Source organism: Macaca mulatta, chromosome 2 (assembly GCF_049350105.2).
Source record: "Macaca mulatta isolate MMU2019108-1 chromosome 2, T2T-MMU8v2.0, whole genome shotgun sequence".
Taxonomy (NCBI): Eukaryota; Metazoa; Chordata; class Mammalia; order Primates; family Cercopithecidae; genus Macaca; species Macaca mulatta.
In genome coordinates this window covers 10,954,514-11,531,229 of record NC_133407.1, presented here as the reverse complement: position 1 = coordinate 11,531,229, position 576,716 = coordinate 10,954,514, and the positions used below count along the sequence as shown (strand labels likewise).

Here is a 576,716-nt window from a genome sequence, read left to right as displayed (position 1 = left end):
ACTCACTGGTGCTTCCTCAGATGTTTGTGTTACCATTTTGCCAAAGAGAGATTGAAGGAGCCTTAAAACAGGTGGGGAGAAGTTTCATACATTTCTTCATCAGGAAGCTCGGAAAACCGCTTGGCAAAGGCACGTCTGGGGACCCGGTTACATGAATGGAAAAGAATCGGTCTGTAGGCACAGGCACACTCCTCTGAAAATGATGAAAACCTGTTCAACTCTGCGGCTCAGGTTGAGACAAATGCTGTGGCAGCTTCATAAATCACGGTAGAAGGAAATCAAAAGAGAAATGTCTGTGAGGACTTTATATGAGCATTTCTTTTCCAAATGTGGAACATCCTATTCTTGGAACATATTGCACAGGGAAAGTGTGTGGCCCTGGGTAGTACTGAGTTATAAAGCAGTATTCCACTGAGAGTTCTAGGAGCAAGCCAAAATATAGAGAAACCCTGAGTAGCTGCTTTTCCAATCAAATAATACAACAGTGGTAGATTATAATGTCCCAGGCAGTATTCACCAAGCAAAAAGGGTCAGTGGTTTGGCCTGTGGTAACCAAGCTGACTTCACTGTCTGCTGTGCTTGGCCAGTGGTTAGTCATCTCCACCTCTTTTTCCGTCAGTTTCACTTGTGTGAGTTATTTCTCACCAGACCACAGTAAATTCCACTAGGAGCCTCATAGCAGTGCTTCACATTTACCAGCGGGAAGGACACCAACACCAACCCACTATCCAAGAGTGGACAGAATTGAACCTGCGTTTTGAGGAAACAGGTCCCAAACGCACTTTTCATATAATCTAAGTAGTGACATTTTTGAGTCTATTGAGCCCTTGTATTAACACATGAATATCCAGCCCTAAAAACCAGAAACAAGTTATCTGTGAAAATGCTTTGCTATGTGCTATTTTATACAATACAGTGGAACCTGTGTTTTGATTCAGCAAGTTTGAAACACACCTTTTTGTGGAATTTACGAAGTGTAACACTTTCCAAATTTGTCCTTACATTGAAGTTTTTTTAACTATGGCCTAATTCGGCAACTTTCAGTTATAACAGATTCTCTAGTCTGGACCTAAAGTACATTTTAAAGTATTTGAATATAGTGCCCCAATCTTACAGCTATCTCTTTGCACCCTCCTCTTTTAGAGCTTTTTAAAAAATTACTCTTTTAGAGTAATTTAAAAATTACTACATTTGTTCTGTCATCCATCCATCCACCCATTCACTTGTTCATTCAACCGAGAGATATTAGCATAAATACATTGTGCCTCGTCTTGGTGCCATGTCAGGGGGTTACAAAGATAACAATGCCAACATTAGTGACAAACTCTTATATATCACTTGCCACTTGCCAGGAACACTTCTATGCACTTAACATATTGACTGTTAATTCTTGTAACAACTAGTAAGAAGTTGTTAGCTGTTGAACTATGAGAGGATACTATTATTACCATATGCAGATGAGGAAACTAAGATTAATGAGACATGGTCTTTGCTTTCAAAGGATTTTACAGAGTAGTAAGAAGTTAAATTGTATATGCATAAAAGAGTGAAGTTAACATTGGTGGTTCTAAGTATCAACACAAGCTTGCAAAATTAATGGCATAGGATAGTTTCATATTGTACAAGGGAGTGTGTCTTACATCAGGTTCTCCCAAAAGCAGACACTGAGTTAAGGATTTGGGTGGTCATGATTGATTAGGAAATTGCTCTCTAGAGGAATCAGTAAGGAATGGATACAAGATAGGAAAGAGGAAGAAGCCAGCACAAGGGTACTTTCAGGTGAAGGTCTAGCTTCAGCCCAATTCCATGGAGAACATTGGAGTATAAATTATACCTTGGAAGTTGTGATGGTTAATACTGAGTGTCAACTTGATTGGATTGAAGGATGCAATATATTGTTCCTGGGTGTGTCTGTGAGGGTGTTGCCAAAGGAGATTAACATTTGAGTCAGTGGGCTGGGAAAGGCAGACCCACCCTCAATCTGGGTGGGCACCATTTAATCAGCTGCCAGCTTGGCCAGAATAAAACCAGACAGAAGAACATGAAGAGATTAGACTTGCTTAGCCTCCCAGCCTACATCTTTCTCCCGTGCTGGATGATTCCTGCCTTCGAACATTGGACTTCAAGTTCTTCAGCTCTGGGACTCGGACAGGCTTCCTTGCTCCTCGGCTTGCAGACGGCCTATTGTGGGACCTTGTGATTGTGTGAGTTAATACTCTGTAATAAATTCCCCTTATATATACATCTATCCTATTAGTCCTGTCCCCCTAGAGAACCCTGACTAATACGGATTTCCTGTGTAGAAGCCAGGGAACTGAGCATTTGAATGCTCCCCCTGTCAATAATTGGCTCATGAGTCTCCCTGTGCTTGGGAAAAATGTAAAAATTCCATGCATACTAGGTATGTCAGTCAAGTGGTGGAAAAGGCGGACCAGGGTAGGCAGCTCCAATGCCCAAGATCAGTCCTTTTATTATCTTGGGTTTAAGCCATTTGCACCAAAGCATGCAGAAGCTGGGATACACAGAATTGATAGTAGAGGTCTGAGAGGATCTGGAGGGTGAGTATCAACGTATCTGCTATAGTTCACCTCTTGTACTTCACAGATGATCTTGCTTCTCTCACTCCATCCTTAAGTTCACTCCATCTCATCACAGCTTCTTCAAAATTCTGGTTGGTTAAAGATCCTGGGGAAACTTCTAAGAAATAGTTAATGGAATAAGCTCACTACTGCAGTTTGTCCTGAGATTGTACCATCTATTTGTCCTTTTCTTCCTCTACCACCCTTTCTCAATTTCCCTTGCCCTTGGCTACCACTTCTGCTAGTTTAGGTGGCTTTCTTGGTGACACGACCCAGATCTTCAACCCTTAAAGGCCTGAGCCCCTGGCTACCATGCTTTTATCAGGCCATGGTTGCTGTAACTACCCATTCTCAATGCTGGTTATGGGAGTATCAAGAAATGTCCCAGTGAACCACCTGAATTCTGAACATATTCCTCCACACCTTCATTAGGTAGCACAATTCTACCTCCTCATGATGTCAGGGCCAACTCTCCTGCTAGTATGGTGACTTTCATTTCTGGTATAGTGGCAGCAACCAGTTAGCAGTCATAGCTTTTTAAATGAAATTCTTAATGTGTCCCCTGGTGGAAGTACACCGCCTCTGTGAAACAGGACTTGAGACCCACAGCAGCTGAGTGTAGGGAGACAAGAAGTCCAAATTCCCCCAGTGGGAATGATGGTAAGTAGGTTCACTTTCTACTCTCACCACTTGAATTCTGGAATCAATTATTCTATCTATTGACAATATAGGACCCTACCTTCAGAGGATTATCATCTCGAAGCTGGCACCTCAACTCTGCCTAACACCGTTAGGCCAGCAGCCTCTGGATGATATAGTACGTGATAGGATGAGTGGATTCCACAGTCTTGGGCCCATGGCCAGACATCCAAGGCATTGTCACACAGTATGCCCTGCTGGTTAATCAGATGCTCTTTAACCTTTCATCATCAGATAGTGATGTTGTTTGAGGCCTGTGAGCAGGAAAGGCAAGCCCATTCCTGGAATACGTGACAATACCAATGGGAAGAAAATGTTTGACTTTCCAGAGTGGATGGAGTCCAAAGTAATCAACTTCCTGCCAAGTGACTTGTTGTTTTACTTGAGGGTTAGTACCATATTTGGGGCCCAGTGTTGGCTTCTGTTTCTGACAGCTCAGACATTCAGCAATGCCAGTAGTTAGATCTGCCTTGGTAAGAGGGAGCCCATGGGTCTGTACATAGTGTCTTTGTCTCTGCTATCCTGGCTTCTCTGTTCGTGGGCTTATCGCACAAACATTGGGATGGCCAAGAACCAAGGTGAGCTCACATCCATTGGAAGAGCTACTCTGTCCAGCTGGTTAATGTCTCTTCTGGGTAGATGCTTACTTGTGGGCCTTAAATATGTGCTATAAAGATGCTCACACTTTGCGACCACTTCCATAGGTTAATCCACATGTTCATCTCTAGACTATTGATTACTGATTTTCCAATTTTTCTTCCTCTAGGCCCCTGGTTAATCAGCTAAGCCATTCACTACTGTCTGTGAGTCTATATAAAGTCATTCCTTGGTATCCACTGGGGATTGTTTCCAGGATTCCCCTTGGATACCAAAATCTGTGGATGTTCAAGTCCCTTATATAAAATGACATGGTATTTACATATAACCTACGCACACAATCCTGTATACATTAAATCATCTCTAGATTACTTACAATACTCAACACAATTTAAATGCGATGTAAATAGTTCTTATATTGCTTTTAAAATTTGTTTTATTTATTGTTGCATTTTTTTCTCAAATATTTCCGATATCTGCAGTTGGTTGAATCTTCAGATGTAGAACCAGTGGATATAGAGGACCTCCTGTATGCATATCATTACCATATAGCACTTCCCACTCTACATAAGGTAGGAGACCAGATGCAATGTCCAAACTTTGTCTACTTAGAGAACGTCTCTCACCATTGTCTTTTAGGGCCACCCAGGAGTGGGGATACAGTTCAGCAATAGTCAATTTTTGGTTCATACCAAGATATTCAATAATGTATCCATGAATCAGACCTGGTAATTTTCCTCCTCGAACAGCTGGTCAAAGGAAACTCCCACATGAGGCCAAAGGGTTAGTAAAGAAGAAGTATCATTGTATTGGTGATGAGTGATGCGGCTTCGGGCCACCTGTTCATGCAGATTACCATGCCCTCTGGATCTGCCGCAGCTGCATCTAAAACTTACCACTTCTATCACATGATAGATTGCTACTGAGCCCGCCCAACATCTGAAAGTTCTCAGCTCAAGATAAGTAGCTCGGATCCTAGAGTCACTTGATGAGATGCTCTGTCTCTATGAGAGCTTAATACCTACCTTGCCAGGAGCTGCTCTTCATTTGGTATATAATTTTATGCTTTGAATGGCATGGTCTCCTTCTGTCTTCGAGGACACTCAGCAACAGCCATCAAATTGTTCTGCAGTAGCTATGATTTCCCTTGTATCTCTCAATAGCTGAAGATATTGAACAAGTCAGAGCATTCTTTTCTGTTTCCTGTCTCAGTTAACCACAGTTGAAAGTTCTAGGAATGGCATTGCTACAGCCTGCCAGGCCTATTAACACAAGACATGAAGTCATTTTCATCTGGTCAGAATTTCATCCATAAAGTGTGCATCCTAGGACCCCTTTTGGTGCCAAATGTCTTAAAATAGGCTCTCCTGGAATCAGATCCTAAGTCAAGGACTCAGGTGCTAGTGATTTATTAAGGGAAAAACCAGTAAGGAAGTGGGAGAAGCAGCAGAGGAGAGGAAAAGAGACTAAAGAAGGCATCAACTTTGGGTGAAGTCTCAGTTTCAACCCAAATTTGTAGAGAGTAATGATTGACTCCTCATTTAGTTTCACCGCAAAGGAGCTGGGGAGTGGGGTAGAAGTAGATAGAGAGCACCCAGGCACCTCCTGCTCTCAGCTGGGGCAGCCAGCCCTAGTGCCTGGGAGAAGGTCTCTGGAGGTCACAGGTGTTGGCTGCTTCTGCAGATCGTGTAGAAGCTGGGGGATAGAGGCACAGAACTGGGAAGAGAGATCTCAGGGGATCTGGCCAGGGCACTATTACGCCTACTGCACAGTGCTACAGGAAGAAATGTGCTGAGTTCAGGGAATTAAGCAATCCTGTGTGGGATGGAGTGGTCAAAGGATTCCTGGAGGAGGTCAGACTTGAGGTAGATTAATCTAGAGTCAGTGGACGCTTGACTCCAATTATTACCAACGGCATCACAGTTAACGTTTAGTGGGGCTGTAAATAGTGGCTAGAACATAAAAGCATGTGAGGAACAGGATTTGATCACCACAGTACTTGCTGTTGAGATTCTTTGACATTTTCTTAGCACCCTTCTTAGGCTAGAGAAAAAAAAAAGAACAAAAACACAAACATCCTAACTATCTACCTGTTCTCACTAATCTTTCCTGCATATTGGTTTCAAGTCCTCCTCTACGAAATGTCTTCTGGAGGGGTGAGTGCTGACTACCTTTACCTAATTTCCCTGCTCCCCATTCCATTCCCCACTGTTTCCTTCCCATCCCTTTCTCTCTTCTACGTATTGGGTGCTGGTCACCAGTAAGGGCTCTGAAGACACTGCGTCCTCTCTCAGGATGTGTTTGTTTTAATTGAACAAGCATTTATGATTTCCCTGCCTCCTCTGAGGGCTTAGCATTTGCTGCAAGTTCCAAATCACTCTTACCTAATACAATGAAAGAGAATATGATGAGCTGCCCAAAGAAGTGTAATAGACTATGAATATGAGTGCTCAGAGACCAGTTTTGTTTAAGCAAACAGGGAAGACTGTCAGGAGAATACGGGACCTGATTTGAGTCTTAGAACATAAGATGTAGAGATGGTGGAGGGAAACTGGCCTGCGAAGGAGTGGTAGTGTGCGTCACTGAAGACGCAGATGGTCCCCGGTTTTCTATGGTTCAACTTCACATGTTTTGACGTTAGGATGGTGCAAAAGTGATACGCATTCAGTATGCTTCTCAATTTACAATGGGGTTACATCAGGATAAACCAATTATAAGTTGAAAATATCAGTTTGTTCAGACTTAATCCCACCTTAAGTCGAGGAGTGACTGTATTTGATATGGAAGAGTCAGGAGAATGCTACATTAATGCTTCTTCTGCATGATCCTCAGACCATCACCTCAGTATCATAACGAAAGCACCCATTCTCCATTTCTTCTCTCCCATTCACCTATACATTCCTGTTCCCAGAGGCAACCACTTTCAAATCTTCAGCCATTTATCATAGTATTTACTTTCATTTTCCTAAAGGATATGATTATACTGCCATGTTTTTGTTTTTTGACTTTAAATATTATTTACTACAATGGAAGATTAAGATTTAGCCATCTTACAATTCACCCCTCATCCACACACAATTCTTCTATACCCCACTCCTAAAGTAGTTATGATAGCATCATATTTGGTGAAGTCAATAGTCAAAGATTATATGTTTTGACTATGTAAATGTTATTTATAGCTGAGCTATGTATGGGTTTCATGGCTACATTTTCTTTCCCCACCCGCCTTTTTTTTTTTTTTTTTTTTTTTTTTTTTTTTGAGACAGAGTTTTGCTCTTCTTGCCCAGGCGCAATGGCACCATCTCAGCTCACAGCAACCTCTGCCTCCCAGGTTCAAGTGATTCTCCTGCCTCAGCCTCCCGAGTAGCTGGGATCATGGCATGTGCCACCACACCTGACTAATTTTGTATTTTTAATAGAGAAGGGGCTTCTTCATGTTGGTCAGGCTGGTCTCGAACTCCCGACCTCAGGTGATCTGACTGCCTTGGACTCCCAAAGTGCTGGGATTACAGGCATGAGCCATTGCACCTGGCCTCTTTCCTTTTCTTTTAACCATCTCCTACCCTGGAGTTAATGATTACATTTTTTGTTTGCTTAGTATTCTTTTGTAATATCACCAGTTTATCCCCAAACTCTGACACAGCTGTCAAACTTTTGTTGGTACAATTATTTATCAATATTAAATATTCTACAAGCTTTTTAAAAATCCTTCCTTCCTCTTTCTCTTTTATTTTCTTTATTTTCTTTTTTCTTCCTTTCTTCCTTCCTTCCTTTCTTTTTTCTGTCTCTCTCTTTCTTTCAAGACAGAGTCTCACTCTGTTACACAGGCTGGAGTGCAGTGGCACAGTCTCGGCTCACTGTAACCTCCACTTCCCTACCTCAAGCGATTCTCCCACCTCCGCCTCCTAAGTAAATGGGACTACAGGCGTGCGCCACCACACCCGGCTAATTTTTGTATTTTCAGTAGAGACGGGGTTTTGTCATGTTGGCCGGGCTGGTCTTGAACTCCTGACCTCAAGCGATCCGCTCGCTTCGGCCTTCCAAAGTGCTGGGATTACAGGTGAGTCACCATGCCCTGCTGATAAGCTTCATTTTTGAAGGGAGTCTGTGGGGGCGCTGTCCCTCCTGAACTGGTGATCTCCAACCCTGCATTAAACAAGTGTTCTCCTAGAACTTCATTTCATCATCATCTCAGGAATTTCCTTTGTTCCTCTGTGAATCTTGTTCCTTTTTCCCTCACACTGCTTCCTTCTTAGTTTACACCTCCTGGCTTTTGTGGGACATACCAAAACAGTGGTTTTTAGAGAGAGAGGGCACACGGGAGGAGGCAGCAGGGTGAAGGTGGGATTGGATGGCTCGGAGGAAACATCCCATATAAGGAAATGTGAAGTTATCACCTGATGGTAATGCAAGGATACCGTGTTGTGTGCTCTTGGAGGTTCATCCTTCAGAGAATAAATTTCAACTATACTGAATTTGAAAGGTAAAGCCTTTAAGATAGAGCTTTATATTTTTTAGTGTGCATAACAGGGTTGGGTATCTCCTAGAAGACACAATATTCTTCCCCCCAGTACCAAAACACAATCATTAAAGCTGTACTTCATCACATTGACAGAAGAGGGCACCATTAAACGAAGATTCTTGTAAATTAGCCCACATCCACAAAAAGAATTACAAAAAATGGAATAAATCTATGCAAAGCTACTTAAAGAAAGAAAAGAGACTCAACACACCTCAAGTAGTAAAAATTTTCCACCACTCCAAGGGTGGTGGTAAACACAAAAACGACCATGAAGCAGAGGAAAACTGCAGTGCAACACTCCAGACTCAAATAACCTCAAACAAGTGTACAGACATGGGCTATATTTATTTATTTAATTTTTGAACCTCCCAGGTTCAAACAATAAATTTAAAAACTATATTTATTTATTTATTTGTTCATTTTTTTAACCTCCCAGGTTCAAGAGATTCTCTTGCCTCAGCCTCCCAAGTAGCTGGGATTACAGATATGCGCCCCACACCCAGGGAATTTTTGTATTTTTAGTAGAGATGGGGTTTCACCATGTTGGCCAGGCTGGTCTCAAACTCCTGACCTCAAGCGACCCACCCGTCTCGGCCTCCCAGAGTGCTGGGATTACAGGCGTGAGCCACTGCACCTAGCCTGAAAAACTATCTTTAATCAGAAATTAAAATATAAATGGATTTAGAAAAAAAATGGGAAGTAATGAACAGCGTGTTGCTTGAACTCAGAAAGAAAATAAAAGAAAAAGAAAAATAATCTTAGGATTGAAACATAAATTTTAAGAGGGTACCTGTGTTGGTTTCCTAGGGCTGTCTTAACAGATTACTATAAACCGAAAGCTTGAAACAGTAGGAATTTATTCTCCCACAGTCCTGGAGGCCAGAGTTCTGAAATCAAGGGGCTGGCAGGGCTTGTTTCTTCCCGAGGCTCTGAGGGAAGGGTCTACTCTATCTCTCCTTCACAGCTTCTGGGGGCTGCCAGCAATCCTTGCTGTTCTTTGGTTTGTGGACGCGTCACTCTAATCTCCGCCTTCCTTCCCACATTACCGTCTTTTCTATGTGTCTTCTGTCCTTCTCTTCTAAGGATACTTGCAACTGGAATTAGGGCTCACCCAGAAAACCTAGGATTATTTTATCTTGAGATACTTAATTACACCTGCAAAGACCCTTTTTCCAAATAAGATCATATTCCCAGGTTCTGAGTAGACATTTTTGGGGTGTTGGGGTGGGAGTGGTCATCATCACCTCGCTATAGCACCCAAAGGAGAATGTACTCAGATGGAAATTTAATAAGGCACTGAAGAAAGACAGGCAAGAAAATGAAATAAAGTAGTAAAACGGGTCAGGAAGAAAATGATTGACAGGGAAGACAGTCCAAAGCAACACTGGTATAACTGGAGTACATGAAGAAGAAATAGAAAACAATGTAACTATCATTTAAAACTATAATTGAACTGTTGAACTGGATGACAGGGTGAGACCCTGTCCCTAAAAAACAAAAACAGAACTGTAAAAGAAGAAGAAAACTTTCCAGGAGTAAATACGGGTTTAACTTTAAAAATGCCCAAACTTTTCCCCATTTTTTATTCCCACCAGCAATGTATGAGAATTTCAGTTGCTTTGCACCCTTGACAGCACTTGGTATTGTCAACTGTATTCTTTTGCTTTTTTTTTTGTTTTTTAATGTTTATCCATTTTTATAGGTCAATGGTAGTGTTTTACTGTAGCTTTGTTTTGTATATCCTAATAATGATGTTAATTGAATATCACTATGAACATCTTTTAATGTGCTTTTTTGCCAACTACAGATCATCTATGATGAAGTGTCTGTTCAAATTCTTTGCCTGTTTTATAAATTGTGTTGTTTTCTTATTATTGAGCTTTGATAGTTTTTTATAATCTGGATATAAGGCTCTTATTTGATATATGTAGCATACAGAGATATCTAGAGAGAGCAAATATTCCGTTTCTGATGTTACTTTTCATTCTCTTAATGTCTTAAAGAGAAATGATTTTAAATTTAATAAAGTCCAACTTATCAAGTTTTTAATTTTATGAATTGTGTTTTTCTTGTCATGCTTAAGACACCTCTGCCTCACCCAAATTTAGGAAGATTTCTCTTATGCTGTCTTCTAGAAGCTTTATACCATTAGATTTAGGTCTATGATCCCATTAGAGTTTATTTTTGTATATGGTACAAGATATGGATCAAGGTGTTTTTTTTTTAACATGTAGATGTGCATCATTTATTGTAAAGACTATCCTTTGTCCACTGAATTGCCTTTGCACCTTTGTCAAAAGTTAATTGATCCTCTATGTATGAATCTATTTTTAAATTTCCTGTCTTGTTTCTTCATTCTACTTGTCTGTCTTATTTCACCGAGCCTACATTAGCTCAATTACTGTAGCTTTACCATAAGTGTTAGAATGAGTTAGGGCCCAGTGTGGTGGCTCATGTCTGTGAATTCTAGCATTTTGGGAGTCCAAGGCAGAAGGATCACTTGAGCCCAGGAGTTTGATATCTGCCTGGGCAACATAGGGAGACCTCATCGCTACAAAAAATTTTAAAAATTAAAAAAATTAAAATCAGTTAGTATGAACCCTCCACGTTTGTGGCTTTTTTCAAAATTATTTCGGGTATTCTACATCCTTTGCATTTCCTTATAAATTTTAGAATCAACTTATTTCTACAGGAAAGCCTATTATGTTTCTGATTGGAATTGTGTTAAATCTATAGGTCAATTTGAAGAAAAATGACATTTTACCACTATTGAGTTCTCCAATCTACGAATACAGTATATCTTTCCAATTATTTAAGAGTTTGCTTTCAGCAGTGTTTTGCAGTTTTTAGCATACAATCCTTTCCATATTTTTGTTAGATTTATTAAGTATTTTGTTTTTTTGATGTAGTGTAAATGGTACTATGGTAGTATTTTAAATTTTTTAATTTCCAAACATTTATTTTTATAATACTGAAATTAAATTGTGTTTTGAATATTGGCCATATATATAGTGACTTGCTAACCTCACCTATTAGTTCTAGGATCTATTTTTATAGAAGATTTGGGATTTTTGTATGTAGACAATAATTTCATTAATGCATAGAAACAAGTACTGGAAGGAAACGTGAGGCAAATTCATTTAAAAAATGGGTATAGAGAAAGGATTTCTAATTTTGACTCAAAATCTAGGTATAATAAAAACAATCTGGTAAATTTGGTTGCATAAAAAACCTTTTGTGTGGAAAAATACCATAAACAAAGTAAAAATACAACTGAGAAATTTGAAGAAAAAATTTGCAACATACATCATAAAGGGCTAATATTCCTAATATGTAAAGAACTCTTAAAAATGGAGAGAAAAAAGTTCAAAACATGAAAATGGGTTTAAAACCTGAACAGACCACACATACACACGATATAAAAACGGCCCTTTCACATATGAAAAGGTGTTCAACCTCACTCAAATGAATGCAAATTAAGATTCTACTGAGATGGGGAAAATTAGATAGTGTGACACCATTCTGATGAAAGGCTGTGAGAAGACAGCTGTGAGGGGTTTTCACCACTCTGCTCTCCAGTTCATCCTTCTACACAGGTTTCAGCGATGATCAAGGAAGATACACGAGGAGAGGAGAGTGCCCGTGCTGTTTGGTGCAGACTTAGAAAGGATATTGGGAACAAAGCACTGGGGTGTTCCGGAGATGGTATCTGAGTTCCAAAGAGTGGATCTAACACATTTTTAAAAATTTTTCTAATTCCACAGGTTATTGGGGAAGAGGTGATGTTTGGTTATGTAAATTAAGCTCTTTAGTGGTAATTTGTGAGATTTTAGTGCACCCATCACCCAAGCAGTATACACTGCACCCAGTTTGTAGTCTTTTATTCCTCACCCACTTCCCACCCTTTCCCCCTGAGTCCCAAAGTTTATTGTGTCATTCTTATGCCTTTGCATCCTCATAGCTTAGCTCTCACTTACGAGTGAGAACATACAATATTTGGTTTTCCATTTCTGAGTTACTTCACTTAGAATAATAGTCTCCAATCTCATCCAGGTTTCTGTGAATTGCATTAATTAATTCCTTTTTATGGCTGAGTAGTATGCCATCATATATATATATATGTCACAGTTTCTTCATCTACTCATTGATTGATGGGCATTTGGGTTGGTTCCACATTTTTGCAATTGTGAATTGTGCTGCTATAAACATGTGTGTGCAAGTATCTTTTTCGTATAATGACTTCTTTTCCTCTGGGCAGATACCCAGCAGTAGGATTGCTGGATCAAATGTAGACCTATACTGAACACGCCCATTTACATCATCCTACAATTTCAGGTATATTTTCTCATATGATATGTGGCAAACAAAAGACATCTGTATCTTTTGATATGTGCTCTCTGTTAAGGTTGGTGCTGGTGGTTGAGAGTGACCTAAATTTTATGGGTCCCATCAAATGGAGCAAAAATCCTCTATAATTGACCTCAGATTTCATTAGGTCACAGACGGCCTATGCTCAGAACATAATCTATTAGACTCAGAAAACTACCTACTGTCTTGGATCTTTATGACAAATTATTAAAATGTTTCAATCATCAATGCTAGCATGGAGTCACAGCCCTTGGTGCAGCCTAAAGACAGATGAGCGCAGACCCCTACTTAGAAACAGACCATACCAAGGTAGAGAGGGTCAGCCAACCCAGCCAGCTCAACTCAGCTCAGAGTCAGACCTCTGACACTCTAAAGCAGCATTTTATGAAAACCTTGTTTTATTGCCTCACATTTTATGAAGCTTTTTTCAATCTCATTCAAGGCCTGTAACTCAGTAAGGAAGTCGGCTCTCTGATATATTCAGGTGAAATACAATAATTAAGGCCCAGAGAGGTCTTTACCAGTTGTCCAACATCATAAAACTGTTGGGAAGAGCCATAACTTCAAGCTACCCGAATCTTAGTCCTTTGCTTTTTGTTTCTGAACTTATTGTGGCAGAATTCTTCCCAGAAGCAGGATCACTCCCACAAGCTGAGATTCCATTATTTCAAAATTGAGTCAGAAATCTTAAGATTATGGAAGTAAAGCCTTGTTCAATTAACTAGATGCAAGACAAAGAAACCAAGCTGGGTGTGGTGGCTCATGCCTGAAATTCCAACACTTTGAGAGGCCAAGGTGGAAGGACTGCTTGAGGCTAGAAGTTGGAGACCAGCCTGGGCAACATAGAGAGGCCCTGTCTCTACAAAAAGTAAAAAATTAGCTGGGCATGGTGGTGCACACCTGTTATCCTAGCTACTCAGGAGGATGAGGAGGGAGGATCATTTGAGCCCAGAAGTTCAAGGCTGCAGTGAGCTAGGATGACACCACTGCACTCCAACCTGGGCGACAGAGCAAGACTCTTATCCCAAAAAAAAAGAATAGAAACCAATACTCGATTTTACATATGGGTTCCTCCTTCCTCTTCCATCATAGCTTTCCCAGTATGATGCCTTTAATTTTCTTAACCCTACTACAACCACCTCATGATGCACAGACCAGATTTTTCCTCCGCTGTTCCACCACTGGGACACATTGTCTTAGGTCTATACAACGTTGATCTAATCCCTGAAGATGAAGGGCTCACTTAAAAAAATTATCTATGTACTTAAAATGTATCTATGTCTGAGGCCTTTGTACAGTCATCCCTTGTTATCTGCCAGGGACTGGTTCTAGGACTTCCACCGATACTAAAATCACAGGTGCTCAAGTCCTTTAGATGAAATGGCCATAGTTATTTGCATATAATCTATTCACTTCTTCTGTATATTTAAAATCATTTCTAGATTACTTATAAGACCTAATAAAATGTAAATAGTATATAAATCATTGTTATACTATATTTTCATGTGTATTTTTTATTATTATAATTTTTGGACATTTTTAATCTGTGGTAGGTTGAATTTGCAGATATGGGACCATGAATATGGAGAATTGAGTGTTCTCCATTTTTTTATAAGCATAAAATTACACTCATTCCTAGACCTTCACCTCCTATACACTTCTGTGCTCAGGGCAGCTACAGATTTATGAGGTAGAGCCTCCCATTCAATTTTGAGAATAGGGAATTCACTCCTGATATCAGAGGGAGAGATGAAGCTGACCTACATGACACCTTAGCACAAAGAAAAATGCATCCTTCCCTATGGGCAGATGTAGCTTTGCACAACGGTGTGGCTTGGCAAGTGGACTTTTAGCAGAGTTGTAGTCCTGATTAACTCCCTTAGCCAGCCATCTTCGTCTAACAGCCAAACTGCATGATCATACAAGGTAGCCCTGAGACTGAGATCCATGAAGATTATTTCCTTAAGATTTTTTTTAGTAACTGACAAGGCAAGTATTCACAGTCACGTCATAGTTTGTATTACATATTTGCAAGATTTAACATCTGCTCCCAGTTTAATGAGTTCCATGAAAGTAGGGACTCCGTCTTTACTCACTCCATATGCCAGTGCCCACTATAGTCCCTGGCACACAATAAGCACTCATTACTCATTCAATTCTCTTAATAACTGTGGCTGCAATACTTTGGGAAGAGCAAAAAGATTACCTCATAACTCTTAGTTCATAATTCTTAGACATGACCACTGTCCAGAAGTTTATGGCAAACACAAGAACCCACATGTAGAGAAGAGTGAAGAAGACAGGCAGAGACTGCTAGCTAGAAATGTTACAAATTCTAGACCGTGGCCTACCACTGCTTCTGGATCATGTCCTATTGAATAGAGTAGCCATATAAATGACAAAATCTGTGACTGCCCCTTAACTGATCGCTGATATTCACACTTTATCAATGGCCTCCTCTTCCATCCAATACCATTCTTGTCTCTTTCTCCAATCCATTTTCTGTAACACAGCCAGTGTGAAAACTAACCTGATTGAAGTATGGTTTCAGTTCAAAACCTTTCAATCGTTGCTTACTGCTTAGGAGAAAAAGGTACAATGTTCTTATGACTTTTAAAGCCCTTTGTGATTTGGCCTTTACTTAGCTCTGCAAACTCACCTAGAGTCATTCCCTCTGCTTTCTATGCTCTAGCCATCTCCTTTCTATGCTCCTTTCACTTCCCTAAATACATAATGCTCATTGCTGCTCGAGGCCTTCAAACACTGTTTCCTCTGCCTAAAGTACTTGTTCTCCTCATGACAATCTTCACTTGCTTGACTCGTGCCTTCTATAGGTCTTAACTTGTATTGAGTTCTGAACACATACTGAAGGCATAAAGTGGGTCTCCCCACTTGCCCAGGAACTCTGCCTCCTCTGTGTCTTATTTTCCTCTGTAGTCCTGATCTCATTTTGTTCCACTGTATACATCTGTATGATCTGAGTAGCATCTATCCCTCTCACCACAGGCTGAAGGTCTATTTGGCTTAGCATTTATCCTCAGCATTACCCAGGGGTTTGACATATAGCACAGATCCTGATGTTTATTGAATAAATGAAGGGACAGTTTCTAGACAGAGACATTTTTGAAACAAAAGCTTTCACATATTTATTACTGAATCCACCCTACTAGCACAGAACATATAGAAAAAGAGAAAAATATATTCCCAGTAAAACATGTACAACTATCCAGAGAGTGGTGACATTTTCAGCTTGATATCGTAAGGTGATCGTGACCTTGATAGAGCATAAATATGTGTGCCATCTCAAGTGCGACTCCTTATAGACCCAGCTTGGTTCTTCTCCAGTGTCTCCTTTTGGAGTTGTACCTGATTTTATTACCAGGTTTCATCTGAATCCACTGGGGGATGGGACGATTTTGCTTTTGTTTCTTGGCCAGGAATCGCTTAATGGTGAAAGTCTTGTGAGAAGACATGGTGAGAAACAGAGTCAACCACACACCACTATGGCAGAGAAAGAGAGAGAGAGACGGAGACATTATTAACATAGAATAGGATAGGGTAACATGAAGAAATAACAAGACAAGAAAGAGGATCTTTGGTGTCACAGTGAGTGCTCACTGCCACTCAGGATCCCACAGGCAGCTCAGGAACAGCTCAGGAGCCAGCAGCAGTCTGAGGAGTCTGATGGCTGTTCTGGTGGATCAGCAGCAAAGGCAGGAGTCCCTTTGTTCCCCCTGTTCCTGACTTGATGCTACTCATTTCTCAGCAGCATACTTCTGCTTCTCTTGTTAAATGTCCATCAAGAGGAATGTTTTTCAACTTTTAAAAAAGTTACAAACAGGTAATACCAGTTCATTACAGAAAAATTAAAGCAACAGAACACTAAAAAAACTATTATCCCATCTAGCTAGAAAAAGCTCCAATATTAACAACTTAATATTATAAGAGCCTTCCAGTTAAGACAGATGTATATGCAGAATATTGTCTTTCTATAAACTGAGATATCGGAGATATTATTTTGAAACTACAACTTATCTAACTAATATGTGACCCTTTTTTGGCAACTCTTTCTCAATAACCCTTTACATTTGGAGGTCTTAAATCTTTTCCGGTGTTCTAGTATGGCAAATAGTACAGAATAGGAAAATATGGTTGAAAATAGAAATCTATAAAACAAGTAATTCATCCCCACAACACTTAAAACATGAATGTATACATTTAAAACATGCGATTCACTGTAAAACTACCTCATGGTACTTTCATGTTATTACTATTTTAAAAGCCATTGGCTGTGCATACTAATATTTTTATCTAATTATCAAAATTGACCACATTGCCATCTACTGAATTGCATGCTACCACTCCCTTTAAAGATCTTGGGCCCTCCATAATTAAGGAATATGAACCTGGGGCACAGAGACACAAGGAGTTATTTTTAATGATTCCAGTGCAAAATAATGTCTATATCCAGATTGTGAGAGTAATTAAATGACGGCAGTAAAGTCCTACTGCAAACAGTGTTGGAGATATACAAACTGTATGAATCTGTCATGATAAAGGCAGTTTTTGCTAACCCTAAGATAATGGGGATAGTGGTAGCGTGCAAAAAGTATGACTGGTTTCTGACTGTCTGAGTTCACACATAGTGTCTAACTCAGTCTTTTCAGATGTGGCCCAAGTTATTATCTTGACTTCTTTCTTATGGCTCACTGTTGTGAGATGTCTATTCTATGTCTAGCATCTCCCCGAACATACAGGCAGGAAGAAGAGAAAGAAAGAAAGAAAGGCAAAAGACTACACACTGTGAGGCTACTGGCTTTTAAGGAGCTTTACTACGTATCTCTCTCAATACCTTTGATTACACCTTGTTGGCAAGAACCGTGTTCCACTGCCATCCTTATCAGTAATGAAGGATGGGCACTATAGTTTTTTAGCTGAGTACATGGTGCCCCCAACCCCATACAAATCAGGTTCTGCTAAAGAAAAAGGAAGAAGAATGAATAGCAGAGTAGATAACTAGCAGTCTTTCCTATAACAATTTGGGAAAAGATAATTTAGGATACTTCTGTGAATTTCAGCTCTCAAAATAATCAAAAGAAAATAGAGGGAAATTTAAAAAAGAGAAAAAGGAAGTTCTCAATAGAAATACTTATTAGTCTAGGTATTGAAAAATGGGGTGGAAAAAAAAGCCCAAAGTGATGGGCAACCCATAAATATCATGGTAAGGAAATACTAGAAGAAATAAGAGTGCTAATTGTACTGTCTGCCCTTCAACCATAATATCCAAACTTCAGACACTTCTGAGACAACTGCCCTAGTGGAGAGGCCAATGTCCCCAGATTTGTACACCTTCCCACTGGGAACTTCCAGGAGCAGGAGACTTTATGTGCAAGGAACAGATAAGTAGGTAAGTAAGTTGGGGTATAGGGTGGGGTGTGGTTGAGATACAAATGTTTCATGAAATATAAAACACTGGAAACTAAGCCATAAGTATCCTTGTAGAGTCTACAGGTTAAGAGAATAACAAATAGGCCTGAAAATGACAAATGGGTGATAAAGATAGGGAAGGCACACTACTATTTCTGTCCAATCCTTTTATTTTCTTCCCGTACATTAGCAGCAAAGAACCTTTAGCTACCAATCACAGTTCTTCCTAAATTTACCACATGCTGACTTTAGCTAGCTATCTAGCAGACCCTGTTCTACCCTTTGTATATGAATTCCCGCTACACAATCTCTATCAGTGACTACTTGGCTCTAACCACTTCAGAAAAAAAGCTTTCAAGAATGCAGGGAAAGAACTGGACTGGGTTGCCAACAAACCCAGGGTCTAACATCCTCTCCCTTGGGAACCCTGGTTGTACTGGTTAGGGTTCTTGAAGCCAATCTTGTGTGAAAGTCTTCTCTAAGAAAAATTTACTGTAGTAAGATAAAGAACTACAGTAGGACAAAGAGTTTACTGCACTATTCCAAGTACTAGTTTCCAGTGAACAGGATGATGGGGTGCTCACCTTTGGAGACACTTTGGGCTAGGAGCTCTGACCAGGTATTTCCTAACAGTTCAATGCCAGTGACATACAGCTCTTAGCTAGAACTAACTCTCATGGAAACTTTTAAAAAGAAACTCAAAGAGATATCTGATCTGCATTGGAGACAGTGAAAGAACTGAAAGAACTGGTTATAATACCAACTGAAATAAGCTTATAGCCAGTAAGTCAGTAGTCCTCATTCTAGTACAATAGTAATGGTTATGAAGGCAGTTTTACCTTAAAAGGAATGATTACACTTATTGCCCTACACATCTCGGGTGATTCAGAGGACCTGCAGGAGTTAAATTTTCTCAAGAAAATACTGAATCACATACCTCTGGCTATATGCCAAGTTATATAATTAGTCTAGAGGCTACAAATACAGTGTGATATAGATCCCAAGTACTGGAGATACGCACTTCATTCTAGAAAACTGAGAGATGGGGAATCATGGTACCAAGTTAAAAACTGGGCAAATTCTAGAACCTGGATAGCCTATGCAAAGGCGAAGTTTATTAAGTGATCATAAATGGAAGGCCTGCTGCAGTTGAAAGAAAGCACATGTGGAGATGGAGGCTCATGAGATTTATCAAATCTCTATCAGATGCAATCATACTCGGCCATTTAACTGGAGCTGCCAGGAAGATGATCTATCCCTAAACCCCAAGACATACATTTCCTGACCCTTGCTGTCCTAAGCATAATCTTCAGCCATATCTAGATGATTCTGAGAGTTCACGGGAATAGGCACTAGTGCTTGTAACATCAGGGTGCTCATAAGGGTCCCATTCTTTAACATCTACATTGAATATCAAAAATTGGACTCCGGATTTTGGCAAAAAGTATAGGCCCACTCCTCATTCTTCTACTTACTGGATATAGGGGTCATGGGCACACCAATGGCTGCCTGAGGAATACAGTAGTGGCAGCTATTTGGGCATAACTAGACAACTAGGGCCATTAAATGGTTCCTCAAAATTCTTATTAGGCTCAGAAACAGAATTTGTTATGTAATTTCCAAAGTTCAGTTGACTGGGCAACCTCAGCAATCAGTGATACAGCTATTATATATGACCAGCTATGCAAAAGTAATACCAAAGAAATGGTAGCCATAATAAATGTGGTCTAAAATCACATGTCTTTAGATCATATTCTAGCTAGGAAGAGAGGAGGAGCATGTGCTACTATGTAAGGAAAATACCTATATCCCAGACAACAAAACACATGGGATGCAATAAGATATATCTATAAGGAAGTGGTTAAACTGAGTGGACTTCATGGTGGTCCTGGCTCTCCACATCTTTTCATAAAGTAGGATTTTATAATAAGAAATGGAAATTTATATTAAGAAATTTTATACTTGTGAGAGCAATATTTTGATTTTTAAGAGATAAGTTGTGTGAAAGTAATAATGGTGGTGTCATATCGGTTTAAAGGTCAATATGTTGTTTTAAACATAAGTTATCAACTAAGGGTTGGATGGAGGTTGGCCATAACTTGCCTTGTAACTTAAGAAGTGCCATGGCTAGAAAGCCTCTGTGTGATGTGAAAAGCACCCTCTGTTATTTGTAGCTCGGAAATGGGAGTTCCTGCATCTTGTGGCTTTCTGAATCGCTGCACCCAGACCGAGACGCACCTGCTGCCTGTTGACCACTTCCTCTTCCTTACCCAGCCCTAATCACTGTCTTTGTGCACGTGGTTACAGTGAGATACTAGATCCCCCATTCGACCACCTGCTGCCTGTTGATCAACTCCTCTTCCTTGCGCTCCTGTTTTCCTTCCTCACTATATAAACCCCTAACTTTGCTTGGAGCAAGGAGATGGATTTGAGGTTTGGCTCTGTTCTCTCTGGTTGACATCAACTGTAAAATAATAAAGCCTTCCCTGGCAACACTTGCTTCTTTTCGTGCGGCAAGCAATGGGACCTAGACTGAGACCCTAGTGTTTGATATCAGTATCATGAATCGTGAAGTGGATATTGTACTAGGCACACCTCTGCATTTTGTGAGGCTTTCTGAAGTTGTGGGAAGCACTTCTGGAACCCACTGTGTAAATATCAGAGCACTCTGGAGTGGTTAAAGGTTATATCAGTATTTAAGGTCATAAGGTTAAAGGTCATAAAATATTTTTAAATATGGAACTCTGGGAATCTTTTAACAAAAAAGGGTTTTTGTATCCAAACCATCTTGTGTGTCCCATGTCTGATTAAAGTTGTAGACTAACAAAAAGAACTTTTTGTTCCCAAAAATATAAACATCTATTGCTTTTTTTTTTTTTTTTTGAGACGGAGTTTCACTCTTGTTGCCCAGGCTGGAGTGCAATGGCGCCGTCTTGGCTCACTGCGACTTCCGCCTCCCGGGTTCAAGCAATTCTCCTGCCTCACACACCCAAGTAGCTGGGATTACAGGCTTGAGCCACCATGCCCAGCCCATCTATTGCTTTTTAATGTTTTGAAAAACCACAGTACTTTGAAAAATACTGTGCCCTATTAATTTATTTTCCATTTCTAGTAACGGTGGCCTAGGTTATTTAGGTCAGTCCGACAGCTGAAAACAAAACAACTAGAAAACTGGGTAAAATATATTTCAAATAATCTTTTAAAAAGCCTCAAAGAGATTACAAAATAGTAAGGAATTATCAGGCCAGGAGTAAAGAGAAGCAAAGAATCAAGAGAAGTAAACAAGCCTGAAGCCACTTTTTCACTGAAAGCACTGCTAATCCCAGAACATTAGGACCTCCATTTTGACAGCCTTTCAGGGTACAGAGGAGATTGAAAACAAAACCCTGGGTTCATAAAAGTTAGGGAGTCTGTCAGGAGACCTTCTCCTACAACAATCTGGGATCCAAAATTTCAGAGTGAAGGTGAACAAGAATTGTAATAATCTGAATGTGATGAGACTCCTCTGAGTTGTCCAGGAAATATCAAACTTTGAACAGGTGGGCCCAAACTTGTAGTACCTGCAGGTACCCAACAAAAGCAAATACGTGTGATCTTTGGGGCAAAGTAGCTTAATTGTAGGCCAGACAATTATTTCCACAAAATGACATTTCAAGTGCAATGATTAGCAGAGGGTCAAACATATCCAGCATATAAGAAAATTGGAATCAATGATTAAAACAGACAATAGAAAGAGATCATTAGAAACTCTAGGTAGGACCCAACATCTGTGTTTTAAAAGGCCATTCAGGTCATTCTGATACATGTTAAAGTTTGAGAATCATTGCTTTATATTTTATCATATAAATATGCATCCCATAAAAAATACATAAATGTAATAGATCAGAGAATGAACCCAAGAATTTGCATTTCTAACAGATTCCCAGATGAAGCTGATGCCAGACCAAACTTTGGGAACCACTGGTATGAAAAAAGGAATTTTAGTATACAGGTAAATATAGTGGTCACCTGTGGGGAGGAGAAGGGCTGTTACTTAGAAGCAATATGCATATATTTCCTAGAATGCTGGTAATTTTCTACTTCTTAGCCTGGGTAGTAATTATACAGGTGTCATTGTTAAACTACACATTTACACTTTAGTGCCTATTTTAATGTATAATGAGATAACTGGTTTCCCTTTCCCATTCAATCACGTAGTTCAAATGTCATGGCGTAAATCCTGTCTACCATCATCCTGCCACCTTGATTTATAATCAGTGCCTAAAGTATAAAATGTAAAAGTTTGTCAAGTTCCAAGACATAACTCCTTTCACTTTAGTTTGAAATGTAATTAGTTCACAAAATTAAATAGTTTTGAAAATTAAGACGAGAAAAGTTTAAGTTTCTGAAAACCATATTTAAAGCATTGCTTAAAATTCAGATATACTATCTACAGCCTTCATCCCTAATTTAGAAGTATCTACAAAACTAAAAATAAACTATCTTAAATTTTTAACAACGTGTCCACTTTTGAAAACTACACTTTAATTTTTTTCACAAGTTGAAAAAAAGAGGAAGAAAATCCTACCTTTTTCAAGTCAGAATTTCCTACTCCAAAGAGGCAAAGATGCTTGCTTCTCTCCAAATAAAATCTGAAAAGAAAATATCCAGTGTGTAAGAGCAACAGCAAGATCTTACTATTTTCAGTTAAACCTTACCTGTGGGTGAAAGTAGTGTTCATCAATTGGCCTGAAATTTGTGAAAACCTTAAGAGAAAATATAGGAAGTCTTTTTGCAGAAAGAGAGGCAATGACAAAAAAAAATTGAAATATATAATATTAAACTGAGCAGTGCAGCCTGTGCTTGCTTTTGAATTCCCACTCACAAACCCTCGAACAACATTAATAAAATCTGGGATGTGTACACCTGTTTCTTGTGTTTATGAAAAATAGGCTCTTTTTGGGAATTAGATTCTTCCAAAAACTTCAAAAAACAGTAATATTTGCCATTTTTTGATTCATGGTATCAACATAGTTATTATACAAGCCCTCCTCACCTTTCGTTTGTGAGGAAACCATTATAACAGCTTTTTTATATACATTTCTTTCTCTCTTTTTGAGACAGGGTCTCATTCTGTTGTCCATGCTGGAGCACAGTAGCATGATCCTAGCTCACTGCAGCTTCAAATGCCTGGCCTTGAGCCATCCTCCCGCCTCAGTCTCCTGAGTAGCTGGGACTACAGGCATGTGCCAGCATGCCTGGCCTATAACAGTTATTATAGTTACTGATTCTGGCAGCTAGTCAGTAGCTGCCTATGCCTGGTGATGTACTAGACAGGTATTTGAACAACCAAATAGTTCCCACAGCAAGGTCTGTGTGTAACGCCTCCCTGTGGCAAGCTACTGGCTGAGGCTATGACAAAAAAATATGCAGCTGGGTTTTGTTATGCCTGTAAACATCACAACACATCTGAAGTCCAGATACGTCTCCCCATTTATGTGGTAACACCTGGCCGGACCCTATTATACCTGTTGCTTTGCTCAGCCCCATTATACCTCTTGCTTGCAGAGAGCTGTATGCACACATCCCTTACAACGTCCTCTCCTTCCACTGTTGCAAAATGACTCTATGTTATGATGCCTAATCATTATCATATCAACTGCAGGCAATGTGGCAAGACAGTGATGATATGATGATAGCTTAGCAAGGATTGTTCATGGATACTGAATGTTAGATCCAGATGGTCAGACAAGTGAAAGGCAGTTTTTGCAACCATGTGAGTTAATACGCTGCAATTTCAAGATAATATACTTGAGGATAAAAGATGTTTGATAAGCTCGCTTCCTGAGCAGGTAAAACAGTGGGTTTTAGCAGCCTAAATACATCTCCTGGGAGGATTTGGGGAGACATGAAAAACCACACACACTGAACACTGCCAATCCAATGTCCTCTGTGTCCTTTACTCAAAATGTAACCTTCACCAAGCCTCAAACCCAGTGTTCTCCGGGATACGTCTATTTGGAAAGTAATAATCTTTTTTTTTTTTTTTTTAAACAAAAGAATAACCATGGCCTCAGAATAGAGTTGATCTTAGGACAGCAGTGCTCCTCCTCCTCCTCATTGACAACAATACCTTAAACATGTAATTCGTTCTACAAAAGGACATCCTCACTCAATTATTTTGAGTAGAAAATTCTAAATTATCAAGACTTAGCTAAGCTTGTTACATTAAATGGTTGTTTACCTTGTCTTAAGGATAAAATGTGTTACAGTAAAGCACAAAGTATGGAGTATCTTTTCATTAATGTCTACAAATCGTACTGGATTATCAACACTCTCTACCTTTTGGACTATAAAGTTAACCTTAAGAAACCAACCTACAAAATTTCTGCATTGTATCTTTTAACACAATCTGAGTTTTCCTCCTTACTCCCAGGTCACCACTATACCCTCCCACCCCCCAGCTTTTTTTTTTTTCTTTTTTTTTTTTTTGTGCCTCTGTGAGAATATCAGACTCACACATATATAAGTGCCACTTAATAAGAGCTATATTGTATCATCTAGGTTACCCAGTAAGTATAGAGAGGATATTAGTGATTTCCCTTGGGCTAGGCTAAAATACTTCATCTCCTACATATATTTTGTTGTAATAATCAGTTGACTTGAAAATCAATCATCCTACTCCACCCTCGCCAAATGCTTTGAATATTCTTGTTGACTGTCCTGTCTTTCCTATGTATTCTCTTACAAGAACCAGTCTCAGGGTTTGTGAGATATTCTACTCATTTGTGAATCTACTTTGATTCACATGAGTTGATCACATCCATGATGTCATCTTCAAAGCAAAGTTCTTTCTACTTTCCATTCATTGGTTTTATTCTCTGATGTATTAAACCACAATTACTTTTGCACCAACCTAATAGTTTGGATATTTGTCCCCGCCCAATTCTCATGCTGAATTGCAATCACCAGTGCTGAAGGTGGGGCCTGGTGGGAGGTGTCTGGGTTGTGGGAATGGATCCTTCGTGGCTTGGCGCTGCCGTCGTGACAGTGAGTTCTTGTGAGTCTGGTAATTTAAGTGTGTGGTACTTCCATTTCCCCAACTCTTTCTCTCACTCTTGCTTTTGCCATGTGACATGGCTGCTCCCATTTCACCTTCTGCCATAAGTAAAAGCTCCCTGAGGCCTCCTCAGAAGCAGAGCAGATGCTAGTGCTATGCTTCCTAGACAGTCTGTAGAACCACAAGCCAATTAAACCTCTTTTTATAAATTACCAAGTCTCAGGTATTTCCTTATAGCAATCTAAGAATGACCTAACACATTCTCAATCATTTGATAAAAATTTTCATCCTAAATTTCTTCTGTATGGCAAGTAGTTTCTGAGCAATCTTTAATTTTGAAACTGAAAGTACTCAAGTATTTTATATGCAGAGGTAGGGCTGTTCTTGCAAGTTTTTTTCTTTTTTCTTTTTTTTTTTTTTAGCACTTCCACTGTTACTGAGTCATCTGCGTCACATGACATTTCTATCAAATGGGCACAACTGTCTGTATATTTCATGCTGTTTGTTGACTTATGAGCCCAGGGCATCACTGTACCACTTGCTAACTTATTTTCCTTAGCAAGTTCTCTTTCAGCTTTCTGTACCTCCTTGGTTGGCACATGGCCTAAAATCAAAGTGGTATTTAAAAGGCTTTTTTTCACATATACAACTCTCACTTTCTCTACATCATCCTGCAAGTTGAAATATTTTCTGTCTTCTGTATTTGCGACCACTGTCACAGTGGTTAAAAAGAACTCTGGAGAGCCGGGCACAGTGGCTCATGCCTGTAATCCCAGAATTTCGGGAGGCTGAGGCGGGCGGATCACCTGGTCTTGAGTTCAAGACCAGCCTGACCAACATGGTAAAACCCCATCACTACTAAAAATACAAGAATTAGCCAGGCGTGGTGGCAGGTGCCTGTAATCCCAGCTACTTGGGAGGCTGAGGCAGGAGAATTGCTTGAACCCAGGAGGCGGAGGTTGCAGTGAGCCAGGATCACGCCACTGCACTCTAGCCTGGGAGACAGAGTGAGACTCCTTCTCATTAAGGAAAAAAAAAAAAAAAAAAAGAACTGTGGAAACAAACTGCACAGGCTCAAGTCTCACTGCCACCACTTGCTATTAGTGTGACCTTGAAAACATTTCTTAGCCCTGTTGTTCCTTATTTTTCTAATCTGTAATATGTGGATAATAACATTCAACACCATAGGGTTGTTATGAAGCTTATATAGGTAGAGATTTAGTGTAGCAATGAGTATAAAACATTTAGGACAATGCTTGGCACATAAAAAACATAATACAGGTCTTAGCTGTTATTTTTATATCTACAGCTGTATAAAGCCTACAGTTGTTGAAATTATAAATGTTCCCAGTTTTAAGATTTCTGTGTTGATTCTATTGTACTAATGTCACTATCTTGACTATTTAATAGGAAGATATCACATACACAGACCATAAGATCCTCAAGAGGTTATATTTTGCTTGGATACTCAAGGATGCTCAAAAGAGTAATTGAGTACATGATAAAGCTTTCGTCATCACACCAGATACAGAGCATTTCCTGGAGGCTGCCTACCACATAACCATTAGTGATGATTGTAGGAGTCAGAAATACTCCTGGTTCTCACAATATCTGAAATAAAAAACACAATACCAGAGGTACTGCCCACGGCAACATAAACCAAATATGCCCCCAGGCAGCTGATAGCAAGATTATACATGCATGTGTACACACATGGGCTTATTCACCCAGAAATGGTCAATATTAATATTCGAAGATTACTGCTACACTCAGCCATTTTCCTTTGATGAGAGAGAATACAGATTTTTATTTTGAAAAAAATTTTGCTCAAAAATCTAGCAAAAGATTTTTGATGCTCAGTTGCTGGGGGTAAAGTGTAAGTCTGGTGCTGGTTGAATGCTGACTACAGGTATAGAAGGAATAGGTGTGGACCCAGCTCTTCAACGAGCGTTCATTTAGGCAATCAGATAAATCTGATGCTGACAGACAAAAGAATGGCAGATGCTGAAATGATTTTGCTTATTCTCTATTTTAGGGAAGATTTCACAAGAACCCCCCTGCTTTAGTAAGAAACAGATGTTTCCCCCGTATGGTTTCTCACTATCTCAAGTGCCACTTTTGTCCATATTCAACGTGCATAAATATTTCAGTAATTTGTCTTCTGCCCAGGATGTAGAAACCTAGAAAGAGCATCGCTCCTATGCCAACAACCAGAAAACTACGAAATAATTTTTCCTGAAACTCAGAGGACTGAGGTTAGGAAGATCAACTGGACTTCCCCCATATTAGAACTAAAAGTCATATCCTGGGAAATTCCTCAGATTCAGGCAAACTGGAACAACTGGTCACCCTACCTAAGGTCACAGACCAATAAAGTAGCTTGAAATCCAAGGAAAGACTGGCCTGGCAAAGGAGCAAAGGGACATGAGCACTGACGAAGAGACATCAAGTACCTCACACGCTGGTAAGAATTCAGCTAAAATTGTTAATGAATTGCTAAAGGTCAAGTGTGGACTAGCATGAGAGCATAAAACCCCTGTTAACTCTGATGGTAGTTTATTTTGCTGTGCAGAAGCTCTTTAGTTTAATTAGATCCCATTTGTCAATTTTGGCTTTACAGGTAACCTACAGAATGGGAGAAAATTTTTGCAATCTACTCATCTGACAAAGGGCTAATATCCAGAACCTACAAAGAACTCAGACAAATTTACAAGGAAAAAACAAACAACTCCATCAAAAAGTGGGCAAAAGATATGAACAGACACTTCTCAAAAGAAGATATTTATGCAGCCAACAGACACATGAAAAAATGCTCATCATCACTAGCCATCAGAGAAATGCAAATCAAAATCACAATGAGATACCATCTCACACCAGTTAGAATGGTGATCATTAAAGTCAGGAAACAACAGGTGCTGGAGAGGATGTGGAGAAATAGGAACACTTTTACACTGTTGGTGGGACTGTAAATAGTTCAACCATTGTGGAAGACAGTGTGGCGATTCCTCAAGGATCTAGAACTAGAAATACCATTTGACCCAGCCATCCCATTACTGGGTATACACCCAAAGGATTATAAATCATGCTGCTATAAAGACACATGCACACGTATGTTTATTGCGGCACTATTCACAATAGCAAAGACTTGGAACCAACCCAAATGTCCACCAATGACAGACTGGATTAAGAAAATGTGGCACATATACACCATGGAATACTATGCAGCCATAAAAAAGGATGAGTTCATGTCCTTTGTAGGGACATGGATGCAGCTGGAAACCATCATTCTGAGCAAACAATCACAAGAACAGAAAACCAAACACCACATGTTCTCACTTATAGGTGGGAATTGAACAATGAGAACACTTGGACACAGGAAGGGGAACATTACTGGCGCCTGTTGTGGGGTAGCGGGAGTGGGGAGGGATAGCATTAGGAGATATACCTAATGTAAATGATGAGTTAATGGGTGCAGCACACCAACATGGCACATGTACACATATGTAACAAATCTGCACGTTGTGCACATGTACCCTAGAACATAAAGTATAATAATTAAAACAAACAAACAAACAAACAAAACCAAACCCTGGAAGCCTCAGACATAAAGACAGTTTGCTTCCACTTTCAGTCTCTCTTCCATCATCTCTACTGGGTACTGATGAAAAAGACTTGGCACAAGGCAGGAGACTAGAGAGAGCCTCCCTTGGTGATGCAGATCTGTTAGGGGAATGATATGGTTTGGCTCTGTGTCCCCACCCAAATCTCATCTCAAATTGTAATCCTCACCTGTCGAGGGAGGGACCTGGTGGGAGGTGATTGGATCATGTGGGCAGTTTCCCCAACGCTGTTCTTGTGATAGTGAGGAGGATCTCATGAGATCTGATGGTTTAAAAGTGGCACTTTCCCCTTCACTCTCTCTCTTTCCTGCCACCACCTAAGATGTGCTTTGCTTCCCCTTTGCCTTCTGCCAGATTGTTAAGTTTCCTGAGGCCTCCCCAGCCATGTGGAACTGTGAGTCAATTAAACCTATTTCCTTTATAAATTACCCAATCTCTGGTAGTTCTTTATAGCAGTGTGAAATCAGACTGATACAGGGAAGTAAGCTCTTACTGTGGAAAAGGCAAAAATTCTGCCCAGACCATTCCTTACCCAAGACTGAGGTTGGACCAGGATGACCAATAGTCTTCTGGCCTCCTCTACCAAGATAGCAAGCACCAAGTAACAAGCAGGGTGAAAGGCAAAAGCATGGAGAGAGACTCCTGTGTGGTACAGGCTCAATGTGAAGGCTGGAAGCTAAGAATGAAATAGGATATTGAGAAAATCCCTCTAGCACGCTACCCTAAGCATAAGGTAATAGAGGAAATCGAACCTGCTGGTGTACTGAAGATGGACCAATAAAACCCAAACCCGGCTTAACTACTGAGTAGACTGATTCAAGACCCCACATTACTGACCTAGCAGAAAAAGCATGCTTATTTTGGGGCACAGATTATCTCAACCCCCCACTGTCCTACACAAGATGCTCGACATTTGATAAAATATTATGAGCATGAAAAAGAAAAAAAACAATTCATTGTGAAGAGGGAAAGTAATCAACAGAACCACACTCACAGATAACCTAAGTGTTAGAACTAAGAGAGAGGGAACTTAAAATAAATTTGATTAATATATTAATCATATATATTGAAGGTTCTAGTGGAAAAAAATAGACAGGAACATGAATGACCAGAGGGGAATTTCAGCAGATAAAAATTTGTATACATTAAATGAAAATGCTTGAAACAGAAAACATGGTAACAGAGATAAAGTAGTTTAAAGCAGTGGTGTACAACCAGGGGCAATTCTGCCTTTCAGGAGACATTTGGCAATGTCTGGAGATGTTTTCGGCTGTCACCACTGGAGGAGTGCTGCTACCTCTAGTGGGTGGAGGCCAGGGATGCTGCCGAACATCCTACAATGCACAGGTGAGTTCCATATGACAAAGAATTATCCAGCTCAAAATGTCAGTATTGCCCAAACTACTTTAGCCTGACTGATTAAAAAAAAAAAGAGAGAGAAGACACAAATTACCAACATCTGCAATGATAAAGGGGATAATGCTACAGGTCTCAGGACATTAAACAGATAGAATAATATCACAAATTATTGTATGCCCATAAAGTCAACTTAGTCATCAAAGTCTTGTAAGGAAATGGACAAATTTCTTATGAGATGGGTACTACCAAAGCTCATGTAAGTGCATAACCTAAGTAGTTCTATGTCTATTAAAGATGTTGAATTGTGTAGTTAAAAATCTTGTAACAAAACTACAGGCCCAAGTGGCTTCACTACCAAAGCCAGAGATCAGGACAAGACCAAGCCTTTCTCAGTGCCAGGAGGAATGCTTAAGCTTCAACTTCCAGTTCCCACCTCTGTCACACTTCCAGGGATTCCCACATATTTTGCATTCTGTGGTGTACACACCTCAATCCTATCTCAGAGTGCTGACCCGATCATGGTTGATCATGGTTGAAAGGTGCTGTTGCAGATCTGATTGACCTTTGCATGTTGGGTGAAAGAGAAGCCTCAGAAAGGCAGTAATTTGAGCCAGTGGTAGACATTCTTTCCCAACTCAACTTGCCAAGGCTTTTTCGCTTAAACCTTTCTTAATTTCTTAAGAAATTACATGGCTGTATGATGATAGATCCTCCCACCCTGATGGGGCAATCTCATTTCAGTCACCTGCAGGTGTCTACTGGGGTGGAGATCCAGCTTCTAAGGCTTTGTCAAATACTGTGGCTCCTGAGGCAAAGCAGTTCAGAAGCATAGCTGAGACTGAGCCTCATGATGAGATGGTAATATGGTTTGGCTGTGTCCTCACCCAAATCTCATCTTGAATTGTAACTCCCACAATTCCCATGTGTCATAGGAGGAACCCGGTGGGAGGTAATTGAATCATGAGGGCGGGTCTTTCCTGTGCTGTTCTTGTGATGGATAAGTCTCCTGAGCTCTGATGGCTTTAAAAATGGGAGTCTCCCTGCACAAGTTGTTTGCCCTTCTGTCACCCACGTAAGATGTTGCTCCTCCTTGCCTTCTGCCATGATTGTGAGGCCTCCCCAGCCATGTGGAACCGTAAGCCCAATGAACCTCTTTATTTTGTAAATTGCCCAGTCTAGGGTATGTCTTTATCAGCGGCGTGGAAGACTAATACAGATGGGTAAGCAGTGAATAGGCAAAACACACTCGTGGTGAGGTAGCTCACAAACAGAGCCTTATCTTTCCAGAGGAAGACATAAACCACGTGTGTGGATCCATTTTGTGTTGCTGTAAAGGAATACCTGAGGCTGGGCAATTCATAACGAATTTTATTTGGCTTACAGTTTTGCAGGCGGTGCAAGCATGGCACCAGCATCTGCTAGGCTTCTGATGCTTTAACTCTTGGCAGAAGGCAGAGGAGGAGCAGGCATGTTGCATGGCGAGAGAGGGAGCAAGAGAGAGATGCCAGGTTCTTTTGAACAACCAGCACTCATGTGAACTAACAGCAAGAACTCTTTTCCTATTATTTTTCATGGAACTAGAGGCTCTAGGAGGACTGGGTTAGGACCTCATCCAGTACATACTGATGTAGAGCTAACATCTTCCTGCATCACACTGCTTTTGAGAGCCATTCAAAACACTAAAGAAAGGTTAAGATACGGGAGTCCACCCATTTTATATTCCATAACTAATGGAGACTGCTCAAGTGAAAGTTTAAATTTAGAGATCATTTTCTGTCCCTATCTATGCTTCAGACTAGAGCTTCGGCAATTTCTTCACTAAAGCTAAGTGGAGTGACTGACAAAAAGAAGTAAGGCCAAGGATGCTGCAATGCCAAAGTTTGTAACAATATAATTTGGAGTGAAAGTTGGTGACGTGACCACCCTCCTTGATGACGTCTTTCTTCCTTTCTCTATAATTTCTTTACAGTTTACTTATGCAAAACGAGACAAACAGCCAAAACAGTAGAGATAGGTCTGCCAACAACTGAATTGGTCTAATGCAACAGCTGGGGAAGTTTGAGCCTTTCTCTTAAAAGTGACTATAATTCTGCAGTCCTAGACCATCTGTAGTTAGGCTGTGGTTCTTTAACTGCCAAGGCCTTTGAGTTAAGCTAGGTTAGTAAGGTTGTTTGATATGGATCACATAGAATAAGAGTAGGTAGTGGTATTTTCTGGGAAATAATAAGGGTCAATGTGAGTTTTTTTTGGGGGGGCGGGAAAGCAGTTTTTCTGAACATTATAAGAAGTTTCCAATATCTTAAAACTTTCATAATAGTGTTTTCCCAAAGAAATATTATGTGAGTCCCATATACTTACAATTTAAAATTTTCTAGGAGTCATGTTTAAAAATAAATAGGGACAGGTGAAATTAATTTGAATATATTTTATTTAATCTGACTTATTTAAAGTATCATTTAAGCATGTAATTAATATAAAGATGGATAAAATATTTTAAATTAAAAATGAGACTTTAGGCTGGGTGCAGTGGCTCACACCTGTAATCCTAACATTTTGGGAGGCGGGAGGATTGCTTCAGCTCAGGAGTTTGAGACCAGCCCGAGTGTGTTTCTCATAGTGAGACCTCATCTCTACACAAAAACTAAAAACTAGCTGGGCATGGTGGTGCATGCCTGTGATCAGGAGGCTGAGGCAAGAGGATGCTTGAGCCCAGGAGGTCGAGGTTGTAATGAGTCATGATTAAGTCAATGCACTCCAGCTTGGGCAACAGAACAACACTCTTTCTAAAAAAAAAAAAAAAAAAAAAAAAAAAAAAGGGTCAGGCCCAGTGGCTCACACCTGTAATCCCAGCGTTTTGGGAGGCCAAGGCAGGTGGATCACCTGAGGTCAGGAGTTCGAGACCAGCCTGGCCAACATGGTGAAACCCCATCTCTACTAAAAATACAAAATAATTAGCCAGCGTGGTGGCACATGCCTGTAGTCCCAGCTACTTGGGAGGCTGAGGCAGGAGGATCACTTGAACCCAGGAGGCAGAGGTTGCAGTGAGCCGAGGTTGGGCCACTGCACTCCAGTCTGGGCAACGGAGTAAGACTCTGTCTCCAAAAAAGAAAAAGAAAAATTGGCTGGGTGTGGTGGCTCATGCCTGCAATCCCAGCACTTTGGGAGGCTGAGGCAGGCGGATCACCTGAGGTCAGGAATTCGAGACCAGCCTGGCCAACCACGGCCAACATGGTGAAACCCCGTCTTTACTAAAAATACAAAAATTAGCCCGGTGTGGAGGTGGGCACCTGTAATCCCAGCTACTCGGGAGGCTGAGACGGGAGAATCACTTGAACCTGGGAGGCAGAGGTGGCAGTGAGCCAAGATTGCATCACTGCACTCCAGCGACAGAGGGATACTCTGTCTCAAAAAAAAAAAAAAAAAAGGAAAACAAAAGAATTTAAAAGCTGGTATGCGTTTTACGTTTGTAGCACATCTTTTTTCAGACCAGCCACATTTCAAGTGCTGAACAGCTACATGTGGTTCAGTGAGTTTTGGTATTGGACGGCTCAGCTTTACAACCTCTCAGGTTTTCTCTAAGCAGTCTCTCAGGTTCCGAAATTGAGAAGGGGTGGAGGGTGGGCATTGGATCACAAAGGCTTTATGATTCCAACAACTCCTAGCTAGTTAACAGAATCATGCCACCTGTCTCTTGATGTCCTAGTGACTACTGACACGTCTACAGAAGAATCTCTTTTAACTGTATTTTTATAGTTGTATGGCAGCCTTTGAGAAAATGAGAATTAAGGCCAGGCCCAGTGCAAAATGAAAATGTGTGTGGGGGGCAGGGAGGGGAGACGGGTGCTGGTTTAAAAATTAAGAATTTCAAGATGGCCATAGCAGAGCACGAAAATAAGTACAGGGCCCTTCTAAGCCCCATGTGACTGCACGGGTCGGACCCCTTTGAAGCTGGTGGTGGTCAGGGTTTACGTCTCTGGATGAATCCAGATGTGTAAAAGGCAAGGAAATGGCGACATTCCTTGGGCTATCTTCGAGAAACTGGGGACCTTAGAGGAGACTCCAAAATCTTACCTACTGGAATTAATGGAGGGAGAGAAAGTGTGTGCGGCTGTGAGAACGCCTTAGAAAGGGGCAGTGAGCAGATGAGGCAGGTAGGTAAGACACCTGGTTTTGCCGATTAAACCACGGATCAATCAGTGCCACGCACATTCTGGGTAATTCTAGGGACACCAGTTGGACAACACTGACATCGGAAAAGGTGGCAGGCCGGAACATGGATCCCTTTAAGGCTACTTTATTGTCGGTTTCCCCTTCTCCAAGCTAGAAACAGGCGGTGCCTGAGTGGCCTGTAGAAGCCAGTACTGTAGGCCAGGCGCGGTGGCTCACGCCTGTAATCCCAGCACTTTGGGAGGCCGAGGTGGGCGGATCACCCTGAGGTCGGGAGTTCAAGACCAGTCTAACCAATATGGCGAAACCCGTCTTTACTAAAAATACAAAATTCGCCGGGTGTGGTGACGCGCGCCTGTAACCCCAGCTACTCGGGAGGCTGAGGCGGGAGAATCGCTTGAATCCCGGAGGCGGAAGTTGCAGTGAGCCGAGATCACACCACTGCACTCCAGTCTGGGCGAAAGAGGGAGACGCTGTCTCAAAAAAACAACAAAAAAGCTACTACTGTTGGAGTCGGCTTGAGCTGTGGCATTGTTTCCAGCCCGTGACCCTCACGCCGCCCTGTTCGCTGGGCGGACCGGGCCCAGGCGGCCGGTGAGGACGGACTTTTACTTACCGGCGCCTTGGCCACTGCTTCTTTCCCGCTCTCGGACGCGAATGCCGAACTGCACGGGCCTGGGGCGCGGGCGGAAAAGGCGGGTCCAACTCGAACCCGGTCCGTCGTCCTGACGCCCCCTAGCGGCAGCCACCTCGTCGCAGGGGCCTTGGTGTCTCTGAGTCTCCGAGACGCCTCTCCCCTAACTGGCGTTCGCAAGCCGTTGTCTCGCTGGGCGCAATTCAACCGCCGCGCGCGGACACTAGGAGGGCGGTTTCCCTGGTGACAGGCCCCGCCCTGGCCCCGCCCCGGCCCGGGCGGTCCCGCCCCTCTGAGCTGTGGCCCGGGGGCCGTGGGTCCGACTCCGGCGTGTGATGTCACCAAGTTGGCTTTGGGGTCCCCCATTCTTCCTTAGTTCTCTATTTTACCTCAGCTCGTTGTGTAGCTGCTGCCTGGCCACGGCACTTAGCACACAGCGTGACTTAATACTGGATAAACGAGGAAAGGATTCGTACGCCCTGGCGGGGCCAGAGGCTGACTGCTTGGGTTCCCGCGGGCACACGAGCCAGGAACCGCCTAGGCCTCCAGGGGGCGCTCTCCCTCCCATCGCGCCACCGCCAGGCCATTGGAGACCAGGAGGACCACTCAGCTCCATCCCTGCCTCTCATCTGGTAATGTCTCACTCATCTCCCTGCCTGGAATCAATATTACCACTCCCATAACACAGATTTTTAAAATGCAACTAAATTTTAAATGAGTCACTTTATTTAAAAACAACATGAACAAAATGGGATTTCTGCTAATGCAAATATCTATACAGATTTAATGATTTTGGTGCTAATTAGATGAAAAGTCAACTCTCCTGTTACATATTAGAAATTTACCTCTTGTTACCTTTGCTGTAACTGCAATGGCAATTTCAACTGTTTCTACCAAATATATAGTTGGAAATACTGTGATTAGAAGTGTATCTTCCCAGCACTTTGGGAGGCCAGGGTGGGCAGTTTACTTCAGGTCAGGAGTTCGAGACCAGCCTGGCCAGCATGATGAAACCCTGTCTCTACAAAGATACAAAAATTAGCCGGGTGTGGTGGCGGGTGCCTGTAATCCCAGCTGCTCGGGAGGCTGAGGCATGAGAATTGCTTGAACCCTGGAGGCAGAGGTTGCAGTGAGCTGGGATCATGCCACTGTACTCCAGCCTGGGCAACAGAATGAGACTCCATCTCAAAAAAAAAAAAAAAAGTGGATATGACAGTTCAAATTAGATCTAAAACCTTTCCTAATTACACCAGTTAAATCCTGAAATCACACAATAGTAGAACAGGTGTCTTACCTACCTGCATTATCCTGTAACTATTGACATGTTATTTTACATAATCGTAAACTGACTGATCACACATATCTTTAAATCTAATCATCGTAACTTCAAACACTGTATTTGAAGAAAATCAGTATATTTGTAAATCTGTCTTTAACTGATGCAGAGATGTAAATTTGAAACGTCTTGGTAAATTAGGTTAACACAATATAAATATTTTGACAAATTCATCATAATTGGTTCGTTTTAAGGAGATTGATTTTATTTTCTTGAAGTTTAAGGAGGACTTTGACATTTTAAATGTATCTAAAAGATAAGGCAATTTCCCATTTTTTAAAATTGATTGAAACAAAGCATTCCATAGTCATTTCAAATAGTGTACAAAGTATTTTAAAATGTTTTTCTGGCTGGGCGCAGTGGCTCACACCTGTAATCCCAGCACCTTGGGGGGCCGAGGCGGACAGATCATGAGGTCAGGAGATTGAGACTATCTCGGCCAACATGGTGAAACCCCGTTTCTACTAAAAATACAAAAATTAGTCAAACGTGGTAGCACGCGCCTGTAGTCCCAGGTACTCGGGAGGCTGAGGCAGGAAAACCACTCGTACCCGGGAGGCGGAGGTTGCAGTGAGTGGAGATCACGCCACTGCACTCCAGCCTAGTGACAGAGTGAGACTCTCTCCAAAAAAAAACAAAAAAAAAACTTTTTTCTTCAAAGACTTGATTTCCGTATGCAGGATAAGACATTCAAACTCTTATTTGTTGTTAATGTAAGATTTAAAAATACTCAGGAGATTCTTTATAGTTTTTTTGTTTGTTTTTCTTTGAGAAGGAGTTTCTGTCGCCCAGGCTGGAGTGCAGTGGTGCGATCTCACTGCAACCTCTGCCTCCCAGGTTCAAGTAATTCTCATGCCTTAGCTTCCCAAGTAGCTGGGATTACAGGTGCATGCCAACATGCCTGGCTAATTTTTGTATTTTTAGTAGATAAGGGGTTTCACCACATTGGCCAGGTTGGTCTCAAACTCCCTACTTCTGGTGATCTACTTGCCTCAGCCTCCCAAAGTGTTGGGATTATGGGGTGAGCCACTATGCCGGTCCTGCTTTTAATTTTGTGAATGGACTTGATAACGTTTCATTGTTCACTGATTAAATTCATTGTTGTGATGTTTTAAGCTTGGTGACTTAGCGTTGGTGAACAATGCAACCAGTTGCCAAAAGCTTGATACTATACTACCCAACTACAGCTGAGGCTCAAATAATGACATTGGGATATGATTTTAAAATTTATCATCATGAAATAATGTGTGTGTAAAATCTTAACACCCCATTGTATTCCTTGTCAGTAATTTTGAGGACAACAACAACAAAAAACTCCTTCTCTATCACCGTTTTTGTCTATTTGCGTTGCTATAAAGGAACGGTTGAGGCTGGATAATTTATAAAGATTTATTTGGCTCATGATCTGCAGGCTGTATAAGAAGCATGGCACTCACATCTGCATGTGGTGAGGGCCTCATACTGCTTCCACTCATGGTAAAGAGCAGCTTGTGCAGAGATCACATGGCAAAAGAGGAGGCAAGAGAGAGTGGAGAGGGAGGCTCTTTTGAAATACCAGCTCTCAAGGTGTATTAGTCCATTTTTACACTGATAATAAAGATATACCGGAGACTGGATAATTTGTAAGGGAAAGCAGTTTAATCAACTCACAGTTCTGCATGGCTAGAGAGGCCTCAGGAAACTTACAGTCATGGCAGAAGAAGGAGCAAACATGTCCTTCTTCACATGGTGGCAGCAAGGAGAAGTTCTGAGCAAAAGGGGGAAAAGCCCCATATAAAACCATCAGACCTCATGAGAATCACTCACTATAACAAGAACAGCATTAGGGTAACTGCCCCATGATTAAATTACCTCCCACTGGGTCCCTCCCACAACATGTGGGGATTATGAGAAATACAATTCAAGATGAGATTTGAGTTGGGGCACAGCCAAACCATATCGTGAAAGAATTAAGAGTGAGAGGTCACCATCGTCCAGAGAGGGCATTAATGTATTCACAAGGGATCCACCTTAAACCTCAGGACCCAAACGTTTCCTATTAGGCCCCACCTCCAACATTAGGGATCAAATTTCAATATGAGGTTTGGGGGACAAATGTCCAAAGTATAGCAATCAGCCTTTTAAACTTACACTTTTCATTTCAAGATAATTGCAGATTTACCTGCAGTTCTAAGAAGTAGTATAGGGGCTGAGTGAGGTGACTTATGCTTATAATCCCAGTGTTTTGGGAGGCCAAGGTGGGAGGATCACTTGGGCCCAGGAGTTTAAGACCAGTCTGGGTAATACAGCAAGATCCTGTGTCCACAAAAAATTAAAGGTTAACTGGGCATGGTGGTGTGCAGCTGTAATCCAGCTACTTGGGAGGCTGAGGCGGGAGGATGACTTGAGTCCAGGAATTCGAGGCAGCAGTGAGCTACGATCACATCACTGCACTCCAGCTTGGTTGGCAGAGTGAGACCCTGTCTCTGAAAAAAGAAAGAAAGAAAAATAGTTCAGAGATTCTCTGTGCCCTTTGCCCAGTTTCTCCAAAAGGTAAAACCTTGCAAAACTCTACAATAATATTACTACCAGGATACTGGCATTGTTGCAGTCAAGATACAGAACACTTCCATCACCCTAAGAATCCCTCACGGTGCTCTTTAATAGGCACACCAACTTTCCACCTGCTTCCACCCCTCCTATATGCCATTAGTTCTCCATTTTTAGAACCTTGTCCTTTCAAGATTGCAATATAAAGGAGAACTATAGCATGCAACCTTTTGGGATTGGCTTTTTTTTTTTTTTTTTTTTTTTTTTGCTCAGCATAATTCTCTGGAGATTCATCCAGTTTATTGCCTGTATCAGTAGTTTGTGTCTGAGTAATGCTCCATAATATCGACAGTGTGTTTAACCATTATCAGTTGAAGGACATCTGGGCTAATTATGAATAAAGTTGCTATAAAATTTGTGTCTAGGTTTTTGTGTGAACACGAGTCTTTATTTCTTTGAGACAAATGCCCAGAAGTGCAATTCCTAAGCCATATAGTAGTTGCATGCTAAATTTTTAGAATCTGACAACCTGTTTTCCTGAGTGGCCATATCATTTTTTTTTCCCACTAGTAAAATAAGAGTGATTCTTTGCATCCTCACTGGAATTTGATGTTGTCACTTCTTTGGTTTAGTAACCTTGGTAGGTATATATCAATATCTCATTGTAGTTTTAATTTGCATTTCCCTAATGGCTAATGATATAGAACATCTTTTTTCATTTGCCAATTTACAATCTTGTGTATCCTCTTCAGTAAAATCTCTTTTCATTACCATGTTTGTTTCTTTTTACTACTGAATTTTGAGAGCTCTTTTTATATTCAAAATGCTAGGCCTTTCTCAGATACGTGTTTTACCAATATTTTCTCCCATTCTGTAGCTTGCCTTTTCATTCTCTTAACAGGGTCTGTCACAGAGCAAAAGTTTTTAACAGGTGAAGTTACATTTATCAAATCTTCTCTTACGAGTGATGTTTTCAATGTTAAGACTCTTTGCCTAGCCCTAGATCTTAAAGATTTTCTCTTATTTTTTTTCTAAAAGTATTATAGTTTGACATTTTACATTTAAGTCTGTGATCCATTTTTAATTAATTTGTGTATAAGGTGTGAGTTCTTTTCTGCCTGCTGTATTAGTCCATTCTCACACTGCTATAAAGATACTACCTGAGACTGGGTAATTTATAAAGAAAGGAGGTTTAACTGACTCACAGTTCCATGTGGCTGAGGAGGCCTCAGGAAAGTTACAATCACAGCAGAGGGCAAAGGGGAAGCAAGTACCTTCTTCACAAGGTGTAGACAGGCGACAGAGAGAGAAACTGCCAGACTTATCAAACAAGCAGATCTCACGTGAAAACACTCATATCACGAGAACAGCACGGGAGAAACCAGCCCATGAGAAATCACTCACTATCATGAGAACAGCATAGAGGAAACTCCTGCCATGATCCAATCACCTCCCACCAGGTTCCTCCCTCAACATGTGGGGATTACAATTCAAGATGAGATTTGGGTAGGGACACGTACCCAAACCATATCATTCCACCCCGGCCCCTCCCAAATCTCATGTGCTTTTCATATTTCAAAACCAGTCATGCCTTCCCAACAGTCCCCCAAATTCTTAACTCATCCCAGCATTAACTCAAAAGCCCAAGTCCCAAGTCTCATCTGAGACAAGGCAACTCCCTTCCACCAATGAACCTGTAAAATCAAAAGCAAGTCAGTACTTCCAAGATACAATGGGGGTACAGGTATTGGCTAAATGTTCCCATTCCAAATGGGAGAAATTGTCTAAAACAGGCCCCATGCAAGTCCAAAATCCAAAAGGGCAGTCATTAAATCTTAAAGCTTCAAAATGATCTCCTTTAACTCCATGCTTCACATCCGGGTCATGCTGATGCAAAATGTAGGCTCCAGAGGCCTTTGGCAGTTCCACCTCTGTGACACTGCAGGATACAGCTCCCATGGCTGCTTTCATGGGCTGGTGTTAAGTGTCTGCAGCTATTCCAGGCACAAGGTGCAAGCTGTGGATGGATCTACCATTCTGGGGTCTGAGGATGGTGGCCCTCTTCTCACAGCTGCACTAGGCAGTGCACCAGTGGGGACTCTGTGTGGGGGCTCCAACCCCACATTTCCCCTCTGCATTGCCCTAGTAGACGTTCTCCATGAGGGTTCCGCCCCTGCAGCAGGCTTCTGACTGGACATGCAGGTGTTTCCATATATCCTCTGAAATCTAGGCAAAGGCTGCCAAGCCTCAGCTCTTGTCTTCTGTGCACCCACGGCCCAACACCACATGAAAGCTGCCAGGGCTTGGGGCCTGCACCCTCTGAAACATGGCCCAAACTGTATGTTGGTCCCTTTTAGTCAGGTCTGGAGCTGGAGTGGCTGGGACACAGGACACTAAGTTGTGAGATTTCAGAGCAGCAGGGTCCTGAGCTTGGCCCACAAAATGATTTTTCCCTCTTCAGCCTCTGGGCTTGTGATGGGAGAGACTGCCTTGAAGATCTCTGACATGGAAATGAGATATTTGCCCCACTGTCTTGGCTATGACAGCTCATTGTTACTTATGCAAATTTCTGCAGCTGGCTTGAATTTGTCCCCAGAAAATGGGTTTTTCTTTTCTACCTCATGGTCAGGCTGCAAATTTTCCAAACTTTTATGCTCTTCTTCCCTTTTAATCATAAGTTCCAATTTCAAATCATCTTTTTGTGAACACATATAACAGTATGCTTTCAGGAAAAGCCAGATGAACTCTTGAAGGCTTTGCTGCTTAGAAATTTCCTCTGTCAGATACCCTAAATTATCACTCTCAAGTTCAAAGTTCAACAGATCTCTAGGGCGGGAGCAAAATGTTACCAGTCTCTTTGCTAAAGCATAGCAACAGTAACATTTGCTCCAGCTCCCAAAAAGTTCCTCATCTCCATCTGAGACCACCTCAGCCTGGACTTCATTGTCCATAACACGACCAGCATTTTGGTTAAAACCATTCAACAAGTCTTTAGGAAGTTCCAAACTTTCCCTCCTTTCCCTGTCGTCTTCTGAGACCTCCAAACTCTTCTAACCTCTGCCTGTTACCCAGTTCCAAAGCTGCTTCCACATTTTCAGGTTATCCTTATAGCAGTGCCCCACTCCTGGTACCAATTCTCTGTATTAGTTCTTTCTCACACTGCTATAAATATACTACCTGAGACTAGGTAATTTGTAAAGAAAGGAGGTTTAATTGACTCACAATTCTGCATGGCTGGGGAGGCCTCAGGAATCTTACAATCATGGTGGAAGGTGAAGGGGAAGCAAGACTTGTCTTGCATGGCAGCAGGCGAGAGAGAGAGAGAGAGAGAGAGAGCGAAAGAAAGAAAGAAAGAAAGAAAGAAAGAAAGAAAGAAAGAAAGAAAGAAAGAAAGAAGGAAAGAAAGAGAAAGAAAGAAAAAGAAAGAGAAAGAAAAAGAAAGAAAGAGAGAAAGAAAGAAAGAGAAAAAGAAAGAAAGAAAAAGAAGGAAAGAAAGAAAGAGAAAAAGAAAGAAAAAGAAAGAAGGAAAGAAAGAAAGAAGGAGTGCACATGCAGGGGAAATTGCCAGACACTTATCAAACAATCAGATCTTGAGAGGACTGTCTCACTGCCACAAGAACAGCATGGGGGAAACTGCCCATGATCCAATTACCTCCCACCAGGTCCCTCCCTTGACACATGGGGATTACAATTCAAGATGAGATTTGGTGGGGACACAGAGTCAAATCATATCACCTGCAGATATGCAAGTGCTCCAGCACCAATTAGATTTCTAACATCTTTTAATCCCTTAAAACCTTAAAGAGGTGAACAGCAAAGCTTCATTATCATGTATTATCATACAGGATGCTTTAATGCATAGCAATAAAAATTCGTTTGATTGCATTTTATTTTTGGATACATTTTACTCTGTCATTGGTTCTTTTAAAAACATAATTACACATGGAATAAGAAGATGTTTAACTTATATTTTTTCCATTGTTACCCTGATATGCTTTTGTGCAGCTGGTAAGATGAAATGTTATCCAGTACTATGAAATACACATATCTGTCTTATTCTTGACTTTAATGAGGATGCTTCTAATCTACCCTTATTTAATATAAATGCTGGTTTGAGGATTGAGAAAAAAATATTTTATCATATTAAACATATATCATTTTACAGTTAAAATATATTATATATATTTTATAGTTCAAGATTTTTATCCAGAACAAGTATTGAATTTTATTTAATGGCTTTTTAGTATCTAAGGAAATGATAATTAAGATGATACTTATCTATCAGTATTTAATATAGTAATTTATATGAACAGATTTCCTGATACTGAACCAGTCTTTTATTCCTAGAATAAACCATGTTTGGTCATTTGGTATTGATTTTGAATATACTTCTTTGTTTGCTAATATTTTCTTTAGAATTTTATGTCTATTTCCTGTATATTTTTTTCTCTATAGAACCTTTTCTTGGGAGAAGTAGTTTCGAAATAGAAACTCTGTTTTTTTATGCTCTAAAGCAGCAGTCCCCAACTTTGTGGCATGGACTGGTTTCATGGAAGACAAATTTTCTACAGACTGGGGACAGGCTGGGGGATGGGGGGAGGGTTTCAGGATGAAACTGTTCCACCTCAGATCACCAGTCATTAGATTATCATAAGGAGCAGGCAACGTAGATCCCTTGCATGCACAGTTCACATTAGGGTTTGTGCTCCTATGGGAATCTAATGCTGCCACTGATCTGACAGGAGGCAGAGCTCTGGCCTTAATGCTTGCTCACCCACCACTCACCTCCTGCTGTGCAGTCCAGTTCCTAACAGGCCCTGATGGGTACTGGTTGGTGGCCTGGGGATTTGTGACACCTGCTCTTGAACAGTCTAAATAGCATTGGGACTACCTGTCTTTTTTGTTTTTTGTTTTTGAGACAGAGTGTTGCTCTGTCACCCAGGCTGAGACACAGCGCCATGTCGGCTCACTGTAACCTCTGCCTCCAGGTTTAAGCAGTTCTCCCTCAGCCTCCCGAGTAGCTGGCACCACAGGCATGCCCACCACATCTGGCTAATTTTTTTATTTTTAGTAGAGACAGAGTTTTGCCATGTTGGCCAGGCTGATCTTGAACTCAAGTGATCTGCCTTCCTGGGCCTCCCAAAGTGCTGGGATAACAGTGAGCTACAGCACCCTGCCAGGATTATCTGTTTTTTATAGGCTTAGAAATAGTCCCAGCTGGGCATAGTGGCTCATGACTGTAATCCCAGCACTTTGGGAGGCCCAGGCAGGTAGATCGCTTGAGCCCAGGAGTTTGAGACCAGTCTAGGCAACACGGCAAAACTTCGTCTCTATAAAAAATACAAAAATTAGCCAGGTGTGGTGGCACACACCTGTAGTCCCAGCTACTTGGGAGGCTGAGGTGGGAGGATCACCTGAGCCTGGGGGGTCAGAGGCTGCAGTGAGTGGGGATGCCATTGCCACTGCACTCCAGCCTGGGTAACATAGTGAGACCCTGTAGAAAAAGAGTCCCAGGTGAAACTGTCTTGACATAGTAATTTGGAGAAGACAAGTCTTTAAAAAGTTTTAAATAAGTTTTCAGTAACTGATCTATTCAGACCAATTTTGAGAAGTTATATTTTAATAAAATTGTTTTATTAGAACATATATATTATATCCAGGTATTCAAATTTAGTAGCACAGGGTTTAGTAAAGTATTATCATTTTGTTAAGTTAATCTCTACTTGTAATTATTTCCTTTATTATATCTCATTTTGTATAATTAAATTTTTTCTTTAAAAATTAGAAAAACAGCAGATTTATTGCTTTGAACACTGCCCAGCAAAGAACCAACTTTTGGACCCTTTAAAAATATTCTGACTTTTGGCCGGGTGCAGTGGTTCAGGCCTGTAATCCCAGCAATTTGGGAGGCTGAGGTGGGCGGATCACCTGAGGTCAGGAGTTTGAGACCAGCCTGACCAACAGGGTGAAACCCCATCTCTACTAAAAATACAAAAATCAGCTGGGCCTAGTGGCAGGCACCTGTAAGCCCAGCTACTCAGAGGCTGAAGCAGGAGAATCACTTGAAACTGGGAGGCGGAGGTTTCAGTGAGCCAAGATTGCACCACTGAACTTCAGTCTGGGCAACAGAGCAATACTCTGTCTCAAAAAAAAAAAAAATTCTGACTTTTAAAAAAATTTTGGATTTATTCAATATCTGCCTTTTTCTTTATTAATGCCATCCCTCTACTTTCCTTCTATTTATTTTTATTGCTCTTTTTCTAAATTCTAATATTGGATACTTCAATTATTTTAGTTTTGTTTATAAATGTAAGAATTTAGGCTATACAATTTCCTCTGAACACTGCTATAGTTATATCCCACAGGTTCTGATAAATTTCCATTTTATCCAATATTATTTAAAAATTGTGAAATCGAAATTTCCAGGTGAGAGGTAGAGGGGATCATGGCGGACGGGAGGCAGGACTAGATTGAAGCTCTGGACAGAGCAGCATGCAGAGGTTTGCATTGTGAATTTTAGCTCCAGATCGACTGCAAGAAAGAAACGGCAATCCCGAGAGGACCTACAGACCCTTGGAAGAAAGCGAACTGCTCCTGTGGGACTTGGGAGACACCCCAAATACTGTGAGTGCCCCAACTGCGGAAGAGGGAAAGGGAGACCCTCTTCTCCCAAACACACACCCCCACTGGAGAAGCTGAAGATCTGTCTGCAAGAGAAGTTTCCAGCTTTACCTGGAGCTGAGTCAAGTTAGAGAGCCGAGCGAAACACAGCGGTAGGGGAAGCAGCAGAAAGGTCCCAGGAGCTTGCTGGGCCCCCAAGCAGCCCATTCCTGCCGGCGCCACAGGGAGCCATAGGGAGGGTGGCCAGAGGAGCAGGGAGTAAAACCCCACAGGAAGAAGGAATTCTGTAGCTGAACTTTATAACAACTTGAACAGGGTGAGAAGCCTCCTGGCCAGAACTCAGGGGAGGGCAGGGATCTGTAATGCAGACTTCACAGGTCGGGGAAGAACTGAAGCCCTTTTCTTTCACAGCTGGGAGACGATAGCCTCAGGCAAGTTTTCAAGCACATCTGGTCCTCCACCTGGAAACAGACTCAGGGCTGTTGAGGGGAGCACGGCAGGAGTGAGACTGGCCCTTTGGTTTGCACGACAGCGTGGTGAGGCCTGTGACTGCCAGCTTTCCTCCACTTCCCAGACAACCTGCGTGACTCAGCAGAGGCAGCCATAATCCTCCTAGGTACACAACTCCAATGACCTGGGAATCTTACCTCAATTCCCCATAGCAGCTTCAGCAAGACCCGCCCAAGGAGAGTCTGAGCTCAGACACGTCTAGCCCCACCCCCACCTGATGGCCCTTCCCTACCCACTGGGGTAGCAGAAGACAAAGGGCATATAACCTTGAGAGTTCTAGGGTCCTGCCCACTGCCAGTCCCTCTCCACACTACTATAACTAATGCTTTCTGGAAGGTGCCACTTCCTGGCAGGAGGCCAACCAGCACAAAAATAGAGCATTAAACCACCAAAGCTGAAGACCCTCATGGAGTCCATTGCACCATCGGCCACCTCCAGTGGAACGGGAGCTGGTATCCATGGCTGAGAGAACCATAGATGGTTCAAATCACAGGACTCTGTGCAGACAACTCCCTGCATCAGCCTGGAGCTGGGTAGACTTGCTGAGTGGCTAGACCCAGAAGAGAGACAAGTATCACCGCAGTTTGGCTCACAGGAAGCCACATCCATAGGAAAAGTGGGAGAGTCAAGGAAACCTGAAACACCCTGTGGGACAAAAGAAACTGAACAACAGGCTTCAGCCCTAGACCTTCCCTCTGACAGAGTCTAACCAAATGAGAAGGAACCGGAAAACCAACCCAGGTAATATGACAAAACAAGGCTCTTCAACACCCCCCTAAAATCACACTACTTCATCAGCAATGGATCCAAACCAAGAAGAAATCCCTGATTTACCTGAAAAAGAATTCAGGAGGTTAGTTATTAAGCTAATCAGGGAAGGACCAGAGAAAGGCGAAGCCCAATGCAAGGAAATCCAAAAAACGATACAAGAAATGAAGGGAGAAATATTCAAGAAAATAAATAGCTTAAATAAAAAACAATAAAAAATTCAGGAAACTTTGGATACACATGCAAAATGCTCTGGAAAGTCTGAGCAATAGAACTGAACAAATAGAAGAAAGAAATTCAGAGCTTGAAGACAAGGTCCCAATCCAACAAAGACAAAGAAAAAAAAATAATAAGAAAATGTGAACAAAGCCTCCAAGAAATCTGGGGTTATATTAAATGACCAAACCTAAGAATGATCAGTGCTCCTGAGGAAGAAGAGAATTCTAAAAGCCTGGAAAACATATTTGGGGGAATAATTGAGGAAAACTTTCCTGGCCTTGTGAGAGACTTAGGCATTCAAGTACAAGAAGCACAAAGAACACCTGGGAAATTCATTGCAAAAAAATTTTTGCCTAGGCGCATTGTCATCAGGTTATCCAAAGTTAAGACGAAGGAAAGAATCTTAAGAGCTGCAAGACAGAAGAAGCAGGTAACCTATAAAGGAAAACCTATCATATTAACAGAAGATTTCTCCACAGAAACCCTACAGGCTAGAAGGGATTGGGGACCTATCTTCAGCCTCCTCAAACAAAACAATTATCAGCCAAGAATTTTGTATTCAGTGAAACTAAGCATCATATATGAAGGAAAGACACAATCTTTTTCAGACAAATGCTGAGAGAATTTGCCATTACCAAGCCACCATTACAAGAACTGCTAGAAGGAGCTCTAAATCTTGAAACAAATTCTGGAAACACAATCAAAACAGAACATCTTCAAAGCATAAATCACACAGGACCTATAAAACAAAAATACAAGTTAAAAAGCAAAAACAAAAAACAAAAAACCCCAAAGTACACAAGCAATAAAGAGCACATTGAAAGCAATGGTACCTCACATTTCAATACTAACATTTAATGTAAATGGCCTAAGTGCTCCACTTAAAAGATACAGAAATGCAGAGTGGATAAGAACTCACGAACCAACCATCTACTGCCTTCAGGAGACTCACCTAACACATAAGGACTCACATACACTTAAAGTAAAGGGGTGGAAGAAGGCATTTCATGCTTATGGACACCAAAAGTGAGCAGGGGTAGCTATTCTCATATCACATGAAATAAACTTTAAAGCTACAGTGATTAAAAGAGATAAAGAGGGACATTATATAATGATAAAAGGCCTTGTCCAGCAGGAAAATATCACAATCCTAAACATATATGCACCTAACAAATATTGGAGCTCCCAAATTTATAAAACAGTTACTATTAGACCTAAAAAATGAGATAGAGAGCAATACAGTAATAGTGGGGTACTTTAATACTCCACTGACAGCACTAGACAGGTCATCAAGACAGAAAGTCAACAAAGAAACAATGGATTTAAACTATGCCTTGGAACAAATGGACTTAACAGATATATACAGAACAACCACAGAATGCACGTTCTATTTAACAGCTCATGGAACTTTCTCCAAGATAGACCATATAATAGGTCATAAAATGAGCCTCAATAAATTTAAGAAAATTGAAATTATATCAAGCGCTCTCTCACACCACAGTGGAATAAAACTTGAAATCAACTCCAATAGGCACCTTCAACACCTTGCAAATACATGGAAAGTAAATAACCTGTTCGAATGAGAATTGGGTCAAAAACGAAATCAAGATGGAAATTAAAAAATTCTTTGATCTGAATGACAATAATGACACAACCTATCAAAACCTCTAAGCTACAGCAAAGGAGGTGTTAAGAGGAAAGTTCACAGCCCTAAAAGCCTGCACCAAAAAGTCTGAAAGGGCACAAACAATCTAAAGTCACACCTCAAGGAACTAGAGAAACAAGAACAAACCAAACCCAAACCCAGCAGAAGAAAGAAAATAACCAAGATCAGAGCAAAACTAAATGAAATTGGAACAAAACAAAATACAAAAGATAAATGAAACAAAAAGCTGGTTCTTTGAAAACATAGATAAAACTGATAGACCACTAGCAAGGTTAACCAAGTAAAGAAGAGAGAAAATCTAAATAACCTCATTAAGAAAGGAAACAAGAAGATATTACAACTGACACCACTGAAATACAAAAGATCATTCAAGGCTACTATGAACACCTTTATGCACATGAACTAGAAAACCTAGAACAGATGGATAAATTCTAGAAAAATACAGCCCTCCTAGCTTAAATCAGGAAGAATTAAATGCCTAGAACAGGCCAGTAACAAGCAGTGAGACTGAAATGGTAACTTAAATATTACCAACAAAAAAAGTTCAGAAGCAGATGGATTCACAGTAGAATTATACCAGACATTCAAAGAATTGGTACCACTCCTTTTGAACTATTCTACAAGAGAGATAAAGAAGGAACCCTCCCTAGTTCATTCTATGAATCCAGCATTACCCCTAATACCCAAACCTGGAAAGAATATAACCAAAAAAGAAAACTGCAGACCAATATCCTTGATGAACATAGATGCTAAAATCCTTAACAAAATACTAGCTAAGCAAAGCAAACAACATATCAAAATGATAACCCACCATGATCAAGTGTGTTTCACACCAGGGATGCAGGGATAGTTTAACCTATGCAAGTCAATAAATGTGATACAAAACATAAAGAGAATTAAAAACAAAAATCACGTGATTATCTCAATAGATGTAGAAAAAGCATTTGACAAAATCCAGCATCCTTTATGATTAAAACTCTCAGCAAAATCGACATACAAGGGACATACCTTAATGTAACAAAAGCCATCTATGACAAAACCACAGAAAACATAATACTGAATGGGGAAAAGTTGAAAGCATTCCTTCTGAGAACTGGAACAAGACAAGAATGTCCACTCTTACCACTCCTCTTCAACATAGTACTGGAAGTGCTAGCCAGAGCAATCAGATGAGAGAAAGAAATAAAAGGCACCCAAATCAGTAAAGAGAAAGTCAAACTGTCATTTTTTGCTGATGATATGATGGCTTACCTTAAGAACCCTAAGTACTCCTCCAGAAAGCTCCTAGAACTGATAAATGAATTCAGCAGTTTCCGGATACAAGATTAACATACACAAATCAGTAGCTCTTCTATGCACCAACAGCGACCAAGCAGAGAATCAAATCAAGAACTCAACCACTTTTACAATAGCTATAAAAAAAAAAATACTTAGGAATATACCTAACGAAGGAGTTGAAAGACCTCTACAAGGAAAACTAGGAAACAGTGCTGAAAGAAATCATACAGGACATAAACAAATGGAAACATATCCCATGCTTATGGATGAGTAGAATCAATATTGTGAAAATGACCATACTGGCAAAAGCAATCTACAAATTCAATGCACTCACCATCAAAATACCACCATCATTCTTCACAGAATTAGAAAAAACAATTCTAAAATTCATATGGAACCAAAAAAGAGATCGCATAGCCAAAACAAGACTAAGCAAAAAGAGCAAATCTGGAAGCATCACATTACCTGATTTCAAACTATACTACAAGGCCATAGTCACCAAAATAGCATGGACTGGTATAAAACTAGGCACATAGACCAATGAAGCAGAATAGAGAACCTAGAAATAAACCCAAATACTTTCAGCAAACCAACTGATCTTCAACAAAGCAAACAAAAATATAAAGTGGGGAAAGGACACCCTTTTCAACAAATGATGCTGGGATAATTGGCTAGCCGCATGTAGGAGAATGAAACTGGATCCTCATCTCTCACCTTATACAAAAATCAACTCAAGATAAATTAAGGACTTAAACCTAAGACCTGAAAGTATAAAAGTTCTAGAAGGTAACATTGGAAAAACCCTTCCAGACATTGGCTTAGGCAAAGATTTCCTGACCAAGAACCCAAAAGCAAATGCAATAAAAACAAAGATAAATAGCTGGGACCCAATTAAACAAAAGACTTTTGCATGGCAAAAGGAACAGTCAGCAGAGTAAACAGACAACCCACAGAGTGGGAGAAAATCTTCACAATCTATACATCTGACAAAGGACTAATATCCAGAATCTACAATGAACTCAAACAAATCAGTAAGATAAAAACAAACAATCCCACCAAAAAGTGGGCTAAGGACATGAACAGTGAATTCTCAAAAGAAGATATACAAATGTCCAACAAACATATGAAAAAATGCTCTATATCACTAATGATCAGGGAAATGCAAATCAAAACCACAATGTGATACCACCTTACTACTGCAAGAATGGCCCTAATCAAAAAATCAAAAAACAGTAGATGTTGGCATGGATACAGTGAACAGTGAACACTTCTACACTGCTGGTGGGAATGTAAACTAGTAGAGCCACTGTGGAAAACAGTGTGGAGATTCCTTAAAGAACTGAAAGTAGAGCTACAGTTTGATCCAGCAATCCCACTACTGGGTATCTATCCAGAGGAAAAGAAGTCATTATTCAAAAAAGATACTTGCACACTCATGTTTATAGCAGCACAATTCACAATTGCAAAATCATGGAACCAACTCAAATGCCCATCAATCAAAGAGTGGATAAAGCAATTGTTTTATATATATATATATATATACATATATATATACACACACACACACACATACACACACACACACACACACACACACACACGATGGAATACTATGCAGCCACGAAAAGGAATGAATTAATAGCATTTGCAGTGACCTGGATGAGACTGGGGACTATTATTCTAAGTGAAGTAACTCAGGAATGGAAAACCAAACATCGTATGTTCTCACTGATATGTGGGAGCTAAGCTATGAGGTTGCAAAAGCATAAGAATGATACAATGAACTTTGGGGACTTGAGGGGAAGAGTGGGAGGGGGGCAAGCGATAAAAAACTACAAATACGGTGCAGTGTATACAGCTCGGGTGATGGGTGCACCAAAATCTCACAAATCACCACCAAAGAACTTACTCATGCGACCAAATACCACCTGTACCCCCATAACTTATGGGAAAAAAAATTCCAGGTGGTAGAATTTTGTTTTAAAAACTTATATATTGCTAGTTTTCATCTTTACTATTAGAGAAAGTTGTCTATTAATAGTATTTCTCTATTTAAAGAAATTATTGATGCTTTCTTGTGGCCTAATAGTGATTAACTTTTTGTGTGTGTGTGTGAGGGAGTCTCACTCTGTTGTCCAGGCTGGAGTGCAGTGGTACGATCTCGACTCACTACAACTTCCACTTCCCAGGTTCAAGTGATTCTCCTGCCTCAGTCTCTTGAGTAGCTGGGGCTACAGGCACACACTACCACTCCTGGCTAATTTTTGTATTTTTAGTAGGGATGGGATTTCACCATGTTGGCCAGGCTGGTCTTGAGCTCCTGACCTCAACTGATCCATCTGCCCTGGCCTCCCAAAGTGCTGGGATTTTGTATTTTTAGTAGAGACGGGGTTTCACTATGTTGGTCAGGCTGGTCTCAAACTCCTGACCTCAGGTGATCCACCCACTCCGGCCTCCCAAAGTGCTGGGATTACAGGTGTAAGTCACCGTGCCCGGCCTATAAAAGCACTTCTTGAGACATCCTATTTGATACTGTTTTCCTTAAATTTATCTTGTCTGATGTAAGAGAATGATCCCTCTCTTCACTTTTTTTCCTCCACTTATCTAGTACATGTATGTTTGCCCACCAGTTTACTTTCAAAGTTTTTGACCCCTTTGTTTTAAGAGTCTCTTATATATAGTACTAAGTTGGCTTTGCTTTGTGACACAATACAAAAGTTTTGTCCTTGGCTGATTTTGATTTACTGCTATCAACAGTGGTGTGCTGGAGCTAGCTCATACTAGCTCATGAGAGCCAAATTCGTATATCTCTTCTCAGCTACTCGTTCAGCAATGTCAGGTTCACAGCTTGAAGCTGGCCATGATGAAAGTTACGTACACCATGGAAATTATCAAAGCTACAAGTCAAGGTGTTTTGTTTTGTTCATCTGATTCCATCTCAAGTCCTATTGTTAAACATTTACCGGCACACCACTGGCTATCACCGAGTTTGGTTTCCTTCTTTCATGTGATTTCATGTTACGTTTTTGTATTGTAATAGCTACCATAAAATGTGTTTTGTATTTTTTTGAATGTGTGTTTTTTCTATTGCTTTAGAAAGTATTTGTTTTTAATCTAAAGATTACTGTTATGAATATAACTTAGAATAAAACCTTTAATCTTCTCTTTAGACAGAATCTATTAACTCCACACTGAGCAGTCTCAAATTAGTGTATTCTCTTTTTCTTCCCTATCACCTTCCCATTAAATTTTAGTTGCTATTTTTTTAGCACTTACCTTTGCACTACTAAATAAATTTCCATTATTTTTGCTTGATTTATCAGCCTCCAATGATGTCTTTTGACCCCTTGCTATAAAGGATGAGTGAATTCAATATACATTAATATCTACTTATTCTGCCAATTATTTTCTCAGGTCTGTTAGATGTATGATTTCCATACTGCCAAGATTACTACATTTGCACTCTACTCTGTTACTATAATCCCTGCATTTGCTTTAATTTTTGTCCTACAGTAAAGTAGATTCAATCTCAACGTCAGTACTCTTGTTTTTCATTTATTGCTTGGCTGACTGAAGTTCATCATCTAGTATTTTCTACAAGAAGGGCTCATCAGATAGTCAAAATGTGCATTTCTTGCCATCATATTTGCATGGCATTTTGAGTGATTAAAATAGTCTTTGGTTACAATTTGTCTTCCTGAGGATTTTATAAGCATTGTTGTACTAATTTCTGATTTGGAATTTCCTCTGAGGAAATCTGAAGTCAGTTGTATTTTTCTCCTTTGCAAATGACTTAATATTTTTTCATAATTCCCCAAGGGACTTTTTGTCTTTGAAGTTAAGTAACTTTATTACAGTATGTCTCTGTGTTACTTTTTCCTGGGATATAGTGTGTTTTTTCAATTTTAATCAAATTGTATTTTTTTTGGAAAGTGTTTCTGAATCATTTCTTTAATTTTTATCTGGTCCATGTTTGAATGTAGAGATTCCAAGTATTGATTTATATAGGCTTTCCTTTGTATATCTTTCCTATCTATTATTTTTTTTCTGTTATCCCTTTTAGACATTTATTTGGGTGTCTCATTTTTCCTATGGCCATTGCTGCTTTTTCACATTTTGTATTTTCCTTGTGCTGCTCCCATTAACACTCACCTTTTTTTGTGATGGTTTAATTTTTGTTCACCTCATTCCTAAGCTGTGCCAGCTCATAATTCACTGTTTTCATGATTTTGTCAATTCTGCCCTGATCTCTTGTATTTCTGCATTTAAATGTGTGTGTGTGTGCACACACATGTACGTATACACACAGTAGTCCCTCAGTGTCCATGGGAGACTGATTTTAGGACCTCCCTCTGATAATAAAATTCATGGATGCTCAAGTCCCTGACAGAAAATGAGTAGGATTTGCATATAACTTATGTATATTTTCCTTTATGTTTAAAATAATCTTTAGATTACTTATAATGCCTAATGCAATGTAAATGCTAGGTAAACAGTTGTTATACTGCATTGTTTAGGGAACAAGGACAAAAATAAAGTCTGTATATGTTCAGTACAAGTGCAACTTTTTTTTTCAAGTATTTTTGATCATAGTTGGTTGAAGCACCAATGTGGAACCCATCAATATGGAGGACTAACTCTGTGTGTGTGTGTGTGTGTGTGTGTGTGTGTGTCTTCTTTATTAAATCTTTAAATATTCACGATTTTCAAGTTGTCCAAGCCAACTTTTTTTTTCTCCTGATAAATGTCTTTTGTATCCTATTTGTTTTCCTTTTTTTTTTTCTTATTTATTCTTATAGGGTCTTTGCATAGATCTTTTGCAGTTCTTTTTGGCAACCCCATTTTTGAATGAGGTGTGGTTTTCCTGCATCAGATATTTATGGGAGTTTCATATTGAAGATGAGCCAGGCCTTAGTTTTAGGCGAGCAAAAATACTCCTTAGACTCTGAGTTTTAAGCATTAATTTTTATAGCCTTTAGTTGTCTCCAGTAATGGGAAAAGGGGGCTATAGAGTTTTTCACTTTATAAGTCTCTCTTCTCCCCCAACCACATAGGTCGACTGTTATTTGAAATTATATGTCTTGTCTGTATAATTCAATCCTGCCTTCTCCACTTGTCATATCAAAGCCAGGTCTAGGGAAACTGCCATTGTCTGTGCATGATATTCCTTCAGTTATGAACAAAAGATTTTGGTTTTCCATCTCAGAGCTTGCCCTGTGCTTAGAAGTATACTTTATACACTTTATCATCTCTTTCCAAGATCTGTAGCTGTCAGTGTTCTCTTTCCATTTCTCTCAATCTAGATTTTTTGAAGGAAGGATTTATATTTCTGCTTCTCATTCTGCTGGTTGCTTTGGGTTAATTTTCAAGAAAAGAAAGAGAGGAAAACATGCCCCAGTCTTCAAACCAGAAGTCCTTACACTAGACTCTTATCTTGCTGAAGTTTGGTCAACTGTAGTTACCAATATACAGTCATCAAGACTTACTGAAGATTTTTTTGATGCTTATAGGAGACTCGAGTATGTGGGGGAAATGTAGCTAGTGAGAAATTTCCAGTGGCAGATGTCTTAATCCATTCAGGTGCTATAACAAAATGCCATAGATTGCAATATGGTTTCACACTGTGTCCTCCCCCCACTGGCAAATCTCATGTTGAATTGTAATCCTCAATGTTGGAGGAGGGGTATGGTGGGAGGAACATGGGGTGGACTCATAATAGTGAGTGAGTTCTCATGAGATCTGGTTGTTTAAAAGTGTGTAGCACTTTCCTGTTCCCTGCCCTGCCCATCTCCTGCTCCACCATGTGAAGATGCGCCTGCTTCCTCCTCACCTTCTGCCATAATTGTAAGTTTCCTGAGGCCTTCTTGGTCATGCTTCCTGTACAGCCTGTGGAACTGTGAGTCAGTTAAACCTCTTTTCTTCATAAATTACCCAGTCTCCGGTAGTTCCTTCTAGCAATGCGAGAATGGCCTAATATAGAAAATAGGTACTGAAAAGTTGGGCATTGCTATAAAGATCCCTGAAAATATGGAAGCAGCATTAGAATTGGGTAACTGGCAGAGGTTGAAACAGTTTGGAGGACTCAGAAGAAGATAGGAAGATGAGGGAAAAATTTGAACTTACTGGAGAGTTGTTAAATTGTTGTGACCAAAATGCTGGTAGTGACATGAACAATGAAGTCCAGGCTGAGGTGGTCTCAGATGGAGATGAGGAACTTATTGGGAACTGGAGCAAAGGTCACTCTTGCCATGCTTTAACAAAGAGACTGGCAGTATTGTGCCACAGCCCTAGAGATCTGTGGAACTTTGAACTTGAGAGAGATGATTTAGGGTATTTGTCAGAAAAAATTTCTAAGCATCAGAGCATTCAAGATGTGGGCTGGCTGCTTCTAACAGCACATGCTTATATTTGTGAGCAAAGAGATGAGCTAAAACAGGAGCTTATGTTTAAAATGGAGGAAGAACATAAAAATTTGGAAAAATTGCAACCTCATCATGTGGTAAAAATGAAAAACCCATTTTCTGGAGAGAAATTCAAACCAGCTGCAGAAATTTACATAAGTAACAAGGAGCTGAATGTTCATAGCCAAGACAGTGGGACAAATGTCTCCATTTCCATTTCAGAGATCTTCAAGGCAGCCCCTTCCATCACAGGAGGTCTAGGAGAGAATAATGGTCCCACTGCCCTGCATAACCTTGGGACACTGCTCTTTGCATCCCAGCCACTTTAGCTCCAGCTGTGGCTAAAAGGGCCTCAGATTCATCTCAGTCCACTGCTCCAGAGGGTGTAAGCTGCAAGCCTTGGGGGCTTCCACGTGGCATTAAGCCTGCAAGTGTGCAGAGGGCAAGAGTTGAGGCTTGGGAGCCTCCACCTAGTTTCAGAGAATGTATGGAAATGCCTGGATGTCCAGGCAGAAATCTGCTGCAGGGGTAGAGCCCTCATGGAGAACCTCTAGTATGGCAGTGCAGAGGGGAAATGTGGGGTTGGAGCCCCCACACAGAGTTCCCACTGGTGCACTGTGAGAAGAGGGCCATCATACTCCAGACCCCAGAATGGTAGATTCAGCAGTAGTTTGCACTGTGCAGCTGGAAAAACTATAGGCACTCAATGCCAATTCGTGAAAGCAGCCATGGGGACTGTACCTTGCAAAGTCACAGGGTGGAGCTGCCCAAGGCCTTCGGAGCCCACCCCTTGCATCAGTGTGGCCTGGATTTGAGACATGTAGTTAAAGGAGATCATTTTGAAGCTTTAAGATTTAATGACTGCCCTGCTGGGTTTTGTACTTGTGTGGTGCTTGTAGCCTCTTTATTTTGGTCAACTTCTCCCTTTTGGAACAGGAGCATTTACCCAATGCCTGTATCCCCACTGTATCTTGGACGTAATTAACTTGTTTTTGATTTGACAGGCTTATAGGCAGAAGGGACTTGCCTTGTCTCAGATGAGACTTTGGACTTGGACTTTTGAGTTAATGCTGAAATGAGTTAAGGCTGAAATGAGTTAAGATTCCTAGGGACTATTGGGAAAGCATGATTGTGTTTTGAAATGTGAAAAGGACATGAGCTATGGGAAGCGTCAGATGTGGAATGATATGGTTTGGGTCTGTGTCCCCACTCAAATCTCATGTTGAATTGTAATCCTCAATGTTGGCGGAAGAGCCTGGTAGGAGGTGATTGGACCACAGGGGCAGACTTCCCCATTCCTGTTCTTGAGATAACAAGTTCTCACAAGATCTGGTTGTTTCAAAGCGTGTAGCACTTCTTCCTTCACTTTCTCTCTCTCCTGTTCTGCTACGTGAAGTTGTGCCTGTTTTCCCATCACCTTCTGCCATGATTGTAAGTTTCCTGAGTCTTCCCCAGCCATGCTTCCTGTACAGCCTGTGGAACTGTAAGTCAGTTAAACCTCTTTTCTTCATACGGTACTCAGTCTCAGGTAGTTCCTAACATCAATGCAACAACGGACTAATACGGACAGGGTGGCTTATAAAAAACAAAAATTTATTCCCCACAGTTCTGTAGGCTGGAAGTCCAAGGTCAAGGCACCAGCAAATTTGGTGTCTGGCAAGAGCTCACTTCCTTGTTCATAGATAGCATCTTCTTGCTGCATCCTCAAATGGTGGAGGGGCAAATGAGCTCTCTGGAGTCTCTTTTATAACAGCTCTAATCCCACTTATAAGGACTCTACCCTCATGACCTAATCACCTCCTAAAAGCCCAATCTTGTATCCTTATAGTGAGGATTAGGTTTCAGCATAATTTTGGGGGTGAGTAGGGGACACAAATATATAAACTGTAGTAGTAGATATTTGTCTTACTGCACATTTCCTGTTGAATATCTAGTATGGTGACTTTTCTCTGGCCTTTGTCCTAGCCATGAGCACTTCTAGTCAGATAAGTGGTATTATCTTATAGCCTAGGAAAAGCATGTCTTTTTCCCGGGTTCCCTGTTCCCTGTGTGATGCATATTGTCACAACTTTTGTTGCCTTACTAGATTCCATCTCATTCGTGAGCCACCTAAAATTTTCCTGTTATTAGAAACACACTTGATGTACCCTGAGTCTTTGCCCAACAATGGACTTCAATGTTTCCTACCTTCTAGGAACACCTGAAATGAAACTCCACAGAGACACTTTACCTGGTGATATTGGAAGCAAAGCCCTGCAATCTGCCTGTCCTGAAGAGATTGCTCCTTTGCAAAAATCCTTTTTGGGCTGTTGGTGGTAGTTCTCAGGAGCTACCATTTCCCATTGGATAGCGCCTTGCCTTACTGGGCATTGCTGCTGGTCTACTGGGTGCTACAACTCCCACTGGGATGGGTGACCATGATGCAGTGGTGCTGTCATATGACAGAACTCCTCAGCATTCTATGGGAAAGAACATCCCTCTCTTTTGGGTGTTGTATTTGGCTACTGGGCACCATGACCATGATGTTGTGCCTCAGGGTTCAACATGGTATCTAGCAAAATCATTCTTTAATTTTCATTCTAGTTTCCACCCCAACCCTGTTCCCAGGACACATGATAAACAGCATGTTATACTCAGAATGGTCCCTTCCCATCTGATGTCACTGGGTTATCAAGTTCTTCTGCCCGAACTTCTCCCCTGTTTTTCATGTTCACTGCTTTTAATGAGCTCATTTAGCCAATTCACTATTTACCCAGATATCTACTAACATAAGGTATATATTCTGATACCAAATCCCCATTTTTAGTTCATCAAGGCAACTGACTCCTAAGAGGGAGAGGATAATGTCCAGGTGTGTAGGCAGAAAGTTAAGGGAAGTGTTTGGCTGATTCATTCATTCATTATTCAATCCCATCTAGTTCTTCTGCAGCTTGGGGCAAACTTCTCTGTTTGGTGAGATGGTTGCTGAGCCCTCACTAACTTCGTAACTTCATTTTCTGCTGAAGGTGACCATGGGCTGAGCTCTCTAGTGTTCAGCAGGATGATGGTGTGGCTGTGACAAACAGAGCTTACTGCCTGGGAATAGATGCTGAAATGAGATGAAGCTTGAAGAAGTCAGGCTGGGCAGAGGGTTTTGTTTTAATTTCATCCCAAAAGGTGACAGATGGTTGTGAGCTACTCTTCAATCCTCCATACATCCCTGTGACCCTCCTCAGGGTTGCCTCCTGCCCTGGATCTTATGGAAGATCCAGGTCTCAGGCAGACATGTTGCAACCACCCAAGGGGTTTACTTTGCCTGCTGCCTAGACAGAGCCAATTTCTCAAGACAAAGGAATTACAATAGAGAAAGAGTAATTCACACAGAGTCAGCAGTGTGGGAGACTGGATTTTTATTGTTACTCAAATCAGTCTCCTAGAACATTCAGAGAGGAGAGTTTTTAAGGACAACGTGGGAGGTAAGGGGAAGCCAGTGAGCCAGGAGTGCTGATTGGTCAGGAATGAAATAATAGGCAGTCAAAACTGTCTTCTTCCACTGAGTCAGTTCCTGGATGGGGGCCACAAGATCAAATGAGCCAGTTTATTGATCTGGGTGGTGCCAGTTGATCCATCACGTGCAGGGTCTGCAAAATATCTCAAGCACTGACCTTAGGAGCAGTTTAGAGAGGGTCAGAATCCTGTAGCCTCCAGCTGCATGACTCCCAAACCATAATTTCTAATCTTGTGGCTAATGTTAGTTCTACAAAGGCAGTCTAGTCCCCAGGCAAGAAGGAGATCTGCTTTGGGAAAGAGCTGTTATCATTTTCGTTTTAAACTATAAATTATACACTAAGTTTCTCCCAAAGTTAGTTCAGCCTACACCCAAGAATGAACAAGGACAGCTTGGAGGTTAGAAGCAAGATGGAGTTGATTAAGTTAGGTCTCTTTCACGGTCTCAGTCATAATTTTGCAAAGGTGGCTTCAATGTCAGTCTGGCAGCTTTACATCAGGGTGAGATCCACAGAACTACAGATTTCACTGTGAGTGGGAGCTCTGTACTGAGCTGCCTGGTTGTCACCATAGCAAAGCTCTTTGCTTCCTTTTTCTTTTTCTTCTACGTTATTTCTCTTCCTCCATTAAAAAAAATTCTTTTCTTCTTTATCTCTCTTGTCTCTATTTCTCTTTTCTTCTTTGCTTCTAAGAGTTCTGTATCTTCCCTTCTCTGTCTTTGTTCAATTCATTTGACACATTAGATGCATCTATGTAACAGGGTATGTGTTAGGGGATGGGAATATAAAGGTGAGTAAAATGAGATCCTGTTTCTCTGTAACCTAGTTCATTGTTGGCATCAGAACTACAACCCACAAAATAAAAAGAATCACTAAGAGAGTCTGGCATTTCAGGTGCTTTATGTACATTCTTGAGTGTAATTGTCCTAAAAAATTAGTAAAGTAAGCATTTCATTTAATGGGTGAGAAAATTGAGGCTCAGACAGGATTGCAGTTAGACAATGGGTGGACAAAGCCCCTGCATCCTGTTTCTAACCCAACCCTTTCTCATTTGCTCTTCTCTTTTTTCTGTTTGTTATTCCCATTCCGCTTCCTTCTTCTCCTTAACACCCACTCCTGTTATCTACATTTTTTTCAAGCCCCTTTAGTTCATCAAGGCAACTGACTCCTAAGAGGGCCCTTGGGAGGGGATAATGTCCAGGTGTGTAGGTAGAAAGTTAAGGGAAGAAATTTTCCCTTTCAAATTCTCCCTCTGTGCTTCTGTTTCTCTAGCTTCCTGTTTCTCCCATGTCTTTTGTCTCCACATTCTGAATTCCCTCCTCCTATTTCATGCTCTCTGCCCTTTTCTCTCTTTCTTTTCCCTTCCTTTCTTCTTTTGGTTCTTTTTGGTACTCTTGGACTGTCTTTTTCTTCTCTCCTTTCTTCATTCCACCTATATCACTTATCTCAAGGACTCTCCCTCCCCCTTCCCCATGTCTCTCTTTGTCTCTCAATCTTCCTGGTTCTGTCTCTTGCTCTTCTTTATTCCTGCCCTTCCTACCTCTACTTCCCCTGGTGGCTTTCTTCTTGCTCTTCTGTTCCTTGATCTTTCCACCCTAGCCAAGAAGGACAGTGACGTTCTGTCTTATCCTTTTTTTTTTTTTTTTTTTTTTGCTCTCTCTCCCCTTTATTTCTTCCTATTGTTCTTGTTTCTAACTGTTCCTTGGCTTCTCTTCTTCTTTGTATTACTCTTTCTCCCTCTGTTTCTCTCTCTGAGTCTCTGCTTTATTTTTTCTAAAGATTCCCTCTTATTTGTGTTCCTTTTTTGACCCTCCTTTCCTCCTTCTTTCCTTCTTCCCTTTTACCCATTTATCACTATTATATTTTCTTCCTTCCTCTCCATCCACTCTCCTTTCCCCATTTTCCTTTCTTACTTTCTCCTCTGCTGTGATCTGCCATCTCCCCTAGCCACCCTAGCCAAGAAAAACAGTGAAGTCCTGTAGCTGCTACCTCCTTCTTTTTGGCTTGTGGGTTTCTGAAGCTGCGGCTTTTCCCTGTTCTGGGGCCTCTCCTCAGCTGCTCCCCTCTGGGCAGTGTTAATAGGTCCAGGCTTGCAGGAGCATGACCTTGGCTGTCATATTCGCAGCGCTGAGAGAGGCCAAAGAAGTCAGGACCCCACCCCCAGGGAGAGGGGTCATCTTGAGGAACATCCAGAGTGGGGCCTGCTGCTGCGTAAAGTCAGAGTCCATGTGGAACAAACTGTTTTTCCCTTAACTCCTCCTCTCTCCTCCCGCACATGTGCAAAGGCACCCCTTTGAAAAATCCTGGTAATGGCGAATTTTATGACGGAGGAGCTCCCATGATCATGCTCTCTCAGGCCTCTGGAACTGTGAGCCACAATATTAGAACTTTCAGCTCTAATATTGATCAGGCAGCCTCTAAGAACACTTTAGCTTGGCCTTATGTAGGCAACAAGAAGATTCGAGTCTGCCCGCATTCTCTTTGCAATGATTCCTGAATACTCTTGCTTATACCTCCTTCTAGGGAGTGACTATGTGTGTGGTCAGTGAGTATTCTCCATCCAGAATGCATATTTAGCTGAAGCTGAGAGGAGGCCTTATTGTGGGTTGGTCCTTTGCTGTGTATCCCACATTGCCCATGTCTCAGCTGAGGTGGTGTTCCTGATATAGCTGCTTCTTGGGTTAGGTACTGATTAAGCCAGAAAAATTATGATCGCTAATGTGAGCTAATCAGGATGGACACAGTGGCAAGGTCTGGGACCATATGAGTAATCTACCTGTTGCTGAGCCTGAACCTACAACCAGTGCTTTCTCTGATAGGCTCTGTGCATGTTGCTAGGATTGTGTGAGGCTGCAGCTTTATCTACATGGATGAAGACTGTAAGGGAAAGCCACAATTGACCCCTGGAGTCAGAGTTGAGAGAGAGAAATTGTTTCTGGGAGAATCAGGAAAGCTTCTGGGAAAAGATGGCTTTTGGGCTAGCCCCCGAAAGATGGATTTGCTTTAACAGTTAGAGATGGGGAGAGAAGCAGTGGAGGTCTCTTAGCGTTTTCATTAAAGCTGGTCAGTAGATCCTAGGCTTTGCTGGATCGGAAAATTCTGATATGAAATTAATAGGCCGGGCACAGTGGCTCATGCCTGTAATCCCAGCACTCTGAGAGGCTGAAGTGGAAGGACCACTTGAGCCCAGAAATTCAAGACCAGCCTGGGCCATATAGGGAGACATTGTCACTACAAAAATAATAAAAAATATTAGCAGGCATGGAGGTGCACACCTGTGGTCCCAGCTTCTTGGGAGGCTGAGGTGGGAGGGTTGCCTGAATCCAGGAGGTTGATGCTGCAGTCAGCCATGATCATGCCACTGCACTCTAACCTGGGCAACAGAGTGAGACCCTCTCTTAAAAAAAGAAAGAAAGAACAAAATCAGTAGGTGTGTAGTATGAAGTAGGGATGAAGTACCAAGGGAATTTCTGGGCTCATAACTTGAAGGTAGAAATCTGTAGGTGCTTGGAAGGTAGGAATCCTTGGCAAAGTTGTGGCTTGTTTAGTCGCAATGGTCTGCAGCGAGAATATGGTGATGTCAGAGTAAGATGCCAAGGTGTGGCTTGCCTGTAGTCATTAAAAGTGTGGGCTTCAGAGTCAGACCAGCCTACGTAGCATTTTGGTGCTGTGTGGGTTTGGTCAAGTTCTCTTTGAGTTTGTTTCTTTATCCTTTAAGTGGCTATAACCATGGAATTTACCATATAGATAATTATGTTAAGATTAAATGAGATAATGCATGTCAAGCACTTAGCATAGTGCCTGTACATAGTAGTTGCTCAATAAAGCTTATCTAGTATTAAGTTATATGGATTATTGATTTTTTACAGCATACTTTATCACTCAAGAATTACATAGTAACCTAACATTGTTCCATAACTATGTTTAAAATGATTACATTGTTGCTTTCCATGACTTTCTATTTTTTTTTATTTTTATTTTCAGCTATACCTGCTGGAATGGGACAACTTTCTTTCTATCCCATCTTCCTTCGGTCAGATCCCCTCAGCTGCCCATGCCTGCCCTCACCCTGAGCCTTTCTGCTCTACTTTGATGGTTTTCTCAGGTTCTGGTAAGGGGTTTATTAATTTACTTTTCTCTCAGGCCCTCTTTTCACATGTGACTAGTTGGTCAAGACTTTGTGCAATCTCTTCCCATCTGGATCGTTTCCTGAAAAAATGTTTTTAAGTTTCTGGTTCGTTCATGACGCTATTCCTTGTTGTTCAGGGTATTACAGGTGATTACTCAATATTTTTGAACTTTTTGATGTTTTTATAAAGTTTGGGTGGAAAAAGAGCTAAGAGTGTGGGCTGCAAAGCACGTTTTGATAGGGACACCTTGGTAAGTTTCCTGCCCCAGTGTGTAGGCCCAAGGGCGTGGCAATTAGGTTTTAAGCATCTTACAATCCTGATTTCAACAGAAGCCCCACTTCCTGCTTGGAAAGCATGTTCTCCTGTGGCTCACGTCCTCACAAAGTTCCCAGTGGCCCGAGAGAACACATGGGCTGTCTCCCTGGTAACGGTTAAGCCCTCACTCCTTAACCTCTCAGTCCTTTTATAACTTAGGCCAAGGTTTAAATTTTAGCTGAAATTATTACTGCATTCCTCCAGAAGAAACTCATTGTGTGGACATACTAAAATTTATCTAATCGATTGAATCTCCATAGATTTATCTAATCTATTGAACATTTCCATCAGTTTTGATAACTAATGACAGTTGTCAAAATTCCTGTTTTACCTTTAAAAATAAGAGCTGAAACCATAGCCAGTGGGACTACTAGAGCGGGGAGGGAGGGACAGTGGCAAGGGTTGAATAATTATTGGGTACTATGCTCAGTACCTGAACGATGGGATCATTTGTACTCCAAAGCTCAGTACCAAACAGTATACCCAGGTAACAAACCTGCACATATTCCCCATGAATCTAAAATAAAAGTTGAAAAAAAAAATAATAAGATTCTTACCTGGTTAAATAAATAAATAAGAACTGGATTTGCTGCCCCCTTGTGTCTTAGAACAGCCATAACAATATCATCATTTGTATCCAGTCTTACTGCTTACCAGCTCGGGTTTCACCTTGCCTGCTTGCTCAAATTACACCTAGGGGTTTAGGAGACCACATCTCTCAGTTGCAAAGAGCTCTCCTAAGGGAAAGGCTTTTATTACCAGCACCAAGTTCAGCTCTGTCTGACTTTGCTAGGGTTTGAATCATCAGAACAGAAAGAAATTCGGCATGAATAGATTTACCAAGATACAGTCAGCAAGTACTCAGGTACCAAATAGAATGCTTTCAAAAAAGATGTATTTTGTAATGTCATTAACTCAGATACCAAGCGCTACTCAGAAAGCAGGCTAGGCAAATTCATTTTAATGGGTGTTTCATTCTTTTATTTACCTGATGTTACTGAGTGCCAGACACTGTTCTTGGCATTAGAAAACAAAGCTGAACAAATACAATAAGCAAATAGGCAAACAACTACTGCAATATAATGCTAGTTAGTGATAAGTACTAACATGAAAATGAACTAATGGTGAAGAAATAGAGGGTAATAGGGTGATTCATGGAAACCACTCAGGGTGATACGCAGAAACATGAATGAAGTGACAGCAAGTCATGGGGAGGTCCGGGGAAGAGTGTAGGTAGAAGAAACCTCAAGGGCAAAAGCATTGAGGTGGAAAGAGTCTGGTATGTTTGAAGAACAGCAAGAAAGTCAGTTTGGTAAGAGCAGAGTGAGGGAGGCTGAAGTAGCAAGAGATGAGATGGAAAGATAGGTAGGGCCTTGTATGTACGATGAGAAAATTGGATATTACTCTGAAAGTGATGTGAATCCATTGCAGAATTGAGCAGGGGAGCAGTATGATTTAAATTATATTTTTAAGCTGTCATTCTGACTGCTGGGCAGAAAAATGAATCTAGGTGACAAAAAGGGAAGTAGGATGGTAAAATAGAAAATTATTGCTGACAGAAATATTCCCATCACCCTAGAATATAGACTGCCCCAAGACAGAGTTCTTTATTGCTTAGACCTTTGAGTCTTAGGTTAGTGATCATTGGGGTTTGTGTGGGTCATGAAGTTGATGAGAAGCCCTACTGGGCCAGGGCTCTCTTTTCCTTCTCTTGTTACCACATAAAATTTGTATGGGATTCAGTTGATCTTTTTAAAGAAGGATGAAACTCCTGATTGAAAATTGAGCTTTGGTAGCTGATGAGATGGCCTGTGGACACTCCCCCAGGGTAGATGACCTGCTTAGGAGAGGTGAGGACACTGACACAACAGCTAGACAGCAGGTGAAGGAAGAGCTGGGGAGGGGTTAAGTGCCCTCACCTATTCTTAAATAAATATTTTGAGGTAAGGAGTCTTGTCTTAAAGCTCCTCACATAGACAAAAAGAAGTGAAGGAACTGGAGAATGGGGTGGAGCATAGGGTAGGATGACTAGAAGGTACAGAATTACCATCTTCGAATATCTGAAGGATTATTTTCTTTTCCCCAGAAGGGATTAGCATTGTTTCCTCAGCCTCCCTATACAAAAAAGAATTAAAAAGATGGGGATAATATTTACAACCTGTATTAGTCTGTTCTCACACTGCTAATAAAGACATACCCAAGACTGGGTAATTTATAAAGGAAAGAGGTTTAATGAACTCACTGTCCCACATGGCTAGGGAGGCTTCACAATCATGGTGGAAAGCAAAGGAGAAACAATGGCATGTCTTACATGGCAGCAGGCAAGAGAGCATGTGCAGGGAAACTCCCATTTATAAAACCATCAGATCTCAAGAGACTTATTCATTTACATGAGAATAATATGGGGGAAACCACCCCCATGATTCAATTATCTCCACCTTGCGCCACCCTCGACACATGGGGATTATTACAATTCGTGGTGAGATTTGGTTGGAGACACAAGCAAACCATATCACAACCCAAAGCAAGAGAGTAATTTCCATCAGAGTGGCTAATGGTAAGGTAGGCTGCCTTGTGGAATGAGGTTCCATTACTGCAAGCATTCAAGCAACAGTGGGAGGACTGTGGGTGAGTGTGCCAGACTCCTAGGTGGCACCCCAGGATCCTTGCCTCCTGGTGTTCGTACCTTGTTTAGTGAATGGCATTAACTATGTAACTAGTAAGATACTGCAGAAATGACAGTGTTACTTCTGGTACTAGGTTATAAAAGACATTGTGGTTTCTACCTCCCTGGTATTTGGATTATTGCCTCTGGAGAAACCAGTCATCATGTCAGGAGGTGCTCTAGCAGCTTTTTGAAGTGGCCCATGAGACTAGAAACCCGAGGCCTCCTAACAACAGCCAGCAATGCCAATGAGCTGTTTCAGAAATGGATCTTCCAACCCCAGACAAACCCTCAGGGCATTGTGACCCTGGTCAACATCTTAACTACATCCTCATGAGAGACCCTGAGTCCAAATGACTCAGTTAAGCTGTATGTTAATTCCTGACCCACAAAAACTTTATCAGATAATAACTGCTTTGGGTGAATTAAGCCAAGTTTTAGGACAACTTTTTATGTAGCAATAGATAACTAATTTTGTGCTGTACAAGAAATTCACACATCAGTTGGAACTGAAATCAAATGGCTTTCTGAAGCCCTTTTTAGCCCAGATCTTAGGTTTTTGACAGTCACTTTATTGGAAAAGAAGTGAAGTTAGACTCAGCTCCTGGCCATCCTTAAGATATATTTGCCTCTTTTCTCTCTAGCTAATTTTAGCAATCCTCCAGAGCACTGGGCAGCCAAATGTTTCAGCTACCTGGACAGGGCCCAAGGCTGGCTTTCGAGAGATGCCATTACGTTATAGACTTTATCACTTATGTGTTGCTACAGAGCTCATACTGAATAATTCTCTAGACACTGAGAATAGACAATCGCATTAAGTTTTTAAAAATAAAACCATGGATGTTTACATAAATTAGGTGCTTATATGTAATACATACATACATATAAATACATTTACATGTGGATATACCTTTTTAGGCATATATGTATTTAATCAAATAACTCACATGTTGTATATGTATGCATGAACAAAATAATCTATATAGACTTGAATTTCTAGAAATCTGACATTTCTAAAAGTCAACACAGAAGACCACATGCACCTCAAGAGCTGGACAAATACCACCAAATGAACGAAAGCCCCTGCTACTACTGTCTGACTAACTAATAACTTGTCAGTTTTACTTGAAGGAGAAGAATAGTCATTAAAGGGCCTCGAACCCTGTAAACATCTCCACCACTGTGGGAGCCTATCAAAATTTGTGTATAATTTTTCTGACTGATGGTCAATTGTAAACACTAATTTAATGCTTGTCTCTGTACTGTGGTCTCCCCTTGTACATGGGAGACACATTCCAAGATCTCCAGTGGATACATGAAACTGCAGATAGTACTGAAACCTATATATATTACGTTTTTTCCTATACACACATACCTATGATAAATTATATGATATATGATAATTTATAAATTACACAGAGTGGGCAGAGTGCAGTGGCTCATGCCTGTAATCCCAGGACTTTGGGAGGCCAAGGCAGGCGGATCACGAGGTCAAGAGATTGAGATCATCCTGGCCAACACAGTGAAACCCCATCTCTACTAAAAATACAAAAATTAGCTGGGTGTGGTGGTGCATGCCTGTAGTCCCAGCTACTTGGGAGGCTGAGGCAGGAGAATCGCCTGAACCTGGGAGGTGGAGGTTGCAGTGAGCCAAGATCGCGCCACTGCACTCCACCCTGGGTGACAGAGTGAGACTCCATCTCAAAAAACAAAACAAACAAATAAACAAAACTTACACACAGTAAGAAATTAACAATAATAAAATAGAACAATGATTACAATATGCTGTAATAAAAATTATGTAAACGTGATCTCTTTTTCTCAAAATATCTTGTTGCTCTGTGCTCACCTACTTTCAAATCGTGGTTGACTATGAGTAACTGAAACCATGGATAGCAAACCTTGGATAAGAGGGGAGCTCATGTACCAAGCACCACAAAAGAATGTGCAGACCACCTCTGCCTTTGGTTTATGTGGAATGCCAACCTCAGCAAAACCCATCTTGTGCAACGACACACAGTTATGGCATTTCTCTAAGAAACCTTAACTTGTCCTGAGAATTTGAAGTGGAATCCTTCCCTACTTCCAGAGATCTTTCTTATTCGCTCTCATGACCCATCTCATCTTTGCATGATCTGATGGTTATATGAATGCCAGCGAATCCCCATAGACTCTAAGTTCACTGACAGCAGAGCCTGCCTTCTCTGTAAATAAATACTTTACTCTTACCACACATACTGAAATATAGTAGAGTTCAGCAAATGTCTCTTAAATAATGGGGGGTCTTTTGGTCTCATATAGTTCAGGTAGTTGGGGTATGGAGTAAAGGATTTAAATGTTTGGCAAATCTAATTTGATTTGAAGGGAAGCTGTCCTGGGTTTGTTTTAAGTGATGATCCAGGGCAGAGGATTTGCTCCGGACTTAGCACTAGAATGATGCTCTACCCGAAAATCTTGTTTGTTTTTGCTGAATAGGTACTGAACACTTTCTCACTATTTTTCTCTCCCTTCTCACATTGGTAGCTGCAAACATAGAGCTTGTTTTGTGGTACTCCTGTAACACATGTGTACACATGTGTACATCTGTGCACCAAATCCAGTCCTGGATCCATCTTATTTACAGTTTTATTCCCCTTTACCTTCTGCTTTTGTTTTTACTACTAAAACATTTTTTTAATTTCAAATTTTCAAATGCAACTCCTTGAAATTCTTCATAATCATTCTTCATAATTCCTCATATTCAAAAAGAATTCCTTAAAATCATCTAATTTAGTGCATAAATAAATTGTCAATGTTATCTCAAATATGCCTTTTTATAGTTGATTTGATTCAATCAGAAAGTCCACACATCACATTGGGTTGTACATCTCAATTCTTTTTAACTTGGTAGCAGTCCTCCTTCCCTCTTTTATTTGGAAAAAAAATATTCATGTATCTTGTAGAATTGCTCACATTTTGGACTTTGCTGATACATTCTTGTGGTTTTTGTCTGAGACGTTTCCTCATACTTCATATTTCTTCTAGATTATATACAGGCTGATCAGATATGTTTGTTTGTTTGTTTGTTTTGAAGTCTCACTCTGTTACCCAGGCTGGAGTGCAGTGGCACAGTCTTGGCTCACTGCAACCTCCGCCTCCCGGGTTCAAGCAATTTTCCTGCCTCAGGCTCTTGAGTAACTGGGATTATAGGCACATGCCACCATGCCCAGCTAAATTTTGTATTTTTAATAGAGACAGGGTTTCATCATGTTGGTCAGGCTGGTCTTGAACTTCTGACCTCGTGATACGCTCACCTTGGCTTCTCAAAGTGCTGAGATTACAGGTGTGAGCCATCGCGCTCAGCCAGATTTGGATTTTTTAATGTGAATATTTCAGTGCTAGCTTTGGACAGTTCCTGCAGGGTTATATTAGGAGACATGTGATGTCTGATTGCTTTTCTTTTCTTAATTGATCAGTAAGATCAGATGGTGTCAGCCTGACCCATCCACTATAACGTTCCCCACAACATCTTAATTAATGAGTTTAGCAGATTTAGATTGTTTTTATCTTTATCATTATTTCATTAGGACTGCAGCATAATGATTTTCTGATCCTATGGTTCCCTTTGATTTTTTATTTATTTATTTTTTGAGATAGAGTCTTGCTCTGTCACCTAGGCTGGAGTTCAGTGGTGCAATCTCAGCTCACTGCAACCGCCATATGTGGGTCCAAGCAATTCTCATGCCTCAGCCTCCTGAGTAGCTGGGATTACAGGTGTGGGCCACTAGGCCCACCTAATTTTTTTTGTATTTTTAGTAGACACGGGGTTTCATCACATTGGTCAGGCTGGTCTCAAACTCCTGACCTCAGGTGATCTCCCCACTTGGCCAACCAAAGTGCTGAGATTACAGGTGTGAACCACTGCACCCAGGCCCCTTTCTTTTATTAGTTGTAATTCTTCTATAAATAATAGCTTTCCCTCAACTATTATTTGGTTATCACAAAATGCAGATTACATAAGAAAGCCAAGATAAATATGTCATATTTTTCCCTTGCCTATTTTTGAAATAAATAGTTGGTATTCTTTTATTTAAAATATCACTATTAATTTACGGATTTTTAGCATATTTGATGTATTTCAATGAGTTGCAGTCATTATTCTTTTTGATGACCCAATTATTTTGTTTTGGCCAGTGAAAGCTTCTTCAGGTTAGTTTCATTTGCCTTTTGTCTTTTGATGTGACCCTAGGAATTTTTGAAATCTGGTGCAAGAAAATATTCTGGGCTCATTTTATGCATTTATTGACTTAGATCTGAAGGAGTTATTTTTCCAGAAAGTTCTGATCACTTTTGGTGATCTAGGTAATGAGAGGCACTTGTTGCTAATGGATTGATGATTTATTTCTTTCAGGTCTGTGTAATAGACAAAGTTAGGAAGTTCGTAATTTTTATTGGCAATACAATTTCATTATGATACAATACTTATATTTCCAATTCAAATTCAGATAATTACCATCTTAGATTTTATGTATTTCTAATCTCTTTTTGATTACCATACAAATCTTGGTTCCCAGTAACATTAATGGAAGGACTAATACAATGTGTTACTTACTCTATTAAAATAAAAATAATAACACTATAATTACTCCCCATCCCCACACTTCAACCTCTTTGAGATATACGGAAACAGTCAAATTATTATGTTTTAAAGTCATTTGAAATAATTCACTATTGAGGAAGCTACAGATTTCATAATGTGAGATTAATTTTTTTCCCCAAGTTTTCAGAATTTTTAAAAATTCAGTTTTTTGTTTTATAACTATGTAAAAAATAACATGGACCCAAAACAAAACAACACAACAAAACACATTTAGAAATATTTGTCTTCTACCTATGTCTCCTCTACCCTGTTCCCTCCTCCCCAGTGAGCAATAATATTCCTTAGTTTTTAACTTATCTTCCCATTTATTTTTAATATAGTCAAATATGTATCTTTCATCCTTAGAGGAAAGGTAGCAATCTTTATATATACTTCTGCCTCTTGGTTTTTTCTTTTTCTTTTTTTGTTTTTAAGAGGCTATCCTGGATATCACTCCATAATGGTTTATAGAGATAATCCTCATTCCTTTGTTTAGCTCCATAGTTCTTCACTGGGTGATGTTTCATATTTTATTCCTCTCGTACCTTACTATAGGTAAGGTCTGCAGTACACTCGAGGTTGTTTCCAATTCTGACTGCTACAAACAACATAGTCGTGAATAGCAATTTGTGTATATCATTCTCTATTTTTGCCAACATATCTTAGGCATAGATTTCTAGACATAGGATTGCTGGGTCAAAGAGAAATGCATGTATTATTTTGTTAGATATTTTTGACTGTTTTAAAAATAGAACTTACTATTATGTTGGATGCATCTTTGAAAGCTACTTTAAACTTTTTTAAAAAAAGAACATTGGGGTATAGATTACTTTGAATATTTATTATAATAACAATATCAAGCACTAAATAACATACATTTATAATTATATGAGTATCTATCTTTTATAGGCATAAGATGCTGTTATAAAAGTTAATATTCATCAGGGATTATCCACAAATTTCCCTTTTCCCTGGTCCACCAAAGTGAATGCAATTGCCTGATGGACCTTTCCCCACTCCTCCACAAGCTTTTCTCATCCCTCACTCCCTACATTTGTCATTGCCAGACCAGTCTCTAGACTTTTGTAAGAATGGATCAAGAAAGATTTCATGGCGGGGAGAATGACCCAGGGAGAAAGTTGGAGGGATAGGAGGTGGGAAAAGTGGAGGCGAGGGAGGCTGAAGGTGCACAACGTGTTGGAGAGGTGGAGGCAGCAAACGAAAGGTGCTGGGGGACACAGAAGGGAAGAAGTAGAGGGGAAGAGACCTAGGAATATGAGAAGTGTTGCTATAACTCATGAGATTGATCCACTCTCATCTTCTTTTGGAAAAGCAAGTTAACAAAATTATTCTATAATTACTTTTCTGGCTCTTATACTGTGTATCTTGAACATGACACCACATAGAGACTGATCTATATGGACCGTGACTTCCACAGGGCATCAAGTCTTCGTAATGAAAACACCTGAGAGTTTACAGATAATACAATACTGAGATCTAAGTTGGCTGTCAGTGCCAACTTAATAAATTCATTCATACATAAATAAATTATGTATGAATTAATATAAGTGCTGTAGCCTACATACTAACTGAAGCCCACCCAGATCCCTACAATGCAGGTATGCCTCTTTCTAATCATAAGCAGACCTATAAGGCAAGACTGAGTCACACCAGATGTCCACTTACATCTTAATGCTTGAGTCCAAGTCTTCTGGCATAAAATTATATAAGATCACTGGCAAAATATCTAAAAAAGAACAAAAAACCCCATAGCAACAGAAAGTAGAATCTGATTCTTAGCAAAGCCAGTACATTAGCTAAACAGAATAGTCCGGGGCATCAAAATGTTAGCAAACATTCTCCCTCTAAGGAGAAACTGAGGTCAGGTTGCCCCAGATCAAAGCCCGAGGAGAAGCCAGATCCTGCCACACACAGAATTCATTCACTGGAAAGGAGCCTTCTGGGCCAAGTCCCTGATGGCATTTAGGACTGACTGGAAATGCATTCCCTGAGAGAAGGGTTTTGTAATCCTCGATTTAGTTTATTTCAGTCCGTGGAAAACTTAGGAGCTGAATTCAGGATTCTTTCTTCCAGAGAAGATTTGGGCTTGTGTTTGCAACAGCCTTGGACAGCTACAGACCTGCAATTCCTTTAGCCCCTTTCCTTGTGTCAGGCTAATCTGGGAACCCGAGTCGATTCTGCTCTTCCTCTGCTCAAAGTCCAGCTCTGGATTATTGTGTTGATATTGGCATTTGCCCTGAGGGCAGCTCCTTCTTTTCCTGCTCACTGCTGTGGTTTCACCTTAAAGTTTTAACAGTAAATGTAAAATTTCCATATATGTATCTCCTTTATCCTCATAAGAACCCTGTGAGGTAGCAATAATTAACTGCCTCCCTCCATCAGCCAAAAGCGGGAATAAGGCGTTAGAGGGTACAAACTCCTTGAAAGTTACAGGCCCACTTAAGTGGTAGAGTCAGCATTGTCTGCCTCACTCCAAAGTAAATGGTTTTTTTTTTTTTTTTTTGACAGTCTTGCTCTGTCGCCTTGGCTGGAGTGTAGTGGCGCGATCTCGGCTCACTGCAACCTCCACCTCCCAGGATCAAGCGATTCTCCTGCCTCAGCTATGACTTTCAAAAAGTCACTCTGCTGTTTCTCCTCATTTCAGTCCAGACTTTGGGCTGCCAGCTAACTGGCTCTTTTTAAAATATGGCTGTTTAATATACCATCATTCTAACCATCCTTGATATGCCATCTCTACTTCCCACTGAAATGCGTAAAAGCACATTTTTTTTTTTTTTTTTTAAAGAGATGGAGTCTCGCTCTGTCACCCAGGCTGGAGTGCAGTGGCCTGATCTCGAATCACTGCAACCTCCACCTCCCGGGTTCTAGCAATTCTCCTGCCTCAGCCTCCCAAGTAGCTGGGATTACAGGCTCATGGCACCATGCCCGACTAACTTTTTGTATTTTAGTAGAGATGAGGTTTCACCATGTTGCCCAGGCTGGTCTCGAACTCCTGATTTCAGGCAATCCAGCCGCCTCGGCCTCCCAAAATGTTAGGATTACAGGTGTGAGCCACTGTGCCCGGCCATAAAAGCACATTTTGCCATAGCATTGAGAAATAAAGATGGCAACAGACCACTTGCCAATGTCTGGAAAAATTCTAAGTGAGACATGGCGGAGCTTATAATGACAAACTTTAGGTGAATAACACTCACTTTGACCTGTGAAACAAAATGGCAAGGCTGGTCATGATGATGTCTAATAGCAGATTTAACACTCCCGCTCTCTGTTCCTCTCTCTAGGCCGTGCCATCCCCGCTTTCTAACTCGCCATATGCACTGAACACAGCAGTTGTCTGGAATGGGAGGAAAACAGCAGTAGGGTCTGTGATAGTTTCTTCCCAGCATGAGATGTGAAAACAGCCTAGGCATGACTGGGCACAGTGGCTCATGTCTATAATCCCAGCAATTTGGGAGGCTGAGGGAGGTGGATCACCTGAGGTCAGGAGTTTGAGACCAGCCTGACCACCATGGCAAAACCTTGTCTCTACTAAGAATACAAAAGTTAGCCGAGCACGGTGGCGCATGCCTAGTCCCAGCTACTCAGGAGGCTGAGGTAGGAGAATTGCTTGACTCTGGAAGGCGGAGTTTGCAGTGAGCCAAGATTGCGCCATTGCACTCCATCCCGGGTGACAGAGTGAGATTCCATCTCAAACAAAGCAAAACAAAGTGAAAACAGCCTAGGCAGAGAGTTAAAGCCTGGTAGTGGAGTGGTCAGAGAGCTGGTTTCTTGAGACAGCACTGCCCTGTTCCTCCCTCCTCCGTCATGCCCATGTTGTGCCAACAGAAATAGTTGATAGGGAGAACTGGAAGGAGCAAAGAGAAGTCAAATTGGCCATAAAGCCACTCAGGAAAGAACTCAAGTGATTTGGGGAGAAGGAGGCACGTGAGTTAACAGGTTTTGTTGGGGGAAGGTACTCAGGGGAGCCAGCAAGGAATGGGTTACTGGGCAGAGGGCTGGAGAGAAAAAGAAGAAAAAGATGTCAGAAGAATAGTCATGGTAAATGGGAAATGAAGGAGTGAAAAGGAAGCTTAGGACACTGCTTTGTGTTATATAGGGAAATTCCTTATCTGCCACCTGTTGGAGAGATGTTAATAATCATGCCAATTGTTTTTCAATGCCCTTTTGCAATGTGCTTCTTTTTGCTGTGGCTCTGTGTAGTGAATGACTGTGAGGTGGTCCAAACTTACCTCCTCTGCATGGTCATGCCAACGGGCAGTGGAAGAAACAAAGGACTACTTCTTAGTCTGGGTGAATGACTTGATGCATGTCTACAGGACAGTCATCCCCTGTCCTGTGATCTGAGGAGGGGGCCCAGGCAGGCAGGCAGGCAGTACAGAGGGGAATCTGTGCCAACTCTGCTGGGAGACACTTGAGCTTCTGTGGATCTTCAAACAAAAACAAATCTTCAAAGCAAAAAGCAAGCCTGATCCCTGGCCTCCAAGGTCTGGAGGAGGCTTCAATAGTGTCTGGCTGAGCTCCCAACCCTCTTTCCTTGGTCTCATTCCTTTCCTTTCTTCCCCCCAGCTGAGGTTGCTGCCCAGAGCAAACCACATGTGGGGCCACACATCCTGGCAGGCCACTGCTGGTGTCTGCTGCCTCAGGGATGCTCCAGCCACCTCGTTCTTCCCTGCAGTAGGCCTCGCTTTCCGCCTTCCATCCCAGCCTGCTGTGGGCCCATCAGCCTGGTCCCACCCCCATGGAGAACCCAAAGTCTTACTGTATGTAACTCCAGGTGATGATCCTATGTTTATAGCGGTGTTCCAAACCCCCTTCCTTCCCACCCCCAACCAAAGGTTTCCCAAACTCTTATGGTTCCTGGGTCAGGAGGAAACAGGCTCACAGCTTGTGTGTTGGCTGCAGCGATGAATCCAAAAAGCAGCTCCAGGGTGTGTGTGTGTGTGTGTGTGTGTGGTGGTGGGGCGGGGCAGGCACTGTTGGGGAGTGGGAGAACACAACCTACAAAAAAATCATCATTAAAAAAAGATTGGCCAGGTGCTGTGGCTCATGCTTGTAATCCCAGCAGTGGGAGGCTGAGATTGAGGATTGCTTGAGCCCAGGAGTTTGAGACCAGCCTGGGCAACATGGTAAAACGATGTCTCTACAAAAAAAACACAAAAAACAAAAAACAAAAATAAGCTAGGCATAATGGCATGTACCTGTGGTCCCAGCTACTGGGGAGGCTGAGGTGGGAGGATTGCTTGAGCCTGGGAAGTCAAGGCTGCAGTGAGTCATGATTGAGCCACTGTACTCCAGCCTGGCTGACAGAATGAAACCTCTCAAAAAAATATTATAAAACAATTACTTAGGATGCCTGTAATTTGCCAACCTTGCTGTAGATGCCATGTTACCAGTGATTTCCTGTGCTGACAGCTTGTCATTGTTTACTCTTGTATTTACCAAATTCTGGCCTAGGCATGACAGTGGGCACCTTCCCCTAGCCCAGTGCCTATGTTCTGGGTGTCAGAAAGGTTTTGCATATAAATACATAATTACCTATATGTATATATGTGTGTGTGTGTGTGTATATATATATATACTTATATATATATAAATACATGTAATTTTGGGGGCCCATTTGTTTCACATTTTACAGTTACCTTACTTTTCCCCTTGTATGTATTTGAGAAAATGCTAATATACAGAGAAAAAGTGGTTCTTATAGCTTAAATATGTGTTTTTTCCACTCCATTGCTTTTATACCGGTTTTTAGCATTTAACATAACTAGTATGTTGCATTATATATATATACATACATATATATGTATATATGATACACATATATGAAATTTTTGAGAGATTTGTACTTTTTTAAAAAATCAAATTTGCTAGTTCTGCTTGACTAAGTGGTGAAATGATTATTTTAAAAAATATTGTTGCTCATTTCAGAGGCATATTCACTAATAAATGTGTAATATATACCAATTTAAACAACAACAAAAACAAACCAAATGCAGCCAAATCAAAATAAAAATTTAACCCAAATTGAACCTGTAAAAACATTTAAGCCACAAGGATGCAAAGGAAGCATAGACTGAAATGAGTCTCTACCGTTTTCAGAAGTGCACTTGTGGAGAATCTGCCTTCTTTCTCGCTCCAGTTCTGTTTCTCTCTGTGGCTCCTTTGTCTCCCCCTTTAGTTTTTCCTGTTTATTTCTCTCTCCTCTTTCTTCCCCTCCACTTGTCTTCCCTTCCTCTGTGTCTTATTTTCCCCTTCATTCCGTTCAGTTTATGTAGTCCTTGCTGAGGATAACAGAGGAGACATTTTTGAGGCTCCTTCTGCTCTTTGTCCCATGTCATGGAGGGAGTGCTGGGGTCTGAAGCTACAGGTCTCCTCCATCCTGAGGGGCAAATCTCTTCTCCTGAGACTCCCTCCCTTGCAGCCTTTGAGTTCACACCTTACATCAGCATTCCCTTGGCTCCATGTCCATTTGTTGAGACTCATTAAGGAAGGGAGGATGCACCAGGTGTGTGGCCATGGTGATGTTCTACGGTGAAGCTAAGGGTGCTTTCAGTTGAGTTTCCTGGAAAAAGACTCTGGGATGGAGAGTTGCATACAGCATTTTCTGGGAAGTGCTTTTGGGAGTTAATATGTACAGGGAGACGAAGAAGGCAGGAACAGACAGACAAGAAACTGACATGCAATGAGATTGCAACTGAGCCTCAGCTCATCCTTTGGGCAGCTCTGGATCTGAGATGGCTCTTCAGAGTTGTCCTCAGTCAGGTACAGGCCTTTGGGTCCTTCAGTCAGCCAGTTATTGGTCTTAGGCACCAGTTGTGAAGGGCAATTCCTATTGAGCCATCAGCAGCCAGTATTCCCAGCTGAGGAATGGGGGCATCTGCAGAGAGGAGGCGATCTAGGAGTTATATCTAGGGTACACATAATATGGGTGTTCTGTCTTCACCCATCCAGTATACTCCATTCTTCTGCAGCCATAATGATGAATGAGACATGGGTTAATTAGACATGAATTTGACCTTCATACAAAGAGATAATGACCAAAATAATTTTCTTTAAAGCAAGAAAAAAAAAAATCAAGAAGAGGATATATTATTTTCAGGGGACAATCTGGAAAAGCCCCCTGAGGAGGTAACTTTGAACTGGGCCTGAGGGAAAAGGCCAGAGTTTGAAGGATAGAGGTAAGTGGCAGAGAAGCAGGAATGCAGACAGAAGTCATCTTTTTCAGTGCAGTCGGCCGTCTGTATCTGTGGGTTCCACATCTATTCATTCAACCAACTGCAGATAATGTAGTTATGCCTATGATGGTTGGTCTACACTGAACATGTACAGACCTTTTCTCTTGTCATTCTCTTTTCTTTTTTTTTTTTTTTCTTTTGAGATGGAGTCTCACTCTGTCGCCCGATGGCACGATCTTGGCTCACCGCAAGCTCCACCTCCCGGTTCACGCCATTCTCCTGCCTCAGCCTCCTGAGTAGCTGAAATTACAGGCACCTGCCACCACGCCTGGCTAATTATTCTGTATTTTTAGTAGAGATGGGGTTTCACCATGTTAGCCAGGATGGTCTCGATCTCCTGACCTCATGATCCTCCTTCCTTGGCCTCCCAAAGTTCTGGGATTACAGGTGTGAGCCACCGTGCCGGGCCTTCTCTTGTCATTCTCTAAAAAATACAGTATAACACAGTTTACCTAGCATTTACACCGCATTAGATATTATGAGTAATCTAGAGATGATTTAACGTGTACAGGAGGATGTGTGTGGGTGACATGCAAGTACTATGTCATTTTATATCAGGGACTTGAGCATTCTGAAGTTTGGTATCCATCGAGGATCCTGGAACCAACCCCCCCATGGATACCGAGTGATGACTGCACCCTGAAGTCTGTGCAGGCCTCCAAGCTGCAAATCACTGTGAAGAAAGAAGTCCTGGTTCCTTAAAATAAATATCCCTTAAAGACCTGGAGCAAAGCCTCGAATGAGTAGGAGAGAGGGAAGAGAAGCCCAAGAGGCCTTGCCCTGCAGGTGCTTCCACGTGTTAATACCTGGAAGATGGCTGGAAGCTGCGGGTATGGAGGCGTTCCCCATGAGGACTAAACTCTGATTTGTTTATCTTGCCTGAATTCCTGTCTAAGGGGTCTGGGGAGTCATGCCCTACAATTCATAAATTCCCATCAGATGGGTTTGATTGAACCCTGTATATCATGATTTGCTTTCCAACCCGACTCTGGCATAACATTATGAGACAAGAAAATAAAAGTATTTTACTCCAAAACACCTTTCTTTGCCATGTTTTGAAATAGCCATACAAAGTTGTTCTTTGTGGGGGAAAATTTGCATCTGTAAAGAATCTCTACTAACACAGCTAGATCTTTTTCTTCCAGACCTTCCCAATCCTAAAGAGATTAACTAAGATCTGAATAGGAAACGTTTGTCACCTGTTGTCTCTAAGGGCAGCCACTATAAGACTTTAAAAGAACTTTGGTCTCCACAATCTTTATCTTAACCTGAACATTCCCTTTGTATGAATCCCAGGTCTAAAGACAAACTCAACCAGTTGTTGTCTAGAAAATGTTTAAATTCACCTATGGTCTGGAAGCCCCTGCTTTGAGTTGTTCTGCCTTTCTGGACCAAACCAATGTATTTTTTAAATGTATTTGATTGATGTCTCATGCCTCTCTAAAATGTATAAAACCAAGCTGCGCCCTGCCCACCTTGGGCACATGTTCTCAGGACCTCCTGAGGGCTGTACCGTAGGCCATGGTCACTCATATTTGGCTCAGAATAAATCTCTTCAAATATTTCACAGAGTTCGACTTTTTTCATCAACACCTGGAAACCTCTTTACTTTCCCCCATGACTTTAGTATTCTGTATGTAATGGAAGTTAGTCACAGAGCCATTTTCTGAGGCTTGTGTTTTGAGATGAAGGCTGGGAAAGCTCTAAAGATCATAATAGCTGCGGCCTTTAAATATCTGAAGTGTGCCATGAAGTTGTGGGAAGGATAGCAGGCAGTCAATGTGAGTCCGAAAAGCAAACCTAAGGTCACTATATGGATGGAACAGGAAAACAGGTGGCTTGCATGTTTTATTTTAAACTCTCAAGCACGAGTATAACAAAAGGCAGTGCTTTGTCAAATTCAGCAGGGTATGAAGTAGTGAGTAAGTGTAGGAGGAGGTATTCAAGCAGACGTTTGAAATGCAGACAAGGTTAAAGAGGATTCTTTCATTGGGATGAGCAGTTGACCTAGATGATCTTCAAAGCTCATTCTAGCTCAGAAATAATACAATAATGACTAATATTTATTCAACATTTACTATATTAGTTAAATACAATTTTGAGACAGCCAAATGCCTAGGCAGATAAAAAGTGATCTCCAGGGAATCTCTGACCCGTCCCACAAGTGTTTACAGCAGATGCTTTTGTGCAGATGAGGGAACCTGCCCAGGGCTTGTGTGGGCATGCCCATAGCCGACTGGAGCTCAACACGCACACTGGGGGAAGTGGATGGATTATTTGAGTCACCCATGAAAGGTGGAAAAGCAAGCGCCTATCATAGGGTTGATATCAGAAGAAAATGTAAATCTTTAGCAGGGTGCCTGTTTGGTGTATAGTAAGTGTTCATTAAATGCTAGCAATCCTTATAAATGCTGTGGTATGGAAAATGTGGGCTGCTAAAGAGAGCATAGAAACTTGCCTCCTCCTCGGCCCAAGTATAGGAGAGAAGCACACCAGGCTGGATAAAATAGTGCTCCATGAAGAGGGGAACGAAATTTTGGTAGAAGAAAGAGTAAGAGCAAAGAAATGGAGGTGGGATTGTGCATCCTTTTGTGGGAAAGGAAAAGCATCTGCTATGTCTGTTGAGAGAGGGTCAGGTGGTAGGAGCTGTGCTTTGCAAGTTAAATGAGACCAGATCATGGGTTGGAACTTGAGTGACTTGTTAAGCAGATCACCCAAGTTGGGGCAGTCCTACAGTGTGAGAGCAGGGATTGATTTCCATGGTTACATACCTTTTTTTTTTTTTTTTTTTTTTGTAGGTCCTGCTAAGTTTATTTGGATTCAGAAAATATTGGCGGACATATTTATTTGGGTAAAGATATAGCCAAGAACTGTCTAGATCAGGGAGTGATTACAACTTTGGACATTAAAAATTGGGGGAGGTTTCTAGATAGCCATCATTTCTTATTTATTCTGAAAATATTTAATAAGAAAAACTTTATGAGCACAGCAATACTCCTTCATGGGGAAAATAGAAAGTAGCTCATTCTATATGTTTCTGAGTATCTAAGAGGTTTGGGAGAGGAGAATTTTGCTTTTACCAAAGCTATAGGTGTTTCATGTAATCTTGACCCACAAATTGCTAGAGCAGGAAGGAAACTTTGAGATCACGTAATACACTTCCGCTGATTTTAAGTACACAGAAATGCAGAAGCAGAGAGGCCACGTTCTTTGGTCACACGGCAAGTCTCATAGCAGTGACAGAATGTGGACCTCTCATTTCTCCCTTTCTTGTTCTTTCCACACAGGTCTTGCTAATACTATCTCTCTCCTGTAGTTTCTGAGAGTTATCAATGTAGAATGTGTTAACTGAGTTTCGTATTTACCCCTAAGACAGACCTGCATAGATATGCAGGGGTATAAGGCACCATTTTATCACACCAGATGTCAGTTGCTTTCAGAAGCATGGGTCCAAGAAGCCTGAAATACCAGTCAGTCAAACAACGGCAAGAAGTTAAAATAGTAAAGGTAGTGCTAAGTCAAAATGGCTATGGATGCCAAAGCCCTTAGACTAGCCAGCCTTGTTAGCTGCCATGTAAGGCAACACCAGGGTCAGTATGACTCATGAGTTTATTCTGGTGCAGACTTGGCCAGTTCTGGGCTGGAGTGTTTATTTGATCGGGCCTTCTGAATCTGTTCCCCATGAGCTTACAGATAAAGAGCTTTAGGCCCCTTGGCCTCCTACCTGGTATGAAAGCCATCTCTCTTCCTGAGCAGGGCTTGGCTCCTGGAAACTGAGAGAGGTGCACCTCCTGGAGCTGCTGCCTCAGACAGCCTGCAATAGGACTGACCTCACACCTGCCCTGCTGGCCAGCCTCTCAGTTCTGGGACGTTGCCCAGTCTAGCCTCAGGGCTCACCTTTCCTACTTCTCTTTCAGGCTGTGTCTGGCACTAACCATCCTGCCACCCCTAACCACAAAGTGAGGCGTGGCCTATACCCAGCTCAAGGGAAGGACCTCCCTCCAGGATATGTAGATCAGGACTCTTTCTCACTGGAACTTCTCTCTGTGATTCATACAGGAGTTAATCTAGGTCAAGAATTGGATCCCAGGGAAGTAAATATCTGCTCTGGGACACCAAAGAGAGAATCTGCAGTTTGAGGATTCTTGGTTCCTTAGTGGCTAACAAGTGAGTACTCCCTTAGCCCTCTTCTCCTGAACGAGGTCTACAAAGGAATTAACTTAGATCCTTGAGAGACCAACATTGACTTTCAAGAGAATGTGAGAACAGATTTTGATAAAGCAATGGACTTCACAGCTGATGTGACTGGCAGTGAAGGATGCACCTGGTTGTTTCACTGTCTTTTGTCCTGTTTGCCTGATGTACATGACTTTCCAATTTCATTCACCTATGTCAAATTATTGCAACCCCGAAATTCCATGTAAACTTATAAATTAACCTCCAAAGAAAAGCCAATCAAAAGTTGAGGCCTTAGAATAATGATAATTCTTTTGGCCTGAGAAGCCAGGCTTCTGGATAATAGACCTACTTACTATGCTAATTACCTACTTCTTATGTATGCCCTGAGTATTTCAAATACAGACATTCATTGGTAAGTATATGTGAGGCTGTAAGAGGAACTTTTTTTTTTTTTTGAGATGGAGTCTCGCTCTGTCCCCCAGGCTGGAGTGTAGTGGCGTGATCTCAGCTCACTGCAAGTTCTGCCTCCCGGGTTCATGCCATTCTCCTGCCTCAGCCTCCCGAGTAGCTGGGACTACAGGTGCCCGCCACCATGCCTGGCTAATTTTTTTTTTTTTTTGTATTTTAGTAGAGATGGGGTTTCACCGTGTTAGCCAGGATGGTCTCGATCTCCTGACCTCGTGATCCGCCCGTCTTGGCGTCACAAAGTGCTGGGATTACAGGCGTGACCCACCGTGCCCTGCCGAGGAACATTTTTGAACTGTTTTACATATATAAGGTTATCATTACAATGATAGGAACAGTATGGAAAAATTCAGAACACAGAAGTTTAAACTGGAAGTCTATAGATACAAGGAACAAGAACATGAGTTCACTGTTTTGAAAGCAAAAATTTAGGAGAGAACAATGACGGTTAATTTCATGTGTCGCTTTGACAGGTTCACGGAGTGCAGATATTTGGTTAAACATGATTTCTGGTGTGTCTCTGTGAAGTGTTTCCAAATGAGATTAGCATTTGAATCTGTAGACTGAGGAAAGTAGATTGCCCTCCTCAGTGTAGGTGGGGCATCATCCAATCTGTTGAGGGATAGAATAGAACAAAATGGCAGAGGAAGGGAGAATTCACTCTCTTGCCTGACTACCTGAACTAGGACATCTCTTGGACTGTGAGCTACACCATTGGTCCTTTGGGTTCTCAAGCTTTCGGACTTGAACCAGCTGCACCACTAGCTTTCCCAGGTCTTCTGCTCACAGAGGGAAGATCATGGGCTTTTCAGTCCTTATAATTATGTGAGCCAATCCCTTATACTCTCTCTCTCTCTTTTTCCTATTGGTTCTGTTTCTCCAGAGAACTCTGACTAATGCAATAAGCAAAAGAAAAAATGCTTATTTATTTATTTACTATTATGGAAAGTTTCAATATACAAAAAAATACATAGGATAGTATAATAAATGTCCATGTATCAACTACTCAGCCTCAACATTACCAACTCATGGTCAATCATATTTCGTCTACACCCCTACCCATGTTATTTGAAGGAAATCTCAGATACCGGGTTAAAGAAAATATTTTAGAAGACATATAACTGGTGGTTACTGAAGCTGGGTGATGGGCACGTGGAGTTTCATTGTCTGTTTCGCTTTTCTATGTGCTTGAAAGTTTCCATAATATTCAGATTAGCAAGTAGAGATTGTTAGCCATTATGGAAAGTTGTGTCAAAGAAGAGAATAAATAGTGCTCCGTCTTTCTCCTAAAATTGCATTTCAGCTCATTACAAGGTATTCTTTTAAAAAGCTTTCATGTTTAAAGAATAAAACAAGCCAGTGGTGTTCTGGCAATGCAGAATTTTACAGCTTATAAACATAGGCTTTAATAGTGGTAACAATAAAACTACAACACCCCTTTTACCCCCCAAAAGTAGTCACTATTAGCTGCCTACTTACGTGGACTGGCATGTTGTTAAGTGCTTTCTATTGCAAGGCACAGAGAGCCAAGGTTTTAGAAAGTGAGATGGTGGCACTCAGTAAAGAAAAGCTTCTTGATAGCCAGGGGTTAGATAGTGCTGCTACCAGTGGATAATGAGCTCCATGTCACTGGAAATGTTCACATTCAGGCTGGTAACTGCTTGGCTCTCAGTAGGCATTGGTTATTACTTGGATTTCAGAGGCAACCCTAATCCCAGATCACTGGGTCTGTCTAAAGATAGACAATGAAGTCTCCTCATTCTATGTGAAGAATCACCTTCTCTGTAAATTAAAATCTGATTATTTTATGCCTATTTAAATCTTCACATGAAATGTCTCAGAGTCACTGGCACATCTGATCATGATCAGACTAGATAATTTCCAGGATCCCTTTTACTCTTAATTCTGTTTTATACATCTTTGTATTTTCAGGTCATGTGGTAGAGACTCAGCCAAAGTGACTGAATGCAAATGTGATTCAGGTTTATTTTGTGGCCACTGTGAAGTACACATCTGCTGTCCAGAGTAGTTTCCTCTCATTTCCAAAAGAGAGAACCAAGTTTTCTTGTTTTATTGCTTTTCTTGGAAAGGTCATGCTCAGAGGAGGGGCAAATATGTTTCAGAATGGATTTTTTTTTCTCCTCCTTCCTCTATTTTCTTTCTTCCTTTTACCCTAGTGAGTAGAGGTCTTTGATATAAAAGAATGAAGGGACATAAACTTTGTTAGCATAGTAAGAAATGACAGCTATGCAATAGAATGTGGTCAGTATTAGTGGGAGAAAGGTTATTAGCTTATAGATACTCTGCACTGAAGGTTGAACAAAGTCCTGAAGAGAAAGTAGAAGAGCAGAAGAGATCAAAGAGAAGACCTAGAAATGAGACCAGAAAAATAAGGGAAAGTTCTGGACATGCATTCTAGGTGGATTCTCAGTGAACCTATTGGAGACTTGATGAAGAGTAAAGGAAAGTTGTGTCCTGTCCTCTGAACCCCATGAATATGCCATTCAACCACAGTAAGATGGTCTGATAATGTACGGTGACTTCATTTCCTACTAGACCTTCCAGGAAATGTTATTATGGTTGAACAGTAGCATGTCTTTCCAAAACTGCTTCAGGAATAATCTCTTGGGGGTACAATCTGAAGATACATTCCCATAGTAGTGGCTGCTCAGCAACAGGAACATGCTTAAGGCTCAGTCTTCATGTCCTAAGCCAAAGGCTCTGGGTTAGTGTGGGTCACCTGGCTATTGATGTTCATTGGACATGAAATGAGTGAGACTAATTTATCTCTACATCCCATGAGTCCAGAATAGAGCCTGGCACATGGTAGTTGGTAATTCAGAGTTTTTTAAAAAACAAATAAATGAATAAAATTGTTGCTTCCCCACATGTAATGTTACCTTGCCCCTTCTTCAGAATAAGGGGAAGGTAGCTGTCTTTTATACTAGATCGAATATCCTGAAAATGGGGAAATTAGTTTTTGAGGACTTGATAATTTCTCTCAAGTATGCCCTTTTTCACTTCCTGGACCATGGCCCTGTTCCCTTGGTAATATCCATAGAACATTTTCTAATGAATGCTCTTCTCAAAGACAAGATCTTGCACTTGAAAAAAAAAAAAAAAAGCACAGAGACTGGGCACAGTGGTGCATGCCTGTAGTCTTAGAACTTTGGGAGGCTGAGGTGGGAAGATCGCGTGAGCCCAGGAGTCTGAGACCAGCCTAGGCAACATAGTGAGACCCTAACGGTACAAAAAAATAAATAAATAAAAAATCAGCTGATCATGATGGTGCATGCCTGTAGTCCTAGTTATTTGTGGGGCTGACATGGGAGGATCAGTTGAGCCCAGGAGATCAAGGCTGCAGTGAACCATGATTGAACGACTGCACTCCAGTCTGAATGACAGAGTGAGACCCTGTCTCAAAAAACAAACATAGAAAAAACAAAACACATAAACTGGGCACAGTGGTGTGTGCCTGTAATTCCAGCTACTCAGGAGGCTGAAAAGGAGGATTGCTTGAGCCTAAAAGTTCAAGAGTAACCTGGGCAACATAGAGAGACCCTATCTCTGAAAAACAAAACAAAACAAAACAAAAAAAACAACAAAGCAGTTTTATGGCAATAAAACTTCAACAGAATGAAGACTGGGGGACTTTGGATTTTGGGCTGTATATCTCTGAAGGGCCCCCTTGCTGATGGTAGGCACATAAGCCTCACAAACTTGAGCAAGAGCTTGGAAAAGAAGTTCAATGGTTGCTGTCAGGGTGGAGGGGAAGCAGAGGAAGAGATTCTTATAAATCATGACTGGGCATGCAGAGGGGGGTGGTACTGGCAGGCTGGGAACCTGTAATGCTTTCCTTTGCTTTGTTCCAAAGGGAGCAGCCCTATTGTTCCTATCTGCCTATGTTTTGGGATTGGACTTGCTGGATTAGTTTACTCTTTGGCTTTGGCTACTTTGCCTTTTTGATCCTTAGTTTGCTTGCTTTTGCAAAATAATGTCAGCCTCTACCTACATCATAGAATTTGACATAGTGTTCTCAAGGCACTAAGCTCTTTGAAGGATGAAGAAAAATAATCAGGTACTGTGGTTGAAAGTCTCCGAAGATGGCTGCCACCAATTCCTTCCCTTCCTATAGGCACAAGTCATTTCCCCATCAAGAATTGGTTTATTTCCCATTCCCTGAAATCAAGCTGGCCCTGTGATTGCTTTCATCAACAGAATATGACAGGAGTGATGTTCTGGGACTTCTGACTCTAGCCTTAAGGAGGATTGGAAGCTTCCATTTGTTCTTCCTAGAATGAATCTTCTTGGAAACAAACTACCATGTAGTGAAGAAGCCTAAGCAGCTAAAAGGAAAGTCCCAAGTGGAGAAATACCATAACAGTGAATAAGGCATTATGTAAGTTCACAAATGGCAGAGGCATTGTGGAGAGGGAAGGGAAGTCCATATTCACGGTAATTGTTTCTTCCAGTGAAAAAAAGGTCTACCCCTTCCTTGATGGAAATGGTCCAGTGTAATCAACCTGCCATCAGGTCGTTGGTTGGTTCCCCATGGAATCATGCCCCACTCAGTGGTTCAGTGTTGATCTCTCTCTGTTCTTGGAATTTGGGCATTGTATTAGTCCATTCTTGCACTGCTAAAAAGAAATACCTGAGACTGGGTAATTTATTAATATAAAGAAAATAGGTTTAATTGGCTCAGGGTTCCATAGGCTGTACAGGTAGCATAGCCAAGGAGGCCTTAGGAAACTTACAATTATGACGGAAGGTGAAGCAAAGCAGGCTTGGCTTACGTGTCTGGAGCAGGAGGAAGAGTGAGTGAAGGGGGAGGTGCTACACTCATTTAAACAATCAGATCTCATGAGAACTCTATCACTATCACCAGAACAGCAAGGAGGAAATCCACCACTATAATCCAATCACCTCCCACCAGGACCTCCTTCCAACATTGGGGATTACAATTCGACATGAGATTTGGGTGAGGATGCAAATCCAAACCATATCAGGCACTCAGCAGTGGATTTAGAGAATTCCTTATATACCATTGTGATATTCCATATAGCATTGCTTCTGACTGGCAACTCATTTCAATGTAAAGGAAATCTGGCAATGAGCTCACACTCATGAAATTCATTAGTCTTAACGGTATCACCCATAATCCCGAAGCAGTTGGCCTGATTGAACAATGTGGTGGTCTTTGGAATACTCAGTTATAGAATCAGCTGGGGGACAGGACCTTGCAGGGCTAGGATAATGTTCTCCAGGATTTGGTATATGCTCAGAATTAGCAACCACGATGATATAGTGCTTAGTTCCAAGAATTAAAGGGTGGAATGGAATGGTTCTCTCAAAATTACCCCTGATGGTAAACTAGTTTTTTTTTTTTCTTTTCTTTCTGTACCCGCAATTTTGAGCTCTGCTATTTTAGAAATCTTAGTTTTCAAGGAAAACAAAATTTCCATTAGAGAAGAAAATTAAAAGTTCCTTTAAAGTTGAGACCACTACATGCGCTCTTAATATCATTAAGTCAACAGATTATGGAGGGGCTTACTGCTCTGGCTCAGCAATGTTGGGGCATTCTAGGAGGAAAGAGTCTTTGTTTGGGGACTGTGAGGCACATTTAGGTCTTTGGTACAGGGTACCAATAGAAACTTCTAGTCATGGGTCCAGCCCTAAAACACATCCCTCCTTCTTCTCAAATGCCATTTAGGGATAGAAAATTGCCCACAGTTGAGAATGATTTTTCATGAGGGCATCATTTCAAGAAAAAAAATTAGAGACTTGTTTTTCCTTTTCATCACTCTATTTTCTAGTTGGGAATTTAGTTTGAACCGTTTTATGTGCTTAAAGCATGATCACAAACTTTAAGAAATTGGCCAGGGTGAGGCCAACAGCTTTAGAGATATCTGAATTGGCATTCTTTATATTGTGGATTCCATGGTGTTAGAGGTCATTTGATAGAGAGCAAGTTGCAATACCACAGTGTTATTTTCTGTCTTGATAGAAATTTTTATTAGAGAAAATACTCTGCTATCCAGAAGGATGTATTATACTGGCCTCTGCACAGCAAGCTCAGGTTCTAAATAAAACTTAATTTGTGCCAATGGGGATTGCATCAGCTGGTTACACACACACACACACACACACACACACACACACACACACACACACACACCCTCTGGTGATTCTTTCTTTCTGTCTTCTGTCATCATAGTGTTTATTGTAGCAACACCTGCAAAATACTTCTAGAGGATTTGTTCTGGGTAGCACTGTTTGTTATAAGCTCCTCTCAGCTTCATGTATTTTCTGGGAAGGTCCACAGCCCCCATTCTCATTTTGGCCAGTAGCTCCCACCTGAGGCAGTTCCCATCATATCTGTGAGGTTAGTTAAACTAGTTTACTTATTTATGTGTTGGTTGCCCTAATTCAGAGGTAAGAATACTGACTTGAAGGACTAAGAGTTTAATGAAGGGTCCTGAAGAACTTAAAAGTTTTTCCCAATGCCAGCCAGGTGAGGTGGCTCATACCTGTGATCCTAGCACTTTGGGAGGCCAAGGCAGGAGGTTTGCTTGAGCCCAGGAGTTTGAGGCCAGCCTGGGCAATATAGCAAGACTCCATCTCTACATAAAAAACGGTTTTTCCAATGTTAATGTTCAGTGGCTTGATACGTTTAATTTATGTCCTTCTTGCTGTGTTCAGTACAAATTTAGTAAAGTGGCACCTCCCCAGAGATCGTCAACTATGTAGCAGGTCCCAGGAGACAGAGCCTGGCTCCAGGCATTACCTACCATGCCTCTTAGAAGCTTCCCTCTTCCAGCCAGTGGCCTCCATCCTACCTCCTGCCCTCCCAGGATTCAGTTTTCCAAGTATAAAGCTGTTTGAAACCATATATGACTAAAGTCAGAGGGGACCTTACCTTTGTCATCCCCCCTAATTCTTCATTGAACAGATGGACAAACTGAGGCCAAGGGAAATTAGTGACTTGCCCAAGGTCACAGTGCCAGCCAGGAGCAAAGCTGGGCTATGTGTCTCCTGTTAAGTGCTCTCTCCATTGAGCCAAGATGCCTGGCATCAAATGATTGAGGCTTTACAGGGTTGCTGTGACTAGAGATGACTTTCTGTACCATATTTTCTTTGGTAAGATTTCAAGCTAAATATCTCTCTCAGTTCTAAAATATTTACACCGAGTATCAGGGGTCTTTGGACACCATTGCTTCATTAAGTTTGGCAGCAGAGGCAGCATCCCCAGCAGTAGCAGGGAGCATGGTGGGTCAAGTACAACTCACTCCTCTTTTGGGGAGATGTGGCCTCAGTGTGGGGGGGCCCAGTGACCCATTTGCTGAAATGATATAAACTTCATTTGCAATTCTTGGGGTTTGTAATGGCCATGTGAATGATGAAGAAACACATATTTAATGAGCAGATGTTATGTTCTAGATTCCATGCTGAGCATCACAATGGCTAAAGCTGGGGCTTTGTAGACAGTCATATAGGTTCAAGTCCCAATTCAACTAGTTATTAGCTGTTAAATCTTGCACAAGTTATCTAACCTCTAGACTTTAGCTTACATATCTGCAAAATGGAGCTGCTGCTGCTATACCTACCTGTCAAGGTTGTTATTGAATGAAATAAGTTGATATTTATAAAGCACCAGAACAATGCCTTCTAAGCACTTACCAGGTAAGTGCTATATAGTGATTGCTACATAGTAGTGCTATATAGTGATTGCTGTTACTATGCAAATTAAAAATATATTCGTGTAAAACATTAACATGTATTTTTACTAGGATGAAAAGATACAGATTACATATATTAGAATTGCTACCTACGAGGCTACATGGAAATTTTCTTTTTTTAAAAAAAGCGGCCAGGTGCGGTGACTCACACTGTAATCCCAGCACTTTGGGAGGCCGAGGCGGGCAGATCACCTGAGGTCAGGAGTTTGAGACCAGCCTGACCAACATGGTGAAATCCCATCTCTACTGAAAACACAAAATTAGGTGTGGCGGCGCATGCCTATAATCCCAGTTACTTGGGAGGCTGAGGCCAAAGAATCACTTGAACCCGGGAGGTGGAGGTTGCAGCGAGTTGAGATTGTGCCACTGCACTCCAGCCTGGGCAATAAAGCGAGACTCTGTCTCAGAAACAACAACAACAACAACAGCAACAACAACAGCAACAAAGCAACCAGGCAAGCCATTCTAGAGCCCCTATTTTTAATCACAGCAGATACTGTTTTGTTATTATCCCAGTGAGAAGATGAATAAACTGAGGCTAAAATAGTATAAATCAAGGCATCAAACATTCATGAAGCGGCAGGAGAAGCACTTGGAAGATGGTTTCTGCTATCAGACGGGTGATTTTTAGGTCCTTCTTTTTCATCACTAAACTTCAAGATCTGCTGTCTGCCTGAAATTCATACTGTTTGAAGAGCCTGCGCAGATTCTGCTAGCCACACCAGGCTTCTGGAGAGACTGGAGTCAAGAGATGTGTTTTCTAATTGTAGGAAGTGTTGTCTCTAATCCTTGCAATGAGCTTCGCCAACAAGTTTTATACAAATAGATGGCAAGAGTGTAATGTGCGAAACTGAAATAAAACCGAAATGCCCTAAAAGACAGGACGGGCTAAATAAATTATGCCTATCCATATAACAGAATATAGGTAGCCTATAATATCCTACTATGGAATATGACCTAGAAAAATATTCATGATATATTATTTTTTGAAAATGTCATAATGTGGTATGTAGAATGTATGTGGTGTGCAGAATGTGTGTGTGTATACACACACATATACACATGTACATGTACAGAAAAATGGTAAGTGGGATGTACATATCATAATGTTAACAGTAGTCATCTCGGGTGGGGCATTATGGAAGAGTCTTCCTTTTCTTTCATCTATAGTTTGTAATTTTTCTAGAATAAACCCATATGATTTTTTCAAAGGAAAAATAATTTATTAAAAATAGCAGGAGAGGCAGATATAGTAAAGGGTATTTTGCCTGTGGGTGGTGCTCCTCTTCTATACTTCTATAATCAACTTGGAAATAATCTTGTCTACTCCAGCCTGGCTGATGCAATGCTCCTACCTTTGTGCACAGGTGGCTGCTCTTGCACAAGGCCATTACAGCATGGATCCTATTGCACAATAATTGGGTACACAGTCAGCTACAAGCACTGACATAGAGCCTGGCACATGTCTGCAAACTCTACCCACATGTTAGGATATGTTTGACATGAATGAATTAATGAACTGGTCTGGGGTCAACAACTTGAATTTGTATACAGGCTCTGCCATTTATAGGCTAGGTGAGTCCCAGGCTCCTGATCTGTACTGCGGCAATAGTAATCATAACTTAAGAGACCTCCAATTGTGTTTTGAAAATGGCAAAGTGCTGGTCACAAGATGGCTGGGGGAGCCGAGGGAGAGTTTATTATTATTGCTCCATCTACTAACAAATTTACATCTCCCCATCCCTTATTTCTCCTTGGCTCCCTAAGGCATCATGGTTACCATAGCAGCCAGATGCTGATGATGCCTCCAGGGTGTGGCAAGGTGAAACTGAGCCAGTTTCCAAGTCCTCACCTCCCCATACACTTTCCAGGCCGGGGTGAGATGGTCTGAAGCTCAACCTCTGGTCAGGTCCTCTACCCTGTCTTGGATCACTTAGACCCACAAACTCTGCCTCTGCAATCTCAGTTCAGGGCCTTGAAACACCTCTTCAGAGACTCTCTCCTCCCCAAGCTCTGTCTTCTGGCACCCTGCCTGGTTGCCGTGGAAACAGGTTCCACTGCGGACAAAGGAGGGAGCTGGGTCCTGCTTCCTCCTGGTCTTGTCGATGAGGATTTTTAGACCTTGGAGACTGCGCTGCCCTGCCCTGCACCTACCCTCACTCTCCGTGTTCTCACTAAGGTGGAAATTGCCCTCCCTCACTACTGACAAGACCATGTGTAAAAGCGTGACCACAGACGAGTGGAAGAAAGTCTTCTATGAGAAGATGGAGGAGGCAAAGCCGGCTGACAGCTGGGACCTCATCATAGACCCCAACCTCAAGCACAATGTGCTGAGCCCTGGTTGGAAGCAGTACGTGGAGTTGCATGCTTCAGGCAGGTAAGTAGCCCAGGAAGGTGGATCCCTGCAGGCCGCCTCTAAGTCCCTAGCTCTAGGGCACCTTCCAAGGAGAGGAAGATTACATAGAACCCATGTGTTTAGCTTCAATCTCACTATTAGGCTGGCATAGACTGGAAGTCAGAGAAAGAGTCCCTAACTGGGAACTAGGACACTTGAGCTGGATTTCAGTTCTTCCACTGATCACCTGTGTTACTCTTCTTCTCTGCGTCACAATTTTTCCATCTGGAAAATAAAGACATAGAATATACTTATGAGTCCTACACACTGACATTTTACATATTTTCTATTTTAACAATCTCTTAAAAAGTAATTTAAGACCAGAGAAGAAGGGCTTGAGGCCCACTGAGGGTCAAGAGGTCTGTGCTCGTCCTGGGACCAGTTTAAATCTATTTAATTCAACTTAATTTCATTTAAAATATTGAATACATGAGATGTGCCAGAAACTGGCTCTACTGCTGGCTCCAGGGCCCTTGAGGAATTCGATTTTCTTCTTGGACCTGACTTTCTCCATTTGCACAGTGAGAGGTCAGCCTGTGGTCCACAGAGCAGCAGGGTCAGCATCACCTGGAACTTGTTAGGAAAGCAGAATCGTGGGCCCCTTTTAGACCTGAATCAGAGTCTGATTTCAAGAAGAGTTCTAGGTGATTAGTATGTAAAAACTATCTGAGATGATTTTCTAGCACTCTTGTTCACGGGTCCAGAGTGTAGGGGCTTACCTTTGGGACATAAGATGGGGAGGCTGAGTGGTGCAGCCTGGAAGTCAGAAGCAAGGCCTTCCTGCCTGCCCCGATTCAGCCAATTCACTTCAATTCAGGAAACATTACTGGGCACCTGTTATGTGCTGGGCGCCAGCTCTGCCTGTAGCTATGTGTACATGGATGCCTCTCTCACTCTCTTTTTCTCAGCATAAAACAAAAGATTAATTAGGTGATTTCCAGGTCCCTCCAGTTACATTTTTCAATCCAGGTTTTTTAGTCTGGTCCGAAAGGAGGAAACAGTCCTCAAAAGATGTGAGTGAACAAGAAGAGAATGAAAATGTGAAGCTCCTAGACTGGCTGACAGGATGGGTGTCAAGGGCTGGACACTTACAGGCGGGACTCAGGAGCTTCTCGAAGACCTGGGAGTCTGTGGGGGCTGAGTGGGGAGGACTTGTGGCTGCCCCAGACCTGGGTGGGGACCTGTCATCCCCAGCTGGCCCCAGTCAGGCCTGGGAGACTACAGGCCTTGGGGCTCTGGGCACAGACCTCCTCCACCTTCAGGCCTTGTGATGCATTAACTCTGGCACTGGCCTGGACGCTGATAGCTAGTAATGGCGTCATTTTCTCCTGATTTGGATCTAGCCTGTTCACAGTCACGTGTTAACAGACAGAAATGTGCAGATGGATTATGTGTTTCTTATCTGGTGTGAGCAGGAAGGACTCGCCTAGTGCACCATGGGCATTTTGCAGATGAGGAATAAGAATGACGCCCAGCGCTGGGGTGGAGGGAATTAGGCCTCTGGAAAGCACTGAGGAGGTAGAGCACTGCTGGATGCCAGGTGACATCCCGAGGAACCTGTTCGAGTCCTAGGGGCACTCGCAAGGCTGAGTGGCTTCCTGGGGAAAGCTAATGAACCCAGGGCACCGGCAACACACTTCCTCCACCTCCAGGCTCTGCGGAGCCCCCATGTCCCCTCACCCCATTCCTAGGGCTGTTTCCACCACCTCCGCCCGTCTTCTGTTCCTCCCTCTCCTGCCGTCTCCGCAGGTTCCACTGCTCCTGGTGCTGGCACACCTGGCAGTCACCCCACTTGGTCATCCTGTTCCACATGTTCCTGGACCGCGCCCAGCGGGCGGGCTCGGTGCGCATGCGCGTCTTCAAGCAGCTGTGCTACGAGTGCGGCTCGGCGCGGCTGGACGAGTCCAGCATGCTGGAGGAGAACATCGAGGGCCTGGTGGACAACCTCATCACCAGCCTGCGCGAGCAGTGCTACGGCGAGCGCGGCGGCCAGTACCGCATCCACGTGGCCAGCCGCCAGGACAACCGGCGTCACCGCGGAGAGTTCTGCGAGGCCTGCCAGGAGGGCATTGTGCACTGGAAGCCCAGCGAGAAGCTGCTGGAGGAGGAGGCGACCACCTACACCTTCTCCCGGGCGCCCAGCCCCACCAAGCCTCAGGATGAGACGGGCTCAGGCTGGAACTTCTGCTCTATCCCCTGGTGCTTGTTTTGGGCCACGGTCCTGCTGCTGATCATCTACCTGCAGTTATCCTTCCGTAGCTCCGTCTAAGATTCCCTGGGTGGGCCCAGAGCCTGTCGAGGGTGCCAGTCAGCTGATGGGAAGGTAGAAGAGAGACCTGGGTTGGGAACAGTGTCAACTTCTAGTGCTGGTGATGCCACTGACTCAGTGGGGATCTTGGACAAATTATACAGTTTTTTTCCATCTATAAAACTTAGGGTTTGGGCAAGATCATTGGTTTATCATAGTGAAACCCAGGACCCCAAAGTTCTGCGTAGGTGCCTCAGGGACTTTTGGATTTGGAAAGTAGGCTAAGCTAGTGGGTGTCTCCAACTCCTGGTCTAACCACCCATCCTCCAACTCCTGCCTCCTCCTCTTGCTTCGATCATATCAGCTTTACTTTAGATGGAGTTCCATTTAAGATTTTTGTACAAAAAAAAAAAAGGGTTTAACTACTTTTAAAAAGTTTGAAAATTAGAGGACTGGGTGATCTCAAAAGGGCTTTCCACAGTAATGAGCTCGACCTTGCTCTTATTAGTCCCTCACCCCTGCACCTCATGATCTCCCACTTTCTCTAGCTGCAGCCTTAAATTAGCTTCTTTGCCCACCCTGTGAGCCTCATCCATGATTCTGCCTTCACCACGCAGCAGAGGTTTCCGTTGAAGTGCACGAGGGGGGAGATCAGGCTGTTCCTTCGCTGCTGAGTACACAGGGTCTCTTGCTTTTGTTTCTCAGATTCCAGCTTCTTTCCACTCAGGCCAGATTCTGGGATCTGCCGGCCTGAAAGATGGTGGTTGGGGTGGGGTCTCGTGGAGCTAGGCTTCTTACCCACTGCGTATGAACTGGCAGAGAATTTAGGGGAGATTTAGAAGACAGAGTTTTAGAAGCAAAGCACAAGATCTCTGGGAAGCATTAGAATGGAGGGTCTTCAGAGTTCAGGGACCAAGTCTAGCGGATTCTCAGCCAAAATACAGGAGCAGGGGCCTCGCCTCCTGGGTTCTTTGCTGAAATTGTAGTTGAATGGCTTTCCCACATTGGCCAAGCTTGAGGCCTCTTGCCAAAGATCAGCTGTCCCCCTAAAGCCACAGGGATGGGGTATCTTCAGCAAGAGAGAGGATGTTAAAGATGTAAAATGCTTTGTCCATGGGAAAGTGCACAGATACGTGAGAGAACCTTACAAGGCTCTAAAATGAGATGTGATATGGCTTGAAATGGGAGGAGAGAAGACTTTCTGACAGTGGGGGTCTGGAATGGAATTGGTGGGGAGAGGCAGCAAGCTGCACTTTTCAGGGGCCTCATTTACCCCACCTCTGTTAATATCTTGACTCCCTCTCCTCCTTCCCTGCACTTTTGAGGGGCCTCATTTACCCTACCTCTGTTAAAAACTTGACTACTCTCCTCTTTACTAGAAAGTCACCATCATCTGTAGTGATGGAGGAAGGGGGCGTCACTTATATAAAGATGGGACACTTTAATAAAGACATCTTCAAAAAGGCCTAGTAGTCATTAATGTGTGTTTGAGATTCCCCCACTGTCCCTGATCTGTAATGAGCTGTTGGTCCCCTCCATCCCACCACCCTGTCTCCCCTTCTCTCCTTTCTGCCCCCTCACCCACTGCCACATGGGGCTCTATCTAGCTCCAGTTCTGGGCCAGTCTTGTCCACAGTCAGGAGGGATGGAGGGCAGTCATTCAGGGAATCAGCATAAAGTCAGTTTTACTCCTATCCTGGCTCGAATGCAAGTAAGCAGCGATGGCTTCCTTTACTTCATTCACAGAGTACTTATTTCTTCATCTAGTCCATATTCTGAACACTTGCTATCTAGCAAGTCCTGATTTACTTGCTAGATAGCAGGTGTTCAGAATATGTGTACTAGACAAAGAAATGAATACTGTGAGTGCAGGGGAATACAGGGGGTGCTCTCTGGTTTCTCAGACATCTCTGCTTGCTACAGAAGTTTTCAGCCCCAGCTGTACTTCAGAAATTCTGGGGAGATTTTAAAGAAATATAAGTACTTAGCTTCTACCCCAGACCAATGGGATCAAAATTTGGGGGGAGTGGGACCCGAGCATCTGAATTAGAATAAAACACCCAGGTGATCGACCTGTACTGCCTGGTGTAATGCCTTCTAACTGAGGGATAAACTTCCTTTTGCATCTAGTTTTATGAAAACTGAGCCCTGAGATCTTTCTTGATGACTTGCCCTGGATTCTTTAGGACTGGGTCTCGGCTTCCCTTTCTCTAGCTGCCCTACTCAGTCCCCAACCTGTGCTCTGGGGATTTCACCCTCCCTCACACCCGCTTGCTCCTGCCGGTTTGCTGCTCCAATGGCTGTGTTCTGCTCTGAGAGTCTTTGTCACTGAGCTCTAACACCCTTGCTGGGACATTCATCAAACTTATAATTTTGATGAATGTCCCAGCAAGGGTGTTAGAGCTCAGTTAGATGAGTTATAATTACTCATCCCTGCGAGGATGTAAGTTCCAGGAAGCATAGGCTTCATGGATTTCATTCACCTCTATTGAATGCTTAACAAATGTTCAATAAAAATGTATTGAATGAATAAATGAACCAATAAGCGGAGCCATCTCCAGCCAGATCCTCACCTCTCTAGCATATTACGCTTGTGACAGTATTCGGAGTCTCCTTCTCACTTTACCACTCATTCTTTCTAGGTCTTGCACTTATATATCCCAAAGCAAATCAGTTTAAATTAAGGTACTTGAAGTGGGAACAGCATTTTGTTTTTGTTTTTGTTTTTGTTTTGTTTTAAGATGATAGCATGGGGTCAGGTGAAGGACCCTGAGCCCTGCATTGGGAGCTGTGGGTTTTCGTTCAATTTTAATTGGGTTCTGCTGGGACTTTAGGGGGGTCATTATTCTCTCTGGGTCTCTGGGTCTTAGAGGCTCTCATGATATGAAGCATTCGGAAGTCTGTCTTTGTGCCATCCTATATTAGCCCATATAAAGCATTTTCACACACTTTCCAATGACAAGTTCTCCAGCCTGTATTTGAGCACCCCCAGTGACAGGAGATCATTACCACCTAAGGCAGCTCATGCCATCTTTGGATAGTTCTGCCTTTTAAAGAAGACTTTTTCCTTTCAAGCCTCCCTCGAAAGGGTTTGAATTTTTTTTTTACTTTCTAGTTCTAGTTCTGGTTCTTACAAGCAGGATCCTACAGGGGAGGATGTTTCACATTCCCCATACAGATCTTTTCTCAGCACTGCAGCCAGGGCAATCCTTTTAACCTAAGTCAGATCCTGCCATTCTTGTGCTCCCTTTTTTGTTCTGTAAAAGCCAAGTCCTGCAAGGTTAAACGTGATGTGGCTTCAGCCACGTTACTGACATCTTCTAGTACCCTTTGCCCTCATTTCTGTAGCTACCCTGGTTTCTTTGCTGTTCCCCAAATACATAGGCATGTACCTGCCTAGGACCTTATTCTACCTGTTCCCTCTGCCTAGAATGGTCTTTCCCAAGAAATTCACTTGCCTCACTGTCTGACCTCCCTCAAGTGTTGGCTCAAGTCTCATCTCAGATGCTCTTCTCAGGCCTTCTACTTCATGCTGTCACCTGTTCCCCCACCCCATCCTCTCGCTCCTGATTTGCCTTGCACTTACCTTAGCCTGTGTTTCTAGAAAGCAGAAGTCAAGGCAGAGGTTTATATGATAGTACTTGACTGAGGAGTGTGACCTCAGAAAGCTGGAGTAAGATAGGGGGAGCACAGCAAAGCAGGAGGGAAATCCAATGGAAGGAGGCCTTGTCAAGTTGGCCATCTCTACTGGTGAAGGGTGTTTCAGTCCCACAGAACCATCTGAGAAGCTGGATGAAATGCATCTCCAGATCACTTGGGGGTAAAGGGGTGTCTGTCCCCTGGTTCCTGTCTTTCAATGGCTGAAGGTTGCCCCATAGGATGTTAACTTCCCTCCACTTTGGGTTGTGGTACACTAACTGAATGAAAACATGAATGAATAAGTGCTGAAAGGGTATCAGAAAACAAGGTTAGTGTCCTTGCTCTGACTTTCTCAAGGTCAAAGTTCCAGTTTCTGATCTTTGCAGTCCTGTGCTGGTTGTGTTTCTTTCTGGGGGCCCAACGTCTACTCCATATCCTTTAAAAATAGCACTCTGACTTCCTTTTCCAGGAATTACCTATTCCCCGTGCAATATAACATGGTAGGATATCAAGGAACTCTGTACCTCCCCTCAACTCCCAAGCAAGAAGCACATGGCCTAAGAGAAGTTGGTTGGAATTTCAATGATGAGCAAAGTGATAAAAACACTAAAAACAGATGGAGCCTATCAATTCCAGTGGTGGTCCCTGGCATGATCGTAAATTGTTTCTGCTATTCGTATCCCCAGCATGGCCAAATTTTGTCCTTTGCTGCAACTTGTTCTCCATTCTTCTTTTTGATTCTGTGAACTTTCTCCATAGCTTTTCAATACTTGCCCTTTTATGCTTAAATCAGCTGCCATTTCTGTGTGTTTCAACCAAAGGACTCTGACTATTACACCAGGTCTTCTCCATTGGGTCAGCTCTGACGATGAAAGCTCAGACCAGAGCTCCATCTGCCCTCTCCCTGGACCTCCAACTTTTCTGTTCTCTGCGCTGAAGCACCTGCCTCAACCCCACACATTCCCTCCAAATCCTGCCTTTTCTTTTCTTTTCTTTCTTTCTTTCTTTCTTTCTTTTTTTTTTTTTTTTGAGATGGAGTTTCACTCTTTCACCCAGGCTGGGGTGAAGTGGCGTGATCTTGGCTCACTGCAACCTCCGACTCCCGGGTTCAAGTGATTCTCCTGCCTCAGCCTCCCGAGTAGTTGGGATTATAGGTGCCCACCACCACTCCCAGCTAATTTTTGTATTTTTAGTAGAGACAGGGTTTTGCCATGTTGGCCAGGCTGGTCTCAAATTCCTGATTTTGGGTGATTCACCTGCCTCAGCCGCTCAAAGTGCTAGGATTACAGGCATGAGCCACTGCACCCAGCCAAATCCTGCCTTTTCTCCTTCCATTTACAATGAAATGTTTCAAGGACTGTTCATAGGCTGCCTCCATGTTTACACTTCCAGTTAATCCTGCAGGCTAGTGTTCATCCCACAGTGTTGCAGAAACTGTCCTCATCCAGCTCACCAGCAGGCATCTTATGGCTACATAAAATCAACACATTTAAACCTTATTTTTCTTGACCTCTCACAGGACTTCAACACTACTGACCATCTCCAAACACTTGCTTTACTTGGTTTCAGGGACACGCACCCTCCTGATTTACCTTCAGCTTTTCTGTCTCCTTCCTCTCTTCTTCACAGGTTTCTCTGCCTCTACCTGCCTCCTGAATGTTGGTATTCTTTAAGCTCCAATTCCAAGTCTTAGTCTCTTTGATCCTCTCATATTTGTCCATGTCCTCTGGCTGATTGAATCTATTCTGAGTGTTCTTTAATATCTGTATGCTAATGACTCATATATACATCTCAAGGCATGAATTTTCTTCTGGACTTCTTACATTTATGTTCTCCATGACATTTCTGTTTGACTGTTTCACAGGCGTTTCAAAGTCAACATGTCCTGATTCTAAAATATGTTTTCCCTCCGGTTTTCCATAAAATTTTTTATTTTAACCAATTTTAATTGCACAATTCAGTGACATGAAGTACATTCACATTGCTGTGTAGCCATCACTGCTGTTTATCTCCAGAACCTTTTCATCACCCCAAACTGAAACTGTTAAATCTATTTCACAGCCCCATGACAACCACCATTCAACTTTCTGTCTATGAATTTGACTATTTTACTTGGTTTACTTTAATATATAGAGAGTCATTTCTTTTCTTCCCCTCATATTTATTTCAAGCATTCACTTGATTGAAAGCAATCATGTTTCCAGTGGCATAGTAGCCACAATATTTGTCCTTCTGCATCTGGCTTATTTCATTTAGCATAATATTTTCAAGGTATGTAATATTAAAGCATGTATCACAATTTCCTTCCTTTTTAAGGTTGAATTGTATTTCCTTGAATGTATATAACACATTTTACTTATTTATTTTGTCTTAGTCCAGTTTCTGTTGCTTACAACAGAATACTTGAAACTGTGTAATTTATAAAGCAAAGAAATATATTTTTTACAATTATGCAGGCTCAGGAGCCTAAGGATGAGGGGCTGCATCTAGCGAGGGCCTTCTTGCTGGTGGGGACTCTGTGATCACAAGGTGGCATCACATGGTAAAGGGACATAGCATGCTAATGTGCTCACTCAGGTCTTTCTTCTTTTTCTTATAAAGCCACCAGTTCTCCTCCCATGATAACTCATTAATTCATTAACCTATTAATCCAAGAATGAATTGCTCCATTTGTGAGGCAAAGCCTTCATGACCTGGTCACCTTTTATAAGCCTTACCTTTCAATACTGCCACATTGGGGATTAAGTTTCAATATGAGGTTTTGAGGGGATACTCAAACCATAGCATTCTGTCCTAGCCCCCCAAAACTCATGTCCTTCCCACCTACAAAGACATACATTCCATCTGGATAGCTCTTAACTTGGTCTAGCAGCAACTTAAAGGTTCAAAGTCCTAAGTCTTACATATGAGCCTGTGAAATCAAAACAAAATATCTACTTCTAATATACAATGGTGGGACAAGCATAGGGTACACATTCCTATTCCAAAAGGGAGAAAGAGAAAAGAAAGAAGCAGTAACAGGCTCTAAGCAACTCAGAAACCCAAGAAAGCAGACATTGGGTCTTAGGATTCCAGAATGGTCTCCTTTGACTCAATTTCTGGCATCCTCTACACACTGGTGTGGGGGTTGGGCCCCACAAGCCTTGGGCAGCTCTGCTTCTGAAGCTTGGCTGGGGTCCATCCACCCAGCTCTTCTAGGCTGGCATTACATACTGAAAGCTCTGGGGTCTTGGCGGAATTCCATTCCCAGAGCTCCACGAGGCATCAACCTACTGAAGACCTTCTGCAGCAGCTCTGGCCTTATATTTCTGCTTGGCATTGCTCTAGTAGAGGTTCTCTGTGGTGGCTCTACTGTCACAACAAGTCTCTGTGCTGTCAGGTTATCAATGACATTTTCTGAAACTTAGATGAAGGCTTAATAAGCCTCCATAGCTCTTGCTTCTTGCAAGTCAGCGGAATTAGCACCATGTGGATGCTTCCAAGGTTTATGACTCACCTTCCAGATCTGCAGCATGAGCTACACCTTGGCCTGCTTCAGTTCTGGCTGGGGTGGCCTCAGAGAACTGTGCCAGGGCACAGAGTCTGGAGGTGGTCTTGGATAGTAAGCCCATAGAAAGTGCCTGGGCTCGCTCCCTGAAACCATTCTGTCCTCCTAGGCCCCTGGATCTGTGATAAGAGGGGCAGCCTTGAAGATCTCTAAAATGCCTTTGAGGTCTTTCTTCCATTGTCTTGAGGAATAGCACCTGGCTCCGTTCTAGCCATGCTAATCTCTTTAGCAAATGGCCTCTGGGCTACATCCTTGCTTTTTTACTCTCTACACAGCCGGGCTGAGAAATTTTCAAATCTTTCCACCCTGCTTCCCTTTTAATTATAAATTCTTTCAATTATTTTTTTGTTCCTCAGCCTCAGTGTAAACTGCCAAAAGTAACCATGCAGCTGCTTGTTTTGCTTAGAAATTTATTCTGCCAGATACCTTAGCTCATCACTCCCAAATTTGGCCTTCCACAGAGTTCTTGAGTGTGGACACAGTTCAGCCAAGTTCTTTGCAAATTTATAACAAAGATGGCTTTTATTCCAGTTTCTAATACCTTGTTCCTCAGTTCTATTTGAAACCTCATCAGAATGGCCTTTACTGTTCATATTTCCATCAGCACTCTGGTCAGGACCACTTAACCAATCTCTAAAGAGTTTCAAACTTTCCCTAGTCTTTTTGTCTTCTAAGCCTTCATCAGAATCTAGGCATTTCTTAGACTGCTCCTCCAAATTCTTTCAGCCTCTGCCCATTACATGATTCTAAAGCCAATTCCACATTTTCAGGTATTCATTACCAGCAGCACCCCACTCCTTGGTACCAATTTTCTGTCTTAGTCTGTTTTCTGTTGTTTCTAATAGGATACCTAAAACTCCATTCATCCATTGAAAAACATTTGAATTGTTTCTACCTTTTGCCTATTATGAATAATGCTTTCACAAACATTAGTGGACAAGGATTCATCTGTTTGAATTCTTGCTTTCAATTCTTTAGGTAATTTTGTTGTTGTTCAAAAATGGGGCATTTGGAGTACAGCCACCTCTTCCAGTCTTTGCAGACTGGCTTTGTGCCAGAGAAGCTCTTCACCAATTAGCTGGGAATGTCCTGTACCTAGGGATCAGCTAGAGGTGAAAGCTTGAAGTCTTTTCAGTTCTTTTTTGAGCATGCATCTTGCCTGGGCCTATGACTTTTTCAGTTTCCCAGTATACAGGTCTGCTTTTGAATGTCTTCATTTCCCAGAGTCTCCCTCCAGCTTCTCCTCTGGGTCTTAGATGATCTATTGTGTAGCTCCACGTATAATGTCTCGCCACGGGTGTCTGTGGATCTGCAGTTTCCCTGAAGCTTTCTAAAGCAGACTCCCATGCCTGCGACCCTAGGTTAAAGAGAGAGATCAGCCCTCCAGGCAGCCCCACAAAGATGTTAAAACATTGCAAATAAGGTCTGATCTGCTCCTTCTGTTCTGAGGGAGGATATTGGGCATGGGCTGCTGCCTCTCCCCTGTGCCACACCAGGGAAAGGGTGGGTCAAGGGTGAGTAGAAACACCACGAATTTCCTGATGTTTCGAATGTGGCTTTTTCTTGACTGAGTATTCACTTCTTTGCTGTGGACCTTTTGCCATTTTCCAACACTCCTATAAAGTTAATTTCGTCGAGTTTCTGGTTGTTGTAATGTTTCTAGAGGGGAACATGGGTTTGGATCTGCCTTGTCTGCCATCTCACTGCAACACACTCAACTGTTCTCCCTGTTCTTGCCTTCCTACAACCCGGCCTCCACACAGGGCCATAATGACACCTCACACATGCTGTTCCATCTGTTCCTCTTGTCCCTTTGCCAGGCTAATTCCAACTCATTCCGTTTCCAGCCTACACTCTTTCCTCTTCATTTTATCCATTCGAGAATAGAATAGATGCTCCTGCTAAGAACTCATATATTTCTCTCTCCTTTCTATTTCATACGCTTTCCTTCCAACTGTAAGACTTTATGATTCTCAAAGTCTACTTAGGGAAGCAAGTATTTACAGAGTCATGGGATGTTAGAGTTGGAAGAACCATTAGAGACTCAATCGCTTCATTTCAAAAATGACAAAATGTGATGAGAGTGTGGGAGTAACTAACCCCAGGGCCCACTGTCAGGTGATGGTAGAGCGAAGCATCCAAGTCTCACCTAGTTTTAGTCCAGAACTGTTTCCCAAGACTCTTCCTGATCTGCTAGGAAGATGTTTCAATCTAAGGAGGCCTCACCTTCCTCTCTTACTGCCTCTTATACTTGCTACATATAGGGAATTCTAGGTTTGCTCATGGGCTTTGCTCCTGTCTTGGCGAAGATTTCTCTATGATGGTTCTTTCTTTGCATACATTGCCACATGCCACATAATGAACTTGTTAGATGTATCTTATGTGTTATAAATAAACTCCTCAGGGAAATTCCTGGATCCTGGGCCTCTCCCACTGGAGCTTTTGTTTGCTTGTCTTGATGTTCAAGCCAGGAATAGAACTACAGGCACTGAATTATAGTTCCAGAGGCTGAAATTCCTGGTGTAGGGTTGGGAAAAATTGTTGCCTTTATTGCTTTCCTCATGCCCATCTGGACAGAGACCAGCTCAATGCTAGGATTCTTCCTGGGGATCAGGATCCCTGAGAACTGAGAGGACTGCCAAGTAAGGAATATGTCCAACATAGTAAGTCCATAGACTATCAGAGCTATACGACAAATTAGAGATGCTTTGAGCTAGGGCCCTTATTTTGCAGATGGGAAACTGAAGCCCAGAGAAATAGGAAACTTGTCCAGCATTGTATATCATGGGGTAAGAGAAGATCATGAAATTTGGGGTCAGAAAACACTTGAGTGCTGGTTCTGCTACTTACCAGCTCTATAACCTTAAGTAAGCTTCATTTTCCTCCTCATCAAAATGCAAATAATACTATCTGCCTTGGAGGACTATTGCCAGGAATAAAGAATACCCTGTCTGTGATAAAGCCCGCTATAGGGCACATGCTCACTGAATGTTCATGCTCTTCTTTCATCCTCTTTCCCTTTTAATTTGCAGCTTCCTCTTTGAGTCCTGAAAGGCTCTTTCTTCTCTGTGATTTCAGTTAAGCTTGGTTGGTAAATACTTAAAAAAAAAAAAAAAAAAGGCAAGGGTTAACTTTGCAGCTTGGAACTGGTTTATTTTAATATATGTAGAGTTATTTATTTTCTTCCCTCATATTTATTTCAAAGCAATGATTTCATTTTTCCAGAAGAACATGACCACTCTTCATTCTTCAAAGATAGCTATTTAAAAAAAATATCTTTAAACAGAAAACACCAGTGATTTTCTGGGCTCCATTCCCATTGGCTGGAATACCCCAGTGGAATTTAGTTTTTTTTTCAAGTCCCATTCTGGTTCTCTGTGGGACTCCCAGCTAAGGAATTTCCTGTGGAGTCGTTTTTGGCATTGCCTGGGTACTGCCACATGCACCAGGGAAATGAAATCCGCCTATTGTATGACTCTGCCGTTACAGAGGCCTGTGGAGGTGGTTGTGTTAGTGGCTGTGGTACAGAAGAGCTCATTGGCCTGGGAGTCAACAACCTTGGTTTTCAGACCTGGTTTAACCATTATCTAGGCTGCTGGCCTTGGGTGACGTGGTCTTTCCTCTCCCCTAGATATGAGTTTCCTTATTTGTAAATCAAACAGATAAAGTGCCCTGAAGGGTCTCTGCCACCTTTGGCCTTAATCACAAACTGCTACTTAGCCTTATTTTGGGGGAGGAGAGGAATTTGGAATGATTTCCTAACCCTGACCCTTCCAACAGGTCATCTGGTTGTTACCGCAGGATTTCAGACTGCCTAGATTGGTTTGGTGTTTGACCCTCTTGTCTGAAACCTTCATAACATCTTTCTTTCCTTTCCTATCTGGAAACAAACATATCTCTTACTCTCTGACTTTTCTCTAAAAGAATTCAAGTTTTTAAAGGCAGTTACCTTGAGAGGTGTTGTCTTATACAAGGGTGGTAGTGATGGAATTTCAGTCTTTTTCTTATCCTTTCACTTCTTTTAAAACAAGCCCCAAAATCCTACATCACCATCTTAATAGGATCATAGTGATATTTACAGAATGTAATAAAATATTCTGTATTTTCAAGATTCATTCATTTAATGAATGTTTATTGAGTGCATATTATGTGTCAGATATTTTTCTAGACACTTGGGGATATGGCAGAGAGAAGAGCTACTAAATTGCTGTTATTGTGGATAGAAGAGCTAGACAATACACAATATAAGTTGAGATGTGTGGTATATTAGATAGGGTTACATACTAAGAAGAAGAACAAAGTAGGCAAGGGAGATAGGAAGGGTAGGGAATGAAGTTACAATCTAAACTGGGTAGTGAGTGAAGGCCTTACTAAGAAGATGACACTGGGGAAAAAAAATAAAAGATGAAGGAAATGAATAAGAGGAATGGCATGTGCCAAGGCCCTGAGGCAGGAGCATCCTGAAATGTTCATACACGAGGAGGCTAATGTGTGCAGTTAGGACCAGAGTGGTAAGGGAGATCAGGTCATTGTCAGAACTTTGTTTTTTAATCTGAATTAGACAGGAAGCCACTGGAGAAGTTGAGTGGCAGGGTGATGTTACCCAATGTACTGTCGCCAAGTTGATAATAGACCATAGAGATACAAGAATGAAAGAGGAAATATTAGCTAGGAGGCTCCAGCAGTCCTCCTTGAAAGAGGTGGTAGTGGCCTGTTCCAGGGTAGTAGCGGCTGTGGTTGAATCTGGATAAACTTTAAAGGTGGAGCTGAGAGGATCTGCTGGTGACTCAGATGTGCAGGATGAGAGAGGAATCAAAGATGCCCCAGGATTTTTGGCCTGTGCAACTGGAAGAATGGAGTGTCTACTTTCTGAGATGAGGAAGGCTGTGGGGGACAAATTTTGGGGCAATATGAGGAGCTCAGTTTTGGACATGGGCATTCTGTTAGACATTAAACATGAGAAATGCCAAGACGGCAGTTGAAATATCACGCCTGTAGTTGAGAGGAGGTGCCCAAGCTAGAGATGAAATTGGAGAGCCATCAGCATTTAGGTGGTTTTAAATGTCATAAGCCTAGATGAGATTATTTAGGGAGTGAGGGTAGAGAGAAAAGAAAAGAGGCCAAAGAGCTGAGCCCAGGGAATCCCCATGTAGAGAGGTTGGAAAAATAAGGAGAAACCAACAGAGAGACTGTGGGGACTGAGACACACAGAGCAGGATTCCCTGGGGCTTTCAGAGCCTTGGGAGCAGAGTGAGGACTGGAATCCAGGCCTTCACAGCCAGGTTCAGAGCTCTGTCTACTGGCCCAAGGCTCCTTCTCTCTCATGGCACCAACTACTTCTCGTATTGGAATCCTGCTGATGTCCTTTGCATGGGACACATTGTTTCATTGAATCTGAGCAGGAGGTGGATTTTTGTCTCTATTTTTTTTTTTTAAGTGCACTTGAAGTACTTCATATTTTTAAAATGCACTCAACTGAAAAGACTTGGTGGGAGGCCCAGACTGCTATCATGGATTTGGGCGTCAGACACGCAAACTCAGACCAAAGGGAGATGTTGTCAGAGTTGTTAAAAGAAGGATTCTCTTGTCTTGGATCCCATTGGCAGGCCAGGGCCACATGTGAGCATTTAACTGGCATAGATTAAATAAGCCAGATGGTTCCAGGCGATGGGCAAGATGGGATAACATCACAGGACAAATAGCCCATGGGGAGAAGAGAGTCCTCACTTTCAAACTAGGTCAGCATCTTCTGAGGCCACAGGCCTGGTCTGCATCTACACTGTGACCTTCGGATCCCCAGGCTTGCTCTGGTTGGTGGGGTATCATAACCTCTTACTTTGCAGAGGTCTCCACTGGGACTGAAAGATGCTGGTGGGGAACACATGTTTTTGCCCATGCTGATCTGTTTGTCATTCAGGCACTCATCCTGGATGTCATCCAGGCCCGACACACCTTCCCATTGTCATCACACTGCTTTATCCTAATACCCCATTCCTCACAGAAGACTCCCTTGGAGGCTTTGTGATCTGCCTAGGTGTTGAAATAGTCCTGGTTCTTTTTCTTATTATCAGAAGCTCATTGCTAGGAATTAAGCTTGTGTTTCTGCATGCAAATGACATTTTTCTTTTCTTCTTGAAAAAGAAAAAAAAAATGGCAACACAGGAAATTGTTGCAAAGGCACGTTTGTCTCCTTCCCTCAAGTTCAGAGAACCCATGGCTTCCTTTTATGGACAAGTGCTGGTACCAGTGGGTCACAGAAAGACCAGGGACCTGGAAAACCATTTCCGCTTTTGGGTTTTGGTTTCTGCCCTCTTTTCTCTCTACTTCTCTACTAATTCACTGTGAAGTGCTAACAGAGGTTGGGAGTCTATTAAAAGTGACTTCTCTAGGCCCAGCCCCAGCTTATCAGAGCCCCAGAAGGAGATTCCTCTCCTCCCTGTAAGCTGGCCTGCCTCGTTCAGGACCATTAAGTCTCTTGCCTAATGTACTGTAGCCATCTTGAGTCTCCCTCAGTTCACTGCATTTAATGCCTCATTCGAAAGGGAAAGCTGATCACATCTGTCTTTGGTTTAAAATCCTTAGATGGCTCCCTATTCCCAAAAGCAAGCTGTGTATTCCAGGCTTTTTATAATCCTGCACACAGAGATCTTCCCAAATGGTGTGACGTTCTTTCTCCCAAACTGTCTGTCTCTCTAGGGACCATATCACTCAGTTTACCCCAAAGCCCGGAGTCCTTTCATATCTCTGCTTTCTCATATGCTACTCCCCGGTGCCTGGGATGCTCCTCCTCTTCTTTGGTTTACTACCGCAAGGTAAAACAGCACTGTTCTTTCCAGAAAACACTAGTGCAGAAAGGTCTTAGCAATGGTGTTGCTACTGAGAGTCACCAAATAGTTTTGGATCATGGGCTACAATACCAGGGAATCTACCTCATCTCTGTATCTTGCCAGCTGAGTGACCTAAGTCAGAGGTTGCACACTGGTGGGATAGCCTAGAATAATGACTCTCAAATTGGATGTCCATTAGAATCACCTGTGGATCTTTAAAAATTCCGGTGCTCAGGCCTTACTCTAGGTTGATTATATTTGGATATCTGTGGTTGAGATGCAGACATTGGCATTTCTTTAAACTCCCCAGGAAATGCCTGTGTGTAGCCTCAATTGAGAACCACTGGTGTGCAAGTTAAGGGATTGGGCTCCGGAGTCCATCAGAACTGGTTTCAAATCCTGGTTCCTCTACGCCCTAGTTGAGAGATCTTGGGTCACATTTTTTTTTTTTTTTTTTTTTTTTTGAGATGTAGTCTTACTCTGTTGCCTAGGCAGGAGTGCAGTGGCGTGATCTCAGCTCACTGCAAGGTCCGCCTCCCAGGTTAAAGTGATTCTCTTGCCTCAGCCTCCCAAGTAGCTGGGATTACAGGTGCCCATCACCATGCCTGGTTAATTTTTGTATTTTTAGTACGCATGAGGTTTCACAGGTTGATCAGGCTGGTCTTGAACTCCTGACCTCAAGTGACCAGCCAGCCTTGGCAGCCTCCCAAAATGCTGGGATTACAGGTGTGAGCCACCGTGCCTGGCCTACTCTTCTTATAAGGACACCAGTCCTACAGGATTAATTAAGGGCCCACTCTACTCTAGTATGACATTTTCTTAACTAATTATGTCTGCAATTACCCTAGTTCCAAATAAGTTCACATTCGAAGGTAGTGAGGGCTGGGACTTTAACATATCTTTCCCATTTTGGCTCCTCTTGGCTGTGACAGTTTCTTAGAATGTCCTTGTTTTTGATGACCTTAACAGTTTTGATGAGTGTTGGTCAGGTACTTAGTAGACTGTCCCTCAGTTGGGATTTACCTGATGTGTTTCTCATGATTAGCCTGGGGTTATGGGATTTGGAGAGGAAGAACACAGAGGTACAAAGTCATTTTCATCATGGCACACAAAGTCACATAGCATCCATGTGACTTAACACTTTTGTATTAACCTTGATTACCTGGCTGAGGTAGTGTTTATCAGGCTTCTGCATAGCAGAATTACAGGGTCCCACCCCACCCCGCCTTTTATACTATATTCTTTGGAAAGAAGTCACTATGTGCTGCCAACACTTAAGGGATGGGGACTCATGCTGCATCTCTGGAGCGATGCACGATTTTGCATTTTTTCAATGGGAGATTTGTCCATTCTCCCAGTTGATTTATTTGTTCAATAATTTATTCATGTAAGTGTGTACTCGTGAATATTTATTTTATACTTTGGGTTATTATCCAATGCTGTGTTGTTTTGTTGCTCAACATTCCAGCTTTGGCCAGTGGAGCTCTTTCACTTGCCTCCTGTGTCCCTTTGACATATCCCCAGCACTGTGTAGCACTTTGAGCATTTCCTCACTTTCTGGGACTACAAGATGCTCCGGGCTCAACTTGTGTGTTTCCGGCCCCAATCCTGGAATCAGCCCTTTCTTTAAAGAGCCCGTGTTACTTTTATCGGACGATGATAAACCAAGACCTGCACACTAAGAGTGCTCACTGCTGCTGGGGTATTTGTGCTCCTAAGTTGGCCCACATTTTACACTTCACCACACTTCAGGTTACTCACCTGTAAAAGGAGGATAAGCATAGTCCTTTCATGATATTTTCTTGTGGAAAATCAAATTAGAGAAAGTGTATAACAAGCAGATAGTAAATGCTCAAAAATGTTAGTGATTATTATTTCCCATATAACTTTTTATATTTGAGTAAACTTATAATTTTCTAAGTTCTTTCCTATCTGCTAATTCATCAGATTCAACAACCTCAGAAGAGAGGTTATTCTACAAATGTATAGATGAGAAAATTAAATAAATAAGGGAATCAACCTATGCTGCACCAGAATTCAAGTCTTTTGATTTTGAGACTTATTCTAGACCAAGATTGGTTTCCACCTCTGTCATATGAGTGGTCTATATTCCCCTCCCTAACTCTTGCCCAATTCTAGCTTGAAGGGCTTCTTTGTGGTGGTGTTTCTTTGATTCTTGCTCTCCATTGAATAAGATTAACTCAGGCAGAAAGAAAGCATAAACTCTAATCCAGAACAGGCCACCCATAGACATGGTGCCATATTTTCTAAACCAAACATTGAACATATGATTCAAATTTATTAAATGCCACCGATAATAGTAAATTTAATAAAGGGGTGGCATTTAATAATTGTAATGTGGATGCAGAAACACTGGCATTCTGGGATATTTGGATAATTCACAGGAATAATAGGACAAGTATTTAAACAGAACTGACCCAAAAATGTAAGACATGGCTTTGTATTTATAATAATCTTCCTATCATAGTCTCTCTCCCTTCATGGTACAGTGACCCTACACGAATAGAGCAAAATGTTGGTAAATGAAAACAACTCACTAGAATCATCAGTGCATAAAAAACATACAAACAAACAGGGAGCTTGGACTCAATACAGATGTTTATTGGAACTAATGTTTGTTTTTTCATAAGAACAACAGCTTCTGTTGTTAATAAAATCTGTGTGTGATTATTATTGCTAACAGCAGCACTCATGGTATGAAATTATAGCTTCAGTTATAGAGAGGTGGGTTTTGGTTGCACTAAGAGGAGATCTTTTTAAGTGGTAGCTCATTTAAACATTTTCTTACTTATTTTTAAAAAAATTAATATTCACAACCAATGATTCAAAAGGCAGCAATTTTTAAATTGGAATGAGCTGCAATTGGGGATAGTGAGTTTCTCATCAGTAGAAATGCTCAAGAATGAGGTCGTGAAGTTAGACAAGGTTGTCCTCACAGATACTCCAACCCTCTGCTTCTATGGCTCTGTGAGAGATTTGGGTTTCTTGGGCCTTAGCAGCAGTGCAGGAGCTGGCACAGCTAATAAGCACTTGTAGATCACGGGGAAGCCTGGATTCCAGGGCCTATTTAGACATTTTCTCAGGATAAGGATGAAATTGCAATTGGAGGAATAAAAAAATAAGCTGGGTCCAGCCAGAAGTCAGTATTTGTGCACAAATCTTGAGGCCATTTCAAGTCCTGTTTAGAATTCCAACTTCAAGGAGAAAAGCTCTTTTTGGTGTTAGTTCTGATCCCAGAAAATGAGTCTACTGGACATGCGTTTTTGTGGGAGGAGCTGGTATAATACAGGAAATCCTGAGTGGACATTTACTATTGTTCTCCCTCCATCTGGAAGGCCTCCTCCGTCTTACCTGTGGACAAAGCTCCGGTCCAGTCACCTCTTCTGAGAAGCCTTGTTGATTGATATTTCCTCCCCCAAAACCTTCATACCAGAATGGTCTTTCTTTTACCTCCATGACTTTCCAAAACAGCACTTGGCAGGGTTTATTCCGTTACACAGCAGTCACTTACGTATGTTTCATGTCTCCCAATAGGAGCTCCTAGAAGGTATGAATGATACTCTCCTCATCTAGGTAGTTCCCACAGCAGTCAGCACAGCCTGGGCTGTTGGGGTGTGCCCAGGCCGTGCTTGAAATGGGAAGGTATGGTGTCTTGGAATGCCTTGGGGTGATTCCAAAACAGCATTACAGTTCTTTGGCATTGAAAATGGAGTTTCTGCTAGCCTGACAAGTGTCTGATGGAGTTGGGTCCTATTGCCACCTTCCCTTTACAGAATAAACAGCAGGGCACAGAGGTAGAGTGACTTGTTTATAGAACCAGAGGCAGGCTGTGAATTGCTGTCCCTGAGTATTCAGCCTGGGGCTTTACACACACACACACACACACACACACACACACACACACACACACACACATATATATATATTCTCATTCTCCATCATCTTCCTCTTTTTTTTCAAGAGAAGTGGAATTATCCAACAGCTGCATACAGGTCACGAGTTAAAATCCCCCAGGGAAGATCAATTTCTATAAAACAGAAGACAGGAACTTGGAGATTCTGATCCCTTGGAGGGCTTATATCTTGGAGCTCTGGAGGGCATAAGGTCTCTAGAAGTTTCCTGAGAGAGGATGGGAGAGGCATTCTGCTTGGAAAACACTTATGGCCTTGCAAGATTAGGGAGTTCAGGGTAAGTCTCAGGGGTGAGGAGTTGGGGAACAGCTGCTTGGGGTCAGCTGTGGACATAGGAAGGAAGAGTCTAGGGGCCTGGGGTACAAACTCCTAGGGCCCACCTCGTGCAGCCATTTCCCAAGAAGGGAAGGAGGCCAGGGCCCAGAGCAGATGCTCTGCTTAGGAATAAGGAAGGATCCCTTGGCTCGCACTTTGCCTGGCCTATGTCTTTGGGAACCCACCCGTAGTGGAAAGGGGTGGATATTGCGGGAGCAGCAGCAGCATTTTGTCTGCATCAAAGTTCCTTTGAACCCATTGTAATTTTTGCCTTTTGGTTACATTGGCTTTACCTCATCTTATCAGGGGGAAAATGGATTCATTGTATCTTAGATCGTCAGAGCTTGGAGGACCCTCTGAGATGAGGGAAAAGGACTTGTATAGGGTCATACAGGGGGCTAAGGGCAGAGCTAGTTCTAGAACCTGGTGTCTGCCTTTCCAAACCACAATCCCCATGCTCCCTCCTGTCCCTGCTTCTCTCAGGCCCTTCCGCGATCTGGCGTCTAGCGCATGTTCCTAGCTACATTGTTAGGGGACATACCACAGGACTCAGAACCTTGTCTGTTTTAGTTTTTAGGGGTGAGGGCGAAGATTGCTGTTAGGAAAGTTGCACGGTGGCATAGAGCATTTAAGGGTAGATGGAGATGGTCAAGGTTGAGGGGAGAGGTGTGTCACTGATCAACCCTAAGACCCAGGCAGGGGTTTGTAAGAGAGCTTCATTTGCCTGGTAGACACACCGACCTTCTGCTAAGGCACATTTATTGAAAACATAGGGTATGCTATGCACTGTGCTAAGTGCTATGCATCTGTTAATTAATTTTTTCCTCATCAGACTTTTATGAGGTAGGTAAGGTATAGCATTTCCATCTTATGAAGAAATTGAGGTTTGAAGAGATGAAGTCACCTGCCCAGCACTGCAAACTAATAAGTGATACAGCCTGGATTTGGCCTCGTGTTCTGAGCACTCCCCTGCTCTGTCTCTTTAAAGAGAGTGAAAAGCGGGCGAAGATACCCGCTCTATTGCTCAGTAATGGATAGGCTGAAGGAAGAGGGAAGGAAGGGAGGAAAGAAGAAATGGCCGCTTGCATCGGAGGATTGTCCTTTGCTGCTGACTGACCACAACAGGTGGTGCTGGGGCTGAGGGGCCAAATTCAGTTCCTCAGTCTGGTGACCCTCTGGATCCAGTCCTTGTTGTGGTGGATGTAGGAGTACACTCCATAGCGGTCCTTCTTCCCGCAGTCGTCACCCCAGGACACAGTGCCCACCAGGTACCACTGGCCTCTTTCTCTATTCAGGGTCACCATGGGGCCTCCAGAGTCACCCGCACAGGCGTCCTTTCCCCCTAGATGAAAAAGAGACGCAGACGAAGATAAAACGCCCCTTCCCGGCCCAAGTCTCCTTCTCCCACGTCTGGATTGTAGTTCAGAGAATTGGACACTAGAGGGCACAGCAGACCGTTGGACCCAAACCTGGGCTCCGGGCGGTTCTAGGTTAGGCCACATCAAAGCTCAAATGATTCTAGAAAGCCCTGGTTCAGACTTCCTTCCCTCCCTCCCTCCCTCCCTCCTTCCCTCCTTCCCTCCTTCCCTCCTTCCCTCCTTCCCTCCTTCCCTCCTTCCCTCCTTCCCTCCTTCCCTCCTTCCTTCCTTCCTTCCTTCCTTCCTTCCTTCCTTCCTTCCTTCCTTCCTTCCTTCCCTTCTCTCTCTCTCTTTCTTTCTTTCTCTCTCTCTCCCTTCCTTCCTTCCTTCCTTCCTTCCTTCCTTCCTTCCTTCCTTCCTTCCTTCCTTCCTTCCTTCCTTCCTTCCTTCCTCCCTCCCTCCCTCCCTCCCTTCTTTCTTTGCTTTCTTTTCCTTTTTTTCTTTTCTTTTCTTTTTTTTTTTTGAGATAGAGTTTCGCTCCACCCAGACTAGAGTGCAGTGGCATGATCTCAGCTCACAGCAACCTCTGCCTCCTGGGTTCAAGCAATTCTCCAGCCTCAGCTTCCTGAGTAGCTGGGACTACAGGCACCTGCCACCGCGCCCGGCTAATTTTTGTATTTTTAGTAGAGATGGGGTTTTGCCATGTTAGCAAGGCTGGTCTTGAACTCCCGATCTCAGGTGATCCGCCCGCCTCAGCCTCCCAAAGTGCCGGGATTACAGCCAAGAACCATCGCGCCCGGTCAAGGCCTTTCTTAAGGGAAACACTGGACTTGGGAAGGGAATGATGAACATCCTGTAGATATCTTTTCTCCGATGCATCTTCTCCTGTGGAGTCCCTCCTCCCATGCCTTCCTCCAGTCCCCTGCACCCCCACACTGGCAGCCCACCAGGCTGGGAGGCCTCTGTGCTCCCTTGCTGGCTCTGCCCCATTCCCTGGCTGGCAACGCCCCTGTTGTTTGCCAGCCTCTTAACCCACCTTCCTTCTCCCCAGCACAGATCATGTCCCTGGTCACTTTCTTCTTCAGTGGGGCATAAGCCTTCTGGCAGGTGTCGTGGTCAACAATCGGGATTTCAATCTAGAACACAAAGCTGTTATTGGTCTCCACCCCTGGCTGAGAAGCCTCTGCTGTTCTAACACTCCCGAAGCCAGCTCCTCTCCACTCCATACCTGGACGGACCTATGTCTACCTTAGACTTGGTCTAAGAGACTGCCCCGTGCTACAGGTGAAGGAACAACTGAGTGGAGAATCAAGAGGCCCGTGTTCTAGGGCAGTCTCAGCTATGCAGACCTTGGCTGTGTGAACTTGGGCAAGTAATCTGCCCTCTCTGGCACTCAGATTTCTCATCAGTAAGATAGAGATAATAATACTTGCCTAGGAGATGTATTAGTCAATAGGACAATGTATGCATAAATGATGGTCAGTTTTCTTTTCTCTCACCCCTACTGTAGGACCTAGAACATGTGGCTTACTCATTGTTTTTCAGACTCTGAGACTCTGTTTCCTCATCTGAAAAATGGAAGTTGCAGTACTTGATATACTAATCACTGTACAAGGAGGAAAGGCATGAACAAGTGCTTTGTAAACTGCACACGCTGTATACATATTAGTTACTGTGGAGTTATCACTGCTGGCTTTGCAGCAAGCGCTTTCTTATGTTGTCCTCCTTCACCACAGTATGAGCATCTGTCTAGATGCTGGATCCGTATTTTATGCATTTCTCTCTTACATTGCTTGGAGTTTAGTAGATACCCAGAAAAAATATGTATATTTTGCACTGTAGCAAAATTGATACAGAAAAATAAGGCATTGTGGCTATTATTGCCCTTGATCCAGCATGGGGGTAACTGTTGAGTAGATGTCTGGAATAAAAAGAGGAAACATATGATTCTCTTTCAGTCAAATCAAGAACTGAATGGGCCATATTATCTAAATGGACAACTCCTGTTGCCCTTGCTGGGAGGAAGCCAAAGGCCATTCAGATCCCTCTTGGGCCATGGCCTTCCCTGGATAAGGGGAGAGGAAGCCAGGACAAGGTGGTCCTCAGGACAGGTCCTCAGCTCCTCTTGAGCACTGGATTCATCGTTCAGGTATCATTTCAGCATCACTTCCTTTGGGAATGCTTCCCGAACCCCTGAGATGAGATCAGGTTCTCTTTCATATGTTCTGGAGTGTCCTACACTTCTCTTTCTCCACCTTTATCACATCCAGAACTACTTTCTGTCCATCCTACTTGACCATAAGCCCAAGGGGGCCAGGGACCAGATCTATCCTTTTACCCCAGCCAGCTAGTAGCTAGTACAGCATCTGGTACCAAGGAAACACCAAATAGACCCCCAGGAGCTAGTGGATGAAGGGGTGAATGGTTGTTGTAAATCCCAAGTCTTAAAGTATGTCAAAATAATATATGTGGAAGAATTTAGAAACTAGCCATGTCAGTCATAGGCCCCGATGATATCAGAGCCAAGCAGCTCTTTGAGGGCAGCTCGTGTTGCCCCATAACTTTGGAGCTGGAAATAGTATCTTATGGTCTAGAGAGGCAAAATGTCTTGTTTCAGATGACCCAGCAAGTTAGTAGGAGCCAAGACTTGAAACCGTGGTTCCCTACTTTTAGTTCAGTGCTTTTTTGTTTTTTTGTTTTTTTTTTTCCTGAAATGAGTGGAATATGAACTTCTAAGTGTAGGTTCATTACTGTCAGGTTCATTACTGCAAGGACTGTGGTTGCCAAGAGCCTGGCTCATTCTGGCCAATTTGGTGTGCAGTTCTCATGGTGCACAGCTGGATTGCCATCCATAGGGGTGTCTAAACTTGCTGCTTTCTGGGAGAATTTTCATAAGCTCAGCCTTTAATAAGCTACCAGGAAAACTTAACAGTGTTTAGAGGCTAGAGTCCATGACATGTAGAACAAACAAATCAAGCTTTCTGGGGTTCAAAGTCCCATTGAACTGTGGAGGTGGCTCTGGGCTCCTAGTTTCCTTCTCGCCAACCCCCACCCAAGCCTCGAAATTCTGAAGGGAACAATATGGAGCAGGAAGGCCCAGTGCAGAGCTGAGGTGTCACTGTCTGTGGGTTATAAAATGAACTTCACCTCCATCAGGGTCTCTGGGAACCTTTGCAAGAACTGCTTCCCCCAGCCACTGACGATGACCATGGCTCCTGAAGGAGAGAAGATACTGTGAGAACAGAGAGGCTGTCTGCAGGGTGTTTGGAGGGGTGCAGCTTACAGCTCCATCATCCTCTGTCTGGGGAGGAAAGACTGGATTGTTCTTCTCGGAGAAAGGTGGCATGGTGGGGAGGAACGTGTGAAGGGCAGCTGGGCTAGGGGTTACCTGCAGCAGAGCTAGGGGCACTGGTTTCTATGATGTGTTACTGGTTTACTTGTTTAGTTTTCTATTCTGTCCCACCCTCAACCACCTGAAACTTAGGGTCCATGAGAGCATAACCTCATTCTAGGTCACTGCTATATCGCAATGCCTATAACAATGCTGGCACATAGGAGGTGCTCAATCAAGAATGGCGAATAAATACAAAAGCCAGCCTAGTCCACTATATGCTATGCTGCCTTTAGCAAGCCCTCCTCTCTGCTCCCCTTCTAAGCCTCGGTTTTCCTGTCCTTACAATGAGGAGGCTGGACTGGTATTCTCTAAAACCCCTTTCAGACTTGACATTCTAGGAGTCTATGAAGTTGGTAAATCTGGGGGGCAAGGTGGAAGTGGGTTGAGCGCCGACAGAGCCATTATTTTCCTGTTTGAAAAAGAGCCTGGACACTGAAAACAGTGTTGGGCCTAAAGTTAGAAAACCTGTACTATATCCCCAGATCTGTTTCATACAAGCTGCATCTCGGATGAGTCACCTCACCTTGCTGACCTTTCGTTTTCTCATTTGTAAATGAGGCTACAATGCCACCTTGCAAGGCTTGCATGGTTCATAAATAAGTTAATGAACATAAAGCATATGGCACATGGTAGGCACATGGCACCCAGTGAGTCAAAGCTAGCTACGTCTGTGCCTTTCCTGTTGGTTCAGTTCCCCTAAATACTCCTCAGATGACATCTCAGCCATTTTCCTTTTGAGCTAAAGGAAGTGAACTATGATGTGGCACCATGGAAATTGAATGAAAAGGAAGCCAGCTGGCATGGGTCGCCTATGTTTAAGTATTATCTCAAACATGGAAATATCACAGCCACCACATGGGATAGCATCTCTGGTTTAGAGGTAAGAGGATTGAGGCTTAATGAAGTTAAAAAAGAAGTTAAATAACTTCCTCAAGATCACCCAACTGGGAAATGGTCGCAGTGGGGTTTGAGCCTGTGCTGAGTATTAAGCCATTGTCCCCCAGCTGGAGACTTTCCCTTCTACACTCTGCTTTGTGGCACTAGGGATGACTCTCTGAAGTGGGCAGTTCTACTTTGCTAGCTGGTTTCCTGAAAACAGGGGGGCACTTACAGAGAGGCAGGAAGACGTGCTGTGGCTGTTGGCATCAGCCCTAGCAGTGGTTTTTCACCCCAGTAGTGGCCATTGTTTCCAGCTGTTTTCCTTAGCACATTAGACTCTTCTGCAGAAGCTCAGGTTCTGGCCCCATAGGGCCCCTTTCCAAGCTTCTCGTTCCTAACTCCAGGTTCTTACCTATGTTTCCCCTGCCCTAGGGTTCGTGGTTTCTTCCTGCAGGTACCATCTCTATGATCTCAGCTCTTCCCTTTTACTTCTCCAATCCTCCAGTGCCCTATATTAAATTCTCTCTGTTACCATAACTAGTCTAGTTTTTGTTTTTCTATCTGGACCCTCAGGTCTGACTGTTTACTATGTGCTTCCCGCAACTTTTGCTGCCTTGGACCCAGTTCTGACTTGGCTGTTTGAGGGGAAGCAGCTGGTGAGTCATGCAGATACTATCAGCTGACTTAATTGGCACCAGAGCTTCACCAACATGAAGACGGACTCCCTGTGGAGGCACCAGCTGCCCTGCAGAGGTGGAGGTGGAGGAAGGTACCTTCCTGCTGGGGTCCCTCGGGCAGACAGATGGGCATCACGAAGGCATTCAGCACTGGGCTCTCCAACAGCTCCACCAGAGCCACGTCATTCTCGAATGTGCTGGGGTCATACTGGGGGTGGAGAGTGATGTGTTTGACGCCGAGATGCTGTTCATTTTCATCTGACTGGAGCCTCCAATGCTTGCCTGGGCAAGAAGACGACATGTGGGGCATGGGGGCAAATGGGGGATAAGGTCACACCTTGTTCCCTGTCAGCCCCCACCCCAGCCCCATCCAGCCATGCTTCTAGCCTTAACCCTTTCACTGCCTTCACCCACCTTTCCCAGACATCCCGCCCTGTTGGTCATTCTCTACATACTCTCATGGGTTCCCACCTCTGTCTTTTCTCAGGAACTGATGCTGTTGCCTTGTAATGCTCGTTCTGATGCCTGCTGCCACATGTTCAATCCATATCATCACCTTCAGTGCCTGGGTCAAACATGACCTCCTCCACGTAGCCTCTCAACTCTTGGGTTAGAAGTCTTTCCCCTCTGAACTCCCATGGCACTTTATCTGTTCTTCTTCTATAATACTTACTGCTTGCTACTTTCCATTAGAGGTCTCTGTGCTCATATCTTAGTCCTTTATTAGACTGTAAGCTCCCTGTGGGCAGAAACTAGGTCTTGATTATACTGTGTCCTTAGATCCTGGCATAGTGTCAGTAGATAAATATGTGTGGATCTGAACTGAATCAGCTGGTGGTCTGATTTTATAAACAAGAGAGGAAGTCTGGATTGTATATGTATGATCCACTTGAAACCAGAGGTTCATGGAAACCTAACAGGTCTTTGGAAATTATCTAGACTGGTCTCCTCATTTTATTGTTGTGAAACTGAAGCATAGACTTCAATGCCTTGCTCATGGTCATGTGTCTGGAGAATCATATTTTGCGCTTGGACTCAGGTTCCTGGACCTCCATCCCAGGTGTCCTGCCTGACAAATGAGTGAGTGAGTGAGTGAGCACACACTCTTTGTAAAGGGCCAGTCGGTCATCCCATTCCCAGAACCACAGCTGGTTTCAGGAGTCAGCTTGCCCCTCACTCACTCACCCAGGATGATTTTGAAGTCAGAAGGGCTGAGCAAGTCTGAGTTGCGTAGGGTCGGATCTTCTGGATCGAGCGACTGGTGGAGGCAGTGTGCGGCGGTCACAATCCAGCTGGAGCCTGGGGAATAGAACACATGTGCCATCGTCCTGCACTGCCCGGTCTTGCCTCCCTCTGTCTTGAGCTGAGGATCTTCAGACTACTCCAGGGGACCCCTCAAGACCTCGAAAATGTCCGTATTTCTCTCCATTGTATTTTATGGCCCCCAACTCAAATGCTCATATGATCCTAATCGGAAGATATGGGGATTTAAACCTGTGATTTTTACCTGCCTTTTACAACCGAGGCCAGGACTGAACATTGTAAACAGGATTTCAGGGATTCTTTAAGCCTGTGGCATTGGTGAGAGCCAGAGAGCCCAAGGTGGGTGCACAGAAAGCTTGTGGTCAACTGGCTGCTTCTCAGGCCTTGCTTCTCAAAGTGTGTTCCCTGGACCAGCAACATTAGCATCACCTGCAAGCTTCTTAGAAATGAAGACTCTTAGGCCGGCCCCACCTCGGATCCACTGAATCAGAATTTTCATTTTAACAAGACTCCCCAGTAATTTGTATGCACATTAAAGTTTAAAATTGACGAATCAGAAGCTAGCTACACTGACTGCACATTAGAATTACCTGGAGAATGAAAACAGAGAAAATCAGTGACTGCACCTATATTTAAACCATTTATGTCATGGGGGTGGAGCCCAGGCACAGATAATGTTTTAAACATTTCCTTAGTTAATTCTATTGCTGCCGGGGTGGAGAATCACTGCTCTGATCTAGACCTTTCATTATATAGACAGGAACCCTGAGGCCTGGAGAAAGCAAAGATGTCCAGGGGCACCCAGCAGGTTGGTTTCAGGGTCAGGGCCAGGTCCAGACCCCAGGGCTCTTGATAGTCAGCTTAGTGCATTTCCTGTGTCTCAGCTGGCATCTTTCTCTGGATGGACAGGCATCTGCCCTTCGTTTAACGGAGGGTCAGGCTTCCATTCACCTCTTATGTGGAGCAGATGACAAGCCCATAAGTAGCTGAGCCCAGAGACATATCCAGGATGAGCCAAGCAGAAAGAAAAGCTCTAGAACATGGGGGTGGGGGAGGCTGAGTATCAGGTCAAAGTTCAGGGTCGAGGGCAGAAGTGCTTAGTCCCAGAGCAGGTTCCAGGCTCCACTTTATCCTCTCAGGAGCAGCTATGTGCTCCTGGGTCCTGGCCAGGGCTCCACTTAAGTCACTCTTCTCTGCCCTGGGCCATTTTTTGATCTCTGCCAATGTCCAGGACCAGATTTTCCAGGTGGGTCAGGTGGGCCGAGGTACCCAGGTTAGGAGAGCCTGCCTTGGTGTGGGACTCTGGGCTGTTTAGATGAACCTAGGGGTGTGCACTGGCCAGTTCAGAGATACAGCTTGGCCTCCCAGCTCTGCAGATCCCGCTACCCAGGCATCAGTGTGGGCATTAACAAGGTGCTTTCCCCTTCCTCTGTCCCTCAGCTGCTTTCCTGTTTCTTCTGCCCTCTCCTATCCCTCCCTTGCTCTTTAAGACTGAATGATAGGAGGTAGACAGAAGTGATAGATCAGAGGTGCTGCAAGGAGTACGAAGTGTGAGGGCATTCCAGCTTGGCTGGGGGTAGAGAAGTGAACGTCAAACATTTTTCAAACATAAGTCATAGGGAATAAACACACAATGAATAACAATACATGGTGGACATTAGTGGACTCAAAAACTCAAGGTTTGTCCTAGCTACTCGGGAGGCTGTGGCAGGAGAATGGCTTGAACCCGGGAGGTGGAGGTTGCAGTGAGCTGAGATTGCGCCACTGTACTCCATCCTGGTGACAGAGTGAGACTCCGTCTCAAAAAAAAAATCAAGGTTTAAGAAAATGAATTCATTCTTAAAATTAGGTGCACACAATCCATCTTTCTTATTTGCCCTCTAACAAAATTGGAGATGTCTGGTGAAGCAGAGTCTTCCCTCCCCTTGCCCTTGCTGGCAGCTCATCCTCCACACCACCCTGCTTCTCTCCAACTTCCCTTCAGGTCCCTCCTTTCCTGGCTTCTTCTCTCCTGGGTATCTTGTGCCCTGCCAGTACCTCTTCCTCTTGTTGGATTGCTCCCTTTCATTTTTCTCTTTACTGTCATCAATCCTCTATCTTATTTTCCAGGTGTCTCTCAGTGTTCCCTGTCTCTCTCTGTCCTCTCCATTGTTGTCTTTCCAATTCTGGTCCTCTGTTTCTCTTCCCTTCTCTCCCTTGGTCCTTTCCCTGACTCCGCTCCCACTGCACTGCCCTCAGCCCTTTCTGGCCCCTTAATACCGTCCCTCACTCTCTTTGCCTCTCTGGGGGACTCCTTTGAGTGAGACCATTCATCTTTGGGCCTGTGAGAATTTAAGGATAAATTCCTTGCAGAGTAGGGTTTTATGTAGCCCTGGTGCTGTGGCTGCAGCTCTAGCCCAGGCCTGGTGCCTTGCCAAAGGGATCCCAGCCCCAGAACTGTCCACCCTGGTTGGATCTGGAGGAGGGTGATGCTGATTGAGAGGCATGCCCATCAGCCTGGGAGCTGTCCATGCAGAGATGGGCCAAGCCAGGCCTTCTTCCTCGGTGGTGGGATCTGATGCAGAAGTAGATAGCCTAGATTGCTATTCAGCTTTCTTTTGACATCAGAAAAGGAACAGACCTCAGATTGCCTGGACCAAACTGTGGCAGGGAGAGCCATCAGCTGTTCTCATTCTTGCTCCCACTCCCACCCACATTCCATTACAAAGGTGACAGTCCTATTTCCCAGTGTTATTGAATCTGCCTCCTTGTTTCCATCCCTCATGCCCTGTTCTTATTCTGAGGCTATGCCTTCTCTCCCCGCTACTGCAATGGATGCTTCACTGATCTCCTGGCCTCCAGTTTCACCCTCCTTTTTATCAATGCGGCCTCTGGAGAGAACTTTCCAGAACATACTTATCAACTTAAAGCAGCATTCAAGACAAGATAGAAATTCCTAAGCATAGCATTCAAGGTCTTTGTAAATCGACCTTTCCTGATCCCCAAGCGTGAGTTTCCTGGCTCTCCCTGACCTCACAGCCCTGGCATGCCCTGTCTTTGACCCCCATGTACTGTTATTCATGGTTGAGAGACTCCCTGACTTTGTCCTTCCCAGTGCCAGAGACAGACCAGGATCCAGTCTAGTCGAGAATTCTTTCTACCATACTGCACCCTGTACCCTGATGCTAGTGTGCACAATGACTCGCAATGAAGAAACCTTGGTCAGTCTCTAAGGAGGGGGTTTCAGTTCCTTAGCTTCCACCTCTTCCACCTTCTCCTTACCTAGAAGGGAGCCCCCGCAGAAGGGCTGCCCATTCAGGTGTGACAGCATGGCAATCCAGGGAGTGGTACCCTGCTGGGCTGGGCGTCCATTGAAGATCCTGGCCATCAGCTTCCGGGAGAACTTGGGCAGCCCACACACTGCATCCAAGGGAGGGAGGGAGAGACAGATCAGACTCTGGACTATATCTTGCCCACTGCCAGAGCTCCCAACTCATCACCCTGTTAGGAACATCTATTATTTTTGCTCCTCCAGCATTAATTGACCTTCCTGATAATAGCATCTCAATCTTTCTTTGGAGTCTGCACTTTCCCCATTCTTAGGCTATGCAGTTAGAGTTGGATTGATCTCACCTCTGGTTTCAGGGATAGAAATGTGGCTGATCAAAGCCATGCACTTTCTGGTCACAGCAATTGCTCAGAGATGGGAATGTGACCTTGGCTGGACCAATGAAAGCCTTACTTGAGAATTTTGCTAAGCATATTAGAGAAGAGAAAGTCATTCCCTACTGGAGTTGCCAAGCTATTAGCCATAAATCCAGATCTGTCAACAATCATTTCATTAAGAGCCTACTGAGACTGATGAAGAAAAGTGGAGCTGACAGTTGAGGGGCAAAGAGAGAGAGAGAGAGAGAGAGATTGCACCATAACAGTTGAGCCCTTTGATCTAATCATACGTGAAGCCTTTTGGTACAGCCTTTTCAGTTAGATGTGCCTATAAATTACCTCTCTTTTTTCCCCTTAAGCTGCTTATGTTGGCTTTATGTCACTTACTAATGAAAGAGTCACAGCTAATAAGGAATCATTATGCTCCATCCAAGGAATCTTGTCTCCTAAGAGAAGCCCTTCCTCAGGGCCTTGTGGAGCTGAAGATCCTCACCACCACAGTGTCTGCCTGCTCCATCCCATTTTCCACTGGCTTGAATTGACACACATGCTCCCACATACACACTTTACAACTGAATAGCCCTTGGAGACCATCTGGTCTATCCCTCTTATCATTCAGCTAAAGAAACCAAGGCCCGGAGAAGGAAATTGACTTGCCAAAAGGTATTCCATGAGTTAGTGGCAAGACTATCAATCTAGGTCTCCTGACTCCCAACTCTGGGCTTTTCTTACTCTGGCCAGCCCCATAAACTTTTAACTATGTGGCTTCCCAGAACACTCATAACCCAAGCCCCTGGATCCAGGCAGTTACCTGCTACCTTTTTAGCTGTGACTAGGCTGGAGAAAATCACAGATAAATGCTCTGCATCCACAACCTTGATGCAGCCTCAGCATCTCCCAGCATCATTCTACATGCCCACAGCCAGCTTCCCCAAGCTAATGTCCTGCCTCCATTCCCAATAGACTCTCAGAGCCCACTGAGTGGGAACTCCCTGAGTGGGAATCCCACTGAGTGCAAACCATCCTCCTCACCATCTCTTCTCCCTGTAAACTTTGTTGTCTTCAGAACTAATTTTTCACTCTGGATCTCTTAACTTTTGAACTCTTGGAGACCTGGCCTTGGAGATTATCACCCCTCTTCTGTATTTTTCATCTCTCCTTATTCTATGCCTCTAAAACACAGTCAAGACTTTTCATCCTAAAAATCAGCTTCCATTTCCCCGTTTGCCATTCATTCCACAGTCTCTCCTACTCCTCCCTTCTATAGTAGAGCTTCTGAAAAGACGAGTTGACACTCCTTTCCCACATTCTTCCTCCCCCTTTGGAGCTGTATTCAGAAGAAGAAAGTGCCATGTACTGCACAAACTTGGAAATAGGCAGCCATTTGAATATTTAACAGGTCTACAAATAGTAGATGGAAATAAAATGTCTCTGAGACCATAAATGGAACTTCAACCATGATATCTACATACAGAGTAGGATACTATTTTTCGAATCTTATCAGATACATTTTTCATCCCTAGGAATTCTCTGTGCACTGTGGCTCCCAAGCCACTGAAGCTGGAGCATCCGTGGTTTTAAGCAAAGGCTGGATAAGGCTTTGACTTGAAAGAGCAAAGCAGAAACCAAAGTCTGGAAAGACAGACTTTCATTTTGAAGAATCAGGCTTTATAGTAAGAATAAAAAATTTGTAGGTTTCAAGGAACCAAAAGATGGAGAACTGAACATGTAATTTTTACCACAAGGCTTACAGAAGATGCAAGGGCAGTTTCCTACCTCTGAGAAAAGAGCTAAAAGCCCATCCTGGGAGACTGAGAAGGCTAGAGAGAGAGAGAGGAAGGAGGGAGTACAGAGAGAGAGAGAGGGCTAAGGAAGAGAGAAGTCCTAGAGACTTGAAACTCACGCATGGAGCCTGCTGCCTGCATACCCCTCAGGGATGACAGTGGAGACTTGACACCTATCCTGGGGAACTTCCTTCCTGGAGTCCTTCATTGGGACTCTTAGCAGCATTGGGTGCTGTTGACTACTTCATCCCTCTTTACAGCTCCTCCTCTTGGCTTCTGAAGCACTTTTCTCCCTGTGTTTCTGATCCCTTCCCTTTTTTTTTTCTTTTCCTTGGGGCCTCTCTTTTCTTCATGCCTTCTGTGATGCTGGAGTTTCACCCATTCGGCCCCAGGCCTTGGTCTCCTTTTCTTATCTGTAAATTTCCCGTAGATGATGCCCTCTACCTCTATGCCATCATACTACCCATGTGCTGATGAATTTCAAATCAGTGTCTTTCAATCTGTCCTGTCCTCTAAAACTCACCATTCTTTACTGCTGACTTACATTTCCAGCTGGTTGCTCATAAACTCTTCCAACTCAGTGAACCAAGCCCGAGTATCCACCCTTCACTAACCTTCTCCCCTTTCTTATTCCAGATGTCTGCTAATGTCTGAATCAACCACGTCCTTGTTGCCTCTCTTTTCTTCAACCTCGTGTTCAATCAGTCACTAAGCTGCTGGTAAATCCCTGGGAGAAGGAGAGGGATATGACTCCCCGACTCCATGTCACAAAGTGCTCTGTGTGTAACCTCGTCATGCCTCAGTACCTCAATATGTCACAACATAAAGTCCAAGTATCTAAAGAAAAGCAAAAGTTGGAAATGTAATAGAACATGAGACACGACAGCCCTTCAAACCATAAAGTGCAAAGCATAAATATGCTCTTATTTTCATTCTCAATAGTGTAAAAAGAATGGCATTTTCATTATGGTACAAACCAAAAACAAAGGCAAACCATGAGTGCGTCCCATGGTGAGACTTCACTATCACATGCCACTCATGCTTGAACTTATCAAGAGATGCCTATAGGCCAAGCCCTGCTGAATGTACCACTTAAATCGATTTAAACTGCCCCTCGTCCTGTCTGCACTGTCACAGCCCTATGGCTGGTGGGTCTGCACCATCCCTCATCAGGACAGTTGCAGTAGTTGCATAACTGCTTTCCTAGCTCATCTCCTTCCTTCCACTTTCCACACCATGCTGCCCACCCTCAGACCTACTGAATTCAAATTTTCCAGTGGGTGAGACCCAGCAATCTGCATTTTTCACCAGCACCCCAGGTGATTCTCATATGCCCCAAACTTAGAGAATCACTCATTTCAGGACAGTTCAAATAGAGTATGCCTTTAAAAACTCTTCCCACTCAATGCCCACCGCTCTCACTTTAACCATGGCCAGCTTTCATGCTTTGAAAGCTTTCATGCTTTTTTCCACTCTGCCCCTTCCCTCCTATCTCCCATGCATCCTTTGAAGCCTCTGCAAAGCTATTCCAAGCCCCTTCAGCTGTATGAAATAGCCCCTTCTTTAAGTTCCTATAGTACTTAAATCTCTGTTCCTTTTACATTTAACTTCTTTTTTTTTTTTTTTTTTGAGACGGAGTCTCGCTCTGTCGCCCAGGCTGGAATGCAGTGGCCGGATCTCAACTCACTGCAAGATCCGCCTCTCGGGTTTATGCCATTCTCCTGCCTCAGCCTCCCGAGTAGCTGGGACTACAGGCGCCCGCCACCTCGCCCGGCTAGTTTTTTGTATTTTTTAGTAGAGACGGGGTTTCACCGGGTTAGCCAGGATGGTCTCGATCTGCTGACCTCGTGATCTGCCCGTCTCGGCCTCCCACAGTGCTGGGATTACAGGCTTGAGCCACCACGCCCGGCCTACATTTAACTTCTTTTGCCTATTTAAGACCTATATGCACATAAGCTTGTCTTGCATGCCAGTTTCAACTCTTTGAAACTGGCACTAGAAACTAGCTGGCACAGAACATGTTCTCCGTGACGCTGTAGTTTCCTGAGCAGGACTCATAGCTGGTTCTGCACTCAGCGTGTGGCACCACGTGTAACTTAACATACTGCAGGACATCTGACAAGGTCTGCATGCCGCTGCTGCTGATCTCATCCAATGTCACATTGGGACTGGAGATGCCCTAGCTGGTCACCAGGCCCAGCATGTAGGGGGCCGGGCCTTCAGGCTCAAGTCCTTTGAAGGCAAGGACTTAAATGCCAGGCACTTAAACGAAGGAACAAGCAGCCTCTGAGAAGAAGACCCATCAATAACCAAATCCTTTCCTCATTACCTCTTGGATAACGTCCAGATACCAAAAGTTGTACTTTTTCTGCAACAAGGGAGATTTTGGTTTCATGAGGAGGCCAATTTCTTTTCAAAAAAGTCAAAACAAATGAACACACTTCCCCAACAATAACAAAACCTATAGCCAAGGCTGTTGGTTATCCATGAGGGTTTATTTCCACTTTAGACCCCTGATGGGAGCAACAATGCAGAGGCCCTTTACAGAGCGGTGAAGCATATCATATAAAAGATACAAAATATAACATCTTTACATGTGCCATTCATAGACATAGGAGTGTGCTTTGACGAGCTGGTTGGAGAAGTGGATACTTCCCAGTCATTCCCTCTCAGGGGCTTCTCTGGCTGTCTTGCTCTGATGGAGATTTCCAGGACAGAGAGCTCCAGGTAGAAGGAGGACAGTCAGCCCTGTGAGGGCCAGAGAGGCTGCTGGCAGTCAGGGAAGCTCTGAGTGCTCCAGCTAGAAAGACCCTGCAGGGGACCTAATACCCTCCTATTGCTGATGGAGAACCAGAGACTCAGAGAAGGAAAATGATTTCCCAAAGGTTATACAGCCAGCTGGGAGCAGAGCAGGGACTAGAACCCAGGACTCTTGGCTCTTTTCACTGCCTGCCATGGGTGAGCCTCTGATTCCTTTGACTCTGGAAAATGAAGGAGTGGGTCTCTCTGAACATTCTGTGGGGTGGATTCTCCGCCCAGCTTATGCCCTAGGGATGCCAGGCAGCCTGGCAGGATTTGGGTGACTTCTAATGTGCCCACCCCACTCTTTCTTCCATTTTCCTGCCCAAAAGCACAGCAGGTGTGGGTCTTTTCTTTTCCCAGGTAATCAGCTAAGTCCCCAAATTTGGGTCTGGGGTTCAGGTAGTAGCCTTTTAGATAATATATTTCAAGGCTGAAAGATTGCTTTGTGCTTGTCTGGAGCAGCAGGTGTGGACATCCATGGTGTCAGCTGGTATTTCAAGGTGGCATATGGGCCCAAACGTGTTCTGAGTTGACAATGCGAATTTAAGGGCTTGGTGAGCCTCCCGCTGCTATTCTGCTCCCACCAGTCAGCACAAACCTTCCCAACTTTCTCCATGTCCTTTGAAATTCCTTTAATGGGGAACATAAGGGATAAGGCTTAGACTGCAAGAAGCTTTTGGGAGAGAAACCCCAGGCAAGAAAGTTCTCCAAGGGATTACACTAGGAGAGAGGGGCTTGGCTATGAGCCATCTCCCAAAACCTGAATGCTCTTCTCCTAGAGGAAGGACTAGGCCAAGGCTAGTCCCAGAAGGCAGAGCAGGACAATATACAGATGCAGCATTCAGTTCAATGTTAGAAACCATTTTCTAATAGTCAGGTCCAAGCTCAGTCATACCAACAGTGGAACCGATGCGTTTGATAAGTGGTCAGGAGTGAATAAAGGCCACTGGGATAAGAAGTATGGCCTGGAGAGGAGTGCTGGGATGGCCTTGGTTTAGCTCCTGCATTGTGTTACTGGGGAGAGTGAGGCCCAGACAGGGGAAGAGACTTAGACAAGCTCAGGAATGCAGGTCTCCTGCCTAGAGCCTTTTCCTATACCACACTGCTGCCTCTCACGGTCCTGGGGGCTCTCTCTGTAGGAGAAGCCACCGCTAGGTCAGTGTGTTCCATTCCATTTGGTCTGATAAGTAATGTGGAGTGTGCTGTCGGAAGTGCAGTGTAGCTTCACTCAGGGGAGGCAGGCCCTGAGGAAGGAAGTCAGCTCACCGTTCCACCTGGGGCTCTGCCTTGTGGTGAGCCCATCTGCTCCCACACCCAGTCCACATAGTTGGAGACCTTTGTGTAGACTCCATAGACCTGCTTGCTGCCACATTCTTCAGGTCCCCCCCAGGACACCAGGCCTTGCACCACCCAGCGCTGGCTCAAGTCATCAAGGATGACAAAAGCCCCACCACTATCTCCAAGGCACGTGTCTTTGCCGCCCTCATAGTAGCCAGCACAGAACATGTTCTCCGTGACGCTGTAATTGCCTGAACGGGACTCATAGCTAGTTTTGCACTCAGCGTGAGGCACCACAGGTAACTTGACATACTGCAGGACATCTGACAAGGTCCGCGTGCCACTGCTGATGATCTCATCCACTGTCACATTGGGATTGGAGATGCCCCAGCCGGCCACCAGGCCCAGCATGTGGGGGGACGGGCCTTCAGGCTCAAGCCTTGGTAGGCAGACAGGCATAACGTGGGGTCCCAGGGGCACGGGCTCCTGCAGCTGCACTAGAGCTATATCGTGGTTGTAGTTTTGAATGTTGAAGTCTGGGTGGAGCACCACTCGGGCAGCTGAGCTGTTGACTGCCCCTGATTTGTCCCGCACATCATGCAAGCCCAGGTAGACGGTGACATGCTCCTTGGAGACTGGTATCACTGTGGTGTCTCTACGCTGGGAGCGCAGTACATGAGCTGCTGTGAGGATCCAGGACTCAGAGAGCAGGGCCCCACTCCCAAACCACTTGTCGTTTGGCACTCTCGAAGTGTCCTCCACCACTATCAGGGCCTGCCATGGGAAGAGGCCGGGCTCAGCATTTCGGCCCCCGATGATCCTCTTGACCAGGCTTGGCAGGGAGCGGGAGGGCTGACCACACTCTGTAAGGAGAAAGAGGGAACAGGGACAAGAGACAGAGACTGGTCAGGTCAGCCATATGACAGAAGCCACAAAGAGAAATTCACGTGTCATCTACTATAGATTATGCCACCATGGGACCCTAGCCTGCCTGGGTCATCCTAGCCTGGAAGAGCTCTACTCAGGGTCATTTTGGGTCTACGTCTCTCTAGGCTGGCGCATCTCTAGTCTGGCTCTTCTGTAGCTGGGACCCTCTCTGGACTGGACCACTCTGCTCGGGCTTTCTCTATCCTGAACCACCTCTGGCTAAGACCACCTGTGACTCGGACCATTGACAGCCATCTATTTCTAGTAGTGGACACTTATCCCCTTCCTTCTCTAGAAAGGCAGGTCTTATTTCAGAAGTTGTCCATGCTATGGGAACCTAGAAAGCTTCTGAAAGTTTTCTTTCCATGGGGACAGAGAGATGGAAGGAACCTAAAAAACCATCTAGCAGGCCACAGCAAACGCTAGACTGGTAACAAAGATGCTGGAAGTCTTGACCTGGCTTTTCTCTTCCATTTCCCTTGTGACTCTGAGTCAGTAAATTTCCCTCTCTGGATCTCAATTTTTGATCTGTCAAACGAGGCATTTGGTCACAATGATCTCCAGGGATCCTTCAAATTCCAGGGATCCTTTAATTTTCGTTTTATTTGCCTTAGCCATCACCATTTTCTAGGTGAGTAAACCTCCTGAGTTTGAGTGACTAGCCTAAAGGGATACGACTCTTAAGTCAGATAGCAGGAGCTTAACTAGATTCTAAGTCTAGTATCCCACACTAACTCAATAGATATTAAGACCATGGGCATAGGGCCTTAAACCTTTTCTTCTCTGTCCTAAAAGAATCTTGCTATAAATTGGTACCCATGGATTAAGGCCCAGGGCATCCAGGGTTGGGGAAAGATGGCATAATCTATAAGCAATGATGCATGGACCCTACTCTGGGCCACCCATCATTGCACCCAGGAGCTGTGTAGTACCTTTAGGGGAAGGAGAAAGATCTGAGCAAACTTCATTCCACTGAGTTGCACCCTGAGCATGCACATGCACCACCAGCCTCCTGCAGCCAAATGCCTCTGGCCCATGAGCAGGTCTTCGGCACCAGGCCCCCGCTGGCTAAGAACATGCTTGCACGGCCCTCCCAGGCACGGTGCTTGGGTCTTGGAGGTAGACCCACTGTGAGTGTGGGCCTCCTCCTGGTTCCAAATGGCCAGACTACACTCCTTGGCCTGGGCGCTTTTGACAATCCTTTAGACACCATGGAACATTTGAGTTTTCTTGGCAACTTTGGGAGAGCAGGCTTTTAGCAACCTAATGCTTTTCAGATGCTCTTCTTCCTGAGGCCAAATGCTTCTTGCTTGATCCTGGGGCACCCTGCCATTCACCCCAGGCCAGATGTGAACTGGTCTTTGTAACTCTCTGTGGCCTGGCCTTTCAAAGTTGAGGGTCAGCCTTCCAATTACAAGTAGCAAACTGCAAGGCAACATCTCAACGCAGCTCTGTGATTGGTCCTACATATATTTAGTGCTTCAAGGCCCTCATCTGGTAAGGGACACGTCTGTGACTTGGTCCATGGTCACAACAAAGCCAGTACTAAACGGTACCCCAGTGGCACACTGCAGGTCACAGATCAGATCTGGAGAAACCTTGGAGAACAGCTAATTTACAGATGGAAACGGGAAAGTTCAGAGAAAGCAATGACTTACTCAGAGTTGTTAGAGGGAAAGCCAGAACTCGAGCTTGTTTGTCCTGAGTCTAGCTTCATATCTCCACTGAAATCTGTTTTCTCCTTGATGTGTTCTTGTCCTTTTAAGAGGTTGAATGATGCAACAAGCCCTTGGGAGAGCTCATTGAAATGGGGTCATTCTTATTGGCTGCTGCCATTCCCCACCCAGTCTTTCCTGGGAGAAAGGAATCTTCTTGAAATGTTATAGCTTTGGCTATGCTGAAGCCAGATTTGGGTTCTAGAGGATAGTGGTTAGTGAGGGAGGGTCTTTAAAGAAAAATGTGATGCTCTAGGATTCAAGGTATCTGAGGATGGCATAAAACATGACCATGGTAAAAGAATGGCTCGGCATTGCTTATGTTGCCATCAAAAGTATTGAGTTCACCTTTCAGCTCTGCCCCTAATTTTCTACAAGTAGCCTTGCGCAAATCACTACACTATTCTGATACTTAGTTTTCTCATTTATAAAATAAGGGGGCAAGTAATATTTGCTTAGCAGGCCCCCTGAAATGGTGGGCCTTATGACAATAGATGAGATGGCCTTCTCCATCCTGGCCTGCATCCTGGTTCAATCACACAGTGTTTTGCGAAGAGAGACTTTACAAATTTCTGGCCTGGTTCAATGATACACCATGGTTCTGCCCAACACTTGGTGTTAAAAAGAATTTCATGACTCATTGTATCCAAGATGCTTTGTACTAACATAGAGGATGATGACCATTAAAAATCATAGAATAGCTGGGCGCAGTGGCTCATGCCTATAATCCCGGCACTTTGGGAAGCCGAGGTAGGAGGATCACCTGAGGTTGGGAGTTCGAGACCAGCCTGACCAACATGGAGAAACCCTGTCTCTACTAAAAATACGAAGAAAAAAAAAATAGTTGGGCATGGTGGCGCATGCCTGTAATCCCAGCTACTCGGGAGGCTGAGGCAAGAGAATTGCTTGAACCCAGGAGGCAGAGGTTGCAGTGAGCTGAGATTGCACCATTGCACTGCAGCCTGAGCAGCAAGAGTGAAACTCTGTCTCAAGAAAAGAGTCATAGAATATCACAGGTCTCTTGGTCCTGATGCTTTACTTCTGAGGTATGGGATCCCAGACCCAGAGATGTGAAATTACTTACCAAAGATCACAGTTAGGAAATGGCAGCATCAGTATTAGTACCTAGGGCCCTGACTCTTTGCCCAGGGCTTCTTCCCCTTCCTGAGGTGGCCACATGGCTTTCCAGCATGGAATCTATCCCTAGCTTTCTTTGGCTCACATAGTCTTTTAGCAAAATGGGGATTAGATCCTCTGGTTTGCTACAGCTCCACCATTCCTCTCTTCTCTGAGGCTTCACTGCCTGGAGTCCTTGGGTGTACTTCTGGGCAAGCCTAATTGAGGTAAGTGGAATCAGCAGAATGGGTGGGATGAACATTCCCTTATTCCACATCCTCATAAGTTTTTCTTAGAAATAAAGACCTCTTATGTGAAGCCTTCCTGGTCAGTTCTTACCCCTCCACTCATAGACAACCAGACATTGTTACTTCCTTCTTCTCTGGGATCCCATAGCACCTGTGATGGTCAAAACCTGACTCTCAAATGCTAACACATTCTTCACTTCTTAAGGATGAATAGTAGACAACTCCATAGCCTTCCATTTTAGTGTCTAATCTGATATGTAGAAGCCTCCTGATATGGTTTGGCTATGTCTCAAACTGGCTATGTCCCATTTCTCTCTTGTCTGCCACCATGTAAGATATGCCTTTCACCTTTGGCCATGATTGTGAGGCCTCTCCAGCCATGCGGAACTGTGAGTCCAATAACCTCTTTTTCTGTATCAATTACCAGTCTTGGGTATGTCTTTATCAGCAGTGTGAGAACAGACTAATATACCTACTGTGTACTGGTATACCTACTTTATACTGTATACTGTAGGGTTACTGAAATGTACCGTTAATATAATATACTACGTCAGTTTACCCAACATTCTCATTCAGCAAAATACAAATATCACCCAATGCTTAACCATATTGCAAATTTCCTGCTGTTTTTGCAAACATGCAGATGGAATTAGACAAGGCACTTAATTTTCAGTATTCCTCAATGCTGTCTTGAGTGATTGCGTCATTAAACTACTGTCATTCTTATTTTTTCTAAAAAAAAATTACCATGTTGTGAATATTAAATTTAATTTTTTTGTAGATTATTTGTTTAACCCTAGAGTGTGCATTTTGGGGTTATACTTTTCTAAGTCAACTTGAGTAGCTACACAGTGTGATTGCAGTGCAAATCACCCATACTATTTATTTATTTATTTGTTTATTTATTTTTCAAGACAGAGTCTAGCTCTGGTGCCCAGGCTGGAGTGCAATGGTGCAATCTCAGCTCACTGCAGCCTCTGCCTCCTGGGTTCAAGCAATTCTCCTGTCTCAGTCTCCCGAGTAGCTGGGATTACACATGTGCGCCACGACGCCTGGCTACTTTTTTTTTGTATTTTTAGTATAGATGGGGTTCCACCATGTTGACCAGGCTGGTCTTGAACTCCGGACCTCAGATGATCCACCCGCCTTGGCCTCCCAAAGTGCTGGGATTACAGGCGTGAGCTACCACGCCCGGCCTATACTTTTAATGCTAAAGCAAATGTCCCCAAAATCTGTATGCACAGTAACACTTCCTGTCACCACCAAATTTTCTTTCCATTTTAAAGTGGAGTCAGTAAGTAAACCATGGGAAAGGCAGCAGTTGGAAAGGCTTGACCACATTGCTGTTTGGAAGAAAGAATTTCTCACTCTGTCTTATCATGATGTTGTTTGTCTTATCATCTCCTTGATAGCATGGTGAGTGCTTGAGGACAGGGTACCCACTTTTTCAATTTCCCTGGCAGGACAGCAGATGCACGCACAAACTGTGTTCTATGAAAAAGCTTGTGGCAAGGACACAGAGAGGGGACAGGAGGGCTCTCAGAGTGACGGAGCAGGCAGAAAATACAGGCTGGTTTGAGAAGGTGTGAAGCAGGGCTTCTCTGACCCTTAACCTTTTGAAGACGCCTCCCAAAAAGCAACCAAAGCATCACCTCCCCTGTCCCCCATCTCCCTGTTAACAGCCAGAAGACCTGGGGTCCTAGGGCCTTGGATGGAAAACCATGAGGCAAAGGATTTGGAGGGTGAGGTACCTGGAAGGCAGGTGGGCAGGCTTCTCCCCAATACTTTATTCATCCAGACTCCTTGGGCAGAACAGGTATATATACCTGGATTAGTGAAAGAGGTTAGGAGAAAAGGGAGAAAATGGTTGATTTGCAGCACATGGAAAATAGATCTGGGTACGTAATTTCTCTCAAGTGAGTTATTACAAAAGTCCTCCAAATGGTCATCTAGGCTCAGATACGATTGTCTCTGAGCCTAGATGTACTAAGAAGAATGAGGAAGAAAGTGGAGGAATGTGGCAGGTAGTCTCTGGGATATAATCCTCCAAAGGGGCCAATTAACCTCCAAATGTCTTCAGATACCCACAGGGGTACCATCCTAGTCCTTCTATCAAACTCCCTTTGCAACCTGAAGGATCTTTCTAAAACGGGAATCTGACCATGTCCTTTCTTAGCTCAGAATCACCAATGGCTGGCTGTCACCCTCAAAAATAAACACCACGCTCTTCAGCATGGTGTCTGTCTAAAGCTCTGGGGAGTCCCACTCCTGCCTGGCTGAGGGCTGCTCCCCTCCCCACCCCACGCTGCCCAGGTCCTGGAAGGCATTTCCCCCTCACTTGTCACAAAGACCTGGGCTTACATGGCTCTTTGTTGCACAGATGCCCTTTCCTTTCTTCTCCATTTGACAGACTCTTTCATAAGCATACATTTGTGACCACCATCTCATTGGAGTTTCAAAATAGCTCTAAGAGCTTCATCACTGTTCCTTCTTTTAAAAATGAGGACTTCGGGCCAGGTGCGGTGGCTCACGCTTGTAATCCCAGCGCTTTGGGAGGCCGAGGTGGACGGATCACTTGAGGTCAGGAGTTCAAGACCAGCCTGACCAACATAGCAAAAGCCCGTCTCCACTAAAAATACAAAAATTAGCTGGGCATGGTGGCAAGTTTTTATAATCACAGCTACTTGGGAGGCTGAGGCAAGATAATTGCTTGAACCCAGGAGGTCGAGGTTGCAGTGAGCCGAGATCATGCTACTGCACTCCAGCCTGGGTGACAGAGTGAGACCCTGTCTCAAAAACAAAAAACAAAAAAAAAAAATGAGAAGGAGTTGGAGGCTTAGATGAGTCAGGAGAATGTTCTCAGGGCTTGCATGCCAGAGAGGCAGAGCTGATGGGCCCTCCTTTCTCCCTGAGAGCTCCTTTTCTGCTAGGGACTGTGAGTGCGTGTGAGGGGGTGTTGGGCTGCCACAAGGCAGGGAGAGGCGGGTTATGTCTCTAAGCCATTCTCCTCCCAGTTCCTCCCAAACCCCCAGTGTGGCCAAGGGACAGGTTATTGCAAGTCCTTCACCCTCTGGCCAGTGTGCTGCTGCCCAGTCCCTGGGGCAGCCAGGGGTCTCTGCCAGGTGGCATGGATGAGGTCTGGACAGGGACTGCTGTAGCTGTGGCTGTGCTTGAGCTGTGGTCAGGGGATATGTTGGGCTCCCTGAGGAGGCAAAGGATCTGCTCCTCACTCCCCAACCCTGCCTGGACCCCTGTCCATATCAGCGGAACAGGTCTTTGAAGGAAGGTCCCTTACCTGCTGACTGGGTCTGGCCTGGTGAGATGTTGCCCTCACCCAGAAGCCAAGGCAGAGACTGGGTGAAGCAGTAATACTGGCCATTTTTTGGAAACCCCAACTCAGCCTCAGACCACATGAAGGAGTTTAACTTGGGGTATTCCAGGCTTCCTTTAGCGTCTCGTTTCTTCCCTTAGTTGTGTCAATGTGTGACTCCTTCACGCTCCCACCAACAACTCATTAGTAAATCAGTGCTAGATTTAAAGTTAAAAACAAAAAAGCCTGGGTTTTGGTCTTGAGACTGTTTCTGCATCTCCACATGGACACAGTAACACAAGCTCATGGAAAGTGAGAACCTGAGGAGATGTGTGAGTGACACGTTTTGCATTATCTGGCTCTGCACACTTATGAGCAGTTCTTCCTTTCAGAGCTGCCTCGGCCTCCAGCCCAACCCTGAGGCCCCGAGAGTGTGAAACAGAAGTGGGGTGGCTCAGCATGGAGGGCTTACCTGTGATATTGTTGAGCATCTTGTAATAGGGCTCCTGGCAGGAGTATCTGATCTCAGACTTGTATGTGGTGAGGTTGTTCCTTGTGGAGAAGGTGACCAGCCCGTGTTCCAGCTCTCCTGGGGCTCTACAGTCTACAACTGAGAGAGAAGAAGTGAGAACCCTCGACTGCCTTTTGCTCATCTTCTTCTGGCTATCTGATGGATCTGTGTCATGCAGATGTACAGGTTGTGCACTGCACACAATTCCAGAAAGCAATATTATAATGCCTCTGAAGGGTGCCCCTGGGATGTGCAGTGTACAACCTGTGAAGCTACCAGTGGTCCTGCTTTTGAGGTCTCTCCCATTCATTATGGTACTACTGTGTGGTCAGCTCACCTGGCCAGTGTCAATTTTGGGTAGGAGAAGGTCTCCTGAGGTTTAAACAGACTCCAGCCTCTTACCCACCAGGGCCTCTTTCTTTGACTTCTAGTTTTATTGTACAATCCTCTCTGCCTCTTCTGCCCAAGGATGAAACCCTTGGCTTAGCGAGAAAATTATAGCTGACGTAAACCAAATAATCTTTGTTCTTCTAGTCCCAATCCTAGGCTGAATAATAGCAGCTAATATGCTCACATTGGAGTCTGGCACAAAAAATAAAAAAAAAACCCAGCTCCTGTATGAGTACACAGCCCCACCCTGCTGCCTCCCCAGGCAGCTTGCTTGGCCCTAGAAACCAGGAGGCAGGGTTGGAGGCAGATCAGCTTTCAGCCTTCCCCTGTTCATTTTCTACAATTGTTGATGGCCAGATGTTGGAGCCATAATTCCCAGTACAGGACATGACTAAAGATGCCTGCTCCTCAGAGGTGGTCTTTGGGGAGCTTTCCAGTCCAGCTCAGTCTTAGGGGAGTTGTCAGCACTGATGGAGCCCAGGGTGAGTCAGCTGAGAGTCAGGGCATCTTTTCATGGCCACATCAGAGACTCTGGACCCAAATTTGTCAATCTTTTCATTCTTAAGAAAATCCTAATCTTAGGTATAACAGCCTACGCCAGAGTTGAAGAATCATAGATGAATCATAGACTGTCACAGCTGGAAAGAAACCTGAAGTAGGCAATCTAGAATGTTCTCTTTATTTTATCTATGAGCCCAGAGAGGAGATTTGACTTGTCTAAGGTCATACAACAAGTTACTGTCAGAGTGAGAGCAAGATTTGACCTCAAACCCAGTGCTGTTTTAGTAAATGGAACTAGTAGTTCTTAAGGATCTGTTTTCCAGTTAAATGGCCTATTTTAGCTGGCCAATGGTGGACATCAATTGTCAGAATTTCCAGAGCCCTGGTAAAATTTCCAAAGTTCCATGTCCTCCTGAATTTTACCTGGTCATTTTGGGAAATAGTGAGACGTAATTTACCCCTGAGTGCCATTTAGACATTGTGATTTTGACTTTAGGACTCCAAATTCATCTTTTTGATTAGCTAGAAAGTCCACTCAAAATGTAAATAATTCCAAGTCCCTCCAGGTTGGAGGAAAAGATGAAGGAAGGGAGGAAATACAGGTACTTCTTATCCACAAAGAAGGCAAACCAAGACAACAGGTTTTGTCCTGGCACCCAGTCCAATTACCCTGGACAAATCATCTCCATTTGTTTTGATAACCCAAAAGTAGAGACACTCTTCCACTTTGTGAGGTAAACGTGTGCAGCTCAACACTAGGATAATGACCAATAATATTTATTATTTAAATACTATAAACAGTTTAAACTCTGCTAAAGCAGATTTTTCCTCCTTTTTTAGAAAACACCATTGACTTGGTACCTAGGTATTGGCGTTACTCATCTCCCTTAACTTTGGTCCAGCAGTTTGTTTTGCCTAAACTAATCTCAAGACCTGACCACCTAGTTTAGGAATTCCAGGGTTGGCCTTAGCATGGCTAGATAGTGGGGTCCTCGGAGCCTGTTATGTGGCTGATGCTGGCGGAGAGATATTATCTGGGTGGAGGACCTACTTTCACATCACTTCAGAGAAGTAACTTTGTCCACTGATACAGCTGGCCCTACAACTGGGTAGAGGGGGTGATAAATAGTGGAACATAGAGGGTCTTGGCAACGTGGAGGGGCACACTTTCTTCCCAAATCCATAGTGGCAGGGAAAAAGCCATGTCTCTCTGGGACACGGAAGTGACTTTCCATCACAAGAGGCCTTGAGCAGGTCTGTCTGGCACAGTCAGCACACACTAGACCCTGCTTCCGCCGTTGGCCTATGCTCTTTGCTTTAGGAAGGGTGTTACCCTTTTCTGTAAAGTCCTGTCTGGCCAGATCCGCACTCTGGAATCAAAACACCCTTCTCTTTCCCCTTGCCTTGGCGGTACCGCCCAACACCCTATCTCCACGGTAATTCCTTGCTGCCACTTATTTTCCTCCAGACATACCTTGCTTGACCTGCAGATCCAAGTGTGCTTTGCTGTATTGGGGGGCTTCCTAGAGAACGATATGCAATCAGATAATCCTGGCACTCAGGCCTGGGGTTTTGGGCTCTAGCCCCTTCCTTGGCCTCATCTTCTTTCCTCCCCTCAGTGTACCCACCCTCCAAACACCAGCTCCTTCAGTGTGCTCCCCTGCTGCCTCCAGCTCCCAGGCCTTGCTGGTGCCATCCCTGTTGCCCAGGGCACCCTATGTCCATGCTCTGGCCACCCTGGAGTCTTGATGAAACACTGCTTCTTCTTGAAAGCCTTTCTAATTCTAACTGGACAGGGCTGCTTCCTTGTTTCTTTGATGGGATGTATCTGATGTTGTCTGCATCAAAGCTATTACAATTATTTGGGTACATATCAAATCTTCCTCTTAAATTCTGATTCCCTGTATGGCACTGAGTAAGATTGCTGTTAATACTTTGTGGGTTTAAAGACATTTATTCAACGGACACTTGTCTTTAGTAGCCAGCCCATCTCTTCTTTCAGTGGTGGCTCTAGCCAAGAATGGCACCTCGGTCTCCAGACTGCCCAGGGTTCTCCCCTCACCGCACAGCCATTTAATCACCAAATAGATCGGGCAGTCCATTTAATGCAAAGTTTCTCTGACATGTGTACCCAGATCTTCAGACGGAAGCAGAGATTCCAGCTGCCACTCCCCAGCCCTTTCTCTGTCACTGTTTAGGACCTGTGATGTCCCATGGCACAGAGCTGGGGCTACTGCTTTCAGGTGTGATACCTATCTTTTTAAAATTTTTAATCAGCGAATTTTAAGAAACATAGGACTCGTAAGCCCCAGAAGACAGAACCTCTAATGATGACATTTCAGCCCCATGCTAGGTAGGGGTAGAAGGGATACTTTTGTGAATGAGAAAACATTCAGATTCTCAAACATCCACACTCTGTGAGTTATTATTTGCTTTACCTACTCATGGTGGTTAAGAAAGCAGCAACAGGTAACACCTTCGGATTCATAAAGTCACAGGCAGTCTGGCTTATTTAAACTTGACATGTAGAATGGATTAGAAACCACTTTGATCTGGTCAGCCTGAGGCCACATGATTATATATTCAATCTTATGTCTCTAAGACCAAGGGCATTTTTTTTTTTCCTTTGAGAAGAGCACAGTCCACTCAGAGGTGCTAAAATAAATCCCACATTTTTTTTTTCATTATTTTCAGGAGTAGTGTTTGAATGATGGGTGAACCCTCAAGTGGCGAATTTGTTTTCACACACGTAGCAGCTTCAACTGCTGAGATCATGTTGCCTTGTTTAGCACCCATTCTAATCCACACTGAAAGGGGCACGGGAGTGTTGTTGGATGGGGAGGGGTGGTGCAGCTGTGGGCCCCGGGGGTCTTGGGAGTGATCCATTTCTGGATGTCTGCATTGTGTGGGGTCTCGTCATTCACTCTGTCACTTGCTCTGACTTGAGTTCGCTCTCCAGATCGATTTCGTTTTCTGCCACTATGGTGAAGATCAAAGAGGGATCAAGAGATACAGAGGAAGGAAGCAGAGAAAGGAAGAGAAAGAGAGAGAGAGAGAAATTAGCAAGCAAAGCAGAAACAGTTTATGCAGGAAATACAGAAATCACTTCACCAGAATTGATTAAGAATGCATAGTTTAGGTACAGCCAGTGCGAAGAACAGTTTGGGATTGTGGAATCTGTATCATTCTGAGAATTTGCAGAGTCATACATCCTGGCTCATGAGGATTATAAAATTCTGCCCTGGAGGGAGCGTTGCCTGCATCTGGTCCAAACCCTGACTTGACGGCATTCAGAGTAGAACAGGGCTTGTCCAGGGGCCACCACAGCAAGGTGGAGGCCAGAACAACAACCCGTAATTCCCAGCTTCTTTTCGAGTGCACGTTTCTTTACCACACAGTGCACACCCCTTGTCTGTTTCCAGCCCTGTACTCCATAATCCCTGGGGACTCTCAACTCCTCAGTCCTGTCCTTGCCTCTCCCCTAGGACCTAGCCCAGTGCCTGGTATAGAGAGATGCTCAATAAATACCTGAGTAAGCAAAGATGCTGGGTATGCCTGAATGGGAATTCTGATCGTCTTAATCCAGCCTATTTTGGGAGAATAGGGTCATATGATGGAAACAGTTCCTCTTTACTACAAAATGACAGGGTGTTCTGTTGTACGCTAATGTAAGTCAGAAAAAAATATTAGTCAGGGAAAAATTATTAATGTTTCCTACTTTCCAAAAATATGAATGAGAGAAACAAAACCACTTCCTAGTGAGGGGATTGGGTTGGGGCGGGAGATGTTTGTTGATCTTTTGCACGTTTCTGGCCCTCCATGGGTATGGTATGTATATTAACCCAGCTAATCCCCAAAGCAATCTTGAGGGTGGGAAACTGAGGCCAAAGAGTCTGAGTACACTGATCAGGGACTCTCAGCTGGTAGAGTCTGCATTTGAATCTAGAACTTCCTAATTCCAAAGCCTGATTCTATCCAAAACACCTCATATTCTCCTTTACCTTCTCCTTCTACATGGCCCTTGCTTTGTTCTGCAGAGTGCTTTGCTTAGAACCTAGTCACAGCACTGTGCCTCGAGCCTGGGATTGGAGGAGGTGGTGACTGTGGCCACCAGCACTTGAGTTCCGCCATGCCTGGACCTTGTCTTTTCCATCTGACTTCCCTATGGAACTCTGCAGAGGCATCCAGTCAACATTTGTTGAAACATTTTGTTAAAGTCATAAAATGCCCCCTCCTTCCCCACGCTAGGCTCTGACCCCAGCCACATCATAGGAAAAGGAAAAATTTCATCATATGAAAAGGAAAAGAACAAGCATATTTTACTTCAAAGTTCTTCCTGGGATTTGCCTTAAGGGAATGTCCCCCTTGGGACAATGGGAGGAGATATGTCTGCGTACTGAATCAAGGCCATGTAGGAGAAAGGGACGAGGATAGCGCTCCAGTTTGCATGAAAAGTCACGAAAAGAAGATGGGTGGGACCAACTCCAATCCAGTTTTTTTTTTTTTTTTGAGACAGAGTCTTGCTCTGCCACCCAGGTTGGAGTGCAGTGGCACAATCTCGGCTCACTGCTATCTCCGTCTCCTGGGTTCCAGCAATTCTCCTGCCTCAGCCTCCCGAGTAGCTGGGATTATAGGTATGTGCCACCATGCCTGGATAATTTTTGTATTTTTAGTAGAGACTGAGTTTCACCATGTTGGCCAGGCTGGTCTTGAACTCTGGAACTCAAGTGATCCACCTGCCTCTTCCTCCCAAAGTGCTGGGATTACAGGTGTGAGCCACCACGCCAGGCTCTAATTCTTGACCTCACCTCTCCATCATAAAGCAAATTCTCCCTTCTCTCTCCCTTCCTTCCCTGACTATTTCTGTCACTGTGCCTCCTCTCATCAATGCTGGCCATAGATAAGTTTCTAAAACTGTGGTCCTTATAAGTCTTTCATTGAAATCACCTGGGTGTTGAGGGGTGGTTGCAGAGGGTGGTGGTGAGGTGAAGTGGTTGGAAGCTTGTATTTTTACAAAGCTCAGTAGATGATTTATATAGACTATATCATTTTAAAACCATTGGCACATCTTCTAAAATATAAAGCTAGTCCAAACTCCTTATTTTATAGTTGAGGGGAAGGATCTTATTCACAATCACAGAGTTGGTTAGGGGCAGAGCCAAGGCAAGATCTTACTCTGGGTCCTAGGAGCCAGTGAAGAGCTGTATCGTTTGCTTCATGCAGGCCAACTGTGCTGACCCCACAGCCCTTCCTATACAGCCCTAAATCATGAGCTGTCTCAGAAGATGTAGGGGATATGGCTGATGGCCACGTGAAGACTAGCAAGGTCACTCAGCTCTGGGCACCAGCACCAAACTAGTTTCCTGAATTAGCAATTGCCAAAGCTGGTTTCGAGCCTGGACACATGTTATTCCTTTAGTAAGCTTGGCAACCCACCTATGGACTGAAGTAAAATTGGTGTTTAACAAAGTACTGGGCCCACAAGTTTCTTTTGGGATCCAAACGTCTTATTGCCAAAAGGGGCACTGATATTCTTTTTTCCCCCAACCCTTGTGTGTCTGTTAAATTTCTGCTCCCATCCCCTTCAGAGTGCTCCTGCCACACTTTCACCCTTGCATGCTCCGCTCGGATCCCGCCAGTGTTGGGGAGCTCAGTATCTTTATAACAACCCATTAGGCTTTCTTACTTTTGCAGGTGGGAATCTTGTTACTCCACGTCCCGTCCTTCAGACACTCAATCTGGAATGTGTCCATCTCCACATTATCCTGGGAAGAGACAGGAAGAAGGGAGTGGGAAGAAGGAGGCGGGGGTGATGTTAGGGGTTTTTTCCTAGCAAAACCAACTCAAGTTCCACACGTGTCTGTCCTCGACTGAGATTTTCCACCCATGGGCCTCCAAGGGCAAGCTTGAAGGTAGGGGAAAGATACACGCTGAATTCATATTCCCTTTTCATATTCTGGAGAGGGGCAAGGGCTGTGTGCAAGAAGGGGTTTGGGCAACTATCTCTGAAGGGAAGACTGTAAGCATTGACTCCTTCTTCAGAGCAGTGCTTCTCAAACCAGGGCAAGCAGTCAGCATCTCCTAGAGGGCTTGTTAAAACACAGGTGGCCGGGCTTCCCCCCAGAGTTTCTGATTCAGTGGGGCTGGCTTACCCAAGCATTTGCATTTCTAACAAGTTCCCAGTGATGCTGAGACTGAGGACCCCTCTTTGAGAACCATTCCTTGGAAGCAGTGGTCCTTTAGCTTGGCTGCACCAATCACTGGTCCCCGTCCCAAAAAGTCTGCTTTAACTGATCTCAGGTGAGAGCTGGGAGGTGATTTTTTTTTTTTTAAGCTAACAATGTGATTCCTAGAACTACTGCTTCAGGGGGTGGGAGAGTAAGGGGAACCCATCTGTTCCTTTTTTTATTTTTTGAGACAGAGTTTTGCTCTTGTCACCCAGGCTGAAGTGCAATGGCACAATCTCGGCTCACTGCTACCTCCGCCTCTCAGATTCAAGCTATTCTCCTGCCTCAGCCTCCCGAGTAGCTGGGATTACAGGCTCCCGCCACCACACCCGGCTATTTTTTTATTATTTAGTAGTGATAGAGTTTCACCATATTGGCCAGGCTGGTCCTGAGATCAGGTGATCAACCCACCCGGGCCTCCCAAAGTGCTGGGATTACAGGCGTGAGCCACTGCACTTGGCCCCATCTGCTACTTTTAAACCGTCTACTTCCTTTCCTGGTATCCCACTCCACTCCCCTCTATAAGCCGATGAACTTTGTCACAGTTCTCAGCCTTGATTATAGAGCTGTATGGATGCATATTTTAAAAATTCAAACCAGCTCATGCTCTGATTAAAAAATAAAACAAATTTTTGTGCCACTTTCAGAGTGTGAGACCGCCTGGGACACACGCTTTGGAATTTCTGGAGCATTTGAGAAGTTGATGGGCAGCTAGGAAATTCTGTGCTGGAACTATGACAAGTGCTGGCAGCCCATCTGCCCTGGGGAGGTGCCGGTTTGGAGAGTTTCTGCGGCCTGCTCACTACCCTTTCCCAGGCAGGGCTCTGCACCTTCAGCACTTTGTAGCCTGTGTCACAGCTGATGAGCACTTGGTCTTTGAAGGAATACTTGGCTTGGGAGGGCTCGATTTTCCCATGGACAGGAGGTTGTAGCTCTGGGCACTCATTTCCTGGTGGGGAGCAAATGAAAGAACAGCGGGTAAGAAAATGAGAATTCTGACCTTAAAGGGCCAGTCCCTAGAAAGCAAGGCCTGATGAAGGTGAATAAAACACGGAACTGGGTATTGGAGGCATGGATCTTCCGGGCCCTTCAAGAGACTAATTCTGGAGCCGTGAATAGGGCAGTTTCCAACTTGGACCACCACGTCCTTACTTGTGGAATGAAATGGTCGACCAGATGATTTCAGTAAAACTCAGGATTGGGAGGAATGTTAAATGTCATTAAATCCAATCCTTGTCTGATGCTTCTCTTACAACATCCTCTGCAGTAGACACCAAACATACTGCTCAGCTAGGAGCCCCACCAGGTCCAAACCTGCATCCCTCCTCCCTCAGCCACTACCAGCATCCTTCCTCCCTCAGCCACCACCCCTGGGAGGGCTAAGCATGGCGGCTCAGGGACACAGTGACAGGGAGCTTAACGCCTCCCTAACCTGTACCTTTCAGGCTCAGACTCTGCTGATTACATGAACATTGTTTTCCTTCTTAGCTGAAATTTGCGCCCCTGTAATTTTTACTCATTTGTCCTCTCAGGCCACCAAGGATGACCCAAATTGCTCTTTTTTCCCAAGGCCCTTCTTCAAAGCATCAGAAAGGCTGTGATCATATGCCTCTGAGTCCTCTCCTCGAAAAGCTAAATCTGACAGGCTTTTCAGGCCTGGGCCTATCCCTGACACTTTTTCTAAGACAAACTCTCCTTTGTTAAGATCCTGTCTGCTCTCCCCCATCTGGGCAGTGTATGTGATAATGTAGGCAGGGCCAGAGTTTTAGTCTATGAACTGGATTATTCATGCCCAGCTGTGATCTTTTGTCACTGATGTTCACCCTCTTCCTTGAGTTCCTACAGACCTTGAACTCAACTCTTCCTTGAGTTCCTACAGACCAGTTACTGCAGGTTGAATGGCTTGATCAAGGTTTGGGCCAGGACTGACTGACTTGAGGGACGGGGGCATGAGATCCATGGGCTTTGCCGATGGGGGACCCAGAAGGAGGCAAAGCACCATAGTGAAACATTCTGGGCTACAGGCCCATATCCAAATTCTAACCCTAGACTTGGAGAAGGCTGGAGCTGAAAAGGCCCTCCTCCCCAAGTCTACTGAATCACTGTGTGAGGTGTAGAGTTCAGGAAACAAGATTTCTTTTTCTTTAATCTCTCTATGTGATACTGAGGTACATGTTTTGAAAACCACCTGTCTAGTCCACCCAACATTATTGTTGCCCTTGCCCCCATTTTATAGATGGAAAACTGAGTCAGGAAAGAGCACGTGCCTTGATCCCCAGCTGCTTGATTGGGAGTCCCATCAGGTCCCGAGAGGAGACCCAAGCTTGCACCCCTCCTCCCTTAGCCACTGCTTCTGCAAGGGCTAAGCACAGCGGCTCAGTGTAACCTGGGAGGGAAGAGGTTACCTGCAGCCCTGTATGAGAGCCTCCAGCCCCGGTTCTCTCCCGAGTTGTCACTATGGAACAGGATCAGGACACTGTGGCTCTGGGTGTTGATGGGTTCTGGGGCTTTCTCTCCACAGAAAGGCCCCAGAACTTTTGGACCAACTTTGATCTGCAAAATATGAGAGAGAGAAAGAGAGGGTTCCATCTGAGCAGCCAACATGGCCTCTGCAGGTAATACCTCTCCACTGCACTCTGGGTTTTCTGGAAGCTTCCATATGAAACCTTGATATTCACTTAGGTTTTTAATGAGCCGTACCATTCACCAAATGGTTTCATCTTCATTCTCTCTTTTATAATTTACAATGACTCTTGAAGTGGACAAGGCAGGTTAATAATCCTCTACTTAACTATTTACAATAGCAAAGGTATACAACAAATCAAATGCCCATCAGTGATAGACTGGCATTGATGTGGCATATATACACTGTGGAATACTATGCAGCCATACAAAAGGATTAATTCATGTTCTTTGCAGAGACATGGATGAAGCTGGAAGTCATCATTCTCAGCAAACTAACACAGGAAAAGAAAACCAAACACCACATATTCTCACTCATAAGTGGGAGTTGAACAATGAGAACACATGGACACAGGGAGGGGAACATCACACACTGGGGCCTGTCAGAGGGTGGCGGGGCAAGGGGAGGGAGTAAATTAGGACAAGTACCTAATGCATGTGGGGCTTAAAACCTAGGTGACACATTGATGGGTGCAGCAAACCACCATGGCACGTGTATACCTATGTAACAAACCTGCACGTTCTGCATGTGTATCCCAGTACTTAAATTGAAAAAAAAATCTTCTGCTTAAAGATGAACATATTGTGGCTCAGAGAAGGGCAGAGTGCTGTCTGGTGCATAAAGCAGAGACAATCTCTGCTGTCAAAAAACCTGCAGTCTAGTTGGGGGAGACTAACAACAAATAATAAACAAAATAATTATAGGGCATCATAAGGGTAATAAAAATAATCAGGATGATATGCATATATAATAGAAATATATGCTATATGTTTATAATTGATGTAAAATCTATGTAACCTATAGAAGTAATCATTCCTATAATGATAATATAATAGACAATAACTTTAATTAGGTGATCAAGGCAAGGGCTTTCCCTTAGGTAGCATTGAGAATCTGAGATACATAGGATGAGTATGAGCTTATTTGAAGAGAAGGGAAGAACACTTTCTAGGGAGAGAAAACTGCATATGTAAAGATCAAGGCCAAGGTTGGTAAAGAGCTTGCCTCATGTTAGGAATAGGCAGGAAGCCAGGCTGGCTGGGCAGTGGGAGTGCCATGGCATGAGGTTGGACAACAGACAAAGGCCAAGTTGTGCTGAGAAATTTAGGTTTAATTTAAAGTGCAAACTCAATCGAATCTAGCTTTTATAAAGATCACCCTCGATGCTATGGGAAAATAGATTGTGTAGGGCAAGAGTGGAAGCAAAAAAGAAAACAAAAAAACAAAACAAAAAAACCTGTTGGGAAGTTTTGCAGCTGAGCAGAAGGGAGGTGATGAGTTTGCAGTAGGTTGGGGGCAGTAGGGAAGAGAAGGCAATAGGCTCTATTATCTGATCCAGATTCCCCACCATTCATTCCTGGTTCTTTTCTGTGTCTTTAATGCACTTTTCTCCCATCTTTGAGGGCCATGACTCGTTACCAATCATTTGGTGACCTCTACAATCCCAAGTGACATCTTTGTCCTGTCCTTATTGAGGAGAGGGGGAAACAAATGAAGCCCCAAGAGGTTGCATGCTTGGATAAGGCTCCCATGTGTAGCTCCTGAGACACTATGGCAGGCAGAATTCTAGATTGAAGGTTCACCTTCACCCCTGGAGTTACTTTGTGATGATGTTATGTTAAATGGCAAAAGGGATTTTGCAGGTGTGTTAAAGTTATTCATTAGTTGACCTAAAATGAGGGACATTATCTGGGTGTCCATCACACGAGCCCATTCCACACAGTTTCCTTCTGCTGGTAGCAGCAGCAGAAGTCAGGGAGATTTGAAGTGTGACAGGAATTTGATGGAAGGGACTGTCTGTGATGGCAGGGACCAATGTGAAAGTATCTAAGCACAACTTCTAGAGCTGAGAGCCACCACTGGCTGACAGCCAGGAAGAAGAAGGGAATTTTAGTCTTACATCTGCAAGGAACTGAATTCTGCCAAGAACTTAAATGATCTTGGAAGTTGATTCCTCTCCAGAGTCTTTAGGTAAGAGCTCCATCAGCTGACTCCTTGATTTCAGTTTCATGAGACCCTGAACAAAGAATCCCATTGTGCTCACTGGGACTTCTGACCGACACAATGCTGGGATAAGAAATTGGCATTGTTTTAAGCTGTTATGTTTGTGGCACTTTGCTAACACAGCAAAATAGAAAACCCATGGCCTGTGCTTCCTGCTATCACCCTCCAGCCAAGCTGCCTCTTAGCCTCTGTATCCAAGTAGGGGACAGGCCAGGCTCTAAGTTCGAGAGTTTTCTTTTGTGTCCTCTCAGGCTTTTCTGCCTCTCTCACTGTTGACAGCTTTCTCCTGGGCGGTCTCATTTTCTGGCTCTTTCTGACCTCTTTTGTGGGTTCCTCTTCCTCCATCTAGGTCTCATAATCTATTGTGTTCTGGCTTCCTTTTTTTTTCTTTTCTAGGACGTCCCATTTCCACAGTTTAAATCAGCACCTCTTTAAACATTTGACGGCACCCATCTTTATCCCCAGCTCAGTGTCTCTTCTGAGCTAGACCCTAATATTCAGCTCTACTTGGATGTTTTGGCTGTTCACTCTATAAGAATTTCTGGTTTTACTTTCCAGACATCTCAAAAATATCTCCCCATTATCCCAGCCATGGCTCAAATTCTTAATTATAATATTGAAATAACCACAAATAGAGTAGTTATTTGCCTGTGGTATTTCTTCCATCTTTATCTGCCTTCGACATAGCCTTTTCCCGCAAGTGGGCCCAGCAGCATAATTTGTGGGGTCTGGGGCAAAATGAAAATACGGGGCCCCTTATTTAAAACAAATTAAAAATTTCATACATTCTTCTTTGCCTTGGTAGTCGGCTAAAAAAATAAACAGAAGAAACATAGTTTCATATGTTTATTAAACCAAGCATGAGGCCCTTCTGTGCACAGGGCCCTATGTGACAGCATGGGATGCATGCTCATGAGGCTGGGCATGCCAGCAACAGACCTCTCTAAAATGCAGATTCAACCTTACGACTCTCCTCCTCAAGCCTCCCTGATGGCTGGGGGGGGTCATTTCAGATCAGAGATTCCTGGAATAGATCTAATTAAGATGGTAGATATTATTTTAAATAATGCCTTTTTGAGAAACTAGCTGCTTGGCTCTCTATCCTGGGAGAAGAAGGTGAAGATTCCGCAATATCAATTTTCCCAACTAAGCCAAGATTTTCCAGCATCTCCAGGACAAGTGTTCATTGCAGGCTCACCTTGATGTAGTCATAGGGGCAGGGCACCTCAGGATGGTCCTCAATGTCAAATATGTCCTCAAACTGCAGGTTGACCATGAAACCCTCCTCCAGCTCGATGGTATAGAGGCATTCAGAGCTCTTGGGGTAAGGGTTTGGGAAGTCAGGGCTGGTGATCACCCCAGTCCTTTGAGTGAAGAGGTTGTCACTGCACTCCACTGTTGGAAACATAGCAGAGAAGATGGCACATCGCAACCATGGCCACAGCAAGCCTTGCTTATCTGTTACTATATGAGTTTCCCGATGGTCCCAAGCAGTAGACAGGGAAGGTATCAGCATCTCCATTTTACAGATGGGAAAAATGAAGCTCAATGAAAGGAAATGATTTATCCAAGGTCTCATGTCTAGCAATTTACCGAGTTGAGACTCAAACACAGATTGTCTAATTGTCCAGGGCTGTTTACCCTGTGTGAAGATCCTTCTCATGAGATCCTCTGGTTTGGGGGTCAGGGAGAGGGATCTGAGAGGGAAGGTGGATGGAGATGGAGTGGTCAGAGGGATGCCTGGACCTCTGTGATCCTGCCCTCCCTCCACCCAGAACTTCAGGAGATCCCTCATCTCCTATAGGCCCTTGACACACACCCTCACTTTCTAGCCCCTGTCTTTGTTTTGTTTTTCTTTATGGTGCTATTCACTGTGTTCAATTAAATGTAGCCTTAAGCTTCCTTCTTACTTATTTTATTTTATTTTATTTTATTTTATTTTATTTTATGAGTCAGGACCTTACTCTGTCACCTAGGTTGGAGTGCAGTGGTGCCGTCTCGGCTGACTGCAACCTCTGCCTCCTGGACTCAAGTGATCTTCCCACCTCAGTCTCCTAAATAGCTGGGACTACAGGCACATGCCACCATACCTGGCTGATTTTTGTAGTTTTTCTAGAGATGGGGCCTTGCTATGTTGCCTAGGCTGATCTCAAATTCCTAGACTCAAGCCATCTGCCTGCCTTGGCCTCCCAAAGTGCTGAGATTACAGGTGTGAGCCACCTTGCCTGGCCTTCTTACATATTTTAAATTCAGCCTGAAGGGTTCTGCATACATGGTGAACTGTAACCTAATTGGATTTTTAAGTAGACTGTAATCTACTCTTCTACTGTAAACTAAAAATAAAATCCTAAGCCCTCCACTGACCTAATGGGCCCCCTGAGGCAAAAGGATCTCCAGAAAAACCTTAAAACGGAAAACGGAATTCCTGGCCATGATGGAGTGGTAGGTTAGACACTCCTTCTATATCCCTGTTTCTCTGCAGTTTGGACACAACAAGTGACCAGCATTAATGTTAAATAGAGATCATGAGAGTGAGAAAACAGACTACTCGTGGCAATAAAATACCAAATTGTAAATGATGAAGGACCTAAGGCCATGCCAGGCAAGGGTTAAGTCATGCATCCCTGCACTGAAAGCAGAAACTATGTTCTAACGATGCTACAAAGTTTTTCTTTATCTCCAGCAGCTGAACAAGCACTGGCCTTGCAATAAGTGATATGAAAACAATTTTCAGCTCTACCAGATGCCGACTGGCTGATCCCCACCCTGTTCCACAAGCCATAACTATGGCTTTGAATGAACAAGACATCGATTTCAGTCACTTTCTCTTGATAAGAGACTTCTGACCATGGCCTGGTTCTGGCCAGTTTACAGAGGCTGCACACCTGAATGCCTCCTGTCCTGAAAAGACGTTTGGACCCTAACTGTAATACATTTATTGTGAAGTCTCCATCCCAAAATGAACATGGGTCATATGTTGCATGCATGTGTGTTCAATATGCATGTGTCAGGACCACTGTCATAAATATTCATAGCTCCTCCTGTAACCTGTTGAATATGTTTAGCCAACCTGTTCAGCATAAAGCTCCTACCTCAATCCCTCCTCCTTTTAAGTGCCTGTCTCTGGTCTTGGCTGGAGGTGGTGCTTCCCAGACTATGAGGATGGCCACCTGCTGTAAGACTTTATAAGGAATAAAATCTCCTCTCTTTTTCTAAACTTACAGATTTGAAATCTTGATTTTTAAGTTAACAGTACCAATCACGGAGTTTTGGCCAGTCACGGGTGGCCATCTGTTCAAACTATGTTCGAACAAGGCAAATACCAAGCTGTAAGTAATTTGGCTGTTTCTGTACCTGACTTCCATTTGCTGTCCATCACTTTTCTTCTACTTCCCATAAATCTTATCCAGCATGAGCAACCCTGGAGTTGGTCTGAACATATTCTGGTGGTGGTAGGGTGGGTGGAGGGGAGGATTCTCAAATTGTTCTTTGCTCAGTTAAACTCTGTTAAATTTAATTTGTCTCAAGTTTTTCTTTTAACAGCTCCTTTACTTTATGTTTATTTTCTTGCTCCCGCTGGACTACAAACTCTGTGAGTGCAGGAATTCTGCCTCGTTCCCCACTGCATTTACTGCACCCAAGAATCCACTGTCCTGGGAACCTAGACATGACTTTAGCCCTGCTAAGGAACCTTGATTTGTCACTAAGACTTTACCCTTGGGCCAGTTCATCCTAGATCTGGGATGTCAATGTTTCTACGCCCTTGTTCATTCTGCTTATTTGCAAATGAGAAAACTGTGGTTCTGAAAAAGGGGGCATGACTAACTTAAAGTTTCACAGCTATGAGCTGCAGGACAACGTGAAGGTAGAAGTCTCCTGAGTTCCCAACTGTTTTCATTTTTTACCCCAAGCATTCTCATGGGGGCGATCTTGCCCTCAAGAAAGCTAAAATTCCTTCTTGGTGGGGAAGGTCTTACTTTTTAAATGCACAATATACAGATGGACATACAGTACATAAACAGATATATAGTATATCTGTGGTATTAAAATTTCATGGAGGAGAGAGGAACTATTAGGAAAATGATATTTTAAAAAGCTCCTGGTGACGGGTGAAAATGAAGAAAATGAGTGAGAAAGCTTGCTCTGCCCTAAGCATTCTTGGCCCTGACTGTACTCAACACATAGTAGACACTCAGTAAAAACTCAACTGAATAAAAGCAATAGAAAACATACACTCTTTAAGAAAAATCCTGTACTTGCCTGTTCTTTTGGTTTTAGATCGCTTTATACTGATGTGTTATATAGGGTTTTATTCAGAAGCAAATAGCAGCTTTTGAAGGAGGAAGAAAAAGAACTTTTGTCTCCAGACTTGCCCTCCTCCAGTGATCCCTCACCGAGCTTCCAAGTGAGATTTCAAGCATAGATGCTTATCCTGGACCACACTAATCTACTGGCTGTTCCCTGAAACATTGCAAGTTCTATCACACCTCTGATTGTTTGCAGAAGCTGTTCTCTCCACCTGGAAGGCCCTTCTTCTCCTTATTCTTTCATCTCTGTCAAGGGTCACAACTCTTGGAGGTGTTTGCCTGCACAGGTCTGATTGTGCTACGTCCATACTTCCATTATGTAAATGTAATGGAAACATTACTGTTAAAATAGAGACCATAAGACACTTCACCATTTGCTTACGTGGCCATTACCCTACTAGCCCAAGAGCTCCTCCTAGAAAGTGGCTAAACCCTTCCATTTCTCCATCCCTCCCTAAGCACGAGACTACAGCATAGTACGTATGTTGATGAGAGATGAAAACAAAGAGAGAAGGAATGGGAAGTTTTCTGGCTGTTTCTGTTTGCCTCTTTCCTCTCTGTCTTCTTCCCTTTGGACTGAGGTCTCTTTATTATAGAGGAACTTAGGGGCTATGGAAAAAAAGAGGAAAAGGGGTTGCTGGGTAAAGCATAATTCACGACTCAAAGAGAAAGAACTGGGAAACCCCAGTTTTCCCCTAACTTGACCAGACCAATTGCCTACAATAGGATAAGACACAGCAACCTATATAGCAAAAATGCTGCCCAGAAAGAAAGATGGCCAGATAGTCTACAGCTTCTCTCCTTTGGGAACCCAAGTTTGGGTTTCCAGGCTGGGTGGACATTTCTGCATCTTCATCCACGTGGGGTCTGAGGTGCATCATTGACTTCATTTTTACTTATTTCTACTGCATATCTGTCTTTCTCTGAGCCTCATCTAAGGTTATTGAGGATGTGGCCTATAAGGGCAATGCATAGAATCATTAGTAGTCTCTACCTCGGCAGGTCCTGTTGTCTGTGTGGAGGATGTAGCCGAAGCGGCAGGAGCAGTAGTAGCCGCCAATGTAGTTGTGGCAGTAGTGGTCACAGGACAGCTCCTCATCCTCCCTCTCCTTGCACTCGTCCACATCTGTAGGGCAGGTAAAGCCTCTCCATCAATACATGCATGATGATGAAGACTATAGCCAACATTTATAGAGCACTTGATATGGGCCACTCACTATGTTGGGAGACTCATGCATTCTCTCATTTAATCCTCACGTACAGCCCAGAGGTAGCCATTATCTTCACTTTACAGACTAGGAAACTGGAACTCAGAGAGGTTAGGCAACTTACCCAAGGTCACAAAGAGCCAAGTTCAAACCCAGGCAACCTGACTTCTGGTGGGACCACTATCCTCTAACAGTCATAATAATAATAACCGTGTGTGGGATAACAACCTCATGAAGTATTGCACATTTGTTACTACGCATTCTGTTACTATTCATTCTATGGAGGATGAAATGGAGACATGGAGGCATTAACGAACTTAGAGTCACACAGATAGTAAGTGGCAGACCCGGGATTTAAATCCAGACAAGCTGGGTACAGAGCTTGTGCTCTTAACTTCTACTTCATGCTTTCTTTCTTTCTGCCCCTAATGTGGGTCAAGCCCTGTCCTAGGCATTTGAATGTACATTTCCCCAAAAGGGATAAACAAATGGCCAATAAGCACATGAAAAGATGTTCAACACTGCTAGTCATTAAGGGAATGTAATTTAAACCACAATCAGGTACCACTACATGCCCACCAGAGTGATTAAAATTTTAAAAAATTGACAACATCTAATGTTGGTGCAGATGTGGAGCAGCCAGAACTCTCATACATTGGGGGACAGATAGAAAATGGTACATTTGCTTTGGAAAAGGTCTGGCAATGTCTCATAAAGCTAAACATATACCTATCCTCTGACCCAGCAATTCTTCTCTTATATATTTACTCAATAGAATTGAAAACATTTGTTTGCAAAAAGACTTGTACAAGAAGGTTCATAAAAACTTTATTAGTGAGAGCCAAAAAATGGCTGGATCCCAAGTAGCCATCAATGAGAGAATGAGTAAACATACTTTAGTATTTTCGTACAATGGAAAATTACTCTGCCGGCAAAAGGAGCAAATTACTGATGCATGCGACACATAAATGAACTTCAAAAACATGATGCTGAGTAAAAGAATCCTAATCCCCAAAATATATTCTCTACGTGTTCATTTAAATGAAGTTTTAGAAGAGGCAAGAATTAATCTATAGCAGAAAAAAAAATGAAAACAGTTGTTTCCTCTAAGGGAAGTGGGAGCAGAGATTGACTGGGCGGGGACACAAAAGAACCCTCTGGGCTGGTGGTAAAGTTCAATGTCTTGTTAGAGGTTTGGGTTACACACAAATATAGATTTTTCAAAATTCAACAAATGTATACATGAGATATGTGTATTTCATTTTATGTCAATTTTACACAAAAAGAAAAAATACTGTGAACAAATATTGAACTCTAGCAAGATAATATGCATGCTGAATTATTTAGGAAGAAGTATACTGATGTCTGCAATTTATGTTAAAACACTTTGTGAAAGATGAATTGCTGGATGGATAGAGGATAGATGGATGGATAGATATGTGATAGAGCAAATGCAGTAAGACATTAATGGTAGAATCTATGTGGTGCATAATCTATGTGGTGCATACACAGATTTCCATCGTAAAGGAGAGGGCCCAGGCAGTTTTTATCTTGGGGGAGAGAGAGAGACCTGAGGATGAGTCGGTTCTCCAACTTACCCACAGCCATGTAGTGGGCATCAAAGCCTGTGAATCGCTCCTCATTGGAGAAATCTGACCGGAAAGTGATAGACATGAAGGAGCCAGGGGAGAGGACCACCTCCTGGCCGGGAGTCTGCTCTGTGTCTGTGGTCTCCCTGCCACAGAAGGTTGCCAGCACCTGGTCCTCAGTTTCTACCTTTGAGGTCAAAGAGAAAGGGAACAAGGTGAGCAGTTTCCCAGCTAGGCTTCTTTTCTTATCTTTAAAAGAAAAAGGAAGAGGCCACCCAAGAGTAGGTTAGTCAGCCTGAGAAACCCAAAGAAAGGAGGTTAAGGATTCTTGAGAAAAGATGCATTACAGGTTAAGTCAATGTGGACATCTGATCAGTTTCATTCATCTTATTTAGTTCCATTAGAAGTAACTTGATATTTGTCGTTCCTGTCAATAACGAAAAGGCTTATTTATTAAAAACAACTCAATATGAAAGTTTTAAAAAAGTTAGATGACCTCACAGACAGATTCTCTGTGCAACAGGAACTTACCACATTTCCAAAGAATGGAAACTGTATACACAATATAAGTCATTCATTGATATCCAAGGTGTGCCTACTGCCCAGCATGAGATGGAGGCGATGAGAGATAGTCAGACACAGTTCTGTGCACAGGACAGCAGTGTTGAGGTTGAGGAACACAGACACAGGCAGGCATTATACAGTGTGACAAGTGCTTTCATACAAGCAGAAGCACTGCATATGCACTCAAAGCAGGCAAACAATCCACATTAGAATATAAGCTACAGGAGAGGACTTTATTTTCTTTAGAGATGTGTCTTCAGTTCATGGAACAGGACCTGGCACATAGTAGTTATCCAATAAACATTTGTTTACAAGAACTAAAAGTACAAGCCCCATTCTGTGAACAGTGAGTAGCCAGGGAGTCTGTGGGGATTGTAGGAGGACATGTACTTGGAAGGATACATGGAAAGTAAATTATGGTTGACCTTGAATGCCATTAATTCTGTGAGTAAGTGGAAGACACTGAAAACTTTGAAGCAGGAAAGTCATGTAGTGAACATTAATGTTTAATAGGCAGTCTTAATACAGAACTATTTATTGGAATCATCCAAAAGTAGTTTGAATGTGTATCTCGGTGTATACATGTTCGTGTTAAGACTTAGATGCAAAAAACATGCCTGCTTGCTAAAAGAATTCCCTTCTTTGGAAGAGCCAGAGGCTCTGAGCGAATTCAGAGATCCAGGCAAAGATCCTAAACTGGTGGCCTAAAGCTGATTTTATGTGAGACAGGAGTTTGGGAAGCTTCATATGATAGCTAGTTGGTATATTTATTTGAGTATGAATTCTTGACGTACCTACTCAATTATCTTATACCTAATCCAATTCTTATAAGTTGTATTTGTGTTTGCAACCTCTGGACTAATATTTTAGCCAAGATGCATGAAAAAAATCTCTTACCAAGAATGACTCCTGCTGCCTTTCAGAGTCATTAAAGAAAAGTTCTCAAAGGCTGCCTATCTCTAGTAGCTTCTAATGAATTCATTGTTTTGTTCATTAGCTTAGCATGTCAGAAATATCTTGACATTTGACACTTCTGTTTTGAAACTAATGGTTTATTTATTTAAAATAAGTGGGAGTTTTAAGGAAAAACAATTTGCCCTGGCAACAAAACACAACTACAATTAATCACTAACTTTGGGAATTGAAGTGTAAACAGAAGATGAGATCATGCCTTTGCTATTTATTCCTCTTCTCTGCAGATACCAGCCAAACTCACACCAGTCTTGTTACTGTAGAATGTGCCTATCTGCACACAGCTGCAATGTCACTTCCTTGAACCCCCAGCTGCTGTGTTATTTTGTCTGACTCAGTTTTCCAGATAGTCAAAGGTTTACCTAACTATAACTAAAAATTTTCTTTTCGGTGTAACACTTTTTTAAAAAGTTCTTTAAAGAAGTACCCACTTTTTCTAGTGAAACATGCTAACCCTTTCTTGGTGATCCAGGGACATTGTTATGAATGTCAGCCATTGTGATACTACATTAAAGTGATAATCTTGGGGATATGGAGTTGTGTAATGTCGCTTGACCTGCATTAAACATTGCCAGACTATAAAGCCTTGAAATTCTGAAATCTTCTTTATGTGGTGTTTTATTTCTTGTCTTTTTATCAGCCTATTCACTGTACTTTTCTGTCTGCTTATTTTTAATATGTTGTGAATTAGAAACCAGTTAAACTGTTCTTGCTAGAACTTAATAAAAAAAAAAGGCTAAATAGATTTAGAATGAGGGCCTGGGAAAGGGATTCTTCTGTGAGTAACTGCATGAACTAGAGTATACCATCTTGGTGACCTCTGCTTTGGAGTAATATGATATATAGGATCCTGGCAGTTGAAGGTCCTGGGTCCTGTTCCTGACACTGCCATATCCTGCATTTTGGGCCATCTTCTTTCTAGCTCTCAGTTATTCACCTGTAAACACAGGGGTTTAGACTAGCTGAGCTCTAGATTCCTTTCCAATTCAGACATAGTAGTCATCATAGTCTAACAGAATTCTAACAAATCATCATAGTCATATATTATATAAACCAACCAGAAGATGGTAAGCAGGAATTTTAACACTCAGATTACTGCCTGTTGATGAACTTGAACTTGTTAATAATGAATAGTCATGCCTTGGGCATTAACAGTTCCAGCTACACAGCCTTCTTTCTGTAACTTGGTATCCCCAAGGCCTCTTGGGTTTTGCAATGACTGGGACATGAACTTTTCAATGAACCCACTGGTCATTTGGATTAGGGAGATACTACTTAGGGTCTGCGATAAATGACCTCCCTCCTTGTAATGTCTGGGCTTAAGGACCTTTTCGTAATGGCAGATAAATGGTTATCACCTGCAGAGCCACAGTATTCCAGAGAACAGGAAGCATGCCCCAGCTGAGGCCCATGGGAAAATCTGAGCCATACATCCTTTTAGAAGCAGAGAAGAGAAGGCCAGTAGCCTGGGGCCCTGGGAATTCAGCCTGTAGCTCAGAATAGAGTCCTGGAATATCAGAGCTGGGCAGGACCTTTAAGAGCTATTTCTATCTGCCTCCTTCTATAGGAAACAGAGGTCAAGAGAGGGGAAGTGACTTGCTCAAGACTGGAGAGATAACACGAACATTTTCTGATATCAGTTTTGCTTTGGGAACTATTCTGAGATGAGAGAAAAGAACCCACCAACCCAGAGAGTACATGACTAAAGACACAGACACTTGGCCAAACAATTTTCCTGGCTCAAAGGGCTCTTGAAACCTTATCTTGGGTGCATGGACTGTCTCTTAGAGAGGATGTAGCTCACTGACAGCTCCAGTCATAACTTAAACAGAGGGGTCACTGGCCCTGGTTAACATTTGCATCCTCTGCTGTGGAGTATGGAGTTCTATAAAGATCATTTACCTCTGAGTATAGGCGGATTGAGACCTAGCTTCTATTTGGACTGTCCCGTCTCAGAGGTCATCATATCAACATGATGGAGAGACCTTATCAAGTGAAGATAAAACATTCGTAATAATAGAGACCCACACGGCTGAGAATCATAAACTCTTCATTTTTCTATTTCTTCTTGTGGGCAACTGTGTCCTTATAAACTTGCTATTTAGGACACCAACATGTGGCTATATGTCCTCAATTTGTTTTCTTTGAACTCAATTCACCAAATATGTATGTACTAAGTTCTGTCTACATTTTAATGTGAAGTATGCCAAAAATTATTTATTTGTTATACGAGCTTAATAAGCAAGTTCCCTGCCTCAGGAATGTAGAAGAATAAGATAAGTACTCAAAGGTATATGTGTTGGGGTATTGTCAGGGTATGGTAAGTGCAATCAAAGATAGGCTGCCCTGGGGGTTTAAGGAATGGAAAGGATTGCATCCAGCTGAGGGGAATCAGAAAACATTTAGAAAGAAGAGAATAATCTTTGAGCTGGAGACTGAAACATGAATAGAATTTAGGCAGGTAGAAATCGTGGATGGATGGCAGGGGGTGGGTAGAGTATGTAGGGAGAGGAAATAGTGAAGGTCTGGGATATTCAAGTCTCAACTGCTTCTCCCCACTACCCATTGCCTGGTGTCAGAAAGGGGATCTGTTGAGGACAGAGAGCTGGGAAGGCAGATCTGAAAAGGAGAAGCCACGAGGCTTTGGTTTCCATGAGTTTCCTACCTCAGCAGAAACAGCACAAACCTCCTAGGCAAAACTATGGCAGGGCAGCAGGGGTTGACCAAATTTTTGTGGAAGGACAGATACTCTATGGAAGAACAGCTACTCTATGGAAGGACAGCTACTCTCACTATGTATGGCTGCTCTCTGCATGTCCATGAATTCATTACATCAGCTTAACAAATGCATTGACGGCTACCAACTGGCTCCTGAAAGCAGTGTATAGAGAAAGCAGCCCAGGAGGGATTGCTCTCCTTTTATAGATGAGGAAATTGAAGCCCAGATAATTTGAACAAATTGGGCAAGGTGACTGGTGGATCTAGTGAGTGGAGAATGAATCTTATGATAAATGAATCTAGTGAGTGATGGCTTTAGGTCCACAATTGCAACATCCTGATTCCCTAGCCAGTGCTCCTCTAAGACATTAGGCAAATAAACAAAGGCTGTCTTATAACCCAAATGCCTCATGACTTTGTTTGTCAATGTTCCCGAGCTAACTCCTGGAGCCTTTCTGAAATCTGCTCAGGGCCCTTGAGGAGCATTGCAGACCTAATTTAGGCAGACATTTAGGGAGTATGCTGGATTACCCTGTTGCCAGTTTAGTTACTCTGGGAGTTATGTGCCCCAGACTTTCTTTCCCTGTATAATTCCAGATTAGAGTTGGCCAAAAGAGGAATTTGTGCAAGTTTGAAAGGCAATAGTCATCACTCACTGAAGGTTGTTTTGTAATCACATACAGAGAAAGAAAGGTGTAGATGTGTCCAATACATCCTCACTTGCTCTCACATTCCTTTACTCTGAACCCAGCTCTTCTTTATAACTGCTAGCTCTGATGACCAACAGTGGCCCATGCCTATCACCAGATGCTTTCAGGTGAAACCACAGAGGTGGTAGCTGCTTATAGCCAACAGCTTCTCAGAGACCCCTTTCCATGAGCCTCCCCTTCATAATTGCACTTTGGCCCCTTAGGTAGAATTGACTTATCAGATTCCCTTGCAGATGCAAGTATTTCCACCCATGCCAGGGCTTTAAAAGAACTGCTTGGTGACAACCTTTTCTGTAATCCTCTAACTCCCCATTCCCAACTTTCACTTGCCCAACTCCTTCTATAATTACATGAGTTCTAATACCCACAAATATTAATTATCTCATATTACTCATAAAGACTTTGCCTTCCTGATTGAAGTCTGACTGATATAGTTATTGATACCAGAAGTAGAATGCTGCAGTAACAGAAAACTAGAATATGTGGCTTCAGTTTTGGGATCGGCTAGCAAGTAAATACTAGAAAAACAGTGAAGAGACTGCTATAGGAGTATAAAACAGACCACTTGAGTAATGCAGTGGTGAATCAATTGGCAAAACTTGTCTGCGGCAACTTAGAAGGTAGAAAAGTGTATGTAATGGGCCAGGTGTGGTGTCTCACACCTGTAATCCCAGAAATTTGGGAGGCCTAGGTGAGGGGATCACTTGAGCCCAGGAGTTCAAGACCAGCCTAGGCAACATAGCAAGACCCTGTCTCTACAAAAAGTACAAAAATTAGCCAGGTGTGGTGGTGTGGCACGTGCCTGTAGTCCCAGCTACCCTGGAGGTTGGGGTGGGAGGATCGTTTGAGCTTGGGAGGTTGAAGATGCAGTGAGCCATGATCATGCCACTACACTCCAGCCTGGGCAACAGAGAACAGAGCGAGACCCTGTCTAAGAAAAAAAAGAAAGAAAGAAAGAAAAAGAAAACTGTATGTAATGAACTTGCATATCTGGCTAAGGAAATCTTTAGACAGGATGTTGAAAGTGTCAGTATGTTCTTCTAGTTGTGTATGGCAATGTACTTCAGGAAGAAGTAAGTCTCCAATACGTGAGCGGAACTTAGAGGAAACATAGAGCGCCCAGAACTAGCTGGGTTGGAAAACAGTCTATCCACTAGTGAAAGATTTTAAGGCTGGGTGCAGTGGCTCCCGCCTGTAATCCCAGTACTTTGGGAGGCCGAGGTGGGTGGATCACGAGGTCAGGAGTTCAAGACCAGCCTGGCCAAAATGGCGAAGCCCCATCCCTACTAAAAATACAAAAATTAGCTGGGTGTAGTGGTGGGTGCCTGTAGTCCCAGCTACTCAGGAGACTGAGGCAGAAGAATTGCTTGAACCTGGGAGGAGGAGGTTGCAGTGAGCTGAGATCATGCCATTGCACTCCAGCCTGGGCAACAGAGCAAGACTCTGTCTCAAAAAAAAAAAAAAAAGAAAGATTTTAAAACCAAAAATGGCTTCAGGGTAAATGTCAAATCAATGATGTGGCTGTAAGAATCATTTGTCAAAACCTAGACTATTTAAGGCAGTACCTAGTACTCCCTATCAGCCAGACCACAAGGCACCTAAGAATCTTTTTTTTTTTTTTTTTGAGACAGAGTCTCGCTCTGTCGCCCAGACTGGAGTGCAGTGGCCGGATCGCAGCTCACTGCAAGCTCCGCCTCCCGGGTTCACACCATTCTCCTGCCTCAGCCTCCCAAGTAGCTGGGACTACAGGTGCCTGTCACCTTGCCTGGCTAGTTTTTTGTATTTTTTCGTAGAGACGGGGTTTCACTGGGTTAGCCAGGAGAATCTTAAGAACATCGTTCTTTAGCATCATGACATGCCCTTCAAAGTAGGAAGGTCTATTTTGAAAAGAACTGTGGATATGTTTTTTATCTAGTGGAGTGAACTATATTCTGCTACATAGGAGACCCAAAAAGATTTTAAGGGAGCTATATCAGCTTGGACTAGAAATGATTGTGGCAATTCAAAATGAAAAGAGGCTCCTGAGCTTCAGGTTTCTATGTACAGGAAGTGAGCCAAATAGACTACTCAGCTGCAAACATGGGCCATTTCTTATAGAAAGGAAAGAACGTCTCAGAAGGCAAAGCTAAGAAGCCAGAGGCAGAGTCAAGATCAGAGGCAAGAGCCACTCTCACCGCTCCCAGAGAGCAATGGACTGGGGATCCACTCTCACCACTCCCAGGAAGCAGAAGTGGGCTCTAATCAAGGAACATTCTTGGTGTCTGGAGTCGGCAACGTTTGCCTGGCTAAATTTCAGAAATACTATGGAGCAGTAATTGCTATAAGCCTCCCACTTTTTTCATTTTTCAATGGAAATTCTATTGTGGTTATCTTATTCTTCTCTCACCAAGACAAGGAGATACTGAGCATGTGGAGAGAAAATAACTTTTCTTTTGGGTTCAGAGATCTCTAAATCCAGAGGAGATATACTTCAAGAGCTATATCTTTGTTTGTCATCTGACTCTAGACCTGATTTAGATCATGAGGTCCTGGAGTTCAAGCCTGACCTGCTAATGGGATAAAACTTTGAGAGAAGGGGCAAACGTGCATTTCGCATATGCAAAGAACATGAATTGTTTTGTCCCTAGGATAGATTATAATATATTGTTTGCAAAAATTATTCACAATAATCTCTTCCATTTCTGCACACAGACAATTTTTGCAATGTAACTTCACCGCTCATTGATTGACCTAACTTGCTTTGACAATAAGTATACAACACGTTGAAAGCAGTATACTATTTCCAAACTTAGGCCTCAAGGTTCTTTTGTTTAGGCCTTTGTTTAGGCCTTTGTTAAGGCCTCAAGCTATTAACAAAGATTCTTTGCTTAGCCAAACTTTAGTCAACTTCTGAAACATCTCCTCGGCTCATCTGTGTACTTCCTTGTAAAACTCAGTTTTAGCAAAATATTTGCTGAATCAGTGTAGCAAGAATGCCCCATCCCTGAAATCTTTTCACCCTAGAGATTGAATTGGGATCTTCATCCTCCACCATCCCCCAGGTGCTGTCTGATCATCTTGGCCTGTCATCAGCAAGAATCCTGTTAGGTCATTTTAGCTAGAACCCCCCTTACCCCTGATGTTTCCTCTTAGTAATTTAACATCCGCTGACCTCCACCCTGCTCCCTGGCTTTAAATCCCCACTTGCCCATGCTATACTCAAAATTGAACCCAATCTCTCTCCCTCACTGCAAAATCCCATTGTCGTGGTCCCTATACTTTTTGTCCTCGTCCTGAATAAAGTCTGCCTTACCACACTTTAACAAGTACAATGGAATAATTTTTTCTTTAACACTTACATATGTGGAATACTGCCCTGAGGCAACTGTGTGAAGAAGCCCTGTGAGGCCTACTGGAGAATCAGTGGCCACAGAGGGCAGAGATGAACCATCTGATTAAAATCTCTGGACCAATTCACTGGCATTCACCATTAGCCTCGAGATGAGCAACTCAGGCCATCTTTGACCTTCCAGCGTCAGACATGCCTCTGAACAACTGTAGCTGCATGAATGACCTCAGGCTAATCCAGCAAAAAGACCATCTCATTGGGCCCAGCTCAATCGCCTGACCACAGAATCATAAGCAAACAAAATGGATGTTGTTTTAGCTACTAACTATTGGAGTGGTTTATCATACAGCAATACATAACTTTTATAGCAAGTAAGAAAGTGATTTGGGACAAAGAATAGGCTGATGTTTGTAAACTGAAATTTGGAGAATCACAATCTCATGCGTTCCTGGGGCCTCAAAAGTCACCTAGTCTAACCTATTATCTTTTTACCACACCCTTAGCGAATATCATACCACCTTTTCACTATCAGCTGCAGGGATGAGAAACTCAGCATCTTCCAAGATAGATCAGGCTATTTGGATTATCCTGGACTTTGAAAGTTATCTCTTGGCTCCATATCTGGGAATATAACCTAGGGAAAAATATTCTAAATGTGGAAAAAAAACTTCTATAAACAAAGATATTTATAGCAGTCATATAATAATAGAATATTAGAAATACTGTAAATATCCCATTCTAGAGAAATAGTTAAATTAGTATTAACTTCTAAACACAAGGCAGCCATTAATTATCACATTCATGGAGAGTTTGTAGTAATATGTAAATATTCTTAGGAGGCGATACTAAGTGAAAAAGCAGAAAAAATAGTATATATGGTATAATTATACCTATGTTGAAAGTATGCATTGAAAATAAGAAGGAGAAGGAATTAAAGTAACTCTTAGCAATGGTTAGTGGAACTATAGGTAATTTTTCTTCTTCCTCTCTTTTTACATTTAAAAAGAAACTTAAGCTCAAAGCTGCTTCTCTCTATCTTTCACCCCATGGTATAAAATCGGTTAATTCAAGTCAACAAACAAGTGGGGCACACAGGAGGAGCAACTAAACCAGCCTGGAAATGCAGGGTCATGCATCTGCTATCACCCTCCTCCCCTCGTCTTCCCTTCATCACAGAACATGGCGTGGGTACTCCTCAGCACTGTCACCCCCTCTCATTTCTCTAGCCCTTGGGTCTCAACAGAGTTGAAAAAGAGATCTTTGCTTCATAAACAATAAGGTGAAAAGTAAAATTCTGAGAAAACATCAAGAAACTCAGAATACCTAAAAGTCACATATGTCTGTATATGGCAGGGAGGGTCTCATGTCAGGGGACAGTTTTTGTGACTGTGAAGTCCAAGGAGTGAGTAGGTAGGTGTAAGTAGATGGCTAAGGGGAGACAGAAGAGTTTCTTCGTCCAGAGTTCATGAAGACCTAAAGGAAAGGAAAGGGAGAGAGAGAGAAAAAGAGAAGAAAGATAGATCTTAGATATTTAAGAAAGGTTGCAATAAGAGCATCTCTGCCCTTTGTTGACTTCTCAAGACTGAGTCAAATTGTGAATTGTTTTCAATTTGTTAGGTTTTCTGTTTCTTTAGGATGCAACCCCTTACTTACTAGGGTACCTCATTTTTATATGATCTTCTCCAGTGATTAGATGTTGGAAAAATTACTTAAATTCTCTGTACTATAGGGTGAATTGTGTCCCCCTAGAATACATGTTGAAGTTCTAACCCCTGTTTCTCTTCATGCGACATTATATGGAAATAGGTCTTTGCAGATGTAATCAAGTTAAGATGACACTACACAGGGTTAGAGCGGACCCTAACCCAGTGACTGGTATCCTCATAAGAAGAGGGAAGTTTGGACACAGAGACACACACAGAGGGAAGACAGCCATGTGAAGATAGAGGCAGAGATTAGAGTTACGCTGCCACTAGCCAAGGAGTGCCAAAGACTGCCTGCCTACAACTGCCTATTCTAGAAAGCTAGAATAGACAAGGAAGAATTCTCCCCTGGAGCCCTCAGAGGGAGCATGGTCCTGCCGACACCTCGATCTCAGGGTTTTCACCTCCAGAACTGCGTGAGAACAAATTTCTGTGGTTAAGAAACTTAACCATTTAAACAGCCACCTAGTTTGTGATCATTGTTACAGAAGTCATAGAAAGCTAATATTCTCTGTATACAGGTCTTCTCATATGTCAAATAGTGAAAATAATAGTATTTATATCACAGAACTGTTGAAAATAGGACGGGAGTTGATACACGTAAAACACTCAGAGAAGTGCCTGGGATATGTTGAGCCCTCAGTACATCAACGAGAAAAACAGGACTGCTGAGATCCATCCACCAACCAAGATGACACGTTCTGGCTCCCAGCTAGTTGCCATGGGTCACTTCATGCATTTGGAGAACATTAAGAAGCTGAGATTGTCCCTGGATACCCTCTATTTTCTGCATTTCACTCCTTTCCTAATCTTGCTGAAGCCATCAGCAGTGGTTTCCCCTTTTGTGGGGACTCAGAACCCAAGCTGATAGAGCTGGAAGGGCACCTAGAGAGACCTCCCAGCCCAGCCTCCTCCTCTGGCAGGTGGTTTATTAGCTGCTTGGCTCTTTGCACTTTGCAAAGCCTTCCAACAGTCCTGGGGCTGGGAGACATCAAAAGGGTACTCTTAAGTTATGAAAGGCGATCAGAGCAAAGTGAGGGGTCTCTGAAGGCTTCTGTCCACAAGAAGATAGCATTAAGTCTAGGAATTTCTCTCTTTACTTTGTTGTGCTTCAAAAGATTTTTCTAGATGCATGAATCGTAGGCCAATGATTCACTGACAGCCCCGGGGCTGACTCCTGCTCATTGTGAGTGCTCGGTACTCCTGAGCTCACCTTCAGGGAAAGTCCATCACTCCCAGCCACTGGGCCAGTGGTTAATGGCCCAGTCCTGCTACTTCACCAGGTAGCTTTACTTTCAGTTAAGGATCTGAGTAGAAGAAAGTTAAAGGCACCTGATACCAGATAGAAACCTGGGCCTAGAAACGAAGGAGGCATCTGGTATGTGTGTTTGCATGTGTGTGCTGCACTTCAGAAGCTCTTGAAAGCCACATAAAGTAAAAATAACTAAGCTGGCAGATCTAAGCTCAAGTTGACTCCAAATGAGAGGTTCTGGAAGTTAATGCTCCAGTTCTGGCTCAAGAGCATTAACTTTTATGTCTTTCGACCATAAAAAAAAAAAGAGTAATAATAATTGGCCAGGCACCGTGGCCCATGCCTGTAATCCCTGCATTTTGGAAGGCCAAGATGGGTGAATCACGAGGTCAGGAGTTCAAGACCAGCCTGGCCAACATGGTGAAACCCTGTCTCTAGTAAAAACACAAAAATTAGCCTGGCGTCCTGGCGGGTGCCTGTAATCCCAGCTACTCGGGAGGCTGAGGCTCAAGAATTGCTTGAATCCGGGAGGCAGACGTTCCGGTGAGCGGAGATCACGCCATTGCACTCCAGCCTGGGTGACAGAGTGAGACTCCATCAAAAAAAAAGTAATAAAAATAATGATGATGATAATAATTCCTCATTCTATGTGGAACTTTCCAGTTGACAGGGCACATTTACCTTCTCTATTTTATTTGCTCCTAATGGCAGTCATGTAGTGAATGCACTTCAGGGAGACAGTTCTGAGTCCAGGGAGGTGACAGGACTCCCCCAAGTCCACACAACCTACAAGTAGCAGACCTGAGACAACATCCGGATGTTCTGACAACCGGGTTTGGCTCAATAATTGGAATCGCACAGCTGATAAGCCACCTGCCAGAGCAAAGGTCAGAGCTGAAAAGATCATGAAAAGACCTCAAGTCTATACCTGTCCTTTCTTACGTGGAGAAACAGACTTATTTAAAGTCAGTCAATGGTAGAGCCAGTACCGGGCGCAGGTGCACTGCTCTTCCCAGGATGGTGTCCTTATTTGTCAATCAGGGTGAAAACCTCCTAACAGAGCTGGTGAGCCCCTAAGCAGGTATTGTGTACATGCAAATGCTTGGCACCATAAAGAATGTGGGGGCCTGAGAAACAGCTGGTGGGGTCCAGAGAAACAGCTGGCAGGTCCTAAGAGTCCAGGAATCCCAGAGTCCAAGAATCCCACTGCTGCCAGGAAGCATTGCCCATTCTCGGGAGGGCTCTGGTCAGAAAAGGGCAGCATGAGCAGAGGGAGAAGAAAGAGCTGGCAGGGGAGGGGTCCTGCCAAGAGCCTGGGAAGCGGGCATCCCGCAGGTGGGAAACCAGCAGTGCCCACCGTCTCAGAGGGAGCTGGGCTGGGGGGTGGGGTGGGAGGGAAGAGTCTGGGAATTGTGTCTGGGAGGGACAGCCAGGGAGGATTGACACTCTCTTTGGCCTGAGAATGGCTCAGACTCCCCCACCTCACCCTTTCTGGAACTCCAGAGCTGAGCTCATTCATATGCAAATCCCTTCTGCAACTTGGAGGCTGGGCCCCAAACAGTTCAGGACAGGAAAATAGCCCGAGGATGGGAAACACAAAGGGTTGTTGTGTTCTTCTGCGGCAGAAGCTGCCTGTCTCCAGGTGTGTCATAGCCAGGATGCCGGTGAGGGCAGTGATGAGGCTTGTGCTGAGTGGACAGAAGGGGCCGCCTTGGGCAAGTGTCTTCCAGCAGAGTTTCAAGGATTGTGAGCCGCTGTGTTCCTGTGACACTGTCCAGGACCTTGCCCTGGCCCACACTAAACTTACATCCTCAAATCTTTGCACTGAAATCCTACAAGAGCACTGGAATAAGGACCAATTGTCACATCTCTGCCACTCATACCTCAGGGGTCACTTAAACCTCCCCAGACAGTAGGTGTGCTGGAGCCAGCAGCTCTCACCAGTTTCTAGGAGCCAACTGTCAGTTTTTCAGGGATTTTGCTCCCCTGTTGTGAAATCCAGTCATCATTAAGTTTCACAAGCTTACCATTAAATATATTCTATTAGTTCTATGAAAACTTATTACTTCCTAATTATGTGATTGTTCTATGATCTATGCTCTGAGGGCTCTCTGTGTCTATGATATCTGAATGTTGAATGATGAGCCACTGCACGTCTCTTTTCCCCCATTCCCCGCCCCCACCCTCCAATCTGGTTGTTAGCACTCATATCCCTGTCTCCAGGCCGCAGTTTTCACAGACGTAAAAAGTGGACATTAATACTATCCTCTGAACGTCAAGGCAAATGAGATTCGGGGCATGAAAGCAGCTTGCGAAGCCTGCCATTGCCTGGCAGCATTTAGCAGGAACCCTATTTTGCAGCCTCCCATCCCGCTCTCCTTCTGTACCTCTGTCTTCATTGATGTTCCTGCCCTCCAGCCACACTGCCATCCTTGCTATTCTTCAAACACAACAGGCACTTTCCACCTGGAAGCACTGAATGTTCCCTCTGGTTGGAGTGGCCCAAGGGTAGCCCCCCCACCAAGAAAGCCACATGGCTAACCTTCTTACCTGCTTCAAGTGTTTCCTCAAATGTCACTCTCTCAATGAGCACCATATTTAAATCAGAGCCCCCATCTCGACTCATGTAGAGCCCTGCTCTATTTTATTTCTTTGCCCGTAAACTTACTACTTACTACATCATCTAGTTAGGTATTACGTTTAGTGTTTACTGTCTGTGTATCCCAGTGCAATGTAAGCCTCACTTTAGAGATTTCTGTCTGTTCTAATTACTGCTGTACCCTAAGCTCTAATAAATTGTAGGCACTAGATAAATATTTGTTGAATAAATGAACACCTCTCCTTCCCTAACTTTTCCCTTTATAAGCATATCAAAGTAAATTCAGGCACTGCTCTTCACCAAGGTGTTTTGAAGAGCAGCATGTAATACACTCAAGCACAGAGATGTGCACCCCATGTACACCCACACCTGGGACATTCCCAGCTCACACTCACCCACATTCTCTGCCTCAGCACTGGGCGCTTCCTTTTGTTTTCCATCACCCTGTAGCCTGTGCTGTTTGCACTTTCGGCATGAAATGAGCTTTCATCACACTTCCCTGATGCAAGCTCATTTTCCTTTTCTAATTCTTCTGAGTCAGCTAGAATTGCTGTTTGGGACCCTGTGTCTCTGGAGTGGGAGAATTCCACTGGAGACTACAATTGAAATTCATGAGAAATGTTTACCCATTTCTCATTTCCTTCTGGGGCCAAGGCCTCCTGTCCACTCCCAGAGACTGAGCAGAGTTACTGCAGTAGGTGAAGTGAGTTCAGCCGGAAGGTCGAGGGCATGTTCTAAGTAAACACAGAGCATTGCACAGAAATTAGGAGCTTAGGGGTCAGAAGAGTCCCCCTTGGGAGCGACTTACCTCTCAATTACACAGCAGGATGCAGACTGACCCAATGTGGCCTGAGGGAAGGGGCATTGGACTGGGAGTCACAGACCATCAGAACCGGAAAGGTTTGGAGAGGCCAGCTGGTCCAGTTCCCTCATCAGGCAGATGGGGAAACTGAGGCCTTGAATGAAGACGTGACTTGCCCAAGCTCTCAGCAGGAGTCAGCAGCTGTTTTCTAGGCCAGAGCCCTTTCCACTGCCAGGAGACATGTGCCTTTTCCTGTTCTGCCCAGGACTGTGCTTTCTACTGGAGAAAACACAGACATAGGCCCTGAACTCATGGGGCTGGCAATCTAGTGGGAATGAACTTGACCTCATCATTAGAAATTACGCACTACAAGCAGATAACACAAGCACTTGCCGATTCATTGTAGTTCAGACTCCATTTTCTATTATTTTTAAAAAACACTTTTTTCTCTCAAAGGATAAATGAGAAAGTTATTTAAAATAATCTAGACAATATAGGGCCCCTCAAGGACCTTCTGTTTTACCAAATTTTATAAAATTATCTTGACAAGTAGGAGAGAACAAGGTTCTCCCACAACCTTGTTTTAGGAATAATGCATGGCCAGGAAACATAACAGGGCCCCTTCCACAATAAAGCCTATTCTGAGGAAGCCTCCATAGACAGACAGAACCATGACTTGGGGAGTTAGAAGAGCAGGGAGTCAAACCTGGCTTTCCTTGCAGAGACTTGAGCAAATTCACTTGTACCTGTTTCCTTTTTTGTAAATTCGGTGCAATAATCCCTACTCTTCCTATTCCATAAGAATCAAATGAGTGAATAGATTAAAAACTGCTGTAAAATTTGTGTTTCTACACAGTAAATACAAAGGAGAAATAACCCCCAGCTTTTGAATAGTGTTTTGGAAGCACTTTTTTACAAACTGCCAGAAAAAACTGAGTAACATTAGCAAGGCCATACACAGCTAATCAGTGGTAGGGTCAGAGTTGATGAGAAAAGTGACATTCATTGAGCATCTGATGATACCAGGCAGACACTTTTTTTTTTTTTTTTTTTTTTTTTTGAGACGGAGTCTCTCTGTCCCCCAGGCTGGAGTGCAGTGGCCGGATCTCAGCTCACCGCAAGCTCCGCCTCCCGGGTTCACGCCATTCTCCTGCCTTAGCCTCTCAGTAGCTGGGACTACAGGCACCCGCCACCTCGCCCGGCTAGTTTTTTTGTATTTTTAGTAGAGACGGGGTTTCACCGTGTTAGCCAGGATGGTCTTGATCTCCTGACCTCATGATCAGCCCGTCTCGGCCTCCCAAAGTGCTGGGATTACAGGCTTGAGCCACCGCGCCCGGCCCAGGCAGACACTTTTATTACTCATCCCATTGCCTTCATTACCACTATAATGTACTTATGAGCTAATTAGAGATGTGTTAGACATATGCCATTGAAGCATTTACTTCATTTGGCATTCACAGTAAGCCTATGAAATAAACATCATTATTATCTCCATTTTACAGGTGGAGAAGAAAATCTTGGCAAGGTTAAGCAAACGCTCCCGTAAGAAGTGGAGGCAAGATTTGACCATGGGTCTGAATGACTCCAAAGTTTGAGCTCCCAACTGCTGAGCACAACTGCGCTTGCAGTACTGATTCCTCTCAGACCCTTCTGTCACTCAAATCCTCCCACAACCTGTGAGGAAGACATTGTATTCATTAGGAACTCTTTCTTTCAAATGATGACAAAACCAGTGCTGAGGGAGATCAAGGAGCTTCACCAAGATTCCTCACTCAGATGGTGGCAGAAACAGAATTTAATCCTCAATGTGTTAATCCTCTCTCCATCACTGTCTCTGTGCTCTTCCCACACCCATTCTTACAACTCTTTAAGCTCTGTCTCAAACTTTAGACCAGCATTTCCAGCTGTATTCAAAACTCAATGCACTTCAGTGCACTCTATATCTTTCCAAATCTACGCATCTTCACGTTCCTGATCTCAATTTCTGGGTTAGTAGCCAATAAGTTGTCCTAACTAGAGCTTAAAGCATCTGATTCCTCATTTTTCCTCTCCCATATGCAGCCAGTTCCTGTGGGGTTTACCTCTTCACATCCTACCTGCTCTTCCATAGCTGTCCAAGAGGCCTGTGGGCTTTCTTGAAGTATACTACGCTCCACATAGTCATATCCAATCTATTTAGCACAGCCACCTAAATGGCCTCATTCAGCGGCTCCAGTTTCTTTTCACTTTACCAGTCCTTGATGCCCCTTATGTAGCTCCAGATTAACCTTGCTCAAGCATACCCATGATTGTGTCACATCCCCGAACCTCACTGCCCCCTCCCTCTGTGACATCACAGCTTCTAATTGGAGGTCCTAGACTCAAATGCTAAAAGATGCCAGGCAGAAAACATGAGTGAAACAAGCTGCTATGAATTCTTTAGACAGAAATACACACTTTGCATGTTAAATACAGAGGGATATTCTTCACTCTGCAAAGAGATTTTTCCTGAAACACATGTCTTTCTCAGGAACTTTCAACTTTCCTATTTTTGATAGAGACACTGGGGAAAAATGTGTCACTTTCTTTACTGTAAAAGAAGCAATGGTGCCACGAAGAGGCCAGAAAGCATTAGTATGGGGGAGTTATGGGGAATGGTGGGGACTCTACCCGCAGGGCCACCTCTTCCTGGCGCTGGCTGGCTGTTGGAAGGCAGGAAGCTGCAAGATTTGCCAGATTTTCTAATATTCCAAGATAATTTGGAAATGTAGACTGTTGTGTGAGATTGGAAATTTTATATTGTCGTAATTCTTTCTTCTTCTTTTTTTACTCCCCACCCCGGCCCCAAATCATAGTATAAATTAGTATTAGGCTGGCTAACAAAATTCATTGGTGAAATTAATTCAACCTTTGACCACTTTTTTGCGATTTTGGGAGCACATGCTTAAACCCAAATTTACCAAACATTTCTCAGTTCACCCTCAGATAATCTTTCTGGGTTTTACCTCTCCCCAAAGCATGCCAACTCTGATTATTCTCAGTTTTGCATCATTCCCATCCTCTTCAACCTCCCTGCTTTGATGGTAGCTCTGCTAAGAAATCCTACCTAGGGAACTGCACTGCCAAATTATTATTTACCCCTCAAGACTAATCTCAGACATCAAGTATTTCCAAAGCTCTCCCTGGCCATCTAGAAATGACCACTCCCAAACGTATATACTGACTGATACCCCTTGTGTTACTTTGTCTGGCTTTATTATGCACTTATTTCATCACATTCTATGGAACTCTGAATTCCTTGAGGTCTTTACAGTTCATTTTACTGTGAAGAATTCTTTTTACTGATCTTTGCACACCCAGTCTTTGGCATAGTCTCAAGTTTATGGTAGATTTTCAATAGGATTACTGTGCTTCATTCCATAGACAACGGGGAGGCATTGAAATATTTTTAGAGTAGCATAATCAAAGCTATGTTCGATGAAGATCCTTCTGGATACTCATAGAAGGTAGGCTAGATGGGGAGAGGCTGACATCTGGTAGACATATAGAAGGCTATTACAATAGACTAGTTGAGAGGAATAAGAATTGGAACTAAGGAACTAACGGTGGAAAGGCGGGAAGAAATATCAAATACATCGAGGATATAGGGTTAAAAGGAAAACAGTGGCATTGCATTACATAAACATGCCACAGATGCTATTGAAATATTACACATGGTGACATAAAGAGAAAAAAAGAGAGTATCCAAATGCAGGTAATTTATGCTTCCTTTTACAGTGAATAGATGCCATGAAATGAACTTGAAATTGGAATGTGTAATCTGCTGTTCTCTTGGTGGTTCTGGTTTCTAACTATCTAAACTCTCTCCATAACCATAGCTTCACAGTTTCTTTGTAAGTATAAATGAACCACTTCCTCTGGTGCTCAACCAAAGGAACTTTAATTTCTTGCTTTTCTGGAAAAAAAATTCTTTTCTGGACATCTAAAAGATAATGCTTTACAATATTTAAGGGATTTTTTTAATGGTAAGTTTGACTATAGACAATATTTGTCTTATATTACAACATAAAAACCTAGTCATTCACAAGATGGGACTTCGCTGTTTTTTAATCTGTTAAATAACTCTGTTAAATAACTAGAAGAAAAGACTGAGAATCTTAAGATGTAAATTCTGATACAAGCGTGATGTTGGCCAATGAATTGCCCTTCCCTGGGCTTTGGACATGATGATCATGGGGTTGGATCATGATTTCTAAGGTCTTAGATGCACAGAGTATCAAGGCAAAGTAGACCTTAGAGACCATCTGGTTTTACCCTTTGTATTTGACAGAGGAGGAAACAGAGTTCCTTCTAGGTGTAGTCATCTGCCCAAGGTTAGTTAGTATAGAATGACACCCAGGACCCAGGCTGCCTGACTCTGACCAGCATCTGTGCTTTGCCTCTTGCCTGCAGCATTAACCAGCCTGGATTCGTATGCCTCATCCGTGCACTACAGGAATCTAAACATTGCAGCAACATTTCCAGGAAGCAGATGCTGCTGTGCAGATGTGCGTGAGTCTTGAAGACCAAGAACTGTGGGAAATCAGGCAGGAGAGTGATTTTCATAAATGTGAGCATCCGGACCACAGACTTGGGGGTCCTGCTCTTCTACAGGCTACTGATGAGCAGTATCAGCAGTTCCATCATCATTGCCCTAATGGGCCTGGGTGGGAAGGGCAGTTTGTGGGGTTGGGCTGGCTGGAAAATGTTCCTGTGAGTTGGAAGGTTTCTTAAACCCACTCCTATATAGGCCTGGGAGGAGAATTTAGTCATAGAGCAAAAATGCCTTAAAACAGGGAATTTTATCCTGCCAAAGGCAAGTCAGTGTTATTTTAAGTTGCTTTGTAAAGGACAGTGTTGGCATGATATGTTTACAAGTTCTGTGATGACATACCACCAAGGCATCCCCAACAGGCTGCAGGCTCCTACTGGAGTGCTTGCAGCTATGCAACATTGAGACGCAGCTGCTGTAAACATAAGATTTCTGTTTTCTGGTGTTATCCTGACTATGATAAGGAGGGTTTGGTGGGGTAGTCTTTGAAGTTCTGGCGAGGAAGATTGGAATTATAATTCCAGAATTGAAAGGACCATGGGTATCATCTCACTCCACCCTCTCACTGAACAGAGGAAAAAACAGAATTTTGGAGAGGGATATGGATTTACCCGGGGGCCACATGGCGTATTTGCGCTTTTATTTAGACGGAAAGGGAAGAGTTTCTCTTCCATTTATGGCCAGAAAAATCATATATGATAGGGGCTAGCACTGGCCAGGCAATTAGAAAAAGTCAGTGGGTTTCAACTAAGTGTGGAAGACTTCTGGGTCTGGGATTTCAGAGGCAGAATGCTCACCCTCTCTCTGAACTCTGACCTCCTTTCTGTCCAATAGGAACGTGACCAGAGCAGCAAGATTCAAGTTACAATCCCTCAAGGTGCTTCAGGGTAACCAAGGAGGATGAGCAAGCAGGGCCACCTACAGCTACAGCAGCTCACTTCTGTCTCTTCTCTATGTTAGGCCTAACTGAAGATTTTCAAGAAGAAAATGTGGGCTGGGTGTGGTGGCTCACATCTCTGTAATCCCACTTTGGGAGGCCGAAGTGGGAGGATCATGAGGTCAGGAGGTGGAGACCATCCTGGCCAACATGGTGAAACCCCGTCTCTACTAAAACACAAAAAATTAGCCGGACATGGTGGCATGTGCCTGTAGTCCCAGCTGCTCAGGAGGCTGAGACAGGGGAATCTCTTGAACCCGGGAGGTGGAGGTTGCAGTGAGCCGAGATCGCGCCACTGCACTCCAGCCTGGCAACAGAGCAAGACTCTGTCTTGAAAGAAAAAAAAAAAAAGAAAATGTGTACTGGGGAGAACATATTTGAAAACCACAACTTAAGATCAGATGCGTCCCCGAGGGCCCCTGCAGCCTGACATTCTGTGAGTTCTCAGTTCTAGGAGGGCAACTCACTGGTTGTGTGTTGGCAGGGGCACGGGGTGGTCTCCACATGAGCACCAGTAGTCAGCCAACCAGCACACAGCGCCCTGCAGAGGTGAGGCCTGCTGGTGCCCCACGGCTGTTGGAACCTCTGCAGGAGGCTAATGCTGACATTTGGGTGGCTTTCTGGAAGACAGTCAGCTGTGCAAGCGCAAGTGGAGAAATCTGTCTCACCTCCTGCCGCTACCATGTTACTCTCTTCTTTCAAAGGAACTGGAAAAATGTCCCAACTCACAGATGCAAGGACCTTAGGGCACTTCAGGTAGGCAGCTCAGTCCCTAAGCTGTCTCAAGTAGACTACTTCTCTGTTATGCCCAGAGGTCTTCTGTCTAATTTTGGAGCAGAGAGGATGCTGTAAAATAATATTTTTCTCCACTCCATGTCATTTGGGGAGTTAGTGACAGATCTGAGACCAGAAAAGGAATTTTCTGAATTTCATGTAAGAGCCCAGGACCATACTGCCTCTTCCAGAGGGCCCATGTCCATCTACTTGTGGTTTCAGGAAGGAGTCTCACCACTCTAGATAGAAACCATCAACCAGTTTCCAAAATATTCTGTAGCCTAGAAAGCCAAGCTTTGGATAGAAGTCTATTCCAATATCTTTAATTCAGTGTTAGAAGAGGTCTTCAGATTTTATTATTGCTCTTGAAAAGTAGCATCGGTTTTTCCCCATTAACAAAATGCTGCTTTATGTCAGCTGCTTCATCTGCCTTCCTGGGAGGCTCCACTTATTTGGAGCAAAGAAAAGAGCTAAACCCTCTTTTCTGTGTTTATCACCTTGATAAAGGAGATCTAACAAGGTTAAATTTGTCTTCTGTCTGAAAAAGAATCAAACTTAAGAGAAAGAATTGCTCAATGAATATGAAGTTAAGAGTCAAACCTTAAGGAGGAGAGGGGGCAAATTATGAGAAGAGGTCATTGCTACAACTGAGGAAAAATATTCTATAATTTCTGTGATCTTGAGTCTCAGGTACCAGTAAAAGCTATTGGCACTGACAAAATTTCTAGATGGTTGACATGTTTGAAAGTGGAGAAAAATATGGTTAGAAAGTTCATATCAAGCCTTGTCTAAATCCATGGAACTTATTGTCATATTAAACCAAGGTTTGATAATTTTTCTTCCGGTTAAGACCACTCCAATCAAAATATTAAAGAATGTCATGATTTTGTGACCAACATTAGTTGGGGGAATGGGCTGGGAAATTCCACTTAGCCTGAAGACCCACACCTATAATCTATCTTATCCTGGAGTTTAACTCTGGTTAACCCTTTTATCCTGAAAGGCATAACTAACCTTTTCATCAGAAAGTTCAGTTTAGGATGATACATACTCATAGCCTCAGTGAAGACCTCTTGGTTGATCCTTGTGACCCTGAGAAATTAGTTCTATTTTTAATGAATTTATAGAAATTGCATCTAGATTACCAATCTACATTGTCTCTTAGAGCAACCAGTTCCACCTTTTGTCATTCTTTATCGGTTAGTCTTTTATTGCTATCACTGTTTTCTATCTTGTGCAATGGCTATTTTCAAGGCTCACCTTTCTTTCTAAGGGACCAGATCTTTTGTGTCCTAATATTTCCACTGTCCCTAGCACAGGGCATTCTAAGAGGCATCATCCCATACAGCAGTGGTTCTGGGACATTTAACAATATCTGGACACATTTATGATTGCCATAACTGGTTGGGAGGGGGGTGCTGCTACTGGCACCTAGTTAGGATAGAAGCTAGGGGTGCTGCTAAAAATCCCACAATGCTCAAGACAGCTTTTCTCAGCAAATCACCTGGTTCAAAATATCAGTAGTGCTGAGGTTAAAAATCCCTACCATGGGACACCAATTTTGGAAAATTTTTAGATGCAGAGACCTATTGTAAATGGGACATTGCAAGCAGACCCAACATATACAATGACAACACTCTACATATAAAATAAGTGGAAGCACAGTGCCTTTATATGCCCCTGCTGTATCCTAGGCTCAGTGGAGAATAGCTTGGGAGTTGTTTGGTGTAGACAAAAGAGCATGTGTTTCAAAAACACAAGGCATGGGTTTGAGAGCTTAATCCGTCACTTACCAGATGTACAACCTTGGGTGAGTTGCTTAACCTTCCTGGATTTATTTCTTTACGTGTGAAATGGGATCATAGCTCCTGTCTCAAAATTGTTTTAAAGTTTGAATGAGATAATTATAAAAGCACCTTGTGAACTCACTTCTCTGTTGTTGACTAAATATTCTGATTAATACAAGGTTAATTCATGTTGAATTACTGGTTATGGAATAATGAGTGTACAATAATACTAAAAATGTCTAAATGCTCTAGCGTTGTTTGATGAGAACCTCTTCCAGGAAGCTGGAGAGAGCTTAGAAGGTAGGTTCTTAGGTCTCCACATCTTTTTTAACTAGATATAATTGCAATAGACTTGATCCCTTAGAAATATTCTGACCTTTTTCAGCCGCACTTTAAAAGAACAGCTTCTCACCCATGGAAATTTTTTTTTGTGGGGGGTTCTCTAAATTCCAGGGTATATTGTTTTGATGTGGTCCTGCTCTTCCCCCATATTTACTTTTTACATCTACTTCTGATAGTGACCCTCTCCTCCCTACCCATGCTTTTTGCTGATAAAATGCAAACTCCTTGGCATGACATTCAAGGCCCTTAAGAATGTCCCCTCCACGCACCCTTCCTACTTCATCTCCGACTCTTTACCACTGTATACTCTGCACTTCCCATATACTTGATCATTATTTGGGAAATTGGACACTGCTTTGTAATGCCTCAACTTTGGGCATAATTATGGTTCTGTTTCCATGATTACCGCTTACTCCGAGGTCTCTGCCCTTTTCTGCTCACTGAATTAAAGGTGACCTTGGAACAGAGACTGGTAGAATCATTAAAGGCTTTGAGAACAGGAAGAAAGAAGGGATGTTGTGTTGGGCTGAGTCATACTCCATCAGCTTCAGTTTCCTTCATGGACCTTTCTAGTTCTACCCATCAGCTTGCACTTAACTTTCCACCTTGACATGAATTCCTACCATAGTGATGTTGTGTGTCTCTCTCACTATATGCCACCCTGGAAGGGTCTAGTTTCATACTGCCTTGTCTAAATCCCAGCAGAGAGCCAGGCCCAGTTAGGGGACATCAGGAGTCTCACCTTCACATAGTCATATTCACAAAGGTAGGAGGATTCCAAGTTGAAATGCATGAAGTAAAGCTTGATCCGAAACCCGTCTGGGACAGTGATATTCCAAGTCACCTCCGAATCACTGGGATAGGAGTCTGGATAACCAGGCGACTGGATCTGGCCAAACATATCGTTCAGCTCCACGGTGTGGGCTGAAGCCTTTGACAGGGAGAAGCACAGAGCATGATAGAGAAGCAGCCACCTGAAAGACATGAATGTAGGTCTACTTACATTTATAAACACAGGCCCCCGCCATTCATCTCAATCACAGCCAGGAGAACAAGATCTCAGCATGTCTCTCTCTCTGGCGTGCTGTAATTACCTTTCCCCTTCTGACCCTCCTCCTCGGTCTGTATTATGGGAAAATGGTAACTAGATAATTTCTAACATTTCTTCTGGTTTTGCTCATTCAAAACTCTGATAATAGTGTTAAATTTAAACTCCTAGAAAGTATCACATTTGGGAGTCTGACACTTCCATTTTACTGTCGAAAATGTAACTTTCATAATTAGGTAAAAGTTGATATTTCTTCAGCTTGGCTTAATTTAAGAATCATAAACTCTCGATTCTCTTTTCTAAAAAGTAAATGATAATAACATGGTAATACTGGGATGAGGCTTAAATGCATTGATGGAATCTGTAGTACCTTAAACAGATTTAACACATTGAAATGGTATTTCACCACAAACTCAGTCAAAGTATGCAAAATCTTTAATAAAGAAGGAATAAGCAAAGCAAGTTTTCTTCCTCTTAGTAAAAGGATTGAAAACCTACAACTTATTCCTGTAGGAATCAGAGATAATGGACTAATAAAGAGTTGCAAAAGAGGCAAGGAAAATTCAATAAAACTTACAGAGCACATCACCATGGCTGACGCAATAACGAGGCAGAATGACCGAGGCTGGTCAAAGCCCTCCTGGTCAGTCAGTATTCACCACACCAGGCCTCTGTCAAACAGACTGATTCCCCTGTGAGGTCTGGTGACCTTGAACTTAGTGGTGCTGAAGCTGCCTCATCACTCCTCTCCTTATCATTTCCTGCTCTCGTTTCTGATTTCTGTTCATGGTATTACCATCAACCAGTTCCCTGGCCTGAACTTTAACCGTTCATCTTTTCATTTACCCCAGAGTCAATAGTTACCACGTCCTACTTATTCTGCTTCCTATGTTTTGGAAATCCGTCTCTCCTCCTCTCCAGTTAATTACATAGTTTACATTTTCTTATACAACTTATTGCTGTAGCATCCTAACAGATATCCCCGACCCACCCACCAACAGTCTTCTGCCAAAGCTGATTTTTTAAAACAGAGGTGACCATGCTGTTCTACTGTGTCTGCTGGGTAAAGTGTCTGCTTCTGGGATGGCTGTTGAGGCACTTTTGATCTGGCTGATCTGTCCTTCCCATCTCATCTCAGTAGCCAGCCCTGTGATCCCCCAGTTATTCTGGGGCCATGCTATGCCCTTCCATTCCAGCCTCATTGCATGTGCCCTGTTCACTCCTCACCTACTTATCCTCCACCGTCTTGCTTGTCCTCCACCATCCAGCTCAGAGCTTCCCAGCTATGGAGTATCCTTTCACTCCTCCACAAGCCACGGCACCCTGCACATTTCTCTATTATTGCACTACATTGCACTACTTTAATCACACCCTCTGGAGTGAAATGTACTTGGATTTAAGTCCCAATTCTTCCACTTACTGACTGTGAAAACTTGGGCAACAAGTCTCCCTGAGCCCCAGTTTCCTCCGATATAAAATGGAGATTATAATATCTAATTCATAAGGCTCCATCATAAAGATGATGCATATAAAGGTCCTAGTATAGAGTCTGATATATAACAGATTATAAATGAATGAATCCATGAAAGTGGGGCCTGAGTCTTAGATAGCCTAAAAAGTCAATGCTGGGAAACCATACCAGCATCTTCAGATTAACAGTGATATATTTGGTAATCAGGTGTCACGTTAATATTTATATAACGTGTAAATAGGTAAGTACAAAAAGTCTGAAAGGATATACACCAAGGTATTAACAGTAGTTATCTCTGAAATGGGAATATAAGTATTTCTATTTTTATGCATATAAAATGTTTACATTTGTCAAGAAGGACCATGTACTATTCTTTCAAGAAAAAGAAAGTAAATTTATTTAATTTTTTTCAAGGTCCCTACAGTAGCAATATGTGACATTCTATGAAGAAAACAAAATATCTTAATCCCATAGCCAATGTCAATATTTTCTTAAACCAATCTGTGGAAGGAGGGCCTCAGAGGCAGAAGGAAGGGAAGGCATATGTCCAAGTTAACCTGCGAATTAGTTGGAAAGCTGAGTCAAAAAACCAGTTGGCAGGGCCCAAGCATCCCATTTTCAAGTGAGGAAATGAACCAATATTAACAGGGCTGGAGTTCAGGCCTCCTGAGGAGAGGAGAGCACTGGCCCTGGGTCAGAAGAGCTAGATTCAGCTCCAGCTTTGACTTTATTTGTCCTGTCCATTTTAGGAGGTCATGGGAGGTCTTGTTTCCTCATCCATTAAGTGGTAATAATAATGACTTCCCACAGCACTGCTATCAGAGTAAAGGAGGATGGGGAAGTATTTTGTTAACTGTCTAGCCCTAACCAAACATTAGTTATGATTATTCCATCGCGCTACTTCCCGAAAAGCAAGAGTCAGGAATGAGCTTTGGTTCCTAAACCGGACTTCCCTATAATATTGACACCCAAATTATGCAAGGCTGAAAGGTCAACTTCCTCCATGTCTGCTTTTTCCAGACCACATCGAGGAGACACTGAACCTCCTAAGGCCAGTTCTGTCAAGGACTGGCAGCAGAGAGCCCTGTCTAGCCCAGAAACCCGGTGCCATGTGTGGTAGGCAACTGGTCAGCGTGGGAGGAAGGCCCAGGAAGCGTTCCCTTCTACTTTGTTTGCATCTCAAAATGGTTTCAAACATATGAAACAAATATCTCCCTTCATGTAATGGGCTTGAGCATATGTTTGCCTGCTCGCGTTAGGGGCTGTAAATTGAAGAATATAAGTGGCAGCTTTCATTCCTCGTCACACTCTCTGAATGTTTTTGGCTTCTTATATACCAGGCACCGGCTGTATAGTTTCTGACACCTGCTATCTATCCTCCGGCTAATCAAAAAGTTTAGCTACATTGCTGAAATGTCAAAAGTAATATACAGAGCTGAGATTTTATAGGTCCCACCGTAGGAACAGGCTAGCAGGACTCTGTAAAAATGCCTGCATATATCTTGATCGTGGCATGAACGACGCTTGCTCTCTTTTCCATACACTCTCCGTACACGCCCCTCGTTTCAACCCACACCACACCAAGACTCCATTTTTGAACTGAAGAGTTGGAAGGGACTGCATGGATCCCTTACAGAGCACCCTAATTTGACAGATGATGAAAAGGAGACCCCAAGAGATGTCACATCATGCTCAATACCATATGGTGAATAACTTCAACAGAAGAAGGGAATAACAAGAGCTCACAGAAGAAGCTGGGTCCGTGCCCATATCATGCCCAGGCATCTGGCCAAAGCAATTAATTCTGTGAAAAATAATTTAAAAATCCATGGCTTTATGTGAAAAATTTAAAAATATTAATGCCAAAGTGTCTCCCCAGGAGATTCTGGTTTAATTGGTCTGGGGTGAGGCCTGAGCACTGGCATGTTCTAAGGCACCACAGATCGTTCTAATGTACAGTCAGAATTACGAGCCATCAGTTTAGAATAATATGCTTGGCTGAAAGTCTAGTGGAATATAGTAGAAAAAATCCTGAACTTGGAGCTCGAAGACCTAAATTTGAATTTACACCTTTTCATGATCATCAGTGTGGTCTGGGCAAGTTGCTTCACTGCGTTTATACCCACCACTTATCCATAAATCCTTACTTCATCCGGAATCTAAAAACCAGATGAGACAGTGCTCTTGAAAGTGCTCTGCAAACACTGAAACACTGTATCCATGTGAGACAAGACCTGCTGGAGACTTTTCTAGTGGAGCGCTTTTCTCGTAGTTGCTTGGCTATTCAAAAATTGAATTCAATTCAACAAATAGGTACTGAATGGCTAGTAGGAAACAGACATTATGTTAGGTGCTGGCCATACAAACATGAAGACATAGATCATGTAACTTAAGGAGCACTGAGATTTGTAAGGGGAGGTGGACATTTAAACAAGGACATACTACAAGGACAATAAGAGATGCAGCTTTAAGGGACAGAGACAGAACAAAGGACAAAGGAGGGGGTGCTCACTCTGGAAGATGGTGGTCAGGAGAGAGAGAGATATTTGTGCCAGCTTGAACAATCAGGTCTTCTAGGTGGAAAATAAAGAAGAAGGTTGCTCCAAGTTTAGAGATGAGCATATGCAATGATACAGAACTATCTCTTAGCCAAGTAGTTTGATATGGGCTGGGGCACTGAATGGTAGGGTGGGATTCAGACCAGATCACTGACAGATAAATGAGATGATCATTCAACATAGATTGACATAAATTCCTTTTTTTTTTTTTTGGAGAAAGAAAAATGATGTTTAATGGCAGGTTTAAAATTACAATGGATTTAAAAAGAACAGAATTATTGCACTAACTTTTTAAAGACCTGGTTATCTCTCTGAACCACAGGTAATTGGAGTTCAAAGAGTTAACAGAGTCTGAAGCCTCTCATTGGTCTCAGACCCAGAAAAGTTGCTAGGTTACTTTGCAGAAGAGAAACAAATAAAAACACTTTCCCAACTGAAAAGAAAATTATAGTAAAAGAGGTATTTAGGGACTTTGCACATCTGCAGAGCATTGTGTGTGTGTGTGTGTGTGTGTGTGTGTGTGTGTGTTTAACAGCATTAACACTTAAGTAATAAAAATAGGGTGGCTGGGTTTTCAGACTTGCGGGAAAAAACTTGTATGAAAGGTCTGGTAAGGAGTGTCAAGTATAATGAGGAATAAGAAAGGTTAAAGAGTTTAAAACCAATTAGAATGTGAAGTTCTCGATTTCAGAACTCTAAAATCCTTTATTTATTTATTTTTTTAAGTGTGATATCTCTTTAAGAGCCATTTGGTGTACTTCATAGCCTGATTCATGCCACCAGCTGCCTCTGATTTCAATGAGAAATGCGGAAAATTTGTAGGGAACTGTAAAATGGGGACAGATTTTTAGTTTTCTAAATTGAGGTTTAACTGGCAAACTTGTAAAGGTTGAAGAAACCACAGAGTCAAGCTATGGGAAGCTGGTTTCTTTTCTGGTCAGAACGAATAAACACACAAACACATATCTAACTCACAAAGTGTTGGAAGAGAGAAAGCAATGCTCTTTCCAGAGGAGGAACACGGAAAAATCAGCCTTGTGGGTGAGCAGGAGAAGAGTCACATTCGCCAGCAGGCAGCACCCTGCGCAGGCAGTGGGAGAAATCCGAGCTTCAGCAGCGCCCGAAGCAGGATTTACACAGTCTCCCGTTTCAAGTTTTAGGTCTCCCGGAGTCCTGGGGAAGGCACCCAGCCCACCCACAGCTCCCTTCTCAGAGCCCCAAGAATTGCTGAGAACCCCCCTCTCTACCACAGGCAGGACACACAGGTGAGTCTGTCCAGTGGCAAGGTCAGACCCTCCCTGCTATTTGACACCGGGTCCCCAAAAGGGAACTGTGCCCTCTCCTCCCCTGGCACGTACCTCATTTTCCTGCCTTGGGTGCTCCCGGCTGCCCGGCCTTGGTCCTCCCAGCTTGACTTGCCTGTGAGCTCGTGCCCGGTGTGGTGTCCGCGATGCCTTATCTTTGTTCTGAGGTCCCTGTGTGTCTCTGGAATTGGCTGGCATTCTCCATTCAGGTCACGCCTTCCCCTGCCTGCAACAGATCCCCTCTCCCCCTCTCTCCCTCTGGCTTTTCCTCTCTCCTCTCTCTCTGCTTTGACTTGCTCTTGCACTCCCAGGAACCTGACAACAAAACGTGTCTTCTTCCCGAAAAGATCTGCTCCTTCCGTTCCCTCCTTTATCCCGTGTGACCGACTTCAGCCCTTGAGAGAAAATAACTGAGGGGCTCAAGCAGGTATTTGTATCATTCCGTGTGTATGTGTGTGTGTGTGTGTGTGTGTGTGTGTGTAGAATGAGAGTGAAAGGGGACAAAGTCTAATTTCTCTTTAGTTTTTTTTTTTTTTTTTTGCCAGATGACTATAATTTTCTGCCTTTCTTCAGGACACCCGTGAAAGTAAAGCAATTAAATAGAAACAACCAACTAAGAAGGCAATGCTAGCACCCACACTAGAAGATAAAAAAGGTCTAAATCCCAGAGCCTCTGTCTGCAAATAACTACAGGTTTCCTTGTGAGCAGAGCCCCAAATAACTACAGGTTTTCTCATGATCAGAGTTACAAACGCCGACAGGTTTTCGTGTGAATGGAGCCACTGGCCCCGGAATTGGGGGAGCATCAAGTCCTGAAGTTGGCTGGTTGTTCCTTCCCATAAGCAATACCTGTGGCACTATTTACCGGCTTGGAGTGTGCATGGCTCTAATCCAGCCCAGAGAGGGCCCATCACGTAAGAAATCTCACTGCCCCAGGGGTATAGAAAGACCTGGGCCTGTATACGTGTGTATACCCATGGCTTCTGGAGAAATCAACACTAGATCTAAGATGAGCTGAATAATAAGAAAATTACCCCCTCCACAGCAACAACAAACCAACACTGAACAGGGAGCGGCATATCTGGGTGTAGAAGTTAAGTTTGACTGTGCACCTCTTCTGTGTTAGACACAGTGCTAGGCACAAACGTCATCTCAGTTACTTTTGCAAACTGTTGAGAGTGCTGCTGTTATACTCATTTTACAAGTGAGGACACTAAGGCTCAGAATATGCCACTTGCCAAGATCATCCAGTTATTTATTACTCCTCACTGCCACGACCACTAGAAGCTAACTGTTATTGAGTGCTATGTGTCTGGCACTACTCCAAGCACTTAATAGATCAACTCTCTTCAGTCATCTTTATATCTTGTATACACAGCTGGTAATATTCTCATTTTTCAGAGGAAATTGCCCAGAAAGGTTAAGTAACTTTCCCAAGTTCACACAGCTAGAAAGTAATAGAGGCAGAATTTGAAGTGTTAGCCACTCTATTACACTGCTACTCATTAACATTTTATAATGCATATGGAATTTCAAATGCACACACACACAGCATTCACAGAGAAACTCAATTTGAGTCATTTTAAAAGAAGATTAGACTCAGCTGTAATCTTTCCTTTCTACCCAAGACAGCTGTGCACTTTGGGCACAATACCTAACGTATCTGATTCTGTGTCTTCATTTGGAAAATGGGAGTTACTATGAGGCTTAAATAAGATTGTGCTTGTGGAAGTGTCCAGGGGAGTATCAGAGAGAGGGCTGCCAGCCACGCCCACCAAAGCTGCAGACACCGGCACTCTCTACCCTCAGATAACGCTCCTTTGGCACGTTCTGGGAAACAGTGGCTTGACTCTCACTGCACTTCTTACTCCATTTTCTCTCCAGTTTCTCTAATTTTCACACTTTTGAATGCCAGCCTTGCCAAGCTTGGCATAATCGAGAGGCTGTGGTTGATAATGCAGGTACAAGTATATGAGATGGGAGGATATGTTTGAACTCAGGCACTGTTTTAGCAACATGTTTTCTGTCTCAGTCAGCGCAGGAAAAAAAGCTTTTAACATTCCCATTAAGAAGACTCACCAGCTCCTCACACATTAAATAACTCTCACAAAACAACATTTTAATGATTTAAGTGTAAGTGAATCAGAAACACATGGACGACATTTCTCTTGGAATACACAGGGTTTTAAAACTGAAGGAGAAAGAGCTTGGCAAAATGCACACCGTGCTGGGAAGAGAGCCCCTGCCCAGTAGAGACAGTCCCTCAATTCATGCTGCCCCTGAGTTTGCCCTCTCCTAATTTAGGGCATATACTGGGAACTGCAGTCATTTGTTCTGGGCACAGAGGGAAGAGCTTGGGCGAGAAAGCCATCAGCTTCTCCTTGTAAAGTGTCACCGAGCAATTAGGCCTCCTGGAATAATTTTCTAGCCATGTTTCTTCAAGGCTGCCAATGTTCAACGGAAAGCATTCGAGATGTGTTCTAAGCCAAAGTTCTGCCAATATATAGCAGAGCTGATATGTGCGCTTCCCTGGGAGTTAGCCAAGGCTCAGAGGAAATCTGCATAAAAACAGGAACTACGTGGCTCAGGAATGATCTGTGTGTGATTCAGGGCAGTTTTCTGCTCGGTTAGACTACATATTGTCCGATGCTTTTGGGAAATCTCCCTGAAGTGTCACTAACAGATCATGGGCCATGAGGGGTGGGAGGACTGGAAGGGACATTAGGCTGCAAATAGGAGAACTGGGCTCAGTGACTATAGGCCAGCTTGGATGTGACCTTGGGGAAGTCACTTACTTTCTCAGGGGTGAGGGTTGAGGGGTGGAGGGGTGGAGCATCAGTTTGTTCAGCTATGAAATCAGGGGCTTGGACTCAGTTGAGATCATAGAGCATATACATGTGGATCTGAAGACTGTGAAATGATGTCGTTGGGAGGCGGTTAGGTAGTTTACTAGACCTAAAAGATTGTCAAGGAGTTCAAAATAGCTCTAATAATCTTGACATTTGCTTTTTCTGTGCTCATAATAAGGTTACTGTTACTCAGAATTTAATCATAGATATTCAGAAAAAGTAATATTTAAAAGGGTTCAACTAGTTTTTTAAAAGTTTGGCAAAAATGATTTAAAAAATACAGGGAACTGACATCATTTAGAATCATGAAAGTGTAGAATGACCGAGGGGGGCTCAGCACCCGCACGTTATAGTCCTATAGTCCGGGAAAGGGATCAGAGAGCTACCTACTAAGGGTAAATGCAGCAGCATTCCTACCACCGGAACAGGTTTTTGTTTACATGTTCTACCAAAGTATTTATTTTATGCAACTTATGAGCTAGAGTTTCTGGAATTCAATGAATGGGTTAGAAAATGTAAAGAATTTGGGCAATGACTTTTTGTTGGCAAGGGCGGAAATCCAGGCTTCCTATAGAATATCTGAGAAAACGATAAGTAGCTCCAAAGATGGCAGCTTAGAATTAAAATTTCGGTTTTTCAGCACATTGACTGACAACATGCTGAAAGTCCTGGCTTCTGAGTCTATCAACAGAATAACGGGGAAAATATTTTTTAAAAATGACAATCCTTGAGCTTCATCCCAGGAGATTCAAACTCAGTGAATCTGCTGGTAGAGCTCCTGAATCTGTAATTTGAAAATCTCCCCTGGCACGATTTTGCCACTTTTGGTACAAATAGCATAATGAAACATTTTATAATTGATGGCTTCTTAGATTTGATAAGATATACTTCGTATATGCCAGATACTTTTGTATATATTATTGCCTGTAGTATTCACATCTTTTTACAAGTAAAGACATAGAGGTTCAGAGAAACTAAACCTGCCCGTGCCTGTAAGTGAATGATATCTATGAGCCCAGGGCCCCCTGATCTCAAATGCAAGGCTCTTCCCTGTCGTCTGCAAATTTCTCTTACTTCTTGTGGACTCTGAACGTTCATGCGCCATGCTGTCAGGTGATTACAATATTTTAGAGAAGACAAAAATAGCTTCTATTTAAAAAATAAATGATTAGACTCTGTTATGGGCTGAATTACATTCCCCTCAAATGCGTATATTGAAGTTCTAACCCGCATATGTTGAAGTTCTAACCCTCAGTACTTCAGAAGGTAACTGTATGTGGAAAAAGGGCTTTTAATGAGGTGTTTAAGTTAAAATGGGATCCTTAGAATGGGCCCTAATCGGATACAGTTGGTGTCTTTATAAGAGGACATGAAGACACAGACACACACAGAGGGAAGACCACGTGAAGACACAGGGTGAAGATGGCCATCTACAGGCCAAGGGTCAAAGCCGCAAAAGAAACCAAATCTGCCAACATCTCCATCTTGGACAGGTTTTCTTTATAGTCCCGAAAGCCACAATCCCGAAATCTATAATCCCAAATATTGAAATTCCAAAAAATCAAAACCTCTGAAGTCTAAATCCCTAACATCTAAAAACCCCCAAAATCGAAATCACAGGATAGTTGCATCACATTAGATGAAACTATTTACTTTGTTATTGTCTTTATGCAGAGGAAAATGGATTTCAACTGAATCCTCAAACCATTAAGACGGATTTAGAATTAGGTGTGATTGAGGTTTCTAAAGGCAAACTTCAAGGTGTTACCAATAAAGTTTGTTTTTTCCATTCTGTCCAATGTCTTTGGCAGAAAAGTCAGATGAGTGGACTGGTCATGTGATACAGCAATGACGAAAACTTCAGTTTAAAAATGCATCATTTGCCTGTATTGGCATTCATTCCTTCTGATGGCATTCCAGGAGTTTTTAATGAATTAAAGCCACATTTGCCTGAAGAAGCCAGCGAAGTTACTGACTGGTTCAAAAACAGTTACGTGCATGATGGGCAGTATTGTTGCAGTTCAATCACCAGTATCGCTTCCACCAGATCTGTGGTCTGTATGTGTGTGCGTATGGAATAGATTTCCACAGACCCGCAACAACACGGAAACAACACGGAAGGATGGCACAGAAGACGGGAAAACTTAATGAGGGATGCTCATGTAGGTGTATATTAAACCACAGAAGAGTTTTCAAAAGAGCAGTGTCACATAGAAAATAAATGTGAACATATTCTCCAAGGACAGCCATGTCCTAAAAGAAAAAAAGTAGCTGTTTCTTGTGATGTGAGACTTCAAAATATAGTTAATGACTGTGAAAGTTCGCCAGCTCTTATGGACAATCTCCATGCAATTGCCCATATCTAGCTCCATAACTTTTTTATTTGTTGAATTTTCTTTTTGGTTTCTAGGTTTTTTTTTTTTTTTTTAAGTTTCTTTCACTATTTGAAATTGTCAGCATTCTTTTTTATAATTCTCTATGCTACCTATTTCATCTTTGCATCATTTCCAATGCTATATGCATTGTACAAAGAGTTTTGGAGAGTTCTAATTTGCTTTGTGCATTTTTGCAAATGTAACTCCATGACAGTGTATTTTCAAAATGTTGAACTTGTGTGTAAGCAACATGTGTGTGCATAAAGACATTAAAACTTCCTCAATAAATGCAAATGTATCTTCTTTGTACATCTGCTTTTATGAAAAATAAAATTTCTCAATACCCTGGCTCTTTGGGCAACTGATGTGGTGATATGGTGGTGATTCATCATGGTTTTTAATCAATCAAAAGACTTAGAAGAATCTAAGAATCACAGTATTTCAGATGACTGCTGTATAAAGCTGGGGGCACAAAATTACCAACCATAGTGTGATATACATTTTTATATTTTGCTTTTTGATCTATTTGTTTATGAATATGGTTCGTATGCTCATAACTGTTATACCCATGTGACTGTTGTTAGTATATCTGAGTGTTTCTGCTTGCAAAAAATATGGTATTATTGTCCATTTTATTGTGTAAAGTAGCCTATTAAGAGTTCTGTCATGTTTATATATATATATATATATATATATATTTTTTTTTTTTTTTTTTTTTTTTTTTTTGACGGAATCTTGCTATTTTTGTCGTTGCCCAGGCTGGAGTGCAGTGGCACAATCTCGGCTCACTGCAACCTCCGCCTCCTGGGTTCAAGCGATTCTCCTGCCTTAGCCTCCCAAGTAGCTAGGATTACAGGCGCCCGCCGCCATGCCTGGCTAATTTTTGTATGTTTAGTAGAGATAGAGTTTCGTCTTTTGGCCAGGCTGGTTTTGAACTCCTGACATCAGGTGATCTGCCCATGTCAGGCCTCTGAGCCCAAGCTAAGCCATCATATCCCCCATGACCTGCAGGTATACATCCGGATGGCCTGAAGCAACTGAAGATCCACAAAAGAAGTGAAAATAGCCTTAACTGATGACATTCCACCACTGTGATTTGTTCCTGCCCCACCCTAACTGATCAATGTACTTTGCAATCTCTCCCACTCTTAAGAAAGTTCTTTGTAATCTCCCCCACCCTTAAGAAGGTTCTTTGTAATTCTCCCCACCCTTGAGGGTGTACTTTGTGAGATCCACCCGCTGCCTGCAAAACATTGCTCCTAACTCCACCGCCTATCCCAAAACCTATAAGAACGAATGATAATCCCACCACCCTTTGCTGACTCTCTTTCGGACTCAGCCCGCCTGCACCCAGGTGAAATAAACAGCCTCCTTGTTGCTCATACAAAGCCCGTTTGGTGGTCTCTTCACACGGATGCACGTGACACCCACCTCGGCCTCCCAAAGTGCTGGGATTACAGGTGTGAGCCACCACGCCTGGCTGGAAAAGTTTTTTTCTAAAATATTTCTGGGATTTTGATTTTTCAGGATTTTAACATTGGGGATGATGGCATTTGGGACTGTCCTTTAGGATTATGATCAGTTCCCATCTTGAACTTCTGGCCCCTAGAATTGTGAGAAAATAACTATCTGTGATTTAGGCCACCCAGTCTGTGGTGTTTTGTGATGGCATCTCTGGCAAAGGAATACAGCTGGCTTACAGAAAGGCCTCCCAAAGCATGAAACCCATACTACCACGGGTGTCGCATTGATTTCACACATCACATTCATGGAATTAACAAACCCTGGGTCAGTTAAGGCTCTGTTTGGTAGGAAGTGAGAGAAATCTTCACTAATGTTGAAGCAGATTGGGCTGATTTTCCTCACATAGCAAGAAGTAAGGAAGTAGGCACGGCTGGGGCAACTGCTCAAGATTGTTCCACTCTGCCAGCCTTAGGATGGGGCTTTCCTCCTCATGCTTGCCACCTCTTGGTCACAAAAAGGCTGCTGTAACTCCAGATGTCATGTCCACATTCAAAGCGGGAGGGGAGAAAAGGAGCACAAGGAAGAGGTAGCACTGGGAGATTCCTGCTTGTGTCTCCCAGGCCAGAGCTGGGTTGCACAACCAGCACTAGCAGCAAGGGAGGCTGGGAAGTCAAATTCTTATTTTGCAGCTTATACGGCAAGGCAGGCAGCAAGGAAGCCCGAGGTTGGAAATCAGTGTTGCAGGAGTCAGCTCTCGTTACCTTCACGTGCCGAGACAGTCCTGCCTTTTTCATTTGTCTTTCATTCCCGATATTATTAAGAAGAAAGTTAAGAAGAAAGCTTCAAGGGGCCATTATGCCATTAACACTAATGTGCCTCTTAAAAAGGAATGATGGGTCTCAGATTCAGAGCCTTGTGGAGGCATTAGTATTCCAGAGTTTGACAATTAAAAAAAGTATTATCACTGGGTGCGGTGGCTCACGCCTGTAATCCCAACACTTTGGGAGGCCAAGGTGGGCTGATCACTTGAGGCCAGGAGTTCAAGACCAGACTGGCCAACATGACGAAACCCTGTCTCTATTACAAATACAAAAATTTTGCCAGGCTTGGTGGCAGGTGCCTGTAATTCCAGCTACTCGGGAGGCTGAGGCTCAAGACTTGCTTGAACCCAGGAGGCAGCGGTTGCAGTGAGCCAAGATTGTACCACTGCACCCCAGCCTGGGCAACAGAATGAGATTCTGTTTCAAAAAAAAAAAAAAAAAAAAAAAGTATTATCAGTGGTAGTGACGTACTTTTTTTTTTTTTTCTTTTGAGATGCAGTCTCACTCTGTTACCCAGGCTAGAATGCAGTGGCTCAATCTCAGCTCACTGCAACCTCTTGCCTCCCAGGTTCAAGGAAGTCTTGAACCTCAGCCTCCCAATTAGCTGGGGTTATAGGCCCCCGCCACCACGCCTGGCTAATTTTTGTATTTTTAATAGAGACAGGGTTTCACCATTTTGGCCAGTCTTGTCTTGAACTCCTGGCCTCAAGTGATCTGCCCGTCTCGGCCTCCCAAAGTGCTGGGATTACAGGCGTGAGCCATTGTGCCTGGCCAACATACTTTTAAATATGTGGATTTCTGTCAAAAATTCCAGAATAGGCCGGGTGCGGTGGTTTATGCCTGTAATCCCAGCACTTTGGGAGGCCAAGGTGGGCAGATCACGAGGTCAGGAGATCAAGACCATCCTGGCTAACATGGTGAAACCCTGTCTCTACTAAAAATACAAAAAACAAACAAACAAAATTCCAGAATAGATTTAACCAAAAATATAGAAATAAGTAATAATACAGGTGGTATTAAGACATATGAAAAAACATAAAGATAAATTACTAAGTGTTAAAAATAGTGATGGTTAATTTTATATGTCAACCTGACTGGGTTAAAGCATGCCCAGATAGCTGGTAAAATATTATTTCTAGGTTTGTCTGTGAGGACGTTTCCAGAAGAAATCATCACTTGAATCAGTGGGCTGAGTATGGGAGATCTGCTGTCATCAATGTGGTGGGCATCATTTGATCCATTGAGGGCTTCAGTGGAACAAGAAAGCAGAGGCAGGGTGCGTTTGCTGTCTCTTCTGGAGCTGGGACATCCGTCCTTTCCTGTCATCAGACATCACAGCTCCTGGTTCTTGGACCTTTGGACTCTGGGTCTTACACCAATGGTTACATGCCTATCCCACCCTCCCAAGCTCTCAGGCCTTCAACCTTGGACTTAGACATCACTGGTTCCTCTGGGTCTTAGGCCTCTGGACTCGAACTGAATTACAGCTCCGGCTCTCTTGGTTTTACAGCTTGTAAATGACATATCCTGGAACTTTTTGTCTTCCATACTCATGTGAGCCAGTTTCTATAATAAATCTCCCCTTATTAATCTATATATTTCCTACTGGTTCTATTTCTCTAGAGATCCTTACTAATACAGAAACATTGCTCTGGAGAGTAGACTCAGTAAAAGCATCCCGGCAAGGTGGGAGAGGACTGGAGTGTGAGTTGCGATGCCTGAGACAGAGGCCAATTTCTGTCTTAACCCAATGTGAAACCTTGAACTTTTGGTCTTCCTTGGGCTTTGGATTTCTAATTCACAATGTTGAGCCGGATTTGGTGGGGTGTGTGTGTGTGTGTGTGTGTGTGTGTGTATGTGTGTTTAAAGCACATTTCTACTCACAACAGTTTATGGTATCTCTGTTTCAGTGTGTGGAACTACACCTATTACATTATTATTAAGACTGGATTAAAGTTTTAGAGGTTCTCAGAGTAGTTTTAAAAGGGGGGTGCACTCTGGTATGAAACAAGACATTATTCCCAAAAAGAATGTTTCTCCTTTAATACTCATTTCATACTGAAAACAACAGAAAAAGTCAAACATGATCATCTTCACTTTACTTATAAAATTAGCAATATTGAGAGGAGGTAATTGAGTCCCAGAGGAGAGAAAGGCCTTGCCCAGGGTCACATAGAAGGTAGGTGAGGCTGGGATCAAGAACACGGATTTCCCTGTACTCATGCTCTTTTTTTTTCATTTTGAACATTTGTTCATTTAAATTGACAAATAAAAATTGTACATATTGATTGTGTACAACGTGATGTTTTGAACTATATATACATTGCAGAAAGGAAAAATCAAGCTAATTAATACATGCATTACTTCACATACTTTTTTTTTGCACTGAGAACATTAAAAAAAAACTAGTCTCCGCAATTTTCAAGAATACAACATATTGTTATTTACTATAGTTGTACAATAAACCTCTTGAATGCATTCCTATCTAACTGAAATGTATCCTTTGACCAATATCTCCCCACCACATTACCTCCCCCCACACCCTAGCAACCACCATTCTACTCTTTACTTCTATGAGTTCAACTTTTTTAGATTACACATTGCTATAGTTTGGATGTTTGTCCCCTCCAAACCTGATGTTGAAGTTTGATCCTCAGTGTTAGAGGTGGAGCCTGATGGGAGGTGTTTGGGTCCTGGGGATGGATCCCTCATGAATAGATCAATGCCCTCCCTCAGGAATGAGTGAATTCTAACTCTATCTTATTCTCATGAGAGCGGGTCTTAAAAAGAGCCAGGCGGCTGGGCACAGTGGCTCACGCCTGTAACCCCAGCACTTTGGGAGGCTGAGGCGGGTGGATCACCTGAGGTCAGGAGTTTGAGAGCAGCCTGGCCAGCATGGTGAAACCCGTCTTTACTAAAAATACAAACGTTAGCTGGTCGTGGTGGTGGGCGCCTGTAATCTCAGCTACTCAGGAGACTGAGGCAGGAGAATTGCTGGAACCCGGGAGGCGGAGGTTGCAGCTGAGATTACGCCATTGCACTCTAGCTTGGGCGACAACAGCAAGACTCCATCTCAAAAAAAAAAAAAAAAAGCCTGTCATGTCCTTCCACCCCCACTTCCTGTGATTGATCTCAGCACCTGCTAGCTCCTCTTCACTTTCTGCCATGAGTGGAAGCAGCCTGAGGACCTCACCAGGTGCCCAATCTTGAACTTTTCCAAATATCAGAATTGCGAGCCAAATAAACTCTTTGTATTTATAAATTACCCAGTCTCCAATATTTCTTTATAGCAACACTACATGGACTAAGACATGCATGTAAGTGACATTGTGTGAGATTTGTCTTTCTGTGCCCAGCTTATGTCACTTAACATAATGTCTTCCATGTTTATCCATGCTGTCACAAATGAACAGGATTTCCTTCTTTGTGAAGGTTGAGTAGTATTCCACTGTGTATATATATACCACACCACACTTTCTTTATCCATTCATCCATTGATGGACCCTTAGGTTAATTCCATATCTTAGCCATGCTCATATTCTTTTGCATTAGGTTTTTGACCATTCCGTTTGAGAGCAAGCACTTAAAAAGAAACTTCACTGTTTTTTGAAGGTACAAAGTGACCTTTTCTTGGTCAACGCAGCCTGGCTTTCTAGCACATGGTATTGTCAAATAAAGGCAAACTGAGATGTTTTTTCTCCCGAAGAACAAAATCTTCACACTTTCTTGGATGCCATTAGGATGATCACTTCTAGAACCTACTTTAGTCACTATATAAGAGAGAACACCTCTCCCCTTTTTCCAGCCTCTCAGCCTAACCTGCTGCCCACCCTCTTCTTCATTCTTATCCAGACCAGAGTCTGTTCATTAGGGGGCAGTGAAAGTGTCATCACCTGGCCATATTATACATTAACTTCTGCTTTCTGCCCTATTTCATACAGTGAAAAAACAGCTTGGGACCAGCCTCCTTTAAATCATTCTGGCTTTGTCTTTCTTTCTTCATGCACTTGGACAAAGGGTGATAGGAGACCGAGATTAGGATTTAAGCTCTGGTAGGGGCTAGGGCTGCTCCACTTAAATCAAAGGAAGCCCTGTCATTTAACCCAGAATTATAGAAGAGTCCAATGCTATGAAATCGGGTAATAGCCTAGCTGGTAACACAGGATATCTGGTTTCCTCTTTGGTTATTTTCCCCCATGGTAATCTTGCAGGAGCATGGGTAAGGTATTAGGAAGAATTCTGGGGGTTACCCAGGCTGGAGTGCAATGATGTGATCTTGGCTCACTGCAACCTCCACCTCCTGGGTTCAAGCAATCCTCCTGCCTCAACCTCCTGAGTAGCTGGGATTACAGGCACCCTCCATCATGCCTGGCCAATTTTTGCAGAGATGGGGTTCCACCGTGTTGGCCAGGCTGGTCTTGAATTCCTGACCTCAGGTGATCCGCCAGCCTCAGGCTCCCCAAGTTCTTAAGTACTTGATACATATACTCTCTGTTATCAGTTGAATTGTCTCCCACGTTCATATGTTGAAGTCCTTGCCCACCACTACCTCAGACTGTGACTGAATGTGAAGATAGAGTCTTTAAAAAGGTGAATAAGTTAAAGTGGGATGGTCTGTGTGGGCTCTAATCCAATATGACCGGTGTCCTTACAAAGGAGATCAGGGCACAGACACAGAGGGAAGACCATGTGAAGACACAGGGAGAAGACACACCTGCAGGTCACAGAGAAAAGCCTCAGAAACCTCAGAGGAAACCAAACTTGTCAACTCATTGATCTTGGTCTTCTAGGCTACAGAATCGTGAGAAAACAAATTTCATAGATTTCTGTTGATTAAGCCACCTAGTCGGTGGTGATATCCCCTTTATCATTTTTTACTGTGTCTACTTGATTCTTCTCTCTTTTCTTCTTTATTAGTCTTGCTAGCGGTCTATCAATTTTGTTGATGTTTTCAAAAAACCAGCTCCTGGATTCAGTGATTTTTTGAAGGGTTTTTTTTGTGTCTGTATCTCCTTCAGTTCTGCTCTGATCTTAGTTATTTCTTGCCTTCTATTAGCTTTTGAATGTGTTTGCTCTTGCTTCTCTAGTTCTTTTAATTGTGATGTTAGGGTGTCAATTTTAGATCTCTCGTTTCTCTTGTAGGCATTTAGTGCTCTAAGTTTCCCTCCACACCCTGCTTTAAATGTGTACCAGAGATTCTGGTATGTTGTGTCTTTGTTCTCATTGGTTTCAAAGAACATCTTTATTTCTGCCTTGATTTCGTTATGTACCCAGTAGTCATTCAGGAGCAGGTTGTTCAGTTTCCATGTAGTTGAGTGGCTTTGAGTGAGTTTCTTAATCCTAAGTTCTAGTTTGATTGCCCTGTGGTCTGAGAGTTTGTTATAATTTCTGTTCTTTTACATGTGCTGAGGAGTGCTTTACTTCCAACAATGTGGTCAATTTTGGAATAAGTGCAATGTGGTGCTGAGAAGAATGTATGTTCTGTTGATTTGGGGTGGAGAGTTCTGTAGATGTCTATCAGGTCCGCTTGGTGCAGAGCTGAGTTCAATTCCTGGATATCCTTGTTAACTTTCTGTCTTGTTGATCTGTCTAATGTTGACGGTAGGGTGTTAAAGTCTCCCATTATTGTTGTGTGGGAGTCTAAGTCTCTTTGTAGGTCTCTAAGGACTTGCTTTATGAATCTGGGTGCTCCTGTATTGGGTGCATATATATTTAGGATAGTTCTCTCTCTTCTTGTTGAATTGATCCCTTTACCATTATGTAATGGCCTTCTTTGTCTCTTTTGATCTTTGTTGGTTTAAAGTCTGTTTTTTCAGAGACTAGGATTGCAACCCCTGCCTTTTTTTGTTTCCCATTTGCTTGGTAGATCTTCCTCCATACCTTTATTTTGAGCCTATATGTGTCTCTGCACGTGAGATGGGTCTCCTGAATACAGCACACTGATAGGTCTTGACTCTTTTATTTTTATTTTTATTTTTTGAGACAGAGTCTCGTTCTGTCACCCAGATTGGAGTGCAGTGGCACAATCTCGGCTCACTGCAAACTCCACCTCCTGGGTTCATGCCATTCTCCTGCCTCAGCCCCCTGAATAGCTGGGACTACAGGCGCCCGCCACCACACCCGGCTAATTTTTTGTATTTTTTTTAGTAGAGGTGGGGTTTCACCATGTTAGCCAGGATGGTCTTGATCTCCTGACCTTACGATCTGCCTGCCTTATCCAATTTGCCAGTGTGTGTCTTTTAATTGGAGCATTTAGCCCATTTACATTTAAGGTTAATATTGTTATGTGTGAATTTGATCCTGTCATTATGATGTTAGCTGGTTATTTTGCCCGTTAGTTGATGCAGTTTCTTCCTAGCATCAATGGTCTTTACAATTTGGAATGTTTTTGCAGTGGCTGGTACCGGTTGTTCCTTTCCATGTTTAGTGCTTCCTTCAGGAGCTCTTGTAGGGCAGGCCTGGTGGTGACAAAATCTGTCAGCATTTGCTTGTCTGTAAAGGATTTTATTTCTCCTTCACTTATGAAGCTTAGTTTGGCTGGATATGAAATTCTGGGTTAAAAATTATTTTCTTTAAGTATGTTGAATATTGGCCCCCTCTCTCTTCTGGCTTGTAGAGTTTCTGCCAAGAGATCCGCTGTTAGTCTGATGGGCTTCCTTTTGTGGGTAACCTGACCTTTCTCTCTGGCTGCCCTTAACATTTTTTCCTTCACTTCAACTTTGGTGAATCTGACAATCATGTGTCTTGGAGTTGCTCTTCTCGAGGAGTATCTTTGTGGCATTCTTTGTATTTCCTGAATTTGAATATTGGCCTGCCTTGCTAGGTTGGGGAAGTTCTCCTGGATAATATCCTGCAGAGTGTTTTCCAACTTGGTTCCATTCTCACTGTCTCTTTCAGGTACACCAATCAGACGTAGATTTGGTCTTTTCACATAGTCCTATATTTCCTGAAGGCTTTGGTTGTTTCTTTTTATTCTTTTTTCTCTAAACTTCTCTTCTCGCTTCATTTCATTCATTTGATCTTCAATCACTGATACCCTTTCTTCCGCTTGATCAAATCAGCTACTGAAGCTTGTGCATGCGTCACGTAGTTCTCATGCCATGTTTTTCAGCTCCATTAGGTCATTTAAGGTCTTCTCTATGCTGTTTATTCTAGTTAGCCATTCGTCTAATCTTTTTTCAAGGTTTTTAACTTCTTTGCGATGGGTTCAAACATCCTCCTTTAGCTCAGAGAAGTTTGTTATTACCGACCGTCTGAAGCCTTCTTCTCTCAACTCATCAAAGTCATTCTCCATCTAGCTTTGTTCCGTTGCTGGCGAGGAGCTGCATTCCTTTGGAGAAGAAGAGGTGCTCTTCTTTTTAGAATTTTCAGCTTTTCTGTTCTGTTTTCTCCCCATCTTTGTGGTTTTATCTACCTTTGGTCTTTGATAATGGTGACGTATAGATGGGTTTTTGGTGTGGATATCCTTTCTGTTTGTTAGTTTTCCTTCTAACAGTCAGGACCCTCAGCTGCAGGTCTGTTGGAGTTTTCTGGAGGTCCACTCCAGACCCTGTTTGCCTCGGTATCACCAGCGGAGGTTGCAGAACAGCAAATATTGCAGAACGGCAAATGTTGCTGTCTGATCCTTCCTCTGGAAGCTTCGTTTCAGAGGGGCACCCAGCCGTATGAGGCATCAATTGGCCTCTACTGGGAGGTGCCTCTCTTGAGCTTTAAAAAGCTGTCAACCATTGTGGAAGACAGTGTGGCAATTCCTCAAGGGTCTAGAGCTAGAAACACCATTTGACCCATTACTGGGGATATACCCAAAGGATTATAAATCATGCTGCTATAAAGACACATGCACACATATGTTTATTGTGTCACTATTCACGATAGCAAAGACCTGGAACCAACCCAAATGTCCACCAATGATAGACTGGATTAAGAAAATGTGGCACATACACACCATAGAATACTATGCAGCCATAAAAAAGGATCAGTTCATATCATTTGTAGGGACATGGATGCAGCTGGAAACCATCATTCTCAGCAAACTATCGCAAAGACAAAAAGCCAAACACCACGTGTTCTCACGCATAGGTGGGAATTGAACAATAAGAACACTCGGACAAAGGGCAGGGAACATCACACACTGGGGCCTGTTGTGGGGTGGGGGGAGTGGGGAGGGACAGCACTAGGAGATATACCTAATGTAAATGATGAGTTAATGGGTGCAGCACACCAACATGGCACATGTATACATATGTAACAAACCTGCACATTGTGCACATGTACCCTAGAACTTAAAGTATAATAAAAAGAAAAAGAAAAAGAAAATTTATGGCATGGGTGAGTGCTTCTCAACTCTGGTTGGACATCAGAGTCACGTGGGGAACTTGAAGAACTCCAACTTCTGCCACATCCCCCAGACCAACCAATCCAGAATCTTGACAGTGGGCCAGGGCCGGGGACCACAACACTCTTAGGCAATGGGGCTAGATAAAAGTTTTTTAAAACAGAAAATGATATGGCCAGAAGTGATTTTTAAAATTAACCTATTTGGCCTAGTGCGGTGGCTCATGCCTATAATCCCAGCACTTTGGGAGGCCAAGGTAGGTGGATCACAAAGTCAGGAGATCGAGACCATCTTGGCTAACATGGTGAAACCCCGTCTCTACTAAAAATACAAAACATAAGCTGGGCATGGGTGTTTATAGTCCCAGCTACTCGCTAGGCTGAGGCAGGAGAATTGCTTTTACCTGGGAAGCAGAGGTTGCAGTGAGTGAGATCACACCATTGCACTCCAGCTTGGGCAACAGAGTGAGACTCTGTCTCAAAATAATAATAATAATAATATTATTATTATTATAGTTCACTTGTTTGACAGTAGTATGGGAGATGGGAAGGAGTAGGTGAGAGACCGGAGGGTAAGCCAGGGAGCTAACAATACCCAAGTACCCAAGTCTCCTGGTTCTCATGCACCTCCATAGGCTCAGGAGAAATGTCAGATAAGGCCGCTCAGAAAAGAGCTGGAGAGACCTTCTGGGTCCTCAGCCAGAGCCCATCTTGCCTGAGGGTCATGGACGTGGAGCACAGGGGCTGGGTGGTCCATTGGCTTCTCTGGCCAAACTACAGGGCAAATTTAAACACTCCAACTGTCACAACACAGCAAATCTGAATGGCAATGGCTTTTTTAAAAGCAGGATTTTACAAATAAAAATACTTATTCACAAAAAACCATCTCAGGGAAGCTGGCTAATCCTAAGGCATTTTTTTTATGTGTAAGCATTTAATTTATTTTTAAAATTAATTACTTCATAATTGACAAAAATTGTATATGTCTATTGTGTATAACATGATATTTTGAAATATGTATACATTGTAGAATGGCTAAATCAAGCTAATTAACATATGTATACCATTACCTCACATACTTTTTCTGTGGTAAAAACCCTTAAAATTTACTCTCAGAAATTTTAAAAAATCCAATACATTGTTATTAACTATTGACACCACGTTGTACAGTACAGCTCTTGAACTTACTCCTCTTATCTAACTAAAATTTCGTATCTTTTAACCAGTACCTCTGCATCCCCACTCCCACCTACCAGCACCTTACTGTTTAAGTAAGTCAAACTCACAGAATTTGAGAGTAGAATGTTAGTGAGATTACATGGTATTTGTCTTTCTGTGCCTGTTATTTCACTTAACACAGTGCCCTTTGCGTTCATCTATGTTGTCACAAATGGCAGAATTTTCCTCTTTGTAAAGGCTGAATAATATTCCATTGTGTGTGTGTGTGTATGTGTGTGTGTGTACATCATTCATCAACAGACACTTAGCTTGTTTCCATATCTTGCTATTGTGAATAATGCTGCAATCAACAAGAGGGCGCAGATATTTGAGATATTAATTTTGTTTCCTTCAACTATGTACCCCAAAGTGGATTACCTGGATTGTGTGCTAGTTCTATCTCTAATTCTTTGAGGAATCTTCATACCATTTTCAATAATGGCTGTATAAATTTACATTCCCACCAACTGTGTACAAGAGTTCCCTTTTCTCCACATGCTCGTCAACACTTGTTATTTTTTTAAGCCATTCTAACAGGTGTGAGGTAATATCTCATCACAGTTTTTATTTGAATTTTCTTGACGATTAATGATGTTGAGCACTTTTCAATATACATGTTGATCATTTCTATGTGCTCTTTGGAAAATGTTTATTCAGGTTCTTTGCCCATTTTTCAGTCACGTCATTTTGTTGTTGTTGTTTCTATTGAGTTTTATGAGTTTCTTATATATGTATTTTGCAATAGTAACTCCTTATCAGATACATGATTTACAAATATTTTCTTCTCTGTCAGTTGCCTTTTTATTTTGTTGATTGTTTCCTTTGTTGTGCAGAAGCTTTTCAGTTTGATGTAGTCCCACCTTTTTACTTTTGTTTTTGTTGTCTGTGCTTTCAGTATCAATCATATCCAAAACATTATTGCCAAGGCCAATGCCAAGGAACTTTCCCTGTGTGTTTTCTTTTGGGAGATTTACAGTTTCAGATCTTACATTTGTGTTTAATCCACTTCAAGTTTCACATATGGTATAAGATAAGGGTCCAATTTCATTCTTTCACATGAGGATATACAGTTTCTCAATACCATTTATTGACGAGCCTATGCTTTCCCTATTGTGAACTCTTGCCATCCTTGCCGAAGATTGACTGTATATGCCTGGGTTTATTTCTGGGTTTTCTATTCAGTTTCATTGGTCTATCTGTCTGTGTTTATGCCAGTACCATGCTGTTTTGATCACTATAGCTTTAATTATTTACTTTTATTATAGTTTGAAGTTAGGAAGTGTGATGCCTCTAGCTTTATTCTTTTTTCTCAAGATTGCTTTGGCTATTTGTGGTCTTTTATAGATCCCTACGAATTTCAGAATTGTTTGTTCTATTTCTGTGAATAATGCCATTGGAATTTTGATAGGAATTGGATTAAATCTGTAGATCAATTTGATTAGCATGGGCATTTTAACAATATTAATTCTTCCAATCCATGAACATGAGATATCTATTTGTTTATGTCTTCAATTTCTTTGTTGATGTCTTGTAGTTTTTAGTGCATAGAACTTTCCCTTCCTTGGTTAAATTTATTCTTAAGTAAAGTCATGTGCTGTATAACAATATTTCAATTAATGATGGATTGCATATACAATTTCCTATCAGCTACTGGTGTCTTAGCCATCTTAGCATTGCAGTGCAACACATTAACTTTTCTATGATTAAAGATGCTTAGATACACATTGTGTTACAATTGCCTATAGTATTCAGTACAGTAACATGCTGTTTGGTTTTGTATCCTAGGGGCAATAGGCTATACCATATAGCCTAGGTGTGTAGTAGGTTGTACTATTAAGGTTTGTCTAAGTACACTCCATGATGTTTGCACAATGACAAAATCACTTAACACATTTCTCAGAACATATCCCTGTCATTAAGCACCATACGACTGTATTTTAATATTTTTATGGGATTGTAAATGGAATTTTCTCAGTTTCTTTTTTTCTTTGTTTTTTTTTTTTTTTTTTTTTTTTTTTTTTTTTTGAGATGGAGTTTTACTCTGCCACCCAGGCTGGAGTGCAGTGGCAATCTCGGCTCACTGAAGCCTCTGCCTCCTGGGTTCAAGTGATTCTTCCGCCTCAGCCTCCCAAAGTAGCTGGGACTACAGGCACCCACCGCCATGTCCAGCTAATTTTTTTGTGTTTTTAGTAGAGGCGGGGTTTCACCATGTTGACCAGCCTGGTCTCAAACTCCTGGCCTCAGGTGATCTACCTGCCTCAGCTCTCAATGTGCTGGGATTACAGGCATAAGCCACTGTGTCTGGACTCTCAGTGTTTCTTTTTTTATTTTTTACTTATTTATTTATTTTTTTTTGCGGGGGGCGGGTGACGGAGTTGGCTGTTTTTTGTCAATGTATAGAAATGCTACCGATCTTTGTATGTTGGCTTTATATTCTGAAACTTCAGTGAATTTGTTTATCAATTTAAACTGTTTTAATGGCGTTTTTAGAGCTTTCTGTATATAAAATCATATCTCTGTAAACAGAGACAATTTAACTTCTTTCTTTCTGAATGGGATGTCCTTTATTTTTATGTCTTTTTCTAATTGCGCTGGCGAGGATTTCCAGTATTGTGCTGAATACAAGTGGCCAGAGTGGGCACTCTTGTCTTACTCCTTATCTTAGAGAAAAAGCTTTCACCTTTTCACAATTGAGTATAATGTTAGTTGCGGGCTTGTTATATATGGTCTTCACTGTGTTGAAGTATGTTTCTTTTATATTTAATTTCTTGAGAGTTTTTTTTAATCATGAAAGGATGCTGAATTTTGTCAAATGCTTTTGCTACATCTGTTGAGATGATCATACAGTTTTTCTTCCTAATTTTGCTAATGTAGTATATCATATTTACTGATTTGCATATGTTAAACCATCATTGCATCCTGGGGGTAAATCCCACTTCATGATGATTAATGATTTTTCAGATATGCTGTTGAATTCAGTTTACTTTATTTATTTTATTATATTTTCTCATTTATGTTTATCTGGGATATTTTCCTGTCATTTTCCTTTCTCGTAGTATCCTTGTCTGGCTTTTGTATGAGGGTAATGCTGACTTCATAAAATGAATTAGGAAGTTTTCTCTCCTCTTCATCTTTTTTTTTTGGAAGAGTTTGAGTAGGATTGGTTTTAGTTCTTCTTTAAATGTTTGTTGGAATTCACCCATGAAACCATCTGGTCTTGAGCTTTTCTTTGTTGGGAAGTTTTTCATTACTCACTCAGTCTCCTTACTCGTTATTGGACTGTTCAGATTTTCTATTTCTTCATGGTAGGTTGTATGTTTTTAGGGATTTATCCACTTATTCCAGATTACCCAATTTGTTGACATAAAATATATTCTTTGTGTTTCTATGGTATCGCTTGTAATGTCTTCTTTTTCATTTTTAATTTTATTTATTTTAGTTTTCTCTTTATTTTTTTCTTGGATAGTCCAGCTAAGAGTTTGTTAATTTTATCTTTTTTAAAAAAAAATCTCTTAGTTTTGTTGATTTTTATATTGTCTTTCTAGTCTCTGTTGCATGTATTCAGAAGTAACATTTAGTTCCTTCTGTTAACACTGGGCTTAGTTTGTTCTTTTTTTCTACTACCTTGAGGAAGGTTAGTTAGGTTGTTTATTTGAGACCTTTCTTTTTTCTTAATGTTGACACTTATTACTATAAACTTCCCTCTCAGGACCACTTTTGTTGAAGTCCACACATTTTGCTATGTGTGTTTCTATTTTCATTACTCTCAAGACACTTTTGGATATCTTCTTTGATCCATTGGTTGTTCAGGAGTGTTTTGTTTAATTTCCAAGTTAGAATTTGAAATAGAAATTATTTATAAAACAGGCATTTGTTACTGAGCATGTTTTGGTCTTCAGTTAAATTCTTTTTAACTTCTGGCTCCATGGTGTAATGGTTCTGGAATTAGCAACAATAAAACATTAGTTACATTGGTGAGTAATGGTTTTATTTAAAATAGAATTAAAATGTCAACCCAGTGGTGCTGAGAACTAAATGTAAACTCTCTAAGTGGCTAGCCTTGTGAATGTCAGAGGCCATAGCCACTACTAATAGCGATCAGGTTGGTGTTTGAGACTCATGAAGCAACCTGCATTTTAACTTACTATTTTATCTGAACCTCAAAATCTTTTGGGGAATACTTACCATAACTTCTTTTACTGGTAAAAAATCCTAAAGCTCAGAAAGGTTAATTTTCTGGAAGTCATACAGCTTATAGGCAGTGACAGAGCCCAGGAGGTTGTAAAGCAACCTAGTGGATAGAGCAAGAGTCTGATTCCAGGCCTCAGGCAGTTTGGGTGTCTGTGTAACTCAGGTACTGGTATGACATACAGTTGCTATGTATGAATGGGGAATAATGCCTACTTCATGAAGACATGGTGTGTAAGCTGCTTAGTGTAGAGTCAGCCATTGATTTGAATGCTTCATGAATGTTAGCCATTTTTTTTTCATCATCCACGTAACTTTCCGCTAGATCACTTGTGTGTTGACAAACACAACCACAGGCAACCTTCAACTTATCTAGTTTCCCACATTACCCAGGAGCATCCCCCCCACACCGGAATTGACTAAATTTGGTCAATTCTCCCCTCTCAGCTTGTTTGTTCTAGGCTTTGGGGAAATTCCCTCACTCCTCCTTTTCCTTCCCTCTGCTTTTGCAGCCAGCACTTTAGCCTGAGCCCTTCTCCCTTTTCTGAACTTGAGTCCCAGCCTCCTGGCTCTGGAGTAGCAGGGGTGCAGGTGGGGAGGGGGTGGGGTTTATAGAGGGCAGGGCTTTGTTGTGGGTAGGAAGGGAGAAATAAGAGGAGGAGCTGGAGCCATTTCTCCCTCTACCCTTTATCTTGTTGGAATGATACCTACTCTGATCTCCCATACCCAAGGCCATGCCATTTCTCTCCCAGGCCATGCCATCTCTCTCTCTCCTGAGCCATGCCATCTCTCTCTCTCTCTGTCCTAGATCATGCTATCTCTCTCTCTCCCATGCCATGCTATCTCTCTCTCTTTCTTCCAGGTCAAGCCATTTCTCTCTCTCTTCTGGACCATGCCATCTCCATCTTCCAGGCCATGCCATCTCTCTCTCTCTCTCTCCCAGGCCATGCCATCTTTCTTCCAGGCCATGTCATCTCTCTCTCTCTTGCAGGCCGTGCCATCTCTCTGTCTTTATCCCAGGCCATGCCATCTCTTGTCCAGGCCATTCCATCTCTCTCTCTCACAGACCATGCCATCTCTCTCTCACCCAGGCTATGCTATCTCTCTCTCTCCCAGGTCATGCCCTCTCTCTGTCTCCCAGGCTTGGATCTGCAGCTCCCTTGCTAGAACCTGCTTCACTCCTCTTCTCCTAGTTGTAACATCTTACATACCCATGGTACAAGCATCAGGAGCTCTTGGGGTGTTTAGTTATACTTTTTATTTTGAGTTAGTTGTGGATTTACATTCAGTTAAAAAAAAACACAAAGATTTCCCATGCGTTCTTTATGTAGTTTCTCCCAATGGGAACATCTTATCTAGAACTTTTATATTTAAGTATTTTTGTTTTATTCTTCAGCTTTATTCACATTCAGGAGAAAATTCTCAGATCTTTTCTGAGGGGACAGAGAAGACAGAACATTTTTAAAAATTATAATGATTTTTTTTTTTTTCAGGCAGGAAAGGTGAGCATCTGCTTTACCTAGACTCATCGTTGCTTCTCCAGGGACCATCCATGCCCTCAACAGAAACCTCTGGCTGAAAGCTTCTACAGGTGCTGTCTGAAGAGAACTGCACAGGCAGGAGGCAGGAAGAGAGCAGGTGCAGTGCTGAAGGCACTTAAAATCCTCCTGAAACCTTGCACTTTGGTGTGATCTTGGAGTCCGATAACTCAATTCTTCATCTGATGCTTGAGTCTCAACCTCTGCGGAACACTTCCAGTGCTAGGAACTCACCTCTATCTAAAAGCTTTGCTTACTTGGAATGCCAGAAAGTTCTTTCACTAGGCATGAGAGCAGGACTGTGTTTTCTTGTTCACTGTTGTATTCCTACTGCTAGCACAGCATTTCCCAACACAGTGCTTAACTAGTATTAGTTGAGTGAAGAGATGAATGAATGAACTTATGATCAGCCCTGTCTGAGAGGTTGGAAGCATGTTCTCCGTGTGAAGGAAGGGGTGGAGGCTGCCTGGGACGCTGAGGTCATGACTGACGCCAACCTGTCCGGGACAGAGCCAAGCCCACATGTGGGTGCCTTGCAGAACATAGGGGCCCTTGGAACTTGAGAGGGATAGAAATGCTCCAGGGTAGGAAGCCACTGAGGTTGGGGACACGACAACTCCTTCAAGTGTTCTAAGTGCCAAGGCCAAGTGGCAGCCTTTGTTCACAGTCCTGACTTAACTACATTCCTGGGTAAGTAGAGGGAAATTTAATCCATGTGTTCCCCAGCTATTTACACAACTCTGAGCAAGATGCTACCATTGTGTAAGAGCCATTTGACGTCGGTGGCACTGCTTTCTTTTTTCCATTCTGAGAAGAGTCCTTGAAGAAAAGCCAGCTCCTTCATCTCTGAAGAAGGGAGGGGCAAGAGCCCAGGGAACTGTCATCTGGACCTGGAAGGGCTCTGCAGCATCTGGGGAGACTGTTTTCAGTGAGATTCAGAGAGGAGGCTAAGGAGAGGGGTTAGCACAGGAGCACCAGTGGGCTGCTGCCGAGCCCTGTGCCCACGTGGGCTCTGCCAACTGCTGCCAGCAGGAGCTTAGTGGAGGGAGGATGTAGAAGCAGCTGGGAGATGCAGTGGGAAGATGGGGTCTTCCAGGCAGGGGTCCTTCGGTCTTGCATTCTGTGATAACCTTGGGAAGGTTACTTTCTCTCCATAAGCCTCAGTTTCCCCTTCTGCAAAGCATGAGGGTGTACCCAGTTCTGCAATCTTTATGGGTTCCAACAGCCTATTTATTCTAGGACTCTTTTTCTGTGTCTTATTGTGAATATTATCTGGCACTCCCTAGACAAATGTCGTTTAAAAAATATTTTTACCATAATCCTCAGTAAGAAATACATTTTACACAGTAGCCTACTTTATATAACTGAAGCAAAGGTTTCATAAATTAATACGCTTTCTATGGGGATAGACATAAAGTTTGATGGAATAGAAGAGAGAATGCACAAATAAATCTGTACACTTAAGGTCAATTGATTTCTAACAAGGGTGCCCAGGTAACTCAATGGGGGAAAGATGGTCTTTTTAAATAGCAGTGGGACAACTGGTTATCCAGATGCAAAAATAAATAAATATATACACATATACATAAATACATAAACTTAGAGTCTTACTTCACATGATACACAAAAAATTGATTAGTAAATGGATCACAGACAGAAATGCAAGAGTGAAAAAAATAAGGAGTGACTGATCATACCTCTACACATAAGGAATAGGATCATCTTCACAGACATTATGCTCAGTGAAAGAAGCCAATCACGAAAGCCTAAAGGTTTTATGATTCCATTTATAGGGAATCTCTAGAAAAAGCAAAAATAATAGAGACAGAAAGTAGATCAGAGATTTGCTGAGGCTGTGGGACTGTACATAGGCAGGAGGGGACTTTGCGGTCAGACAATGGACGCATTCTAGAACTGTGATGGTGCTTACACCGTGGTACAGATTTACTAAAACTCATCAAACAATACACTTATCAAGGATGGACTTCATGGTTTATAAATCACAACTCAAATAAATGACTAACACAATTAAACCTAAAGAATGCAGATGATAAATTATTTGCTCATTTTATTTTATTTTATTTTATTTTTTGAGACGGAGTCTCGCTCTGTCGCCCAGGCTGGAGTGCAGTGGCACAATCTTGGCTCACTGCAAGCTCCGCCTCCCGGGTTCATGCCATTCTCCTGCCTCAGCCTCCCGAGTAGCTGGGACTACAGGCGCCCGCCACCACGCCCGGCTAATTTTTTTGTATTTTTAGTAGAGACGGGGTTTCACCGTGTTCGCCAGGATGGTCTCAATCTCCTGACCTCGTGATCCACCCGCCTCGGCCTCCCAAAGTGCTGGGATTACAGGTGTGAGCCACCGCGCCCGGCCTACTCATTTTTTAAAATGTAGGTTCTCTGGGTATGACAAGTTAGTTCCAAACTACCTCTTACTACTTTCTTCTTCTCTCTTCATAACATCCACAGCATCATTACACATAGCTATTGCTTATCAATGACTATTCACTTGAAAATATTAAAAAGAATAGATAAATACTGATCGAAATTATTTTGAAAACTGAATTCTTTTTAAGAAAATGAGTTTTATAAGTCTAAGCAGATCTTTCTACATTTTCATATCCAATACCAACAAAGGCCACTGGTAAATCATAATTAGCCACAGATTCAAGCACATAAGTTTGTCATACCCACTACAGGCCCAATCTAATGGTTCTGAATGCTTGTGAAGCACAAGGAAAAAAGTTCTATCTCTCTGTAGGAGTTTAGGATGGAACCAGTCACTTCCAAACCAACTGATGACTAGTTTCCTACGCACTTCAGTGGTTTCAAACCGAACCGATCATCTGAATGATTCACTGGCCTCTCACCCCCTGCCCCGACCTAAACAGTTGGAATTTCTGTGGGGATCCTTCCTAAAAAGTTTTTCCAGGCCAGGCGTGGTGGCTTGTGCCTGTAATCCCAGCACTTTGGGAGGTCAAGGCAGGGAAATCATTTGAGGTCAGGAGTTCAAGATCAGCCTGGTCAACATGGCGAAACCCCGTCTCTACTAAAAATACAAAAATTAGCCAGCTGTGGTGGTGTGCACCTGTAATCCTAGCTACCGGGGAGGTTGAGGCATGAGAATTGCTTGAACCCGGGAGACGGAGGTTGAAGTGAGCTGAGATGGTGCCACTGCACTCCAGCTTGGGTGACAGAGCAAGACTCCATCCCAAAAAAACAAAAACAAAAACAAAACAAAACAAAACAAAAAACAAATTCCAGGTAGTCGGGGAGGTTTATGAGCCTCATTTGTAGCCACATCCTTTGGTATGGTCAGTTTTGAGATAGGTCACAGAGAACTGGTTTCCAATTATAGCTTAAACAGGAAGGTTTGCAAATAAAGGCCATTAAAAGATTACAAAGCACAGTATAGATTAAGTTGCCTCAACAATCACACCACCCACCATTTCTTGTCTTTGCATCTTTAGAAAGAAATGATATAATAGTTGGTAGGCTAGAATTCTGGAAACCCCTGAGAACCCACATTGATAACCTCAAATTCTTAGCTTTTCAAAGCCTCCTAAGCCTTTTTAGTCAAATGGAGATATCACCAATTAATTTTTTTCATGTCGTCATTTGCTATTAGATCAAGTCATTCTCCTGTCTTTGCACAAGCTAATTTAAAAACCAACTGCAGAATTTCCACTTATACTACTGAAGCCAGTTTGTAGCAATTCACTCTAGATTGTGTATATCTTTTTGAATCTTCAGTTATTTAATGAACTCATCAGTTCTCCCAGATTTATAGTATCTCAAATTTCACCAAATGAGCTTTTGTATTCAGGACATTTATTTTCATTGCCTCTACCTTTAATCAACCTGCGAACCTATTTTCCCTCACACTTTCCTCTTGCTTCTAGCCACCTGCCTCAGGAGGGAAGGGGCCCTCCTCCTTGGTCCTCAGGAATCTCCGGTCTCCAGCGATGCCAACTCTGTCTTGTATCCACTGCTTGTGACTCTATGCCTACTCATCTTCCACAGCTTAGACCGATATTCAAATCTCTCCCATCCGAAAAACAAAATCCTTCTTTGGCACAAAATTTCCCTTCCCATTCAGCCTTCATCTTCTTTCTCATTTTCTTTCCCAGTCAAGTTTCTGGAGAGAGGAATGTTTCCTGAGTTCTCTTTATTTCTCTTCTCCAATTAGCTCCTCCTCTCTATTGTCTGCTTCTGCCCTCATTGTTCCAATAAAGCCGCTGCCAGCTGGAGCCATTAGAGACCCTCTGAGTGGCCACATCCAATCAACCCGTTTTCTCTTCATACCTACTTTAACTTTCCTGTTGAGTATGTTTTTGTGAACAATTGTCTCCTTGAAACAATATTCCTTTAGTTTTTCGCACATTGTCTGTTCTCCTTTCTCCTTCCTACACCCTGGACTGCCCCCCTTCAGCTGTTATCTCAAGGCACTCTTTCCCTTTCATTTCTTGCAAATTGCCTCTGTCTTTGACTGCTTCCTCCTCTCATTCTCCTCCAGTGACTCTTCAGGTATGGCTCTGGAATCTTTTGTGTCAGAAACACCCAAGGAGCTTTCTGCTTGCTAAAGGTATGACCGGAGTTCTAGTCCAGACCTACTGTATAGAGTCTCTGGAGGTGGGTAGGAACGTGCATTATAAGTTGTCTCTCCTGGAGATTCTGACACTTTCCCTGGACCACACTTTCCCGCCCTCCTCCACCCCCACCCTGACAGGGTCTTGCTCTGTCACCCAGGCAGGAGTGCAGTGGTGTGATCACGGCTCAGTGTAGCTTTCATCTTCTGGACTCAAGTGATCCTCCCAACTCAGCCTCCCAAGTACCTGAGACTACAGGCATGCACCACCACACTTTGCTAATTTCTAAATTTTTGTAGAGATGAGGCTTTGCTATTTTGCCCAGGCTGTGGGCCATCCTTTGTGTGTGTGTGTATGTGTGTGAGAGAGAGAGAGACAGGGTCTCACTTTGTTGTCCAGGCTGGAGTACTGTGCCGGGATCTCAGCTCACTGCAACTTCCGCCTTCCGGGTTCAAATGATTCTTGTATCTTAGCCTGCTGAGTAGGTGGGATTACAGACATGCACCATTTTTGTGTTTTTAGTAGAGACAGAGTTTCACAATGTTGCTGAGGTTGGTCTCAAACTCATGGCCTCAAGTGATCCACCCTGCTTGGTCTCCCAAAGTGTTGGGATTACAGGCACGAGCCACAGGGCCCAGCCTGTGGGCCATACTTTTCAATGTTTCCCAGTTTATCCTCCCCACTGCTGCCTTGACCCCATCCCATTGCTCTCCTCCTTAAAATCCTTCATGGGCTCTCTTCCTTACAAACAGACGCTAAGCTCCATATCCTGGCATAAAAGACCTTTGGTGATTTGGCCCCTGTGCAGCTCTTGGGTTGCCCCCAACTCTCAAATCTACTCTGTGCTCTGGAGATATCCTTAACACACCGGCTTGCCCGCACCCTGAGCCTGGCAGTTCCTGCTGCCAAAATGCCCTCCATCAAGTGTCACTTGCACCCACCTTCAAATCTCAGAGTGGGGAAGAGCTCCTGAACGAGAGGAAAGGCCTAAGCCCCAGTGTTGGCTCTGCCATTGATAAGTCACATGACACATTGATTATACAGTCGTTGAGCCCAAACTCATATGTAAGCAAAGAGAGGACTTTAAACTGATTTCAGTTTTGAAATACTTAAAAAAATCAGAAATACACACTTGGTACAAATGCGTTGTGAAAGGTGCAGTAACAAGTCGCAGCCACCAGATAGCACTAGAGGATCTCATTCAGCACAAGCGCGGGGCGTTGTCTCCGTGACTTAAACTTCATTCTGGAGGTGGTCCACTCGAATTTGGGACTGATGGGTGCCATCAGCTCCATGCCTAATCTTTATGTAAGACTATCATGAGACAGAGGAGCAGAATTTGTCACTTAAAAACCTCACTTTGTGGGAGGCAATGAAACTAGTCGTTAGTGTTGTCTTTAAATGCACAAATTTAAAAAGCAGCACTTCCCATGCTGGCTGGTGCATTTTGAAGGCTGTCCCAGTACTCCCACCCTACAGCTCATTTTTGGACCTCATATGCCGGACACATGGAGGGAGTTGTTTTGTTCGGGTTCTAGTGGAACCATCTGTACATTCCTCACTCTCTGTGGGGAGCAGGAATTGATCCCAGGAAATGACCTCGGCTGCCTTGGGAAAGACGGACCTCCCGTCCCTGGGGCTTTGAGCAAATCTGGGTAGTTGAGGGGCTGAAGAGGTAATTCTAGACCTTCCTGTGGCTGGGTTTGAATCTGAGACCCCTCTGAGGATCTGATGAAAGTCATGGACGATCCCCTCCAGAATACTCGTAATATGCAGATTATTTCAGCAGCTTCGCAGATTTTCGTCTAGGGACCCAGGCTATGGACTATTTAGGGTTCCTCTCAAGGTTAAGAACCCAATGTCTTATAGTTGTCCTTCATAACGAGCGATGCACATTAGTAGCTTTCTTATTTGTAGTAAGACTAAACTCTTGGTTATTTCCTCTGGAGAAGAAGTGGGGGTGATGAATCTCACTATTTAGGAATACCTCAATAGCGGATCATCCATCAGATCTGGGCTTTCCTATGAGCACTTGAGCCCCTTAGAGAGGGTGCATTCTGAAACTCTCCTGCAGGGGAGGCTAAAAAGCCACACATAGCCCCAATGAGTGCCTGCTCCCTGGGGATGTGCCCTGGCCACGCAGGGAGGAAGTGAAGCTTTGCCATGTCGGTGTCCACATCTCAGTCCTGAGCTTTCTTTGTAAATCTTTCTGTGTTCTGGGAAGCTCCAGGGACTCTGCCTGCTTTTCTCTGCACTATACAGCTCCTCCATATGCTCCTACCTTTGGAGTTCTTTGCATCCTGCAGCTTGTGACCTAGAAGCCTCATAAGACAAAATAGCTAGCAATGACCTTGGGATTAGGATTCTCAGTCTGGTCTTGGCTCTGCCATTTATTACCTGTGGGACTCTCAGCCTCAGTTATAAAATAGGAATAATCACTCCTATTTCTTATCTTATTGGGTTCTTTTACTTTTATTTAACAAATATGCACTGAGCGCTGTTACGTGCCACTCCCTGTCCTAAGCACGGTGGATACAATGAATGGGACAGACATGATTCTCTGTCTTGATGAAGTCGACAGTGCAGGATAGTTTGAGAATCAAATCAGCAAGTATCTGAACACCTTCTGTTAACTGCAGAGTGCTCTACTCACACACTCTTCCTACTGCTTTTGCTTCATAACAATAACCTTGATCTAAAGAGCAGTGAATCATTTGAAAACTTGTTGTAATACAGGTCCCTTCTGAGAATGCAGCAGTGCCCTTGTGACATGCTGGGTGCAAGCTCTTCTGGGGGTCACAGGGTAGAGCCCCTGACTCTCTCCCAGCCTTGACTGAACTCATGGGGTCTCCTGGGCTCCGGCAGCAGCCATGCTTTCACCTTGTATGCATTCTTTCCCTACAATGCCCTGAGCCTTCCAGGAAACCTGATTCACCCAAACAAGCAGGTCAAGATTTCCACTTGATCTTATTGCTTCATGTGGTCCTAAATTCCCATAGCCATAGTGGCATATAGAAAGTAAATTAATATTATAACGGGGAGCTGGGAGGCCCTCAGTTCCCATTTCCCACTCTTATCCCCTTTTCCTCTCCAGGTCCGCAGGCTGGGTCAGGTTCTGTGTCTGGGTGAGGAGCTATCGGTGGACGGGCTACAAATGAGCGGCAGTGGCCCAGTGGTTCTAACTGCGCACAGGACTTCAGGCAAGAAAATGGGGCTCTTTCTTATCCCAAGGGTTCAGAAATATAAAATGTTGTCTCTAACCTCTTCCCAGTACTCCTCCCAGTTACAGAAATACCTGCCCCTCTTACTGGGTGACTTTAAATGGACATAGAGGCTTTCAGGCAAGACTTGTACATTGAGGGTCTGTGTTCACTTGGGAGAGGCTGTGTGTGTGTGGAGGTCACTAAAATCTGCATTTTTATTGAAGAACATGTCAGACTTGAGCTATTTCTGTTCTGTGAATATCATTCAGAAAACTAATTTTCCAGGACAGAGTGAAAAAGGCAGGGAAAGGAGGAATTAATGATTAGGGATTTTGAATTATTCTCTCTTGTTTCTGAGAAAATTGAAAAGTACCCGTCAGTTCTGCATTAAAGAAGACATGTGGCTCACGCCTGTAATCCCAGCACTCTGGGAGGCTGAGGTGGTAGAATACCTGAGGTCAGGAGTTCGAGACCAGACTGGGCAACATGGTGAAACCCTGTCTTTACTAAAAATAAAAAAAAAAAAAAATAGCTGGGCATGGTGGTGCACGCCTGTGATCCCAGCTATTCAGGAGGCTGAGGCAGGAGAATCTTTTGAACCCAGGAGGCAGAGGTTGCGGTGAGCTGAGATCATGCTACTGCACTCCAGCCTGGGCAACAGAGCAAGATTCTGTCTCAAAAAAAAAAAAAAAAATGTGAAATGTTCATGTACAAAAAAATTTAAGGCAACTGCAAGCACACATTCTCTGAACATCAGCAGTGTCCTGGAGGTGGGGTGAGGTGCTCTGAGGGCTCCCTCTAACTCAGCTGAGGGCAACTCTGTCCTTCCAGATGCTCGGCCCTAAAGCTGTGCTGGTGTTTCTGACCCCTCTTTTTCTCTCATGCCACACATCACACATCCGGCCAGCCAGGAAATCCTACTTACTGACTCCCTTTTTCAAGACATATCTAGTACCCACCCACTTGTCACATCTTCTACTGTCACTGTTGTGATCTGAGCTGTCATCGCTTCTCTCCAGGATGATTGCAGTAGCCTCCTAGCTGGTCTCCCTACTTCTACCCTTCTACCCTACACTCTGTTTTAAAAGCCACAGCCAGAGTCATCCTGTAAAGCAGAAGTCACATGGATTGATTAAGTCAGTCCCCTTGTAAGCCCTTCTATTAAAAACAAATTTTAAACAATTTGTATTTTCTACTGATCACTGGAATATCCTGAGAGGCTGTGCAGAGCCTGCTTGTTCTTTGTTTAGTAGCATTAACCGTTACCAGCTCTTTGGCTGAGTTTAAATTCTTAAAGACAGAAAATTTCTGGAAATGAGGTAATAGCAGAAATAGGTTGAGGTTTCTTCAAAGTTGTTAATTTTTACTTCCTGCTAGCTAAATTGGGCCCGTGGTTCTCCTGAGAAACCCAGAGCAGTGATTTTAGCAGAGCTCTGCCAGGGTTAGGTCCAAGGGATCCATTCAAGTCTGGCATGAGAGATCGATTGGGGAAAAACCAAAGAGCCCATGCAAAGTCTACTGGAAATAAATGAGTCTTGGATGAGCTTCATTAATCTGCAAACGTTCCCTGCGTTTTCCTCCTCACCCATGGTCTTTTCCTTCAAGGGGTTCTTTGCCAACCAAGTTCCCAGATCTCTATAATGCAAATGCGATCTGAACAATGGGTGGTAACATTGATGATAGCAAATAATTATGAAGCACTCTTTTGGTGCCAGGCACTATTTAAAAATTTTATATCCATTCGTTTATTCACTCATCTAACAAATCAATTTTGAGTATGTGAATCCAAAAGCATCTGAGATGGGTCTCTATCAATTTAGAAAGTTTACTTTGCCGAGGTTAAGGACGCATCTGTGACACAGCCTCAGGAGGTCCTAATGACATGTGCCCAATGGTCGCTGGGACACAGCTTGGTTTTATGCATTTTAGGGAGACATGAGACATGTAAGATACACATTGGTTCTGTCTGGAAAGGTGGGACAACTCAAAATGGGGGCTTCTAGGTCATAGGTAGATAAGAGACAAAAGGTCGCATTCTTTTGGGTCTTTGATCAGCCTTTCACCAAAGACACAATTTACATATAAGAGGGGGTAGAGGAGGAATAGTCTTTTATGCCTTAGTCTGACTCAGTGAATCCGCATTTTTACATAAACAATAGGGCAGAGGAAGCAACTGGGTATGCATTTATCTCAGGTGAGCAGAGGAATGACCTTGATTCTGTCTATCCTTTGTCCCGCACTTGTGAAGATAAGCTATCAGTTTATGTTGCCAGGGTGAAATTCAACAGAACTGGTTTAGGGCAAAGATCTTGAGGCCCACAAGGAATTTCCTTGCAGGTAAATTGTGACGGAGGTATATAGTTTTTTAAAAAAATCTTTGCAGCTATCTTATTTAGGATTAAAATAGGAGGCAGGTTTGCCTGACGCAGTTCCCAGCTTGACTTTTGCCTTTCACTTAGTGATTTGGGGGTCTTGACATGTATTTTCTTTTCACAAGCACTTATTACATACATGAATAAACAAAACAGGAAAATAAATCCCAGCCCTCCAGAGCTTATAGTCTAGCACAGGGAGGTAGAACATATATGATAATCATGTGAATAAGCAATCGAGACCATCCTGGCTTACACGGTGAAACCCCGTCTCTATTAAAATATACAAAAAATTAGCCGGGTGTGGTGGCGGGTGCCTATAGTCTCAGCTACTCGGGAGGCTGAGGCAGGAGAATGACGCGAACCCGGGAGGCAGAGCTTGCAGTGAGCCAAGATTGTGCCACTGCAATCCAGCCTGGGCGACAGAGCAAGACTCCATCTCAAAAAAAAAAAAAAAAAAAAGAAAGTAAGTTATCCCTGTGGGTAGCTGGAGGCACAGCGATCCAGGCAGGACCAGCCAGTGCATGGACTCTAAGGGGAGAGCGACTTGGATGCTCTAGGGCCAGCAAGGAGTCCTGTGGCTGGAGTGGAGGCAGGAGGGGAATAAAAGGGATGAGGTCAGAGATACAAGGGTGGGCAGAGGCCATGAAGGGCCTAAGGGGCCACTGTAAGGGTTTGGCTTTCTCTCCAAATCAAGTAAGATCAAGCAGGGAGCCACTGGAGGACCTTAAAAGTGAGCTGACTTAATGCGACTTGTGTTTCACAAGATCTCTCTGACTGCTGAGTTGAGACGGACTGTAGGGTGTGGAATCCTGAGAAGGTAAGGAAGCAACAATGAAGAAGGGGCCCCAGGTGGGGGAGAATAATCTGTGGGTATAATGACATTATTTGGCAGGCACAATGACCTTATTCCACACATAGTCCCCTTCAACAGGACCCTAAAAAACTTCCCTCCAGCCCCTGCATCTTTGCAGATAGTCCTTTCTCTGCTGTGCTGCCCACTGCCGCCTTGAAAAAATTTTCATACTTTCTCTAATAAATCTGCCTTTTTGTACCTACAACTGTCTTGATAAATTCCTTTACCACCCGCAAAGTCAGCCCCAGCCAGTTACACCCATGACATAGGGTGCAAGAGTGGAAATCCAGAGACCAGTCCGGAGGTGACTGCAATAATTCTAGGGAGAGATAATGATAGCTTCACAGAGGAAGTGAGAAAGGTTTAGATGCCAGATATAGCTTAAATGTCGCTCCAATCAGGCTTCTTAACTTAGTGAGTCTGTGGAGTGAGAGAAAGTGAAGAGTTAAAGAAAGTGAAGAGTTAAGGATGACTACCAGGTTCTGGCCTGAGCTCCTGGAAGGACTGAGTTGCCCATTACTGAGAGGGAGAAGAATACTGGTGAGCAGGCATTTGGAGGAAGATGAGGAGTCCAGTTTGGGACATGTTAAGTTTGTTGGTATCTACTAAAGTAGGCCAGGGGAGCCTGGGATTCAGGGAACAGGCTTGGCTGAAGGTATACATTTAGAAGTCTTTCATACACACGCGGTAGTTAAAACCTTGAACCTGGATGAACCCACTGAGGAAATGTGTGCACACACAGAGGAGGATGAAGGACAGGGCCCTGTGGACTCCAATGTCAGGAGTCACAAAGAAGATGAGAATGAGAAGGAGCAGCCAGTGAAAAAGGACAAAGAAAGCCAAAGTGGTACTGTCCCACAAGCCAAGGAAAGGAAATGCTTCAAGGGGGAAGCAAAGATTGGCTGCATCAAATATTGCCGGTGGCTGAAGTAGGAGCGTGGCTGAAAATCAACCCTTGGGTTTAGTAATATGGAGTCACTAGTGACCTGGACAAGAACTCTTGACGTGGAGCAATGAGCATGAAAGACTTAGTTCGAGTCTCTTTAAGAGAAAATAGGAAGAGAAGAACTGGAGACAGTGAATATATCAACATGAGAATTTTTGCTGCAAAGTACTACAGAGAAAAGAGGGGGTGGAAGGCAGAGGAGGTGGAGTCAAAGGAAGTGAAAAACTATTATTTTTTATGATGGGACAAATAACAGCCTATGTGGATGCCAATGAGAATGATGCAATAGAGTGGGAAAAACTAACACGACAGGAGAGGAAAGGAAGTGCTCTTAAAACAACATCTTTAAGTAGTTGAAAGAGGGTAAGACCTAGCCACTTTAGGTAATTGAAGGGTTGGAATTCGTGGTAGTCTACTAGGCTGCCATAACAAAGTACCACAAACTGAGTGGTTTAGGCAACATAAATTCATTGTCTTACAGTTCTGGAGGCTGAGAGTCCAAGATCAAGGTGTGAGCAGGGTTGGTTTTTCTGAGAGCTGTGAGGCAGAATCTGTTCCATGCTGCTCCCCTGGCTTCTAGTGTTTGCTGGTGTGTTGGTGTTCCTTAGTTCGTAGGTGCATCACTCTGATCTCAGCCTTCATCTTAATATGGCCTTCTCCCCATGTGTGTATCTGTGAATATACTTTTCCTCTTTTTAAGGATCAGTCATATTGAATTAGGGGCCCACCCTCCTCCAGTATGACTCCATCTTAACTAATTACATCTGCAATGATCTCATTTCCAAATAAAGTCACATCCTGAGGCACTGGGGATTAAGACTTTTAACGTATGAATTTTTGGAATACACAATACAACCCACAACAGCTTTAGAGAGGAGATGGAAAATTTGTCTTTAGTAATAAAAGGGAAGGCAGAGGATTCGTTTGAACATGCTGGCAGTTTTATGGATATATTTGCAACAGTCCATAGAAATGCTCGTCTAATTGTTTCCATTGCCTCTGAGATGTGGAAAGCAAGGTCACTTGCCGCAGGTGTGGGCAATGGCAGATTAAGGAGGGGGGAAGGTGCAAAATTGTTTCTAGCAGGTGGGAGAGTGAGGAGAGTGAGAAAACACAATATGGTAGCCAAGTAACCTTAAGGGCACACCTGTGGTCCTGGGTTGTATATTTAAAGCAGGGCAGTTTGTGTGGTTGTGGGTTTTTCTCAAGCTCCTCTCAGTTGCATGGTAGCAGGCAGAGAGTTGAAAAGGAGGGTTTGATTAACCAGGGTTGTGGTTTTGCAAAGCGAGTACAGCACACAGAAGAGAAGGAGAGGCAAGGGAGTCGAGAGTAAGTATAAGGAAGTTGTAGTGATAGACCCTGAAGAAAAAGTTGGATAAGAGGGAAGAAAGGACCCTATGTGGAGATACTATAATTACACCGATTTTACAGGTGTGGAAAGTGATGCACAGAGAAGTTAAGTACTTTTTGAGGTTTGATCAGTGGCAGAGCCAGAATCCAAACCGAGGCAGTGTGACTCAAAGCACATAGCTCCCTATGAGAGACACAGGATCAGAAAGGCTGGAGGATGGAGGCAGGAAAGACAGGGTATCAGATTAGAGTTACAAAACTGATTCCTTCTGCTGACTCCCCACGTAACCCTAAGGAAGGCATTCCTGTTCCCTGTAATATGATACTCCATGACTGCAACGATTTCCCTCTCATCTTTAGAGAAGGATCATTTTAATTTGACCAACCTCCCATCCTCCCTTCCTTTCTTTCCTTAAGTGTACACAATGTTTCACTATTCACAAAATCTTTTATATTCATTTTCACACTTTGTGTCCACAGTCACCTATGATAGCAGTTATTATTATTTCTACTTTCAAGATAATACAATGTGGCTTGGGATAGTGAAGAGATGAACACAAAAGCAGGTTAATAGCAGACCGAGACTTCAAGTCTAAATCTTTAACTTTAAATTCAATTCTCTTTCCATTTCCTAAAATGCTTTCTTCTAAAAATAGTGTTTTCCTGAGATTGACATAGGTGAATTGGAGAGCAGGTGTGTCCCTCACAGTGGAGGAGTCTGTACTAGATTAGCGCTTTTCTGAGGTGCTGCAGAATAAATAAATGCAAGCAGTGATTGTGGTGTGAGAGTGAATGACTGCTCACATGCTTTCCACCCCTGACTCTAGGATATGTCAGGGAATAAATGTCTATGTTAACAGAAGAAAGCCTTGATTAGAATGTTTATATCACGTTTAGTATGGCACGTGAATTCGTCTTGTTTGTTCTTGGGGCTATTTTCCGTATAAACAAAAATGCTTCCAAAATATTTGGTAAGCCTCCTTAGTAAAGTGTAGTAATTTGAACATTTATTCATTAATTCATCAAGCTTTATTCATCCCTTGCTATGTGCCTGGAATTGTGCTAGCTGTTGTATCTTTGTCTTTAGGAAGTTCAGTTAAGACAGACCTATAAATAAACATTCACCCTATACATGCTGTAGGAGAAATAAGCACTAAGTATTAAGGAACACAGAGCTGGGACTGAGCCCCTGCCTGGCCAGAGGAAGGAGGACTTCAAGTTGGAGGTGACATTGAAGCTTCCGGGTAATGCAGGGGAACAATTGCACAGCCACCACAGCTCTCCCAAGACTGGTCTTGGCATGGCCTCACACCTGGAATGACAAAGCCCCTACCACACTCATACTTTAAGACAAGCAAAGAGCAGAACGATTCTTTCAGCTCTGAGAGGCCATGAGATTCAAAAGACAGACACTGTGACCAACACGATTAGGGACAGGAAAGAGGGCATGAGCAGGCAGAATTGAGGTTTCATTTGGGCTTCTTGAGTAAGACAGTGATTTTTTCTTCAGGGTCTATTGCTACAATTTCCTTGTACTTACTCCCAAATCCCTTACCTCTCCTTCTCTTCTGTGTGCTGTACTTGCTTTGCAAAACCACAACCCTACCTGGGCTTGTTGTCAATTTTGTGTTTCTCCCACCAATAGGAAACACAAAGTCTTCTGATTCAGAGGGAAGGACCAAGGACTGGCATGGAGACGACTTGACAAATGACCTACTCATGGCTAGCTAGATTCCGGGCCCACCACTTCTCCTTCCTGAGCCACAGCTTATACATTATGGAGCTGATCTGGTCTCTGGTAATGAGTTTATGGATGACTTTTTCTTCGTATTGTTTTATCTTTACTTTCCATATTTGCTGCAATGAAAATGTTTTAATTAACTTTGAAATATTAATGTATTAATTAACCTCAAAAAAGTGAAAATATAGGGATTGAAGTAAATGGCTTCTAAGACCCATTCTAACTTAAAATCTGATTTTAAAGAGAGAAGCAGTAGAGATAGAGGGAAAAAGAGGAGAGCGTATGACTTTTGATGACTATAATACATTCTTTGAATGTCTTTTCATAGTGGCTCTAATTTATTAAGCTTCAGGTCTTGTGGAAAACACTTAACATATTCAAGTTAACTATGCACACGTAACCAGTAGGGTCTGGCCTTTTAAACACATATATTCACCCTAGAATAAGGAAAGGCAGCATAGTGAAATGTTTAAAGGTTTTTTTTTTTTTTTTTGTCTTTGGATTATGTTTGGATGCATGTATTTCCCAAGTGTCTCTAAGCCCAGTACTAATAAAATTCAAAGAGAGGCCCACTTCCTCTACATGTGAGCATTGGCACACTACTTCCCCAGACCTGGAGGGTCTCAAGACCCACTAGTAGCGCTGTCAGTCTTCGCCTTGAATTCCCTTCACAGAGCCAAGTAGCAAGCCGGATGAATGAGTGCAACAGGACAGTGCCTCCTAGTGCTGGGGCCCCAGAGGCAGGGGCTGGAACGCCTCCACCCCCATACCTAATTCTGGGCACAGCCACAACTCATTGACTAGAGCACATCCCATTCCTCCACTACAGGACTAGAATCAGATTTTGGTAAAGAAAGAGCACTCTCAGATGGCCTAAAGCAATCTCTAATACAAAGTTGAATATGTCACCAAGAATTACTAAGTATTTAAGAAAACAAATATTGAGAAAGAAAGGAATAAAACTTAACAGAAAATAGCACCTTAGGAAAGAGAAAATTCAGTAAATAAAATGTAAAAACTATAATTAACATTTACATTTATAAAATAAGAACAAGCTGTTATAAAAAAGTACCAATTAAAGATCTTAGAAATGAAAAAAAAAAGCTAGTTGAGAAGAAAAAGTCAATAAATGGGCTGCAAAGACTCATTGGATATACATGAAGAGAAAGGTTGTGTGCAGCAAGACTGAATGGAGTGATTCTGCCAGTACTTAAAACAGAAGGACCGGCCGGGCGTGGTGGCTCATGCCTGTAATCCCAGCACTTTGGGAGGCCAAGGGGGGGCTGATCGCCTGAGGTCAGAAGTTCAAGACCAGCCTGACCAACATGGTGAAACCCTGTCTCTACTAAAAATAAAAAAATTAGCCGGGCATGGTGGCGCGCGCCTGTAATCCCAGCTACCCCAGAGGCTGAGGCAGGAGAATCACCTGAACCCGGGAGGCAGGGGTTGCAGTGAGCCAAGATCGTGCCACTGCACTCCAGCCTGGGCGACAGAGTGAGACTCCATCTCAAAACCAACCAACCAACCAACCAACCAAACAAACAAACAAACAAACAGAAGGACCAAGAGATAGAATATGTGGGGAAAGTTAAGACATTCAAAGGATAGCATAAAAATTCCAGTATCTATAACAATAAGAGTACAAGATGGAGAGAACAGACAAAATGAATGAGAAAAAAATCAAAGACATAATATAAAAGAATATCCTAGTACCAGATTTTTTTTTTTTTTTTTTGAGATGGAGTCTCGCTCTGTCACCCAGGCTGGTGTGCGGTGGCATGATCTTGGCTCACTGCAATCCCTGCATCCTGGATTCAAGCAATTCTCTGCTTCAACCTCCTGAGTAGCTGGGATTACAGGTGCCTGCCACCACACCCAGCTAAGTTTTTTGTATTTTTAGTATAGATGGGGTTTCACCATCTTGGCCAGGCTGGTCTTGAACTCCTGACCTCGTGATACACCCACCTTGGCCTCCCAAAGTGCTAGGATTACAGGCGTGAGCCACCGCACCCAGCCTAGTGCCAGAACTTTTAGATGGAAAGGGCACACCAGGTTTCTAAGCAAAATGACTGGGAAGAAACAAGTCAACCCTAGACATATTCTAGCCAAATTTTGGAAAATGAAGGCAAAAACAATATAAAAGCCTCTAGAAAGAAACCAAAGATTATGTACAAAGGAGAAAGAACACAGCAATAATAAACGACAAGATTCTGGTTGGCAATAATGGCTTGAAGAGACAATGGAATAGTATAGTATCTTCAATGTTATGAGGGAAAATAATTTTGAAACCAGAATTCTGTACTGACTCAAATGATCATTGAAAGGCAAGATCAAAATAAAAGTATTTCAGGATACAAAATTCTGCACAATTCTCACTATAATAATTCCTGAAAACTCTAATCTTTAAAATGAAAAAGGAATACAACAGGAATTCACAGGAGAGAGAAGCATTCTTGAGTAAAGAAAGAAAATTTAAAATTAAATCTAAATAATTGTTGGACAATAAAAAAATTAATATTATGCTAGATCAATCCCCAAATGATCCCTGTGTAGGATGTGGGTAGTAGGAAGTTATTGTTTTTGTTATGATAAATAAAGGAGAATATAGATAGCTTAATTTTAGATATACAAAAATGTTTATTGTGTTGTTTGGACGATAGCAATAAGTGTGAACTGCTTTGGAGTTTGAAAGGAAAATCAGCAAGATACGAATAAGAAGAAAAAGAAAATAATCCTTCATTAAAATAGGAATAACATTCTTAGCGAACACCTCAATTGCTGAATAATTCCTTAATTTCCTTCTAACATCTGTTGGTTGACTAAATGAGAGTAAGAATGGGCAATATTTACAAGGCTTAATGCTCAGGCCCCACTCCTCATCAATTAATAAGAATTTCTGGCCTGGTATAGTGGTTTATGCTTGTAATTCCAGCACTTTGGGAAGCCAAGGCAGGAGGACAGCTTGAAATCATAAGTTCAAGACTAGCCTGAGCAACATAGTGAGACCCTGTCTCTACAAAAAACAAAAATAAAGTATCCAGGCATGGTGGTGTGTGCTTGTAGTCCCAGCTACTCGGGAGGCTGAGGCAGGAGGATTGCTTGAGCCCAGGAGTTCAAAGTTGCAGTGAGCCATGATCGTGCCATGGCACTCCAGTCTGGGTAACAAAGCAATGCCCTGTCTCTCAGAAAAAAAAAAAAAAAAAAAAATCTCTAGGGGTGGGACCCAAGCATCAACAAATTTTAAAACTCCCCAGGTGAGTCCAGTGCAATGTGAAGCTGGGTTTGCTAACCAGAAGAATAGAGAACAGGTCCTTGAAGGGGAAAGGTCTCATTTCAGGTGGGACTAAATGGCAGAGTGACAGTGGGAGGGTCCCCATACCTTCAGACATTCATTTTGAAATCTCACCTCTCTCTGAGTTGTGAGAGCTGCTATGGAGGAGCTCTGCAGGCCATTCCAGAGCTGAAGAACCCCAATTCTGTGAGACCAGTGTCAGAAAAAATAGAATCCACTTACTCGCTTCTAAAATATACCACATGGGACCCACGTGAGTGCAGAGCTCACCTGTTTCTGGTCATCAGAACTGGTACCCATCCTGCTGCTCTGTTTGTGCAGTTGCAGCCAAACATGGGGCCCTTCTCTCTGGGAATTTGTTAGGCATTTGTCCACAGCCATGGGTCAAAAAGCCCATGAAGACATTCTTGGTTTACAATAGTGGTCAGGGCCCTTGCTCACTGCTGCTGGTCCCAGGGCCAAGCCTTGTCCAGCCTAAAGTTCCTTCTCCTCTCCTCCCTGCCTGTTCAGGATCTACTCAGCTTCTCTGGGAAGATATCACTTCTTTCTCTGAACTTCTGGTCTCTTTTTTTTCTTGCCTTCCATTATTACTTAAACATTTGCTATCTTGGTTCCTAAGTAGATGTGCCCCTCCTATCAGGCATTTCTTTTGAAATTCTCTGTATTACTCCATTTTCACACTGCTATAAAGAAATACCCTAGACTGGGTAATTTATAAGGAAAGAGTTCCTTATAAAAGAGTTCCTTATTTGACTATAAAAGAGTTCCTTATTTGACTCACAGTTCCACATGGCCTGGGAGGCCTCAGGATACTTACAATCATAGTGGAAGATGAAGGGGAAGCAAGCATCTCCTTCATAAGGCAGCAGGAGAGAGAAGAGCAAAGGAGAAACTTCCAAACACTTAAAAAGCCAACAGATCTCATGAGAACTCACTAGCTCTGATGATAGCAGCATGGGGGAAACTGGCCCCATGATCCAATCACCTCCCTCCCTTGACATGTGGGGATAACAATTCGAAATGAGATGTGGATGGGGCACAAGCCAAACCGTATTACTCCCCCAAACACTTGTTTGGTTCCAAAGTCCAGTATAATGAAGAAGCATTTAAACCTGCAATCTCTGCATGTGCTCCCACTAGAACCCACCAATGTATGCGTCAGTCTCCTGAACCATTCACTTCTTTTCCTCTTTGCTGATATTTGTATTCTGTCAGACAATTTAGGTACAATGTGTGTTTGACATGATGAAATGCACATGCCTTTACATGGCATGAGCTCTTCCCCATCCAGTTAAAATGGATTCTTCAGCCAACTCTCTAAGGCTCTGCACCTTTGCTGGGAGAACATACCACTCAACCTAGTTCTCCATTCATCATCTCTGGAAGCCTTCATGGACTCCCCATTCAGAGCTGAGCTCTCCTACCTCTGTGTTCCCTCACCACTGTGTTCCTCCTTCACGGTGCAGTCATCACTGTGGCAGTTTCTGTTGTTAAACCACAGGAAACTAGAAAACAGAGGTCAAGTCTCTGTCTTTATGTGTGACCAGCACAGTGCCTAATGAAGGCAAATGTTTATCAGCTGAATGAGTGAATCAATAATTGATTGATTCTTAGATGACTAAAATCATCTAATTCCCCAATTGACAAAGGCAAGCAAAGATCTTGAGCTGGGCTAAAAACCAGAGTTTAACACGAGAGTTTGTTAAAATGCTTACTCCCAATTACGATGCTTTAGCCCTAAGATTCAGATTCAGTAGGACCAAGGCAAGGCCTGGCAAACTGCATTTTTAAAAGCCTCCTGGTTGAGCCTAATTTATCAGCTCAGGAGACCTGCTGATGACTTGGGGGTTCTTCTTTGGGAAAGTCTGTGCTTTTGCCTTTCTCCCAGGGCTCAGGGACAGGCAGGATGTGGCAAGTCACTGCATCTGTTTGGCCCTCACTCTTTAGAGAGGCTGAAGAGGCCAATTGCTTCTCTAGCATTCTGACCCTGCATGAGTAAAACCATTTACAGCCTGACGCCCTCCGAGGGCTGTGTCCTAGGCAAGACAGTCCTGTGCCCAAACAGAGCGCAGAGCCATGGAGCCTAGCCTGAGAGCAGATTTGCATTTTGGCTAACTTCTAAATCCAAGAGGATTTGAGGAAAATAGAGCAACATTTTGCTATTAGGGTCCTGTCATCTCATTACTGCCTGATGTGATTGACAACCCTGGTATGAGCAGTCTGCCTTTCAGCCTCCGTCTTTTTCTAATTGAGTATTGACTCAGTGTTTTCCTTTAATTAATATTCATTGCGATAAAAAATCGCACTCATTCACTTTTAATTATATCCTTCTTGCATAAACAGGCTTTTAATAACAGATCTTTTAGGGTGAAAAAACAAGCTCTCTCCTCCCAGCTTTGTCTGATGCCAGGAAAGCCGCCTCTGCTATTGATAAAGGGGATTTCAATTTGTTACTTGGTGCAGTGGAAGGGGTTGTGGGTGGAAAGTTAGCTCTTCTACTTCTAGCTCCAGCTCTGCAAAAGGTATTGGAGGTTCTTGGGCTAACTCCTTTCCCCCTTGTGCCTCAGCCTTTGTATCCGAAAAATGGTGATTGAACCAGATCAGTGGTTCTCATCCATTGCTGTATATTGGGATCACTTAGGGAAATTATTTAAAAAGACCAAAGACCAGGCCACATTCCAGACCAACTACATGAAAATCTCTATGAGTAGGACAAAGGCACCACTATTTAAAAAAAGATTTCCAGATGAAAATTCTTAAATACTGAATACTTCAGGATTGATAACTGCTGATATGGGCATCATTCTCACCAGACTTCGAGTTACTTGTGGCTGCTACTTGGGCTTCGGATCACACAGGGCCCAGGAGAGAGGACGGGCTAGGCCTCATGCAACAGCTCGGCTATGCTCTGTGTTGCTCTGTGCTGAGGGATTACTGTCTGCGTTGGGCTTAGTGGTGCACTCTCGGAGAGGAGAGGAGAGGAAAGGAGAGGAGAGAATAATATTCGTTGATTTCAACACTTCATCTGTCGGTCCTCAGATATGTGTATTTCATGTCTGCTATATTCCAGGCATGGGGGATTTAATAGTGGTGAGGTAGTTTTTGCCCTCATGGCACTTATGAAATAGTAAGGGAGAAAGACTTTATTTTTTATTTTATTTTTTTGGAGATGGGGTTTTGTTCGTGTCACCCAGACTGGAGTGCAGTGATGTGATCCCACCTCACTGCAACCTCCACTTCCCAGGTTCAGGCGATTCTCTTGTCTCAGCCTCTCGAGTAGCTGGGATTATAGGCACTTGCCACCACGCCCAGTTAATTTTTGTATTGTTAGTAGAGATGGGATTTTGCCATGTTGGCCAGGCTGGTGTTGAACTCCTGACCTCAAGTGATCCACCCACTCTGGCCTCCCAAAGTGCTGGGATCACAGGCATGAGCCACTGCGTCAGGCCGGGAGAAAGACTTTCAATTGGTAATTAACAATTACACAAGTTTAAGGAGTTGGAAAGGAAAAGTACCGGTTGCTCTCAGAGCACAGAAGAGTTGCGGGGGGAATGTTTGTGAGGGAAATCTTTAAGAAGCAACCTTTAAGACCTAAGGCCAGAGGACAGGAAGTTCATTCAGTTAATAGATGGGGAGGAGCATTTGAGTCAGATAATACTCCTACAAGGCAGAGGTTGTTACTCTTATTTTACAGATGAGCAAATAGGCCCAGAGAGGCTCAGTGCTTTCCCTGAAGTCCAGAGAAACCACTCTGGTTCTTTTCAGCCCTGAGGGATAGTAGCAACCACTGAAATCACATGTGGGGCAGAAATGGACAAAATGACTTTGGTTGCAGCTGGACAGTGCAGGAATAAGCTCGGAGTAGGGAAGGATTGAGAAGGCAGCCTAGAGGCAGAAAATGCCACCTGCTACACTGCACAACAGGCCACATGCAGTCCTGGGAAGCCCATCATGCTGTCCAACAGGAATTCAGGTTGGGACAGGGTTCTTTGTGAGGCAGGTGGAATGACAAAAGGAAGGGTCCCACGGCCAGTGATAGCTGTATAATCCCAGCAGGTGGTCAGAGCAGGGCAATCTTTCAGCTAGTAGCCTTGGGTTCAGACTCTTAGAAAAGCCAAACAAGCAGGGCTGGACAAGGCCATCATGCAGCTCTCCTAGGAAATGAGGTGAGCACCACATCTTGATGTCTGGGTGGAGTTTAGATGTGACTGACACAAGAGGTCAGAACCAGTTCGGGACTTGGAAGACTTGACGCTGAGGTCCAGAGCTTGGGCATGACGTGGTTTAAGTGCCTCAGCATGAGGATAGGGTCAGAGCTGAAGTTGTGTCCAGCCTTATCCTAAGGGAGGGGTCCTATAGTTCTAGCAGTAGGGGAGCAGGTATGCAGAGGTGGGAGGAAGGCAGAGCTTGACCGTCCATTCCAACAGTTCTCAGTGGGCATGAGATTCTCCTTTCTCTAGAGAATCTACTTCAGCATATCTGGGGTGGAGAATGGACATCTTTACAAAGCTCCACTGGCAATTATAATTCAAATTTCTAGTTGAGAATAATTGATCTAAATCAGTGTTTTCAGATGAAACTGTGGCCTGGAGAGACGTGAATTGCCTAAGGTCATATGAAGATCAGAGTCAGAAATGGGATCAAAACCCTATTTTCTTCCTTCCCAGTTCAGTGTACCTTAATGTTTGTGTTAGAAATTAACATCAACAGCAGGAAAAAGAGCTCTTAAAATGCGCTATCCATTCAGAAGGTGTTTCCGTGCTTCTGATGTCATCTGATCTTCCCAACAAGGGATTATTTATGCCTAGGTAAGGGGTAAGCAAACGGAGGCTGTGTGAAGTGAAATGATTTGCTTGCCCAAGGTCATATGACTGGGCTGGGACAAGAATTTATCCCTCTTTCCTAGTCCTGAGATCTTTTTCCTGCTTCAAGCATCAGATTATAAAGCTAGACTTTAGGCTTTTCTCCCCAGAGGCAAGACCTGACCTTTCTCAACCTGGATGGTCTAATGGCCTCTAGTCCATTTCCCGTGCCTGTCACCAGCAAGCCCTAATGCAGCACAGCAGCAAGGCTAAAGTGGAGCCTTGTAATTAGTGGCCCAGAGGCGTAAGTGATGTTTGGACAACTGGCTGACCGGCTGCAGTGCATCTGGCACCCCCAAGGGCTCCAGAAACCAGAGCCAAAGTGCCAAGAACATCAAACTCAAGTGTCACCGAGGCCTGAGCTCAGCTGCTCCCTCAGCATTTGCAAAATGTCCTGCCCACACTCTTCCCCTCACATCTTCCCTTGGTCATTTTCAGGAGCAGATGAGCTGAGGTTACATGCAGCTGATCCCAGACTTGCTGGTTAATTATCTTGGCCTGTAATTAGTGTTTCCTATTCCTCACTCCTTGCCAACTCATGAAGTTAATATATCATTTCTCTTTCTGCAGAAACTCCTTTGGGAGGGCTCTGAGGTGGCCACAAAATAAAACTCTCTGGCAGTGGCAGACTTTTGAAGATGTTCCATCTGCTGACTGTCCCATCACCCCAAGCCAACCCCTTGGCATCATCCTGATTCTTTTCTCTATCTCAAACTCTACACTAGTCATCAGGTCTTGCCAAGTTTCTCTCCTGAACATTTCTTGGAGGTAACTTTGTTTCTCCATCTTTATGTCCTTTGATTTGCTCAGCACTCACCATCTCTCACTCGGACCTCTTAGAATATTTTCTTATGAATCTTCCTGTCCTGGTCCTTCAGGCATCTCCTCTGCAATATAGGGCAGAATGATCTTTTTTTTCTTTTTTCTTTTTTCTTTTCTTTCTTTTTTTTTTTTTTTTTTGAGGTGGAGTCTCACTCTATTGCCCAGGCTGGAGTGCAGTGGCGTGATCTCAGCTCACTGCAACCTCCACCTCCCGCGTTCAAGCAATTCTCCTGCCTCAGTCTCCTGAGTAGCTGGGACTACAGGCACGTGTCACAACGCCCAGCTAATTTTTTGTATTTTTTAGTAGAGGTGGGGTTTCAAATTGGCCAGGCTGGTCTTGAATTCCTGACCTCAGGTGATTGGCCTGCCTCGGCCTCCCAAAGTGCTGGGATTACAGGTGTGAGCCACTGAGCCCAGCCGCAGAATGATCTTTCTAAACTGCCTGTTTGGCTGTGTCACTCTCCTACCTCATGTCTAGCCATGTGAGTTTCACATATAATGCCCTCTACAATACAGCCTGCCTATTTTTCTAGCATCTCTTCCACCTGGCTTTTATACTGTACTAACTCAGAACTGCCGTATTTACTCCCTCTTCTCTCCTGTACACATCCCAATACATATGCACATGTGCACACACACATGCCCTCTCACACATGTACACAAACATCTGCTCTGTGATCAGGAGGACAGAGGAGGGGATAGAAAGGGGACTTTATTGCCTAAGGCAAACACCCTCAGTGCCAACATGCGGAAAGGGAGAACAGATTCATTCTAAGTGGTCTTGAAGACAGGACTAGAAACTGTGAGTTCATTTCAATGTAAAGAACCATAACTCGACAATTGAAGTTGTCTGAACACGTGGCGGGTGCCCCTGGGGAATAGTGAGCATGCCGCTGGGATCACTCAGCACGGCCTGTCTGTCTCAGATGCTGCAGGTGCAGTTCTCACTCTGGGCATCACCTGGGAGTCAGTGACCTTCAGGTGACATTCGATTGCATGATTCTATAAATCTCTAATAAAAAGTCCAGATCGAATTCTGCTATTTCTAGAAAGACTTTCCTGGTAAAAAGTCCAGATCAAATTCTGCTATTTCCAGAAAGACTTTCCTGTTTGAGGAAATCTCTCACCTCCCCACACACGGGTGCCCCCATGTAATCTACTCATGGGGGTGGATCACACAGTCACAGTCCACTCTGTTATCTCCTTTTCCCACCACCTTACGAGAAGAATCTGAGCCCAAGAGAGAAGAAGGGATTTGCCTAAAATTACAGAACTGCTAAGGGAGCATAATTGGAGTTCCTAAGCATTAGACACCCCCCACCCACCTGCACACACATACACTCCACACACTTCTCCTACATGGCCAGTCTCCACTAGACACTGACAGCTTTACCACATAGAACCCCATGCTCGAATTGCTTCCTCTATTCAGTGGAGTCACACTTGCTCTCATTTAACTACCTGAGCTTGATGGGGAAGAAGAGCAGGAAAGTACTTTGAACAGTATGGGGAGGCCGCCTGACCTTCTGCTCACTGAGCAGAGACCCAGCCCAGGCTGAGGGTAGGATGGCAGCTGAGAGCCTGCCGTTTCCTCAATGTGTCTCACTCCCTGAGTGCTGCTCAGAGTTGTAGGCATCCTGAATTACACGGCTGCTAAACGCAAGCTGGCGACTTCATCTGAGGCATCATCCAAAAGCAGAAATCATTTCCAGCCCTGGAGGGCTGACTGCTGGCGCTGGACTCACTGAGGAATGTTAAGTCAGTTTGCGTTGTGGGGACTTTCTGAGAGAGTTCAGAGGGAAATTATGATGCTGTATTCTTTCCCCTCACAGGCTGCAGGTTTTAAGGTACTGCTCTACTGTGTGAGGTCTCCCACCACTTCTGGTGCAGACCACATGATGGAAAGGCATCAAGCCTTCTTTCTACAACTTGTACTCCCAACAGCAACCTAAGAAGGGATGGTGCTGGGCACCCAGTGTTTCAGGAAGTAGTTATTAAATAGTTGCTTAGAAAACAACTTACCTGCCTGGGCATGGTGGTTCACACCTGTAATCCTGGCACTTTGGGAGGCCGAGGCAGGTGGAACACAAGGTCAAGAGATCGAGACCATCCTGGCCAACATGGTGAAACCCCATCTCTAGTAAAAATACAAAAATTAGCTGGGTGTGGTTGTGCACACCTGTAGTCCCAGCTACTTGGGAGGCTGAGGCAGACAAATCACTTGAACCAAGGAGGTGGAGGTTGTAGTGAGCCGAGATCACGCCACTGCACTCCAGCCTGGTGACAGAGCGAGACTCTGTCTTAAAAAAAAAAAAAAGAAAAAGAAGAAGGAGAAGGAGAAGGAGAAGGAGAAGAAGAAGAAGAAGAAGAAGAAGAAGAAGAAGAAGAAGAAGAAGACAACAACTTACTTTAGCCTTCAGGATTGGTGTGATATTAACAGAAGAAACATTAGTCTAACAGTTAGGGACCCCAAGAATGCTCCCTTACCAGTTCTGTGACTTTAGGCAAATCTCTTCCTTTCTCCGGTTCAGATTCTTGATCTGTGTGTGGGTGGCAGCGGGGTGGAGAGGGAGAAGATAATGGAATTACAGGATCGCCATTCTCCCTTTCCATGTGACTATGCTAGGATTCTCTGGGTTTTCTGTTTCAGAGGTCAACAACATATTTCTGTAAAGGACCAGAGAGTTTAGGCTTTGTGGACCACATGCACTTTGTCACAGCTACTCAACACTGTCATCGTTGTGTGAAAGCAGCCATAGACAATAAATAGATGAATGAGCCTGGTTTTGTTTCATTACAATGTTATTTACAAAGCAAGTGGAAAGCTGAACTTGGTTTGCTGACCCCTGGTTTGTAGATGCTTGTTCCAGCCTCTTCTATCTATTCTCCACACAATAGGGCTTTCTCACTCAGCCTGAGGGGAGAGGTGGGGACTCCATTCTAGACCAGTCTGTTGCCTACCTGTAGCAAGACTGCTTACTTCTCTTCTGCCAGAGTCAAAGGGTTCCAACTGTAGTAAGACTTTTCTTAGATTATTTCAGAGTTCTGCTTAATTTAGAGGCAAGAGCCTTGTGGTAAGAAAAAGTAACAGCAGTTGACCAACTTCACTTCTGCCATAGAAGCCCAGATTTTCAAGACATCCCAAATCACGATGATGAGAGAAACATTTAGCTAATAGCTAATATGTTCAATCTTTTCAGTAGCAAGACCTATAGAGAATATCTCAAGAGCTGGACGCATTTGCCTCCTAAGCTTGACATCCAAAGTCTTCTTGATTTAGTGTCAGCACCTTTTACACATCCTCCTGTAACTATTATCAGACATGGCATCCATTCTATCACTTCTAAGCTTCAAACAAGGTGATCAGCCTATCTGTGCCTCAGTTTTCTCAATCAAATGAAATAATTTGTTTCAAGAGCTCTGCACAACTCCTGGCATACAGTAGGCGCTTGATAAATGCTGTGGATTAGCTCCTTGTACCATGAACAGTCTTCACACTCACCTGCCTCTCAGGTAATGCCTTGACTCACCTTCCTCCTGGCATGTCTGCGTTCTTCTCATTCTCAAGATTCAGCTCCAATATTGACTGGCCAGGAACGTTTTCCTGATTCTGTTGGTAAGAATAATCTTCCCAAGTTCCACTCACCCCTTAATTGAATCTCCGACTCCTACATATCACAGTTATTTTCTACTTTGTCATAGTTTGTTAATACCTGATACTGTAAATATCTTAGGAACAAAATATGTCTCCAGGTCTTTCCTGGATCTTCTCCAAGGTGCTGAACCAAGAGCTTCAATATATAAAGGATTCTTGGTAAGTGTTGATTGAATTAATGAGTCAAGTAAATCAAACAAAGCCTCAACAGCCAGATTGATTTTCTTTTCATTTTGTATTCTTCTTACACTTTAGTTTCATGAGGATGGGGCTCTACTGTCAGTTTCTACAAGTCTCATTCATTTCCTAACAAGGCTCATTAGTTTTCAGGATATACTGGACATAAATGACAGAGATGTGATTTTTGTGCAGGTTTCTTTTGAGCATGGGGGAATGGACTTTCTTGATAACTTGTATCCTATAAACATATCCATTTACACCACATCTAGGCACAGACTGGAGGCTTTGCATTCTGAGCCTCTGAAGCAGCAGGAGCAGGTGGTCTTGGAGTCTAGGACTCGAGGGAGAATTTGTCAAATTTTGCTAATTAATCTGGGATTCCTCTCTCCCTCTGCCTGACTAGGTGATGCCAATGGGCTGCAGCTAGTTATTTTACTGGAGAATTCCCATTGTAATTTTTTCTGTCATTAGTGAAAGGGAAGTCTGTGTGCATCAGCCACATGTTGCAGTCATACTTTACCCCGATTTACAATACATATTTGCTCCTCCTTGATTTCAAATTCATGGAGTTGAATTTAACTTCAGGGAGATTTTGGTTCCCAGGCCTACAATCCTTCCCAGTACTGAATAAATCACAGGCTTTAGAAAATTGAAAAGGGACTTGGAGATTAAGGATTTGAAGGTCCTATGCATCAATCTCCCCCAACATTTCTGAGAGAAGTTTGCGTGCCTTCCTTACAAATGCTTCCAGTGATGGAATGTTTTATTACTATTCGAGGCAGTCCATTTTTTTTCTTTATTATAACTGTCATTCTCATTGATATTAATAGCAACATCAGCTTTCTTTCTCATAGTGGTTTATCTCCAATAAAGTATTTTCACGTTTGTTTTGTTCAATTTTTCTCAAAGTTATTGGGGAGTAGCCTGAGTTTATTCTATCATGACTGCTTCACTGATGAGGAACAGAGGTCCATCTGGCTCCCCACCGTGAATCTAGTGCAGAGTCTTGTGAGTCTACATATGAGGTGCTTTCAAAAAGGAGTTCCTGGCCGGGCATGGTGGCTCATGCCTGTAATCGTAGCACTTTGGGAGGCCAAGGCGGGCGGATCACCTGAGGTCAGGAGTTCAAGGCCAGCGTGGCCAACATGGTGAAACCCCGTCTCCACAAAAATATAAAAATTAGCCTGGCATGGTGGTGGGTGCCTGTAATCCCAGCTGCTTGGGAGGCTGAGGCAGAAGAATCACTTGAACCTGGGAGGTGGAGTTTGCAGTGAGCCGAGATTGTGCAGCACTGCACTCCAGCCTGGACAACAAGAACGAGACTCCATCTCAGGAAATAAAAATATTCCTTTTTTAAAGATAGTAATTATTTTTACTTTCCAATTTACAAATAATGGAATGTATTTTCTAAGGGGGTAAGAGAGAAATGAAATATTCTATCTATATGCTTTGAACTCACTCCCTGTCTCAGCACTCACTCTGTGGCCAAAGACCAGAAAAGAAAGGAAGCCTGGAAGAGGTCCCACCTACCTAAATGCAGCCTCGGTTTTCATGGAGATGATTTAGGCAGTGTCTGGGGATCTGCTTGCCATGGGTGATAGCCTGCATCTCAGAGGACAAGGAGCAAAGTGTGGGAGAAGCCCAGCCTTCCAGTTAGTATACAGCTCGTAGCTCCAGGAGAAGCTCAGCCTTGCTGACACACCAGCTATCCTGGTAGGTTCTCAGTCCTGTCAAGGGGCACGGCTCTTTGACAGTGCTCACATTTCCCTCTCCCTGAACCTGGAGAAGTTCATGAACCTAATGGCCTTTCTCTCTCCTCAGTTTAGAAATCCAAGCCTCTCTAACCCATTGCTGTGGATCTACCTGGAAAGGGGCCAGCACCTTGAAGTAAGTCCTCCACGGCCTAGCCTTAGTCATGTGGAAGGGACTTATACTGGCTGATGGTGCTGGTAGGTCTAGGTCTGTGTTCATAAAAATGAAAATAGAAAAAAAAAAAAAAAGTAAAAGACTGACATAAATAGTGGACATTTGAGGGAATGAGAAGCCTAAAGGGAGAAACATGATATTGACAAATCAAAATAAAGTAGGGCTGGTTTAAACAGAACAGGAGAAAGAGGAGATCAAAAGAGAGAACTCTGATACCAATTCTCAATGAGACTCAGGAAGATATTACACAAGAGAAAACTCATAGTAAGGAAGAAATCTCAGAAATTAGGAAGAAAATTTAAACATGATTTCTGAAATTAAAACCATCTTTAGAAGGAGTGAAAATATGTGGAGAGGCTGAAAATTGAATTATTGATCTTTAGACAGACTTAAATATACTCCATAACATAAAGCAAAAAAAAAAAAAAAAAAAGACAAATTAATGAAAATGTTAGTGAGTGAAAATGAAAGAGAAATGGTGGGTAGATTCAGGATGCATAACTAAAAAAGATGTGCAGCTTTGAGGGGGAAAGAGAAAAGAATGAAGAAAGAATAACATAAAAAGTAAAAAGAAATTCCTGGAGCTGAAAAAAGACCAAGATTTTTGGACTGGAAGTCACAGAATTATGTACATAATTAAAGAAATAACACAAACATTTTCTGGTGAAACTCTAATTTCTAGGAATAAGAAAAGAACATTTTGTAAGTTTTTGAAAAGAAAGAATAGGTTACTTATAAGGGAAAGGAAATAATTTGACATCAGAGTTCTTATCTTCAACACTGGACGCTAAAGACACTGGGGAATATTTAAAGAATATCAGCGGGAGAGGGCTGTGATTACAGAATCTTCCACAGTCAGAGGCTAGAAGGACTCCAAAAGTATGAACCCACCAACCTCTTACAGAGAACTTGAAAAAGCATGTCTTCCAAATTAAAATTTAATCAGGAAAAAAGATAGACTGGGGGAGATGAAATACACCAGAAAAATATTGATTCTCAATGAATCCAGGAAATCTTATTTTAAAATATAAATCAAGTTTCTTATAGAAGAGGAAGTACTAAAAAAATATTTTAACAACACAGACAGAGTAAAAATTCCAATCACTCTAACAGGCACAAGGAAGACAGAGTAGGAGAAAGCACTCTCTTCTTGAGGGAATATAAGCATAGTTACTTAACTTTCTAAGTTTTGTATTTGCATAAAGTTTAAGTGTGTTTGTTAAATGTTTAAAACTAACCATTAGTAAAACCGAAATACATAGTAGAACTAAAATAAATCACAAGGGAAATAAAAGACAAAAGAATACATTGCGATAAGAAAAGAAAAAAGGGCAAGTAATACATTACATGAATGTAAAATACAAAATAAAAAACTCAAGCTTTCCGCCAGCACAGTGGTTCACGCTTGTAATCCCAGCACTTTGGGAGGCTGAGGAGGGTGGATCACCTGAGGTCAGGAGTTCAAGGCCAGCCTGACCAACATGGCGAAACCCTGTCTCTACTAGAAATGCAAAAATTAGCCGGGCATGGCGGTGCATGCCTCTAATCCCAGTTACTTGAGAGGCTGAGGCAGGAGAATTGTTTGAACCCAGGAGGCGGAGTTTACAGTGAGCTGAGATGGTGCCATTGCACTCCAGCCTGAGCAACAAGAGTGAAACTCCATCTCAAAAACAAAACAAAACAAAACAACAAAACAAACAAAAACCTCAAGCTTTCAAATGGTTTCAGTGAATAATTCTACTAAACATTTAAGGAAGAAGTAATGCCAATCTTACACAAACTATCTCATATAATAGAAAGAGGGAGCAGCCTCTAACTTGTTTTTTTAAGGTTAATATGGTTTTGATATCAAAATCTGACAAGAATGGTATGCAAAAGAAATATTATAGTTCATTTTCACTGAAATATAAAGTCCTAAACAAAATAGTGACAAGTGGATTCTAGCAATATGTAAAAAAGATAACGCATCCCATTTAAATCGACTTCTTATAAAAATTTAAGGATCATTTAACAACAAAAAATCATAAATGAATTTGCCGCATGAATAGAAGATATCACATAATCACAGAAACATAAAGAAAAAACATTTAGTACAATTTAGCATCTATTCGTGATAAAAGCTCTTAGCAAGCCTGGAAGGTGGTTTCATAAACCCTTCAGCAAATTCACGCATCATGGTGAAATGCTGAAAGCTTCTCTCTCAAAGTAAGAACAATACAAAATGCCCAAGTTCCACTTCTGTATTCACAGTTATTCAGGGGATTCTAGTTATAGTAAGTAAAGTAAATAAAAGAGTATGAAAGATTTTAATGGAAAGATTAAAATGATAATTTTTCATAGATATATGATTATATATGTAGAAGATCTAAATAAATCTATAGATAAATCATTACAATAATTTTAAAATTTAGTAAGTTTTCTAGATACAAAATTAATGTACAGAAATCAGGTGTATTCATATATATCTTTAACAAACGGTTAACGCATAAAATTCTAAAAATATATATTATGAGTATAAAATATATCAAATATCTAGGAGCAAATCTAACAAAAGATGTACAAGGTCTCTCTTCAGATGAGCAGAATATTTCTGAGAGACATTAAAGAAGAACAAACTAAATAAAGTGATATAACACACTCATAGACTGGAAGACACTGTTGTAAATATGACATTTCTTTTAGATTATACTGAAAATTAAATGCAATATCAATCAAAATCCCAAAGAATTATTTTTTCCCAAATTTCCCAAAGGAATTTCAGCTGATTATGAAATTTATATGGAAATTTTAAAAGTCAAATACCCAGAATACTTTTAAGAAGAAACCAAGATAGGAAGACATGCTATGTAAGGTATGAAGACATTATAAAATCACAGTTATTAAAACCCTGTAATATCAGCACAAGGATGTAGCCAATGAACTTGAATAGAGAAGCCAGAGACAGACTCCAGCAGAGAGAAATACTTGATATGTGATATAGGTCACAATGCAGAGCAATAGAGAAAGGGCATTTTTTTTCCTAAGTAAATGATACTAAGCTTGATCCCTATCTCACAACACATGCAAAAACTAATTTCAAGAGATTTGAGACCTAAATGTGAAAGACTTAATAAAAAAAGAAATATTTTTATAAGATAAAATAGGAGAATTTCTATTTCCAGTAAATATTTCATATTTATTTATTTTTTTCTTGAGACAGAGTTTCACTCTTGTTGCCCAGGCCGGAGTGCAATGGTGCAATCTCAGCTTACCACAACCTTCGCCTCCTGGGTTCAAGCGATTCTCCTGCCTCAGCATCCCGAGTAGCTGGGATTACAGACATGCGCCACCACGCCTGGCTAATTTTGTATTTTTAGTAGAGACGGGGTTTGTCCATGTTGGTCAGGCTGGTCTCGAACTCCTGACCTCAGGTGATCCACCTGCCTCATCCTCCCAAAGTGCTGGGATTATAGGCGTGAGCCATAGGGCCCGGCCTATAAAGGTTACTTTAAAAAGACAAGAAAAGCACAAATTTCTTTTCCATAAAAGAATGAGAAGTTTGAGTATATTAAAATGAAGAAATTTTGTTCATCAAAAGATATTATTGAGGGTGAAAAACAAGCCATAGAGTGGGAGAAGATTTTTACAACAAGGGATTCGTATGAAGAAAATACAATTCAAAAAACAAATTAATAAGAAAATGGCTGACAATCCAATAGTTACCAAGAATTTTGAACAGACATTGCACAAAAGAGAAAACTTAATGGAAAATTAGCATGTGTAAAAGCACCCGCTTTCATTAGCAATCTCAGGGATGCAAAATTAGAACCACTGGAACGTATCACAGTATAGTCATCAGAATCATTATCGTCAAAAAGACTAATCATGTATCGCTGAGAATGTGAGCCAATAGAAACTCATACATGCCTGTGGGACTTATAAATAGATACAATCCTTTTGTACAATAATTTGGCAAATCCCAAATTTGATGATACACAGTATGTGTGTCATACAATACAATCTACTTATTTTTGTATAATCAATGTAAATGTATGCACAAGAAATTTGTTTAAGAATGTTCATAGCAGCACTATACGAAATAGCCCCAAAGTGGAAATAACCCAAATGGCAGACAATAGTGGAAGAGAAAAATAAATTAACATATATTTAAACCATGGAATAGTATAAAGCATCATCAACAACCCAAAAAGCTATAGCTCCACAAAAGATAAGTAAATCTTTAAAAGATAATACTGAGCAAAAGAAGTAAAACATAACAAATTTATACTAAATAATTTTTATAGTGTAAATTTAATAAAGGCAAATCTAAACCTTGAAGTAAGGAGTACACACTTCGGTGGATGATATATGAAGAAGAGAAAGGAGAGAATTCCTATAAAAGTCATGATAGTGATTCATACTTGAGGGTAAGATTGAGAAGAACTGCTGGCTTTTGGAGTTCCATTATATTCTACATTCTGTTCCTGGGCCTGGGTAGTGAACAGATGAGTGTTCTTTAAGTCACACATTTATGTTTTATGCATCTTTTTCTGTATGTTATATTTTATAATAAAATATTTTATAACCAAACAAACTACAGAACCCAAAGGTTTTCTTTCTATGGCTGGTTTATTTCACTTAGCATAATGTTCTCCATGTTCATCTGTATTGTTGCAAATGACAGATTTTTCTTATTTTGTTTTGTTTTTGAGACAGAGGGAGTCTTGCTCTGTCGTCCAGGCTGGAGTGCAGTGGCGTAAAGTTGGCTCACTGCAACCTTCGCCTCCTGGGTTTAAGCAATTCTCTGTTTCAGCCTCCCGAGTATCTGGGATTACAGGCACGTGCCACCCCGCCCGGCTAATTTTTGTATTTTTGGTAGAGACGGGGTTTCACCATCTAGGCCAGGCTGGTCTTGAACTCCTGACCTCGTGATCCACCTACCTTGGCCTCCCAAAGTGCTGACATAACAGGTGTGAGCCACCGTGCCCAGCCACAAAGGACAGGTTTTTCTAAGGTCAAATAGGATTCAATGGATAGAGGTAGAATGGTTTCTTTATCTTTTCATCCACTGATGGACACTTCGGGTGATTTTACATCTGGCTACTGTGAATAATGCTGCAATGAACATGAGTGTGGAGTTATGTCTTTGATGTACTGATTTCATTTCCTTTGGATATATAGCCAGTAGTGGGATCATATATAGTTCTATTTTGAGAAACATCTCTGCTGTTTCTCATAACAATTGTAGTAATTTACATTCCCACTCACACCATACAAGTACTCCCTTTACTCCGCATCCTCATCAACACTTGTTATCTTTTGTCTTTTTGATATAAACCGTTTTAACAAGTGTGAGGTAATATCTTATTGTATTGTAGTTTTAATTGGCATTTTCCTGATGATTAGTGATGTTGAACATTTTTTTCGTATACCTGTTGGCCATTTGAATGTCTTCTTTTGAGAAATCTCTATTTATGCCCTTTGCTCATTTTAAAATTGGGTTGCTTTCATCCTATTGAATTGTTCGAGTTCCTTATATATTCTGGCTATTAACCCCTTATCAGTTATACAGTTTGGAAATATTTCCCCCCATTCTAGAGTTGGTCTCTTTACTCTGTTGTTTCCTTTGCTGTGTGTAAGCTTTTTAGTTTGATGCAATTTCATTTGTCCACTTTTGCTTTTGTTGCCTGTGCTTTTAGAGTCATATCCAAAAAATCTTTGCTGAGGCCGATGACAAGCAGCTTTTTTCCTACTTTTTTCTAGAAGTTTTATAGTTTTAGGGCTGACATTTAAGTCTTTACTCCATTTTCAGTTGATTTTTATATATAGGATAAAATAAGGTTCCAAATTCATTTTTCTGCATGTGGATATTCAGTTTTCCCAACCCTGTTTATTGGAGAGACTGTTTCCCAATTGTGTGTGGAATCTAAAAGAGATGAATCCATAGAAGCAGAGCAGAGAATGGCGATTACTAGAGGCTGGGGCAGCAGGAGTAGGGTGGTAAACGGGAGATGTTGGTCAAAGGGTACAAAGTTTCAGTTAGATGGAAGGAATACATTCTGTACAAGATCAGTTGTACAGCCTAGTGACCACATTTAATAATAATGTACCATAGACTTGAAAATTGTGAAGTTCTCACCACAAAAAATAAGCATGTCAGGTGATGGATATGTTCATTAGCTTGATTTAATCACTCCACAATGTATATGTATATCAAAAAATCATATTGTGTCTCATAAAAGCATATAATAAAATAAATAGGCCAGGCGCGGTGGCTCACGCCTGTAATCCCAGCACTTTGGGAGGCCAAGGCGGGAGGTTCACGAGGTCAAGAGATCCCCATCCTGGCCAATATGGTGAAACACCATCTCTATTAAAAATAGAAAAAAATTAGCTGGGCATGGTAGTGTGTGCCTGCAGTCCCAGCTACTCAGGAGGCTGAGGCAGGAGGATCATTTGAACCTGGGAGGCAGAGGTTGCAGTGAGCCAAGATCACGCCACTGCACTGCAGCCTGGTGACAGAGCGAGACGCTGTCTCAAAACAACAACAACAAACATAAATAAATAAATAAACACACATGTAAAAACATTTCAAAAATAAAGTAAATTTTGAGGACAGGAGAAAAAATGGAAAAAGAGAATATTTTCTATTTGATTTAAAACATCAAGACCATATTCATCATAAACTTATATGCACTTTAAACAATGTATTGCAAGACATAGAAAGCATAATTCTTAGATATAAGAATAAAATTTGATACACTAGAATTAAAGAATTTTTATTCATCCCAATTTTTCTGTACAAGAGAGTTTTTAAACACCTTGTCTCTAAATTTAATTGACCAAATAGACCAAAAATAGAATATTAATGAGTTTAGTCACATAATTAATAGGATGAATTTACTAGATAATTTAGTATGTGGTACCTTATAAAGGGTATCTATTATACGCCCATAGAAGCAGGAAAAAAAATGTGTACTACATTCTAGGACTATCACACAATCAAGCTAGATCCACATAAATGCAAGATCAAAACTGTGGGCTACTGAAAAATTTAAAAACAAAAATGAAACAAACAAAATCTCATAATTTCTTTAAAAAATTATAAATCAAGTCAAAACTATATTCTGAGATCTAAAAATCAACAAAAATAAGAATAGCATATACCAAAATTATGGGCTGGTGCTAAGCATAAGGACCATTCATACATTTAAATTCAAAAGGCCAAAAATAACAACCAAGCCTTCAATTCAATACAGAAAAGTTAACAAAATAAGCCATATAGATGTATATATAAAATTATACAATTAATGAAATAAAAGCATAAAATAATGACTCTGAATGCTAAAAATAAAAAATACAATTAATGGATAAAAGGGCCGATTCTTCAAAAACATAAATAAAATATGCAGGTCCATCCCGGTGCAGTGGCTCATGTCTGTAATCCCAGCACTTTGGGAGGCCGAGGTAGGCAGATCACCTGAGGTCAGGAGTTCCAGACCAGTCTGGCCAACGTGGTGAAACCCTATCTCTACTAAAAATACAAAAATTAGCAGGGCGTGGTGGTGCACACATGTAATCTCAGCTATTTGGGAGGCTGAGGCAGGAGAATTGCTTGAGCCTGAGAGAAGGAGGTTGCAGTGAGCTGAGATCATGCCACTGCACCCTAGCCTGGCTGACAGAGCAAGACTGTGTCTTTAAAAAAAAAAAAAAAATGCAAGTCCTTTGGAATTTGGGCCTTGAATGAAGGGAGAAACTAAAAATATAAAGCATTAGAAATGAGAAAAGTATAACTAGATGAAAATCTAAACAAAATACAGAATTCTTTAGGAAATTTAGAAAGCCAAAACTGACTCCAGACAAAGCTCCCCACCCTTCCCCACCCTGTGTATGTGGGTATAGGGGTGGCAGTGGGAGAGGCTATAGTTCTCCAGAACCTTCCAGTTGCCTGGAGAGTTCTGCTAGGAGGATCCCACTTTTCCCGCAGAGCTCATGTCCTTCAGGCCATCTTTGCAGGTAATAAAGGGTGTACGGTATTTTAATTTCCCCCAGGTCAGTGTCTATCTTTCAATGTGTTTTAAATAAAGGTGGAAGGAGGTATGAGTTATTTACTTTCCAACAAGTTCCAAGAATGCAAACAATATGAAAGTTCACCTACATCTTTTTATGTCGATAGGTCTGACACTCAGACCTGATGAGAGCGCAAAAAATAAAAATACAGAAAATTCTAATTTACAAGTGGTATATTAAATCACACCAAAGAGACTTAAATAAAAAAGGGAGCTGATTTGTTCATATTACTAAAAAATATGGCAGAATGTTCTTCAGCATGCTGGAAACAAGTACTTAAAGCCTCCCTTTGTACTGGTTTCATTCGCAAGCACATTTTCACCTGGCTGTGGCAAGCGGTCTACCAGTAGGCACAAGCTGACATTCTATTAGCTTGGCACTCCAGCAGAAGGAGAGCATCTCTCTGTTGGCAACTCCAGCACAAGTCCCCAGAGTGGCATCTCATTGGTCCGGCTTAGTTCCCATGCCATTACTAAATCATTCACTGTGGCCAAGAAATCTGGTGCTCTAATTGGCCAGGAGTGAATTATTATGTGTTCACTCCTAGGTTGTGGCTCAGTATTAGGAAGTCTATGAATATAAATGAGAATATTAATTATTTAAAAAGAAAAATCATGTGGGGAAAGGCATTAGATTTGATTTAGCACTCATTTCTGGTTAGTTCATTCATTCCTTCAACATACATTTCTTAAGGACCAATTCTGTATGGTTTTCTGGTTTTGGTATGGAAGTGAACAAAAACAAGCCAAACTCCCAGCTTTGTGGAGGTTACATATTAGGATTTAACACTGTATGCAGAATAGCAAGGAAGTTTAAATATGGTTAAAAAAAGTTAGATGCTAAAAGCAAAATGTATGTTAAATATTGCAGCACTAAAGACATTCCCATCCTAGAGTATTTATTTTAATTATCTTTTAGGGCACAATTTTAATAAGGTTTCTGGGAAGCGCAGATATATATACTGAGATTCACCTTGTTAAGGATCCTTTTTTTTTCCCTTTTGCAAGTGAAAATAACTTGATAGATTTTTCAGACTCGAATATTTTTCCTTTAAACTCTGCAAAAGTTGCTTCGTATTTTCTGGAATTTAATATTAATGAGAAATGATCTGAAGCAAATCTAATTTTTGTTGCTTTGTAGGAAAGCCATTTCCTCCCATCCCTGCCTAGGTGCACCTCACCCAACCAATCTAAAAAACTAAAAAAAAACTTACCAGAGTATGTGTACGTAGAAAGCTCTATTGATTAATTTTGATTGCTTCTTATGAAATCCTTTCAAACACATTTTTTTCCGACTCAAAAAAAATTCTTTTTTCTTCTTTAATTGTTTCTTCTTAATTTGCACTTTTCCCCTACTGTATTTTATGTATACCTAAATGGGATCTTCTGCATTTGTTCTTTACATCTTTGTTTTTCAGTGGTTCACCACTTTCTCTCTTTTCTTCGATTTTGGGAGATGTTTTTGAACTTGTGCCCTCCTTCCTTGTTTTTCCATGATATCTAATGCCCCTTTGCTGTTTGAATTTTGTTGGTGATATTCTTTGTTTGCAGTCTTTAAAACTGCATGATATCATTTTAAAAGAAATATTTATTTAATTAAAGATTCTCAGAATCCAAATGAAATGTTCTCTCTATTCCCTAGTAATTTTATTTAATGTGAAGTTCTCTGATTTCAGAAGGCTGTCCTTCCCAGTATTGGATGTTGAGCCTGAATTACTCAAGAACTGTTTGTGGACCTTTTAAATGGTTAGGTCTAGACAAGGAGGGACTGAATAGGTTTGGATATACAGCAGTTTTTCTTTGCCTGTCTGCATTCCTGAAGCCTGACAAGGGTAGGCAGAAGGCTCGAGAAAATGATGATCAGGGTCTTGGGATTCTCTGCTCAGGTTTCTTTCCTCTCCCCTGTTTTCATGTGATCTGAGAGCTAGCTGGGGCAGTGGCCTCGTTTGCTGACCCACAGGGTTCCATGCCCCCCAGCTCACATGTCCTTGGGTGTGCTCCAGTGTGCTGGTACTCCCTTCGTGGTGCGTGGACCAGGAAACCTAATCCAAACAAGTCTAGGCAATAAAGGGAATGAGCACTCAGTTCACTGAGATCAGCTGAACGCTACAGGATTTTTTCCTCATAGCCTAATGAGGTTGTCAAGGACCACGTTTCTTTTAATCTTTGTTCTCTGCCTCCCAGATGTCTTCAGCCCAAGCCAGACCTTCCTTAAGGAGACAAAGTAGATGCAGTAGTTCCCACAGTTCATGTCTGCACAGCACATGACCCAGTAGGAGATGGGACTGACTGGGTCAGACTGCAGTATCTGAACTCCTTTTTATTGAAGGAGCATGAGATCTCACTAATTGGCTTACACTCATATTGGCACTGCTGCTGCCTCTAGGGCTGGGATGGGGTTAATCCACTATTTCCTGTTCCACCACGCAGCTGCTACCCAGGTGAAAGAGTTAAATGGCTAAGGGATAGTAATCCATAGTATATTCAGGTTTTTAATGCCTCTTCTAAGTGAGTTCTCAGAATTAGCCAAGTTGCGGAAGTGGTAGAGACACACAGGATAGATTTATTTACTTTTGTGAATCTACTATATTAATCATGTAGTTTATTTAAATAGTGTGATTCAGTTTTGAGAGTAAAGTTGGGAAAACCTCTTACCTGTTATTTTTATTTTACTTTGATACTCTGTTAAGTCGAACTCAATGAGTGGGGAGCAGGGAGGCTAATGGCCATTTATAGAATGACATTATACTTTAATATTAAAATAGGAATATTTAGATTTGCTTATTTATGTAAGAATTCTTTTTTAGCATGTACTACTTGCCAGGTACAGATGACCCTTGAACAATGTGGAGCTTAGGGGCACCAACCCGCCCCCACCACACAGTTAAACATCTGTGTATGACTTTTGACTCCCCCAAAACTTAACTCCTAATAGCACATTGTTGGCGGGAGGCATTACTGATAACATAACCAGCCTACTAACATGTATTTTGTATTATATATATTATTGATTATGTTTTTACAATAAAGTAAGCTAGTTAAAAGAAAATGTTTCTGAGAAAATTATAAGGAAGAGAAAATATATTTACTGTGCATTAAGTGGAAGTGGATCATCATAAAGGTCTGCATCCTTGTCATCTTCACATTGCGTGGGCTGAGGGGGAGAAGTTGGTCTTGCTGTCTCGGGGTGGCAGAGGTGAAGAAAACTCATGTACAAGTGGACCCACTCACTTTAAATCTGCGTTGTTCAAGGGTCAACTGTGTTTCATTACCGAGCATGAGAGTGCAATGTGTACCAGCCAGAGAAATATTCCTGCTCTCAAAGAGTTTAAGTCATGGGAGAGATCACAGTGAAGTCAATAGGTTTGTCGTGAGAAGTTGTTATACAAGATGCCCCAGCTGCTATGGAAGCATATAGAGCAGGCACCAACTCTAGGCCTGGGGAAGCAGGAAAAGCTTATTTATTAGAGGAGAATACTGAGTAATACTTCAAGGGAAGGTTGGCATGGGCCAGGTAAAGAGATGCTGAAGGAGCCTCCAGACAAGAAGAGCTCATGTGGGAAGGCCCAGCAATGAGAGACGCAGTAGGGCAAGGTTCTAGAATTAAACCATCTGGTTTGGAATCCTGGCTCTTCCACTTACCAGCTGTGTGATCGTGCACAAGCTATTTTGACAGGGATTTTAAAAATGGCAGCTATCCCGTGAAGTTGTCATGAAGATTGAGCAAGTTTGTAAAACATTTCAAACAGGGCTTTGTTTGTTACATAAAAAATACAATTAAACCTACATATAAAACAAAACAAATCTTTCCACACTGCCTCAGTCAACGAGTAAGAAAGAATCTACTCTTTAGTGTTTCCCGTTGGAGGCGGCCATGTTTACTCTCTGACGTCCGCAACAGTGGATCCAGCTGCCTAAATGAGCCTGTCTGCTTGCCCCTGACCTGCCTGCTTCCAGCTGGCTTAAGAGATATGCTTACACACAAGCTCAGAAAAGAACCACGAACATTGAGAGACAGCAGCTCAGTCAGCGAGTCCGTGGGAAGAGGGCCAACATGGAATCCAGGAGAAGTGGTCATGTGTACATCTAAGATAAAAGCCAGGCAAGGCAGCTATCAGTGATTTGGGCAGGTGGTAATGGAGACTGACAGGAAGTTCTTGTTGCCACTTCCATATCTTGTGAAAAGGCAAGACTCCATCTCTGGGAAGCCTGACTAGCACCAAGCCAGGCCTGCATCCAAGGAAATCACATTACAAGGAAGGTTATCAAAGGACTAACTCACTCTTTCTTTCTTTCTTTCTTTCTTTCTTTCTTTCTTTCTTTCTTTCTTTCTTTCTTTCTTTCTTTCTTTCTTTCTTTTCTTCCTTTTTCTCTCTCTCTCTTTTTCTCCTTCCTACAAAAATTTTATTTAAATGCTTAACTTGTGCCAATGTGTCAGGTACTGGATGTATTAATAGTAATATATAGTTTCTCCCTTCAAAATGTTTAGACTAGTGAGAAAGACAGATATCAGATGATGTGATGCTTTGATGAAAATATGCACAGGGCACTATAGTAACAACCCAAAAGTTCTGACCTTACCAAGCACAACTGCAAGGACAAAAAGAGAAGTGAGAAACGGAGGCGGATAGAGAAAGAGGATTAAGAAAGTCTTCATTCAGAGAAACTCAATTATTAATACTAGATCACAGCAAGATGGCTTCTAAATTGGCCTGTTGAAGCCACTCGTAATACACCTGTGCTTCTAGAACTTAGGGTAGAGACTGTGGGTTGGCAGTGTACAAGGACAGTCATATAACAAATATAAGAGCAGTGTTTGAATGAAAGGGAAAAAATGCAGCATCCATAAAATAAGAACAAACCTCCAAAATCATTGTAGAGACTACAATGATGTACAAAGTATATCATTGTAGAGAATACTATTCAACAATAAAAAGTAATGAAGTAATGACGTATGTTACGACATGGCTAAACCTTGAAAACATTATGCCAAGTGAAAGAAGCCAACCACAAAAGACCATGTATTACATGACTCCATTTATATGAAATGTCCATAAGAGGCAAACCTACACAGACAGAAAGTAGACTGGTGATTGCCTGTGGTTGGGGGAATTTGAGAAAAGTTGAGTGACTGCTAATGGGTATAATATTTCTTTTTGGTTAACAAAATGTTCTTAAATTGATTGTGGTGATGGTTGTCCCCCTTTGTGATTATACTACAAACCATTGAATTGTAAACTTTAAATGAATGGATAGTATGCTATGTGAATTATATCTCAATAAAGTTATTACAACATTTTTTAAAATAATAAAAATGGTTCCTTAGCAGGGTAGAGGAAAGTTGAGTATGGCTAGAACTTCAAACATACAGGGTGTAGGATGTAGTGATAAATTAGTTTAACGTGGTAGATCTCAACCAGGGTGAATTTTGCCCTCCACAGAACATTTGGCAATGTCTGGAGACATTTTTAATGATCACAATTTGCATGATGGTGTTACTGACTTCTAGTGGGTAGAGGCCATGGATGCTGTTAAACATCCTATAATGCATGGGACGACCTCCCCAACAAAGAATTACTCAGCCCAAAATGTCAGGAGTGCCAAAGTTGAAAAACCTTGGTCTGAAGAGGTAAGAGGCCAGGCCATGAAGAGTTCTGGGGTAAAGTTGAGAAGTTTGGCCTTCCTCTAAAGAAGCAACAGTGGTATTAATTGAGGGACTGACATGATGAAATTGCCACTGAATACCCAAAATGTCACTTTGTGTACAGCTTAGAAAACAGATTAGAGAGTCAGGGAGGACAGAGATAATGGTGACCTAAGTAGGGTGGTAGCAGAGGGAATGGAAAGATTTAAAAGATATTAATTCCCTAAGAAGAATTCTCAGGATGTGGTGACTTGTTTGATTCAGTGTTCAGAAAAAGGAGAAAGAGGAGCAGCTTGGGATCCAGGCTACTGGCTGTGCTAGTAGGTGATGGCAGTGAGGCCCTTGGCTGACACAGCAGACAAAGGTGAAGGAGCTGGCTTGGGGGAGAAAATGACAAATTGAATTTTGTCATTTTAAAAATCAAAGTGGAGACTCTTAAGGAGTAACTGAGGATAAGATCAGGAAACTGGAGAGATTGGGGCCATGTACTGGGCATCAGGATATATAACGCAATTGTACATGGGAATGCGTGCCACTGCCTAAGAGGAGTGTGGCATGAGATAAAAAGGCAGAACTCGGAGGAACACTAACAGGCATAGAAGAAAGAATCTAAAGGCTATTTAGAATGTGGCAGGCAACTTGAGGAAATAAACAAAACCAAACAAAACCAGGACTGTGCAGTATGATAGAAGTCAAAGAAAGATGATTTCAAAGAGGCCACAGTATACAATTTATAGTATACACTAGGAAGATGGAGAATCACCCAATGGACTTAGCAACAAGGAGTTTGAAGGCAACTGTGATGAGATGGGCTTTAGTGGTGCATTGGGGACAGAAGTCAGATGGGGTGTGTTAAGAAATAGCTGGAAGGGAGGGAAGCAGAGTGGTGAGTGTAGGCAGTTCACTTGAGAATGTGGTTGTGACAGGGAGATCAATGATAGCGGGAAGGGCATTCAGGGATCAAGGCTGGGGGTATTTGAGACAAGAAAGACTTACTTTGACATGTTTAAGCACTGAGTAAAAGGGGCCAACAACAAAAAATTAGATACACAGAGCAGGGGAAATTAAAAAGTCAAGATTTTGGGAAAGCACTGAAGTCATCGTTCAACATAGATTGAAGGACGCTTCTACTATCAAAGTAGGAGCAAAGGATAAAAACATGGCTACAGAACACAGAGAGTTTATAGGTTTGGTGGCATAAACTTTAGGAAATTCTCATTTGAAGATTTCAGCTTTCTCTGTGAAGGAGGTAAGGTCATTTCCTGAGAGTAAGCCAGTGAAACAGCAGAGTTGAAATTTTGTGGGTAGTGGACACAGTTTGAAACAGCTGTAGTAAAGTGGGAGAAAAGAAAGCAGAGAGATTTATGGACCATATGGAAGGCTCTACTGAGATAGGGGAACATAAATGTGTAATGGCATGAGTGTGTGTGTGTGTGTGTGTGTGTGTGTGTGTGTTTTCCTAACAACACTCAGCAGATTCGAATAAAGTGGGGAGTAGATTAATCCTAGGTTGAGATTCTTACAAGTAATATGGGACAATTCCTAGTGTTGAACTACATTTTTTTAAACTAGAGAGAGAAGGAGGTAAAGGCAGCAGAGCACTAATGGATGGAGGGGTCAGGGATTTGCAAGGTCTAACACTGGGCTTGGTGGAAGTAGCTGAATTGGAGAGCTGGATGTGGTTAGACAGATAGATAGCCTGCAATATGACAAGGTCTAGTATGTGGCCGTGAAACTGGCTGACTTACATAAATGGAGGTAAAGGGTATCGAAAATGAATGGGGTCAGGAGTATAGGATGGATTTTCTTCATCAAACCTGACGTGTCTTGGCAGAATAAATGTATATCATGCCTCTTTGGTTAAGTGCAGATTCTAAGTAATGTCTTGTTTTGTTTCAATTCTCAATTGGATTTTATCCATACTGCTAGACTCAATAGTACTTGTTATATTTCAAATCTGTCTATTACTTGCACTTAAGGAAATTACAGAGAAGAATGAAAACATTTCAGAAGGCTGCAAATGAATATAGATCATTTCTATGTGTGCTTATTGATGTGAAGGTTAGAGGAAGCTATGGAGAAGTAGTAGCCTAGATTTTACCATCTTTTTGTAAAGAAATGCTCACTTAACATACTTATACCAAGAGTTTGACTGCCACCAGACCAAGCAGAGTCATGCCAGTTTCTTCCATATTTTAGTTTTGATTTCAGGGAAAGAAGGAGAGACACTCAAAGATTTTCATACATCTAAGACTGGAAGAGGCCTTAGAGCCATCTTCTCCAGTTGACATTTGGTGCTGAACTATTCAATATCCTCGCCATGTGGCCACTCCACTCAGTCACGGCAACCCAGTCCTGGCAGAGCTTGGATTTGAATCCAAGTGTTTAATTCTTAACCTGGTCTTCTTTATGCTATTTCAAAATTCCTGGGCTACCACTAGGGAGAGGGAGCTGGAGAGAGCAGCGAGTGGGGTAACCCACATAGTTTCCCACAACTTGGAATGATGGTTGTGTGTATTCATGCTGATACAGCTGCTCTCCTTGAGGCTCCTGTCTCCTGCATGTAGTTCAGCGTCTTAGAGCCATTGGGGATAAAATTGCTTCCTCTTGCCCATGGAACGTCTTTACTTGATATTGTCAAGTAGCCAAGATTCTAGTGCAACTTCCCTTCCTCAAGGCGACCAGTCCCATCTACCCTATCACCCTTCCATCTTCCAGCTTCACCTCAAGTCTCTGCATTCTCTGAGGGAAAGTAAGCTCTACCAGGAGGCAGGCCTTTGGCCTTCAGGAGGACTATGCTCAAGTTCATCACTCCGCTACACACTTGGGACAGCCTGGCGCTGTCAACATCACCAACTTGAGATCTAGGAAGACTCTTTGCATTTCCTAATGGAGAGCCAGAGCCCTGATCCATCCATACAATGACAGAACTGGAACCAAACTTGGAGGCTACCTGGTCCAGTGCTTTATTATGCAGAAAGGGAGGTGAAGCAGCTCATCCAGATCATGGCTATCGACTAATGGCACAGCTTGGATTCAAATCCAGGTCCTCTTATCTCTAATCCGGTTCTCTTTATGTTTATCAGATTCCCTGGGACAATATTGCATTTTGTATTCCCTATGTATTTGTGCCAGAATAATTTTTCAGCTCAGTTTCCCATATTTATACTATGAATATTCATCTTCCAAATCTCAGGAGCTTAGCATTAACAAAAAATGGATTCAAAAATTAATCCATTATTGGATGACATGGATTATAGCAAATACAAAGTAGGAGAAAACACACACAGAAAAGTAAAACCTCAGAGTATTTACAGCCGTATGACATCCATTAGGCTGTGACCAAACTGGGTAAGACAGAGCATTATAAATCCTGGGGCTGTAAGGGAAGCACAAGGAGAGAAAAGTTATGATAGTGGCTGCTGCCCTGAGCAACATTCATCATCTGTGATCTCCCAGCCTCGCGTCTTCAGAGCCCGTCCTGTGCACAGTGGGTTTTGTTGTGAAGCAGTAGGCTGCACTGACACTGATCCCTCTCTACATTCTTGATGTATGTGACTGAGACCCTAAAACTGAAGCTCACAGGCCTGTATCTGGATTTTTAAACATGAAAATGAAAAAGAAAAACTCTATCTGAAGGGCTGGCAGAGAAAGAGGGAATCGACCTCTTTGCCCCAACAACAATGAAAAACCTAATCCGCGATCCCGTGGCTGCGAACCAAAGAGTGCCCCACAGAGAGGTACACAAAACAGGCTGTGAAAATGACCCCTCAGGAGGAACTCAGGAGAAATCAATAACTTCAGTGGAAGACTTTAGGTCAAATTCTGAAACTATCACAGTGTGAATCCTGTGAACTGTCCTGGGGGGAAGGAGTCTGAATCTTTGCAAAACATCTGCGTCGAGGTGAAAATCAGGAGTCCTTTAATGCACTCATCAAACCACTCCTGGGTGGGCTTTTTTGTTTCCTTCTCATTTCCTGGGCTCTGGGCTGCTCTTTGCACAGTCGTAAAATTCTCACTGCCATCAAGAGGGGCTACAGGGGTCTCACTGAAGCCTGCGCTGCATTCTCATGTGCAGACTGAGTCCGCAGAGGTAAAAAGTCAAGTTACTACATATTGGCATTATCATCGGCAGACTGCGGCCTCGCCTCAGCTTTGCATTGTAATAGCCCCAAATGATCTGTCTCTGTTTCTCAGAGCTCTCCTCCCTTGCTTTCGACGTCCTCTGCCGTTAATTAAATTCATACATTATGACTGTGGCTGTCTCCTGGACTCCATCCATCAGACAGCAAGCTGCTTTCCAGTGCCAAGTCAACTCAGTCATAATAAATAGACTCAGAGGCTGACCCTGCCTTCCAGATTTTCACTATGGAAGAAAGCACACAAGTGGCAGTTAAAGCACCTTGTTTCACATCGTACCTCTGCTACTTATAAAGTGAGATCTTGGCAAGTAACTCAAACTTCCCAAGCTTCATATTTTCTATTTATAGTGATTTTTATCCAGGAGTATTTAAGTATCATTATTGGAGCTTTTAAATAATACAAGTCCCACCCCATACCTGTGGAATCAATTTCCAGAGGTGGACCTGGATATCTATATTTTACAAAGCTCCATCAGATGCGTCCATTCTGAAACATTTCTTGATAAAGGACATAAACCATTGGGTTATTGTAGGAACCATATAGATATGGGTATAAAGGTGCGTTCGAGGAGATATAGTGCCCCAAATCTTAGTTATTCATTTTATCTTTTGCTTTTCTTCTCCCGGACACACAGACACAGACGCTTTCTAGGTTCTTGTTCTAAATATCTCTTTCCTTTCCATATGTGAGCACTTATGTTTCTCATTCATTAAATAATGAGTTCAAATGTTGTATTCCATTTAAGTCCTATTACCTTATGCCTCTTCATCGTCTTTCTTTTTTGAAATAATTCTTTTTTTTATTACAGTCCGTATCTATGTCATATAGTATATATATCATTAAATCTAATGGAATGAGTATTATTTCCATTTTACAGCCGAGGACCTTAAGGTTAACAGAGATTAAGTAACTCAGTAAGTATTGGAAGTGGAATTGATAACCTTGTCTTATAATTTTAAGTTCATTGCTTTTTCCATTGACAACTCTGGGAATAGTATCCAAGTTTTTACTTATAACTTAGGTGTTAACTATTACAAAGCCAGCAAGTAATAAAGTGAACTTAGGGAACCTTTAAAATCTCTTCCACGGCTTGGTGGTTTAATTATTGTTGTAATATGTTTAGAAATTTTGATGGTTGATTGAATTCTTTATTTCTCTCTCAGATATTATTAGCTGAGTAGAGAATTAGTCTGAACTGTGTGGGACTTGGTACGTCTGCTAGAAAAAAGCACGCGGGCAGCCCTGCCTCCTAGAGCTTGTGCCAGACTCTCTTTTCCTGACCCTGGAAGCATGGAGAATTGTGTCCTCATTGCCATGCAGAAAGGAAGTCACACACGAAACAAGTGGGGGCAGTTCCTATTGCTCGCATTTCCCTTCTCTCAGGTTGATTAGGCATTGGGAAACTCAAGTGTGTTACTCTGGTGAAATAGTTTCCCTTGAGGGCAGACTGTTAGGGAGAACAGATATTTCTGAGTGTTAACAAAAATGGTTATTTTTCTCCTCACATGATGAAAGCATAAGAAGATTTTTCTCTATCTTCATAGTGCCTGGTGGGGCTCCTGGAGGTAAAACTCATGAAAGGTGAGGGTTCTCCTAAAACCGAGCCCCTGCCCCCCAGTTATTTAATTCTCAAGCTTGTTGTCACTGAGCTTTCAGCAATTGCCAATTTCAGTTTAAAGTGTTCTTACCCTACCAGTACTAGTTCTGGCTGTGAACTTCCGTTCCTGGACTTTGACTCTGATAAGCTGTGACTCCCTGTATCTGCCCATCTATCGCTCCAGTTTTCAGGGTAGCGGTTTGCCCTGTGACTTCAGTTCTCTGATGGACTTAAGAAGAATTGTTGATTTTCAGTTTGTTCAGCTTTTCTCTTGTTATGAGGATGGGGGTGATGACTTCCAAGCTTCTTACAAGTCAGACTGGAAGCGGCCTTTTTTACACACGGAAGAAGAAGAAGAAAAAGAAAATAAGTTGCTCTCTGTCTTGGTTGAAATTATTTTAAAAGTAGAGCCTGAGGCAAGAACTTGTTGCTAGTAGTTAATCTGAAAAGTGATCCTTGAGGGCAGGAGTGAGAGATGGGTAAAGTGAATCAGGGACAGGAGAAAAGTTCATTTACAGAGTACAGCTTTGGCCTGCTAGTTTCCTGACATTGGCCTGGTATGGGGGTGATTAAAAACTCTGCATATGTAGGGTACCTATGTTCACCACAGCCTTGGAACAGAGCAGAAAAAGGCCTGAGGCCAAGCAGATTTTCACAGAAGCTGTGAAAAAAAAACGGCCCCTTTGGAAACTTGTAAGTTTTTATTTTAGTTCTTTTGATTTTATACATTTCTTCTTGCTATTTCTCAGACTTTATCTTTAATTTAATCTTTGCTCTCCTGAATGGTGTTCTTAGCAGGCTTAGCCCCTAGGCCTGAGCAGCAGTTGGCTTTGGGTGTCACACTTCATTTTACTTCTTGTTTCGCCTTTTACAGAGCAGCTGGCCACCAAGACAGAGGTTGGACAAGTATCCTGGGGGAAGAGCCCGCCTTGCCAGCCAAGTTCCATAGACTTTCATCTCCTCTTTCAGTCTGATATCCACCAATTCTTATCACTCTTGTCTAGCCTCCTTTCTTCCCAAGCCTAAAATGTTCCCAAGAAGAACATATTTCTATGCGTTAAGTTTTGTGCTAGCCCTATTTGCGATGGGTCATGTGATATTCCAAAAACGGGTGCATGCCTAAGGTTACAAAAACTGAACTTAAGCCTTGATTAACCCAAATCTATCTTGACTTCAGTTTCTGTAATTTGTTGGACCATTGCAGAAATGGCAAAAATGTTTCATATACTAGTCAGTTTCTTGGGACTGCCTAGAACGCTGTGATGAGGGAAATTCTTAAGTTACATCCAGACCCTGAGGGAAAGGTGAAAAGATTGATTGGCAATGTCTGTCTTAGACAAGAAAAGGGGAGAGACATTGCTTGCCATCCCAGGATTAGAAGATCTTGTAGATTCATTTCAGCTCTGCACTGTTAAGAATCTAATTTTTGCTATGACCCCCTTTTTCAGAATTCATCAGTTTTTTTTTGTTGTTGTTGTTTGTTTGTTTGTTTTTCCCCTTTGGGGATCTTTTTTTTTTTTTTTTTTTTTTTCCCAGCTTTCTCTCAGCAGTTCTTTAACCAATCTGGGATAAGGCTTCAACAATTGAAAGCTCGAAGGTTGCAGCTATCACACTGCATTCCTTGGGTAAGTCATTTTCTTCACTGGGTCTCAGTGAAATTGGAGGGGCTGTCATAAGATATCTAAGGTCTCTTTCAATGACCAAGTCCCACAATTCTATTATTCTGGAGTTACAATGCCTTGGTGAAAACAAACAAACAAACAGCCCACCAACTGGCTTAAGTGCATTGTAGGGTTGCAGCAGGAAGTGTCTTGTCTTCTGTTCCTTCTCTTTCTTTTTCCGTTCCTTCTTGGTGATGAGGAAGGTATGTAGTGGGCTTCATCCAGCCCTCAACTCTCAAAGTGATATTGTAAAATACATATTTGATCATTGACTCCATTTCCTGGCATACAACTCTTAAAATCCTTAGAATCTCTGAAGACATCCTTTTGTATGCTAATGAAATGACAGGTGGCTGGCAGCTCCCAGGTCGCTTCAGGATGAGAGCTGGTCACCAGAAAGCTCCAGGCAGAATTAGTGTTGGGACTTTCAGTCCCATCCCCTAATCTCTAAGGCTGAAGGCTAAGTTGATCACCAATGGTCATAGTTTCATCAATCATTCCTGTGTAATGAGGTCTCCATAAAAGCTCCAAAAAGACAGGGTTCAGACATCTTCAGGATAGCCGAACACAAGGAGGCCCCTAGAGGACTGGGTGCCCAGGGTGGGCATGGAAGCTCTGTGCCCCTTTCCATACCTTTCCCTTTGCATCTCTTCCTCTGTATCCCCTTTAATGCTTTTATAATAAACTGGCACACATAAGTTAAGTGTTTTTCTGAGGTCCATGAGCCACTCCAGCCAATTAATCGAACTTAAGGAGGGAATCCTAATGTATAACCAGTTGGTCAGAAGTACAGGTAAAATAATGTGGAGTTTTCAACTGGCCCCAAGCCCCAGTCTGAAGTTGTAGGGGAACAGTCTTGTGGACTGGGTCCTCCACCCATGGGATCTCATGCTGGGTTGGGATAGATAATATTAGAATTGAAATGAATAAGAGGTCATCTCGTTGGTGTCCTCTGCAGAATTAAGTGACTGCTTGTTGGTGAGGAGACCCCCCACATATTAGGTTAGAAATCTTTTGTGTTGATTGTTATTGGGTGACAGAATAGAGAAAGCACTTTGAGTGTGTTTCTTCAACACACATTACCCTTAATCTTCCTGCTGACCCCCTAAGCAAAGGACCAGACTGACCTGAACGGTTGGGTATATCAAAGGGCACACACAAACGAGAGGCAGAAGGAAATCATGAGGGTGTGCAATGGACTGGTCAAGTGTCCTTTTGGGAAAAACAGAGCATTTGAGATGTCAGGGGTAAGGGGACTCTCTAAAGGTACACTCTGAAGATACAGAATAGAGTGGACTTGGGATCCTGAACCCAGAGGAAAGTGAAGAGAAAGGGTAGAGAAATGATTTATGCATAAGGGAAGCAAGAGAGCAGATCCCGGAGCCAGGCCCTGTATTGGCACTAATTTGCTGTGTGACCTTAGGCAGGAGATCTTATTCCTCTGGGTCTCAGTTTTCTTTTCTTTTCTTTTCTTTTTTTTTGAGACAGAGTTATGCTCTTGTCACTCAGGCTGGAGTGCAATGGCATGACCTCAGCTCACTGGAACCTCTGCCTCCTGGGTTCAAGCAATTCTCCTGCCTCAGCCTCCCAAGTAGCTGGGATTACAGGCATGAGCCACCATGCCTGGCTAATTTTGTATTTTTTTTTTTTTTTTAGTAGAGACGGGGTTTCATCATGTTGGTAAGGCTGGTCTCAAACTCCTGACCTCAAGTGATCCACCCGCCTCGGCTTCCTGAAGTGCTGAGATTACAGGCATGAGTCACCATGCCCAGCCTCAGTTTTCTCATGTATCAAAATTAAAGGGAAAAGGAATAAGTTGATTTCTAAGGGTTTTCCCAACTCTAATATCCTGTGGATCCAGTTCCGAGTTCCTAGAGCTTCCTGTATCATGTGTATAGACATAGGTATCCAGGAAGGGAAGGAAAGAGAGAGGGTGTTTCTGAGTCCCTGACAGGGCACATGGAAGCCTAGAAAACCCAGGAAGACTGAGGCTGATCCTGTCTCAGACATAGAAGCCATAGCGGGGCTTCTAAAGACCTAAGCATCGTGCTTGTCCTGTCTCCCCTGTTTGAATTTAAGCCCCAGGAGGACAAAGCTTACTCTCTGGAATCTCTGCATGTTAGACTTACAAGTGTCTTTAAAGGTCATCTGGTCTCAATCCCTCACCCCAAAATGGGAACTCTCTGTATCCTACCACTGAAAGACGGCCCCCATACCTGTGTGTATTTGCCCTTCCAGATAATTTACAGAGTAAAGGGCAGAGTTTGATAACCGCTTCCTGCAGCTGACCTCTTGCCTCAGGACCCAGGAAATCTCCCTTGGGTTCCTCTGACACTGGCTCCAGTGTGCCACCCTGGAACCTGAAATGCCATTCTCAGCTTCTCTTCAGGGAGTGAGGTGGGCGGAAACATGGCGGGTTTGGAGTCACACAGACCCGGGTTCAAGTCTCACTTCTACTGCTCATTAACTGAGGGTCTTTGGACAAAGTACCCCAGCTCTCTGTGCAGCTAACCTGCAAAATTCCAAGAATAATCCAACCTCGGGGGACTGGCGAGGGTTCATCAGGGGCATGAGATGAGCGTGAAACTCGTGCTCCCTTATTCTGCTCCTAACCGCCCTGTCTCCTCCACCTGGGTGTGAGCGTCTGTGGGGTAGGAACCGTTTCTGAGCCACAGGATTCTCTTTTATCCCAGTGCCAAAATAGTGCTTTGCCTATTATAAAAAATGAGAGAAATAAAATAAAAGCGAATTTATATGTGACCCCAGAATCTAGAACAGAGCTCTCTCTCTCAGCAAGGCCTATTAGCTAACAAAGTTCTGCTGCTCTCTGTCTTCAGAACAAAGACTTGTTCTGTGTCCCCAGACAGTCTAAAATGAAGGTTAAATAAAACAGTTCCTGTCTACACACGGAAACAAACAGAAACTGAACTGAACACCGAAACTGAAACTGTTTGTCTCTTCCTGAGAAAAGAGCAAACCTGAAAGGTGCTCTCTGAGCTTCAGAGAGAAAAAATGGTTGTAGATATCCGGACTTGGGAGCAGACATTTCAAGAACTAATCCAAGAGGCAAAACCCTGGGCCAAATGGACACTGAAGTTGGATGAAAACCTTCAGCTAGACTGCCTGGCTCAAGGGTGGAAGCAATACCAACAGAGAGCATTTGGCTGGTGAGTGTGGGTTTCCCAGGCCATAGCCCTTCTAAGAACAGGGGCTCAGGCTCAGCTTAGCATGATTTATTCCTCTGAGAGCTTGTTGAAGCAGTAAATGTCACCAGCGTCTCCATCCTATTGTGGTCATAGTACTCTTTAGGGTCTAAATGATAAGACGACTCCAAACCTCCATTTTGTTTAACTGCAGGAAGTTTCTTCTTTTACTAAGTTTCCCTCCATAAATACTTCTGGAAAACCCTGGAGAAGGCCCCCTGTTCCGTAAATCTGCCCTTCTATTTTCTCGCCACCTCATTTGTTCCAGAGTCTTTTGCAGTCTCCCCAGCAGTCCCGACCAGCTTCCCCCAGCTGTAGCAGCTCTCCAAGCCTTGGCCCTGCTCAGTACAAGCCTGGGACGGAGTCATTTTTTTTTTTTAAATATCCTAAGAATTGGCTAAGATCAAGCAATTACTCTGCACATTGCTTTACTGAAGGCCTGGGGATAACAGGAGAGAATGATGTTGCCAAAACTAAATCTAAAACCCAGTTCGTGGAGTAACGAAGCCATACTCCTCCCTTACTCAGCACTTCCCTCTTTAACCCCCGGCAAGCCTGCAGATTGCAGGAACCAGTTTCCTTGCCCATGTTAGGAGGGTGAGAATTGCTGACCTGGACAATCAAATTTATTTTTAAATGACACACAGGACCTTCAGTCTAGTTTTCATCTGACCTATTACTCAGCTTACCTGCCTGCCCCATCCTGCCTCAGGTATGGCCTTTTCCATTCCTTATGGACTATTAGCCATGCCATGCATTTTCAGACTTCCACACCATTGTTCATGGAGTTCTACTTGTTCAGCAGACCCTCCCCTCACCCCTCCCTGCCTATCCTCCAAGGCCCGCTCTAGTGCCTCCTCCTCCTAAAAGCATTCTCTGGTTCTCCTAGGCAGAGTAAGTATTCCTTCTTATACATTCCCATAGGATAATGGGATAAGATAAAATATATATGTGTATGTATACACAAATGATATATAATTATATATACATATATACTATGTATTTCAGAGTAATAAACTTATAAATAATGTATGTATTATCGTATATTGTATCAAATACAGTATATGCTTGTTTTTAGCTGCAGAATCTGTTGTTTAAATAAAGCCTCCCAAACCTCTCCAGAACAGTTCTCAAGTCACTTGTCAGAGCCCATATAGCAGTCATTTTGCCCTGCCTTCTAATCCAGGGAACTGTGTAAATGTTTCTTTCCACACCAACCAAAGCTTTTTGAGGGACTCATGATGTCTTACAACATTTTGGCACTGCTCCAAGCAGAAAGAAAGTATTTCTCCTGTTGGGATGAATTGATTTGATTGTCATTTTGAGATCGGAAAAGCAACCTACCAGTGTATTTTGGAAAATATCAATCAGCTTTTGAAAACCATTTTGTAGTTTACAAAGTGTTTTCACACACATCATCTCATTTGATGCTGCTAGTATAACCCTTGAATTTTTTTCTATGGATTCAAGCAATGAGGGCTATAGAAGGGAAGAACTTTGCCCAAGGTCTTCCTGATGTAAACTGTGGACTTGGATCTTCAACCTAGGTATGAGGGAGGCAGGCTCTTTCTCCAGGTGTGAGAGATTAGCTACACTACTCATCAGAGGCAACGTGTTACAGCAGGTAAACAAGATTAATTTCAGATGGCCTGGGATTAGCAACATGCCTCTAACATTTACCCTGTGTGTCCTTAAGCAGGTTGTGTATCCTTTTCATGACTCAGTTTCCTTATCTGGATATTGGGTTTAATAGTGTTTACTTCACAGATGAAATGAGATAAAATTGTAAAACACCATTTATAGTGTATGCCTCAAAATAGATACTTTACCAAAGCTTTCTATGACCAAAATTAGGAACAAGTTTCTCTGGAAGATGGCAGACATGATTTTCCCTCAGAGGCATCTGGAGATGTTTTACTACCAAAGAGGTAGACTTGGTATAACATATGGGTGGCTACTCAGTATTATCTGAAACTTAATCCTTCTTGTTCCTGTTTATCAATGACTGGGACAATTTAAATCACATGAATTTTTTCAAATGGAAAAGGGTCTTAGAGACAGGGGCTAGGACCATTTTCCCTCCGGTTAACAACCAGATGAAGGCATAATGGGCATCTTCCTTCTAACTGCAGGTTCCGGTGTTCTTCCTGCCAGCGAAGCTGGGCTTCCGCCCAGGTGCAGATTCTGTGCCACACGTCCTGGGAGCACTGGACATCTCAGGGCCAGGTGCGTATGAGGCTCTTTGGCCAAAGGTGCCAGAAGTGCTCCTGGTCCCAATATGAGATGCCTGAGTTCTCCTCGGATAGCACCATGAGGATTCTGAGCAACCTGGTGCAGCATATACTGAAGAAATACTATGGAAATGGCACGAGGAAGTCTCCAGAAATGCCAGTAATCCTGGAAGTGGCCCTGGAAGGATCCCATGACACAGCCAATTGTGAGGCATGCACTCTGGGCATCTGTGGACAGGGCTTAAAAAGCTACATGACAAAGCCATCCAAATCCCCACTCTCCCACCTAAAGACTGGGAATTCCTCACCTGGAATTGGTGCTGCATACATCCCAAACCAAGGCAAGAACCAGTCAGCTGAGACAAAAGAGGCTAAGGGGAGAGGGTATGAGAAATTAGGGCCCAGTCGAGACCCAGATCCATTGAACATCTGTGTCTTTGTTTTGCTGCTTGTATTTATTATAGTCAAATGCTTTACATCAGAATGATGAAAATAGGCTTGCCACCTTCTCTTGTTTTAATTCCATGGTAATCAATGAACTGGCTGCCATTTTAATATAACTGAGAATTCGCTTTGAGACCAAGCAGCATCAAGTTTGTAGAATAAACCCTGGTTTCCTAGTTATCCTCTGAAAACAGTGTAAAACATGACCAAACACATAATAAATTTAGTAATAAATATTGTCGAATTGCTGAAAAGTCTTCAATCATTCATTCACTAAGTCATTCAGTGATATCAACATAGCTCAGAAAGTGTGGGAGGCTGAATAATGGTCTCTCCCAACATATGCACATCTTAATCCCCAGAACCTATAAACATGTTACTTTACATGGCAGAATGGACTTTGCGGATGTAATTAAGGACCTTGAAATAGGTAGATTATTTCATATTGTCCAGGTGGATAAGAACCAGGATTTTTTAACAGGGAGGCAACAAGCTCAAAATCAGAAAAAGATCTGTCAATGGAACAAGCGGTTGAAGTGCTTTGAAGCTGGAGGAAGAGGTCACAGGCCAGAGTACAGGCAGCTTTTAGAAACCCAAAAGGACAAAGAAACAAATTCTCCCCTGGAGTCTCCCGAAGGAACCAGCCCTGCCTGCACGTGGCTTTAGCCCAGTGACACTGATTTTGGACATCTGGCCTCCAGAAGTGCTTGCACTTAAACTTGTCTTGTTTTAATGCACTAAGTTTGTGGTAATTTATTAGAGAAGCAGTAAGAAACGAATATAGTTATCAATATTACAGTATGAATCAGGGAATTATGTTTTAGGTGTGCTTCAGTTTTGATGGAAAAAAGAGCACTTTATACATTAGAAATACCAGTCAGCCCCATCTCCTCTTGTTCTTCTTTCTCCCCTACTTAAACGCACTCAAATATCTCCATCTCAAAGAGATTCCCTTTGATTTGATGATCCTTGGAGATATCATATTCTCACTTCTTTCAGCACTGGATTGGGAATCACAGAAGAACTTGCCAATCCTGAGATCCTCTGATGCATCCTTCACCCCCTATTTTCATCGGTCTGCTAGGCATTTCTGTGTGGCTGTCATGTTTAAAGCCAAGCTCAAAACACCTCTGACTTTCCTGTTTTAAATCCCCCGAGTCACCCAAGCTTATTACCTCAGAGTCATCTTCAACCTCTGCTGATCCCCAGCACTTATTCCTTTCTTTTGTCAAGTTACTCCCATCTCTTCCTTCTACTTTTCCTTGTCATCCTCTCTTCCTACCTAGTTCAAAATTATTGATAAACGAGGGGATCTGACTTTATCCCATAGGCAATGGGGTGTCATTGCAAGCATTTGAGGATATGGGCAATTTGAGTAGAACCACATTTTTAAAATACCGTCTATTTCTGGGAAATAATGGAGTACAGAATAGAAATAGTGAGAAGTCTGTCTTGCAATAGAATAGTGGGAAACACAGAAAGAGGGTCCCATAAACAATAAATATCTTGAAAGAATTTGAAGACAAATATAAGAGGCCAAAAGACCTAAGGATAAAATATCTCACTTCTTTCTGGCCATACCTCTTCATTTTATTTCAGGATCCCCCTACCAGTGCTCTCTCTGTTTACATACCCCCTCCCCGAACCACACTGTTGAATTCCTGAATTCCTCCTGTTTTCATACCTTTCTGTTTTTTTCACAAAGTACAGTGGCCTGGGGATCTACATGAAAATATTATTCATAGCCTGGTAATGCTGTATGACCTCAGCAAGTCATAATCCCTTCCGGGGCCTTAGTTTCTCCATCTATAAAATAGGTGGGGATAAAACATGGAGGGTTGATCACATGTATTTACATCTGATCTCTCTTGAAATCACACCGAGTGACAGCAAAAGGAAATAAAGGCATCAATAGAGAAGGGCAAGGAGAATGGTTAGAAGATAGAACACTGATGGACTAGTGGCAGGTAGCTGACTTAGCAGAGTAGGGTGAGCCAGAATATAAGTTTAGTGTGGAAAAACCAAGATGTGATTCATGTGGCACAATTCCAAAAAGGCTCCAGACTGTAGGCTGAAGTAGCTCTGAAAATGGGCACTGGGAAGGCAAAAATGGGAGTGTTGACTGAAAGACTATACCAAGTTTCCTTCCCCTCTCCCAGGCAGCCTAGTAACCACATTTTACCCAACTGAGGGAGAAGAATGGAGGCTGCTTCTCTGAAGACATTTCTCACAGGGACTGTGGCTCAGGGAAATCCTTAAGAAAGGAGGAGCCACAAGCAATCAAAAAGATCATGGATGTTCACATGCTGAATGAGACCCTCTTACCTCACTATCAGCCCTTGGAGCCAGTTTTATAGCCTACCTGTCCATCCCTCATAGACACAGAACAATGGAGGACTCCTTTTCTAGAAAAACGGATCTGCTCAAGATAAAAGAAAATACATATACTGAAAGGGGGTGGGGGCTTCTCCAGTGAAATAGTAAACTCCGATAACCTCAGAGTAAACCCATCAGATGCTAATCCCCTCTGCCAGAGCTTGCAGGTGGCTTTTAAAGGTCTCTTATTTGCACCTTAAATGTGACTGGACAGACTGCCAAGGGATTCTCAAATGTTTGATAAAATTCCCTAATATAAAGGCAAAGAAGAAAAAAAGTTAAAATAAAAAAGACTCTGAAGAAATAGAGATGATTACAGGATAAGAAAACCAAAAAATATTTAAAAAGTAAAACTATTATACCTCAGTAAAATAAGAGAAGGTATAATATTCGTTAGGCAAGAATTAGACATCATCCTGTGGGATAACCCTAGGTGAGACAGCTACCTTTGGCTGGAATCAGATTTATGGTAGAGTCTCAGCTACAAACATCCAATAGGCAATGATCCCAAAAGCTTGGACAATGAGCACCTTAGTCCTCAAGGAAGTGATGTGAGTGGTGCACCAAAGCCTCCACTACAATCTGCATCTTGCAAAACTCAAATCTACTTGCTTTGTATAAAAAGTCTACATCCGGGGAAAGGTCTTCCAGGATTCTTTTCCAGCAGAAACATACAAGAGGAAGGTTAGTGGATAAACTAAGCCCCTACCACTGCATCTGGTCTTGAGACAGCAGTCGTACGTCCATAATCTCTTTTTTCTACCTCCAGTTCTTGATTCTCCTTACCCTAACACCTCTGCTGGTTTAGGTGGCTTAAACTATAAGGCTATCCAAACACTTATCCTGAGGACTGTGAGCCCTGGGTCACCAGGTCCTTCTCAGTCTGTGGCTTCTTCCCTTGTCCATCTATTAAATATTATCAAACTTAGGGAAATACCAAGAGATGCGCCAGTGAATCGCTTGGGTGCTAAACACATTCTTCCCACACCCATTGTTTAATAGTAGTCCAATTTCCCTCTGATGATCAGGAAGATTACTCTTTTTTGTTTAAACTTTTATTTTAGGCTCAAGGGTCTATGTGCAGTTTGTCATATAGGTAAATTTGTGTCATGGGGGTTTGTTATACAGATTATTTCCTCACCCAGGTATTAAGCCCAGTATCCATTAGTTATTTTTCCTGATCCTCTCCCTCCTCCCACCCTCTGCCCTCTGGTAGGCCCCACTGTGTGTTGTTCCCTTCTGTGTGTCCATGTGTTCTCATCATTTAACTACCACTTACAAGTGAGAACATGTCATATTTGGTTTTTGTTCCTGCATTAGTTTGCTAAGGACAACAGCCTCTAGATTCATTCATGTCCTTGCAAAGGGCATAATCTCTTTTTTTTTTTTTTTTTTTATGGCTGCATAGAATTCCATGGTGTGTATGTACCATATTTTCTTTATCCAGTGTATCACTGATGGGCATTTAGGTTGATTCCATATCTTTGCAATTGTGAATAGTGCTGTGAGGAACACATGCGTGTATGTGTCTTTATAATAGAATGATTTATGTTCCTTTGGATATATACCCAGTAATGGGATCACTGGGTCAAATAGTATTTCTGTCTTTATGTTTTTGAGGAATCACTACACTGTCTTCTACAATGGCTGGACCAATTTACACTCCCATCAACAGTGTAAAGGCATTCTTTTTCTCTACAACCTTGCCAGCAGCTGTTATTTTTTGACTTTTTAATAGCCATTCTGACTGGTGTGAGATGGTATATCATTGTGGTTTTGATTTGCATTCAGGAACATAACTCTTTTTCTTGTATGCTGCACTCTTGGCAAAGGATCTCAGGAATGATCAGCCGTAGCTAGACAAGGGAGTTTTGCTATGTTTCTTGGTGGAACCATTCACCATCTAAGATCTCTTGACCTGCAGAGCCTTGAGTTGTGGCAATGGGAAGCACAGAAAACGGCAAGTGATTTAACGTGAAGCATTGTAAACAGTTACTCCTAAACCACCCGTTGATTTCCAGACCCATATATTCTACTTATTGTGACCACAGCATCATGTGATGGTAATTGATTCAGGTTGTATACCGCATTCTGGTGGATGGTGATTCATCTTTACAAAATAGCATCTCTAAATTGCACCACAGCTGCATCTTAAAGATCATTGATCTGCCATTAATCTATCAGGCTGGCAGCTCCTGGGAAATGCAGTATTTGGTAAAACCAGGAAATTCCATGGTCGTATTGCCACTTCTGTAATTCTTTTGCTACAAATTTTCTCCCTTGGTCTAATGAGACATTATGTGCTACGTTAGTTTGCTAGGGCTGTAAGAGAGAATCAGTTTCATGCCTATTGCTTAGCTTCTGGTGGTTTGTTGGCAATCTTTAGAGTTCTTTGGCTTGTAGAAGCATCACCCTGATTCTTGCTTTTATCTTCAACTGGCAGTCTTCCTGTGTTAATGTCTGTGTTCAAAGTTCCTTTTTTTTATAAGGACACCAGTAATACCAGTAATATTGGATCAAGGGGCCACCTGACTCCAATATGACTTCATTTTAACTAATTACGTCTTTAATAACCGTAATTTCAAATAAGGTCACATTCTGAGGTACTAAGGTTTAGCTCTTCAACATGCTTTTTTGGGGGGAGAGGGGGCACAATTTAGTACATTACATGAAGCATCCTGGGCTTGCAGATCAAATACTCCACAAGTCTTTGGAGATTTGTGCTGGCCAAAGCTCTGCATGCAAGAAATGCAAGCCATATCTGGAGTGTGTGCTGAGTGCAGTCAAGATAAATCACTACCCTCTCCATGATGGAAGGGATATAATGTAACCAATTTGCCACCAAATAGCTGGTTTGATTCCTCACGGCATGGTGCCACATTGAGGGCTCATGTATTCTTGGCAGATTGGACATTTAGCAGTGAGATTATTCATATCAAACTTAGTGGAAACTCATATTGTTGGGCCCATGCACACCCTCCATTCTTACCTCCATGGCCACTCCATTCATGCACACATAGTGCAGTGCCAGTACTGGAGTGGCAGATGACACAGTCTGCCATCAGCAACTGGCATAGACATTCTGTCTACTTAATTGCCTAGTGCCTCTTCCATGATGGGTGCTTTCTGGTGGGCGTTAAAATAAAATACAGAGATCTTTACATTTTGTGGTCACTTTTAAAGATCTGTTTACGTTCCTCTTCCCCAAACTTTATTATCTTTGATCTTCCCACGTTTCTCCTTCCAGGCCTCTGAACAATCAGCTGGGCCATTTGTTACGGCACGTGAGTCTATACTTATGCCTACTGGTCCATTTAGCTTTTCAAATCAAGTGGGTGACCAGGTGCACCAATCAAAGCTCTGCCCATTGGGCAGATTTCTTCTCTCTACTACCTTTCAAGGCCATGCCTGATGGAGGGTGTAATGCAGCCACAGCCTGTTTTCAGCTTTCACCACATATTGAACTAAACCATTGGTTAACCATGATTGGCCTTTTCCCTCCTCTGTTGGCTGGTTAAAAGTGACAATCCCCTGACCTGCATACCACCACAGCCACTCCATACCCAGATGTGAGCTGAGGGAGAGGTACTAATGCAACAGTGGTGGTTGACGTGGGGGCTGGGCCACCAGTTTATCTAGCTCGCTTGTGTTCTCTAGCCCTGACTTATCCTTCTCTAGCCTGGCTGCACTGCTTCCATATTTTGATGGATTTTTAGTGGTTTTAGGACTTAATGGGCCTTTTTGAACCTAGGCCATGATGGGCATCTCCGGCCCCATTATCTCTGCATGTCTCATGGTCATGAGTTCTGACTCAACCACAGCCACATAGATTGCAGGAGTTGTTTTGTTTGTTGGTTGTTTTTTTTTTCTTTTTCTTTTTTTTTTTTTGGTGCCCTGCTCTTGCCTGATTAGCTTCCACAACTGCTCCACCTGACCCCAGGGCTCTGCACACTCCCTGGGCCCCATTACTCCATCAGGCCTGGACCCCCTCCCACCACACCCTCCTCACTCACCTAGTCTCCAGATAAAATATAGGATGCCCAATTGAATTTGAATGTCAGATGTACCTATACTAAAAGAAAATATTGTTTATCTGAAATTCAAATGTAATCAGTATCCTGTAGTTTTTTTTTAAACTTTTTTTTTATTATACTTTATGTTCTAGGGTACATGTGCACAACGTGCAGGTTTGTTACATGTGTATACATGTGCCATGTTGCTGTGCTGCACCCATTAACTCGTCATTTACATTAGGTATATCTCCTAATGCTATCCCTCCCTCCTACCACCTCCCCACAATAGGACCCTGTGTGTGATGCTCCCCTTCCTGTGTCCAAGTGATCTCATTGTTCAATTCCCACCTATGAGTGAGAACATGCGGTATTTGGTTTTCTGTTCTTGCGATAGTTTGCTAAGAATGATGGTTTCCAGCTGCATCCATGTCCCTACAAAGGGCACAAACTCATCCTTTTTTATGGCTGCATAGTATTCCATGGTGTATATGTGCCACATTTTCTTAATCCAGTCTGTCACTGATGGACATTTGGGTTGATTCCAGTCTTTGCTCTTGTGAATAGTGCCACAATAAACATACGTGTGCATGTGTCTTTATAGCAGCATGACTTATAATCCTTTGGGTATATCCCCAGTAATGGGACGGCTGAGTCAAATGGTATTTCTAGTTCTAGATCCGTTGTTTTTGTTTTTGAGTGACATACAATCCTCTGATGCAGATGGCATGGTCTTGCTTCAGAGTACAAGTATTATAAACTGTATTTTGTTTTCCACTGGGATTGTCATAAACAATGCATGTTATCAATTCCCACTACAGATAACTCTAAGTCCATAGGGTCTGCCAAATAATATGGCCCATGTGGTGAAGACGCTTACCTTGCATTGTGGACCAGCTGCAGATCCCTTTCCATTTCTGGGTCCTATTCAAAGCTGTCCACTTTCTGTGTCGTTTGGTAAATGGGTCAGAGCAGTGTGGATTATCAGGTGTTGTGTTTCCTTTTAGTGGTGGGAGAGTCCAGATGCAATAATTTGACCTTTATTTTGGAAGTGTTTTCCTGGCACACTCCAAATTACTATGCCCCTACATGTTTTACTGATTTGGCGGGGAATCTTTATAGAGATTATCTCACGCTCTTTGGAGTGAATGTGTCTTACCAAGGCTTCTGATGCAGTTGCCACTTTTGACTTATCAATGATGTCATTGATAGCATAGACCAATGTGATATTCTTCAGAATGTCCAGATGGATCAGGTTGTGCAGATTGTATTATGACAGAGGGTGAGAAGGTTAACATGACCCTGGGACAAAAGTGTAAATGTATGCTATTATCCTCCCAAATGAATACAGTGTACTTCTGATCCTCCTTGTCAGGGACGAAAAAGAATGCACATGCCAGATCAGTGTCCATACACCATATATCTGAAGCTATGCTAATTTACCCTAGCAAAAATATCACTTCTGGCACAGTAGTTGCAATTGGGATCTCCACTTGGTTGTTTGAGGTAGTCCAGTGTCATGCTCCAGGATCTGATTCATTTTTGTAGGGGCCAGACTGATGAATTAAATGGAAATATGCTGGAGATTACCATCTCTGTATCTTTTAGGTCTTAAGGATGGCACTAATTTCCCTTGAGATATAATATTTTAGGGTTTTGTGTTGGATTTTTAAGGAGGGTTCTCAGATTTTCTCATTATAGCAGCTCTTAACCCACAGACTAAGGAATCAGCAAGGGGTTCTGCCATTGATCACATGTATCCTTTCCAGTGACAAATTCAGGAACTGGGGAAATAGTCACTGGGTGAGTCCATGGAACCAGTATACCCATGGTAAGTCTAACCTGAACTAGAACTCCTCTTATTACCTGGCTCCCACATGCTTCCTCTCTAACAGTGGGCTATTATTTGCTTTAGATGCCTGGGGACCAATTCAGACCATGAATCCAAAAGTTCTCAAAATGTCTGGGTATTCTGCCTTCCCCAGCATCTAGTTAGCCAAATGCATGGTCATACATCTCTTTGGGCAAGGACTGGGAGTTCCTGCAGCATTCTTTCTCCTAGGGACCTGGCCTTTTCAGTCAGTGAGTTACAAGTCTGAAAATCAGCTCAGTTCTCTGTCAAGAAAAGGAGCCCTGATTTATGTGAGTGTCTGTGTGTGTGCGTGCATGTGCATGCAGCTTTCAGTCTCCTAAGCATTCATTTTTTTCCTTTTAATTGTATAAATTAAGAAATATCCTTACTGAATGCCCACCTACTCGCCCATACATAGAAAATAGGAAATAGATAAAACTAGTGGATTTGTCCATAAGGCCCAATATCCAACAACAGGAGCACCAGAGAGATAGGAAACAGAGATAACGAAGGGAAGGAAATTATGAAGGGAATACTTTAAAAAACTTTCCTAGAACTGAAGGACGTGATTGCCTAATTTAAAGGGTTCACCAAGGGGCCACCTACACAGTGAATGGACAAAAATTTGTACCAAGTCACACCATTATGAAATTTCTGATGTAAGATATAAAGATATCCTAAAAGCCTTTGGAAATAAAACAAAATAAGAAACAGATAAACATAAAAACAAGCAGAAACAGGTCACATATACAGGACCTGGAATTATAATGGGGTTGTACTTAACATTTCAATATCTGAGGCGTTAATGCCTTTGTTTGTTTTGGTGTATCATTTTCTGGTTCTTTCACTGACTACCTCTTCTGTCTCACTTTCCACCTGTCTGCTTGTTTTGGCCTCTGCCTTTCATGGTGGAGGCTTTCTTCAAATATCAAAGTATCCTTGACTCTCTGTCCAAGACCAAGTATGAGACACTAAAAAGTTCCCAGAACACTCACTGTGCAGCTAGCTTAAAGAGAAACCCATCTAGATTGGGGCCGTTTGATGGAAGGCTATGGGGGATGTCCCCAAGGGAAACAACAAAAGGAAACAAGAGGTTATCTGGTGCATTTGAGTGTTTAAAGAGAAGTTTACATTTCTAACAGAGTTTGAGGATGAGTTAAATGGAAACATGGAAGAGTAAGCAGAGAAACAAAAAATGAAAACCAAGGCAATTAACTTCAGGGATAAAACAAGAGCTTGTACTAGAAAATAAAAGCAATTAGAGTGCTCTACACTGCTTAGCTATAAACAATATTCAAATAGTCATAATATTAAGTATTATGACTGAATATTGGTTCAACAAAAAATGTGATTTAAAAGAATTTGAAGGTTAGAGAAGTGTACCTGATTAGAGCCTGAGGGTGAAAGAAAATCAAATGCTCATCTTGGTGGAGGAAATCAGTGATTAATATCAAAAAGTGAAAAATCAAGAAACAGAAACAAGGAGCTGAATATTAGAAGAGAAAACTAAAAGACAGGAAAATGATTGCTTCTGGGGAGAGGAAATGGAAGCTGAGATGGGCCAGAAAGGACAGATTTTTGCCATATGCATTATAGAATGATTCTACTTTTCTTAAGCTATGCACACTTACGACTTTGATAAAAATTAAAATAAAATGTCTCTTTAAGAAAATAATGATTTATTAGATTTCCTAGATCTCTTCCTGTCACATTCTCCCTCTCTCTCTCTCTGTTTTTGTTGTTGTTGTTGTTGTTGTTCATTTAAAAAAAAAACAAACAAAGATAGGGTCTTGTGATGTTGTCTAGGCTGGCCTCGAACTCCTGGGCCCAAGCAATCCTCCCACCTCAGCACCTAGAACAGCTGGGAGTACAGGTGCAGCCCCCACTTCTGGCTACATTCTCCCTATTTATTTTCTTTATTCTGATATTCCTCTCTCCCCTTTTTCATTTCTTTGTATTTTTTTTGAGATGGAGTCTCACTCTGTCACCCAGGCTGCAGAGCAGTGGCACGATGTTGGCTCACTGCAACCTCCGCCTCCCAGGTTCAAGTGATTCTCCTGCCTCAGCCTCCCAAGTAGCTGGGACTACTGGTGTGTGCCACCACACCTGGCTAATTTTTTTGTATTTTTAGTAGAGATGGGGTTTTACCATGTTGATCAGGCTGGTCTTGAACCCTTTTTTCTTTTTATATCACCTAGTCTTCTCTTTTCTTCTTTATCCTAACTCCTCTTCCAACCACAATTTAAATATAATCATGGCCGTGCGCAGTAAGAAATGCCAGTAATTCCAGTACTTTGGGAGGCTGAGGAGGGCGGATTGCTTGAGCTCAGGAGTTTGAGATCAATCTGGGCAACAGAGTGAAAACCCGTCTCTACTAAACACAAAAGTTATCTAAGTGTGGTGGCACGTGCCTATAATCCCCGTTAGTCAGGAGAATGATTTGAGCCCAGAGGCGGAGGTTGTAATAAGCTGAGATCGTGCCATTGCACTCCAGCCTGGGCGCAACTGTCTCAATAAATAAATAAATAAATAAATAAAATCACAATTGTAGAAACGCAGATGGTACAGATGTTTTTACTTTGCAAAGGATAAGGCAGCCCAAGACTAACATGATTTATTAAAGACCCAAGTTCATTTGCTGGAGGTAAATACCAAGGGAAGGGCAGTGGGCGGTGGTGTAGGCAATGAAGGGGACATTCACTATAGAGAATTTTAAATTCATAATAAAACTAATAAAAGTTGTCTATTTTATAATTATCATTATATCCCACCAATTCTGAACAATGTCAGTGATGAATTACTTCCCCCAAATAACATTTTGTTGATCTAAATTATAAATAATTGCTGTGATCACTATTGAGTTTTAATAATACGTATGTAAGTATTGCTCTGACCGGTGGAAAAATCCCCAGCCTCAAGATTTGATTACTTCCAGAAGTTCCAAGAGTGGCCAGGAGTGAGAAGACAAATCCTTCCCTAGCCCTAGCCAGGTATCCATCTCTCTTGACTCTTTTCTCTTGTTGGGGATGTGACCTTGGAGAGAATTGTGTCCCAGAGGCTCGAGATTTATAAACAAGTGTGGAACCTGTTTGGAGTTGGCTTCAGCTTTCTTCCTTCTCAGAGACACAAATGCCCACAACGTTTTGGGGAAACTTTTCTTTAAACTGAAGCAGAGGGTCCCTAAGCTCTCTGTTGTGTACGGGAGGGAGGTGTTTAAAAACACCCTCTCAGTGTGTCAGATATATACATCATGGATGGGCTGACCTCATTTCATATTTTCAGGATATTCACATCCAAACATTTGGGGATTTTGTCTCTGTGGCACCTTGTGTAACCACTCAAAGCCCAATACATTTCATGTGATTTATCAGGCATTTGTTGGGCTTAATCTTCAGCACCCCCTCCTACGCCCCTCATCCAACTGCAGAGTACAGGAGGGATGAGGGCCCAGGCTGTGGTTGGCAGCCTGGGAAGCATCACTCCCTCCCCATGCTGGGGAATTCATTTGGCTCCTAAAAATATGGATGGGGACATCACTAGAAGGAAAAAAGGTACCAAGAGAAATTTAGCAGCACCCGACCAAGCCATGCGTATTAGCAGTCAGGCCTGGCAGCCAATTTGGCATCAGAAACAGAAAAATGTTTATTTCATAAACACTGTAGACACTGAGCTGATTCTCAGGCACACAGAGATCTGATTTAGGAAGGCTCAGCAATAACTGCTGTTACCAACATCAGTCATCCCTTGAAATGGAAAAGGCTTTTTCCATGTGTTGATCATTAATTGTTGCCAAAGGCCAAAAGGGGCTTTCAGGAATGCTAAATGTAATCTCTGGCCTTTCCTGAACCTCCTTTCATGTTCTCTGCCCCATCTACACACCACATCTCCGCCCTCAGTGAATTCAGGCACTTTCAGTTTAGAGGATAATGCCCTCTGAACAACCTCAGGCCAAAAGGGCAGAGAGAGAGAAGCCTCTGGAGGTTCGGAAGGACAGATTCATCGGACGTCAGAGCCGGAAGCGATTTTACACCCCTTCCGCAGGAGTGAGAGGAGTAGCTGTTTGACCCCTGCTGCCTCAGCTGAGGCCAAAAGGCACAGCTGATTTCCACTTAAGGATGTCAAAGAGGTGAGCACTCAGGGGTGATGCCTTAGGCTGTGGGCTGAACTAAAAGCTGGGTATGTAGAACCAGGAATTTTTCAGGTTTGTAATGGGAAGTAGAGAGTGGTTAGGAGGAGGGAGAGGCTGAGGAATGGGAATAAATGGGGAAAAACAATGTATTCTGGCTCCTGAGAACTTCCAAAGAATCTTAGAGTTACTGAAGGTCTGCAGTGTTCAAATATGACTTGACCACCTTTTTTGCGGGGGGCCATGGCAGGAAGCAGTATCGGCAGTCACTAATTCTCAGCTTCAGAGAGTTAAGAGGGCCTTTTCCCTGGAGACCTCGGGATGGTGGAGAAGAGGGGACCCAGGTGGCTTAGTGGCTCAAACACCTCAGAATGGGCTCTTAGAGACCCTCTAATCCTAATGCATCTTTTAAAAGATAAGAAAACCAAATCCTTGGAGTCAGAAGTGAGTTTCCTGTTAAAGTAGAATCTTCAAAAAGGTAAAAGTATGCCTCATACAAATAGTGAACACGTGTCAAAGATTTTATTGAACTCAGTAGTTAGTGGGGAAACAGTAAGATTGAAAACCACCCCGAAGAACATTTCAGAAGCTAGGTCTATATAAGCAATTTAATAGCTTGGTGGGTAATAAGCTATATAAAGACTGGTTTACATTTAATAGGATCATAAACTGTACACTTTGGGGCTATTTGTTCCACTGGGCAGAGACTATATTTCTACTGAACAAAATTTATAAGTGAGGCTTTCCTTTACAGTGAAGTAAAATAATCCAGTAAATAATCCAGTAAATAAGTCCAGCACTGAAACATCACCCAATAATCCCTTTGGCCTATATCTAAATTTCAGATGATTTTTTAAAACTTGTTCACGATTTCACTGATAACTCATAGCAGATATACAATGATAAAGTCTCATTATGCTGAACCCAATATTTTTGTCCTTGCAACACAATCCAGAAAGACCAAGATGTCCAAGAATTAAATTTAGAGAAGAGGTAGATCTCGTACTCCCTGCTAGCCCAGCCCACCTACCATCCCTAAAGTGCTGCTTATGGAAACACTGACCCCATGAGGAAGCCCAGACTTCCCACATTCTCCAAACCTGAGGCAAGGTCTCCATACTTTCCTTCTTTCTTTCAGCATCCCGCAGGATCCCTTGGCCACCCGACTGTTACAGATAGTTAGGCATGAGAGGGGCATGAGAGGGCTCTTCCCCCGCCCACTAGAAATGGCAGGTGACAGTTTGGCAATTATTGCATTGCCTCTCTGAAAGTGATAAATTGACAGCCAGTGCCAGGGAGAGGCCATTTCCTGATGATCCACACCTGTTAACACCAAAATGTGAATTGAATGTAGGCCCCAGGGAGAAGCAGCTTCTTGGGCGTGCATGTTAAGAGACGAAATGGTAAAGTACGACATTCTGAGGGCACATGCCACTGGAAAAAGGGAAAAAAGCCTCATAAACTCGTAAACTCTCTAAACGCACTGTGCATGCTCAATTCCCAAGGGTAAGGAGGGCATCATGCATGCAGAAAGCGCACCCTAAGAGAAGAATCGTGGGAAAGAGGCGAGCTTATCAAGTCCTAGAACCTTGGTTAAAGGTGGCTTCCTTTTTTTCTCTCTCTTTAACCTTTAGGCGCCCACTTGGATCTCTTCCGAGGGTTCTTTCCTTTCTTTACCCTTTTAAAGTGTTTTTAATAAACTTCCATTCCTTCTCTGGAACTTGCCTGGGTCTCTTTTTCTGCTTTATGCTCCTTAGTCAAATTCTTTCTTTTGAGGAGGCAAGGACTGAAGCTGCTATGGACTCTGACAGATACACTGCTGGTAACTCGGGGTAACTTGGGGTAACTCAGATCTCTTCCTCTGCTAACACTACCACCACCACGCACTCTCTTGGTTCTCATACTCAGCTGTCTCTGAGCTCTGTGGGGCGCTGTGACTTCCTTTTCACCTCTCTGAGTTCTTCCTACAGGTTCTCAGTTGGAACTCTCACTGGAAGTGTTCAAGTGAGGCGAGGTGACACTTTGGCTGAGTACTGAGCAAAAGGACTTAAATACTGAATGTGCTTGGTTGGCATAGATGTCATTTAAAGTCCTGCCAGTGCTTAAATTCAAGGATTCTGTAAGAATTTATTCCCCTAAATGGAAATGATAACCTGCATATGCAGCCTAGAAAGACTCAGGTGGGTTTGCAAAGCTGGCATTGTTTTTTTTTTTTTTTTTTTTTGGTTTTAGGAAAAGTCTAATTTCCTGGTTCCTCATCAGGGTGAATACTAATGTCCTTCCTTCTGGGAGGGCTCTGAGGATGAGACACGAAGGCCTGAGGCAAGTGACACTGAGCTGCTTACCACTATGACAAGGCATCTTCACAAACACCCATCCTTTTGTTCTTGCCAGCTCTGTGTGGGTGGCAGAGGTTGGAATAATTTCATTACCAGAGTCTATCAGCCTTGACAGTGTCTCTCTAAGATTGCCTTTTTCATGATCATTTTGTTTGTTTGCCTGAAATGGAATTCAGGTAGATAAGGAATGGGGTAGTGCAGGGGTAGCTATTAACCTTTCAAAAGATAACATGATGGGAATGAATCATCTACCCCCACACCCTGATTCCCAGGTTTGTTTTTGCTTTCTTTTTTATCCTCTAAATAATAAGAGAACATTTCAAAGGAGAATGAGTTCCTTATGGCTAGTAAAGTTGAGGACCATCATAATACAAAGTTGAGACCACAAATCTGGGATAGAAATAGGAATCTTTCAAAAATGCTGGGCCAAGATTTCGATTTTGCTCTTTTACTCACAGTACAGTAAGGCCAAAGGAATATGAGACATCAGCATTTTACAGATTGAGAAATGAAGGCCCAACGAGGGAGTGTAACTTGCCTAAGCTCCCACAGCTTGTGTTGAGGCGTGTGTGTGTGTGTGTGTGTGTGTGTGGTTTAGAGGGGATGGGGCAGAAGGAACAGAGCTCTAAGATGGGGAAGCTAGTACCCTTTTTACTAAACTGCCCAAGGAGTGAGTGAGGGATATTCTCTGAGGCTTGAGCTATAAAGCAAAGATACCAGAGGTAGGAGGGAGTAACTTCAGCTCATTTTCCCTCTTCTCAAATTAAGCCTTTTCATCATCAGTCCCAAGTTTCTGCTCTCAAGGCTTCCAGGACTCACTGTCGTCTCCTGTTAACGCCACTCCCTAACAGTTTCCCCATATGCTGTCTCTTCATTTCTCCCAGAAATAATAATAAAATAGTAATGTTTATCAACAATTCAGTAAATGTCAAGCTCTTTGCACTCCACTTCTAGTAACTCAATTAACCTTCATAGCAACACTAAGGCCAATGCAGTTAATTTCATTTGATAAATGGGGATTTTGAGGCTCAGTGAGATTGAGTATCTTGCCTAAGACCTCAAAGTTGGTGAACATAGAGCTGGAAACCTCACTCCCAAACCTGCTCTTAGGTACTGTGAAAGAGAGATAAAGTCTTTTTCAGACAAACAGATGCTGAGAGAATGTAGCACTACCAAGCCAGCTCTATAAGAAATATTAAAAGAAGTTCTAAATCTTGAAATAAGACATTGAACTACACCAAAATTGAACCTCCTTAAAGCATAAATCTCACAGGGCCTATAAAACAATAACACAATAAAAAAAACAAAAACAAAAACAAGGTATTCAGGCAACAACTAGCAGGATGAACAGAATATTACCTCATGTCTCAATACTAACGTTGAATGTAATGGCCTAAATGATCCATTTAACAGATACAAAATGGCAGATAAAAATCGACCAACCAAGTATCTGCTGTCTTCAAGAGACTCATCTAACACGTACGACTCATATAAGCGTAAGGTAAAGGAGTGGACAAAGACATTCCATGCAAATGGCAACCAAAAGTGAGCAGGACTGGCTATTCTCATATCAGACAAAACAGAATTTCAAGCAACAACAGTTAAAGAAGACAAAGAGGAACATTATATAATGATAAAAGGATTAGCCCAACAGGAAAATATCACAATCCTAAATACATATGCACCTAATACTGGAGTTCCCAAATTTATTAAACAATTACTACTAGACCTAAGAAATGAGATAGACAACAACACAATAATAGTGGGAGACTTCAATACTCTGTTGACAGCACTAGACAGGTCATGAAGACAGAAAGTCAACAAAGAAACAATGGACTTAAACTATACCCTGTAGCCAATGAACTTAACAGATATTTACAGAACATTCTGCCCAACAACTGCAGAATATACATTCTTTTCATCAGCACGTGGAACATTCTCCAAGACAGACCATATGATAGGCCACAAAACAAGTTTCAGTAAATTTAAGAAAATCAAAATCATATCAAGTACCCTCTGTGACCACAGTGAAATAAAATTGGAAATTAACTCCAAAAGGATCCCTCAAAACTACACAAATACATGGAAATTAAATAATCCACTCCAGAATGATCTTTGGGTCAACAATAAAATCAAGATGGAAATTTAAAAATTCTTCAAACTGAACACAATCTATCAAACCTATAGTGACACAACCTGTGAAATCCTCTGCAATACAGCAAAAGCAGTGCTAAGAGGAAAGTTCATAGCATTAAATGCCTACATCAAAAATATGAAAAAGCACAAATAGACAACCTAATGTCACAGCTCAAGGGACTAGAGAAACAAGAACAAACTGAACTCTAACCCAGAAGAAAAGAAATAACAAAGCTCAGAGCAGAACTAAATGAAATGGAAAGAAAATATACAAAAGATAAATGAAGCAAAAAGCTGATTCTTAGAAAAAAATAAAGAAAATGGATACACTATTAGTGAGATTAACCATGAAAAGAAGAGAAGAGATCCAAATAAGCTCAATTGGAAACAAAATGAGAGATAGTAGTAGGTTGGCACAAAAGTTATGGCAAAAACTGCAATTACTTTTGCACCAACCTAATACAACCAATACCATAGAAATGTGGTGAAAAGGAAATAGTTTTACAATGCTGGTGGGAATGTAAACTAGTACAAACACTATGGAAAACAGTATGGTATGGAGCTTTCTTAAAGAATGAGAAGTATATCTACCATTTGATCCAGCAATCCCACTAGTGGGTATCTACCCAGAGGAAAATAAGTCATTATATAAAAAACACACCTGCACACACATGTTTATAGCAGCACAATTTGCAATGGCAAAAATATGGAACCAGCCTCAATGCCCATCAACCAACTAGTGGACAAAGAAAATGTGGTATATATATACCATGGAATACTACTCAGCCATAAAAAGGAATGAAATAATGGTAATGGCAGCAACCTGGATGGAATCGGTTACCATTATTCTAAGTGAAGTCACTCAGAAGTGGAAAACCAGACATCATATGTTCTCATTTACAAGTTGCAGCGAAACTATGAGGAGGCAAAGGCATGAGAATGATATAATGGACTTTGGAGCCTTGAGGGGAAAGGTGGGAGAGGGGTGAGGGATTAAAGGCTGCACACTGGGTACAGTGTACAATGCTTGGGTGATGGGTGCACCAAAATCTCAGAAATCACCGCTATGCAACTTATCCATGTAAACAAAAAAGCACCTGTTCCCCAATAACTATTGAATTTTTTTTTTTTAAATAAAGTTCATTAGTGAGAGAATCTCAGCGCTCATTTAAAAAGTCCTCTGTAAGCATGGCTCCTCAGTGTCATCCCTTCCTACATGCCTGGTCATAGAGGACTGCTTGATGGTGGCGTTCGGGGGAGGGCCCCTCTTCCATTCTTAGGCTGTGCAGAAGAAACACCACAGTTGTCACTTACAGAGAAGTTCCCAAAAGTTGTGGGAGGGGTGAAGGGCAACAGTAACCTCTTGACCTTGTTAGATATTTGGAGTTGGGAAATATCTGAAAGGAATAACTGAAAGGAAGCTTAGAAGTCATAGAGACACACTTTCTTTTTCATCTGGGGAAACTAAAGCAGACAGAGGAAGGAACTTCTTCAAATCTCTACTCTTTGAGAATATTAAGGTGACCTTTAATAATTATCACTGAATGGATGGGAAAGTCTGGAAAACTTGGACTATCATTTCCTTAAACACAACTCCTTCTTTATTTTTTGGTCTCTTTATCACTAAAAAGTAGGACAATTTGATGGTAACTAAAAAATGTTTCTAAATAAGTGGCCATTTTAAAAACAGCACTAACATTTTTACATAGCTCTGCAGTTAAAAGAAACCCTCATTTTTATAGCCTGATCTTCTTTTAAAATGTATTCTGGAGGTAGAGATCATTGTTTCTACTGTAGTAAGATATAAACCAATCTCAGCCCTTTTTCAGGGTGGCACTGAAGACTCAAAGTTGGGACTTCTTATCTCTTTTTGCCTATTTCCACATGCTCTCCAATTTATTCACATGAGATTGAGAAACATCAATTTTGAAGATGCATTCAATGCCTGCAATGTTTCCAAACCCCAACTTCCCTTCACAATGGTAGAGCTTTTCATTGGCCCAGCTTGAATTCTAGACTTTGGATTTAGACCCCTCTCCTTGTTTGGTTGCAATGGAGTCTCTTTAATTAGATGGGTCAGAAAATACTACCCTACATCTTCAAATATTAATAACTTCATTTGTTTCCAAAACTCAGAGAGGGTGTCATAAAAATTAATGTGTGTGCTGGTGAAAATCAATTGCCTTCTGTTTTCTGGAATGATTGTATAGGAAATTATGGGGAATTGTGTGGACTTTTATTTTTTGCCTCTGGGGCAATACATTTTTAACTAAAGGGTATGACTTGATTATGTTTGTGATGCACAAAATGGAGACTTGGTGAAAATCAAGCCCTTTGTTTATAGAAGGATAAAGTTTGGCGAGATATAATACCAAGAATGAAAACCCAAGGAAATTATATCAATCAAATATCTCTCATGACTTTGTCTTGAGTATCTGAAATTTTCTTCTGTTCTTATATTTTTGCAATTGAAGCTAGGCTAAAGCAGGTTCTCAATGAGCTAGGTACACAGAACCAGACTTGAAGAAAAAGACAGATTTATAGTGGGTGTCACAATCCACTTAGTGAAAGAGGTTGCTGATTTGTAAGCCATAATTCTTATTGTACTATATTACCTACCTTCTCCACTTACTCTTAAAAAAAAATCAAAAAACAAAAAACTAACATGGGGGTAAAATTAAGCAAAGTATTCATTTGTTCTTGTATTTTCAAAATTAAGGTATTTTTATTATATTTAGTTAAGACTTAGATCTTTTTTACTCTGACCCTACCTTCATGTAACATTCAGTAGTGTCATGTGGCATAAAATAGGCTGAAGGCATTTTTGGGGTCCAGTCATGAGGAAGTTGAAATGGGAATACACTTAGGTCTGGATTTGGTAGAATAGATTTTATGTATTTCACATATCTGAACATGAATAAGATTCAAAATTTTATGCAGAAAGTTGGGAACATTTCAATACATCATTTTATTTTATTTTTTTATTATTTGAGATGGAGTTTTGCTGTTATTGTCCAGGCTGGAGTGCAGTGGCGCCATCTCAGCTCACTGCAACCTCTGCCTCCCGAGTTCAAGCAATTCTCCTACCTCAGCCTCCTGAGCAGCTGAAATTACAGGCATGTGCAACCATGACTGGCTAATTTTGTATTTTTAGTACAGATGGGGTTTCTCCATGTTGCTCAGGCTGGTCTCGAACTCCCAACCTCAGGTGATCCACCCATCTTGGCCTCCCAATCCATGTTGGTCGGGCTGGTCTTGAACTCCTGACCTCAGCCACCAATCCTCACCTCCCAAAGTGCTGGGATTACAGGCATGAGCCACCCCACCCAGCATCAATACACTATTTTAACTGGAAAGACATATTGGAACATCTCATTAAATCAAGTGAGGATTTACTGACTCTTGATTTGGACATACACAAAGGATGCCTTGTTTTGTCCCTTCAAAATTTTTGAAGAATTGAAGGAAAAATCAGATAAAAATTAGTGGATATTTATTGCACTGTAGATCAAAAAGTATCTGAGACAAAGCTCAATCAATTTAGAAGTTTATTTTGCCAAGGTTAAGGACAATGCCTGGGAGAAAAAACACAGACTCACAGAAACAGTCTGTGGTCTGTGTGTTACAAGGAAGTGTGAGGTCCTCAGTTCCTAGTCTTCTTGGAGGAAAGAATTTGGCCAAGAGACCAGTTAGTAAAGAAAGCAAAAGATTTATTAATGGGAGAGAAATAATACACTCCAAGAGTGTTGTGGGAGGTCAGGGACCCCGAATGGAGGGACAGGCTGAAGCCAGGGCAGAAGAACATAAATTGTGAAGATTTCATGGATGTTTATCACTTCCCCAATCAATACTCTTATAATTTCCTATGCCTGTCTTTAATCTCTTAATCCCATCACCTTTGTAAGCTGAAGACGAATGTCACCTCAGGACCCTGTGATGATTGCGTTAATTGCACAAATTGTTTGTAGAGCATGTGTGTTTGAACAATATGAAATCTGGGCACTGTAAGAACAGGATAACAGAGATTTTCAGGGAACAAGGGTGATAATCTTAAAGTCTGGCTGCCTGTGGGCCAGGAATAACAGAGCCATATTTCTCTTATTACCGAAAATGGGTAAGAGAAATATCGCTGAATTCTTTCCCCAGCAAGGAATATTAATAACTAACAGCCCTGGGAAAAGAATGCATTCCTGGGGCAGGGGGGCCTCTAAAATGGCCGCTCTGGGGGTGTCTGCCTTATGCAGTTGCAGATAAGGGATGAAACACGCCCTGGCCTCCTGCAGCACCCCCAGGCTTGCTAAGATTAGGAAATTCCAGCCTGGTGAATTCTAGTCAGACCGGATCTCTGCTCTTGAACCCTGTTAAGGTGTTTATCAATGACAATGCATGCACAGCAGGACATGGAAGTTCATTGGTGATTCTAGTTTTCCCCTGACCTTGTGATCTCGCCCTGACCTTCTGCCTTGTGATCTTTTGTTGTCCTTGAAGCATGTGATCTCTGTGACCCACACCCTATTTGTACGCCCCTTCCCCTCTGAAAATTGCTAATAAAAACTTGCTGGTTTTGCGGCTCAGGGGGCATCACAAAACCTGCCAACATGTGATGTCTCCCCTGGACACCCAGCTTAAAATTTCTCTCTTTTGTACTCTTTCCCTTTATTTCTCAGACCGGCCGACACTTAGGGAAATAGAAAAGAACCTACATTGAATTATCGGGGGTGGGTTCCCCTGATATCTTGGAGGAAAGAATTTGGCCAAGAGACCAATTAGTAAAGTAAGCAAAATATTTATTAATGGGAGAGAAATAATACACTCTAAGAAAGAAGTGGGCTAAGCTGGCTGGGAGCAGCTCTGAAAGTTCTGCCTTGCGGTTTGTGTTATGCTGGACTATTTCTTTAAGTTCCAGCTTTTGTCTTAAGTCTCCACCTTTGGCCGCATATAGTTCCCTCCCAGGCTTGTGGGATTCTCCCTTACTGTCAATTGATGTTCATGTGCAGGCCTGGGATCAATACAACTCCTACCTAATGGTGGTGTTGCTCATTACTGCCACCCCAAGAAGGTCATGTAGTGATTAAATCTGTACTTACTGTACCTGTGTACCTCTTAGGACTTTCCCCCTTGCCCTTCTTCCCTTCTTACCAACATGTAGCTAGCTATGTTCTCACAGCTTAACCACAGAAAGAGTGATTACAGGGCATCTTAAGGGGGGGTCCTGGGGAGTTACTTTCTGTACAGAATCTCCCCTCCTCTCTGCTTATATTTAGCATGCATGTTTTGGGTGGTCTCTGGGGCATGAGATTTTGCAGAGCTTTTCCCCCCTGGGGATTCCTCTCCTGCTCATGTCTAATTATCTGCCTACACTAACATGTGCCTTCCTTCAAAGATGATTTTGAGTGCTTCAAATTTAAAGGGGAAAAGCAGGCTGGAGGGGAAAGAGGGAGTGTATGGTCACATTACTGAATCTACATATTGCAAGGAAACAGGAGCAGGTAGGAGAGTAGTCAATTATGTATTTGTCTCCTCAGTAACTGGCACTGCATATAAGATAAGGTGAACATAGAGTAGCTACCCGTGGAGGTATTTGGCCTTTTATCTGGAGCTCTCTGCTTAGGAACAAAAGGAAAGGTAGCTTCTTGCATGTCTCAGCTTTCAGCTTATTTTTTTTTCTTTTGGCATCATGAATTGGGGTCCCAAGTTTTAATTTTCCTTTCACAGCATCAATGTTTTTTCAATTTTTTGTACATTTGAAAATTTTTGTAATAAAAATTAGAAACTGTTTTACAATGAATGAAACATGAAACAATAATGATCAAGATGAGCAAAGAAATGGATAGAAGTTTTCTGATACTGAGAAGCAAATTATAACAAAAACAAAAATTACCAAACAAAGTAATTCATTAAAAGGAAAAGATAACTTTCACATGGCAATAAAGACAAGCTGTTGGGTGGCTTGATACTCCAATTAATGAGTCAAGTGAATCATATAACAAGTCAAAAAATTTGAAGATATTCTGTAGATTTGACTTGGAATGCTAATGGCAATGAAGAGAATATAAAACCAATCATTTGCCACGAGAACAAGGGTATTTTTTACAAACTTATTTTTAAAAAAATGCTAACAAACTTGTTACTCATTAATTCAAAAAGTATTCAAGATAAGTCACTACACAAAGAAACCTGAAGAAATACTGTTTACATATGAAAGAAAATAAAGCTTTTCCCTAATTGGACAATAATCCTAACATTTTGCATGACATTATTAATAAAGAGTTATAAAGCTGAAAGGAATTTATCTGTGTTGCAGATGAGTGATGACTACCTGGGCTGATAAGGCAGGGGTAAGAGAATTTACCAAGACAGTCATAGGTAGAGAAAGGCAGATTCACTAGAGAAAGTAGTAAAATACGTTGCAATGAGGCAAAGGACAGCCAGCAAGAGAGGAGCTGATTGCAAGGAAACAAAGGCTTGCTGGAGATTTTATATGAGGATAGCTCTTGGGCTGATTGATAATACTAAAGTAGTGGGGAGCTTAACTTACATTCTTCTGTTAGTCTAGGTGTTTGATAAATTGAGGCATTTGACGATAGGCAGGAGATTTCTGAATTATGTATGTTATTTGCACAGGATGGCTCTATGTTCTGGGCCATAAAAAAAGGCAGACCTATAGCTTACCTGCTTTATCTCTTTGCTTTTCCCTGGTCCCCCCACCCTGACTCCTTTTCCCTAATTAGGATGCCACAATCTAAACTATTAATACTTTTTTTTTTTTAATTTGACTAACTGTGATAGAAGAAAACTATGTCTTTCTTCTTCTTCTTTTTTTTTTTTTTTTTTTTTTTGAGACAGAGTCTTGCTCTGTCACCCAGGCTGGAGTGCAGTGGCGTGATCTTGGCTCACTGTAACCTCTGCCTCCCAGGTTCAAGCAATTTTCCTGCCTCATCCCCCTGATTAGCTGGGACTACAGGCGCATGCCACCACGCTCGACTATTTTTTTTGTAGTTTTAGTAGAGATGGGATTTCACCATGTTGCCCAGGATGGTCTCGAACTCCTAAGCTCAGGCAATCCTCCCACCTCGGCCTCCCAAAGTGCTAGGATTACAGGCATGAGCCACCACACCTGGCCTACATCTTTGTTCTTTACAGAAAATAACATCACAAAAAATCGATCAAATTATAGCATATAAAGTGTTACAGTATGTCAGGCTATGTGACATTTTTGAATTTTGTTATAGCTGTAGTATTTGGCCGCATTCTTAAATTTGTAATTTATTGTGATTTCTTTTCTCATTCTAATAAACATTCATTTTCACTCCTAACTTTGTATTTTTGTACTCTTAAAGGGCTCAATCATATTTTATAGGTTTCAGACCCCACCAAACCTGCTGCCCCCTGGCAGTGAGGAAGAGAGAAAGAGCCTGGTGTGGAGTTGGTGGAAGAGAGGATGGCATTAACTGGGACCCAAAGTATAGGTTCAAGTTATGGGGTGAAGTAAAAGAGCTTGCAGATAGGTGGCTGGTAGCACTAAACTAAATTCTGGCTCAGTCAGGTTATATCTGTAAAGAGACAGGAGGTTGAGCAGTGGACTGGATGGTTTCCAAAAGTTCTTAGTAACAATACAATAATAATTTTTGTCACTACTGAGCACTTATTACATGTCATGCATTGTGTCAGAGGTCAGCAAACTATATAGCCCATGGACCAAGTCTATCCTCTTCTGTTTTTGTAAATCAAATTTTACTGGAACACATCTGTAACTATTCTTTTAGGTATTATCTATGACCACCTTTGTGCTATGAAGGCAGAATTAAGTAATTGTGACAAAGACTATGTGACTTGTATAGTCTAAAATATTTACTATTTGGCTCTTATAGAAAACATTTGCTGGCCCCTGCACTCTGTGGTCATTGTTTCTGGGGAAGGTTGCATTTTCCAAATATGTCCATATAGTGTCTCCCAACCCATATTCTCTTGTAAAAATGTGCACTTGTTCCACGTCATCAAGAGGTGAAGTCAGCTTCTGTCTGGGTGGGTCCTGTGACTGCTTTAACCAATAACATAGAAGTAAAGTTGGACCATTCTTTAGCTCACCAGCAGCTTCTGCTTCCTGCCTATAGGAAGCCAGCTGCCAGTTAAGAAATACAAGTATCTGAGACCACCATGCTGTGAAAAGCCCAAATCCCACAGAAAGGCCCTGGCATGAGGTGCCATGTAGAGAAACACCACAAGGGTCATGGAGGAGCCCCACAGGAGTAAAGAAAATATCTTGGAAGCGGATCCAAGCACGCACAGCCCCAGCTGACACCCTGCGGATCCCACACAGATTGTCTAAACAAACCCATCCTAAGTTCATGACTCACAGAATCATTAGATGTAATAAAATGTTTTTATCCATTGAGTTGGGGTTCATTTGTCAAACAGCAATAGCTAATTGGAACAATCTTATATGATTCTCATAACTGGCCCAGTACAGATGAATTGTTAGTCTCATTTTATGTGTGAAATAGCCAAAAGTTGGAGAACTCAAATTATATGCCCCATGTCACACAGCTGGTAAATGATAAAGCCAGAGTTCAAACCAAAGTTTGTCAGGCTCTGAAGCCCTGGTACTTTAGGTGCCTTCCTGTATTGACATTCTGTGTGCTGAAAGCTGACAAAGCTGGGAGATGACTGGTCAAGCAGGAGGCCCCTGAGAAGGTCATATTCCCAGACATACTGAGAATTGGGCTCAAATTGAAGTTTGAGCATTCAACTTCTACAGAGTTGAGCAGTTAGTAATATGCCAAACATTCATTCCTTGGCAATTATCACAACCATGTTTCTTTTCCATCCACAATATGTTTTTATTTGCCTCCAAGGCACAGTTGTCTTTTAAAATGCTTTCTTTTAAAATCAGCTTTATTGAGATATAAAACACATAGCATAGAACCCACCCATCCTAAGTGCACAGTTGAGTTATTTCTAGTAAATTTACACAGTTGTACAATCATCACCACAATCCACTTTAGAACATTTCTATCACCCAAAAAGGTCCCTCATACCAACTTGTGGTCAATTCCTATTCCCACAGCTAACCCCCAGCAACCACTGATCTGCTTTCTGTCTCTACAGGTTTGCCTTTTCTGAAAAGGCTGTATCAATGGAAGCATGCAATGTGTGGTTTGCTGTGTCTGGTTTCTTTCATTTATAATTTATCAGCAATTTGTTTCTTTCAATTGCTGAAGAGTAGTCTATTGTATGCATATCTTATGCTTGTTTTTACAATCACCAGTTGGTGGACATATGGATTGGTTCCAGTCTGGGACTGCACCAATGGCAGCATTTAAACAGTGTTTGATTGCTTAAAAAGACTGACAGGACCCAAAGTGACGATGCTTACAAAGGAGACAAGAATATAGCAATGTTATTCAAGTAAGAACCTCAGGCACTTCCTATCACATTCTCCACAGTCAAGAAGGTTGACCAAGATTTGTGAAGAGTTAGGGGAATCCAAATTGATTATTTAGGGCCCAGGGAATCTCCATCCTTCAATGACTTGTTCTCTAGACTCTCAAATCTAATCTTGAGTTTTCTTGGATGCAACTCTCATTTTAGATGGCTACTGCTTATGAATAATACAATTTAGAACATTGGCTTTACTTGACAATTCAGTTTAATTATTGATTTTTTTAAAAAGGGATATTCTCAAACCCTCAGAATCATGGATGGCACTACAAACAGATTAGTTCATGATTATGATAGTGTTGCTAAAATGGTAACACAGTGATGTCCTTGAATGAAATATGCAGATAAATACACTTTTACTTGATTATGCAAATGATCCTTTTTAACAACAAAATGGAAGCAGACAAATCTTTAAAGTATCTGAAAAAAAAGTAGCTGGATTTTCTCAGGATAAACCAATAGTTTACCTTCTGATCTTGAGTAATTATGTCTGTCTCATCCAGTAGCTTCTATTCTCCTGAAAGGCAGGAATTGTCTCATTTTTATTTGAATTTCCTTTATGACTAGTACAGTGCCTGGCACACAATCAGCACTCAGAAATATTTTTGCTGACTTAAAGTGTCATCACAAGTTGCTTTTTACATATGCCAGTTCCTTTACTCCTTGGGAGGATTTTGCAAAGCGTTACAACTCTAGTTTTCACAGAGAAAGGAACTAACCCTAAGGGAGGGTAAGTGATTTGCCCAAGATAGTACCACTAGTAAAAGGCAAAGTTAGGATTTAGTCCTGGCCTGATTTCTATAGCGTCCTTTATAGACAGGAAAATAGAACACAAAATAATCTAAAACAAGATGTTTCTTTGCCAGCTTGCTGTTGTGGATTTCATGCTTTTCTCTCCTTTTTACACCATTGATTTATCATATTATGCTCTTCAATTACATGTGGCAGTTTCCTCCCACAATGGCTCTGCAGCCTGTGCTGTAATTGCTCCTCACGGAACCTGAGCCCACATACCTACAATTTCCCCATCAACTCAGCAGCCCCTACTGCCTCCAAAGGACCATGGCTAATATAGCCCACAAATGTATATGCACCTGTGATTACTGCCATTTTCCACTCAGTTATCATTAAGAAGCACTACTCTAGAGTGCCTTTTAAATATTGTGTATTGGCAACACTCTGATGCGGGTAGGTGGCTAAGAACCATTATCCTCCAAGTTATTATTGGAAAGTGGTACCCTTAAGGTGGGAGCTGACATGTTCGCTCACATGATTGAGGGAGGATGCAAAGTTCTTCTAGAATTAAGGTCCATTCCCTGTTGTTAAGGTGAGGGCACAAGGCTCCTTCCTAAGTAATTAATTAAGCTTCCACTTAAGGGGGAAGGGCGGGAAACTTCAGTTAAAAAACTACTAGAGTTTGTGCTGTACAAGAAAAAAGTGGTTGAGAAATAAGGGATTCCCCCAATTTCTTAGGTATATAAATCCCTAAAATACATTTCAAAATAAACTCAAGCAGGTCATGGAACCCGAGAACTAAAAAGACTTTGAACATATGAGGAAATTGCAGTCTACGCAGGGAGCAGGGCTTGGCCAAGTCACTCAGCAAGTGAGTAGCCAAGAATGAGATTTTAAGACCTCCCAACATGGGCCTTCTTCACCATTGTTCAACTGAAGGTTGAGGTGGGACAGTGATGCTACTTTTGCCTTCCATCTCTGGGAGCTTCTTTCAGAAGCAGTAACAGAAACACCAGCTTTCTGGGACAGTGGCTCCTGCCATTGGAAGAACATTATTTCTAGGACACCCAAATCCAGAGCTTAGTCTAGAAACTCTGGTCAAGAAAGCCAAATATTGCTGAAGAGATTTAAAATGAAAAGCATAAAAGTGCTAGTACATGTGCCTCAGATAAACCCCCCTCTCCACCTCAGGACTGAGAGAAGCTGGTCAAAACGCTGATTCTAGAGACCCGAGACACTTCTGGGAGAGATTAAGGGATTAAGTGCAAGGATTTTCCCAACGAACCTGAAGCCCAGGGTAACTAATCATTGTCACAAAAGAAGGGACTCCCTTTCCTCAGGGTTAACTAAAAGTAAGGAGCTGCAGGAAAGACTGAACAGGGGTCCAGAAGGGCTGCCTTGAGGCAGGGACATCATGGAGAGCCACAGTCTGAGGAACTTGACTGGCATCCAGCAAAGACAAGGCTTAGCTGAGGCAACCACCGCCTAAAAACACCAATGAAACAGCAGTCACAACTGAACATATTGGGCACTTATCATGGGCCCAACACTTTTTAAAGTGTTCTTTGTACATGACCTTATTTGATCCTCATAGCAGCCTCTGTAATTCTAATAAGAATTAGAGAATGTGGTAGGGCCACTTTCAAAAGTTCTGGGAAAGGATTACTATAAAGGAGAACCCTCCCATTAGTAACATTTTAAAAGAGACCAGTACTATTTTGAGATCTCACCACTTCTTTGTGTATGTATAAATAATAATTTTTTTTATATACATGTTAGTTTGAACCAAGGGAAACCTTCCATTTTGTATCTCAAAAATGATCAAATAGCAAAAATTGTATATGGCTCAAATATATATAAAATGTATATTCTTTGTTGGAGGCAAGTGAAAAAGTAGCAGGCAAATACAACAGTGTGGATATGTGCTATGTAAGGAGTAAATACTGTGTATGCTGAAGAAAAAAAGACATGAAAGAGAGTTCTAACCAAGTTTTCAGTGAGGTGAGCAGTCAGGAGAGACCTCTAGAGGAGGTCTCTTTTTTTCCTCTTAGAGGAGAAAATGACATCTATGTTAAGACCTGAATGGATGACAGTAAAGGAAATTAATCACTAGGAGCCAGATTTAATAAGTCAGCAATGCTTTGCATCATGATGAAGTAGTTGGTACAGCACTTGCACTGCTACTGTAAACAAGTAAAAACTGGGCAAAATATATGAGGAAAAAAACCATTTGCAGACATCGGATAACAGGCATCACAAGATCATAATTACCGGGAATAGGAACACAAAGTGAATCCTTTAATTTATTAAAATCAACACATTTTGAAAGATTGAAATAATAAAGAATATGTTCTCTGATTTTACAGAATTAAATTAGAAACTAAAAACAGAAAGAGATCTAAAAATAAACAACATAGTTGTAAGTAACTCAGGTTAAAAAAGAAATCACAAGGGGAATTTAAAAATATTTTGAACTGAATGAAAATAAATATAAATGTGTGGGACACAATTAAAATAGTACCTAGAAGATGTATAACTTCAAGTGATTATATCAGAAAGTAATGAAGAGTCAAATCAATGATTTAAACTTACATGTTAATCTGCTACAAAAAGGTGAAACAATAAAATTTCGAGTGGAAAGAATAAAATAGTAGAGATAAGAGCAGAAATCAGCCAAATTGAAAATGTACAAATAGCAGAGAAAATAAATGAAACCAAAAGCTGATTTTTAAAAAAAGAACAATAAAACTAATAACTTCTATCTAAACACACCAAGAAAACAAAGAAGACACAAATTATTTATATCAAGAACAAAAAAGGGAACATGATTACAAATTTTACAGTCACTAAAAGAATAATAAGGTCTATTATAAATAACTTTATGCCAATAAATTTAACTTCTGATAGGAAATGGAAGAATCCTTTGAAAACACACATAACCAAAACTGACAAGAGAAAATAGAAATTCCAAATAGTCTATCTAAAAATAATTTTATTTCTAACTAAAAATGTTTCAGAAAGAAAAATCCCAGCCAAGATGACATCTATCATGATTAATTTCAAACATCTAAGGAAGAAATCTTAATAATTATACACAATCTCTTTCATGAAATAGGGAAAGTGATGGTACATGAGCTGTCACTAGATAGGCATTCAGACAAAACATCAGCAGCACCACGATGACCCTGCTTTCCTAACGGAGCCTTGTGGCGTCTGCAATTCCACTTCTGGGCACTTATCCAAGAGAAATTAAAGCATATGTCCATAAAAATGCTTGTATACAAATCTTTGCAGAATCATTATTTATGCTAGATTAAAAACTGGTAACAATCTAAATATGCATTAGCAGGAGAAGGTATAAACAATTTTAATACATATATATGGTAAAATACTACTCAGAAACAAAAAAGAATATATTACAGATATATGCAAAAGCATGGATTAATCTCAAAAGCATTACACTGAGTAAAAGTAGCCAGACACAGAAGATTGTGTGTGTGTGTGTGTGTGTATATATATAAATATATATGTGTGTGCATGTGTGTGTGTATAAATATACATATATATATATCAGAAAGTATAGATTTTTCTCCTGCTAAATCCATGCTCCGTATGCACCATCATTACTCCAGTACCTTGAAGAACTACAGGAATCTGGAAAGGACCTAAAATACCCTATGTTCAAATAACAATAAGCTCAACACCTTTTAAATGAAAATGTTTGCACCCACTGGTGGTAACTTGAAGCCATAGGAGAAAGATAACATTTATTTCTGAAGTGTCAGTTTTGATCAAACCTGCTTTAGTTAGTAAGATTATATATATATACACAAACGCAGAGACATACACACAAGACCAAAATATGTATAAGAAACAAACACTGATGTACTATGGAATATAAAAATTATAAAGTTTTAAAGATAAAGCATGAGGCTGGGTTGTGGTGACTCACACCTGTAGTCTCAGTGCTTTGGGAGGCCACAAAGAGAGGATCGCTTAAGCCCAGGAGTTTGTGATTAGCCTGGGCAACATAGTGAGCACTGTTTCTACAAATATTTTTTAAAAAATTAGCCGTGCATGGTGGAGTGTGCCTGTAGTCCTAGGTATTCCGAAGGCTGAGGTGGGAGGATCACTTGAGCCCAGAAGTTGTGGGCTGCAGTGAGCTATGATTGCACCACTGCACTCTAGCCTGGGCAGCAATGAAACACTGACTCAAATAAATAAATAACTACATAATGAAAGATAAAGTATGAGATTTTGAAGACATTTTATGTTTTCAGCAGGCTAATTTAACCTAAATTTCTAGGTTTCCTTCACCTCCTGCCCTCCACTTCACGTCTTCTTCCCACCCCTGTGAGAGGTAGGAAGAGGTAGGAATGATCTCTATTCATTCTCCTTGGTCATTCAGGGACTTAGATGGGTATGTTTGACAAAGACTGATAAAAGGCATATGCTAACAGGTACCAAGAACTAGGAGATGGTGTCAGATGCTCTTTGGCTTTCCTCAGCATCACCTAACCTGAAGAACCTGGAGGACTCTTGCTTGGGACCCTTCCCAGAAGAAGAAGTTGTCAATCTTGTGGTTTGACCATTCCATTACCACCCTTTCTACTTATTCTATCCATCTTCCATGACCCTGATTGCACCAGGCCACAAACAGTCCTTAGTGCATTGTATACTCAAGAACCTAGACCCAGAGGCTACAGAGAGGGCACACAAACATGTGGACAAGGAATTTCCAAGTTTTTGCGAATACCACTACTAGCTGACTCACTACCTGAATCACCAGGAGAGAATGAACGATGGAAGGGGCATTGATAGTCTCCCATGCTTCTGTGCGACCCAGAGAATATCAGAGCTTCTCAGAGCAGTTACTGGAACATTGGCTCTTCTTTATTTATGGACTTTAGGATCTATATACTTCTTTGTTTTTAATATCACATGTTGTTTCTATCAGAAGATTTTGTTGTAATGAGTCAGTGCTTCTCACTGGAACTAATACTAGTCACAGGGCACGTTTTAAAATTTAATGGGATCATTTGATTTGTTACTGGTATTAGTGGACAAGAGCCAGGAATGACAGACATTTTGCATTGCAAAGGACAGCTCCAAACAACGAAGAATTGTCTTACATTCCATGTAAAAGTTAAATGTCCTTTTTTATACTAGTCTGACCCTAGCAATTAACTCTATTATATATATATATATATATATAGAGAGAGAGAGAGAGAGAGAGAGAGAGAGTTTAATATATATATATACACACACACTCACACTGCTAATGGCATTTGAATTCCATTGTAACACACCTGTGCTGATCTGCATTTGTGCTTATGGCATGCAATATAATTCTGTGAAGAAGTGCAAGCATTTCACTCCTTGCTCATATACTCGAGTGTGATGTGCTCCAGCAATTGCATTACTAAAATGTTGTTATTTTGTTACAAATTACTTCCCTTTATTTCTTCATGTATTAAGTTCAGGGCATTATATTGCAGTTTGTGAAATGATATGTTTATAGATTACATTATCTATGATTTTTATATCCAGATACTAAATGGGATACCACAAAATGTTTGTTGTTGTTGCTTTTGTTGTGTGCATGTTTGTTTGTGTGCTTTGTTTTGTTTTTTTAGAAAAAACAGCATTCGATCTAAAAGTCAAGAAAACGACGGATATAGGTGATAAATATTGACAGCTTAAACAAAGACTTGAGGGGTGGAAAAGAAAGTCACTGTGGTTATAGAATTAACAGAATTTACAAAGTGATTTGATTCAGTGGATTATAATTAAGCTCTGTTTCAACTTTCCCTTCTGTAGGCTAAATAAACCCAGAGCCATCAACCAACTTGGCCTGCTTTACAAACCTTTTGTCATCGTGGCTGCTGGCTTCAGAAGCACTTCCTTGGGTCTCTAAGTTGTGTTCAGTTATGGCTTTCCAAACAGAGCTTAAACATATTAAGCGAGAAATCAAGTCTCCCAATTCCCACATAATACACTATACACTGGCTCACAGATCTGACCATGTACGTGAATATGCACATGTAGCAGACATTATCAGTGGCCTGTCTATATTCTCCCATCTCTTGTATATGTTGAGTGGCTTGCAACTGCCAGCATCTGCATTTCTTTGATTAAGAGTCTTCTTTGGCCACGGAAGCCCATCATGAAGGAGGCTGGAAGTGCAGCCCATCCACATCCCCCAAATAACACTCAACCTGTAACTTCCTGGAGTAGGTATATAAATACTGGAGCTCTCTCATCGCTTATATGGGATAACTCTAAGGTGTGTGCCCAACACTGCTCTCCAGGGTTTCCTCTGCAGAATTAAACTCCAGTCATCCACAGTAATAGATGATTTGATAATCAACCCCATGTCAGCTGCCTTCCCTGTCTCATTTTCCCCTTCCTTCACCAGTGCTTCTGGCACCTCCCAAATAAACTGCTTTGCTCTTGTATCTTTGTTTCAAGGTGAGCTTCTGGTGTAATTCGAACTATGATAATTTGTCATTCATTGGACTAGAGTCCTCTCATTGTAGAGGTCTGTAGTTGAAGAGCTCAGGCCTAGGAGACAGACCTGGACCCTAGCTCCCATCTGTAACAACTCACCGTTTGAGTTTAGGCATGTTACTTCTCTCTGGGCTTTAGTTTTCTTACCTTTAAAATAAGAATTTGGTTACGTTAGCCTTTCCCAAAATGCACTCATTGGAAGAACACTTGGTTTTTGAAATGTTAATAGTTGTCATGGGGAAAACAGAAGAGAAGGAAGAACATTTCTGGTCTGTATCAGGATTATGCTGAAGTAAAAGGAGGAGTGCCTAGCTCAGTGCCTGACGTACAGTAGTCTTGCAATAAATGGTGATTGATTCTGAATACTAATGAGTTAGCTCATGCTCCACACAGAATTGCCATAGACAGGGGTTCTTAACCTGAAGTCCATGAACTTCCTGAAATTATAATTAGAATTATGTACCCTGTGCTCCTGTGCCCTTTCCTGGGGCAAATTTCTCAGTTTAATTATCTTTTTAGGCTCCCTACAAAATTAGCTCTGTATTAAGCCATTTATTCTTATCAGTTGTTTTAAAACATAACAGCAAACCACTACTTCCATTTCAGTGATTGATCATCAATAAGCACTTACTAAACATCTTATCTCCCTTTTGGAGGAACAGTTTCTAGGTCTTTGTGCAGTGGTCAGTTGTAGAAGGATGTAGTTGAAGAGCTACATAAGAATTTCTGAGATATGAGTACAAATTGAATAAAATGATATTTAAATATAAGAATTCAGTTGACAAAGGAAAAAGAATTAATGGGTTAAAAAAACAAACAAACAAAAAAACAAAAAAAAAATCCTGTATGTCACAGGAAGAGGATCGGCATTTAGGTAGAAATTTTAAAAAAAGGTGAATCTGGCCAGTTTGATGGAGATATGCTGTGTGTTGGAATGGGGGTGAGATAGACACTAAATGGGTCAGGATGATCAGGCTGCTGTTAGAACACTTTCTCCATTCTTTTCCGTTAGAGCAACAGAACACAAGTCTTAGATTAAAATGTTTTGCCCCACCGTCAGTCCATCCATTGGATCAGTGTGTCCTGGTGTTTATTATTATTATTGTTTTAATGTTCACTACATCTGTCTTTGGTGCCTCAATAGCTTGCACAGTCCTTTCCTATGTGTAAGGCCTTAATAACATTTTTCAGGCTGTTTGGAGATCTGATGTTATCCCAAACCATGAACAGCAGAGCTGTCTTCATATGAATCAACCTCAAGGAGAATGGAACAAACCACTAGAGGTGTTTCCAGCTCCAATGTTCTTTTTCAGTGTTTTTCTCCATACAAAGCCTAATCTTTGGTTGTTATTGACAACTGTTATGACCACATTTGAGAGTGTGTGCAAGGAGCCGTGTGGAGGAAGTGTGGAGGCAGAAAGAAAAAGAGACAAATTGGCAGAAATAATTTTAAGTGACGCCTTTTCCCCCAATTACTTAAACTCACCTGGTTTTGTCTACATCAAGAGAGGCATAATTTTCTTATTTTTAAAAACAAATTATGCCTCAGTAGAAAACAAATGCATTATCATGGGTAGAAGGCAAAAACATTGTCAAAATAATTGCTATGGGAGATAGAATCCAGTTTCAGCAAACTCTTTTCAGTTTCTTATAGGCAGTAAGTTGTTTTTAACGAGAATAAACTAAACAATATCATTGGTACAATGACCTCTGCTACACTTTTTCAGTTAGAATTTCTAGCTCAGTCAGTCTTCACATTTTTGTGAGTTAATAACTGAGGATTTTAAGTACTGGTAGTTGTATGCTTAGTAACTATTAAAGAGAAAATACATAAAATGATGTTGTAGTTATTGTTGATACTGGTTGTGGGACCACAGCTGGGACTGTCACCCACAAAACCTATACATAGCCTCCCTCTATAGTCTTTACTTTCTCATGTCAAGGTAGTTTGGTTTCAAGAGCAAGTATCTCAAGAAAACCTTACGTCACCTCTATCATCTTTTATGACCCACACTAAGGTCACTCGGACTCAGGTGTCCTTGGCTCAAGTCACAGAACTCACTCCTGCTCCCATAACAAACCAACCCAGACTTATTTGCTTCAGGTCAACATTATATTAGAAGAAAAATATCTGGGATTAGAGATAGCATTGTGGCCATTTAAAAAAGTACAATCTTGCACAAATAGAAAAAATGATATCACCATTTTTGTAACATTCTTAAGTGAATATATGAGCTTATTACACCTGGTAATGAGATCAGTGTCTCAGTATCACCTCCCCTCATCGGGCTTCTCTGCTGTAGAGCAAATGCAGGTAATACACACTCCAAAAGGGTCAAGGCAAAGAGGCACTGCTTGCCACCCTTACTATGCCATTTCCACACACGGAAGATTGTCCTTCTTGGTCTCTACTGAGCATACCTTCCAGCACATTCCATATTCTGCCCTTTCTAGCCTTCTTTTAATCATTCTGCTACATGAGATTTATCCCGCATTCAGACAACAAGGTTGAATGAAAATACGTACCTCGTCACAAAACAAAGCATCTCACAAATCAACTCTGGCTACATTTTTTGGCAGAAATAATAACAATGACATATGCAGCTACCAATTTTCAGTACTTAAATGCCAGACACTGGGCTAAGTGCTTAACAGACATTAGCTAAAGTAACCATCAATAGGATAAGAAGACAGGTCCTAGCATTATCATATTAAAAAAAACCAAACAAACAAATCAAAAGGCTCCATGAAGTTTATTATAAATTTGTCCCAGCTAGAACGTCATGGACTGGAACTTACAGAAACCTTGCTTTTAATCATTATGTTGTTATGCTCCTATACAGGCTAAGATTGTCTATATAATGTGACACTGATGGACTTGCATGATCTGGACCGTATTTTTCAGGTTTAACAGTTTTTCTCCAGCCCTATGCAATCTATGCAATAATGACCTAGTGCATCTTACTATATCCCCTTCCTCCAGAGACACATAGTCACTTTCACTCTTTTGTACATGTGCTTAAGGTATCTTTCTATTTTCCAGTTGGCAAAATAAAAATTCCCTGCGAAATGCCATTTCCTTTAGGAATCCTATACTGACTTCCTCAGACAGTTAAATGTCTCTCCTCTCAATCTCTATGTCACAGAATACATTCCTCTATTAAAGCTTCTCTGAAATCATTGAATTTAATTATCTGGGTGTCTTTTCCACAAGGTACTATACTACACGAGGCCTGAGATGTACCATTTGTCTGCAAAGCTCAAAGATGAACACGGCACTTGTACCAAGTAGTCATACATTAACTATTTTTTAGAACTTTAGCTTCTTGCCATGATGAAGTGCACTAACCTTCTTGTACTAAATAATCATAAACCCGGATAAATACTATAACTGTTTTCTGATGTTGAACCAAAGGTAGTGGAAGACTGTGCTCTCTGAGAGCTGGGAAACCACAAGATAATCCCCACAATAACCGTGGCTTTCTGCCTGAAGGCACCTTTCAGACTGCAGGGCAGTGAAAAAAAAACCAAAACAGAGCACAGCTACATCACTGAGCTAAAAAAGATAGAGATCAGAATTTAAGACTACTGAAGCAGTCGGAGTTTCTGGAAACAGGATAAGAGGGAAAAGGAAGTTGAGTAGAGAAGGAGTTCCAGAAATCTGCATAGGGAGCCCTTTGAGTCTTTGGCTGAATATTAACCTGTATATATGCTAATTTCATATTTAGCCAAATTTAGACAAATTTCATAAAGCTATGCTAAAAGCATTTACCAGAGGGAAAAAAATACTGGGGAACTGTGAGCTAACCAAACCCCAGGGTTTGCACAGGGCTAGAAGATGATTGCATTCTGATCTGCCACAGTGGAGACATTTTGCTAAACATCCCAGATATGCAATAAAACGTAGAGAAAAGCAATACTTTAGGAATAGAATTAGCAGAACCCTAAGGTAGACATAATTCGACTCCTAAAAAGTTTATGAATAAATCTCAAAAGGAACATGTTAATCCTTGAGCAAATTCAATGCCGAGTGGAACAAAACACAAAATTCTATTATGAAAGTAGACAAAATTCTCCAAAAACATAATGTCTACAATATCATCTGTACAATCAAATTTACTATATATGTAAATGAACATAAATATGTGATCCACAACCAGAGAAAAGTCAGAAAAATAGAAACAAAGAAATGGGAAAAGTGATAAAATTAGTAAACAAGAATTTGAAAACAACTATTATAATTATATTCAAGATTTTAAAGGATAGCATAAGCATAGGGAGAGAATAGGGAATCTTAATGAAGGGAAATGTAGCATAATCAAATGGAAATTCTAGAATTGAGCGATGTAATATTTAAAAGGAAAAAATTATAAGACGAGTTTAATAGCAGATTAGACAGTCCATATAAGAAAGGTTATCAAACTAAGATAGAAGAATAGAAATTATATAAATGGGGAGATGACACAAAAAATGCTGAGGGAAGTGAATAGCATCTCTGTGAGCTCTGGGACAATATAAAGGAGTCTAGTATGTGTGTAATTGGAATACCAGGAGGAGACACAAGAGAAGTTGAAGTGGTGAAAAATATTTACAGAAATAATGGTTGAAACCTTTTAAATAACATGAACAATATAAATCCATGGCTACAAGAAATTCAGTGTACTTCAAGCAAGATAGACACAAAGCTAGACCATAGTATATTAGAATCCAATTGATGTAAACCAGTAATATGTAAAATTAACAATAATACGCAAAATTAACAATAAAGAAAAAAATCTTAAAAACAGCCAGAGGGCAGAAGAAAAGACATATCAAAAACAAACATGAGAACAACTGATCATCAATTGTTCTCAATTATCAATTATCACTGATTTCTTATCAGAAACTACTCAAATCAGAGAAAATTAGAAGATCTGATGTGGTGGCAAGAAAACCTGTCAACTTAGAAATCATATCCAAAGAAAATGTTGTAAAAATGAAGGCAAAATAAAATAGTTTCAGACAGACGAAAGCAGAGAGACTTTGCAACTAGCACATCTTCCTTTGGGCTGAAACTCTCTTTAATGTTCTAGCCCAAAGGAAGATGGCATTCAATGGAAACTGAGATCTACAGTGGCAGACTGGATTAAGAAAATGTGGCACATATACACCATAGAATACTATGCAGCCATAAAAAAGGATGAGTTTGTGTCCTTTGTAGGGACATGGATGCAGCTGGAAACCATCATTCTTAGCAAACTATCACAAGAACAGAAAACCAAACACCGCATGTTCTCACTCATAGGTGGGAACTGAACAATGAGATCACTTGGACTTGGGAAGGGGAACATGACACACCGGGGCCTATCATGGGGAGGGGGGAGGGGGGAAGGATTGCACTGGGAGTTATACCTGATGTAAATGACGAGTTGATGGGTGCAGCACACCAACATGGCACAAGTATACATATGTAACAAACCTGCACGTTATGCACATGTATCCTAGAACTTAAAGTATAATAATTTAAAAAAAAAAAAAAGAATAAAAAGAGCCAGAAATGGGGCCAGGCGCAGAGGCTCATACCTGTAATCCTAGCACTTTGGGAGGCTGAGGTGGGCAGATCACTTGAAGTTAGGAGTTCGAGACCAGCCTGGCCAACATGGTGAAACCCCATCTCTACTAAAAACACAAAAAATAGCTGAGTGTGGTGGCATGTGCCTGTAATCCCAGCTACCTGGGAGGCTGAGGCAGGAGAATTGCTAGAGCCCAGGAAGTGGAGGCTGGAGTGAGCTGAGATCACGCCACTGCACTCCAGCCTGGGCGACAGAGTGAGACTCTGTCTAAAAAAAAAAAAAAAAAAAAAAAAAACAGAGACAGAGAGAGAGCCAGAAATGGTAAACACATGTATGTATTTGAATTTTTTCTCAACTCTTAAAGTTTTAAAAAGACAACTGACTACTGACTATTTAAAAAGGAAAAACAATGTGTTATAGGGTTCATAGCACATGAACAAGTAAAACACGTGATAACAATAGCACAAAAGACAGGGCTGAAATGGAGACAGAGTGTTAAAGAGTATTTACTTTATATGTGAAGTGATATATATTATTTGAAGGTTGACAGTGATAAGCTAAAGGTGTGTATTATGAACCCTAAAATTACCTCTGAGAAATAAAGCAGAGGGATGGCTAATAAACCAAAAGGGAAGATAAAATAAAAAAATAGAAAGTACTTAGTTGATTCAAAAACAGGCAGAAAATAGGGAGAAAATCATGAAGAACAGAGCCAAAAATTAGAAAGTGAATATCAAATTGGCACAGTAATACTCCACATAGTAATTATATTAAATATAAATAGACCAAAAAATCCCATCAGAAAATGATTTTAAGATTTGATTAAAAAGGAAACACTAGCCATGCAGGGTGACTCATACCTGCCATCGCAGTACTTTGGGATGCTGAGGCAGAAGGATCACGTGAAACCAGGAGTTTGAGACCAGCCTAAGAAAGAAAGCAAGACCTTGACTCTACAAAAAAAAAAAAAAAAAAGGAAATAGCTGACTATAAGCTGTTTATAAAAGACACATATTAAATACAAAAGACTTATGTTAAATATAAATACATAAAAAATATAAATATAAATATAAGTTAAAGTTAAAAGATAGAAAAAGACAAACAAGGAAATTTAATCATAAGAAAACCAGAGAGGTTCTGTTAATATAAAACAAAGTAGATACAGAACAAGGAGTATCACCAGAGATTAGGAGGGAAATTTCACAATGATTAATAAGTAACAATTCATCAGGAAATCATAAAACATGATCCTAAGTGTGCATGCACCTAAATACACAACTTCAAAATACATAAAACAAAAACTGAGAGAATTGAAAAAAGGAAAAAAATCCACAACTACAGTTGGCAATTTCAAAACTCCTCTCTCAGGAATGAATAGAACAAGAAGGCAAAATCTAATAAGGAGATAGTCTTGAGCAACACTATCAATCAGCTTGCCCAATGGACATTTATAGAAAACTTTACTCAACAACTGCAGTATACAAGTTTTTTTCAAGTACACATGAAACACTTATCAAGAGAAGCAATATGGTAAGCCAAAATCTGAGTGTTCATAAATTTTTAAACGTATACAGAATATAAACATCTATTATATATAGAATATAAAATAGATATATAACTATAATATCTATATAGAATATAGACATATAGTAGATTATATATATCATAGATTCCAGGGGTAATGTGCAGATTCGCTACATGGGAATATTGCATAATGCTGGGATTTGGGCTTCTAGTGAATCTGCTTCTAGTGAACCTATCACTGAAATAGTGAACATAGTATCCAGTAAATAGTTTTTCCAACTCTTGCTCCCTCACTCTGTCTCTCCTTTTGGAGTCCCCAGTTTCTACTGCTTCTATCTTTATTTCCATGAGAACCTATTCTTTAGTTCCCACTTGTAGGTAAGTGAGAATATGCAGTATTTGATTTTCTGTTTCTGCATTAATTCACTTAGGATTATTGTCTCCAGCTCCATCTATGTTGTTGCAAAGGATGTGATTTTATTCGTTTTTATGGCTGTGTAGTATTCTATGGTGTACATGTAGCACATTTTCTTTATCCAATATACCATTGATGGACACACAAGTTGATTCCATGCCTTTGTTATTGTGAGTAGTGCTGTAATAAACATATAAGTGCAAGTGCTTTTTTTTTTTTTTCCTTTTCAGGTCAGATGGATAATGTGCTGATGTCATAACAAGATTCAGAGGGTGGCACATCTCACACATGTGCATGAACATCCAATCATCATGTTCATGAACTACAAAAGGATCTGGAGGTATCTTTTTGATAGAATAATTTATTTTCCTTTAGGTAGATACCCAGTAATGGGAATTGCTGGGTTGTATAGTAGATCGATCTATTTTTAATTCTTTGAGAAATCTTCATATTGTTTTCCATAGGGGTGGAACTAATTTACATTCCCACCAACAATGTATAAGTGTTCCTTTTTCTCTGCATCCTCACCAACATCTGTTATTTTTTGACTTTTTAGTAATAGCCATTCTAACTGGTGTGACATGGTATCTCCTTGTGGTTTTAATTTGCATTTATCTGATGATTAGTTATGTTGAATTTTTTTTCATATATTTATTAGCTACTTGTATTTTTTTTTTTTCAAGAAGTGTCTGTTCATGCCCTTTGCCCACTTTTAATGTTTATTTCTTGTTGACTTACTAACATTTCTTATAGATTGTGGATATTAGACCTTCACTGGATGTATAGTTTGCAAATATTTTCTCCCTTATTGTAGGTTGCCTGTTTACTCTGTTGGTTGTTTCTTTTGCTGGGCAGAAGTTCTTTAGTTTAATTAAGTCCCATTTGTCTATTTTTGTTTTTGTTGCGTTTACTTTTAATGTCTTAGTCACAAATTCTTTGGCTAGGCCAATGTCCAGAAGAGTATTTCCTAGATTTTCTTCTAGCATTTTTATAGGTCGAGGTCTTACATTTAAGTCTTTAATCCATCTTGAGTTAATTTTTGTATATGGTGAGAAGTAGGGATACAGTTTTATTCTTCTAAATATGGCTAGCCAATTTTCCAAGAACCATTTATTGAATAGGGTGTTGATATAGCTTGATATTTGCCCTTGCCAAAATCTCACGTTGAAATGTAATCCTAGCTATGCATGGTAGCTCATGTCTGTAATCTCAGCACTTTAGGAGGCCAAGTCAGGTGGATCATCTGAGGTCAGGAGTTTGAGATCAGCTTGGCAAACATACTGAAACTCTGCCTTTACTAAAAATACAAAAAATTAGCCAGGTGCAGTGGTGTGTGCCTGTAGTCCCAGCTACTCAGGAGGCTGAGGCAGGAGAATTGTTTGAACCTGGGAGGTGAAGGTTGCAGTGAGTCGAGATCCTGCCACTGCACTCCAGCCTGGGTGAAAGAGCGAGACTCCATCTCAAAACAAACAAAAGAAAGAAAAGTAATCCTCAGGATTGGAATTGGGGCCTGGTGAGAGGTGTTTGGGTCATGGGGGCGGATCCCTCATGGATTGCTGCTGTCCTTACTGTAGTGAGATCTCAAACGATCTGGTTGTTTAAAGTGTGTGGTACCTCTTCCCTTCTCTCTTGCTCCTACTCTTACCATATGAGATGCTTGCTCCCCCTTCACCTTCCACCGTGACTGTAAGCTTCCTGAGGCCACTCCAGAAGCTGAGCAGATGCTGACACCATGCTTCCTGTACAGCTTGCAGAGCTATAAGCCAATTAAACCTTGTTTCCTTATAAATTACCCAGACTCAGGTAGTTGTTTATGACAATGCAAGAACAGCCTAAGACAGATGTTCTTTCTCCATTGTTTATTTTTGCCAACTTTGTTGCAGATCAGTTGATTGTAGGTGTATGGCTTTGTTTCTGAGTTCTCTACTCTGTTCCATTGGTCTATGTGTCTGTTTTTGTACCAGTACCATGCTGTTTGGATTACTCTAGCCTCCTAATATAGTTTGAAGTCTGGTAATGTTATGCTTCTGGCTTTATTCTTTTTGCTTAGAATTGCTTTGGCTATTTGGGCTCTTTTTGGTTCCATACAAATTTTGGACCAGTTTTTCCTAGTTCTGTGAAAAACGACATTGGCAATTTGATAGAAATTGCTTTAAATCTGCAATTTACTTGGGAAGTATGGCGTTTTAATGACATTGATTCTTCAACTCCATAAGCATGGAATGTTTTTCCATTTATTTACGTTGTTTCTGATTTCTTTCAGCAATGTTTTGTAGTTTTCCTTGTAGAGATCTTTGACCTCCTTGGTTAAATGTATTCCTAGGTATTTTGTGTGTGTGTGTGTGTCTATTGTAAATGGGATTGATGTCTTAATTTGTTTCTTAGTTTAAATGTTATTGGTGTATAGAAATGCTACTTATTTTGCAGATTGATTTTGTATCTTAAAACTACTGAATTCATTTATCAGCTTTAGGATTCTTTTGGAGAAAATTAGAGCTTTCTAGGTATAGGATCTTGTCATCAGCAAACAGAAGATTTGTCTTCCTCTTTTCATATTTTGGTGCCTTTTATTTCTCTCTCTTGTCTAATTGCTCTGGCTAGGACTTCTAGTACTATATAGGAGTGGTGAGAGTGGATAACCTTATCTTGTCGTAATTCTTAGGGGGAGTGTTTTTAACTTTTGCCTGTTCAGTATGATGTTGGCTGTGAGTCTGTCATATATGGCTCTTATTATTTTGAGGTATGTTCCTTCAATGCCTAGTTTGTTGAGGATTTTTATCATGAAGGGATGTTGGATTTTACTGAACACTTTTTTTTTTTCTGTGCCTATCGAGATCATATAGTTTTTTATTTTAATTCTGTTTATGTGGTGAGTCACATTTATTGATTTGCATATGTTTAACCATTCTCGAATCCCATGAATAAAAACCACTTGATTGTGATAAATTATCTTTTTGATGTGCTGTTGGATTCAGTTGGCTAGTATTGTTCTGAGCATTTTTATGCCTGTGTTCATCAGGGATATGGGCCTGTAGTTTTCTTTTTTGGTTGTGTCTTTGCCAGATTTTGATATCAGGATAATATTGGTTTAATAGAATGAGTTAGGGAAGAATCCCTCCTATTCAATTTACCAGCTGTTCTTTGAATGTCTGGTAGAATTTGGTGGTGTATCTATTTGGTCCAGGGCTTTTTTTTGATGGTAGATTTTTTTATTGCTGATTTACTTTCATATCTTATTATTGGTCTGTTCAAGATTTCAATTTATTGGTGGTTCAATCCTGGGAGGTTGTGTTTCCAGGAATTTATTTCTATTTCCTCTAGGTTTTCTAGTTTATATGCATAGAGATGTTGACAGTAGCCTTTGAGGGTTTTTGTATTTCTGTGTTGTCTGTTGTAATGTCACCTTTGTTATTTCTGATTGTGCTTATTTTAATCTTCTCTCTTTCCTCCTTAGTTAATCTAGCTGGAAGTCTATTAATTTTGTTTATCCTTTCAAAGAACCAATTTTGAAAGGTTCGTGGATCATTTTTATGGTTTTTTCATTGATCATTTGTATGTTATTTTTTTGTTTCGTTTTTGGTCTCAAATTCATTCAGTTCGGCTCTAATCTTTGTTATGTCTTTTCTTCTGCTAGCTTTGAATTAGGTTTATTCTTGTTTTCCTATTTCCTTTAGGTGCAACATTAGGTTGTTAATTTGGAATTATTCTATCTTTTTAACATAGGAATTTAGTGTTATAAACTTTCCTCTTACACTGCTTTTGCTGTATCCCAGAGGTTTTGGTATGTTGTGCCTGCCTATTTTTTGTTTGTTTCAATTTTTAAAATTTCTGCCTTAATTTCATTGTTTATTCAAAAGTCATTCAGGAGCAAATTGTTTAGTTTCCATGTACTTGTGTCATTTTGAGAGTTTCTATTGGCACTGATTTCTAATTTTATTTCACTGTGGTCCAAGAAAATGCTTGATATGATTTTCATATGTTTGAATTTATTGAGACTTGTCTTATGACCAAGAATGTGGTCAATTTTAGAAAATGTTCCATATACAGATGAGAAAAATGCATTTTCTATGGTTGTTAGGTGAAATATTTTGTGTATGTTTATTAGATCTATTTGATCAAGTGTCTGATTAAAGTCCAGGGTTTCTTTGTTAATTTTCTGCTTTGATGATCTGTCTAGTGCTGTTAGTGGAGTGCTGAAGTCCCTTACTATTATTGTATAGCTGTCTATCTTTTTTTTTTTTTCGGTAGGTCTAGTATCCCCTTTTTTTTTTTTTTTTTATGTTCCAGGATACATGTGCAGGACATACAGGTTTGTTACACAGGTAAATGTGTGCTATGGTGGTTTGCTGCACCTGTCAACCTAGCTATTAAGCCTATTAAGCCTTGCATCCATTACCTATTTTCCCAGTCAACAGGCCCCAGTGCATGTTGTTTTCCTCCCAGTGGCCATGTGTTCTCATTGTTCAACTCCCACTTATGAGTGAGAACATGTACTGTTTGGTTTTCTGTTCCTGTGTTAGTTTGCTGAAGATGATGGCTTCCAGTTTCATCCATGTCCCTGCAAAGAACATGATCTCATTCCTTTTTATGGGTGCATAGTATTCCATTGTGCATATATACCACATTTTCTTTTTCCAGTCTATGATTGATGGGCATTTAGGTTGATTCCATGTCTTTGCTCTTGTGAATAGTGCCGTGATAAACATATGTATGCATGTATCTTTATAATAAAATGACTTATGTTCCTTTGGGTATATACTCAGTAATGGGATTGCTGTGTCAAATGGTAATGGCATTTCTGGTTACAGATCCTTGAGGAATAACCACATTGTCTTCCACAATGGTTGAACAAATTTACATTCCCAACAACAGCGTAAAAAGTTCCTATTTCTCCACAGCCTCACCAGCATCTGTTGTTTCTTGACTTTTTAATAATCCCCCTTCTGACTAGCATGATATGGTGTCTCATTGTGGTTTTGATTTGCTTTTCTTTAATGATCAGCAATGTTGTGCTTTTTTTCATATGTTTGTTGACCATATAAATGTCTTCTTTGGAGAAGTGACTGTTTGTGTCCTTTCCCCACTGGGGTTGTTTGTTTTTTTCTTGTAAATTTTTGAAGTTTCCTGTAAATTCTGGATATTACACTGTTGTCAGATAGATAGATTGCAATATTTTCTCCCATTCTTTAGGTTGCCTGTTCTCTCTGATGATAGTTTCTTTTGCTGTGCAGAAGCTCTTTAGTTTAATTATATCCCATTTGTCAATTTTAGCTTTTGCTGCAATTGCTTTTGGCGATTTCATTATAAATTTTTTGCCCATGCATATGTCCTGAATGGTATTGCCTAGGTTTTCTTTTGTGATTTTTATGGTTGTAGGTTTTACATTTAAGTCTTTAATCCATCTTGGATTAATTTTAATATAAGGTGTAAGGAAGGGGTCCAGTTTCAGTTTTCTGCATATTGTTAGCCAGTTTTCCCAGCAGCATTTATTAAATAGAGAATCCTTTGCCCATTGCTTGTTTTTGTCAGGTTTGTCAAAGATCAGATGGTTGTAGATGTGTGGTCTTATTTCTGATGTCTCTATTCTTTTCCATTGGTCTGCATGTCTGTTTTGGTACCATGCTGTTTTGGTTACCATAGCCTTGTGGTATAGTTTGAAGTCAGGTAGCATGATGCCTCCAGCTTTGTTCTTTTTGCTTAGGATTGACTTGGCTATACAAACTCTTTTTTGGTTCCATATGAGTTTTAAAGTAGCTTTTTCCAATTCTGTGAAGAATGCCTATGGTAGTTTGATGGGAATAGCACTGAATCTATAAATTACTTTGGTCAGTGTGGCCATTTTTGCAATATTGATTCTTCCTATCCATGAGGATGGAATGTTTTTCCATTTGTTGTTGTCCTCTCTTATGTCCTTGAGCAATGGTTTGTAAATGAATTTTCTTAGGGTTTCCTTGTCTGGGAAATACTTTATTTCTTCTTTGTTCTGAAGCTTAGTTTGGCAGAATATGAAATTCTTGGCTGGTATTTTTTTTTATTTAAGGAGGCTAAAAATAGGCTCTCTTCTGACTTGTAAGATTTCCACTGAGAAGTCTGCTGTGAGTCTGATGGGATTTCGTTTATTCCTAATTTGCTTCTTTTCTCTAGCTGCCCTTAAGACTTTTTTCTTTTGCATTCACCTTGGAGAGTTCAATGATGATATGTCTTGGGGATGGCCATCTTGTATAGTATCATTCAGGTTTTCTCCGAATTTCTTGTATCTGAATGCCAACCTCTCTAGAAAGATTAGAGAAATTTTCCTCATCCCCTAAAATTGTTTTCCAAGTTGCTTGTTTTTTCTTTTCCTCTCTCAGAAATGCCAATTAGTCATAGGTTTGGTCACTTTACATAATCACATATTTCTTGAAGGCTTTGTTGATTTTTTAAAAGTTATTTTTTCTTTATTTTTGTCTGACTGGGTTAATTGAGAAGATTTGCCCCGAAGCTCTGAAATTCTTTGTTCTGCTGGTTCTATTCTGTTGTTAAAGCTTCTAACTGTATTTTGAAATTCCTTCAGTGAATTTTTCTTTTTTATATATTAATTTTTAATTTTTAAATTTTTTAAAATTTTTCGTAGTGCAGAGATGAGGTCTCACTATATTGCCCACGTGGATCTCAAACTCTTGTACTCGAACGACCATCCTGCCTTGGCCTCCCAAACTGTTGAGATTATAGGCGTTAGCCACCACACCTGGCCCCTTTAGTGAATTTTTCCGTTGCAGGAGTTCTACTTGGTTTTTTTCTTAATGTAACTACCTCACCTTTCATACCCTGAGTAGTTTTTTTGTTTGTTTGTTTGTTTGTTTGTATTGGGTTTCAACTTGGATTTCGTTGGGTTTCCTTGCAATCCACATTTTGAATTCTTCATCTGTCATTTCAAACTTTTCAATTTGGTTAAGATCTATTGTTAGAGGGCTGATGTGATCCTTTGGAGGTGTCAAGACACTCCGGCTTTTGGCACTGCTGAGTTCTTGCACTGATTCTTTCTCATCTGAGGGAACTGTAACTTCTTAATTTTGAGTTTGGATAACACTTTTTAATTTTTAATTTGTTTCCCTTTAGTGTATGAATGTGATAATTGTTATGTGTAATCATTTGGCTTTGTTTCTGGGTGCTTTCAGGGGACCGAGGCACTGTATAGGTTCCTTGGTTGTGGATAGCTTCTGTGTGATGTTTTTCTCATATGCTACTTTTTGTAGTCATGTATTGAATGTATGAGCCAACACACTATATCTTGTGGGGCTGAGGTTGCAGAGGTGTCAGGAAGTTTATCTCATTGACTAATAGCCTTTCTGGTAGCAGGTTTTTAATTTTAGTGGTTCAGTTCAGGCTGAAGGCCAGTAGGAGGCCCTTAAGAGTAAGATCCCACTGGCCCTCAGGTAGGCTGATGTCTGGTGGTAACTCCTGTCCTATGGAGGAAGCAGGGGGCAGAGGTGGGAAGAGATAGTGTTGGGATGTGCTGAGGTCTTGGGGAAAGCAGTGGGAGTCGGGGATGTGTGCATCGGCTCCTCTTCCTGAGCTAGAATTAAAGGGACCACCTCTGAGGGCAGCCACAAAAATGGGCTCCGGGAAGGACTTCTTCCCCCAGTCCAGTCCAGGACAGGCAACTCCACAATTTGTCTGTCCTCCATTGTAAGAATCCTCCCACTCTGTGTAGGCAGCGGGAGTTGGTCCTTGCCCTCTGTGTAAACCCAAGCATCTTGAGATCACCTTCAGCAGAGTGGAGCAACCAAGAAAGGGTGAAAAACACTCTGTGAGTAGACACACTAGAGCGAAAAACACTCTGTGAGTGTACACACTGCTCCCCAGAAGGAAGATCCACTATGTGTCCGTAACAGTGTACAGCGGGGTGGGAGATGACCCCCTCTCCATGCCTGTTCCCGGGCGATGGGTGTTGCCACGTTTAGTGGTTGGTGCTGTGCCTTCCTTTTCTTTGTTCTGAGGAGGTTTTAGTGGGCTGTACTCCCCCATCCTTATGGGTGGCCCATACCCAGGTTTAGGCCTGCATGAGTCTCGCAGCTTCCCAGGAACCCACCAGTTCCCTGTGCTTGCCGAAGTTACAGTGGAATATATTTTTGTCCATAATGTAATTAAATTGGAAACCACAACAGAAATATGTATGGAAAATCTTCAATAATTTGGAATTAAACAACGTATTTTTAAATACAAAATATGTCAAATAAGAAAACATGAAGGAAGTCAGTAAATATTTTGAACTTAATTATAATGAAAATACAACAGATCAAAATTTCAGGGATGTAGTTAAAATAGTTCTTATGGGGAAATTTATGGTTGTAAGTGGGAGAAGGTTTAAAAGCAATGTATGTTTACTTCTTAAGAACTTAGAAGAAAGAAGAGCAGGTTAAATCCTTTCTAAACAGAAGGAAGAACATAGAAAAGATAAAAACAGAAATCAACTAAATAGAAAATGAACAAACAATATAGAAGATTAATAAAAAGCAAAGCTGCTACTATGAAAAGATTAATAAGATTAATAGACCTCAAGCACATAGCCTTGCTTGATTACAAAGAGATTACTAACATTGGAACACTATTTTATTATCTATAGACATTTAAAAAATCTTAATGCCAGTAAATTAAGTAATTTAGACAAAATGCAATTTTTTTGAGACACAAATTACCAAAACTAATTAGAAAACAATAAAAAATCTAAATAGCCCAATATCTAGTAATGAAATTAAAATAATTACTAGAAAGGATTCCAAAAAGAAAATTTCAAGTCTTTATGACTTTACTCATCAATTTCATCAAACGTTTAGAGAAGAAATGAGATTGTTTTATAACAAATTCTCCAGAAAAAAGAAGGGACAGGACTTCTCAACACATGTTATGATAATCTTGTTTCCAAAATCAGACACATTATAAGAAAACCACAAACCAGTATCTCTCATAAATGTAGATATGAATTTTGTTAAAAGTACATCATTAAATAAAATCTAACAATGTCTTAAAAAGAATAATATATCAAAACCAAGTGGGGCTTATCTTCAGCATCTTAGTCAGTACTTTGTGCATAATGAACAGAAATTTATTTTTTATAATTCTTAAGGCTGGGAAGTCCAAGACTGGAGTGGGGTGTGGTGGGGGGTAGGCAGCTACATCTTGCAAGGGCCTTTGTGCTGCATCTTCCCATGGTAGAAGGTGAAGGGCAAGAGAGGGAGAAAAAGACAGGGCCAAACTCATCCTTTTATAATTAAACCTACTCCCAAGATAACAGCCTTAGTCCATTCATGAAGGCTCCACCCTCATGGCCTAATTACCTCTTAAAGGTCCCACCTCTTAACCCTGTTACATTAGGGATTTAGTTTCCAACACATGCTTTGGGGACAAAGTCAAAATGTCCACTTTGCTTGTATTCAGAGTTGAACTGGAGTTCCTAACCAGTGTCTTAAAACAAGAAGAAGGAGAAGAAAGAGGACAGGAAGGAGAGGAAGGGGGAGAGGGGAGAAGAAAGAGAAAGAAAGAAAGATAGAAAGGCCAAGCATACAGATTGAAAAAGAAGACTTGGCGGGGTGCAGTGACTCACACCTGTAATCCTAGAGCTTTGGGAGGCCAAGGCAGGTGGATAGCTTGAGCCCAGGAGTTCGAGACCAGCCTGGGCACCATGGCAAAACCTTATCTCTACAAAAATAAAATTTAAAAAATTAGCTGGGTGTGGTGGCACATGTCTGTGGTCCCAGCTGCAGTGAGCCAAGATCATGCCATTGCACTCTAGCCTGAATGACAGAATGAGATCCTGTCTCAAAAAAAAAAAAAAAAAAAGAAAGAAAGAAAGAGAAAGAAAGGAAAGAAAGAAAAAGAAAAACAAGACTTAAACTATCTTTATTGGCAAATAGAGAGAATCCTAAATAATCCTTTGAAAGTACAAGAGCTAATGAATAAAGTTAGCAAGGTTGCAGGATAATGATCAATAGAAAAACCAATTGTATTTCCATACAAAACAATTTAAAATAAAATTTTAAAATTAAAACATTTTAAATTAGAGAAAATTTATTTACAACAATATTTTCAAAGCATAAAATCTTTAGGGATAAATGTAATGCAGTATGTGCATACCTCTATACTGAAAACTACAAAATATTCCTGAGAGAAATTTTAAAAGACTTAATGGCATGGTATACCATGCTCATTATTTGAAAGGCTAAATGTTGTTAAAATATTAATTCTCCTCCAGTTGATCTATAGAATCAATTTAATCCCAATCAAAATCCCAGAATGCTTTTTTGCATAAATTAGTAAGCTGAATTTAAAATGTATATGGAAATGCAAAGAACCTTAAATAGCCAAAACAATTTTATAAGAGAAGATAAACTTTGGAAGGCAGATACTACCTTATTTAAAAACTTATTAAAAGCTATGATAATCAAAACAGTGTGGCATTAGGGAAAGACAGACAAATAGATTCATGGAACAGAACAGAAAGTACAGAAGTAGACCCAGATGTATATGGCAAGGTGACATTTTACCAAAGTGCCAAATAAATCTAATGAAGAAAGACATTCTTTTAAACATGTGGTGCCACAAAAACTGGCTACCTATAGATAATAAAATAAACTTAAATCCATAGCTCACATCATACTATAGTACTAACTTGAGATATATTATAAACATAAAAGCTAAAACTATAAAACTTTTAGAAAAAAATATATATGCTATACATATATATGTATATATGTATATACACACACATATATGTATATGACTTCTATTATATATAGTTATAGGTGAACAATTTTTATACTTCAAGAACAAAAAGACTTTACAGTTATGCTTTATAATTCTTATGATATTTTTTAGTTGACAAAGTACTTTTCTACCAATGTTTTTATGTGGACTTTACAACATTACCCCATGAGATTAAACAGTATTAGGATTATTTTTCTAATTTTACAAATGTAAAAATGAAGCTCAGAAATGTGTGTTTTCCAATAGAACTAGAACTGAGTCCTGAGTCTTTGAGGCACCCAGTTCATCATCATTGCCATCACACTGGCTGGTATGCTTCACTTAGGTTGTTCTCTGATATGCCTCTTCTTATGGACTGACTCCTCAGGCTTACCTCTTAATTAGAACAGCCCTAGCACAATACTAAACCCCTTTCCTTGCCAAACTCCAGCTCTGAACGTCTTGTCTTTCCAATTCTAGATTACAGTATTAAACTGTGATTGAGCCTGAATGATCCCATATAGTCCTTCCCAGGTAAGAAATTCATTAGATGACAGTTTCTTAATCATAGCTCAGCTGTCTCCTTGGGTTATTTATGTGATTCTGGGCATGTCACAAAAAGAATGTTGTTGAAAGGCAATGTAATAAGTATGCATCAATCCTGTATCCTTTCTTATAAATAAATTTCAAGAGGGTCCACCTTCTGGAAGGAAGCAGCACTTTGCTACAGAGGCAAACACATCCCTTGGCATTTTATAAATCCCTTCTGAAGGCAGTGGAAAGATAGCTCATCTTAGTGACAGATCTGTCACAGGTAGTAAGAGGGCAACAGGGAGTTGGACCGTTGCCTATTACTGTTGTTATTATTGCTGTTGTCATTATTATGATCATGTTACACATTCACTTAATGGTAACAACAGGGCCTGGCCCCAAAAGAAGACTCAATAAAAGATGTAAACTCTGCCCAGAGGCCTCATTTTTAAGTCCGATATTTTTCCGGTAATACATTGTCACAGCCCTCTGGTGCCTGTTTTGGGTATCTGTCTGTGTGCTCTGCCTAGCCTGGCCAGAGAAATGTCAATAAACTGTGCCCACAGAGGAATTTTCTCTCTCACGTATGCTTTACTTTTGATAAGCTGGGGCCTATTCTCAAGATAACATGACAGATTTATTGACATAATCATGCATATACTTCCATCTTCTCAAATAGGTCTTGGAGAACCTAATAAAATGCCTGGGGTTGAAAGTGACCTCAGAGATCCAACTACATAGTGCTCCAATTCTGCCGTTCAGTCGCCATCCTGCTCATGCTTGAGTGCCCCTAATGTTGGAAAACACAGCGCCTCCTGAAACAGTGCATTCTGTTCTTAGGTAACTCTGATAGAAAGTTTCTTCTTTTCATTAGTTCTTAAGTATCTGCTGAGTCACCTCCCTTCTCTTTTCAGAGAGTGGCATTCTCTAATCTGTACAGGAAAACAGGTTTCTCCTATCTTTGTCCATGACTCTGCCCTCACTGGAGTTCTCCCTAGCACTGGGGAGTTCTCCTGTTGCTCTGGTTTCTCTATGGCTGCCCTGCAAATCCTCTGGGCATCACCTGGAGCTCATGCTCCAGGAAAGGGGCTGTTGCTTAATAAGCCTCCCCAAAATATAGTGGCTTAAAACAATGATCCATTATTTGTTATGATCTGAAGTGCTGGTTGAGGAGTCTGCTCTTTTGGTTTCACCTGGGATCCCTGCTGGGGCTACATTCAGTTAGAAAGCTTGGCTAGACTAGAAGAGGCAACATGGCCTGACTGTCAGGTATTGCAGTTGGTGCTGACAGTGACTAGCACTCCTTGGTTCTCCCACAAGTGGTTGCTCATTCTTCCCTAGGCTCAACTGGCATTCTTACATGGTCTCTGGGTGGCTTTCCAAGGTGGCAAACATGGAGCTTACAAGGCCTCTTAAGGCATAACCTTCAAAATAGCACATTATTTCTGACACATTCTATGGGTTAAAGCCAATCACAAAGCCAGCCCTGCTTTAGGGTGGGGAAATCGACTCCATGTCTTAATGGAGTGTGGCATATTTTTTGGTCTACCAATGCCCTGCCTGCTAGAACACATGGAAGACTGAAAGTACGAGTGGAGCACAAGGGCTTCCTCCTCTTTTTTCACTCTGTTTCTTCATTTTCTTAACACTAGTCTCTCTGGGTATATGGTGTCATGAAAATTTTTTTTCTAAGGAGTTTCAATTATTTCGAAAAAGAATTATTACACAAAAAGGAAGACAGCATAGTTGTAGTAAATGTAAACATTGCTTTGAATCTCAAAAATGAAGGAACTTAAAGCCTGTGAGTGAGTCCTCTGTGGCCATTTTACCAAATCTCAGTCTGGATCTTCAGTCCTCAGGTTCAATAATTCCTGCCTCTTTCATACCAAGGGCCTCAATGTTCAATGGTCTCTATCCAAATTTCCACTCCCTCCACTTTCTTCTAGGAAACCTTACCTCTTTACAAAGGATGAGATTCCCCTTACTCAGATTCTTCATCTTTTCCAGATACAAAAAGGGTTTAAGATGGAAGCACGTGATCTTAGCACCCCAATCCTTCACTGATGTTGGTCATCAGTCAAATTTCAGACAGGCAGGCCCAGAATTCCTGGGGCAAAGTGAACAGATTGTCCCATTCTAGAGTTTTGTATTTGATGGCAGCTTGTGAAAGCTGAGGCTGTCAGTTATTCTCTCCAGGAACCTATTAAAATAAGATCAGCTCCTAAGTACAAACAACAGTTGTGTGTGTGTATGTGTGTGTGTTTGTGTGTATCTGTGTATGTGTGTGCATGTACATGTGTGCACATGTGTGAATAGGTTTAGAAGTGGGTTTTGAGGACAGTTCAGGTAGAGTGGGTTTTTATCAGTTAAGCATGGAGTCAATTTGTCAGTTGAAAATGAAGTCAGTGAAGCCCCCACTATTGAGTAAGAAGTATCTGGCTTCTTTTCTACTCAGCTTTGATCTCTGCCGGAATCATAAAAGTCTCATGCTGCAGACTGGATTCAGTGGTTTCCAACCCCAACCACACATATACATACACAGACACACACATCTCTGAAGGGACGTGCTGACTCTTTTTACTATGTCTTAGAGGAAATCTACCTTCTTATAATCTCCACCCACCTACAATAATTTTCTGCTGCGGACACACAGATAAGGTCTAATTCATCTTTTTATGAGAGGCTTTTGTGTATTTCAAGATAATTACCACCAGACACAGTGGCTTATACTGGTAATTCCAGCAATTCAGAAGGCCGAGGCACGAGAATCACTTGAGGTCAGGAGATTGAAACTAACCTGGTGACATAGTGAGAGCCATCTCTAAAAAACAAACAAAAACTAAAATAAAAGTTAGTGGGGTGTGGTAATGCATGCCTGTAGTCTCAGCTATTTGGGAAGCTGAGGCAGGAGGATAGCTCCTTGAGCCCAGGAATTCAAGGCTGCAGTGAACTATGAGTGTGCTGCTGCAACTGCAATCTAGCTTAAGTAACAGAGTGAGATTTCACCTCTAAAAGTTAAAAAGAAAAATATAATTACCATGTACTTCACAAGTTTTCTACTGTCATAGCTAAACATTGAGGCTGGCTGAATACAATATTACCTGACAAATGCCATGCGATTGATGCAAAAAAGATAAGAAAACATATTCATGCTCATACGTATTATTTTTATGCTAGATATTTCAGTAGTGCATCTAGCAGAAATTCAAATTGATAAATATAGGATATAGATAATGGGTGGAATATGGAACATGGAATATTAAGTCATCAATTCTGTTCTATTTCTTTTTGTTTATGTGTCCAGCACAGTCAAAAAAGACAAAAAGGAAAAGATTGTGAAAGTAGATTGTCTTAATCCATTTTATGCTGCTATGATAGAATACCACAAAGTAGGTAATTTAAAAAGAAAATAAATGTATTTCTCACAGCTCTGGAGGTTGGGAAATCCAAGAGCATGGCACCAGCATCTGGTGAGGGTCATCCCATCGCAGAAGGATGGAAAATAGAAGCAAGCATGAGAGACAAAGAAAGCACACTTTTAAAACAAAGCCATTCCTTCAATATCTAACCCACCCCTGAGATGACAGCAGTAATCTATTTATGAGGGTGGAACGTTCATGACCTAATCACCTCCTTCCTACTTCCCAATAGTGTTACGCTGGCGATTAAATGTCAGCATGAGTTTTGGAGGGTACATTCAAACTACAAGACAGATTTCATGTTCAATCTAATAATTCTCTTCCATAACTGGACAAGTCCTACAAATCAGGTTAGTAAGTATTTAATAACATTCAATAATATTTATTAAACACCTACTATACATCAGTCACTGTGCACCTGGCACCCAGAAGACCCTGTTGGGTGAATACTAGATATCACTTAATTCATACAACTCTGTGAGGTAGAAGTTATCCCAATTTTCAAGACAAAGAGATTGGAATTTGGGTAGGTTAAGTGAGTAGGCCATATCTTTTACTTTTCATAAGTATAAAGCTACCCCAGAATTTTTGTCTCCAAACTCAGTACTTCTTTTTACTCTACTCAGTGCATGCCTGTTCTGTGCGTCGGGTGGTGTTTTTGTTTTTTGTCTTTTGTTTTTTTTTGCCTTTGTATTTTACCCTCTACATGGGAGGAGGAGAATTCAGAGAGGAGGGGAATATTGAGCTGGTCCTGGAAAAACAGTGGACAGAGGAGGCATAGGAGAGAACAACAATACAGGGAGATTTAAGAGCCAAGATATGGAGAGATGAATTTTCTGGGATGCTCAGCGAATATTGAGTAGAGTGGTCTGGTTTGATGGGGAAAGACCCATATTGGGCGTGAAAGGAGGCTGGTTTGGAACTCTGTGTTAGTTTGGCTATAGTCCCTGATAGAGTGTGACTAAGAAGAGCCTTGAACAACAAATTAAGAAGCCTTGCTCCTATGGTTGGTCAGGCCTAGTGTATTGATTGACCACATTTCCAGAGGTCTAGATACGCCTGCATCAAGGAAAATTCCTTTTTCATTGCCGTTGATGTTAGGCGTGTTCTGGGCTGGCCTTCTCTCACCATTGGAAAGGTAAACAACTATAGGATTTAGATTTGAGTTTAACAATAGGAAGCAAAGTAGCTCCTTTGACCTGTGTACTTACCAGCAGAATGGGGAAAAATGTAAGAATTCTTTACATGGCATCTGGCATATGTTTTTGTGGGGAGTTCCTAGAAATATTTAGCAACAGAATTCAAAGGGTTTGGATCCAGCCATTTAAGTCTTAAACTTTTCTTCCTCCCAACTCCATCAAGAGGGAGTCAATGAATACTTTTAGCAGAGTTGTCACTTGGTGAAAAGTAGTATGATAGGACCACCAATCTGGGGCAGATGTCCTAGCATGGCTTAGAGTAGAGATCCAGGAAATGGGAGGACTAGGTAAGAGACAAGCCAGTGGTGGAAGAGTTGTCAGGAAACCTAATACATTTGTCCATGTATTTATTTATTCACTCATTCATTTATTCATTTATTTATTTACTCAACGATTATGTAGGAAGAACCTACCGTGTGCCAGGCTGTACGTCAAAGCTCTGGAAATCAGAGGTGAACAAACCAGACATAATTCCTTCCCTCAAATTATGTACAGTCTCTCTTCTAAACTTATTATTTTAACATTTCGATGCAGTCTTCCAGTGTTTTAGGGTGGTGGGATTTTACAGTATTTAAGATGTTTCAGCAAAGGGAGAGGGTAGTTGGTTATATAGGGATCTCTCCGACCATGGGGGTAGTTGTTGCACTAAGTAAGAGTCTGACTTAAATTTCTACTAAATATCCCCCAGCATAGGAAGATAAGCATCTAGAATTCGTGTTTATAGGATGTGCATCTGAGCCTGTGATGAGACCTCTACTGGAATTCATCTTAAAAGCAGTCAAGGAATGAAGTGAGAAGATCTTTTTCTTCTTTATTCCTAAGCAAAAACAATGTGGGATAGAGTAGCCATAGGCCAAACCCTCTTAGGAAAGCTGGCCAGGAATGCAAGCACCATGAAAGTTCTTTCACAAGAGAAGGAGAATTGCCTTCTAGGATTATCCTGATTTCAAACTCAAGATAACGTGAGATTGGTTTATTTTTGCTCTGGGCTTGAAAATTTAACTGACTCAGGAGAGAAATGTTAGGACCAATTTCTGGCCTTGAAAAATTCCCTATCAGGAGATTAGTAAAAAGGTGCATTTGCAGTAATCAGCTTTTTTTCTTTAGCTTACACCTCCACCTGCATCATGTAATTGCATCAATACCTCCTCAAAGCCCCATAAGATTATTTTTGAGAAAATGTAATGTGTTGCTATGTAACTTCTCTAAGCCTCAGTGTCCTCACCTGTCCAACGGGGTTGATGATATTTTAGCAGCACTAAGTTGTATCACAGAGGTGATAAGCCAAATTAAGTCACTTAGCCAAATATAGTACCTAGTACCAGGCTGTCACCTAATACTTGTCTCATCTAGGAAAGTTAAAATAAGTTTTTTAAACAACACACTTTGTGAGAAAAGTTAGGCCAAATGTATAAGGAATAAATTATTAGTTATGAACATTTTCCCCAGTTTCTAAGTTCCTCCGATTATTTATCCCAAGATTTGTGGGAAGAAGCTCAAATAAGACAGGGTCTAGGAAAACCCATTGCAAGCTATTAAGTGTCCTCTGCATATAAGGGACCATCTTAGACCTGAGGGGGTCTGCTTCCTTGCTTTCGGCAAGAGTGCTGGTGCCCCAAGGCCAGCATCAGTGCATGGAAGAGGGCTTATTATCAGCCCTGCGTGCCTGCTAATGATGACCACAAGCAGCCTTGAAGAGGCTTTTCATCGCCACGCCTTGTTTTCTTCCAACTCCAATTTGTACAGCCTGCGGGTTGCTTCACTTCCAGGAGCCAGACCCCAGGGGCTGTTAATAGCCAAGGTCACCAGTGTAAACCTCTGCTCATCCTAGCCAGCATGGCTCTGACTTCCCAAGAGAAGATAAATGACTGATAAACCCTCCCCCGCCCCCTCCGCAAGAGAGGAGAGAGTGACACTTCTCATTAACAGAGGGCTGGTCAGGGAGTAGGATGCTGCTGCCACTCTCATTGCCTCCTGGCACATCATGGCAGGTGGATGACAACTTGTCTCACTGAAGAACTCTGAAACTGTTTCTAGGGGTGCTTTTGGGAGAAGCAGAGGCAAATCCTGCCAGAGCTTTCTGATACCAACCATATGGTATGTGTCTTCTTGACTATGTACCTAAGGCTGCAGCTCAGTCCTCCACTTGAAATGTAGCCCTAGTGGAGGACCCACCTCTAGGGGGACTCATTCCAGCTTTACTTTCTTCGAATACACAGGCACGCACATGTGCACACACACACCCCTACACACACACAGACACACACACACACACACCTTTTTCCTATTATTTTTTAGGGTAGTGAGTAGTTCTCAAATTTCAGCATGTGCATGAAAATAACCTGGACAAGTTATAAACATGCAGTGCCCCACCCCAGACCTACAGGGCCTAGGGAATCTATATTTTAACCTGTTTTCCAGATAATTCTGATATAAATGTTCATTAGATCACATTTTGAGGTATACTACTTTAGGAGTTAAAAAATAAATACAGAACCTATTTTATGGAGTGTTAAAAACTGGAAGAGAATTCAAAGATATCTAGAATAGCCTTTCATTCTACAAATGAGACGGTGGATAAAGGCCTAGACTCTAGCTGCCTGCCAGAGTTCAAAACCTGACTCAGCCTCTTACAAGCTGGATGATTTGGGTAAGTTACCCTGTGCTTCAGTTTTCTCATCTATACAACAGAAACAACATAAAATACTACCTACGTCACAAGAGATTTTATGAGGTTTAAATGTATTCATATAGTCAAAGTTTTGGGAAAGTGCCTGGCACATAGTGAACATCCATTAAATTATTTGTATCATTCAGATTCAATCAGAAAAACAGAACCACTTCGAGTAGTGTAGAGTATCGGATATATTACAAGGCTTAGACCAGACATAATTGTGGGAACTCATTATGTTGCTACTTTGGGGGCAGTTTCTGCTTTTGGTGCTGGCCCTAATGTCAGCAGGGCTAGAAACGTAGAAGAAAAGATAGACATCAAGTAGAAATATCGAGGACAGACTAGAATCTGCAAGAATTAACTGGAACAATATGTGCTGCTTCTTTAATCTCAGTGACGCCGTTGGCCTAAAAGATAAGCTGGCGGCCTGTACCCCAGAGTCATACCCGCTCTTGTACCAGCACTCAGAGAAGGTGAAAGAGGGGATCTGGCAGGAGCTGAAGCAGCTGCAGCGTCAGTTGTGCTCTAAACCAACCAAGTAAGCCAGCATATCAGTGACCACGTGCAAGAGCTTGTAGCTGCCCTCATTAACTTTTAGAGGATAAAGAAAGTAAAATAGCCCTTCTTCACTTTCCCCTTTCAAATCTCGCATGCCTTGAAACACTAACTTGTGACCAACCTTAACCTGAAATTATATAGACAAGGGGACTCTAAGATTTGTAATTCCAGCTTAGCTAAGTTGACAAAGCACAAAAACCATCATATTGTCAATTTCTCTTAATACACATCAGGAAACTGAAACAGAGCTGGTGAGTACCTTTAGGCAAGATCACACAGCAAATTCGTGGGAGAAGAGAGAAAGGCCTAAGCCTAGGCTACTCAGCTTCTGATATTCAAGCCTCCTGATTGCCACAAAGAACTTAAGAAGGTGTCCTTCTGAATGTTTTTTAAACCTGCGTAGGGAAAGCCCAAGGAGACGATGGATCTATTTCAATAATACATTCACAGAGGGCCTGCTAGGTGCCAGTTAGTCTGTCATTAGGCAAGTAGGACTCCCTTCTTTACTTAAAGAGAAGAAAACTGCACTGGTAAGTACAATAAAAGGCCAAAGAGATACATGCTTCAAGGGAGAGACAATGGTAGTGTTTTAGGGTGGAACTTGTTAAAAGATGGGTTATCAGATCATGTCAAGTGACTTTTGCCTAATACTCAAAGGTCATCAGTCTAGATCCTATTTCTCTACCCTCTTATCCCTTCCTACTCTGCCCGAATGAAGTACAGTATATGGGACAATTTACTTTGAAGCCTCTTGCTACTATGATAACATGGATACTGTTGTTTTCTCCAACATCCGTCTGAGTAAATCAGGCTAAGTATAATCTCCTTGCCACAGTGATTGCTTCAAGTTACTCAGACCTGAGCCAGGTACTAGAGTCCCTTTGGTTGCTGGTATTGAGATGATCACTTAAAAAATTATCTAACTCTTTGAGACCAGCCTGGCCAACATGGTGAAACCCTGTCTCTACTAAAAATACAAAAATTAGCTGGGTGTGGTGGTGCACACCTGTAATTCCAGCTACTCGGGAGGCTGAGGCAGGAGAATTGCTTGAACCCAAGAGTCAGAGGTTGCCAGATATTTACTCAATGGTTGGAGGAAGTGCATTTCCTCTTCCACTGGATATTAAAAAGGAATTATAACACTGATTGTGCTATCCACAGCTGACAAACACAGAAGGAACCAGTTGTAGCATAGAGCCAACATTATGGATGGCAGAATGAAAGAAACGTCATTGAGCCATTGAATCAACCATCTCTGAAGTCTGCTTGAACTCTGGGCTTTCCAGTTAGTTGAGTCATTGTGTTATCCTGTGTTTGAAATAGTTCAAGTTGGACTTTTCCATTACTTGTTATAGAAAACAACTGCATTAATACATGTGCCTTTGAATATGCTGAGGATTGTTTTCTCTGCTTAAATAACACTTCTTACTTTACCTAAAGTCTTCTACTTTTCTCTCAAGAACTTGTTTAATTGTCTCATCCATCCCAAAGCCTTTGCCGATCTATTTCCAGAGCCTCTATTCCCATTTAGGTTCTGATATTCTTTCAACTCATGTCTATTTTTTCCAGAGGTGCCAAAGACCATTGGGCTTGGTTTTATGTTGTGTTTCTGTGGCTTTTGACTTTCGGTCTTTCATTGACTCTGGCTTCACTGCTGCCTTTCTGAATCTTCCCAATTAAGAAAACTTAGAGGAGAATGACCACACTCAAAGCACCCAGGACTGCCAAGACAGAACCTTAAACAAATGACAAGGTATTGGAGTCCCTTTGGTTGCTGGTGTTGAGATGACCACTTAAAAAATTGTCTGACTCTTTGAGACCAGCCTGGCCAACATAGTGAAACCCTGTTTCCATCAAAAATACAAAAATTAGCTGGGCGTGGTAGCACATGCCTATAATCCCAACTACTCAGGAGGCTGAGGCAGGAGAATCCACCTGAACCCAGGAGTCAGAGGTTGCAGTGAGCCAAGATCATGCCATTGCAATCCAGCCTAGGCAGCAAGAGCAAAACTCCTTCTCAAAAAAAAAAAAAAAAAAAAAATTGTCTAACTCCTTGTATGGAAAGTTTGGAATAATCAGGGACTCCTATCAAGACCTTTAACCTCCACCATGCAAACATCATATAGGATGAATCACCTTCCGGATCCTCCAACCAGGGTCTTTGTTTGACTTGCACAACTAAAATTAGCAGTTCATTCACAGTCCATAATGGCTGGGGAATTATTTCATACACATGAGACAAAGGAGAGGGATCCAAAGAGGGGCCTCTTCCCTAAGTCTCATTCGTGAGATTCTTCTCATTGAAGAGGCACTCTCAAGCGTCCAATTTGCTGCAATTATAGCAATCAAAAAAGCATTCAGGCTCCTTCCGCACCTGACAAGCCAGCTCATACATTCTCACCAACAGTGGTGGGGTGGATGCTAAGGCAGCTCCCATCCCCCTGATTCCAGCTACACCCACTAATACCACCCTTATCCCCACACCCAGAGCTAGAGCTGGTTCACAGTCCAAGGGACTCTGTCGTGTCAACATCGATGGTAGACCTGTAGCTGCCCAGATTCACATGGGCTTACTGTTTCTCCAGAAAGAGACTGGTTTGCCTTTAGTATTGGCTTATAAATATCTCTACCCCCATAGCCTGAAAGAAAACTGATGAAAGACAAACTCCTCCATTATGTAAGTTTCTAAGGGCTGATAAATAAGTTCCTGCCATGATAACAGGTGCAGGTGTAGCGCCATGGAGAAGCTGGGGCCTGTCTGATTGCTGCATTGTGCCAGCATTCATGTTACTTGAATGGGTGCTTTGTGAGTACACAGTCTCTGCAGATTGCAGGGACCGGCTGCTGCTGGTGAAAGGGTGGGGGTCTGTTGATTAAAGTCCCGTTAACAACACACAAATAACTCTCAGCTTCCTCTTCTCACTTGCCTCTTTGTTCTAGGCCAATGGCTCTCAGGAGAGCTGAAAATGTTATTTAATTATTTCTAACCCCCATACTGCCACTACTGGGACTCCTTCTGGAATACCCATTCCCAGCAAGGCATCTGTACTCATTCTCATGAGCCACTCCAGGCTTGCCAATAGACGAAAGAAGTTTGCAACCACTGTAAACAGTCAGGCTGGTGTTGAGTCACTAATGTGGACCACCACCGTGCCACTCCTTCTGAACACTCCAGCTCCCCCACCTCTGACATGCTTCCATCTACCTTGGAGACCAGCTGACCACAGCCCTTAGATCATTTCTCGATCTCTCAATTCCCTCTGAGAGTCTTTGGGAAACAACATGCAAATGTTTATTATTGGTAAGTCTGGTCACTAAGGCTCATGGAAAATTCTCCCCCTTTTTCTCAATTTTCTTGTTATAAAGTGGGAATAATGAGAATACCCAGACTGTCTTCAAAGGATTATAGTGAGTCCCAAGTGAGATAATACCTGCAGAATGCTGAATGCTCAATTAAGGAGGTGCTCAATAAGATCACTACTATTTCATGACTGTTTCTCTCATGTCAATTATTAGGGTATTTTTAAATATCTTTCTCCATAATATCTTTCTATCTCCCAATGTGATGATCAGTTCTCCTAGAGCAGTGCACTTCTAGGTCTTCTGATGTGTTCACACGATTTATCAGCCACATGGAACATGGAATGAACACTTGCCTGGCAGCCAGGAGCCTCAAGCTGGAGTCCCAGTACTGCCTGTGATTACCACATTCCTCTGTCTGGCTGTCTTCCATTAGGTGTTCTATTATCTCCTCTGTGCCCTTACTCTCCCTTCCCTTCTTAAATTCCCATCCTTCTACCTTGGCCCCACATATTGAAATCTCACTCCACCTTCCTATTCAAACCAAATTCCCCACCTTCTGGGAATCCCTTCCTCAGTAGCTGCAGACTACACTCTCCTCTCTTTTCCCAGACTCCTCATTCCTTCATGTTAGCACCACAATGCTTAGCAACTAGTGGCTTTTTAAATAAGAAAAATATAGTCTTCCTCATCTCTTTGCACAACTCCCTTCTCTATTGTGTTTTCCACATTTACATAGAACTTTGGGGCAGAAATTGGCCCAGTGGCCAAATCTGGCCCACTTTCTTTCTGTATGGCCTAAAGCTAAGAATGTTTTTGTATTTTGAATAGTCAAAAAAAGATCAAAAGAAGAAAAATGTTTCATGAAGTATAAAAATTGCCTAAAATTTAAATTTTGGCATCTACAAATAAAGCTTTATTGGAACATAGCCACGCTCACTTGTGAGGCAAGTGTGCACTGGTTACCAACCTGTCTGAGTCTGGTAAGGCAGAAGATCCTTACACTTAACAAATTACATGAAACAAATTTATTATTTACAGATAAACAGCAAGGGATAACAGAAGTGTAGGATTGATTGTGAGCTTCTCCCCCAAAACTCAGAAACGCTGCCAGGTAAATGAGGTCTCATCTGCATGGGGCCCACTTGCACTGCTGCTGCGGGACCCTGGAAAGCAGACAACCCTGGGTTTTATACCCTCCCCAGGGTATAAAAGGACTCACTAGGCCAATGTGTTGAAGAACATCCCGTTTCTAGGTGGAAACTAGAACAGAGCCAGGCTGTTCCAGCCAGTCTCTCCTTGTCTCAGGATGTTGCATTCTCAGTGTATTTTACAGTTATTCCAGGGAACAACAGCAAGAAGGGGAGAGAGCTGGGTTGGTCCAAGGCCACCTGGAGAACCGTCCTGCACCAGGTGTCATATATTGTTTATGGCTGCTTTTACACTACAACAGCAGTGTTGAGTAGTTGCAGTAGGGACTGTTTAACCCACAAAGCCTACATTACTTACATCTGGACCTTTGCAGAAAAAGTTTGCTGACCTGTACTTTAATATAGAAAAACCAATTAACATTTGCACATGCATTTGGTAGTCACTACAGGCCTATGGTAACATCTCCATTTTCAGAAGCTCAGAAGAGTAAGCTGTTTGTTCAAGACTGCACGGGCGGCAGAGCTGGTAGTTTCTAACTCACTCACCTCACACTCAGACCTGCACTGTTTTTCAAGGTAGTCAATATTTCAGGCAACTCTTCTTTCTTGTAATCCGTTTCCTATCACATGCCTCACTTAGCATCTCCAATGAACTCCCTCAAGAAATGGGAGCTTGCATCAGTGGCTCCCTAGTCTCTCTGAAAAGTGATGTAATTGTTAGCAAATTAAAGCCGTCAATAACTGGTAAACTGCTCTGCTCTTAGTTGGCTGGGCCCACAAGTGCTTTATCGAACCAACCATAACTTCTTCCTTGGCTGACTGATAAGGTTTAATTAGGAGGAGGTGACATGTTGCTGGTGACCACCCATTTATAATGAATGGCAGTGAGTTTTTTGGAGGGACAGATAGACATGCTGGCCCCCATCCAAGTCTGCATGCCTGACCTGTCTCCTAATCTCTTGCCACCCCACCTCTTTGCCCGAGTTCGTGTGGTGGGTGTTCACTGGTGTCCTTAGTCTCTGCCTTGATGGCCCTTGGTCTTCAGCCATACTCTCCCTGGGACTTGTTTTCCCAGAGCGTGGTGATTTAGGGGAAATTATTTTCCTACGCTGAGCTTAGTTTCCTCATCTGTTGAATGAGAATGATGCTTTTAGCTTTCAGCACAGTTGAGATGATCATGTGTGGCAATTTATGTAGAGTGTACCTAGCACAGCTCCTGGCACATCAGCAAGACTCAGTAAATGATATTACAGAATTTTCTATGATACTACTGTATCTTCCTTCTGAGTCTCAGCAAGGGTGGGCACTAAGCCTTATCTTAGGAGGTCGTTTCTTCTTTCAGGAGCTTTATGATTGGGCATGACCCTTTCTCTATCCCTGCCATTCAGTGCTCAAGTTCCCTGACACTTCCTTATAGCTCACTTGTCAGGAAAGCCAAGAGTGTCTGTTGATGTGACTCCTGCCCAGGGAGGAAGTGGTGGTTCTGAACCAGAGCTGAGGTCCCTTGATAGGAATGCCAGCCTCCATGGGATGCCCTTTGTGGCCACTGGGGCCACTAACCAGGCCTTTCTCCCTCCCCCAAATCAGGGTTCCCAGGCTTTCACTGGGAGGGCAGTCTGCTGGAGAATTGTCTCTAGCTTGTGAGACTGATCTTTTCCTTCCATTCAGGCCATCTACTGATTGGATGAGGCCCACCAGCATTCTGAAGGATAATCTGCTTTACTCAAAGTTGACCAATTTAAGTGTTAGTCTCATCCAGAAACGCCCTCCAAGGTGACGCATAAAATTAATTCCCATTATGCGTTAGCATGCAGAAGTACTCTCCACGGTCTCTTCCTGACAATTCTTATTTTGTTTGTCTTTCCAAACAAGTGTATTTAAGAGGTAAAACAACTGGAGAGCCATGTGATGTTTTTTTCTCTGTTCAAGGTGGTCGAATAATACTAACATAACTATTGCCTCATGGGGAGATTAACTATCTCGATTGTATAAAGCATCTTCAGTCTACTCTCTCATTGTTTTGTCACGTAAGGCCAATGATCAACTGATCCGACGCAACCATTTTTCACGCAGGGAATCTGAGACCTGGCTGGGAGAAGAGGCTTGCTTAAAGTTATCCCACACAGTGAATTAGTTGGAAAACCAGGATAGTTGAGTAAATATCCTGGAGCCCAGCCAAGTAATGAAGCCAGAATTCAGGAAGCTGTTTTGAGTAGATCTGGGATTTTTACAATAAAGGGTCTGTAAGGGATATTCGTGAAAAATGTTGACACTTGGGCTGTCCTGATTCATTCAGCTACCTAGGTTATCTCTGCCTCTCCTTGACTTGTGTTTTGTCTTTTAAGATGGCAGTCTTGCTATTTTGCCTGGGCTGGTCTTGAACTCCTGGGCTCAAGCAGTTTTCCTGCTTTAGCCTCCTGAGTAGCTGGGGCCACAGGACCACATCACTGTGCCCAGCTCTCTCTGTATCTGTGACTAGGTTATTTTACAACCCCATAAGATAGAAATGAAGTTATAGAAAACTGATAGGAATACAAATAATTATTGTCCATAGAAGTGCAAATTGGATGTAATGGAATGCAACTGATATTTTTCCTGTAGATAGTGACGACTTTTATATCCTTTTGTAAATTCATTTCAGCATTCCATATTTGACTAAAAATGTGTGACACTCCCAGTTTGCTTTTGAATTCATTATAACATCTACCAATTCCCTCATTAATTAATGAGTTAAATAAAGCCTTTGGCATGCATTTATTTTGTATTTATAGGAGAGTCATGAGCATATTTTCTTTAAAAAGATATTCTTCAGTAGGTCTTAGTGTGCACAATACTTACATTTTATTTATTACATTGACTTTTCTCATTCTACCCTGTTCCCACACCTCACTCAGAATAAATGTAATCTCCTGTGAGCTTCTGAACATCATGAAGAATAACAGCTCATTTTGTAAAGTCCTTTAGTGTTTGCAAACACCTTCACTTTGATCACCTCATTTGATTCCTACAATCAGCCTGGGAGAGCACTCAACATTCGCATTTCACAAATGGGGAAGATGAAGGCCAGAGAAAGAATGTGCTGTATAAAACCGAGGTCTTACATATATATGTGTGTGTGTGTGTGTGTGTGTGTGTGCATATATATATATATGTGGCAGAGTCATGACCTCAGTATAAGTTTCCTGTTTCTAAGACCTACGCTCATCCCCTTCATTAAGTTATGTCATATTTCCGTGCGTGTGAAATACTGTGGGTCTGTATGCAAAGCCGGGAGCAGGAGAGCAACTATTTTAGAAAGAAAAGGCCAAGAATTTGGATGTAATTGAAGTTGTGAGAAGTTGCAGTTCCATCACCAGGATTTTTGTTATTCAGCTCCCTTTTTCATTTTTCCCCTTGAGAATAAAAGCCAGTTTTACATGTTAATGGATTTAATTACTGCATAGAGATCTGAACAGATAGAAAAGTATCAGGCAGTGATGATGCAGTGATGGTCTATTGAGCAGCATTTGAATTAATTTGGAGTTTTCAATGCTGTGATTAGTGTGGTTATTAGTGTTAATACTTGGAGTTCGTGTTAACAGGGTGTTACTGTGAATTGGAAGCACTAAAACAGGCCTGATTTCCTAGTATTTGTTTGTTTATTTATTAATCAGTCCATTCATAATTGGTACGGTGCTGACATATAAAACGCCCCCTGCATTCAACTTCTCAGCTTGACTTAATAAAGGCTAATATTGAGTCTCATTTACCCCGGTGCTAATAGGTTGTCCTTATCTATTCTGGTGCCTTCCCTACTGTGGACATTCTCTCCTTTGTCCTTAGACCACCACTGAGAGACAGATAAAGCCTCAGAGCGTGAAGAAACAGCCTGAATGTAGATTAGGATAACAGTTCTTTGTTCACTTGAGCTCTGTGTGATGCTGCAAAAAACATGCCTCCTTTCTGGACTTCAGTTTTCTGCTGAAAGGAAAACTGCACTTCAGTTTTCAGCTCGGAGGAAATACAGGGATCGTCTAATCTAAACCTCTATACAATAAGAGGTTTTGCATTTCCTTTCAGCTCTGTGGTTCAAGGAGCAAATCAAAATGGAGCAACGGCTGGAGAGTCATCAAACTCCAGAGTTGTGACTAAAAGATTATCTACCCTAGGACATTAATTTTACAATAGAGGACAGTGAGATACAAAAGAGGTTAGTGATGTCCAAGGTCAGATAGCAGGTTAAGGTCAGAGCCTGAACCTGATTCAGACATTTTAATTCCTAATCTGGTGCTATTCGCTTCTTTTCATTTAGTTGTCATGTGGTTTTAAAATAGAGTGAATAATATATCAAACTATTTGAATTCCATAAAACTTACACCTCGTTAGTATAAAATGTTAACTTTCGGACATATTTACTCTGCCATCCCCCTCTTAATATGACATTAAATTCCAGCAGAATTCCAAACCCTCAAGTGGCCATCCTAATAAGTAACTGTCATCCTGAGATTGGTGTGTAGTGTTCTTATGTGATTATTGTTGTTAATATTTTTATTAAATATGAAATATTCATTTTCCATTCAATTCATTGAATGCTATTCTTTATTTTTTCCTCTACTGGTTGGAATTATACCTTGTATCTCTTTTCTTTTAGGTGTTACCCTTAAATTGTTAATATGCCTACTTAACATTAAAAATGATCTTCATTTAATCAAAATCTTTCTCACATCAGTGTGTAAAACCACCAATAATTCCATAACCCTCATCCTAAATTCCATGTATTTGGAATTGTCAACAGTTTAATTCTACCTCTTTTAAGCATCCCAATCAGTCATTGTTATTTTTTAATATGTTGTGCTTATTTGGATTTAGATGCATATTATTTATACATTTTCTTATCTTTTTTCTTGCATATAATTTCTCTAACACATTGAAGATAATATTCTATTGTCTTCAGGTTTCTAGGTTTGCTACTAAGAAGTCTGTTGTTTGTCCAGTTTGTTTCGTTGTGTATAATTCCTCTTTTCTCTCTGGTAAATTTTAAGATCTTTTCCTTGTTTTGTTCTGTATTTTCGTTTCAAAGTATCTAGGTGTTACTGGTGGAGGGTGTCCAGGTTCTTGGCCTTTTAAACAAAGAATTGGACAAAATGCACAGACAAAGCAAGGAAAGAATGAAGCAACAAAAGCGGAGATTTATTGAAAATGAAAGCAGACTCCACAGGGTGGGAGCAGGCCTGAGCAAGCAGCTCAAAGGTCTGGTTACAGAATTTTCTGGGGTTTAAATACCCTCTAGAGACTTTCATTGGTTACTTGGTATTTGTCCTATGTAAATGAAGAGGCTGAAGTGAAGTTACAAAGTTATTTACTTGGTATACACTCTATGTAAATGAAGAGGATATTTCCTGTCATAGCTGAAGTGTTTCTGTTTGATTTAGGTCTAGGAAGTCCTTAGGTTCCTTGCCTCCAGGCTCTATTCTCCCACCTCATAGGTATAAATTCGTTTTTCTTTTTGCTGCTCTGAATGTATTGTAAATCTCCAATCTAAAGTTTCATATCTCTCTGCAATTATAAAAAATTCTCAGCCGTTTCTTTAAACTCCTACTAAAAGAATGTTGTCTGCATTCTAATATCCAAAATCTGTCTTCTGTGCACTAATTCTCTCTATAACTGTGTTTAGTCTCCTCTCTAAACTGTCTGGCAAATTTTTGGTTTCAATAATTTTATTTTTTTTTGTTTCTGTATGTACTATTTGGCTCTTTCTCAAATCTGCCTATTCTGTTTTCATGAAGTATTATTTTTTCTTACTATTTTATTGTTAATTTCACACCTTTAATTATTTTAAACATTTATTTTGTAGTCTGCATTAGATGTCTTTCTCTCAAGCTCTTAGCATGCAAACTCTCATTTTTTGTATCTGTTTACTCTCATTTTTTTCATGTACATTCTATAATTTTTGAGTGTGAGCACATTTTCAATGATAATATGGAGATGGGTAGAAATTAGATGTGGTCTGGGTTGTGAAAGTGTCCCTGCAGAAAAGCATTGCAGTTGCTTTTGGTAGGTGCCCCCAGAAATATCATGACCCCAGGAACATTTTTTATGTAAATATTAAGGTATAGGAATTACCACAGTGAATAGGTGGTATGCTTTTTTTTTTTTTTTTTTTTTTTTTTTACCCTAAGCTCCTTCATAGAATGGATATGTGAAAGGATTCTCTTTTTATCAACACAGAATCTCAATGAAGACATTATATGCTTCTTTATAATATTCCTGGGTGGGGTGGTATACTGAATAATGGTTGCCAAAGATAATCAGATCCTAATCCCTGGCATTTGTGAATGTTACCTTTTATGGCAAAAAGAGACTTTGCAAATATATTTAAATTAAGGACCTTGAGATAGGGATCCTGGATTATCCTAAATGCAATCACAACTGTCCTTATAAACAGAGAGGCAGAGAGAAATTTGACCACGAAGAGGAGAATGTGATTTGAAGATGGAAGCAGATATTGGAATGACACATTTTGAAAACAGAAGGGGCCGTGAGACAAAGTACGCAAGGAAGGCACCTCTAGAGGTTGGAAGAGGCAAGGAAACACAATGTCTTCCAGAGTCTCCCAAGAGAACACAGTTCTGCCAATCCCTTGATTTTAGACTTCTGGCCTCCAGAAATGTAAAAGAATTAATGTATTGTTTCAAGACATGACGTTTGTGGTAATTTGTTACAGCAGTAATAGGAACAGCTTGACTTAATAAAACAAAGTCTTTCTAGCCCCCTTTGACTGAGAGTGCAGTATTTCAAAAGTCTCTGCATGGAAACTTGACTGGATTTTCCATGAAGGCGAAGTTTGAGGATGTGGTCACTTCTACCAAGTCAAGCTGGGAAGATATCGGATGACAACACACCACACACACAAAAAAAATCAGTGGTAAAAAAATCAGACTTGAGAAGGAAATAAAATACATGATTCCATGATTCTGATCCTTTTTTATTAGCCAAATCAATGATCTCAGATAATATATCACAGTTGTCAGGGAAGTGGGGATAGAAGATGGTGTTTGTATTCCATATGTTTTATAAATTTTCACATGAACAGAGAAAAGCAACTTGGGTAAATTAGTTTCAATTTTCTCATGTGTAATGGAACTAATAATAGTGCTTCTCTCACATAATCATGGTGAGGTACCAATTTGATGGTGCATCTAAAGTGCCTGGAATATATATGCCTTTGCCTTGCATAGGCTAAGGATCTTTGAGGGGCTTGATCCAGTATTTTTGTCCAAGAATTATGGGAAGAGAATGGAGTGACCCAAAAGGATTTATAAGAAGTTTTCTCAACTAAAAAAAGAAATACAAATGAAGTTTTGGAATTCATCACCAAAGCTTTGGAAAACAGAAAGTTCTGTTAATTTTGGAAGGAGAAGGGGCCAGTTTAAAATGGAAGATGCTAATGTGATTGCTATGTTGTTCATTCAACAAAAATGTGCCTGCAGGGTGGTTAACTTATGCTAAGTGCTGCAAGGGAAGCAGACGTCAACAGCAACCACACTCTTCTCGTTTAGAACACTCAAATGAACTGTTGTAGCAGTTCACAATGTTGCAAGTGAATTCCATCAGCATCCTCTGAGATGGAGAATCCAGAAACTACTTATCAGCATTTTATGGATGAGGAAACTGACCTTCAGTTTTAACAGGGTCAAAGCTGGCTCTCTACCACCTCTCCTAATTCAATGCAGTTGACCCCGTATCATAGACAACAGGATGAGATCTCTCATCTCAAAGGATTTACAATCAGTAAGGAAAACAAGATGGATAGAAAGAGGGGTGGATACCACAAGGTAAAAAGTGACAATCACAATAGATAAAAGGAGAAATGAATAAGGAGCTTCAAGATATTAGGAAGTCTGTGACAAGGATGAGAGAGGAGTGCCTGGTAAAGCACAGCAGAAAAGCACTGTGGAGGGGCAATGAAACATATGCATTTTAAAGTTCTTTGCCTTAAAAAATAAAAGCTAATGGTCCAATAATAATACAAATGATTTCTTACTATGCCAGCATGTTCCATCATATTCTTCATTCCACAAACAATTATTGTGCATGCACTTACCATACATGAGGAACTGGTAACACTGAAAAAAAAGTTATGATGTACCACAGTACTACCCTGATTTAGGGAAAAGAGCACTACACGATGTCACCAGGAGACCTGCACTCCAGCCCTGACACCGTGAGTAACATAGGATAATGTGTTTCCTCTTTACCTTCGTTTCTTCTTCCACACATTAGCAATCTAAAATTCCTTTGCTGCTCTATCATTCTTAACCTGAATGATGAGACATTTATCTACTCTGTTGTCTTCTCTTTCATTACTCTCTTATTTTCATTGTCTTACATGATTTTCCTTTCCTCCTTTCCTCTTATTTTTTTCTCCTCTTTCTTTCAGGATGGCCCCTCCTCTCTCCTCCCTACTGGTTATTCTGCTTCTCACGTTCAGTGCCTGCATCTTTTCTTCTTCATTACCTAAGTACATGTAAATTGGTCATGTTGCTGATGCGGAAGCAATCTTTAAAATTGGTTAAAATATGCCAACGTCAAATATGACGAATTCTTCCACTTTTGGACTCCTCATGATTTTAATCAACCAAAATCAGTCAGTTGAGAAATGACAACATGAGGTCCAAATTCCCTTAGCATCAATTTTTTTCTTGTTTTGTCCTTTGATGATGATGGTAAGTGTGTGTGTCTGTGTGTGTGTGTGCATTGTGTTCACTAGAGTTGTTAGTAGGTTCAGGCATTATTTAACCCATCAAGTAACAGTGAGCCCTTGCTATGTTCCAGGCACTGACCGAATAGCTGGGGATGGGGAAGATTTAAAAAAAAAAGAAAACAAAACAAAACAACAACAGCATCTCAAGTCTGCAGTCAGAATGAGACTTGGGGATGTGGTGGATGTGAACACACGTACATGGTTAGGAATAAAGAAAGAAGCTTTGGATGCATAATGAGGATATTGTGGCCCATGCCGCAGGAATGCCTGGCTCTCGTCTTCGGCACAGGTTTCTTGGATGTTGCTGAACACACAGTAAATTGCAACAGCATGGGAAGAAAATTGCCACTTTGCCACTGAGGCTGGGGCCTGTAATCCATGATAAGGGGCTATGTGGTCAAACCTGATTCAGAGAATGTAATTTAGGCCTATTGACTGCCTTCCTAAGCACCAAATCTGGGACTAATACATTTAGAAATACCCATGGAGAGAGAAAGAGAATTAGGCCCCAGAGGGACCTTAAGCTCATTTAATAAGTTAAGCTGAAGACCAACAAAGCTGGCCAATCTGGCCTGGAGCCAGACATTTCCTGGACTTTGGGCAAAAAAGCAAGAGAGAACACAGCATATGGCTGTAGCTTGGACTAGGTAGAATAAGCCAGGCCGCAAGGAAACTGGGCTTACTTGGTGTCCCTGCTGAAGGTACAGGGAGGCAGAGGCTTCCAAGTCATTTATATTTTCTGAAAGGGTCCATTGCTCTCCCAGGCAAGCAAAGCCAGAGGTCCCTTTCCAATTCTACGCAACAGATTTTTTTTTACGAATAGATATAGCAACTCAGGGCACACCAGTAAATGCTCGAGAATCCAGCCCCTGGTGGGCTGGCTGAGAAGTCCTCTGACACAGTGGCACTGGCTCAGTGGCTGGCCTTCTACTGTAATTTGTCAATTTTCTTCTTTTTGGAAGTGGAAGTAGCTGGAGAGGAAATGCTTCCTATCATCCTCCATTAAGACAGGAGGAGTTACTGGTCTGATGCAGCCTGACTGAGTTTATTTATTTTATTTTATAAATATTTTTTGAGACAGAGTTTCACTCTTGTTGTCCAGGCTAGAGTGTAATGGTGTGATCTCGGCTCACTGCAACCTCCACTTCCCGGCTTCAAGCGGTTCTCCCGGCTCAGCCTCCCATTGGTCAGGCTGGTCTCGAACTCCTGACCTCAGGTGATCTGCCCGCCTCTGCCTCCCAAAGCTGACAGAGTTTATGAGAGGAGCAAGAACATTCTTTCCTCCAACAGAGACCTGGATATAAGACTTTGCTAATGAAGTGCACAGGTTTAGGATGAAGCAGTAGGGTCACCCCTATTTCAGTTTATAAAAGAAAGTTTGGGAACATGGGTAAAGAATTGTATCTGGATAATGTGGTGAATTATATTCTGATTTCTGAGTAAATGCTTAGATAAGCAAAATGGCATAACCAAGGCCACGCTGCAGAACCAATGCACAAATGGATCTTCTGGCTCCAACTCCAGGGCTTTTTCCATTTCACCACAGCTGCCAGGGGAATAGACAGCAGTCTAGGCAAATTGTAGCAGCAAGGGTCACAGCAGGTGGGCAGAGCGTCTGGGAAAAGGCTGCTCATGGAAGATGGGATCCCTGTCCTTACAGAGAAGACAGGACAGAGGAAAATGGAAAAAGCACAGCAAAGGCCCAAACAGAGAGGGGTGAGGGGCAAAACTGGCTTTCCGTGAAGAACCAGAGACACATAGACCAGAAGGGAGGACTGGGTGGGGTTTGGCTGCATGCCACAGTAGAAAGCCAGCCACTGAGCCAGTGCCACTGTGTCAGAGGACTCCTGCAGCCAGCCCACCAGGGGCTGGATTCTTGAACATTTACTGGTGTGCCCTGAGTTGCTATATCCATTCATATAAAAACATCTGTTGCACAAAATTGAAAAGGGACCTCTGGCTTTGCTTGCCTAGAAGAGAGATGGACCCTTTCAGAAAACATAAATGACTTGGAAACCTCTGCCTCCCTGTACCTTCAGCAGGTGCTCCACAAGTACGTCTCTTGCCTAAACTGCACCAGAGTAGACAATGTCTTACACGCTGCTATGAACAGAGGGGTTATTATAGTCAGAGCATCAGTAAAAGTGGAATTAGGGGGGATCACCCTCCTTAAACATCAATACATTTACCTATCGGAAAGCTCATATGCCTCACGTTCCAGATGCTTACTGTGGCCTTGCTGACAGAGATTTGAATATGACCAGGGTTAGAATACTGTAGCTTTGGAGTTAGATTATGGTTTGAAGTCTGGTGTTGCCACTCCATGGTATAAACTTTTACCCCAAGCACTCTTATTTTTTCCCATAAGAAGTTCTTATAGCTGTCATGGCACCCCCTCTCCCTCGACTTGTTACAAAGATTAAAGGTCGGAACATGTGAGGTTAGTGCTGTTAGAGAGTCAAGAGAAAAAGGGTCCATCCCCACCTGAGCCTGGGACAGTCAGAGGTGACAGTGCAGAGTAGCTCCATGATTCTGTGTAAGTATTTAACTTCTCTGACCTTCATCTGTAAAGCAAAGATAAAAATACCCACTTCAAATTATTTATCTAAGGATAAGATGAAATAATCTTGTGTACATAGCATTTGGACATAGTATGTGCTCAGTTAAAGGTGGCTTTATTCTTGTTAGTGTCATATGTTATCATCCACAATATAAAATATATTATTTACCATAGAATAGTGATTCCTGAACTCTAATATACATGAGACTCACCTATGGAGTTTGTTAAAGATGTGGATTTTCAGTCTCATCTCACTTCAAATGATTTTGAGGGGTGATCCTGAAACATGCATTTTAAAACATGCATTGGAAAAATATTGCTATAGAATTATATATTAAATAGAAAACCTGGCTTTGGTTCATGGCTATCAAAACTGTCTAGGTTAGACCTATGTCCTAAAAATGTCCAAATCCCCTTTCTTTCCCTTCTCCCCTGTCTCCAAGCATGACAGAAGCATCAGTTGTTTAAAATAAGCTGCTACTATTATTAGCATCACCTTTGGATACGTCTCGGAAGAGTAGCTCTCAACCTTGGAAGCATATTAGAATCGCTTGGAAAGCTTTCAATCATCCTGATGCCCAGGTCAAACCCCTGACCAATTAAGTAGGAATCCCCAGGTGGACCCAGGCACTGGGGTTTTGGAAGCTTGCCTGGTGATTTCAATGTGCAGCCAGATTGAGAACCACTGTTCTAGATCCACTTTCCCCCAAATCCCTTCAAATATTCTCCCTAATCTGGTTTCCATCCCATGCCTTCTATCTTGGAATTTCTTCTCTTTCAAATTCTTTAGCTGAGTCCACTCAGTAGGTTTCCTGGTTTTGTTTGGATTTTTCCTGATGCCCTGATACCTCTTACCTGTCTCCATTTGGCACTGATGTGCTACTCGCCACTCTGTTCAAGCCTGCAGGACACCTGGGATAGCTCCTCCTTGTCTTGGAAAAAGAGGATCACACGTGCCACTGTCTTTTAAACTGTTTTGCCATTTGCTCCTGCCACAGCGTTTTTCTTACTCTTGCCGACTTATCCTGCCGGAACTCATGCAGAGTTCTCCTCCCTTGAGCAGCCACCTCTGACTATCCCAGGCTCAGGTAGATGGACCCTTTTTCTCTTGATTCTCTAATAGCACTAACCTCACATGTTATGACATTTCATCTGTGTAACAAGTCGAGGGAGAGGGGATGCCACAGCAGCTGTAAGAACTTCTTGTGGGAAAAAATATGAGTGCTTGGGGCAAAATTTCATACCAAGAGGAGTAAAAACCAGTTCAGAAATGCATTTTCAAAATCAAAGAGGGATTGCTAAGCATTCCAGAGAGAAGAAAGGAGGTCATCCACTCTGCAATATGACCTACACTATGATTTTCTCAAAATCCTGAGTGTATTCTATAAAATTATTACAAAATAGTTTATAAGAGTAGATTTCTTAGGGCACAGCTAGTGGGTCTGTGTCCAGGGAATTGCAGGGAAAAACAGGTCATCTGAGCACTGGCATAAAGACAAGAATAAGCAGAGGGCTCTCACGGAAACCTTAGAGAGGGCTTTAGACTATCACGGGTTGTGGAATGTGTGTTAAGGCCAGATTTAACCATACCTATAATGAGCAGAGAGGCCGCATCCATTATCAGAATTCTTTTTAAGCATTCTCTACGCCCACTAAACTGTGGGTTTTCTGATAGAAGGGCCTATCTCCATGCATCCCCGTTTTCTGGGCACAAGTCTTGGCACATAGCATACTCTAAATAAATCTTTGGAGAATGAATGACATAGAAAGAATATAATATAGGCTTTTATTTCCCCCCTAAGTTTCAAGGGAGCATGAAGGAGTCGTTACTGTCTGTGGCTCTTTTATGGCTCAGGCTAAATTCTCCTTTATTCCCCACTTAGATGCTATTGAACTTGTTTCTCCAAACTCTGTCATTCAAAATTTGATTAATTTGAGCTCAGAATGACATTTCAAAATCCCCTATTCCCAAACACATAGCTCATCAAAAACACCTCCCACTATTTACAATTCCACTTCATTGAAATATGATGATGCCAGGCAGACAGCAATGTGTATTCAGTGGAATTCAATTTTCCTGATCACTGGCTCCATCGATCAGTCTGTTTGCAAAGGGCTGATGCAAGCATTCATCCACTTCATACAGATGGTGGGTGAACCACTCTCCTATTATTTCTGCAAGTGAAAAAGGTTGTTAAACTATAATGATGGTATTCTGAAGGATCACTTTATTATTGTTGTTTTAAGCTTTATTGAGTTCATATCAAGGGCCAGGAGTTTTCACTATGTGTTCATATTTAATCTTTACAATTGACATTTTGCGGGTGAAGAATCTGAGATTTAGAGAACTTAGGTGAATTGTCCACAGTTACAGAGCTGGCAATGTGTGGAACTAGAATTCAAACACAGTTCTTGTGATTTCAAAATTGAATACTATCCATTATACTTGGTTCTCCCCTTGGCAGTTGTCTTGGGGCTGAGGCAGGGAAGCTAGAAAGAAGTGACTGAGAAAGGAATACCAGACAGTCTGAAAAGGAAAAAAAATTACAGTGGCTTATTATTCAACATATTCACCACCTGTCACTCTCTCCTGGGATCCCCACCGTGGCTAAATAAGCATTTGTTACTGCAGCCAGAAGGCTACCCTTGGCCACAGGCCTGCCTCTTCCCACATGTTGTAAGATCCTTGAGACAGTGCACGCAAAACACAAACACACACACTCAGGGCAGTGGCCAGGCCCAGAGGAGCTGGTAGCATGATGAGCACATGTGGTATCAGAGAAGAGGTGTCTTGAGGGAAGGAATCTATGTGACTCTTACAGGCAAGCAGAGTCTTCACCAGAGGTAATGGTTTGGGCATCTGCCTTAGACAGAGGACAGAAAACAGGCCTGGGAGAGGCCCATCCAGAATTCCAGTCTACCTAGTAGTGTTGCCAACATGAATCCCCCTGAGGATAAAATCTTTCTAACCCAGGCAGAGCCAGGAAAGTGCTCTGCAGGACCCATCTCAGTCCCACAATTCAGGAAGCATACTACTGTATCTTCAAAACTTCACTAAACGTTCCTTGTTGTTCATTGTTGTATCAATAGACCCCTTCTACTTCATAGCTACCCTCAATGCATGAAATGCATGGAAAAAAATCTAAAAGAGAATTATATTTTTGATCCATAGGTAAAGTTGGAGAAAAATTGGGAGCATGCTCCTCTTCTCTCTCTTTTTTGTTTTTTTGGTGACAAGAGTATCACTCTGTCACCCAGGCTGGAGTACAGCGGTGTGATCTTGGCTCACCACAACCTCCGCCTCCTGGATTCAAGTGATTCTCCTGCCTCAACCTCCCGAGTAGCTGGGACTACAGGTGTGTGCCACCACGCCCAGCTAATTTTTTATTTGTTTGTTTGTTTGTTTTTTGTTTATGTTTTATTTTTTAGTAGAGATGGGGTTTTGCCACATTGGCCAGGCTGGTCTCAAACTCCTGACTTCAGGTCCGCCCGCCTTGGTCTCCCAAAGTGCTGGGATTACAGGCGTGAGCCATCGTGTCCGGCACTTCTCTCTTTTTAGGCAGTAATTCTAGCTGTTATCAAGAATAAAACTGGTCAATACTTGTCCTCAGTTTCTCTGAAAACTGAATTATGCATCATGACAATTCCCTTCTCTAGTAGGAGAGGCTTTCAAAGTAATCATTTTCTTTATTAGCAAGTATGGGTGTTTTCATAGACTTCTGGATTTGTTTCCAGGGTCTGGTTAACAAAGATAGGATCTTGTATGGCACTCACAGCAAATCTGAAATAGGTGGGGCTAATACTATCTGTTCTTTCTATTTTGCAGACACTCATGAAACTGAGGCTCAGAGAATGTGCATGACTTACTCAAGCTCACACAGCTAAGTAACAATTATACTCGGATGATATCTGGGTGTTCTGTTGTCCAGTCCAATATCATGTTGTACATTAAGGCTTGAGTCATGCCAGCATCCCTATGATCGCAGTCACACTTTAATCCAACCTCGAATCCTTAAACCTTAATATTAATTTCTCTTAGAAAAATAAAACATGGTAGACCCAAAATACTGTACTGAATACAATCTGACACCACTCTGAACAGAGAACCTCCAGGAAGCCATTCTGGTGGGTGGCGAAAGGTCACAGGAGGTGCGGTGTTTGAAAAACCAATACAGATTTCAACAATCAGGTTATTAAGCAAAAACTCTTAGATAAGCTTTCTAATCCTATCAAGGGCTTACTCCTATTCCCCACTCAGGTGGCAAAGTTCAATTACATTATAGGTCAAAATAAACACTGCAGGGGAAAGATTTTATTGTTTTGCTCTCATTCAGGCTAAGTATTTGACTCCTTTTGGACAGCAAGCATCAGCGTTTCAAAAGCATGTGTGTGTAAGAGAGAGAGATGGAGTGAGGATATCTGTACTGTTTTCAAGTCCTGGCTATTATATAGTAAATTTTAAATGTTGTCTTAAACTTAGTTAATCGGTCTGATTGATATGTTCCAGTTGTCAAAAAAAAAAAAAAAAAAAAAAGGAAAAAATAAAAAACAAACAAAAGGGGAGCAAAAATAGAAATATTTGAAAAAAGAAGGGCATATGAACATAGATACATGTATTATCTTTACAATGTTTATAGTACAGTTTATAAAGCAATTTTACCCACATACATTGCTACTTTATTCCTCAACACTACTCCATGTACAAAGTAGGCAGGGTAAGTACACATACCAGGATTTTAAAAAGATAAACAGAAAGGCAGACTCAGATCTAGAGTCCTGTTTGGGAGCCTCTAGTTCATGTCATTTTTATATGAATATTAGCCTTCCATTACATAGTGTTTGCCAGTATAAGACACCACTAAAACTGCTTTATGTTGACTCACAAAATATATAGCTGTACCTACTCTGATTCAAAGTGGAATTGAACTTTATCAGTTTTATACAAACCACGTATTTAGTTTTATACAAACTGAAATATTCCATGGTGGGGAAGGAGTGCTAATTTAGGGGGGAAAAAAGTGAACCATTGGCTATGGCTATATAAATAATACAATTTTCAATGATCGTGCTGCATTTGCACAACACTAAACATTTTAAAAAATACTTTCTCACATGCAGTACGTTTCATTCTCACTGGAGCCCCACGAAGTGTCACTTTCCCCATTAGACATGGGGTAGCAGGAGCTGAGGCTTTGTGTTCTGGAACTAAGTCAAATTAGTGATGCATGCCCAGTGGTGCAGGTGGGTGGCAGATCTTGTAGGTGGTAGATGTTGGGGAAAATGGGAAGAGTAAGGACTGTAAAGTGGAATGGTGTGGAGAGAGAACCCTAGTGGGGCAGGTGGCTCAGTCGACGAAGTCCTTAGATGTGAAGTGAAGACTTGGTCTGAGTAGCAGTGGGATTCATCCTTTTGCTTTGTGCTTTAGCCTTTGATGACATCCATCTCCCTCACCTGCCAGATTTATGTTCTTTCATCATGAACCCATTATGTGCTCAAGAGACTGTGCACTGCAGATACTGTCCTGGCAGAGCCCTTATAATTCTACCTGCAGCCACGCTCAGAATCCAATCAAGAAAAGAAGGCCAGTGGGGTGGGAGCTGGGAGACCAGCAGCCATTGTCTCCTGTGGCAACCCGATGGGGTGGAAAATTCACAGGGATGCACAGGCTGAAATGTGTGTGTCCACTGAATTCATGGTGACAGCTCTGCTACCTCCATGGCTGGGCACTGGGGTCATCCACCCAATTCAGTCCCTGAGTTGCCGGTGTCTTGGGGCAAGGTGAAGTCACAGAGTGTGGGCCAGGACTTGGGTTTCCAACTATCACTCAGCAAATATACCCAGCCTTATCATTTAATTTTTCACTTTAACAATTACTTACCAAGCACTGAAAATTAGCACCATGTCAAAAGCTGAATACAAGAGTAAACTTTTATTTATTTTGCAAATACTTATGCAACACTTACTACATGCTATACAGTGGTTTAATTGCTTTATTATTAATAAACAACTTAATCTTCACTCCAATAATAAGAGGAATATTATTATCCTCATTTCACAGATGAAAAAACTAAGATACAGAAAAGTTTAGAAACTTGTTTGAGATCACACAGCTAGTGACATTTACAGCTGGAATTTGAATCTATGCTGTATAGCTCCAGAGTGGATACTATTAACCACTGCCTTTCAAAATCTCTGCCTTAAGTATTTCATAGTCCAGAAAGTCAAACAAATAGTCATGGTAGTTTATAATGTTTATTGCAATTGGGATATAGACAAAGTACTGTGAAGAAGCAGAGTTTCAACAGTGGTACTGGCTGCCTGGGTCCCTGAACTTTTCTGATCCTGGTAGCTACTGTTCTTGGTCCCTCACACTCTATTCTCACTAGCCTCCTACTGACTTTGTCCCATATCTGACCCAGAGACCAACTGTATCACTGTAAGGAGGATTGACAGCTTCCTATGCCAGCAGTGCAGGACACTTGGCATCAAGACAGTCTGACTGCTCATCCTGTGTAGGTCCATGCTCTCTACATGGGTTCTTCCTGCCCAACTCTTCTCATCAAGCCCCATCTCACATAATTGGTCCAGAAATTTCAGCCTCTGCCTTGGGTCCTGCTCAGGCTCTCTGGAAAGTACACTGATCTCTCTCTGTTTGGGATGAAAAAGGAGGGGATCTGGCTGAAACATCTGAGTCTTCATCTAAGACCAGGGCTTACTGCACTCTTCAGGCTGCTTAAGTAGGTGGCTCCTTCCTTCCTCACTGCTTCAAGTGGGTTCCTCCAGTGCCTGGACAGGAAGGCTGGCCTGCTCTGTGGAAAGGGGCCACTTTTCAGTCAATGATAACTGGGCATTTTCCCAGTGGAATGTATAAACAAGCTTTGAGGTCTCAAACTCCTTAGGACTAAAGCTCTGTCTTCTCTCTGCAACCCTTTCTCCAACTGTATATCTGAGGTCTTGAGACTTGCTGACTGATGTCGCCACCATTGCCTGTCCATTTCAGACACCTCCCTTACCACTCTTCTTCCCAAGTCACATGCCAGGACTGCCATCTCTCTCCATACCCTGCACATCCCATGCTCCATTTATCACAACCCTCTCATGTCCTCTGCAACTGTTTCTAGAATATCACCCTGATGTCTCCTCCAGCAACTTCTGCAATTACAAGCAATTGATCGGCAGTCTTCACACTTGGACTGTTTATTTATATCAAATTCTAGCCATTGGCCTCACTTTATTTTTTTTAGGTGTTTGATCTCAAGAAAATCAACCATTTCTGACACTCAAGGCACTGGCATTTTTCTCTTAGCTTTTTCTTCTGCATCCACAAACAGAGGCCTCCATCATGTAATCAAAGGGAGCAAAAAGCAGAGGTTTCATCCTAAGGCATCTGATAAATACCTTTAATCTTTATTTTAGTGTTTTTAGATATGCTAGGCACTCTATTATATTTTTATTTTCACTTTCTTATCCATCCTTACAAAATTATTTTAAATTGGTAGTTATTATTTTAATCATCCAAGGTGATCTTCCTACCCGCTGCATAAAGAAAGACCACAGTATTGTAGTAGAGAAAGAGTTTAATAGACACGAGGCACGCCACGCCACATGGGAGATGGAGTTCCTACTCAAATTATCTTGTCATAATCTCCTAGGTTAGGGGATCTTCGAAGGCAGTTTGAGGGAAGGGGTAGGGTTGGCTAGGTGCTTGCTGCTGATTGATTGGAGTGGAGATGAAATCATGGGGGGTCAAAGCTGTTCTCCCGAAGACTGAATCACTTTTGGGTGGGCCACAGGAGTTGGGTTGGCAGTTCAAGTGGAGTCATGATGTCAGAGTGTTCAAACCAGAGTGACTCCATCTTGAATAGGAGCTGGGTAAAATAAGACTGAGACCTACTGAGCTGCAGTCTCAGGAGTTTAGGCATTCTAAGTCAGAGGATGAGATAGGAGATCGGCACAAGATACAGTCACAAAGGCCTTCCTCATAAAAGAGGATGCAGTAAAGGAGTCAGCCAAAACCCTTTAAAACCAAGATGGTGTTGAAAGTGACCATTGGTCCTCATTGCTCACTATATGCTAATTATAATATATTAGCACGCTAAAAGACACTCCCACCAGCACCATGACAGTTTATAAATGCCATGGCAACATCAGGAAGTTACCCTATATAGCCTAAAAAGGACAGGAACCCTCAGTTCCTGGAATTGCCCACTTTTCTACCAGGAAATTCATGAATAATCCACCCCTTGTTTAACATGTAATCAAGAAATAATTAGAAGTATATTCGGTTGAACAGTACATGCTACTGCTCTGCCTATTCCTTTTATTCCTTTACTTTCTTAATAAACTTGCTTTCACTTTACTCTATGGACTCACTCCAAATTCTTTCTTACACGAGGTCTAAGAACCCTCTCTTGGGGTCTGGATTAGGACTCCTTCCCAGTAACAATGGGTATCAGACATGCAAAAACCTGGAACGGTATCTCAATAGTCCAATCTACAATAGTGGTGTTATTTGCAGGAGTAATTGGGGAATTTGTATATTTTATAACCTCTGGAATAATGACTAACAATCTTATGTCAATTATGTCTGCACCTTTACAGGACTCAGGTTCCTCTCCGCCCCACAGCCTGATGGCCTCCCGCTAGCTTTATAAAAGTCGTTGAGTTTTGCAGCAAGGCCTATTATCATTTAAACTGTAGCCTACATTTCTTCCAAAGTTAGCCCAGCCCAATAGCCCAGGAATAATTAAGGGAATGGCAAGAAGGTGGGGGGTGATAGTTCATCTTATTGTTGTAATTTTCTAACTGATACAATTTTTGCAAAGGCAGTTTCAGTATCACCATTTTACAAATGAGAAAACTGAGGAATAAAGCATTTAAAGGTTTAAAAGTATATTTTAAAGGACCTCAATGGTTAAAAGTCACCTTTATTAAAAGGTTAACATCCAAGATGTGTGTGTGTTTGTGTGTGTACGTGCATGTTTGTATTTAAAAGGCCTGTATGTTTTCACGTTTTTGTTTGTTTTTCTTCTTAGGACCTTGTCTTTTTTTTTTTTTTGAGCAAAAGTTTCTTTTTCTTCTCTGTTGACTGAATTTGGTTTTCACCTGAGTTTTTGACTAAAACAGTTATTGCAACAGAGGCTACTTTTGTGTTTGTAAGCCTTTATTTAAAGGACAACACGTAATGACCCACCAAACACATGCCTACCGTATAGTCAAACCCAGCTCTTTTTCTTTAAATTAAAGGGAAATAATTTAAGGAAGAGTGTAGTTTAGACACTTAGAAATGTCTTTGTTTAAAGAAAAAATTTTTAAGTGCACTGTAAAAACATCACATGGTCTAGCATCATAATTACTCTCCCTTTTTCGAGACCCAGGATTCAGTATGGGCTCTGCCCACAGCTCAGAGACCCAACTTTTTTTTAATTTTTATTTTTTATTTATTTTTATTTTTTTTTTAAACGCAGTCTCTACCAAAATAAAATTGGTCTCCTTACACAATTCTATGATAAATTTCTATAATGTTATATTTGATTTGGCATTCATCTTTAATCTTCTTCTAGCACCACCAGTCTTTTTTTCTCTGAATCTTGAGATGTAAATTTTGCCATCTGATTTTTCATCTAAGAGTTAATTCTTTCAATATACAGATTTAGGGCTATTTAGCTGACAACTGCCAGAGTAAGGAAACAGGTTATCAAGAGTTTGCAAGTCTAAGATAGGAAAAAAAAGGAAGTCTTAGAAATCTGTAAGATATACTTCTGTTAGCATGCCTAATACATCTGTGTGTTTATGTGCTGTATACACGTTTCACTACTGAAAATATATAAAGAGTTCTAATTAATTGGCTTAAGAAAATAAAAGCACTTGAATGGTTTATCAGGAAAAAAGAAAAGACTAGTCAAATGTTTTTTAAAGTTTATGTAACTTAAGTAAAATCTTTAATATATAAGCCAGCTTTAAAATTATTGGTAATGTTAGAAATGTCTTATGAATTGCCAGCATACATTTTTGTTTGCATTTATTGATCAAATAATTTCATACTTATCCCTTCCAAATACTACAAGGTGTCAAAATTTGGCATAGGGGTAACAAAACTATAATCCCAGCCACAAACAGAATGATTTTTGTTTATGTAATTTTTAAGAAATAAGACATTGATACAGGTTTAATGAAAATAGCTGCATCTTGAATTTAGTAAGATTACCATAACTTCTAATCCCATGGCTTTAGGCAGTCTAGTCCACAGGCAGTAAGGAGGTTTGTTTTGAGAAACGACTATTACCATCTTTGTTTCAAAGCTAAACTGTAAACTAAGTTCCACCTAAAGTTAGTTTGGCCTACGCCCAGGAATGAACAAGGACAGCTTGGAGGTTAAAAGCAAGATGGAGTCAGCTAGGCTAAATCTTTTTCACTGGCTCAGTTATAATTTTGCAATGGCAGTTTCATAATTTTAAATTATGACTATCATAGTTTTTATAAATAATCTAGGTAAACAATTAAAATAACAATTAGGTAAATGTAATGGGATACTTATAGACTAACTTTTGATAATTTAGAATATAAAGTTATATTAAATTAAATAATAGATATTTCATTATTTGGGTATTTTCCAATAAATATATGTTGTAGGAAAACATTCTTGGTAAAAAAAACCAGTGTCCTTTAAAAAAAAAGATGAACAAGTTTGTCTAATTCAAAGCTTATTTAAAGGTTATGTATAAAACAAGGTAAAGGAACCAGGAAATAAGAGAGATGTAAAGAAAGTTATAAAAAAAGAGGGTTTTTTTCTGTGGTAAGAAAGCTTAAAGAGAAATAATTTTGGCTAGGCGCAGTGGCTCATGCCTGTAATCTCAGCACTTTGGGAGGGTGAGGTGGGCAGATCACAAGGTCAGGAGATCGAGACCATTCTGGCCAACATGGTGAAACCCTGTTTCTACTAAAATACAAAAAATTAGCAAGGCGTGGTGGCATGCACCTGTAGTCCCAGCTACTCGGGAGGCAGAGGCAGGGGAATCGCTTGAACCTGGGAGGCAGAGGTTGCAGTGAGCTGACATTGTGCCACTGCACTCCAGCCTGGTGACAGAGCAAGACTCCATCTCAAAAAAAGAAAGAGAAATAATTTTATATGAGAAATAATCTTGTATGGTAAATTTAGTCCTAAAATAAAATGACTGGTTGTTTAAGAAATAGGGATGTTCAACTCCAAGCATGTCCTGAATGGTCTGTGTAAGTCACAGTAAGGATTTACTAAATAAAATTTTAAAAAACCAAAAACTTTTATATAGTCAGGTTGTTTATAATTAAAGGGAAATTATAATGCTCTTTCTAGAGATTGGGCTTGATGCAAAAAAAAAAAAAAAAAAACACACACTTATACACTAAATTATTGGTTAGAAGGATGAAATTTTCTTAAGAGATTGATTCACTCTTGATAAATTATAAGTGATTTTAATTCTTTTTTTAACCAGAAGTTTAACTTTTATTGCATCTTGCTGTTTCTCTTCCCTTTTAAAAGGTACGTTTTCTTAAAGGCCTAAGGGAAATGTTTTCTTCCAACATAATATTCTGTGCACTGTGGAATATATTTTCTTTTGCCTTTTGTACTTGTGTAATGGATTTTATGTTTTATCAAAATAATTCATATGCCATTATTATTAACTTCAGTTTACTTAGGAAAAAACTGAAATTTAATTTTTTTTAAAAATTAAGGTTATTACATTCATGTGTCTTCCTGTATGTGCTTTTAAAATCCTTGTGACATTGAGTTACAGGGCTTTGACTTCTGGATCTAAAAAGGCCACCAAGTCCTGCTAAATCTTAAACACTGAAAGCAATTAAGCCCTCATCTTCAGGCCCTGTAATAGATGGCAAACAAAATAAACTGCATTCCTGAGACACAGGGCCAGAAATTAAATTTATTCAACTCTTCAAGGTCCAGGGACTATTGCAGTAGAGATTATAAGGGCCAGCTTTAAAAGATAAAATAAGTTCAGTTTCTGTATAAATTAATCATTAATGTCAAAGGCACACAGCATATGGTTCCCTGTGTCAGATTAACACGGTTTTCTTGAGGCATTAACTGACTCCTTAATAATGGTTATAAAGGTTATAAAAGGCTTATGGAAGTTACATCTTATGATCAAGATTTAAACATTATAGATTGTTTATACGTTTTGAAAAACAAATGTAATTGTCTTCATACTGTTTTTATTAGGGCTTATTGTTTGGAAAATTAAATCTCCTCTCTAAAAGAATAAAGGTTTTTGCCTGGTTTTGAAATCTTTTAGTTATTTCTTTGGTTAAAAGAATGACTTATTTTACAATTACTTGTGATCCTATTTTGTAATATCAAGTGTTTTAAACCTTTGATATTTGACAAACTTTTCAAAATCAAATTACAAATTATGTCTTTTTCTGACTTAATTAATCCTTTAAGATATTAGTTTCCCTAAAGTCCAAAAATGACATAATTTGGCTTATTTAGTACAAAAATTATACAGGAAGCATTGTCAAATATGAAATGGTGTTTGGTTTTCTTTGGGCTATAATTTGTATAAATATGTTATCGACATGTGTTCCAAAATTTTGGGAAACTCCTGTAATTCTGATATCACTTAGTGTACTTTATCAGTAATGATGATAATTGTTATGTTAAAATTATTGTCTGCCATAGAGGTAACAAATTTCCTTGTCAATTTTGTCTTTGACTATGGATTCCCTAAAACTTTTTGTCATCCTTGGACAATGGTTGTGTTGTTTTGGTCCTCTTTGGAAGGTGGTTTTATAATCATCTATAAAACTGTAACGGGTACACTCAAATACAGGTTTCTGATAACTTTGGAGACTGTGACATCAGAATAAAGGAAAAACTTTCAGGACTCATGCATAGAGAGCTAAAGTGTTCATGAATATCAACTGGAACAGGAATTAACTGCATGGACTGACCAATCTTTTTGACTTTTTGCTTAAAATGCTGCTGATCATTTGTTTTATTTTTCAGAATCTTGAAACTTTTGAGCTATTGACAGCTTTGGCAAGTTAGTATACTCTTATGAACAAAATTTGGAGCATATTTGTTTCTCTCTACCTGATTTCTCCAGAATTTGGAAACTATTTGTGAGTATTCTTAATTTATGGCAATCCAATTATTTGCACAAGTGCAACAATAATTTGTTTTCATTTGTAACAGGACTCAGTTGGAGAAATCTGTTATTCTACCAAGGTTTTGACTGGAATGGTGTGTTGTCCTTTAAGGAATCAAACTTGACTCATGGAGCCAATAAAAGTCCTTGGGAAAACTAACCTCATACTTTATACAGTCCCTCTACAGGGTTTCTGACCTGTGGTAAGTAAAGAATGTCACTTTCAGAAAGGCCCAGGAGACCCAAGTTTATCTTGGAACCTCAAGAGGAGGGTAAATTCACCCAACTCATAAGTATTTGATGGTACAAGTCCATGGTTGGGTTCAGCTTTAAAAAAGTCTTATCTGAGATTTCTTCTATAGAAAAAAGTTCCATCAAAGCCAAATTTTAAAAGCCTATGTGAAAAATAATTATTCTTACTGCACTTTATACAAATACTCTGATCAAGTATAATAAAGCAAATCAGTCCTACCATGATTTGTCTTTAGTAAAAATGGAAAACTGGAGAGAGAAAAATTATGTTTCAAAAACAATTGTATGCTTGTTGTTAGATTCTAGTCTTTCCTAATGTTTTCTGATTTTTATTATTTTCTACAGTTTGGGCTAAATTATGATTTTTCCTGGCTACAAGTCTTCAAAATAATATTTTAAATTTTTTTATTCTTTCTTTTCCCTTTTCTCCCATTTTTGTCCTAATTTGAAATCACTGAAAACAAAGCTGTGTTTTCTTAAAACCCTGTGAACTGAAGCCAGACATCTTAAAGTTCAGAAGAAAATAACAGCAACCTATTTACATACATAAGCCACTTCCATATTTGCCTACTAATGTATGGACTTCAGAGTAATGTGACCTACATCAATTTTCCAGGATCTTTCTTTTGTTTGTTTTTGTTTTTCTCCTTTTCTCCCTCTCTTTTCTCTTCATAGGACATGAGGCTTCACAATCTGCTAAAAATGAGCTTTCAGGAGCTACCCATCTAGGAATAAACTGTTCTAGCCACAAGATATCAGAAGAAACCTGAGACTAGAAACTAATTTTCTTCTAAAACGCTTTCTCCAAAAGATTTTTTTAAAAGAAAAGGGGGGAAATGTGAAAGGAAAATCTTGGGGCCATAAAATTACTAAGCTAATGGGAAAAGTCAAGCTGGGAACTGCTCAGGGCAAATCTGCCTCCCATTGTATTCAAAGTCATCCCTCTGCTCACTGAGATAGATGCATATCTGGTTGTCTCCTTTGGGAAATCTTATCAGACACTCATTATTTGCCTGTTGCCTATCTCTGACTTGGAAGCCCCCTCCCTGCTTTGAGTTGTCCTCATCTTTCTGGATGAAACCAATGTACTTCTTCCATATGTTAATTGATGTCTCATGTCTTCCTAAAATGTGTAAAACCAAGGTGTGCCCTGACCACCTTGGGCACATATTGTTAGGATTTCCTGAGGCTGTGTTACAAATGCACATCCTCAACCTTGGCAAAATAAACTTTATAAATTAACTGAGACCTCTCTCAAACTTTGGGGGTTCACAGTCATAGAGCTGATAAGCAATGGAGCTATAACTGCTCAAGGGGTTCTTCCTGCTAACTGCATAAAGAAAGGCCATGGCATTATATTAGAGGAAGAGTTTAATAGGAACAAGGCCAGCCACACCACATGGGAGATGGAGTTCCTACTCAAATCATCTCGTCAGAAGCTCGTAGGTTAGGGGATTTTCAAAGGCAGTTTGGGGGAAAGGGTGGGGGTAGCCAGATAACAAGTGCTTGTTGCTGATTGGTTGGGTAGATATAAAATCATACGGAGTCTAAGTTGTCCTTCTGAATTGCTTTGCTTGTGGGCACAGGAGGGGATCAGAGTCATGGATTTCAGACATGCAAAAAAGAAACCTGAAAGATATCTCAAAAGGCCAATCTATAATAGTGGTTTTATTTTCATGAATAATTGGGTAAGTTACATATCTTATAACCTCCAGAATAATGGCTGACCATTGTTTATGTCTATGCCTTAGCAGGACTCAGGTCTCTCTCCTCCCCACAGTATGAAGGCCTCCCATTAGCTTTACAAAAGGAGTTGAATTTTGGGCAAGGCATATTATCATTTACACTGTAGCCTAAATGTCTTCCAAAGTTAGCCCAACAGCCCAGAAATAAGGGAAAGGCAAGGGGTGGGGAGAGTTGGTTAGCTTACTGTTATACTTTTTCTCACTGATATACTTTTTGTGAAGACCGTTTCAGAGCCAGTTCTCAAACCCAGGTCTGTCTGATTCAAGCTGTGTTCTAAACACCAATGTTCTAACCATTTCATTTCTTTCTGAGCCTCAATTTCTTTACTGTAAAATGAGGGAGTGCAACAGATCATAGGACTTCACAAGTCTTTTTCAGCTCTGGAAGAATATGAATCCAGCAGTACAGATTGGAGTTTAGGATGGAGCTTGTCTTCCTTGCCTTCTGCTCTTTCTGATTCTCTCTGGAGAGAAAGGAGCTCTGTCTTCAAGTTGGAAGTCCTGTCTTACAAAGAAGTGAGCTAGCTCAGTCTCTGAGCCCTGAAGCAACAGATACCAAATGAAAATTATATTCAGTTCCACAAAAACTTTCTAATATGCAAAAAGCTTAGTGTCCTATAGGTATTGTGAGTCTAATACTTTTTAGGAGCAAATAAAGAGTTTAGAACTTGGGAAACTTACCACCAAGTGTAATCTGAAGGCATGCCTGCATCTAACTTAGAGGCTAACTCTGATTTGGAGTTAAGCTGAATTTTTGAGGCTGCTGTGGCCAATGAACCAAAAAATATGTATATATCTTAGAGTGGGAAGGACTTGAGAGATCACATTGCCCATTGCCTTCATTTTATATATGAGTGAACTAAGGCCAAGACAGGGTCAAGAGTTGCATGGTGACCCAGACATAGAAGACTTCCCTGAGCTATTATAGCAACCCTGCGTAACAATGAGAAAAATTTAACTGCGCCAAGCTTAATGAGCCATGGGTTTTCTTGAAGTGTATTTCACACAAAAGGAGGAATATCTGAAATCTGAACTGCAATACCACCAGCTTCCCCAAGAAGATTTAAGCAGTCTTTTCTACTACACTCACTGGATACATCTCTGATATGGTTCAGATTTGTTTCCCTGCCCAAATCTCAATTGAATTATAATCTCCAATGTTGGAGGAGGGGCCTGTTGTGAGGTGATTGGATCATGGGGGTAGTTTTCCCCTATGCTATTCTCATGATAGTGAGTGAGTTCTCATGACATCTGTTTTTTCAAAAGGGTATAGCACCTCCCCCTTGGCTCTCTTCCTCCTGTTCCACCCATGTAAGACATGCCTACTTCCCCTTCACCTTCTGCCATGATTGTAAGTTTCCTGAGGCCTCCCCAGCCATGGTTCCTGTACAGCCTCCAGACCCATGAGCCAATTAAACCTCTTTTCATTATAAATTACCCAGTCTCAAGGAGTTATTTATAGCAATGCAAGAACAGACTAATATAATCTCCCAGTTGAGTGCTCTTCAATTCAGACATTATTTCAGATGGCACTATAGTTCCTTGCAGTCTCAGCATATGATGCTGTTATTATCTATACTTTGAAGAATATATTTAACAGTGTTAAACTTACTGAAGTTGCTCAGCTCCATCCAATAAAAGAATTGACCAAGATCAGATTAGCATTTCATTAACTATTTTAAATACAATACTAACTTATTGAGCAATGATGACAGGATGTCTCAGAATTGGTAATGCATTGAATTGCCCTTCAAATTCAGATTCTCCCATGCTTATGAGAAAAGTACAAAAGGGAGGTGTGGGCTGAGAAAGCGAAGATACTTCATCTTCATCATAGAAGAGGCGTATCTTAAAAGCAATCAGAATGATTTGTTTGCATGGCAATTTTCAGAGTAGAGTTCCAGAAAAAAGTTGCAGAAGAGTCAGAATCACTCTCTCAAAGCCAGATTATGGGTAGGCTCTTTTGAGATCCCATGCCAGGGACCTTGAGAGAAACTGATGGTGGAAGGGACAGAATCAGGCCATAACTCTGGGAGTTTACCTGACTTGCAAGTTGACTGAAAGTGGTGGCTGTCAGTTCAAACTGCATGGTCTAGATGAATGTTGGAACTCAACTCATATGAGCCAGTAGAGCCAGAATACAAAGTTCCAACCTGACTTGTGGGGCATGAATCAGGAGCACCCAGGCAATGGTGATGTCAACTCAGGTATGTGCAACAACATGGTAGCATAGTCCAGATGAACAGCTTGTTTGAGCAGGACCCCAGGACCATCTGGAAGGAAATGGGGTGGGCAGGATAAAAAGGATCTAGTAACCCAAGAGGAGAAGAATGTCCAGACCTGGAGTGTGGAGGCCTAGTCACAGTGGCTAGTATGTATAAACATTACAGTCTCAGCAGGAAATTAGGGCATCAAGTTGTGTTTATATTGACTGGGCAAGCATAGCTGGAAGCAAGTAAAGATTGTAGCTTGAGTGAGGGAGCATGCTGGAGAAGAGTTCACCTAGGCATAGTGAATAGCATGTCAAAGAAGGTGAATTATTCTAGATCTCTCCTGAAGGATGTGCCAGATCTCTAGGATTGACTCAGGAAAGAAGGGGAGCAGGGCCATAATGCCTATACCAGAACAAGTCCAGGAAGGTGGGGACTGGAGTTCATATTTTAAAGGTCTCTGCTCATCTGCAGTTGTATCATCATAGAAGGGCATGTGGTTAATCTCTGGCAGAGAGAGAATGCAAGTGCCCTTCTTCTGACTTGATGTCTCTTTCCTTCATCCTCTATTGGGTGACCTGTTAGAAACTCTGAGACACTCACCTCTGCCAAAGCAGAAATGGCATCAATCAGGTCAATGTGTTGCCCTTGCTAGGTAACATATTTGTGTGTAATAAGGACTTATCCAAGGTCTCAGAAATGTAGTTTCTAAACCCAAGATCCCTATATTTTTCAGGATGGTGTAAATTTTGGGCATTGATGCTCAGCTGCTAAGGAAGAAAATGTACTGGGGAAATGGGCATGAGAATTTTCTGTATCAAGGATTTGTTGTGAATCAATGGTACATTCTTTTCAAATGTTGTTCTGATTTAAAAAGTAGCCATCATAAACACTTTCACATTTTCTAAAACTTGAATATTTCTAAAGCATAAGCAGTTTCACAATGACAACTTATAAATATAGAGTATATTTTAGTATCTGCATGTTACTGATACAAAATAAAGTTTTAGACAATAGAAGTCATTTGTCCACAGTTACATCAGAAGAGTCTGAGCTGGCGCTTGCTCTTGTGTCTTCAGAGTTCCAGACACTGAGCTTGGCACCATTCCATGCAGTCTCTCCATCCAGTGCTAGATGGAATAGATCTAAGGCTTTCAGGAATATTTACCTTTTGCCATCCCTAAATGGAAGCCCATTCTTGTTTTGGAATCCTGAAAACCCCAAGCCTTACATAAGAGCCATTACTGCTCCTGATTTCTTACTTTCCTACTATAATGAAACCGAAGGACTACTTTCTCTTCTGCTGAAAGATTATCAACCCTCCTTCATCCCCTTTCTGCCTTAGGTCTAAGTAGTACCATTGTCCTATAGATGTTAGACAGCTGTGGCCTTGCACCCTAAAGGGAGCCAAACTTTCCAGTAAATCTATTCATTGTAGACTGGAAATTGTGCTGAACAGCTCAGCTGGGAGCAAAGATATTATTATTATTTTCCACTGTTTGATTCACGTAGTATTCATTAGATGATTATAGCTGTTGGGATTTGATGGATGAAGTAGTCTATCTTGTCACTATATTTCTGAGCTGGTCTGTAGCTACTCAGTAATTACCATGCAGCAAAATGGGGGCATGTTCAAGAATGCTAATGAATTATCAGTTTTCTTTAAGCCTCATTAGATTTCTTGATAGCAAAACCTCCCATTGACAAGATCTCCTCTAATATGATTTTCCAAAGTCCCTTATTGCTTGTCAGACACAAGACTATCTCTGCATGCATGAAGTAGTTTTAAAACCACACTAATTTCCTGCTATTACATTGTCCCAAGTATTTGTTTTTGTTATACTTTTGTGTGTGTGCATCTGTGGTGTGTGTGTGTGTGTTGTGGAAGTGGGAGGGGGTAGACTGAGGCCTCTGGAGAAAGCAAAACAAACACAATACTGAATCATATCATAGAATTGAATTTTCTAGTTGGGTTTTTTTGTTTTTTTTTTTGACAGGGTTGTGTTTTGTCACTCAGGCTGGAGTGCAGTGGTGCTATCATAGCTCACTGCAGCCTCAAACACCTGGGCTAATGCATTTCTTCTGCCTTGACCTCCCAGGTAGCTGGGACTACAGGTGTGCACCACTATGCCCATCTTATTTTTATTTTTATTTTTTGCAAAGATATGGTCTTGCTCTGTTGCTCAGACTGGTCTCTAACCTCTGGCCTCAAGTCATCCTCCTGCCTCAGCCTACCAAAGTCTAGTTGGAAATCAGTTTACACGTATCTTGCCTTTCATTCCTAAATCTGCTTTTCTCTGATGTAAATGGGAAAAGGAAAACAATTCACTCAGTTCTTTGGCCTCACAGCCTAGGCATCATCCTTGATTCCTCTCTTTCCCTTGGCCCTCACATCCAATTCATCAGCAAATATAATTGGATTTTACCTCCAAAAGACATTCTAACTGTATCCAATTCTATCTCCCTTACTGTAAGTCTAGGCTCAGCTATCACAATCTCCCTCCTGGTCTACTGCAACCCTCTCATTCCTTGGTTTCTTGCTCCCATTCTTGCTGCCTTAAAATCCATTATCCCCAAAGCAACCAGAATGATCTTTATAAAAACAAACAATTAGATTGTATCACTCTCCTGCTTAAAATACTCCAGTAGCATACATTGCAACTGAATTAAAATTCAAACTCCTATACATGGTCTACATGCCCCTGTAGGACCTGGCCCTTGTGAACTCCTCAGACCTCATCTGTCAGCATTCTCCTCATTTTTCACCACTCTCTTGACAGGCCACAGTCATTCCCACCACAGAGCCTTTGCAAGTCCTGTCCTCTGCCTGGACGATCCTTTCCTTCAAGCTTCATGTGGATGACGGCTTCCATCACTTACGTTTCAGTCCAAATGTCAGCTCAGAGTAATTCTTTGATAGTAACCTTCTACCCTCAGACACTTTCTGTAAGATTGCCCTGTTTTATTTTTTTCACTGAATGCATCATTACCTGACATTGTACTCCATTTGTGGCCGGGCATGGTGGCTCACGCCTGTAATCCCAGCACTTTGGGAGGCCAAGGCGGGTGGATCACTTGAAGTCAGGAATTCAAGATCAACTTGGCCAACATGGTGAAATCCCCATCTCTACTAAAAATATAAAAATTAGCTGGGCATGGCAGCGGGTACCTGTAATCTCAGCTACTCAGGAGGCTGAGGCAGGAGAATTGCTTGAACCTGGGGGAAGGCAGAGGTTGCAGTGGGCCGAGATCATGCCATTGCACTCCAGCCTGGGTGACAGAGGGAGACTCCATCTCAAAAAAAAGAAAAAAATATTGTATTCCATTTGTATATGTCTACTTGGTTATTATCTGCCTTCCATGATTAAAATGCAAGCATCTGAGGACAAGGACTTCCTTTCTTTGTTCATTGCTATATCCCTCACACCTAGAACAGTGTCTGGAACAAAGCAGAAACTTAAATAAAATGGTTGAGTGAATGCGTGAGTGTGTGAGTAAGTCTATTACAACTCCTTTCTTTTTAATGTGGAGAAATTGAGGCCCAAAACTGGAAGTGATTGTCAAAAACTATAAAAAGGCAAGGTTTGATCCCCTGATCCTGGTTTTATGATCTTTCCAACATATCAAGCTGCATCTCAAAGTGGTTCTCAACCATGGGTGATTTTGCCCTTTAGGGACATTTAGCCACGTCTGGAGAGATTTTCAGCTTTTCCAGCTGGGGAGGGGTTGTACTGGCATCTAGTGGGTAGAAGACAGGGATGCTTCTGAACATTCCACAATGCACAGGACAATCCCCACAACAAAGAATTATCTACTGATAATGTCAACAGTGCCGAGGTTGAAAACCCCTAGTCTGGGCTGGGTACACTGGCTTGTGCCTGTAATCCCAGCACTTTGGGAGGCCGAGGCAGGCGAATCACTTGAGGTGAGGGGTTCAAGACCAGCCTGGCCAACATGGTGAAATCCCGTCTCTACTAAAAATACAAAAATTAGCCTCGCATGGTGGCGGGCGCCTGTTATCCCAGCTACTCAGGAGGCTGAGGCATGAGAATCGCTTGAACCCAGGAGGCGGAGGTTGCAGTGAGCCGAGATCACGCCACTGCACTCCAGCCTGGGCGATAGAGTGAGACTCAGTCTCAAAACAAACAAACAAACAAACCAACAAACCCTAGTTTGGCACTTGGAAAGGCAGGATCATCCTCCTTTATTCCTTCCTTCCTCTGGACTTCCAGAAAACCTTACATAAGCCAGTTCTCCTAGACTGCCTCAGTTTCCCTATATGAAATGTGCAGCAGCCCTCCATTCAGGAAGGATGCTGTCTTTGGCCACAAGGTTCATCTTTTCCCTCTCTAAAGTAAACCCTCCAACAACTCATTGGCACAGGACATGCCACTAAGTTGACATTCCATTAATATCAGTTATGACATTTGTTAAAGAAACTAGTTGTGCAGACTTTTCTTTTTGCTCATTTATATTCTACTTGTCTTTTAAAGTTGTAAATTCCACCATTTCCAGGCAGCCTTTCTTGAGTTCCAGGCAGAGTTCATCTCCCCCTTACACCATATTCTCTTAGCACTTAATTTATATTCATTAAAATACCAATGCAAGCCCAAGAATTCCTCATTTTCCCGTTACCCCTGCTCTCTGAGTTACTTGAGGACAGGCACAGAGTCTTGGCAGAGCACTGGGCACAGCATGGGTGCCCACTACATCCTGGAGGGAGGACACATATTGGATAGGCTGCATATCTACTTAACGCGACAATAGAGAAAATCTTGCAAAATGAACACGATAAGAAAAATGGAAAGATTTATCTCTTTCACAGCAGCCAAAGAAAGTTGGGAGGCAGCGTGTTAATTGACATGTCTTTTTAGAATATTGCTTCTCTTTTGTGGGTAAACATAGGCATTCATTAGACAGGCAAGTGGAGCCAGCTTTCCATCAACGTGGGAACAGCTGGAATGAGTGATTATCTCTAAGTTGGTGACGAGGGTCCCAGGAACAGAAGGAACAGTGTGGTCTCTGCAAATCCCTAAGCCAATGACAGGGATGGGGACAGGCGTGCTGCAGGCTGTATTATCAGCACCCGGAAGGGAGATAAGGAAAACAAAGTATCAGCCTTACACTGCATTCCTGGGAAGCGCTGGCTTGCCTTAAGCCTGGCGTGCTATTTCACTCGATGCAGCTGCAAACAAGCAAGCTTAGAAATGAATGATAGAGTTCCTTTTAAAAATAAAATATGAAACAAAAGCATTCTTCTTCTTCTTTTTTTTTTTTTTTTTTTTGCTGTGGAAAGTGCCTTCTCAAGAAAAGTAATTTAAACAGACCAATTTATTCCCTATCAGTCTAAACTACCTTTTTAAAACACAAGACACTGAACTCAGAAAAGCCTTTGGAAATATTGCCATGTCTCGCCTTTATGGATGAGGAGACTGAGATCTGGAGAGGAGAGAGGACTTGCCCAAAATCACACAGCTCACCAACAAAACAGCCAGAATCTAGAACTGAGTTTCCTGCCTCCCAAGCCCACTACGTAGTGTGTGATGTGGAGAGGGGAGAAGGTCAGTTGACCATAGATCTCAATACCTGGGCTCCAGAGCTCATTTTATCAAATGATGAACTATGGGGCTTTTGGGAAACCATTCGCTTTTGCTTCACCTTCCCCAGCCATGAAATAATAGGTTTAGACTAAATGAACTACAAGGCTCTTCCCAGTTCCAAAGTTGTATAATTATGAATTTAGTGCATGCTGACACTAATCTAATAATAAATAAACAAAAGTTATGGAGTGCATACTGTATATCAGACACTCTGATAACCATATTTTTATATAATATCTCATTTAATCTCTACAATTCTGTGAAGTAGGCATGTTTACAGTAAACATGCTATTTACATATGGGAAAGCTGAGACTCAGGTTAAGTAACTGGCTCAGGATCACACAATTGGTACATGCTGACAGTGAAATCTCAACATATACCTTTTCTGACTTCAGAAATGGAAATTGTAAGGTTGACAAATGTTCAAATGTGAGTTTTATCCAGTTCTTCTGGAGACTGGGACCTCGCACCCTCTCCACAGAGATCACTCCTATTTTGAATGCTGTGATTGGAGTAAAACCTGCCTCTCTGTAGCTTGTACCCATTGATCCAGCGATGCTTTAAGACCACTAGAAGAGGTCTAACACATTCTATAAAATAGTTCTTTAGGTAGGGGTGGATTGCTTACATCACCATTATTCTGCCCCTTCTCTAAGTTAAGGTTCCCAATTATCTCCGTTTCTCCATTTAGATCTGTGTAAACTCCCTGACTACCCAAGCAAAATGCCTCTGCCCACACTCCCACATCTATAATGCTTTCAACTTACAGCGTGATTACTGATAAAACACCCCATGATTGGAAAGAGTGTGGGAGTGAAGATGATTTCAGGGCAAATTTGAACAGAGAACTTTTTCTTTTGGACCATAATAGTCACAGAGATCTATTTGCCTTCCCACCTTAATGTTTTAAAAAGAGCAAAATAAGCCTCAGAGAGAAAATGATAAAGATCAAAGTAGGAGTCAATGAAATAGATGACAGAAATACATAGAGAAAATTACTGATTTGAGAAGATTACAAAATATTGATAAATCTCTAGTCATACTAATTAGGAAAAGAAAAAGAATACAGAAATGACCAATAAAGAATAAAAGAAAGGGCATCACTATAGATTCTATAAACATTAAAAGGACAAAAAATATTATGAGTAACTGACATGGTTTGGCTGTGCCCCCTCCCAAATCCCAACTCAGATTGCATTTCCCAGAATTCCAATGTTTTGTGGGAGGGACCCAGTGGGAGGTAACTGAATCACGGGAGCTGGTCTTTTCCATGCTAGTCTCGTGATAGTTAATAAATCTCACGAGATCTGATGTATTTATCAGGGGTTTCTGCTTTCTACTTTTGCTTCTTCATTTTCTCTTGCTGCTGCCATGTAAAAAGTACCTTTTGCCTTCTGCCATGATTCTGAGGCCTCCCCAGCCATGTGGAACTGTTAGTCCAATTAAACCTCTTTTTATTCCAAGTTTCAGGTATGTCTTCATTAGCAGCATGAAAATGAACTAATACAGTAAATTGGTACCAGTAGAGTGGGAGTTGCTGAAAAGATACCCAAAAATGTGGAAGCGACTTTGGAACTGGGTAACATGGAGAGGCTGGAACAGTGTGGAGGGCTCAGAAGAATGCAGGAAAATGTGGGAAAGTTTGGCACTTCCTAGAGACTTGTTGAATGACTTTGCCCAAAATGTTGCTAGCAATATGGACAATAAGATCCAGGCTGAGATGGTCTCAGGTGGAGATGACGAACTTGCTGGGAAATGGAGCAAAGGTGACTCTTGTGATGTTTTAGCAAAGAGATTGGCGGCATTTTGCCCCTGCCCTAGAGATCTGTGGAACTTTGAACTCAGAAGAGATGATTCAGGGTATCTGGCAGAAAAAATTTTTAAGCAGCAAGCATTCAAGAGGTGACTTGCATACTGTTAAAGGCATTCAGTTTTAAAAGGGAAACAGAGCAAAAAAGCAGAAAATTTGCAACCTGACTATGTGATATAAAAGAAAAAATCATTTTCTGGGGAGAAATTCAAGCCAACTGGAGAAATTTGCATAAGTAGCAAGGAGCCTAATGTTAATCCCCAAGACCATGGAGAAAATATCTCCAGGGCATGTCAGAGGTCTTCACAGCAGCCCCTCCCATCACAGGCCTGGAGGCCTGGCAGAAAAAGCGGTTTCATGGGCCAAACCCAGGGTCTCTGTGCTGTGTGCAGCCTAGGGACTTGGTGCCCTGTATCCCAGCTGCTCCAGCCATGGCTGAAAGGGGCCAGTGTAGAGCTAGGGCTGTGGGTTCAGAGAGTGGAATACCCAAGCCTTGATAGTTTCCACATGGTATTGAGCCTGTGGGTGCACAGGAGTCAAGAATTGAGGTTTGGGAACCTCTGCCTAGATTTCAGAAGATGTATGAAAATGCCTGGATGCCCAGGCAAAAGTTTGCTGCAGGAGCAGGGCCCTCATGGAGAACCTCTGCTAGGTCAGTGCAGAAGGGAAGTGTGGGGTCAGAGCCCCCACACACAGTCCCTATTGGAGCACTGCCTAGTGGGGCTGTGAGAAAAGGGCCGCAATCCACCAAACCCCAGAATGGTAGATCCACAAACAGCTTGAACTGTGCACCTGGAAAAGCTACAGACACTCTATGCCAGCCAGTGAAAGCAGCTGAGAGGAAGGCTGTACCCTGCAAAGCCACAGGGGTGGAGCTGCCCAAGACCATGGGAACCCACCTTTTGCATTGATGTGAGACCTGGAGTCAAAGGAAATCATTTTGGAGCTTCAAAATTTGACTGTCCCACTTTGTTTTGGCCAATTTCTCTCATTTGGAATGGCTGTGTTTACCCAATACCTCTGCCTCATTGTATCTGGAAAGTAACTAACTTGCTTTTGATTTTATAGACTCATAGGCAGAAAGAACTTGTATTGTCTCAGATGAGACAATGCATTGGACTTTTGAGTTAATGCTGAAATGAGTTAGGACTTTGGGGGACTATTGGGAAGGCATGATTGATTTCAAAATGTGAGGACATGAGATTTGGGAGGGGCCAAGTGTGGAATTACATGGTTTGGCTGTGCCCCCATCCAAATTTCAACTTGAATTGTATTTCCCAGAATTCCCACATCTTGTGGGAGGGACCCAGTGGGAGGTAATTGAATCATGGGAGCCGGTCTTTCTCATGCTGTTCTCCTGATAGTGAATAAGTCTCACGAGATCTGATGGGTTTATCAGAGGTTTCCGCTTTTACTCCTTCCTCATTTTTCTCTTGCTGCCACCATGTAAGAAGTGCCTTTCACCTCCCACCATGATTCTGAGGCCTCCCCAGCCATGTGTAACTGTAAGTCCAATGAAACCTCTTTTTGTTCACAGTTTCAGGTATGTCTTTATCGGCAGCATGAAAATGAACTAATACAGCAACTTTATACCAATAAATGTTACATTCTATTTGAAATAGACAAATACCTTGAAAGACACAAACTACTAAAGTGCACACACATACATAAAAGATAACCTGAATATCTCTATATTTATTAAGGAAATTAAATAATTAATAATCTTCCAAAAAAAGAAATCACCAAGCCCAGATGTTTTCTCAAGTTGATTCTATGAAGAATTGGAGGAAGAAATGATACTAATTCTCCACAATCTCTTTCAAAAATGGTAGCAGAAGGGGTACTTTCTGACTCATTTTATGAGACCAGGATTGCCCTTAATACTCAAACCAGACCAAAATATTGCATGAATAGGAAACTATAAACATTCCTCCTAAACCTACACACAAAAATTCTCAACAAAATTTAGGACAGTAAAATGTAAAGTATAAGATTTAAAAATTAATAAATTGAATTTATCAAAAACTTGCTCTTCAAGAGTTACTGGTGAGAAAATAAAAGCTGGAAGATGGTGGATAGGAGGCAGGGCTAACATGCATCTTTCACTTGGATGGACAGAATAGTTTGTGGAAATTCACACTGTGAACTTTTATTTCAAGAATCACCACAGGAAAACCGAAAGAATAAACGGAGCCTTTGAAACAAGCAGCAGCACACCACTGCAAACTCCGTGAGACAGGCAAAAAACTGTGAGTCCCCATAGTGTGACGGGGGAACCCTGCCTCTGAACACTTCCTCACTGGGAAATCTGCAAATCCAGATCAGAGGAGAAGGATTTAACCTTACTTAGAACTTGAAACGATTTAGGGCGCCATGCAAAATATAAAAGTAGAAGCAGCAGCAGGAAGAGCTTTGTAGGCATTCGCAGGCTCCAGCTCAAGCCCAGGGAAGCTGTCCCTGACTATATCTGACTGTATCTCACAGAGGCCCTCAGGGAAGGCAGCCGGTAGAATTAGGGAGGGGCCACAGATGAAAACGCTTCCAACTGAATTTTGTCATAATTTCTAGTGGGCATGAACTTCCTTTAGCAGAGTCTTGGGGGTGAACGGGAACTGCTGCAGATCCAAGTGCAGGAGCCACAGCCATTGTGAGCAGATGGGGTGGAGTGTGTTACGAAAGTCCTGCTTGCTTTCTCGATGGGGAAGCTTATAGCCTGTGGCAGGTCTGATTTCTGCATGCAGGCTGCCTGGATCCCAACTCAGCACTGTTAGTGGGGCACTGTGGGAGTGACACTGGCCTCAACAACTGCATGGGAGTTGAGTGAGGCCTGTCATTACCTGCTATCCCTCACTTCCCTGGTGACCCATATGACACAGCAGAGGCAGCCGTACTTCCCTCTGGAACATAACCCCATTGGCCTGAGAACCACCCCCACGCTCCACAGTGGCCACAGCAAGCCCTGCCCAAGGAGAGTCTGAGCTCAGACCCACCTAACCCTGTCCCTACCCGATGGCTTTTCTCTACCCACCCTAGTAGTTGAACAAAAAAATCTAGCTCTTGGGAGCTTTATGGCCCTGCCCCTTGCCTGAGAAGCCAGAATACCTACCCTGGCCAACTTACGGCAAGCTGAAATCCCACTGCTAATACCACAGCTGGTGCTCTCTTGAAAGCGCCACCTCCTGGCTGGAGGCCAAACAACGCAGGCTATTATAGCAACTCATAACAGAATGATCCTGCTCTCAGGAGAGAGAAAACAACAGTTAATTCCACTGCCTGCGACATTCTAGTTAACTAGAGGTCCTGAGTTTGTCCACGTGCCAACTTCACTGCGAGCATAACCAGCGTTTGAGAAAGCCAGCACACTAAACCTCTCTACAACCAAGGAATCTCATCACTCCCCCGACACCTCCCCCAGAGCAGGTGCTGGTATCCACACCTGGGAGATCTGAAAAATGATCACATCACTGAACTCTTTGCAGACTTCCATCAGCAGCAGTCGGGAGCCCCGTAGCCCCACTGGGTGACTAGACCCAGAAAAGCAATAATAATCACTGCAGTCCAACTCTCAGGGAGCCCCATCCCTAGAGGAAGTGGGAGAGCACCACATCAACGGATCACCCCGTGGGACATAAGAATCTGAACAGCAGGCCTTGAATTCCAGATCCTTCCACTGGTGGGTAGTTTCCCACAGAAGAGACACAATTGCAGTGCTGGGCACAGTAGGGAAAGTCTGCACCTCTACCCCAACAGGCAGGCTGCCTCTGTGATCGTGAAGGGCCTTGGAGAAGGGGTCCTTCTTCCCTACTGCCGCTCCACCCCAAATGCAGCTGGGACTTCCCCCACAAGAATGCAGCATGGAGGCAGCATTTCTGGAACAATCTAGGGTGAGTTCAGCCCCACAGGAGGAGCACCTCCCAGGTTCAGGCATATACAAGTGGCAGTGTCACAATTCCTTCCTACTTGGAACATCAACATTCCTGTAGATTAAAAGAGGTGCCTGTCTCATCTGAAGAGCTGAAACACTAGGACAGGAGTGAGGTTTTGAGCTGAAGAGCTTTCCTGCTGACCTGGCAAGAGAGCTGAAGTAGCTCCCACTCTTCACCAAGATAAAGCCTCAGTTCATCTAATTGAGAGTGCCCCCAGCCCCTCATCAAGGCTTAGACCTTGGCCCACCATTGGGTATTATATCTACCCACCTGTCTTAGACACAACTGGAGTCTAACCAGGCTTACCTCTCTTATTGACATGAAGACTGAATAATCAAATCAGTAAATAAAACACAGGGAAAAAATAAAATAAACAAGTAAATTGTACACCACTAGGGAAGAGATAAGCTTCAAGAGATCTCTGCCATTTCAACTCCGTAGGAGACAGTGAACTCACCCATACACCAAGAATATAACTGCTACAACCAACATTGGGGAAAGCCAGCACATAAAGCTCTCTGTAACTGAGGAACTCATAGAGAGTCCTTACCACTACAAGCACCAAGAATCAAATTAGTCTATAATAAACATTAAAGTCTGATTTTTAAGAGGGAAACACAGAAATAAAAGAAAATTAAATTTAAAAAACACAGTCCAGTCAAAAAAGAATTAAAGAACAATTTGAAGAAATTGTCCACACAAATGAGAAGGAACCAGGAAAGTAGCTCTGGTAACATGACAAAACATGGTTCTATACACCCTCAAAAGATCACACTAGCTCTCTAGTAATAGATTTAAACCAGGAAGAAATATCTGAATTGCCAGATAAAGCATTCAGAAGGTTAAATATTAAGCTACTCAAGGAGATATCAGAGAAAGTTGAAAACCAACTTAAAGAAATAAAAAAAATACAGGATACGGATGAATAATATTGCAGAAAAATAGATATCATTAGAAAAACATCACAACTTCTGGAAACAAAAGACACACTTAGGGAAATACACAATTCTACGGAAAGTTTCAACAATACACTAAAACAAGTGGAAGAAAGAACTTCAGAGCTCAGAGACAAGGTTTTCAAATTAACCCAATTAGGCAAAGAAGAAAGAAAATAATAATAAAAAAGCCCCCAAGAAATTTGGGATTATGTTAAATGACCAAACCTAAGAATAATTGGTGTTTCTGAGGAAGAAGAGAAATCTAAAAGTTTAGAAAACTTATTTGAGGGAATAATTGAGGACGACTTCCCCGACCTTTGTCTTTTTCAGACAAACAAATGCTGAGAGAATTCTCCACTACCAAACTTAGTTTTTCAGACAAACGAATGCTGAGATAGTAGTGAGGGCCTTCAGTACACCACTGACAGCAATAGAGAGGTCACCAAGATAGAAAGTCAATAAAGAAACAATGGACTTACACTATACCCTAGAACCAATGGACGTAACAGATGTTTACAGAATATTATGCCAACAACTGCAGAACATACATTCTTTTCATCAGTACATGGAACATTCTCCAAGATAGACCATATGATAGGTCACAAAACAAGTTTCAATACATTTAAGAATATCAAAATCATATCAAGTATTTTCTCAGACCACAGTAGAATAAAACTGGAGATTAACTCCAGAAAGAACCCTCAAAACCATACATATATATGGAAATTAAATAATCTGCTCTTGAATAATCTTTGGGTTAACAATGACTAAAGATGTAAATTAAATAATACTTTGAACTGAATGATAATAGTAACATAAGTTATCAAAACCTCTGGGATACAGCAAAAGTATTAAGGAAGAGGAACGTTCATAACTTTAAATGCCTACCTCAAAAACTCTGAAAGAGCACAACAAGAGTGAAACTCCATCTCAAAAAAAAAAACAAAACAAAACATAGATGACACAAACAACAAATGGAAACACATTCCATGCTCATGGATGGATAGAATCAATATTGTGAAAATGACAGTACTGCCAAAAGCAATCTACAAATTCTATGTAATTGCCATCAAATACTATCATCATTCTTCACAGAACTAGAAAAAAATATATAAAATTTATATGGCTCTTCCCCCAAAAAATCCCTGCATAGCCAAAGCAAGACTAAGCAAAAAGAGCCAATCTGGAGGCATCACATTACCTGACTTCAAACTATACTATAAGGCTATAGTTACCTAAACAGCATGGTTCTGGTATAAAAATAGGCACATAGATCAATGCAACAGAATAAAGAACCCAGAAATAAAGCCAAAGATTTACAGCCAACTGGACTTTGACAAAACATACAAAAACATGAGGTGGGGAAAGAACACCTGATTCCAGCACAAACGGTGCTGGGATAATTTGCAAGTCACATGTAGAAGATTAAAAAAACCCTCACTTTATACACAAATCAATTCAAGAGGAATCAAAGACCTGAAACCATAAATCTAAATATAAGACCTGAAACCATAAAAATCCTAGAAGACAGCATCAGAAAAACTCTTCTAGACGTTAGCTTAGGCAAAGAATTTATGACCAACAACCCAAAAGCAAATGCAACAAAGACAATAATAATTAAATAGGACTTAGTGAAACTAAAAAGCTGCTGCACATTAAAAAAAAATCAGAAGAGTAAACAGACAATCCACAGAGTGGGAGAAAATATTAACAAAACGGACTATGCATCCAACAAAGGACTAATATCCAGAATCTACAAGGAACTCAAACAAATCTGCAAGAAAACAATAAATAATATTATCAAAAAGTGGGAAAAGGATATGCATAGCCAATTCTCAAAAGAAGATATACAGTCTGGGCATGGTGGCTCATGCCTGCCATCCCATCCATTTGGGAGGCGTAGGCAGGTGGGTTTCTTGAGTTCAGGAGTTTGAGACCAGCCTGGGCAACATAGTGAAACCTCATATCTACTAAAAATACAAAAATTAGTTGGTAAGGTGGTACACGCCTGTAGTCCTAGCTACTTGGGAGGCTGACGTCTGAGGACTGCCTGAGCCCAGGAGGCAGGCGTTGCAGTGAGCCGAGGTTGTGTCACTGCTCTCCAGCCTGGGTAACAGCGCCACACCCAGTCTTGGAAGGAAGGAAGGAAGGAAGGAAGGAAGGAAGGAAGGAAGGAAGGAAGGAAGGAAGGAGAAAGAAAGAGAGAAAGAAAGAGAGAAAGAAAGAAAGAAGAAAGAAAGAAAGAAAGAAAGAAAGAAAGAAAGAAAGAAAGAAAGAAAGAAAGAAAGAAAGAAAGAAAGAAAGAAAGAAAGGAAGGAAGGAAGGAAGGAAGGAAGGAAGGAAGGAAGGAAGGAAGGAAGGAGAAAGAAAGAGAGAAAGAAAGAAAGAAAGAAAGAAAGAAAGAAAGAAAGGAAGGAAGGAGAAAGAAAGAAAGAAAGAAAGAAAGAAAGAAAGAAAGAAAGAAAGAAAGAAAGAAAGAAAGAAAGAAAGGAAGGAAGGAAGGAAGGAAGGAAGGGGGGAGGGAGGGAAAGGTATGCAAATGGCAACAAACATATGAAATGCTCAACATCACTCATTATCAGGGAAATGTAAATCAAAACCACAGTTCAATATACCACCTAACTTCTGAAAAAAATGGCCATAATCAAAAAATAAAAAATAATAAATGTTGGCATGGATGTGGTGAAAAGAGAACACTTTTATGCTGCTGGTGGGAATGTAAACTAGTACAATCACTGTGGAAAACAGTATGGAGATTCCTTAAAGGACTAAAAGTAGATCTACCCTTCGATCCAGCAATCCCACTACTGGTTATTTACCCAAAGGAAAGGAAGTCATTATATGGAGAACATACTTGCACACATAAGTTTATAGCAGCACCACAATTCGCAATTGATAAAATATGGAACCAACCTAAATGCCTATCAACAAATAAGTGAATAAAGAAAATGTGGCATATGTACATCATGCAATACTACAAAAGGAACAAAATAATGGCTTTTGCAGCAACTTAGATGGAGTTAGAGACCATTATTCTAAGCTAAGTAACTCAGGAATGGAAAACCAAATATCGTATGTTCCCACTTATAAGTGGGAGTTAAGCTATGAGGATGTGAAGGCATAAGAATGATATAATGGACTTTGGGGACTTGAGGGGAAGGATGGGGGAGGGTGTGAGAGAGAAAAGATTACACATTGCACACAGTGTGTACTGCTCAATTCATGGGTGCATCAAAAACTCAGAAATCACCACTAAAGGACTTATTGGTATAACCAAAAACCACCTGTTTCCCCAAAAACTACTGAGGAAAATAAAGAAAATAATATCTAAGTTGCAGATTTAGGAGAAAATATTTGCATAATATATATCTAACAAAGGACTTTTATCCAGAATAAAGAATTGTTACAACTATAAAATGAGAATACAAGGAACAGAACTTTTTTAAATGGGCAAATGATTTCAACTGGCACTTTACTAAAGAAGACATATAGATGGCATAAGAAAAAAAACCTGACATTATGAGTTATTAGTGAAATGCAAATTGAACCACAATGGGATACAACTACACATTGACTAGAATGGCCAAAATTAAAAAATGAAGTGAAGCAAATGATAATTCCAAATGTTAACAAGATGTGGATAAATTAGAGCTCTCAAATACTACTGGTTTGAATATATAAAATGGTACAATTTTGGAAAACAGCTTGGTACTTCCTTTAAAAGTTGAACATACTTTTACCATACAATCCAGCGATTCCACTCCTAAGTAAATATTTATCCAAGAGTTATGAAAATATACATTCATAAGAAAAGGTGAGCATAAATAATCATGGCAGCACTATTTTTATCAGCCAAAAATTGAAGTCCACTGAAAGTCTATCAATGGCTTAATGTAAACAAATTGTGGTAAATCCATATAATGGAACAGTATTTGGCAATAAAAAGAAACAGATTATTGACTGACGGATAAAGTTCAAAGTAATTATACTAAGTCTAAGAAGTCAGACGAAAAAGTGCAATTATGTGATTCCATTGTATAAAATTCTAGACAATGCAAACTAATCTACAGTGACAGAAAGCAAATCAATGTTTTCCTGGTGATAGGAAGAGATAAACATTTTACAAAATGGCACAAGAAAACTTTTTGGGTTAATAGAAATCTTTTTCATCTTAATTGTGGCACGGTTACAGGGTGTATATATATTACAACATTTGTCCAGTTTTATACAGTAAATATATACAGCTTATTGTACATATTTACCCCTCAGTAAAATTGTAAATGCTTTTTTAAAACAAAAGGAGGAAGGAAAGGAGACAAATTTTTTTGGCAGGGAGCTAGACAGAATTCTCAGTGAGGAAGGCATGTAAGAAAGATATTGAGGAATTAGTGGAAAGATAATTCAAGAAAAAACGATGATATATTAAACAGGGCTTTGAATCAATAGCATTGTGTCAACCTTTTTTTAAATCCTGGGTTCATTCAGATTAGCTTTATGGAAGAGGTAATCTGAGAAGAGGCTTAAGCTGTGGTTTTAGAGTGTGAGCTGCAATATGACACATGGCGCTGTGCAGAGTACAAGAAAAAAGAATATTAAATCACAGGCTTAAAAGTGTCACCTTGTGACATCCTCTACTTCCAAGCAAGGTTTATTTCAGAAGCATTGGGAGAAGACAGTGTTCCACAGCCCATTTCTCTAAATTGTGTTCATAATATCAGGAACTATCTAGCCATCCATCCAGGACCTTTGGATTCATCTTTGACTCCTATTTCTTCTCACCTCTGTGGCAGCTATAGAAGAAACCCTTTCAGATCTTCCCTCAAAAGAAGTCTGCAGCCAAGAGTGCAGTTAGCTGACAGACCGCATCTGTAGTGCCTTTTCATCCATCACAACATTTGAGCTGAGGTCATTCTCTTCCCAGTAGCTCCTACTCAATGAATGAGCCTCACCCTTTCTGTCCAATGAAGGATTGCTTGCCTGATCAGAGCTCTCCAAAAAGTTGGTCAAATGTTCTCAGAGCTTCACCAAAATCTGAGGCTCTTCCTATCTAATCAACCTTCCTTTCTCCTCTCCTTTCACAGATATCAGATCTACCTCATGGTCTAAAGATTTTTCCTAACCCTTTCTGTTCCCTCTCTTTTTTGTCTTTCATAGACATTACCCCTAATGAATCTGTTGAACTTCTAACTCTGTCTTATCCATCACTTTCTAGAGGACTTGAACTGACATGCACATTCTTCATTCCGAGTTCTATTGAATCTATCCTCAAACTCTTTCTTGAAGTTGTTTCTTCTTCCCCAATTTCACCGCCACTGCCTTAGGTCAAGCTATTCTGGTTTCATTGTTCAAGAGCTTGACGTAGAAAATGGTCGACATGGAACTTGAATTCCAGTGCTAGTTTTACTCTAGGAACAGAGTGGTTGCCTGTGTGGCCTGAATATCTGAAAAAGATGACTACATACCCTGAAGAACAGAATCCACTCTGATAACTAACTGCCATCTAATATTCCATGCTCAAAGTTTACCTTATTTCTTTTCCACTTGAAATGAGAAAAGTTTAATCACAGGCTCTGTTCTTCTTTGTAAAGATTCAGAGAGGCTGGTGAAAATCTCATTGGAAAATGCTGTGAGCTCCTTAGAAGCTCTGTCAAATTTCTACTATGGATAAAAATGCTGACCTGTGACTATTCCCACATGTGCATTTCAATTTGATTCCAAGTAAGGGCTGGCTGCTTTCCTCTGATGTTTAAAGCCTTCTAATCTTGTCTCTCAATACCCTCTCTCATCCGACATATGTTCCAGCCAAATGAAACTGCTTGCTTATCCCAAAGCACAGTCGGTGCTGTTTCACTTCAGAAATTTGACGCATTCTCTTTTCTCTGTCTGGAATCCCCTTGCCTCTTACTTCCAAAGCTGCTTGTACAAATTCTACTAATCATTTAAAGCCTGTCTGACACATGATATCCCCAAAGAATCCAGTTACTCTCTCTCTCTGCCACCATCTCACAGTAATTTTTCTAGTATATTTTTTCATGGTACTCAATGCTTTCCACCATGTCTTGTGTTTATCAGACACCTGTCTCATACTACCTACTAGGTAATAAGCCCCTTGCCCATCTCTCACCCCTGCCCTTCCTGGGCCTGTACCTGAGGGCTGCTCAATACCTCGGTTCTAAATTGGTGCACTGTTTTCACAGGTGGTGATGGGTTCCCCTGTGTTCCATGCATTCTCATAGGGTTTCTCATTGAGATATTAGGTCAGCTTGGCAAGGCTGCTGGTGGGGCTCTAGGCAGCTTTGCCACGAAACCGAATATTTCCCTGAGCACAGCCTGTTGTGAGTCTTTCATTGTTAGCACAGTTCTCTGGTGAAACTGGATAAAAGCATAAATAAGTTCTTCAAGGCTTCTCATGAGGAGATGGATGGCCATCACTGCTAAAACAGACTTCCTTGCCTCCAGTGTCTGAGCAGAGTTTCAGAAGGAGTTGCTACACCTGGGGAAGAACACTGATATTAGTAATTTCTATCCCACTCCTAAGATTCACTCCATTCTATGTCCCCTCATTCTGATTCTCAGTCACCATAAGGGCTCTTGGGCACCCACCTCTTACTCTTGAAAGTCACATTTGAAATCTGGACAGAGTCCTCAGACATTTCTCTAAGAGCTTTGCAGTGGTCCCAGCCTTGCCAAGGGGTTCTCTCTCTGCTCTGTGTACCCAGTACCAACTTTGGTGAACATGTCCCCAGGTCTGTAAACATTCAGCAATGAACACGTACTGAGGTATACCGTGTGTCAAGAACAGAGCTGTGCATACAGAAATAAATAAGACTGAGATCCTGCCCTCATTCAGTAAGCCACAGTGGTCTTTATTTTTAGGATACAATTAAATTCAGGTTCAAACATTTATGACTTCCTTGGAGGTCAATTCTCACTTTAAGGTTGAATTCAAAAGCAGTTTTTTTATTGTTTTATTTTTTTGAGATGGAGTCTTACTCTGCCATCCATGCTGGTGTCCAGTGATGAAGTCTCAGCTCACTGGAGCCTCAACTTCAGGCAATCCTCCCATCTCAGCCTCCTGAGTAGCTAGGACTACACACACCTGGCTAGTTTTTGTATTTTTAGTAGAGTCGGGGTTTCGCCATGTTGCCCAGGCTGGTTTCAAACTCCTGGGCTCAAGTGAGCTGCCTGCCTCAGCCTCCCAAAGTGCTTGGATTACAGGTGTTAGCCACCATGCCTGGCCCCCAAAAGCAGTTTTTACTGAGGAGAAACAAACTTCCTTGATTCAGATAATCAACTTTGTCCACCATATCCATCAATTACTCTCACGCATCATCAGATAAGCATTTCACAAAAGCCGCAGTATAGATCATCAGCTTAACTCGGTGTGTAATCAGATAGATGAGTTAACACACACATAAGGAGGAAAGTCATTCTCTCACTTGGTCTTCCATGCAATGCAGAAATTCTTTAGGTTTCTCAGGTAATAAAGACTGCTGAGAACAGAAAGTTCTGGAGGGCAGTTCACAGAGCCCTCAGACCAATCAGCACTTGGATAGCAATTTTCTCAGGTGCAGATAATTAGCTCTAGCTGAAAAGGCAAAAGTGTGTCCCCCAGCAAGCAGGAACAAACCTAGTATTTGTCTTAATTTGCAAAAGGTTTCTAATAGTAGCATTTTTAATCGCCAGACCAAATATCTAGCAGCTGCCACCAGCCCAGGTCCTGAGGCTGGAATGCAGCCTGACTATTAATTTCCTGAAAGCCTAGCAAGAAAAAGTTATGTGCCAGATTCTCCAGAAAAGTCTCCTCTTTCAATAATAAATCTTCCTCGGGCTTCCTAACCTCTTCCCAAGGTCTCAGTGAAGATAAAAGAAACATAAAAGCGTCACCTTGGATCCTGTCACAGCACTGTTGAAAGACCTATCACTGCCTGCCACTAGAGAGCCAAAGCTTCATCTTGTCAAGAGCTCAAATGCCCTGGGATTTTCCATTCTTCTTATCTGTCATTGTGAAGACTCGCACCCATTCATTAGTAAGTTACTTCTTACTTTGAAAGAGTTAAAAAAACTCAGAGCCTTTCGGCTATGCGGAATGAGTCTGAGCCCTGAGATCAGTCAAGAGACCTGCTGGCTGAGCTTTATTATAATATTAATTCATTGTTTATCCTGGAGAAATTTGTTCTCTTTGAAACAGTGCATTCCCCTAACACTCAGGGATAATAACACCCACCCTGCCTATTGAAGGTCTGTGACACTCAAATGTTATAATACATCAGAATAAATTTGATAAAAGTAAAAAATCAGTTGGGTGAAGTGACTCATGCCTGTTATCTGGGCACTTTAGGAAGCTAAGGTGGAGGATTGCTTGATGCCAGGAGTTTGAGACTAGCCTGGGCAACAGAGAAAGATCCTCTCTTTACAAATAAAAAATAAAAAAAATAGCTGGGTGTGGTGGCACACCTATAGTCCCAGCTACTTGGGAGGCTGAGGCAGAAGGATCGCCTGAACCCAGGAGGCCTAGGCTGTAGTAAGTTGTGATCACTCCTCTGCACTCAGACTAAGTGACAGAGTGACACTGTTTCAAAAATAAAAGAAAGAAAGAAAAAAATCACTGTATAAGCTGGGCATGGTGGTTCACACCTGTAATCCCAGCACTTTGGGAGGTGGGTGGATTCCCTGAGGTCAGGAGCTCAAGACAAGAATGGCCAATATGGTGAAAACTTGTCTCCACCAAAAATACAAAAAATTAGCCAGGCATAGTGGCACGCACTTGTAATCCCAGCTACTTGAGAGGCTGAAGCAGGAGAATTGCTTGACCCAGGAGGCAAAGGTTGCAGTGAGCCGAGATCATGCCACTGTACTCCAGCCTGGGTGACAGAGCAAGACTGTCAAAAAAATAAATAAATAAATAACTGTATAAATATAAAAATAGAGCTGATGGTTAATCTTCTTAATGTGGTATATTGTTTATGTAGACCAAAAGACACAACATTTATTATAACTTTGTTAAATAGCAAAAGAAAAAAAATTATGTTGGGTTAAGAATCAGCAAGCCTGGACAGGTTCAGTGGCTCTTGCCTGTAATCCCAGAACTTTGGAAAGCCAGTGCTGGCAGATTGCTTGAGCTTAGGAGTCTGAGACCAGCCTGGACAACATGGTCAAACCTCATCTGTACAAAAATACAAAAATTAGCCAGACGTGGTGGCGTGCACCTGTAGTCTCAGCTACTTGGGAGGCCGAGGTAGTAGTATTGCTTGAGCCCAGGGGGTCAAGACTGCAGTAAACCAAGATTGTGCCACTGCACTCCAGCCTGGGTGACAGAGCAAGACCTTATCTCAAAAAAAAAAAAAAAAAAAAAAATCAGTAAGCTTGTAGATTGGACCATATTTGAGTTTTAGCACACTGGTGGGTACACAAAAGCCAGTAAGTTTTTGTTGAATAAAATCCTGTGATGGGATGTCATTTGGTTAGCAGCTCAAATTCTATCTCTGCTTTAGCCTGTGAAAGGCATCTTGGGATACAGAAAAGTTCTTACAACCCCCTGCAAGGCATTGCTAACGGGGAACTTTACTGTCAAGAAGACATACACCTGGACATTAAAGCTCGGTGAAAGAAACCAAGAAGTGCAGGCGTGTTTAAGGAGTTTATTTGGGTGTATTAGTCCATTCTCACACTCTTATAAAGATGCTAACTGAAACTGCATAATTTACGAAGAAAAGAGGTTTAATTGACCCACAGTTCTAAGTGGCTGGGAGGGTCTCAGGATACTTACAATCATGGCAGAAGGTGAAGGGGAAATAAGACACATCTTCACATGGCAGGAGGAGAGAGAGAGCGTGGAGTGGGAAATGTCACACGTTTAAACCTTCAGATCTCACGAGAACTCACTCACTATCACCAGAACAGCAAGCGGACATCTGCCCCCATGATCCAGCCCCTCCCCTGACACATGGGGATTATAATTGGACATGAGATTTGGGTGGGGACACAGAGCCAAACCATATCAGTTTTGCCTCATTCTTCTTAAAGGTGTTAGGGAAATATAATTAAAAACAAAATCTCCTCTTAATCCAGATAACACCTCCACAGAAATAGAAGAGAAAGAAAATACTTTTTATTATTGAATAAGCATTCAACCAGAATGTAATGGGCATCACAGGCAATTTGCTAAGGGACTGCAACGATGGAAAGAAAGCTCATCCCCCTATATAGCCAAGCACACACAACCCATTACATACATGTGTGCAAGATAAACAATCATTATTTCTCAAGTAGGAAAACTTGACAGGACCTTTTGTCACACACGGTTCATTCTAACTTTACCATGGTCATTTAGAAGACCACCTGTGTTAGCTAACTGGCTTTATCTGAAGAAGAAACCACACTTCCTATGTCTTTATGACAAGAGGGAGTTTTGCAGACTGTAAGAAAGTCTCCACTGAAATTAGGCTCTTACCCTCCCACAGGAACTGGGAGACAGGGGAGCTAACTCCCTCGATGCCACCTTGAGGTTACAGAAAGAGTAGAGGCTCAGAGCATAGACAAAAACTGGTTATGGTGGTAAACCAGTTTATGGTGGCAAGATAGGTTTTTTGTTTTGTTTTGTTTTGTTTGAGACAGGGTCTCACTCTGTTGCCCAGGCTGGAGTACAGTGGTGCAATCTCAGCTCACTGCAACCTCTGGCCTGTGGGCTCAGGTGACCCTCCCATCTCAGCCTCCTGAGTAGCTGGGACCACAGGTACGTATCACCATACCCGGCTGATTTTTCTATTTTTAGTGTAGACGGGGTCTTGCCATGTTGCTCAGGCTGGAAGATAGGTTTTTGGTTTTTTTATTTTTATTTTTTAAATTTCAACTTGCAACATAGTTTATAGGAGGAAGAGGAAAGGAGGCCTGGCTATCAAAGGTGGTCTTATTATACAGATAAATCCTCAAAGGTAGCGGCCCTGAGAGACAGTAGATGGTAAATGTTTCTTTACCATCTCTTCTTAACCAGACTCTCAGTTAATTTCTCCTAAGTCCAGACTAAGGGGGTGCTTCCGAGAAAGTTTGTTTGTATCTGCTGTTGACTTCACTTTATCTCCCCTACAGGTGCAGATCTCCTGACAAAAGACAGCTTTGCAGGACTACTTCTGTCTGCAGGCCCTATGAACAGCCATCTCAAAACATGTCAAAAATATATTTTGGGATGAAATATTTTGGTTTCCTTCACAACACACTTTCTCCTTCCTGTGTGCCACTTGGATCCCCAGGGAGAAAATTCTGTATTTTCACATGTAGTTATCTCTCACCCTGTGCATAGGCATCCTAGGAAATAGGATGAGGCAGTGTAAAGTAGTATTTCTAGGGTGACCAAGGTCCCAGTTTGCCTGAGACTATCCAGTTTTAGCACTGACTTTCCCCAGATCCATTCTATTAGAATCTTCATATTAACAGCTTCCCCAGAGCTCATTAAGTCCATTAAAATTTGAGAAACTGTTGTAGGGCAAACAGTTACCTTGGTTTGCTCTGGACTGAAGGGGAATCTTGTTAATATGCAGATTCTAATAGAATGGGTCTGGGATAGGGCCACATTTTGAGGAGCAAGGATTTAAACTACAACATTTGCGTTTTGTTTTGTTTTGTTTTCCCCAGGTGTCTATGTTCCTTCTCTTTGGGGCCTTCTACTGAGTAGGAGCCTCCTTGCTAGATTCTATGTAACAGTGAGTTTTCTGTATTCCGTGAGCCCATTGTCCATCCCTGCAATTTAGGTTTTTCCAGAATCTCCTCCAACCTGTCAGATCTACCATTTGCAATCCCTGGTAGTAGGCATTGCTGATTTCCCACTCAACATTCATCTCTCACGTCTTCTCTCCTACAGAAACTGTGAGATGAATATAAATGGATCCTAGAGGTTTTTAGATACCATGTTTGCTAGTCCTTATCTCTGTAAGTTAGTTAAGAGCAGAGACTATTACTCATCCCTGATGTGGACAACATGAAGCCTAATTCCCTGCTAAGAGTAGTCATTCCATAAATGCTTGTTGGTGTCTCTTCTGGTCTCACTTTCCGCTCCTAAAACATTATTATTATTATATCTCTCTTTTTTTTTTTTTTAAAGAAATGGGGTTTCACTATGTTGCTCAGGCTGGTCTCAAATTTCTGGGCTCAGGTCACCTCCCACCTCAGCCTCTCAAAGTGCTGAGATTACAGGCATGAGCTACCATCCTCAGCCACCTAGAACATAATTAGTATTGGGAATCTTCTAGAAAGTAGAAAAATGATATTAGCAAAGGCATCTAGAAGTTGTAGGGACATGGAATTTAGAACTAAGATTGACAGTGACTGTGTATATCCCCGGGCTACATATTTACCATAAACCATTATTGTTTGTCTTAAACAGCAAATGCCTTTTAGGTACATGACATTATGATATGTACTCACTTATTGAGGTTAACCCCCAAAAATAGTTTGTAGGGTGAACACGTCAGTAGACATTGAAAAGATAGTGTTAACCTAGGAGAGTGATGGTCTTTCCTGTATGGGTTTTTGTGACAATTTGGTGGCAGGTCCACCAGAGGCTGAGGAAAAAGAAGAGATGGGTTAGACCTGGGGACACAGGCGCAGCAGACACAAAAGTGGCTGGCCTGAGAGCAGCCAACAAGCACATATTCACCACAGACAGTGGACTGGAAAAATAGCAGAACAGTAATTTACAAACATGCATATGGCAGACAATTTCCTTTAAACAAGCGGCAAGCAAATTAAAGCTGTGTTATAACAAGATAAACTGCATTTTGTTTTTCCTTTATGATATCTTTGCAGAGAGGGAAAAAAGTGAAGACGAGGTTTTTCCTTTTTCTTTTTTCTTTTCTTTCTTTCTTTCTTTTCTTTTTTTTTTTTTTTTTTTTGACAGAGTTTTGCTCTTGTTGCCCGGGCTGGAGTACAGTGGCACGATCTTGGCTCACCGTAACCTCCACCTCCCGGGTTCAAGCGATTCTCCTGCTTCAGCCTCCTGAGTAGCTGGGATAGGCACCCACCACCACGCCTGGCTAATTTTGTATTTTTAGTGGAGACCGGATTTCTCCATGTTGGTCAGGCTGGTCTCAAACTCCCGACCTCAAGTGATCCGCCTGCCTCGGCCTCCAAAAGTGTGGGGATTACAGGCATGAGCCACTGCACCCGGCCAAGAAGAGGGTTTTAAGGGGAAGGTTGAGCACCAACCTTTGGTAAAATAGATGTTTAGATAAATCTCTGATGGTATAACCCACCTAAAATTCAATGTATGGATGAGATTTGAAAGTAAAGAAGGCCAGACGTGAAAGATAGTGTGGATCTTCCGGGACAGTTTTGTCACTTTGTGACCTCTGATCATGGGTGGCCTAAGGTTTGACTCCTAACTGGAGCCAACGTTGGAGCCTAAGCAGAGTGGGGACTGGGATTGCAGAAGATCACATAAACCTAAATTCCCCGAAGGGAAAGAGCTTCACAACTTGCAGAGGGAAATAATGGACAACAAGCTTCACTCTGGGTAGAGCAGAAAATACAGAAAAGAAAACAAAAGTTTCTTCTCAGAATTCCTAAACCTGGGCAGTGTTCAAATGAGTTGGAGGCCTGAATTTACCCTACCATGTGGCACCAAAAAAATCCAAGCCAGAAAATGAGTTTAAAGTGGTTCTAGGGTGATAGGACCTCTTGATGGCTGGAAGGAGCAAATACGAGTCTTCTGAAGAAAAACATTTTAAACTCAGGCTACAAAGAATTTCTACCAGAATCCTCCAGGAAAATGACCTCACATGCAGAAAGTACTGTCCACATGGCTTAGTTTATATGGGAATTAGCAAAACCAACAAACTCCCACGTCTTATCCATGAGAATGGCAGATATTGGAATTACCAGAAACGGAACATAAAATAAATATCATTAAAATTCCTAAAGTGAAAGAAGGGTAATTAAAATAAGAAAAGCAAAGATTAAGAAGTTTGACCAGGCAGAAATGAATATCTTATTTATGATATGTATTTATTAAAAATATAAAATTGGCATTAGAAGGTTAATGGATAGGTTAAATAGTATACTAGGCACAGCAGAAGGAAGAGTTATTAAACTCTAAGACAGACTTGATGAAGTGATAGAGAAAATAGAATAGAGAGGCAAAAAGATTAACATTTAAAAAAATGTAGACATGCAGAGGATGGAGTACACGTCTCTAATGTACTTAGCAGAATTTCAAGAGAATGGATAGAATGGAAGACAGAAAATATTTGAAAGGGTAATGGCTGAAATTTTCTGGAATTAATAAGGACTTAAATTCAGAAAGCCTAATAAATCCCAAGCAGAATAAATGAAAAGAAATTCACATCAAAACACATTGTAGAGGAACTGTAGAACACAAACAAATCTTAAAAGCAGTTGAGAAAAAAATATTACCTACAAAACTGGTAATTTACTTTTCAGCTGCAGCAGTTGAAGTCGGAAGACATGTCTTCAAAGTACTGAGAGAAAATAATTGTCAAAATAATATTGTATATGTAGTGACATCATCCATCAAGAACAGCTGAGAAATAGAGACATTTTCAACAAACAAAAACTGAATTTACTTCCAGCAAACTCTCATTAAAGAAAATCTAGGTAATGTTCTTCAGAGAAAAAAAAAAATCCCAGAAGTAAGTTCTGAGAAATGAAATGAATACCAAACACAGTGTAAACTTGTGTGGCTAAAACTAAACAGATATTGGTTATAAAAGAAATTAACAATATCATTCAATTTGTGGCGTTAAAAAAATCAAGACAAAACTCATATCTTAAACAGCAGTGGCATGTGGAGTAAACAGGGTGATTGTCTCAAACCATTTTAATTTCCTTTTGTTGTTCAGAAGGACGACAAATATGCTGAGACTGTTTACTTTGGACAACATTATGTTCAATGGACATGTAAAATTTTAAGGGTAGCTGGAATAGTGGAATGTAAAACTCCTAAATTGGTGGAGGAGAGTAAGTTGAATGGGGTGGGAACCAGGGACACAATCAATCCAAAACATGAAAAGAGAATAAAAAGAAACAGTAAAAAGAAGAACAAATGAAAATTAGGAAACAAGATGAAAGAAATTTTTGAACCCCCAAATTTAGATTCATGTACCTGATACATGGTAAGCCAAACACTGGCAGATCAGCGCTTAGGAGCAGAGAAAGGTTTATGTGATTTGACCAAAGCGAGAGGGCAGGAGAAGCGGTCTTTCAAATCTGATCTACCTTTGAACATAACTGAGGGCTTTTATGAGTAAGATAGGAATATGGGACATGGGAACCCCTGGTGACCAAAGTTGTTTGCATCCCTTAGACTCTAGATTTCATCAGTCCTGATTAAACTTCTGGATGCTATCAAGGAGGTCTGCATGACCTAAGGATCGTTGTTCTTGTAAAGAAAAACAAGTTCATCAATCTTGTGGGCAGCGGCAGCGCAAGGAGTCAGAATACGAAGTTAATCAATTACTAGAGACTACCCTCTACCAATGTGACTGCGTGTAAGCAACCATGCGTGGAGGAAGAAAAGGGCAAGGAAAAAGGAAAATAAGTAAAACAAACATCATATGACCTTTATAGTAAAAGCTCAGTTGCATTAACTTATACATATCAGTTATCACAATCAATGAGAGTGAAATAAACTCCAGTTAGAAGACAGGAATATTCAGACTGGATTTAAAAGCAAACTTACAAACTTAGCTATATGGTATTTACAAAAGATACAACTAAACACAAAGGCTTTATGTGTTTAAAGCATTAAAATAAGCAGATGGAAAAATAAATTCTAGGGAAAAGTCAAAACAGGGTAGACTTTATATTAAAAGTATTGCCAGAGATAAAGAGGTTTCTTAAATATTTTGAAAACTGCAGCTCTCCACAAAGATAATTCTGACCTTGTAAGCATTGAAAAACATGTATTCAACATCCAGCAACAGGAAGGTACTTGTTTTTGAGCTCACATAGGATCTTGCAGAAAATTGGCCTCGTGGTAGACCAGAGAGGTCTCAATACAATTTTCATGATTTTTTGGGGTTACATTCCCTGATCACAGCACAAATACGTTTGACATCTATATTAAGAAAGTGGATTTTTGGAAGCAGAAATTCTTCTAACAACATGTGTAAGGGTTAAGAGAAAACGTCCCCTTCACCCTAAGATTCATTGAAAAATCAGCTGACAAAAGGCAGATTAATAGGAGTGCAAACCAAACATCTTTGGAGAAATATTTCAATATTTAAAGGAGAAAGGGCGGATATTGGGAAGGAGGAAGAAAATTTTAAAAGTATGGGTAGGTAAGAGACAAATGGTTGTGTTCTTTCGAGGCTTTGATCAGGCTTTTATTGAATACACAATTTTCCTGTGAGTAGGGGTAGAGGAATCGTCACTTCCGCCTTAGTCTGGCTCAATGATTCTGCTTTTCCACATCAGAGGAATCAATCACATGCCCTTTTGTCTCAGGTGAGCAGAGAGATGACCTAGAGATCTGTCCTTTGTCCCACACCTGTGACGATAAGCTATCAATTTACATTGTCAGGGTCAAATTCAACAGAACCATTTTAGGGTAAAGATCTTGAGGCCCACACAGAATTCTCTAGTGGGCAAATTGTGAGGGAGTTATGTAGCTTTAAAAAGTCTTTGCAGCTATCTTATTTAGGAAAGGGAGGCATAATGGGAGGTTTGCCCCACACAGTTCCCAGCTTCACTTTTCCCTTTGACTTAGTGATTTTGGGGGGCTGAGACTTATTTTCCTTTCACAGGATAAATGGCACACAAATTTATTAACATGCAAAGAGGGGAAACCAGTGATTATCCCAATCTCCCAATGGGGTACAGAAGCTTATAAACCATCTTGAGGCTACAGATAGAATGGGGACTCAGTGCCTGACCAAAAACAGGTTATGGTGAAAAATCAGGTTATGGTTTGGCAGGACAGGTTATGGGAGAGAAAGAGAGAGAGAGAGAAAGAGAGAGAGATTGAGGCGCGAGAGAGCCTTGGTTAGCAAAGGCGGTCTTCTTACGTAGATAAAACCTTGTAGGTAGCAGCGATGGTAAATGTTTCTTTCAGAACTTTATTATTATTATTATTATTATTATTATTATTATTATTATTTTGAGACGGAGTCTCGCTCTGTCGCCCAGGCTGGAGTGCAGTGGCCGGATCTCGGCTCACTGCAGGCTCCGCCTCCCGGGTTCACACCATTCTCCTGCCTCAGCCTCCCAAGTAGCTGGGACTACAGGCGCCGCCACCACGCCTTGCTAATGTTTTTGTATTTTTTTTAGTAGAGACGGGGTTTCACCGTGTTAGCCAGAATGGTCTCGATCTCCCGACCTTGTGATCTGCCCGCCTCGGCCTCCCAAAGTGCTGGGATTACAAGCGTGAACCACCGCGCCAGGCCTCTTTCAGAACTTTAAAGGTTTCAGACTCTAAATTAATTTTTTTTTTTTTTTTTTTTTTTTTTTACCTGGACAAGGGAGGGCCCCAGAGAAAACCCGGCTGCATCAGTGCAGATTGTCTACAGGTGCAAATCTCCACCACAGAAAACAGCTTTGCAGGGCTACTGTTATTTGCTGGCCCTCTGAAGGGTCATCTCAAAATACGTCAAAGAAGTACATTTGGGGGTGAAATATTTTTATTTCATCCACACATGTATTTAAAAATCTGTATTTTAGTTTTGCTCATTGGCAATTTTGATAAATTTATATCTTGTCATTTTCTGGAACACTCTGCTTTATGTTTTATTTTCTTGAACCAAAATATTTGATTGAAGCGTCAGTGCGTGGTAAATTGACTCTCAAGTGTCATATAGCATGCATATGTGCACACTCACCCTTTGGTCAGCTGATAGAATTCAATTTTAAAAACAAGCCAAATTCAAAAAATCAGTTTTTAGTGTTAGCCTAAGCATTAAGGACTCTGTCAATAATTAAAATCCATTTTTAAAAAGCCTCAACCAAAAAAAAAAAAAAAATGCTTTTATGTAACTATGTTTTAAGTATCTGTAGTGTATTGATTATTGTTGTAATTTTAAAAACCTATGGTTATTAATCATTATAACATACTTATTTTGCTTTTTAAAAAAACTTTATTGACTTAAAAGGAAGAGGCTGAGACACAAAATACAATTTAAAGAGTTTCACTTTGGGAGGCCAAGGCAGGCGGATCATGAGGTCAGGAGTTCGAGACCAGCCTGTCCAACATGGTGAAACCCCGGTTCTACTAAAAATACAAAAATTAGCTGGGCATGGTGGTGCGTGCCTGTAATCCCAGTTACTCGAGAGGCTGAGGCAGAAGAATTGCTTGAATGGAGACCTGGCAGGCAGAGGTTACAGTGAGCTGATATGGTACCACTGCACTCCAGCCTGGGCTACAAAGCAAGACTCCATTTTAAAAAATTAAAGAATGTGCTGGAGCCAAAGTGAGCTGCCCAGACGACTCAGATCTAAATAACCTTGGATGTGAAGAATGTTTTGCCTTTGTAACAAGCGGGTTTTAAAACCTGGAGTGGGCTGATACAAAGTTGTTTGTCAGGAATTCTCATTGGTTTACAGAAATAACAATGATTAGTGATTGACTGTATACATTGTTAAGCTACAAGGTTATAGTGGATTATAGTGTCTGTGTGGCATTATTAGGTTAATTTATAATCATGGCAGTAGCAAGCAGTCAAGAGATGAATATGTAGCTCAAGCGGGAGGCAGGACGTGATTGTTTTAATGACTCTCTGGGCCTGATCATTTAAAAGCTTTGCATTCCTCAGATAAAATTTCTTTTCTTTTCTCAGTTTGGACTTGGGATATCCCAAGATGGTTCAGATGATCTCAAAGGACATAAATGTAACTTAATTTTAAATAATTTTCATAGAAATAATAATATATAGAATTAGTTTAGAAACGATAGGATTCATAAGTCTGGTTATAATAAAAATGTCATTATTAAAAACTCCATTAAGGCAGACACCAAGTCTTTTTTTTTTTTTTTTACCACTTTCATAGTAACCAGTACATAGTAGATATTCAACAATTTTTTGAATGAAAATAAAGATAATGTGAATGCAGGTTGATAACTGAATGATTAAAAAGCCAGAAATAAAAAGCCTGCATCTAATATGAAGAGAAAGGCTCTCACAGTCATTATTTTATTTCACTCCACCAACCTCTATTGAGTGTGTACTACATGCAAAAAAATTGTTCTAGATGTTGTGTGATATATTTGTGAGTAACATGCCTTGATTCTTATCAGCGTAGACCTTACTGTCTGTTTAGGGGGATATGACTTGGAAATAGAAGGTTGATCAGGAGTATCCAAGCTCCTAAACAGTGTGATAAGGAATAGGGAACGCAGTTCATCTTTTTTATAGACATCTTAAAATGCAGCTTTAATTTTACCAAAAATTTGACCACTTATGATCATTCTTGAATATTCACAGTTGACACAATACCCACTGTCCTATTTGAAGCAGAAAGACCAAATATTATCATTAATTTACAAACAAAAAAAGAGGTGCAGAGAGGGTAAATTATACAATTAGAACACAGATTTCCTGAACCCAAGTTATTGGAGATAAAGGAGATGTCTCCTTCTTTTTATTGGGTTTTGGTGTTTGTTTTTAGGTAATACTTGAATAAAAAGAATAATCATTGTCTCCTTTTTGGCCATGTTCAAAATATCAAACTATGTGTTTTTAGCAAATACCAATTCTGGGTGAATGTTTGAAATTTTCACTTTTTGTTTAAGCATTCGTTATTAACTCTAGAGATACAGACAGAAGGTCCTCAGTTATAGGGGCAGGAGTCCTTGGAAGCAAGGCTAATTGGACTTATATTAGTAGACTGCAAACATCATGAAGCTAAACATTTTATTATTTATTTCGTATTCCTAGTGTCCTGCACTTAGTCCTCGCAGATGAAAACGGAGTCAGCAATAAGAGCTGTCAGTCTTCCATGCCTTTCTGACTGCCACTCCCTAGCCCAAGCCCTTGTGACCTTGCAGTTTAAATTATTTTCCAAAAGCAATTCTGTCATTCTTTGGCTCAGAAGCTTAGTTCAGACTGCTATAGCAAAAACACCATAGACTGGGCAACTTGAACAGCAAACATTTATTTCTCAGGTTTGAAGCCTGGGAAGTCCAAGATCAAGGTGCTGGCAGATCTGGTGTCTGGTGAGGCCACTCTTCCTGGTTTGATAGACAGCCACCTCTCATTGTATCCTCAGGTGGCAGAGGGCAGAGAGGGAAAGAGCAGGCACTCATGTGTCTTCTTATAAGGGCACTAATCCAATTCAAGAGGGCCCCGCACTCATTATCTAATTTCTTCCCAAAGGCCCCACCTCTTAATATCATCATACTAGAGGTCAGAATTTCAACATGTGAATTTTGAAGGGACATGTATTAGGGTTCTTTAGAGGAACAGAACTAACCATATATATATAGAGGAACTATATATAGGGGAGTTTATTAAGTATTAACTTACACAATCACAATGTCCCACAATAGGCTGTCTGCAAGCTGAGGAGCAAGGAGAGCCAGTTTGAGTCTCTAAACTAAAGAACTTGGAGTCCAGTGTTTGAGGGCGGGAAGCATCCAGCACGGGAGAAAAATGCAGGCTGGGAGGCTAAGACGGTCTCTCTTTTTCACGTTTTTCTGCCTGCTCTATATTCGCTGGCAGCTAATTAGATTGTGTCCACCAGATTAAGGGTGGATCTGCCTTCCCCAGCCCACTGACTCAAATGTTCATCTCTTTTGGCAACAGCCTCACGGACACACCCAGGATCAATACTTTGTATTCTTCAATCCAATCGAGTGGACACTCAATATTAACCATCACAGGACACAAGCATATAGTCTAAAACAGAAGCCTTAAGAGGGTCTCTGTTACCTACTAAACATTGACCAAATGCTTCAGTCTACCACTCAAGGCTTGTTATAACCCTTTAGCGGTTCACTATGTTCTGCTCATCTCTCTTTCCCTCATTCAGTGCCTCTCCTGCTGTCATTAACATCCTGGTCTCCAACCACATTCACTGTTATCACAAGACACTTGGTTTTTGTACAGCCCCATGTCTTTGCTCAAGCAGTTTCTTCTGTCTGGAACACTCTCCCCTGCCATTATATATTGTTGAAATGTAACATATTCTTAACAATCTCAGCTAAAATCCAAACTCTCTTTGGATCCTCGACTCATAATGAATCTCCTTTCCTCATGCTCCAACCACAAGCCCCTAGTTTGCATTGCCTCCATAAGACTTACTCCATTCTACTTTGCACGAGCATTACTGGGCCATATATCAAGAGTTTAGAGATGGCTTGCATGCAGCGCCAATGTCTCATCTCTGTCCACACTGGTTCAGTTTCTTGTCACATAGTAGATGTTTTATAAATGTTTCCTGAATTCCCAGAATTAATAAATTATGCCACTTAAGGTAAGCAGAAGCACCAGAGCCCACCTCTAGATAGCTAAATTGACCCTGATAAAGTATTCTCCACTGAAAAATGAATGCATTGACACAGAAAAGTGACATCATTGTCACAATCACAAAGCAAGTGACAATGTAACATGTACCTGACATCTATTTTTAAAAATGAAGACGACTCAGAAATTTGAGGCAGGCACTGGAAATTAAAACTGGCTGTTCAATATTGCCAGAATGATCCCACTGTGCCGCTGTCATTAGTACTAATGCCACTAGTGATCCCACTATACCACTGTCATTAGTACTAATACCACTGTCACTGTGGTGGTATTACCACCGTCATTAGTACCCAGTGACTAATTGGCACAGCCAGGGAGTAAAAGTTTTTTCACTTCTATACTTGTTTTTCTTCATTCTGCAGGGTTAATTTGTATCTAGCTCCCCTGAACTTTTATCTTGCTGGCTTTCAGGCTTCCAAATTCAAAAAAAAAATATTGAATTGCTCCTGACATCTAACTAGCTTGATCTGGAGTGCATGCATAATTTAAGCTGATTGAATATTTTGCCACATTAGAGTGGAAAATATCTATATCCCCAAAGCAGTAAAAGAAACTGACAGATTCAAATACCACTTGGCATCACCTTCCATGATTTTCACCAGGTAATTAAGGCCGTCTAGAAGGCTGAAATGAAAATTTGCCTTTAGCTACAGGATTCACTCCTGAGTACCCAAGGCCCAGAAAGAGAAGGCTCTGTCTTTAGCTGATACAAGGTCTTCCTTCCTCGGATGCAAGATAAAATAAACACATTCCTTAGATTATTTTGCTTTTTACTTTTTAAAAGATGCTTTTTGAATTGATTTCCATTTTAACCAAAGAAAATGAATTTGGAAAATGCTTTCATTCGTAGGATTTACTTAAATTGTAAGTATATATAAAAAAGGACAGTCTTAAAACCCTCAAAATTTGTTAGAAATGAACAACTAATGAGGCAGTCAAGTCACTCAGGGTGATAGACGCCCTTGGCTTCCCCTCCTCACTCCAGCCTCCTGTGAGTCTGTGTCACCCTCCTACCCACATGGCATGGAATGTGCTGCCTCTTCCCTCACTTGGGTCACATTTGCACATGGCCTGAATCCTAAGAGTATGAAGAGGTGGTGCCTTTCAGAGTCATAGTCATAGCAATGCAACTGTGGAACTGACAGAGTGAAGGAGAAAATCTACCAGGAGAGGTGATGCAGTAAGCTAGAAAATGAGGACACAGAGGCAGATAAGCCCCCAGCGTTGCCTGGTGGAAGAGAGGCAGAGGACAGGAGACACCTGCACTCTGGGTTGTTCCTGTGGTAAGGTAGGGACATTTCCTCAGGCCTCACTGAGCCAGAGCATAATTCTTAGGGCTCTCAATTTCTTTATGTTTTCTTTCCACGCTCATCAATAACAATTCTGATCTTACTTCTGAGATAACTTGATACTAGAAAATGGGGATGGAACACATGGGTATTTTGGCCCCTGGGAAGAGATAGCTTCAATAAAAATATGGACCAGCGGTTTTATTCAGCAAATTTGTTGAACACTTACCAAGTGTCATGGACTAGCTAAGGGCTGGGGATTCAGCAGGAAAATCAGACAAAGAGCATCCTGTCACGGAGTGTATATTCTCTAAGAAGGAGATGGACAGTAACATATGAACAAGTAAACAAAATTAGTTTGTATAATGATGACCTCTCTAGAAAAAGTTTTATAGGTGGGTTCACAGAAAGTGAGTGGATGAGGGAAGGGTAACTGTAGATGGAGTCTTCTGGGAAGGCTTCCTGGAGATGGTGATTTTTGAGTTGAGACCTGAATGACAAGTAGGAGGCAACCATGTGAAGATCTGAAAATTCCAGGCAAAGGGGTTATCAAGAGCCAAGGCCTAGATTCAAGAATGAGTGGACAGTCAGGAAGAGAAAGGGGACCCGTGTGCCTGGACCACAGTGAGTACAGGGGTGAGCAGTATGAGGTGAGGTTGGAGAAATCCAAATCAGAGAGCCTCTATGGATGCCAAGAAAATAGTTCAGGGACCTGAGAAATGGGGGACCAACCAGACCTTGAGCTAAAGTGGATTAAGATGGGTGTTTCCCTTAAGAATTTCCTTCAGCAGCAAGTGCTAGGCAATAATCCCCATTCATCATCTCTTCTCCCAAGAAAACCCTTCTATTCTCTGGACTGCCATGACAATTGTCCTAACACACTCTGTTAGTTAATGCCCAGGAGTTTTGCACATACCATTCCTTTGCTCAGAATATCTTTCCCCAGATGCCTGCCTGAAGAAGTCTTAAATTCATCCTTCCAAATTCAAATAAAATATCTCCTCTCTCAGCCGGGCACGGTGGTTCACGTCTGTAATCCCAGCACTTTGGGAGGCCAAGACAGGCGGATCACGAGGTCAGGAGATCAAGACCATCCTGGCTAACACGGTGAAAACCCGTCTCTATTAAAATACAAAAAATTAGCCAGGTGTGGTGGCGGGCACCTGTAGTCCCAGCTACTCGGGAGGCTGAGGCAGAGAATGGTGTGAACCCAGCATGTGGAGCTTGCAGTGAGCCGAGATCACGCCACTGCATTCCAGCCTGGGCGACAGCTAGACTCCGTCTCAAAAAAAAAAAAAAAAAAAAAAAAAACCTCTCTCCTGTAAATATCCTAATCAAAAGATGGTCCTACAGAAGTCTGTGTGCCTCTATTATAACATCTTTCAAATTGTATTGTGTTTGTCTCTATCCTTAGACTAAGAGTCTCACGGAAGGTAGAACACATTCTTATTCATCTTTGCATCCTCAATGCCTAACAAAGCAGGGGCTCAATAAATGCTAGGAAGGAAGGAAGGAAGGAAGGAAGGAAGGAAGGAAGGAAGGAAGGAAGGAGACAGAAAGGGAAGGATTCAACTTCAAAATGTATGAGTAGTTCATCTCAAAGATATTTGTAGTAAAAAAAAAAAAGAGGGAAATAACTGCATCAGACAGGATATTTTTGTAACTAAAAGAAAGTGATAGTCATCTGAGAAATTATTACTCTGCCTTCCTAAGACCACCAAGAAATATAAAATCCCTCCCACATTTCTTTACAGAGGTATTTGCATGTGAGTCAGTTCCTGTCAATCCCAAATTACATAGATCTGTACAGTAGCAATTAGGTTTGTAAACTGCTAGAGGGGAAGAGTGACAGCTGTTAAACTCTGGCGGAAACAAAAAACCTCTGCAAAGGATTAAACTCTGACTAGTTACAGAGAGACTGACAATCTGCAAGGCACTTCCAGGAAGCAATCCTTCTGATGCAAATTATCAGAGAATGCAGAAATGAAATGGGAAGCCTATCCTAACTATCATGTTTCACTTTTGTGATGAGGGTGGCAACACAAGTGGGCAAAGGGCAGAGGACATCTAGCCCAGTCCGCAAGAGTTCTGGGAGTCCAGGCAGTTACTGGATGACAGTCATATTGACTATCTCAGCCATTTCTCAAACTTGGCAGAACATTAAAAACTATTCAGGAACTTAAACAAACCAACAGTAGTACCTGGACTCCACCCCATGCCATTTAAATAAGAATTTCCAGAGATGGAGATACAGAACCAAAAGTTTTCACAAGCTCCCCAGTGGAACCCGGGCAACATGACAAAATCCCATCTCTACAAAAGGTACGAAAATTAGCCGGGCGTGCTGGTGTGCCTGTAGTCCTAGCTACTTGGGAGGCTGAGGTGGGAGGATTGCTTGAGCCCAGGAAGTTGAGTCTCTAGTGAGCTGAGATCATGCCACTGCACTCCAGCCTGGGCGACAGAGTATGGCCTCGTCTCAAAAACCCAACCAACCAACCAACCAACCAAACACTTCCCCAAGTGAAGTGATTCTATTAGATGCAAATGATTAAAATTCCTTTATTCAGCACCATTCATAAAGCCTTTCCACATAACGTTGATTTATTTAATATGGCCTATCAAGAGAGGTAAAAACAGGGGCTCCCGGATAGGAAGGAAACTCGCCCAAGGCCATGCAGCTAGTGGTAGGATTCAAGAGTGTGCCTGCAGACTTCAGGTTCGTGGTGTACTCAGAAAGGCAGGCTAGTTCAGGAAACTCCTGGAGACTATGTCTTGCAGACAAATTTGTCTATAGTGATTCTGGTCTCCCTTTGATGCCCTTTCTTCCTGATTAACATTTCTCTTTTCTCCACAGCTTTCCCTCCTACGTGCCTCACATTCCCGGGTGCCCATTCTTGCTCTCATTCCTGCTGGGATGATCTGATTGGTGACTAACCACTCAGCGGGAATTCATTTTGTGGGCAGCCTTCCTATGGAAAAATGTTCTCTTTAAAAGAACATTGGCAAAGGAAACAAAATGCCAACAATTGGTGAATCTGGGTGGAGTGTATAGGAGTTTCTTACATTATTGCTGAAACTTTTCTCTAAGTTTGACATATCAAAATAGCTATAAGAGGAAGAAGGAAGAAGAGAAGAGAAAGGATGAGGAGAAGAAGGAAGGGGAAGAGGAAAAAATATAGCAGTATTTAGTATAGATTAAATGGCCTTGGACAATGAACCCATGGCCTAAAGCCAGGAAGGTCTGAATCTGTTCCAGAGTCAACCTCTACCCTGCTACCAGATCTGAGACCCTGGGAAGGCCACCCTCTGTTCTGGATTTGATTGTCCTGTTGTTAAAATGAGGGGACTAGTGTAGATCATCCTTATTCTGTGTATTTATTGCTGCATGAAGCCATTCCAAAACTTAGTAGCTTAAAACATAAATTTTTTTATTACTTCTCATGGTTCTCTGCACTGATAGGCTCAGCCTGGGGATTCTCACTTGAGGTTCTTTGGCGTTATAGTCAGAGAGAAGCTGGGTTTGGTATCACCTAGCCAAATGGGGTGGGCATCCAAGACAGTTCACTCACACAGCTGGCAGATGATCCTGGCTGTCGGCTGGGAGCCCACATGGAATTGCTGACCCAGATTACCCACGCTTTAGCTGTCTTACAGACACAAAGATGCTCGTCTCAATTAGGACTTTTTTTTTTTTTTTTTAAAGGATGTGAGTCTTTTGTAAACTAGATGTCTACAGTCCCATGAATAGTTGTCACTGCTGTTGTTTATATTATTCTGACCACTGGTAGTTACCACCTTGTTAACTGCTATCTGGTGGGTTGTCTAGATGCTTCTCCTGGCCACTTCCCTCTGTTAGAGTCTTTTCCTTTCCCCACTCCACCCGCAGGGCAACTGCCTAGGAATCTGAGTGTAGCAATAAGGGATAACTGCGTAGAAAACATTGTGTGGCGTTTGCACATATAAAAACTGGTTGTTTTCAAACACCAGTCACTGTCATACGGTTATGTAAGTGTACCACATTCACAAACACATCTTCCCTCACATTCTTTCACTTAAAAGACGATTGATGGGGGCCAGGCACGGTGGCTCACGCCTGTAATCCTGACACTTTGGGAGGCTGAGGCGGGTGGATCATGAGGTCAGGAGATCGAGACCATCCTATTTAACATGGTGAAATCCTGTCTCTACTAAAAATACAAAAAATTAGCCGGGCGTGGTGGCAGACGCCTGTAATCACAGCTACTTGGGAGGCCGAGGCAGGAGAATGGCGTATACCCGGGAGGCGAAGCTTGCAGTGAGCCAAGATCGTGCCACTGCACTCCAGCCTGGGTGACAGAGCGAGACTCAGTATGGAAAAAGAAAAAAAAAGAAAAAAAGAAAAAAGATTGGTGGGGAAAACATACCGTGTGTTAGGCTTGCTTAGAAACCCTTCACAATCAGAAGTGAAGTTCACAAGCAGAGAGCTCATGCCCTAATTGAGATTTCCGTTTTTGTTTGTGTACTTGTTTTAATAAGAATTATACGTTTACACTGATGGTTGATGAGTCCTCAAGATTTATTTCAGAAAGCAGTAGTGCCCTTCTGCCCTTTTCTTTCATGTGCACCTCTCCAACACACCACTTTCACCTATTTTAGCTACTACATTGTGGTATTTGGTTCCGGATAGAGGTACTTAATGTTTTTTCAGTTTTCTCCCTCTTCCATTATCACATGTGCACATCCTTTCATACTGTCCAAATCTTCTCGTGACAATTATGTCCCAACCTGGGCTAGATTTAAATGTGTCTACATAGAGTTCATAAGTTAGTTTCATAAGATTTTTTTTTTCTGGCTTGTTGATTAGCTTGTCATTTCTAAGTTTATACATTTATACTTCCTCTTTTGTAAAAAATTGAGTTAGGCTAGCTAGGGGTTTAAATCCTCTTTATGATTTTTTACTGCACAGACACTGTTTGTGAAATGTGTACTTTCAACTGATTCTTTTTTCTGAATAACTTTTTATTATTTTTTAGAGCTAATGATTGTCTTATATTTTTAAAATTTGCTTATTTTTTTCAATGTAGGTAACCTAATTCATCCGAAGGTCTGCAAACCGTTCAGGTTTTCTCTCAAAATGTTTAAAAGTATTATTAATTCTATTAATGATAACTTTCTGAAGAATTTTTTGGGGGCCTTCTGTTGTTTTCCAGAGTGCTGATTTTAACCTTTTTGCTGGATACATAGCTGCATCATTGGATCTGCCTGGTCAGTCTGTGGTGGGATAATCAAGGAATCAGAGAGACCGAGGGGTTGAGGAGAAATCATTTAATTATTTAGATGCACTGACCCAGTCGGATTAACATCCAAAGGACTGAGCCCTGAACCAAGAGTCAAGCTACCTTTTAAGCATGTTGTGGGGCAGGGGGAGATCTTTGCAGGGGGAAGCACATTACAGAAGCGAGAAACAAAGACAGTTATTTAATTGAGACATGATTACATCATTTCTTACTTTTTAACGAACAACATGTTTTATGACTTGAGATTATCTGTCTGGTGACCTTGCAGCTGCACAGCTAGAGAAACAGAGTCTTCACAATGCTTGGGAAAGGGAGAGATAAGGCTCACTAGCCACAGAAAAACAGGCAGCTAATTTTAAAGGACTCCAGCTCTTTCTCTTCTTAGGGGGGAATTGGGTTTTCTTACATACAACTGAATTTTTGCTTACACATTTTTTATTTTCTTTTAATTTCTATTTCAAGTCATCATTAGGATTCCCTTCATCTCTCTTCGATTCCCAGTTTTCCGTATCCATCTCTTCCTCTTTATTGGTTTTCTTCCTTCTTTAAAGGAAGTACATCCTTTGGCAGAGCAAAGCTCTCCAGAAAAGAATATAAGGCAGGTAAAATTTTGAGAACATTCATCTCTAAAGTTGTATTTATTTAATTCTCACACCTGACCGATGATTTTGTTGGTTATGACATTCCACATTAGGAATCATTTCATTCAGAATGTTGAAGGCTCCCTTCCATAATCTAGCTTCTAACATGTCTGTTGAAAGAAGTCTGAAACCATTCAAATTCATGAGTCTTTGTAAGTTATTGGGTTTTTTCCCTCTCTTTCCTCTCCTTCTTTCCTCTCCCTTCTCCCCACTTCTCCATCTTTTTCCTCTTTCTCTCTCTCTCTGTTGGGGCCCTGCCTTACCTTCTCCGTCTTCCTCTCTCTTTCCCCCATCATAGCTATTTTATCCATTGTGCCAGGCCCTCTCAATCTGGAAACTAGTGTCATTTAGTTAGAGGACCTTTTCCTGACTTATTTGGTTGGTGATTTTCTCCCATCCATTTCTTCTCTTCCCTTCTGCTGGAAGCCCTGTTATTCAGACCTTAGACCTTGAGGGCTGTTGCTTGCCATTTTTTTTCTATTTGATCATATATGTCTTCAACCTTAACTTGTGTTTCTTCTATTGAATTTTCATATATCTGCTGTTACATTTTCAATTTCCAAGTGTTCTTTTACTTGTCTCTGAGTATGCTTTTTAATTGCATCTTCTTCTTTTCTCATGGATGCCATATCACCTCTTAACTCTCCAAAGATATATTGTTTTTCAGTTGTCTTCTCCCTGTATGTTTTCTTTTTTCTCTAATGTGCCTTGTGTTTGTTTTGGTCTCTGTATTTCAAGTTACAAATAGAGATCCTTGGGGAACCACAAAACCTAACTAGACTAGGTCACAGGAGAAGTTTACTGGAATCTCTGGATTCATGGGGTGGGACATGTTGACTGTGGGCTCTAATGGTGAGTTTGGGCCATTTTTTATCAGTATCTGTAAATCTTTCCCCTTAGACTGATTGTATTTCTGGAGAAGTATCCTCTGGTCTTGCATTGGCATTTTTGTTAACTGTGTTGGCAGTGTCAGCTGAGACCTCAATGTTTGGAGCACTTATATTTTCTTATTGTCCTTATTTTCAGGATGGTAGCCCACTCTCAACTGTGCCTGGTGCCCTCTAGTTTAGGGAACGTCCATTTCATCCTGTTCAGAGACCACATTTCTAGTCTTCTACCAGGTGAGTGTTCACCTGGCTGCAAGGTATAGATGATACAATTGTCAAAAGCAGACTTTTTAAGCTAGCCTGTTCACTCACAATTCCTAAGCTGCTTAGTGCAAATTAGTAAGATTTTGAGGGGTTCTGCATGTAAATTGGGGTTTTTTTTTTTTAACATTCACCAGTGCTAGTTTAAGATTCAGCTTTTCCTGTACAGCTAAATTAGTTAGCATTCATTCATTTGCATTTTACCTTTCAAAATTTTATTTCTTGTAAATTTGCCTCGTCTCAGTTTCTCTACTGTTACAAATTTTATCCTTTAAAAATATGTATCTTTACTATTGTTTTAGTAGGGTTCGGGAATGGAGGCAAGCAATGTGTACATTTTCAACTCATCATTTTTACCCAGTGTTCCCTGAGGAACATGTCTTGAATTGGGAAGATTGGGGGCAAGGAGAGAAGGTTTCAGATTGCAATATTTCTTCTGGCTTAAAGGGATTGGATTTTGAAAGTAAATGCATATTTCAATTTGCTTTTCCCATTTGTGAACCTTGAAACACGATTCAAGACAGCACATTAGTATCACTCTCACACCTGTCATGATGACAGCAGGCAACATCCACTGAGTGGGTACTTCATGGCACTGCATAGCCCAGCACTTTATAAACTTTATTTTCATTTCATCTTCACACCAACTACGTAAGGTCAGTACTTTTATTATTCTCATCATAGAGGTAAGCAGAGTAACACTTGGAGAAATTAAATAACTTGCCCAAGGTCATAAAGCTATAAATGGAAAGAATCAGAATTCAAAGCTAGATCTGCCCAGCCCACAGTTGCCCTGTGATGATGTTCCTGTTTGTTGCAGGCTGCAGGCATCTGCTGTCTTGGTTGATGAAGCTTTCTTTTTTTTTTTTTTTTTTTACCATGTCACCACAGACCTCAACCGCTACCTCCACTCCTGCTTGTAACCACCCCCAGCCAGCATCAATTTCACAGAATGCACTTAATAAGTGCTCAAGTAAATACACGTAGAATGTGAATGCACAGAGGTCTTTTGTATAAAAGATCTTCCTAGAAACTTCGAGGGGTATACAATGGAAGCAAACATGCCTTTCAAGGAGAACATAGTCTTTTGACAGAAATGGAACATAGTCTTTTGACACCTGGTCTTGGTGCTTTTGTGTTATTTTTCTTTTTTTAGATGGAGTCTTGCTCTGTCGCCAGGCTGGAGTGCAGTGACCTGTGATGCGACCTTGGCTCACTGCAACCTCTGCCTCCCCGGTTCAAGCGATTCTCTTGCCTCAGCCTCCTGAGTAGCTGAGACTACAGGCGTGTGCCACCATGCCCAGCTAATTTTTACATTTTTAGTAGAGACGGTGTTTCACCATGTTGGCCAGGATGGTCTCAATCTCTTGACCTCATGATCCGCCTGCCTCGGCCTCCCAAAGTGCTGGGATTACAGGCCTGAGCTACCGTGCCGGGCCTTTTATGTTCTTTAAATACTTTAATTCTCTTGTGGTATTTGGTCTTTCTAGTCTTTCTATTTTTACTGGGGTGCATTTTTATAAGTCATGATTAGTTTCATAAATTTGTAATATTTTTCTGGCTGATTATTTATCTTATCATTTCTAAGTTTATATATTTATACTCCCCTTTTTGTAAAAAATTGGGTTAGAGTTAACTAGTGGTTTGAACATTTTGTTGTGGTTTTTTTTCAAAGGGCCAAATTTTACCTTTATTTATTACTTCTGCTGGTTTTCTATTTTACGTTTCATTGATTTCTACTTTGATCTATATTAATTCTTTCCTCTGGCTTCCTGTCTTATTCTTTTTCGAAATTCTTGAGTATTTAGCTTATTTATTTTATTCTTTAATTTTTATTCATATGGATATTTAATACTATTAGACTTCCTCTGGTAACTGCTTTAGCCATATTTCATAGATTCTGATTTGTATTGTGGTCACATTAGTTATTTTTCCAGAAAACCTATAGTTTGCTTTTTTATCTTTTCTTGGAACCAGGAATTATTTAATAACATTAAAAATGTATCAGTAGAAGGATCTTTCCTTTAAATTAAATTTTCACTTTTAATGTATTATGGTCAGAGAATACTGTTTCTATTTTTTCTCTTCTTTGAAATTTATTAAGGATGTTTTATAGCCTAAGATTATCAGTTCTCCTGACATTTCTCCATGCCCACTATATTAACAGATTAAATTTACAGACTTGACTCACTCTTTTATTCTTTTAGCTGATTTTGATTATTAAGTTATTGTTTTCTGTTTGTTTTGTTTTCTTTTTTTTTTTTTTTTTTTTTGTCTTGCTCTGTTGTTTATTGCCCAAGCAGGAGTGCAATGGCACAATCACAGCTCACTGCAGACTTGACCCCCTGGGCTCAGTCAATCTCCCTACCTCAGCCATCTGAGTAGCTGGTACTACAGGCATGCACCACCATGCCTGGTTAATTTTTAAGTTCTTTGTAGAAACGAGGTCTTGCCACGTTACCCAGACTGGTCTTGAACTCTTGGGCTCAAGTGATCCTTCTATCTGAGACTCCCAAAGTGCTGGGATTACAGGAGCGAGCCACTGCACCTGGCCTTAGTTACCATTTTCATTTGTTTTGTGGATCTGTCTTTTTGATATAACTTCGTGGTCTGTAGCAGAGGTTGGCAAAAGACAGCCAGCAGGCCAAATCCAGCTCATCACCTGTTCTTGTAAACAAAGTTATTGGAACACAGCCATGTTTATTCATTTACTTATTGTCTATGGCGAATTTCACTCTACATTGGCAGAACTGAGTAGTTGTGTCAGAGTCCACATGACACATAAAGCCAAAAACTTTTTCTACATACCTAAAATATTTTCTGTCTATTCTAGGCCCATAAAGCCTAAATATACTCACTCTCTTTACAGAAAGAGTTTGCCAATCCCTGTTTTATGGGCACATGATTTTGCACCATATTTTCTTTTATCTTATGACTTTGTGTAGGATTTGACTGTGCTCATTTTCTGTTGCTCATGTTACTTGTTAGATGACTAGCACTGTCCAGTAAAACACCCTGCAATGATGGAAAGGTTCTGCACCACTTAATACAGTAGCCTCTAACCATAGGCTGGTAAGAAATTGAAACGTGGCTAGTGCAGCCGAAAAACTAAAATATTAATTTAATTAAATTTTAATGAAATTTAATTAATAAAACCTTAAGCTAATTTCTTTTAGTTTAATTAGAATTAATATAGCCCCATGTGGCTAGTGACTACTGAATGGGGAATCATAGTACTATATGGTCAGGGAAGTTTGTCCAGCTTCCAAGCTCTACAGCACCCTCTTCTTTTGTTTTTGGAAAATGGGATGTTTTGGTGGGGAAGTTGCTTCACATTTTTTTACAATGTGGTGAGTTTCCCCTCCCCTCCTTCTATTTTACTTAGATTGTTGCATTTCTTTGCTCCCATTGTACCTGTTTGGCGCAATTTGGATTCTATTCTCAGTGGTCTATCCTCAGTTCTGAGTTCCTTCCTACAAGAATATTTGGTTAGTTAGTTTCAATGGTTTACAGGTTACAGATCACGCTGGTATTATCTAAGTTTTCATGAGCTCTTCGTATTGACCCATAAATTTGAGTCTGCAAAGCATTCTCTCAGTTTCAACCACTGTCTACAAATGACCAGTCAAACTTTCCAGTGAGTGGTTATTGGCAATCTGGGGGGGTCTTTGGGCTTTCAGCACCATTGGAAGTTCTTTATATTCCCTTCACATTCTCCCACATAGCCTTTAATACAACACAGTTCTTGTCGTGATATATATACTCTGCTTATATTCTGGGGTTCATGGAAATAGGTTGTATATTATTTCTGTGGGATTTTAGTTTTATTCATCTTTGCTATATCTATTTTGTGGGGGAGTTTAACAAGAATATATAAGTGTACCATCTTACCCCAATTCCCTATTATTTTCATATGTGATGCCTTTATCCACCTGCCCATAGGAGAGTTACTGACCTCGTCCCACCACTCTAATACAAGAGGAGGAAATTGTAATATAAGAACTAAAAATAAAACTCTTATTACCAGACTTGCAGTCTAGTATTTTTCTCTTTCACCTTACAGATAGAAGGTTGTGTAGGCAGACCGTCTGACAGTCCATCTCGCAATATGGTCCAGTAGTTGTTTCTCTATTCTGATAACTTCTCCCCACTATGCATCCCCTATCCCTGCTCTCTTCCCAAATTGGTGCTGCCTCCTATTTGGGAAATACGTTTGCTTTTAAGAGTCTTAAGGTGACAGAGTAGAGATAAGGAAGAAGAGGCGGTGACATTACTACCCAGGGCCAGTTTTGGGCTTGAGGACCATGGGGAAAAGATGGTTTAAGAATTTATGGGAAGAAGACTACAAATAGGGCTCCGTGTATACTGCTCGAGTGATGAGTGAACCAAAATCTCGCAAATCACCACTAAAGAACTTACTCATGTAACCAAACACCATCTGTTCCCCAATAACCTTTATGGAAATTAAAAATAAATTTAAAAAGTGTTTATGGGAAGATTCTGATCTTTTCCCCTTACTGAACACATAAATCCTGGAAAAACAACGAATTCCCTCTTGTATTTGGTGTGGAAAATAAGAAACCAGATATAATAGTGTCTAGGATAGTACTTAGCTCACACGTGTTGTTTGATACCTGTTAACTCCCTCTTTCTTTTAATTTTCTCTAGTTCCTCCAGCATAAAAACAGGACAGAATTTCTGCAGAGCTGCTCTAACCCAATAACGAAGATTGGACAATAAGCTGCGTGTCTGCTGGAAACCTGGGACTGGCAATGGAGATGAGAAGAGAATCAGAAGGGTGAGGACACCAATATCTCTTTTTTCTCTAAAGCTTTTAAATTCAACCACTTGAATCAGGGGCTCTAGCTGGATGTATTCATTTTATTTTATTTTATTTTATTTTATTTTATTTTATTTTATTTTATTTGAGATGGAGTCTCACTCTGTCGTCCAGGCTGGAGTGCAGTGGCATGATCTTGGCTCACTGCAACCTCTGCCTCCCGTGTTCAAGCGATTCTCCTGCCTCAGACTCCTGAGTAGCTGGAACTACAGGCATGAGCCACTACACCTGGCTAATTTTTGTTCTTTTAGTAGAGACAGGGTTTCATCATGTTGGCCAGGCTGGTCTCTAAGTCCTGATCTCAGGCGATCTGCCGGCCTTGGCATTCCAAAGTGCTGAGATTACAGGTATGAGCCACCGTGCCCGACGTGGATCTGTTCTAATTGCACAAGTGACAAAATCTTATTGGCTTCTAGGCTTGGTTACCTGAACATCCCAGTTACTGGCCTCGGGGCTTTCAAAGCTTCCTGGCTATCAGGAGCCAGTATCACCACTGGTTCCTGGAGTATAACCAAGTCCCTGAAAACTAGTATTTTGGAAAAGAAAAATAGAAATCCATTGTTGTACTCAAGAGAATGCAATACAGCATGAATGCAGAAAACCCTGTCCATGCCAATTTTTTTTCTTTGAAGTACAATCTCAATTATTCCTGCAGCATACACAACAAATTGATGTGTGTATCTGTGCTGGCAGATTCTCCAATTGGAGCTATGCATCCGACTTGGAGAATTAGCCATCACTATGACAACAAGTCTCTTTATGTTTTTTCTGAATGAATGTTATAATTAGCTACCATATGAAGTAAGATACCGCTACTGACATTGTCGTTAGACCCTCTAGCCTTAGCTATTTAAGATTTCTTGGCGGCAGGAAGCACGAGTTGGAGCCTTGGCCAAGTAGCTATCTCCAGATCAGGGCAGGCAATTCAAGGCTGAGAGTACATATGGGCAGCTTCTCATTAAGGGAACCTAAATCTAATTAGATGCTGTCCCACTCCCACACACAGGAGAGAAATCATGTTTTGCAGAAAGATGTTTGTTGAGAGGTGGTTGAGTTAGGAAAATACAATTGGTTTATTTCTCTAGGCAGAGGAACCATCAAAAGTCAGGCATTACACATTTGTATGGGCCAAGTTTGGTATCAGGGTGAGGATGTCGGTTTACTTGATCTTTAGGCTACTCTAAGAAAGCAAAGGTAGAATTGAGAAACTGACTTCCTGCACTGCCTTCAGTGCACCATGCATTCCGTCAAGCACTGTCACAAATGCACTCCCCATTAAAACCTCACTAGTAATTTAGGGTAAGGCAAAACAAGCCTGTGGTGGAGACTAAGAAGTACATATTATTTACCTCCACTTTAAAGGTGGTGAAATTGTGGCTCAGTGAAGACCAGAAATGCTTCTTAGCTGACAAAAACTTCAGAAATCCATGTTGAATACCAAAAAGGGGTGGAGATAGATAAATAGAAATAATTACTATTTCCCTGATTCCTATAAATTCCACGGTTCTACCAGCTAACTACTGCTCAGTCAGTGGGCCACACAGCACTGTTGACAGTGAGGTCAGTGAGGTAGAGTATCAAAATCCAGGAAGGGAGGAACCAGAGAGGTCAGCCTACTGCAGTGATAAGATCACCCCCAGATCCACAGCAGTGGTAATGCTGACGAGACTAGGGGTCCTGTGGTCCTACTCCTCATTTCACAGACAAGAAAAGAACTTTGCTGGTTGTGTTTCAAGAGTCACCTGCCCAGTTCACAGAACAAGTAATTAGCAGAGAGGGAGAACAGACCTCAAAAGTCAGAATGCTTTTCTCTCCATCACACAGTCTCCTGGGAGTGTCGTATTAGGATTTTTCACATAAAGTCTCTACTGAAAAGAATGGCTAACTGGAATCCCTCTGAATAGACATTCAGATAATGTTTTATGTGAGAAATACTTATTAAGAGTTTTCTTTTTTAGCCAATCCTAGCAACACCAGCTAGATAGCCACTTAAGCCACCTATACATACTAATGTGTCTCTTGACTGTGAAAACATTAACGTTCTGTATACTAATTAGAAATCAAAATCGTGATCAGCATTCATTAGTACTTTTTTTCCAGTTCAATGCACTGAAGAAAGACATTGTACTGTTACATCAATTTTCCTGGTTGATTCTTAGGATCTATCAAATGCTTACAGATAAAGACTTAATCGTACAAGAATTGTAATTTGGCTCTTCTAAGAATTACATTCCATTTTGATAGACATCATAGATATGTACTGGAAATAAATGTTCCATTTTCATAGTGTTAGATTATTTTGCTTCTTCCTTTTCTACTACTTTTTATGGGGGAAATATATAGCAAAGACACTAAGTTATTTCCCCTTAAATAAACCTGATAAAGCTCAGCTTGGATGGTTTTGTTGGACTTAGGTACTTTCCTCAACTGAAAAGAGAAGCTGGGCTTGAACACCATTTCTGATGTTGATTTGACCCTGAAAAAGTAATTTAATATTTCTTAGCCTTAGTTTCTTTACCTTTTAGTTGAAGATAATAAAACATGCTTTATTTAGGGAGGAATGGGCTGGTAAGTTTAAATGAGATCACATTTACAATAGGGCATTATAATATGTGAGATACATAGTAAGTGATCAGTGACTCCTTAATGTTACTGAATGTGCTGAGTGATCAATATGTGCCAGGCACTGTGACAGGTGTAGTGGGGTTACCAGAATTAATAATGACTTTAAATTAATACTTAATGGTGATTATTTATTCAACAAATTTCTGTGAGCACCAACAATGTATCAGATACCATGCTAGGTGATGGAAAGCTCCTGCCCTCAAGTTGTTCATAGTTTTATTTGTGGAAGCAGAAGTAAATATAGTGCAATTAGCACCACCTGAATCAGTGCGGCACAGGCTGAAGAACAGAGTAGGAGCGCTTAATCAAGGCTAAGGAGATCAGGAAGGGCTTTACTGGGGAGGTGATGACACATTCAATAGTTGAAGAAGGATAGCACTTCAAGAAGACAGAACAATTTCTGCAAATCCTGGAAGCAAAAGAGAACATGGAACATTCAGAAATTTTCATCATTTAATGGTCACAATAAAAGTTGGAGGCAGCAAATTATGAGAGATGAGACTGCAGCGATAAAAAAAGAACTGACTAAAGATCTTGAGACGCTTAGGAGGCTTCAACTTTACTTTAAAGAGAATGAAGAGACATTACTCAGAGGAGTTATGGCATCAGATTCGAGCCCAGGAGATCACTATGGCATCACTGGACAATGAGTTGAGTGCATGTGGGAGGACCAGGAGGCACTGTTGAGCTCCAGCTAAAAAATGGTAGGGAATTAGCTAAGGTGGCTGGTAAGAAAAAAGAGAGAAATTGACAGATTCAAGAGAAATTTGAAAACCGTTAGTGACTGAGTGGAATTGGAAGAGTCAAGCGGAGTCTCAGGTTTCAATCTGATGTGGCCAGGTGCATTTTTGTGCCACTCGCCTAGAAGGGGATCCAAGAAGAGAAAAGTTGGATGGGATGGGAGGTAGGAAAGGAGGCACAAGATCCAGGGGTGCTGGGCTCTGAATCTGGAAGCAGCCATCATAGCTGAAAGTCTGTTTCTATAGAGAATAGGTCTAAAAGAGGACTATGTGTGGACCCCATGCACACTGCCTAAAGCAGGGATCACCTGCCTATGGGATAGGGTAAAACAAGATGGCTCTGAGCGCAGCCTCCAGAGGGTTCTGTGTATCTGCAGGACTAGAAGGCAGGAACACTGAGATACAGGTTTACATCCTGGAAATTAACCAATCTGACCTCAGAATAAGGGCCCAGGTCTGCAACATATGTCGTACCTGATGGGAGAAGTAACATGGAACCACCAACGTAAAACATGGATTTCAGGGTCTGATGGAGGAAACTACGCAATCATAGAAAGGGAGAAATAATCCAGACTGAAGGTGTGATTTTTCCCTTAAGGACTTGTACGTAGTCAGGTTCTGTTGGTGATGCATTCTTTCGGCTTTCATTGATTCATAGGGTTTCATTTCTGTGTGTAGAAATGGACATTGACTTCTCCATCCCACTCCACTGCCTTCTGGCTTACATCATCTCCAACGAGAAATCTGCTGTAATTTTTATCCTTGCTCCTCTCTGTATAATGTCTCCGTATTCTCTGGTTGCTAATATTTTTAAATTTTTATGTGCTTTTCACCAATTTGGTTATGATTTGTGTGTGTGTATGTATGTGTGTGTGTGTTTAATAGTCCGCCTAGGGTTCACTGAAACGCTTGGATATGTAAACTTATAGCTTTAACCAAATTTTAGGGGAAAAGCTTTAGCTGTTCTTTCTTCAGATCTTTTTATGTGTCATTCATCTTTCTCTTCTTTTTTTGTCACTCCAATTTACATATCTTAGAAACCATTATATTATCCTACACTCACAGAAGAGTTGTCCACTTGTTTCAGTCTTTATTTTTCTGTATGTGCTTCATTTTGGATAGTTTATATTGCTGTGTTTTTAAGTTTACTGTTTTTTTCCTGTAGTGTCTAAATGGTTCTGAATCTCATCTAGCACATTTTTCATTTTTGATATATTTTTCATCTTAAAAGTTCTGTTTAGATATTTTAAAAATATCTCGTATTTTTATCATGTTTATGTTTTATTATATATCTTTTTGAATATTTATAATAGCTATTTCAAGTTCCTTCTCTGCTATTCCCATTATCAATGTCATTTCTGAGTCTTTTTCTATTGATTGATTTTCCTCCTTATTATGGGTTATATTTTCATGTTTCTATTTTGCATGCTGGGAAATTTTTGATTGGGTATCAGGTGTATGTATTTGTTGGTTTTGGGACTTAACTGTATTTCTGTAAAGAGTGCTGTTCTTTGTTACAGCACACAGTTAAATTACTTGCAGATTGGTTCGATTATTCTGAATCCTTCTTTTAAGCTTCGTTACAATGGGTACAGATCAGCATTTACTCTGGCGTTAATTTAGCCTCACTACTAAAACATAACCTTTCAAAGCCTCTATCAATACCTCATGTCCAGCCTTAGGAGTTTCATCAAGCATATGTGCAAGTTAATATTCAGAATTTGAGGGGATCCTCCTGTAGCTCTCAAGGGCTTTCTGTTTCTCTCTGTGCCTTCCTTATCTCTGGTCCTCTGCTCCACCACACATCCCTGATGTGAGTGATGCCTGAGGAGTGCTGAGGGTGGAGGGCATGGGAAAATAAAGAAAGGAAACTATATTCCATGTCTGGGGCAGTCTGAAGCTAAGCCAGGACATCTTGTGTACTATGCTAAGGCAAACCACAAACTATGCTAACTTATCTGAATTTATCTGGAATAGATTCAGAAGCATAGGCAACTAAAGATAGCATAAATCATCATCCTTCCTCCTGCCATAATCGGCAAATAAGGTAGAATGTATCAACCTCACTGCATGTAGTGTGGGACAGGAGTCTTTTCATTTGAATATCAAAAACTAGAGACTCTAAGCTGGCATTTGGGTACAGGGAGGAACCAGGGGGCAGGAAGAGACTGGTGAGATGGGAAAAGAAAAATAAGGACATAGAAAAAGAAATAAAATTCATGTCTCAAAGGCAATGATTGAATTAGCCTCATGAAGAATATTATTTCAAAAATGAGCCTTAAGAAGGTAGAAAATATAATTAAGGAAGGATGGATGAGAAAGTGTCCTGGCTTAAGGAAGCAGCTTGAGAAAATTCACAGAAGGACATCTAAGGTAGAGTCCAAAAACAGAGACAGGTGAGCTCACCTTATTTGTCAGGTATAATGAAAATAATGAGATATAAGTCCTGAAAAAGAGTTTGGGACAGTACTATGAAAGTCTTCATTTGGCAACATGAGTCGTTTATACTCGATTCATAGGAAATGGAGAATCTTTAAAGGATTTCAAGTGAGCATTGTTGCCTCCAAAGAAATTAACTTCCCCTAATGGGGAAGAAAAGAGGAGGAAGATAGTCTTTTAGTCAAATGGCCATTTAGTCACCAAACCATAAGGACTCTTTGCTACCTAGAAGCTATATATTTGGTCTTAATAGAATTGATCTTAATAATAATAATACTTATTCTCCTATAGCAATTTACTTTGCAGATTGACTTTAGAGTGTAATCTCATTTGATTTTTGCAAAAAAAAAAAAATTATTGGACTGAGATTCCCAATTTCCTATTGAAGATGAGAAAACTGAGGCTCAGAGAAAGTTAAGATGTCTAACTCCAGACATCTGTCTTAGATATTGTCAGCCCTAAAATCAGAACCAGCTTATGACTGCCCCACACAACTCATTTTATTTCTTTAGCTCAGCAGAATGAAAAGGAAAATAGTATGTTGTGTTTTTAAAGATGTTAGGACTTTTATTTCTATCATAAGACATAAAACAAAGGTTTATTTCAACTTAGGAGAAGGTATTAACACGTGGGAGGAATTATTTATTGAAAAGACATTTCTTTATATTCATAGCCTAAGCCCTGCTACTTATGTTCCCATGCAATGAGAGTTTGATGAGAAGACACTGACTTAAGGAAGTGTGATGTGGCTCCTCCACCCTGTGTCACTCCTTATCCATCTGAAAAGTACCATAATAAATCGTATCAAAAGAAACCTTTTCTTTAGTGGTGCTTAAAGAAAAGGAGAGGAAACTGAATGTGTCAGGCTTGGTGTTCAGTAAGACAGAAATAACTCTTGACTTAGTCTAACTTTTTCTAAGGTGTATAGCAATCTGTGGTTGTGCTGCTGAGGGCCAAGATTTTAAATAAAATTCTCACATTTGGACTGCCCACCAGTCTGAATATGTATCTGTGTCTATACCCAGAAGACTTGTAAACTTAGGACTTTATAAAGACAAAAGATAATTTGATCAAGATTGACCAAACTAAGTCAAAGAAATACAAAAGCTATTTCCTTTTTCTCTATGGTTAACTGAAATGTAACTCTGAATACAAAGAGGTTCTGGCATTCACTACTGATTGCCTCATCACCAAGAAATGGGTAATAGTGTGGCTAAGAGAAGTTAGTTGGTCCCGATGCTGCTACCTCTAGAATAATTCATGCTGTAATAATCCTTTTAGTGTTCCCTGGACTGTCCTCTGCCACACTTGGGGCAATAAAATGATCAAGTCCTTCATAACAGGGAGGTTTGTTTCAGTTAGCAGAAATAGTCCTAAGTTTTGCTTATAGATTTGCTCAAGTGTTTTGTTTAGGAAGCTTTGATTCTGTCTAATATTTTAAAATAAAATCCGTGGCAATAATTAGTTTTTATGTGGGAACGACTTCACAATGGTAGATCCCAAGAACAATGGCGGTTCCCGAGAACAATGGTTCCGTGCCCCCGTGTCCTGAGAGCAATGCATCCATGCCTGTGTGCTGGGCCCGATGCCCATGAGCTCTGCCCAGTTGCTGCTTGAAGAGAAAAGGGTTGTGCCCCTCATAATTTTAGCAGAAAAAAAAAACTTTTGATTATGTCTGAGCTGAATACCTTTTCTTCACTGGGCAGCACTGTGTTCTATAATACACAGCTTCTGCCTCACCAGGAAATCCTCTGCGGTTATGGAAGTTTGGGGCATGTGTAGTCTCATGTGGCCCACAGTGTCACAGTAGCTTGTTTAACCTGCACATTTCCACAGAGATAAAAATGGAACCCGAGAGGTATCAATGACAGGGATGTGTTCTGGGAAATGTGTCATTAGGTCAGCGGTCCCCAACCTTTGTGGCACCAGGGACCGATTTCATGGAAGACAATTTTTCCATGGATGGGTGGTTGGGGTGGGGCGGGTGGTGCGGGGGTGGTTTCGGGATGAAACTGTTCCATCTCAGATCATCAGGCGTTAGGTTCTCATAAGGAGCCGCAGTAGGGGTAGGTGTTGAACTCCTATGATAATCTAAGGCCGCCCCTGTTCTGACAGGAGGCGGAGCTCGGGTGGTAATGCTCACTCACCTGCTGCTCCCCTCCTGGTGTACGGCCTGGTTCCTGACAGGCCACAGGAGGCACTGAGATCTTGGTTTCTAAATATTTACCACTGAAAGGAATCAGAAATCCTTGGAGAAATGTCTGAAACCAGGACTAGGCAGGAAAGGCATCTCATCCTGGAGAATAACAAAGTGCTCAGAAGGAGAGAGATCTATACCCATACCTGCCTGTGGCCCAGGGGCTGGCGACCCCTGCATTAGACAAGTCTGTTGTTGTGCAAATATTATGATGTACTTACACAAACTTAGATGGTAAAGCCTACCACATACCGAAGCTCTATGGTACGCTTATTGCTCCTACAAACCTACAAACCCGTATAGCATGTTACTGTGCTGAGTACTGCAGGCAATTGTAACACAGTGGAAAGTATTTGTATCTCTAAACACATCTAAACATAGAAAAGGTATAGTAAAAAATATGCCATAAAAGATAAAAACTGCTACATCTGTATAGGGTGCTTCCTATGTATGGAGCTTGCAGGACTGGAAATTGCACTGGGCAAGTCAGTGAGTGAATGGTGAGTGACTATGAAGGTCTAGGCCATTGCTGCACACTGCTGGAGACTTTATAAACACTGCACACTTAGGCTACATTACATTTATTTAAATTTTTTTCTTTCTTCACTAATAAGTTAACCTTAGCTTACTGTAAATTTTTAACTTTATAAACCTTTTAACTTTTATTAACTTTTTAACTAACTCTTATAAAAACAGTTTAAAACACAGCCACATTGAAATATTTTTATGTCCTTATTATATGAGCTTCTTTCTACTTATTATTTTCTATTTTTGTTTAACTCTTTAATTTTTTTTTTGTTAGAAGCTAAGGTACAAATACACATATTAGCCCAGTCCTCCACAGGGTCAGGATTGTCAGTGTCTGTCTTCCACCTCCACATCTTGTCCCGCTTGAGAGTCTTCAGGAGTAACAGCAGGCATGGAGTTGCCATCTCTGGCAATAACAACCCTTCCTAGAATACCTCCGGCAGGACCTACCTGGGTCTGTTTTACTGTGAAGTTTTAAAAAGTATGTAAGTAGAAGGAGGCGCACTCTAAAATAATGATAAAAATATAGTATAGTAAGTAGATGAACCAATAACATAATTGTTTATTACCATTATTGAATACCGTGTACTGTACATAATTGTATGTGCTATACTTTTATATGACTGGCAGTGCAGTAAGTTTGTTTACACCAGTGTCACCACAAACATGTGAGTAATGCGTTGTGACGTTACAACAGCTATGTTGTATGACATTACAACAGCTGTGACTTCACTGGGTGATAGAAATTCTCAGCTTCATTAAAATCTTATGAGACTGACATTGTACTGTGGTCTTTTGCTGACTGAAACATTATTATATGACACATGATTGTATTTGTAAAATGAAAATAACATTTGTCCCATAGAGTTATTATACAAATGATACAATGAGTGGAATAAAAGGTATAAATTGTAACACACCATACATGTAAGATAGCATTCTAATATTTCTCTGGTATTACTACAACTATCACTAATATTACTGTTATCATCACTATCCCAACCAGGGTTTTGGATGACGTTTTTTTTTTCCATTTGTGTGTAAGCAAATAACAAAAACGGAGGTTAACTATAAAGGGATAAGTGGTTTTTAGAGGAGAAATAGAGCTAGAAGGTAGACTCCTTTGAATGTATTTTATTTGTAGACTTGACCTTGGAGTGACACAAATATATTGTATAACTTTAAAATATAATTTAAACAAAATAACTATTTCTATAAATTGGAAACAACAAAGTAAATAAACCTACTCTGTATCTATTGATGACATAAATGCATAGAGAGAAACTTACAAGAAATTTTAAAACACATAAATTTGAATGTGTATCTCTAAAGAGGATATAATCTAACAACAAAAGTAATTGTAAAAAATGTTTCAGGCTGACTCTGGGCCCACTGCCTGTGAGTTAGCCCTGCTCTGCAAGGAGCAGGGGGAAAAATGTTTCTAACTGCTCCCAGTAATCATATTGGTGATGGTATTGTGATTCTAATAGTGCTTTGTATGTAATGTGAGATGAAGCAAATGAGCAATTATGTGACGTCTAATGCTATCATCTCTTGTGCCCTTGAGAAGTAAAATTTTCTTCAGGGAGAAAGGAGATATAGATGTAAGTTTGAGAAGTTAAGCAAAATATCAGTAGTACTAAATCTTAACTGGAATTATTGCAATGAATTCATGAGATATTTTATTTTTTGAAGAACCATCTTTTTTGAAGAACCATCTTTTTTGAAGATCCACTAAAAAAGCCTACAAACAATGATCAAACCAGTAACAATAACCATCTCTATTTCCCAGATGTTACTTTGATATCCAGGGCAGGAAATACAAACATAAGCCTGGTATAGCTTGTCATCCTAGATAACAAGGGAGATAGCAAAACCGACTAAGATTGTTTCAGGTGACTTACATGCCAGTGTCAATAGACCCCCATTGACCACAAATGGGGCAATCTGAACATCAGTAAGGATAATAACTGCAATGGATTAAAATATATAAAATGTGCATAAATTCATGCATTCAGAGTACTATGAAAAAGGAAAATAGTTTTTTACTATCAGAGAATGCTAGGGACTGCATTCATTATTTTGAAAATGGGTCAAGGGAAAGATTCAAGGATTTATTTTGCCTTTGCTAAATAAACTGTATCACTAGGTAACCAAGAAAAAGAAGAAAGTTCCACTTTATGCAACTTTCCAGCTAATAGCTGAAGAAGAAATGATAGAATATTACCATTCTGCAACTGCAGGTGAATTAACTGATAATCAGCATTGCTGACATCATAGAATGAAAGAAACAGAATTATGTGTCTCCTGATAGAATGCAACTCCACCTATGACGTAGTCTTGCCCCAAGGAGAAAGGGGAGGAGGAAGAGGAATCCAAATATGATAAAGGGTCTAGATCCAACTGCCAATTTATACAAATACAGAGGACAAAATAATATGTTAAACTATGTCACAGGAATTTGACCAGCAAAATCCAGGCTATGCAAAACTGTATAGAAAAAGCAACTTGCTTTCTTCAACAAATAAATGGCAAGAACACAAAAAGAGAAATAGTGAATAAAGCTATAAAGTTAAAAAGTTAAAAAAGACTTGAAAGACATATAAATCAACACACTGTGTAGACTGAGACTTATGACATTTATGAGACAATTGGATATTGGTACTGTGGCTGGATATATAATGACATTAGATAATTATTATTAATGTGTTTGGTCTGATAATGATATTGTGGTAATGTTTAAGACACAGAATTCACCTAGCACTGAGATCTTGGTTTCTAAATATTTACCACTGAAAGGAATCAGAAATCCTTGGAGAAATGTCAAAAACCAGGACTAGGCAGGAAGGGCATCTCATCCTAGAGAATAACAAAGTGTTCAGAAGGAGAGAGATCTATCAACATGACACAAGAACCAGTTTGATGGGACATCTATTGGCCAAACTGCAAAATTTGAGCATCGCAATGAAAAATGGTAAGAATTGATGACATATTCAGTAAAAAGGAATCTAGAGTCCATAAAAATACACAAACCAATAAACAAAGAAAGAAACAAACCAAAGGAGGAAGAAAGAAAACTTCTATATGGTAGGATGCCAGGCAATAAATGGATAAGAAATAGAAGAATTGGAAAACTGTTTTGCAATCCTGATACAAATAATTGACTCAAGCAAGAATCATCACTTAACCAATTTACCAATGGAAAAATTTTATTAGGATAAAGATATTAGTAACTTTTCAAAGTAATTATCCATATATTACCTATTAATTACAAAGGGGAAAAGAGAGGACCTTTACAGTGGAGAAATCTGACAGATAGCTGCCATTACCAAGTGACCAAAGCCAACATCACCAATAATGGGATAAACTGATATTAGTTGTATCCTGAGGTGATGCCTTCAGAAGTGCAAGACATCACTTATCTGCTGTTCTTGCTAAAATTACCTAATTATAGCAAATCATGAGGTAACAATCAGACCAGTACAAATTGAAATACATTCTACAATACACAAGTCCCTACTTTTTAAAACATCAATGCCATGGAATACTATGCAGCCATAAAAAAGGATGAGTTCATGTCCTTTGCAGGGACATGGATGAAACTGGAAACCATCATTCTCAGTAAACTATCACAAGGATAGAAAACCAAACACTGCATGTTCTCACTCATAGGTGGGAATTGAACAACGAGAATACTTGGACACAGGGCGGGGAACGTCACACACCAGGGCCTGTCGGGGGTAGGGGGCTGGGAGAGGGATAGCATTAGGAGAAATACCTAATATAAATGATGAGTTGATGGGTGCTGCAAACCAACATGGCACATGTATACCTATGTATCAAACCTACATGTTGTGCACTACCCTAGTACTTAAAGTATAATTAAAAAAGATGTTAATGCCACGAACGGAGAGCAAGAGAGTAACTTCCAAATTAAAGGCAATTAAAGAGACACAACTATTGAATGCATGTGAGATTCTGAATTGAAACCTGGCTTGGGAGAACAAAAGTTGCTATAAAGTACAGTGTTAAGTCAGTACAATTTGAATACAAACTGTGTACCATATATTTATATTGCATCAATGTGAAATTTTTTGATTTTGGTAATGACGCAGTCTATGTTCTTTAAAAATACATGTTGACTTATTTAGGCATGGTTGGATGGAGGGCAGGAAGGTGAACAAATATGACAAAATATTAACAATAGTTGGATGAGTAAGGTGGAAGGTTATATGAGAGTTTTTAATAATATAATTCTTACAGGTTTTCTGTAGCCCTAACGTTCCTTTGAATTAAGAAATTTTTTAATTAAAAAACTAAGCACAGATCAGAGAAACAGAGGAAAATGTGTGTGTAATGAAAAGATCCTGAATCTTGAGAGTGGCAATGGTCTCGCTGGAGCATATGTCAAACATACATATGTCAAAATTCACCCAATTTACATTTTGAGAGGGTTCAATTTATTGTACAGTAATCATACCTCAATAAGTTATTTTTAAAAGTGTGCAAATCTAGAATAGTAAAACAATTTCTTTCTGAACGTGGCTATGAGGAAAGAACATTGTTGACTTCATATTAACTTATGGATAATTTTCATTTTAAAATGCTTTCTCAAGAATTAGACTACAAGTAAATTGAAAATGCCACATCATGAGCCCATTCCATCTATATTATTGTGGTCAGTTCATCACAAATATAAATTATAAAAAATTATCTTGCAGTTTTTTCTCTATCTGAAGATAAACTAATTTATTAGCAAGACCTTTGAAAAAATAAGTCAAAATAGAACATATTATAAATGGTTTAACTTAAATACCAAGAAGTAACTTTCTAAAGTACTAAGTATCAAAAAATAATAGCAATAATTCAGCCTGTATTACAGTCAAGCAGTGCTTTCCAAGCCTGTCAGCACGGGATGAGTGGAGCAGTGAAGCTCTGTATGTGTAGACTCCTGTAGGAACACAGAATGCTAAGGACAGTGATCACGAAAAAATCAAATTTAGGAAATTTAGAGAACAAACAAAATGCCTAATAATAGGGGACTAGGGGAATAAATCTGATAAATATACATAATAAAATAGTACACAAGCATCATATATGATATAGGGATGTGTGTAATTATATCAAGGGGAAAATATAATGTACTGTATAGAGTACAAGCTTATTTTAAATAATACATAAGAAAAATACCTAGAATAGTTAATGGCTACAAAAATACACTTAGATAACAGGAATAAGTTACAGTGTTTAGTAGCATAATAGGGTGACTACAATTATCAACAATTTATTGCATATTTCAAAATGTGGAATGTTCAGCTGGGGGCAGTGTTGTAGTGAGGTGGTCTACACGGAGGAAGTGACCGGAAGAGAAGATTTGGAGTGCTCTCAACACAAAGAGATGATAAATGTTTGTGGTGATGGGCATCCCATTTACCCTGATTTGATCATTAGACATTGTATGCATGCATAAAAATATCACATGTATTCCAGAAATTCGTACAACTATTATATATGAATTAAAAATGCCTAGAATGTTTTGTGACAAAATAAAAACAACAATGCTCTCTAGGTAATAGGAATATGGGTTACTATCAGATTCTTCTTTTTGTTTATTTGTATATTCTGATTTGTCCATAGTGATAATGTGTTACTTACATAATCAAAATAGCAATAAAGGAGTTTAAATTGTCTTAATATAAACTACATTACCAAAAAGAGTGATTTAAAAAGTATCTGTTAGAGACACACACTGGAATTTTTTTTTTCCAAGAGCTTTTATTTATTTATTTATTTATTTATTTATTTTTTATTATTATACTTTAAGTTCTAGGGTATATGTGCACAACGTGCAGGTTTGTTACATATGTATACGTGTGCCATGTTGGTGTGCTGCACCCCTTAACTCGTCATTTACATTAGGTATATCTCCTAATGCTATCCCTTCCCGCCGCTTTCCCATAATAGGACCCCGTGTGTGATGATCCCCTTCCTGACACACTGGAATATTAATAAGGAAAATAGTCTGATGGCTGGAGTTGATTTAAAATAGCATGGAAGAGAGATTGAGGTTGCAGTGAGCCAGGATTATGCCACTGCACTCCAGCCAGCATGACAGAGCAATGCCCTGTTTCAAATAATAATGATAATAATAATAACAAATAACGTGGAAGGGGAAGAAGTGAAATCGGGGCATAGAGAAAATAAAACTGGTCATGAGACGATAATTGTTGAAACTGCATAGTGGGTACATGATGAATGCTTATTATACTCTTCTGTTTTCTTTTGTATATGTTTAATATTCTCCATAATGAAAGGTTTTAAAAGTAAGCTGACTGAATACAGAATTCTCTTAAAGCAATCAATATTTACAACATCAAAACCAAGCAAATTCCGAGCTGTCAATACTTGGGGACATTTCTGCACAGGAGCCCATTTCCATTTTTTTTTTTTTCTTTTGAGATGGAATCTTGCTCTGTCACCCAGCCTGGAGTGCAGTGGTATGATCTCGGCTCACTGCAACCTCCACCTCCCAGGTTCAAGCAATTCTCTTGCCTCAGCCTCCCAGACAGCTGGGACTACAGGCACACCCTGCTAATTTTTTTTATTTTTTATTTTTAGTAAAGACAGGGTTTCTCCGTGTTAGCCAGGATGGTCTTCATCTCCTGACCTCGTGATCTGCCCACCTTGGCCTCCCAAAGTGCTAGGATTACAAGCATGAGTCACCGCGCCCAGCCAGGAGCCCATTTCTAGGAAGAGCCTCCATGGAATGCTAGCAGTGAACAGCAGCTCCTCTGAACTGCCTGAGCATCACCATTGCATTGTCTTCTTGGGCTGTATTCACCATTACCCGAGGGTGGCCAGATAATCCATCTGCCACAGCATCTTCGAGATTTGAGCAATTTCCTCTGTGAAGGCTTCCTCACTACAACACTGCCCGCAGCTGAAAGTAAACATCCCTCCCACCAAGCTCTTACGGCAGCATGGTTTATAAAAGATACTTGACTTCTTGTCCCAACTATAAGCACTTCACATTTGTTACTCACCTGTGTATCCCTAGGACAGAACCTTTATGGTCACTAAATAAACATTCGCAGAATGAGTCTCTTTCTCAAATCCACACTTTTGCTTGATCTTTTTAAGCCCCTGAGAAACTGTCACTTCAGAATTACCTTGGCCCGCAGTGAAGGAATGGGTACTCATGTTGTTTAACAAACATCCGGTGTAGGGGAACAATATGATTCTTTTATCTCATTTACAAGTAGTAGAGCCCAAGAAATTTATCAAACATCTTAGAATAGAAAATGTGAGATCTAATTATAAACAGAAAGAAAAATGAAGAACTACATTAAGCTATACCATCTCAAACTTCCTAACACAATTTAAATATGCTAATAAAACTAAAAGCAATTCTTCAGAATAAGACTCCCTCCTTGAGCATGTACTTTTCTTCTCTGCTACTTGACCTTTATTCTTACTGTGTTCCTTCCCCTGGTGGGGTTATGACATTCTGTTCAACGTCAGTGAACTTGAAGGTTCACTCAAGTGTCACCTTTGTTTTCCTAGCCAAAAACAATCTTCCTTTTTTTTCTTTATTAAAAAGTTTGAGAGAGTCTCGCTCTCACCCAGATGGGAGTAAGTGATTTGATCATTGCCCTCTGCAGCCTCAAACTCCAGATCTCAAGAGATCCCCTGTCCTCAGCCTGCCAAGTAGCTGGGATTACCAATGCAGGCTGCTGTGCCTGGCTATTTATTTTTATTTTCATTTTTTTTGTAGAGACAGTGTCACACTATGTTGCCCAGGCTGGTCTTGAACTCCTGATCTCAAGTGATCTTCCTACTTTGGCCTTCCACAATGCTGGGATTCCAGGTGTGAGCCACAGAGCTTTGCCTTCCCTTCGTAAGGATCCATATCACTTTCTCATGTTATCACTTCTTATCTTGTGTTGTAATTATTTGTGTGAAGTCCCCTATCCTAAAATAGCTTGAAGTCTCTCTGAAGGCAGATAAAACATGAGTTCAGCTAAAGATCTCATCACATGCATACCTTGTCTTGCACTAGCAGATGCTCAGCAAACAAATGAATAAAAGGATCAATAAATAAGCTTGATGAATTAAATTTTTTATCAGATTGCCTGTTGGTTTTGTCATTGCATAGGCACTCCCCAGGCTGTTTAAATTTCCTTTATTTACCAAAATACTTGCTACTGTTTGTGAGAATGGTGGAAATAAGACAATTTTCCCCAACAGAACATTAAAATTCAAACAGAGGTAAAAAGGCTCCTTTGGGAAAGGACAATCTACGAAGTCTAATGTGTAGTGACAACACTGAAAGAGAAACCCTTCTTGGATTCTGTATGTCAAGCAATTCCACAACTTGTTCAAGTTTAATTGTGGGAATTTTGAAGTCATTGTGACTATTTTGCTTCTGTTGGGTGACTGGAAAGACAGTATCTGCTACCTGGGAAGGATTAATTGTGTTCTTCTATTTTCAACTCTACTTTTTAAAAAGGCATGACTGCATTTTTCTCTTCTCTTTTCTCCCCATTGTCTCCCCTATTCTTCCTCACTCTTTTTCTATCTCCCCCTCTCTAGTTCCTTCCCTGATTCCTTCTCTTCAGTCTTTCATTTTCTTCCTCTGTATCTCCTTCTTGCCTCTCCCCTCACACCCTTTCCTTCTTTTCCTTCCCCTACACCTTCTCCCTCTTATGTGATTTATGTTAAAATGTACGACATCAAAGAGTTGCCTACATGAGTCTGAACACCGGGTTTAGATCCACCTAAGGTAGCTGGCATAGATACCTGAGAGGTGGGAAGCAGAGAAGCAGCTCTAGGAAATGCTTTCATTCAGAAGGTGTGGCACAGAAATCATAGCGGCAAGCGACAAGAGGCATCCAAGCAAAAACTGGCATCCAAGGGACTTAACATGAGCTCTTGGGCTGCCCCAAGGTTGCCTGAGACATTACAATGGAAGGCTAACCTGAATGCAAAGCATGACTAGAGATCTGGAAGGAACTGGATTCAAGAAGGAATCTGTAAGTGAGTAGCAGAACCTAAGCCATCTTTCTAGGGCTTATTATAAACGTAGAGGCAGGTTGAAGATTAACAAGAGCAAGCAGTGCTTTGAGCCTCGCAGGCCTGCTTCCTAGAAAAATTATTCTGGCAGAGCCTCTTACTGGTTATAAGGGAATAGGGCCCAAGAAGAGAAAGTTTCCCAAGAGGTAAAGGGCTTAGTTATAGGAAGAAAGGAAAAGTCTGATTCCCAAAACTGAAACAGTCCATGGGCAGAGCAACATGAACCTGAGCTACTGACTTAAGCTTCCTTAAAATAACCCCAAACGAAACATGGTTGGTTCTAGAAACTAGAGTCAAGGTTAGCTTCCAAATAAGGGTCCAGTAGCTCTGGGTTTTTTCATCATCAACTGGAAATAGATGCAGCAGTCTTAGTGGTCATGACTCTAACATCAGACCAGCCTGGGTTCAAGTATTAAGTACAGCTCTTACAAGATGAGAGACCTTGGGAAAGTAACATGACCTCTCTCTGCCTCAGTTTTCTCGTCTATAAAGTGAGGGGAAACAGTACCAATGTCATGGGGCTATCATGAGAATTAAATGAATCCTTATTAATAGAAGGTTTAGAATAGTGGACGGGCGTGGTGGCTCACACCTGTAATCCCAGCATTTTGGGAGGCTGAGGTGGGCAGATCAAGAGGTTAGGAGTTTGAGACCAGTCTGACCATGGTGATACCCCGTCTCTACTAAAAATACAAAAATTAGCCACACGTGGTGGCATGCGCCTGTAATCCCAGCTACTCAGGAGGCTGAGGCAGGAGAATCGCTTGAACCTGAGGGGCAGAGGTTGCAGTGAGCCGAGATCTTGCCACTACACTCCAGCCTGGGTGACAAAGCAAGACTCAAAAAAAGAGCAAGCTAACTTTTCTCCAGAGTCATGCATTTTCAACAAAACGGGTTTAAAGTTTTTCTCTTTTCCCAAATCAAGTGTATTTCAACTAAATAAAATCATTCATTTTTCAGGGGAACTGATTCACTTTTCATTTACTGAATTTTAAAAACTGAGCATGGGGGTTGCTCTGCTGTGTGGCAAACATGCCATCATTGTTGTAATTGCCTTCACTTGAAAACTCAGCCACATATTTATCTCCAAGGGGAGACACCCCAAAGCACCAGAAAGTCATATAGTCATATAGCATCATGGTTAAGAGGGCAGACTTAGGAATCAGACATAACTGGGCTTAAATGTCAACTTTATCCCCTTTTTTAAACCTTGGTAAAGCTGCCTATCCTTTCTTTCTAAGCTTCAGTTTTCTCATTTGTAAGTAAGTGAGGATAGTAATACCCATGCTATAGAGTTATTGTGAGGATTAGACATGATTTTGCATGCAAAGGGCTTAGCAAAGTACCTACTTAGGGAAATGTTTAATGCATTTCAGTCAAAAAGCATATATCATAATCCAGTTGAATCTATCTTTCAAATGTCTCCTAACTTTGTCCCTTCTGCTCCATTCTTCCAATACTATTGTATATCTCTGTCAGGGGTGTATGTGTGTATCTTCCTTACAAGACAATAAGCTCCTTGTGTGTATATACAGTTTGGTTTATTTTTACTTCCCATTCCATTTTATCTTGAATGCTGCTGGGTTTATAACAGCATTCAACAAATGTTGATTGGAAAAGACCCTCTGCAGAACCTGATTTTCCCCTCTGTTCCTTGATTGCAGAACTTGGTACAATTGGTAGAAGTATTAAGACTAAAAACTTCAAGATTCTTGAGTGCTGCAATAATGCCTTGTGGTGATTTGAGGCATAGAAAACAGCTTGGTAACTTAGGGTCAACTTAAACCATCCACACAAGAACCTCAAGCTAATATTGAGCCTGTTGTCTGGGAGTCTAAATGCCCTTTCTATAGAAAAATCTGACTAGCTTCTGCATTGGAGACTGAATGGCATGCTTCTTAGATAATAGACAACAATAGTTGTCTGTGGGAGACAGAAGAGGGTAAGGGTTTGGGAGCTGGAAAGAAACTGATGAAGCCACAAAAGAAAGCTCTGAACTTCACATTTATTAATGTATTTCTTGGTGTCATTACTTATCAGAATTATTTATATTTTTAAACACAGTACCAATCAAGACTGGCAGTTAATGGACAACTGACACAAAGCACCAGATTATGGCTCCGTTATATCTCATTGATCTTGCTATTTGATCTGTTTTTTTCCAGTGTTGCAAGTAATTTGGCAACATTGTTATTGACAATGTAAACTGATCAAACTTCTATGATAGACATCTTGGGAAGGGAAGAAAATGATAGGGCATTGTGGTCCAAACTGATACTATTCAAAAAAAGCTAACAGTTTTTAGTGACCAGGAATGTACAGTCTATGAAACAAGCCATTACTGCCTATGAGGCAGGATTTGTTACAGCACTATATGCAGAAATAAAGGAGGCATCTTGTATAGATGGCTTTATTCATGAAAACATAAAAGAATGTTCTGTTAAAAATCAATGTACTTTTTAGATTTCCAGTGCTCAAAATTCTACTATTATAGTCAATCCTTACAGTCTTTCTTACCAGAAACTAACCAACTAATCAACAACTTGGTAGGGTTTTAAAAAACAAAATGGGCTGGGCGCAGTGCCTCACGCCTGTAATCCCAGCACTTTGGGAGGCTGAGGCAGGCGAATCACAAGGTCAGGAGATCGAGACCATGGTGAAACCCCGTCTCTACTGAAAATACAAAAAAAAAAAAAAATTAGCTGGGCGTGGTGGTGGGCGCCTGTATTCCCAGCTACTCAGGAGGCTGAGGCAGGAGAATGGTGTGAACCCAGGAGGTGGAGCTTGCAGTGAGCGGAGATCGTGCCATTGCACTCCAGCCTGGGCGACAGAGCGAGACTCCATCTCGAAAACAAAGCAAAACAAAACAACAACAAAAAAATGAAGTCCTTTGTTACTTGGGAAAGAACAGAATGGAGGAGGTATGAGAAAGGGGTTACAGATGTTAGAAGATGGTGAAAGATGGGTTGATTTCAGTTTAGGGTCAACAGCCTCCGGTCAGTGAATGGGAGATGAAGACGGGAAGTCAAGTTTCTTAATTCAGCCATCACCAAAGCTGACTGATGGATCCTGCCTATTGTCCCTGCTACTGCCTTCATGTGCGTTTTCGTCCTTTACTTCTAAGAACACTGTAAAATATTTTCCATTTTGCTCTTCTCCAGTATTCTACACTTCTGCTTCCTCTACTTCATCTTCAGCTATTCTTTTAATGTTCAGTCTCATCATGCCAATTTTCTGCTTTAAAATCTTTCGTGGGACCTCATTTTACCCCAAAATTAATTCTCCATTCTTTAAACTGGCCTGTCCTCTCCCTGAAGCCTCATCCTTCAAGTGCTCTCTCCACCACCATCTATGTATAAAAGAATGCCATGTTCTTCCAAAGTTCTGTGTCTTGGCTAATGCTCCTCTCTCCATTAGAAATTTTCTACCTTGTCTTTTCTGCTAGATGGTCTCTCAGGCATCCTTCATGGCTCAGGTTAGAGTCGACCTTTCAGTAATGCTTTGTTGGACTCACCCAGAATGAATCACTCCTGACCCTGTGATTCGGTAGAACCTAATGCATACTCTATGACTCTCTCATGGAATGAATGATGATTGCCTGGCTCTTCGTTAATATTACCTTGTGAGGGCAGTGACTGTGTGTTGTGGGGGCAATGTTATGCTTTTTGGGAGGTCTTTTTATTTCTCTTCTGGGCACAAAGGAAGGCCATATTTTCCAATTGCAATATGTCTAGTTGTGGCCTTGAAGCAAACTTTGGCAAAAGTGATATATACCATTTCCAACTGGCTGCTAACAGATAATGTATAATCTCTATGGTTTTTCTCTTGCCAACCACTCAGCGTTTTTGAGGACTCCAATAAGCTATTGGATAGAAGGATCTTGAGTCTGAGTCACCGCCTGTAGGAAAGCTACTCTACTAGCACATCAGCACAAGATTTCTCAAGAGAAAAATGAACTTTCACTGTCTTAGACACTAGGGTTGGGGATATTGTTATAGCAATTAGCTTTACTTACTCTAATACGGTATCTCATTCCCCTTTATGATGCTTTTTTCCTCATTGTGATTTCCAGTCATCCACTCCTCCTTGTCTACCCGTGTCTGTTCTGACTTTACTTTTCTCCTATATAGATCCTTTGGTCAATCATTTAATGACATTATTGCCATCACCCTAGAATCTTTTTCTGATGTTTTATTTTATTAGCACAAGTTGTTTTTTATAACAGTAATAGCAGTAGTCATTGTTGCAACCCATTAGGAGCACGTAATACTTTGCAGATTATATATCTTTGCATTTATTGTCTAAGTTTGATTTTGGCCTCTCATGGTTTCCCTCTTACCTCAAAGTGCTTCCTGCCTGCTATCTCCACTCTTGAATCCAAGCTGATACCACTAGAGAAGTCACAGAGATCTGACTTTTGGCTCCAATACAATTTAAGGGTATTTCTTCATTGTCATTGAGCAAACATCTTAGTCATCTCTTGTACTCCTTGTTTATATCTTCACAACTTTTTTAATCAAAATTTTTCTGCTCCCCTTAGAACTCCACCCCTGTTTCCAAGGTTAAACCCTCCCCTGTGTACCTGATATGAGAAATGCAGAATACAGGATTACTATACTGTTGTGTACAGTAGTCATCAATTGTACCAAGCTTGTATGAGGCAGGCACATAGCAGTTGAAAAAGCAAAAGGCCAAGCTATATGGATTTTTTGTGATCATTCTTCCCAAAGGCTTTTCTTCATATTTCTAGTCCAACAAGATATTCTGGATGAAAAATATTTTCTGGAGTCAAATAAGTGTGGGAACTACTTCATATAATATTACCTCATTATTAATCTGCTTCCTTAACTGTAAACATCTTATGACCATTGGTTGTGACCAGCAAAGGATGTGTTTTGTTAGTTTTAAGATGAGGTCATTTTTTAAAATGGTGTCACCATGGCTGTCCTAGGTTCCTACTTCCCTAAGAGAATGACAATTTTAACTCCATGCCTCTCCATCACTCCATTTTGGAAGCATGTAACTTGTTTTCTAGTCCATAGGTCCATAGATGTACAGGAATTTTACCCAAAGAGGGGTCATATCCAAAGTCTCACCTATACCTGACTTAGATGGCATTTGGGACCACTTGAATTGATGACATATGAGATTTTTGCACCTGGGTTGAGGCTGGAATGGGTTAAGCCTTTTAGGACTGTTGGATGAAGTGAATTCTTAGTCTTTCTGCAAATGGCTTTGTATCACCAAGAATTCCTTCAATAGAGGAAGCTATGTCACTTTACTATCTCAGCATTTCCCATGAAATAAAATACTTGTGAATATTTCATGGAAGATTTCAGTCTAATTCTGCTTTCATCTGTGTCAAGTTATCTTTCTCTGGAGATAAGCAAACAATATTTTCTCCTTTGCTGATGTCAAACCAGGTCTAAGATACACAGGAAGATTGCAAGAACAGTAACTTACCCCAAGGGGGAGGAAAAGGGTATTTACCAAACTTGTATGCCTCTTTTTCATTTAATACTGAGCCCAAGAAAAATGTTAGTATTCTTTCTTTTACACATGAGGCACCACATAGAGCTAGTAAGAATACAATTCAGGATTCCAAAATCCATGATCTTCTCATGTCTTAACTCAGCTGGCATTGAGCTGGGAGTACAGAGATGGGTGCATGTTACCATGAGAGTGTTTAGACTTCCTCTAGCTTAATGGTGGATGGTTCGTAATTTCATTATTTAAGAATTGACAGTCTCCAGAACCATAAATGTCACCTTAATAATAACTATTGGAGCCTATTAAGTCTAGAAATTTATCGTAGTTACCACAAAAATGGGATGCAGAAGAATATGATTGTTACTCAATGGCAATATGAAAATCAATAACACATTACCTCTGTCAGGCATATCCCCAGACTGCGCCACCTTTGTGAAGGAGAGACTGATGAGTTACCTCTTGGGTATAAGTCAGAACCTACATAGATTTACTGAAAGTATAACAAGTTAAATACACCTATGGATGCTGGGCCAGGTGGCAAATGATGATAATTTCTGGATCTTTTTGCCTTCAAGGATATCTTTTATTATTCTCACATGGGCTCTTACTTTGCTACCAAGCTATTAGTTAAGTACTAATTAAGTTCCCCGCTTTTATTTATCAGTAGCATGTAGAACTACCAATCAGAACTTGGGCTCAGCATCTACCTAGTCAGTATAATTGCATTGATTTGATACAACTCCAATCAAAACCAAAGAAACTTTTCATACTTCAGATGGCTTTTGCCTCCATATTACAGGTAAATACATAGCTCCTTTGGGCTTATTTAACATGTATAAAATTGTTTGGGGTTATGGTGAAAGTGGATTGAAGGATATTTTTAAAAACTTTTTCTTCATATATTTTGCATAGTCTCACTGGTGTGATTATCTTAAATTATTTGTGTAATCAGAAGAATTAATAAAGTAGAAAATAATTTTAAAACGCAATTGCCTGAGAACCTGTATTACTGCTTTCATGGTCTTATCAAGTTCTAAAAGGTAGGAAACTAACCTAGACATCTTTGTAAGAATACTTCTGGCTCAAAATTTTCAAGAAAAATCTTATGGCCTTCTGTTTTGTTTTGTTTACAGGGAGAAATAGTTGCTCTCTTTCCAGTAGGATTTCCATTAGCTGTAGTAACAATTCTGCAGGGCTTTTTAATACTTCTGGTAATGAGGCATCCTGGGTCCCTGCATTCGGTTCATTCAATATCTTGCTGGGAAGACAAAGTCATAAAAAAAATTGGAAAAAAAAAGAAAAAAAAGAAAAGCCTCCTCATTCTCACATCACAAATCACAGCCAGAAGCAAAAAAGGGAAAAATAAAAACCCTAAATACTCCATATCCTGCTACCTAAGCATTTAAATAATTAGTTTCCTGAAGTTTGGCCACCAGACTTGTAAACAGCTACAAAGGTTTTAGTGTTTATTTTACAGTATATACCCAAATTCAATGCACACAGCTTATAGGCTGGCCAATAATTGAGTCTCTTTTATTTATTTACTTCTATTGGAGGAGGAGGTACTAGGGAAAAAGAAAATAGAGAAAATAACTTTCCCATTATTCTTCCACTAAGTCCTCCTTAATGTTCTCCAAAATGAAAGGCAAAGTGGCTGGAAGTGGGTGTCTTTACACCAGTCCTATCCTTGCAAAATTCCCACGTAAGATGCTACTTTTCATTGCTTCTTTTAATGATCATATTATTTTTATTTTATTAGTTTGGCTTCTTTCTAACTTTCACTAATGCATGAGTTAACATATGACTCACACTTTATAGTTATTTCTTTTCATCTTTGAAAATGCAAAGATGCTTTTGAAAAATTCCATCTATACACGTATTTAGACCACTTTGCATTGAAGGACATATTTTATTGCCTGGTACAGAAAGCACGAGTAAATTGAGAGCACTTTTGCATTTCCTACAAATCTAGAGGACAGTGAATGGAGAAATTTTGTTCTCTGCTTAAAGTACTCTCAGGGAGAAAGTAAGGTGCCTGGGGTGGTGCATTTGGGCATTTGGGTCACGATTTGTTTTAGTAAGAGCAGTATGATAAAACAAACCATTCCCTAAAGATATGGTATTGAGGCCAGGGACAGTGGCTCATGTCTGTAATCCCAGCAGTTTGGGAGGCTGAGGCAAGAAGATCACTTGAGGCCAAGAGTTCAAGACCAGCCTGTGTGACATGGTAAGACCCTAAACCATAAAAACCCTAGAAGAAAACCTAGGCAATACCATTCAGGACATAGGCATGGGCAAGGACTTCATGTCTAAAACACCAAAAGCAATGGCAACAAAAGCCAGAATTGACAAATGGGATCTAATTAAACTAAAGAGCTTCTGCACAGCAAAAGAAACTACCATCAGAGTGAACAGGCAACCTACAGAATGGGAGAAAATTTTTGCAATCTACTTATCTGACAAAGGGCTAATATCCAGAACCTATAAAGAACTCAATCAAATTTACAAGAAAAAAAACCCCATAATAAAGTGGGCAAAGGATATGAACAGACACTTCTCAAAAGAAGACATTCATACAGCCAACAGACACATGAAAAAATACTCATCATCACTCGCCATCAGAGAAATGCAAATCAAAACCACAATGAGATACCATCTCACACCAGTTAGAATGGCGATCATTAAAAAGTCAGGAAACAACAGGTGCTGGAGAGGATGTGGAGAAATAGGAACACTTTTGCACAGTTGGTGGGACTGTAAACTAGTTCAACCATTGTGGAAAACAGTGTGGCGATTCCTCAAGGATCTAGAACTAGAAATACCATTTGACCCAGCCATCCCATTACTGGGGATATACCCAAAGGATTATAAGTCATGCTGCTATAAAGACACATGCACACGTATGTTTATTGCGGCACTATTCACAATAGCAAAGACTTGGAATCAACCCAAATGTCCATCAGTGACAGACTGGATTAAGAAAATGTGGCACATATACACCATGGAATACTATGCAGCCATAAAAAAGGATGAGTTCCTGTCCTTTGTAGGGACATGGATGCAGCTGGAAACCATCATTCTCAGCAAACTATTGCAAGAATAGAAAACCAAATACCGCACGTTTTCACTCATAGGTGGGAATTGAACAACGAGATCACTTGGACACAGGAAGGGGAGCATCACACACTGGGTCCTATTGTGGGGAGGGGGTAGGGAGGAGGGATAGCATTAGGAGATATACCTAATGTAAATGACGAGTTAATGGGTGCAGCACACCAACATGGCACATGTATACATATGTAACAAACCTGCACATTGTGCACATGTACCCCAGAACTTAAAGTATAATAAAAAAATAAAATAAAATAAATTTTAAAAATAATAAAACAATTTAAAAGATACGATATTAAGAACAACTGAAAACCTATATACATTCAGCATAGAAAAGTTGGAAAGAAATTTAATTTGAACTTTTTAAAGCACATATTTTGTTTCAAACATTATGCTAAGTGCTAAGAATAAATAGAAAAATACACATCCCCATAAATTCACAGTTTAGCAGCTTATTAAGAAAGATTTACATATAAATAAATGTATCCTTAAAGAAATAAGAATTTCAGTTACATATAAGGTAAAGTAACACTCCTCTCTCTGCCCCTCTCACTGAAGTTAACTGAGAATACTGGGCAATATGCACGCAGCATTGATCTGAGGACTCTGGAAAACAAATGCTAGCAGGCAGTGTGGTGAACTGCAAGTACCACTGAACTGACAGTATCTTTAAATCCTCAAACCCAGAAGTAGACATCAGGTGCAGACAGAAAGAGCTCTTAGAGAGGCCCTCTCTTTCTGGTTGAAGGAGCAGGAAATCAGGCCCTTAAAGAACAAAGAGAGTGTCAAGATTCCCTTGAATTTTGTAGTTTTGTTGCTTGTTTTGTTTATTTTTTTTTCCATCCTCTCTTTTCTCAGCCCCAAGGCAAACCCATTGTAGCAGCAGTGGCAGTAATAGCAGAGCCAATGGCAGACGTGGTGGCAACACTTGTAGAACAGATGCCCAAACTCTGAGCCAAGACCACAGGGGAAATCCTCATTGCTTTTCTTTCCCCTTTCTCAGTTCTCTCACCATTTGAACTGGCTGGCAGAACAAATAACAAAATATAAACAGCAGAGTAGACAATTCAAATCAGTTTTCTTGGCAGAAGATGAGAAAGGAAAATCTTCGAAGTTAGGAAGTTCAGGAAAATTATTCCACTGAGGAAGCTGTGGAAATCAATCCCAAAATATTATTTATAAACTCCCAGGCTTACTCTCAACCTTCACATGCATATATTTGAACATAAACAATATAGCAAAAGCTTTGAGAAATCATCTATAAAGTAGACCACTGTGCAGGTCTAATACTGGTTACTGGGTGGCACACAAGCAGGAAGATTCAAAAACTAAATTGGCATTTGAGCCAGCTGGAATTTGCGATCTAAATTCATCTTAATCAATTGTTTCCTTTAAAAAATTAGCATCAATAATTTCCATGACTTAAAACCAAGTGCCTCGCAACATAATATTCAATATGTCCAGGAATTACAGCCTGAAATTACTCAATATATGAAGGCCCAGGAAAATTTCAATGATTTGCAAGGGAAAGGACATTCAACAGATGCTAACCTGAGATAACACAAATGCTAGAATGATCAGACAAGCTGTTTTAACCATGCTCCAAAAAGTGAGCATGATCACTATTAAAATAAATGGAAAGATTAAAAGCTGCACGAGGGGAAATAAAACATATTAGAACAATCCAAATGGAAATTTTAGGACAAAAAAAATACAATAACCAAAATAAAAAATACACTGAATGTACTCAATGGTTGAATGGAGACAAGGGAAAAAAGGTCATTAAATTTGAAGACGGAATAATAAAAATTATTCAATCTAAAAACAGTAAATACAAAATTTTTAAAAATGAGCAGAGACTTTAGGACTGTTGACAGTACCAAAAGATCTAATAATGATATCATCAAGGTTTCAGAAGGAGAAGAAAGACTATGAGGCACATGAAAGTTTTGAAGAAATAATGGTTAAAATTTTTCCAATATTGGAAAAATATATAAATTCAATAAGATTCAAGTCCATTGAATCCCAATAGGATAAATTCAAATAAATATGTCTGCCTAGATACAGGATAATAAAGTTGCTGAAAAATAAAGACAAATACAATAACCTGAAAGCCGCCAGAGGTAAAAACAACACAAAACAATTGGCAGGCCAGTGCTGAATTGGAGTAGATTTCTCATCAGAAATAATGGAAGACATAATTCAATAAAACATTTTCAAATGCTGAAATAAAAGAGCTGTCAACCAGAATTCTATGTCCATGAACATGCCCACGAGAAATAAAATGAAAAGTAAGATATTCTCAGAAGAAAAAAAAGATGTATGAAGATCTATCACCAACAGACTTCCTCTGCAAGAAGTTCTTCGGGTAAAAGAGAAATAATACCAGAGGGAAACTTGGAACTTTCTGAATAAAGAGCAACAGAAATGATAAATGACTGGGTAAATATGATACAATATTTTTCTCTTCTTAAGTTATTTAAAATGATAATTGAAAGCAAATAAAATTACATCAACTGGTGAGGATTGCAATGTATGTTGATGTAATCTAGATGACAATTGCAACGTAAAATGGGGAAGCTAAAAAGAGCTTATGTGGTGGTTACATTTCTATATCTTCCATTTGAAGTAGTAAAATATTAATTCCAAGTATACTGTGAAAATATGTGTGAATGTTTAATTTGCATGTGCCTATCTATATCTATATTTATATTTATATCTATGTCTCAGTCCTTAGAGAAACCACCAGAAAATATATACAAAGATATGTGGTCAAAATGCAAGAGCTAGATTTAAATGGAATGCTAAAAAATAGGAAGCACCAAAATAGAAAGCAAAGGGAAAACAGAGGAGTGAAAAATAGAGAAAAAACAAGAAACAATTAAGAAATTGGTAGATCAAATCCAACAGATGTTAAAGGGAAAATTAGAGAAACTTTTTAGAAAGAAACTTGTAGGCCCAAATTCAACAATATCAACAATTTTGTTAAATATAAGTGGACTAAAAATACCAGTTTAAAGACAGATTGTCAGAATGGATTTTAAAATGCAGAAAATAAATGCTCTGTATGAGAAACCTACTTAAAATATAATGATGTTTATAGGTTAAAAGTAAAAATATGGAAAAATATACCATGTAAACACTAATCAAAAGAAAACCTCAGTGGCTATGTTAATATTTGACAAAAAAGACGTTAGAATAAAGAATTAGGTTCAAAAGGGACGTTCCATAATGATTAAAAGATCAATTCACCAAGAAAACATAACAATCTTAAATGTATATGCACCTAACATCAGAATCTCAAAATACATATAGCAAAACTGATAAAGGTGAAAGAACAAATAGGCAAATCCACAATTATAGTTGGAGGCTTCACCACATCTTTCTCTGTAATCAATGGAACGAGTCAACAAAAAAACAGAAAAGATGGAGAACAATTGAACACATATGGAACACTCCACCCCAAAACAGCAAACTAGACTTTCTTTTCAAGTGCACCTGAAACATTCACCAAGATAAACCATATTCAAGGTCATATAAATCAAAGACACAAGGGTTTCATTTGTCCCTGCTTGATCAACAGTACATAGAACAGTATCTGGAACATAATAGGTTTCAGTAAATATTTGATGAATCAGTGAGTTAAGACTTAAAGGAATTTTTAAAATGAAAATAGAGCATTAAATGTAAAATATTAAAAGTTTGTAGCACAACAAATAAAATGACTATCTGGGTAAAAGTAAAGAGGAGGTAATATATTACTGATTTTTTTTCCCTTTGTTGGAGAAGTAACAAATGTTAATTGTAAAAATATGGAAAATAAAGAAAAATAAAGATGAATATTATAATTATCCGTAAACTACATATGCCTCTCAGGTCTTTTGTTTTGCATGTAACTATAAAATATATGTTTTGTTTATTTTATTATAATATCAAGATTATTCTGTAAGTACAGATTTTTGTATTTTACTTTTTTAACATTATAATGTGAACATTTTCCTATATCATTAAATACTCTAAAATTATTATTTGTAATTAATAACATAAAACTTTTAAAATATTTTGTGTATTTAATCGTTTTCCTATCAATAAAGTATTTTTGGTATTTTCTAACTCTTGCTCATAAGTATTGCTGTGATACAGTGCTGTGATACCCTTTTAAGTAATGGTGACAGTACATTGTTCATAAATTATATCATTGTTCATAAATTATAATATACATCTTTGTTTATTTTTCTATTATGATTTTTTAGTAATATAGTTTTTGGATCAAAGGAGATAGTTAATCTTTGGACACTTGATATGCGTTGTCAACTTGTCCTCCAGAAAGCATTTAATTATCTCTAGTAGCATATGAGAGTACTTGAGTATTACTATTTTTCAAAATTGTCATCAATATGAAAACTAAAATTGGATATCCAAGGTTTTATTGGGAGTTTTAAAGCTTTGTATAATGTTAATTTTTTCAAATATTTTTCAACAGTTTGAACCTTTTTTATAGATTGTTATTTACATTTACCTGTTTACTGATTGATTTTCTTACTTATTTTTACAAGGGTATGCTCTAAACCAATAATAACAGAATGCCAAGACTCAACTATTCTCCAGTGCATATTGTTTTAACCAGCTCAATATTTCCTCTCCATCTACAGCTCTTTCTCTGCAGGATGTACACTTCCAAAGATATCATCAGCTATCACCAACTTCCATCTCCACCTCTGTAGTCCTTGCACTCCCCAGTACGCACCTATGCTATGCACTTAAACTTCATACCCAGTTTTGTTGCTTTCTCAAAGTTTCTGTCTTTAAATTCAGTGAAGAAAGATTCTTGGAAAGTAGTGTGTGTGTGTGTGTGTGCGTGCGTGCCCGTGTATGACATAGGAGGCTCTGTTTGCTTCATAACATAGAACCCATATATTTTTATACAACGGTGATAATACATTATGTTTATTCAGCATTTTTATTCAGGAAGAGTATCCCTCGTGAGGACATAACCTGAGTATGCAGACAAAAAATATCCTAGAAGGATATCACCTCAGTTTTTAGCGTTTTGTGTTTACCTTTTTCTGTGCATGTTATGTAATGAAAGTTTTGTAATGAAAAAGTAATGATGCTTTAACTAGGGGTGCTACAGATTTTATATTAGAATTCCAGGAGTTGGATTTATGTAAGTTGTTGTTTTCTTTTTTCTTTTCTTACTTTTTTGGCGTGGGGGGAGAATACCTTTCTCTCTTTCTCTCTCTCTCTCTCTTTCCTTACTTATTTTCTTTCTCTCTCCTTCTTTCTCTCTCTCTCCTTCTCTCTCTCTCCCTTCCTTCCCCTTCCCTGTCTTCTTTTCTTTCATTCTTTCTGTCTCTTTCTTTTTACAGTTGAGTTTTGAAGCATGAATAAGAGCGTTTCACATTAACACAGAGAAAATCAGTTCAAACAGTGACATCCACATTTTCAAAGGCATAGAGGCATAATGTCTGATGAACTTGGGAAAATATGGTCAGTTTATTATAATCAGAATGTAAAGTGCAAGGTGGGCACCTCCCTAAACAGTGCTGAATGGGAACTGTTCATCTGCACTGTTATTACTTTATCAAATTGGGCACACATCTAGGACATTTTTCTCATCTGGGTGCTCCTTCAAGTGGAGTCCTTTAGCCTTTGGTGTATGAGTCTTGCTCTATGAGGTGTCTGGGCACCTCCCCTAACACGCTAAGATACAAGTGCTGTCTCCAAGACACCCATTACATGCTCATCCGTATGGCCCCAGCTCTTTGATTCACATCAACTTTTCCTTTGTTTCTCCAACTTCTTTCCCGCCTCCTTTCTAATTTATTATTCAATTTTGATCTATCTCATAGTTTCCCACTAACCCCCTTTTTTCTATAGCCTGCCTCATTTATATTTTGTAGTGCCTATATAATATTCTGCGGAATCAATGTTTCACAGTTTATAGACTAATGTCTATGGGTGGACTTCTGATACAAATGGCAACATCCTCTCTGTCCTATCCTCAGTGCCGGCTCATGAGTTGTTCTCCACTGGGCAGCCCTGTTGGATGGAACCCTGGACTCGAAGCACTGCAAGCCCAGTTGCAGACCAGGACAGAGCCTGCCTCCCAAATCACTTCAGTCTTCCTTTTGCCTCTTTTCCTACTGACACTGCCAGACCAGTTACTGAATTGTCGTTCCTATATCCATCTTCCACCAGTCCTCTTGCCTAATCTATCCTACAGAGTTCTCTTCCTAAAACCCAGCTATTATGATGCCATCTTTTAATTTCTGCACCCCACAAAGTTCTCCTTAACACTAGAACACAAAATAAACACAGACGAAGAAGTCTGAGGCTCTCCACTCTCTGGCTTCAGTCTTTCTAGCGTTGTTTTCTATGATATGTACTACAAACCCTTCAATCCACTTACTACTTGTTATGGTGCTTCTAAATACTTCAGGCACTTTTATGTCTCAATGCTTTTGCTCAAGCTGTTCTGTGTACCTGAAGGACTTTACCTGGCCCCTTACCTTTACCCGTCAAAATCTTATTTCTTAGTCAAAGTCTAGCTCAAATGATGTTTCCATGAAACCTTCCCAGAATGTATTCCTTCTCTCTACTGAAGTCCACATGCACACAGGCATTTTTTGTTATCAGACTTTCAGAATTTGTAAATTGATAACATGTACTGAAAATCTGCTTTATAGGAGGAAAGCTTCGTGTCTTGAATACTACTCTATTTTATTGGTTCCCAAACTCATTTCATAAGGTGTTGGCAGAACACAGAGATGAATGAGAGTTTCATTCTTTCAACTGGGAAACTGGACAGGTGCATTGCACAGTCTCAGAATCGTGGTAAATGTCTCAAATATGTTCAGACGTCTAAGGAAGCACACAGAAGTGTCTCTGGCTATCTAGAGAGGAGAGGAACATCTGGCCAAGGAAAGGAAGGTTCCACAGCATGGACAATGCCTGGGCCATCCTGTAGGATGGTGTGGCAAAGGAAACAAGATGTATGTGTAGAGCCCCTGTATTTGGTTACAAATACAAATAGCAGAGAAAAAATGACTTTTATTATGTTGACCGAAAAAGTCACATAATCAGTAATTTTAGAAAGGAGAACTTTGTTTCTAAAGGAGGACTGCATCCTGCAGGCATGAAGTGAAACCTCCTGCAAATCAAAAATCTGTGCTTCAAGGAGGAGGAATTAAAGGTAGGAATATATGCTAAACAGGGTGGCAGAGTATACATATTCATCAGTATATAGGAGGGGTTTATTAATATTCATGAAGGAGACATGCATGCACATTAGGTTTACATGTATGAAACATATAACCCATATTCACTTTGGGGTGGAGACTTTACGTTTAAAGACATTATAATTAACTTCTATACGTAAAAGGTAAAGCGTGATGCATAGGGCTGCTTTCTGCACATCTTAAGAAAATCCAAATCTGCAGCCAGCTGTCATCTATCAACAAGGAGAAGTTTGTACACCAGGATGGAAGTCATGTCAGAGCCAAAAAACAGGAAAAGGGCACTGGGTGGTTGGATGAAGTGAGTGAAGGATTCTTCCAGTCTTTCGTTCTCCCCAGCTTGCTTTTGAGAAAATCTATTAATGATTAGTAATGGGAAGTGAGGGGTGGGGCATGGCAGCAAATAGAATGTGACCAGCCTCTCATCTTGTTATGCCAAGATCTTAAAATTTGTAGAGTCTATTTTAGCCAAAGGAGGATCCATTAGTCTGTTGGAGAGGCTTAGGGCTTTCATTTCAGTCCTCAATTATGCGTAACAGAATTTTCAAAGGCAAGGATGAACTAGGTCTCAGAAGTAAACCAGAGCCAAGGTGCTAAAGGCCACAAGGAATTTCTTCACATTGACTTCACCTTCTCTGTCACTGTAGACTTACTCTGTCTGCTTTCTGGGACACAGTAAAACACAGTCTCCTAGAGCTCTCAGGCTGACACTTCCCTGGTCAAGTGTTGTTTTAGTTATCTATTGCTACATAACAAATTACTCCAACACTTGGTGGCTTAAAACAACAAGAATGTATTATTCAAAGTTTCTGTGGGCCAACCTTCTCTGAGTATCTCTAGCTCAAGGTTTGCAAAGAGGTTGCAGTCAAGTTGTTGTCCACAACTTTGGTCTCTTCTGAAGGTTCAGCTGGGGAGCGGGTTGGGCAAAGGATGAAAAGGACCTACTTCCAGCTTAACTCACGTTACTGTTGGTAGGCTTCAGATGATTTAATTCCAAACCCAGTCATGTGATTGTTGGCAAGCTTCAGTTCCTTGTGGGCTGTAGGACTGAAACCTCAGTGCCTTCCTAAGCCTCACAGGCCTCTTTATATTATTGCTTATAACATGGCAACTTACTTCCCTCCACATGACTGATCTGAGAATGAGAGAGACATTTAGTGTTGCAAAAGAATACCTGAGGCTGAGTAATTTATAAAGAAGAGGTTTATTTGGATCACAGGCTGTACAAGACGCATGGCTCCAGCATCTACTTCTGGTAAGGGCTTCAGGCTCCTTTCACTCACGGTAGAAGGCAAAGGGGAAACAGCATGTGTAAAGATCACATGGCAAGAGGAGGCTGGAAAGAAAGTGGAGAGGTGCCAGGCTCATTTAAACAACCAACTCTCGGGAACGAATAGAATGATAACTCACTCATTACTGTGAGGATGGTACCAAGCCTCTCATGAGTGATCTGCCCCCATGACCCAAACATCTCCCATGAGGACCCAACTTCAACATTTCAGCATGAGGTTTGTGGGAACAAATGTACAAACTGTAACAGACAGAGAGCCCAAGATAGGACCCCCATAGGAGGAGCCACATTATTTTTGTAATCTAATCTAGGAAGTTACATGGCATAACTTTAGCCACGTGATATCCACTAAATCCAGCTCCCATTGAAACGGAGGGGATTACATAAAGATGCAATACCAGGAGGTGGGATTATTAAGGGTCATCTTGGAGGCTATCATGAGAATTAAATGAGACAGAAACTGGAATTTCTTAGGCCCTGGGAAGGGTTCTGATTGGCTCTGCTGGGGTTCAGTGCCTACCCCTGAAGCAATTGACCGTGTCCAGGGGTCAGAGTCACATCTTAAAAAGTACCTGCTGAGACCTCAACTCTGAACAGAGTGGGAATTTTTCAGGGAAAAGGAGCTGAGCTGCTCATTCAGGTTATTGGGGCTTCTTATTGGCCCCCTACATACTGTACATACATATGCACATGCATAAACACACATACATGCCCACAGACATACATACACATTTATACTTCCTGCTGACCAGGTCAAAGAATATATTTTAACATGTAAATAAATACATACACACACATTTATACCCCTGACCACCGTGCCTTTTATCTGTTGTACATATTAGGATTCTGAACATACTGTTGTTTGAATTAAGCTTTAAAAACTTTGAAAACTTAGGATATGAACAGACATTTCTCAAAAGAAGACATTCATACAGCCAACAGACACATGAAAAAATGCTCATCATCACTGGCCATCAGAGAAATGCAAATCAAAACCACAATGAGATACCATCTCACACCAGTTAGAATGGCGATCATTAAAAAGTCAGGAAACAACAGGTGCTGGAGAGGATGTGGAGAAATAGGAACACTTTTACACTGTTGGTGGGATTGTAAACTAGTTCAACCATTATGGAAAACAGTATGGCGATTCCTCAAGGATCTAGAACTAGATGTACCATATGACCCAGCCATCCCATTACTGGGGATATACCCAAAGGATTATAAATCATGCTGCTATAAAGACACATGCACACGTATCTTTATTGCAGCACTATTCACAATAGCAAAGACTTGGAATCAACCCAAATGTCCATCAGTGACAGACTGGATTAAGAAAATGTGGCACATATACACCATGGAATACTATGCAGCCATAAAAAAGGATGAGTTTGTGTCCTTTTTAGGGACATGGATGCAGCTGGAAACCATCATTCTTGGCAAACTATCACAAGAACAGAAAACCAAACACCGCATGTTCTCACTCATAGGTGGGAACTGAACAATGAGATCACTTGGACTCGGGAAGGGGAACATCACACACCGGGGCCTATCATGGGGAGGGGGGAGGGGGGAGGGATTGCATTGGGAGTTATACCTGATGTAAATGACGAGTTGATGGGTGCTGACGAGTTGATGGGTGCAGCACAGCAACATGGCACAAGTATACATATGTAACAAACCTGCACGTTATGCACATGTACCCTAGAACTTAAAGTATAATAATAATAAAAAATAAAAAATAAAAAAATAAAAAAATAAAAAAACTTTGAAAACTTACATTTGAAAGGACTGAGGTCCAGAAAGAGGCCAGACTTTCCCAGAATCACAGAGCAAGTTAGTGACAGGCATGGAAGAAGTTATAGGTTGGCAGAAGTCTAGTGTTTTATAATGGTGGCTCCATATGATGGCTGAGACCTCAGGAGTGGTTTTTGAGGAGGAGCTGTGATTGGGGTTTACAGGGAAGAACGAGGAGAGAGAAGTGCTGGAAGAATGAACACATTGGCCAGGCGTGGTGGCTCATGCCTGTAATCCCAGCACTTTGGGTGGTTGAGGCAGGCAGATCACTTGTGGTCAGGAGTTCAAGACCAGCCTGGCCAACATGGCGAAACCCCATCTCTACTAAAAGAACCCAAAAATTAGCTGGGCATGGGGGCACAAACCTGTAATTCCAGCTACTCTGGAGGCTGAGGCAGGAGAATCACTTGAACCCAGTAGGCGGAGGTTGCAGTGAGTCAAGATCACACCATTTCACTCCAGCCTAGGCAATGAAAGCGAAACTCCATCTAAAAAAAAAAAAAAAAAAAGAGAGAGAGAAGAAAAAATGAACACATGATTTGGTAGTAGAAAGGACGATAAGATGATGCCAAGACTAGGAAACTAGATCAAAGAAAGGTCTGTTTGAAATGAGTGAAACCTGCATTATTTGTTTGTTAAAGGGATACAGTGGGAGGAGAAAAAGCAACTGAGGGAGCAGGAGACTAAGAGAGAGTGTGGACAGAGCTAAGTGCTGATGGGGAGCTGGGCAGGGTGAGGCCAGGAGTACATGGGGTACAATACGGGGCACTTCTTCATCAAAAGGAAAAGAAAAAGAGAAAAGAACAGGGAGGAGCTCTGAAAGATTTTCCTAGTGAGGCACAGTAAGCTGAGGAACCTCAGAGCAGAGAAGATCCCTGCTGGCAAATCAAAGACAAGCTGTGAACTGGGGAAACTGAGGAAATAGGGTGGACTTTGAGATTTGGAAATGTGGAGAAGAATTTGCACAACTGCTTTGGGAAGCAATCAGACATCAAGAAACAGGAAATAAAAAACTTATGATGAGTGGTGAGGGCTCAGCTGAGGTTGGATGCTGGGACTTTGCAGGGGGCTTGCTCTTGTCCCTCTCCCAGAACTTCTCTGACTGTCCTGAAAGCGACTCAGTGCAGACCCCTGCCCAGTGCTGTGGGATATGGGGATACCTAGATCTTTTCTGCTGCTTTTGCTTAGATCTGGGGAGGCTGATACATTTGTTAATGGTTGCCAAATGGAGAATATTATGAAGATGGAGACCAACTGTTCTTCCTCTCCACCAAAGGAAAAAAATCAAGGTCTGTGGAATATGGAGAGAGGAAGAAGAAATGGAATTCAGTAAAGCAGAAAAATATTGCCCAGCTACATTCAGGAAAACAAACTCCTCATCATAATTTTGTTCTAAAGAACAGCAATTAGGTTATGGGATGACATATTTAATTCTTCAATTGGTTACTTCTGTTATGGGCTTAAGAATAAACGAGCGTAAGCTATAGCTTGAACTATTTAAGCAAATGTCAAGGAAGGCATTTGTGGGACTGCTACAAAGCGGGATAGCATAATGGTTATTATCGTGGCCTTTGGAGCCGTACTGTCTGGGTTTGAATCTTGCCTCTTAATAATTGCATGGCCCTGGGTGAGTCACAGTCCTTTCATGTTTCATTTACTTCATCTCTAAAATGGTGATGACAATATGCCTAACTTATGGGGTTGCAAAAAGCTCTTAGAACAAAACCTGATAAACAATATTCAATAAATATTAGTTATTAGCTGTCATCATTTTTTAGGAAAAACAGATTTCTTGGTGAGTTTCATAGAAGTACTTGCCCTCAGAGTAGAGGATTCCAAGAGCCCTCGGTCCTGTGGTTTTCACACTGCTCTTCAGTGCTCAAGAGTGAAAGAGACATGCTTCTGGGGTTCCTTCGGGGTTAAAAAGGGAGAAAAGGCTGCTGTGGCTCTTATCCATCCCCCAGCTTCAATGGGAAGAATAATGAGCATAAGAATGAAAATAGCTCTGCTCTATCAATTTCACCTACTTTTCAGTTTTCTGTCTGTATCTGGAAAGAAGCTTTCAATATTAAACAAAGAAAACGGAACTGATTTAACAGATGAAGAGACTGAAGGCTAGAAGGAGAAATGACTTCCCCAAAGTCAAATGCTAACTTTTCAGCAGAGCAAGATCTAGCACCCAGGCCTCCTGCCTCCCCTTCCGGGACTGCTTCTACTACAACTCCCTATCAGTTTGGCCCCCACCACAAAATGCCTGGAGACACATGGCCAGCACCCAGGCTGCAGATCACAATTGCATCATCATGTAACATGCCTCCGCTCTAAAGTCTTGATCCCAAAAAGACCTTTCATCATGGAACTGTGGGGAAAGACAGGAATATCCTAAAGTTTTTCCTAATGTATGTATATGGGTGTGTATGTATTCCTAAATGCATGATTGTTTTTATTTCTCAAACAACCTAGCTTATTCACATTTCCTCCAAAGACCTTTTCTAATTCTCCAGGCAATTGGCTATCCCCTCCCAGAGCTTCCTGCAGTGCCTCTTCTGAGCATAATGTTTTAATGATCATTTTTCCTGATGAATAAAATATCCTACTTTCAAGTCAATCATCTTTGACTTCCCAGCGCCAACTTCAGAGAATGGCACTGGGCAGATAATGGATGTGACTACATGTTTTAAATCACCAGCTGATATACAAATGTGAAGAATAATTAGTGTTACTGTTATTATTACAGTGAAGGAGCATCAGATATAACATTTCCTATTTCAATGAGCCACTTACTCATTTAGGTTGGCTAAGAACTTTTGCAAAACTTTGTTTCTTTTTGAGAATAAGGTGTGAGTTCAATGTGCTGCATAGGGTTTAATTTTTAATTGTCACATCAAATGCCTGTAGGGTGGGAGGAGGAGTGCAAAGAGAGTAGAAGAGACTGGTTAAGTGCAAGCACTGTCTGCAAAAAGGTTTCCAGAAGAGCCCCAACCCTGCACACATAAACCGGATACTTTTCTTTCTCGGATACAAGGCCTGTCTGTGAGCCCGGAGAACCTTCTTCCGGTAAGCAGGCTCCACAGCTGACTGATTAGGGGAGACCTTTTAATGAAGGCATTAATAAAAGAAGCTGCAGCTCCAGAGGGCGCCTGCACTAATTAGGATAGTGTCAGCCAGGAGAACACCCACACAGACAGCTCTGTGTCTTTTCTGTAAGGGTAGGGTGCAAGGAGCTGCCAAGTTTTGCTGCCCCGATGCCTTCTCCTCCCCACCTTAGGGGCCTGTTTGTTAATATCTACTTCCTACACACTCAACCCCTGAGAATGTGTATGCCAGTCCCGCCCCAGCCAGGACCTGGGGAGGTGGCACCTTTAAACCATCTGGAACACCTTCCTTCCTGCAGAAAGCATGGCAGTGATGCACATTTCCAAGGAAGACAGAGAGACTGCAGTGCTTGGCACTCCCAGCCTCTCGGTCTCCCTTGGCTTGGCGGTTCCTTCATTCTGCCTTCCTCCCTTCATTCCCTGCCCTTCATTTCCTGACCCTCCACACTGACCAACACGATGTCATCTGCATCAGTCAGTGTTCTCCAGAGGGAAAACTGTATATATGTAGATGGCCTATATGCATATCATGCTTAGGTATATATTCTTTTGGAATAAATAATTTATATTTATTACTTACTTATAATCACATATGTATGAGTTATTTCAAGGAACTAGCTGATGTATCTGTGAGGACTGGCAAGTTTAAAATTTGTAGCGCAGGCTAGCGGGCTGGAAATTCAGGCAGCACTGGATGCTGCAGTCTTGAGGAAGAATTTCTTCTTCCGTGGGAAAGTTCGGTTTTTTGCTCCTATAAACCTTTCAACTGATTAGATAAGATCCATCCAGTTGGAGAGGGTAATCTCTTCTACTTAAAGTCAACTAATGGTATATGTTATCTACAGCTACACAATACCTTCACAGCAACAACTTAGGTTTGTATTTGATTAAATAACTGAGTACAACAACCTAGCCAAGTCGGTGCATAAAACAACCACACCATCCTTTACCTCATTTGAACTTCCCAATTTCTTTAGCTAAGCAGAGAAGTTAGCATCATCTACATTCCACAGATTCCAACACTGAGGCTCTTCTGAGTGGTAATTTGTTCACTTATACACAGCAAGTAAATGTTATTTCTGGATGTCATAATGAAACCAAAGGTTTTGACCATCTTAAATTCTTAAAGTTAGATCATACCACCTTTCTCACATAAAAGTCATTCATTTATGCATTCAATAATTATGTGCTAGGTACTGATTGAGCAACACAGACCTGGGGTTCTGACATTTTGGAGCTGACTCTCCGGTGAGGGAGCCCAACACACTGACATACACACGTGCATGCGTGCGCGCACACACACACACACACACACACACACACAGAACTGCTCATAGCATTTGAAAAGCTTCTTTAAAATGATTGGCAAACTCTGGAAGAAGTAGGATTGTCTTCCATAACAGAGAAGCATGGGACTGAGAAAGCAGCTCAGAAAATGCAGCAATTCTTTTTCAAAGAGAGATGAGACAAGCTCCATAAACTCAATTTCAGCATGTTAAAGAAGAGTCTGAGATCCATGTCTGTGATGGAGGGGGTGGTGAATCAGGAGTCAAAAAAGCGTATGCTGAATTTTTTCCTTTGGCATGAGCAAGTGGTGGGAGCTGGGCTGGAATCAACACGGGGCAGACCAAGGCTTTAGCCGGAAGCAGACTGGTGGCACAGGGCAGCCAGCCAGGCAGACTACCCTTGGCTTCTGCTGCTAGGCTCCATGTGCTAAATCTCAGGAGGAAGAATGAATCAAGGATTACCTCTTTGGCTGATGGAGACATTTTGTTCACTTCACAAAATCAGTAAAGTATTTTATGTGGTTTTCAGCAAATGCAGAATACAGGCATACGTTGTTTTGTTGCACTTTGCTTCACTGCACTTGGCAAATACTGAGTTTTTTACAAATTGAAGGATTGTGGCAACCTTGCATTCACCAATTAAGTCCACTGGTGCCATTTTTCCAACAGCATGTGCTTACTTCATGTCTCTGTGTCCCATTTTGGTAATTCTTGCAATACTTCAAACTTTTTCATTATTATTATATCTGTTATGGTGATCTGTGATCAGTGATCTTTGATGCTAATATAATAATTGTTTGGAGTATCACAAACCACACCATATAAGATGGCAAACTTAATCAATAAATGTGTGTGTTTTGACTGCTGTATGGACTGGCCATTCCCATGTCTCTCTCCCTCTCCTTGGATTTCCCTATATCCTGAGACAATTAGATCAATTAACAACCCTACAATGGCCTCTAGGTGTTCAAGTGAAAGGAAGAGTCACACAAGTCTCATTTTAAATCAAAAGTTAGAAATGATTAATGTTAGTGAGGAAAGCATGTCAAAAGCCAAGATAAGCTGAAAGCTAAGCCTCTTGTGCCAAATTGGCCTCTAGCCAAATTGTGAATGCAAATAAAAAGCTATCGAAGGAAATTAAACATACTGATCCAGTAACAGACAAATGATAAGAAAGCAAAACAGCCTTATTGCTGATATAAACAAGGTTTTAATGGTCTGAATAGAAGACCAAACCAGCCTCAATATCCCCTTAAGCCAAAGCCTAATCCAGAGCAAGGACTTACCTCTCTTCAATTCGATGAAGGCTGAGGAGGTAAGGAAACTACAAAAGAAAAGTTGGAAGCCAGCAAAAGTTGGTTCATGAGGTTTAGTCTCCATAACATAAAAGTGTAAGGCGAAGCAGCCACTGCTGATGGAGAAGTTGCAGCAAGATATCCAGATATGGCAAAGATAACTGATGAAGGTGGCTACACTAACAACACATTTTCAATGTAATGTAACAGCCTTCTATTGAAAGAAGATGGCATCTAGGATTCTCATAGCTTCAGATGAAAAGTCAATGCTCAGCTTCAACGCTTAAAAGGATAGGCTGGCACTCTTGTTTGGGGCTAATGCAGCCGGTGACTTTCAGTTGAAGCCAGTGTTCATTTACCATTCCAGAATCCTAGGGTCCCTAGGAATCATGCTAAATCTACTGTGTTGTGCTGTAGAAATGGAATGACAAAACCTGGATGACAGCACATCTATTTATAACATGGTTTATAGAATATTTTAAGCCCACTGTTGAGACCTCCTGCTCAGATAAAAAAGATTCCTTTCAAAATATTGTTGCTCATCGGCAATGCATTTAGCCGCCCAAGAGCTCTGATGGAGATGTACAAGGAAGTTAATGTTGTCATCCCTGCCAACTCAACATCCATTCTGAAGCCCATGGCCGAAGAGTAATTTCAACTTTTAAGCCTTATTATTTCAGAAATACATTTTGTAAGGCTATAGCTGTCAAAGATAGTGATTCCATTAATGGACCTGGGAAAAGTAAATTGAAAACTTCCTGGAAAGGATTTACCTATTCTAGTGCCATTAAGATTTATGGAAGGAGGTCAAAATGTCAACATTAACAGGAATTTGGAAGAAGTTGATTCCAACCCTAATGGATAATGTTGAGGGGTTCAAGACTTCAGTGGAGAAAGTAACTGCAGATGTGGTGGAAATAGCAAGAGAACTAGAATTAGAAGTGGAGCCTGAAGATGTGACTGAATTGCTGCAATCTTGTGATCAAACATGAATGGATGAGGAGTTGCTTGTTATGGATGAGAAAGTGATTTCTTGAAATAGGATCTACTCTTGGTGAAGATGCTGTGAACATTGTTGAAATGACAACAAAAGATATATAATATTACATAACTTAGTTGATAAAACAGCTGCAGGATTTGAGAGAATTGACTCTGATTTTGAAAGAAGTTTTACTGTGGATAAAACATTATTAAACAACATTGCATGCTAAAGAGAAATCTTTCATGAAAGGAAGAGTCAATCAGTGCAGCAAACTTCATTATTGTCTTATTTTTAAGAAATTGCCACAGCCACTCCAGCTAACCTTCAGCAACCACCACCCTAACCAGTCAGCAGCCATTAACATCGAGACAGGATCCTCCGCCAGTGAAAAAAAAAATTACAGCTCACTAAAGGCTCAGATGATTATTAGCAATTTTTAGCAATAAAGTATTTTTGAATTAAGGTATGACACATACCTTAATTCAAATGTCTAAAATTTTAAAAAATACATTGTTTTTCACACATAACTCTATTGCACACAAAAGTTATGACAATAAACATAACTTTTATATGCACTGGGTAACAAAAAAATTCATGTTATTCCCTTTATTGTGGTGGTCTGGAACAGAACTTGCAATATCCCTGAGGGATGCCTGCACGTGTCTTAATCCTCTATCTAGGCATTCCTTCCCTCCTACCGTCACCGAATCAAAAATGTATTGTCCCCAAACAATAATAGTTTTATAGAATTTCACAACTTATAAAAATGCTTTTGAGTACGTTGTCCCACTTACTCCCTGAAATAAAAGCAATATAAACATTATTAAATTTCTACTTCATAGAAGAAACTGAGGTACAGAAAGGTTAATTGACTTGCCCAGAGTCTTTAGAGCAATATCTTTGAGGGCATTGGACCCCTCAGTATTTCATCTGGTTCCTGCTCAGTCATCAAAACCAAACATCATCAGTATATTAGTTTACTAGGGCTGCCATAGCAACGTTCCACAAACTGGATGGCTTGAACAACAGAAATATTGCCTCACAGTTCTGGAGAATGGAAGTCTGAGATCGAGGTGTGGGCAGGGTTGATTCCCTGTGACGGGTGTGAGGGACAGTCTCTTCTATGCTACTCTCACAGCTTCTGATGGCTTGCAGGTATTATTTGGCATTCCCTGTAGAAGCAGCACCCCAATATTTGTCTTCACATTCACCTAGTGTTCTCTCTGTGTTTGTGTCTGTGTTCACATCTACCCTTTTCATAAAGACATACAATCATATTGGATTAGACACCCACTCTATTTCAGTATGACCTGATCTTAACTAATTGCATCTGCAACAACCCTACTCCAAATAGGTCACATACTGAGTTACTGGGAGTAGATCTTCAACACAGGAATTCAACCCATAACAATCAATGTCTGTTAAATCCATTTTACCCTGGGACGTAGGCAAAGCTAAGATTTTTATTCTCATTTGTAAGATGGGTAAAATCATCCAGGCCCAGGACCACTGAGTAAGTGACAGATCTGTCCCTGACCTCACTCCATCCCACTATTTAACTCTGCAAGTTGTACCTTCAGGCTACCTTGGGACACACGGAACCCCACTGATATCCCTGGCATAAGTTCAGTAAGGGCCAAGTCACAGCCTATGTGCTTGTCAAGAAACTGCTGGCTGAGATAAAATGGCTGAATTAATAAAAGCATCTGACTATGAAGCACTCCTGGAAAGGACTTTAACCTGAAAAGGAATAAGGAATATTGCCAGGTCTGTATTCCATCAGTCTCCAAATACTAGGAAATGGTGCCAGATAGGGGTTGTGAGAAGTTAACTAGATAATGAAAAGGTTATCTGTACTCTTGGGGAACATTAACATTTATTTGTTGCCATAACTACATAGAATTATCAGCAAAGTTGTTGTAATCCAAAATAGGATCAAAATATTTGAATGAGATTATCTCAGACCAGAAAGCCTTCCAAAGTTACCTAGATTTTTCTAAAGGGAACAAGAAATGTTTAGCCTTATCATAAACCCAAATTATGGCATGTCTGGTAGAGAACTGATTTGAGCCATAGCTCAGGCATCCAGAGAGCCCTGGAGAAAGTTTAAGGTTTGCAGCCAGAAAAGATGGATTTAAATCTCACCCTCGTTCTCTCACTTTCTGATTAGCTTGGAGACAACATGGACAGTGGGATGTGCTGGGTCTTTTAGGTCAGCTTTTGTTTTAAGCCCTTTTTTTGTAGTTGTTGACTTGCCAGAGATTTTCGTGGCTGTTGCATTACTTTAATAAATCTAGGATTGAACCAGGCACTTGATTGACCGGCACAAGCATCAGTTGCCAAAAGGCAACTGATTCACATTTCCAGAGGGGTTGCTGGCATTTCCAGAGGGGTTTCTAGCATTTCCAGAGGAGTTTTTAATTAGACAATGGTGTGCCCCCATAGTCTAATAAAACTCGCTCAGAGTAACCCTCTGGACCACTGTCCCTTACGGTGACATACATTGTTCAGGCTACAAAGGTTCTCCTAGGACTTAATCTCACTTGAGCCTCACTTCAATCCTGTCTGTGCACTGGGGAGGACAGAGCTTATTACCAGCCTGGACTGTCATAAAAAGACTAAGTTTCATTAAACAGCTCATTAATTTGAGGGCCAGGACTTAAATCTGGACCCCTGGCCTCCAAGTTCACCACTCCACATTGCCTTCTGGCTTAGAATTATCAGTAGAAATTCCATCGCAGAACCCTGTGCAAGAGGCAGAGCTAATCCCCAAGTGGAGGATTAGTTTGTAAGCCTGTGTTTACTGAGAAACTGTGCTCAGCCCCGCGATCCTCCTGTTCCACTGCCCATCACCCCCAGCAAAGTGTCAGAGCCTTCTCCCCCAGGAGATGGAAACTCAACACTGATTCTCACATAAGCAACAGCCAGTTTCAACATGTCTTTCTCTTTACCAAAAAGACAGAATTTTTTTGCCATTGTATTGAATACAATTGTTCTAAAAATAATACTGAATGGTTAAAGAATGTTAACTCACAATTTTATTTAGCACATTTTACTGAGGGCTATCCTGTATCAAGTCCTATGCTCTATTCTGTGGAAACATCAAATTAATCAGTGACAGACAGTGCTCCCAAGAGGCTCAGAGTCTCGTAGGAAAATAAGTCATACATGGAGATGGCAGGATGTGAGAGGGGAGACGAGGTGCTGATTGGTTGCACAACCAGCCTTGGAATCTGAGAACCTGAGAAGGACTGCAGGGAGGGACCTCTTTTTAATTGTCCTTAGCTGTGATGTTCATTCTATAGACTAAGTCATCCTACTCAAGTATCTGGAGCTGCCTGTCCAAAAGAATTGTTGGCAATGCTCTGTATCTATGTTGTTCAGTATGGTAGCCTTGAATACAGTAACTCAGAAGCTACTGAGCACTTGAAATGTGGCTAGTGCAACTAAAGAAATGAGGCTTTAATTTAATCCTATTTTCATGAATTTTAATTATAGCTAGGGGCTAGTGTATTGGACAGTGCAGGTCTCTGCAGGCAGGAAAATGCCTAGCTCTTCATGACCATGTCATTGTTGGGGGTGCAGCTAGACATGGTTATGGGGAAGGCTCTCCTGCTGCTCTGTTGCCCCTCCAGGACATCTGTCATCACCTGCTTCTCCTGGTTTGTATGCCAAGAGGCTTACACATGTAGGGCTGGGTCCTCCGGAGTGTCACTAAACCAAAGTGATCAGCCAGTCCCTCCCACACCTACATGTGACTACTACTAGCAACGCTCCTTTCTCATTTGGGAGATCAAAGTAATAGAGTCTGGCAAGGTGCAGCTTTGGAAAGGTGCCAGCCTCTATGACAGAGAGGCAGTGAATTGTCCAAAACACCCTAGGGCCTACCTCTCAGGCCGTGTGGCAGCCTGCAGGGCACGTGAACTGGACCTGATGAAATCTGTGATCCGGCCCCAGCTGTGCTGCGAGCTCACTCTGTGACCCAGAGCAGGCTGCTCCTCTTGCTGAGCTCCAGTTCTCTTTTCTGCAAAGTGAGAAGTTGGATTTGCTACTTCTTCAACTAGCTGAAAGCTTCTGCAACTGTCTATTTATTCCCAGACACAGAAATTTAGAGTGAAGAAGGAAGTATCTAGAGATTTATTTTCTGATGTGAAGCACAGGGTAAAACTAATTTAGCAGCAATAAAAAATGGGAATAGTTGAAAATACCTGGTGTTATTGATGGTAAGCAAGTGCTACTAGTGAACTTAACAGTAAGAAAAATAGGCTGAGAAGATTACAAAGGAGAAGAGGAAACTGACAAGAACGAGGATGAAAAGGAAGTGGAGGACAAAAGGCAGGAGTGACAAAAGGGTCAAATAAATAACAAAGAATTATCAGTCATGCAAGTCAGTGAAGGGTAAAGAAGACAGCAGTCAGACCTCCGTGAACTGGAGAGAGTGACTTGATTAGTGAGGAACGGCACATTTTATCCCTGATGCAAAAAAATCCTGACTTCTTTAGTCAGCATCTCAAAGCACAGAGGAGCAAAGCATCTGCAGGAACAACTTCACCTCATTCATTCATTCAGCAAATAGTTATTGAGCACTCCACAGCAGGGGCTGTGAATCTGGCTGAGTATCAGAATCACCTGGGGAGCTTGAGAAATAAAAACCTGATGTCCAGGCCCATTCCCAGAGTCTCTATTTGCATTGGTCTGGGGCGGTGCTCTGTGTCGGTGGGCAGCTAAAAGTCCCCAGCTGATTCTAATGTTCAGTCTCAGCTGAGAACCTCTGGTTTCCTGTGTGCCAGGCATTGTGCAAACCAGGACATGTAAAGGTAAACAAAACAGACAAGGCCCCTGAACCCACCAGAGGCAGGTATTCTCCAACATGATCAAGACCCAGTGAGGTTTGTGGGGTAATAATTATCTCTATACCACAGATGAAGAAAGTGGTATTTAGGTGGTTTATTCCCAAGATCACACAACCTGGAAGTCGTTAGCTGAGGACAGCTTCATCAGTCCGAGTCTCAACATCCAGTGCTCCTTCCCTGACACCATACCCCCTCAGAAAACAGGATACAGAGAAAAGGAACCTTCCAGTGATCCCTCCTCTAGTTTTCAGACACCTGAAAGGTTCAACAGGCTCTGGCCACACCTACAGTTATCAGACCTTTAAATACCCACGGGATGCAGAGAATGACTGAAGGCTGGAGACCCTGGGGACAGACCTACTGTGGATTACAGTAAGAAGACACCTTACTAGAGATACCCAAAAAGAGGAAAGATGCAAAGTTATGGATGCCTAATATTTGCCAGGCACTGTGCTAGGTGCTAAAGACACAAAGATGAAAGTCAGTCCCAATCCTCAAGGGATATGGAGCCTGGAGGAAACACATGCAGTATGACTCAATTGTTAATGTTCTAGAGGAGTTGGCAAGCTTTTTCTATAAGGGTCAGAAAATAAATATATTCTGCTTTAATGGCTACGTGGTCTCTGTCACAACTCCTTGATTCTGCCATTGTAATGCAAAAGAAGCTATAGGCAATACTCAAATGTATGAGCACAGCTATGTTTCAACAACATAGGATTTGTGGAGACTGAAACTTGGATTTTATCTCATTTTTATGTGTTATGAAACACTGTTCTTCATTTGATGTGTTCCAATCATTTAAACATGTAAAAAATCATTCTTAGCTTGCAAGCTGTCCAAAAATTAGATGGTGGATTGGATTTGACCCCTGGTTTGCAGTTTGCTAGCTCCTGTTCTGGAGGTGTCATGCCAGGGAGCTAGGGGAAAAAATGGCCACCCAGATCAGCCTTGTGGGATCAAGGGAGGCTTCTCAAAGGAGATGGCACTTTAACTTCTCCCAGTTCACCTGGATGCCCTACAGACAGTGCTCATTTTCCTACTTTGAACGTGACCTGTGAACAGGCTCCAGTGAATTCTCTGGATATTCTTTAAAGGAGGAAACAAAATCAGATTTTAAAAAATGTTTCTCGAATATTTTAACAATCACCAGATGCCCCTCTGCATTGGAATACAGAGCTTAGAAGTTCTCCTCTGACGTAAGATCCCTCCTTTGTTAGAAGTTAGGGAAGACTACAATGGAAAATAACATTTATTGAGCTTGTATGTTTCTGGATGAGTCAGAGACTTTTTACTTGAGTTTTCTCATTTAATCCTCACGATTGGCCTGCATGTTAATATTACTATCTCCATTTTACAGATGATAAAAATGAAGCTTAGAGATATACATATTCTCAAAGCCACAAAGTTAGTACATGGTAGAGTTGAGACTTGTATTCAGGCTATGGGGTTTTAAGGTACAATTTCCCTTATTATTCTTCCTTTCCTTGTAAAGCAATTATATCTTATGAACAAGGAGGTTTTTAAACAGAATTAAAATAGCACAAAAATTTTTAGCAAAACTAATTACAAGGGCATGGTGGTGGGCGCCTGTAGTCCCAGCTACTTGGGAGGCTGAGGCAGGAGAATGTTGTAAATCCAGGAGACGGAGGTTGCAGTGAGCGGAGATCGTGCCACTGCACTCCAGCCTGGGTGAGAGTGCGAGACTCCATCTCAAAAAACAAAAACAAAAACAAAACAAAACAAAACAAAACAAAAACTAATTACGAATAATGAACCGGGAAAATACCTTGGAAAACTAGCTTCCAATTAAAATGCATCTGGAAAATATCACCCATCAGCCTTACTTGCTCACCTGCCTGGATCAAAGTTTCTTTCAATTAAAGAAAGGGGTTGGTAGGAAGAGCAACAGCTTTTTAGAAAGCCAGTCTTCGTGAGGGCTTTGAATATTATGGAAGTCTGAAAGACTTATATTTCTGAGGATAATTCTTTTTCTTTTTTTTTTTTTTTTTGAGACGGAATCTAGCTCTGTCACCCAGGCTGGAGTGCAGTGGTCGGATCTCAGCTCACTGCAAGCTCCGCCTCCCGGGTTCCCGCCATTCGCCTGCCTCAGCCTCCCGAGTAGCTGGGACTACAGGTGCCTGCCACCGCGCCTGGCTAGTTTTTTGTATTTTTAGTGGAGACGGGGTTTCACCGTGTTAGCCAGGATGGTCTCGATCTCCTGACCTTGTGATCCACCCGTCTCGGCCTCCCAAAGTGCTGGGATTACAGGCGTGAGCCACCGCGCCCGGCCTCTGAGGATAATTCTTATAGGGCAGTTTGAGAATCAAAACCCTTACATAAAAGAGTTCTGTTACAGTAATAAATAAAATTCACATATTACTTCTTTAATACTCTATGTAAGCTTCTTCTTTTTATTTATTTATTTATTTTGTTTTTTTGAGACGGAGTCTCACTCTGTCACCTAGGCCGGAGTGCAGTGATGCAATCTCAGCTCACTGCAACCCCTGCCTCCCGAGTTCAAGTGATTCTCCTGCTTCAGCCTCCTGAGTAGCTGGGATTACAGGCGTGCACCCAGCTAAGTTTTTGTATTTTTAGTAGAGATGGGGTTTCACCATATTGGCCAGACTGGTCTCAAACTCCTGACCTCATGATCTTCCTGCCTCATCCTCCCAAAGTGCTGGGATTACAGGCGTGAGCCACTGCTCCCGGCCTCTATGTAAGCTTCTTATGCAGAGAGGGGGCAGGTAATGTTGCTTTCGGTTTTGAGACTGGTTTTTGTTTTTTAATTGTCAAGACCAGTCTGCATCATATGTTCCTTTTTCCTAAAATTAGAGCCTCTTGAAACCTGCTAGAAAATTCAGGGAAGAGAAATAAACCCTAAAATAATGCTAACCCTAAAAATAAACCTTAGAAATCTCTCAGTTATATGCAATGGCTCAGGCCTTTGTCAGACCTCAGATTTGTGTGGGAAACATTTGTTGCTTACCTCCTTGGTATCCATTTCCAAGTCTTCTGGATACAGCTCTACTCTTCTTTAGGGATTCAGCCCTTCCTCACCTCCAATCTGTGCATTTTGGGGTGAAACACATGACCCAAACAGAAGCCAATCATGTATGCATCCACTGCATGCAAATGGGCACGGGTCTTAATCTACCCCACTTTGCTGGTACAGTAGTGCTGGGGGGAAAAAAGATACCTCTTTTCTACTTGATTGTTATCTGACAACCATATTGCTACTTTATGGAGAAAGTCTGCCTAGGAATGGCGTTAAAATAGGAAAGGGAAGAGAGAAATGAAGAAAAATATTTTTGTGACATTCGTGAGCCTTCGATCAAATCACATTTGTTAGATAAGTCAACAAATTCTATTTTTGCCTAAATTTGATTTTTCTGTTTTTCTGTTGCTTACAACCAAAAGCATCCTACCTGAAACTGTAATTATGCCCCTCTAATCTAGTCCCAGTAACAAAGTCACTGTCTTGATCTCCGTTTCATGTCTCTGACCTCATCACTCAGAGAGTGTCCTGGTCCTTCTGTTGCTGAGAGGCCTTACCTTGTGACCGACTTCACCTCATCCCTACCCTGGAGATTGGACATTCACTAGTACCTGCTCCAGACCAAAGAGCGAAAAAGACCAAAAAAGACCACCTTTACCCCGTTTTGTTTTACATTTATTACATAAGAAACATATTAATAATAGAACATTTATTTAATACATGACAGGCTGGAGAAAAATATTTATTATTTATAATCTTTCTTGATATGAAACGTATAGATCCAGGTTGCTGGAGGATCTTTTGTTTACTGAGAGTAGACAAAGTCCTTCATCCTCACTTTAATGGTCTTAGACCTATTTAAAGTTAGTATTGATGAGTGGGAGAGGATTGGCAATCAGGGAATTGCCCTAAGAAGAGGAGAGATTAAGAGGGCCCAGAGACTAATTACTCCAGGGAGGCAGGAGATGGCAGCCAGGAGGCTGAGTGGAAGAAGGTGCAAAGCTGTGATGTAGAAACAGGTATGGAAAAAGCATCCTCTCACGGGAGAATTTGAGATGAGGGCCTGTGCACTGTGAAACGTCAGTCTTCTCCTCTGCCTCCGCTGTGAATTCTGCAGTATTCTACATTGCTCATTACTCCTTAAGAATGAAGTCAATTTGGAGGGAGCTTAAAGAAAGAGAACAGGGAAGCAGGAGCGAGCAGCAAGCATAAATTTACATGTATCAGGCATTTTGGCTTAAAAGGACTTGGGATGCAGATGCTGGTGGGTAGAGGAATGGATAATCCCCTTTACAGTAATTTTGTTTATATCGCAGCTGAAATGAAGCCACAATATTGACAGGAAGCGGAGTCTGGCAACCACAAGTTTCCAAAGTGCACATCTGCACTGGGGTCTGGAGATTTCTGGAAGGGAATCAGTCTGTGTCCTTTTTGCAGGTCTGTGTCCTTGTACGTATTTGCATCTACTAATTTACATATTAAGTTTTAAAATTGTCATTAAATCTACTCCTATCATATAATATTCAATACCTTCACAATATCCACTATAAAGCCACACAAAAATTTATTTAACCAATATATTTTGCTTGGCATTACGGCTGTTTATATGAGTTACTGAAGTAAACCACACTGAGATGTTGTAGACAGGTTCTTGCACATTTTCCTGATGAAAAATTCCTAAGAGTAAAATCTATAGGTCACAGCAATCACATTACTGGGTATATACTCAGAAGACTATCCATCATTTTACCATAAAGAAACGTGCATGTGAATATTCATTGCAGTACTATTCACAATAGCACAGACACGGAATCAGTCTAAATGCCCATCAATGACAGACTGGATAAAGAAAACGTGGTACATATATGCCATGAAATATTATGCAGCCATAAAAATCGACAAGATCATGGCTTTTGCAGGAACATGGATGGAGCTGGAAACTATTATCCTTAGAAAACTAATGCAGGAACAGAAAACTAAATGCCACATGTTCTCGCTTATAAGTGGGAGCCAAATGATGAGAACTCATGGACACAAAGAGGGAAACAGCAGACGTGGGGCCTACGGGAGGGTAGAGTGGAAGCAGGGAGAGGATCAGGAAAAATAATGACTTGGTACTAGGTTTAGTACCTGGGTGATGAAATAATCTGTGCAACAAACAGATTATTTTTGTTTACAAAAATAATGTCACAAGTTTACCTATGTGACAAGCCCGCGCATGTATCTCCGAACCTAAAATAAAAGTTAAAAAAAAAAAAAAAAGCCAATAACTATGGGTCAGAAAGAATGAGTCTTATGTGTTAAGGCAATCTATCCTGTGTGTCTATTTTCACTTTGTAGTTATATGATATAAATATATACACACACACACCCCTATACATACACACATATATATACCACAGTAAATTTGCATATATTATGTTATATGTATAATTTAATACATATAATTACATGGGAAATTATGTGTGTGTATGTGTGTGTGTGTGTGTGTGTGTATACGTGTGTATATATATGAAAAGTATAGGTCCAGGTAACTGGAGGATCTTTTGTTTGCTGAGGGTAGACAAAATCTTTCATCCTCACTATAATGGCCTTAGACCATTTAAAGTTGCTGTTAATAAGTGGGAAAGAACTGGCAAACAAGGAATTGCTCTAAGAAGAGGAGAGATTAACAGGTCCAGAGAATAATGGCTCCAGGGAGGCAGGAGACGGTGGCCAGGAGGCTGTGTGGGAGAAGGTGCAAAGCTGTGATGTAGAAATGGGTATGGGCGAAGCATTCTCTCACGGAAGGAGCTATATGTGTGTACATATGTGTGTGTGTGTATATATATCACATACACATATAGAATTTCCTCTCTAAGCAAGGACTCGGTAGTTGTTTGTAAAGTTAAAGGCCGTAATTGAGTCAAAGGCTGCTTACATTGTACATTTGCTCTGAGGAAAGCTTCATATCCAGGGTACAAAGGCCCTGATTTTCTCACAGAAGGTCCCCCTACAGATTAGAAAGAGTGCTCAGACTAAAGTAACTTTCTTCACCAGGAGTCTCAAAGATGAGAAAATAATATTGGAACCCCAGGATCCTGGTACAAATTCCATAAAGCCCTTTATTCTCTCCCTTCTTCAAATTCCCCTGTATAAAGATCCATTGACTCCAATCTGCACACAGAAAAAGAACTCAACTTTGAATCACATCCAAAGTCTTCAAAGTAGTAAAGGATAAGAATGGAAAATCACCTTTTCGTAAGCCCCAGTATAATAATTGATGCAGTCGAGGATCGTCAAAGAAAGCTAAAACGATGAAGTGAAAAGCTGTGGGGAACAGGATATTCTCATGGTGACAAAATATCACCACACAAACGACAAATTTAAATGAGAAAATAAATGATTGCAAGGGAGAGATGTGATGGTCAGCACGTTCACCAATGATCAAACTTTACATCACTGGCAGTGGGGTAGGCTGGCATCAGTGGCTGTCTATGTACTGCAGGGCAAAATTCACAAGATTCCCTGTGATGTCTTCATGTCCCAGAGGAATTCATCTGGATGTAATCTAGCCCTTGAGACATACTTCCAGTTTATAGAAAATATGAGAGACAGCAAAATGAGTTAAATGATACTATGATGCCGTAATCAGAAAAGTCATGAATATAGGATGTTTTATAGGACAACCATCTGTACTATTAAAAAATTCAATCTCATTTTAAAAAGAAAAATGGGAGAACTCCTTTAGTGTCTAGACTAAAAGAAAGTAAAGAGGCGTAACATAACAACTAAATTCAATGTATGAGCCTTGCCTCAGATCTGGTTGGGAAGAGAAAGAAAAGAAAAGAGAAATAGCTAAAAAGACATTATCGGGGTAATTAGTAACACTCGAGTATTAATACTGGGCAATATTATGAAATTATTATTTATTTTCCTGGAGGTTACAACAGTATCATAAACTGGATTTTTTTTTATTCTTAGATGAATGTTGATGTACTTATATGCAAGGTGTCAATGCCAAAAACTTATTCTGAAATGGTACAGAAAAAAGTACATACAGAGAGAGAGAAAATATATGACAAAATGTTAAAATTGTTGAATCTCATTGAAGGGTATATAGGTGACATAATATTCTGTTAACTTTTTTATGGAAGAAATGTCTTAAGCGCACCATTTCCACAGTGTATCTGATTTCTGAATACAATGTGTGTGTGTGTGTGTGTGTGTGTACACCTGTGCTTCAGAAAGCCCTAAGTACTGGAGATTCTTTGTACTTCCTTGCGTAGACCATGCAAAATGTCCTCCCCCATTTCATTGGTTTTATTTTCTTCTTTTTCTAACTTCTTAATAGTCTTTTCATATAAGTTTAAGATAAAACTTTCTTCTTTTGTGATATAAATGTTAAGGCCAAAATTTCCCTTCTAAGTTCTGTTTTAGTTTCATCTAAAAAGTTTTGACACATTTTTGTTCAGTCAATATTACATACTTTCTAGGTTTGTTTTGATATTGTGTTTGATCCATGAATTATGTGTGTTCTTTATTTTTAAATGTAAGTGGATTTTTAATTATCCTGGGTAATTAATTTCTGATGTACCTTGGTCAAGGAACACGGCCTGATTTTTACGTTTGTTGAAACCTGGTTTGTGGAGGAGTAGATGGTTGACTCTTGTAAATAAATGTTTTATATGTGCTTGAAACAGTAGGTTTTCTAAAATTTGCAGATACAGAGCTCTATGTATGCATCTGCATTAGTTCAAGTTTGATAATTGTGTTATTCATATTCCCTATATTCTCACTAAGCTTTATCTACTTGATTTATGAAATCTGAGGGAGAAGTGTTAAAATCTTTCACCATGACTGTGGTTTTGACACTTTCTTCTTATAATTTGGATTATTTTTCGTTATGTATTTTGAGGACATATTTTAGGTGCATGAGAGGTACAGGATCAAGATCCTCAAAAAAAAAAAAAAAAAAAAAAAAAAGAAAGAAAGTCTGAGAAAATCTCAAGAAGCCACAGGCTAGAAGAACCTAAGAAGACATGATGACTAAATGTGATGTGATGTGATGTTTTGGATGATATCCTGGGACAGAAAAAGGATGTTAGGTAAATACCAAGGAAATTGGAAAAAAATATGGACTTCAGTTAATAATAACTTGTCAATGTTGTTTCATTAGTTGTGGTAAATGCATAATACTACTGTAAGATATTAACAACAGGACAAACTGAGTATAGAGCATACAAGAATCCTCTAGACTATCTTAGCAACATTTCTGTAAATCAAAAACTATTATATGATAAAAAGTTTATTAAAAAACAGAGGTTGTAGACTGGGCATGGTGGCTCATGCTTGTAATCCCAGCACTTTGGGAGGCCGAGGTGGGTGGATTACTTGAGGTCAGGAGTTCGAGACCATCCTGGCCAACATGGTGAAACTCTGTCTCTACTAAAAATACAAAAAATTAGCCAGGCGTGGTGGTGCGTGCCTGTAATCCCAGCTACTTGGGAGGCTGAGGCAGGAGAATTGCTTGAACCCCAGGAGGCGGAGGTTACAGTGAGCTGAGATAGTGCCATTGTACTCCAGCCTGGGTGACAGAGAAAGACAAGAAAGACAAGAAAGACAGAAAGAAAGACAGAAAGAAAGGAAGACAGACAGACAGACAGACAGAGAGAGAGAGAGAGAGAGAGAGAAAGAAAGAAAGAAAGAAAGAAAGAAAGAAAGAAAGAAAGAAAGAAAGAAAGAAAGAAAGAAAGAAAGAAAGAAAGTTGTACAGAGTTAGTTATACCTCCCCGAAGCAAATGAAAAATTCTAATCCAGTACTCCCAATATTTTCACAGACAAAGCCCTACAGAAGATGATCTTAAAACCTAAAATTACGAAAACACAAGGAAATTAACCACCTTGAAAGAGAGAGACAGAGCGAGACTATAGATACAAAAGGCAGAAAATTAAATGTTCTCAAGGACTTGACATAATAGAATTATCTGCTACAGACCATAAAAATTATATTTTAAAATAACTAAAAACATAGAAAAATAACTGGACATAGTGGCGGCACTGTACATTGTGTTCATTCATGAAAACCATTATGGGGCTAAATAAAAAGACAATAGAAATTATTTTCTCCTTTTTGTTTAAACTTTTATTTTAGGTTCAGGGCTAAATGTACAGGTTTATTATATAGGTATTCATGTCATGGGTTTGTTGTACAGATTATTTCATCACTCAGGTTCTAAGCCTAGTACCCAATAGCTAGTTTTTCTGATCCTCTTCCTCCTCCCACCTCCACCCACCAGTATTCCCCAGTGTCTGTTGTTTCTCTCTTTGTGTCCATACGTTCTCATATTTATCATCCACTTATAAGTAAGAACATGCATTATTTGATTTTCTATTTCTGCATTAGTTTGCTAAAGATAATGGCCTCCAGCTCCATCCATATTCCTGCAAATGACATGATCGTATTCTTATTTATGGCTGCATAGTATTCCATGGTGTGTATGTACCACATTTTCTTTATCTGGTCTGCCACTGATGGTCATTTAAGTGGATTCCATGTGTTTGCTATTATGAATAGAGCTCCAATGAACACATGCCTGCATGTGTCATTATATTAGAATAACTTATATTCCTCTGGGTATATACCCAGTAATGGAATTGCTGGGTTGAATGGTAGTTCTGTGTTTAGTTATTTGAGGAAATGCCACACTGGTTTCCACAATGGCTGAACTAATTTACATTCCCACCAATAGTGTATAAACACTTTTCTCTATAACCCTGCCAGCACCTGTTATTTTTTGACTTTTTGATAATAGCCATTCTTACTGGTATGAGGTGATCTCATTGTGGTTTTGGTTTGCATTGCTCTAACGATCGTGATTTTGACTTTTTTTCATATGATTGTTGGCTGCACATATATCTTATTTTGAAGTATCCGTTCATCTCCTTTGCCCACTTTTTAATGGAGTTGTTTGTTTTTTATTTGAAAATTTGTTTTAAGTTCCTAAGAGATGCTGGATATTACATCTTTGGCAGATGCATAGTTTGCAAAAGTTTTCTCCCATTTTATAAGTTGTCTGTTTACTCTGTTGATGGTTTCTTTTGCTGTGCAGAAGCTCTTTTGTTTAATTAGACTCCATTTGTCAATTTTTTTGCTTTTGTTGCTGTAGCTTTTGGCATCTTTGTCATGAAATGATGAAGTTTTATGTTTTGCTTAGGTTGTCTTCCAGGAATTTTACAGTTTTTAGGTTTCACCTTTAAGTCTTCAATCTATCTTTAGTTGATTTTGGTATATGGTGTAAGGAATGTGTCCAGTTTCAATCTTTTGCATATGGCTATCCAATTACTCCAGCACCATTTATTGAATAGGGAGTCTTTTCTCCATTGCTTGTTTTGGTCAGCTTTGTTGAAGATCAGATGGTTGTAGCTGTGTAACTTTATTTCTGGGCTCTCTATTCTGTTCCATTGGTCTATGTGTCTGTTTTTACAACAGTACCATGCTGTTTGGTTATGTAGCCCTGTAGTATAGTTTGAAGTTGGGTAACATGATGCCCACAGCTTTGTTCTTTTTTGTTGGGATTGTCTTGGCTATTCTGGCTCTTTTTTGGTTCCTTGTAAACTTTAAAGTCGATTTCTCTAGTTCTGTGAAGAATGTCATAGGTAGTTTAATAGGAATAGCATTAAATCTATAAATTGCTTTGGGCAGTATGACCATTTTAATGATATTGATTCTTCCTATCCATGAGCATCGAATGTTTTTCCATTTGTTTATATCATCTCTCATTTCTTTGAACAGTGCTTTGTAATTCTCATTGTAGAGATCTTTTCCCTCCCTGGTTAGCTGTATTCCTAGGGATTTCATTCTTTTTGTGGCAATTGTGAATGGGATTGTGTTCCTGATTGCCTGGTTGTTTTTGGTGTATGTATTAGTCCATTTTCATGCTGCTGTTAAAGACATACCTGAGACAGGGTTATTTACAAAAGATAGAGGTTTATTGGACTTACAGTTTCAAATGGCTGGGGAGGCCTCACAATCATGGTGGAAGGCAAGGAGGAGCAAGTCACCTGTTGTCGAATGGCAGCAGGCAAAGAGAGCTTGTGCCGAAAACTCCCATTTCTAAAACCATCAGATCTCATGAGACCCATTCACTATCATGAGAACAGCACAGGAAAGACCCGCGCCCGTGATTCAGTCATCTCCCACTGGGTCCCTCCCACAACACGTGGGAATTGTGGGAGCTACAAGATGAGATTTGGGTGGGGACACAGAATCAAGCCGTATCAGAGTATAGGAATGCTAGTGATTTTTGTACATTAATTTTGTATCCTGAAACTTTGCTGAAGTTGTTTATTAGCTGAAATAACATTTGGGCTGAGACTATGGGGTTTTCTAGATACAGAATCATGTCATCTGTAAATAGGGATAGTTTGACTTCCTCTCTTTCTATTTGGATGCCTTTATTTCTTTATCTTGCCTGATTGCTCTGGCCAGAACTTCCAATACTACGTTGAATAGGAACGGTGAAAGAGGGCATCCTTGCCTTGTGCTGGTTTTCAAGAGAAACACTTCCAGCATTTGCCCATTTAGTATGATGTTGACCATGGGTTTATCATAAATGTCTCTTGTTATTTTGAGATATGTTCCTTTGATACCTACTTTATTGAGAGTTTTTAACGTAAAGGGATGTTTAATTTTATCAAAAGACTTTTCTGCATCTATTGAGATGATAATGTAGTTTTTGTCTTTAGTTCTGTTTATGTGATGAATCACATTATTGATCTGCATATGTTGAACCAACCTTGCATCCCAGGGATAAAGCCTACTCCATGTGATGGATTAGCTTTTTATGTTACTGGATTCTGTTTGCAAGTATTTTGTTGAGGATTTTTGCATCAATATTCATCAAGGATATTGGGCTAGTGTTTCCTTTTTTGTTGCATTTCTGCCAGGTTTTGGTATCAGGAGGATGCTAGTCTCATAGAATGAGTTGTGGAAGAGTCTCTCCCAAATATTTTGGAATAGTTTCAGTAGAAATGGTACCAGCTCTTCTTTGTTTATCTGGTAGAATATGGTGGTGAATTAGTCTGGTCCTGGGCTTTTTTTGGTTGGTAGGCTATTTATTACTGATTCAATTTCAGGGCTTGTTATTGGTCTGTCTAGGGAATCAATTTATTCCTGGTTCAGTCTTAGGAGGGTGTATGTGTCCAGGAATTCACCCACCTCTCCTAGGTTTCCTGGTTTGTGTGTATAGAAGTGTTCATAGTAGTAGGGACTACTATGATGTTATTTGTATTTGTTAAGGTTAGTTGTAATATCCTCTTTGTCATTTTAATTGTGTTTATTTGGACCTTCTCTCTTTTCTTCCTTATTAGTCTGGCTAGTCACCTACTTAGTGATTTCTTTAAAAAACCAACTCCTGGATTTATTTTTTTGAATGACTTTTCATGTCTTAATCTCCTTCAGTCGAACTCTGGTTTTGGTTATTTCTTGTCTAATGCTCACTTTGGGGTTGGTTTGCTCTTGCTTCTCTAGTTCTTTTAGTTGTGATGTTAGGTCATTAATTTGTGATCTTTCTAAACTTTTTGATGTGGGTGTTTAGTGATATAAACTTTCCTCTTAATACTGACTTAGCTGTGACCTAGAGATTCCGTTATGATGTATCTTTGTTCTCATTAGTTTCAAAGAACTTCCTGATTTTTGTCTTAATTTCATTATTTACTCAAAAGTCATTCAGGAGCAGGTTGTTTAATGTTCATGTAACTATATGATTTTGAGCAATGTTTTTAAACCTTGATTTCTGTTTTTATTGCATTGTGTCCGAGAGTGTGTTTGGTATGATTTTGTTTCTTTTGCACTTGCTGAGGATTGTTTTATGTCCAGCTCTGTGGTCAATTTTAGAGTATGTTCCCTGTGCAAATGAGAAGAATGTATATTATGTTGTTTTTGGATGAAGAGTTTTGTAGAGCTCTACCAGCTCCATTGAGTCCAATGTTGAGTTCAGGTCCTGAATATCTGTACTAATTTTCTGCCTCAATGATCTGTCTATTACTGTCAATGATCTGTCTATTACTGTCAATGTTAAAGTTTCTCACTATTAGTGTCTGGGACTCTAAGTCTCTTTGTAGATCTTTATAACTTCGCCCTCTAACAGACACATAGGCAGTCATAATCAGTAGAATTTTTCTCTTAGTGGTATAAAAAGCCACACATCTTTCCCTAATAGAGAGTGATGCATGGTCAGAGGTGTATGATCTTAAATACCACCTTTAGAAATATATATTACAAGACCTACAAAGTAGCAAAAATTCAGATAGTTTTAATTAAAAATGTAAGAAAGCATCAGTACTAAATGATCATACATACCTGCGGAAATAGAAATCATAGAAGCTAAAGTCTCCCAACTATAGAACTATTGTTTTCATTGTATATTTCCTACAAGGGGGGAATTTAGTTTGCACAAAATCACTAATGTTTGACTGCAGTCTGAGTAAATGATTTTGGAAACTCAAAACTCTTACATTTGAAAGGGTGAATTGTCATTCTATTTTGCTTTATAGTGTACCTAAAATTCCAGTTCCATAACCTCTGGGTCCTAAAAGTGCCTGCTCACTTATCGAAAATGACAGCTGATATCATATGGACTGAAATCCCTCCTCACATACTCTTTTGAGTTTCTTGTCTGCAGCACAAGCCAAATCAGGTAAAGGCAAAATGAACAGAAGACCTTTTCTTAACAAAGAGACAAGAAAGCAAAAGGAAGAAATCACCCTTTTGATGAAAAAATTCTCCCTAGATTCCTCTGCATATTCAACTGTAGTCTATGCAGCTATGACTCAATTAAATGATATCAACTGCCCCAAGTCAAGAATGATTTTATTTTCCCTCCTTTGTCTAAAATATAAGCTACCCACATGGGAGCCAGTTAGTCATCATCATTGTAAAAGGGCTAAGAAATATGTTGCTGTCTGATTAAATTCAAATGCTCAGGATGTATCTCCCAGCCAGAAGAGCATCTTTGTTCCTATTAGAATTTTGTCTCAGAGAATATTATCACATTTATCACCCTTCACCAGCTTTCTTAGGTAAATATGAGAGGCCATTTTCATTTTCTTGCAAAAATTAAAGAGCAAGGAGTTTGTTCAGGCAAGTAAAACAGCAAGGAAAAGCAAACAGAAACCAGATCTTCTGACCCTCTACCTAGACCCTAAAGACACTTTCTTCTAGAGGTACCTTGGATTCAATAAAATAATGAAAGTTGGCAAATGCATCCCACATAAAAGGCAATTAGAATTCTTTACTTTTTCACTCCCTCCACAACAAATCCTTCAGAAATTTGGACCACAGAATCTCCAAAATACTCATCAGTTTCATCCTTTGTTCATCTCTGCTACTACCTCCATATTCCAAGCTTGCTATCATCCTATGTTGGATCATAACAAAAGCCTCCTAAGTAGCAGCACCCCTGCCTCTCCTGGCCCTCTTCAATCTACTCTTGTCATAACAAGCAGAGTAGAGTTAACAACAACAACAACAACGGAAAGGAGAGTCACTTTCCTGCTTCAAACCTCCAACTGCTTCCCATTGCACACGGAATAAAAGTAAAGCTCCTTATCATGGCCTTTAAGATACTGTGTTATCTAATTCCCTGACACCATGTCTGCTCTCAACCCCATCACACCCTCCTTTCACAACTTTTTAACCACACTTGCCTTGTCGCTGTCTCACAGTCAAGCCCATTACTATCTAAGGGCATTTGCACTAGCCAATCCCTGAACCTGAAAAGTTCTTACCCAAGATCCCAAAATGGCTGCCTGCCTTTAGTCACTGAGGTCTCAGTTTAAATGCCACTTCCTCAAAGGGCACATGTCTAACTTCACATTCTAAATAGCAGCCAGCCATTCTATTTCTCACTACCTTGTCTTATTTTACTTTTAGCACTTAGCACCACCTGATTTTAAAAATCTGTTTATTGTCTATCCCCTGCCTATCCTTGCTGGAATCTGAGGACCACGCAGGCAGAAGACTTGCCTGTCCTGCTCATTGGTATATCCCCAAAACCTGGTATAAGGTTTAACACACTGTTTTTGTTTTGTTTATACTTTAAGTTCTGGGATGCATGTGCAGAATGTGCAGGTTTGTTACCTAGGTGTACATGTGCCATGGTGGTTTGCTGCACCTAGCAACCCATCATCTAGGTTTTAAGCCCCACATGCCTTAGGAATTTGTCCTAATGCTTTCCCTCTCCTCATCTCCCATGTTCTGACAGGCCCTGGTGTGTGTTGTTCCCCTCCCTGTGTCCATGTGGTCTCATTGTTCGACTCCTACTTATGAGTGAGAACATGCAGTGTTTGGTTTTCTGTTCCTGTGTTAATTTGCTGAGGATAATGGCTTCCAGCTTCATCCATGTCCCTGCAACAGACATGATGTTATTCCTTTTTATGGCTGCATAGTATTCCATGGTGTGTTTATACCACATTTTCTTTAGTCTATCACTGATGGGCATTTGGGTTGGTTCCATGTTTTTACTATTGTAAATAGTGCTGCAATAAACATACGTGTACATGTGTCTTTATAGTACAATGACTTATATTCCTTTGGGTATACACCCAGTAATGGGATTGTTGGGTCAAATGGTATTTCTGGTTCTAGATTCTTGAGGAATCACCACACTGTCATCCACAATAGTTGAACTAATTTACACTCCCACCAACAGTGTAAAAACATTCCCATTTCTCCACAGCCTCACCAACATCTATTGTTTCTTGACTTTTTAATAATTGCCATTTTGACTGGCATGAGATGGTATCTCATTGTGATTTTGATTTGCATTTCTCTAATGATCAGTGATGTTGAACTTTTTTCATATGTTTGTTGGTCGCATGAATGAATGTCTTCTTTTGAGAAGTGTCTGTTCACATCCTTTGCCCACTTTTTGATGGGGTTGTTTGTTTTATTCCTGTAAATTTGTTTAAGTTCCTTGTATATTCTGGATATTAGACCTTTGTCAGATGGGTAGATTGCAGAAATTTTCTCCCATCCTGTAGGTTGCCTGTTCACTCTGATGACAGTTTCTTTGGCTGTGCAGAAGCTCTTTAGTTTAATTCCCATTTGTCAATTTTAGCTTCTGTTGAAATTGCTTTTGGCATTTTTGTCATGAAATATTTGCCCATACCTATGTCCTGAATGGTACTGCCTAGGTTTTCTTCTAGGGTTTTTATGGTTTTGGTTTTACAATTAAGTATTTAATCCACCTTGAGTTAATTTTTGTATAAGGTGTAAGGAAGGTGTCCAGTTTCAGTATTCAGCATATGGCTAGTCAGTTCTCCCAGCACCATTTATTAAATAGGGAATCTTTTGACCTTTGCTTGTTTTTGTTGGGTTTGTCGAAAATCAGATGGTTGTAGATGAACATATTGTTTTTTGACTAAGCTAATGATTTTTTAAAAATTCATGGGTACTGTTGTTTTAGAGGTAAAGTCCAAGTAAAAATTGGTTGGATATGCAGATAGTCATTATTTGCTTATAAGAATTGTATTAGTTCGTTCTCACACTGTTATAAAGAATACCACCAAGACTGGGTAATTTATAAAGGAAAGAGGTTTATGTGACTTACAGTTCTGCATGACTGGGGAGGTCTCAGGGAACTTACAATGATGGTGGAAAGCAAAGCAGGCATGTCTTACATGGCAGCAGGTGAGAGAGAGAATGCATGTGTAGGAGGAACTGTCAAACACTTGTAAACCCATCAGATCTCATGAGAACTCACTCACAATCACAAGAATGGCATGGGGGAAACTGCCCCCATGATCCAATCACCTCCCACCGGGTCCTGCTCTCAACACCTGGGGATTATGGGGATTACAATTCAAGGTGAGGTTTGGGTTCAGACACAGAGCCAAACCATATCAAGAATAGAATAAATGCAAATAGTTCAAGGAAACCCTATTTAACTCATACGAACATCAGTTGAGAGCATTCTATTTTACTTTGACTCAAATCTAAACATATCAACAAAATATCCACTTGAGAAAGATGGCTAGCTGTCCATCTCAAACATGATTCCTCTTCCTTAGTGTAGGATTAGGTCAGAAACTGCCTACCCAACCATGGACTATGTTTCTCAATCCTTTTCCACTCTCCTTACCTCAAGCTTATAGTTCATTGTGGCCATTTTCAGGAGTTCTAGTCACTGGAATATTGAGGCAAATAATGTGTGCCACTTCCAGGCCTGGCCCATAAAACCCTTTCATGTTGTGCTTTTCCATTTTCTTTTTCATGTCTGACTAGCAGGAATGGAGGTGGTACCCAGGACAATCTTGGGAGCCCTATGTTAAAGATGGCAGAGCTTCCATCAGTTGGGGGATCTAAGAATGACAGCATAGAAGAAACCACCATGCCGATGTTTTTACCCACTGATACTGTTACCTGAGTAAGAAACCATTCTCTGTTGTGTTTGAGCCATTACACTTATTAGGGTCTATCTGTTACTGCTATTAACCTGCTAAGTAACATTAGGTTTCAGACGAAGTAAAAGTATCACAAGATCAAGTTCAACTCAATAAAATTCTTCTCTTTGGCTCTTTGGAGACCTCCTTTGGGAGGCCGAGACAAGTGGATCACCTGAGATCAGGAGTTCGAGACCAGTCTGACCAACATGGAGAATCCCCATCTCTAATAAAAATACAAAAAGTAGCTGGGCATGGTAGCACATGCCTATAATCCCAACTACTTGGGGGGCTGAGGCAGGAGAATTGCTTGAACCCGGGGGCTGGAGGTTGCAGTGAGCTGAGGTCATGCCACTGCACTCCAGCCTGGGCAACAAGAACAAAAATCCATCTCAAAAAAAAAAAAAGCCATCAACAAATTCCATAATGCTGTGTATTGGTGAGAGTCTTTTTAAATTTGCTGAGCTGAATCCTCAATGGTGTCTTTCAATCTGAAAACTTATAGCTTTCAGTTCTGGAATTATGTCCTTCATCATATCCTCTCCTTCCTTTTTTTCTGTTCACTTTCTGGAATCGCCAATATCTTTTACATCTCTATCTTCTTACTCTATTTCTGATAGATTCTTTTGATTTCATCTTCTTCTACTGGGATTTTATTTCAGAGATGATTTATTTTTTAATTCCAAGGCCTCATTCTGGTTTTTATGCTTCCTATTCTTGTTTCAGCTCTTATCTCTCTGGGGATGTTAATTGTAAGTTATTATATTTTAATTTTCTTCTGCCCTGCATTGTCTCTATGTCCTCTGAATTCATTATTATTGTTGTTTGTTTGTTGTAGTCATCTCTTTTACTCTCACGCTTGAAGGCTTTTCAGATGCCTGGTATCCTTGGCAACCCATTCATACACTCATACTTCTTTGTGACTGTGGATGGGACATGCCCACTCTCTGTCTTTTCTGTGGAGTTCTCAGGCATCTGGTTAGTCTTTGTTTGGCACTTTATATAAAATCTACAAGTCTTTTTAAATGAATTCCTTTGGTTTCCCCATAGAAAAACACATTCTGCTCCATGGCCAGAACTCCAGCTACAGAGGCCCAGGGGCTGGGGCGGGCAGGGGGCGGGGATGCGGTTAGAAAGTGAAATGAGACTTCCTTGGTTCAGTATGCACATCTTCCTCTTCCCCATGTTTCAGGCCACATATTAGACATCAGCCTTGTGCTACGTGTGGTGCCCCAACTCAGGAATGAAATGATTCTGTTTTCCAAGAGAGCAATGCTCTGGTCTCCAGTGTTGTGAGGCACAGCTAACTCCTTAGTAGTCTGTAGTAAGAAAAGGAAGTGGAGTGCCCACGATTCTTTTTCAGGCTTCCAACTAATCTCCTTGCTTTTGCTCCCAGCACCCTCCCCCTGCTCTCTCTGGCAGAGCTGAGATTCGTAGGGGTTCTGTGGGTCAGGTCAGCTCACTTCTCATAGCATCCCATTTTGGGGGTCCTTGGGTTGGCATGGTCTTTACCCCACTTTCAGAATTTTCAAAATATGTCGGCATCTCTTACTTGCTGTGGATTCCTCTCCTGTGCGCCTTTGTCCTTGGGACAAGGGCATGTCTTTAATCAATTCAATTTTTTTTTAAATAGAGATGGGATCTCACTATGTTGCCAGGCTGGTCTTGAACTATTGGGCTCATGTGATCCTCCTGCCTTTGTCTTCCAAAGTGCTAGGAGGAAATATTTTTCAATATTTTCCAATATTTTTAAGGGAAATCCAGACTAGTTTTAAGGCAACACTTAAAACTCTCATTGCTTTCCAGCACCCTGCTTTGAAAACTTTTGGAGATATCCAGATTCCTTAGTTGAGGCTATTTCCACAGTGCTCCTGAGTCTCTGTGGAATCAAATGACTCAAGAGGCTTCACGAATCCCATGTGTAACATGATCTTCAGAAAAGCAGAGAAAATGAAAAGCTTCTCTTGGATTGCAAATCATCAATTGTTTGAAAAATCCAAAGTTTGCAACATCATCTCAGGGTGGCTGCAAACATCAAACTGATAAAAGAGCCTCTCGAGCTCCTTTTCCGACCTAGGGAATTCTGTGTTTGTTTTCTGATTGTCTTGATGAGTTGCAGGAGAGCTTTTCTGTCTTGTTTTCTCTCTTCATATTTTAAAATCGAATCAGACTTGAAGTGGCTCCTCCTTGAGCATGTGCTAAAGCAACTGTGATGCCCAGAAGTCATGGCCAGAAAATCTTCCACAGGAAACAACACACTCACACATACACACCTTTAATTATTAAAACTCCCAAAGGCTCTTAAGTTCAACAAGTTCTTCCTCGGGACAGCAGGCTTGGCCCTCTTTTCCCTACTGGCTTCCCCAACCTCACCTCCTGCACAAGAACTTCAAGGACACAGCCATAAATTAGGTTGACATCCAGAAGCCCCTCCATCTAAAACTGATGGAGAATCACTAAAACTGGGAAGGTTATCTCCTGTGGGGCTGTGTATCTCTGCTACTCTCTCATTAATAAGAGAATTTTACTTCCTTGGGCAAAATGGAGCATAGCTGTCACTTATTCATGACAGAGAAATCATAATATTATTTCAGTTTATCTTCAGCACCTCTCCAATTCTCATTGAGTTATTCTGGGTGCAAACCAGGTTATTTTTGGTATTTCCAATGTATTAAGCTTCACGAAGAAAAGAGGCAGAAAAGCAGAGTATTTAGGATCCCAGTATTAAACACACTTGGATTGAAATCCTGGCTCCACCACTACCTACCTAGGATGTTTAGTAATATCTGAGTATTATTGGTTATTTGATTTATAATATTCACAATTATCTATGAAATACATAATAATATAAACTTTCAATAGGCAGTGAGAAGGATTAAATTTAATAAAGCATATAAGGAGCTAACTTACGTGGCATATAGCAAATGCTCAATAAATTTAGGCTGTCGTCATTGTAATCAGGAAGATAAAGTACATGTGTGTGCATGTTTAGTTATGGTAGATGGGTGATTTTTGAGTTGCAGAGATTTTGAACTCTTAAACGAAGGAATACTATCATCTCCATGCTGGACAGACTTTCTGATGGCTCCAGTTTAATTTCCATCATAATGTTGTGGGACTTTCTCCTCAGTTTAGCTAAAAATGGGGTCCTTGCCACAAGACCATGAAATATTAGGCTCGCAGACACTTCGAAGCATGAGAAAAATGGAATTTATTGGGCAAAAGGAAAAAAACTCAGCAACATGAGATAGTTTCCTGTAAACATGCTCCCACATCAGATTGAATCCCAGTGTCCACCCAGGAAGAAGAGGGGCCAGGCTCCCCACCACTGCAACCGGCATGAACTTCCCAAATCTCTACCCAGATGCACAGTCCTCCCAGTGTGCAGGCCAGTCAGAGGTTCTCCAGGAATCCCTTTATACTTGGCTATCTCAATAACTCAACCACAACTCCCCTGCCAAGGACAGTTCACACTGCCTCTCAGAACTGAGCTCATGTAATGGCAGCTTATGTCATCTTCAGAGAGCTCAGCTGTTAGAAAATCATTCTGATTGTCAGCTAAAATACTGTTCTTTATAATTTTCATCTGTTGGTTACACAGCCTCTTGAAGGTGCATGATGCGAGTCTAAGCTCATCTTCACTTCACGGTCCTCCAGGAACGTGAACACAGCTAACAAGTGCCCCGTGAGCTTTCTTTTGACTGAGGTCACTAAACTGAATATGTCCATTGCCTTCCATGGCTTGTCTCATGTTTTGTTCCCAGGTCCCTCTTCTCCTGGACACACTTTATCTTCACCATGAGTGGTACCCAGGACTGAATGCACTGTTGAAGCTGTGCTCTCACCAAGGCAAAGCACAGTTCATCTCTTTCTCAACGAATTTTATATCTACTGAGCTCCATGAGTATTCTAAAAAGACCATATGAAAGGAATCCATATGCCAGACAAAAGAAACTAAAACCAAGATCCAGTAAAGTTCAGCCCATTAAAATTCCTTTAAATTGTGCCCAGGACTGGCTATCTTAAAACTGGTTCCTGTGCCTTTATTTATCACAGCATGTGCTGAAAAACTGTGAGACAGAATGAAGTCTTCAGGGTACTGGATTTCCTAGACTATCTTTTCGACTCAATTCCGAGAACCAGTCCCACAATTAAAATCAAATTTGGGTCCAAGTTCCACCTCTGCCATTTACCAAAAACAAATTTTACAGGTTGTGTGACCTTGTTTGCCTCCCTGAAAGTTCCTTGACTCTTTGCGGTTGAAGCAGTAATTTCTGCCTCCCATGACTGTGGAGAGAAGCCTGTGGTCAATGCTTGTCCCATCCACACGGGGTCTGCAGCAGGAATTGCTCTGTGGTACTGCCACTGCCTGCCTTGAGAACACCCTCCAGATCACTCTTGTTGCAGGGACTCTCTCTGCTCTCCACTTAAAAAGCAACATATTGGAAAGTTAAAAAGACTATTAGCAGAATGGACTCTTTGAGTAAAAGAACTGTGAAATGGGGCTAAGGGACCTAGAATTTACTTCCGTCCAGCTCATATGACCTTGGGCAAGTTCCAGTGTGTGTGCATGTAAACCAGACAGAGCCTCAGTTTCCTTAGTTGTAAAACAGGGATCTGGTTAATTGGAAGATTCTTTCCTAATCTAATGATTTGTGATTCTAATTTACTCTCTCCTCCTCCAGCTTACATCATTGTTTGATATTTCCCAGAAGTATACTTCAGAAAGCTAAATTTTGCAGTTCCTGGAAACGTTCATGCTTATGCCTCAAATGGTCATTTAAATTATTTCTTCTTACCCCTTTTGTGACTGGCTGAACTTTGGAGCTATACAGTACGTCAGTATGTGTGCGATTTCTATTTCCCAGGCAGTGAGAGTTATTCTAAGGATAAAGAGACAGGTCAGTAATGACTCAGGCCTCATGCTGAGTGTACCCATGTGCCTTCCTCGAGATTTGCTGAATGAGAGAGATGCTCTACATAGCTGCCGGGCAGGTGTCAGGGGGCCAAGTCTTCCAAGTAGCAAGCTTGCCTTGCAATATTGCCTAAGTAACGACTTCACTGTAATATCCAGAATCCAGACATCTAGGCAGCAACAAACAATAAATGCAGAAAAAAATAACACCCCAATATTTCTATGACACCAATGAACACTTTTCATTGTGTCACATCCGTTGCAATAATATTGACCCTAAAACCCAACTCTAGAATTTGTAAAACAATTTTACTCCCAATAGTTTATAATAACAATGATCTTACAACATAGGTGTGCCATGGCAGGAAAGAGCAGGGCTGAGATGATTACTATTTTGCCCTGGTAGAAAAAAAAAAAAAATTGTTTCTAAGTGAAGATAAAGTACTTTGCAAGGTTTCACAGAGAGACAAAAAGAAGTGACAAAATCAAGACTTGAACTCAAATCGTCTGCCTCAAAATCCTTCATTCAGTCCAGTAGACCACATTGCCTCTCACTATCATCAACTTGACTCTCACAGGTGCTAAATGCCAAGAAGGACCAGTGAAAAAGGACAAATAGACACATCACGGTAGAAGCTGGAAACTCCAAGGACAGGGGACTATGTAGATGTCAGAGTGATGGAGAGGTGGTCCTTGACATAGGAACAAAACTTAGAGTAATATTACACTTCTTATCAGCATCTCTTGGATATTAGAAGACAACAAAAACTTCAAATTTCAGAGGGAATGGGATTTGAACATAGAATTCTGTATTCAGTCAAACCATCAGTCCAATGTAAAAGCAAAATTCAGACACTTTTGGATGTGCAAAATCTCAAGAAGTGTAAGCCCTTATGCTAATTGAAAATATACTACTCGAGATGTGGTCTTCCACCAAAATAGAACCAAAATTTGAGAAAGAAGATGAAATGAGATACAAGAAGCAGCAGCGGCCGAGAATAGCTGATGCGTAAGGAAGACTTGAAATCAGGTAAGAGAGAATCCAGTAGATAGGACGTTTAGAGGGTCTCCTTTACCTGAAACATGAGTGGTGTAGAACTGTTTCTTCCCTATGACTTAATCCACGCTTCCTGGTTCTATATTGAATATTATTTGCATAATCATTATATTGTTAATTCTGGACTTTACTTTTCTTTTAAAAAAATCCATGTATTATATAATCACGTAAAATGTATTTACAATGACAGAAGAGAATGCAGATGTAACAAATTTAGATCGTATAAAAATAATTACAGAGGAAAGAAAAATTTGGAGGTAGAAGAGTGCATTAGTGTCATTTCCCTTTTACTGTTTATAACTGTCTAAAGGTGCTAAATCATGAAATAGACTTTAGTTATATCACTTAAATTTGTGAAGACAACCAGTAAAGTTCCAAAAATAATAATCAAGCTAACAAAATTTCAGAGGTGAGGGGGAAATAAAAAGTAGATAGCAATATAAATAAGTAAACGTCTCGGCTCTCATATAATAGCTTCTCTCCAGGAAATAATAGCTCTCTTGAGAATTAAGAAATCAAAAAGTAGGAACCCACATGTATTATATAAAGTTATAACAATAATTGCTAGTAAAATTAACAAGAAAGAATACTGACGGTGGCTGTCTTCGGTAACAGGGGTTGATGATGAATTAGAGGATTATTTTACATTTTATTTTTGCTATTTTGCACCATTTGAATATTTTAAATTCTATGCATGCATTAATTATATATTTAAAGAAAGGAAAATTTATTCTATTTGAATATCTAATAACATGCAGATACAAATCTGGATCATGGTTTGACTATATGCTGGCATATACCTAAAATTATACAAGGAAAAGAAAGAAAGAACTTTTAAAAATCAGGTTTGTCTCCTTTACTTTAAAAATGAAATATTATGACCTAGGAGAAAGAAAGTAAATAACTTCCTAAAGATACTTTACAGTGCTGACCATAAAACTCAAATTAATATTCTGTTCAAGAATTCAGTTAAATCATTTTTGTAAGGTCGCCAACATTGTCCCAACTTTGAAACACTGCCACTATCAAAATTTGGGGCTTTTGCACAATTGTACCAGCCTACCAACACCTGATCTCAAAAAGAGACCTGAGTTTAATCTCCTTGTCTCCCTCTTTCTTCTTTTTGTGGTTTATGAACCCTTGTATGTAATAAATACATTGCTTATGAAAGCAGGCAAAGATATGATACCATAAATGGTATGTCATTGCCTGCTTTCATAAGTAATGTATTTACAAGAGTTCATAAACCACAAAGTGTTAGAACAATGTTCTTAACACCATTTGTATGCTTAGTTTGTCTGCCATAGTACAGGGAAGAGCCTATACAAACTTTGGAAGGATTTACACAAGCAAACATGTTTTGTTGTCTCTCAAGAAGCCTGTCAAAGTGATCTGGGCAGAAATTCCGGCCCCTGTGACCTACCAGGCCTTTGAATCAGACTGTTTCTGTGACAGGACATGGTCCTCTCAAGGGGCATTTTTTCTACTTGTTCCTTGACCAAGCAGAGGTGCCGAACAGGAACAGAGATATTCCCCAGGCTTAGCTTTTCTTCCTTCCCTCCCTCCCTCCCTGCCTTCCCTCCTTCTTTCTTTCCTTCCTTCCTTCCTTCCTTCCTTCCTTCCTTCCTTCCATCCATCATTTTCCTTTCTTCTTTGTCTTGTCTCCTCTTCCTTCTTCTTCTAATAGATTAATTTCAACAGAGAACTTAGCTTCAATATTTTTGTAGCTTTGGCTTTCTCAGCCCCCTGCACTAACCCCTTACATCCCTGTGTGTGCAATTAACAGGTGTCTCATCAGTCTCCACAGTGCCGTGTGTTTTACTATCTCCCTGAGCTTGATCACATGGTTTACTTTGTCTGAACTGTCTTCCCCACCCACAACGCCCATTACCACAAGCTCAAATCCTACCCCACCTTCTAGCCTCAGCTCATGGATCAGCCTCCTTTATTAAATCTTCCTTGATCTTCCCAAATATAAGAAATTGCTCCCTCCTTGACTTGCTATAGCTTTTAATCTAGTACTGTTTGTGGCATAAACCTCTATCCCTCATACTGAAGTTATATTTATGAGTGTACCTCAACATTTTACCATTCTGCGGGATTCATGTCTTAGTTGTCTCTCTGCTCTTCTATTGCACAAGACCTGGCACATATTAAGTGCTCAACAAATATCTACTGATTTCTATTGGTTTTTTAAAGTTTGCACACTAGTAAAGTCAAGACTGGAACCCAGGTTTTTGGCAGCTGTTCCCGTGTCCTCTTCACTACACCACATGGTCTCACATATTTTACCACACATTTAAACAGCTGATCTGAGCATTTTTAGCTGTGACAGAGAATCAAAGGAACAGTCATGACCCGTCCCAGCTTGATATCAATTCAAGCTGACAAGGTAAAGCATAAGGTATAAAAGTGTCCCCGGATGAAGCAAACATTGGGATTTGCCATTTTGATATTTCATACATAACAAAAACATGTCAGACCCCATTAGTCACCTTCAACATCCTTTAAAGAAAGGGAAGAAGATGTTTGGTGAAGTGTCATGGCTGCTTCTTACTTTTTAATCTGTTGTCCTCAGGTGAAGGGATAAACTGTTGTCCAAAAGTGGTTTGCACTAGAGAAAACCTTCACAAAGCATTAGGCTTGTCATGTATACTTTCTGAGGTCACCACAAGTCGTGTGGTGATTTGAGGTTGAAAACTAAGAGGCTAAATCATTTAATAAACCTGACTTCCAGGGAACAGATTTTTTTTTAAAAAAAGAGCAAAATGTTTTATTTATCATAGTCATTCTTTCCCCCAAAAGACTTCTGCACCATTTTTATCCTTTAAAAAATTGAAACCATAATCCCAGTCTAAATATTGCTGAGTTTCCTTTCCTATTTCATCCTGGGCATAAAATAAGCAATAATGCATCAACCTAAGTGTATGAACCACTAAAGACAATTTAGCTACATTCATATTTTCCTTTCATAACTCAAGTCAAGGTAAACATCTATAGCGACTGTACATTAACATGAAAAGTTTCCAATCAAACCTTGATTGTCTAAATCTCTAGTTTTCCACAATGCCAAAATGAGCTCGTATCCTAGTCACCTGTCTTCCTCATTGTACACAACCCACTTACATGAGATCTCTATGACCTGATGTAATTCAAGTGCCCTGTTCTTTTTGGCAAATAGAGGCTTGAAAGAACACACTGTCTGAAATACACATTGATTTTCACAGTGTAACAAAAAATATTTTATCTAAGACTTCTTAAGAAAAATAAGTCCAGGCACTTGATATGAGAGCAATCCTGGATTTTTATATAATAGGTAGTATCTAGACACTTATAGTCACACCACTCTTCTAGAGGTTCAGAGCGCTTTATACTTGAGGGATGAATCCACAGGAATATCCTTTAAATTGCTGCTGCAGGTAAATCATTTGTGGTGTGTTATTCATTTACCTCTCCTCGCTTATTCAACTAAGAGATTTTTCCCTTCTTTTACAGGGAATGTCACTCTCTGAAATGAGTATCTCTTTCATAGTGTTACTGCTACAAATAATATAAATATTCATTAGAAAGCATAAATCATCTCAAAGCAAAGATGAGAAGCTAGGTCCCATTTGGACATTGCAGTGGGTTAAACAGTGTCATCCAAAAACACATGTCTGAGTCCTAAGCCTCAGCACCTGCCAAAGTGACCTTATTTGAACATAGGATCTTTGTGGATAAAATTGAGTTAAGAATCTCAGGATGAGATTATCCTATATTTAGCTTAGGCCATAAATATAATGATTGGTGGCTTTATAAGAGATTTGACACACAGACCCAGAGAGAAAGGCAATGTGAAGATGGACACAGAGATTGGAGTGATGCAATTACAACCCAAGGAATGTCAGGGATTGCCACAAACACCAGAAGCCAGGAAAGAGGAAAGAAGGCTAATTGATCCCCCAGAGGAACAAACTCAGCTGACACCTAATGTCAGACTTCTGGCCTCCAGAACTGTAAGAGAATAAGTTTGTGGTTCTTTTGTATGGCCCAGGAACTAATATGGATACATGGATGGGTACTTAAATAGAAATGATTGGCTCAGCAGAAAAAGAAACATACATGTATATGCATGCATATGTGTGTACACACACATCTGTAGATTTGGAGTCATTACTGTGATCACAGAGTCTCCTGCTCTATTATGAGAATGGTAACTAAAAGGAGTATTCAATAAATATTTGTTCCATGAATGAATAATTGCTTTATCAGAAAACTAACCATGCATGTGCTATACAAGATGTGAATCGGCTACAGCTATACTTAGATGTAGATCAACTACAAGTCTTCTTGACACTGGAAGAAGTAAAGAGATTGCTCAGTCACTTCTCCCCCAATCTCTGTTAGAGGTGTCAACAGGGAAAAGCCAACAAGCTCCCCTCCCCAAAGTCTCCTCTGATCCCTCCCCTCAGACCACTGAAAGGGATCTCTTTTGATCTCTGAGCTCTCACGGTTCCTCTGTGTTGCCTTCCATTACAGCCAATTGTGCATAAAGGTCTCTGTCATATTAAACCAAACAAGTGGAGGGCAATTCTGTACAGTGGAAAGTGGTTGCATTTGAAATATTGGTACCTAAACTTTCTTTTTACTATGGCCCAGAGTAACGTGCATTCAGGCTCATCTGTAAAGCAGGAATAAAAAGCACCGTCAGACATTCCTCACAATCTTTCTGAGTGTTGCAAATAAAATATTTGGAGTGAAAGTGTAGCCAGGAAGAGCATGCAACAGAAAGAGTATAAACCAGAAAATTCAGTTCACACTAGAAACAAACATAGAGGACCATTTCTCTTTGCATCCCTCAAAACACAGCTCAACACAGTTCTGCACTATAGAGGGTCTCAGTAAATGTCTGTGCTATCAACAAGGAGTGTCTAAGTAGAGCAGAGTCTCACTCAGATTAGAACGATGAGCTTCAGAAAAGAGTTGGTTAAAGATTCTTGAAAACAAACAAATGAGCCAACTAGTTAAATGGACTCTTCCTAATTCCACAAAGGGCATCTTCGGGAACAAAATAACCTAGTACTTCTATTAGCAGAGGGGCTTGAGCAGCCCTGGGCAGGCTCATCCCATGCAAATGGAAGGCCATGGTCATGGTCACTGTCAGGGTCATGGACAGCATGGCCAGAAGGCCAAGAGATCACTTTGACATCTCCGGGTTTCAGACTGTAAAAACTGTTAACATCTCACATTTGGCATTTTCTAATTTTGTAGAATCATAATGAGGCACTTTATTTCTTATTTTTGGATAACTGCTAACTGGATTCTGATTTAATGTGAAAATTTGGGACTTTTTATTTCTCCCATCAAAGTTCCTACTCTTACTCTATTTCAGGCCCTTGCCAAAGAGTATTATTCTTACAACATTATGATTCAGTTGATTTATGGAACATCTAGATAGAGCTTCTCTAGTTGTCAGGCAAACTTAAGAAATTTCACTGAATAACTAATAAAGCAGAGACTTACAGAGTTTTTTTTTTTTTTTTTTTCAGGAGTTCTTAAGCAGAAATCCATGGGCCCCTAAGGTCTCTATATGGGTGTCAGGAATATTCTAACACCCCCTCCCCAAATTGTTTGTACATTTGCACATGTATGTGTATTGTGGGGGAGATCACTTCCAGCAGATCTAGAACAGGCTAAAAACCACTGAATCACTTCGATTTTCTCTTGTAAAATATTTTTACTAATATGTTTCCCATGTGCCAGGTCTTCTGCAGGTGCTTTACCTACATTATCTCATTTAATACTCAAAACAACCTTCTCCCTTAGATATTTTTATTGTCACTACTAATGAAACAGTTGAATAACTTGGCTTAGTTTGATTTAACCTAACTTGACCAAGGTTACTCCACTAGCAAGACGGGCAGGATTCCAATTTGCCACATTCTGAAGAGCGTTTACACACTCCACTGCACAATAGCCATTTTCACTAACATGGTTTAGTTTTGTGTGTTGTTATTTATCACAGGGAACACTCTTCCAGAGCCACTGATTTCTGGATGAAGTTGAAGGTCACCACTATAAGCTGGGTCAGGTTCTACCATCTTATGCTGCCACAGGGCTCAGACACTAGGGTGGCGGGCCGAGCAAGAGAGGAGGGAGGACCTGCTGCTTTGAGGAGCAGGATGGACATGTGGGAGCTGCCTGACTGTGGCTCTGTGAAGCAATGCCAGAGCAGAATCTTGCTCCGGTCCCTCTTACAAGTGGGAACTGAGACCCAGAAAGCAGAACTGTCCCTGCCTAAAACATTAATTAGCCCAGAGCTCAAAGTAAAGGAACTTGTAAAGACTGGGAGGTGGGACTCCCTGGTTCAAGTCCAGGTTCTGCCTGCTGGGCAACCTCAGGAAAGTCTCCTCATCTGTTCCTCAGTTTCCTCATCTGAAAAATGTGGAGATTGAATTAGATTATTTCAGAGTCATCTTCCACCTCATCACAGTGAGGTGACTTACTCAAGCTTCCCTTTTGGATATATTTTGATCATGTATTATAAAAGTGCAAAGTATTGGAATGATAAATCAAATCTCATAGTTTTCAAGGTCGTAAACGGAGTCTGGGAGGATATTTTTATTTACAAATCATCACTTTATTTTAAAAAAAGGCACATTGAAAGTTAATAGAAGTCATTATTGGTGAAATCATCAGCAAAAATAGCAGGACGTGATCCAGGGTAGGTAATTTAAGATGATGGATTATCAAAGAGCTTGTCTCTTGTCAGCTCAAAAAGCTTTCTGACTGCTTGCTTTCCATTTCTAAAGCGTCAGACTCAAATAGCTCTTCACAAAAACAATATAGCTAGAAAAAGTAACATCACTGCTTTATGAAGCCTAGTGCCAACCACCACCCCTTTTCTGTTCTCTCATCTTTATCTCACAGTGCTGCAAAGAAAGGGAATGGTCATTTATCATATGCCATCGCATGTGATAATCTCAACAACCTTAGCAGAATGTTTTTAAGATTCTCATTTTATTGATGAGAAAACTGACACTCAAGAAGTTAAACAGGACAGAGTTAGCAAGTACTGAAACTTGAATTAGAAAAGGTGGCTGTAGCCTCCACATTCACCAGGAACTAAATGGAGTTAAAGTTCAGACTTTCATTTTCAGATCAAGAATAACCTATTTATTGACCTTTCACAATCCCCAGTGTTATGAGTAAATTATGTCCCCCAAAATTGTATGTTGAAATCCTAACTCCCAGAACCTTAGCATGTAATGCAAATTGGAGGGACAGTCTTCACGAAGATAATCAAGTTAAAATTAGGTCCTTAGAGTGCACCCTAATCCAATATGACTGGTGTCTTTATAGAAAGGGGAAATTTGAAGATGGAAACAGACATGTGCAGGAAAAATGCCATGTGAAGATGAAAGCAGAGACCATGGTGATGTTTCTATGAGCCAAGAAACACCAAAGGTTCCCAGCAAACCACCAAAAGATGGGAGAGAGGCATGGACCGGACTCTCTTTTACAGCCCTCAGAAGGATCCAATTCTGCCAATGCCTGGATTTCCAACTTCCAGCCTCCAGAATTGTGAGACAATAAATTTATGTTGTTTAAGCCACCAAGTTTGTGGTACTTTGTTACAGCAGCCCTAGCAAACTAATACATTCAGTAAGGTGGATATTAGAGGCCAGTACTGTTTTCATGAGTACCAACAGTCACAGCCATGGCAGTCCCTCACATTCAGTACAAAGCTCTTCCCATCCATGAGTGTTTTCAGCTGCCCACGACAAAGACGAAATATTAACTTAGTCTCCTCCATTATCCTAGTAACCAAGTAGCAGAATCAAAATTTAGACCCAAGATACTCTGTTTCTAGGTTCAGTGTGAATCCCCTGTACAATACTAACTTCCAGGGACATGTACCAGGGCCATGATCCTGAACATATCAGTATCATGCCCATCCTTTCACCTTTGTAATTTCCAATGATAACTTGAAGGCTTCTCAGGGCTTTGCACATTCCCTGATGGAGTGTAGCATGGAGAAACTTGAATGACTGTCTCATTTTTCAGAAGACTCCTCCAACAGAGAAGGATTTTAGGAATGAAAGCTTAAGGTTTTTCTGCATCTGGCCAAGGAAGATATTAAAGGAGTTAGCCCAAAGCCGCTACTCCCAATGCAATATGCATTTATTGACTTTCTACCATGCTCCTAGTACTGCGCTGGGCCCTTGGAAGATGATGGTGACTAAGACACGGCTCTTATTCTCAACAGCTCATAACCAGGGAGAGGCAGACATGTAAAGAGAGATTTCCTAGAGGTGCACTTAGCCCAGACTGATGGTTCAGAGACATCTTCTGGGAAGATGGCTGAGCAGAGGACCCACATTTGCTCTCATAATTCTCCTAAATGTCACACAGGTCCCCTGAAAAACAAAAGCTTCCAGAACACCTCAGAAAACTCATCACCCAACATGCTGGATGAAAAATGAAATAAAATATCTGCCTTCCAAATTTTATAACTTCTTTCCTCCTTCCAAAAATAGTTCTCACTGCCATCTTAGTGACGGTGGGAAATTTTGTATGTCCTATAAAAAGCTAATACTGTTCTATATTCTGGATAGTCTATATTTTTTTAGCACTTCCTCTGTGCTAGATACTTTGCTAAGTACTTTTCATATTCGACCTTATTTAGTTTCCACTTTATCGATGAGTAAACTTTAAAAGGTTAATTAATTTAAAAGGTTAATCAATTTACCCATTGTCATAAAAGTGGCAGAGAATGAAAGTTCTCTGCTTAATATCCACTCTACTCTCTTCCTTCAGAATAGACTCCAGTTTTATTCAGTCAATAAAACACTCAGCTAAAAACTATATTTCCCAGCTTCCCTTATGATTTAAGTAGACATTTGACATAGTCACTTGTAGGGAGCTGGTTCTACAAAACTCTTTAAAGGAGTCTGAATAAGACTGCACATGCTACTGTGCTTCTTACCCTTCTCTATGCTTCTTTAAAAAAAATCTATTGGTTGTTAGGGTACAGGTGGTATTTGGTTACATGACTAAGTTCTTTAGTGGTGATTTGTGAGATTTTGGTCCACCCACCACCTGAGCAGTATACACCGCACCTTATTTGTAGTCTTTTATCCCTTACCCCCCTTGCATCCTTCCCCCCAAGTCCCCAAAATCCATTGTCCATTGTATCATTCTTATGCCTTTGCATCCTCATAGCTTAGCTCCCACATATCAGTGAGAGCATACCATGTTTGGTTTGCCAATCCTGAGTTACATCACTTAAAATAATAGTCTTCAATCTTGCCCAGGTCACTGCAAATGCCATTAATTCATTCCTTTTTATTGCTGTGCAGTATTCACATATATATAAAACACAGTTTCTTTATCCATTCATTGATTGATGGGCATTTGGGCTGCTTCCATGATTTTGAATTGCAAATTGTGTTGCTATAAACATGCATGTGCAAGTATCTTTTTCGTATAATGACTTCTTTTCCTCTGGATAGATACCCAGTAGTGGGATTGCTGGATCACATGGTAGTTCTACTTTTAGTTCTTTAAGGAATCTCCACACTGTTTTCCATAGAGACTGTATTAGTTTTTCATTCCCACCAGCAGTGCAGAAGTGTTCCCTGATAACCACATTCAACATCTACTGTTTTCTGATTTTTTTTATTATGGCCATTCTTGCAGGAGTAAGGTGGTACCCACTGTGGTTTTGATTTGCATTTCCATGATTATTAGTAATGTTGAGCATTTTTTTCACCTGTTTGTTGGTCATTTGTATATCTTCTTTTGAGAATTGTCTATTTATGTCCTAAGTCCTTTTATTTTTATTTATTTATTTATTTTTATTTTTTATTTTTTGACATGGAGTCTTGCTCTGTCACCCAGGCTGGAGTACAGTGGCATGATCTCGGCTCACTGCAGCCTCCACCTCCTGGATTCAAACAATTCTCCTGCCCCAACCTCCCGAGTAGCTAGGATTACAGGTGTGTGCCACCATGCCCAGCTAATTTTTGTATTTTTAGTAGAGACGGGGATTCACCATGTTGGTCAGTCTGGTCTCGAGCTCCTGCCCTCAGGTGATCTGCCCACCTCAGCCTCCCCTTAGGCCACTTTTTGATGGAATTTTTGTGGCTGTTGTTGTTGTTGTTGTTGTTGATTTGTTTTAGTTTGTTGCAGATTCTGAATATTAGTCCTTTGTCAGATGTACAGATTGTGAAGATTTTCTCCCACTCTGTAGGTTGTCTGTTCACTCTGCTGACTGTTCCTTTTACCATGCAAAAGCTCTTTAGTTTAATTAAGTTCCAACTATTTATCTTTGTTTTGATTGCATTTGTTTTTTGGTAATTGGTCATGAAATCCTTGCCTAAGCAAATGTTTAGATGTGTTTTTCCAATGTTATCTTCTAGAATTTTTATAGTTTTAGGTCATAGATTTAAGTCCTTAATCCACCTTTTTATATAAGGTGAGAGATGAGGATCCAGTTTCATTTTCCTACATGTGGCTAGCCAATTATCCCAGGACCACTTTTTGAAAGGGGTGTTCTTTCCCCACTTTGTTTTTGTTTGCTTTGTCAAAGATCAGTTGGCTGTAAGTATTTGGGTTTATTTCTGAGTTCTCTGTTGTGTTCCATTGGCCTATGTGCCTATTTTTATACCAGTACCATGCTATTTTGGTGACTACGGCCTTATAGTGTAGCATGAAATCAGTTAGTGTGATGCCTCCAGATTTGTTGTTTTTGCTTAGTCTTGCTTTAGATATGTGGGCTCTCTTTTGGTTCCATATACATTTTGGAATTGCTTTTTCTAATTCTATGAAGAATTCTAGTGGTATTTTGATGGGAATTGCATTGAATTTGTAGACTGCATTTGGCAGTATGGTCATTTTCACAATATTGATTCTGCCCATCCATGAGCATGGGATGAGTTTCCATTTGTTTGTGTGTTCTATGATTTCTTTCAGTAGCGTTCTGTAGTTTTCCTTGTAGAGGTCTTTTGCCTCGTTGGTTAGGTTGGTTGGTTAGGTAATTAAAAAAAATACATTTTTATTTATTTTATTTATTTATAATAAATAAAATTAAATACATTTTTATTTATTTATTTATTTATTTTTGCAGCTATTATAAAAGGGCTTGAGTTCTTGATTTGATTCTCTGCTTGGTCGCTATTGGTGTATACAAGAGCCACTGATTTGTGTACATTAATCTTCTATCTGGAAACTGCTGAATTCTTTGATCGTTCTTAGGAGTTTTCTGGAGGAGTCTTTAGAGTTTTCAAGGTAAACGATCATATTTTCAGCAAACAGTGACAGTTTGGCTTCCTCTTTACCAATCTGGATGCCCTTTATTTATTTCTCTTGTCTGATTGCTCTGGCTAGGACTTCCAGTACTATGTTGAAGAGGAGTAGTGAGAGTGGGCATCCTTGTCCTATTCCAGTTCTGAGAGGAAATGCTTTCAACTTTTCCCCATTCAGTATTATATTGGTTGTGGGATTGTCGTAGATGGCTTTTATTACATTAGGGCATGTCCCTTATATGCCAATCTTGCTGAGAGTTTTAATCATAAAGGATGCTGGATTTCGTCAAATGCTTTTTCTGTATCTATTGAGATGATCATGTGATTTTTGTTTTTAATTCTGTTTATGTGGTTTGTCACATTTATTGACTTGCATTTGTTTAACCATCCCTGTATCCCTGGTATGAAACCCACTTGATCATGGTGGATTGTCTTTTTGATATGCTGTTGAATTCAGTTAGCTAGTATTTTGTTAAGGATTTTAGCATCTATGTTCATCAGGGATATCAGTCTGTAGTTTTCTTCTTTGGTTACGTCCTTCCCTGGTTTTGGTATTAGCGTGATGCTGGCTTCATAGAATTAATTAGGGAGGGTTCCCTCTTTCTCTATCTTGTGGAATAGTGAAAAAAGGATTGGTACCAATTCTTCTTTGAATGTCTGGTAGAATTCTGTTGTGAATCCATCCAGTTCTGGACTTTTTTTATTGAAAATTTTTAAATTACCATTTCAATCTCGCTGCTTGTTATTGGTCTGCTCAGAGTATCTAATTCTTCCTGATTTAAGCTAGGAGGATTGTATTTTTCCAGGAATTTATCCATCTCTTCTAGGTTTTCCAGTTTATGTGTGTAAAGGTATTCGTAGTAGCCTTGAATGATCTTTTGTATTTCAGTGGTGTCAGTTGTAATATTCTCTCATTTCATTTCCTGATGAAGTTATTTGAATTTTCTTTCTTTTCGTGATTAATCTTGATAATGGTCTATCTATTTTATTTATCTTTTCAAAGAACCAGCTTTATGTTTCATTTATTTTTTGTATTTTTTTTGTTTGTTTGTTTCAATTTCATTTAGTTCTGCTCAGGTTATTTTCTTTCCTCTGCTGGGTTTGGGTTTGGTTTATTTTTGTTTCTCTAGTTCCTTAAGGTGTGACCTTGGGTTGTCAGTTTGTGCTCTTCCACTCTTTTTGATGTAGGTATTTAGGGCTATGAACTTTCCTCTTGGCACTGCCTTTGCTGTATCCCAGAGCTTTTGATAGGTTGTGTCATTATCGTTGTTCAGTCCAAAGACTTTTTAAATTTCCATCTTGATTTTGTTTCAACCCAATGCTTATTTGGGAGCAGGTTATTTAATTTCCTTGTACTTGCATGGTTTTGAAGGTTCCCTTTGGAGTTGATTTCTAGTTTTATTCCATGGTGGTCTGAGAGAGTGCTTGATATAATTTCAATTTTCGTAAATTTATTGAGGCTTATTTTATGGCCTATCATATTGTCCATCTTATGGTCTATCTTCGAGAAAGTTCCATGCACTCTTGAATAGAATGTATATTCTGTGGTTGTTGGATGAAATGTTCTGTATATATCTGTTAAGTCCATTTGTTCCATGGTATAGCTTAAATCCATTGTTCCTTTGTTGACTTTCTGTCTTGATGACCTGTCTAGTGCTGTCATTGGAGTATTGAAATCCCTCACTATTATTGTGTTGCTGTCTATCTCATTTTTTAGGTCTATTAGTAATTGTTTTATAAATCAGGGAGCTCCAGTGTTAGGTGCATATATGTTCAGGATTGTGATATTTTCCTGTTGGACAAGGTCTTTTACCATTATATAATGTCCCTCTTTGTCTCTTTTAACTGCTATTGCTTCAAAGTTTGTTTTGTCTGATGTAAGGACAACTGCCCCTGCTCGGTCTTGGTGTCCATTTGCATGAAATGCCTTTTTCTACCCCTTTACTTTAAGTTTATGTAAGTCCCTATGTGTTAGGTTAGGCTCCTGAAGGCAGCAGATGGTTGGTGAGTTCTTACCCATTCTGCAGTTCTGTAGGTTTTAAGTGGAGCATTTAGGCCATTTACATTCGATGTTAGCATTGAGATGTGAGATACCATTGTATTCATCGTGCCATTTGTTGTCTGTGTGCCTTGGTTTACTTTGTTTCTTGTTTTTGCTTTTTAAATTGTGTTTTCGTTTTATACGTCCTGTATGATTTATGCTTTAAGAGATTCTGTTTTGATGTGTTTCCAGGATTTGTTTCAAGATTTAGAGCTCCTTTTAGCAGTTCTTGTAGTGGTGGCTTGGTAGTGGCATATTCTGTCAGCATTTGTTTGTCTGAAAAAGACTGTATCTTTCCTTCATATATGATGCTTAGTTTCACTGGATACAAACTTCTTGGCTGATAATGGTTTTGTTTGAGGAGGCTGAAGATAGGGCTCCAATCCCTTGTAGCTTGTAGGGTTTCTGCTGAGAAATCTGCTGTTAATCTGATAGGTTTTCCTTTATAAGTTATCTGGTGCTTTTATCTCACAACTTTTAAGATTCTTTCCTTTCTCTTAACTTTAGATAATCTGATGACAATGTGCCTAGGCAACGATCTTTTTGGGATGAATTTCCCAGGTGTTCTTCCTGCTTCTTATATTTGGATGTCTAGGTCTCTAGCAAGGCTGGGGACGTTTTCCTTGATTATTTCCCCAAATATGTTTTCCAAACTTTTAGATTTCTCTTCTTCCTCAGGATCACCAATTATTTTTAGGCTTAGTGGTTCAACATAATCTCAGACCTCTTGGAGGCTTTGTTCATATTTTCTTATTCTTTTTTCTTTGTCTTATTGGATTGGGTTAATTTGGAGACCTTGTCTTTGAGCTCTGAATTTCTTCCTTCTACTTATTCGATTCTATTGCTGAGACTTTCCAAAACATTTTGCATTTCTATAAGTGTGTCCAATGTTTCCTGAAGTTCTGATTGTTTTTTTCTTTATGCTATCTATTTCCTGGAATATTTCTCCCTTCACTTCTTGTATTGGTTTTTTTTTTTTTAAATTTCCTTGCATTGGGCTTTGCCTTTCTCTAGTACCTCCCTGATTAGCTTAATAACTAACCTCCTGAATTCTTTTTCAGGTAAATCAGGGATTTCTTCTTGGTTTGGATCAATTGCTGGTGAGCTGGTGTGATTTTTGGGGGGTGTTAAAGAGCTTCTTTTGTCATATTACCAGAGTTGGTTTTCTGGTTCCTTCTCATTTGGGTAGGATCTGTCAGAGGGAAGGTCTAAGGCTGAAGGCTATTGTTCAGATTCTTTTGTCCCATGGGGTGCTCCCTCCTTGATGTAGTACTCTTCCTCCTTTCCTATAGTTGTGGCTTCCTGAGAGACAGTTGCAGTGATTGTTATCTCTCTTCTGGGTCTAGCCACCCAGCAAGTCTACCTGGCTCCGGGCTGGTACTGGGGCTTGTCTGCACAGAGTCCTGTGATGTGAACCGTCTATGGGTCTCTCAGCCGTGGATACCAGCACCTGTTCTGTTGGAGGTGGTAGGGTGGTGGAATGGACTCTGTGAGGCTCCTTAGCGTTGATGGTTTAATGTTCTATTTTTATGCTAGTTGGTCTCCTGCCAGGAGGTGGTGCCTTCCAGAGAGCATTAGCTGTGGTATTATGGAGAGGAACTGGTGGTGGATGGAGCCCTAGAACTCCCAAGAGTATATGTCCTTTGTCTTCAGCTACCAGGGTGGACAGGGAAGGCCTATCAGGTGGGGGCAGCGCTAGGCGTGTCTGAGCTGAGACCCTCCTTAGGCGGGTCTTTCTTGGCTGCTATGGGGGATTGAAGTAAGATTTCCAGATCACTGGAGTTGAGTGCCTAGGAGGATTATGACTGCCTCTGCTGAATCATGCAAGTTGTCAAGGAAGTGGAGGAAAGCTGGTAGTCAGAGCCCTTTCCCAGCTCCTACACAATCTGAAGGGCTGGTCTCACTCCCACCATGCCCCCAGCTAACAGCACTGAGTCTGTTTCCAGGCAGTGGGCAAGCAGGGCTAAGAACCCGCCCCAGGCTACCCGCCTCCCAGCTTCAAAAGAACAGGGCTTTGGCTCTTCCCCAGCCTGTGGAGTCTGCACACTGGATTTGCACCCTCCCCTGGGTTCTGGCCAGCAGGCTTCTTGCCTGGTTCAAATTGTTACAAAGTTCAGCTGGAGACTCTTCTCTCTGTGGCATTCCCCCCACTGCCTCTGGCCATCCTCCCAAAGGATCCCTATGGTGCCAGACAGGAATGGCCTGCTTGGGGACGCAGCAAGCTCCCAGGGCCTTTCCCACTGCTTCCTCTACCCCTGCATTTCACTCAGCTCTCCAAATTGACTCAGCTCCAGGTAAGGTAGGAAACTTTTCCTGCAAACTAGACTTTCATTTTCCCCAGTGGGAAAAATGCTGCTGGCCCAGTGGAGGTGTATGTTCAGGGACGGAGGTTCTCCCTTTCCCACTTCTGCAGTTGAGGCACTCACAGTATTTGGGTGTCTCCCAGGTCCTGCACAAGCAGTAAGCTTCCTTCAGAGGGTCTGTGGGTCCTCTCGGGATTGCTGGTTTGTTCTTGCAGTCGTTCTGGAGCTAAAATTCATGATGTGAGCCTCCACACCCTGCTCTGTCCATTTGAGTCGAAGCTGCAATCTAGTTCTGCCTCCCATCTGTCATGATTATCACTCAGAACCCCTTCTCTATGCTTCTTAATTAGAATAATAATATGGCCGGTGCTCCTGGAGCCATCCTGAGACCATCATCGGTCACATAAACACAAAGGATGACTGAGCTACACGGGAGGTCCTAGAATCACCATCAACACGTATGGGTGATGTGGCAGCAACAGATTGTCTACCTCTGAGTTTTCCACTGCTTGATAGAAAAACAGATTTTTGTATGTTATCTATGCCATTTTTAAATCTTACTTGCCACTGAAGTTATTCCCTAAATGAAATACACAAAACTGGTCTGTTGCAAAATATTCCTTGAAGGCATCTTTCTGTCTCCGATCTGGGAGTGAGGGGAGGGAAGGACAATGGTACATTCATAGTGCAGAATTAAACAGAGAGTACACTGGAAATAGGTAGGAGAAGTGTCAGGCAGGAGCCTGGAGAAAATGAGCTGTGCTGTGAGACCCCCAACCCAGATTCTACCCTTGTTTGGCTGCTAAATGTTGGTGATTTTGAGCAAGTTACATCCTGTCTTTGGACCTCAGTTTCTTCATTTTTGCAATGAATTTGGGCTAGATATCTCCATGGTCCCAACACAGGGAAACAACCAGTCTGCAAACCCCATGAAGCAAGGAGCTTCACATTTCCAGTGAAAAGAAGTAAGGTTCCTAGAAAGCTCCTCCTTGAAGTCCTTCATTTTCAATCGGAGACTCTTTGAGACTTCTAACTCTCTTGCCCCTCTTTACACTCCTATTGTACCCAAGAGATACACATGAAGTTCGCCCCCATGCGTAAAGTCCTCCCAATGTTCACAAAGTCCTTCTTGTGTGCATAAAGTCCTCCCCACTCCCATTCCATCTTCACCATTTTTCTCCCTCATATGCAAGAAGTTCAGCCAAATCTCATAGATAAGGCAATTGTACTCACATAGAACTATAAAATTGCATTTTCTATCTGAGGAGTTCAAATAACTTCACAAAATTACATTTTCTTTCTCAAGTGTCCCAAGAAATTTACAGCTATTTCTCTTTTATATATAGAAATTCATTGCCAGCATGCACATTGAGATTTTTGAGCTCTCAATTCTGTTTATGGAAAGAGGCTTGTATGAGACAGCTTACAAAAATATAAAAGTATAAAACAATTGTTGAGCAGATTGTAGGGAAAAAAAAACAAAAAACAAAAACAAGAAGCCAGAGATCCTCAGATCAGCACAGTTAATGTGTGCCTCATGATCTTACACTGTTGCCAGAAAAAACCACAAATTTGGTTCTCCACTTCCTAGCTGCTAAGACAGAAATATAGTCACAGTTTCAGAGATGCTAACTTTCTGAAGTTCATACACTCACCCAGAAAATCTGCAGTCAAATCAACCAGAAAATTTAGGGTCAAAGTACTGGCCCTTAGACCCCTTCCCTGGACTAAACTCTATCCCACAGTGAGTCCACCAACAACCCCTCCCCTCATAGGCAAGGCAGCCAAAAAGCTGAGGGACATGACTCTTCTAAAGTCTGGGAAGCAGAGTTGTTTACCCAGTAAACATCAAGCAGTTCAAACCACAGAGACAGGACTTTCCAGAACTTGGTGCCTCAGCCAACATGGACAATGGGATGGCTAGTCAGAAATGCATCACTAAAGAAAGTCACAGAGAGGAGAACTATGAGTGTCCATGCAGGCATTGTCTTGGGGCAGGAAAATCATTAGAGTCCAGACCTAGGCCTTTGGTGGATGGCCAGTCTGATGCCACTATTTTCCTTGTGAGATTCTTCTTGATATGAATTCATTCTCAGCAAGCAGCCTCCTGATATAAGGTTTAACTTCCCAGGGAGGCTTTCTTCTGGCATACTGAGGTATGTGGTCTGGGCCTCGTGGCCATGGTCCTTCCCTGAGAAGCTGTAGTTTTGTGCATCAGTGTTATGAGTTTGGTTAGTATGAGTCTGCCCTGGAAGAGCACACACTCCTTGTGGTAATAAAATCAATCCTGAGCCTACACCATTGGGGGTCAGATACCAGGCCATGGTCAATCCTCTGAAGGGGCAGGCATCCTTTTAGGACTCCTCAAGGTAACCAGCCAGTAGTTGCCCTGTAGGTGCCCCCCCTCCCACTGTCTTGTGTTAAAACTTCCACAGGGATCAGCATTGAGGGGGCCCTTGGTTTCCTCACTTTGCCTCCTCCCTTCCTTGTTTGGGTGACCCCCATGGACTCCCAGCAGTCTGGCCAGCAGTGATATATGTTGCCTCTGGAAACTTGTGCCTGCCTTAGACCCTACACATTGACATGAAAAAAAAAAAAAATAATTGCATCTCAAACAACCAAATTGCTAGTACTTTACATTTACTACACACATTACCCATGGGCAAATTTGAAAATTATAGCTCTTCTCGGGTGTTTTATACTAGATTTCAAACAGCCCAGCCCAGCGTGAAACTGCAGGGAACTGAAATGAGTATGGAGGCGGAAAGTGGAGAAGGATCAACTTTATCTCCTGATTAGTCGAGATGAGAAATGATTTGAGAGACGCGAGTGGAATGACAATAACATGGTTCATCGGCCTGATGGTCCGTTGTTCATAAAGAGATAATGGTGCCCCTGGAAGTTTGTGTGGCTTAAGTCTGCTTGTGATGACCAAATAGGACTGACAGAGTTGTTTTCATCTGGGGCTTCAAACATGTTCTTAAAATTATGTAAAACACCAACAACACAAAATAAAAAAGAAAGAATTCACAGGATATTCAGTGGTAGGTCATTATTGGGAAGAAGGCAGAACAGCGCAGAGTTACTGACCCTTTGAAGTTTAATTTTGAAGCAATCTCCCCTAGAGGCCTTTTCCTGACCTCCACCCCACTCTCAATCGGAAAAGAAGGTTTTGGGTTGTTTTTGTTTTAAAGCTTATTTGGGCTGTCCTCCTGGCACTTACTCCATCTTCCTTCCTTTGCAATCACTCACGGGGTGCTGGGTCTCTTCCACTGATTTCTCTTGTAGTATTGACTTTATGCCATTCACCTTGTAGGTGCTCAGAGCAAATGGACAAGGGAAATGCAGGAGAAACTATGATGCAGCGGGACTCGCTCATGTATGGACAGCACTTTAAAGTATTCACAAAAGCTTTGCAGACGTGATCCCATCTGAACCCCACAAAAGCCCTGGGAGGTTTACTAGAACTAAGACTCTGTGCTTCATATAAAGAAGCTTTTATTCTACTACAGGCATTATTTTCATAGATCTTCTCTAAAATGGGGATTGTAATTGTTTCTACCTCATAAAGTTGCTACAAAGACTAAACAGAATAAAGAATTTATGTATGTAAAAGCACTCACAACAGGGCCTGGTGCATAAAAAAGGCTCTATATGTTTGCTGTTATTGCTTTTTATTACCACTGTCTTATTTAATCTGGAATCAGAAGGCTAGGACTGAGGTTTTCTACTAAGCTCAGGGTCCCTGTTGGCACCTTCAGGATTCTGGCCTGGCATGATGTGTCAGGCCAGAATATACACCACAGCCATGATGGTGTGTATGGGCCACTTTCTGCTGTGGCCTTCGTGTCCACTTCTGCATCACAGTCTGCCGTGGACCTTCTCCAAGAGCACTGCCTGCCATGGTCATCTATGGCCGCCTCTATGAGGATACATTTTTCTACCATTCTGAAAGAGAAAACTTCTCTTTCTCCTCTGGGGTTCATCTCTTCCCTCCCAGAGGAGGGAGAAGGCCATCTGCTCCTGAGTCCTGCAACCATTCCGAATTCTTCTAATAGAGATTTGCTCTTTACCGGAGGCCCAGGCAGGTAATGTCCCAATGGGAAGAAATGCCAGTGCACACTGTCTCCCAGAGAGGTACATTGGGCCAGGCAAAAGCGGGGCTACCGGGCATGCAGCAGCAGGGAGGCGGCTCTGGGCACAGTTTCAGTGCTGATGCCAGGTCGGCTGGTCTGGCTCTAAAGGAAGGAGAGCACAGCCGAAGGTGGACCAGTTTCACTTATACATTCCCAAACCAACACCAGACCCACTGGTGTGCTGACTGCGCTGTGAATTCTTTCTCTGGCTATGAAAAGGCCAAAAGAAAAAGGTAAAAAGTTAAACCATGAAACAAAGGCAAACACCATGTCCTGGGGATCTAAATACAGACATTATATACCGGATTTATTCTATCATAATAGAACCCTTTTACCATCCTCACACCCAGTCATAACCCTTGTCAAGGTGTAATTGGATGCCCCATGGCACTGGATCCTTCTTGGACACTTCTCGGGGGGGAAAAAAAAAACCTCTTTCTTATAAAAAAATCTCCCAGTTTCCTCCATTCTCTCCTGAGACATTTAGCTCTTTCTTCCTTGTTAAAGGTTGTTAGTCTACATATCTTGGCTTTCTGACCTCAGATACTACTACATTATACAGAATTAACTTAGTTCTCTTGGGAGTCAAGGCAACCCCTTCCACATGCCTCTTCTATAGCATTTACCTGATTTTCTCTTGGTTATTTGTTTATATCTCAGTCCTCAACTCCTTCCTCTCATTGTCAATTCTGAGTTCCACAGGGCAGAGGTATTTTCTCATCCTTGTATGCTCAATGCCTAATACAGTGTTCATAACTGCTAACTGAATACTGTGAGATCAGAGATTGAGGTTTAGTCATCTCAAAATGTACCTGACACATATGAATTTACTTATTACTTGTTAATCCGAAAGAAATTCTGAACTAGTGGCTATTTCTAAGGAAGTAATGCTCCACTGTTTTTCAAATTTACATTACAAACTTAGTAGTGGGCATCAAGGAATATGATGTGTGAGTGGGAAGGGGTGGTTCTTGGAAATGCTTTTATTCCTGATAGTGATGTTTTGTGAAAGCCTGTTAGTTTTGCAAAATGCCTGGTCCTCAAAGTTTATAAGTCCTAGACTAGAAAGTGGTCTTAAAGCCATGCATCTAGTTCAACTCATACTTCATACATGAGTATCCAGCCTATGTGTGAACACTGCTAGGGTTAAGGAAAACACCAATTCTGTAAGCAACATGATGAATCTTTAGGCAGCTACATTAGAAAGTGCTCGCTATATTACTCAGCCATTAGAGACAATGATTAAGAGGACTGTATGGCCCTAATGAGCATGTTTTCTACAATGACACATAAAACAAAGACAAAGCAAGGTACAAAAGCCATCATAAACGTCATGAACATAGCTATGAAAAATATGCATGAGGGAAAGGATTAAAAGAAAACATATCAAAATTATAATTCATTCACTAATTCCTTTACCAAATAGCACTAAGGCCCCATTATGGACAAGGCACTGTTCAAGACACTATGGATATGGCATGGACAAGGTGGACAAGTCATAATAGCTGGGTTATGAAGATGGAATTGGGGTGAACTTTGTTTATTATCTCCATATTCCCCATTTTCTGGCCTGAGTTTATATTGATAGTTGAGAAATCCTTCCTTATACTGAAAGGACATGAAAAAGAATCTTTTATTTCTCGAGTTGTGGAGGTTTCAGAAAATGTATTACACAAATAGCTCTTCTCGTGAAAAGATGTTGACTTTCTATTAAGAAAGAAATAATCAGTTGTGCCAAGGTGAGTGTGACTTGCCTCCAATGAATTTATCGGCAAGATAATGCTTTCCACTGATCTCAAAGAACAAAACAGCCATAAAATTCTTAAGTCAGAAAGGACTTTCCAATTTATTTTTTCAGATTACCAAAATCAAGAGCAGAGCTAGAGCAAGAACGCATAGGATAACTTTATAATAAAACCTCAGGGTTGGAGGAAACCTTAGAGTTGAACTCTCTAGCCAGCATCCCTAAGTGTTCATCTGACATCATTCTGAAGTCCTCTAAAGACAAACCCTTGCATGCATTTGATTAAATTATTGCAAAAGAGAAGTTTGGCTCACTACAAGTTTCATGAATAGCCCATAGTGGGCAGTTTTACACTTCAAATAGCTCTTTCTTCAGTATTTGGTTGCCTTCTAAAGGAAGTGGGCTGGGATGTGCGTGAGCATCTCCCCACTTCAACTATGTGAAATGGTCCACATGCATTACTGCAGATCTATGTTCTCCTTGCCATGTGGCTGTGAGTGATGAGCAGCATCTCCTACATAAACTGCCTATAAGAAGACAATTGTCGATTAAGCTGGGATCACTTTACCTAGGATGACAGCACAGAGTTTGTGAAGAAATCCAGTGATACAAATGGAAGTTGCCTCAGTTGAAACTCTCTGGGAATCAATAAATCTATTACACCAATTCTTAATTCACCCATAGTAGAGTTTATCTAAGTATCATTATTGGTCCATGCTGACAACTTCAAAATGGAGTTTGTCTTTTGCTTAGTGAATAAAACCTCCCAAGGTAACTAGCTGCTTTCAAAACCTTTACAGCCGTTTTTTTCACAGCATCTTGATGTTGGAACCAATGGTGTTCTTTCACAGAGAGAGCTCTGATGGAGAGAAAATGGATTGTCTAGAAACAGGCATCTTTTTCTCTGGTCCAGTGATGTTAGTAACAAAGGGTTACTCTCTTATAACCAGAGTCTGTCTTGGAGTCTTGCTCCAAACTTCACAAAATTTCTGCCATACCAGGCTCATGCTTCTTCTCTCTATTGCACTAAAAGACATGGGGGTGGCCAAATAAGGGCATAGGGCTTCCTAGCAAATACATCTGTCTCACGGACAGGGGGCAGCAAAACTCAAGGGCTCATTTGTTAAGATTTGCTTTAAATGTGCTTTTCTTGATGTGGGGTGGGTTTTTTGGTTTGTTTTTATTCTGTGGCAGTTTCTTGCCTCAACTACTTTATTTAAAATGATTAATATAATAATCCACTTATATTTGTGTAGAAGCTCTCAAATAGAAAAGCTCTCAGCCTGCTTGGAATTTAAATAACTATTTCCTATTGACGGCATTTCCTTTGAAATGAAAGTTCCTGAAATGGATGTTCCTGGGAGGCTTCTAACTCCTAAGAGTTGAGGAGAGTGTTAATTGACGTCTTGTTATTTATAAGAACGGTGCCCTTGCAGCTGAACACATCATCCATAAGAGTAATGAGGAACAACCCGAAATGGGGCCTACTCTTTGTGAGGAAGGTCTCAAAAGAATCAAGATGCAAAAGATCATATCTATTTCACAGAAGCCAAAATGGATGGTCTTTCTGCTCAGATGCTCTGGGAAATTGATCGGTATTGTGAAAATGGCAGAACACTTGACACTGGAAATAAATCTGTTATTAAACCAACTTGTTCTATTGTTTGTTCTCTTATCAAACAATATTTTAGTGTCTTGCTTGCTCTCCTAGAGTCAAACATAAAAGAATCCCTTTCTGACTCGGCAAGCAATGAGCACCATGTAAGAGAGAAAGTGCACTGGTTTAATTCTCAGCTATGACTCAGGCTAAACAGGACATGTAATTCTCTTTTCCTCCATTTCCCCATCTGTGAAACAGGATTTTCATTCCTGGCATGCACACCAGAATGTGAGGATCAAATAAACTAATAGATATGAAAAAATGATGTAAACTATAAGGTAGTCCTATATAACTAGAATCACATCCTTATTGTATCACGTTTATCATAATTGACCTGCATACATGTCTGTCTCCCTAATGGACTGTGAGGTCCAGATTCATCAGTTTCCATGACAAATTAACAGGGTGCTTCTGTTATTCTCTTTAAAAGGCTTGAGTCTACATGACAACCAAATGGTTTACAAAGGGGGAAAATTCAGTACTCACTTTCGCATCACGGAGAACAAACATCTAAATGTTGTGTTGCGTGATATCACATTTCTAACAGCAGGCAGATATTTGTCATAAAGTCACTGACTAACTTCAGCAGGATTTGTCAGCCTTCACCATGGATCTACCTGGAATTAATAAGGAAACTTATTCACATACACACAATCTGTCCCAGGGTATAGTGTAAAAAAAGCAGCACAGAAAGAGGAGTGTGTGCGTGTGTGTGTGTGTGTGTGTGTGAGTTGAAGATTAAACACACCAAGAGAAAAATGAGGCAGTGAGTTCAACACCTTAAGAATAAGGAGAAGGTTTTTGTTGTTGTTTATGTCACCATTGTTGTTACAGTAAATAGATTAGAAAAACATTCAATAACAAAATAAGGGGAAACCCTGGGTAGGGTTAGCATCCGCAAAGAGTTTCCTAATGTCCTATTTAATCAAACAGGATGCCAAGGCCTTGGGCATTATTTTCACAACTTTCTGACATATCAAGTTTTCTCTATGAGACAAACACAAACTGGCTTCCAGAGACAGCAAGTATATCCCAATATTGAGACCTGAATGTCCTCATAAAGAGCATACTGTTGTGGTCAATATCTACACACTTCCAATAAATAAAATGCTTTGTCCGTACTATGCCAATGTCAGTAAAAGTAATTCAATGAGTAGCCGAAACCATGCCTTAACTCAAAAGCTCTCTAGTCCTGATGCCCAGCTAACTCTCCAAAGCATTTACTAGTGGGACCTCGGACAGATGAGGTAGTCTTTTTTGGTTCGTTTTCAAATCTGAGAAAGAGGAGTATTTATCCTGATAGGGCTTCTAGGGGAAAATAATCAAAGACATAGTACCTGGCACATAGTAGGTTCTCAATAAATGTAGTCTGCCTTCCCACTGTGCAAATAAATGCCCAAGAAATCTGAAGAGAAATCTGAATGCCCATGTTCTAGTTGTAAATGACAGGCAACATTAGAGGGTAACTTCCTTTGACCCAAACCCTGAGTGTGTGGCAAGCAAGTCTTTTATATATGAAGGCCTTAATCCAAAATTAGATTTACAGTGCACATCCTTTTAGCCCTAACAGCTCTTTAATGAGCCCATTACGTTAACAAGTAGCTTGGTAGCCCAGCTCTTTGCTCTACTCTCTTTTCATCTGCTCAGCAAGACCACAGGCATTAACTACATAAATATATTCTGCATTTTGAAAAGAAAAAATAAAAAGACCCTGCCACCCGGGATGCTTATCCCTTCAAGGAAGTCTCAGACTTTAGCAACAACAAAGTGTTGGTGTGTGAGACCCCATAGAGTTCATGAATTTCAGATGCTTGTAAGAAATTATCTGTTTTGCTGGACTCTTGCTGGGATCAATCAGCCCCTCAGTGGTTGGTACAAATTAAGAGCTAGTGTGATGCAAGAAGAATATTTTAAACACCATTTGACACCAAGTACTCCTCTGTCCTCTTCCTGCCTCCCTCCCTTCCTCCCCTCTAACTCTTCTACCAGCCACCTTTTCACCCCCTTTCCTTTTTAACTGTGACTCCCTGACTCTGCTCAAAGTCGTGAAGTGTAATGAAAGTAATGGCACATGTGTCTTTTCTGCAGAGGGATACTGTTTATAGAGTGATTTCCCATCATCTCACAGGATCTCCCAACCGCCTGGTATAGACACCAAGCAGGACTATCACCACCTCACCCTACTGTCTCCCTCTGTCTTTCCCAATGTATTCCCCATCTATTCCCCACACAACTGCCAAAGTAATCTGCTGAAGTTCAAATTGAATCATGTCATTCCTCTGCTTAAAATAAATCCTTGGTTCCTCCTCATTGCCCAGAGGATAAAGGTCTGCTAGGGTTTACCCCTACCCTCCTCCTCAGCCTTGTCTCTTACCACTCCTTTCTCATTCATTCTTGCAATTCTCTGAATACCTTAAATGACATTTTGTCTTCCTATTTTTCTCTGTCCCTGAACTACCCACATCACCCTGGTCATTCAAGTATTAATAGCTAACTCATATATAGCCTTAAAGATTCAGCTCAACCAACTCCCACTCCAGAAAGCCTTACCCAATTCTCTAAAATGACTTAGGTGCCCTAGTGCTATATTGTGTGGCACTAGTGTTTGCTTCTGGCATAACATTTATCAGACTGCAATATCATAGCCAGTTAACCGTCTGTCCAGACTCCCCACCTCCAACTAGACTGTGAGTTCTTTGAGAGCAAGTGTAGGTTTTGTATACCTCCACAATCCTAGTGTCTGGTACAGTATCTCATATATGGTAAGCCATGAATTCTCAACTTGGTTACTTGTCATGGTTACCTGAGCTAGTTTATTCATGATGCAAATCCTCTAGATCTAACTCTAGAGTTATTAAATCAGTATGTCTGTTGCAGGTAGAACCTAGGTTTTCATGTTTTGTTGAAGCTGTGATGATGATGTACAGCCCTAGTTATGAATAATGTGGTATGTAGGTATTAATAAATATTTGACCATCAGTGAATGAATGAATACATAATGTCCCCATTTTAGAGATGTTGAAACAAGTTTTAGAGTTAGAAATTTGGCCCATTTTGCTCAACAGTAACTTTTGGAAAGATAATGATCTAAAGAGGTATAAGATAAAGCCTTTCTAGACTAGAGTTGGACTCGAGTTGTTTTATGTGCATGCAAATCACCTGAATTACTCTCTAGCTTTTTCAAGTACAAATAGGCCTTTTCATTTAGGGAACTTAGACTGACCCAGTGTCTAATACACAGTAGGTCCTCACTATTTGTTGAAGTGCAACTGCATGGCGTGAATCAAAGAGCCCTGCACCTGGAGTGAGCAGCCTTGAATTCTAGGCCTCTTTATGATATTAACTGTGACTTATTCTGGGGTAAGAATTTCCTCGGGCTTTAGATTCCCTATCTGCACAATCAGAGGTAGACTAGATGATCAAAGGTTGCTTTCAGCTCTGACATTTTTTAATACAATGAGTGCTGGAGAGCTTGAATCTGAATTTTGGCCTAGTCCTAGATGAAACACCTTCACTATGACTAAGTTAGATGGCATCTGAGGCCCACAGGAGAAGTGACATGAATACACTTTTTAATCCATCACGAATGTGGCCAGGATGGAGTGCTACCTTTTGTTCTGCTGAAAGACAAGCGAATATTCAGCCCTAAGAACCCCCAAGGCTTGCCTGAGATGCTCACCTTGGCATTCAGACACCAGCAAAGATCTCCCACTCTTGATAATGTGAAGCCACTGTCACAGGGGCCTCTGATACAAGGGCTGACTCCCTGGAGGAGCATGGCATAGTAAAGAATGTGGAGGGAAGGCATGGGCTCTCTGACATTCACAGAAAAATAACAATAACCTAACATATGCACCCAGAGTGATGGTGTGCAAATCATAGATAATTTGATTTTAACAACCTTGCAAAAGAAAGAAGTAGGTATTATACCTCTGCCTTGCACTTTGGGAAATTAATGCTCAGAGATGTTGAAGGATTTCTGCATAAATGTAAAGTGATTAAATGTAGGAAACTGATGGCAGATTTTTCTGGCTCCATTGTAATATTCCTTTGGCTACATCATATTGCCTCTTTTTCTTATTTTATCTGTTGGATACTTACAAAAATCCTGCAAGGGAAAAAGGGCAAATATTTCCATTTCCATTTTATGGAGCATAAAGTTGAAGCTCAAAGAGAATTTTCAGTCTCACACCAAGTAGCAGGGACTTCCATTGCACTTTATGGTATATCACTACTGCTTCTTTTTTATTGTATTTTATTGTACAATCTAGCTTCTACTCCATCAGAGAGTTAGAAAATACTGGTAATGTAATTTGCAGTTTTCTAACAAGAAAACTGAGGTCCAGAGAAGTAATATTGGAGAAATTTATTAAAGATAAATTTATGAGTTTGGGTTGGCAGTGTCATCATTGGAAATCAGCCCCTATACCATCACAGGACCAGAGTACCACTCAGAGATATGGTGCAGGGGACTGTAAAATGATGAAGAGTTGACTTAGATATTCATTAAGCTCCTTCCTGACTATATGCATCCATGGTTCTATGCCTAACCCAAAACCCCCAGTCAGGATCTCATCGGTCAAGATGTGAACCCAAGTCCTCCAAATCATACTTTATCCAATGCATTTTTTGCCCTATTCATTCATCTTTCCTTGGCTCACATTTCCAAATATTTCAGAATCCAGATATCTAGGTGTAGGTGTAGTTATCATTTGAACACTGGCCAGAACAGGAGCTCTCTGTAGGTTTACTGAGTAAACACTGACAAATTGGCCACTCAACAAATCACACATATTAACATGGAGTAGGCTTCTCAAACAACATGAAATGATTTTTAAAAGTTCCTAACTTGGAGACTGGATCTTGGCTCTAGTCCTGAGTATTCCATCAAATGCCTTTAGGAACCTGATCAAAGTCACTTTCTGTTTCAAGGCATTGAGTATCCTCCATTGTAACATGACTCTTGGACAAGAGTTCTCTTTTAAGCTCAGCAACTCAAGACCACAAGACTAATTATCTTTGCTGCCAGCCATGGTAAGGCTGGAAGACAAGGAGCTTGCAATAACAAGCTTATCCAGGTGCTAACCAGAGAAAGTCAGGCTTAGCAAAGTCACATTGACACTCTTTACCAAGCTTGAATCCATTTGAGTTTGGGAGGTAAGAAGTAGCCCAGAAATAATGCAATGAAAAATTAGCCTCTCCTCTTAAGTCCTAAACGGTCATATGCCTTTGAGCTCCATTGCCCAGTCTCAGGTTGGCACTGTCTTCTGTCAGTAGCTATAGTATTTCCCCCACAACAACCCATCTCTATTTCTCATCACTGTCAACCCCATCCTCCATATCCCTAGACAGAGCTCCCTGCTTATGTTCCTACCATTTCTTGGCTGACAATCAATTTTCCTACCTGTCATTATCAATTCTGTTCATTAACTCTCCCACCTGTCTCAGCTGAGGCCTCCCGACACCAAAAAGCATCTAAAAAAAAAAAGACAATGTTCCCAAGCAGAATAATTGAAACTTCTTGCACATCTAGAGAGCCTTCTGTCTGAAACCCTCAGAGCCATTTTTTAAAAGTCAGTAGAAATGTACATTTTATACTAGAGAGGCAGACTTCACCATTCTAGCACAACCAAATGAAAAGTAAAGCAGAAACCAAAAAACATTCAGCAACTACTTCTTTCTTTGTGGTTCACAGAATGCAAAACTGGTCTGACCATTTTTTTTAGTTCACTTGTTAATTGCCTGTAGTTCTTTTAAACATGGCCTAAGAAATGATTAATACAGCAATAATACTGTGAAGGTGAAAATGCTAGAGAGACGATCTTGTGCCTTTCTCCAAGGAGTTCCATGAACTGCTAAGTTGCTAAGACTTGATAGGAACTTTTAGAAAGACTTCTGTAGCACTACAAGGCAGTAATACATATTGATGAAAAATCTGTTATCAGACTATCTGTATTTAAGAGTTATAATAACAACAGCTATTCTTAGACAATCCTTTACCATTTATAAGGTATTTTCACACGTCACGTCACTTTGCAGTTACTGTTTCCTCTATCCTGAACATTCCTCCCTCGGATATCTACCTGGCTTGCTCCCTTACCTACTTCAGAACTGTATTCAAATGTTGTCTTTCCTATTGGCCTAAAAGAAAATGGTAACTGTGCCCACCTTACCTGAAACTCCCTATCCCCTTCCCATGATATGCTTCTCCTCCACAGCACTCCTCACTATCTGACTTGCTATATATTTTACTTATAGAATGTGAGCTCCCTAGGGAATGAGATCTTTGTTACTTTCATGGCTGTATTCTCAGTGCCTGGATTACAGTAGTTGCTCAGTTAAGACCTTTTGAGGGAATAAAAGAATACATTGTGAATGCAATTATCCCCACAGCCTTGAGGAGCAGGAGGCATCATTATTACTATTTTGCAGATGAAGCAACTGAAACTCAGAGAGCTAAGTGGTCAGACCACATGGATGAGAGGGGCAGACCCAGATGGCCTCACACTGGCTCACTCTGTGCTCTCCAGAGACCACATCTCGGAAACAGACACTTTAACAAGTGCACCCTCCCACGCAGGAAGGAGTGTCCAAGTCAGACGGGTGCTGAGGGCTATAATGCTCAACCCTGTGCCTGCACCCCTGTATTAGCCCTCTCTTGGCACCTGCCTTACCTACTCTCCAGGGAGTGTGTTCCCAGGCACCCACTGTATTTGATGAGCACCTGCGGGTCTAATTATACCATTAAGGTAGGATAAACAAAGGAAAAGGAAGGAAGAAATATTACAAAACAAGCAAGCCTGAATGGTCAACACATCAACACAGTAATTACATTTCTCCAAAAAGAAAAAGACAGGAACTAAGCATTTCCACCTAGCTCTTTTCGTTTTCAAATGGAAGCCTCCTCTCCCAGCTAGCTGCAGAGCAGATTACCTGTGCTGGCAGCTTCCCCACCCTCACCATGCTCCTCGTTTCCTCTATTGACAGAAGTGGGCCATTACTCTTCACTAAAATTCAGTGTCCACACACTTGCCCCTTGACAACACTCTGGAAATTGATCTCCTTAAATGTCTTTGGAACTAAATTAAGGCAATTTATTCTTTCCCTGATCCACATGGGTGTCCTCTGGGACAGAATCATTGCTAAAAGGATGATCATGATTTTTTGAAAAGGGAGGGAAGTCTCTCGGGAAGGAGGCAATCCAAAATCTTGGTGATATTGAGTATAAGTGATTTTAAAAATCAAATGCCATTAGTACTGCTATACTGCTTACAAAGAACATTCACATCCATTATCTATAGGATTTAAGCTTTGTGCTACCCTATGAAGAAGTTGAGAAATACCTTTTTTATAGACGACAGAACTGAGGAAATGACTTACCAAAATTCACATCCCTGTAAGTGAAAGAGCAACAAATATTTGTGTTTGGGTGAGGGAGAAAGGACAAGATGGAGGAAGGTGAACAAGGAGGCACAATCCATGTTGCTTCCGGGTTCTTCCTCCCCAACTTTTCCGCGCCCGGGAAGATGCAGATCAACCGAGCATGCGCCAGGTGACGTCAATCCGAAGAGATCGAAACTTACCCGGCCACGCCTATGGAGACACCCCTATTACGCCCTTATCCCGCCCACTGCCCGCCCCCTTCCAGTACCAATGCATAAAAGTCCGCTGCCGGCAGGAGCCGGCGTGACTTCTTCGGCGCCGCATCGGTGGACCGGGAACCTCACTGGAGAGCGCCCGCGCGACTTCCCTGGCCCCCCACACCTGAGGACAGAGAACCTCGCCGGAGAGTGTGCGCATATTTGCAATAAAAGACTGCCACTTTCTTATGTACTTTGGCCTCATGTTTAATTATTTAGCTCTCCTAAATTAAATTAAATGAAACAAAACAATTTGAATCCAAGTTTTCTGACTCTAAATGGAAAGCTTTGCACCACAAATATGGCATATATATGTACATGTGTATGTAGAGAGAAAGACTGATTCTTTCTTTACCCTGCACCTTCCAAATTGTCTTTTCCAGACACCTCACTTGTCTTTCCTGTACTCAGATAGTATTTTCCTGCATCAGAGAGCAGGACTCTGGCAGTCCCCATACCAGCTATGCTCAGAGGTCAGCCAAGTATTTGGCTTGCTTTAAGAGCATGGACTTTCGAGTCAGACAGACCTGAGTTCCAGCAGGGATAGATTGCACTGATCCTCAAAGTCTCCAACCACCTCACAGGGTTGTTGACAGAATTATATGAAAAGACACCATGTGATATCCATCACAGCACACGGCACACAGAAAATGCTCAGTAAATCAGAGCAATTCTTGTTGAGTACACTGTTCACTTCTGTGTCACATCTGGGAGGTGGGGGTCCAGGCTGTTATCTTATCTTACACTATTGCCCAAAGCCTTTGCCAGAGTCACTCTCTGGGCTTGAGTGTGCATGGGAGCAGTGATGTCCTCTCCTCTGAGAAGTTCTGGGTGCTGAACAGTAGCAAAGACAGCAGCAGGCATTCCTGTTTTCTGAACATTTAGTGTTCTCCATAAATAAATGCCATTGATGTCGTCAGCCGCCCTACCATTAATCCTATTTTAGATGTATTAACACCATTGATTGTGTCCATAGACCTGCTAAACACTGAGTATTTGTGTCACTGCAAAATTCATATGTTGAAACCCAACCCCCAAGATGATCATATTTGGAGGCAGGGCCTTGGGGAGGCGATTAGGCCAGGTTAGAGGCCCTCATAAATGAGATTAGTGCTCTTGTAGAAAGGACCCCAGAGAGCTCATTTGCCCCCTTCAGCCATGTGAGAACATAGTAAAAATATGGTGTGATATTATGAGATTGTATATGTGTATGTGTGTGTGTGTATGTGTGTGCGTTTTCATTAACAATTCCCAGTTTATCACTCCCTTAGCCCTATTACAGTCTTTTGTTAAAATGTGGGGGCACTTTAGGTGTCAGAAAGCAGAATCTCTCTCTCAATGACCTTCTTCTGCTGTTTTTCACCTGCTTCTTTTTCTCCACAAGGCAGGCTTTAGAAACTAAAAATATACTCTAATCTTCCCCCACCTCTGGCCAGAAAGAAATTTTCTGACCCACCCTGTCTGACTGTACATGATAAGACCCCTCCTTCCAAAGAGGTTCTGCCTCATGCCCTGGGGAAGGAACACTGCACAGAGAGGCCAAAAAAGAATTGGAACAGGCAGGACTTGCTGGGTTTCCTCGCTCAGTTATTAGTATTAAATTATACCCTTCTTGTCCAATCACATTTCTACATGGCTGTCAATCAGGCCTATCCAGTGAAGTCTCCATAAAAGACCCACGAGGACAGAATTCAGAGCTTCCAGATAGCTGAACATGTAGAGGTCCTTGGAGGGTGGTGCATCCAGGAATGTCATGGGAGCGCTATGCCCCTTCCCATACCTCGTCTTATGCGTCTTTTATTTGTATCCTTTGTAATATTCTTTATAATAAACCATTAAGCATAAGTAAGCATTTCCCTGAGTTCTGTGAACTGCTCTAACAAATTTATAGAACCCAAGGAGGTGGGTAATGAGATCCCTGATTTATATCTGGTTGGTCAGAAGCACAGGTAGAGCAGCCTGAGGTTTACACTAGGCATCAAAAGTAGGGGACAGAGGCCTGGTGCGGTGGCTCACATCTGTAATCCTAGCACTTTGGGAGGCCATGGCAAGTGGATAATCTGAGATCAGGAGTCTGAAACTAGCCTGGCCAACAGGGTGAAACTCCAACTCTACTAAAAATACAGAAATTAGCCAGGCCTGGTGATGGGTGCCTGTAATCCCAGCTACTCAGGAGGCTGAGGCAGGAGAATTGCTTGAGCCCAGGAGGTGGAGGTTGCAGTGAGCTGAGATTGCACCATTGCACTCCAGCCTGGGTGACAGAGTGAGACTCTATCTCAAAAAAAAAAAAAAAAAAAAAAAGTAGGGGACAGTCTTGGGGACTGAGCCTTCAACTTGAAAGGGCTCAGTAGATAGCCCTGCAGGTAGATAGTGTAAGAATTGAATTGAATTGAATTGAATTGAGGACATCCAGCTGTATCCACTGCAGAATTGATTGCTTGCTTGATGGTAGAGAGAAAATCCCAAAACATTTAGTCACAAAAGTCTTCTGTGCTGACTGTTGTGGCATAAGGGCAGAGAAGAAACATTTTGTGTTTACTCCACGCTCAGATGGCCATCTATGAACCAGGAAGCAGGCCTTGCCAGACACCAAACCTGCCGGTGCCTTATTCTTGAACTTTCCAGCCTCTAGAGCTCAGAGAAATAAGTTTCTATTGTATATAAGCCACTCAGTACTGTGGTATTTTGCTATAGCAGCCTGAAAAGACTAAGACAGGCCCTATCACATAAAGATGCAAAGAAAACCTCGGTAACTCAACAAAGGATGCAAACTGAAAGAGTCCACCTGTCAGAATGCAGGCTCTTCACCACCACACTATGCCACTTAAAGAGTGAGCAGGCCCCTTTGGAACACCTGTCTTCTCCTGCAGCAGGACTGACCCCTTCCAAGTACCCTTTCCTACCTGGCAGTTCCACCCTGGCCAGTCTGTGGCTCAAGCCACAGCTACAATCACAAAATGTTAAAACTAGACAGGCCCAGAGATTTAGTCGTCTTACCCAGTAACTCCCTCATTTCTCAGATGAAACTGAAGCCCGGAAGGGAGGTGAGCTGCCTGAGGCCTCACAGTCTCATCCCATAACTGGAATGAAACTCAAAACTGTGAGGACATTGTGGGCTATGGGAAGTTGCTGTACCGGCTGCCTGGTCGCTTGGCTGTGCCTCTCCTTTACCTTCTCTGGCACAGCGTGCAGCTCCTCACCCCCCTGTCAACACAGGCTGTGGTATGACTTGGTTTGTCATAATATTTTGTTTGAATTGTTTGATTTAAAAATAGATATATTTATATATAGGTATCGATATAGATAATCTGTGCTTTTTAACATAGGCAGCCACAAATCTTTTTGGGAAAGTAGGTAAAGAGCAAATGAATGTGTAAATAAGCCAGGCAAGGTGGCTCACAGCTGTAATCCTAGCACTTTGGGAGGCCAAGGCAGGTGGATCACCTGAGGTCAGGAGTTCGAGACCTGGCCAAAGTGGTGAAACGCTGTCTCTACGAAAAACACAAAAATTAGCCTATAATCCCAACTACTCAGGAGGCTGAGGCAGGAGAATCGCTTGAACCTGGCGGGCAAAGGTTGCAGTGAGCCGAGATCATGCCATCTCCCTCCAGCCTGGGTGAAAGAGTGAAACTCCGTCTTAAAAAAACAAACAAATAAACAACAACAGCAAAACAAACAAAAAAACTGTAAATAAGTAGATTACTGACAACTTAGCATCCTTTTCATCATTCTTTCTGAAAATTTTGCAAATTCTGAAGTAGGTAAGTGCAGCGAAGAAAAGCAAATTTAGCAGTGAGTATGGCTCATAAATTACTTTCCTAAAGGCAAGAAATAATAAGAAATGTGGGTCTATTTCTTCTCAAGGTAGAAAAAGAGAATGTCAAAATAGTGCTGCCTGCTGAATGTTGAAAAGCAAAAGCACTGAGCTACTAAGTCAGAATGACAGTGCGTATGTTGAGAGTGGGTCATTTCATGTGCTTAGGTACTTAGAAACCTGATCCTTAACCACAGTCCCCACTGTGCTTTCCCTCCCCTCTGCGTTCTTTCTGGTCCCTAACTTAAAGAACTAGGACCTTTGCATGAGCATTTGTCTGAGGATTTTAGCCCGAGCTGTTCCATCATTCTGAAACATTATTTCTGTGTATCTCTGCGTGGCTGGTTCCCACTGGTCAACAGCAGCTCAACTTAGGTTTGACTTCCTCACGGAGGCTGTCTCTGGCCACCCTATCAACTCCTCTTACCACTCCAGCAAAGCACCTTGAGTTATTCCCATCATAATATCACTTATCGCTACTTGTTTTCTTCCAGAGTTGATAATTGTTTCTTCCCCATTAAAATGCTCACTGAGAACAGGGACCTTGTCTATCATATTCACCACTGTTTTCCCAGTGCCTAAACCAGTACACAAGAAGTAACTGTTAAATGAAGGTAAATAATATCAACAAATACCTTATATTCTAAATCAAGGGTCTAATTCACAAACTGGCCAAAAACCATCGATCGATCAATACTTACTTAACAGTCAATGTGTGCTGGGTGCATTTTATGAACTGGATGGGGGTGGGGTAGATGCAGAGATGAATATGATTAGTCTCTGACCTCAAGAAGTTGATGCCCTGGTTGGAGAGTTAAGACATACACTTTTAAAAATAAAACTTAAGTAACATAGCCAGCACTCAAGGACAAATAAAGGGTTCAGAAGGCAAACGTATTGAAGAATAAATACGAAGGATTGAAGGCTAAATACAAAGGAAGGTACAGAGAAGGCACGATGCCTGTCAAAGCCACAACACATGAATGGAAGTGAGAGAGACCAGAAGCAGCCTCCCAGTCTCCCTGGCCAGGGACTTTCGACACCATCGCAGGCTTCCCTTGTGCCCCTGTGACTCCAAGTGACGTGGACTTGGAGAGCTTGACTCTCAACCTGGCACCTAGAGAAGAGCCCACATTTGTCCAATGTTCTCTCTGTGAACCATGTTATACAAGTTTCCACATGTCATCTCAGTTATTCCTCACTACAACCCTGACTACAGGAAGGTGTTACAATTCTCATGTTAGATTAATACAAATGGAGACCCTAAAATGAAAACTATTTCACCCAAAGTGACACAGTCAATGGAACCCGGTATACCTGCCTCTATAGGATCTTACCCTTTCCCAGTTCACACATCTGCCCCCTTGCTCAAAACCGAAGACACTTCCAAGTTCACACAACAATTAGGGATTCATCACCTAGCGGGTGCTTTTCTAAAACCTGGCGGATAGGAACAAGGACTGAGTCCATCATTACTCCTTTTGCCCCACTGCAGAAACAGAGCCCTTCGGAAGACTCACATGTTCAAAGGAGAAAAGAATGGTGGTTGGAATGTGAAAATGCAATGTCTTGGAATTCATTTGGTGTTCCCACCCTTATTCTTGATTAAAGTATTCCCTGGTGACAAGTTCTTTAAAGAATTTCTCTCAACTCCATTCTGCGGTGTGGAGTAATTGTATGTCATTAAAAGCCTAGGAATAGTCAAGATTGCAAAATTCTTGCTGTGCTCTTGGCAAAATCATTACTCACCAGCCAATGTTTAGAAATCAAAATGCTGCCCTTAAGTGCCATTAAACACAAATATTTATCAACGCTGCACCAGAATGTTAGGCTGACGAAGGTTGGATGTTTGTGGGTGTGCTTGTGTTTGCATAATTAGATTCAGGTTTTCAACAAGAACAAGCTGGCTTACTGAAGTTTATGGCCTTCAGATACCCACCTACAGGAAAACGGGAGGCTTTCGCTTATTTATATCTTAGAGAAATGTTAAAATCCTCAGAAGTATGCCCAAAGAAAGCCAGGGAAATTTCTGTTTCACTGCTTTTTACAGGCATCATGAAAGGTACTGCCTATGGTGAAACAAATACCAAGACAGTCAGGAGAGATGAAAATGGACATCTAAAGCTAAATAATGATTCAGGATAGGAAATATGGATGGATAAATCATCATTTAAAAACTTCTAGAGTTTGAAGAAAATGAGGCTTTCAATCTCTGTCTTCAAGTTTCCCTACAGGTGGCCGCTAGAGTTAGTATCTACTAAAACAGATGAGAAATTCTACCAAAGCACATGGCTTACTTAGGTCAAGGTTCCTGGCAGCCAATTCTGAGATGGGATTCTCATTCTGGGGATTTACTGGGGGGAGTGCACTTGGGAGAAGGAAAGTAAAAGAAGCAGAATAAGTCAGAGGGGAAAAGCTCAGTCAGAGCCAATCCCACAGGAGCACAAATCACCCACAGTCAGTCCCACCCTGAGGCAAGGGAAGTAGCCCTTTGCACAACTGTCGGTGGCTGAGGACTGTCCTGGAAAGGCTCCCATTTTTCAGAGAAGTGATGCAGGCCTGGCTGGTCAACACTCACAGCACCTGGGAATGAGTACACACATACCAAAGGGGCCTGAGTCGGGCACTGGCAGCATCCACCATGGTACATGTGACTCTTCTTATGAAACTTTTATTTCATTCTACAGGATAAGGTGCAAACTTTTCAGCAAGGAGTCTGAAACATTCTGTGTTCTAGCCTTAACTTCATGGCTCTGAAATAGATTTTCTAAAAATCTAAGACTACTTAATGTATTTGTGCAAATGTCTATGTGTATGTTGAATATATCATCAGAGAAGAGTCAGAGGATATCCACCCCTCCTTCTACCAATAGCTTCTCTGCCCTCAGAAGAAAGTTAATTTCTGAGCCTGCCTTTCTATGGGTCCCAGACTAGCCCTCCAGCCTTGTCTCCTATCACCTCTTTCGACACAGCTCAACCTTTGATAGCGCAATAAACTGTTAGTTATTTCTCAAAGATGCTGTGTTCTTTCACCTCTCCCAGACTTTATGACACTTAGGATCAATAAGAGATAGACTAGCACAGAAAACGAAAACCCATTCCAACCATTCCTTAATGTGACCAGCATTATGGTCTGAAAGTACAGTCTTAATGATCTTGGGCCATTTTTTAAAACCTCTCATGGTCTCTGTCAAGCAAGGCCTAAATCCCTGGTGTGGAATGTCCTCTGCCTGTTTTTCTGCCTTCACTCTCCAGTTCAAATGGCACCTCTACTGTGGAGCCCTCTCTGACCCACCCCAGCCTTTCTATCCCTTCACAGCCCTGCATTACCTTTTCCTAGCACTGCTGTTATTCTGCTGTATAGAATGATCTGTTGTGTAGGTATCTACCTCTACCATCAGATTGTTTCCTGATGGCAATGCCTTTCACAGCACCTAGCACCTCACTGGGTGCGAAGCAGGTGCCAGTGCAGACATACTAAGTGGAAGAAAATAATGCATTTCTAAGGAATAGGCTCCAGGGAGAGTCCTCACAGACACTGCGGGACTTCCACAGGGAACTCATTTAAAGTACCTTTAGATTAACAAAATAAACAACGACAACAGATGCTGAGACTTATGGGACACTTATTATATCAGAATCCACGTTTAACATTTTACATGAATTAACTGATTTTAATCTTATTTGGCAGGTACTAATTTTATTGCCATTTTACAGAAGAGAAGACCATATTGTGAAAGGAAAATAAATCTCAGGACTCCAAAATCACGAAGCCAAAAGGAAAGGTCAAGCTGTGAATTGTGTCAGGCAAACGTGCCTCCTATTTTAGTTCTCAAATGAGATAGTTACAAAGATTGCTTTAAAAGCTACATATCTCCCTCCCAATTTGCCAACAGGAAATTTCTTGTGGGCCTCAAGACCTTCACCTAAGCCAATTCTGTTGAATTTCACCCTGGCTATGTAAATTGATAGCTTATCTTCACCGGAGAAGTACAAAGGTCATTCCTCTGCTCACCTGAGACAAATGCATATCCAATTGCTTCTTCTGCCCTATTCTTTATGCAAAAATGCAGATTCACTGAGTCAGACTAAGGCATAAGTGACTATTCTTCTACCCCCACTCACATGTTTATGTCTTCAATGAAAGGTTATAAAAGATCCAAAAGAATGCAACTTTTTGTCTCTTATCTACCCACCAGAAGTCCTCACTTCCAGTCGTCCTACCTTTCTGGGCCGAACCAAAGTATGTCTGACACATATTGATTGATGCCTCATGTCTCCTAAAATGTATAAAACCAAGCTGTGACCCAACCACCTTGGACACAGGTCAGCCTCCTGAGGCCGTGTTATGGGCATGTTCTTAACCTTAGCAAAACAACTTTCTAAGTTAATTGAGACCAGCCTCAGATATTTTTGGGTTCATAATATCAGGGAGTTTATGTAACTTGTTCACGATCACACAGCTAGCAAGTGGGAGACCAGGGCATTAGAGCCAGAATGCCTTTAACCACAAAGTAATCAAATGAAGGAAAATTACTCATGCTCCCATATTTCCGAACTGTCGACCTGAGAGGCAGCGCCACGATGAAAAGCACAGTCATGGCACTTTTTGTGAGCAACAATTAAGATCCCTGTACCCATTCATTCCCTTTCTTTCAAAGGAAAATGGTTGGAATGGGAACAAAGAAAGTAGGTTCTTAAGGTATATTTTATGCTTATATATTTGTAAGTTGTTTTGTTTGTTTATTCAGAAAGGCTTTGAATTGGAGCGGGAAGAGCGCCTCTTTGAGTCATGGTTTCCTGATTAGTAAAGTAGACTTTTGCCTGTTTTATTTATTTCAGAATGCCTTTGCATGGATTCCCCACTCAGGTACAAGCTTCACAGAAGTGGAGATTTTACCCAACTTATTCATCACTGTTTCTTCAGACTCCAACACAGTGCCAGGCATAGCATAGGCCTCAATAAACACTCATTGGCTGAATGAATCAAAAATGAGACACTAAGGGAATACAGTGTTTCTTTCTCATAGGGTGGTCCAGGGACCACTCGCTCCTTGGTTACCTGGAGAGTTTGTTTAAAGTACAGATTCCTGGGCTAAAAGTGACTTCTTCACTCATTAATGTTTGAGAACTACTGATATAAATGTTATGCAAGGGTCTGCGAACTGTTCGATTTAACAATTTAATGAAATTAACTTCAAGTGAAGTTGTAATTATCATCTGATAAAGAATGAAGAGGGAATCCTACTGTTTCTCTCCACTTTTCCTTTACTTCCTCATTCTTTTCTACTTTCCCTCCCTGTATTAGTCCATTCTCACATTGCTATAAAGAAATACCTGAGACTAGATAATTCATAAAGAAGTTTCATTGCTCAAGGGTTCCAAAGGCTGTACAGGATGCAAATTGGCTTCTGCTTCTGGGGAAGCCTCAGGAAGCTTCCAATCATGGCAGAAAGCAAAGCTAGAGCCAACACTTCACATGGCCAGAGCAGGAGACAGAGAGAGGATAGAGGCGCCACACACTTTCAGACAATCAGATCTCATGAGAACTCTATCATGGGAACAGCACCCCCATGATCCAGTCACCTCCCACCAGACCCCACCTTCAGCATTGGGGGTTACAATTTGACATGAGATTTGGGTGGGGACACAGATCCAGACCCATATTATTTTGCCCCTGGCCCCTCCCAAATCTCATGTCCTTCTCACATTTCAAAATATAATTATGCCTTCCCAACAGTCCCCAAAGCCTTAACTCATGCCAGCATTAACTGAAAAGTCCAAAATCCAAAGTCTCATCTAAGGCAAGGCAAGTACCTTTTGTCTATGAGCCCATAAAACAAGTTAGTTATTCACAAGGTAAAAAGGGGATACAGGTATTGGGTAAATAATCCTATTCCAAAAGGTAGGGCTATAGGCCCCACACAAGTCCAAAACTCAGCAGAGAAGTTATTAAATCTCAAAGCTCCAAAATAATCTCCTTTGACTTCATGTCCCACATCCAGGGCACTCTGATGCAAGGGATGGTCTCCCAAGGCCTTGGGCAGCTCCACCCCTATGGCTTTTCAGGGTTCAGTCCATGCAGTTGCTCTCAAATAACAGGTTATTTGAAATAACCAAAGTGCTAGCAACAGCCTTTGAGATCATTAAAGTCACCATTTTAATTGGGAAATTGAGTGCCTGTGACTTTTCCAGGTACAGGATGCAAGCTACTGGTACATCTCTCATTCCAGGGTCTGCAGGACAGTGATCCCCTTCTCACTGCTCCACTAGGCAGTGCCCCAGTGGGGACTCTGTGTGGGGGCTTCAACCTCACATTTCCCCTCTGCACTACCCTGGTAGAGGTCCTCCACGAGGGCTCTGCCCCTGCAGTGGGCCTCCTCTTGGACATCCAGGCTATTCCACACATTCTCTAAAATCTAGGCAGAGGCTCCAAAGCCTCAACTCTTACACTCTGAGCAAATTGACCACCACATGGAAGCTGCCAAGGCTTCCAGCCTGCACCCTCTGAAGAAGCAGCCCAAGCTGTACCTGGGCCCCTTTGAGCCACAGCTAGAACTGGAGTGGCTGGTATGTAGGGAGCAGTGCACTGAGGCTGCCGGGGGCAGTGGGGCCCTGGGTTTAGTCCATGAAACTCTTCTTCCCTCCCAGGCTTCTGAGCCTGTGATGCGAGGAGCTGCTGCAAAGGTCTTTGAAATGCCTTTGGGGCCTTTTCCCCATTGTATTGGGTATTAGCACTTGATTCCTTACTTATGCAAATTTCCACAGCCTGCTTGAATTCCTTTCCTGAAAATGGGCTTTTCTTTCTACCAAATGGCCAGGCTGCAAATTTTCCAAACTTTTATGCTCTACTTCCCTTTTAAACATAAGTTCAAGTTTTAGGTCATTTCTTCGCTCACATATATGAGCAATAGGTTGTTAGAAGCAGCCAGATCACATCTTGAATGCTTTGCTGCTTAGAAAGTTCTTCTACCAGATATCCTAAATAATCACTCGCAAGTTCAAAGTTCCACAGATCCCTAGAATACAGGCCCAATGCAACCAGGCTTTTTGCTAAAGCATAGCAAAAGTGACCTTTAATCTAATTCCCAGTAAGTTCCTCTTTTCCCTCTGAGACCTCCTTAGGCTAGACTTCATTGTCCATATCACTATCAGCATTTTGGTCATAACCATTCAACATGTCTCTAGGAAATTTCAAACGTTCCCACATCTTCCTGTCTTCTTTGGAGCCCTCCAAACTCTTCCAACCTCTGCACATTACTCAGTTCCAAAGTTGCTTCCACATTTTCAGGCTTTTTTTTTTTTTTTTTTTTTTTTTTTTTGAGACAGGGTCTCTCTCTGTCACCGAGACTGGAGTGCAGTGGCATGATCTCAGCTCACTGCACCCTCCACCTCCCAGGCTCAAGATTCTTCCACATCAGCCTCCAGACTGGCTGGGTCTACAGGAACATGCCACCACACCTGGCTAATTTTGTTGTTGTTGTTGTTGTTGTTGTTGTTGTAGAGATGGGGTTTTGCCATGTTGCCCAGACTGGTTTCAAACTCTTGAGTTCAGGTGATCTGCCCACCTCAGCCTCCCAATGTGCTGAGATTATAGGCGTGAACCACTGTGCCTGGCCTTAGGTATCTTTATAGCAATGCCCCACTCCTTGGTATCAATTTTCTGTATTAATTCATCTTCACACTGCTATCAAGAAATACCTGAGATTGGATAATTAATAAAGAAAAGAGGTTTCATTGCCTCAGGGTTCCAAAGGCTGTACAGAAAGCACAGCAGCTTCTGCTTCTAGGGAGGCTTCAGGAAGCTTCCAATCATGGCAGAAGGCAAATGGGGAAGCCAGCACTTCAAATGGCCAGAGCAAGAGGAAGAGACAGAAAGGGCAGAGGTGCAAAACAATCAGATCTTCTGAAAACACAATGACAAAAACAGCACAAAAGGGAAATATGCTCCCATTATCTAATCATCTCCCACCAGACCCCACCTCCAGCACTGGGGATTATCATTTGACATGAGATTTGGGCAGCAACACAGATCCAAACCATAGTACTCCCCTTTCTTCTCCTCCTCCGTGGTTATTTCTATTTTCTGGCTTAGGGCAAGGCCCAGGAGAACATCCATAAATGCTATCCTCTCTCTTGTCCCCAAGGATAACACAGTCCAACAGAAAAGAGGATAGAGTAATTTATATTTTGATATAATCAATTCTACAGAAGATATAAGCTAGGGCTTCACTTCTCCCAAATTATCAGAGTGAAGAAGGTAGTTGCCAGTTTGTGTTGGGCTTCTTTACCTTAAGTGCCATCCTTGAAATGTTGAAGAACAAAGAAACCAAGGAGAAGAAATAATTTTAATCTTAAAGGTTTGATTACTCTTTTCTTTAATAATGTTCTTCTAATTCATAAATACCTGGCTTTTCTTCAATTTAGCAATTCAATGCCCTTCTCTTCCCAGAACCTGCTTCCCTGGGTCAATAGTTCTTCCATCCAGACTACGTCAAATTTACTTATTTGCTTTTTATTTGTGCCCGGGTTACACACATGGTAGATTTGTAAATACTGGCGAGCAAACACATTTTCGATTGTAGTAAATCCTAATGAGCAAGAATATGCCTTGAAACTCCTTCTACATGATACTTTTCTTGCCTTTATTCGTTCCTATTTTGAGTGGATTTTTACCATCTCAATTTCAGGTACAGACAATATCTGATTCTTTTTCTGTGGACTAAACTCTGATTACTCAAACACTTACTATGTAGCACCGTTGGGGATAAAGGTTTATTTATTGAGTTGGTGTCATGAGCTAAGCACATTATATTTATTGCTCAATTCAATCTTACAATATACTCCAAGAAGAAGATACTATTATCCCCATTTACAGAAGAAGAACTGAAAGTTCAATTCCACAGCCAGTTAATGTGATCGTACTCAGGCATTTTTGATGACAATTACCAAACACTTTTTCCTTATACCACTTTGCCTTCTGCAAATACATGGTCTACAAAGGAAAAAAATATGATATTTGCACAATTATCTACTATATTACTACACTCTTCTCTTTCAGCATTTTGCCTGACTCTCTCTCTTAATACTCACTTCTGTATCTCTACAGTGAGAAAAGCAAAGAAGCAGATAAAGCCTAGTCGGTTGGAGAAAATAAGGTTAAGTGTATGTGAAGTTTAAGGCATACTAAGAAAACTGATAGGAGATATAATATGAGAAAGACTAAGACCAGTTAGTCAAGAGACTTGAGATGTTTAAACCCAACCTTGGAAATAGTGAGAAGCCACAGGCTGTGCTTGAGGGGAATAGATATAACCCAGACTGTGCAGAAGGGGCAGGCACTATCTTGAGATTTTTGAAAACAAGTCTCAGAATTTATTCTGGACAATGACATATAGCCAAAAATTCTAACGATCAGCTTTTAGTTTCAGCTAAAGAAAATGACATGAGTTGACACAAGTCAAGACAAAATAAAACATTTTCCAAAAGGTTATCACATTCCTTTCCCCCTAGCTGAATGAATCCCTGTGAATTTGTGAGCTCATTCTGAAGAGCTCTGGAGGGCCTTGTCAGGAAGGTGTTGTATAAACCACTTTGCCTCAGTGTTATATTCCTGAGGACATGTTTATGAGAAAGAAACATCACCTGGTGGGTGATGTTTTTCAACAGATTTCAAGGGGTCCAGAAGTCAATATGACAATACAGGACTCACTTCTCACATCCCCTTGCCAGGTAGGTGATGGTGGGTGAGTCTCTGATTATCAGGCCCTTGGAGCATTATTACGCCCCTCTGCTCTCTGAGCTCCTTTTGCTGGTGGCAGATGAGAAAGCAGCAGAAGGGTCTGTCTGTAGGGAATGATCATTGTCAGATTCTTCCTCAGACCTCTGTCCTTTTTTTGGGCAGTGGGCACCAGCCAAGCCAGACCTTTAAAATCCATCAGCATGTGGTCTGTCAGTTTCCTGTCATGGAGGAGAACAAAAGGAGCACTAACTCAGAGATCCCTGGGCAGAAACCCATTGTGCTGGTGACAATATGAAGTTAGGAGAGATATCACATCAGCTGAGGGCTGCAAAGCATAGGGGACTCTGAGTCAATCTGACATCTTTGGTTTTCTTTCCAAGTCTGCCCATTGGCCACTTCTTATACCATAGAGATCCAAAGTCCTCAGGCTATTTCCTCCCCCAAGTATTCAAACCTGCTCCCTGACCTCTCACTGACCCTGGGGTGTCAACAGCTAAAATAAACGCCCCCTAACCCACCCACCTACCCCACACACTGGCACTTGCAGGCATTTCATGACTGAGAGTGATTCACTGAACTATATGAATTTAGGCAATGTCTTAGTCCATTTGTGCTGCTATAATAAAATGTCTAAGACTAGGTAATTGATGAACAACATAAATTTATTTCTCACTATTCTAGAGGCTGGGAAGTCCAAGATCAAGATTCTGTGTCTGCAGAGAGTCAGTCTCTGCTTCCAAGATGGCATCTTGTTGCTGTGTCTTGACATGGCAAAAGGGAAAAAGGATCTAGCTAGTTCTCACCAGGCTTTTTATCTATACTTAATTTCACTGATGAAGATGAAGCTGTCATATCCAGTCACCTCCTAAAGGCCTCGCCGCTTAATAATATTGCCTTGGAGATTCGGTTTAGCATTAATTTTGGAGGGGACACTAATATTTACATTATAGTAGGCAAATTGTTTGGATTCTCTGTGGCTTCATTTTCTCATATTGAGATGGAAATGACGTCGTCTTCTCCATTTTGCTATGTGGAAGTACCACGTAGCTGGAAATGCTACTGTGCACATAACCTCACCTATGAGCAAGGCACATCCATCCCAGAAGCCCTCCCACCTTGTCATCTTCCAGGCAGCTCTTGAGTAGTTTCCATGCCTCTTAGCAGAGATCATTTCATTGGCCTGCCCATGAATTTTCTGTGATCTTCCATCACTTACTGAATAAAGGCCATGCTTCTTATTTGAATATGCCGAGTTCTACACAAATTGATCCCAATCTACCTTTTCTTCTTATCTCTTGGTGATGAACATTAGACAGTATCTGTGGATCACCTGCTATGAGTCAGGCTCTATTCTAAGTATTTTACCTGCATTGATTCATCGATCCTCATAAATATTAGTTAGGTAGGTTTAGCATTCCCATTTTACAGATGTAGAAAATGAGTTTAAAAAAGTGATTTGTCTAAGAATTTCATGGTTATTAAGTGATAAAGCTGAGGTTCAATCTAAAGCCAAGTCTTTTGTCTAGGTGCCTACACTTTTCCTGGATATGCTCTGGGTTTGAACAACATATGCAAAACACCATGCTTCAGATATGCACGTTCTGTTTGTCACCAACACTGTGCCTTTATTTTCCTATTACCTTCCCCTGGCATGCCCTCACCTTATTCTACACTCATCTAGATCTCATTCATCCTCTAAGGCTTGATCCCGGCGTGACTTCTTTCAGGAAGCCACTTTTCCTTATCTCACTGAGAATGACTTGTTCCCACACCAACTCTCCGCTCTGGGGCTCTATGTGCCCTTTGACTTCCCAGGTGTTATTGTTACTTATATGTTTGTCTGGGTACTCTATTAGGCGGCAAGACTTGTGAGGATGAGGATAAGTCTTATCTGTCCTCATACCTCCTAAAGTATGCAGGACAGCATTGTGCACTCACACTCCCTTATAGCACAGTGCCAGCCAATTTCCAGTCGCTCTCATGTTGATGCAGTCTTCAATCTTCACAGCAGGCACAAGGGTTGCCAGGAAGGAGGAATTCCACTACCATTTTACAGATGAGGGATCTAAACCTCAGAGGGAGAGGATATTACCAGCCATAGAGATAACTGCAGGGACAAGCTGGACAAAATGTTTCTATTGCTAGCCTCTGATATTTCTCCTCCACCAGTGTTTGGCCCTTTACCTCTTCCATGCGTGCAGTGAGTGTTTGCTGACATTTTTCAAAAGCCATATAACGTGGTACAAAGAGTTAGATAATAAAAACAGCTAACATTTGCTGAGCTCTTAGTGTGTGGCAGGTACTGTTCTGAAAGGCAGATCATTTAGTCCAAGCAACAACCCTGTAAGGTGATAACCATTATTATCACTAGCTGTTAAGAAAAATCACAGCCAGACAGAGGACAGAAGTTAAGGCAGTGAAGACAGATTTTATTCCAAAGACTATTGCAATAGGGGAAGAGAGACTCCAGTGTAGAACTGGGGCTCAATTCCAAATCCATTCAGAACACGTGGGAATTTATAGGCAAAGAGGAATGTGTAGTGGGGCATTGGTAGAAAAAAAATTAGTAGAGGAGACATAAAGTCTGGGGAGATTTGGGCTGAATCAGCCTCACAGAATTCTTGCTGAAGGCAGGCCAGGGTGATTCGCTATCACCTGGGGATAGTGGGAATAAGGAGCTTGGTCAGCTATCAAATATTGAGTGTGGGGAGGTCTTCCTAAACTGACTTAGCAGGATTCTTGCTAAAAGTACACGGTACAAGGAAATACTTGCAAAAGCCTTGTTGGAAAGAGGATTCAGGGGAGCCTGACTAAAGTCCGACTGAGCAAAAAACCCTTGTCACAGCCCCATTTTATTCATGAGACTAGGAATCACAGAGAGGTTTAGTAGTGTTCCCAGAGTCACAGAGTCATAAGTAATGGAACCAGGATTTGATCACAGAAAGTCTGACTCCAAGGCTCCTGCGTATAGACACCAGGTTCTGCTGTCTCAAAAGGCAGTAGGTCTAGATTTTGATGCCTATGTGCTCTTGGACATGTCTGAGTCTCACAACCAATGCAGGATACCCCTTGCAAGGCCCTGCATGTAGTAGGTGCTCATTAAATGTTAGCTCTGAAAGTTGCTGTGAAGCATCTACAAGAGCCCAGACCAGGCAAAAGTCTTCCATGGCAATGAAAAAGCTTGACAAATGGAAACTCATAATTAGCTATTTATTTCCAGCTCACCTCTACCAAGTTCAGATAAAACATTAAGTGCCTCATTCCAGTCATGAGAAAGAAGTAGGCGAGAGTCAAGGTTTGACATTGGGTTTTAAAAGCTCTTAAATAATTACAGTGTTCAGAGTAAACAGGGCCTTCATGCTTCATTAGGCAATGTGTATTATGGCTCCATTAACACACTGCAGAGCTTTTCCATTTCCCATTTTTTGAAACACGCTGAGAAGGGAGCTGAAGTCATCAGTGTTAATTGATAGCTAACAGAAAGAAACTTCCTAAAAGGGAAATGACTTTTAGGTCCTAATTTGATTAATTATTAAAGCTCCTGGTACCTATCTTGATGGGGTAACAGGAAAACCAGATATTGTTAATATTTACTCATGTGAAGACACAGCCTGTTTATAGCCTCCACATGCCTGAACCTTTTAGTGTTTGTTCATGAATCTCCAAAGGTAAGTAGGAAAGCAAGAAAGCTTTAGAGATAATTGAAAATAAAGTGCTGTTCTCACTTTCACTCCCCAGAAAATCCAGGACATGTCTTAGGTGAGACAATTGAAGAGAAAGACCTCACTTTTGCCCCTAGACTATTATCTCTCAGCTTGCCCTGATGCTTCGATAATCCACAATACTCACTACTTTGGTTCATAGTAAAAGAAGCAATCTTTAAATAATTGGGATGAGTGCTCATCTGAGCAAGTACCACTCATTAACACCTTTATAGCCACAGATGCATACGTAGATGTAGATGTAGATTGATAACAAAGGGATAGAGAGACAGACAGACAGACATGCAGATGTAGATTGATAACAGAGGGATAGAGAGAGAGAGAGAGAGACAGACAGACACAGACATAGATGTAGACATAGACCTAGACATAAACCTAGACCTAGGTATAGATTTGAATGTATGGATATTCTAACAAACATATGGAGGCTATTCAGAGTAGTGATTAAGGGATGGACTCTGGGGCCAGATTCCCTAGTTCAGATACCGGTGTAATTACATATTAGCCGGGTGCCTTTGAACAATATATACCTAAACCTTCCATGACTCAATTTCCTCATCTGTAAAATGGAGATTATAAAAAACAATAGCAACATGTGATTGTTGTGAGATTAAAAGTGTGAATAAGAGTAAAACTGCTTAAAACAGTTTCTGGCATTAATTAGTGCTTTGTTAATATTTTCTGTTGCTATGATCATTTTTTTTATGTGTGTGCCAGGCTCTGCTGTGGGGCTTGGGCCCTAATTCAAGAGATTCATCACCATGTGCTTTAAGGCGTTTACTCGAGTAACTACTACAATTTAGAAAACAGTAAGAGCTTTAGAGAAGAACATCAATCAGAAATGCTGGATGAAGGTTCAGAGAGAATGAGGAAACTTTCCAGGAGAGAGAAAAAGACATGCTGTATAGAAGAGATTAAGAGGACAGTCTGATCCTACAGGAAATAGTGTGAACAAGTGCCTTGAGGAAGGAAACATTGAAGGGTTTCTACCAAAAGCAGTAACACAGAGTACTAGTTAATTAACCCATAGAACTAAGCAGGGAGAGGAGCCAGTCAACTCTGGGGAGTAGGTGACGAAGTTTGAAGGAGCCTACTTAAGTTCACAATGATAAATGGTGCCAGGAAGCACTCCACAAGACCACAAGGGATAACAATGAGATCACCTGGACACAGGAAGGGGAACATCACACACGGGGGCCTGTTGTGGGGTTGGGGGAAGGGGGAGGGATAGCATTAGGAGATATACCTAATGTAAATGACGAGTTAATGGGTGCAGCACACCAACATGGCACATGTATACATATGTAACAAACCTGCATGTTGTGCACATGTACCCTAGAACATAAAGTATAATAATAATAATAATAATAAAAAGAAAGCCATGGGCCACCAGAAGCAGACCATCATACACATACCATCATCAGCAGAAAGACAAAGCAGCCTGTCAGCTAAAGGAAATGCGGTCTCCCAGCTCTTCCTTTCTCTAGTCTACCTGAGACCTTGGGCAATTCCCTATTCTTTTCTGGATTGCATTTGCCTGAACTATAAAATGAGAGATTGGGGTTAATCCCCCAAAACCCTCCCAGCTTTGGCATTCTAGGACTCTTATAAAATTTTGCCAAGAGCTGGGGTACGTCCTTCTCTGCCCCCCATCACTCACTTCCACACCTTTCTTACTTCTCCAATTCCTTATTTATATATAAGCAGATTCAAAGAAAAATGAACAAAAAATAACCCCAAAGCGAAAACCTTAGGAAAGGGTTACAGTTTTAAAAAGCAGAGATAGAGATGGAAATCAGACTGGGCACTTCTGCAGACAGAGTGGGAACAACTTTATGGCAAGGCCACCCTTTCAGAGCCTTCATGACTTGGTTGTGAAGCTATTAAGTAGCTCAAACCACTCTTTTTAAATAAAGTGGTTCATTTGAACAAACACTTCAAGCTAAGAGGCAATGTTACTGCAACTAGAACTGGAGTGCTCTGCAAAGAATTAAGACAATTTCTCACTGTCCTTTATCCTCCCCACTTTATGCGAAGTTATTTGAATTAGTGTTCATCCAATATCAGGTTGAGTCTTTCTATTCCCCAAGTTTCTCAAGATTCTACAATGTCACTTCTATTGACATGATTAACTTCTTATTAACTTTAATGGAAGCTGTGGGCGTGAAGTCCATTTTGTTCTCAGGGACTTTTGTTTTTTGTTGGTAAATTCTGGAGCTTTATTTGACTCATCATTATAAATATACATTAGGTAATGACTGCTAAGGACACTGGTTATTGAATAAGATGGAACTTCTGCCTCCGACTCAATAAACTAATAGATGTTCAGGACATGAAGAATCACGAAGGTCACCGAGTCCTGCCATCAGTCAAATCCCGAATCTCCTTTTCAACATCCTAACAAGTTCAGCCTCTGCTTGAACAGATCCAAAGGCTGGGAACTGACTTCTTTTAAGTGTTCACTGTGTGGCAAATGTCCATACCCTTTTGCTTCCTCACCTTTGAGTATGGTCCTATTTGCATTCATGAATTCCACTTAGCCATGAACAGTGGTTTTCCCAAGGGCCCATCTTGAGATTGTCATTAACTGCTCGGACTATGCCTAGTCTCAGAGACCAATTCCTTAGAGACTGTGCCAGTAACTTAGGGAGGGACAGTATACAACCACAGACTGGCCCGTAATTGGCTCAGCAAAGTATGATAATACTAGCTGTGGTAAGCAGAATAATCGCCCTCTGACCAATAAAAGATATTTATATCCTAATCCACAGGTACTCCAGGTCTGGAATACAGATTCTCTCTCCCTTAGAAAGTACTAAATAATTATGAGGCAATTTTTCCTTTCTAGTTTTCCTTTATTAATTGCTTTAGCCAGTCACAAAAACATGTTTTACCTTGTATTAATCAGGGTCACCACTCAACATATTTTCTTGATAGATAGGACTAATTAGAAGTTTCCAGACACATATCTATATTTGAAATAGATATCTTTGAGATATCTCAGAGGGATTTGGGAAAAAACTATTGATTCACTGGCAACATTCAGAAGTCACCTTCAAGTGGGTTAATTTCTAAAAATATTTCATATATGATGAATGTCATGTATTTCTGTGAAATTCCATGCCAGAGAATATTTCCTAACATTTTTCCTGACTCTTTGAGCTACACCCTAGTTGCCTCCTGTGGACACCTTATTTTAGTACAGTTTTGAGATGTAAAAGACATCAGGGAAGAATCTCAAGGTCACCCTTTATTCATAACTCTCCTTAAGGTCTTACGTCTAATTGCCATCTAATCCTGTCATTTCTTTCCCTCCAGAATGTCTATGAATTTATTCCCTCACTAGATCAGGCTTCCAACTCTCACATGACTGAGATCCAATAATCATATTATCTCTCCCTGCTGCCAAGCCACATTAAATGAGTGCTAACCAATGAGTGCTACGTTGGGCTTTGGAACCAATGAACGAATGCTAGGTTGGGCTTTGGAAGTGACCTGTCTATTTGCTCTGACCTTTGCCTTGTCCCAGACTAAGGCATTGACTTCTTTTTTTTTTTTTTTTTTTTAATACTTTAAGTTCTGGGGTACATGTGCAGAACGTGCGGGTTTGTTACATAGGTATACACATGCCATGGTGGTTTGCTGCACCCATCAACCCGTCATCTACATTAGGTATTTCTCCTAATGCTCTCCCTCACCTAACCTCCAGCCCCCTGACAGGCCCTGGTGTGTGATGTTCTCCTCCCTGTGTCCATGTGTTCTCATTGTTCAACTCCCACTTATGAGTGAGAACATGTGGTGTTTGGTTGTCTGTTCTTGTGTTAGTTTGCTGAGAATGATGGTTTCCAGCTTCATCTATGTCCCTGCAAAGGACACGAACACATCCTTTTTTTATGGCTGCATAGTATTCCATAGTGTATACAAAGGCACTGACTTCTCTATTCACGATCCTTCAAGAGTTGCTACTTATTTATCCCATGAGTCCAACTTATCCAACTGGCATATAATCAGTCCCCCACCCAGCAAACTTTATTTTCCCAATTTTTGTTTGTTTGTTTGTTTGTTTTACAGACTATATCCAACAAGACACTCTCAGTTTGTCTGTGTTGGATCTCACTCCAAGACACACCCAAGTCTAATAGGAAGAAATGCCAAGGGGATATGACTCTTACCTAATGAATAGATATAGACAAGTAATTCCTTGAGGCCAAACATAGGCGATTAGAGTCCAGGCTCTGCCACAATCTCCCACTAAGCCTCACCTGTAAAGTACAGATAAAACTAATACGTATTCTACTCTCTGTTTCTATGAGTTAAATGTTTTCACACTTCACATGTAACTGGAATCATGCCAATTTTAAAAATTATTATCTATTTCTTAAGGTTGTTGTAAGGATTAAATGAGAGAAAAAGTGCTGTTATTGTTAAATGTTCAATATTCTTTTAACTACATCATGCAGATTCTCAAATTAAAAAAAAAAAAAAACCCTTAGGATTCTGAAGCTTATCAAAGCAGCTGAGCCCAAAGTACCTCATAGATTTGGGAAATATTGATTCCTTACTGATTCCCCCAGTCATTAATATAATATCCCACTCTGCTGCTAATTTGATGGTAGAATAAATAGCACCCACGGAAAAGTGGTGATCCTGCAAACTGAATGAAAACAAAGTAGGGAAGCTACTGAGTTTTACCCTAAAAAATTCACAGACTACTCAAGGGTCATTCTGATAGCAAAGTAAAAATCACTTTGGTGATAGTCTCACAATATGTCATCACATAGTGCATGAGAAAGATTATCTTATATTAAAAATATGAATAGTTGGCTCTGTCACTAATTTTTGACCTCAGCTTCAAGATCTGTGTATGAAGGATAGGAGACAAAGCCCTCTCATTCAGTAGGTTTTTCTATTTCAGCCTCTATTTCTATTTCTGATGCTTCAAGGACTGTAGGAGAGAGAAAAAAAAAAGAAGGAATGAAAGAGGGAGAGGAAGAGAAAAGGAGACATAGGTTAGCTTAGAGTTGAAAACTTAGTATAAAATTGAAGGGTCAAGTTTTTTTAACTGGGAAAGTAAACAACATTCCTGTTGTGTAAAACAATCTTCCTGATCATCTTAGAGCTGCTCTAAGTAAGACTTTCAACCATAATTTCTGTCCTGCATGACCATCAAGCTCAGAGTACACAGAAACCATACACTCTGAGGTGGCCCCATGAGAGAAGGACTAGCTCCACAAGCCCCAAGCTCTCAAATCCTTCTAAGACATCAAGCACCAGGCAGGCTCCCTGACTCCAACCTAGGCCAGTCTGCAAAGCTGAATCTGCAACCTCCCAGGATCCCTAGCAGCAGGAAGAGAAGCCTTGTCCTCCCCTGGCTCAGAAACACTAAAAGGAAGCCCCATGACTAAGGTCTCTACTGGTAATAGCCTGAAGCTGCCAAAGATTTTTAGCCTAGTTGTAGAACCATTTCCCACTTCAGCCATACAGAAGATTCATGCTGAAGGCTTGCTTTCTTTCCAGACCTTGTTCTTCACTTCAATATCTACCTTCTTTTCTTGATGGCAGGATATGTCTGATGACATAGAACTTTTGGGTCTATGTCCATTCTTCAGGATCTAAACTCAAGCCCAGTCCTTAGTTCTCCGTACTGGATTCTTCCTGGCCTCCAGACCTGAGCATCCTGCCCTTCAGAAGACAAAGCCATCCAAAGAGATTGAGCACTCTAAGTAAGCAACTTGAAGAGTGAGAGATGTGGACAGAGGGAAGGGCAGGTCTGCACAGTCTGTGGCCATAAACTCCACCTCTAGCCTTCTCCAGTGAAGCCACATTGAAGATTTAAGAGAACCTGTGATCAACTTGTGGTATTTGCACCCCAGGAAAAGGGAGTTTGCAGGATCCCAATACCACTGCGAGTTGCCACTTTTCCAGTCTTTTTCTGCTGTTCTCTGATATCCACAGGGAAAAAAATGAAACGAGCAGCCCAGTCCCTCAGGCCTTTTTCTTTAATGTTGCCATAAAAAATCAATAAAATGCATCAGGATGTTTTAACGAAGTTGATCTCAGACCAAACAGGTATGGTTGCCAGGGAATATGTTGAGCTATATTTAAGCAAAGAAAAATTATGTGCTTGTTATAAACTAAGAGGGAAACAAAAAACAAGAGAATAGAAACTGTATCCTGGCTGGGCATGGTGACTTACGCCTGTAATCCAGCACTTTGGAGGCCAAGGTGGGTGGACCACCTGAGGTCAGGAGTTCGAGACCAGCCTGGCCAACATGGTGAAACCTGTCTCTACTAACCATACAAAAATTAGCTGGGTGTGGTGGAAGATGGAGGTTGCAGTGCGAGATTATGCCACTGCACTCCAGCCTGAGTGACAGAGCAAGACTCTGTTTTTTGTTTTTTTTTTTTCAATCAGAAAACAAAAAACAAAAAAATCCTACATACCAAACTCCCAGGGCTGAAAACATTTTGTTCATTGGTATGTCCATTCCTTTGCCTAAAATAAAAACGTCGCATGTGGCGGGAGTGCCCTCTGTTAGCTCCCTGTGCCTGCTGTAACAAATTACTAACACAGATACGGTGTTTTAAACCAACATACATGTATTCTCTTATAGTCTGAAAGTCAGAAGTCTGAAGTCAGTTTCACTTGGTCAAAAGGAAGGTCTCAGAAAGGCAGTGTTTCCTCCAGAGGCTCGAGAGGAGGATCCGTTTCCTTGCCTTTTCCAGCTCCTAGAGCTGCTTCTTCCACCATCTTCAAAGTCAGGGGCTTACCATCTCGCCTCAGTGTCACTTTGTCTTCTTCAACTGTCCCCTGCCTCTCTCATATAAAGACACTTGTGATTACATTTAGGGCCCACCTGGGTCATCCAGGATAATCTTCCCATCTCAAGATTCTCAATTTGTTTACACCTGCCAAGTCCCTCTTACCGTATGTATTAGTCCATTTTCACACTCCTCTAAAAAACTACCTGAGACTGGGTAATTTAAAAATAAAAGAGGTTTAATTGACTCACAGTTCCACATGGCTGAGGAGGCTTCGGGAAACTTACAATCCATGGCAGAAAGCGAAGGGGAAGCAAAGATCTTCTTCACAAGGCAGCAGGAGAGAGGGAGAGCAAGCGAAGGGGGAATTGCCAAACACTTTTAAACCATCAGATCTTGTGAGAACTCACTCACTATCATGAAAACAGCACTGGGGAAACTGCCCTCATAATCCAATCACCTCCCACCAGGTCCCTCCCCTGACACGTGCGGATTACAATTTGAGGATGAGATTTGGGTGGGGAAACAGAGCAAAACCATATAATCATATAGGGAAACATTCATAGGTTCCAAGAATCCGAATCTGGATCTCTTTTGGGGGCATTATTCAGCCTACCACAAGTGCCTTTCACCTTGTCAAATGTGGAAGTTGGTGTAAGATCCCAGGGTTTAGGAAAGGGCGATGGATGAGACATTTTCCAAAGTAAAGTTGAGATGAGGGTGTGGTAGTGGGATTTGAAATCAGGGAGCAGCAGACTCTCTTTCCCATAGCATCTCCAAAGGTTATTCCAGCAGGAGATGAGTCTCTTATGGAGATCCAGTGAGACCTGTTGACACACACATTCCTCAGACCACAGCAATGAGCCGGTGGTGGTACATTGCAGGTCTGTGCTGTGGAGCCCTCACTCTCTCTTTCCTGGAAGACTCAGACCTGCCTTTTAAGTCATCTCCTAAACCTGTTGATGATTTCTGAACTTCCTGCTTTTGAGCCTATTCTGGAAAAAGTGGACAGAAGTGATGCTGGTGCAGTCGCATGCCAGCTCTTCAGCTCCCATGCTGTTTTGAGCCATTGCATTGCCCCAAGGAACACTCAAGTGCAGACGCAGGTACAATAGGGAAATTCCCATAACTCCAATGATCCAGGTGGGCACTGCCTTGATGCCAGAGTCAGGGAGATGACCTTCTGCTTCCTGTTGGAGGGTCCTGGGCTTCCCAGAATAGCATAACACCCTGTCTTGACCAGAAGAGCCTGTGTTTTGGATGTTGTTGCCTTCAGCATACTGAGAGCCTGCTTGTTTAAGCTAGTGCAGCTTCCAGTAGAGACACAAGACACTTGAGTCCACTCTGACAGTCCAACAAACCAGAAACAAAAGAAAACAAAAGAAGGAAAACCTCTAAGTCTTATCTGCCCAGCTCAAATGTCTTTCCCTTATTCAAACATCCCACCCCATGGGATCAGTACATTTGAGATATATACCTCCTCACTCATCCTGCCCAATACCCATTTTCCCTCCTAGGTTCAGGGATTCTTAAACTACCAGAGTCTATGAGTTGATGATGCCCCTCCCTCTTTACACAAAGAAAGACTCCCCAGCCACAAAGGAACTCTGGTCCCCTCCTGGCTCCTAAAGGCATTCTTTCAACCCCCTTAATTCCTCATAGTTGAATTCCCTCACTCCTTGATGTCCAATATTCTGGGTCCTGGGTTGCATTTAAATCAAGTTTTCTGACTCACTTATTGGGTGCAACATTTTAATTGCCTTTCTTTTATATTTTTTGATGTCTTCTTTTTATTTAATAACTTCCAAGGGCTCCTGTGGTATCCAGATTATGTAAGTGTGGAGCTGGGATAAATGATGCCAGCAGCTTTACAGCCCAGAAGGAAAACACTTGAAGTGATTTTAATTTCATTCTCCTTTCATTCTAGCACCCAAAGACTAGAGAAAAATGATGTGAAAGTTTTCTGTTTTTCTCTTTAACAAGGGGAGAATTTGAAGAAGGAAACGCTTTTTTCTAATATCAGCTTATTATTTTTTTAAAAGCACTCAGAATATGGAGTTCGCATAGCTATTTATTTGTTGTTCTTAATTTGAACAATCCGATGTGATTGCTTTAAATGCATCTCCTGGGTTTCAGCTATTTTTAATTAGCTGTGGCTTCTTCTTCTCTTCTTCTCGTTTTTTCCTTTTTTACTGTTACCACTCTAGTTGATTTGTTTGATCTTCATGCTCCATTAGTTCTTGCATCCTCACCTAGCTCTTCTGTCTCCCCATCATATTCACCCATGGTTTTATAGAAGCTGGTAAAATTCTGAATTATCTGTGTCTATAAAGAAAAAGGTCTCCAATTCTTACTCAGTGCCTCTCATTGCCTCCTCACCCTCATACTTACAAACAGAATTGAAAGTTTATGAGGATTTGTTCCATCTGTAATGAGAAAACCAATAAACTGTATCATAAAAAGAATCATAACATTAGAGATAGGAGAGAATAAATTTTAACTTCTCGATTTTACAAAGGAGAAAACTGAGAGTCCGGTCCAACCAAAGCCTCAGGGCTAGTAGGAAACTGACCTGGACTCCAGGCTGGCACCACACGTGAGAGGCCAGCCCTACGCCCACTGCACAGCCCCCTGCTCTGGGACGACAGCTGAAGTACATGTGGGGCAGGAACAGACAACATGTAGGACCCTGCCCTTCAGCTCAGGCTCCCATCTCTCCTCTCCAGGACATCTTGGTGGTTTGCTCCAGTCTCTCTGCAGGGAAGTATTGTGGTGTTCTGTAGAAAATAAGAGCACAGAACTGAACGTTGAAACATCTCCATTATAGTCTTGCCTTTGACACTAATCAACTGTCATTTTAAGTCTCCAAGTTTCAGTTTACTCTCCGTGAAACAGATATAACAGTGCAATGTGCTGATAAACGACTTCCCAGTCTTTTGAAATTCTCCATTTTTGGCTTCCAGGATACCCTTCTTTTCTGGTTTCCTCAGCTGTGTGGTTATTCTTTTTGGTCTCCCCTATGAGACGGTTTTCTTCCTTTCACCTCTTACTGTGGACTCATTTCAGGACTCTCTCCTCTTTCCACTTCTCTTCTGACTTTATATGCTTTTCCTGGACAATATCACCCCCGGACTTACATTGCCGCGCATGAGCTGATGATTCCCAGATCTCATCTATAGCCCCCACCTCACCCCTGAGGGAACATCCAACTTCTCACTCACCAGTTCCTCTTGGGTGGTCCCCAGCACTTTAACTCCCCATGCTCAGTGCAGACCCACTATGCTCCCTCTAAACTTTGTCCTCTTGGGGTCCTTGCCTTGGTGATGGCGCCCCCTTCTATTCTGCTGCTTGTATCAGAAAAGTGGCAATCATGTTAGTTTTCTCCTCAATCCTCAGGCACATTGAATAGTTCTTAATATTCTGTTATTTATTTCTCCTAAATTTTTTCCCATTTTATCCATTCTCATTGTCTAGTTAAGGCTCTAGCCTCTTATATGGACTATTCCAGCAACCTCTCACCTGTCTTCTCTTCTTTCAGGTTGTCCTTTTCCAGTGCATTTCCACACCACTGTTATACTTAACCACCCAAATCGCAATTCTGGTTGTTTTATGCCCAGACTTTTTAAAGTCCCTCATTATCTAAAAAAAAAAAAAATGAAAGTCTTTCACAATGTGCTGTACGCCAATCCTCCAATCTCATCTGTCTCTATTGACTCCCCTCTAACTCCACTGCACTTTAGCACTACAAAAATTCCCAGTTCTTATTTGAGGTCTCCCAACAGCTTGCAGTCAACTAGCAGACACCTTTCAGACTGTCTGTGCAGCCTTCAAGTCCCCATCTTTAAAGTTTTCACCCATAGCAGAGAGCCTGGGAAACTATGTTTGAACCCTACGATCCTTCCACTCTGATCATGATGGTATGACTGGAACAGATTCTGGAGCCAGGTTGAGCCAGGTAGTTATTCTCTATCAAGAATTTGGAATTTAGACTCAGAACTGTAAATTAGATATCTATGGTTCTAGATTCCTTTTCAGTTCTTGGTTCAACCCCCTCATTGGCTTGGCAGCTCCGGGCCCTCGGGATCTGTGGGATGCCATGATTTTCTATCCAGCTTTCCCTTTTTGTTTAAATAAGTATGAAATGAGTCTCTTTACCTGCCACCAAATGATTCTAAGCCACTCATCAACACATCTCATACTTAGTCGTTTTTCCTCTCATTTTCCACCGACTGAATCATCCTGCAACTATTTTCATCTTAAAAATTTCCATGTATCCTCAGGAATCAGTGCAAGCATTGCCTCCTCTGCAAAGCTCTCCAATACTCCTTCTCCCATAAGACAGTTTCATTTACTCCACCTTATGAGCTGCCACTATACTTGCTATCACACTTAGTTGGAACTTTGTTTTATAGGACGGTTTTTCCTGTAAGAACATGAACTCCTTGAGAGAGGCCATAGGCTTTTTTGTATCATCAATGCTAGGAGAGAACCTCACACATAGCAAATACTTAGGACATTTATCTTGAGAACTTGAGTGAGTGAGTTGATACTTGTGAAAAATATATAAAACAAACATTGTCTAAGGCCTTATACATCCAATAGATCATCCCCACGGTTCTAAAATTCTGATTAATGCTTTTTCCCAAATTTTAACTTTATCATAGGTATAATCAAGTGATTAGCTTTCTGTAAAAATTAAGACAAACACAAGAAGCATACTGACACAGTTGTCATTTAGAGAAATAAAGGGCTTCATGCTAACGGATCAGGCTCCAGTTGGCTCTTTTATTTGAAGCCACTTTTAGGTTGAGTTGTTGAGAAATATTTTGACAGCCTACTTCAACATCGTGATTTTCTTCTAGTGTTACAGAGTATAACAAAAATGTCTTTTCTTTGACCTCTGCTAATGCTTTTTAGTCTTTCAAAGAAATTGGAAAATGCTCACAAGCAATCTCAAAAGAGAACTCATACATCCTCCACTCATTCCAGGGAAAGACTTGTTTCCCTGCATCAACCACCCCAAAAATGTATAAACAAACAGCTGCCTGAATTGTCCTTCAAGGTCCGATGGAGAATCTAGATGACAGTAACACACCTTGCAACTGACTCCTCATCATTCTGGAAACACAGCCTGTGTTTTCCTACCTGTTTTTACTATCTGTTTGACTTGGAGTGATGTTCACATGGCTCTGCCCTCTACCCTCTGTTGAAAGCCTAGCTCTTCTGATTTCCCTGAATGGGAATAAGTCTTTTCTTTTGGCTGTGTCCCCATAGCAATGGTTTTGCACTTCACATGTAGGACTTCCGACACTCAGCCATGAACACATCAGTTCCCACTCCAGATGGGACTTGTCAAGGTCAAGGGCTATGTCTCTGAATATCCACAGCACCAACTCAGTGCATTGGCACTCAATATTCCTTATAATTAAATTAAATATATACAAAGAAGATTTTGTTTACTAATCCTTGAGGACCATATGACACTGCATTTAAAATTAAAGCCAGTTAGCATCAGGAAGCAATTTACCCAACTTTATTATTATATTTTAGCTTGACAGTAATTGACAACATGGCCTTCACAGTCTTACCTCCCCATAAGCCAAATTGTAAATTCTACTATTAATATATGACAGACTCATACCTGCAAGTGTCTCACAAAGATAATGCAATGAGTACTGGTAAGAGAGCCAAGAGAATGAGGGTTTAATCCTGAATGTAACAATGGATATGACACTTTTCTTCCATAAATCTCATTTTTCTCATTTATAAAAAATAAGTTCCAAGTGTTTGAGAAAATGTCTTCCTATGGTTTGGTGATAGTAACAGACCTAAAATCCAGCATATCTTTGCTCTTATTTCAACCAAGAGCTGATCAATGCAGCATACGTGCCATGAGGCAGAGTCCATCAAAAAATAAAAATAAATTGATGTACTTAACACTGTAGTTGAAATACTTCTTTTCTAGATCTTTAGAATGATTTCTAACTCTCAGAAACAAACAAAAACAAAATATAGACAACACTCAATTGTGTGCAGAGGTGGATGAAAGGATTGGAATACATGTCACATGCAAAAAGGAAAAGTAAATAACTAGGGGTGGCTAGGAGAAAAAAGAGAGCACATGTGTACCGTGAGGGGCCAGGGCATGAGAGCTCTTAGCAATGAATACCGCACCACCAGAGGCATTTCAGCAGTGTGTGGATGGCTCCTGGATAGGGGTATGTCAGAGCAGGTTTATATATTGAATGATGAGTTAGCTCACAGCCTCAAGAACAGATTCAAGTTCTAAATGATGGGTGAGGACATAGCCAGGAGATGCTGATTCTTTCTCGAGTCCCAACCACACCTGTCTCTGGGAAAACTCTCAGGACAGGATTTGAAAGACTTTGGTGCATCCCTGGGAGATGGTAGAAGCTGTTACAGTAAAGAATTCACCGGATAGAAGTAGTTTTCCTAAAAAGGCAAACTATATAGCAGATTATAAAGCCCTGGGTTATAGTGACCCAGGGTCTACACCCCAATGAACCATTGATTTTCTTTGTGGCTGGGTTCACTGAGGCAGATCAAGCCTTCACCCTGAGGTTAGCCTCTCAAGTCAGCTCCTTCCAGATGATTTTAGTTTTATAAACAAGTGTCTGATTTGTTCAACTCTCTATCTCCCTAGAAGTACCTGATGGGAACTTATGCTAACTGAAATCAAGGGAGTTTACAAAACATCTGCTGTGTTCAGCAGATTCAGAGAGTTCTCTTTACAGACAATTTCCAAAGAAGAAATTTCAGAGAGGCCAAATCTCGATAGGATGAATAAGTACAAAGGGACAGTTAAGTGGATGGACTTAATTATATGAATCTTCAAATAAAGCAAATTATAACACAAAAATTGCCTGGAAGCATAAACGCTTATGGCTAAGTGAAAGGCACTATAAGACCAGCAGAGTTATTTAGATTTTAACTTTTTTCTCTAGTAAAAAGAGATCATCCTGCTTCATGGTGTTAAAAAAGAGCTAAAGACAGCAGCAAGCTTTGTTTTCCTTCTTTATAAATATGAAACAACTCAAATGTTTCTCACTAGAAGAATGGATATCGATATTGTGGTATATTTGTGCCATGAAATAACTATAAACAATTAAAATGACTGAAAAATTTAAATGGATAGATCTCAAAAATATAACATAAGGTAATATTCATAAAGATTGTTAAAATACAAAGCAATGCAACATATTAGTTGTTATTTTATGCACATATAGTAAAAGTTTAAAACTTTGGATGAGAAGAATACACATTGAATTCATGATAGTACCTGTTCCTGCAGAAGAGAACAAAAAACCTTCAACTTTATTTGTATTTATTTGTTATAAATTCTGAAAAATATAAATATTTACAAATGGCATATTATATTGTAAACATAAATATTTACAAATGGCATTTAGTCACTATGATGACTTTCCGAATATACCCAAGCCTGATATTTTTTCTTACTATCTTAGAACAGTGGTTCTCAAAATTAGTGTGCATCAGCATCTCCTGGAGGGCTTGTTAAAACACAGATTTCTGGCCCAATAACCAACATTTTTTAGTTATTAGGTCTGGGATTGGGCCCAAGAATCTGCATTTCTAACACATCGCTAGGTGATTCTAACACATCTCTAGGTGATTTTAACACTGTTGAAGAACAAATGTCTTGTATCATAGTTACTAGTAAACATACATTTAGACTTTGAACTAAGGACAAAGATTTTAACTCATTAACATTTGTAGCTTCCACCTCACCTAGCAAATAGACCATCAATAAACATCTGTAAATCAAAGGGGTTCATCTTAAAAAATAAAAATAAAAAACTATACACACACTCAAATACACATTCCACCATATGTGAGCCACTTAATAACAATGCAAAATAAACAATATCTTGATGATTATGAATTAACAGTTTTAGAAAAGCAAACAAAATGTTACCTTAAGAGGCATACCATACACTCAAGAAAAACCTCAGTGTGTGGCCAGGAGTGTCTCATACTAGCAGGATCTAACTATCAAGTCAGAGTCCCTAAATCATTTTTATCATTGCACCCAGAGATGATGAATCTAATCTTGTTTTTTTTTTTTTTTTTTTTTCTAATTTGAGATGGGGTCTCGCTCTGTCACACAGGCTGGAGTGCAATGGCACATTCTCGGCTCACTGCAAACTCCATGTCCGAGGCTCAAGTGATCCTCCCACCTCAACCTCCCCAGTAGCTTGAACCATAGACATGCACCACCATGCCCAGCTAATTTTTTTGTATTTTTGGTAGAGACAGGGTTCCATCACATTGTGCGGGCTGGTCTCGAACTTCTGAGCTCAAGCTACCTGCCTGTCTCAGCCTCCCAAAGCACTGAGATTACAGGAGTAAACTAACGCTCCCGGCCTAATGAATCTATTAGAGGCAAACCTTACTGACAAAACTTATATACATAGTACCAGATGTATTCAGCCAATGATGAAAAATTTGACTACCTCACAAGGGTATATGCTTCTCTAAGAAGCACCTTCTCTTCCTGAGCATCAACCTCTGTAGGAATCCAAGGTTAACTGGTAAGTGTAAACTCAGAGAAACTAAAGTGAGTTGGTGAATCACGGCAGCCAGTAGCATTGAGCTGCAATACATTGTTGTATCCATTTCCCTGTGTGGGGCCAAGCAGCCTAAAATGATTTAAGGGTAGAAGGCCCTGTATCCAAGACAGAGCTAAAGATACTCTGAAAACCTCTTACTTCTAGATTTCTTTTTCATTTCACATAGAGAAGCTATGTAACACAAATGTTCTTTTCCTCAAAATATGGTGATCGTCATGAAAACTAAATATTTCCCTTTCAGTCATGATTGATGGATAAACCCTGCCTTCCCTATGTGGGAGCTGGTAGTTAACCTGGTTTTTAAGGTGGCTTCATTTATGCATTCATTTATTGAGTTGTCTATGCAAAGCAATGCACCAGTTACTGGTCTATGAGGATGAACAAGATATCATCTCTGCCATCACAGAGATTGCAGTCTAGAAGGCCAATGATATCTGGATAGGTACTTACCACACAGTAAGGAAAATGCTACGGAGGTGATAAATACACTCAGGGTGTAGTGAGAGCATACCAGAGGGGCAGGTTCATGGATATCTACAGAAAACAGATATCCATTGTATCTTCATAGCACCATCAGAGGACAAATTTTTTTGAAAAAAGCAAATTCTAGAAAATGAGGATTTCTGGTTTCAGCTCCAACCTATAAACAATTTGGAAGTTGTAGTTCCCATCTTACAATAAGAACAATTATAAAGACAACTCCAAGCTGCACAAGTTTAAAAATCGGCAGCTTTTCTTAGACTCATCAGAGAACAAAGGTAGCAGAGAACGAAGGTAGCAGGGCAAATTGTCACCTGAAATCTTGAGAAACAGTTGAATACAGAGAAATATAGCAACCTAGATCTGCTTACCTGAAGCAGAAGGAACACTTCCATGGTAATCTTGATAAATTTCTGGAGGCAAGGTGGGCTAATGTGACAATAAGAAACTCCTGGAAGCCCCGAAACGTCTGTGGGTTTCCCTTCCAGGAATCTCACCAGGTTTTCAAGTTAGAGCTCTGAGAAAGGTCCCTTTGTTATGTCCAAGACGGCAGGAGAAAATTAACCATTTTGAAATATGCCCCAAACCTTCTTGATAACAGAGGCCTACTCTCCAGGAAAAGAGATGTCAGAAAATGGGCAAATGACATGAACAGACACTTCTCAAAAGAAGGCATACAAGCAGCCAACAGATGTAAGAAAAAATCCTCAATATCACGAATCATCAAAGAAATGCAAATCAAAACCACAATAAGACACTATCTCACACTGCCAGAATGGTTAAAAAAAAAATGTCAGAAAACAACAGATGCTAGCAAGGCTGCAGACAAAAGGGAACCCTTATATATTGGCGGTGGAAGTGTAAATTTAGTTCAGCCACTGTGGAAAGCAGTTTGGAGATTTATCAGAGAACTTGAAACAGAACTACCATTCGACCCAGCAATCCCGTTACTGGATATATATACCAAAAAAAAAAAAAAATCTTTCAACCAAAAAGACACATAGACCACCATGTTTATCACAGCACTCTCACAATACCAAAGACATGGAGTCAACTCACCCGTCCATCAGCAGTGGATTGGATAAAGAAAATGTGGTACATCTACAACATGGAATACTATGCAGCCATTGAAAGAACAAAACCACGTCCTTTGCAGCAACATGGATATAGCTGGAGACTATTATGCTAAGCAAATTAATGCAGGAACAGAAAACCAAATACCACATGTTCTCACTTACAAGTGGGAGCTAAACATCAGGTCCTCATGGGCATCTGATGGCAACAATAGACAGTAGGACAGCAGGGATTACTAGATGGGTGAGAGAGTGAAAGGGGGCAAAGGCTGAAAAACTATTGGGTACTATGCTCACCACCTGGGTGATGGGATCAGTTGCACCCCAAATCTCAGCATTATGCAATATACCCAGGTAACAAACTGGCATTTGTACTCCCTGAATCTAAAATAAAAGTTGAAATCATTTTTTTAATGAGCAAAAGATAAAATATAAATGTTAATTTATATAAATATTTGGAATTATATTTTTAATATGATAATTCTAGCTATTAATTAGAAAAAATCCTTGGACATAAATACGCCTACAATTTACCTCAGAATGTACTTTAAATTCTAATATATTTGAATAAGAAGAAAAAGTAGTTGAGGTATTTATCTAAAAAAAAATAATAATAACTTTGGGATACTAATGGAAAAAGCAGACAACATGTAGGAAGAGATAAGTAATGTTGCAGGGAGATAAGCTCCAAGAAACAGTCAAAAGGAAATGCAAGAAATCAAAAACAATGAAAAAATGAAGAATGCCTTCAGTGGGTTCATCAGTTGAGGAAAGAATCAGTGAATTTAAAAGTAAGGTAGATCACTAGAAATTTTCCAAATTAAAATACATAAAGAAAAGAGAATTTTAAAAAAATACAGAAGAAAACACCCAAGAAATGTGAGAATATTGGCAGGTATAACATACACATGATGGGAATGCCAGAAGAAGAAAAAAGAGAAAATAGAGCAGAAGAAATATTTAAAGTAATAATGCCTGAAAACTTTCCAAAATTAATGATGTGTACCAAACCACGTGAAGTTCAGAGAATACCAAGCAGGATAATCACTAAAGTAAACCAAACTAAAACAAAAAAACACCTGAATATATCATATTCAAACTGAAGAAAACCAAATACAGAGAGAAAATCTTGAAAGTAACCAAAGGAGGGGGGGAAACTGTCTTATAGAGCAGATTTTTCACCAGAAATAATGCAAGCAATAAGAAAATGAATTAAAATATTTAGTGCTTAAAGAAAAAACTAACAACCTAGAATTTTATGTATAGCAAAATTGTCCTTTAAAAGTAAAGCAAAAATTCTTTCTCAGAAGAACAAAAACTCACAGAATTTATTGACAGAAAACTTACCCACAAGAAATATTGAAAAAAGCTCTTCAAGCAGAAGTAATATAATATTTGTCAGAAACTTAGAACTACATAAAGAAAGATGGAGTATCAGAGGAAAAAAACCACATCAAATATAATCTTTTTATTTTTCTTATTCTTAATTGATCTACAATATAACTGTAAGTTTATAGTAATAATAGTAACAATTTACTGGCTGATTTTAGCATATTAATAAGTGAAACATGTAACAGCAATGTCTCAAGATACAAATGGAAGGAATAATGTTATAAGGTATCTGAGCTCACATGGAGTAGCATAGTGTTATTTGAAGGGAGACATAGAATAGTTCAAAATTTATTGTGAAGTCTACGGCAACCACTAAAGCCAAACATATCAAGGAAATAAGGAGAGAGGGAGCAACAACAAAGAAGAAATGCAACAAATGGAGAATAGTTACAATAGTCCAAACATATCACTAATCACTTTGAATGTAAATAATCTAAATATACCAATTAAAAGACATAAATTGTCAAAGAATGTGGACCAGAAAAAAGCAAGATCCAACTATATGTTATCTATAAGAAACCCACTTTACATATAAATGCTTAGCTGGATTCAAACTAAAAGAATACTTTTTTCCCCATAAATTGAGAAGCTGATCCTAAAATTCATATGGAAATTGAAGAGATCATGAATTTTATATATATATATATATAGAGAGAGAGAGAGAGAGAGAGAGAGAACAAAATAGAGGACTCACACTTCCTAATTTTAGAATAACTGCAAGACTATAGTAATACAGGTAGTATGGTAATAGCAAGAGGATAAGCATATACATGAATGTAATAAAATAGGGACTCCAGAAATAAATCCTTACATATATAGTCAACTGATTTCATAAACATTGCCAAGACAATTCAATAGAGAAAGAAAAGTCTCTCTGATGGTTAGTTTTATATGTCGACTTGACTAGGTCATGGAGTGCCCAGTATTTCGTTAAACATTATTCTGGGTGTGTCTGTTTGAGTGTCTCTGGTTAAGATTCACATTTGAATTGGTAGATGGAGAAAAGTAGATTGCCCTCTCTGATGTGAATAGGCCTCATTTAATTTATTGAAGGCCTGAATAAAACCAAAAGACTGAGTGAAAAAGGATTCTCTCTCTCTCTGCCTGACTGTCTTAGAGCCCCAGCTCTAAGTCAGTTTGATAAGATTAAACATTAACCTTATCCTATTTTAGGACTTGAATCAAACTGGACTATACCATGAGCTCTTCTAGGTCTCCAGATTCTCAGCTACAGAGCTAGGAACTTCTTAGTCTTCATAACTGTGTGAGCCAGTTCCTTATAATAAATCTATTTGGAAGGATAGATAGATAGATAGATAGATAGATAGATAGATAGATAGATAGATAGATAGATAGATAGATAGACAGATAGATAGATAGATAGATAGGAAGGACAAATAGAGACTAATCTCTCATAGAAAGAAACCAATCTATTAGTCTGATTCTTGGGGTAACTCAGACTAATATAGTGTCTTCTTTTACTCATTTTTAGCTTTTACTTTAGATTTGGGAGTACATGTACCAGTTTGTTACATGGGTATATTGCGTAATGCTGAGATTTGGGGTACAAATGATCCCATCACCCAGGTAGTGAGCACAGTACCCAATAGTTAGTTTTGCATCCCTTCCCCCTTTCACTCCCTCACCCTTCTAGTAGTCCCTACTGTGTATTGTTGCCATTGGATGCCCATGAGGTACCCAGTGTTTAGCTCCCACTTATAAGTGAGAACATGTGGTATTTGGTTTTCTGTTCCTGTATTAATTTGCTTAGGATAATGGCCTCCAGCTATATCATGTTGCTGCAAAGGACATGGTTTTGCTCTTTCAATGGCTGCATAGTATTCCATGTTGTAGATGTACCACATTTTCTTTATCCAATCCACTGCTGATGGACAGGTAGGTTGACTCCATGTCTTTGGTATTGTGAGAGTGCTGTGATAAACATGGTGGTCTATGTGTCTTTTTGGTCGAAAGCTTAGGTTTTTACCTTTTTTTTTTTTTTTTCGTATATATATCCAATAACGGGATTTCTGGGTTGAATGGTAGTTCTGTTTCAAGTTCTCTGATAAATGTCCAAACTGCTTTCCACAGTAACTGAACTAAATTTACACTTCCACCATCAATATATAAAGTTTCCCTTTTGTCCGCAGCCTTGCCGGCATCTGTTGTTTTCTGACTTTTTTTTTTAACCATTCTGGCAGTGTGAGATAGTGTCTTATTGTGGTTTTGATTTGCATTTCTTTGATGATTAGTGATGTTGAGGATTTTTTCATATGTCTTTTGGATGCTTGTATGTCTTCTTTTGAGAAGTGTCTGCTCATGTCTTTTGCCCATTTTTAAAAGTGGGGTTATTTAATTTTGCTTGTTGAATTGTTTAAGTTTCTTACGGATTCTAAATGTTAGACCTTTGTCAGATGCACAGTTTTCTAATATTTTCTCTTATTCTATGGGTTGTCTGTTCACTCTGATGACAGTTTCCTTTGCTGTGTAGAAGCTCTTTAATTAGGCCCCACTTGTCAATTTTTGTTTTTGTTGCAATTGTTTTTGAGGACTTAGTCATAAATTATTTTACAAGGTCAGTGTCCAGAATGGTGTTTCTTAGATTTTCTTTTAGGATTCTTACATTTGGAAGTCTTAAGTTTACATCTTTAATCCATCTGGAGTTAAGTTTTTATATGGTGAAATGTAGGGGGTCTGTTTTTATTCCTCTGCATATGACTAGCCAGATATCCCAGCATCACTTATTAAATAGGGAGTCCTTTCCCCATTGCTTATTTTCGTCAAATTTGTCAAAGATCAGATGGCTGTAGGTTTGTGGCTTTAGATCTGGGTTCTCTATTCTGTTCCATTGGTCTATGTGTCTGTTTTTGTACCAGTGCCACAGTGTTTTGACTACTGTAGCCTTACAGTATAGTTTGAAGTTAGATAATGTAATGCCTCTGGTTTTGCTGTTTTTGCTTAGGATTGCCTTGGCTATTTGGGCTCTTTTTTGGTTCCATATGAATTTTAGAATTTTTTTTCTTTTTTAGTTCTATAAAAAATGATGTTGGTAGTTTGATAGGAATAGCATTGAAACTGTAGACTGCTTTGGACCATATGGCTATTTTAACAATATTGATTCTTCTAATCCATTAGCATAGAATGTTTTTCCATTTGTTTGTGTCACCTAAGATTTCTTTAGCAGTGTTTTATAGTTCTCCTTGTAGAAATCTTTTACGTCTTTGGTTAGATGTATTCCTAGGTTTTTGTTGTTGTTGTTGTTGTTGTTTTGTGTGTGGCTACTATAAATGGGATTGAATTTTTTATTTGGCTGTCAGTTTAAATGTTACTGATTTTCAGAAATGTTACTGATTTTTAGTCACTGATTTCTATCCTGAAAGTTTACTGAAGTGTAGTATAGCACCTTCCATAAATGCTGGAATAACTTGATATCTACATACAAAAGAATAATGTTGGATCCCTGCTTCATATTATATACTACAGTTAATTTAAAATGTGGCATATACCAAAATATAAGAGCTAAACATATAAAATTCTTAGAAGAAAATATAGGAATAAATCTTTGTTATCTTGAATTGGGCAAAGATTATTGCTTTTTAAATTAATAAAATGTATTTATTAGAACAGTTTTAGATTTACAAAAAATGTAGGCAGCTTGTATTGAGAGTTTCCATATATCTCCTTTCCCACACACAATATTTTCTATTATTAACATCTTGCATTAGTGTGGTACATTTGTAACAGTTAATAAACCACTATTGATACATTATTAAGTGTAGTCTCTAGGTTACATCATGAATACACCATTATACTATTACATAGAATTATACCATTATACTATGGTACATTATATGATACATTATATGGAATATGTATCATGGCATACAGGATATCCCTCAAATCCCTTGGGCTTTGCCTATATATCCCTTCCCACTTCCTCTGACCCCCTGGTAACCTGTGATCTTTTATCGTCTCTATAGTTTTGCCTTTCCCAGAATGTCATATGTTTGTAATTATATAGTATATACCCTCTTCAGAATGGCTTCTTTTATTTAGCATTATGTTTAGGGTTTCTCTATGTCTTTCTATGGCTTAAAAACTCATTGATTTTATTACTAAGAAATGTTTCATTCTGTGGATGTACCACAGTTTGTTTAACCATTCACCTGTTGAAGGTCCACTTGGTTGCTTCTAGCTTTGGACAACTATAAATAAAGCTGCTAAAAACAATCACATGCAGGTTTTTATGTGGGTATGTTTCCAACTTACTTAGGGTGCAATTGCTAGATTTATGTTAAGATTCTGTTTAGTTTTGTAAGAAACTGCCAAACTGTCTTCTAAAGTGACTGTACCATTTTTGACAATTTTGTATTCTCATTAGCAATGAATGAGAGTTCCTCTTGCTCCACATCTTCATCAGCATTTGGTATTGTCAGGTTTTTGGATTGCAGCCATTCTAACAGATATGCAGTGGCGTCTCATGGTTGTTTCAATTTGCAATTCCCTAGTGATATATCATGTTGAGCATCGTTCCCTATGTTTATCTGTTGGCTGTATATCTTCTCTGGCGATGTGTCTCTTCAGATCTTTTGCCCATTTTTGAAATTGGGTTAGTTTCTTATTGTTGAATTTTAAGAGTTCTTTATATATTTTGCATAGAAGTTGTGATGGTTAATACTGAGTGTCAACTTGATTGGATTGAAGGATGCAAAATATTGTTCCTGGGTGTGTCTGTGAGGGTGTTGCCAAAGGAGATTAATATTTGAGTCAGTGGACTGGGAAAGGCAGACCCACCCTCAATCTGAGTGGGCACCATCTAATCAGCTGCCAGCATGGCCGGAATAAAAGCAGGCAGAAGAACGTGAAGCAGAAGAAAGTGAAAAGACTAGACTGGCTTAGTCTTCCAGACTTCATCTTTCTCCCATGCTGGATGCTTCCTGCCCTCAAACACTGGACTCCAAATTTTTCAGCTTTGGGACTAGGACTCACTTCTTGCTCTTCAGCTTGCAGACAGTCTATTGTGAGGTCTCACATTGTGATCATGTGAGTCAGTACTCCTTAATAAACTCCCCTTTATATATACATCTATCCTACTAGTTCTATTCCTCTAGAGAACACTAATACAGAAGTCCTTCGTCAAATGTCTGTTTTATAATAGTTTCTCCCGCTCTGTGGCTCATCTTATTATTCTCTTAGCAGTGTCTTCCACAGATAAGTTTTTAATTTTTATAAAGTTTCAACTTATCACTTTTTCCCTTGGGTCATCCATTTGATGTTGAATGTAAAAGTCACCCAGATTTTCTCCCATGTTATCTTCTAGATCAGAGGTCCCCACCCCCCAGGCCATGGAGTGGTACCAGTCCGTGGCCTGTGAGAAAACAGGCTGCATGGCAGGAGGTGAGCAGTGGGTGAGCAAGCATTATCACCTGAGCTCCACCTCCTGTCCAATCAGTGGCGACATTAAATTCTCACAGGAGTGCAAAACCTATCATGAACTGTGCACGTGAGGAACATAGGTTGCGTGTTCCTTATGAGGATCTAATGCCTGATGATCTGAGGTGGAACAGTTTTATCCCCAAATCATCCCCCTACCCCTTGTCTGTGGAAAAAACATGTCTTCCATGAAACTAGTTCCTGGTGCCAAAGAGGTTGGGGACCACTGTTCTAGATCATTTATATATTTTTGTTTCCATTTGGTCACCTTTTGCGTAAATTTTTGTGAAAGCTGCATTGTTTGTGTTTAGATCCTTTGACTTTTTGTTTTTATTTTATTTTGTTTCATTTGTTGCTTTCTTTTCTGTTTTGCATATGATCATCTAATTATCCCAGTACCATTTGTTGAAAATAGTTTTCTTTTTCCATTAAATTATCTTTACCCATTTGTCAAAGATCAATTAATTGCATTCTGGGCATTTTGTTCTGTTGTAATTAACTATTCATCAATTGTTGCTCCAATATCAGGCTATCTTGACTACTGTAGTCTTATGGTAAGGCTTAATGTAGGGTACTGTCAGTCCTCCAACTTTGCTCTGCAGTATTGTGTTGGCTATCATGGGTCTTTTGTGTTTTTTGTACACTTTAGAAGGCATTTGTCAACATCTACCATATTTCTTGCTGATATTTTGATTGAGAGTACATTGAATCTATAGATCAAGTTAAGAAGAATTGATATCTTTACAATGTTGAATCATCCTACCCATGATCATAGAGTATCTCTCAATTTATTTGAATTTTTAAAAATTTCTTTCATCAAAGTTTCATAGTTTTCCTCATATAGATCTTGTATATATTTTGGTAGATCATATTTGGGCATTTAAAAATTTTTTTTCTTTATTTATGTTTTGATGCTAATGTCATTATATTGTGTTTCAACATTAAATTTCAATCATTCATTTATGGCATTTGGAAAATAAGTGTCTTTTGTATATTAAGCTTGTATCCCACAAACCTCACTATAATCACTTGTTAAATCCAGAGTATTTTTGTTATTGTTTCTAATTCTTTGGGGTTTTCTACATAGAAAATTATGTCATCTGCAAACAGAAACAGCTTTCTTTCTTTTCAATCTGTATGCTTTTTAAAATGTTCTTTTATTATCATATTACATTAACTAGGACTTCCTGTAGGATGTTGAGTAGGACTAGGGTAACAGGACGTACCTTTTCACAGTTTTAGGGGGAAGTATCTAGTTTCTCATCGGTCAGTATGATGTTAGCTGTAAGTTTATTGCAGACATTCTTCATAAAGTTGAAGAATTTTCCCTCCTAGTTTGCTGAGCTCTTTTATGTTGAATAGATGTTGGATTTTGTCAAATGCTTTTTTTCTTTTTTTCTTTTTCTTTTTTCAAGATGGAGTTTCACTCTTGTTGCCCAGGCTGGAGTGCAATGGCGCAATCTCGGCTCACCACAACCTCTGCCTCCAGGGTTCAAGTGATTCTCCTGCCTCAGCCTTCCGAGTGGCTGGGATAACAGGCATGAGCCACCACGCCCAGCTAATTTTGTATTTTTAGTAGAGATGAGGTTTCTGCATGTTGGTCAGGCTGGTCTCTAACACTTTTTTTTTTTTTTAATCTGTTAATATAATCATGCTATTTTTATTCTTTTATTTTTATTCAATTTCTTTTTTTCTTTTTTCATAATTTCCAAGTTTTATTTTAAGTTCAGGGGTACATGTGCAGAATGTGCAGGTTTGTTACATAGGTAAAGGTGTGCCATGGTGGTTTGCTGCACAGATCCTATTCAATTGTCAGCCAGGTATTAAGCTTAGCATCCATTAGCTATTCTTCCTGTTGCTCTCCCTCCCTTCGCCTCCCCTGATAGGCCCCAGTGTGTGTTGCTCTCCCCAGTGTGTCCATGTGTTCTCATCACTTAGCTCCCACTTACAAGTGAGAACAGGTGGTATTTAACTTTCTGTCCTCACATTATTTTGCTGAAGATAATGGCTTCCAGCTCCATCCATGTCCCTGCAAAGGACATGATCTCATTCTATTTTATGGCTACATAGTATTCCATGGTATATATGTACCATGTTTTCTTTATCCAGTCTGGCACTGATGGGGATTTAGGTTGATTCTATGTCTTTGCCATTGTGAATAGTGCTCCAATGAACATACATGTGCATGTGTTTTTATAATAGAACAATTTCTATTTATTTGGTATATACCCAGTAATGGGATTGTTGGGTAAAATGGTATTTCTGCCTCTAGGTCTGTGAGGAATCACCACACTGTTTTCCACAATGATTGAACTAATCTACATTCTCACCAACAGTGTAAAAGCATTCCTTTTTCTCCACAGCCTCACCAACATTTGCTGTTTTTTGACTTTTTCATAATAGCTATTCTGACTGGCACGAGATGGTATCTCATTGTGGTTTTGATTTGCATATTTCTAATGATCAGTGATATTGAGTTTCTTTTTATATGTTTGTTGGACGCATGTATACCTTCTTTTGAAAAGTGTCCATTCATGTCCTTTGCCCACTTTTGAATGAAGTAATTTGTTTTTTCTTGTAAATTTGTTTAAGATCCTTATAGATGCTGGATATTAGGCCTTTGTCAAATTGACAGATTGCAAAAATTGTCTCCCATTCTGTAGGTTGTCTGTTTACCCTAATGATAGTTTCTTTTGCTGTGCAGAAGTTCTTTAGTTTGATTAGATCCCATTTGTCAATTTTAGCTTTTGTTGCAATTGCTTTTGGAGTTTTCATCGTGAAATCTTTGTCTGTGCCTATGTCCTGAATGGTATTGCCTACATTGTCTTCTAGGATTTTTATAGTTTTGTGTTTTACATTTAAGTCTTTAATCCATCTTGTGTTTATTTTTGTATATGATGTAAGGAAGGAGTCCTGTTTCAGTGTTTCTGCATATGACTAGCCATTTCTCCTAGCACCGTTTACTAAAGAGGAAATCCTTTCTCCACTGTTTGCTTGTGTCAGGTTTGTCGAAGATCAGATGTGTAGGTGTTCAGTCTTATTTCTGGGTTCTCTATTCTGTTCCAGTGGTCTATATGCCTATTCTTATACCTGTACCATGTTGCTTTGGTTACAGCCTCATAGTATAGTTTGAATTCAGATAGCATGATGTTTCCAGTGTCTTTCTTTTTGCTTAGCATTGTCTTGGCTATTGAGGCTGTTTTCGGTTCTGTATCAATTTTTAAATGGTGTTTTCTAATTCTGTGAAGAATGTCAATGGTATTTTAATGGGAATAGCATTCAATCTATAAATTGCTTTGGGCAATGTGACCATTTTCATAATATTGATTCTTCCTATCCATGAGCATGGAATGTTTTTCCATTTGTTTGTGCCATCTCTTCTTCAGTTACTTTATGTGATGGATTACATTGATTGATTTTTTAATGTTAAACCAGATTTGTATACTTGTAGAAAAGCCCCAGTTGGTTGTAGTTATAATTCTTTTGGACATTGTTGGCTTTGTTTTTTTAATGATTTTTGCATCTATGTTCATGAGAAATGTGTAGATTTTCTTTCTTGTAATGCTTTATCTGCTTTCCTCTGCTTGTATTTTCTGGAAGACATTGTAAACAATAGTATAATTTATTCCTTAAATGTTTGGTAGTATTTAGCAGTAAAATCATCTGGGCCTGGTGCTTCATTTTTGGAAAGTTATTCATTTCTCATTCAATTGCTTTGGTAGAAATCAGTCCATTTAGATTACCTATGTCTTCTTATACAAGTATGAGTGGTTTTTATCTTTCAATAAATTGGTCCATTTTATCTAAATTATTAAATTTGTAGACATGGATCTGTTCACAATATTCCTTTTTTATCTTTTTAGTTACTGTAGAAGTAGTAACGATTACCCCTTTTGATTTATGATACTTGTCATTTTTGTCTTCTCGCTCTTTTTTTCTGTTACCTTGGCTGGAGGTTTATCCATTTTATTGGTCTTTTTAAAGAACCAACTCTTGATTACATTGATTTTTTTCTATTGATTTTCTGTTTTTAATTTTTGTTCTAAATTTTATTACTCATTTTCTTCTGCTTGCTTTGGATTTATATTGCTTATCTTTCTTCAGTTTCCTGAGGTACGTACTTAATTCAGGTCTTTCTTCTTTTCTTCCATTTTTTGAGACAAGGTCTCCCTCTGTCTTCCAGGCTGGAGTGCAGTGGCAGGATCATGGCTCACTGCAGCCTCAACCTCCCCAACTCAAGCGATCCTCCCACCTCAGCCACTGAAGTAGCTCAGAGTACAAGGGTACACTACCATTCCTGGCTAATTTTTTAAAAATTTTTTTTAGAGGCAGGGTTTTGCCACATTGCCAAGGTTGGTCTAGAACTCCTGGGCTCAAGCCATCTGCACACCTCGGCCTCCCAAAGTGTCATTACAGGTGTGAGCCCTGTGCCTGGCCTGATCTTTCTTCTTTTCTAATACATCCATTTAATGCTATAAATTTTCTACTAAGAACTGCTTTTGCTGCATCCCACAAATTTGGATAAAGTTATATTTTCATTTTTCTTTAGTTAAAATTGTGTTTTAGTACCTATTACAAGGAAAATATTTAAAAATTTTAAAAACAGTGTTTTAATTTTTGTAACTTCTTTAATTCATGTGTTATTTAAAATATGTTGTTTAATCCATAAATATTTGGAAGAGTTCCAGCTATTTTTCTGTTCTGATTTTTTAGTTTAATTTCATTATGTTCTTAGAGCATACTTGGTATGATGTTTTTACTTTTTTTATTTAATTATTTTAATTCTAAAAATTTGTTTAGATACGTTTTATGACTCAGAATGTGGTCTGTCTTGGTTAATGTTCCATGTGAGCTTAAGAAAAATGTGTATTCTGCTCTTGTTGGCTGAAGTATTCTATAAATGTCAATTCGTTCTAGTTGATTAATGGTGCTGTTTAAGTCAACTATATCCTTACTGATTTTCTGTTTGTTGGATATGCACATTATTGATAGAGAGACATTGCAGTCTCCAACCATAGATTTGTTTATCTGTAGATTTGTTTATTTTTCCTTACACCTCTGTCAGGTTTACTTCAAACATTTTGATACTCTGTGGTTAGGTGCATACATGTTAATGATAATAATCTTCTTGGAGGACTGACTCTTTTATCATTATGTAATGTCCTGCTTATCCCTATAACTTACTTGTTCTGAAGTCTTCTTTGCCTGAAATTAATATGAAATGTTCCATTTTCTTTTGATTTGATTATCACGGTGTACCTTTGTCATCATTTATTTTTAATCTATCTATGTCTTCATGCTTATACATTTCTTGTAAACAACATATAGTTCGGCCTTGGAAACATTGCAAACTCCAACTTGAGGCACTATTTTTTCATTTTATCTGTACTACATATCTTTCCAAATATAATCTTATAATTTATTTTTTCTTCCCTGTACCTGGACACTCTAATTCCTCTGCTGCCTTTAAAATTCTTAATAGTGGATTTTAATTTTTTTTCTTCTACAATGTTTTATCATTCTTGCGTTCTGTGTTACTTTCTACACTGCAGAATTGAGCTTGTTTGGTGAAGAGTTTGAAAGGGACAACTTGTACTGATACGCTGATCAGAATATAGACATTTTAGGCCATGCAATAGTTGGTCTATTGCTTATACAGATAACTGAAAAATTAGAAAAGACAAATTAGAAGAGACAATAATTTTTGCTCCCATTTATGCCATATTTTCCAGATTTATTTTCCATGACACAATTCCTTAATAATACACAGAAGCACTCATCACTAAATGTAAATGTGTTTGAAATGTACTCTCAAGAGAGTAAGAGCTCTAATTAAAAAGTTATCAATAAAGAAGTTCTAATAAATGAGTTCGCCTACACTTCTTACCAACCGTGGTTAGTTAAGCTGGAGCTATGTTCTGCAGAATCCCCCACCTGGCATAGATTCCAGGTTAGGGCTAGACATAAAAAAAATTTACATGAGTGGCTCACGCATGTAATCCCAGCACTTTGGAAGGCCAAGGTGAAATAATTGCTTGAGCTCAGGAGCTCAAGATCAGCCTGGGCAACATGGAAACCCCATCTCCATTTTTTTTTAAATTCAAAAATTAGCCAGGCACGGTGGCACGCACCTGTAGTCACAGCTACTAGGGAAGCTGAGGTGAGAGGATATTTTGAGCCCAAGAGGTCAAGGCTGCAGTGAGCCATGATTGTGCCACTGCACTCTAGCCTGGACAACACAAGGAGACCCTGTCTCAAAAAAAAAATTTTTTTTTTACACGAGATTTAGAAGGTGAAAGTGAGACAGCAACCTGTACGATGTAGGATTCCAGGAAGCACTGCAATTTGCACATGTTGCCATTGATCTGCTGGCTCACCTTAGTGACCTGGAGCAGCAGCTGGGTCCATAGCTGCTCCAGCTCCCACCATATCCCTTTCTTTTTCTTCTCTGACTCCTGGGACAAGCATGTACACAGATCTTTGCCCAAGAATACCAGCTGTTTTTACAAGTCTCTCAAGTGGTTGAGGTTGGAGACAGTGAGAGACAGATAAGGATTCAGGTTAATTCTTTTTTTTTTTTCTTTTTTCTTTTGGGACGGAGTCTCACTCAGTCGCCCAGGCTGGAGTGCAGTGGCGCAATCTCGGCTCACTGCAAGCTCCACCTCCCGGGTTCACACCATTCTCCTGTCTCAGCCTCCCAAGTAGCTGGGACCACAGGTGCCCGCCACCGCGCCCGGCTAATTTTTTGTATTTTTAGTAGAGATGGGGTTTCACCGTGTTAGACAGGATGGTCTCGATCTCCTGATCTCGTGATATGCCCTCCTTGACCTCCCAAAGTGCTGGGATTACAGGTGTGAGCCACGGTGCCTGGTGGATTCCTATTAATTCTTATGAAATCTACTTAACACAGTTCCCAGGTTTCTCTTGTTCATCTCATTTTACAGTCAGCTTTTCTTCTCAACTTTTATCACTGTTGACTACAGTGACTTCAGGCAAACCACCAAAGCAGTCTCCTATAAACTTTTATCACCAGCCCCCCACAACTGTGTAAGGTTTAATCTCTGTTTAAAAGTCCTGTATTCCATATCACTGATAGTGATTCTACAATCCTGATCAAATTCCAGTTGATACAGAAATTGGTACCAAAGTTTGTTCCATGGGAACAGGACCTTAAAGACAGATTCTCTGAATTGGTTCTGGGCTATCTAATTAACAGAATTCATTATACTTATAGGCATTAATAAGTCTGTGGTAAAGGGGATATTTGTAGCCCATGACATAAAATTTACCTGAATTACCACCTGTAGGTGCCAATAATCAAGAACTTATAGAAAGCAAGGCTTTGGATGGCCAAGTACTTGCTACCAAGAACATTTTCATGAAAATAAGGAGGATACTGGAAATAATGGTATTGGACAACCTGAGAAAAAAATATGAGCTCACGGATTTAATTTCCCAGCTCAATGTGTAGGTAAGTGACCAGAAAGCATCTATTGTTACTCGAAAAGTGACTTTTATTTCCTTAGCTACAAGGCTAAGATTTCTTAAAACTAAAACCAAAATTCAATTCTAAAAATGAAAAAATTATATGCAAATTGAATTAATATCATGAAAGGGTCTTTTAGGCTCAATGTGTTGTTTAGAGAGGAGTAGGATATTGAAGACTGGTGGATGTGGATATGTGATCAGATTCTGGTGAAGCTAGGAAACTTGAACCCCTAAATTCTGCCAAGTCTCCTTTTACCCTTGTCCAAAGAAGTTAGTCTCCCTTTTCTTGAAGAAATTTTAATACTCCACTAAAACAGTGGCCTTAAAAGGGCTGCTGATCCTTTCTCCTTAGGATGTATCCCCACCATCTCCTTTGTTTCTGGAGCTATCATAGAATCAAATCCCAACAGTTCCCAGGCAGTAAGGTATAGGAGTGACCTTGAGAAAGTACCACCAAAAAAATTTTACAATTTTGCTAAAAAGTGTTGAAAAAAAGACTGAGAGATTTGTATGAGAATGGATACTAAGAATGAAAGAAATATAATGTTAGATTAGACTAAACTGGTTAATATGGGCATATTAAGGAGATATTCTTGGTTATATGTACTATTAGCTCTGGTGGCTAGAAGTGGCTCTCAGAGTTTTCTTGCTTAGTTGATTGGAACCTAAACCCTAAAGTGGCCTACACTAAATAAAGTTAAAGTAATGTTTTATTGGTTTATGACAGAGGAAATTATCCTGGATTGAGGAGCTTGGAATACTGGAGTGGCTTTATCACATAACACTTGCTCATTCACCTCCTACCTATGACCTGTGAGAGGGACCAGCAACACTCTTCTACCAAGGCTGTGAATGGGAAAACGCCCCCAGAGCTCTGTGAAGCCTCATGAAGTCTGTCCTCTGTAGGCCGGAAACAGCAGTAAAAGTTGCTGTCATTAAAATGAACTCTGTGAATTCCTGGGAGTCCACTTTATTTTCAGATCCTGGGGCATCAGAGGCCAATAATGGTGCTTAAAGCCAGAGATGAGGTGAGTGTGCTTTACCACAACAAGCAGTAGAAGTAAAGTAGAAGTCAAAATGATTTGACCAACAGAGATCTTCAGTATTGTTTAATTGATCCTGGTTTTCCCTGAAACTGAAGTCAATGGGCATTATATATTTTATATATTATATATATATTTATATACTATATATATATTTATATACATTATATATAATATATTTATCTATATTATATAATATATTTTATATTTTGTATATATTTTACATATATTATATAATATATTTTACATATGTTATATATAATATATTTTACATATGTTATATATAATATATTTTACATATGTTATATATAATATATTTTACATATGTTATATATAATATATTTTACATATGTTATATATAATATATTTTACATATGTTATATTTTACATATATTATATTACATATATTATATATTATATATTACATATATATAAAATATATTTTACATATATTATATGTATATATATTTCTTTAAAAAAACTCTCTAAGTCTAGTGGATATCAAGGTGACTTGAATTGCCACAATAAAAAGCTATAACACTTCAACCAGTTCCAATATTTGAGCCAGTTCACAGACCAGAGCTCCTTGAATGAAGAGAAGGCTGATCTACTTGAGGAAGAACCCTGCTAAACAGCCAAAAATGTATACTTTTAACCTCCCCAAAGAGATTTGCATGCATTGATCAGGGTAACTGTATATTAAGAAAGAAGAAATTGCCAGGGTTTGGGGGCAATTATTGGATATTAGCTCCAAACTCATGCTAATTCTTACAAAATCAAAACTCCACTGTTGTCCACAAGTCAGTGTAGGAGCTTATGGATATCAGGTGATAATAAACTTTTAGTTCAGATTCATCTCCCAATAAGCACAATGTGTCCCTGTACCCACTTTGGGGATCTTCCCAAGGTCTAAAACGCAGAGTTGAAATAGAAAATCTCCCCAACTGACAGAATTCCCAAAATGACTCCCTGATCCACAGAAAGGAGCCATTGTTGTAGAAAAGGCAGATGGAAGCCAAAAGAACTGCCTCAACCTATCAAATAGCAAACCAAAAACAATACCACATCTCAAGAGGGACTGCAGAGGTTTGTGTCACCATCAAAGACTTAAAAAATACAGAGCTAGTAATTCCTGTAGCATTTCCACACAAGTCACCTATATTTGATTTGTGCAGAAGACAGATGGATGTTGAAAAATGGCAGTGAGGTGTCATAAAACTATTAAAATAGTAACTCCAACTGCAACTGTTGCTCCAGAACAGCACATTCCCTGGCACGTGGTATATAGCTGTTGATCTGGAGAATGTATTTTCCTCTCTATACTTGTTGATAAGATCAACAGAAATAGTTTTCTTTTAGTTGGCCAGGATAGGAATATACTTTCATGATCCTAGCTGGGGGTACATCAACTCTCAAACTCTATGTTATTACATAATCCACTCAGAACAGTCACCTCTACATTTCACAGGACATTGTGCCTGTTCATTACATGGATATCACTGGAGACTGGAACAGATGAGCAAAATAGAGCAACATCTCTAAACATCTTGGTAAGACACATGCATGCTACAAGGTGCCAAATGAATTCCAGAAAACTTCAAGGGCCTTCAACTTCACTGAAATATCTAGGGATCTAGTGGTCTGGGTCATATTGAGATTTTTTTTTTTTTACTGTTATTTTAGGTTCAGGAGTATACTGCAGGTTTGTTTTATAGGTAAATTTTGTGTCACAGGGGTTTGGTGTACAGATTATTTTGTCACTGAAATAGTAAAGATAGTACCCTATAGATAGTTTTTTATTCTTCTCCCTCCTGTCACCGTTTACCCTCAAGTAGGCTCCAGTGCCTACTATTCCTCCTTTGTATCCATATGTTCCTAATCTTTAACTCCTACCTGTAACTGACAACATGTGGTATTTGGTTCTCTGTTCCTGTGTTAGTTTGCTTGAAATTATGGCCTCCAGATCTATTCATGTTGCTGCAAAAGACATGATCTCATTCTTTTTTATAGCTGTGTAATATTCCATGGTGTATATGCACCACATTTTCTTTATTCAGTCTGTCATTGATGGGTATTTAGGTTGATTCCATGTCTTTGCTATTGCAAATAGTGCTGCAGTGAATATACACGTGTATGTGTCTTCATGGTGGAATGATTAATATTCTTACCAAGATGAAGTAAGATGCACCTATTCTCGCCTCCTAATGAAAAGAGACAAAATAGCTAGTGGGATTCTAGGATGGAAGCAGTATATACCTTTTTTGGACATACAACTGAGGCCCATTACTAAGTAATCTGAAAATCTCCCAGGTTTTAGAAAGACTTAGAAGAAAATAAGTATTTCAAATAGATCTGGGCTTCAGTATAAGCAGCTCTACCATTTTGACCATAATTCCCAAAAGAGCCATCCTGTTTGGATTGCATGTGGCACATAGGAGGGCTTTAGGGAAGATTTGGCTAGCTCCTGTAGGTGATTCATGATGAATCATGTTTTGGAATTAAGCTATTCTATCCTGTAGAGATAACCATGCTCCTTTAAAAACAAAACCAAAAACCCACAGCTTCTGGCTTCTTCCTAGACCCTAGTAGAGATTGAATGCTTGACCGGAGTCTACCAAGTTACACTGCAGTCTGAGTTTCCAGGAATTGAGTACTGACTGATCCACCAGCCCATAAGCTTAGGTGCATGCAGCAGCATTTCATTAACAAATGAGAATGATATGTACGATTTAAGGCTCATACACATCTTGAAGGTGCAAGTAAGCATAAGCCAGTGGTCCCAGGTACCCACAGTCTCTACACCTACTACACTGCTTCTTCTATGGGTAGATAACCCACATCCACCACCTCATGAAGGGATTCCTTATAACTACTTGATTAAGAACAAAAGTTAGGACTGATTTATAGATGGTTCTTCACAACAAGATAGCACCCACCGAAAGTGAACAACTATAGCACTGTAGCCCCGCTCTGGGGCCGCATTAATAGAAGGGAACCTCTTCTACTCTAGAAGGATGAAGCAGTTCCATTTTGGAGGGTATTAATTAGCTGTCACTTGTAATATTGCATATTGTTTTGGATATCGCCCTTTAAGAAATATAGATTAATTTAAACAGTTCTTGGACAGAGCGTCCAAAGTGGTGAGGAGAATTTGAAATTAGGCTATGCAAGAAATGTTAAAGTAACTGAAGGAATTTAGTCTGGAGAAGAAAGCACTCAGGTAAGGGAAATAATAATTGTCCACATGTTTTTAAGGGTTAATTCTTCAAAAAAGCCGGTCTTAATTTTAAACTTTTCCATGTAAGCTATCGGCGACTTCGGGCAAGTGGTTTAAATACCTTGAACATCAGTTTCTATATCTATAAAAATGGAGTTATAAATTACTATTCTATCGTCTAACTTATGAATTATAAAATGTGTGAAGTTCCAGTGAGATTGTAGACCACTTTAATAAATTGGAAAATATTTTTAAAATTGTAAGTGGTTCTTTCCTTTATTATCAAAGGCATTTGTAAAGAAGCTAGTATATGCCAGTCACATACTAGAGTTTTCAAAAGATAAAAAGTCTAGTAAAGCCTAGCCTTTTCTTCCTCAGAACTTTCATGTTGAAACGTTGGGATAAACATCAATATATAAGTCGCTATAAATATGTAAACAAAAACATAACCATAGAAACACGCATGTACATGTGTACACACAACACTAGTAACACAAGATAGTACTAGGTGCATGTGAATAAGAAAAATTCGGTTAAAAGTAAAGGAAAATCTTACCCAAATGACTTTTAAAAAATAAAGAGAACTTATTGGATCATACATACCAAAAAATATAATGGTGAGGTATTTTTCAAAATTAAGGTTAATATTGTACTTTAATAAGTACACAAAATACCCAATTTTATTATATCTGTCCACTCTGCCTTCTACAACACAGGCTTTCAAACTGCAGAGAAAATCTTAATATGATTGACAGAAGCTCTCAGGACTACCTCTTCATCCACAATCAGAACTGTCAGATGTCCCAGTAGTGCCCAGAGAAGTTTATGGTCATGTGACTATAGGTGAACCAATCCCTTTGTCTAGGGGATGATATATTCTAAATGGCTTAATCCATTCTAATATCATTCCTGAACTGGAAATGGAGTCAATTTCAACCACACTGCTGAGAATACACAGAGGGGTGGGTTACTCAAAGTGTGTATTAGAAAAGAAGAACTGGGAAGAGAAAGAGGAAGAAGGAGAGGAGAATGAAGACGGAAGGCAGCAGCAACAACTTCAGAAATCAGTTTGCTGCGATGAAAACAAGTAACCCAAAAGTAACTGTTTGGTAATTCCGATGAGAGAAGGAGCCTGATTACTGAGGAATTCCAGGAGACTTTGCAAAGACTGCAGAACTTGATTAGGGGTCTTACACATGAGTCCGTCCTGCTAGTCCATGTATAATTATAACAAACAAAATGTATAACAAACAAAAATGATGATGAAGAAGGGAGTGGTGAGAAGTTTAGTAAAATCGTTGCTTTTCATCCTTGTTTGGGGTGATGAGTAAATGTACGTGGAAAAGTGAGAGGAAAATTACGTCCTACTGAATGTAGAATTTACTACATATAGTACAGAATATACTACTATATGTAGTATAGAATATACTACATATAGAATTTTAACTCTCATGATGTGCATTTTGTAGCTGAACAAATTGATACCCAAGGACAGCAGTTTTAGGGCAGTTTAATATTTTCCTTCATAAAGTGTGTCATCTGACCTTAATGCAGCATTGGAAATAAAAATGTACTTTCAGGTTTTTATACGGGAAAGATAGAATTAAGCAGCAATTAACTAGAAATGCATTATCCTTCTTAACTATTTGAACTTTACCTTAAATGTCTGAATTTCTTTGAAATACTATTTATATTAATAGTACTATTTAATATCTGGATAACAACTTCATCATCCTAATGTACCATATTCTAAAAACATATGAAGCTAATAGAAATAAAACGACAATTTCTGTGACCTAGAATATTTATATGAGACCCTTTACTACTTATGTGACCTAGAATATTCATGTGAGACCCTGAGAGGTATATCAACTTCAATGACATAAATGCTTATTACATAAAAGTTAACCTCATTTATAAATCTCAAAAAAGAAATACTCAGGTCTCCAGATTTCAGCTCAGGCCAACTTTTTACAGGTACACCTACAAGGTCAGAGGGTGGAAGACATGGCTACTACCCAGTCATGACGGAGGCAGATATCATGGCCTGTGCAGTAAAGACTGTGACCAGTCAATTCGTAGTTGCTTAAGGCTAAATGTGCCCACATCCTGAGTTGTACTAAAACCTGTGTATGAGGAATTTAATGACAAAAGGAGTGCTTAAAACATGAGGTCACTGATTTTATTTTTTGTGTGTCTATCCATTTATTCATTTAGTAAAGTTAAAGCGATGACATTGAATATATGAGAAGAAAGGTTACAAATAATTCCTTGGAAATAATGCCCCTAGTAAAGTCACAAAATGAAATCCCAATCCCAGAGCCTAAATCACTTTCTCCTCTAACAATAATAGAGTAGTAATACCCATTTGGATTATAAATTGAAGAGCTAAGTTAGATGGCCTAGAGCTGATCTATTCTTAATTTGCCCAGCAAGTTACAATTTTCCTTTAACTCTGCTCTTTTCCCTAAGATACAGTAGGAAGAGCACTGGATTGGAAATCAGATGACCTGGTTTCATCTCTACCTTTAAGCAGCTGGGGACACCTTTGGCAAGTTACTTAATCTCTTTGATTCTCCATTTCTTCATATGCAAGAGAAATATTAACTCATTTCAAGCTAATGTGGATTATGTTATCAAAGTGTATACTACATCATTATACCTATAACTTATTCATTTCATGCAGAATAAAACCATTTAGACTTCTAAAACATAATTAAAAACCAATAAGAAAAAAATAGTTTAGCGAGAGAGACACAGAAAGAGAGAGGAGTCATTGACAGCTTTTCCCAGCTCCTACAGAAGTCATTTCCTAGCACTCTGTACAAACTTCCATTATAACATTGGTTATTTTTTATGAATGTATGTTACCTATTCGATTCAGCTTCCTGAAAGCAGGGTCCTTGACATGTAAACTTTGTTTCCCAGTTTCCAGCACATCCTTGACATTGAGGCACATTTTAGGTAATAAAAAGAAGAACCCCTGGAATTGAAGCATTCATTCTCATTTACTAAAGAGCCAGGGGTGTGGTCATCAAAGTGTCTCCTTAGTTTTGTGGTTGTGAACCATGACTGATTTGAAGACTACCTCTCAAGGCACACTACTATTTCTTCATTTTAAAAATTTTCTATTTTCTGGGACAGCCACTTCTTTTCCACACCAGGACAGAAGCATCCTTTATTTCTTGGGTCTAATCTAGTGAAAGACAGTCCCTTGAGTTTCTTTTCTTCCTATTCAATGCCTTTACCACTTCTTCCTAATGTACACGTTATTTTGTACCAATTGTCTTGTTCCCTTTCAGAAGACAACAAACTGTTTAGTGGAGGGTAAGGAAGCTCCAGGAACAAAATTAGTATTCACATCAGACTAATAAAACATACCAATCATCTAGAATGGTAGATTCCTTGTGGGACAGTGTAGTGGAATAATCAAAATAACCCTGAGATAGGAGAGGGAGAGTCTAGCTTTGTTCAAACTCTGTGGCAACTTACTGTTTTCTTAGAAACCTTAATCTCTCCAAGTCATCTTGCAGTAACATAAGTGGTGAGGACAATATCATTTCTGAGACTCCTTTCATATTGGATACTTAGAATTAAAGGTATACTTTGTGTCACTATAAAACTGAGTTGTCAATATGTTGAGAATAGTTTCAGTAAAGGCCAAGAAAAGTGGCCATGTATTAGGGTCAAAAATGGATCTACATGATCTTGAAATAAACAAATGTGAGAAAAAGGTTAGTGAATCTAATTTTCTATAACTGTGAGCCCCATAGTTGATGGACAGTTAAGCAGCCCTGCCAAGGGTTTTGTACCATGGTAAAGGAAAATTAAATGGGTTGAAGCTTCCAAAATGACTGAGTCTGCTAACCACATGCTTTAGTGGTTATTAAAATCATAACTATGTGCTATTTCTGTCATCACACTAGCATGACAGAAAATGGCCACTAATGTCATTTTCCTATGCCAACTAAAGCAATAAGAATGTTGCCTCCTCATAAATAGAGATTTATTTCACTAGACACTGTAAGTTCATAGATCATTCACTCACTTTTTCAATGACCACTGAGACACTATTATACATAAGACACTGTATGAGATTCTGAGTGGACCATAGATATGAATCAGACACATATCTATTCGAAGGAAGTTCACACACAAACACCCACTCACTCTTCTGCATACATTCATGCAACTATCACGAATGGTTCAAAGTGATAAATAAGCGCCATGAAAGAGACACAGACTAAGACACAGATTAGAGAAGGCAGGTATTCCACTTGAGGGTATAAAAGAAGAATTTTATGGGCAAGAAGTATGTAATATGGACCTTCAAGACTAGATTAGGTTTATCCTGTGGAAACAGCAGGAAATAGCAAAGGCAAAGAAAAAGAGGCTGGGAAGCATACCACATATGAGAAAAAAAGTTGACATCAGTTGTAACATCTAACATTTATTTACTGTTCAGCGTGTACTAAGAATTTTAAATACATGGTCTCAGTGAATCGTCATAAATGCAAGGGATTAGTTCTGCTGTGTGCCTAGTTTCGGGTGGGAAAAGTAAGGTCCAGCAGTAAAGAACACCTAGCCCAATTTTTTCCATTAAAAGAAATACCAGGCTGCTCAGGATGGCTGAAGCACATGGTTGTGGCAGGCAAGAAGGAAAATATATAGATGATTCACTGTGGCTAGGTAATAAACAGGCTAGAATGCTAGACTCTTTCAGTGAATCAGACTTAAAAGGAACTCAAATGAACTAAATAGGAAGTAAAAAGCAAGATCCTCTGTATATGTAAAATAAAACAAAGCAGAACAAAGCTATACTCTACATATTACTTAAAACAGCCCAAAATCAGCCCTCCTTGAGCACCCTTGTCAATGTCAAAGCACAAAATAGCAGTTGGCAGCCACATCTAAAAGAGATGTGAGTGCCTTTTCTAATACGACCCTCTGCTTACAGAAGTGGGCAAACTGAGGCTGAAAGATAGTTGATTATGTTCAGATGTTTTACTCAATTTAAGCTTTAAAAATATGTATGTATGTGAGCATATGACTACATAATTCTTGCCAATTATTCTTTCTTTCTTTCTTTCTTTCTTTCTTTCTTTCTTTCTTTCTTTCTTTCTTTCTTTCTTTCTTTCTTTCTTTCTTCTTTCTTCTTTCTTTCTTTCTTTCTTTCTTTCTTTCTTTCTTTCTTTCTTTCTTTCTTTCTTTCTCTCTTTCTCTCTTTCTCTCTTTCTCTCTTTCTCTCTTTCTCTCTTTTTTTTTTTTTTGATGGAGTCTCACTCTGTCACCCAGGCTGGAGTGCAGTGGTGCTATCTCAGCTCACTGCAACCTCTGCCTCCCAGGTTCATGCCATTCTCCTGCCTCGGCCTCCCAAGTAGTTGAGACTACAGGTACCCGCCACCACACCTGGCTAATTTTTTGTATTTTTTTTAGTAGAGAGGGGGTTTCACCTTGTTAACTAGGATGGTCTCGATCTCCTGACCTCGTGATGCCCCCACCTCAGCCTCCCAAGCCAATTATTTTCGTACTACTATTGAGAACTGACAACAAAGATGGTACTAAAAACTCGAAATCCCCTGACACTCATACACGGCCCAGAAAATCATTAAGTTGTGTTCTCATCTGTGCTTTAATTATAATATGATGCTATTACTCCACTGAGGTTTTTTTGGTAGCCAGATGTACATAAGGCATTTAGCACAGACAGATCCCATAAGTGGACATGCATTAATCCCCACACCTAAATGTCTTGTAAATAAAAGATATACCAGAGCATCAAAGGATGTTCTGTTTTCACAGAGATTAGTAAAGTGGCTTGGTTTTTTTTCTTTTGTTTGATCAGCTGTTCAGAAATTAACTTCCTCTAAGCCAGCCACATTCAAATGTGTATTATCTAACACAAATATTTTCTATAAAATATTAAGCTCTTCTTAAATGTTTTTATGATACGACCAGTTAGTTTATACTACAAGGATTTATATTGAGCCTAGATATTTATGTTTGGTTTTTATTCCAGTAGCTACGCAGAAATGCAGTTGATAGCTAAAACACACATCTCCCAAAGGATATCTCTTTAGGTCTCTGTAAATTAAATTAGCAATGTTTCCATTTCTGTCTTGAGTGGTCCCATTTAGCATGTTGTTATAAGACTACCACCTTTACTGAGAATTTAAGAATAATTTTTGTGTTTTTATTTGACTCCCATATTGATAAAATTAAGAGAATACCAGAGATGTCTCCTTCAGCTATTTCATAATTATGGTTTTGAGCTCCAATACCAGCAATATGGATAGCATTCAGTGAGGTAAACCAATGTGCATTTCTTGCAACCTATGGTACTTCCAGAAGGAATCTTACAATAAAAGCAATATTTCTCCCCGAGAAAAAAATATCTTAAAAGCTTGCTTTTAAAACAGTCATTTAGCACTGTTCAATTAGAGAGGATTGTCAAAGAAGATACAGAAGCAATGGTATTTCTCTAGATAAGTGTTTACAAACTAGAAACAAATTCAGAACCTCATTTTAGCTATTTAAGCCAGACTTTTTCTCAACCACTAAAAGACTTTTTCCCTTCCATCTTTTCATATGTTATGTATTTTACATATCAACCTGGTAGATAGTTGGATTTTTCAGCCTAACTATTCACACACATTCATTTCAATAGTCAAACATATAATTTAGGTGTATTTAATATGTAATTAATGTTTGTGTCAGCCCCTCCCAGTAATTATCATTGAATTAAAGTTTGAATGCATAGAGTTATGTGAAACTATTTAGGTTTAAAATGACTCATGTTATAATAGTTATCATTTAAAACGTAAACTTTATTGCCACTGAGAATTTTAAATAGATGTTTGTGAACATTGACGTGCCTATCTCAAATAACTTTACTGAAACCACCACTCAAGCTTATTATGTATTATTGAACAGAAAGATTTACTCAATAAAAATCAAATTCACATTTTTCATAATTTCACCATAATTTTATTTTATATTTACAGTCTTCAATTTCTAATGCAAGGGTCTCGCTGAGGATTTGGAGGATTAGGGAAGAGAGATGGGGTTTAGGGGTGAGGGATCAGAGGTCTGGTATGGACTTTACTAATTAAGAAAGCTAACAGGATGTGAAAGTCTTCCAGAAGAAATTCTTGCAGCCAGCTTTGCGTTCTCGGGGTGCCATAGCTGGGTTTGAGTTAGCAGATCTCTGCAACTCAAGCCTCATTTCATCCTGCTCAGCAGCCTGGGACAGATCTTCGGGTTCCAGGGCATCATTCTCCGTCTGGTTGGGTTCAGAGAGCAGCTCTGCCAAGAAGTACTTGGCCAGTTCCTGTATATGGCAGAAGGGATAGAAAAAGAGAGAAAGAGAAGGAGGGAGGACAATGGAAAAAAATTGAAAAGCCTAAATTAAAGAACAGATTTGGTCACACACAAAATCCAGTTTTTACAGCTGCGCATTTTTTGTCACATTTAAAATCAATCCAGGATATAAAAATAAGGGTAATTGCTATAATTACCAAGTTACACAAAAAGACTTTAAGAGCTCAAATGTTTCTGCAATCTTTCTGTCCCTGTAGGCTTAAAACACGCACACACACGCGCGCGCGCACACACACACACACATTAAGACCATTCTGGTAAGATAAAGTGTGTGCCAACAATTTAATTCAATTTTCATATCACGAGCTACAAAGTAGAATTGTTTTACCATTTTACCAAGTAAACTGCAAGGGAACGAGACTTCTCACAATCTCGAACATACTGCGTTTGGTCTTTAGAGTGCCCCTTTGCCCTAGTCCCGACGTTTAGAAGTGAGATACGCGAAGAGGTAGCAGCTTCCGAGGTCTGCGTTTCAGCACCTGGGTCAGCGCTTCCCAGGGTCAGCACCAGGGATAGACGCCATCATCGCTTCGTGCCCAGACAACTACCCAGGTTTTGGAATTTTCTTGAATACCAAGTAAGAACTCACCTGAACTGTGCCCGACTCCGCTTATCATGGGGAAAAAAGAGTTAGAAGGGGATTTTAGCCTTTGAAAGTTTTCTCAAGAGCTTTGGGAGATGAGGGACCCAGAAAAGCACCGAAACTCTTTAGAAGGACTGAGCATCCCTTACGTCCAAACCAATGGGGCAGGAGCAAGGGTAAGGGAGGGCTGGAGAATCCGGGAGACGTCGAGGGAGTCTCCTTACCTGCTTCCCCGCGGCAGCAGCCAGGGACTTCTGCAGAAACTGACGGAGTCTGGGGTCCGAGGGAGCGCCGGTGACACCGCCCAGGGCCAGGACGATGGACAGCGCAGCCAGCGCGCACTGGAGGCGGCAGGACAGCATCTCGGCGGCGCCGGGAAAGCTGAGCTGAAGAGTGGCTGGTCAAACTCTAGGCGCGGATCAGCAGGCAGCAGCGATGGCTCCGAACCTCGCGACTCCTAAAGCGGCTTGTGTGCTCTCAACCGTCTCCCTCGGTTTTAAACTCTCTCTCTGACGTCAGGCTAGGAGGCGCCCCCAGATCTCACCAGCCCTTTTACGCACCATTAGTCTCGCAAAATCAATCACAGAAGACAGGGGAGGCGACAAGATCTAAAGAGTCTTACTTAAAAAAAAAAAAATACTGCACACGCACAGGGACTCACAATTCCACAAGCCCCACGATTTATACAATCTTTTATTTTCACTCAGTGCTATGAGCATACACATTCCATAATTTCACTCCCACACATGCACACTCAATTACACACAAACAGAGGCTCAAACACTCAGCCCTTAAAGAGCAAATACACTATCACCCTTAAATGCACATAAATGTACCCAGACAACTCCATCTGTCATCATACTCAAACATTTTAGGAAGGCCCGACAAATGCAAAAGGACATGTGTATGGCAGGTAGAGATCAGAATCATTCCTCTAATAACAGATCTGGGAATGAAATATGGACAGTAAAAGGACTGCGCCCTCTTTATTTCCTCCATTATCTCATCAAAAGTCTTGAAGATGTAACAGGGCTCTGAAAGAACGTCACTCTTCTCTAAAATGGGGGAGAAGGTACCTCTGGCTCACTCTCCCTCCCTGATTCTCAGCAACTGAGACTTCTGATCTACCTGCCTTTCTATTGTGTCCATATGTATGTATGAGTATGTGTATATGTATGGGAGGGAGAGAGACAGGGAGATTGAAATTGACTTCATTTTGGTGCTGAGAAATTTAGAACTGGAAGGCAATCTAAGAAATTATCCAATAAACCTCAGAATTTGAATCCGTAAGGCCGAGTAATGGTCAGTAAATTGTTCTCATTCACATACTGCATACTTTGAGCAAAACCAGACCTCCACATTCCAAAGCCAGAGTTTCTTCTACCAAGCTCTGAGTTTTCTAACAGATTCCTGGCCAGTAGGCGTAGTTTTATGTCAGGAAGCCCCAGTTTAGACATATAAAGTCTAGGAACTCCCAAAACATATATGACCACTATTGTGTATCTATAGTGGGAAAGGATCAAAAGATTCTTAAATTCAGCTCTGCCTGATCTCCTAGACACAAAGAAAGTTTAAGAAAACCTGTCCTTGAATTCTGATTGAACTCTGGTTAAATGTTTGCTGTTCAGGCCAGAGTTCTGACTGCTTTTATCTAAATAGTTCCTTACTGAGGAAGGACCAACTAATTTCCTAGCATGGACGAGATGATCCCTGCAGGATCTTTAAGAGCTGATATCTTATGAGCTTCAAAAAAGCCAATATTAGCTAAAAAGATATGCTGCATCTCCGGAAACCATGCGAAGCTCACATTATGTATTAAAATGTTCTCAGTACTTAGACCTGAACCACAGTGTTGAGAGGCAGAAGGCAGAAAGGTTTGGGAAGTATCCTGAATGCTTGAATAATTGTCACTATTTCCTTTTGTGCCTGTAATCCAAGGCAAAGAGGAAATGCACAGCAAGAAGTGTTAAAGCTTCCAGGTCTTGACAAGACTAAGCGCAAAGTGGGGCATTAAAAAGTCATTCACATGTGTCAGAATAGTCTAAGAGATCAACGAATCCGGAGCTGTGGAACCCAGCCCTAGGAAATACATGTTATTTTCTCTAAATCTTGCAACTCTCTCTGGCCCCTGACTAAGGACTCAGAGTTTAATTCTATCAGTGTGACTGTCCCTCCGTACCTCCAAATGATCTCATATCTCCTGTATCCAGGATGTGGTCTTTGGCATTCCCACTGAGTAGGAAAGGAGGATTTTTCTAAAGCAGGAGGCAGTCGAAAAACAAATAGCAGCTCCCCATCTTCCCCTGTGCTCTAGGATCTCTTCTCTCTCCTTCCCCGGATGCTTGCTCCCCTCCTTCCCCATCCCTGTCCTCTCCCTCTACACTTTCTCCTCCTTCTTCTTCCTCCTTTTCCTTAACCTTTCTGCAAATTTATCTTTCAGAATTTTGCTCATTCAATCCTTCTTTTGTCTCCTTTCTTGACTCTGTATCCTCATTCCTTTGTTTTTCTTGCCCTTCTCAATCATTTTCTGAGTTTGGTCTGGTTCAGGTCGGCTCTTTCCCTGCCTTCTCTCCCTGCTTAGCCAGGGCCTATCCCAGTCTCTGCCTCAAGACATGTCTCCTTCTCCTGTCTCTCTTCTTCTCTTTCTTCTTCCCTCTTCAGCTGCTTCTCACCAAAAACAAACAAACAAAACACTTCATGATCTCTATCTGTTTAACTACCTACTTATGAATAGTAAACGGTTGCTTCCCTCCACCCTGCTGAAGAGCTGAGGCTGTAAATGAGATGACTTATGGGTTTTGCTTTTATTGTTTTTACTTCCTGGAGAATTATGAGTCTAAGAACCACTTATTAGAGAAGCCAGGACAAAAAGGAACACAAATTCTCCCTTGAGCCCTCCATGGTGAGTTATAGCTTAAAGGTTGGTTTAGCATAAAGCACTTCAAACTTTCCCAACCGGAGCCTTCTGCAAGCAACCCCCAGGGCATCTCTCCCAAGTCTCAAAGCTGGAAGGGAAAAGTGGTTTGTGGTTGTATTGGGGACCCTATTTCCCAGACCAACCGAGCTCACTACGAATCCTTACCCAGTCCTCTGTGGCTCACAAAGCACTTTCTCATCCAATACTTCAAGGCATGCTATTCCCACCTCACAGAGGAGGAAACTGAGGTACTTAGACCTTCAGTGCCTTACACGAGGGCACACAGGCAGGAAGTGGCATGGTCACAGGGAGAATGTTACTTCACTTGATAATGCTTCATGCTTCCCTGACTCAGAGATGCCAGAGATTCCTGGCTGAGCAGTCTGCAGCCGGGATACATGCACCTCTAGAAGGCATCCAAGCCTCTTTCATGTGCAGTTTTTTCTGGACAGGATATGATTTCCCACCTCCCTTGTGGAATGTACATTTTGGCGTGACTACCTGCCAGTATAAGGAGTAGAAACTTATTTTAATACAAAGCAACATAATCTGTGACTAGACATAGACATTCAATGTTAAGCAATGTAAGGAAGGAGAAAGTGCCTGTAGTGGATGTTGAGAGACCTGGGCTCTAGTCTGGTTCTGCCACAACCAACCATGGGACATCCTCTCTGGGCCTTGGTTCTTTATTTGCAAAACAAAACTTGGCAGGTCATCTTTGTGGTTCCCTCCAGCTCTGATAATTAATGAGTATAAATTTGAGGAAATAAAAAGGCAAACTAGAATGTACTATTATTGTTAAGATGTTATCATTTTCTCAAGATGAGAATTTTATATTGGAAGAGAACCTGGTTTTTATGTAATACCAGAAAGGAGGTTGGGTGCAGAGGGCATTTCCCAGGCCTATTAGAAGATGTATTCTTGAGTCTTGTTTCTGCTACTGACCTGCCCTTCTCACTCTGGACCTCAATTTCTCCATCCATAAAATTGATTCACTCAACCTCTTTCTACAGCTAATTCCTGAGAAGCTTTGCTAGACTGACGCCGATGATACAGCAGTGAACTGGATAGGCGTAGTCCTCCTGAGAAAGACAAAGAATAAACATATTAATCCAGGTATGTTCAAATATGTTAGGGTTAAAGCAAAGTATAGAGCATAATGGTAGGGGGAAGATGCTTCTGAGGAGGAGCTCTTTGAACAGAGCTGTTTGAGGCAAGGGAGCTAGCCATGCAAATATCTGGATAAAGATATCTCCAACTCAGGTGGAATCAGTGCAAAGACCCGAGTGCAAAGACAATCAGTGCAAAGACCTGAGGCAGAAGTATGCTTGGTAAATGCAAACAGCAGCAACAAGGGAAAGACTCGAACAGAGTGGTTAAAGCAGAGAGGGTTAGGAGATGAGGTCAGCAAGGCAGGCCAGGACCAGATCACAGAGAGCCTTGAAGGCTGTGGCAGGGAAACCCTTCTGAGCAAGAAAACGGACCTGATTTGATTCTTTTAAAAATAATGCCTTCTGCTCAGTGGGGAATTAATTGTAGGAGCACAAGAGCTCAAGAAAGGAGATAACCTCAGAGTCTAAGAAGTGTTTAAGAGAGAAGAGGAGCCAGGGCAAAAGGAACACAGATTTTATTTGAAATGTCCCATGGCCAACTGTTTTTTTTTACTGGGAATCCTGTGCTCTAGACCTACTTCAGGTGACATAAGACGATGTTTGGGGCGAAGGTGGTAGCCATGAAGAAGATGAGGACTGGTTAGACTTAAAGTTCATTTTGAAGTATAGTAAGCAGGATACAATGATGGTTTATTTGGATGTTGAGTTAAGGAAATGAGAAGAACCATCAACAATGCCTAGAGAGTCATCCAGATGATCTCTCAAATGCCTTCAAGTTTCACAAATTCCAGAGAGGTCAGGAAGTGGGTTTATGCCAAAAACTTCTCCTGGACATGTTGCAAGTAGAAAACCATTTTATTTTCCAGACAGAAGACAGTGAGAAATAAAGTCAGTGAGGAGAAGCAACATGGAAGAGCATAAATAGTCATGGGTTGGGAGTCTGAGGCCCCAGGCTTAAGTACTCAGTTTGCATCTGCTTAAAATGGACCTGCTAATCTTCTCTTTTTCTCAAACAAGATTTGAGAACCAAATAAGACAATGTAAATGAAAATGCTTGGTAGCCCATAAAATGTCACAGGTTTTCTTATCGCTGCTCAGATGGAGGCAACCAGTCCTAAGCCGAAGGTGATTCCAATGAACCAGTCAATCACTTTGGGAGCTGGAGACTCTGCTGAGGCTCTGACCCAAGAAGCATGCAGACCTTTCTCAGTGGGAATGTGTCGGGTGTGATTTAAAGGTCTAGAAAGATCTCACAGAAATGCAGCAGACAGGTGCTGAAATCCTTCCATTAAAAAATACTCTCTTCTCCCTTACATGTACTTACCTAGGAGGTATAATACATTAAAACTTAGTAACTGTTAACATTTTAATGTGGATTCATTTGTTGAATTGTCTTCTAGATTTATAGCTGGCAAGTGGAAGGTTTGATTTAAGTAAAGCTGGGAGAAGGAGACCAATTTGGAGTAAGAAACCATGCAGCAGAAGACAGATTGCGTGAGATGAGCTGTTGGGAATAGCGGTAGGCTATGAGTATATAGACACTTCAAGGGTGCATGGATGAACATCGCATAGGGACCTTTTCTTCTAAGCAACCCCACCATCATGGAGCACAAGAATTAAAACTTGCAACCCTCCAAGGGCTTCCATTCAGCTGGAAAATTCCCAGCTCAAGCCCCTGGAACTGCTGATGGTAGAAGAGCCAGACCTCCCTGACAAATTGACTTTCACCACCTTCCACAAAGCCTAGGCCAAAGTGATTGCTTTAGGTAATAAAGGGCAAAGACCTGTAAGGTTACCTGTTCTTGGAGAGGGATGGGTGGTGACATCTCAGGCTCATTTCTTGCAGCAGTCTCCTATCCTGTCACTTTCCAGCTCAAAAGCTTTAAATGAGTCCCCAGTGCCAGTGTGTTCAAATGCACACACAGCAGCCTGACAGCTGTATTTCCTTTGTGACTTTCCCATGAGTCTCCCTCTTCATGGTTCCTTGTCTGCCAGCCCTCCTAATCCCTCTAAACACTCCTCTTCCCTGGACCCTCCCATCTCCATTTGCACATGCTGTTTCCTCTCCTGGAATATCTTTAACCCGTCTCTAACTAATAAGATAATGGAGCCTATTCTAAGATATTTCCAAGAGCTTCTCACTTAGAATCAATGGGGCCCACTCCTGTGTCCAAAAGTGTGCCTTTCATGCCCCTAGCAGAGACCCTCACATATTTCTGTTCCTTGGGAGTCTGTACGTCTCATCTAAAAGTGTCAAGGCGCTTGGGAGGCCAAGGCAGGTGGATCACTTGAGGTCAGGAGTTCGAGACCACCCTGGCTAACATGGTGAAACCCATCTCTACTAAAAATTTTAAAAATACAGAAAATCAGCCAGGCATTGTGGTGGGTGCCTATAATCCCAGCTACTTGGGAGACTGAGGCAGGAGAATCACTTGAACCCAGGAGCCAGAGGCTGCAGTGAGTCGAGATCATGCCACTGCACTCCAGCCCGGAAAACAGAGCAAAAACTCCATCTCAAAAAATAAAAAATAAAAATAAAAGTCTTGAGGCTCGCTGAGAGTAGAACCCTTGTCTCAACTGTCTTTATTTTCTCCTCGGTGACTATGAAAATGTTAAGCACAGAGTATTTGTTGAAAAATGATGGT

General features: G+C 41.0%; 5 protein-coding genes, 4 long non-coding RNA genes and 1 other non-coding gene across 23 annotated transcripts; 3 read left to right on the top strand and 7 right to left on the bottom strand.

Annotated features, from left to right (window-relative positions):
• Positions 1-15,819: 15,819 nt before the first annotated feature.
• On the bottom strand, positions 15,820-35,377 carry RPL39L (ribosomal protein L39 like). 2 transcript variants are annotated; one of them, XM_015132438.3, is made up of 3 exons: positions 34,994-35,377; positions 22,760-22,823; positions 15,820-16,266 (listed from the first exon to the last, which is right to left on the bottom strand). In XM_015132438.3, exons 1-2 carry the CDS (start codon positions 35,375-35,377, stop codon positions 22,770-22,772), a joined length of 438 nt encoding a protein of 145 aa, XP_014987924.2. In that variant the 3' UTR covers positions 15,820-16,266; positions 22,760-22,769. The 2 variants fall into 2 exon arrangements, with proteins under 2 accessions (XP_014987924.2, XP_014987925.1); XM_015132439.3 differs by having other exon boundaries at positions 34,994-35,240.
• A 42,187-nt stretch (positions 35,378-77,564) lies between these two features.
• Positions 77,565-82,673, bottom strand: LOC144338991 (uncharacterized). The gene is made up of 2 exons (XR_013413512.1): positions 82,533-82,673; positions 77,565-78,538 (listed from the first exon to the last, which is right to left on the bottom strand). It is a non-coding gene; the product is annotated as an uncharacterized LOC144338991 (long non-coding RNA).
• Positions 82,674-93,242: 10,569 nt separating this feature from the next.
• RTP1 (receptor transporter protein 1) lies at positions 93,243-96,246 on the top strand. The gene is made up of 2 exons (XM_001103282.4): positions 93,243-93,565; positions 95,333-96,246. Exons 1-2 carry the CDS (start codon positions 93,294-93,296, stop codon positions 95,850-95,852), a joined length of 792 nt encoding a protein of 263 aa, XP_001103282.1. The 5' UTR covers positions 93,243-93,293; the 3' UTR covers positions 95,853-96,246.
• LOC144338999 (uncharacterized) lies at positions 93,328-103,310 on the bottom strand. Its single transcript, XR_013413520.1, has 5 exons — positions 102,967-103,310; positions 99,418-99,744; positions 95,010-95,895; positions 94,303-94,478; positions 93,328-93,808 (listed from the first exon to the last, which is right to left on the bottom strand). It is a non-coding gene; the product is annotated as an uncharacterized LOC144338999 (long non-coding RNA).
• An 11,523-nt stretch (positions 103,311-114,833) lies between these two features.
• On the bottom strand, positions 114,834-187,744 carry MASP1 (MBL associated serine protease 1). 10 transcript variants are annotated; one of them, XM_077991192.1, is made up of 17 exons: positions 187,401-187,492; positions 181,708-181,939; positions 172,562-172,831; positions 157,917-158,094; positions 156,105-156,236; positions 152,002-152,198; positions 148,522-148,669; positions 146,947-147,065; positions 145,576-145,654; positions 138,960-139,097; positions 136,929-137,003; positions 124,924-125,061; positions 121,585-121,698; positions 120,496-120,681; positions 118,597-118,664; positions 116,486-116,585; positions 114,834-115,433 (listed from the first exon to the last, which is right to left on the bottom strand). In XM_077991192.1, exons 4-17 carry the CDS (start codon positions 157,990-157,992, stop codon positions 115,243-115,245), a joined length of 1,761 nt encoding a protein of 586 aa, XP_077847318.1. In that variant the 5' UTR covers positions 157,993-158,094; positions 172,562-172,831; positions 181,708-181,939; positions 187,401-187,492; the 3' UTR covers positions 114,834-115,242. The 10 variants fall into 10 exon arrangements, with proteins under 10 accessions (XP_077847318.1, XP_077847313.1, XP_014987918.2 ...); XM_077991187.1 differs by lacking the exon at positions 172,562-172,831 and having other exon boundaries at positions 124,924-125,103; positions 136,869-137,003; XM_015132432.3 differs by lacking the exon at positions 172,562-172,831.
• On the top strand, positions 187,108-267,152 carry RTP4 (receptor transporter protein 4). 2 transcript variants are annotated; one of them, XM_077990724.1, is made up of 7 exons: positions 187,108-187,307; positions 210,089-210,823; positions 217,817-217,922; positions 225,095-225,247; positions 260,896-260,984; positions 263,858-264,187; positions 266,356-267,152. In XM_077990724.1, the coding sequence occupies exons 6-7, from the start codon at positions 264,033-264,035 to the stop codon at positions 266,939-266,941; spliced, it is 741 nt and encodes a 246-aa protein (XP_077846850.1). In that variant the 5' UTR covers positions 187,108-187,307; positions 210,089-210,823; positions 217,817-217,922; positions 225,095-225,247; positions 260,896-260,984; positions 263,858-264,032; the 3' UTR covers positions 266,942-267,152.
• A 39,683-nt stretch (positions 267,153-306,835) lies between these two features.
• LOC144338984 (uncharacterized) lies at positions 306,836-509,200 on the bottom strand. 3 transcript variants are annotated; one of them, XR_013413502.1, is made up of 4 exons: positions 509,042-509,200; positions 502,148-502,278; positions 445,406-445,498; positions 306,836-306,902 (listed from the first exon to the last, which is right to left on the bottom strand). It is a non-coding gene; the product is annotated as an uncharacterized LOC144338984 (long non-coding RNA). The 3 variants fall into 3 exon arrangements; XR_013413503.1 differs by lacking the exons at positions 306,836-306,902; positions 445,406-445,498 and adding exons at positions 357,817-358,418; positions 359,955-360,186; XR_013413504.1 differs by lacking the exons at positions 306,836-306,902; positions 445,406-445,498 and adding an exon at positions 375,854-378,891.
• LOC114676613 (small nucleolar RNA U13) lies at positions 308,144-308,248 on the bottom strand. The gene has a single exon (XR_003727662.1). It is a non-coding gene; the product is annotated as a small nucleolar RNA U13 (small nucleolar RNA).
• On the top strand, positions 397,378-576,419 carry LOC144338987 (uncharacterized). Its single transcript, XR_013413508.1, has 6 exons — positions 397,378-397,476; positions 406,888-407,017; positions 557,639-557,802; positions 558,547-558,847; positions 560,331-560,412; positions 573,973-576,419. It is a non-coding gene; the product is annotated as an uncharacterized LOC144338987 (long non-coding RNA).
• SST (somatostatin) lies at positions 569,030-570,532 on the bottom strand. The gene is given in 2 exon segments (NM_001194239.1): positions 569,030-569,409; positions 570,267-570,532. Coding segments are annotated over 2 exon segments (351 nt in total). The 5' UTR covers positions 570,405-570,532; the 3' UTR covers positions 569,030-569,196.
• Positions 576,420-576,716: the final 297 nt, after the last annotated feature.

Excerpts from the sequence above, each read along its gene's own strand:
- RPL39L (XM_015132438.3), bottom strand. The coding sequence starts at position 35,377 with ATGGGGGACCCCAAAGCCAACTTGGTGACATCACACGCCGGAGTCGGA. Across the intron at positions 22,824-34,993 it reads AAGCAGTGGCCAAGGCGCCG|ATTTTATTTGGAGAGAAGCA; the intron begins GTAAGTAAAAGT and ends TTTTCTTTTCAG.
- RTP4 (XM_077990724.1), top strand. The coding sequence starts at position 264,033 with ATGGTTGTAGATATCCGGACTTGGGAGCAGACATTTCAAGAACTAATC. Across the intron at positions 264,188-266,355 it reads CAACAGAGAGCATTTGGCTG|GTTCCGGTGTTCTTCCTGCC; the intron begins GTGAGTGTGGGT and ends TTCTAACTGCAG.
- MASP1 (XM_077991186.1), bottom strand. Across the intron at positions 145,655-146,946 it reads CAGGCTACAAAGTGCTGAAG|GATAATGTGGAGATGGACAC; the intron begins GTGCAGAGCCCT and ends GTCTCTTCCCAG. Across the intron at positions 139,098-145,575 it reads CAAGATTCCCACCTGCAAAA|TTGTAGACTGTAGAGCCCCA; the intron begins GTAAGAAAGCCT and ends CTTCTCTCTCAG.
- RTP1 (XM_001103282.4), top strand. The coding sequence starts at position 93,294 with ATGAGGATTTTTAGACCTTGGAGACTGCGCTGCCCTGCCCTGCACCTA. Across the intron at positions 93,566-95,332 it reads GAGTTGCATGCTTCAGGCAG|GTTCCACTGCTCCTGGTGCT; the intron begins GTAAGTAGCCCA and ends CCGTCTCCGCAG.